Source organism: Cervus elaphus, chromosome 17 (assembly GCF_910594005.1).
Source record: "Cervus elaphus chromosome 17, mCerEla1.1, whole genome shotgun sequence".
Classification (NCBI taxonomy): Eukaryota; Metazoa; Chordata; class Mammalia; order Artiodactyla; family Cervidae; genus Cervus; species Cervus elaphus.
In genome coordinates, this window is record NC_057831.1 from 4,918,366 (window position 1) to 5,495,081 (window position 576,716).

Here is a 576,716-nt window from a genome sequence, read left to right on the forward strand (position 1 = left end):
GAGCTACTTAAAAAAAAAATACTTTCAAAGATTTTACTATCAAGTTTCATTCAGGACAAACAGTAGAATACTGGCAATACTGAGCTTTAGAAGTTATTCTTTCCTTTTTCTTTTTTTTTTTTTTTAAACCAAAGCTATGCCTATCAAGTGACTTGAATCCAAAACCAAAAATCCTTTTATGATCCTTAAACATGGGAGTAAGAAGCATCTCCAAAGAATGTGCAAAAGTTGCAGTTCTCCCAAGGTCTTGGAGTCACCCGCAAGGGTAGCCCAAAGAAAGAATAATAGTCCTCTAAGAGCTGGTAACAGTCCATAGGATGCTAACCTCAAATGAATGCAACCCATATATCTGTCCAGTCATATTTTTGGGTTTCCAACCTGATGGTTGAGCCACCTGCATATACAAGAACCTGACAACATGCATGTTGGCAGGCAGAAGCCAAGTTCTTAGGACAATCAGGAAAGCAAAGCTATTCTTGGGAAGGAGAGTATCAGTAACCAGTGGGCACCCCAAAAACAAGTTCACAAGAGTCACAATTCAAAGAACTAATTCTTACGAATGTTTTCCCTCCTTTATGAATTCAAAAAAGCTAATCAAAGTGAAACTTTACCTTCGTTCCTAGACTGGGCACTAAAGATAGCTATCTGGAAGAGCTGACTTGGGTAAGTTTTTACCCTTTGATGACTTATGCTAGTTTTCCAAGGATCCTATTGTTAATTTAATTAAACAAGGAGGCCATTAGACCAAGGTAGCCTCCTATTGAAGAAAACAAAAATGTAAGCCTGTAAATGCTCCGTATGTGTGTGCAAAATAGCTTTAGTCGTATCCAACTTCTTTGCTATCCTATGGACCATAGCCTGCCAGGTTTCTCTGTCCAAGGGATTCTCCAGGCAAGAATACTGAAGTGGATTGCCATGCCCTCCTTCAGGGGATCTTCCTGACCCAGGGATCCAACCCACCTCACTTATGTCTCCTGCATTAGCAGGCAGGTTATTTACCACTAGTGCCACCTGGGAAGCTGGTAAATGTCTCAAAGTTTAAAAAATCAAAACTCTTAACTACAAGCAATCACAGTCAAGTAGGCTTTAAGTTACAACCAATCAATAATTATCTTATTTTCTCTATAAAAGTCCCCCTCAGTCCTATTGATGAGATGCTCTTAACCACTACTGAATTGGCACTGCCCAATTCAAATTGATTTTGTTCAGATAAACTCTTAAAGTTTTCAGTTTATCTTTTAACACCATCTTCAGGCTCTAGAGCAACTGAGGTGTCACAATGGGTCCCTTTCTTGTCACCAAAATTGTAAGTGAGGAAAAATAATTTTTTCTCTACCTTTCTGAGTTCTTGGCTGAGAAACTCTAATAAAACACAGATCACAAGAGAAAAACAAACAGAAGTTTATTAACATCCATGCCTCTTACATACATGGGAGATACCAAGGAAAATTCAACAATTCCCAACAAAGCCCAAGGCATCACCTTAAATGGTTTCTTAGTTAAAGACAAAGGAAAAATGCTGGGAGAAGAGGGGAGAAGCCAGTTATAGGGGGCTAGCAGGAAAAGCATGTTAAAGGGTTAGATTTGTTACTCAGATGTAAGTAGCTACCTTTGCCTCAGTAAGTTTCTTGTGATTTAGAGTCCACTTTCTGTTATAGGGACCTGGAAGGAGGCATCTTACAAATGGAGATTTTCTTTATAAATGTAAATTTCCCTTATAGAAGGGTAACTTCTACTCTGTTTTCAGAGTTTCTTCTGTGAAGGCTGTTTCTCAGAACTTACCAGCTCAAAGCAATCATTTATGCCCAAAGGGCATATTTGGGGGTGGCATTTTCTGCTACCCACTTCAGTAGCAAGAGTTAAAGGAAGCTGTGAACTATGGAGACGTTTTGGTTGTAAAACATTAGAGAAATGGCACAAGAGAAGTAGTATCACACGTTTACATCGATGCTGTATTACGTGCAAACAGGCTGGCATTTATGACCAGGCCAGCGGTGCACTGCCCAGCTCCACAGGGAGCCGTTCACGATAACTACAGTGTGACTGAGACCTCTTCGAGGGGTGATACATGACCTGCCTTGCTCTGAACTGTGGCACTATCTTTATAGCGAGACGCTAGATAAATAAGGATATAAAGTGTAAGACATAGTACCTACCTTCAAAGACCTTAAAATCTGGTTAGGTAAATATGAGAAACACACGCACAGGCACAGGCACACACCTAGCAGTGTGAGATAATGCTTGTTAAAGTGACATATGAATGGACAGAGCAAACCGTGGCCATGTACAGCGCGAGAGCTCACTTCCAACTGTGATGATCAGAAATGGTCTCATGGAAAAGGAGAAATGCAGATTGGACTAGGAAGGGTGGCAGAAGTTAAATGAGAAGAAAACAATGAAGAGGACATTTTAGACAATGGAAAATTGCACGCACAACATTGAGCCAGCTTTCATAAAGTTTTAGAGAAGAGAGAAATTAATTGAATAGAGGATTCTAAAAGAATCGAGGGAGTTAAGGGTGGAAGGGTAGGATGGAACATTATTGTGGATAGGCCACTGATTTCTGGAAAAGGATTTGAGATATTCAGTTGGGCTTCCCTGGTAGCTCAACTGGCACAGAATCCACCTGCAATGCAGGAGACCCCAGTTTGATTTCTGGGTCGGGAAGATCCCCTGGAGGAGGGATAGACTACCCACTCCAGTATTCTTGGGCTTCCCTTGTGGCTCAGCTGGTAAAGAATCCATCTTTAATGCGGGAGACCTGGGTTCAACCCCTGGGTTGGGAAGATCCCCTGGAGAAGGGAAAGGCTCCCCACTCCAGTGTTCTGGCCTGGAGAATTCCATGGACTGTATAGTCCAGGGGGGCAAAGAGTTGACATGACTGAGCGACTTTCACTTTCACATGGATTTATGGGCTTCCCAGGTGGGTGGCTCAGTGGTGAGGGATCTGCCTGCCAGTGCAAGAGACAAAGGAGACACAGGTTTGATACCTGGGTCGGTGAGATCCCCGGAGGAGGGCATGGCTGTCCACTCCAGTATTCTTACTGGAAAAGTCCCATGGACAGAGGAGCCTGGTGGGCTACAGTCCATGGGATCACACAGAGTCAGACGTGACTGACTGAAGGACTGAACATGATTTATTCAAGTTATTAGAGAAGTGTCAAGATAACATATAAGGAATATTAATCTTGCTGTATTATCTCCCATACATTCAAGCAAAAAAAAAAAAGCCAGGGTATGAATGGTATATAAATAAGAGTTAGATGGGAGGCTTTGAGGGTCTAAACTATGGAGAGCCTCCATTGTTTACGTGGGAAGTGACATGGGAAGGGGTAAGACAACAGTAAAGTGAATCTAAATCTAAGACATCTGAGGAATTTCCTGGTGGTCCACTTGTTAGAACTTGGAGCTTCCACTGTGGGATCATGGGTTCAATCCCTGATTGGGGAACTAAGATCCCACACAAAATGAGTAGCAAGGCCAAAAAAAGTAAATAAATCTAAGACAGCTAGTAAACAGGGAGTTCATATTTCAATCAGAGATGCTGGTAGAACTGTTTCTAAAGTAAGAAAATTGGAGTTGTTAAATATAATAATGTTGTATCACTAAAGGTCTAAAACAAGCTTTGGCATGTGAAGCCAGTGAAGAAAATAATTAAAAATAATTAAGACCAGTTTTTCTGTAGTTTTAAAATTATTTTAGTTATTCAATATTTATCTCTAGTTTTAGAACAAGTGTGAGGATCTCATGATGCAACTAAATATTTCACATGGACCAAAATATCTCTTTCTTAATATAGGCAACAGTTGGAGCTTTTTCAGATTTTACATTAGAGCTAATCACCATATGGAATATTATTGTGCTAGGAAATACTTATCCTTTGGAAAAAATGATGTTGGTATGAATAAATATTTTTGAATTAATGAATAAAACATTCTTTATTAGATGTTTTCTTTTAAATGAGTTTAAACTCTCCAAAGCTAATTAAATTAGCAAGTTGTTTTTAGTAGAATTTTGCTCTATGATAGGCTTTTAAGGTCTTCCTTTTGAAAGTTCCACAGCTACTATATAATCATAAGTATAGAAATATTTTACTTACCCTACAATCATTTTAAATTTCATGGGCCAAATTCTCCCCTCAGATGTACTTTTTATAACTCCCACTGAAGTGGGTGGAAATTTAGTTATACTAACTGAGGGCAAAATTTGGAAGCACATTTACAAAGATATTGACTTTTAATGATTCCTGTTTTATTGAAAAATTGGACTTAAATATTGGCTAGGATTACCTATAATAAAGTATATGAACTTGATGCCATTTAGACATGTTGGGAAAAGAAGAAAAATAATGTTTTACTGCAGGTTGCTGCTTTTCAGATTTTGACTTTCATTTCCCATAAAAAATTTTAAAAAATGGAAAATTAAACACCTCCACATTTTCTCCTACTGAGCTTGCAAGTTAAAAAGCATTTCAGCTGCATGAGTGAAATATTTTTTATAGCATATAATAATAGTGGCGCTCCAGGAGACTGGCAGGAAAAGGGAAAGGAAACAGAGGGTGGAAGAGGGGAATATGTGTGAAATACTGGACACAGGAATCCAAAATAAATGAGCCAAACAGTTTAAAGAGTAACTCATATTATTTCATCTTTATATTTTCATTGTGTGGAAACTATTCCAAAAGTTTTGGAATCCAAAGATTCCGAACAGTTGTATTTCTTTGGGTTTGACTTTAATTATCTTTTCTAAAAATCTTGGAGTAACATAGTATACCCAGAAAAATTTGAGTCCTATGTACTCAGAATTCTGCAAGGGATGGTGCTTGTGGTTCATTCTTTACTCTGGGCATCAGACTTTTATGGCAAAGGATGGGTAAAGATCATTCAGTTCTGTGTCGATATTTAAATAATTTTGGAGAATTTTTTTTAATACCTAATGAAATATCTGTTTAAGATGATAGGGCTCATTCTCTTAATGAGAAAATCTTCAGTTTAGTCCTCACACCAATATATCCTGGGCTCTGTGTACAACTTACTACACATGCTAGATGTGTTGGGTTCAACTATTTGTTCCATGTCTTCCCGTTTCCTGGTGTATAAAGAATCAGCTCTGGCTGATTCCTCTTCTACATCTATCATGTTTCATATGTTCCTTACAATTGTTCTTTCCAGTTAAAGTGTCCCATCAGCTTCTACCTTTAGGCATTTTGCAGCCAAGCCTCTTCTTTGCTCATAAGCTTGCTCAAACACAGTGCGTTGCAGCTGAGTTGTTAGCAGCCGATGCTCAGAAAAGGCTTTCTTCTTCCCTGTAGGCTCTGCAGGATGCTTGCTGTGTCCATGTGAGACGACAGTGCTCTGTCTCTAAGGTGACTTCTCTTCCCTTTCTATCAGTAAAATAAAGGCCATAGTGACAGAAATAATGTTGAAGCCTCCTTGTCAGGAAGATATTGTGCTGCATGTGTGTTAAGTCACTTCAGTCGTGTCTGACTCTTTGCAACCCCATGGACTGTAGCCTGCCAGGCTCCTCTGTCCATGGGATTCTCCAGGCAAGAGTACTGGAGTGGGTTGCCTTGTTCTCCTCCAGGGGATCTTTCCAATCCAGGGATGGAACCTGGGTCTCTTAGGTCTCCTGCATTGGCAGGCGGGTTCTTTACCACTAGTGCCACCTGGGAAGCCCCAGGAAGGTGTTATTTCCCCAAAATTCACTGTCTCCAATTGGACAGAAGCAAGATCTCCATGGGACATCTCTTGTACCACATTAAATAGACTCCTTTTTTCCTTGTCCCACCCTGAAGTAGTATCTGTTACAGTGATATTTCCATGCACCCTTTAATTTGCAAATTCTGATAACTTGGATTACATATTCCTTGTGCTTGGCACACTTGGTTAGGAGTTCTAAAATACTTGTTGCAGGACTATATAATGATTTTATTTATTTATTTTTTAATATAAATTTATTTATTTTAATTGGAGGCTAATTACTTTACAATATTGTAGTGGTTTTTGCCATACATTGACATGAATCCGCCATGGGTGTACATGTGTTCCCCATCCTGAACCCCCCTTCCACCTCCCTCCCCATCCCATCCCTCTGGGTCATCCCAGTGCACCAGACCTGAGCACTCTGTCTCATGTATCGAACATGGACTGGTGATTCATTTCACATATGATAATTTACATGTTTCAATGTCATTCTCCCAAATCACCCCACCCTCACCCTCTCCCACAGAGTCCAAAAGACTGTTCTATACGTCTGTGTCTCTTTTGCTGTCTCGCATACAGGGTTATCGTTACCATCTTTCTAAATCCCATATATATGCATTAGTATACTGTATTGGTGTTTTTCTTTCTGGCTTACTTCACTCTGTATAATAGGCTCCAGTTTCATCCACCTCATTAGAACTGATTCAAATGTATTCTTTTTAATGGCTGAGTAATATTCCATTGTGTATATGTACCATAGCTTTCTTATCCATTCATCCATTGATGGACATCTAGGTTGCTTCCATGTCCTGGCTATTATAAACAGTGCTGCCATGAACATTGGGGTACACGTCTCTTTCAGTTCTGGTTTCCTCAGTGTGTATGCCCAGCAGTGGGATTGCTGAGTCATATGGCAGTTCTATTTCCAGTTTTTTAAGGAATCTCCATACTGTTCTTCATAGTGGCTGTACTAGTTTGCATTCCCACCAACAGTGTAAGAGGGTTCCCTTTTCTCCACACCCTCTCCAGCATTTATTGCTTGTAGACTTTTGGATAGCAGCCATCCTGACTGGCGTGAAATGGTACCTCATTGTGGTTTTGACTTGCAGTTCTCTGATAATGAGCGATGTTGAGCATCTTTTCATGTGTTTGTTAGCCATCTATATGTCTTCTTTGGAGAGCTGTCTGTTTAGTTCTTTAGCCCGTTTTTTGATTGGGTCTTTCATTTTTCTGGAATTGAGCTGCAGGAGTTGCTTGTATATTTTTGAGATTCTTTGTCAGTTGCTTCATTTGCTATTATTTTCTCCCATTTTGAAGGCTGTCTTTTCACCTTGCTTATAGTTTCCTTTGTTGTGCAAAAGCTTTTAAGTTTAATTAGGTCCCACTTGTTTATTTTTGCTTTTATTTCCAATACTCTGGGAGGTGGTATAATGATTATAAAGACTCATTTTTTTTAATGGATGACACCTAATTTGAGTTAAATATTGAAGAATTTGTGAAGTTCTAAATAAATTGAGACTATAATCAAGAACTTCAAACTGACCAAATAAATATATTTGACACAATTTAACTACTGGTGGGTTTATTTTTCAATTTCCCAGGTGGTGTTAGTGGTAAAGAATCTGCTTGCCAATGCAGGAGACATGAGGTTTGATTCTTGGGTCTGAAAGATGACCTGGAGAAGGGCATGGCAACCCCTCACTCCAATATTCTTTCCTGGAGAATCCCAGGGATAGAGGAGCCTGGTGGGATGCAGTCCACAGAGTCGCAAAGAATTGGGCAGGACTGAAGCGACTTAGCACACGTACATGCAGGTTTATTTTCTCCTCCTTTGAGAAACAAAAGGGATCCATGAGCCCAGGGAAGAAAAAGTTTTCTACAAGCTCTCATTAGGAATTTTTACTATACATCTTGTCTCTGGGGAAGCAGCATTGTCTATAGGCAGCATCATACAGATTATTAAAGACATCCTTCTTGCCCTGGAAGGATGATTGGGGTCTGCCTGTGCCACAGTAGAAGTTCATAGACTCACTTCTATGTAATTCTAGCAAAATCCAGATGGCTTATTGAAAAATGCTGAAGTATAGCTATGAGGCTTAGTTCTGATCCATGGTGATAATAACTTCCATTTATTTTGAAACTATTTTGTGTTTGGGTCTCTGTTCAGACAAGGAAGTAGAGTTTTCCAGGGGTTATTAACCTTTCCTATGGTCTCCTGTTAATACGTCTCAGATATGTGGTTCAAAACTCCATATTTCCTGATTCAAAAATTCTTGCTGTCTCCCTGGCTCCTCACCACTCCAGCAGAGAGACTGGAAGCCCTTCTAACAGGAAGGGAGTTCCCCATGGTGGGAGCAATGGAGGGACAATCTTCTGTCAGTTTTGTCTGGAGGAAGAGGTTTCCAGAAGCTATTTCTGTGGGTAGCCTGTATAATTTAGCACAAACTCTGGCACGATCTGTGTGATTTTTTAAAGAAAAGTCTTTTTGCTTCCTTTGGGCCTAAAGTTCTTTGTGGCAAAATTGTGCAGAAACATTCAGAAATGATGACTTGAGGAATCAGCATGATGCCAGTTTTTTCTTCGCAGCTGCATAGTAGCATTTTACAAAGAGAGACTTATAATAACAGAATTCCTCAGGCAGAGAGAACAGCAGTGCAAAGACTGGCTAGATTATAGTTCATAGAGGAAACATTTGACCCCATGGTATAAGTGTTGTTTTTACTTTATTTCATTATTTATTTATGGTATCTTTTCTCTAGAGAATACACCTGTCACATAGCCAGAAGTCTTCCAATTTGGTTTTCCGTATGTTGACAAGTTTTTTTATAACAAAGATTTTAAATTACCTTCAGGGCAGGCAGTATTAGTAACTTTCAGAAAAAAAACATTGCTTCTTGTTTCAGTCACATCTACCATTTAAATGTTATACTTCACAACTTAGGTTTGGATATAAAAGCTTAAGATCTACGGACCTATTTCAGCAACAGAAGATTCTGTTGATGTGTTAGAAATAAATGACACTCATATTCCATTGCTAGTTACAAACACTTTGAAACAGGTAAACCAATGTTGATGAACATTATTTTCTTCAGTTCACCCAAAATGCTAAGAAAAATAACATATTCTTCATTCATATGTAAATTTATGTTACTATGGTACTTGGCTGCAAATGGAAACAACAGAGGAAGTTCTAAAATTAATGATATTCAAACAATATTAATTTGCCATGACTGCATTAATACTCAGCATAACAGGATAGAGTTAGAAGCTTACCTCTCTGATGATGAAATATTTTGTGAAACTTCAACCTGCCAAATCTAAGAAGAAACAATGGGCAGAGGAGGCCTTTATGGAGGCCCCAATTCAGTAGGGAATTACGTCATCAGTTGTGTATGCTCCCCTTTTTACTGAGAAGTCACCAAGATATCAGGACTCAGATGTGATGTCTATTTTAGATGAATATTTTCTGCAGAAAAATTTGTTTTTTGCCTCCCTGCTAAAGAGTTAGTAAGCATTATAATCATTATTATGTTTACTCCCTGCATTATATTAGGGAATTCATAGAAACTAACCACTTAAACTAAGTTCCTCCTTACTCATTTGATGGTATATTAAGGTGACCCACCTATTTTTAACATGTTTCAGTAACTATTTTATTTTAGCAAGGGAAAAGGGAAACCAGTAGAACAAATTGAGTGTCTCTGACAAACGTTAAGAGCACCGGTATTACTTTTTGGTTAATTACTGATTCTTTTAAATCTTATCATTTCTGTGGATTTAAAAATTTGTGGATGAGCTAGGCTGTGGTTATGAACTGGCTAATCCTCAAAATATCTGCCAGGTTCAGAGAAACGTTTCATAAAAGTGGGGTCTTATAGTCCTCTCTGATGAGATATCCCTTGGAGAAGCACATAACTCTGTCTTTTCTTAGACACAGTCACTTGGATCAAATTGGAGCATCTGAGCACAGGGTACTATTTACTAGACCTTGGCCAGATTTTCTGCTCAGATCTAGAGGAGTTGGAGGAGGATTGGAAAGGAGATATGAAAGAGAAGAGAGAGATCTGTTTGCTCTGGAGGTGCTTGCATGTATGTGCACACGTGTGTGTGCTCATATGTGCCCGTGTGAGCTCAGTGACTCAGTTGGGTCTAATTCTTTGCCACCCTATGGACTTTGACCAGCAGGCTCCTCTGTCCATGGGATTTTCCCAGCAAGAATACTGGAGTGGTTTGCCACTTCCTCGTCCAGGGGGGTCTTCCTGACCCAGGGATTGAACCTGTGTCTCCTGCGTTGCAGGCAGATTCTTTACCACTGAGCCATCTGGGAAGCCCAGAAGTGCTACTAAGCCTCACTAGAGAGTGAGTCAGACTGAATCAACTGGAGATAAAATCAAGGACAATGGAATCAGTCTGTTCTGAGTTTGTTTTTTTTTTACCTCCACCACTTCATGGGTGCATGAAATTGAGTAAGATCAATCACCTGTCTCTTGTGTATAAAATGGGGCTAATACATTTTCTTTGCAGGGCTGTCATGGTAGGGTTGTTTTGGGGCTTTAAGATAATGAACAGGAAAAGCCTGGTCCAGTTTCTGGCATATAGTAGGAAATAATTATCCTTCTTAGTTGCTTCCTCTCACTTTCCTTTAACTGCTCCATGAATAGCATCTAACTTTGGGGGTGAGATGACCACTGACTTGTCCTTTGGCTTTTCTTTTTATAACATCGCTCACTCTAGTCCCAACAACTTCTAGGTTTCTTCTAATCAAAGAATTTTATGATTCTTCTCTGGTACTGCATACAAATCTTTGCTGTCATCATTCAAAATCGAGAGACTAAAGAGAATTTAATGGGCAGACATTTTCAGGCTTCAGTGTTATCTTTTCATGGCACTACTGTTACTATGGAATCAACACTATGGAAAGGATGGTTTCAGAGCAAGAATCTAGCAACCAAACTCTAGATTTTATTTTTGATATTTTTTTTCTTTCCTCCTTTTTTTTGAGTCACAAAAAAATATATCTTTATTCTTTTCTGCTCAGGCAACTTGGTTTTATAGTCATTCACTACGATCCTTCTGACTCTAAGGAGACTAAAGATAAACAAACTTCAGTATTTCTTTCTATCAGGCTTTTAATCTATCATGAGAGTTGGTAACAGTAATTAATAACTGAGACACAATGAAAAGATTCTATAGTATGTGTGGTAAAATAATTAACTATTACAGAATTATAATTTAAGTCTCCCCCCTGTAGTAAACGAACAAGGCCTGCACCAGTATACAAGTTTGAATTAAAAAACTAGAGCTTGATTTAGGCATACCAATGAAAAAAATGTCCTCCAAAAACAAATTTGAAAGTAAGGAAAAACTTACTTGGAGTCATTTCTCTTGTGTCAAGATTGTGTAGTGTTTTCCAGAATAAGTAAATCAGGTACATGGTAGTAGTTTCATGTCAATGTTTTGATTTTCTTATTTTTTTAAGACTGGATTTAAACTCTTGATATAAAGCAGACTTTTAATTTCCCGTTTTTCAAAGACAATATTGAAAGGTCATCTTCTAGCTTCTAAAGCTGAAAGAAATGACTCATTCTACCACTACTGTCTTAAGGGCCTCAAAATCAAATTTCCGGTCAGTATTGTTCATTTTGATTTGGCAAATATGTATCGCTTTTTATGTGTTGTAAGAGAGATTATTTTTAAGAGCTTTTGTTTCTGGTTTCTATATTTTACCTAGTAGATCTTCAGAGAAATTCAACAAATAGATAAAAAGAACACTCCATGCTTTAATGAAATATACTGTTTGTGTTAGCTGTAACAAAATCTCTGATAGAAATTCATAGATGATCTGGAAAGTTTCTCATTTTATTAATCTCAGATTTATCTTTACAAACTAATTTATTTTTTATTGCTTCCTAATTAGTAAAGATAGCTACTTTAAGAAAGATGAGCATTCTCAAAATGAAGACTTGGTTCCCCAGAAATGTAGCAGCAATCAAACGGGAGCTGTGCCAGAGTATGGGTCATCAGTGAGTGAGGCTTAGACCAGACTAGGTCCAGAAAACTTTTCTTTTTCTCTCTAGTGATGAGAAACCGTGGAAGCTTCTGTGCCCAAAGAGACACAGTAGAGCATTTGGCAGAGGAGCCAGGATGGCTTGAGGGTCAGGGCTGAAGTGCCCTGGCAAAAGTGCCACCCATCACCTCTGGACTGTGGTCTGGTTCCAGCTGGGTTCAGGGGACCTGCTCCGGCTGAATGGACTCCAGGAAAACCTACTTAGTCCAGATTCTTTGAGGAACAAACAACAAATGGATTCTAGGCTCACCATTGACTAATTAGAAAGTCTCGGCTTATCCGCAGCATTGACTTTTCAAAAACTATTTATTTTATTTATTATTTAATTAGTTGGCTGCACCGGGTCTTCACAGCAGCATCCAGGGGATCTTTAGTTGCGGGATCTAGTTCTCCAACCAAGGATCGAGTCTGGGCCCCCTGCATTAGAAGCCCAGAGTCTTAGCCACTGGGCCACCAGGGAAGTCCCTCAGCATTGACTTTTAATCAAGACATATTTATTAACCAATATTACATGCTTCAAAACCATCTAATTTCAAATTTCCCGCAAACAAACTTCGTTTATTTATTGATATGTGTGTACTCAGTCGTATCTGACTCTGTGACTCCACTGACTGTACCCTGCCCGACTCCCCATTCCATGGAATTTCCCAGGCAAGAATCCTGGAGTGGGTAGCCATTTCCTCCCCCAGGGGATCGTCCGAACCCAGGGACCGTGACTGAACGCCGCCCCCCAGTCTCCAGCACTGTGCTTTTACTACTTTGCTACCTGGGAAACACAAGTTAATTCCCATACCCCTATGAAAAGTTAGATATCTTCAATGGCAAAGAGATCAGAACTCAGAGAATGATTAAGGCATATGTTCTTCTCATCCCTAGACACCTACTCTCCAGTTTTTTAAAAAAATAATTTAATTCTTTAAGATTTCCAAATACCGTTATTAACATAATTTTACTCATAATGCTTTTTCAAAAACCTTTTTCTGAACTTTAATAAAATTCTCCTACTTAGGAAATTAGGACTCTTTATGTTCCAAAGTTTTCCTTAGCCTGGAAGACAGGAATCATTTCCACCTGTGTTGCTAAAAACATGACAACAAGCCCCAAATGCTAACTGCTAAATTCTCCATTAAAACTGAGACAATCCCAAATTTTGGCTCTCCTAGAAAATGGGAGCTTTGGCCAGCCAATAGGTAGGTGCTTGATCAGCATTAATTAGGTGATATGCCTCATTGGCCCCCACCATCCCCTAAAAGAAAGATACCTTTCAATAATCAGTCCGTTTTTTGCCTGGTATAACTTCCTTGTTCCTAAGCCCTTGCGCTCTTAATAGCCTTTCATTTTGTATAGGTCCTCGGAACTTCTTTCTTTCAGTCACATTGGATGTTGTCTAAATCATGACTGGTTGAATAAAGCCAGTAAGATCTTTAAAATGTATTCAGATGAGTTTTTCTGAACAGTGTGCCTTTAATTTTGTCAAAATTGTTATTATTTTATCGGTTTATAAGAAACAATATTTATTGAGAGCATCAAATACTTTCCGAGAAAAGAACCCAGTGCAGAAAATGATAAAGAATATCCAGAGAAATGAGTAGAGAGAGTCCAGTTCCTCCTAAAGAAACAAACATCCTTTTGAAATTCTGAATGCCACTGCAGTATCTACTAACTTTATTAAAAACACTAAAAGAAGACTTGTTAATTTACGGTCAAAATTCCAGATTCCATTGTTTGGTCACTCCCTTTTAATCTTCCCCATCTCACGTTTTGACTGAAAATCCGTAATTGGTCTGGTGATTTTCCAGGAAGAGAAGACGCGGGGATAGTTTACCTTTGGAAGTGTAAGAAATTCCCAGGGATTAGGACACCATAAGATAACTAATTTCTACTGCATTTAAATGTTACTTCAGTTGTTCACAACAAATTTCGGGTTAACTTGAAATGGATTACTTGCGTATACTCCTTTCTCTGAAGGTTAAGGAACGTATTCATTAGTCCCCTAGGAGTTTAAGTCTCTGAAATAAGCATGAAGTAAAGCAAAGATGCGGGCCTCACAGGTAAAAAGGCTGAAATTTCCTAGACCTCAGGTACTGCTCTCAGTATTCAGGCAGTAAGTGCGCTTTCGGTCTGAAACTTGTACAGTTGTTTTGGGGGATGGCCCCAGCTCTGTCAAGACCCATTCAGTTTTGCCTCTGAAGAGTGTAAGATCCCTTGACTGGGAGCCCTAGTTCACAGTCAAACCCCAGAGGCGGAGAAGGGCGGGCACGTCGCGCCGCCGGGCGCAGCGCGCGGGCGGGCGGGTCGGCTCCCCGGCCTCCGGGTTCGAGGCTCCGCGCCGGGCGCGGGTGCGGGCCGCTAACTTCGGGCCAATCAGCGCGCGGCGTCCCCGCGCCCCCGCGCCCGCCGTGGCCTCCGCCGCTCGCGGCCGAGCCGGACCCGGGACGAGGAGGGGCCGCGCCGCGGGGGATCCTGGAGTCGGAGGGAGGTGGGGATTCTGCGAGGGAGGCTCCATTTCCTCCTCGCCCGCCGGCCTCTCCCCGCCGCCCCGGCACCCCAAGTCCCCGGGGCCGGCGCTGAGGGCGGCGCCGGCGCGGCGGGAACATGCTGGGCATGTACGTGCCGGACAGGTTCTCCCTGAAGTCCTCCCGCGTTCAGGACGGCATGGGGCTCTACACGGCCCGCCGCGTGAGGAAGGTGGGTGACCCGCGGCGGCCTGCGCGCCCCCGCTCCCGCCGCCCCGCGCGCCCCTCAGCCGCGGGCTCCGCGCGCGCCGCCTCTCTTCGGGAGCCCCGCGGGGAGCCAGGGCGGCTTCCGAGTCCCGCTACTCCCGAGCCGGCGCCGCCACGTAGGTGCGGCGCCGCCGGCCGCCCTGCGGCAAGATGTCTTTCCTCCGCCGCAGGAAGTGAGGCGGGATGCTGCCTCCCACCGCCGCGGCCCGGCGGGGGCTGTGTCCTGGCGCTGGCAGAGGCGCGCGCGGGCGGCTGTCGTCCGGGCGCGCACGCAGCCCCGCCGCCGCTTTCTTGCTTCAGGATGTGGAAATGTGACCAGAAGCGCCCCGCTTTCCCGGTGGGCATGGATGGGGGTGGGGGCGCCGCCCACAGCGCCGCGTTCCCGCAGGCCTCAGCATCTCCTTCTGGCATCCAGCAGTTCTTCCCCTCTTTTCAGAATGTGCAGTGTGAGTTCTGGGAGGGGCCGTCTAGATAAGGTTTGACTCTCGGCCCTTTTCTCTCAGTTTTTCTGGATTTTTCCTCCCTGTCTCCATCCAGAAGTTTAGAGACACGTGAGTAGGACCGGCACAAGCCGGTGGCTGTCAGGGAATGGCCTGGAAGTGCTGGAGGATGAAAGCAAACGCTTAGGAGAGATTAGGGGAAAATGCCAAGCCTTTGTATCTGGTGAGAGTGTGTTCCAGCCGCCATTCCGGAGGATAGATGATATCACAAACCGTGGAGGCGGCGCTCAAGTGTGCAGGACAGTGAGAGCCAGCGTTTACTGAGCAGCTACTTGGTGCTGGGGCCCATACGTGCTGTTTTATCTCTGTGGGTAGCTTCGCTGGAGTAAAACTCCTGCGAGAACAGTCTTAATCTGCGTGCAGGAGGGAAGAAAACAGAAGGACTTGGAGGTTAAATTTCCTGCTGAGTTAGTGAGTTAGGCTGCAAACCCCTTGCTTCTTGATCCAAAGCCCAAGTTGTTTTCAGGTCTTTTTCCGCCATCTTCCCAGCACCCGTCACCCCAACTCTGTTAGGGGTGAGGTTTGGGGGAGAGCAGGTTTGTTCCGTGAAGGTGGGCTAACAGGAGCTTCTCAAGATGCACATGAGAGACAGGGATGCCTTTCATTTGAGTATGAGTTTTTCTCACCCCCTCACCTAAGGAGCGGGAGAAGGGAGGCGCACAGCTGCTTCAGAAGGCCTTCACTGACAGCAGGGCGAATGAGCAACACCTAGGGTAAAGTTGGGAGTGATAGACCCCCTATTTACTCTTTTAAATAGGAGACTGGGGAGAATGCTCCAAGGTGAAAAGCAGGTATCAACACTTATCTGGGTGTTTTTGCCCAAACAGTAAACTTCCGCTCTTTCACGGCAGAAGTTGAGATTCTGCTTTTAATTTTCTCACAAGACATGAAAATTCCCAAGTGGCTTTTTCTTGAAGGTCTCAGGACTGAATGTAAATACTTAAAAAGCACAGTTCTTAAACATTAGTTTAATGGTGGTGGTTTAGTTGCTAAGTCGTGTCCGACTCTTGGGACCCCAGGGATCTAGTAATATACTAAAATTGTGGAAATATTACACTTACTAAATTATCCTTATTTTGCCTTACTAAGATTTCTAGAAAGAGCTGGCTGATACATGTTCTTTTGATATTTTTATTCCAAATTATTTTTCCAAGAATTATTTGGAAGTTTTAAATTATTTTGTGGTGTAGTGTGAACAGCTTCCAAAATTATATATTTCTGCATTTTATTACCGCAGTACTTACAGATACTATGTTTTCTTGGTTTATGTAAGTTCAACATGTAAAACACATGGTTTCATCTAGGTCATAACTAGAATTCTTAACCTGTATTTCAAGTGAATCTGCAGATATTTGCAATAAGTTCAAATCATATACTGTTAGTGACAAAGTTTAGTTGTGATCACAAGATACTCAGTCATAAGGTAATTGATCCTGGGCACGTTCATTGATGCCAGAAATGACCTTTTAGGTTTCAGCTCCTTTGCCTTGCAAAAACTGGTCTAAAGCTGAAGCTGAATGGCAGATTTTAGCTGTGCTATGAAGCTAAAGCTGAATATCGGTGCATCCCTTACCTGTTTGCATATAGTTTCCTGATGCTTAAGTACTTTTCAGGTAACCTTGTACTAGGTTCAACTCTGGTCTTTAATAAAAGGATCTGAGGAAAAAATATTTTAGCAGCTGTATTAAGGATCTTACTTAGAAGTCTTTAGTTCTTTCTGAACAAATTTTGGAATCTCATTTTAGGTTTTTAATTGGGAAGTTACAGATGTTTTAGTACACTTTTATAACATGTATGCTTGCATGTTATTATTGCCAAATTCAGACTTAAATTGAAGAAAGTATGGAAAACCACTAGACCATTCAGGTATGACCTAAATCAGGCCTCATATGATTATACAGTGGAAGTGAGAAATAGATTCAAGGGATTAGATCTGATAGAGTGCCTGAAGAACTATGGATAGAGGTACATGACATTGTACAGGAGACAGGGATCATAGACTATCCCCAAGAAAAAGAAATGCAAAAAACCAAAATGGCTGTCTGCGGAGACCTTACAAATAGCTTTGAAAACAAGAGAAGCCAAAAGCAAAGGAGAAAAGGAAAGATATACCCATTTGGATGCAGAGTTCCAAAGAATAGCAAGGCGAGATGAGAAAGCCTTCCTCAGTGATCAGTGCAAAGAAATAGAGGAAAATAATAGAATGGGAAAGACAAGAGATCTCTTCAGGAAAATTTGAGATACCAAGGGAACATTTCATGCAAAGATGGGCTCAATAAAGGACAGAAATGGTAGGGACCTAACAGAAGCAGAAGATATCAAGAAGAGGTGGCAAGAATACACAGAAGAACTGTACAAAAAAGATCTTCTTGCCCGAGATAATGACGATGGTGTGATCACTCACCTAGAGCCAGACATCCTGGAATGTGAAGTCAAGCGGGCCTTAGGAAGCATCACTATGAACAAAGCTAGTGGAGGTGATGGAATTCCAGTTGCGCTATTTGAAATCCTAAAAGTTGATGCCATGAAAGTACTGCACTCAGTGTGCCAGCAAATTTGGAAAATGCAGTAGTGGCCTCAGGACTGGAAAAGGTCAGTTTTTGTTCCAATGCCAAAGAATGCTCAAACTACCACACAGTTGCACTCATCTCACATGCTAGTAAAGTAATGCTCAACATTCTCCAAGCCAGGCTTCAGCAATACGTGAACTGTGAACTTCCAGATGTTCAAACTGGTTTTAGAAAAGGCAGGGGAACCAGAGGTCAAATTGCCAACATCCATTGGATCATTGAAAAAGCAAGAGAGTTCCAGAAAAACATCTATTTCTGCTTTATTGACTATGCCAAAGCCTTTGACTGTGTGGATCACCACAAACTGTGGAACATTCTTCAAGCAATTGAAATACCAGACTACTTGACCTGGCTCTTGAGAAATCTGTATGCAGGCCAGGAAACAACAGTTAGAACTGGACATGGAGCAACAGACTGGTACCAAATAGGGAAAGGAGTATGTCAAGGCTGTATATTGTCACCCTGATTATTTAACTAATATTCAGAATACATCATAAGAAACACTGGGCTTGAGGAAGCACAAGCTGGAATCATGAGATATATTGCCAGGAGAAATATCAATAACCTCACATATGCAGATGACACCACCCTTATGGGAGAAAGCGAAGAAGACTTAAAGAGCCTCTTGATGAAAGTGAAAGAGGAGAGTGAAAAAGTTGGCTTAAAGCTCAACATTCAGAAAACTAAGATCATGGCATCTGGTCCCATCACTTCATGGCAAATAGATGGGGAAACAGTGGAAACAGTAACAGGCGCTTATTTTCTTGGGCTCCAAAATCACTGCAGATGGTGACTGCAGCCATGAAATTAAAAGACGCTTTCTCCTTGGATCAAAAGCTGTAACCAACCGAGACAGCATATTCAAAAGCAGAGACATTCCTTTGCCAACAAAGGTCCATCTAGTCAAGGCTATGGTTTTTCCAGCAGTCATGTATGGATGTGAGACTTGGACTCTAAAGAAAGCTGAGTGCTGAAGAATTGATGCTTTTGAACTGTTGTATTGGAGAAGGCTCTTGAGAGTCCCTTGAACTGCAAGGAGATCCAACCAGTCCATCCTAAAGGAAGTCAGTCCTGAATATTCATTGGAAGGACTAATGTTGAAGCTGAAACTCCAATACTTTGGCCACCTGATACGAGAACTGACTCATTTGAAAAGACCCTAATGCTGGGGAAGTTTGAAGGCCGGAGGAGAAGGGGATTCCAGAGGACGAGATGGTTTGATGGCATCACCAACTCATTGGATGTGAGTTTGAGTAAACTCCAGGAGTTGGTGATGGACAGGGAGGCCTGGTGTGCTGCAGTCCATGGCGTCACAAAGAGTCAGACATGACTGAGCGACTGAACTGAACTAATTCTTGCATGATAATTATTATTTTTTAAAAATTTGCAGTTTAAGTCATATGTTGACTTCAGAGAATCTTATTGTAGACCTGTACTGATCTTGGGGGATTTTGCTAGACTTTCTATTCGCAGTGCATCCATCATACTGATCTGGAATTCCCTTACCAATTGGATCCTTTGATCCTTTTCTAGACCCATCCCTTTTTGTGTGGTGTTTCCTAGAGTGGGGGGGTCTCTGCAGCCAAGTCACCTAATACCCTGGTTCCACCTTTGTTCTACTGGGTTTTTCCTTGGCAGTTGTCTTGTTTTTGTAGGCTTGGTACTGCTGCTGTTGCTGTCTGCAGCCCCCCCCCCCCCCACTTTTTTTTTTTTTTTGCTATAAAGTCTATAAAATGACAAGAAGAAGAAGAAATGGAAGGAACTTCTTTTTCTTTTTTGGCCATTATGGAATGCCCTTTTCTTTTCTTGTTGTTTATTCGCTAGGTCGTGTCCCCTTGTTTTGCCACCCCATGGAGAGTAGCCTACCAGGCTCCTCTGTCTATCGGATATCCCAGGCAAGAATACTGCCATTTCCTTCTCCAGAAGATCTTCCAGACCTGGGGATTGAACCTGTGTCTCTTGCTTGGCAAACATATTCTTTACTACTGAGCCACCTGGAAAGCCCCTTTTCTTACCATCATGGAAATTAGAGATTGAATGAAGAGAGGGTCATTTGTTAGATATTTCTATGTGAGCCATTATTGCTTTTGAGAGAAAGAATGGATTTGAGTCTGTTGGAAAGTCCTAGAGTAGAAAAAAGCGGACTGAGTTCATTCACACTTGTACTCATTGCAGTTTGCTAATGAAAAGTATAATAAGAAAAAGTAAATTTAACACTTTAGCTTGCCAGACCCTGTTCTAAGTGCTTGTTTAGTGTTAATCTCATGAACAGTTTGATGTTGCAAAAAGATGTAAAATTCTAAGTTACTATGCAGATTAAAGTTAATGTTAGGTATTCCAAGCTAATACAGTAAACATATGATAAAAAGTTATGTAAACAGCTCACTGTAATGCATTTTTTGTATCATGACTATATTTTCCATTGCCAGATTATGTGATTAACCAAAGAGTGGTGTGTTTGATTTTGTGTTTGAACTCAGAAAGTGGAAAGGTGAGTAATAAGATTCCTCTGCGCTTTCAGGTTCTGTGACTTTATCAGAGGGTTAGGGTGGCAGATATGCCACTGCCAGTCTTTGCTTCCTCGGAGTTTGCTGCAGGCTGTTGGTTTTCCTGTCTTCCCTTCTGATTCTTAGTCATTGAATCTTTCAGTTGTGGCAGGCACTGTCCTAGGTCTTGGGGATATATAGGTTGGCAAAAAAGGCAAGGTCTTTGTTCACATGGAGCTTGTTTTCTTGTGTGGGAAGAGAGGCAGTAAGCAGGTACAGAAGGGGACGTTTCCAAAATAATTACAGCATGTGTTAAATGAAAGCCAAAAACAGGATGACGCATTAGGGAGTGAATAGAGGTGGAGCCCTGTACTTTAGGCATGCTGGCAGGGAACACCTCTCAGAGGAGGTGACATCTGCATGAAACATGAAGGAGCTGAGCTAGCTAGAAGAATGTGCAGGGAAATATGCCAGTGAGTCTGAACTAGGGTCGAACTGAGGATAGAGGAAATTGTTTGGCTTCGTGGTATAGTTTAGAGGTTAAAATAAAACAAAACCAACTAGAATCTTCCAATGGGTTGAATGAGGCCCGTCATTGAAGGAGAATCTAGGATGACTCAGTTTTTGGCCTGACCAGTTGGTGCCAACTTGCCTTGGTGCCGTTTGCTCTCATGTGAAGTCTACTATGTTGGAAATGGCACTTCCAGTTGTAGAATATGTTGGTAAAAGTACATCAAAAGCAAGCAACCCTGGCTAAGCATCAAATAGAAATAGGACAGTGCACTAAACACTGTTGATAAAAAGAGTTTCTTTTTCCATACTCTGGGACTTACAGCCTTGTTGGGAAAATGGAAATACAGAATTCTAAAAAATACATTTTTTGTGTATCAAATGTCCAAATTTACATGGTGTGTATGGATTGATTTTGCTCGGCACTGCTTTAGGGAACAGAATTACAGTAATTTTTAGTCTGGGCAAGGAGAATGGAGCTGGAGGAATCATGCTTCCCGACTTCAGGTTATACTACAAAACGACAGTCATCAAGACAGTGTGGTACTGGTACAAAAACAGACCAATCGAATAAGGTAGAAAGCCCAGGAATAAACCCATGCACCTGTGGGTACCTTATTTTTGACAAAAGAGACAAGAATATACAATGGGGCAAAGACAGCCTCTTCAATAAATGGTACTGGGAAAACTGGACAGCTACATGTAAAAGAATGAAATCGGAACGCTTTCTAACACCATGCTTTTGCTGCTGCTAAGTTGCTTCAGTCATGTCCGACTCTGTGTGACCCCATAGATGGCAGCCTGCCAGGCTCCTCCATCCCTGGGATTTTCCAGGCAAGAGTACTGGAGTGGGGTGCCATTTCCTTCTCCTTCTAACACCATACACAAAGATAAAAAGGATTAAGGACCTAAATGTATGACCAGAAACTATAAAATTCTTAGAGGAAGACACAGGCAGAGCACTCAATGACATAAAGCAAGATCCTCTATGACCCACTTCCGAGAGTAATGGAAATAAAAAAAAAAAAGTAAACAAGTGGGACCTGATTAAAAGCTTTTGCACAGCAAATGAAACTATAAGCAAGGTGAAAAGACAACCCTCAGAATGGGAGAAAAATAATAGCAAATGAAACAACTGACAAAGGTTTAATTTCCAAAATATACAAGCAACTCATACAACTCAATACCAGAAAAACAAACAACCCAATCAAAAAGTGGGAGAAAGAGCTAAACAGACATTTCTGCAAAGAAGACATACAGATGGCTAAAAACACTTGGAAAGAAGCTCAACATCATGCATTATTAGAGAAATGCAAATCAAAACTACAATGAGATATCACCTCACACTGGTCAGAATGGCCCTCATCAAAAAGTCTGCAAACAATAAATGCTGGAAAGGGTGTGGGGAAAAGGGAACACTCTTGCACTATTGGTGGGAATGTAAATTGATAACAGCCACTATGGAAGATGGTATGGAGATTCCTTAAAAACTAAGAATAAAACCACCATATGACCCAGCAATCCCTCTCCTAGGCATATACCCTGAGGAAACCAAAATTGGAAGAGACACATGTATCCCATTGTTCATTGCAGCACTGTTTACAATAGCTAGAACAGGGAAGCAACCTAGATGTTCATCAGCAGATGACTGGATAAAGAGGTTGTGGTACATATACACAATGGAATATTACTCAGCCATGAAAGGAAACTCATTTGAGTCAGTTCTAATGAGGTGGATGAACATAGAGCCTATTATACAGAGTGAAGTGTGTCAGAAAGAAAGATAAATACCATATTCTAGCACATACATGCAGAATCTAGAAAAAATGGTACTGAGAATTTACAGGGCAATAGTAGAGAAACATACATAGGGAATAGACTTATGGACATGGTAGAGGGGAGGAGAGGGTGAGATGTATGGAAAGAGTAACACGGAAACTTCCACTACCGTATGTAAAATAGGTAGCCAACGGGAATTTGCTGTGTGGCTCAGGAAACAAACAGGGTCTCTGTATCAACCTAGAGGGGTGAGATGGGGAGGGAGATGGGAGGGAGTTTCAAAAGGGAGGGGACATGTGTATACCTATGGCTGATTCATGTTGAGGTTTGACAGCAAATAACAACATTCTGTAAAGCAGTTATCCTTTAATAAAAAATAAATTAATTGAAAAGTAGTTAAGAGGGAGAAACCCCAGTGGTCGTTATAGTAAGTCATCAGAAAGTGCTGGGGGAATCAAAGAAGGCCTTATGGAGTTGAATTAATGAGGTCACATTATTATTGTATTTTTATTAAGCACTTTAAGGTTGGCTGTGTTAGTACGTTTTGCTCTTCTCTCAACCCTATGAAGTATATATTGTTACTGTACCCCTTCTCAGATAAAGAAACTAAGGCAAAAAGTGGTTGGCCAGTGTGACTTGTTAAGTATTGCCTGGGAGACAGAGTAAATGGTGGATCCATGATAGTAATTTCAGTGAGTCTGACCCGATTTGGTGCTCTTAATCAGTTTGGAGTTGAATGATTTGTAGGTAGAATTACTGAAAATAAAACTGAAACAGTTCTTTAAAGGTTAGACCTCGTGACATACCTTATTTCAGACTGAGGAAGTTGTTAAACATCTCCACTGAAGCGTTACCTTGTACCTTGGAGCCCGTGGGCCCGCCTGGGACTGTCACACACAATCACACATTTTGAATTCTGCTTGTTTTTTTGTTTACTATGCACTTGCGTTGTTATTTTATTGTGTAACAGTCTTCAAGGGTTTACTATTATCCCCAGTGTATAGATTACGTATATCCTCAATGATCATTTCTTGTCAAAATTTTCAGTTGTCCTAATGTAGACTTAACATTTTTTTTCTCCTGTCCGATTCCTTCTTCATTAGCAGGCTAAAGCCTGCCTGGCCTTATCTTCTGACGTGTAGTTGTCTTCCTTTATATGTAGAAGCCCATTAACTTGCATGCCCTTAGCATAGCTGAGCGGGATTTGTATTTCTAAAAAGAACTAAAGACTGAAAGGAAAGCTGAAGACAAGCAGAAAAAGAAAATAACCAGATATAAATGAAGTGAGTATAGTATCTTTCTCATATTTTGGGCCCCTAATTCTGGTAGAAGCAGTTAAGAGCACTGATGAGGCTGAGGTCTCCTTAACTTGGTACACATTAGCTGCAGCGAGTTGCCCCCCTGGAATAGCTCAGTTCCTGGCTTCCGTCCCTCTCGTCACTGCTCTTTTGCCTGAGGGGTTCCTGAGTGGCATCCCGTGCCCGTGAACCCCGGGGCAGTCCCCCAACTTCCTCCTGAAATAAGGTATGTCCCGAGGTCTGATCTTTAAAGGACTGTCAATAATTCTACCTACAAATCATTCAACTCCAAACTGATTAAGAGCACCAAATCGGGTCAGACTCACTGACATTAGTATCATGGGTCCACCATTTACTCTGTCACCCAGGCAATACTTAACGAGTCACACTGGCCAGCTGCTTTTTGCCTCAATTTCTTCATCTGAGAATGGGTACAGTAACAAAATCTACTTCATGGAGTTGAGAGAAGAGTGAAGCGTACTAACACAGGTAAACTTCGCTCTTCCACAGGTGGACCTGCATCCGTTTTGGTAGCACTGAGGTACAGTGTTAGTTTCCTTCTGCTACTGTGGCAGATTATCTGGCTTAAAACAAGAGAAATTTATTCTTTTCTATTCTGGAGAGTATAAATCTAAAATGGGCGGTCAGGCCTGGTTCCTTCTGGAGGCTCCAAAGAGAGTTTACTTCCTTGAATTTTGCAGTTTTCTTAAGGCTACACGGGCTTCCTAGATGGCTCAGTGGTAGAGAATCCCACCTGCCAGTGCAGGAGACATGGGTTCGATCCCTGGGTCGGGAAGATCCCCTGGAGAAGGAAATGGCAACCCACTCCAGTATTCTTGCCTGGGGAATTCCATGGACAGAGGAGTCTCGCGGGCTACAGTTTCAAAAAGTCAGGTATGCCTGAAGTGGCTTAGCGCACACACACATTATACACTCTGCCATAGCTCCAAAGTGTAGTTCTTGTCTGTTATATGGAACGTTTTGCAGTGAATTATCCCTCAACTACTGATCCCAATGAAATGTCCACATTGCACATCTACCATATTAATGACTGTTCTGCCTTGTGTTCAGTGTTGATTCTGGCAGAGGTCAACAAGGTTGGCATTCATGCAGTGAAACCCGAGTGAGTGGTTCTCTTATATAGAGGAAGAGAGCATATGCACATTAGAAGGAGGAGAAAGAATAGATTCTGACCACGCTCTAAGTGATGGTGTTGAGAAGGATGTCAGAGGGAACCCAGCTTGCACATGCTTATCTGACAGATGAGGACGTGGAAGCTGGGGTGAGCTTTGCCTGGAGCCCTGCTGCCTACAGCGGCCTCACAGACTCCTACTCCTCCGCAGGGGCACTGTGGTTCTCTTTGAGGGCTTTGTAGTGGAGACTTTTGGTAAGGTAAAATCCAGAGAAAAATCTCTGATATTTAAATCTTGAATTTGTGAAAATACAGGACGCTAAAAATAAAAACAGGCAAGTTGTGTAGGGTTAGAAAAACATGGGAAAGGGAAAAACACCCATTATCTCGGTGGTCCCCAAAAGTAAAGTAGTGAAAGCACAGAGGAAAACTCACTTTGCATAAATGTTAATAAACGAGTAGGTTTTGTGTTCCGTTGATCAGCTTAGAAGGTGACTCTCCTGAGGAAGTCATAAGGGGTCTTTGTGCCCCAGCTAAAATTCTGCCGGTAGACGTTTGTTTATGGTTCCTGGTGGCTGGTGAAAGCTAACCTGGAAACATAATCAGAGGGAAGATAGTCACCATTGATGCCTGCCATATGTGCTATCTCTTTTCTGTGTTCACACATTCACCCTCTACAAGTGACTCAGTGAAGTTTTGTATTTCTTGGTGTTATTACAGATTCAGATATTGGTTGGTTTTTGTGATTGTAACAGCTTCAGTTAATTCTTTTAGCAAATATTTATTGAGCAACTGCAGTTGTTAGGCTCTGGGCTAGTCGCTAGAGACAAAAGGGTGAGTGCCAGAAGCACTCGATGTGTTCCATGGCTTGTATTTAACCCTGCAGTAAGTCTGCACGGTGGCTGTTATTGTCCTTGTTTTACAGACTAGGAAACTGATTGTGAGAAAGGTTATATCCCAAGAAGGGAATTAATCAGAATCTGAACTCAGATCTTTCCAAATACCTTTTTCATGGAAAAAGACTAAAAATTATTTTTCTGCATACTGATAAAATGCTGTATCCATGCTCGTTTCCATTAGCATAGGCACATATCTATACACACTCTTTCATAAAGTTATTTTACAAAAATGAGAAAAGAGTAAACTCATTTCATCATCTACCATTTCAGCAGTTGCTTATAGAGATCCCTTTAAGTAATCTGCTTTGGCTCTAATATTTTTAATAACATAGTCTATAAGGGGGATGTGACGTAATTTTCATTTGTTTGGGGCTTGTTTTACACAATTATTCACTAAATGTTTATTGCCAAGATCTATTTGGAATGCATTAGTGAACAAAATAGAAATTCTGGCTCTTGCTTAGCTTGTGTTTTAGTGAGGGGAGCTAGGACAGGAAATTGACAATGAAAAATTACAAACATTTTATACTGTGCTAAAATGTTGAAAGTCCTTCAGAAAAAAAGAAAAAGTAGAGCTGGGTATTGTTGACTTGGCAGTGTGTGTGGGTGTGTGGATGGATGTTATTCTAAATAGGTGATTGGTCCAGGTAATCCGTCCTGAGCAGGGGAAATATGGGCAGTGACTTAAAGGACGGGAAGAAAGGCAGCAGTCAGAGCGAAGGCCCTGAGATGAGACTTGGCTTGCTGTGTTCAGGGGATAAGGAGAGCAGTGAGGCTGGAAGGTCTTGTCGGGGGCTGGGTATTAGGAGAGGAGGCGAGAGAGACCGTGAAGGGCCTTTTGGGCTATTGTGAAGCCGTTGGCTCTACTTTGAGTGGAATAGGAAGCCACGGCAGGGTTTAGGCCAAGGAGGGACGTGATCTGACTTGAGTTTATCAAGGATCGCTTTGACTGCTGTGTTGAGAATAGTTGACCTCAGAGTAAACTGGGAGACTTGTTAGGATTCTTCTGCAGTAATCCATGTGAGAGGTGACGGTGGTTTAGACCAAGATGCTGGCAATGTTGGAAGTGTAGTTTGGAGATAGAATGTGCTGATGACATAAGTGAAAGAAAGGTAAGGATCAAAGATGATTCCAAGGATTTTAGCCTGAGAAATTGGGAGGATTGGATTGTTGGCCAGCACCTGAGATGGGGAAGATTTTGGTGCAGCAGATTTGAAGGGGGGAGATCTGGAATTTGGTTTAAGACATGTTGATTTTGATAAGTTTATTAGATAACAGATATCAAAAAGGCAGTGAGATAACTGCTGTTGTACCAGTGGTTCCTCCTTCCCATCCTTTATGACATCATTTTTGTCTGTTTTATGTGTCATAAACCTTACAGTACACTTTTACTCTTTTCCCTTTATACCATCAATTATCTTTTAGAGCCATTAAAAAATAAGATTGTGTTATTTACCTTTATTTTGGTTTCTGGAGCTCATCATTTCTTTGTTGTTAATTACGTTTTTGTGTGGTATCATATTCCTTATGTGAGAACCATATCCTTTCAACATTTTTTTGTATCACAAGTCTGATGGCAATGAGTTTTCTCAGTTTCTGTTTTCTGAAAAAAGTATTGCATTTGTGTTTGAAAGATACCCTCTCCAGATTGATAGGTTTTTTTCTTTTTCATTATATTAAAGATATTACTTGTTCTTTTTTTGACTTAAAACATTTCTGAAAAATTTGCTTTCCAGAGGTTATAACATATAAGTGTTATGTTCTTCACACATTCTCTTTTCCCCCCTCTGCTTTTAAGATTTTTCTAGTTTTCTTTGACTTTTAGCAGTTTGAATATGATGTGTTTAAAATTTAAAAAAATTGCTTCTTTTATGTGTCGTTTGATATCTTTTATCATTTTTGGAAGATTCTTAGCCATTTTCTCTTCAAATATTACTTCTGGCCCAAACTTCCTTTCTTCTTCTGGGACTCCAATTCCGTGCATGTCAGACCAGTTGATGGTATTGTCTCACAGCTCTTACATGCTTTGTTCTGCTTTATTTTCCTTTTCCCCACTCTGTGTTTCGATTTAATAGGTAATTTCTGTTGCCTTCAAGTGAATCGCTGCTTTTCTCAGTGTGTCAAGTTACCTGGTGATTCTGTCAAAGGCATTCATATTTGCACCATGGTTTTTATTTCTAGCATTTCCACTGGATTCCCTTTTGTAGCTTCCATGTCTTAGTTGAAATCTACTATATTCTTGCATGTTATCTGCCTTTTCTAGTAGATTATTTAACAAATTAATCATAATCACTGTTAAAGTGCTTGTCTGATAGTTCTAATATCTGTGTCATTTTTGCATCTGATTCTGCTGCTGGCTCTGTTTCTTCACTATGGGCTGTATTTTTTCTCCTTGCTTCCTTGTATGTTTTTTTTTTTTTTAAATTGAAGGACAACTGCTTTACAGGATTGTGTCAGCCTCTGCTAGCCGCAGCATGAGTCATGCACAGGTACACACGTCCCCTCCTTCTTGAACCTCCCTCCCGCCTGCCACCTTATTCCACCCCTCTTGGTGGTCACAGAGCCCTGGTCTGAGCTCCTGTGTCACACAGCAAAGTCCCACTGGCTATCTGTTTTACATATGGTAATGTATGTTTCCATGACATTCCTTGTTTTTTAAAATTATTTTAATTGGAGGATAATTATTTTACAGCATTGTGATATTTTTGGCCATACATCAGCATGAATCAGCCATAGACATACATGTGTATACATGTGTATACATGTATACATATGTGTATACATATACACAGATATACATATATATATACATAGATATACATGTGTTCCCTTCCCCATCCTGAACCGCCCCCTCCTGCCACCACTTCCCTCCCTACCCTGTCCCTCTAGGTTGTCCCAGAGAACTGGCTTCATGCATTGGACTCTCACTGGTCATCTGTTTTACGTATGGTAATGTGTATGTTTCAATGCTGTTCTCTCAAATCATCCCACCCTCTCCTTCCCCCTCATGTGTCCCCAAGCCTGTTCTCTAAGTCTGCGTCTCCATTGCTGCCCTGCAAATAGGCTCATCAGTACCATCTTTCTAGATTCCATATATGTGCTTTAATATACGATATTGGGCTTCCTCTTTCTGATTTACTTCATTTTGTATGATAGACTTTAGGTTCATCCACCTCACTAGAACTGACTCTGATGCATTCATTTTTTGTAGCTGAGTGATATTCCATTGTATATATGTACCACAAATTCTGTATCCATTCATCTGTTGGTGGACATCGAGGTTGCATCTGTGTCCTCAGTTCAGTCCAGTCGCTCGGTCATGTCTGACCCTTTGTGACCCCGTGGACTGCAGCACGCCAGGCCTCCCTGTCCATCACCAACTCCCAGAGCTTACTCAGACTCATGTCCATCGAGTCGGTGATGCCATCCAACCATCTCATCCTCTGTCATCCCCTTCTCCTCCTGCCCTCAATCTTTCCCAGCACAAGGGTCCTTTCCAATGAGTCAGTTCTTTGCATCAGGTGGCCAGAGTATTGGAGCTTCAGCTTCAGCATCAGTCCTTCCAGTGAACATTCAGGACTGATTTCCTCTAAGATTGACTGGTTTGATCTCCTTGTAGTCCAAGAGACTCTCAAGAGCACTTCCTATGTCCTAGGCATTGTAAAAAGAACTGCAGTGAACATTGGGCTACATGTGTCTCTTTCTGTTACTCTGTTTCTCAGCGTGTATGCCCAGCAGTGGCATTGTTGGGTCGTAGGGTAGTTCTGTTCCTAGTTTTTTAAGGGATCTCCATACTGTTCTCCATAGTGGCTGTATCAGTTTGCATTCCCACCAACAGTGCAAGAGGGTTCCCTTTTCTCCACATCCTCGCCAGCATTTATTGTTTGTAGATTTTTTAATAATGGTCATTTTGACAGTGAGGTGATAACCTCATTGTAGTTTTGATTTGCATTTCTCTAATAGTGATGTTGAGCATCTTTCCATGTGTTTGTTGGCCATCTATATGTCTTCTTTGGGGAAATGTCTGTTTAGGTCTTCTGCCCATTCTTTGATTGAGTTGTTTGTTTTTCTGGTATTGAGTTGCATGAGCTGCTTGTATATTTTGGAAATTAATCCTTTGTTATTGTTTCACTTGCAATTATTTTCTCCCATTCTGAGGGTTGTCTTTTAATCTTCTTTTTTGTTTCCTTTGCTGTGCAAAGCTTTTAAGTTTAATTAACTCCCATTTATTTATTTTTGTTTTTCTTTCCATCATTCTAGGAGGTGGGTCAAGAAGTATCTTCCTGTGATGTATATCAAAAAGTATACCGCCTATGTTTTCCTCTAAGAGCTTTATAGTTCCCGGCCTTACATTTAAATCTTTAGTCCATTTTGAATTTATTTTTGTATATGGTGTTAGAAAGTGCTCTACTTTCATTCTTTTACATGTAGCTGTCCAGAAATCCTAGCACTGCTTACTGAAGAGGCTGTCTTTTCTCCACTGTATATTCTTGCCTCCTTTGTCAAAGTTAAGGTGCCCGTAAGTGTGTGGGTTTGTCTCTGGGTTTTCTGCCTTGTTCCGTCTGTCTGTATTTCTGTCTTTGTGCCAGTACCACACTGCCTTAGTGACTGTAGCTTTGTAGGACCGTCTGAAGTCGGGAAGGCTGATTGCTCCAGCTCCATTCTTTTTCAAGACTGCTTTGGCTGTTCGGGGTCTTCTGTGTTTCCATATAAATTGTGAAATTGTTTTGATCTTGTTCTGTGAAAAATAACGTTGGTAGTTTGATAGGGATTCCTTTGAATCTGTAGATTACTTTGGGTAGTATAGTCATTTTCACAATATTGATTGTTCCAATCCAAAAATGTTATATCTCTCCATCTGTTTATGTCATTTTTGATTTCTTTCATCAGTTTTTTTTTTTAATAGTTTTCTGCATACTGGTCTTTTGTCTCTTTAGGTAGGTTAATCCATTGGTGTTTTATTCTTTTCATTTCAGTGGTGAAGGGGATTGTTTCCTTAACTTCTCCTTCTCATTTTTCATTATTAGTGTATAGCAGTGCAAGGGATTTCTGTATGGTAATTTTATATCCTGTGGCTTTACTATATTCATTGATTAGCTCTAGTAATTTCTGGTGGAATCCTTAGGGTTTTCTATGTGTAGTATCATGTTCCCTGCATCTAGTAAGGACTTTTCTTCTTCTTTTCTGATCTGAATTCCTTTTATTTCCTTTTTCTTCTGATTGTTGTGGCTAGAACTTCCAAAATTATGTTGAATAATAGTGGCAAGAGTGGGCACCCTTGTCTTGCCTGATCGTAGAGGAAATGCTTTCCGTTTTCAACATTGAAAATATTGGTTGTGGGTTTGTTGTATATGGCTTTTATTATTTTGAGGTGGGTTCCTTCTATGTGTATTTTCTGGAGAGTTTTTTTAAAATCATAAATGGGTGTTCAATTTTGTCAAAAGCTTTTTCTGCATCTACTGGATGATCGTATGGTTTTTATCTTTCAGTTTGTTGATATGGTGTATCACATTGATTGATTTGCATATACTGAAGAATCCTTGCATCCCTGAGATAGATCCCACTTGATCGTGGTGTATGGTCCTTTTAATGTGTTGTTGGAGTCTGCTGGAATTTTGTTGAGAATTTTGCTTCCTTGTATGTTCTTAATTTTTTTTTTTGAATGCCAGTGTAGTGTGAAACAATCAGGAGTGTAGTAAACAGTATTTATGCTTTTGTTTTGTCCGGTTCTTAGTGGGGGAGTTTGGATCAGTCTGGGTGGGAGGTAAGGTGGGTTTGCACTATGTTGTTTCTCTTTCTTTCACTGAACCACAGGCTGCAGGTTCCTCTGGAATTGCCTTGTGGTTCGGGTGCTGCTGCAGATTTTTCTTGGTGTCTGTAGCTGCTTCAGTTTTCTTCTGTCCCAAGTGCCTGCACCATAGAGGGGTCCTCTCACCCAGCGGCACGCTCTGCCCTTCCCCTGTAGTAGACTGCTGTTTTGTTACTTGAGGTCTCTGTTCTCTGTCTTGGTTCGGCTTCACTCTTATCTAGGGTTGGTTTATCAGCCTGAGCTCTGGGAGTTGAATTTCCATAGCATTCCTCTCTCTCTTTCCCATGAGAGCCGAACGTTTGTCTTGCATCGGTGGTTGATGTTTTGTGGGAGAGTGCTTCCTGTCCCTCACCCGATGGCAGGAGTCCTTTGAGGGTTGTGGTACAGGTTCCTGAGCCTCCTGTCCTCCTTTAGTGGCCGTGGATCTTTCCTTGTGTCTTGGAGGTGACAGAGTTTGCTGCTTTTCTTCTTACAGGGCAGAAAGGTCAGGATGGGAGGTAGAGGGTGCAGCATGTTTTGCAGCAGCTGCTGTTCTCTTAGATGCCTGCACCACTGAACGTGTCTCTGTCCTCCTTTCTGTCCCCCGGCTTCCCTTATATGGGGACGTCCTTGGAAGGCAGTCTGTAAGCGTGAGCTCCCCTTGGATCTGGGGCTGCTGGCAGTTCTAACATAGGCAAGCTGTTTCACATGCATTCTTAGCAAACTGAAAATGTTAGTTGATGTCTTGCTTGTATGCTAGTGGGCAAATCCTCATGATTTGCCGTAGATAACCTAGTGCTCTCCAAGAAAAGTATTTTATAGTTAATCAACCTTTCTTATTTTAGGGTAGGAGTGAATCCTTGATGAATATTGAACTTGGAAAAATTTAACATTAATGGCATTTCTATGTATTCTTATTTACTGTTTTTATTATTTAACAAATCTATCAGTTTTGAAAGATATTTTAAAATCTCCAGCTCAAGTTCTTGCATTTCTCATATTTTTATGCTGCTGGTTTCTTACAGTTCTATGTTCTTCATACATATACTTTATATCATTGCATAATGTTCTGTTTTACTCTGTTTGGTGAGTTCAGCCATTAATTGAACCTTGTCTGATACACCATTGCCTTTGTTTTCTTTGCTTTTATCTGTATATTTTTGTCTACCCAGTTTAATAAATTTTTTTATTACTTTCTTTTATCTTTTTGTAATCATGTGTAGCTAGGTTATATTTCATAATGCAGATTTATAATCTCTTTATTTAATAAGAGATTTTAAACTTCATATTTAGTGTAATGACTGATATAACGGATTTTTATTCTTGTCATCTTTATGCTCATTACTTTATTGTTATTGTATTTTAATTTTCCCTATTTTTGCTGTCCAAGTCACTGTTCATCCTTTTCCCCTCTCTTATTAAGTGGTACTCATACCTTTATTTGATGATTTACTTACTCTTCCCCTTTCATAATCAGATGCACGTGACTTTTATTTGATAGCTAGAACTCAGCCATTTTCTCCACAAAACATGATTCTTCCCTGTGGGATGTTCATTTCTGTATTATTTCCCTCTTCTCCTTGCTGTCACCCATTGCTCCCTCCAACCTCTGCCTACTGTACAAGCATGGAGATGCTTTTATCTTCCTGCCTGCCAGTTTTGATGAAATGGTGTGTTACTTAATCTAATTTGTTTAAAAATATATTTTTGTATTGCTTATAAAGTTTCATAGAAAGAACATGTCTGAGTATCATTCTTTTGGTGATGACAGTTGAACAATACTCGTAAAACATAACTGTTGTTGAGTAACTAATAATTGCCAAAGATCATAATTGTACAATACTGAAAAATACAGAAGAAAATACAATTATTGGAGAACAGTTGCTCTGCAGTGCTGTGTTGGCCTCTGCCACACATCACGAATCAGCCCCAGGTACACACATCTCCTTCTGAGCCCCTCCCGGTTCCCGGCGCACCCGAGCCCTCTGGGTTGGTTGTCACAGAACAGAGCGGAGCTGTCTGTGTCATGCAGCTGCTGCCTGCTTGCCTGCTTATACACATGGTAATGTGCACATTTCCATGCTGTGCTCCCAGTTCGTCTCTCTCCACTGTTCTGTGTGTCTGTGTCTGCACTCCTGCCTTGCAGACAGTTTCATCAGTACCGTATTTCTAGATTTCACATGGATGCTGTAATAGACAGTATTTGTGTTGCTCTGACTTCACTTTGTAGAAGAGGCTCTAGGTTCATCCACCTCATTAGAACTGACTTGAATGCATTATTTTTTATAACTGAGTAATACTCCGTTGTCTGTAGGCACCACAGATTGCATATCCATTCATGTGTTGGTGGATATCTGGGTTGCTTCCATATCCTAGCTCTTGTGAGATGTGCTGCAGTGACGTTGGGGTACACGTGTCTCCTTCATTTACGGTTTTTTTGTGGTGGGTGCCCAGGGGTGGGGTTGTTGGATCAGATGGTGGTTCTGTTCCTGGTTTTTTAAGGGGTCTCCATACTGTCTTCCCTGCTGTTTGTGCCAGTTTACATTCTCAGCAGCAGTGCAAGAGGATTCCCTTTTCCCACAGCCTCTCCAGCATTTATTATTTGTAGATGTTTTAATGACAGCCATTCTGACCAGTGTGAGGTGTAACCTCTTTACCCAGTTAATTATGTTACATTAACTTTGTGTGTTTGCACACCAGCTGTTCATTTTCTTCTGATTTCTGCTGTTTGTTCTGGCTCATTTGTTTAGAGATGTTTTACAGTTCTTTTTCTCATACCATGTGGATAATTCTCTGTCTGAATCTGTGTGTATCATCAAGTAGCTCTCCTTCCCATCTTACTGTGAAGGATCTCCTGACTGGGTAAGTGATTCCCAGGTTCTTGTGTTTCTCTTTCAGCTTACTCTCCAAAAATATTTAACTAGGCCATTATGTTTTTCAGTTTTAGAAGCATCTTTATTGAGTGCTGCACTTGAATGTCCTTAAATTCTCTTACGTAATTGACATATTCCGTTTATTTATTTATTTGGCCATGCTTCATGGCCGGTGGGATTTTAGTTCCCCGACCAGGGATTGAACCAAGACCATCAACAGTGACAGCATGGAGTCTTAACCACTGGACCACCAGGAAATTCCAACGTAACTCCCTTTAATTAAAGTACTCTCTCCTACACGTGTTCTGTTTTACAGTATGGGTCTTGTTTTTCCCTTTGCTCTCCGTCATAGGTGGCTGGACCCTTGGCACAGGCCGTTTGCCGTGGTGGTTTTACTGGGCTCATGGCTGGCTGTTGGGAGCCCTGGTGTCAGCCCTGCCCGTGGGCAGAAGGCGTGGCGTTGCCGTGGGCCTGCGGTGGCAGGTGGGCGCTCAGACCCCTGCTGGCTTTCTGGTCTCCCTGCACGTTGCTGGGCTGCAGGGATAGGGCGGACTGTGGGCCGTGGCCCGCCTCCTGTGACTCTCAGCCTCTTTATAGGATCTCCTGGCTCCCAGGCCCCAGCGCTGTCTCTTGTGCCGCTTTCCGGTGAAGCGCTCGGGCTGTCTGGGAGAACGCACACCAGCTCTGTGCCAGGACCTAGGGCGTCGCTGGGTACGTGCCCGTGGAAGCTGCTCTGCTCAGGAGAACAGTGGCCTGGCGCTGCGGTTGCAGGAAAGGTGCTCGGTTCAGGTTGCCGTGTTCAGAGCCGCTTCTCCTTCACGGCTCTCCTGCATTTCCCGTGTCATGCTCCTTTCCTAACTGGTGCGTTTCATAAAGATGTTTGTGCTCTATCCTGGGCACGAGTGCAGTTCTTTGCCTGATACTTGCTCTGTCAGCTCAGAGTAACAGACAGCTGCATGACTCAGAGGTTATGCTCTCTCAGTAACAAGGTGGGCATTTGCTGCTATCAGTTCAGTGGCTCCAGATGTCAGGTGGGCATGTTTGCAATTCTCTTGGGCTTAAAATGGCTGCGTTAGCCCCAGGTATCATGATCTTCTTCCAGATGAGGATAAAGAGGAAGTAACCAAGGCATTAGGGTGTTTGTTACCTGCCGACTTGGTTCGCATTCAAGAGCTTTTGTGGTAGGTTCATACTATGATTTCTGCTTCCAGGTTGTTAGCGCTCCTCTCTGCCTAAATGGAGAGCTGATAATGTAGTTTTTCTGCCTAGATACATTAGTTCTCTCACAAAGGTCAGTGTTCTAATACTAAGGAGAAAGGAAAAGAAGATTGGATATTTTTCATATTGAACTTTTTAGAAATGCACTTTATTGGTGGCCTACTTGAATTGCAAGAGCACACATATGCACAATAGTTAGCCTTGAAATATAATTATATTCTGAGTGGGGACTCTAGACTCCTTTTGTGAAAAACATTATTTTACATATAAATGATTCAACTGCAGATTGATTCACTTTAGTATAACTTGTTTCATTTATATGTATATGTGTTTTATTTGCTGAACCATTTCAAAGTAAATTACAGACATTATGACCATTCATTCCTCCATATTTCAGCATAAGGACATTTTCCTAAATAGCCATACTATCATTTTTGCATCCAACAAAAATAAGTGATTTCTTAATGTCTTCTAATTTCAGCCCATATTCAAATTACTCTAAGTACCTCCAAAATGTTTTTATAGCTGTTTATTTTTGAACCAGAATTCTCATGGACCACCTCTTATGCTTGGTTGTGTCTATTAAATCTCTCTTTAACAGTCTCTTCCTCTTCCCATTCCCTTAAAAACAAACCAAAACAACAAAAAGTTACTCTCTGAAGAGAGCAGGCTCTTTGTTTGTGGTATATATCACTATCTGGATTTATCTGATTGTTTTCCCAAGGCACACTATTTAATGTGTTTCTCTGTTGGTGGTGGTGTTCAGGTGCTAAGTCATGTCGACACTTCTGCAATCCCATGAACTGTCCAGGAGACAGGCTCCTCTGTCCATGGGATTCTCTAAGTAAGAATACTGGAGTGGGTTGCCATTTCCTTCTCCAGGGGTTCTTCCCAACCCAGGGATTGAACCCACGTCTCCTGCACTGCATGCAGACTCTTTTCCACTGTGCTGCCCGGGAGCCCTATTTGTTTCTTTGTCATCTGTATTCTAATTTGAGAGTTAGATATGCACTTTAAAACAACAACAACACACTGATGTATATTAAACACTTCTCTCTGCCCTCAGGATGCTTCTTATGTTGCAGGAAGCAATGCAGTCTCGGCAGTGGGAGACAGGAAGGAACATAGGCGGCATCTCCCGCTCCCCTCTTACGTGTTTCACCTTCTGCCCCTTCTAGATAGTGGGGTCTCCCCAGGTGCCTGGTGAGAGACAGGACAAGGGCAAGAGGTCTGTGCATGTTCACTTGCCCTCTGGAGGTGCCTGGAGAGTTTGGCAAACACCCCTGTCACATGTCCCTATGACAGACACTGGGGAATGACGGGCTGGAATGATTTACTTCCTACTGTGTTTTAGCAGCAGGCATCTAATATGGTCTTTCTCTCAGTAATACCAACACTGCGTAGATGCAGTTTTTCCATTGTGAAGATGTAACTGGTAATCTGTAGGTTCAAACTGTATGAATACCTATTTTACGGTCATCATTTGAAAATCTTTGCCTGAATCAGTTACATTATTAGGGATTTCAAAATGGGGATTTCACTTGAATGTTCCTCCTCCTTTCATAAATTAGATTCCTCTGTAAAGAAGAGCTTTCCTTCATCGTCTACTGCTGTCTGGTTATCCTGCAGTAGCATTATTGTTGAAAACAGGAGAACATGCTTAGTTCTTTCTCTTTATTATTTTTTATTGGCTATTATGGCAAATGAGGTGTTTCAAAAATTCTTTTCTTCTCTTCCTGGCAATCACTATGGACTTAAGAATTTGTTAATGTTTCAATTACACTCTTGTTCTCTTTGATTCTCAAATTGTTCTAAATTTGGCATATGGGCACTAGGATTTGAAAGCTGAAAGGACTGTTAGAAATCAGCTAATCCATATCTATGCCTTCCCAGGTGCTTTAGTTGTAAAGGATCTGCCTGCCAGTGCAGGAGACACGGGTTTGATCCTTGGGTCGGGAAGATCCTGTGGAGAGGGAAATGACAACCCACTGCAGTATTCTTGCCTGGAAAATCCCATGGACAGAGGAGCCTGGCAGATTACAGTCCGTGGGGTCGCAAAGGGCCAGAAATGACTGAGTGACTAAACAACAAGGAATCTTAGAAATCAGCAAATCTAGAGCTCCAAGCTTTATAGCCGAGGAAACTGAAGCTCAGAAGTTTGTTATGCTCTGTTGTGTCACAGGTGGTCAGCGGCAGAGCAGGGGTGAGGATGCAGATCTCTGGGGTCCTCAGCGCTTTCCTCACCGAGTGAAGCTCTGCAGTAAAAGCTTGCTTTCACGTTCTTGCTAATATTATTACTCAAAATGACAGAAAATGGCCCACATGTTTTCAGTCACACTTTCTCATTAAAAGTTATTGTCTAGTCTGGTGGGTCCCAAGTTGAATGGATATTTATCTGCATTGTTTAGAAAGAGCAAAGAAGCACTGTTGTAGTCTCAGCATTGAGCCAGTCTGAGAAGTGAGTTTGACTTGGACAATTTGGTGTCCGCAGGTTGAATTTGTCTTACAGTCACATTTTATTTGATCTACATAGAATTTTGGAAACTTGAAATTCATTGCCTATATATATATATATATATATATAATAGTACTGATTTCATATACAAATTTAAATTGTCGGTTTCACTAAAATATTCAGTTGGAATTGAAAACATTCAGTTGGAGTTGAAAAGCTTTATAAATGTGCATGTCCCTCCACCTCCCCTCCTGGCCACTCCCTGCTGTATCCTGTATATATTTTTGTCTGATGTTGTGCTGCTTTCCCGCCTCATTCTGTAAGCCTTTGGGTTAGGTAGTTGGAAGCAAGGAATTATAGGAAGATTTCTTGAATATAGTCACAGATTGAAGGTAGTAATAATCAGACACATGAACAGCAAGAAAATGGTAGAGTTGATAGTTTTTTTTGCTGGTGGTATGAGATCTTCAACAGCTAAACCACAAAGTAAAACCAATGATGACAAGAAGTCAGCTAGAAATTTTTGAAATTTTCAAGGAGATAGTTTGAAATGTTGCTTTCCTTCTAGTCATTAATTATGAACCTCATGTTAGGTGTTGAATAGGCTCGTGCACCTGATCAGAAAGATCCCCTAGAGAAGGGAATGGTAACCCACTGCAGTATTGCCTGGGAAATCCCAGGGACAGAGGAGTCTGGTGGGCTATGGTCCATGGGGTTGCAAAGAGCAACTGAAAACACACATGCATAATTTATATTATGATGAAGCCTATGGAATTTTCATGTATCAAAAATGGTCAAATATTAGCAATTTGATACAGTTCAACCAAAAGAAAAAAGTTACATGTATATGGAGTGAGCGCCCTAAATCATCCTTCCATTGGTACATTACCCAAGCATGTTTGAAGCCTGCTGAGGTAGGAGAGGCTTATTCTTAGAAGGATCATAGAAAATGGTTAGTGAATAAAGCTGTGTATACATTAAAATTACGATGATGAGAAAGTACTGCTTGGGTCGTAGAAATGACAGTGGACAGAGAGAGGACAGGGCTGGATCGCAGGTGCTGGGCTCTTCAGAGGAATCTAAGCGTGGGTCCAGTAAGTATAAAAACTTCATCAAAAGCCTAATATAAATTGTTTTGATTATCTTCAGTGTTTCTTACCACAAATATATGGATAGCTAAGAGTTAACTATTGATATTTTATTATCTTGCAGCCACAGAAACTCAAGTTTATTTGATCACATCATTCCAGTATACTCACTAGTGTGCTTTGAAGGCAATTTTACCAAATCCAGAGAGCTAAATATAGATTTATTGCCTCTATCTGAATTTTATGTCAGTATATTTCAAATTGAATTGCAGCCCATTGGTGTGTTGTGAAATTAATTTGATTATTCACTTCTGTCAAAACTAGTGTTTTTTTCAAAAGTGAAGTAAAATTGAGTAGAAAATATGAAATACATTGTACAGAGTAAGGGCAGTGTTATTTCAAGAAGTTTACATTTTAGTTTTTAAAGTGTGTGTTTGTGTGTACAGTTGACCTTTGAACAACGTGGGAGTTAATCCACACATAAAATATAGTTGGCCCTCCACATCTGCAGTTCTTCCACACCTGTGGATTCAACCAACCAGGATGATGTGATTAAAATATCCATGTTTAAGTGGACCCATGCAGTTCAAACTGTGTTAAGGGTCAGCTGTGTATATGTGAATATACTAGAATGAGATGCAGAATGTATTTCTTGGCTTGAGTAAAAAATTTGAAAGCCATATTTATTATAGTTTGGTAGTTTGATTTTACGACAAAGTGATTGCTCACTATTAGTAGCAAAGCTTTAGACTCGCATTCCTGATTCTTGAGTTTTCAAAGCTTAAGAACTTTAGTAATCTTACTAGGTCTGCATCTAAGCAGGTGTTTCCCCCCCTAACCCCAGTCATTTACTTGGGTTTCTGTCTCTTTTCAGGCGTTTGAACTCTGTTTAATTGCTCGACACACTTTTCTGTTTCCTGTAGATTTGTGTCATGGAGAGGAACTGACTGGCATGGGTACATCGCTTTGGAAAGGGTGTCCTCAGATGGTTTTCTTCTGCAGCAGTTGCTGAAGGCTAAATATAGGACGAAGTGGAGTGAAAAGTTGAACTATATATGCATTAATACCAAATCCTCAACTTTGTTGCCCAAAACACACCTTAATACTTGGTTTCTGTCTTCGAGGTTGGCTGTAATAGCCAAATAGCAGTCTGCCTGTTGGTGTGCTTGTTTTTGGTTTATTTAGGACTATAGTTTTGACTTCAGGAGTCTTTCTAGCATTTTCTGCCTCGTAGTTAAAATTCAGCAGTAGATCTCCCAGACTGTGCTGTTGCTTGTCACTTCTCAGAGCCTCTTTGCTTTATCAAGTGAGGGCCTGGGTGCTTGTTACTGTTTAGTTGCTCAGTCCTGTCTGACTCTCTGCTACCTTGTGCAGTGCAGCCCACCAGGCTCCTCTGCCCGTGGGGTTCTCCAGGCAGGAATACTGGAGTGGGTTGCCATTTTCCTCTCCAGGGGATCTTCTGGACCCAGGGATCGAACTCCCGCCTCCTGCATTGGCAGGCAGATTCCTCACCACTGAGCCACCAGGGAACTGGGTTAGCTAGTTGTACTTCCTTTAAGCTTTAACACTTAACTGTTGCCAGGAGTTGGGTTTTCTGTTGTTCATTCAGTCATTTGTAGTCCTTGAAACACTATTTTGGTGGTCCCCCCCCTTAACAGTGTTCATGAGGAGTTCCGCCGTGTCCATATGGAGGCAAGGGCTCTACTGTAGGATAGTCAGGGAAGGTTTGGGGGAGGCTCACAAGGACACGTGGAATCCGTGTCTTCTCTGTACCATGTCTGTGGCACGCTTGGCTGGACAAGGATGACCCCACTCCCAGTACCTCCAGCCCCTGCTTGATTGCCTCAGTTGTGAAAGCAGTTTTGCTCACCATCCACCCTGCCTCAGAGATCCCTCCTTGTTGGGGCCACTCCTGGTTTCACCAGCGGTTCTTACCTGGGAATTTGTCTATACACAGCTTGCAACATCCCACTCCCAGAGATTCTGATTTTAATAAGCTCAGGATTCTGAACTTGAAACAAGCGACCCTTGTGAATGAATCTCTTGATGGTGATTCAAAGCTCGTCGTTGGAGAAGCCCGGGTTCATGGAGTGCCTCTTTGGTTGGTTGAAGGATTGGCAGGAGAATTTAAGCTTTATTTATGAACAGTCTTCCTTTGAGAATGGCAAGCCTACTTCTTTCTGTTCATAATTGGGATGAATTTATGGTTTTTATGGAAATCAGGTGATTTTCTGCCTGGTAGGCTTGTCTCTCAAGCTAGGCAAGACTCTGCTTCTCATGGCTGCAGAGGTTTGAAACATTAAAGTATGATGTTCAGAGTCTTGTCAGAATGTAAATGTTGAGCAATTTAACCCTTTTATGTTGGCTCCTGTGTTGTGGTTTCATGCTGTTTGGCTAAAAATAGATTAAGCTGGATTTTATGTATATAAATATTTTCTGTTGGGTAAATTACTTTATATTTTAAATGTGTTTCAATCATTGGGTAGGAAGATTTAGAGAAAAAATTTTTCCAGAAAAGAAATAATAGTTTATTTTTGTATTGTGATTATTGTACTAATTCATTTTCCATATAATCATTACTACTCAGGGTGAAAAGTTTGGACCATTTGCTGGAGAGAAGAGAATGCCTGAAGATTTGGATGAAAATATGGATTACAGGTTGATGTGGGAGGTGAGGATGTGATTATATTGAAATATTTTAAATATGTTTCTCTATATATGAATATTTAATTTATATTTAATAAATATAATTATAATTTATATTGTTTATTATTATATAGTATTTATAATATAAATATTTAAATATAATTTATATTTAATATTAATATAAATGAATATTTAATTCATTTATAAGGTTAAGTTAATAGATATTGATACTAGTTGACTATTTAAGCATTGAATGTTTTAATTTTAAGGAACCCGAGTACCTTGGGAGTTTAACATTTAAAAAAAACTGTTGAAATATATAACTAGATAATTATTCTATAACTCTGGATCAGTTTATATATTTCATCATTAAAAATAATTAATTAATTAATTAATTTGTTTGACTTCACCAGTTCTTATTTGCAGCACGTGAGCTCTTTAGTCTCTGCTGTGGCATGCGGGTTTTTTTCATGCTGCATGTGAACTCTTAGTTGTGGCGTGTGGGATCCAGTTCCCTGACTAGGGATTGAACCTGGGAACCCTGCATTGGGAGCCTGGAGTCTTAGCCACCAGACCACCAGGAAAGTCACTGTACTTTATCATTAAAAATAAGTCATTCATGAATAAGGATGTTTGGATTTCAAAATAAGCATATTCTTTTTATGGATTTAGAATTTGATTTCTGAAAATGAAATTATATTTTTTGTTTAACTTTTATTTCCCAATTGCAGTTCTAATTGCACAGAAACATTTCTGAGCTTTATATTGGAATAAAAATCCCAGCTTAAAATGTACCTTACTTCTAAAAACATACATTTAAAGAACTATGACACTGTAGATAGTCTTTTGCAATCTAAAGTCTCTCTAATGCAGGAATTTATATATGCAAATGCACATATGTATATATTATGTATATATTTGGAGAATTTTGATCCTAGCTAATGCCACTTACTTTCATTACTGTTGTTTTCTAATCTTTAGAAAAAGAAGGGCCTAGAGGGTAGAAATAGAAAAACAGAGGTGTGGATATTGTTCAACAAAAAGCTGGAAAAGGAAACTCAGTCCCAAGAATTTTATTTGGTGGGTTCCATGAGGAGGGTGGGAGCTGAGATATGTGTGGATGGAGCTGAGAGAAGTAGGATCATTAAATCAGAAAGGGATACAGTGCTGGACCAGAGAACTATGCATACGATGTCTCTCTGAACATGCATTTATCAGTTAGGATCACCAGAAAAACAGAGGTGGGCGTGTATGTGTGTGTTTCTGTGTGTGTGTGTCTGTGTGTGTTTCTGTGAGTGTGTCTCTGTGTGTGTCTATGTGTGTGTCTGTGTGTGTGTGTGTGTCTGTGTCTGTGTTTCTGTGTGTGTGTGTGTGTTTCTGTGAGTGTGTCTGTGTGTGTTTGTATGTGTGTGTGTCTGTGTGTGTTTCTGTGAGTGTGTGTGTGTGTGTGTGTCTGTGTGTTTCTGTGTGTGTGTCTGTGTGTGTCTGTGTGTGTGTGTCTGTATGTGTGTGTGTGTCTGTGTGTCTGTCTGTGTCTGTGTGTGTGTTTCTGTGTGTGTCTGTGTGTGTTTCTGTGTGTGTGTCTGTGCGTATCTGTCTGTGTGTCTGTGTGTGTGTCTGTGTGTGTCTGTGTGTGTTTCTGTGAGTGTGTCTGTGTATGTGTCTGTGTGTGTCTGTGTGTGTGTGTCTGTGTGTGTCTGTGTCTGTGTGTGTGTTTCTGTGTGTGTGTATCTGTGTGTGTGTGTTTCTGTGAGTGTGTGTGTGTGTTTCTGTGAGTGTGTCTGTGTGTGTGTCTGTGTGTGTGTGTTTCTGTGTGTATTTCTGTGTGTGTGTCTGTATGTGTGTGTGTCTGTGTCTGTGTGTGTGTGTCTGTCTGCTGTGTGTGTCTGTGTGTGTGTGTCTGTGTGTGTCTGTGTGTGTGTGTCTGTGTGTGTGTGTGTGTCTGTGTGTGTGTGTTTCCCCCAAGAACTTGGCTTACATGATTGTTGGGGTGGCATGTTGGAACCTATAGGCTGGAAACTCAGACAGGAGTTAATACTCCAGTCTTGAGGAAGAACTTCTCAAGCATAGCTCAGTTTTTGCAGTTAAGTCCTTTGGTTTGGTCAAAGGCCACGCACAGTATTGACAGTAATCTCCTTTATTTAAAGTCAGCTGATTGTAGGTGTTAGCCACACCTGTAAAACACCTTCAGTGAAACCTGGGTTACTGTTTGATTAAATAACTGGGTACTGCCATCTGACCAAATTGACACACAAAACTGTACTATCTGCAAGCAAAACAGATTTTTAAGCATCACCGTATTGCTGACACTGCTGGATGTAGGGAGTGGGGTTGCTTATGAAGGAGATTCTTGAAAGATTTCTGAAGTGCAGCTGATGGAAAATGGAAATTTTATAATATAGTCTTTAAGTGGAAAATATTACAGGTTTACCTTAATTTAATATGCTGTTTTAATTGTTTATGTTTATAAGCCTAAAGATATTTCTAATGCCCTTAACTGTTTTTCTGGGCTTCCCTGGTGGCTCAGATGGTAAAGTGTCTGCCTGTAATGTGGGAGACCTGGGTTTGAACCCTGCGTTGGGAAGATCCCCTGGAGAAGGAAATGGCAACCCACTCCAGTATTCTTGCCTGGGAAATTCCATGAATGGAGGAGACTGGTCGCAAAGAGTCTGACACGACTGAGCAACTTCACTGGGTTTCTGCTTTTCTATAAGGTCTTAACTTTCTTAGCAGTTAATTTTTTTTTTCCATAAAGATTTTCAAAAATTGAACATTTATGTGACAAAATAACTTCAATAAGCCATAAATGATAAAAACATCAATTATAAAAGAGGTTTTGATATTTGTTTTATTGTCTCTAAAAGTTTTAATGTAGTGGTCAGGTTAATATCTTGCACAGCTGGTAATGCTAAGCAGATAATGATTATCATTTTTACTTTGAAAAAGAAGTGGGAAACTTACGGAGGCTGCCAGTGGTACAGCAGACCTTATCTTTGCATTATGTAATCCTGTGGTTCTGTGGTATCTTTATTGTTGTTTTTTTTTATTGTTTGTTTTTACATACCAATAATATACCCAGTTCTCTCACTTTTCTACCCAAAGAGCTACTGATTATAAAATCATCCTATGTTCAGGTAGTGTTACGCTGTTCTCCGTTTTCTTTTACTTTTTATTTTATGCCTGTTTTGATTAAACAATATTTGTACTTGTGACCCAGTTCAGAAGGGTACTGGTGAAGTCTCCCTGTCCCCCACAAGCCCTCTCTTCTCACCTAAGAGCTTGGATTCCTTTAGTCCAGGCTTCACTTGCCTCTCCCTCCTGGATTCCTTCCTTCAGAGTCTGCTCTTCAGGATTCCTTGTTGCTGGGCTCTGCGCTGCGCTCTTGCGCTGCTGGGTGGGGCAGAGGACTCTCTCAGTGTTATAGCTTCTTGGGGGAGCATTTGAAAAACAATCAGCGCACCATCTGAACTGCAGCAGAGGTTTGCTGCTTGCTAGCTTTAGTTCTGTTCCTTATTGTGTTAATGGAGAAAATGGTTTCCCAGCCTTGAGATGTATTCTTCAAGTCCATTTTTGCTCTTTTAGCTTTGGAGCTGCCAGGATTCAGAGGGTGCACAGAGAAAGGAGGATGACTGGTTCTACTGCAGTCTTCCCCTCTTGGAACCCTTTGAACCCTCTCAAAGGGAGATGGTGGGCCTTCCCTCCTCTGGTGGGTAAATTGGGACCAATTACTTAAGTCATTTCTAACAGTGGTAAAGAATACGTCTGCCAATGCAGGAGGTGCGGGTTCAGTCCATGGGTTGGGAAGATCCCCTGGAAAAGGGAAAGGTAACCCCCTCCAGTATTCTTATGTGGGAAATCCCACGGACAGAGGAGCCTGGCAGACCCAGTCTCTGAGGTCACAAGAGTCAGACACAACTTAGTGACTAAATACACACAGTACACCCCATAACTCTAGAGCGAGCCACTCGCAGCTGTCATGTGTGGTCCTTCTCAAGCCAGTGGTTGCCTGTGTTGTGGTTATGGAGCGTGAGCCAGGTAGTGCTGTGGGGTCTGCAAGATGACGCTGTCCAAGAGGGCGCGTGGCATGATACCTCTTTGTCAGTTTATATTTTGGTTATGCTGCCCACAGTTATGGTGGACAAGGCCAAGGGCCCCTAGGTGGGCGTTTCACAGCAGAAATCCTGGAGGTACTGGTGAGGGTTTACTGGTGTGCGTGAGTCCCTGTTAGTGTGGGCCAGGTGTAGAGGGGCCTAGGGTTTCAGTGGGGAGCACTGACTTTGCTGCAGCCTCCCCGCTCCCTGCTGAGGGGCAGCTTGGTGCTCACCGATGTCTGCTGCTCAGAGCATTCACCGGCACCTCAGCCTCCCTTTGTGTTGGCCACCAGGATTTGAGATTGGGGTCTTAAGAGACTGTCTTCTCTGTCCTTACATCTCCTTGATACCTCAGGCTTTTCTTTTGAAATTAACTGCATCAGCAAAGGAATTCTGGATTTCTGAAGCCTTGGGCCAGTTACAGAGCTTGAAGTTGGACACCGGTGCTCCACCGTGAATGCTTCTCATTGTTCGTTTGTGGAATGTGCACAGTTGTCTGTATTGTAGTCTGTTCCTTCCTGAAGTAGAAGTCTTTCTGCATACTTTTTCCCAGGTGGTTTGGAGTCTGAGATACATTTTCTTCTGTTCTCTACCTGCTCAGACTTGATCTAAGACCAAAATCCATTGAAGTAATTGAGAGTTTGCTAAAACTCTCAATAATCTTTACTTTTAAATCTCCAGTTTCGTCTCTTTTTATAATATTTTCTTCATTATTTCAAACTACAGCTTGAATACCTTTTCTGCAGGCTCTGTGTCTCATTCTAGTGCGTGTCTTTAAGTGTTGGTGCCTTTATATTGTGTGGGCTTTACTAGTGGCTCAGTGGTAAAGAATCCACAGGAGATGTGGGTTTGATTTCTGGGTCAGGAAGATCCCCTGGAGAAGGAAATGGCCACACACTCCAGTATTCTGGTCTGGGAGCACCCATGGACAGAAGGAACCTGGTGGGCTACAGTCCGTGGGGTCGCAAAAGAGTCAGACACAACATAGTGACTAAACATAAACCACCTATAGATTACAACACAGATCGTACATTTCATTGCTGCCTGCTCAGTCTGTTATTCAGGTATTCCAGAGTGGCTGTTGACGAATCCAGTGTCTTCTTGAAGCCTCCAAACGGCTCTGCTCTGTTGGCAGGACATCTTATCTTCGCTTCTTTTCCCGGCGCATCCTCTTGCATTGTCTGCAAGGGATTTTTTTGTGTGTGGAAACTGGCCTGGGAAGTTCTCAGAGCTTGGCTTTGTTCTGATGTTTCCAGTTGAGTCATTTATTTCCAAACTCTCCATCTATTCTGAGATCACAGAGTTCTCAGCCCCATTATTCTCTTTCTCTCCCTCTCAGGGTGGGTTTGTTCTCTGCTCAGTCTTTGAACACTTCCACTGAGGTGGTGTGACCTGAGCCAGGTTGAACCAGGATGCCATGCCCCGGGTTCAGTACTCCTGGACGGTCCCTCTGTGGGCAGACAGTTCTTGCAGTTAGCCAGCTATGAACTCACATGCAGAATCCCAGATAGCAACTGGAGACTCCAATGAAATATTCCAGTCCTGGGTGATGTTTTTATTAAAATCAAATCTCTTTTACTTAGATTGATTTTTTTTTTTTTTGCTATTGTACCATCTATAACTTAGTAGAAAAATATCTATCTCAATACAAAATCAATAGGAAAAAAACATAACACTGTTTGAACTTTGCTGCTTAAATTGTCATGCTCTTAACCTAAAGGAGCTGTGGTCCTGTAAGGATTGCAGAGGTAACTCATGGTGGCATACCACGAGTATAGTAAGAATAGCCTGCCTCACCTGCATGAGCCTGGCTTAAAGGTATTTAAACAGTTTTACTCTTGTTTCCTTTTGTGGATCTGTTCCCTTGAAGATTAATGAGGAAAGCTGTATTTTTTACATCTGAAAGTGAAAGTCGATCAGTTGTGTCCTACTCTTTGTGACCCCATTGCCCGCCAGTCTTCTCTGTCCATGGGGATTCTTCAGGCAAGAATACTGGTGTGGGTTGCCATGCCCTCCTCCAGGGGATCTTAAGGTTAGTGGAATTACCAGGGCAATTAGTCATTACAGTTTACTAGATAGCTGCATATTACAAAATGCAGAATATCAAATTATCATAGCTTTATTTATTTTAGTCAGCAGAAATGATTTTGTACCTCTGAGTAAGTGTTTTCAAAAATGTAGCAATCAGAATTATAAGATGACAAGATTTGCAGGTGTATTTGTAAGAATTGTTAATATCCTACAGTTATAGTAAACTATTATTTCAAAATAAATGTATATACTGGGTGAACCAGGGCCCCTTTTGTAATTGGCCAAATAAATATAGATTGTTCTTGGAGACTTCCTTCCCAACCTCCATTCTCCACTTCACTTACACACTGGTGATGTTTACTAATTAATAACCCATCTATGTTTCTAACAAAGAAAGAGCAGATAGGAGCCAGGTGAAGACTAAAATACCCACCTTACTAATGAGGTATATATGTGGTATATATTATGTGAGCATATAATAATTCTTAAGTTCATGGCTTCAAAAAGTTGAATTGGTGAATATGACTGGGATCCTAGGTTTGAATGGAGACTTTATGCTCTGCCTCTTGAATTTTGCCCTGTGGACCAGAAGTGTACAAAGTGGACACTTGATACTCTGCTTCTTAAATCTTGGTCTTTGTGGGCAGGAGTTGGGCCTGCAGTTTAGATTCTGAATGTACATGCCATCTGTCCTTTCATGGAGCATTGTGGCCTGACTCACAGGTTCAGTTTGCAGCATATCAGAGAGCATGGGAGAGAGTCAAGTGTGCAGCCTGTGGTGAAAGGCGTGTCCCGAGTCTGGGGGCAGGTCTGCTTACTGCACAGTGGGGAGCTGGGCGTGGGAAGGAGTAACATCAGTGTCTTAATAATCAGCTGAAGAGAAGGAATCATGAAGGAGAGAAACTCAAAGTATATTTCTGCTCATTTCTCTCTCATGGAGGAAAAAGTTGCTGAGGACACACACACACAGAATTAGCCTTTCTCTTTTTCTCATACTGAGAAATGACTAGGTTAGAAACTCTTTACAAAACAGAAATAGGCATGATAAGTGAAACATGATAGAAAGAGCAATGATACCAGGGTCAGGCAATCTTTAGTGTGATTTCACGCTGAGGATCCAGTAAAGCTTTTGCTTTCTTGGGGGTGTATGTTTCAGCAGGGAAAGAGAGACATAAAAAACCTTTAATGAGTAATACAAACGAAATAAAATAGGGCAAGAAAACTTACCTCAGATGAGAACTTGAACACACTGTTATTACTGCTGCTACAAAAGACAGATTAAATATAAAAGTGATTTGTGTAAGGCCATCAAAGAGCTGTTAAAGAGAAGAGTTGTAGAGTGATTAAGGCTCCAGAGAGAGGAAAACTTTGAACAGGTGAATTGATAAGCTATAACCTTTTTCTTTTCTCCCCCTTGGGGAAGTGGTCAGAGCTTTGCTGATGGTGGGTATGGGCAAGAGGCTGAAAATTTGACCTCAGCCCAAGTAGAGGGTTTGTGTTTGAGCACAGAGTAGCAAGTAGAGCTTTGGGCAGTGTTGTGAGGTTGGAGTGACATTATTGGAGACCCAAAGCAACTCAGAAACATTGTTGGTGCCTCTGCAAAACATTTGCAGAATTGTGAAGCTGCATGACAGAACACTATAAAGTTAAACCATGTATGGTACTTCTAAAAGGCAGTGTTCTGCAGTCTCGTGTTGCCGTGGAGACCCCCTCAGTTGCACATCATACTTTCATTTGGAAGGAAGCAAGCAGGGTGGTGCTGTAAGGATAGGATCAGCTGAGGCTGGCTGACGTCTGCCATGACTGTGGCTACGTTTGAGTCAGCTCACTGCCTTCATAGCTTACAATGAACAGTTTCTACTTTGTCTGGCAGAGGTTGGGGTGAACCCTATAATATCTGCATCCTCTAATTTTCTTTACTACAGAGTGTCCAGCATTTAATAAAAATGAATAGATGCTAAGAGATAGGACTGAATGACTAAAACCACAAGAAAGGCTGGACAATGGAAAGTGACCTAGGAGGATTCAGATATTGATTGGAGTTAGCAAATGAGGACTCTTAAAATAAATGCAATTGGTATGTTCTAGCAAATGGAAGAAAAGATGAGGCAAACAGATGAGAAGATGGAGAATTTTACTAAAAATTGGGAGGTATAAATACCAGGTGGACTAGACAAAAATATTCAAACTGAAATTGAGAACTCAGTGTTTGAATTAGGTATTAAATATGACACAGCAAAAGATAGGATTAGTGATGAGTAAAAGAAGTCAATAGAAAATATTGAAAATGAAGCACAGAGACTAAAAATAGATATATGAAAAGTGAATTAATGTATCTGTAATGTTAGGATCTTTTAGCACTTGAAGAAGGAGAATATGGGGAAGATGCAAGTTTGATGTAATAATGGCTGAGAATTTTCCAAAACTTATGCAGGAGACCTGGGTTCAATCCTTGGGTTGGGAAGATCCCCTGGTTATAAGAAGACTGGAATGGGTTGCCATGTCCTCCTCCAGGGAATCTGCCCAATCCAGGGATCGAACCCAGGTCTTCCTGCATTGCAGGTGGATTCTTTACCATATGAGCCACCAGGGAAGCTCCTCTCCCCCCCCCAAAAAAATTACCTGGTGAATTGAAGAAGCTCTGTGAGCCTCAAGAACCATCACTGTAAAGAAAGCCACACTTGTTAGATATATCTTAGTAAGATTATAGAAAACCAAGACAATCTTTAAAGCAGGCAGGGGGAAAAAAAAGACATTACTTTCAAAAAAGAAACAGTAAGACTGAAAGCTCTCTTTTAACAGAAAGGATAAAAAAGATAATCAACAACCAAAATATGTCTAAGAGAACATCGTGGCAATCTGGAATTCTATACCCAGTAAGCATATTTAAAATGAAGGTACAGTTCTCCGACCTCTTCAGCTGTGCTCTCTCCCTAGGGACTGTGCTTAGGGATTGCCTTGCAGCATTAGCCCCAGCACTGTCTTCACTTGCTTTCCAAATGTGGAGACTGAGGCGACTGCCTCATCCCAGCCAGAGGAAGAATTTGCTACTCTGAATTCACCAAAGGGAGGCAAAGAACAATAAGAACATTTAAATACACAGGTATTGTTTGAATTGATATAGACAGACTTTACTAACAACAGTGAGAAAATTTTCAAATAGATAAAGTGTAACAAACCCTGCAGTCTTTTCAGAGGAAGTCCTAATTGATCTCCCAGATCCCAAATTTAGGGGTAATGTTTGTTGACCATGTGCAGATAACTCCCCTGCATAGGGATGAGAATGAAGAGATGTCGACTTATTTTCTCAACTGAAGTGACAGAACTTGAAGATATTAAATCATATACTGAACATGTTTTAATTTTGCTAAAAATCCTTGCTTTAAAATATTTTTTTCCAGTATATTTTATTTCAGTCAGAGTGGCAACCCATGTTCAGTTTTAACTGAAATCAAATGGGAATCTGGAAAGGACTTGATGAAATGTTTGTGTCAGACACAGTAGAAAGAGGTAGTACCTTGAAGAGGTAGCGTGAAAAATCTCAGACCTTCTTCACTTGGTTCACTGATGATTTGGATGCAGGTGAAGGCAAATTAAGAGAGTTAATCAAAGATGATATTTGGCCAAACCTATTGAATGTATTGATGAATTAGAAGCAGCTGGAGTTCATAATGATGGAGAGGATGGAGGTGAAAGAGAAGATGAAGATGGTGACACTATGAGGAAGAAGAAAGGTACAGCAGGATGAGTAATAGAATGCTAACAGACTGCAGCCTCCCTTTTAGTTTTAAATAGTTTATATTCTCTTGGAGCAAGTTGCCATCTCCAGGTTTTCCTTTCATGCTCAGTTGTCCTGTCCTAATGAGGTGTCTTTATTTTCTTGTCTCTTTATTATATGATTGCCCACTTATTTTGTGGGAGACTATCTTGAGCAACATACAATTGGGAACCATCTCTAATTATTTCTTATTCAAATTCATTTTTATTCCTTCTTGTCTCAAAAAATGTGAATGTAGTGGAATTAACTACATCACCATGCACTGAGGAAGAAGAAATTTTCTCTCCTTGTTCTGCCAGAAGGTGGAGGGTGTTCATCTCCTTGTGCTTAAAACTCTTGATTTTTACTTTCTTTAATTTTATTTTTTATAAATGTTTAATTTTGTCCTGGGAAATAGGCAGTTAACAGTGTTGTGATAGTTTCAGGTCAACAGTGAAGAGACTCAGCTGTACATTTTACATGTATCCTGTCTGCCCCAAACTCCCCTCCTATCCAGGCTGCCACATAACACTGAGCAGAGTTCCATGTGCTTTACAGTAAGTCCTTATTGATCTTCCATTTTAAAAACAACAGTGTGTACATGTCTCTCCTAAACTCCCTAACTGTCCCTTCCTCCCATCCTTCCCCTGGCAACCATAAGTTCATTCTCTAAGTTGGTGAGTCTCTTTCTGTTTTGCAAGTAAGTTTATTTGTATCATTTCTTTTTAGATTCCACATAATAAGGGTGTCATGTGATATTTCTCCTTCTCTGACCTATTTAATTCAGATTTTTACTTTAAAGTGCTCGGAGATTTCACTGTGACTCTGTAATATGGGCGTTTAACATTATCACCATGTAAAATCCTAAAGTGCTTTTTTTGCACTTGTGAAAAAATCTAATAAAATGGAATTATGTTACATGAGGAAAGAATGAGTTTGAATTGTTAGGGCATTTGAGTGTTGGTAGGAGATGAGAGAGAATGGGGCAGAAGCAAATTTGAAAAGATAATTTTCAGAGTGTGTATTTTCACAACATAAGTTTCAGACCTTCCAAATTAGATTTGTTTAATAACTGGTACTGTCAAAAAAATTAAAGATATATTCAGGCAGCAAGAGCCAGCAGACCTGCATCAAAAGGAACACTAAAGTAAAGGTAATTCTTCTAAGAGAAGAAAAATGAATCTTGATGGAAACTTGGAAATCCAGAAGAGAGTGAACATCAATAAAGGGTAAATATATGGGCAAATAAACATAAATATTGATGGTACCAAAGAATTATAGAAGTGATTTGTGAGTTTGAAAATGTATACAATATATATAATGGTAAGAGCAATTGACTACACATTCCAGGATGTCAGAACCAGACATCCAGGAATGTGAAGTCAAGTAGGCCTTAGGAAGTATCACTATGAACAAAGCTAGTGGAGGTGATACAGTTGAATTGCAGTTGAGCTATTTCAGATCCTAAAAGATGATGCTGTGAAAGTGCTGCACTTAATATACCACCAAATCTGGAAAACTCAGCAGTGGCACGAGGCCTGGAAAAGGTCAGTTTTCATTCCAATCCCAAAGAAAGGCAATTCCAAAGAATGCTCAAACTACCGCACAAGTGCACTCATCTCACACGCTAGTAAAGTAATACTCAAAATTCTCCAAGCCAGGCTTCAACAGTACATGAACCATGAGCTTCCAGATGTTCAAGCTGGTTTTAGAAAAGGCAGAAGAACCAGAGATCAAATTGCCAACATCTGTTGGATCATCGAAAAAGCAAGAGAGTTCCAGAAAAACATCTATTTCTGCTTTATTGACTATGCCAAAGCCTTTGACTGTGTGGATCACAATAAACTGGAAAATTTTGAAAGAGATAGGAATACCAGACCACCTGACCTGTCTCTTGAGAAACCTGTATACAGGTCAGGAAGCAACAGTTAGGACTGGACATGGAGCAACAGACTGGTTCCAAATAGGAAAAGGAGTATGTCAAGGCTGTATATTGTCACCCTGCCTATTTAACTTATATGCAGAGTACATCATGAGAAACGCTGGGCTGGAAGAAGCACAAGCTGGAACCAACATTGCTGGGAGAAATATCAATAACCTCAGATATGCAGATGCCACCACCCTTATGGCAGAAAGTGAAGAACTAAAGAGCCCCTTGATGAAAGTGAAAGAGGAGAGTGAAAAGTTGGCTTAAAGCTCAACATTCAGAAAACTAAGATCATGGCATCCAGTCCCATCACGGCAAATAGATGGGGAAACAGTGGAAATAGTAACAGGCTTTTATTTTCTTGGGCTCCAAAATCACTGCAGATGGTGACTGCAGCCATGACATTAAAAGATGCTTGCTCCTTGGAAGAAAATTTATGACCAAACTAGACAGCATATTAAAAAACAGAGACATTACTTTTCCAACAAGGGTCCATCTGGTCAAGGCTATGGTTTTTCCAGTGGTCATGTATGGATGTGAGAGTTGGACTATAAAGAAAGCTGAGCAGTGAAGAATTGATGCTGTTAACTGTGGTGTTGGAGAAGACTCTTGAGAGTCCCTTGGATTGCAAGGAGATCAAATCAGTCAATTCTAAAGGAAATCAGTCCTGAATATTCATTGGAAGGATTGATATTGAAGCTGAAACTCCAATACTTTGGCCACCTGATGTGAAGAGCTGACTCATTTGAAAAGACCCTGATGCTGGGAAACATTGAAGGCAGGAGCAGAAGGGGACGACAGAGGATGATATGGTTGGATGGCATCACCAACTCAGTTGAGATGAGTTTGCGTGAACTCCGGGAGTTGGTGATGGACGGGGAGGCCTGGCGTGCTGTGGTCCATGGGATCACGAAGAGTCAGACATGACTGAGTGACTGAACTGGACTGAACTGAAGAGCAGTTTGAAAGGCAGGAGGGAAGCTAATGGAATTAAAGAGTTTTGAGGTTCTAGCATTATCAGGTAAATTTATCTAAATTGTGTAAAATAATAGATGATTGTTTTGACTAACAAGTTAATAAAGGGAAAATGGGATAATAAAGTTTATTCATTAAAAGCCAGGAAGTAAGGAAAAAAGAGCTAGGTCATATCTAAAGTAAATACCAAGATTGTATCTATAAATCCAACTCAATCAATAATCATATAAAATTTATGTAGATTAAGTACTAAGTACTTCCAGTAAAACACTGTTCTGCATTGTATCCCCGAACCAACCAATGTCCCTTTAACAGACAATTTTAAAATGTAAAGACACAGAAAGCCTGAAAATAGAAGCATGGAAAAAGGTATATCATGTCAATGCTAGTGATAGGAAATCAGGTGTAACTTCACTGGTATTTGACAAAGTGGACTTGAAGGAAAAGGCTACTAAAAATAAAGATGGTCCATACAAAAAATGATGTGTATGTTTCAAATGTGAAAGCAATCCAAATGGAAGACTTAAGCACATCTTTCTCAAATGCTGATAGAGTAAATGGAAAGATAAAACTCGAAAGGACAGAGAGAGAATCTGATCAAGTTAACATCCATGGTCTAACTAACATACATGGAACATTGTACTCAATGCTAGTTGATCAAATGATGCACGTGAAACTCTTTTCAAAATTAACTGTTTGCTGGGTCGTACAGGATGATTGATTTCACAAGGTGCAGTCTCATTAAACATTCTAGCAATTCACTGTGTGTGTGTGTGTGTGTGTGTGGAATTTGATTCTGAAATTTACGTGAAAATTCAAGGGGTCATGAATTCCCAAGGGAGCCTCACAATGAAATAACTGGAGGACTTAGTAAACATCAAGGTATGTTAAAGAGGAATTCTAATTTAATACTGTTATGCTGACCCCAGGATAGACAAATACACATTGTTTCTGACAATGATGTCATTAACAATATGGTGGGGAAAGGATGGTGTTTTCAATTATAGTGTCAGGTAAAAATAACTTTCTTATGGAAGAAGGGTATTTTACCCAAACTCACATCATATATAAAACAGTTTAATATGAGTATAAATGTAAAAGTCATATAAAAAAGGTTAGCCTTTAAAGGAAAACATTAAATACCATTTTCTTAGGTTACTTTGCATTTTCTTAAATAATAAACACTGTGAGGGGTTTATTGTTATTGTTCAGTGGCTGAGTAATGTTTGACTCTTTGCAACTCATGAACTGCAGCATGACAGGCTTCCCTGTCCTTCACTATCTCCCGGAGTTGGCTGACTCATGTCCATTGAGTCGGTGATACTATTTAACCCTCTCATCCTCTGCCACTCCCGACTCCTCTTGCCCTCAAATATTTCCCAGCATCAGGCTCTTTTTCAATGAGTCGGCCCTTTGCATCAGGTGGCCAAAGTATTAGAGCTTCAGCATCAGTTGTTGCAATGAATCTTCACAGTTGATTTCCTTTAGGATTGACTGGTTTGATCTCCTTGCTGTCCAAGGGACTCTCAAGAGTCTTCTCCAGCATGATTTGAAAGCATCAGTTCTTTGGTGCTCAACTTTATGGTCCAACTCTCACATCCGTACATGACTGCTGGAAAAACCATAGCTTTGATTATTTGGAACTTTGTCATCACGGTGATGTTACTGCTTTTGAATATGCTGTCTAGGTTTGTAATAACTTTTCTTCCAGGAAGCAAAAATCTTTTAATTTTGTGGCTGCAGTCACTGTTCACAGTGATTTTTGGAGCCCAAGAAAATAAAATCTATCACTGTTTCCACTTTTTTCCCATTTATTTGTCATGGGAGCAGATGCCATGATCTTTGTTTTCTGAATGTTGAGTTTTAAGTCAGCTTTTTCACTCTCTTCTTTCACCTTCTCAGAAAGCTCTTTGGTTCCTCCTTGCTTTCTGCCATAAGGGTGGTGTCATCTGCACATCTGAGGTTACTGATATGTCTCCTGGCAGTCTTGACTCCAGCTTGTGATTCATCCAGCCTGGCATTTCACATGGCAAATAGATGGGGAAACAATGGAAACAGTGACAGGCTTTATTTTTTTGGGCTCCAGAATCACTGCAGATGGTAACTGCAGCCATGAAATTAAAAGACGCTTGTTCATTGGAAGAAAAGCTATGACAAACCTAGATCGCATATTCAAAAGCAGAGACATTATATTACTGACCAAGGTCCATATAATCAGTGCTATTGTTTTTCCAGTTGTCATGTATGGATGTGAGAGTTGGACTCTAAAGAAAGCTGAACATTGAAGAATTGATGCTTTTGAACTGTGGTGTTGGAGAAGACTCTTGAGAGTCCCTTGGACTGCAAGGAGATCCTACCAGTCCATCCTAAAGGAAACCAGTCCTGAATATTCATTGGAAGGACTGATGCTGAAGCTGATGGTTGGATGGCATCACTGACTCAATGGACAGGATTTTGAGTAAGCTCTGGGAGTTGGTGATGGACAGGGAAGCCTGGTGTGCTGCAGTCCATGGGGTCGCAAAGAGTCAGACACAAGTGAGCAACTAAACAACAACTCTGCATAGAAGTAAGCAGAGGGACAATATATAGCCTTGATGTACTCTTTTCCCAATTTTGAATCAGTTTGTTGTTCCATGTCTGGTTCTAGCTGTTGTTTCTTGTCCTGCTTACAGGTTTCTCAGGAGAATAGGTAAGGTGGTCTGGTATTCCCATCTCTTTAAGAATCTTCCACAGTTTGTTGTGATCCACACAAAGGCTTTAGCATAGTCAGTGAAGCAGAAGTAGATGTGTCTTTTTTTTTTTGGAATTCACTTGCTTTTGCTATGATCTTGTGGATGTTGGCAGTTTGATCTCTGGTTCCTCCTCTTTCTCTAAATCCAGTTTGTACATCAGGAAGTTCTTGGTTCACGTACTCCTGAAACCTAACTTGAAGTATTTTGAGCATAATCTTGCTAGCATGTGAAATGCGTGCAATTGTACGATAGTTTGAGCATTCTTTGACATTGCCCTTCTTTGAAATTGGAATGAAAACTGATGTTTTCTAGTCCTGCGGCCAGTGCTGAGATTTCCAGACTTGCTGTCATACTGAGTGCAGCACTTTAACAGCGTCATCTTTTAGGATTTGAAGTAGCTCAGCTGGAATTCCATCACCTCCACTAGCTTTGTTCATGGTAATGCTTCTTGAACAAGCCCGCTTGACTTCACACTCCCAAGATGTCTGGTTCTAGGTGAGTGACCACACCATTGTGGTTACCCAGTTGTTAAGAGCTTTTTTTGTATTGTTCTTTTGTGTATTCTTGCTACCTCTTCTTAATCTCTTCTGTTTCTGTCTTTTATGTGCCCGTCTTTGCATGAAATATTCCCTTGGTATCTCCAGTTTTCTTGAGCTCTCTAGTCTTTTCCATTCTGTTGTCTGTTGGAAAACAGTAAATACTACAAAGCAAGTAACCAAGGGAGAGAGGATATTTGTAATGTATTTGTTGAAATAGGACCTGTATTCAGAATGTATTGATAACCACAAATTGATTTAAAAAAAAAAGAATGGCAGAACACTAGAACAAGTACTTCAGACAGGAAAATATCTAAATGGCCATTAAATGTGAAAAAATGGTCAGCTTTGTCATCAGTGCCAACCAAAAGCACCGTGAGGTGCTATGATATATTCACCAGCATGACTAAAATTAAAAAGATAATGTCACGTATTCACAGGAATTACCTGAAACTCTCATATGCCAGTACTGAGTGTTTCAACTGGTATAGGCAGTTTGAAAAACCACTTAGTCCTTTGTCCTAGAGCTGAATATAAATATATGTATTTGATGAGATTCAGCAATTCCATTAGACATAATCCTAGTAGAAATGCGTTCATACATCTACTGAAAGATTTGTACAAGAACTTTCAAAGCAGCACCATGGATAGTTATCTCAAACTGTAGAAATGCATTTTCATGAAATGGAAGATTGCAAAGCTTTGTGATAATGAAAGTGTTACCACTCTGCTTAGGAAATACCGGTGAGTCTCAGAAACAGAGGACTGAGTGAAAGAGGCTGGAGGAAAAGAGTTCCTACTGTATAATTTTTGTTTAGGTGAAGTTAAACCTGGGTCAGGGTAATCTGTGAACCCGAGTTGTGGTTACCTTGTTTTGAGGGTAGTGGCTGGATGTGGGGGCCTGTGCAGACTTCTGGCGAACTGTTTCTTCATCTGTGTGCTGGTTTGTGAGTTAGGTGCGTTTACCTCGTGAGGATTCACTGAACTGTGCACTTAAATTGGGTTTCTTTTCCTTTTTGCAATTATGCTTCCACAAAAAGCTTTAAAAGAACAGAAGAGTGGGATAAAATGCCCCAGCCTTGAGTTTCTCCTTTGGCACTCTGGGTGGGCTCTCAGAGTGTTCTGAGATGACACAGCGAGGGTGAAGCTGTGAGAAGACCTGGGTGAGAACACAGGTAGTAGAAGAGATGGCAGTGAACTTCAGAGGACCGGAACAGCGGAGGCCAGTGGTCACTGAATGACGGGCCCACGGCGGGGCGTCGCATTAGAGGGGTAGGCGTAGGTCACATCACGAGGTGTTACAGCAGCAGAAGAAAGTCGTGGAAAGGTGTAGTTAGACTGGTGGGATGCCGCTGATGCTTTGAGAGGGCAGTGTGTCGGCTGGATGGAGAGCAGGCTGGAGGGAGCAGACACGCCAGGCGGGAGTTGGTGGTGGAGAAGTGGTTTGATTGTGACCTGGACTTGTGCCTTTGCAGTGGATTTGTTGAGAAGTGCTTGGCTTCTGGTTGTATATTACTAGAGACTGAGGGTAACTAACACCAAAACGGCTTACTGATGGATTGTGTGTTGAAAGAGAAAAGTCCAGAATGACTTTTAAGTGTTTGGCCTCTGTCATATAGGTGGAAAGTGAAAGTCGCTCAGTCGTGTCTGACTCTTTGCGACCCTGTGAACCATACAGTTCATGGAATTCTCCAGGCCAGAATAGGTGGGTGTCCTTTCCCTTCTCCAGAGCATCTTCCCAACCCAGGGATCGAACCCAGGTCTCCTGCATTGCAGGTGGATTCTTTACCAGCTGAGCCACCAGGGAAGCCCCGTACATACGTTTCTAAGACAGGACAGTGTTTCTAAGGTGGGAGAGTTGCAGAGGGAGCATGAGGGGGCTGGGAGGATTGGGGTGCTCTACTGCATTATAAACTTTGGAAGACACTGTACTCCTCGGGTCTTAGCACAGTATCTGCAACATAAATATAAGTGGCTGAAAGTTTGATTAATTATGTAGTTAATGTTTAATCATTCACATTCAATAAACACATTGACTAAGTGTATATAATTTTTACCAGTGGCATCCTTAAAAAAGCTTTAAGAGTTAATAAAACCAATTTTGATTCTCGTGGTATTTTGCTACCTTGGGTTTGTCAACTTTGTAGATTTCTTTTTGTCATGAAGATGGTGATTTGAGTGAAATAAGGTTTTTAAAGAAGCTGATCGGTTGGATATTAAACTGAACATTTTGTTTAGATGTTTTTCTGTTTCTTTGCAGTTACTTTGTGATTACAGCTGTTCTGCTGTTTGGGAATTTGATTCAGTATCAGGTTTCCAATGTGTTTTAGTTTTTGGAATAAATGTTTTCAATTGTTTAACGTCTTTTATTTTTCTTTATTGTTTATGGAAGTCCTTTTAGGTGTTTGGAACGAAAAATTTTCTTTACCAAATGTTTTTCTTTTGCAGATGATAGAATTTTGTTTTAGGTTTCAAATGGAACCACTTAGTGTAGACATTAGTGGAAAAATACCACCTAAGAAGCCTTGAAGAATGTCAGGAATCCTAAAACAAATGTCAGAGTGTTCCTCCTGACACTAATCCTTTAATTTGGAATAAAGCAAAGCAATTCTGTGTTACACCTTTTTCAGAAGTTCTGAAAAATTGTTTTGTGGTGGTGGTTTGTCTGCTCATCACAAGATGACTCCTACTTGGGTATGTCAGCCAACGTTTGGTCATTCAGCCAAACGCAAGGTGTGACTGGAAGAATGTTGGGAATCCAGGCTGAATAGTTTGATTAAAAAGGAAAACAAAGCAAAACAATATTTGTATTGTTAGAGTACTTTGATTATTTTTGTGGTTCTGATCACAGCTTATAGCCCCCATAGGAAGTTTAGAGAACGCTGTGTTAAGTAAGAGGAAATTCAGCAGTCTGGCAGGCTTTTGAGATGGTTGCTTAGTTGGCTTTATGGTGTCACCCAGAATACAAAGAGAACTCATATAACTTGTATTTTGGATGTTAACTCCATGTCAGATATGTGATTTGCAAGTACCTTCTCCCATTCAGAGGGTCTGTCTTTATTTAGTTGATGGTTTCTTCACTGTGCAGAAGCCTGTTATTTTGACATAGTCCCATTTGCTTATTTCTGCTTTTGTTTCAATTGCTTTTGGAGTGAGATCTGAAAAATATCTCTAACATTATGCCCTGAAGGCCCATTCATATTGTCATAGGTAGGAAGATTTTTTCTTTTTTGTGACTGAGTAGTATTCCTGTACGTGTGTGTGTAGTCAATGGAGTTTACCACCTATGTTTTCTTCTAGGAGTTTTATGGTTTCTGGTCTTATGTTCAAGTCTTTACTCTATTTTGAGTTGCTTTTTGTGTGTGTTGAAAGATACCGTAGTCCAGTTTCATTCTTGTGTGTGTGGCTGTCCAGTATCCCCAGCATCGCTCACTGAAGGGACTGTTCTTAACCCACGTGTGTTCTTGCCTCCTTTGTTGTATTAATTGACCAAATGTGTGGGTTTATTTCTGGGCTCTCTCTTCTGTTCCATTGGTCTGTGTTTCTGTTTTTAGGCCAGTACCATGCTGTTTTGATCACTGTATTGTTGTAATATAGTTTAAAATCAGGGAACGTGATACCTCCAGTTTCATTCTTTCTCAAGATTGCTTTGGCTAATTACACTCTTCGTGGTTCTGTACAAGTTTTATGATTGTACTGTTTCTGAGAGGAATGCTATTGGAATTTTTATATGGATTGTATCAAATCTAACTGCTTTGGATAATATGGACATTTTAACAGTATTCATTCTTCCAATTCACGAGCATGGAATATCTTTCCATTTATTTGTGCCTTTGGTTTATATCAACTATTATCAATGTGTAAAAGTTTTCAGTGTACAGATCTTTTACTTCCTTGGCTAAATTTATTCTTGAGTATTCTTTTTGATGCAGTTGTAAATAGGATTCTTAATTCCTGTTTCTGATAGTTTGTTGTTAATGTATAGAAGTATAACAGATCTTTGTATATTGATTTTGTACCTGCAGCTCTCCTGAATTTGTTAATTCTAACACTTTTTGTAGAGTCTCTAGGGTTTCTGTATATAAAGTTTTATCATCCACAAATAGCGACAGTTTAAATTTTTCCTTTCAAGTTTGAATGTCTTTATTTCCTGCCTAATTGCTGTGGCTAGGAGTTTCAGTACTGTGTCGAGTAAAAGTGGTGAGATGGGCATTCTTATCTTGTTCTGGAAAGAAAAGCTCTGAGCTTTTCTCTTTTCAATTTGATATCAGCAGTGGGCTTGTCCCATGTGACCTCTATTATGCTTTGGTATGTTCTATTTATACCTACTTTATTGACAGTTTTTATCATAAATGAGTATAGAATTCTGTCAAATGCTTTTTCTGCATCTGTTGAGATAATCATATGATTTTATCCTTAATTTTGTTAATGTTTTATATTACATTGATTTGTGGATGTCAAACCATCTCTGTATCCCTGGAATAAATCCAACTTGATCATGGTATATGATCCTTTGAATGTATTGTTGAATGTGGTTTGTTGATATTTTGTTAAGGATTTTTACATTTATATTCATCAGAGCTGTTAGCCTGTAATTTCTTTTTTTTTCTTGTGGCATGCTTGTCTGGTTTTGGCGTCAGTGCAGTGCTGGCTCATAAAATGAGTTTGAAAGAGTTCCTTCCTCTTTTAATTTTTTGAAAGAATTTGAGAAGGATTGGTCTGCTTTGAATGTTTGGTAGAATTCATCAGTGAAGGTTTCTGATCATTGGCTCTTGTTTGTTGGGTGGCTTTTGGTTATTGATTTAATCTCCTTCCCTGTAATCAGTTTGTTCAGATTTTCTGTTTCATCATGATTAAGTCTTAGGAGGTTGTGTATTTCTGGGAATTTACCCATTTCTTCTAGATGGTTGAATTTTTTGGTGTGTAACTATTCATAGTAGTCTCCTTTGATCCACTGTATTTTTAAAGTATCACTTTGAATGCTTCTTTTGTTTCTGATTTTACTTGAACCCTTTCTCTTTTTCACTTAGTGAATTTAACTGAAGTTTTGTAAATTTTAACTTTAGAAAGATTTGTCTCTTAGTTTCGTTGTTCCTTTCTATTGTCTGTAAAATCTCTGTATTATGTATTTTTCACTCTGATCTTTCCTCTTCCTTGTACTAACTTTAGGATTCATTTGTTCTTTTGCTGCTTCATTTAGGTATAAAGTTTGTTTGAGATTTTTGTTTGCTTTTGAGGTAAGCCTGTATCACTATGAACTTCCCTCTTAAAACTGCTTTTGCTTCATCCCTTCAATTTTAGAAAGTTGTGTTTCCATTTTTATTTGTCTGAAGGTATTTAAAAATATTCTCTTATTTCTTCATTGATCCTTTGGTTGTGTAGCAGCGTGCTGTTTAATGTCTCTGTGTTTATTTTTTCCAGTTTTCTTAAAATTGATTATTCATTTCATACCTTTGTGCCCCCAAAAGATGGTTGATATGATTTTAGTATTCTAATGTTTATTGAGATTTGTTTTGTGGCCTAATATCCTGGAGAATGTTGTATGTGCACTTGAAAGGAATGTATAATCTGCAGATTTTGGGTGGAATGCTTATATATATATATATATATATAAAGTTTATCTGATATGTCTTTTAAGACCAGTGTTTCCTTGATTGTCTGGATGATCTGTTTATGTTAATGGCTAATTATTAAAGTCCTTTACTATTTTCGTATTATGGAGAACTTCTTTCTTTATGTCCATTAATACTTGCTCTATATACTCAGTTGCTCCTGTGTTAGATGTATAAATATTCAAAAATGTTATATTTTCTTGTTGGATTGACCCCTTTATGATTATGTAATGCTCTTGTATGTCTTTTGTTAATAGTCTTTATTTTAAAGTCTATTTTATAAAAGTATTGTTATCCCAGCTTTCTTTTCATTACATTTACATGGAATATCTGTTCCTATCCCTTCATTTTCAGCCTGAGTCTTTAGATCTAAAGCAAGTCTCTTATAGGCAGCATATAGTAGATCTTTTTTTAAAAAAAGAATAATAATCCATCCAATTATCCTGTGCTTCTTGATTGGAGAATTTGGATCATTTATATTTTTTAAATTTATTTTTTGTTGGAGGAAAATCGGTTTACAATGTTGTGTTGGTTTGTTCTGTACAACAACATATATATATGTCTCCCTTCCCTTTTGAGCCTCCCCCGCTCCCTCCGTTCCGCTCCTCTAGGTCGTCACGCAGTGCCAGGCTGGGCTCCCTGTGTTATGTAGCAGCTTCCCACTAGCTGTTTTACACATGATGATGTATGTATGTCGGAGCTACCTTTCAATTCATCCTCCCCTCCCCTTCCCCCATTTAGAGTAATTATTGATAGATATGCACTTACTTCCATTTTGTTTGTGCTTGTTTTTGTATTTTCCTGTTACTTTCTTCTCTCGGTCTGTTCCTTTGTGGTTTGTTGATTTTCTTTAGTATATGTTTGGATTCCTTTCTCTTATATTTTTGTTTTGGGCTTTTGATTTATCTTTACAATGAAGTTCATATATAGCAATCTATATTTAAAGCAAGTTGATACTTGCTTAAGTTCAATTTCATTCTAAAACCACTACATTTTTAAACTCCCCAGGCCACATTTCATGTTTTATAGGTCATTATGTTTTTATTTTGTGTATCCTTTACTACTAGTTATTATAGTTGATTTACTACTTTTATCGTTTAATCGTCATACTAGCTTTATAAGTGGTTGAGTCACTACCTTCACTGTATATTTTGCCCTTGCCAGCAAGAGGTTTTTCTCTCATATGTTTTCTTATTTCTAGTTATAGGCTTTCATTTTTCATTGAATTCTCTTTAACTTTTCCTATAAGGCTGCTTTAGTGGTGATACACCCTTTTAGTTTTTGCTTGTCTGAAAAGCTCTTGCTGTCTCCTTCAGTTGTGAGTGATGGCCTTGTTGTATACTCTTAGTTAGCTTTTTTCCTGTCTACACTGTGAACATATCAGGTCACTCCTATCTGCTTTGTGCAGTTTCTGCTGAGAACTCCACTGATGTCTTATGAGTGCTTCCTTGTACATGACTAGTTGTTTTTCTCATTTCTTTTGAAATTCTGTCTTTCACTTTTGACATACTAATTGTTATGTCTTGGTGAGGATCTCCTTAGGTGTATCTTGTTTGGGATTCTCTATGCTTCTTGGGCTTGGTTGTCTGTTTCCTTCCCCAGATTAGGGACATTGTGAGCTGTATTTTTTCAAATAGGTTTTCTGTCCATTTCTCTCTCCCTTTCTTTTCTAGGACCCCTATAATGCAAATGTTAGTATGGGTGGTGTTGTCTCAGAGGTCCCTTAAACTGACCTCCTTTTAAAGTGTTCTTTTCTTTTGGCTGATCTGATTAGGTGATTTCCATTACTATGTCTTCCATGTTGGTGATCTATTCTTTTGTATTATCTAATCCACTGTTCATTTCATTTAGTGTATTTTTCATTTTAGTTACTCTATTCTTAAACCCTGATTGGTTCATTCTTATACTGTCTATTTCTTCTTTGACGTTCTCACCGTGCTCATCTCCTGAGTTTGATGAGTAATTTTATGACTGTTACTTTGAGTTCTTTATCAGGTAGATTGCTTGCTTTCATATCACTAAAGTCTTTTTCTGAGGTTATGTCTTGTTTGTTTCATTTGGAACATTTTGTTGTTGTTGTTTCCTCATTTTGCTTGGCTGGCCGTCATTATTTCTATGCTTTAGGCAAAACTGCTACCTTTGTTGGTATTGGTGGAGTGTCCTTACGTAAGTGACGATCCTTCTTGTTCAGTTCTGCGCTAGGTCTTGATTGCTTCATGATCTTTGTTGTTGTATATACCACGTGATTTATTATCGATATGTCACTGTTGTTGAGGGCATGTCAAGACCTGTCAGTGTTCCAAGGGGAGGAATCTCATTTAGTGCCTAGTTTCAGGCTGACTAGAAGCCAGACCCTCAGGCAGCAATTTTTAAGCTTTGCAGGTGTATACAGTCCTGTGTAGCTGCAGTTATAATCCCTGATGACCTCCAGACCAGGAGGGCTAGAGCTGTCCCCTGGGTGACAGTTGCAAAAATCAAATCAAGCCTTTTGACAAGTATATAAGCAGCTTTCTGGGGAATCTTGTGCATTTGTGAGGCCAAGGGCATGTGGAGGATGGTGTTTCCTTACATTCCTTGGGAGGCTGCTCTTACTCTATAGACATGGGGAAACTTGAATTGTATTCCTCAGGGTGAAGCTCCAGGCTTTCACAGAAAGACAGGGGTTGTGTTTCAGCCTAGGTCTGGGCAGTGTACTGGTGGTAGTGGCCCGTCAAGAGCTGTGTTGTCTATTGTTGTAGTCTTGTGGGGCCCGGGAATGCCAGCCCCCTTGGCCAGCATGGCCAGGTGGTCATGGGGTGTCCCTGTGTGGACTGCACCCTCCCTGGCTTTAGCGAGGCCACTGGAGAGTAAGGGGCGGGGCTTGCACTCTTGCTTCGGGAAGGCAGCAGGAAAGTGAATTGAGTGTGCCAGCCTGCAGGCTTCAGTGTCGCAGCTGGAGAGTGCCCAGGCTGTGCACGCACGTCAGTCTGACCAGGGAGTATGATGCCACGGTGACCTCTCGCCCCTGCTGGCCCAGCACAGGGAGCAAGGTCGAGCTGCAGCTGCCTGGGCGCTCCAGCTTCAGCGAGGGGCTGCCCAGTTCTGCAGTCACTCTGCCCAAGTGGAGCTCACGTGCTAGCAGATTAGGTGGGAAACCCAACAGTGTCTCCCAGGGCCTCCTCCTATCTGTGGGGAGTATTTCCACCATTCCTCAGCCCTTCAGCTGATGCTTGTAGATTCAAAAATGGCTATCACATAGTCTTGGCATTTTTCAAACTGCTATTATTTTGCTGTGTTTCAACTGAGTGAGGCTACTTGAAAGCCCTTTAAGAAGAGAGTCTTAGTTTCCTGTAGCACTTTGGGACCCTTAGATGTCAACCCTTTGGTTCTCTAAGGCAGGTCTTATGGGAGATTGTCTCTCCAATGTAGAAGACAGGGGCCGAGGTGCACGCCGTGGGGACCAGCCCCTTGGTCCTCCAGGAGAAGCACCCACCCAAGGAGCCCCCTCCTATCATGTGCCCTTGGGCTGGGGTGGGGGTTCTGGCAGCAGCCCTTCTTGCCCCTCCTCTCTGTCTTGATGTGGTCCTTCTTACCCTTTGTTGTGGAGCAGCTGTTCAGCTAGTTCTCAGGTTCTTTCCGGAGGAGGTTGATCCAGATGTAGCTGTGTATTCATTGTGTCTTCGGGAGGCGCTAACTTCAGTGCCGTCTAACTGTGCTGCTGTCTTGAAGAGCTCCCCCCGTCACCATTTTCCATTTCTTTCACAGTAGCCGTCTAGTGGGTGTGCAGGAGAGCTACTATTTTGAGACATGTACTCACTATCCAAAAGCGGTCAGTAACGAGAGTGATAGACTAGATGCCTCTGTGATGAAATTAAACAAGGGTCAGTGTAAAGTCAGCTTTCCAAGTTCAAGATGGGGGATACCGGACTTGACATTGACTCATATGCAAATGTCTTAAGGGTTCACTTGCTTTATGTGGACATTTTAGTTAGCAATATTACTTGATGGCTAGATCAAAAATCCAGATTGCAAATAGAGAAATAGAATCATGTGATCATGGGAGAGAAGAATGCCATTTTACTACATGTTGGTCAGACCACATCAGGAGGGTCACGTCAAGTTCTGGGTGTTAGATACGGATCTGGAAATGGATAAACAGCTGACATTCAACAGAGTACAGCCGCACAACAAAGGGTTTGAAAACTGTGAGTTGGAAATCAGTAAGTAGGGAACTGAGTTTCTTAACCTGAAGAAGAGCAGGAGCAGAATCAGATAGCTGTCTTTGTATGTTTTAAGGTGTTGTATGCGAAGGCTTTCCTGGTGGCTCAGTGGTAAAGAATCCACCTGCCAATGCTGGAAACACCGGTTCGATCCCTGGGTCGGAAAGATCCACTGGAGGAAGAAATGGCAGCCCACTCCAGCATTGCCTGGGAAATCTTACGGACAGAGGAGCCTGGTGGGGTACAGACCATGGGCTCACAAAATTGGACACGACTGAGCAACTAAACTGCAGTTTGTTGTGTGAAATATGGTGAAGGCTTAGCTTTCCTGTTTGAGGACAGAACTGAAAAAAAAATCATTATGTGAAAGTAGAGAAAAACATGTTTCTAATCAACATGAGAAAAACCTTTCTGGCAGAGAGTTCCTGCTGTGGGCAATGTTTGAGTTAAGCTGGATGGAGGTAGGAGCTTTGCTGGAAAAGGTGTTCCTCTCCCAGATTGAGACCTGGCCCAGTGGATCTGTGTGAAAACTTCTGTGTCTTTTTCCATGTGCTGGAGATGATGAAAAGCTAGACAAAAACCAGTTCTGTACACAAAAGCCTAGAACATAGTAGGTGTCCAGTTTTGCCTGTTCAAGGTCAACTCTTCCTAGGCTTGCTTCACACTGAACTCTTCAGTTTCACGTTTCATTAACCTCTACATGTGCCTTTGCTTTTGCCACCAGGGCTTCCCTCATGGCTCAGCTGGTAAAGAATCCGCCTGCAATGCAGGAGACCTGGGTTCCATCCCTGGGTTGGGAAGATTCTGAAGAAGGAAATGGCTACCCACTCCAGTATGCAGGCCTGGAGAGTTCCATGGACTATATATCCATGGGGTTGGAAAGAGTTGGACATGACTGAGCGACTTTGATTTACTCTCCTGCTTGTATCCCCCCCACTTTCCTACTGAACTGATGGTGGTGGAGGGGACCTCTCCTCACTGCTGTTGGAATACCTGAGGCAGGTCACTCTTAAAGCGTCTATTGGGGTGTCTGTCCCGGCTCACTGGGTCCTAAGCTCGCTCACAGGGATTGAATATGATTTGCTGTTGATCTTTGATTTCTCAGTGTAAACTAAATGTGTTCATTGAATGCAGTGAAAAAGGGGATATTTATTATCTGTGTGCCTCAGTGCCAGTGCAGTGCTTGACACCCTGACTCCCTTATCACTGAAATAATAGAGAAGTTGACTGTATCTTTTCTCTTCAGTTTAGGTAGTTACATCTTTGGGTAGTTCTGCACAGTCTAGTTGGGTGTGTGGGCTTGATGTCAGAGTGGGGCCTGGTGGGCACTCCCCTTCTGCCCTCTCTCCTGCTCCTCTCCCTCCTCCCCTCTCTCTCCTGCTCACTCCGTGCTCCCTCCTCTTCCTCACTGCCTCCTCCCTGCTTCCTGTCCGCCTCTTTCTCCACCTCCTCCCTCTCCCTCCTCCCCTCACTCCGTGCTCCCTCCTCTTCCTCACTGCCTCCTCCCTGCTTCCTGTCCGCCTCTTTCTCCACCTCCTCCCTCTCCCTCCTCCCCTCACCTCGTGCTCCCTCCTCTTCCTCACTGCCTCCTCCCTGCTTCCTGTCCGCCTCTTTCTCCACCTCCTCCCTCTCCCTCCTCCCCTCACTCCGTGCTCCCTCCTCTTCCTCACTGCCTCCTCCCTGCTTCCTGTCCGCCTCTTTCTCCACCTCCTCCCTCTCCCTCCTCCCCTCACCTCGTGCTCCCTCCTCTTCCTCACTGCCTCCTCCCTGCTTCCTGTCCGCCTCTTTCTCCACCTCCTCCCTCTCCCTCCTCCCCTCACCTCGTGCTCCCTCCTCTTCCTCACTGCCTCCTCCCTGCTTCCTGTCCGCCTCTTTCTCCACCTCCTCCCTCTCCCTCCTCCCCTCACCCCGTGCCCCGCCTCTTCCTCACTGCCTCCTCCCTGCTTCCTGTCCGCCTCTTTCTCCACCTCCTCCCTCTCCCTCCTCCCCTCACTTTGTGCTCCCTCCTCTTCCTCACTGCCTCCTCCCTGCTTCCTGTCCGCCTCTTTCTCCACCTCCTCCCTCTCCCTCCTCCCCTCACTTTGTGCTCCCTCCTCTTCCTCACTGCCTCCTCCCTGCTTCCTGTCCGCCTCTTTCTCCACCTCCTCCCTCTCCCTCCTCCCCTCACTTTGTGCTCCCTCCTCTTCCTCACTGCCTCCTCCCTGCTTCCTGTCCGCCTCTTTCTCCACCTCCTCCCTCTCCCTCCTCCCCTCACCCCGTGCCCCGCCTCTTCCTCACTGCCTCCTCCCTGCTTCCTGTCCGCCTCTTTCTCCACCTCCTCCCTCTCCCTCCTCCCCTCACTCCGTGCTCCCTCCTCTTCCTCACTGCCTCCTCCCTGCTTCCTGTCTGCTTTTCTCGACTTCCTCCCTCCCCCTCCTAGCGCAACTCCGCGCCCTCCTTGGACTGTGTTCTCATGCAGAGTTCGGTAGGCTCTTTGACTCTGTAGTTCATGTATCAGTTAACCAAGCCTGAGTAGTTCCCTAAAAGATTCCAGATCACTTGTGTGTTGACAAGGAGGGTTTTTTCTCTAATATGGCAAATGAGGTTCAAACATACCTTGTTGAATCTGTACACATGTATATTTTTATTTCCTTTCTTCCTAGTTTTTATTTTCTGTGTATGTGCCGGCCTCCTGGTGCCGACCGTCCGTTGATTCTCTAGTATTACAGCAGCACAGGCTCTGTCTGCGTTCGGTGTAGTTTGCGTTTTTATGTTTGTCGAGACCTTTGGCTGTCATTAGGTAGTGATTTGATATGAGAGCAGCAGGCAGGCTGGAGTTCTCTTTACGAGCAACTTGGTTTATTTCCATCTGAGTGTATAAGCTGTGTAGTTACTTCGGTCTGTTTTAGTAACAAATTGAAGCTCTAATTTATTTTGAATATACAAAAGCTAATTTAATGAATTTTTTCTCAGGACAGGTACGGTATTTCTACAAGTCAGAAACACTAGCATGATGTGACCACTCTGTACACAGTGGAGACGCTCCAAACACTACTGAAAGATTGCTTTAATTTCTACCTGCAGAATTTCGTGCTTTCTTTTTATATAAAGAAGATTAATGCTCATGGGCTTGAATAAATTCCATTTAATACTTTGGCCTATAATTTCCTTACTCTAAGATGAATGACTACTATGAAAGTACTTTGTTCTCTGAAGAATTTTTAGGGCAGCTTAAGTAATTAATGTTTTGATGTGCATATTTGTTATTTTTAAACTTTTGATGAACGAACCATGTTCTTAAAATTATGCTTTTTCTTCTCTCCAGCCCCAGAGATCAGTTGAAACACATAGGTCGTCTTTTGTCCCTGTTGAAGATGATAATTTTGCATTTTGTAAATGTCAGATCTTTCAAAGCCCAGAGGAGGGGCTATTGCATCTTGTCTTCAGCTTGCCTATTAGAAAGTGGATTGTAGGTGACTCAAGAGGAATACATTCTTACGTGGATAGAGACTGCCGATCTTGTGCTCAGGTTTTTTTTTTTCCCATTTATTTTTATTAGTTGGAGGCTAATTACTTTACAGTATTGTAGTGGTTTTTGCTGTGCATTGACATGAATCAGCCATGGATTTACATGTATTCCCCATCCTGATCCCCCCTCTTACCTCCCTCTCCATCTGATCCCTCTGGGTCTTCCCAGTGCACCAGCCCCAAGCACTTGTCTCATGCATCCAGCCTGGGCTGGCGATCTGTTTGACCCTTGATAGTATACTTGTTTCAATGCTGTTCTCAGTTTTTAATCTATGCGCTTCACATCTAGGTCATAGAGAATGTGGGGATAATTCTCCACAAAGAAAATCTATTTTTTTAGCTCTTTTATAGATTCCCTGCTGTCCATGCAACCTTTCACAGGTTTATCACAAAAAAGGTCTTTGTCCCTAGGTAAATTAGCATGTTTTTCTTTAATTCTGTGGCACTGTACTATTGCCAGAGCACCTGTTATCATTCTAAGACATTTATGTCATTTCTGTGGAGAAAAAAGACTCTTATGGGTTGTTTAACTACTCATTTTAACCTCTAGGTCTATAGATCTTTACCTGGAAATCGGCAATCTAAAAAGCTCTGAAAACCAAATTATTTTTTAGATAACTTGTTTGGTAGTAGAGTCTAACTTGAACCAATGTGAGGCAGTTTATAGCCTTCTGTTCTTATCCTACTTAGCATGACTATTGATACTTCTATTTGCAGAAACATGAGTATGTTTGATTATGGGCTGGTATTCAAAATCCTGTAGAAAACATTATGTAAATAAAGTGTATGCACAAAATTACCTTTCTAAAATAAATTTAAAAAAAAATCAGCTTTCAATAACATATGATCTTGTAATATTGTATAGGGACATTTCCAGTTCTCATTGACATAAAAGACCAAGAAATATAGATATTTCTATAGTAGAGATCTGTTAAAGGCGAGTGTAATTGTGTAACAATAGATGAGTAAAGAAGTGATTTTAGAGTCAGTAAGGGACTTTTTTGTCCAAAAATAAGAAACACTTGTCCCATGCATGTACAAAAACCCTAATATTAAACTCTAATGACCATCTCACTGGGCCTAGGACTTTACCTTCCAAATGTGTTCACTGGGTGAAATGGAAACAACATTGGAAAGTTGCCTGCAATGAACTCCTGCAAGATTTTACTAAATCTTATGTATTCATGATACAGAACATAATACCCACATGTCTTAAGTTGTTCTGACTTGCAGGAGTTCATTGCAGGCAACTTTTCAATGTTGTTTCCATTTCATCCAGTGAACACATTTGGAAGGTAAAGTCTTGGGCCCAGTGAGATGGTCATTAGAGTTTAATATTAGGGTTTTTGTACGTGCATGGGACAAGTGTTTCTTATTTTTGGACTAACAGCTGCCAGTAAAATGAGATATCTCTGGACAAAGAAGGTGTTTTTGTCACTTTGTAATTTTAGGTGACTTATCTTAAAAGGTAGTTTGTTGCAAAATTAAAAACACTCAGTCCAGCAAAGTCCTAGATTTGTAAGCACACTTTAAAAAACTCAAGCTAATGTTACATAATACCTTTTAGGCTTCAATTTCCCCAACTTCTCCTCTTTAGTGGGTTCTGCATCTGTATTTTTAATGATTTAATATGTCTTTATGAGGTGAAAAAAAATAGAAAAATATTTACGGTCAATAGTTTCCTTATGTGTTAAATTCTTGATACATGTTTGATATCTCTATATATACTAGTGGAAGTGTATTCAGGCAGCTCTATGATAAATGTAAAAAACGTAATTTAAAGTTTAAGATTTAGAGAGAACTGATGAAATAGAATATGTGGAAGCATTTATTTTTTATTCTGTAAGAGGAACTGATTGTTTCTGTAACCCAAGAATTAGTATTAAAATTGAAACAGAATACAGAGTAGGTCCCTTCTCTATTCTTTCTCTTCCCTCCTTTCACTTACTGTGAGACTGAATTCCTTACATTAAACCTAAGTTTATATTTAAAGGCATTCACAGTCTTTTTACATAAAAGTGAAAGTGTTAGTCGCTCAGTCTTGTCTTCCCTCTATTCATAGAATTTTCCAGGCAGGAATATTGGAATGGGTTTGGCATTCCCTTCTCTAGGGGATCTTGACCCACGGATTGGACTTGGGTTTCCTGCATTGCAAGCAGATTCCTTATCGTCTGAGCCACCACGGAAACCCCATTTGTAGATTATAAATCATTGTTCATCACCTCATCTGAGTGAAAGAAGCAAGAAATTGAGGCCTCTCTTTGTCCTACAGCTTCATGGAACTGGAATTTGTCCAACAACCTGAGTGAACTTGAAAGCAGATTCCTGCATACAGTCTTCTCCACAAACTAAGCAGAGAATCCTGTCAAGCTCATCCAGACTTCTGTCCTATAGAACTTGGAGATAAGACATAGGTATAGTTTTAAGCTATTTGTGGTAATTGTTCAGTGATAGAAAACTAATGCAGATTTTGGCACCGGGAGAAGATTGTTAGTTTTCTGCTTTTGCCTTTAACTAATCACTTTAAATTTAGTGGCTTCCAGCAACATCCCCACCCCTTTTTTTAATCTTACAGTTTTAATGGTGAGAAGTCTGTGCGAATTCTCTGTGTAATGGTCTTTCAAGGTCATATCAAGGTGTTGGCAGGGCTGAGAAATCTTAATCTGGAGGCTTTGAGAATCAGTTTGCTTCAAGCTCATTGAGGTTGTTGATTGAATTCAGTTCCCTGAGGTTATAAGACTGATTTCTCTACTCTGTTGCTGGGATTGCTTTTGGTCCCTGGATCTCTTTGGAGGTTGCTCTCAGATTGCCTTGATGCTTGTCCATCTCAGCCATGGAGAATTCCCTCATGTCAAATTCTTCTCATGCTTTCTGGGTCTCCAACTTCTTTTCTGCTATCAACCAGAGAAAACTCTGCTTGTGAACATCTCTTGTGATTAGATTAGGCTCCCCAGGATTAATCTTCCATTTGCAATACAGGATAATCATAGCAATAGCTTGTCATACTCAAGGTTTTGCTTACACTAAAATAGGAGGGCCTTCTACAGGGTGAGAGTCCTGAGGCGTTCCTCTTAGAATTCTGCTCATCAGTCTGAGCTGGTGACCTGGGTGCCAAGTGTATCGAGGTAGGGTGATGTTGTGGGCACAGGAATCAGATTCTCTTGGTTCAAACTCGAGCTCTAGTACTTAACTTCCCAGGTGGCGCTAGTGGTAAAGAATCTGCCTGCCAGTGCAGGAGACGTAAGAGGCCCAGGTTTGATCCCTGAGTTGGGAAGGTCCCCTGGAGGAGGGCACATCAACCCACTCCAGTATTCTTGCTGGAGATCCCCAGGGACGGAGGAGGCTGGCGGGCTACAGTCCATAGGGTCGCACAGAGTTGGACAAGGTTGAAGCGACTTAGCACACATGCACACTAGTACTTTAGTTATGCTGTGAAACAGGTTATTCTCTTTGTGCCAAGAGCTTGTCTTGACATCTGAACAAGAGTAGTTTAGGGTGCTCTGAGGGGAGGGGTGGGGTCAGATCCTGTGCTCTTGGTCAGGAAAAGGCAGAGCATCTGACCCAGAAGCAGGTTCAGGTTTGGGATGACTCCCAAGGTAGAGAAGAATGTAGAAGGTCAGTCTCCATGGAGTCTCTCATCTGATAGTCCGGGAACTGTAATCTGCCATCCAGATTACCCGTCTCAGAAGAGGGGGACTGTTGGCCTGTAGGACCGAGGAGCACCAGCTGGCAGGTACCAGGTCTGTCCTTCGTCTGACTTTGGGTGAGTTTTAACAGTGCGTGCCTGTGCCTTATTTTAAAAGGTTGGGGTTGAGGGAAAGGAATCCAATGACTAGGGTGACTATATTATAGAGTATAAAGCAAGCTGTATGGGATCCTAGTCACCTGGGGAGTAGGTTGGGGATGAGGTATCAGATTGTGCCATGGAAAAACAAATCAGAAATGAAACTAGGATTTGGGGTTACCAGAGCTGAAACGGGATTGACTTTAGGGCTGACGTAGCAATGTATGTGCTCAGCTACATCTGACTCTGCATGCCCCCGTGGGCTGTACCCGCTAGGCTCCTCTGCACGTGTACTTTCCCAGGCAAGAATACTGCAGTGGGTCACCATTTCCTTCTCCAGGGGATCTTCCCAGCCCAGGGATTGAACCCCGGTCTCCTGTGTCTCCTGCATTGGCAGGCAGAATCTTTACCACTGCACCATGTGGGACTTAGCACCAGCAAGGCCTGAGTCATCTCAGTGTCCTCCCATCTTCTCAGGCAGACTGCGTGCTGTTCTCAAAGGCATGGCAATTTGAGGGTGAGGACTCAGTGGCTGAGTAGGGGAGTTGGAGGGCCCCCAAAAACAGCCCAGTAAGCCCCAGGTCTCTGAAAGGGGTCACATTCCTGATGGGTCCCTTGGAACACCCAAGATTCTTTTTCTGACGGGCTCTTACCCAGGGGAGTTCTCATTTCTGTCAGCTCCGGAGGCCCGGGCATTCGTGTCCAGCTACAAAGAAATCAGATCAGGGGAAAATCCCCAGCTTTCTTTATCAGAAAACATCCTCTGCTGCAGTGTTTGTGTCCCGGGTTTGAATGGCATTCCTTGCCAGGCCTTTAGCTGCCAGAGCATTATTGATGCCAGACATTTGGTCTGTAACAGGGCACTACCCCTATCCCAGTGATCCTGCTTCCTGGCAACTTGAGCCTTTTGGCGGGACTCTAGAGAATGAGCTGCAGTAAGAGCTTGTGTAACATGGGTGTTGGGGTGCCTTCCGAGGCCATCGTTGTCTTCACATTCAGGTGATAGGAAGTAAAGAACTTCAACTGGAAAGTTTTTGTTTGTTTGTTTATATATTTTTTAAAATACATAATTAAACTTTTATTTATTTTTAATTGAAAGATAATTGCTTTGCAAAATAGTGTTGGTTTCTGCCAGACATCAGCATAAATCAGCCTTAGGTATACATATGTAGGCCCCCCTCCTACCTCCCTCCCACCTCTCACCCAATCTGAGCCCTCTAGGTTGTCCCAGAGCTCCAGTTTGCTTGCCGAGTCTACAGCAGAGTCCCGCTGGCTGCGTCTCTGTCACACGCTGGTGTGTCTGCTTCCATGCTGCTCTCCATCTGCCCCGCCCTCTCCCCCTCCAGCCCCGTGTCCGTAGCCTGTTCTCTGTGTCTGTCTCTCCACGGGTGCCCTGCAGATAGGCTCATCAGTGCCATCTTTCTAGATTCCATATGTGTATTAATATATGATATCTGTTTTTCTCTTTTTTACTTCACTCTATATAATAGACTTTGTGTTCATCCACCTCATTAGCACTGACTCAAATGCGTTCCCTTTTATGGCCAAGTGTATTCAGTTATATATCTGTACCACGTCTTCCTTATCCATTCATCTGTTGATGACATCTAGGTTGCTTCCATGTCCTAGCTATAGTAAATAGTGCTGCAGTGAGCATTGGGATATATGTGTCTTTCTCAGTTATGACTTTCTCAGGGTATATGCCCAGTAGTGGGATTATTGGGTCATAGTGTAGTTTTACCGAAAACCCAGATGGCACAGTGGTTAGAGAGTCCACCAGCCAATACAGGGGATACACGAGATGCAGGTTCAGTCCCTGGGTGGGGAAGATCCCCTGGAGGAGGAAATGGCAGCCCACACCAGTATTCTTGCCTGGAGAATCCCAGGGACAGAGGAGCCTGGAGGGCTATGGTCTATGGGGTTACAAAGAGTTGGACACGACTGAGCGCAGCCCAGAACATGGTAGTTTTATTGCTGGTTTTTAAAGGAATCGCCGTACTGTCTTCCATAGTGGTCATATTAATTTACATTCCCACCAACAGTGGAAGAGGGTTCCCTTTTCTTCATACCCTCTCTGGAATTTATTGTTTGTAAATTTCTTGATGACGGCCATTCTGACCAGTTCACACTGATCTTGTTATAGTTTTGATTTGCACTTCTCTCCTAATGAGCAGCACTGAGGCCTTATTAGCCGTGTGCATGTCTTGTTTGGAGAAATGTCTGTTTAGACCTTCTTCCCACTTTTGAATTGGGTTGGTGGTTTTTCTGGCATTGAATTGCGTGCGCTGCTTGTGTATTTTGGAAACAGCTGGAAATTTTGAATGAGGAACCTAAATCTTTTAGGAGCAACCAGAGATACGCTCCTTGGAGAGGGCTTCTTTTTCTGAACATTCTGTAATTTGGAGGGTCATTTGTAATTCCTTATGAATACTGTCTGGTGGCACTCAAGGGCCTTCTATGAATTATGTGTGAGGGTCATACTTCAACATTTTTCTGCTGTGTCGTGAGAGCTATAGAGAGTTCAGAATCCTTGGCAAACCCACCTGATGGGCTAGATGTGTTGGAGGATTTGAGAAGAATTTTATGCTGTCTTCTTTGCTTGCATATGACATAAATATTATTTAAATTTTGTGTTTGTATTCCTTCGTATAACTACATTAAATATACCTATCTGGTTTTGTCTGTTTTGGATTCAAACCTTCTAGAGGAGTGGGCTGTCTTATTTTCTCCTTCTATACTCTATTTTTCAGGTGTTAGGTTCTAACTTTTAAGACATAAGCTTCCCACCTTTATCTTTCATCCTCTCCTTAACTCTGTTTTCTTATTTCAAAAGAACATTTCTTTTTAAGTCCTCTTTTTATACATTAAAATCCCCAAGTGGAGTGTCAGACTAATCTCTTCCTGTTTATTATTCCCTATCAAATAGTTATTACCTTTTCAATCTCCCATTAGTATCAGTGAGACTGATCTCTGGAGCTTGCAGTTTTGGAGTATTTGCCACTTTTTCCTTGGCTTGTATCTGAAATCAGTTCCATAAACAGATCTGTTCAGCTGTTTATTTTGCAGTTACCCATCGTTTTCATTTTTATAGCCATTACCTCTTTCCAGAGCCTTATTACTTCACATCTAGGTCATTGTAATAGCCTGTTTAATTCTTTTTCCTTTCATAAAATTTTCCCTCTATACACAGTCCATTCTGCATATTAAAGTTGTTGGTTGCCTCCCATCGTCCATTCTCCTTCATCTTTCCCAGCTAAATTATCTTTTCTGCTTTTCCCTCTTTCTTCATGTGTATTGTTACTGAGAAGCTGATCCCTGCTGGGGTGGATCCTGATTTGTGGTTATGTTTGAAGTTTCTTTTTGATGAAGCACAAACCTTCCTAATGGACACTTTTCCCACTTATTTCCTATTATTTCCCTGATTTTACTGCTTGAACCACCAAATTAGAGTCCCATCATTCTTTACTATCTTCCCAACCAAATTTACTAGTATAATTCATCTCGCCTCCTCCTCACAAAATGACTAAAATGCTCTACTATTCTTTTATTGTGATAATAGTCTCTAGTGTAGAGTCATAGCCTACACAGGACTTAGAACTAGTTCATCAGGCAACGATCTCATATCATTGCCATTGTGGGCTGTGAAAAGAAATGGTCCCTACTGTCCAAATTTATTTTCTTTCTTTGATTTTTCTTACTTATTTTTTCCTTTCATTGAATGGTTGTAGTTTAATTTGTGTGAGTTACATATAAGCAAGATAAAATTCTGTTGATCTCTAGATGATTTTCTACCTCTTCTGTTGACAAGTTTGTATGCCGTCCATTCAGCAACCAGAACTAACCTTATCTTATGTGTTGGGGATTCCCAGGATCACCCCCACATTCTGAGATTCCCTAGAGGGACTCATGAGACTCAGCATGTAGGTGTACTTATGGGGAAGATTTTCTTCAGTGATGTGCACAGCTGGGTCACGAGGGAAGAAGGCACAGCAGAATCTGCAGGAACCCAAGTGTCGATTCCATCATGCTCCCTCCTTCCCGTGAGAGGTCACACGGAGCTCACTCTTTTCCTGGTGATGAAGGACCAGCACACACATGTGATGTTTCTGTACAAGGAAGCACGTTAGAAATTTAGTACCCAAGGTTTTTATTGGGGGCTTGTAGCCACCTTCTGCCTAGCATGTACCGTGATTTCAGTTTCCCAGAAGAAAAGCAGGTTTTCAGCATAAACCATGGTGTTTATACTGTCTAGGAACAGTGAGCCACCCTTATCCATTAACCATGGCCTGGGGACGTCCTGAGAACTCCAGGTTCCCACGTGCCAGGCAGGGGCCAGTCTCACTCACAAGCAGGCCTTTTGTAAACATGATCGTCTCAGGCCTGCTAGGTTTACTCTTCCTGCAAACCTTTTCTAATTGGAAGCTTTTTATAACATACTCTTTGCTGAGATTTTATTTTTCCTTTGGTCCATCCTCAGGATCTCAGCAGTTTGTTATTTTACACCTGTTTGTACTGTTTTTGAAATGAAGTTTGTGTGTATATCTACCTTATGATAATCAGACTTTGCTTTGTTAGTTCTTTTAAAAATTGTGTTTTCTGTGTCCTTATTAATACTGAGGATGTTGGATAAAGGAACAGTATTCTAGAATTTCATTTGTAGCTTCTCATGGCATATTTTAAAATAACCAGTAAAGAACTGCACAATAGATGTTGTTCAATAAATGTTGTTTACTGATAACTGTTACCTTTTTAGAATTCTTCAGCACAGAACTGTGATTGTTGGATGATTTTAAGAAAGAAAACGATGGATGCTAGTGATTGGGAAATATTTTATTGCTTTAGGTGTATTCTCATGCTAAGATAATTTATTTGTTTCTTTATTGAGTTGCATACATTTTGAAGATTTGAATGAAAAGTACAATTATTTAAGTAGGCTGGGTAGGTTCAATATTAATAGCTGTAGAAAAACTGTGTATTTAGGAAAAATCTGAAACCAGTGACTACAGTGCAATTTGGGTTAGGAGATAACTCAGATTAGAATCAAAGGAAACCTGGGTCTTTTTTTTTTCCTCATTTTTCTCTGCACAGAGCTCTTTGTTAATCAGTGTGTCTATTAACCTTGCCCAGGAATTTCCAGATACAAGGCATCATCTTCTAAAAACAGCATCAAGACTGTGATCTAAGGATCTTAGAAAGTATCGTTGTTTTCTTACACAAAGAACCGTTTGAAATGCTTTTGTGTCTGTTAATTAGAATTTTGCTAGTAAATTTTTCTTATATTTGGCATATTTTGTGTACCTCTTAGTATACCATAGGGAGGATTCTCCAGAAGCTGACTTCAAGGCTCTTGTCTGTATAAGTCTCAAATCTGTATTAAAATTTTGACAACACTATAGGCTTATAAAATTTTAATTAGATTTAAAGTTTTGTGAATCATATATGATGGATTTGATGGATTATACTGAATTGGGAAATGACATGCTAACTTTATTAATATGGTTTTCTAATTCCTTAGTGAAATAACACTTTATTTATGGAGAAGTCACCTGCCTTAGGATATTGACAAAATCAAGAAGTGAACTAAAAGGCCACTAAGCAGTCAGAATGGATGCCAGTATTTATGCACTAACCTTTGCACATTCTTTATAGAAAACCCCTAAAGCAGGGGGTGTCATAAGCTAATGTCAGCTAAATGTTTTTTATTTTTTATGCAGTAAAAAACTTGTCTATCCAAAATATCACTGAAGTCTGACTGCCTGAACATGTTTGTAAAACTATAGGAAGCGACAGTGGTTACACTGCTAAGGCTCTTTCGTGAATTTACTGTGAAAAAGATAATATGCTTTCCATGATGTCTTTCACATTGTCATGTCAGTTATTTCTTCTTTAAAAAAATTACTCCCATTTTACAAGTGCTTTGAGAGGCAAGGTATGGAGTGCTTTTGAAGTTAAGTCTTCCATTACCTCTTATAAAATATTTTCTAACTTTTAAAGGAAATGAAGGCAATGGCAGTTTTAAAAACGAAGACACATTAGCTGAGTTTTTAGTGAATAAAATATTTATTGAGATAGGACCAGATAAAAGATTTCCATCTCTGTGTGGTCAGGTGCCCAAGCACAGGATTTGCTTACGTACATAAACCTGACTGAGTTCCTCAGTTAAAACTTGTCTTCACATCTTTGACAGTATCAGGAGAGCTTTCTTGATATAGATTAGATGATTATAAAGGCACCCTCAACTAATTGAGATGTGGCAATCAAAACAGCTTTTGTGATTTTAAATTGCTTCAGTAGAAAAGTGAATGTGAAAATCGCTCAGTTGTGTCTGACTCTTTGGAACCCCATGGACTGTAGCCTGCCAGGCTCCTCTGTCCATGGAATTCTCCAGGCCAGAATACTGGAGTGGGTAGCCTTTCCCTTCTCCAGGGGATCTTCCCAACCCAAGAATTGAACCCAGGTCTCTTGCATTGCAGGTAGATTCTTTACCGTCTGAGCCACCAGGGAAGCCCAAGAATAGTGGGGTGGGATAGAAGCTATCCCTTCTCTCGCGGATCTTCCTGACCTAGGGATCGAACCGGGGTCTCGTGCACTGCAGGCGGATTCTTTCCCGGCTGAGCCAGGGAATAGTGCCCGCATCACACTAGTCCTGCGTGCGCTGAGGGCTGTACTCTGTGAAGAGTTTTGACAAATCAGTGCATCTGTGAGAGGGCAGCCAGGATAGTGGGGGAACATTTATCGCCTTAGACAAGGAGAGAGTTCTTTTCTGGGAGAAGAGAAAATGTGGAGAAAGAGGTACATACTGCTGCCTTCAGAAACTTGAAGGGCTGCAGTCGGGAGAGAAATGAGAGCTACTGAAGGGACAGAACTGGAGTTGAGGGCAGCACGTTGGAATTTGACTTAAGGAAGGTCAGCTGAGCTGAGTGACCCCTGGATTAGCTACTTCAGGCGTCGAAGCAGAGGTTACTTGTGTGTGTTTGGGTTTGATGATGTTTTCAGGCTATCCTTCATGACAGGAGCACAGTGCGCGTGTGCCCTGCGTGCTGCTGGGGGCGGTGGCCGTCTCTGAGCGCGCGCTGGTGGCCCTGGGCCTCACTCTCCTCCGTGTGCCTTGCCCTGCCAAGTCTCTTCAGTCATGTCTGACTCGGCTTTCTGGATCGCAGCCAGCCAGGCTCCTCTGTCCATGGGGCTCTCCAGACAAGAATACTGGAGTGGGTTGCTGTGCCCTCCTGAAGATGCAGGGGATCCTCCCGACCCAGGGGCCTGATCCGTGTCCTGTCTCCTGCGTTGCTGGGCGGGCTCTTCGCCAGTCATGCATCTTCGTCCTTTGCTGCTCCCACCGCGGGGTCAGCACGGGGACTGCCATCTCCCATTTTAGAGGTCAGGAGACCATGGCTTAATTCACCTGGAGGACGTGAGTCGCCCAGCTCACCGCATGACTCACAGGCAGAGTTTGGATCACATCTGGCCTTTTGATTTCTAGTCCAGCATTTTTATCACTCTAGAATGCCAGCTTGAAATATTTAGGGCAGTAATTATTGGTAATGAAAAAGAGACTTGACTTTGCTCATTGGCCCTTTTAAGTTATTTAATTTTGTGTGTGTTCTATTCTGAATGGTGCTCAGTAAAGGCTGTTACTGAAGACCTGTCAAGGCCTGTGTTTTCTCTCCATGTGATTTCCCACCTGAGGATGGGTTTCTGTGAATCAGGACGATGGGATAGTGTGTGGGGGAGATAAAGGCAGGTATGCTACAGTGATTGTGTGTGTGTGTGTGTGTTTAAAGCCACCAAAGCTAGGAAGAATTTGAGACAGAAGTCTTTGAAAAATCAACAGGAAAAAAACCATACCTTTCGCTTAGAAACTATAAATCGTTACAGTTTCCTAGGGATGATCTTTGCTGATTCCTGAAAGTGTGTCTCTCTTTAGGTTAACTCTGACAACAGTGTGCTGTCCAAATTGATTATTTGAGCGCACTTAGTTTTTTGTGGTCCTAAAGATATCCTGAAGTCTGGGTAATTAAATACTGAAAGCAGGGCATCTGGCCTTACTTCATTTAAAAACAATTGCTGAAACAATGCCTGTAATTTAAATACAAAAACATGATGACAATTTATCCTCTAAAGACATCCATGCTCTAAATTTTACTTCTTTAAAATTACCTTCTTTGAAAAGTCTTGTTGAAAGAAAGGGAAATATGTTTTCTTTAATAAATCATATAACATAACATATTGTGACTTCTAATTAAGGAAATTATTGCTATTTTTTTGGAACTAATTATATTTCACTGTCATTAAATTTTACCACATGTTAAGTAAAATTCCATTGGTTACATTTTACCAGGTCTGGGGACAAATCTGGCTGATTAGTTTTGCCCTGGGAAGGCTGATGCCTTGTATGTACTAAGTGAAAAATTTCTCAGGCATTCAAAATAATTGAAGGAAAATAGTAGAGTAATGTTGTAAACCCTTGTACTATGAACATGAACCATCCAAAAAATAAATAAGCTTCTCTGTTTATAGTTGACCCAAGTTAACAGAGAGAATATTTAAATTGAAGGAAAGAAAAATTGTTTATATATATTTCCAATTTTTTCTCTCACGTTAGGGTTTTTTTTGTTGTTGTTGAGCTGAATCTTTTTGTGGTTTCTTCTGTCCTTTGCTGGATGGGAAGGCAAACTGTGATATATTTAATTCCATTAATCTTTTTTTTTTACTGTTCACATTGGTTTTTAGAGTTTTACAGTCATTACAATAATCAATTTTAGAAGGTTTTCATCGGCCTCAAGAAGCCCCTATACTCTTCAGCTGTGACCCTTTTACCTCCTAATCCCCGCAGACCTAGGCAACCACTAATTTACTGCCTGTTCTGGACGTTTTGTGTCACTGAATCATATAATATATGGTCTTTCAAGACTAGATTCTTTCACTTAGCATAATGTTTTCAGAGTCCAGTCATACTGTAACTTCATTCCTTTTATATGAATACCATTAATCTTTAATCTGGAAATAAAGACAGATCCAGCACAGTGTCTTGGACCTTGAGAAGTGATGTCAGAAGCATTTGAGAGAGGCAAGAATCTGCCAAGTTCCTGCACAGTGATAATTTTCATTTAATGTACAGTGACAGAGTCCCAGAGATATGAGTGACTAGATTAAAGGGGGGAAGGTTTTCATTTTCACGTGAAAGTTTCTTTCCTTTTCCAAATTTAGCTAACTTATTTTTATGTAACTGGCTTAGGAAGCCTGTGCAAATCAGAGTTTGGAACTGAGATGGTTTTTATTGCAAGATGGAAATTTATCTTCTTTATTGTTGTTCAGTTGCTCAGTGGTATCCCACTCTTTGCCCCACCTCATGGACTGCAGCACACCAGGCTTCCCTGTCCCTCACCGTCTCCCGGAGCTTGCTCAGACTCATGTCCATTGAGTTGGTGATGCCATCCCACCATCTTGTCCTCTGATTTCTTTATAGACCCTGGTATTCAGAAGACAGTCCTCAATAGGGCATTAACCAATACGCTTCATTTCCACGAAAATTCAAATAGAATAACATGGTATTGGGAAGACTAGTTTTGAAAGGAAAAGCAATACACACTCACTGCAAAGGTCAGATGCTGGAACATGATACTGAGAAGAATTTTGAGTCTTCTTTATTCATTAGTCTTTAAAAATGTTCGATTTATATTACTCAGGGTTCAGTGTCAAAATAGACACATGGAGCCTTTAGTAATAGCCATCTGTCTGGAGTTTTTTTTTGGTTTGGTTTCTTTGGAGAGAAGATTAGATTAGATTATCCCTGGACGTCTCTCTCAGGTATTTCAGTGAGGAGAATGCTGGGGTTAGGGTAGGAAGGCAGAAGTCATGTGAGCAGTAATCCAGCAGTTTCAGTCACATGTTGGAGATGGGTGGAGAGAACGAGGAGAGGACCCGCTGCTGGGAACTGGAGAAACCGGGCGGCCTGTGTGGACCGCACGGCGGGGACTTAAGCGTCATGTGGGTCAGGATGTTTAGAGTAAAATAAATGAGTAGCAGCTCTGTTAATGAACAAAAAAGTTATCTCAAATATAAATGTGTAGGCCACTACGGTCTGTCATTATAGTGTTGTTAGGAGACTGTAAGCAGTAATATATGGATTTAGGTTATTGAGTGACAATCTTGTAAGAATTTACGAAAAAATTGGATTGTACATGTCTCTTAAGCTGAAATACGATGTGAGAGGATAGTAGATAACCAGGAAGTGCATGCATCTAATGGACTGGAAATGAGTCACTGAGTCATTCAACATAGCTGGAGCCAGGGGGCCTGGGGAAAAGCTGAAAAAATAAGGAATAAGCAATGCCCTTGGTAAAATGGGCTTATTATAGTAAGTCACAGAGAAATCTTAGTTATGTTACACATCTTTGAAGAATGAATTTCAAATGTCAAACACATCTGATATATATTGTGCTTAATTTGTTGTTGAGTTGCTCAGCTGGGTCCAACTCTTTGTGACCCCATGGACTGCAGCACGCCAGGCTTCCCTGTCCTTCCCTATCTCCTGGGGTTTACTCAAACTCATGTCCATCGAGTCCATGATGCCATCCAACCATCTCATCCTCTGTTGCCCTCTTCCTTCCTGCCCACAGTCTTTCCCAGCATCAGGGTAGTTCCAGTGAGTTGGCTCTCTGCCTCAGATGGTCAGAGTTTTGGAGTGTCATACTTAATACTGAATAACAAATGTATGAGTAAGAAGGATCATTAACCATTTCTGTAAGTTGTGGTGGCCTCTCAAATGCAATATGCCATGGCCATCATGCTGATGTTTCCTGATGTAGAATTAGCTGGGTTGTGTGTATTTCAGCAACAGTTGTAGATTTTAGATTTCACTTCTGAGAAAATTTTTTTTCTTTTTGTTTAGTTATCTAGTGGCGTTGCTACCTGCTTTGCTTGATTTAGCTGTATGTCATGTAAACAGTTTCGTTACTATAGCTATGGCGGAGTCTGGAAAGGAGAATTTATATAGATGTTTAGAGTTACTTCTTTTACTCCACTTGAAGAAATGTGGCCTGGTGTCCTCTTTGAGGAAGTGTTGCTGCGTCACTGTCTATGCCAGCAGTGCGGTTGGACACTTCTGGCTTTACCCAGTGGATATCAGGATTCTGAATGGATGGGTAAGCAGGCGGGCAGGACAGTTTTCAAGGCCTCCCAATGTACATCTCAGAATGAGGTTGTTATTTAGTGAGAGATTTCCATAGCTTCACACCTAAACATACAAGACACAAGGAAGAGGTATTTGTAGTCTTAAATTCTTTGAGCAGTTTCAGTATTGAAAACTAAATCCCTGCCTTTTGAGGGTCTGCCATTTATTACAGAGATTTTTAAATGATTATTGAGGATCCTTGGACCCTTAAGAAAACAGGGATTGTTTGAGAAACATGGCAGATGTGAAATACAAGGAGAAGGCTAGCTGCGTTTTTCCCCAGAAGACGCGTGTTAGGACCCTGACATGTCAGCCTTGTAGAGCGTGCACAGGTGTTTTCACACAGCAGCTTTGGGGTCGCTCACCTCTGGGGCAGCTTTCTTGTCCCAGTCAGTGCCCGTGACCTGGCCTGCGTCCGTCTGTCTGATCTCAGCACCCACCACTCTTTCCATTGCTCCTTCTGTTCTACCTCATGGCCTCTTGCTGTCCTTGATTTGCTTCCAGCTCAGGGCCTTTCTCCGTGTCCTTCCTTCCCTGGCTGCTCCTCTGGCTTGGAAACGGTCTTTCTGTGCTCTCCCCTGGCCTGTGCCCTGTCTTCACTTAGAACTCTTTTCCGGTCACCTCGTCAGCGCTGCTCTGCCTGACCGCTTCACGCTGAAGAGCCCTCCTCCCCTTCCTCCACGTCCTCCTCCTGAGAGCGAAGGTCTAGTCTGTGCTTGTTTGCTCTTCAGTGTTGTGGGGCCAGGCTTCCTCTGTTTCATTCACGGAAAACTCCCCAGGACATTAGCAGTAGCTGGCACCGTGGTATGCGCCTGCTCCGTCGCTTCAGTCATGTCCAGCTCTTTGCGACCCTGTTCTTTGCTTTATAAAATAAAATTTTAGAAATCTGGAGTTTGTTTTTCCCCACTCTGAGTCAGTGAAGGTGTAGTCTTCATATTAATGTTTTTATTACTTTGTGTTGGAGATATAGAGTGCTAATCACTCCTTCCTTCCCTCCTCCTCTCCTTGATTCCAGTTGAATATAAACTCAAAATGAGCATTGGGTGAAGATTGGTATATATTTTATTAAACTGAGCAAGTGGCTGTAGCTTTACAGTGCAGCAATATTAAGACGCTAGATTCAAAGCAACTTGGATTCAAGAGTGTCCAGTGGAGTCCTTGGTCCTGGGGTGGTTACAGCCCTCCCTTGATGGAGAGCTGAGCCGAGCTGAACAGGAGGGCTTCTGGCGTGAGACAGAGCCGACAGTCCACTCGGCAGGATTTCAGCAGGCCACGAAAAGACAAAACTGAACTTTTTTATTTATCCACTAGTTAAAATGTGAATTGTAGCCCAGTGGATGTCCGATTCCACTGGTTAGATTAGCAAATTCTCCACATATGGAAATGATTCAGTAAGCAGGTGGAGAGAGAAATCGAGATGATTGTTCCAGCTCTCCCCCTGCCACTTGAGGAACCAACCCGCACTGCCCTCTTGTGTGGACAGAAAGGGACGTGTTGCAATTATGGTTATCCCTGAACAACTGCATTTACAACATATATATTAAAACGTACCTACAAACAAATAATTTTGACCAGAAAAGAGCTATCAACACAGGATGTTTCTGAGAATTGATTGCATTTGTGAATCATCTAGACATCTGCCAAATGAAAGCGCAGGCTCTATTTGTATGTATGTTTAAGGGGATGGATGTTAATCCAGCATCTATTCAACACCTGTTAATAGAAAGGTGATACTTATGAAAAAATACCGTGTTATTTTTAGTTTGGCTAATCTGTTTAGTACGGCTAATACTAACTTCAAGTGTAAATTCAGGTGCTCTTACGTTTCAGGTTCGGGGGAGTAAGGGAGAAGTCCTGTACATTTTGGATGCTACCAACCCGAGACACTCCAACTGGCTTCGCTTTGTTCACGAGGCACCATCTCAGGAGCAGAAGAACCTGGCTGCCATCCAAGTGAGCTGATTTGCTTCTTATTTGTACTCTGTACATTGAGGGGAATGAACTAATTTATAACTGTTCTCCCTGTTTTAAATTTATTTCCAAATGACCTGCTTCAAATAACAGTAACTAACTCATAAAAGCAGAGAAGTCTCATCTAGTCAGCATATGCAGGAAAGGGCAAGCCCAGCTGTAAATTGACACCAGATCACTGACTTTATGAGAATTCTTGAGGGGATGAGTTACATGGTCTGATATTGTCCTTGGCAGATTCTGCTTTCAAGTGCTTTTAATTCATTCAGTGAATGTTTATTGATAGTTTTCTGTTTGATGGCTTATTTGGCTCGTGGCACAATGTTCTATGATATTGTTTGGGAAAGGCTTCCTGAAGAAAGTTTGTTTGGGTGTGTCTCCCTGTGGCTGTCCTCTGAGCTTCTCGAGGGTGTTGCATTCCTCAGGGTTTTGAGAGAAACAGAGCCAATAGGATCTATATATCTATATCTGTGATGTAAAGAACCCACCTGCCCGTGCAGGAGACATAAGAGAAGTGTGTTCGATTTCTGGGTCAGAAAGACCCCCCGGAGGAGGGCATGGCAGCCCACTCCAGTATTCCTGCCTGGAGAATGCCATGGACAGAGGAGCCTGTGGGCTACGGTCCATAGGGTCACAAAGAGTCAGACACGGCTGAGTGACTTAGCACGTATCTAGCTACTCATCCATCCATCTAGAAAGAGAGAAAGAGATAGAGACTGAGAAGAGATTTATTTTAAGGAATTGGCTTATGTAGTTATGGAGGCTGGCAGGTTCAGTCTCTTCAGAGCCAGTGTCCCACCTCAAGTCCAGAGGCCACAGGCTGCTATAGAACAGTGAAGAGCAGATGTTCTATTTCAAGGTTGAAGACATGAAAGCTGCTGTAGAATCAGCAAGAGCCAGTGTCCTGCTTGAAAAGCTGTCAGCCCTGAAGAGTGGATTCTCCAGTTTAAAAGCCATTAGGCAGAAGAATTCTCTTGGAACTTTCCCTGGGCTCCAGGGGTTAAGGCTCTACATTCCAGTGCAGGGGGCACAGGTTTGACTCCTGGTCAGGGAACTAAAGTTCCACATGCCATGGGTTGGAGCCAAAAAAAAAAAAAAAAGAATTCTCTTTTACTTGGTGGGGGAAGGGAGACCCTTTTGTTCTTTTCAGGACTTTAGCTGATTAGATGAGGCCCACCTACTTTGTACAGGGTACTCTACTCAAATTCACGTATTAAAATGTTAATCTCACACAAAAACATCCTCGCAGAAACAAAATAATGTCTGAATAGCTATCTGGGTGCCCTGTGGCCTAGTCAAACTGACATAGATAATTAACTCTCCCAGGTGGGAACAATGTTTTGTTGAATTCTGTATCCTGTATTTTAGGATAGTGTTATACACAGCATCAGGCTCTGACAGTAACTGTGACTTAAACACCATTGATCCCTCACTAGAAATTAAGGGAAGGAGACAAATAGTCAAGACAAGGAGTTTTTAGAAGGACTCGGGAAACAGTAACAGATTTTGTTTTCTTGGGCTCCAAAATCACTGCAGGTGGTGACTGCAGCCATGAAATTAAGAGATGCTTACTCCATGGAAGTAAAGCCATAACCAACCTAGACAGCATATTCAAAAGCAGAGACATTTCCGACAAAGGTCTGTGTAGTCAAGGCTATGGTTTTTCCAGTGGTAATGTATGGATGTGAGAGTTGGACTATAAAGAAAGCTGAACACTGAAGAATTGATGCTTTTGAACTGTGGTGTTGGAGAATACTCTTGTTTGATCCAACCAGTCCATCCTAAAGAAAATCAGTCCTGGGTGTTCATTGGAAGGACTCATTCTGAAGCTGAAACTCCAATACTTTGACCCCCTGATGTGAAGAGTTGACTCACTGGAAAAGACCCTCATGCTGGGAAAGATTGAGGGCTGGAGAAGAAAGGGAGGACAGCAGAGAAGGGGATGACAGAGGATGAGATGGCTGGATGGCATCACTGACTCGACAGACGTGAATTTGAGCAAGCTCCGGGAGTTGGTGATGGGCAAGGAGGCCTGGACTCGCACATGACTGAATGACTGAACTGTAATTAAAGTTCATTGGACAGATCGTTAAGAGAATTAAAGAAGCTTTACATTCTGTTTGGCAGTTGACAGATCACATGTGAAAACTTGGCTCCTGAACCCTAAACTACGGAAGTGAAAGCAGAGTGAAGGTTGGCAGGAGCAGGAGGAAAGGGAACAGAGTAAGGGAGCCCATATTTCCTCGAGTGTTTTCCATGTGCACTATTCTAGAAGCTTCACATACATGATGCTGTTTACTCATAACAAACTCTTGATAACTTAACGTGAGGGTTGTGCTGATTTCATTCAATCCAAGTCTGAAACCAACAGTGGCAAGAGGAAAAATGCAAGGAAAAATGTACAGAATTGGGTTTTCAAGTCGGAGAAGGCATTTTCCAGTACTCTTGCCTGGAAAATCCCATGGATGGAGGAGCCTGGTGGGCTATAGTCCATGGGGTCCCTACGAGTCGGACACGACTGAGTGACTTCACTTTCACTTTTCACTTTCATGCATTGGAGGAGGAAATGGCAACCTACTCCAGTGTTCTTGCCTGGAGAATCCCAGGGACGGGGGCACCTGGTGGGCTGCCGTCTATGGGGTCGCACAGAGTCGGACACTACTGAAGCGACTTAGCGGCAGCAGCAGCAGCAGCAACAGGTTTTCAAGTAACTGGAAAACAGTCATTTAGGATATTTTATTTCCTTATATTATTAGCTAGCCTAGTTTTTTCCGTACAAATAGGTAGTGGATAACCAGTGTGTTTACTGGTGTTTTTGTATGGGCAAGTTATGATGACTTACCAAAGGATTTGGAACATAGGATCTTTTGGCAGCCAGCTGTATTCAAGCCACTTTTTAGATTGTTCATGATATGTGTTGATCCAACCACACATTTAAATTATCTCTTTTGGAAAATGTGTACACATTAATTACTTTAAAGTATTTTATATTTTTTCATGGTTTTCTGAGGCATACTCATCTCAGAGGATCTTCACTTATATCCTAATTGTAATTTATGGGCTCAGAATCAGTTCAGTTCAGTCACGTCTGACTCTTTGCAACCCCATGGACCGCAGCATGCCAGGCCTCCCTGTCCATCAACAACTCCTGAAGTTTGCTCAAACTCATGTCCATTGAGTTGGTGATGCCATCCAACAATCTCATCCTCTGTCATCTCCTTCTCCTCCCGCCTTCAGTATTTCCCAGCAACAGGGTCTTTTCAAATGAGTCAGCTCTTCACATCAGGGGGCCAAAGAATCGGCCTTTCAGCTTCAACATCAGTCCTTCCAATGAATATTCAGGACTGATTTCCTTGAGGATGGACTGGTTGGATCTCCTTGCAGTCCAAGGGACTCTGAAGAGTCTTCTCCAATACAACAGTTCAAAAGCATCAATTCTTTGGTGCTCAGCTTTCTTCACCGTCCAACTCTCACATCCATACATGACCACTGGAAAAACCACAGCCTTGACTTTTGTTGGCAAAGGAATGTCTCTGCTTTTGAATATGCTGTCTAGGTTGGTCATAACTTTTCTTCCAAGGAATAAGCATCTGTTAATTTCATGGCTGCAATCACCATCTGCAGTGAGTTTGGAGCCCCCAAAAAATAAAGTCTGCCACTCTTTCCACTGTTTCCCCATCTATTTGCCATGAAATGATGGGACTGGATGCCATGATTTTAGTTTTCTGAATGTTGCGCTTTAAGCCAACTTTTTCACTCTGCTCTTTCACTTTCATCAAGAGGCTCTTTAGTTCTTCTTCGCTTTCTGCCAACAGGGTGGTGTCACCTGCATATCTGAGGTTATTGATATTTCTCCCAGCAATCTTGGTTCCAGCTTGTGCCTCATCCAGCCCAGCATTTCTCATGATGTGTAAGTTAAATAAGCACGGTGACCCTATACAGCCTTGATGTACTCCTTTTACTATTTGGAAAAGGGCTCAGTTTGTTTCTTTGTAAATGTTACCAATAAGAAAATTGCCTGTAGACCCATGAAATCTAATTTAGGCAAACCCATTGTTTTGTAGGGGCTTCATTATTATATTTTCCCCATTCTGTTGTTTTCCTCTGTTTCTTTGCATTGATCGCTGAGGAAGGCTTTTTTTTTTCTCTCTCCTTGCTATTCTTTGGAACTCTGCATTCAGATGGGAATATCTTTCCTTTTCTCCTTTGCTTTTCACTTCTCTTCTTTTCACAGCTGTTTATAAGGCCTCCTCAGACAGCCATTTTTTTTTTTTTGCATTTTTTTTTCCATGGGGATGGTCTTAAGCCATGTCTCCTGTACAGTGTTATGAACCTCCATCCATAGTTCATCAGGCACTCTGTCTATCAGATCTAGTCCCTTAAATCTATTTCTCACTTCCACTGTACAATCATAAGGGATTTGATTTAGGTCATACCTGAATAGTCTAGTGATTTTCCCTACTTTCTTCAATTTCAGTCAGAATTTGGCAATAAGGAGTTCATGATCTGAGCCACAGTCAGCTCCCGGTCTTGTTTTTGCTGACTGTATAGAGCTTCTCCATCTTTGGCTGCAAAGAATATAATCATTCTGATTTCGGTGTTGACCATCTGGTGGTGTCCATGTAGAGTCTTCTCTTGTGTTGTTGGAAGAGGGTGTTTGCTATGACCAGGGTGTTCTCTTGGCAAAACTCTATTAACCTTTGCCCTGCTTCATTCTGTGCTCCAAGGCCAAATTTGCCTGTTACTCTAGATGTTTCCTGAGTTGCTACTTTTGCGTTCCAGTCCCCTATGATGAAAAGGACATCTTTTTTGGGTGTTAGTTCTAAAAGGTCTTGTAGGTCTTCATAGAACTCTTCAACTTCAGCTTCTTCAGCATTACTGGTTGGGGCATAGGCTTGGATTACCGTGATATTGAATGGTTTGCCCTGGAAATGAACAGAGATCATTCTGTCATTTTTGAGATTGCATCCAAGTACTGCATTTCAGACTCTTGTTGACTATGATGGCTACTCCATTTCTTCTAAGGGATTCCTGCCCATAGTAGTAGATATAATGGTCATGTGAGTAAATTCACCCATTCCAGTACATCTTAGTTTGCTGATTCCTAGAATGTTGACGTTCACTCTTGCCATCTCCTGTTTGACCACTTCCAATTTGCCTTGATTCATGGACCTAACATTCCAGGTTCCTATGCAATATTGCTCTTTACAGCAACGGACCTTGCTTCTATCACCAGTGACATCTACAGCTGGGTATTGTTTTTGCTTTGGCTCCATCCCTTCATTCTTTCTGGAGTTATTTCTCCACTGATCTCCAGTAGCATACTGGGCACCTACAGACCTGGGGAGTTCCTCTTTTAGTATCCTATCATTTTGCCTTCTCATACTGTTCATGGGGTTCTCAAGGCAAGAATACTGAAGTGGCTTGCCATTCCCTTCTCCAGTGGACCACATTCCGTCAGACCTCTTCACCATGACCCGACCGTCTTGGGTGGCCCCACACAGCATGGCTTAGTTTCATTGAGTTAGACAAGGCTGTGTTCCTGTGATCTGATTGGCTAGTTTTCTGTGATTATGGTTTTAGTGTTTCTGCCCTCTGATGCTCTCTTGCAACACCTACCGTCTTACTTGGGTCTCTCTTACCTTGGACGTGGGGTCTCTCTTCACGGCTGCTCCAGCAAAGCGCAGCCGCTGCTCCTTACCTTGGAGGAGGGGTATCTCCTCAGGGCCGCCCCTCCTGACCTTGAACATGGAGTAGCTCCTCTCAGCCCTCCTGTGCCCGTGCAGCCGCCACTCCTTGGACGTGGGGTTGCTCCTAGAGACTAGGAGATCTCTTCAAGAAAATTAGACATATCAAGGGAACATTCTGTGCAAAGATGGGCTCAATAAAGGACAGAAATGGTATGTACCTAATAGAAGCAGAAGATATTAAGAAGAGGTGGCAAGAATACACAGAAGAACTGTACAAAAACCATCTTCATGACCGAGATAATCACAATGGTGTGATCACTCACCTAGAGACAGACATCCTGGAAAAGACTCATTGGAAAAGACCCTAATGCTGGGAAGGATTGGGAGCAGGAGGAGAAGAGGATGACAGAGGATGAGATGGCTGGATAGCATCACCGACTCGATGGACATGAGTTTGGGTAAACTCTGGGAGTTGTTGATGGACAGGGAGGCCTGGCATGCTGCAGCCTGTGGGGTCGCAGAGTCGGACACGACTGAGCGACTGAACTGAACTGAACATTTTTATATTTTAGAGAATATTATTGTATTTAACCTAATTCTTTTCTTCTTATGTGTAAATAATGATTTTAAGCTTTTCTAAAATTCCTTTTTGGGCATTTCTTCCTGTTGTCTGTTATTTCTTTAGAGTCGGTAGCTCTCTCCATTTGCCCAGACCTTCAGAGTGTTATATGCTGAGCTTTGAGTTTTGCCTCCAGAATCCTCAGGTTATCTGTAAGAGTTCCCTTTAACTGTACAGTTTGCTTGTACCGAGTCCTTTAGTTCATGGAATATGGTCAGTAAATGTTTGTCTCCATCTCTTATTGCTACTACCCATGTTTGCTACTCTATGCCCTTTTGGTTTTTTCCATCATGTTTTAGCTACCTACACTTCTCTCCTCCTTCGTAACCATGATATCTAAGACAGCGTTTATGTTCATTTGGTATATTCAGAGCATTACTTTTCTTCCTCTTTTATCAACTGTGTTTCTTTCCTTGCAAGAAAATAGGAATCTACAAAAGATGAGGTTTGCAACGTTGATACACCAAGAAATTATTATTTGACTTAACAGTGGGGGGTGAAGTGGGAGTGAGGTTAGAGTAGGCCCTGAAATTTCACGCTTGAATTAGTATCTACGACTGTTAGGCTTCTGTGTGAGAGTTATGGTGCAGAGGTGCTGCCAGCGCCTTTGACTCCGTTTAACACTCTCCTTCTTTCCTAGGGGGAGGGCTGAGTGCGCCGTGACCATGTTTCTTGCTGTGAACTCAGTATGGAACTTTGCTAGCCCCCTTGAGGTGACAGACTTTCTTACGGGAACAGTAGCTGGAGAAGCAGATTGCTTAGGGTTCAAAATCACCCTGAGCTAGGGCAGAGAGCTTAATATTTGGGTCACATGGCTGACAGGGATTCAGCCTTCTGATTCGTTGGAGTAATCTCCCAAGGACTGCATTCCACAAACACTGAGTTGGTAAGAGAAGATCATAATGTTTCCTGCAAAACATTATGAATCACTTGCATTCCAAATTGCATCTGAAATTTGGGGTATTCAGGAAATTTTTTATTTTAGCTGTATGTCCCAGGAGTGGAGTAAATGAGAAACATTTGTGGTTATGTGGCTTGCTTGGTGGAAAACGTCAATCCTTGGTCCAGTTTTTGGACTAGAGATTAAGAATTCAAGGTCTGTTTTGGCAAAGGATTGGAGCTCCTTTTTGGAGACTCAGTTATACTTCTAGCTCTGCAGTTTATTCGATTTTGGAGAATTTGCTTTGGAAACGATGATTTCAGTGTCTGAATAATTGAAGAAGGATCTCATAAGCAAAAAGTTCCTCCCACATGCACACATTTCAGAACATTCAGTTGAAATGTGTGTTCAGGTCTATGAAAGATACTTCCAGCTAAACCAGGAAATTCTAAACGTGAAAGATTTGGCTTAAAATGAACCAGAAGAATTTTTAGGCTCCATAAGAAATGGGTGATTCTTATTAAATGCTTATTTTATTACACTAAAGAAAAAAAATATGCAGTATTTGAAAGAATAACTGAACTACTTAGGATTTTGTAACCTTATGAAAATTTGTGATACTTCAGTAGAAAAGTATTTGTTTAAACACAGAATTATTTCATTTGAAGTTAAAACTTGGAATTCTTTGGTTATTACATCTCATGTTTTTAACACATGTTTCTGAACATACTTTCCTTGGGACTTCTCACAATATATTATCAACATAATGGGCAGGTGGCTTGCTGCTTTAAGAAAAAGGCGCGTATGGAAGACTGTTTGGGTCTTGGTGCACTACTCTACGAGGGTGTCAGAGCACTCGGATGGTCTGAGGTTGAGCGGGCGCTGAGCGTGACGCTGTGCTTGTGATGTTGGCACAGCTCTGCCCCAGTTCCAACGGCAGTTTGGTGTCCTCACTAGCAGGAGGGCTGTTCTGTTACGTATTATTTGCTGTCCTACCTCCGCCTTGTGAGAGGATGGACAGTTTCAGGCAGTTTATCCAGTCTTTCCTGGCGCCACCTGACATTCTAGTACAGCAGAGCTGGGAGATCAGGTCCGGGTCTCCAAGGAGAGCAGCAGCCTGGATTTTTTAGAGCCCAATAGAAAGAGTTATGTCCAGTGTCATCAAGCCGCTAAGATCAACAGGCCTATCAAATAGCGTTGATGCAAAGTTCAAATAGCAGTGATACCAACCAAGCAACCAACAAAAAGAAATTTCAAAAGGATTCCTTACCTATACCCAAAATTATACTTAGTTTCCTCAAATTCTGTCTCTTACCTATTTGCTTTTTCCTATTACATTTTTACAAATTATGTTTCTACAGTATGTTGTAGACTCAGTTACAGAATTGTAAGGTTTGAATCTCTAGCAATATTCTTAAATAGCATATCAGTTAAATAACTTACAGTTCTGTCTGTCTTAGTTATCTTCCAGTGAGGTACATATTTGTCTTTCATTAAGGTTAAAATTTAAAGTAAATTAAAATTATAAGTAATTGGACCTGTGAGATTTTAAATACCAACCCTACTGTTGCTGTGTGTTTCTGCAGGAGTAGGATATTTTATTACTTATCGATTTTGTTATTTCCAATTATGTTGTAGTTTATTCATAGGGAACATGAATATGCATAGAACTCTCTTTAAGATATGTGTATAGTGATAGCCTTGAAGGATAAGTTAATTCTTAATAATGATGATGATGGCTACTGGCACTTTCTGAACACTTAGAGTGCACCAGTAAGTGGTGATATGTATTGAGAACTTAAACGTTTGAGTTCACTGTGTACCCCCTCACTGTGGAAATCTTAGAATTGAGGTTTCAAGAAAGAACCCTGAATCAGAATGAAATTGCAATATAGCCCAGGTGGTGTTTCTAATTTACTGTCACTCACGTCTGAAGTGAACTTGCCTCTGGGAAATCGCCTTTGTGAGAAAAACTTTGCCTGCGTTATATGAACAGCCTCGGGGCCAAGATGATAGCTTCAGGACCTGACTGTATAATTGCATGTCAAGAGTGCCCGCTGGACACTGCGACGTCTGCTGTCAGGATGGTTGCAGAGTCGTGCTGGCCCCTAGGGCACTCTGCTGGCTCTCTAGAGTCTCCGCTCTTTTAGGCTCATGTAACGATCCATGATAAATTGAACTGCTGTCTGATCTTTGCATCAGATCCTCATCGTATATAGATGCTTTAATGAAAAGCAGAATGGTAGATAATACTATTTAGGAAAATAATAATCAGGTTTCTTTAAAGAAGGAATCTTTTATCACAGATCTATAGCCACATATGAATGGACACCGCCTGCTCTTTGCTCAGCTGCATGTCAGCATAGAAACTGCTTTCTGGGTAACTCCCCATTCTCTTTTAGAATTTGAGCTGAGAACTTGGTCTTGTTCCTGAGTTTCAACAGCAGCATTTTCAAGTTTCCTGTGCTTTCAGTTCTGTGTACAATGTAAAGTCACTCACAGGAGACCAAATTTAAGACAGCAGTCACTGCCTGCTACTTTAGTGAAAGACCCTTGGGGAGTCCATTTCTTGAATATTTGTCAGAGTGTCCTCTGATCACTTGTCCATCATTCTCCCTTGAGAACATGGAAAAGTTCTTGAAGAATGAAAATATTTCAAGATGGGTGGTGCTATTGCACGGGTGTAGCCTCAAGTCTCGAATATCTCAGGGTAAATCACTTCCGTTTTTTGCCTCCACATCCACGACAGTGGGGCTTCCCCGTGACTCAGAGGTAAAGAAGCCGCCTGCAGTGCAGGAGACAAAGGAGACGGGGATTTGGTCCCTGGGTTGGGAAGATCCCCTGGAGAAGACAGCCCACTCCAGTATTCTTGCCTGGGAAACCCCATTGACAGAGGAGCCTGGTGGGCTGTAGTCCACGGGTCACAAAGAGTTTGACGTGACTGAAGCAACTGAGCATGAGGAAGACACTGTAATCACTGTTTCTCGTGGTCGCAGGAGGACACTGACAGCACAGGGAGTCTGAGTAACTTGCCTGAAACTCAGCCTGTGGGTGGCTGGGTGGGCTCTGAACCCTGGTGTCCTGTCTTCCCTGCCTACTCTCTGACTCTGTTCTCTTAACACCTTAGAGCTGAGATAAATTATAAAGGCGTAACTTCAGATTTAAAAAACCTTCCATATATCTGAACTTACTATTTAGGTATTTTGAAACTGCTGAAAATTTGCAAACTCAGTTTTTTTTAAATATATTTTTTTAAAGTTATTTATATCACATATTCCTTGGCCTTTTTTAAGTTCCCAGACTATCCATAAATCATGACAAAGCATTGTACCACCTTCTCATCATGAAAGGTGCTGTCTAGGTAGTGTCTGTCCTGGCCTCTTTTTTCCCTTTGGTTCCGTTTGCTTCATCTTAGCCACTAGCTAGTGTGTTAAACATGAGAGAAAGTTAATGTTTAGATCTCTTGAAATTAAAAATAGTAAAATTTCAGAATAGGAGCATGTCAAGTTGGGTGTAAGGGAGTTTTTGAGCGGGTGGGCTTTTCTGTGTCTCAAGCCAGCAATCACAGAGCCCATTTTCTCCACGGCCTCCACTGAGGACCAGCCTGCTCCCCCATGTCCTCATGTCACCCAGCAGCACACAGCATGTGCTGTTGCCTTTCCACTTAGCTGAGGCTTCTTGAGTCCCTCTAGAGCTTTATTAGAACTTGACTTCTGAGTTGTTTCTCAGAACGATTTTTACCTAACTTATCTTACCTGTGTTTGTGATTGCATTAGTTATATATTTGCTGTGTAGCAAATTTCCCGACATGTTAACAAAGTCAACCAACAAACATTTATCATTCATACACATCCTGAGGGTCAGGAACAACTTAGTTGGGTGCTTCCAGAGTTCTGGCTCGGGGACTCTCCCAAGGTTGCAGGCAGGTAGTTGTCCAGGGCTCTTTGGTCCCTGAAGGCCTGGTTGGACTCTACTTCCGAGTTCACACACACAGCCATCAGCAGGTGGCTTCATTTCTTAGCCGTGTAAGCCCTCCCTCGGGCTCCTCATTACAGAGAGAAGCAGCTGGCTGCTTCCCGAGAGTGACGTGTGAGAGAGAGAAAGCAGCGGTCTTTTGTAACCTACTTTGGAAATGACCTACCATGCTGCCATTTCTCTAGGGTGCTGCGAGTCACACGGGTGCAGACGCAGAGCAGCATGGCGCCGTGCGGGAGGAGGCTGCCCCGGAGTGCGGAGCCCAGGAGCCGGGTCATCCTCCAAGGTCGTCTTCAGGCCAACTGCTGCAGTGATCAGTGGGGGGGCGGTGCAGGGGGGTGTGCTTTACAGAAGGAAGAAACAAGGCTAGAATCAGTGATGAAACAAAGCCTTGGTGTACAATCAGAAAGAAGCAGAACCCAGCCCAGCTCAGATAGTATTAGGGAAGGCAGTTTTAAGCAGTAGATTCCTGACCCTTAACCTCACTGGCTGAGCAGTTTATTTGACTCGTTCAGTCGGTCAGCTGATAGCTCCCAAGCATCTACTGGGTGCCAGGGCCTGTGCTGAGCATTGGAGATATGATAGTTAAAAAGATGATCTTATTCCTGTGTCCATAGCAGTAACAATAATCTATAACATTCTTTTCCTCTTTGTGATAATGACACCCACATCATTGGATGTTTGTGAGGGTTAAATTAAATGAGGTAATATATTTGTCTCTGTGTAAATCAGAACAATTTCTCCTAAATCCCTCTCAAGGTAGCTACTGTACTCTAAGCATGTAGAAGACTTCTCAGTGAACACTCCCTGGACGGAATGGCGGGCCTCAGGGGCCCCTCCTGACCAGCGCAGCAGCCCGACTCCAGGGCACCTTGGTCGCTGGAGACCCAGGCGTGTGTGCGCCTGCCTCGGCCGACGGAGCACTGTGGACCGTGACGCTCATGTGTCTGCCTCGGCCGACGGAGCACTGTGGACTGTGATGCTGTGCTGGCTGTGGCCGGACGCTCCGGCTCCTCTTTGCCAAGATGGCTCGGGCTTTGCAGACACAAGACATGTCCTGAGCAGAAGGTGTCTCCCTGTGCTGTTCAGAGAGCTTTACTGGATACCGCGGTTTGGCAACCTTAGGAGTTAGCTGTGAGATCATTATGATATTTATGCTAAGCCACTTTTCAACTTTTTCAGAGAAGCAGGTTTTGTGCAGGTCGGTTGCTATGTAAAGAACACATCTACATTCTGCCTTCTGTGAGAGGTCTTTCAGAATTGAGAATGCTGGCTCCTAGAAGGGAGTGTCCCTAGAAATCATCTAAAAGGCTCATAATTTTGTTACCCAGCAAAGCATTAACCAAAAGGAAGCCAGAGGGTTGAAGAGAGTGTGTTTCCTAATTGATCTGGGGCTTTTGGTAACAGGGTTAGTGACAGTGAATGTATGAAGTAGAATTGAAAATAGAAATTCTCTGAAGTGGTTCTTCTCAGAGGACCAAAAGTGCTGAGTCCTTTACTTAATATTTAAATTAAATTTGTTACTCATTTAGGATTAAATTCTATTTAATATTTAAAACTTTAAAATTGAAAACTTAAAAAATGTTAATTAAAAATATTCCCTTTACTTCTAGAACAGAAACCCAAACTATGTATTATATCGATGGTCTCACTTAGAGAAATTATTTATTTATATATGTATTCCTGTCACTGCTCTGAGCTCCTCAAAAACAGTCTGTGTCAGTTCTGTTTGTTTTCCCACTGCCCACCCTGCATGGATGCGTCTAGTGGGGGCCCAGAGAGAGCTTGCCAACCTGCCCTGCTAGCTCTTACATGCTCTCCTGACGTGGTGTGCCTAGTTGCACGTGACTTGTCAGTTTGGAAAACCCTCATGTCTGTGTCCTTTGAAATGACAGAAAGCAAATGCTTCCACTTGAACTCAGGCCTGCAGTTTATGTGGATGTGAATGTTTGGTCTGGCAGAGTGTTCACTTTCACTCTGTCCACGCTGACTATCTATGATACGTGTGTGCACATTTCAGCCTACAGTGTAGGCATTTTTATCTCTTAGCCAGGCGACTGTGGCCAGTAGCACTTCATCATTATGCCAAGTCATTTTACACACATGACCACAGACCAGCAGAGTCTTAAATTCAGATACTCTGTTGTGTAATAGCTAGACAGTTCAATCTGGACTAACTCAGAAACTTGGGATATAGAGTAATGAAATGGCAAAGGTTAAAGGGAAAGGAGGGCTTTGCTGTGAAGTGGTAGGGTTCTTTCAAATCATACCTAACAGATGGAATGAGAGATTGATATTTGAGAATTAATCAGTATCAATTTAAATACAGTGGAACCTGGCTACATCATTGCAAGGTTTAAGAAGAGATATGGAAGATACTGAAAAAAACAAAGTTTAAAATCTTTTAGCTGGGAGGAGCCAAGATGGCGGAGGAATAGGACGGGGAGACCACTTTCTCCCCTACAAATTCATCGAAAGAACAATTGAACGCAGAGCAAACTTCACAAAACAACTTCTGATTGCTCGCTGAGGACATCAGGCACCCAGAAAAGCAGCCCATTGTCTTCGAAAGGAGGTAGGACAAAATATAAAAGATAAAAAGAGAGACAAAAGAGTTAGGGACGGAGACCCGTCCCGGGAAGGGAGTCTTAATAGAGGACGTTTCCAAACACCAGGAAACCCTTGCACTGGCAGGTCTGGGGGAAGTTTTCGAATCTTGGAGGGCAACCTAACTGGGAGGAAAAATAAATAAAACCCACAGATTACGTGCCTAAAAGCAACTCCCAGCAGAAAAGTACCCCAGACGCCCACGTCCGCCACCAGCAAGTGGGCACGGAACGGAGAGGAGCGGGCGGCATTGCTTAGAGTAAGGACTGGGCCTGAGTGCCCTGAGGGCAATCGGAGGGAGCTTTTGTGAGATACCAACTTAAACTGTGGGCTAGCAAAAGAAGAGAGAGAAAATTAACTGGCCTGAACACACTGCCGGCCGTTCGCAGAACAAAGGGACCGAGCAAGTCCAGAGGAGCTAGCTGGCTGTGGACCGGCCCAGCCCCTCCAGAGGCAGGAGGCAGCAGGGAGGGGAAAGGGGCAAACTCGGCCCCAAGGACTGCATCCCCTACCATACTGCAAACAGGCCTCCAGTTTCTAACCAAAGACTTCCTGAGACTCTGGATGGCCGACATCCGCTGGGAGGGTTGCGGCGCGGGCGGAAACTGAGGCTGGGGCTGCGGAGGGAAGAAGGCGCACCGCATGTGGGGAGAGTGCGCCCGTCAAGCTCCTGGCTGCCAGAGCTGCTCGGGCCGGGGAAAGCACAAAACGCAGGCGCAACCGAGTCCGCGCTTTTGTGGAATACCCGAAAACTGGAACGCAACGCAGGGTATACTCCATATAGAGCAGCCGGGAGCCTGAGCAGCGTAGACGGGAAAGCAGCGCCCCTCCCTCCCCGCAGCACGATGGAACTAGCGAACCTGAACAAGAGACCACCTCCTCCCGCCTGTGTCAGGGTGGAAATTAGGCACTGAAGAGACTGGCAAACAGAAGCCAAATAAACAAAGGGAACTGCTTCAGAAGGGACCGGTGCAACAGATTAAAATCCCTGTAGATAACACTGACTACACCAGAAAGGACCTATAGATATCGAGAAGTGTAAGCTGGAACGAGGAGCTATCTGAAACTGAACCAAACCCACACTGCCCGCAACAGCTCCAGAGAAATTCCTAGATATATTTTTACCTTTTTTTTTTAATTAAAAAAAATTTTTTTTCCTTTCTTTTCTTTTTTCTTTTAAAATTCCCTATTACTCCCCCATTACTCCTTAACTTTTATTTTTATGTATTTTTACGATTTTCTTAATTAGGAAAAAAGTTTTTCTTTTTTTTTCTTTTCTTTTTTCTTTCTTTTTCTCTTATTTTCTTTTAAAGTCCTCTGTTACTCCTCTACTACTCCTTAATTTTCATTTTCATTTCACTATAACCTTGCAAAAAAAAAAAAAAGAGAAGCTCTATTTTTAAACTGAACTTCATATATATTTCTAAAGTGTTTTGTGTTTTTGTTTTTAATATTGTATTTTTAAGAGTCTAACCTCTACTCTAGATTTTTAATCTTTGTTTTTCAGTATGTGATATAAATTTTGGACATTTCAGAATCCAATATTCAGTTCCCATTTTTATTCAGGAGGGTGTTGATTACTCTCTCCCACTTTTGATTCTCCGTTTTCTACCTCAGAACACCTCTATTTCCTCCTTTCCCCTTCTCTTCCCAATCCAATTCTGTGAATCTTTGTGGGTGTCTGGGCTACGGAGAACATTCTGGGAACAGACAACTGCGTAGATCTGTCTCTCTCCTCTTGAGTCCCCCTTTTTCTCCTCCTGCTCATCTGTATCTCCCTCCTCCCTCTCCTCTTCTTCATGTAACTCTGTGAACCTCTCTGGGTGTCCCTCACGGTGGAGAATATTTTCACCATTAACCTAGAAGTTTTGTTATCAGTGCTGTATAGTTGGAGAAGTCTTGAGACTACTGGAAGAATAAGACTGAAATCCAGAGGCAGGAGACTTAAGCCCAAAACCTCAGAACACCAGAAAACTCCTGACTCCATGGAACATTAAGTAATAAGCGACCACCCAAAAGCCTCCATACCTACACTGAAACCAACCACCACCCAAGAGCCAATAAGTTTCAGAGCAAGACATACCACGCAAATTCTCCAGCAACGCAGGAACATAGCCCTGAGCATCAACATACAGGCTGCCCAAAGTCACACCTAACATATAGATCCATCTCAAAACTCATTACTGGGCACTCCATTGCACTCCAGAGAGAAGAAATCCAGTTCCACCTACCAGAACACTGATGCAAGCTTCCCTAGCCAGGAAACCTTGACAAGCCAATTGTCCAACCCCACCCACTGGGTGAAACCTCCACAATAAAAAGGAACCACAGACCTCCAGAATACAGAAAGCCCAGTCCAGACACAGCAATATAAACCAGATGAAAAGGCAGAGAAATACCCAACAGGTAAAGGAACATGAAAAATGCCCACCAAGTCAAACAAAAGAGGAGGAGATAGGGAATCTACCTGAAAAAGAATTTAGAATAATGATAATAAAAATGATCCAAAATCTTGAAAACGAAATGGAGTTACAGATAAATAGCCTGGAGACAAAGATTGAGAAGATGCAAGTAATGTTTAATAAAGACCTAGAAGAAATAAAAAAGAGTCAATTAAAAATGAATCATGCAATAAATGAGATCAAAAACACTCTGGAGGGAACCAAGAGTAGAATAACAGAGATAGAAGATAGGATAAGTGAGATAGAAGATAAAATGGTGGAAATAAATGAAGCAGAGAGGAAAAAAGAAAAAAGAATCAAAAGAAATGAGGACAACCTTAGGGACCTCTGGGACAATATGAAACGCCCCAACATTCGAATCATAGGAGTCCCAGAAGAAGAAGACAAAAAGAAAGGCCATGAGAAAATACTCGAGGAGATAATAGCTGAAAACTTCCCTAAAATGGGGAAGGAAATAGCCACCCAAGTCCAAGAAACCCAGAGAGTCCCAAACAGGATAAACCCAAGGCGAAACACCCCAAGACACATATTAATCAAATTAACAAAGATCAAACACAAAGAATAAATATTAAAAGCAGCAAGGGAGAAACAACAAATAACACACAAAGGGATTCCCATAAGGGTAACAGCTGATCTATCAATAGAAACCCTCCAGGCCAGAAGGGAATGGCAGGGCATACTTAAAGTAATGAAAGACAATAGCCTACAACCTGGATTACTGTACCCAGCAAGGCTCTCATTCAGATATGAAGGAGAATTCAAAAGCTTTACAGACAAGCAAAAGCTGAGAGAATTCAGAACCACCAAACCAGCTCTTCAACAAATGCTAAAGGATCTTCTCTAGACAGGAAACACAGAGAGGTTGTATAAACGTGAACCCAAAACAACAAAGTAAATGGCAGTGGGACCATACCTATCAATGATTACCTTAAATGTAAATGGGTTGAATGCCCCAACCAAAAGACAAAGACTGGCTGAATGGATACAAAAACAAGACCCCTATATATGCTGTCTACAAGAGACCCACCTCAAAACAAGAGACACATACAAACTAAAAGTGAAGGGCTGGAAAAAAATATTTCACGCAAACGGAGACCAAAAGAAAGCAGGAGTCGCAATACTCATATCAGATAAAATAGACTTTCAAATAAAGGCTGTGAAAAGAGACAAAGAAGGACACTACATAATGATCAAAGGATCAATCCAAGAAGAAGATATAACAATTATAAATATATATGCACCCAACATAGGAGCACCGCAATATGTAAGACAAATGCTAATGAGTATGAAAGAGGAAATTAATAGTAACACAATAATAGTGGGAGACTTTAATATCCCACTCACAACTATGGATAGATCAACTAAACAGAAAATTAACAAGGAAACACAAACTTTAAATGACACAATGGACTAGCTAGACCTAATTGACATCTATAGGACATTTCACCCCAAAACAATCAACTTCACCTTTTTCTCAAGTGCACACGGAACCTTCTCCAGAATAGATCACATCCTGGGCTATAAATCTACTCGTGGTAAATTCAAAAAAATTGAAATCATTCCAGTCATCTTTTCTGACTACAGTGCAGTAAGATTAGATCTCAATTACAGGAATAAAAATTGTTAAAAATTCAAACACCTGGAGGCTAAATAACACGCTTCTGAATAACCAACAAATCATAGAAGAAATCAAAAAAGAAATCAAAATTGCATAGAAATGAATGAAAATGAAAACACAACAACCCCAAACCTATGAGACACTGTAAAAGCAGTGCTAAGGGGAAGGTTCATAGCATTACAGGCTTACCTAAAGAAACAAGAAAAAAGTCAAATAAATAACCTAACTCTACACCTAAAGCAATTAGAGAAGGAAGAAATGAAGAGCCCCAGGGTTAGTAGAAGGAAAGACATCTTAAAAATTAGGGCAGGAAAAAATGCAAAAAAATACTTAAAGAGACCATAGCAAAAATCAGCAAAGCTAAAAGCTGGTTTTTTGAAAAACAAAATTGACAAACCATTAGCAAGACTCATTAAGAAACAAAGCGAGAAGAACCAAATTAACAAAATTAGAAATGAAAATGTAGAAATCACAACAGACAACACTGAAATACAAAGGATCATAAGAGACTACTACCAGCAGCTCTATGCCAATAAAATTTACAACTTGGAAGAAATGGACAAATTCTTAGAAAAGTATAACTTTCCAAAACTGAACCAGGAAGAAATAGAAGATCTTAACAGACCCATCACAAGCAAGGAAATCAAAACTGTAATCAGAAATCTTCCAGCAAACAAAAGCCCAGTACCAGATGGCTTCACAGCTGAATTCTACCAAAAATTTAGAGAAGAGCTAACACCTATCTTACTCAAACTTTTCCAGAAAATTGCAGAAGAAGGTAAACTTCCAAACTCATTCTATGAGGCCACCATCACCCTAATTCCAAAACCAGACAAAGATGCCACAAAAAAAGAAAACTACAGGCCAATATCACTGATGAACATAGATGCAAAAATCCTTAACAAAATTGTAGCAAACAGAATCCAACAACATATTAAAAAAATCATCCACCATGACCAAGTGGGCTTTATCCCAGGAATGCAAGTATTCTTTAATATCCATAAATCAATCAATGTAATACACCACATTAACAAATTGAAAAATAAAAACCATATGATTATCTCAATAGATGCAGAGAAAGCCTTTGACAAAATTCAACACCCATTTATGATTAAAACTCTCCAAAAAGCAGGAATAGAAGGAACATACCTCAACATAATAAAAGCTATATATGACAAACCCACAGCAAGCATTACCCTCAATGGTGAAAAATTGAAAGCATTTCCCCTGAAATCAGGAACAAGACAAGGGTGCCCACTCTCAGCACTACTATTCAACATAGTGTTGGAAGTTTTGGCCATGGCAATCAGAGCAGAAAAAGAAGTAAAAGGAATCCAGATAGGAAAAGAAGTGAAACTCTCACTGTTTGCAGATGACATGATCGTCTACATAGAAAACCCTAAAGACTCTACCAGAAAATTACTAGAGCTAATCAGTGAATATAGTAAAGTTGCAGGATATAAAATTAACACACAGAAATCCCTTGCATTCCTATACACTAACAATGGGAAAACAGAAAGAGAAATTAAGGAAACAATACTATTCACCATTGCAACGAAAAGAATAAAATACCTAGGAGTATATCTACCTAAAGAAACGAAAGACCTATACATAGAAAACTATCAAACACTGATGAAAGAAATCAAAGAGGACACAAACAGATGGAGAAACATACTGTGTTCATGGATTGGAAGAATCAATATTGTCAAAATGGCTATACTACCCAAAGCAATCCATAGATTCAATGCAATCCCTATCAAGCTACCAATGGTATTCTTCACAGAACTAGAACAAATAATTTTACAATTTGTATGGAAATACAAAAAACCTCGAATAGCCAAAGTAATCTTGAGAAAGAAGAATGGAACTGGAGGAATCAACCTGCCTGACTTCAGACTCTACTACAAAGCCACAGTCATCAAGACAGTATGGTACTTGCAGAAAGACAGAAATTATAGATCAATGGAACAGAATAGAAAGCCCAGAGATAAATCCACGAACCTTTGGACACCTTATCTTTGACAAAGGAGGCAAGGATATACAATGGAAAAAAGACAACCTCTTTAACAAGTGGTGCTGGGAAAACTGGTCAACCACTTGTAAAAGAATGAAACTAGAACACTTTCTAACACCATTAAGTGTTGTTGACAAGTGCCTCTATCCTGAAACATTTCTTCCTTTGGGTTCTCTGAATCCGTCTACCATCCTGCCCACTCTTTTTCTTTTTTTTCTTTCTCTCCTTCCTCCTTTCCTTCCTTTCTTTCCTCCTTTCTTTTATTTTCTTCCAGCTAATATTCTTTGACCAGCTGTTAAATGTCTGAGTTATTTCCTTTGCTAGGTTCTTCCTATTTGTGTCCTTTGAATCTGAGCTAACTGTCCTGCATCCTGGACAAGGTCAGCTCTCTTCCATTACTTACTTCAAAAGCACCATTCCTCTCTCTCTTCATACTCATAAAGTCATTTTCCATTTCTCTGGTGGTTGATTAATGGCACTGAGAGTTGATTAATACCACTCTCAGTCTGTAAGCTGTTTGAGGATAGACAATGTGTCTGTTCTGTTTCAATACATTATACTTAGTACTTCCATAGTTCTTGGTACATAAAGTGCTCAAAATCTTTTTTTTCCAATGAATTGCTTACCTCTGTCAGAAGTGTTTCATTTTAGATAAAGTAAAAACTAATGTCTAGGTTTTACTTTAGTTTTTTCCTGTAGATTCTATGGTAGCAGTATAACTAACATCTTAAATTTTAAGTTTGATTTTATTGGGGTTCTCCAGAGAAACAGAATGAATAGGATGTTTGTATGTATATAAAGAGGTACCTTGCAGGGAATTGGCTTCACATCATTGTGGAGGCTGGCAAGTCCCAAGAGCTGCAGGGTAAGTCAGCAAGCTGCGGACCAGGGGAGCGGATGCTCTAGCTCTGTCCTAAGTCTGAGGGCCCAAGACCCAGATAACCAGTTGTGTAGTTAAGTCTGGAAGGCCTGCAGGCTTGAGCCACGGGAAGAGCTAGTGTTTCACCCTGAGTCCAATGTCCCTCTTTGAAGACAGGCAGGCAAGAGGAATCTCTCTCACTCTCTGGAAAGTCAGCCTTTATTCTATTCAGGTCTTCTGCTCATTAGATGAGGCCCACCCATACCATGAAGGGCAGTCTACTTTACTCCATTTACTAATCCATATGTTAATTGCATCTGGCAGCACTCACATTGACACACCCAGAATGATGTTTGATTACATGTGGTCCAGTTAAGTTGACACATGACATATACCATCACATTTTTCAAATATCTTACAGGTTTCTACTTTGAATCTTTTTTCCTGTCACTTGAACCTGATCAGATTACCTTGTAATTTTCCTCAAATGCTGCAGCTCACAGGCAGGTTTAATATGTGCCTAACTTCTCAGCTCTTCCATGTGTTGAAGCTGCTTTTTCTGTCTAGTGTTCTGAAACTTTCCTGTAACCCCCAGTTTTCTAGCTAGGGTTTTTCTTTTCATAGCATGACTGTACACTCTGCGATGCAGTGACTTTGCTATTGTTGTTTTCCCTACTTTAGTAAACCCATTTCCTCATGATCTTGTCTTGTCCAAAGCCCATCCAGCTTGTGAATTTCAAATGCTGTTGTGAAACTACCTCCTAAAATTCAGCAGCTGCTACTCTGTACAACTGTCTTGGTCCTTTCTTGTTCTTCATTTTAATTTAACCAGGTTGTTCTCTTACTTAAAGCCCTTAAGGGCAGGAACAAAGTGGGCTTTCTGGTGAGTGTGAGTGTCCTGTGGTCCTCTGCACGTTATGTACTACAGGAACTGTATTGGATGAATCTTCTGTTTCTCTAACAGGTTTTTAGATTAACTCTAGGTTTGTTGACTTGGGTATGCTTGCTCTGACTTAGGTCTTCTTTTTGGGTAGCCCATTTGCTTGTCTAATTGGTTCTCTTATTTCCAGTTGGTTAAAGTATTCCCATTGTTGCCTAACTTTTGAATTTTTTTTTTTTTTTTTGAATTCTTAAGAATGTGTTAGGAATGGGAAATGGATTCTGCAATTCTTTTTGTGGTGAGTTCCACTTTCCTGAATGACATTCTTGCTTTTACTGTCATATTAATTCAAAAGCAAATTACAGTTTTTTTCCCTTCTTTGATAGCCTTCAGTAAGCAAGACGTTGCATTTAGTGTTGAGATTCATACAAAGAGGAATATGATAAAGGGTCGGCCCTCAGAGAGCTAACAGTCTTTGGAAAAGGGAGGAGGCAGGAGAAAAGAGAGGTCTGTGCTTAGCTAATTGTTATGCAACTTGTACTAATTAATATTTAGCGAGTGATAATTTTATGTCATATGGGTAAATCATCTCTTCCCCTATATACTTTACAGCCCTAATGGGGATACAGGTAAATAAATGCAGATCATGGTGGTAAATACTTTGAGAGGGCCAGCCTAGATGGTTAGGGAGGAATGTTTGCAGGACCTAGAGCTCTAGCTTGCTTATATAATAAATCGTTTGAAACTCTCTTTTCTGATGTGATAGTGACAGTGTGTCCTAGTAGGAATCATAGAACTGATATTTCAACCAGCTTACCTTGTTTTATAAATATACATTTATTTTCCAGTTTTTTGCTTCTGCTTTTAGGTTTTTTCACTAGAGTTTGCTACCATATTTTTTTTTCATAACCACTCTGTACAGTATCCAGTTTTACTAAAACACCAAAAGGTAAGCCTTAAAAAAACCTGTCAAATTACAGAAAACACAGCAATTATAAAAGATGGGAGGAAATCATAAAGCTGGACAGATTCTGCCCTCAGGTTGCTTTGCAGGGTTCTTTTCAAAACTGTCAGTTGGTTTTCTTAGAAACTATTGAGTTTTTTCTGACTCATACATTTTTGCTATATGTAATGTTTAGCTAAGTTACATAATTGTAGTAACTTACCAGTGGCATAAACAGGTGTGAGAACAAACACAACTGCCTCTGGGGACTCAGGCAGGCAAGTCAAGGGGTGAAGACAGAAGTGCGCAGGGACAGCAGGAAACAGGCCGTGATGGGAGGACTGGCCTGGCCGTGTCTGGCAGATTGTAGGGCGAACAGGGCGTTGGGGAATCTGGGCAGTCAGTCAGCTGAAGGCCAGTTAAAAGACGTTCTAATTCAAAATAGAGCAAATAAAGGCATGAAATCTTGCCTTTTGCAACAACATGATAGAACTCAAATGGCACTATGCTAAGTGAAATAAATCAGACAGAGAAACACAGATGCTGTATGATATATCATTTACATGGGGAATCTAAAAAATAATACAACAAACTAGTGACTAAAACATGAAAATGTGGACTCACAGATAAAGAGAACAGTGGTGAGAGAGGGGAAGGGCTGGGGAAGTCGGAGGTGCAAACTGTTGGGTGTAAGACAGGCTCACAGTTATATTGTACAACACAGGGAGTGTAGCCAATATTTTGTACTAACTGTAAAGTAACCTTTAAACATTGTATGTAAAAATAGTACAGATATACTGTAGGAACAAAATATGCCTTCTAATGTATATAAAATATTTAATAGGTACCCTATTCTCCATAGTATTGCCTTCTAAAATTTTTTAGCCTGTCAATATTGATAACTTATCTTTCGATAAAATAGCTGAAGTATACATTTTTCCCCCTGTGAAGAGTTAGTGTCTTAGGATCACTTTGCTTCTTTTCTATATAGCAAATTTTTCTTTGTATTCTTCTCACTGCTTCTGTTGACTTTTTTTCTCTGTGATGTCAGATTTGTTTCTTAAGACGCCTCAAATATTACTGTCTTTTCTTGAACCCCTCAAAGGAAGATATGTATATTTGTAATTGATTTTTCTTTGTTTATAGACTTAATTTTTGTTTAACATAGTATCCTGTTTTTTGGAATCATATTAAATTTTTTTCTTGCCATGGTGACTGATTATGAGCTGGGATTAGAAAAGAAACAATGTTATTTGCATTTGTTTGAAACTTCATTTTTCTTACAGAACACAAAATTAGCTTATCCTGCACTGTTCACTGTTACTTTCCTTGATTGAAAGCTGTTTTCTTCTTACTCTTAAAATATTTTTTAAAAATATAATTTTGCTTAAGTTATTGTATAAGTCTTATTGTATAAGACAGGGCTTCCCTTGTGGCTCAGACGGTAAAGCATCTGCCTACGCTGCAGGAGACCTGGGTTCAATCCCTGGATCGGGAAGATCCCCTGGAGAAGGAAATGGCAACCCACTCCAGTACTCTTGCCTGGAAAACCCTATGGATGGAGGAGCCCGGCAGGCTACAGTCGCAAAGAGTTGGACACAACTGAGTGACTTCACTTCACTTCATTGTATAAGTCAACTTTTGCCAAGAAGACTGCTCTAAAGACAACCCTAAACTCTTAGTGGTTTATAGCAATGAAGATTTATCTCTGTTCACACAAGTCTGGGCTGCTGGAAGCTGCAGTTCTATCCATAGCTGGATTCCACATAGGTCTGAAGGAACAGCCCTTAACGGGGCCTGCATTTTCCTGGCAGAGGGGAAAGAGAAGTGACCCAAACATGTGATGACTCTGAAAGATCTCCCTTGGACATGATTCACTTTGCTTCTGATCACATTTCATGGGTCAGTGCAGCTCACCTGGCCAGACCTGAAACAGTCAGCCCCACCCCCAGGTAGCACTCGAGAGAGCCACAGGCTTGGTATAGAGCCCCAGCTGGGAAGGGGGTGGAGGGTAAGTTGGGATGCTGTGATGTGTTACGTCTCATTTTAAGGATTTTAGGTTTTATTGTTAGATCAATATTGATAGACATGTTTGGTGAATTTTGCTGTGGAAATGATTTTTTTTTTTTTGGTTTTGTGTATGGAGCTCTATAGAACTGATGTGGAGACTGATTCAGGATTTTAGTAAGGAAAAGTTAAGTGAGAGGATATTAAATGTAAAATCCTTACTGTTTCATTTTATTTTCTTTTCTCCACCTTCACTCGTGTTCTACTTGTATTGATTATTGAGTAGAAGTCCAAACTTGGAAGTGGAAGTCTCCTCACATTAGCATTGACTGCTTGAATGTTTAAGACTGAGAGTTGTTTTGAAGCTATTTCCTTTTGTGCTGATTACCCATAAGTCATCTTAGCTAGATACTTTGAATTTTCAGTTTACTACCTTTCTGATCCACAATGAATTAGGCCATTGCCAATTTCAGAATCATGGTTTTTCTTGCATAGTCCACATGTGGACAATAGTCTGCCAACAAGTAAACAAAAGCCAAGTTAAGTTACAGACCAGCGCAGCTAGAATACCAAGTCACCCGTGGCCACTCCTGGAGTTAATGTTTATATGCACACAGTGAGGATTAGTATTTTCTTCAAAACAGGAGACAGTTACTTTTGCTGTTTTGAAATAGCAGAACTGAACCTCAAATGCATGAGTTTAGGAAATATGACCTCATGAGGTCTGGTACTTGAGAAGGGACAATGGGCAAATTGTCAGAGAAAGATGAAGTTTATAAGCAATGTTGGATATTGAAGGGAGATAGGGAATTTAGTTACATCTCCTAGATATCCAGGAGTAAATGTTTTGAAATGGTGATAGAATCAGAAAGGGTTAGTCTGAAGGCATGGATAGTTTAGTTGATCCTAACTATGGCCACAGTATAGAAGCAGTCACATTGATAAAATCTTATCAAGCGATGCCTTACATTATCTGATGTCATTTTCAAAGAGGGGCCCTCTAACCTCACAAGGTTGTACATTCTAGCTTTTCCTTGACATCCTTGTCAAATATTTCTCTCAATTCCATACCAGCCTTCCTTCCAGTTGGGTGAGACCCAAAAGGAAAAGCAATGATCACATCAGCCTGTAGGTGTACTGTTCCCTTCAGATTCATTGACTTGGTTCTCAGAAAGATGAGTGTATCTTATTTGTGCTTGAATCCAGCTCTGGAAGGAGTGAGATAATAAAGTTCACCTCCATCATTTTCCAGAGGTGACAGGAGATGTGCCTGAGGAGAAGGAACCCCAGAGTGGGACAGCTGGAGCCATCTTTGCCTCCTGATTAAGTGTTCTTTCTTTGATGACTCCCGTTCATGTGAGAAGCTACTCTAAGAATGTATTCACATCAGGTGTAGGTAGACAGTGGAGTGGAATTGTTTTCCTATACATGAGATTGAGATAACAGAGTAAACAATAGTTTCTGAGCCCAGTGTTTAACCAAATAAAATTATTTTGTGAGTCATTGAAAAATAAAAAGAAAGAACAAAAAGTTATATGGGAACAAATTCCCTTTAGGCTTTAAATTCATTGGGTTATTTTAGGTTCATTTGGAAAATGTTTTATTCAGTAAACTTGTAATTATAACCACATACATTAAGTAATTCTGCTTCATTCATGGCTTAATCGTGTGAGTTCTCATTGTTATTCTGGTGTCAGGTTCTAGACTGGCTCCAGTATTCACTGTGTATGATTCTTTATGATTTATTTCTCATCTCTGAGCCTCAGTTTTTCCATATGTAAAATGTGGGCTGATTGGAGGAGTTTCTGTTGGAGATGAGACCCTGATGCCAGCCATCTCCTGAGTGCCTACTGTCTCCTAGATACACTTTACAGTCTCTATTTTTAAATCATTGAAACAACTCTTTGAGCTGTATGTACTGTTGGCTGTATATTATAGATTAGGTGACTGAGAGAAGTTAAGATAAGGTTATGTCCTTGAGTCCCAAGCCATGTTTTTCTGCCTCCAAAGCAGAGTCTGTCCAGTGTACCTGACGTTTCTGTCTGTATGTCGCAGGGCTCCTATGATGATCTGATGAAATAAGATACCTGAAAAACGTGAGAAAACTGCAAGTGCTCTGTCAGTGTGAGGTGTTACTTCTTCTGAGTGTTTTAGCCACTATCAGAAGTTAGCAGTTAAGGGCCAAGGCATAAAGACGTCTAGGAATGCTCTTTTTTCCTGCTCTGCGTATGCGGAAGTTGAGGCCCACGGGGATCAGGAAGGTGTCCACACACCAGAAAGTGGCAGGATACTCTTGAGTTCCTAGCATGATTACAAAGCCCACTGTCCTTGTACTCCTCTCCAGGCCTGAATTCTTGCTCTGGAGTGGGGGCTGGGATTCCTTTGTCCACGGATTGATTCCTGTGATGAAATTTTTTATTCACTGTGCAAGATTCCTTGATGTGACAAGAACAGGTTACTAGTGTGGGATGAGATACTGATGTTGATAGTAGTGTTCTTATTGAAGACCATTTCCACTAAGTTAATCCACTCAAAATTCATGACAGTGAATGGCTATCCTTCTATACTTTCTGAATTCAGAAATAATTCTTTTGGTGTGTATGAATTTTGGTGGAGCTTCCCCCCCACCCCCACCTCAAGAAAATGCCCTGTAGTGGCTGTACCACATAACACTACCCCTGACTTTCCTGTTGAATCATCCCAGCCAGATTATTGCTTTTCTCTGGATTTGTCTTCATTACATAAATTTGTTCAGAAGCCCTGACATCAGAAAATATTCCCATCAGAGAAGTTTTGTGTGTGTCAATTTGTATGTAAATCTGAATTCTGTAATGATGTTATCAAAGTGATGAATCTAATGAATTCCAAGCCACCATTGTTTTTTCAGCTTTCTTAAACAGATCGGAATTCTATTATGCTTCTTTATCAGAATGCATTGACTGTCCAAAGAGCTTTGCAAGTAGTTTATTATCTAAAATAATTTTTTTCCTGTTGGATATTTTGAATGACTCTGACTTTGCTGATTTGTTGAAGAATAATAATTAATTTGAGGGAATTCCCTGGAGGTCCAGTGGTTAGGATGCTACGCTTTCACTGTTGAGGGTCGATCCCTGGTCAGGGAACTAGGATCTTGCATCCTGAGCTGTGTGACCACAGGAAAAAAGAAAAATGGTAGTTATTAGCTTTGTAACAGCTGAATTGACTAGTACTCTTGGGCGCCTGAGTGAAACTGCATGAAAATACATTTATACATACAGAGAAGGTATGTCTTTTAAAGCAAAATTTTTTAGTGTTTCAGTTTGAATCCATAAGAAGAATTATTATTAAATAGAGTAACATCTGTGAATGCTTGAGGGAGAACTTCCTCACCTTGTACTCCTCCTTGACTCTGCTCCGCCTCTCACACTCCATGTTCAGCCCGTCAGGGAACGGTGTCAGCTTCCTCTTCATATCATACTCAGAGTCTGATTCCTTCTCGCCATCTCCACTATTTCCCTGCCATAATCCTCCCGAGTTACCATTATCCAAGACCTAGGTTACTGTAATAGCCTCCCACCAAAAGTAAACGAAGGAGGATATTAGTAATCTTTTTACTAATAAGTGCTTTTCTTCTGTAGACACAAATATTTTAGTGTTCACTTTTACTGTACATTATTTGTAAAATACTGAGCAAATTAGGAGTATAGGTTATGTTGTGGGGGATACATGGCAATTCTTGTTCACTTCCTTGAGGAAACCATCTTTGGGGAGACAAGAGACAACTATCTTTGGGGAGACAACTATCTTTGGGGAGACACATTAGAATGTCATTGATCACATGAATTAATGATGAAAACCACAGAAATAAATTGGAGGTGTCCAATTGAAGAGCTCCTAGAATCTGTGTGAGTTTGGTAGATTAGAGACAGTTTCTTGGAGGATGGACATGAGCTGTGTCTCACACAATGCTGAGGAGTTGCGGCAGGGAGGCCAGGTGGCGTGTCTGCAGTTGTATCAATATTAAGGTGGAATGAGCTCAGTCTTTTCTGAGAGGCATTACACTGGTAGGACTGAAGAACAGGAGGCAGGTTCATTTGAAGGTTTGTTGGGGGTGAGAGGACAAAGTGGGTTTAGATTACCAGTTGGCAAGCTGTTGGAGCCATGTTTGGGAAGAGGACCGGCTCTTTATGTTAGAATCCTGAGCTGGCGTTGGACATGGGCGCTGGAGCAGATGAGCACAGTGAATGTTGTTATTAGGAAGTCATCTTTATTTTTTACCGCACTGTGCAGCATGTGGGATGTTAGTTTCCCAACTAGAGATTGAACCTGTGCCCCCTGCAGTGGAAGCACACTGAGTCTTAACCACTGGACCACCAGGGAAGTCCCAGGAAATCTTAATTAGAGTTTGGAAGGTGGTTTTGGAGAGTATCATGGGCGTTATCTGGAGTGACCTGGTAACAGGTCATCCAGATATCTAGACTCTGTTCCCTAGAGTCCTGATTTGCCCAGGACTCCCTCAGTTTCAGCCCTGAAAACCCCAGGTCATGGAAACCCCTCAGGCAAAACAGATTGGTTGGTCATTTAAGGAGAGCATAGTTCAGACAAGCAGCTGGTATTAGAGGTACAAACCAGAGGGAAACATTAGCACGTTATCAAGTGAACAGAGCTTGAGGATCAGAGATCCAGAGCATTTCAGAGGTCTGATAGGCAGGCAGTGTAGTTATTATATAAATATCTTGGCTGACAGAATTTGGCCAAATGAAATTTAGCATTGTCATAGCAACTTTGTTTATGTGACAATCTAGTTTAAGCAGATTTTGAAAAATGAATATTTTAACCAATGGTTTTTGAATTTTGTATAATACTAAGAGCAGTAGTTATCAGCAATGGATACTTCACTTGTACCAGGTACCTTGCTAGATGTTACAGGTATTTTCATGTTTGATTCTCACAGCCAGCCTATGAGATAGGCAGCATTGTTTTCTTTCCTTTATAGATGAGGAAACTGGTAGTTTGAGACGTTAGGCTGTTTGCTTAGTTACACAGCTAATTAATAGTAGAAGGAGATTTGAACCTTGGCCAGCTCAAACCTCTTAGCTACTGTATAGTACCATTTCCTGGTATCAAGGAACCTGTTTTGTTTTATTAATTATTTTCCTTTTACTACAAAAGTAACACTTGTTAACTCTAGAAAAATTGAAACACAGGGATTAGCAGAAAACTATGCAAAATACAGTTCCTTCTGTTTGGAAACAAAGTCTATTGACATCTTTGTTCATATCTTTTTCTTTGGGGGGGCACATTGATATATAATTTTTTCTATAAAAAATGACATTTAATAAATCTTTTAAAACCAGTTGTTAGACATTTATTCTTTTTCAATGTATTTTGTTGGGTGTTTAGCTTCTTGCAATGTTTTGATACCACAAACAGCTTGCAATAAACATAATTAGCTGAAGGTGATATACGGATAAAGGAAAATGAAACATGACTGAAAAACAAAAATTCACAATGATGAGCAGTAATGCAGGAGATGCATAACGATTGTAAAATCACTCACTCTATTTTGTATTTGGATCACCAGTACACTGAAAATCAATGACTGAGGAATATTTGCTTTTGAACAGATCATTATGTTGAACAGCTTTCTTTTGGTTAAAGTTGAATTTTCAACCAAATCACCTAGAGCTGGTGCAGGAACCAAAATAGGACCCCAGCCTCTGGGCAAAGTCCCAGGAAGGCTCCTGATCCCTAAAATATAAAGGCAAGTAGTGATTCTGCTGCTGAGGAGCTCACTTCAGGGGTTAGTGTCCGACTCTGTGCGACCCCATGGACTGCAGCACGCCAGGCCTCTTTGTCCATCACCATCTCCTAGAGCTTACCCAAACTCATGTCCATTGAGTCTGTGATGGCATCCCACCATCTCATCCTTTGTCGTCCCCTTCTCCTCCTGCCTTCAATCTTTCCCAGCATCAGGGTCTTTTCCAATGAGTTGGCTCTTTGCATCAGGTGGCCAAGGTACTGGAGCTTCAGCTTCAGCATCAGTGCTTCCAATGAATATTCAGGACTGATTTCCTTTAGGATGGGCAGGTTTGATTTCCTTGCAGTCCAAGGGACTCTCAAGAGTCTTCTCCAACACCACAGTTCAAAATCATCAATTCTTCGGTGCTCAGCTTTCTTTAGAGTCCAACTCTCACATCCATACATGACCACTAGAAAAGCCATAGCACTAACCAAATGGACCTTTGTCAGCAAAGTAATGTCTCTGCTTTTTAATGTGCTGTTTAAAAAGCCAGAGAATTCTAGAAAAACATCTGCTTCATTGACTATGCTAAAGCCTTTGACTGTGTGGATCACAACAAACTGGGCAATTCTTAAAGAGATGGGAATACCAGACCATCTTGTCTGCCTCCTGAGAAACCTCAGGAGGTATGCAGGTCAAGAAGCAACAGTTAGAGCTGGACTTGGGACAACTGACTGGTTCCAGACTGGGAAAGGAGTACGTCATGGTTGTATGTGGTCACCCTGCTCTTCAGGGGAATAAGCCAAAAACCCCATAACCAGAAACCCTAGCTGAAATAAAGAGAAGTGAATTTCAGGATCAGAATATTACAGCAGGGGCTTCCCTTGTGGCTCAGTGGTAAAGAATCCACATGCTGATGTAGGAGACGCGGGTTTGATCCCTGGTCCGGGAAGATGCCACGGGCTGCTGGAGCAGCTAAGCCTGTGCGCCACAGCTAAGGAGCCCGTGCTCTAGAGCCTGGGGGCTGCAGCTACTGGGGCCACTGCAGTGAGAGGCCTGGGTGCCAAATTAGAGGAAAGTCTGCGAAGCAGCAAAGACCCACATAGCCAGAAAAAAAGAATGTTAAAATAGTTATCAAAGCTAGAGGCCATGGCCGGTTAATGACAACTGGGAGTTGATGCTCAGTCCCCGAGTGTTGGGTCAGGCTCTTTAAACCCTTCTTGCCAAAGGGCAGGAGATTGGGCCTGGGATGAGGCTGAAAGTAAAAGTCGCTCAGTTGTGTCCGACTCTTTGGGACCTCAAGAACTATACAGTCCATGGAATTCTCCAGGCCAGAATACTGAAGCGGGTAGCTTTCTCCTTCTCCAGGAGATCTTCCCAACCCAGGGATCGGACCCAGGTCTCCCGCATTGCAGGTGGATTCTTTACTAGCTGAGCCACAAGGGAAACCCAAGGATACTGGAGTGGATAGCCTACCCCTTCTCCACCGAATCTTCCCAACCGAGGAATCAAACCTGGGTCTCCTGCATTGCAGGCGGGTTCTTTACCAACTGAACTATCAGGGGGATGAGCCTACGGGTGGGGAAAAACACCGCAAGAGAGCTTGAGAGAGCTCCAGGGATTGGAAACCCAGCAGGTTCTGACAGCCGGAGGTTTCGAAGAAGGAGAATGATGTGATGAAAGGTTATTGAGTGATTAAGTCAGCTACGAGTAGGCAAGGAAGCAGTTTAAGAGGATGCTTCTTAAATGGCAAATGTAAAGGAGGAGGTTCTTGGTCTGGGTATTGGTAGGAATTATATGTAAAAAAATATTTAAACATCTCCATTAAATAATTAGATTGGAGACATTCCTGTTGCGACATTCCTCTTCTTATCACAAGTTTGGAGTACAGATGGAACGTGTAGTTTTGATCGTTGGAGCTTGTAATGCTGCCATTGCTTTCATTAAATTAAGGCTTTAACTGGTATATTAAAATATTTTTTATTACATAACCCCTAAATAGGTATGCTGTGTCTTATGATTGCAGTTTAAGTTAATGCTATCACATTTTAAAATTAAAAATTATTATCTTCTCTTGGTGCTTTGAAGGTCATCATAAAATTAATGACAAATATACTGGAAAGATGTTTCAATTAACTTTCTTGGATATTGATCAGATAAGCACTAAGATTTATAAATATTTTCTGAAGTCTTCATCAGATGAGTCCTTTGTTGCTTTGGGTGACTGTTTTAGTAAGTACTTTCCAAACCCTGGAAAGTGTTACTTCTGAGTTAATTTAAAGAGAAATCTTCATTTTGCTGAGTGTCCACATTGGTTTTTTGTTTAACAATTGTACAGAAATTTACTGTGTTCTTAATTAGAAATAACTTTTTTTGTGTTTCTGGAGGTATTAAATTCATGAACTTCCAAGAATCTCTAAATGTTATAGAAACTTCCATTTAATTAACTGCAGCTAATGGTTAGATGTGCTTCATTGCTTTGAACTTTTGAATCAGTCCTCCCTTGCACAGTATTTGATAAATGTGATCATAATTTCTGTCTGATCCATGGAATTTTCTAATATTTATTATTTCAAAATTACAAAGAAATCCTTGTTGTAAGAAGAAACTGAAGTAGTTTTTGAAATAGACTCCTACGTCTCCCAGCCTCACGGTGATAACTGTGTAACAATCTGATACATACTTCCCAGTTTTCCGGAGTTCTGCTCTGTGTACATGTGTGCATTCATTACACACCCCTCCTCCTCCTCCTCTCTCCCCTCTTCCCCTTCCACTCCCTTCCCCCAGCGTAGACTCTGGGGTACTGTCCGAGGAGAGGAGGCTTTGTTCTGTGCTGGATTTCACTCCCGGGTGAACTCATTGTCCTTGTTCTTTCCTTCACTTGGTCACCTTGAAAGTTCAGTAAATTCAGTCCATGCTCTACTTCTCTTTATCCTTAGCAGTCAAACCAGGAGCCCTCCCAGAACAAATCCTCAACTCTGTAAAAGACAGCCGTTCTGAGTGTTTCTCCTGAGGCCAGGGGGCTAAGCAGCCCCATTCTGGCTTCCCTGGTGACTGGCCCCAGGCCCAGAGGGGCTTTGCTGATTCCAAGTATGAAGTTCTCTGGGGTTTCCCTAGGTTATTCTTTCAGCATTCCTCTTCTCGGTCTATTATGGGTTGAGATTTCTTCTGCATTAGCAACCCTGGCTGATTTCTGTCTCCTTGAGTTTTCTGAAAGATGGTGATATGTTGATGGTAGAACTTGTTTCTTCTTTCTTCTGTTGTTTTAGTGGGATTTAGGTACACATGATTACCTAGGTACATGATGCTTTGAACCTCCCAGGTGCCTAGTCTGTCTTCTGTTTTTGGAAATCCTTTCAGGGTTCATTTGCAGTTTCTCTGGTTTGTGTTATAACTTGACAGTTTTTTCCTTCTTTTAGTTTTGCATTTTGTATTAATCATAATTAAATCATTGATACATCATTGCTCTCTTTTTGGGTTCAGAAATGACATCATTGCTTAACAGATTTATTTTCTACTGTATTTAGGGACCTCCACAAGGTTATTACTGCATAAAGCCAATTAACGGTGCAAAATTCATTTTTAGAAATTTAAATAATTGTCCTTATTTCATTTGTATTTCATTTGTTCCATTCATAAATGTCACTATCTTTAATATATATTTGTATTTTATTTGCCAGGTGACTAAATATTGTCAGTTTCCTTTTTTCAGTGTTCAGATTTAAAAAAAAGATTTAAATAAGTGATAGTAACTTTACATGAGCACATTGGACTCTGTATTTTAAAATGGTTTCTTATGTCAGAAATGACAGCATTTTTTTATTAGTGAGATACGTTGATCCTACAACAGCATGTATTTTTACTTTTGTCTTAGGAAGGAGAAAACATCTTCTATTTGGCAGTTGACGATATAGAAACAGATACGGAGCTGCTGATTGGCTGCCTGGACAGCGACATGGAGGCCGATGAGGAAGAACAGCAAGTTATGACAGTGATCAGTGAAGAGGAAGGTAAACTTTCTAAAGGACAATCAACAGCTAGCAGAAAAGGTATTAACTCTAACTGGTGGGCCAGGAGAATGCAAGTTGTAGGAGAAATAACGTTTGAAATGTGCTTGTATTATAACGGCATTGTAATAGTGTGTTCTCAAAATAAAGTTAGTTTTTGTCAGAATTCTCAGAGGGTATCCAGCCGTGAGCCTGTCTTCCAGCAGGGAGGGAATGGTGGATTGGAGGGCGTGATGGATGTGTTCTGCAGGCTGCCAGGGTCCGTGGTGGCTCCCTGCTCTCACTGGTAGGGGACTAGTAATGGGGATTTTTGTCCTCTAGCCCTGACTTTGTCGTTCACCCGTGTTGTAACCGGGCTGGTCACTGACTCTGAGGCTTTACTTTCTCTTCTGCACGTGGGGAACGGCGAGTGCAGAGGTCCTGTCGGGCCCTGTGGGAGTTTTCCTGCGCCGCACTCTTGTTTAAGACCTTTGAGAATCTGGAGCATCTGGAAATGTCCCTCCGTCTGGTTGTGGAGACCACAGCGCTGCGGGGTTGTGCTAGCAGGGTCACCGGAAACGCGCAGTGACTGGGGATGGACTTGCTTCTGTCAGCGCCGCGGTCTAGGAGGTGCATGTCACTTGCGTGTCCTCTGCCAGTGGGTGACCACTTGTCATCAGGGCTTGTTTCTCTCAATTTGTGTTTTACTCCTGATTGGTCACAAGGGAATTGTGAAGGGTGGGGTAGGTGTTCACGTTTTCTAAAAGGCTGATCTTTTCTATAGAGTATTTTTCCTTTTGCTCAACAAAGCCACTTCAGAAGTGACATGGGTTTCTTTAGTCACTGTGGTATTGATGTCTTTTATGTGAATTTTCTGTTTTAACTGTATGTCATTGACTGAGAAAGTCTGAGTCTTCTCAGTATTGCCATATTATGCCTCTGTTTTATTTGCCTGGAATATTTAAAAGGAAGACAAGGACAGGCTATCAGTTTTGTCTTTCCAGTTTGTATTATGTTGTTGGGATATCAGATTTGGGGTGATGGGAATTATTTCTGTATAATTTTGTGTTCTCTTTATTTTTTTATTTATTTTCAACGCTGCCCCAAGGGTATGGTATTACTGTGTCCACCGTTTTACCTTAAAAATAAGTCTCCTACTTATTACCACCGTGACTTATATAATAAAATAACAGTTTCTTTTATAAAAAAGAATCAATGGAAACTTAAATAGATCTTTAGAATTTAGTTTTGTTTATAAAAGCAAAACATAAAATCCCCCAAACAAACAAAAGAGCCCCCCCAAAATAGATCTAGCAAAGACAAACAGCCAGCAAAAGAAACAAAGAATCCACTCAAATGTCAATCAGTGGAGAGTTTGGTTAAATAAGTAAGTTATGGTACCTTAAAGTTTAAAAAAAATTGACTTAAGAAAATACTAAATGGAAAAAACAGCTATGTATGAAACTACATAAAAAGTATGATCATAAAGGTAGCTATTGTTAGACTCTATAAAATACGAATTCTCAAAAGATAAGTCAGTCATGGAAAGAGATTACAATAGTTGTCTCTTCATTATGGGGTTATTGGTGATTTTTATTCCTTCATATTTTCTGCATTTTATCTAAATCTAATTGTATTTGATAATCAGGAGGCACATATAAGTTAAATGGCACTCTTTGAAGTGTGGTATAGCCATGGCAGTCCGCGTGGGACTGCCGGCCGGAGAGACAGTGGGGCCTCACTCCGCGCGCTGGGATGAGTGCTGTTACGACCCTGGTCTTTTTTCACTTATATGTGAGATTCCCCTTGGTAATTCAGCATAGTTCGCCTTGGTTGGGCTTCTCTCTTCTTGCAGCTAAAAGTGAACTCAAGATGACCCGTTTCAGGGAAGACTTTGGCTTTCCAGCTCAACGTTTGTAATAACTCTTTGATGTGAAAGGTTAATGTTACAGGGTAAATTGAAAGTTGATTTTGAATTGGTGAAGCACAAGTTAAATGGTTTTAAAAAAATGTTCTAGTAACACTTTCCGTTATTTTTCATGGGCAGCCTATTCATACTTATAGCGATAATAAAAATTTATTAAGCTGGTATCATTAGCACAGTTAATTTTGATTTTAAAATGAGGGCAAAGCTGAGCAGTTCTTGGCTCTTCATTTTTGTCTCATAATTCTGCTTGCTTGTAAATATGCAGATCGCTTTGGCTGTAAAGAGGACTATGCCTGTCCCCAGTGTGAATCGAGTTTTACCAGTGAGGAAATTCTTGCCGAGCATCTTCAGACATTGCACCAGAAACCCACAGAGGAGAAAGAATATAAGTGCAAGAGCTGTGGGAAGAAATTCCCAGTTAAGCAGGCTTTGCAAAGACAGTGCGTACATTAAAGATAATCTCTGAAGTTATAAGCTGACACTTTAACTCATTTATTTGGTTTGTCTTATAGTTAGTTTCTAACCTGTGTGCCTGTGTGATGGTGTGTGTATAGAGATTAAGCATTCTTTATTGTCATTGTCATTAACTTTTCTTATGTTGATTTTTCAAACATTCTGTTTATGAAGTTTAACAACTTGCCATTAAATATTAAGCTCATTGGTGTACTAATCTGAAATCTGATATGCATAATTTAGCTAGTGCTTTGAGGTGGTAGATCACGTTTCAGTGATCTGTATGTGACACTCCCTCTGAAATCAGGTAAAAAAAAAAGTTAACAAAATGGAGAGAGTTTGGAGTATAAAGAATACAGGGACATTTTGGAAAGCACTGTTTATTTCATAGCAGTGTTGGAGAAATCACTTTAAAGATGAATATGTACAAGATATAAGGATGGAATGAATTAAATGGTCCCACCCATTGCTCGGCACCCTGTATTATTTTTACTATTTATATTAACAGCATATAAATTTATCCTTTTATTTAAGTATTTTACAGTATCATAAGTTACTAAAAATGAGAAAGTGTATGCATATATTTATAAACTTTTATTTTTAACAGAATGTCACCTTGCATATGAGCAAGAAATCTTTAACATAGGCTTAATGTTTCATTTTTTATTTATTCAAGTAAAATTTTGAAACATGCTGTATTTCATATTAAAATAATTGTCATATATCTATCCACTTTTGCTTATGATATTTGAGATTAAAAATTTCTATTCAAAACTTGAAAAATTTTAACCTTTATAATGGCAGGAGATTATACATTTGGAAATTCTCTTATATACTTTTAAACAAGCAAAGACTATATACTTTTTAATGAATATATTTTAAAACTGCACTCTAGTCAGTTTGTATTGAATTTATGTTATATATACTACATTGAACGTACTTTTGCTGAGCTGAGTCTTACTGCTAGGTGCTGCTAAAAAGCTTAAAGGGCAAAAGACAGAATAGAAAGGGAGATCATGAATGTGACTTTATTCGAAGTAGAGGTATTTTCATACGTTTTTGTCCTAGACTTCCAGTTTTTTTGTTTGTTTTTCTATTTCCCCTCAGTGTTCTTCAGTGCTCAGCGAAAAGCAGTCTGAAGGATTCCTCACGAAGTTTTCAGTGCTCTGTTTGCAATTCTTCCTTCAGCTCAGCATCGAGGTTTTGTGTCTGAGTTATCAGATGGCTGTTACATGACTGTGGGTCATTATTGGCATGCATGCTTTCATGCTTCTTAGTGATTTAGTATCATGGCTACAGAATCTCAGTGCTTTCCTTCCTGCCTGCCTAGGTAATGCTTATAATGACCCTGAAGCTCTCCTGTGAGCATGCATTACAAAAGCCAGTCAGGATGCTAGAAATGAATAGGTGTCCTCACCATTTCTTCTCCCTGTTCCCCTGTCCTGCTTGTCTTGCAGTTTTGAACAGCACCAGGAGACGTGCCAGGGAGATGCCAGGTTTGTGTGTAAGGCGGACAGCTGTGGGAAGAGGCTGAAGAGCAAGGAAGCCCTGAGGAGACACCAGGAGAATGTTCACACCGGTGAGGAGTCATCAGAGGACCATGTTTAAAGGGGCCTCCTCTCCCCAGGCTGCTGCAGTCTGTTCTTAATTCTCACTCTCAAGGACAGAGCTTGCTTTTCCATTGTATTTCACACAGATGTAGATCTCTGGAAGTGGAATTTTTTTTTTTCACTGAACATTATTTAAGTTGATTTCAGTGATAGTCATCATTTTTCCCATTTCCGAATTAATCATAACTGGAAACCTAAGCTAGGATCTGTTTGTGCTTGGTAGCCAGGTGTATTAAGAATTAATATTTTAAGTAGTAATTTTAGTGCTTCAGCATGTGAAGTTTCTCTTATAGTAGATACATTTAAAAACTACATATTTAAAAACTTCTAACTGATGGCTCTTCCGCCTTAATATTTTCACAGTAAAACTTCATTTTTTAAAAAACTCTTACATTTCTCCTGTATTTGAGAAAATTACTGGCTACGTTTTGACATGCAAATTGAATACATTTGGATTTATAAAGCAGATACAATTTGAATTTTTTCTAACGGCCAGCTAAACAATAGCTGAACAGTTAGAAGCTTTGTTACTTAGGTGTCAGCTGCCTAGCACACAGTAAATGCATTTTGGTTTAGGGGTTGAATCTGTTGCACTAAACTGAACAGATTAATACTTTCAGAGTTAATGATTTGTTTCCTCAGTGGCTTTTCCTTAAAGGAGACTGAGGTTCACGGCACTTCTCATACCCTTCTGTACTGACATTTTTCTCAGGTGATTACTATTACTGTTGGCTTAAGGGTGGAAATATCTTTCTGGATAGGAGGAAAGTGTTATTTCTTTTCTATCCTGTTTATTCTCACATGCAGGGGAAAAGAATAGTTGGAACTCAGCTTCTGTTTCCTATATTTATTCAGTGTCCGAAAAGTGGCTCCTTTAAAGCTAGTTGGGAAAGCTTGTGTGAGCATGACCACTGGGTCCGACCTCACATCAGCGGTTTGGGCCGACTCTGAGTACCAGCCATGTGTGAAAGCTCAGGGTGGCAGGCACAGCTTCAGAAGGCTGTACAGCGCTTAGGCTTCACAGTGTCCTGACTCCTGTCTCTCCTTTTGAATGATACATGACTGATGTAGAGAAGGTGGCATTTTTCTGAATTCTTTATACTTGGGCCTTTTCTAGGTTTGCAAAAGGCAGTCATAACTTTTTGATAGACCTGTCTCTTCATAGTTTTTGCTTTTTAATAGCTCTTATGGTTTAAAATGCTGTTCTTAATTTCCCCCATCTTTGTCTGCAGTGTATTATAACAAATCTTTTATGTCATTTTTAAAGTTAACTTTGCTGAACTAAGTAAAAAACCAGATGCACACTAAAACTCTGAAAACGTATGTTCTTGTTATTCGGCATGTGGTCTTCAGACTGCTATAAGCATAGTTTCTTTAAGACTTCTTGTAGTTGGTTTGGATATTAAAATATTACTGATTCTGAAAACTCATGGTGATTTTGTAGGAGTGAATTTATAAAGGGAAGTTTTTTATTTTTCTATGTTGTGGATTCTATAAAATGTGAAACTTACTGTATTTCAGCCAAAGGCCACATGCATACTTTTTGCTGGAATTGGTACACAGTCCACCTCTCATTCATAGCCTCTCTCTTGCTTCTTCTGTCTGTGAACTACATGGACATTTGGAGAAAGAATATTCCATATTTAGAACAATGAAAAAAGCAGTGTTTATACATATGGTTGTAGAAGCTGTTACTCTAGAAAGACAAAGGTATTCAAGGAAAGAGAAGGTCATGCAGCTTTACCACTGACAAGGACAAATGTTCCTTGTTAGGTGATATGAATTTAAGATACTGAGAAGAGAGAAGCTGAATTTTTAAATATGAATCACATTTTTCCATAGCAACTGTAACATATGGTGGGTAGTTTCTCAGACCAGCTCCTGGAAGCACACTTAACCCACGTTGTGCTGAAGCTCACAATACTTAAGTAACTGTGTATTCAGTATTGTTGAATTAATTTTTCTTGCATCTCCCACATTTGTTAGTAATGTGTTCCTGACTGTTTTTGAAAGCTGAATCGGAAAGTGAAATATCAGACTTACCTGAATATAGTAAACTAAAGTGGCATAAAGTCTGGTTGTAGCTTCGTAGTTGCTCTTGTCCTTGACCCTGGGGAAACTTGTAGGGTGGTGTCCTTTCCAGTTACTCAAGAGGAAGCAGTGAGGGTGTCGATCCCCTTGACCCACCTTAACCATCTTAACCATTTTTTGTCTTGATTTGATTCAGTGGTTGCTGACCAAGAGATTTTGATTTTACAGGAGATAACATTTACTTACATTCTCAGGCAAACAGTCATAAACTCTCCCCATATCTCTTCTGAGGACTAGGATTCTGGTTCTAGGATAAAGAGTAGAGGCCATGAGGAGGAGAGAAAAGGTTGAAGAGGAGGGATGGTAGGTAGCCTCTGACTCCAGTGGCAGAGTGTGGCAGCAGTGTTGGGAAAGGTGGGGTAGGTGATCATGGAAATCTCACTTCTATCACTGTTCTATCCCTCAAGCCTGACCTCGCTGGTGGGAAAGAAAAAAGGTCTAAACTCAGAGAGCAGCTGGTATAAGGGGTGAGCAGGGACAGCAGAGGACTGTGGGGTTGTTGTGCTGTTCAGATACTCAGTTACGGCCACTCTTTGCGATCCCATGGACTGCAGCAGGCCAGGCTCCCCTGCTCTCCACCGTCTCCAGGAGTTTGTTCGAACTCATGTCCAGTGAGTTGGTGATGCTGTTCAACCATCTCATCCTCTGTCGTCTCCTTCTCCTGCCTTCAATCTTTGCCAGCATCTGCTGGGGTCCAGCCTTGGCAAGATCTAGGGGTACCCTCAGGGTGAATGGCATCGGCGAGAGAGAGAGAGAGAGAGAGAGAGTGAGACACCAGACTGGGGGTGTTTGCAGGGTCTGGCAATGCTTTATTTTTTACCGTAGCTTTTATACCCTAAGTTAGTACATTTCTAAGGGGAAGATAGTTTAACATTACATCAGCTTGTCCTTCAGGAAACCAGGGTGTTTTCTGCATACTTCTTTGTTTATGAGGGTCTTGTACATTATCTTCTGGCCTTGGGGCCTATTGACATTTTATGCAAGTCAGGTGAATGTAAACCTATTTTTAGTTTCTGTGGTGATCTTAACAGAAAAGTTGCAGTCTCTTAGGGCAACAGTACAGCATGTCACAACATAGTAGAAATATAACCTTGTTAACATAAAGGTCAATTCTTTTGCAGAAGTTTGTCAGTTGAATTTATCTAAAAGGTTTATCCCATACAGACTCTGCAGCTTCGGTGAGGCAGCCTCTGCCTAGCACTCCTGGCTAACAGTTAACAACCATCTCATTGTTACCACACTGGGGCTAAGCTCTTATTTTTCTAGATCTATAACTATATTAACAATGGTTTCCACTGCACAACCTTAGCACATTAAGAGCAAAAACACAGCAAGCAAATGTTAACCCAATAACCACTTTTAGAATAATTTTTCTTGTGTTTTCTAATAGGGCTTCCTCACCCCCCGAAGGGCTCTATGTCTATTAGGGCCTTTATATGATCAGGTTCTTTATGCTATTTTATGATTAGGGTATTATGAGCAGTCATGCATATTAGTACCAAGGGCATAAACGCATTTGCTAAACAAACTAGAATGCCAGCAAAGGAGTTTAAATTAAAACACTCTTTTCATCCTGGATAATCTCATAAGATACCGCCACCCGGGAGACATACTGATTAAAGTTCCAAGTTGATTCTTATTTGGAAAGAGATCGGGGAAGGCCTTCTGCCTATGTCACAGAAATTAGGGAGTAGTCTATTAAAGCAAGCATCAGAAAGACAGATAGAATCTTTAAGGTGAGCGCCAGGGGCAGCTTTTCGAAATCCCTGGAATCCTGATCTGCCTTGCTTGTCAGGTTTCCTCCTCATGACCTTGTCATGGGTGGGATCTCGTGTGCTGGCTCCCGGAAGGCATCAGGGTCTTTTCCAGTGAGTCAGATCTTGGAATCAGGTGGGCAAAGTATTGGAGCTTCAGCTTCAGCATCAATCCTTCCAATGAATAGTCTGGGTTGATTTACTTTAGGATGGACTGGTTTGATCTCCTTGCAGTCCAAGGGACTCTCAAGAATCTAATCCAACACCACAGTTCAAAAGCATCAATTCTTTGGCACTCAGCCTTCTTCATGGGCCAGTACTCACATCCATATATGACTATTGAGAAAACCATAGCTGTCACTATATGGACCTTTGTCGGCAAAATGATGTCTCTGCTTTTTAAAACACTGTATCAGTTTGTCATAGCTTTTCTTCCAAGAAGCAAGTGCCTTTTAATTTCAGGGCTGCAATCATTGTCCATAGTGATTTTGGAGCCCACGAATATAAAAGCTGTGACTGTTTCCATTTTTCCCCTTCTATTTGCCATGAAGCGATGGGACCAGATGCCATGATCTTCATTTTTTGAGTGTTGAGCTTTAAGCCAACTTTTTCAGTCTCTTCTTTCACCTTCATCAAAAGGCTCTTTAGTTCCCTTTAGCTTTCTGCCATAAGGGTGGTATCATCTGCATATCTGAACTTATTGATATTTCTCCCAGCAATCTTGATTCCAGCTTGTGCTTCATCCAGCCCAGCATTTTGCATGATTTACTTTGCATATTAAGTTAAATAAGCAGGGTGACAATATACAACCTTGACGTACTCCTTTCCCAATTTAGAACCAGTCAGTTGTTCCATGTCTGGTTCTAACTGTTGCTTCTTGACCTGCATGCAGGTTTCTCAGGAGACAGGTCAGGTGGTCTGGTATTCCCATTTCTTTCAGAGTTTTCTGGTTTGTTGTGATCCACAAAGTCAAAGGCTTCAGTGTAGTCAATGAAGCAGACTTAGATGTTTTTCTAGAATTCTTTGGCTTTTTCTATGATCCAGTGGACATTTACAATTTGATCTCTGGTTCCTCTGCCTTTTCTAAATCCAGATTGTGCATCTGGAAGTTCTTGGTTCACATACTTTTGAAGGCTCGCTTGAAGGATTTTGAGCATTACCTTGCTAGCATTTGAAATGAGTGCCTTTGTGCGGTAGTTTGAACATTCTTTGGGATTGTAATGAAAACTAACCTTTTCCAGTCACATGTCCACTGCGAAGTTTTCCAAATTTGATGACATATTGTGTGCAGCACTTTAATACATCATCTTTTATGCAAACTGGAAAAGAGGGTATATTCTTTCTCAGTGGCCCTTCATGTTTTAATAGATATGTATAAAGAATTGATGACCAAATGCATGCTATAAGATACTCATTTTGCTCAGGAGAATTTTCTCCTTTATTGGCCATATTACTTGTCAATCACCAAGAAAAATTTTCTTGGCTGTACTATTTAACATGTTAAAAATCGTGCATTATATGAAATAAGTATCTTGAATGATGACAACAATTAATATTTTACTTTTTCTGAAGGCATTCCTCTCCCATAAACACAATCTTTTAAAAAAATTATTTTGTTACCTTGCTTTCTACTGATTTTAGATTTCTTGCAAAAAAAAAGAGAGAAGGAGAGGACTGGATAGGGTTGAGGTTGTGGCGGGAATAGGCATGGATTAGTTATTGGGGGCCAAGTGATGGATGCATGGTAGTTCATTTTATTAATTTTTTATTGATTATTTGAAATCAAAAGTTGAAAAAATATCCCATGGTTATGTATATGATATTGTTATTACATTGTATTTGAAAATCCTGTTTTATTCATTCTTTTGTTTTCTATAACCACTGTGAAATTTGAAATGACCTACTATAATTATGATCACTATGAAGAAGACAAAAATTGAGCTTTGTAGGATTTGTATAATATTATGAATGTTAAGTAATGTTTTACTGTTCTTGATCTTACTTTATTCTGGTTTTTAACATTAATTTTGGTTAATTATATACTCAATGATCTTGCAAGCTTGTAGTGCTGAAAAGAATAACCTATGAATTCCATTTTTAAAAACCCAGCTGAATAAATAAAATATTCTGTTAAAATATAAAGCAAGTGGCAAAATCAGCTTATGAATGAATAAATCCAATGTTTTATGTACACATTTGATTAATTTTAATTTTTCATGGAAGTGTGCTTTACTGTTTTAATACTAAATTGGTATATGCAGAGGTGAAAAGCCCATGTTGTATATGTAGAAAGTAGTATTCCAAGCTAAATAATACTCAGATTTTTTTAAAGAAAAGTTTAAAAACATAGCCTATTGTTTATCTGAATTTAATGGATATATTTACAAAACTGACAATTTTGGAGTTACAAGTGAAGAAGATGAAATACCCTTTTAGAAATTATATATCACCCAGAAACACTTATCTAATGCTCCTCTTAATAGTTTCATGTAAATCATGGTGGTATTTTATTTTATTTCATTTGTGTTTTTCTTTAGGGGATCCTAAGAAAAAACTCATATGTACAGTGTGCAATAAAAAGTGTTCTTCAGCCTCAAGCCTACAGGAACATAGGAAGGTCAGTAAAATAAAGGCTAATGTTCATCATAGTTAAGATTTTTAGTCATAGTGTCTGCAAGGAAAAATATTAATTGCTTTGTATATTGTGAAGACAGAGCTTTGTCATTAATTTTATACTAATATACTCTAAGGGGCTTCCCTGGTAGCTTAGCTGGTAAAGAATCTGCCTGCAGTGCAGACCTCGGTTCGATTCCTGGGTCAGGAAGTTCTCCTGGAGGAGGGCATGGCAATCCACTCCAGTATTCTCGCCTGGAGCATCCCATGGACAGAGGAGCCTGGTGGGCTCCAGTCCATGGGGTCACAGAGTTGGACACGACTGAATGCCTGGGCACACCCTGTATGCTAAAGAGCAAGACTGATACACAGAAGAGCCAGCTCTTGCCAAAGAATATTGTGAGCTGTTTGCTGTTATTCAGAATAAGTAGAAACATTACTCCAATGCAGTATAGTGTCTGAGTCCTTCATTACGACACCTCATCCTGGTTTCATGCTTCACCAGTTGCTATTTGCTCAGGAAATATTATATATTTGAGGAAACCACAATATTTTTGTGTATTTATAATATACTCTACAGTGATGTTTAGCCTGAAATATATGTGTATTATATTTAAGCCTGGCAAAACAAAGACAAGAGCTCTGTTATTTTGAAGAGCTTAAAGTAATGCAGAAAAATGTCAGAGTGTTGTCAGCGGAAACAGATGATTATGCAGTTGACCCTCGCACAGCACAGGTCTGAGCCGTGCTGGCCCACTGGCGGCATTTTTCAGTTACACATACTCCAGTGCTGTAGTCAGGGCTTGGCTGAGTTTGCAGATGCGGAGGGCCCACTATAAAGTTACACAGTGTCCCCACTGAAAGGGGAGGTGAGGAGGCGTGCGAGTGGGGTGCAGTGGGTCTAACCCCCAGGGCCCTCTGTTGTTCAGTGGTCAGCTGCATTAGGAGAAAAGAAGTTTAATACATTTTGTAATAAACATAACCCAGTTTACTAAGTTACTATTTTAATATGAAAGTTAACCTGACAGCTATTAACCCTAACAGCGTTAGCACTTGTTAATCAAATTTATGACAGAATAGAGTTAAAATAGCATTTAGAGTTTTGTTCATATAATGGGAGAGTCCAAAAATTTATTTTATATATTACTATAACAAAGATATAAATGATTATTTCCTGATTTCACATATGATTTTTTCAGAATATCTATGAGCATGTGATACTGTCTTTTAATCATTTAATACTAAAGAAGAGGAGATGGTACCAGTGGAAGTGATATTTTACATTATAGTTTATAAATTGAATTTTGTCTCTTTGTTTATATATGGATATATTCCAAAATAACTTGACAGATCTTAAAATTCATATGATATTCAGTGCAATATCTTCAACTCTTTAGGCTGTGGATTTAACCTGTAACACATAAGGTAGTTAAATTATTAAGATGTCTAGGGTTATATCCTGCATGTTCAGTGATTTTGATCTTCAGGGAGAAACGATGGAATGAGCAGTGGGCAGAGTGAGGACTGAGGATGTCGCATTCCGTCACTGACCCTCCGTGTAGCCTTGGGCCTCTGGTTAAGTGTGACATGGAACTGATCGGTGTTTTCCAGTTTCCTAAGTGCCACGAAACTACTTTGTTTATTCAGTTTCCAAGTGGTTATCTTATCAGGTTGTTTAAAAACAGAGAGTACTTGAGGAATTGACATGTAATTCTTTTTGAGGGCCATGCTCGTCTTCTCTATCATTCCAAATTTAGCGTAAGTGCTACTGAAGGAAGCCCTGAAGCTACTTTCTTAAAGTTCAGTGCAGAAGCCAATGCAGATGCTGCTGCTTCTACGTCTCTCTTTCTCCCCATCACCCTTAAAGCTTCTGAAGCAGAACCTAGTCCGAGACCAGAAGTGTAAAATCCAGCTGAATAGACAGTTTCTGAATGTCCTCATGGTTCTAGAATTCTTTGTTTTCTTTCTCTGATTTTAGAAAGTTGAAAAGGAAGATATCTTACCAAATTTAAGATTTTGCCAAGTAGAATATTTCAACAAAGTTGGTTGTGGGACATAATTCTGAAAAATGTCCTCTTCTCCATTTATATTCTTCATAATACAAAGAAGATGTCCCCGGGGAATATCTCTATAGACAGATTTAAATCCCACCTGGTGGTGGAATACAGTCTCCAAGTTGTCTCTGCAGAATGTTAGTAACTTGGTAGCTCAGTGTAGCTCTTTGTCCATCACAGCATTGCTCCTTTGACTTATTCTGAATCCACAGGCAGCTTCTGCAGACTCCATTTTTGAGTCTATTCTTATCGTTGTTGCTCTTTAGTCGCTAAGTTGTGTCCTACTTTTGCAACCCCATGTACTGTAGCCCACCAGCCTCCTCTGTCCTGGCATTTCCGAGGCAAGAATACTGAAGTGGATTGCCATTTCCTTCTCCAGGGTATCTTTCCAACTCGGGGGTCAAATCCTCATCCCTTGCATCTTTTGCATTGGCAGGCGGACTCTCCTCTGAGCCAACAGGGAAGCCCCGTTTTTATAGCTGGGTGTGTCTAATATCTAATAGAGTTTGGTGCTGGTATTTCACCTTAACAGCAGACGGTGATCTATGCATATGCCACATTTACATTATAGTCTAGACTCAGCATTCAAAAAACTAAGGTCATGGCATCCAGTCCTATTACTTCATGGCAAATAGATAGGAAAAAAGTGGAAACAGTGATAGATTTTATATTCTTGGGCTCCAAAATCACTGAAGATGGTGACTGCAGCCACGAAATTAAAAGATGCTTGCTCCTTGGAAGAAAAGCTATGACAAACCTGAGTTCAGTCAATCACTCATGTATGACTCTTTGCAACCCCATGGACTGCAGCACGCTAGGCTTCCCTGTCCATCACCAAATTTGCTCAAACTCATGTCCATTGAGTCGGTGATGCCATCCCACAATCTCATCCTTTGTTGTCCGCTTCTCCTCCTGCCTTCAGTCTTTCCCAGCATCAGAGTCTTTTCAAAAGAGTCAACACTTCCCACCAGGTGGCCAAAGTATTGTAGTTTCAGCTTCAGCATCAGTTCTTCCAATGAATATTCAAGACTGATTTCATTTAGGATTGACTGGTTGGATCTCCTTGCAGACCTAGAGACCCTCGAGAGTCCTCTCCAACTCCAGAGTTCAAAAGCATCAATTCTTCGGTGCTCAGCTTTCTTTGTAGTCCAACTCTCACAAGTCATCAATACATGACTACTGGAAAAACCATAGCATTGACCAGACGGACCTTTGTCAGCAAAGTAATGTCTCTGCTTTTTAATATGCTGTCTAGATTGGTTGTAACATTTCTTCCAAGGAGCAAGTGTGTTTTAATTTCATGGCTGCTGTCACTATCTGCAGTGATTTTGGAGCTCCAGAAAATAAAGTCTGTCACTGTTTCCCCATCTATTTGCCATGAAGTGATGGGACCAGATGCCATGATCTTAGTTTTCTGAATGTTGAGTTTTAAGCCTGGTTTTTCACTTTCCTCTTTCACTTTCATCAAGAGGCTTTTTAGTTCTTCTTCACTTTCTGCCATAAGGGTGGTGTCATCTGCATATCTGAGGTTTTTGATATTTCTCCCAGCAATCTTGATTACAGCTTGTGCTTCATCCAGCCCAGCGTTTCTCATGATGTTCTCTGCATGTAAGTTAAACAAACAGGGTGACAATATACAGCCTTGACATACTGCTTTCCTATTTGGAACCAGTCTGTTGTTCCATGTCCAGTTCTGACTGTTGCTTCCTGACCTGCATACACGTTTCTCAGGAGGCAGGTAAGGTGGTCTGGCATTCCCATCTCTTTAAGAATTTTCCACAGTTTGTCGTGATCCACACAGTCAAAGGCTTTGGCATAGTCAATAAAACAGTAGTAGATGTTTTTCTGGAACTCTCTTGCTTTTTTGGTGATCCAGTGAATGTGGGCAATTTGATCTCTGGTTCCTCTGCCTTTTCTAAATCCAGCTTGAACATCTGAAAGTTCATGGTTCACGTATTGATGAAGCCTGGCTAGGAGAATTTTGAGCATTGCTGTCCTAGGTGTGAGATAAGTGCAATTGTGCGGTAGTTTGAGCATTCTTTGGCATTGCCTTTCTTTGGGATTGGAATGAAAACTGACCTTTTCCAGTCCTGTGACCAGTGCTGAGTTGTGCAAATTTGCTGGCATATTGAGTGCAGCACTTTCACAGCATCATCTTTTAGGATTTGAAATAGCTCAACTGGAATTCTATCACCTCCACTAGCTTTGTTCGTAGTGATGCTTCCTAAGGCCTACTTGAGTTCACATTCCAGGATGTCTGGCTCTAGGTGAGTGATCATACCATTGTGATTATCTGGGTTGTGAAGATCTCTTTTGTACAGTTCTTCTGTGTATTCTTGCCACTTCTTCATATCTTCTGCTTTTAAGTCCATACCATTTCCATTTCTGTCCTTTATTGTGCCCATCTTTGCATGAAATGTTCTTTGGTATCTCTAATTTTCCTGTAGAGATCTCTAGTCTTTCCCAGTCTGTTATTTTCCTGTATTTCTTTGCATTGATCACTGAGGAAGGCTTTCTTATCTCTCCTTGCTGTTCTTTGGAACTCTGTATTCAAATGGGTACATCTTTCCTTTTCTCCTTTGCCTTTCTCTTCTCTTCTTTTCTCAGCTATTTGTAAGGCCTCTTCAGACAGCCATTTTTGCCGTTTTGCATTTCTTTTTCTTGGGGATGGTCTTGATCACTGCCTCCTGTACAGGGTCATGAACCTCTGTCCATGGTTCATCAGGCACTCTGTCTATCACATGTAATCCCTTGAATCTATTTGTCATTTCCCCTGTATAATCATAAGGGATTTGATTTAGGTCACCTGAATGGTCTAAGGGTTTTCCCTACTTTCTTCGATTTAAGTCTGAATTTGGCAATAAGGAGTTTTTGATCTGAGCCACAGTCAGCTCCCAGTCTTGTTTTTGCTGACTGTATAGAGCTTCTCGGCTATATGCAGCTTCTTCGGCTGCAAAGAATATAACCAGTCTGATTTCAGCAAACATAGCATATTAAAATAGGGGAGACATCACTTTGCTGACAAAGGTCCTTAAAGTAATATCTATGGTTTTACCAGTAGTCTTGTACAAATGAGAGTGTTGGACAGTAAAGAACGGTGAGCATTGAAGAATTGATGTTTTCAAACTGTGGTACTGGAGAAGAGTCTTGAGAGTCCCTTGGAGTGCAAGGAGATCAGACCTGTCAGTCATGGAAGAAATCAACCTTGACTATTGGAAGAACTGACTTTGTGTCTGAAACTCTAATACTTTCTCCACCTGACGCCAAGAGCTGACTCACTGGAAAAGACCTGGATACTGGGTAGATTGAGGGCAGAAGGAGAAGAGGGTGACAGAGGAGGAGATGGTTGGATGGCAAAAGTGACTCAATGGACATGAGTTTCAGCAAACTCCGGGAGATAGTGAAGGATAGGGAGGCCTGGCATGCTACAGTTCATGGGGTCATGAAAAGCTGGACACGACTTTGACTGAACAACAATTAGACTAATACCTTGTATTACTATGTGCTGTCCTGTATTACAATAAGATATAGTATGATCCTTCTTGGAACTTACTTAATTTGGGACATCAGATTATGAGTTATTATTCTCCATATCAATTTAGTAAGCTGTAAACATTTTATAAAATGCTTTACTTAGCATTAGGCATAATTAATATCATTGTCACTTTAAATCTGTTCTATTAAACTTTTATAGGAGTTTTGAAAATAGCTTTGGTTGAGTTTTCCATTATGAATAAGAGAATCAACACAGAAGTGCTTTCATGTAAATACTGTATTTTATAATTTTGGAAATATCAAAGTTCAGTTCAGCCCTTAAAATTGTTTCATGTTTTGAAAGCTGTGAGTGTTAAGTAAACAAGTATATTTTGCAGTAATTAAGAACTGCCATTTTTGTATGGATAAATAATTTAAAATTTGTATATACTAATATAAATAGAATATTGAAAATTAAAATAAACTAAATATGTGTTCATTTATGTATGTCTCAGAAGGCATGTCATGATTTTGTAGCTTGTTATTATAAAAGATACATGTTACAGAGTTTAAGAATATGAATCTGTTCTTACAACCTTTAGTTAAACGTTACACTTCATATCATTGCTGTGAGGATCTTTGATGGTTGAAGATGTGCCCTTTAAAATTTCTTAGACTGACGGCTTCCCTTCTATACTGTGTGGTCCTTGACTTCTGAGTACTTGTGTACAGGCCCACACTGTTTTCGGAGGAACCATAGGACTCTGGACCCTGTACATCTCCCTTCAAGGTTAGAAGCCACCGCATATAGGCAAGGATCTAAGTCAGAGTTCAGTGGAATGATGTCATCCTGCTCCGTCTTGTTGCTTTATCTTTTCTCTGCTTTTCCCATTTCTGTTCACTGACTCGCCAAGAATCAGACCCGACAGAAGCAGAAGGCTGATGGCAGCCTCAGACCGCGGTGTGGTTGGGTATAGGATTAAGGCTCACACCGCAGACTAGGGACCTGTCAGCCTTGTGCCAGCTTCTGTTTCCCTTCCTGTGCCGTCTTCTGTGTGTCCCTGTCTTGAGTTCTGTGGTCACTTAGGTCAAGGGAGCCGTTTTCCAGTCCTCCTCTCTTTAGTCATTGCTGTACCAATTCAGGGTCTTCTCTTTTGAGTTTTACTCTGTAGTGGCCCTTAGATATTCTGCAAGGATAGCCAGAATATTCTGCAGAAGGGCCAGTGCTTGTACGGGGTTTAGTTTTGTGAGCTCTACCTTGAATGAGTTTGAAACAAAAACACGACTTCACCAAGATGATTTTTCAGTCTTCAGCAAAACAGTAGGATGCTTGTCTTCATTGGGATGATCAGCAGTTCTAATATAAGGCTGCTTGCAGCACATTGCTCTTTTTACATAGTTATGATAACAAACGAAACTTCTACTTCTATTGCCTATCCGGTTTCTCTAATGTAGTATTTGGGAGAGAAAGAGCCGAACTTGCTTGTAACCTTTATTTAGCTGGTTGATTGCTATTAAGTTATGCCCCTTATATATATATTTTTTGATGAAACTCATAAAAACTAATAAAACTTGAAGATTTTTAGCCTTCTGTCCTGCGGGAGTATTGTTGTGAGCTACACTCAAGTTTTCAGAATCATATCTTTGTCTTTCATGGTAATTAATATTTAGATCTTTACTGCATATGTTTAAGTTTTAAGTAGTGTTGACTACTGGAAAGGGAATATTTTTAGTGGCAAGTTTTTCCATTCCATTTCCATATCCATTCCAAATATGCCAAATTTTGGCATATTTCCAAGTCTAAATTTGTGTATAACAGAGATTTAATATATATTAGGTATAATTTTTGCAGAGTATAAACTTTTTATGTACTTCAGAAATAGGTCATCTGTTTTACATATTTAAGTACCATACAGTTTTACATTTTTTAATGATCATGTTCTACTAGGTAACTTATGTTCATTGCATTTTCAGTTTCTTATGTAGGGTAATATGAACAAATCAGGGCTGAATTATAACGCATAGTTTAGATATTGTAATGGCAACTGTCCACATGTTTATACTTGAGTGCTATAAAATTTTGTGGCTCAACCAGTTGAGTTAACTGTTAATTTAACCTTTTTCAGATTCATGAGATATTTGATTGTCAAGAATGTATGAAGAAATTCATTTCAGCAAATCAGCTAAAGCGTCATATGATCACCCATTCAGGTAAAACACATATTTTCCCATTTTTATTGAAATCAGTACAAAAGCTTCACCTTGTCATTTTTAGGAGCTCTGAGAGGGGGATAATCAGGAGACCTGGCTATTAGTTCTGGCTTGGCCACTGACTTACCATGTGATTCTGAACAAGTTACTTAACTTCTCTAGACCTTAGTTTATTTCTGAAGCAAATGTGGTTGGACTAAATGAAATGAAAAATCTTCAGATTTATCATTTAATTTGTTATGTACTCCTGCGACTGAAGCTGAAGCTCCAATACTTTGCCCACCTAATGCAAAGAGCTGACTCACTGGAAAAGACCCTGATTCTGGGAAAGATTGAAGGCAGGAGGAGAAGGGTGCAACAGAGGATGAGATGGTTGGATGGCATCACCAACTCAATGGACATGAGTTTGAGCAAGCTCCGGGAGATGGTGAAGGACAGGGAAGCCTGGCATGCTGCAGTTCTTGGGGTCGCAGAGCGTCGGACACGACTGAGTGACTGAACAGCAGCAACAAACCCTCCTTGAGCCTTAGTCTCTGTGTTCTTCATCTCTGTAAAGGTGTCCTACCTTTCAGAATTGCTGTGAAGGTCAAATGAGGTCATCTATGTACCCTGCTAGCAGAGTGTGTGACGTTTACCAGGGATTCAATAATTAGAATCCCAACATTTCTAGATATATTCACATTGTAACTGCTGCTGCTGCTAAGTCACTTCAGTTGTGTCCGACTCTGTGCGACCCCATAGATGGCAGCCCACCAGGCTCCCCCGTCCCTGGGATTCTCCAGGCAAGAACACTGGAGTGGGTTGCCATTTCCTTCTCCATGCATGAAAGTGAAAAGTGAAAGTGAAGTCGCTCAGTCGTGTCCGACTCTTAGTGACCCCATGGACTGCAGCCCACCAGGCTTCTCTGTCCATGGGATTCTCCAAGCAAGAGTACTGGAGTGGGGTGCCATTGCCTTCTCCTACGTTGTAACTAAGGTACTAATAGATGTTAATGAGAAATTTACAAATGCATTTTGAGAATCTTAAGTTTTCAAAGTTGTAATTTCATTTTAAGCAGCTTTGAATGATAGGTCTGTTATACTGACTAAAAACATCCAGCTCTGAAAGTAACTTTTGCTTAATGAAGTCTCTGAAGTTTAGAATATCTGTACTTTGAGGCCACTGAAGTCAGGAGGTTTTTGAATGGCCACTTTATCTGGAGACAGACACATATTTTTGGCAAATGAAAATAGAAGATCAAAGACCAGTGGCCTTCAGATACGCTTTGCTTGAAAAATCTGGTTGTCAACATTACATGGATTTGTATACTCATGGATTTTGCACAACAACCTACGTGTGTAATTCCTGCTGAGGTTGGAAGCTTGGCCTCACGGGCCCCTTGGCTGTGCAAGAGGCAGGTCTGTCCTTTACTTCCATGTCTGTCAGACCACTCACCCTTCATGTTCGGAGTTGTAACCCTGACTTCGCTCATACCAGTCAGCAGGGTTTTCATCTGGAAGTAGAATTTCTTCCTTGAATTAAAACGTCATCTTCATATCTAAGCTACTTTATACATTTAGTTGGCAGAGTATGTCAGTAAAAGAGCAGGCTCATGTTCTGTGAGTTTTGAGTTGGCTCACATATCTAACGGATTGGGTAATAGACTTTTTTCCAGTTGTTTGAATGATATTTTTGTTGACTTGTCCATAAGAATTAATAATGCAAGGAAGGCTGTTTCCCTTTTTATCCTTTACCTGTATAGATGTGAGATTGTTTCCACTCATTTTTTTAACAGAAAAACGACCCTATAATTGTGAGATTTGTAATAAATCTTTCAAGAGGCTTGACCAAGTGGGTGCCCACAAAGTGATACACAGTGAAGATAAACCTTACAAGTGCAAGCTCTGTGGAAAGGGGTTTGCTCACAGAAATGTTTACAAGAATCACAAGAAGGTAAAAGCCTGTTAATACTGTTATAAATGTATTTGCTGATTGGTCGATAAAATTGTCAGTTGTTTATCTTTTAAAGAAGTTTTTGGATATCTGAGGCATATCTGAGGCTGTACATATGAAATAAATAATTGGAGAATATTTTGCTTCTGCTTTCTGACCACTCAGGCCATCACCACTGTGGTTTTGTATCTGTCTAATTCTCTTCTGAAACTATTCTAACAAGCAAAGTGTTATCCAGTGTTTTCCAGCATTGTAATAATTGCAAAATCTTCTCTTCCTTCTTTCTTTAAAGTTTGACACTCTTGTTCATATTACCATTTGGAAACCCTCTTTGTCTGTGGCGCCATTTTAGCAACTTTGCTAGGTTTTCTGCCAATTTCTCTGAACCCGTCTTTGGTCTCTGAGTTCCCAAGGGATTATCCTGGATGCTTTGGCTATAGGCTTATTCTGTGTCCTCTATGTCAACTACATCTGTTAATTATGATGTAAACTCTGTACTTATGAATTCCAGATGATTTATTTTGTTAATCTCAAGCTTTAGACTCACACTTATCACTACTTGTTTGATATATAACTGGGCATCTTTTTGACCTAATGAATTTAGCATGCTCTGGATAATGGTTTCCCTGGTGGCTCAGTGGTAAAGAATCTGCCTGCAGTGCAGGAGACCTGGGTTCAATCCCTGGGTCGGGAAGATCCCCTGGAGAAGGAAATGGCAACCCACTCCAGTATTCTTGCCTGGAGAGTTCCATGGAAAGAGGAGCCTGGCGGGCTGTATTCCATAGGGTCGCAAAGAATTGGACATGACTGAGTGACTAACACACATGGGTAGCTTCACTTTTGCAAGTGTCTGTTAATTTCTGTTAATGACAAAAGCATGTATTTATCTCTATCTCTTTCTTTAATTTTAACCCCGTTTTAGAATTAGTAGCTAATTCTTAAAGATTCTGCCCTCTCCATTGTCTTACCATCTTCATAATCATTGCTTTACCATTTAGACATCCTGGTCCTGTCTCATTTTCATCACTTTAATAGCCATTTCATTCAGCTTCTTGTTATTTAATCACTTCCTTCTTACTCAGAGAACGAGATGAATCGTCCCAGATCACAGCTCTATCACTCTGTACTCTTAATATTATAAGTAGATTTCCAGCACTATGTATAGTCTGTCTTGTTTCCCTATCACTCGGGGTTCTCTGCACCATGATCCCAGCTTCCTTTTCCAGCTTTTTGTTCTCCTGTTTTCTGCACAAGCCATATCAACACAGCATGACCTCTCTAGCTTCGCAGCGTGATCTCCTAGCTTCCCCATTCCCTCCTTTGTAGTAAAACTCTCAAGTTATAATCTCTTATTTCCTCTATTGATTTTTGTTTGCATTTCCTACACTTTACCATTACTCAAGTTCTTGTTTCAGAATGTTAGTTTTATCTAATCTATTTTCTGTAGATAGTAAATAATGTTTGAATCGAACTCAGGAAATCTGTGCAAAGATAGTCAACATCTTAGAAATGTGTGTTTAAATTTGTGATGTGATAAACACTTGTTTATTAATTTTGGTTGACATATTTCATGATGGTATTAAGCAACAGACATACATGTTTTCGAAGAACTTCTTTTTATTTGCAATATTCCATTGTAATTATAGTTATTTTAGTATTTATTGGGACTTTCCAAGCATATAATTTTATCTGTTTTGAAATCATTTAAGAAGTTACAATATCAATTTCGGCTTCAGTCTAAAAAGAAAAAAGGCAAATTAATGAAAGAATAAATAGGGTTGATTGATGGTGTACCAAATCATCTCTGCCTACTTTCTTGCTGACTGCCCTCATGTTTAACTCAAGTGTTGTGTGTTCAGAGGCAGGACCACATTGAGTACTGCTGCTTTGGAATTACATGCCTATTAGAAACTATCTGGCTAGTTTTCTGCTCAGTCTCTGAACCTTCTTGTTCCTTTCTTTGATGAATCTGATCTCCCCACATGGACAAGTTCTTCACAGTTCGGCTTGTATTGTCTGCCGTATGGGAATTTGGCACAGCATCTTTGTACCATCTCTCATACTTTTAGCCATAAATCATATGAAAGTAGTCATGATGTCTTGGGAAGGATAGAAACAGTGATGCCTGTAATTTCCAAAGTGAAAAGCACATTCAGTCCTTCTGCTGTGGACAGTGGGCTTCTCACTGTGTTAGGATCCTAGCGTGTATTTGGCATGTGGACAGTGAGCTTCTCACTGTGTTAGGATACTAGCGTGTACTTGGTATGTGGACAGTGAGCTTCTCACTGTGTTACGATCCTAGCGTGTATTCGGTATGTGGACAGTGTGCTTCTCACTATGTTAGGATCCTAGCATGTATGTGGTATGTGGACAGTGGTGTTTCTCACTGTGTTGTGACCCTAGCGTGTATTCGGTATGTGAACAATGTGCTTCTCACTGTGTTAGGATCCTAGCATGTATGTGGTATGTGGACAGTGGTGTTTCTCACTGTGTTGTGACCGTAGCATGTATTTGGTATGTGGACAGCGTGCTTCTCACTGTGTTACCATCCTTGCATGTACTGGTATGTGGACAATGTGCTTCTCACTGTGTTAGGATCCTAGCATGTATTTGGTATGTGGACAGTGAGCTTCTCACTGTGTTACCATCCTAGCATGTACTGGTATGTGGACAATGTGCTTCTCAATGTGTTAGGATCCTAGCGTGTATTTGGTGTGTGGACAGTGAGCTTCTCACTGTGTCAACGATCCTAGCATGTACTGGTATGTGGACAATGTGCTTCTCACTGTGTTAGGATCCTAGCATGTATTTGGTATGTGGACAGTGAGCTTCTCACTGTGTTAATGATCCTAGCATGTATTTGGTATGTGGACAGTGCGCTTCTCACTGTGTTAGGATCCTAGCGTGTATTCGGTATGTGGACAGCATGCTTCTCACTGTGTTACCATCCTAGCATGTACTGGTATGTGGACAATGTGCTTCTCACTGTGTTAGGATCCTAGCTTGTATGTGGTATGTGGACAGTGGTGTTTCTCACCGTGTTGTGACCCTAGCGTGTATTCAGTATGTGGACAATGCGCTTCTCACTGTGTTAGGATCCTAGCATGTATATGGTATGTGGACAGCGTGCTTCTCACTGTGTTATAATCCTAGGGTGTATTTGGTATGTGGACAGTTGTGTTTCTCACTGTGTTGTGACCCTAGCGTGTATTTGGTATGTGGACAATGCGCTTCTCACTGTGTTACTATCCTAGCATGTATTTGGTATGTGAACAGCGTGCTTCTCACTGTGTTACTATCCTAGCATGTATTTGGTATGTGGACAATGCGCTTCTCACTGTGTTACAATCCTAGCATGTATTTGGTATGTGGACAGTTGTGTTTCTCACTGTGTTGTGACCCTAGGATGTATTTGGTATGTGGACAGTTGTGCTTCTCACCATGTTGTGACCCTAGTGTGTATTTGGTATGGTTACATGAAAATGTCTAAAATAGTTATCAAAAGTTATGGTGAAAGAAGCAAATCAACTTTTTCTTCCATCATTATTCACTAATGGTCAGTTACAAAAATAAAAAGTAAAAATATGCAAGGAAAGCAGGAAAAAAGTCATTAAAAGACCAATCTTCATGATGTAACATGACCAAAGTTGGTTATTTTAAATGAATTATTCTTTGGGGTTTTGATTATGTAACTTGTGCATTTTTATTATAGCGATTTGATTTATTTGGGGTCGATTCTTTTACATATAGATTTGCATGAAAAGGGAATATTTCAATATGATTATGACAATATGGCATGCAGTTTCGAAGGAGTGATTTTTTTTAAGGGGCGATGAGTGATTGGGAATGTTGGGCATTGAGAGACTGCTTTTTCTGTTTTAAGATAGGTTTTATTTTTATTTTGTATCAGACTAGCAGTCAGCTTTTAAAAGATACGCATTTGTTTGTTTCTGGCTGCATCTTGTCTTAGTTGCGGCAGGTGGAATCTTTTGTTCTCGTGTACTGGTTTCTCTCTAGTTGTGGCAAGGGTTTAATTGCCCTGTGTCTTAGTTTTGCAACCAGGCATTGAGCTCATGTCCTTGCATTGGAAGGCAGGCTCTTCACCACTAGACCATCAGGGAAGTTCTGAAGGAGTGATTTCTGTTTCTAAGTCTTAGTTACTTGTTCCATCATCTTGTTGGACTTCCCTGGTGGCTCAGATGGCAAAGAATCTGCCCATAATGCAGGAGAGCTGGGTTTGGTCCCTGGATCAGGAAGATTCCCTGGAAAAGGGCATCACCATGCACTCCAGTATCCTTTCCTGGAGAATCCCAAGGACAGAGGAGCCTGGCAGGCTACAAGTCCATAGAGTCGCAAAGAGACGGGCACATTATCTTGCCAGTTATACAAGCTCAGTAGGTCAGAATTAGATTTTCTTTCCCCTAATCCTCTGTGACAATCACTTAACCTTATTACAAGGTTAAATGAATTTTTTTGGGTCTACCTAAAATTAAGATTGTTTATCTGGACCCAACTATATTCTGTAACTCTTTACATCACAATTGGACAGACGTCTCAGAACCGCAGGAAACAGAAACTAGTTATCCTTCAGCCTCTGTTTGTTCCCTGCCACAGTTAATGCAGAGACAAGCTGAGATCCGTGTGCGGTGCTCCCCGCCTGTGGCGGGCGGCGTGTCTAGGTGGCTGCACCGTCTTGGCCCTGGAGCTCGCACCACTTGCTTGGTGATGGGAATGAGTACAGAGAGGCTTTGTCCTGATTAAGTTCATAAACGAGCTCTCTGGCAGGCAGAGCTGCGTCTATTCAGATAAAAGATCTTTGTTCCTGACACTTTACATAAGCTTCCAGGGATGAACACTAGAGGCCTGCGAAGGATTCTGGTCACAAATCTCTCTGAAAATAATTCCATTGGGCATCTTATATTAACATCTCATCCTGTGATTTCCCAGTTATGGGCTGTGACTACTTTGTGGGTCTTGAAATAATTTACTGGGTCATCAATAGCCATTAAAAAAATAGAATAGAAAATACAAGAATAAGGGTCATTTAATGAGGTAATACACAAGTGTGTGAGTAGCTGTATATATATATATATATTTTTTTTTGATATAAAAATTATATTTTTGGTCATAATCAAATAGTTTGAAAAACTCTGCAAGTGATACTTTGCTCAGGTGATATTTTATTAAACCTTGCAAAAAACGGACAAGTCTCTCCATAAAGAAATCATGGATTTGATTCTAAAACCATAATATGTAGCATAAATGTTACATAATAAAAAAATCTTTGACAGTTAAGGAAGGTGCCAAGTTGTAGGTTGAAAGACAGTTGCTCAGTTATTCCATCACAACGACTTTCTCCTTCAACTTTGCATCAAATTTCTCTTCTTCAGGTGAGCCATAGGTGAAGTAGCTGGTGGCTCACTTAAGATAGTGTGTATCCAGAATTACTGCTTTTGTGATCTGGAAAGCGTGTTCACAGTGATGAGACGCTTACACTAAGGGGCATGTAGGAACCGAATCTGAAAGAGGGAAACAACAGATGCAGATGTTTCTCTGAAGCTTGTTTAGCTAATGGCAAATTGCTTACCATATTTAAATTGTTTTTCTTAGATGGATAGTGAGATAGCATTGTGCAGTTTCCAATGTAAGCACCGTGTTTCCTATAACTAGACAGTAAACTTTGAAGACCGATGCTCGACACACAGCACCTACTGACCTCATTGTGCTTTGAATGTGGCAGACACTTTCTGAATGAAAAAACGTTTGTGAAAAGATTATCCCAAATAAGATTTAATGTTCTTAGTTATAGTAGTTGTAATATGAGAAGTGATTTCTCTAAATCTGTATTTGTAATATGTATTGCATCATTTTTGCCTTTCTGAGCACTCTGTTTCTTGACTTTATGAGCATACTAGTGATCAGTGATGCATTGAAAAATTACTGTTGTATTCCTTCCACACTGGATTTATCAGCCCAAGATATCTAAGGACTCTTCAGACCTTTCATTTGAAGATAACTGCACTGTTTAATTTTCTGAACCCTTTTCTGACTCTGAGTTAGATATTTGAAGTGTAGCTCACTTACTGCCAAATCAGTGATGAACCTTTATCCCCTGAGGAGCGTTTATAGAGGAACCTCCCTCCCAACTTGATTCTACTTCCTCCACTCCCCCAACCCCCAGATATTAACTAAAGAACCATCAGCTAAAGACTGTGCCTTGGTGCTTGCCAGAACAAAAGCGTCGCTTGTTGCTCTTCAGAGCTTTCTTCCCCCTGGCTCCTGTAGGCACAGGGCCTTGCCTCCCAGACCTCTAGCCTCTGATTCTTGCCTGTGCCTGAAAGCTTCAGGCCACCTCCTCACCTCCAGAGCTCACCCCGTGTGGAATATCGCCTTTGCTCTCTGCTCTTTACCATTCTAGCCAGTCCAGGGTTTTGAGTTCACCTCACTTGACCCGCTTGATTCAGTGCACACCAGTAGCCTTCTTAAAACCACAAAAGGAAATGTTGTTCTTTTTTAAAAATTACTTTTGTTTTGTTTTGCTTATTTTTATTTGTAGCAGACATTGTATGAAAATAAACCCCAGAGGGCATGCATGAACACACCATGGTCAGGCACACAGTTCAGGTGAGGTCCCTGCCCCCGCCTTTCAGTGAGGGCCTGGAAGGGACGGAGGAGGCTCGACTGACGGCCCGGCTTTCCCCAAGCGTGGTGAAGACTGTGCGCATGTACAATCTATTTGTTCATTATTACGCATCTGCTTCTGTATTTGAAGACCGGTGATCCTAATACCTGTAGATTTTCTAGTCTTGAGTAAAATTCAGTGTTTATCCTCAGCATAATGCCTTTGACATGCTTTAAGTCACTGGATTGGAGTAGGGCATATAAGAAATAGGAAGGTGTAAGTTAGACCTTACACCTCAGTGGTTAGGTGACTGAGTTGGGAAGGCGAGGAAGAAACTGGGAAAGGTGACCACTGAAATGGGAAAGAGAATAGGAGAAGAGAGCCTGGAGTGTGAGGTCGGATGGGAAGTTTTCAAATGCAGTAACTACAGAGCACCTCCTTCACCATAGTGAATTGCCAGGGACTTCCACTCTGGGCACTGGTGTTTCTGTGTAAGAGGTTGTTCTTTTGGGTGGAGCTTGGAAAAAACAAACTGGAAAATTCTTAGAGATTACCAGACCACCTTCCTGCCTTTTTAGAAATCTGTGTGCAGGTCAAGAAGCAACAGCTAAACTGGACATGGAACAACAGACTGGTTCCAAATAGGAAAAAGAATACGTCAAGGCTGTATATTGTCACCCTGCTTATTTAACTTATATGCAGAGTACATCATGTGAAATGCTGGGCTGGATGAAGCACAAACTGGAATCAAGATTGCCAGGAGAACTATCAGTAACCTCAGATAGGCAGATGACACCACCCTATGGGAGAAAGTGAAGAACTAAAGAGCCTCTTGTTGAAAGTGAAAGAGGAGAGTGAAAAAGCTGGCTTAAAACTCAACATTCAGAAAACTAAGATCCTGGTATCTGGTCCCATCACTTCATGGCAAATAGATGGGGCAACAGTGGAAACAGTGGCAGACTTTATTTTTGGGGGTTCCAAAATCACTGCAGACGGTGACTACAGCCATGAGATTAAAAGGCGCTTGCTCCTGGGAAGAAAAGCTATGACCAACCCAGACAGCATATTAAAAAGCAGAGACATCACTTTGCCAACAAAGGTCTGTCTAGTCAAGGCTATGGTTTTTCCAGTGGTCATGTATGGATGTGAGAGTTGGACTGTGAAGAAAGCTGAGTGCCGAAGAATTGATGGTTTTGAACTGTGGTGTTGGAGAAGACTCTTGAGAGTCCCTTGGACTGCAAGGAGATCTAGTCAGTCCATCCTAAAGGAAATTAGTCCTGAATATTCATTGGAAGGACTGATGCTGAAGCTGAAACTCCAGTACTTTGGCCACCTGATGCAAAGAACTGACTCACTGGAAAAGATCCTGATGTTGGGAAAGATTGAAGCTGGGAGGAGAAGGGGACGGGACGACAGAGGATGAGATGGTAGGATGGCATCACCAACTCGATGTACATAAGTTTGAGTAAACTCCGGGAGTTGGTGATGGACAGGGAGGCCTGATGTGATGCGATTCATGGGGTTGCAAAGAGTCAGACACAACTGAGCGACTGAACTGAACTGGAAAAATCACTGCTGCCCATCTGGGAGAAAAGTGTATTTTAATGTAAATGGTTTTATGACACAGGTATCATTCAAGAGCTTATTCTTTGCCTTAACATTAGACTTGGCGAGTGTTTCAGGTAGATTCATGTAAAGCTATTCATTTTTTATGACCATCACTATTTGATACTTCAGTGAACATCCTTTTACGTAAAATGTGGTAACTTTGCCGAGAGTATTTATGCAGGTAGATCTTAGGTATGGAATGTATAGGTCACATACCAAGTTTACTTTAAAGTTTGATCACTCCTGCCCAGCTGTCTTCTGAAAGAGCTCTATTTTCACTTAGCAGTGAAAGTGATGAAAGTGCGCTTTATCTGTGCCATCACAGCGTCTATTTTATCAGCCTTTTTTTTCAGTCTGAAAATTGACAAGTGATATTTCATCTCATTTTAGCAATAGCAGGTGTAATTCTTTTCTTTTTATGTTTGTTTTCCATTTCTTTTGAGAAATGCTTATAGGTACTCTTTGTCCTTTTTCTACTGGCCTATTTGGTTGTTTTTCATTGATTTCTAGGAGCCCTATAAAGATAAATACTAGTACTTTGCTGCTTTTGTTTGTAATATTTTCCCCCATCTATCAACTTGCATCTTTTGAATAAAGAAGTTTTACTTTTTAACATTCAGGTATGACATGGATTGTGAGTTTTATGACTTCTGAGTATAGCTCCTGGATTTTATGTTTTATTTAGAAAACTTTCCTCTTCCAAGATGATGCAAATATTCACTAATGTGTTTAAAAGTTTTATTTCTTTTTTAATTGGTATTTTAATCCGTCAATACCTTAATTTTAGGTATGGTGATTGAAATATTGCTTCATAACCGAGCTATCATGATGAATGCCTCTCATACAAGTAAATCTATTTTTGCAGTCCAGTCTGACCCATTTACAGAGGAGCCTGGTGGGCTGCCATCTATGGGGTTGCACAGAGTGGGACACCATGGAAGCTGCCTAGCAGCGGCAGCAGCCGCCCCATTTGGTCTGCATCCCCTGCAGTATCAGAGTGCTTCAGCAGTCGCCGTTTATAATGTGCTTTAATATCTTCTGAACAAACGCTGCTTTGTCGTTTCCCTCTTTCAAAATTCTCTGACACAGTGTTTGGGAAAGTTAATGTTAATAAGCAGACATCTTGTCACCACTTCCTTTTTATCTTCCTGGAAATCAACATTGTATGTTAAAAAACAGCTCCTCATGACAAAAATTCTTCATATATACTCTTGCTTCTGTGAATGATTTGGTTCAGAAATGTTTTGTTCAGGGTAGAAAAAGCAGGAAGTAAAAAGAGGTCATTTTCCTCTGTTATTGTTAAATTCTCCATTACCAGTATATTTCTTATTTTTTCATGTATTAAAACGTTTTAATTTCATACAAGCTGGAGCTCCTTCCTTTATCCCTTCCATTTCTGTTCTACCTGAAATTCTGCCAAACTTGGGTTGACTTGTTTTACAGCCCAAAGGATCTATTAGAAGATTAAGTAAAAGAGGATTGAAAAAAAAGCTCAGGTTAGCCATAACCTAGACTTAGTGATGGTTGGTTACACCCAGAGAGGAAAAGAAAAACTTTGAAAATATAGTCTGTGACTCATAGAGCTTAGCAGACGGGGGAGGGAGATTTAGCATGAGGGCAGGAAGTATATTTATGTGAACCCTCAATACACAGGGTAATGAATTTTAAGTCATGCAAAAATATTAGTGAGTAGGTAGTATAAATTTAGAAGATAAGTTAAATGGAAAATTATCACATTTTTAAAAAAGGGATACTTTTCTCTCTACTGTAGCAATTTGTATTATACTAGCATATGCCACAAACATGAACCAGTGAAGACGAGAGATGTACAAATGAGAACTATATGTTATAATTAAGATATGCTGAACTGCAGTATTCTCAGTAAAAAAATAGGCTTTGAACCTAATATCCCACATTGAATGTTTTATATTTAAAGTTAGAAACTATAATCAGTTTAGAATCAAGCTCTGATCTTTTGACTTAGTTTGCATCTGTGTTATGTTGAAAATAGCTTTGCTTAGTTTTTATGAAGGTTTCAATTGAGACTATGTCCTCTAGTGATGTTGACAGAGAATTGGGTAGTGGTTTAAATATATGTGCACATGTGTGCACATGAGTGCATGCACGCACACACACACACACACGCACACACAAGCATTTTACTTTCTATCCCAAGTATTTGGATCCTGTTGTCATCCTATGTTCTTTTTATCTGTTACTTTCTAGGAATTTGTACTATAAGAAAACTATTTCCTGTAGAAGGATGGGTATTAAATTTTAGAGAGGGTAGTTTTTCGATGAGACTGGAATTGATCCATTGTTGTGTATTTATCTGTTTCTGCTTTAGGAATATGTACTCATTTCTCTTTGGATGTCACATAAAGTTCAGTGCATGATTACCAATTTATCTAGCCATGTTTCCTAGCAAACAAGTTGTCCACCAGAGAAGCCAGTATAGCTGCTGTGATTTGTTACATGTGAGTTATAAACACTAGGATACCTACTGAATGCAGAAAATTCTGATTCACAGTTACTGTGATGCATCTGAAAGCTGTGTCTTCCTGAGTAAAGCTAAAGGTGTTGTTAGCTGGACAGTTTCTGAAGGACATGGTTGCTGTCTCCAGATATTTAAAGGGCTTCATTTCAAAGAGAGAATAGCTTGTTCTGTATGGCGCTAGCATAGTTGTAGTAAGTAGTGGCCATACAGAGGCAGAACTTTTAAATTGAGGGTCAAATCAGCAAGCTTGAAAAGTCACATGTTCAACGCCATGTTTGCTAGAGGCATCCTTGGTTAAGAAGTATGTAGGGGGGAAGTACCGTGAGTGGGAACCTTAAATTGCTACTCTCTAAGAAAGACTTCATCTGTAAGCCTGGGATTATTTCTTCTTTTCGCAAATTCCCTTTGCCTTGATCAGGGTATGTAGTTGACCCTCTGTGTCTGCAGGTTCCACATTCATGGATTGAATCAAACTGCAAATGGAAAGTCTTTGGGAAAAAATTCCAAAGTTGCCAAACAGTAGCACTTGAATTTGCTGTGCACTGGCAGTGATTTACACTGTATTGATATTAGGTAGTAAATAATCTGGTGGTAGTGGGTTAGTCTCTGAGTCCTGTCCAACTCTCCAGACCCCGTGGACTATAGCCCGCCAGGCTCCTCTGTCCATGGGATTCTCCAGGCAGGAATACTGGAGTGGGTTGCTATTTCCTTCTTCAGTGGATCTTCCTGACCCAGGGACAGAACCCGAGTCTCCTGCATTACAGGTGGCTTCTTCACCAGCTGAGCCGTCAGGGAAGCCCACAAGCAATCTAGAGATGATTTTAAATGTATGAGAGGGTGTGCGTGGGTTGTGTGCAGATACTGTGCCCTTTTATCTAAGGGACCTGTGTATCCTCAGACTTTGGTATCCTGCCGGGTTCTGGCGCCAGGCCCCCACAGGTCTGGAGGGAGGGACGTACCATGGACTATGGGCACCTCAGTAGTTGGTGCCTTGGGCTTATGGCTTTGTACTAATAAGTTGTGGCTTTCAAGCAGTGAAAAGGTTGAAAGTTTGGCTTTTCAAGGCTGTTGTTCTATAGGAACATCACCTGAATTTTATATCTAAACTTCTCTGTGTGAAATGAGTTACCTTTTCCTATACTGAGCTTAAAGAGACTGATTTCTTCGATGTTTCTTCAGATTCTATTCATTTTTGTGAGGAGGAGTGCTTTTAAGGAAGACAGTTGTAAGTCTTACAGTAAAAATTTAATCCACAGACCTTGTAAATAGCCAGATGACATAGGTTTCATGTAGCCTTAGGTTTGTTATGTGACTCAGTGGGATAGTAATATACTTACGATATGCAGACTTCAGTAATGAGATTTTTTAAAGAATAGTTTTAACACATACACCTCTGGAATATTTTTCCAGTTTTATTTTATCTCTGGTTGTTTTCTCCGAATTTACCATAGTTCTCTTGCTTTGCACATGACTGAAAGAAATGTCATTTCCAGTAATATTGTTAATTCTGGAGCAGTATATATCACTTATAGTGAAAGTTACCATTTTTAAATGTGAATGGGCCTGATAACAATGTTAATCTGCTCTCATGAAATTAATGTTTGCTTTGAGTGGCTAGAAATTTGTTAACTGTTTTATAAAATTATGTCATAAAGTTTTGGAAGCATTTTGAGACATTTTATCAAGTATAAATCGTGCAACACATTTTCTTATGTACTTTCTACATCTGCAACAATAATCAGACATGGGGCATAAAAAGATAAACATCTTACTACTTCATGGAGTAGTTCATTTGTTACATCATCAGATAGTGGTTTCTCAGTGACCTGGCATTTAAAAGGATGTTTTGTAACTCAAGGATAATGTGATTAATAAGTTGGTGAAAAGTTTGGCACCCTGTTAGATGACAAATTGAAGGGTAAGACACCTTTTAAAAGGTATAATTTTATTTGGTAATTGTAAATGTTTCTTGGAGACAGAAGTCTTCTATCAACAGCTTACAGGCATTTTACTACGGCCCCACCTAAGTGAGACTGAATGCTGAGACTTTCATAAGCTATGCCATCACAGCTCGGTGGTGCTGGGGGCTGCGATCTTTTGACAAAGTGTTTATTCACCAGGCTCTGCGCTAACAGCTTACTACTTGAAACATGCTGTCGACTTCAGGCCAGTATCTAGCTGTCAAGACTCTGGTTTGGTTCACATAGATCCAAGGCATCATGCTGTCCCAAATTCTTGCATCATCAAGCAACTAAATTATATCCACAGGTTGTTTTGTCCTTGATTTAGAGAAAGAGAAGGAAAGGGTTGGTGTGGAACATATTTTTAGAAGATTAAAACAACCCTGCTTTCCAGTGTGGATTCTCTAAAAATGAAAGAATTTCCTTCTTTTTATAATGACATTATCTGCTTATTGTAGAAAAATTAGAACATCAAAGAAAGATCTGAAGAAGAGCAAAAATTCTGTCAAATACCACTGACCACTTTACTGTGAAAACCCTCAGAAGTGTTTTGTAAAACATCTTCCTAGACCCTGTTCTCTGAGTGTATGTATGTGCCATAAATAGTATTCTATTAGATAATGCTTTGCATTGTGCTTTTGACACTCAAAATATGTTATGGAGGCTTTTCCATATCAAAGAAAAAGTATTTATGCAGTGGTCACTAGAGTTTAGTTAACTAGGTTTATGTCTATCAGTGGACATTTGTGAGTTTTCCTTTTTAAAAAAAGTGTGCAAAAATTGTCATCAGTTCAGTTCAGTTGCTCAGCCATGTCCAACTCTTTGTGACCTCATGAATCGCAGCACGCCAGGCCTCCCTGTCCATCACCAACCCGGAGCCCACCCAAACTCATGTCCATTGAGTCGTGATGCCATCCCACCATCTCATCCTCTGTCGTCCCCTTCTCCTCCTGCCCTCAATCTTTCCCAGCATCAGGGTCTTTTCCAGTGAGTCAGCTCTTCACATCAGGTGGCCAAAGTATTGGAGTTTCAACTTCAACATCACTCCTTCCAATGAACACCCAGGACTGATCTCCTTCAGCATGGACTGGTTGGATCTCCTTGCAGTCCAAGGGACTCTCAAGAGTCTTCTCCAGCACCACAGTTCAAAAGCATCAATTCTTCAGTGCTCATCTTTCTTTATAATCCAACTCTCACATCCATACATGACTATTGGAAAAACCCTAGCCTTGACGAGATGGACCTTTGTTGGCACAGTAATGTCTCTGCTTTTTAATATGCTGTCTAGGTTGGTCATAACTTTCCTTCCAAGGAGTAAGCTTCTTTTAATTTCATGGCTGCAATCACCATCTGCAGTGATTTTGGAGCCCCAAAAATAAAGTCTCTCACTGTTTCCACTGTTACCCCATCTGTTTGCCATGAAGTGTGGGTCCGAATGCCATGATCTTAGTTTTCTGAATGTTGAGCTTTAAGCCACTTTTTTCACTCTCCTCTTTCACTTTCATCAAGAGGCTTTTTAGTTCCTTGCAGCGATCAATGCAAAGAAGTAGAAGAAAACAACAGAATGGGAAAGACTAGAGATCTCTTCAAGAAAATTAGAGATACCAAGGGAACATTTCATGCAAAGATGGGCTCAATAAAGGACAGAAATGGTAGGGACCTAACAGAAGCAGAAGATAATAAAAAGAGGTGGCAAGAATACACAGAAGAACTGTACAAAAAAGATCTTTACAACTCAGTTAATCACGATGGTGTGATCACTCACCTAGAGCCACACATCCTGGAATGTGAAGTCAAGTGGGCCTTAGGAAGCATCACTACAAACAAAGTTAGTGGAGGTGATGGAATTCCAGTTGAGCTATTTCAAATCCTGAAAGATGATGCTGTGAAAATGCTGCACTCAATATGTCGGCAAATTTGGAAAACTCGGAAGTGGCCACAGGACTGGGAAAGGTCAGTTTTCATTCCAATCCCAAAGAAAGGCAATCCCAAAGAATGCTCAAACTACCACACAATTGCACTCATCTCACATGCTAGTAAAGTAATGCTCAAAATTCTCCAAGCCAGGCTTCAGAATACATGAACCATGAACTTCCAGATGTTCAAGCTGGTTTTAGAAAAGGCAGAGGAACCAGAGATCAAATTGCCAACATCTGCTGGATCATTGAAAAAGTAGGAGAGTTCCAGAAAAACATCTATTTCTGTCAGAAAAAATCTTTTTGACTATGCCAAAGCCTTTGACTCTGTGGGTCAGCTCAAACTGTGGAAAATTCTGAAGGAGATGGGAATACCAGACCACCTGACCTGCCTCTTGAGAAACCTGTATGCAGGTCAGGAAGCAACAGTTAGAACTGGACATGGAACAACAGACTGGTTCCAAATAGGAAAAGGAGTAGGTCAAGGCTGTATATTGTCACCCTGCTTATTTAACTTCTATGCAGAGTACATCATGAGAAATGCCGGGGTGGAGGAATCACAATCTGGAATCAAGATTGCTGGGAGAAATATCAATAATCTCAGATATGCAGATGACACCACCCTTATGGCAGAAAGAGAAGAAGAACGAAAGAGCCTCTTGATGAAAGTGAAACAGGAGAGTGAAAAAAGTTGGCTTAAAGCTCAACATTCAGAAAAATTGTCATATATATATTTATAAACGGAATTGATTTCTCTAAAGGTGTACACACATTTATCATTTTGTAAATAGAGCCACACTGCACTCAGAAAATTTACATTCCCGTCTACCAGATGTGAGACTACTTGGTCTTACCCTTTAGTCAACACCAAATGATGTTGGTTTCTTCACTTTTGCCAGTCTGATAGACCACAGGTCATATTTTGTTTTAAATTTTTCATTCTCTTACTGTATTCACGGCTTGAAATACTAATACTGTATGTAATATGATATCCCCACGTTTTATACCCATTGCAATGCAGATGTGAAATATTCAGCTGCCTGTTGACATCTCTTAATAGTCATCTGAAGGTGTCCAAAATCGAACCCCTATCTTTTACCCAGACTTGTTCCTTTCTTGTTCTTTCATGTATTGGTTAATGATTGATCCATACTACCCCATTGCTCATGTCACAGTTTTGGAGGCATGCTTGCTTTCTTCTTCTGTGTCTTATGTTTCACATCCAAGTCCCTCTGAAAGCCTGCTTGCTTTCATAATACATCCAGAAGCCTCCTACTTCTCTTCAGGTTAGTGGCTACCACGCTGGTGTAGGTCTTAATCATCTATTGCTTACTTTATTGCTGTTGCTTCTCTGGTGTCTCTGCTTTTCCTTATCTTCCTTTCGTCCTCTTCTCAGCTCAGCCAACTTATTAGCTTTCTAAATGCCAAGTGAATCATACCTCTTACCTGCTCAAAATGCATTATAGACATTTTGTTTCTCTTTCAGTGAAAGACAAAATTCCTGCAGGGGACTCACCAAGTCCTCCATGATTTATCTCTCTTCTGGATGCTTCTCCCATTTGTCTGACCTCATCTCCTCATTTCTGTGTATCTTCCTCTCAGCTTCCATCACACTCGCCTCCGTTGGTTTCCTTCCTGGAGCACCTAGGAGGCCTGGCCCAGCTCCCCCACTTCCATCAAGCCGCTCACATGTTATCTTCTCAGCAAGAATTTCCATGGCTGCTGTTTAAAGTAGCTACCCCATTCTCTGAAAGCTTTGACACTCTCCTGCCATGCTCTGTTGTTCTCTGTAGCGTGTATCTGGTATTTCATCATTTGTTAATTCTTCTCTCTGCTAGCATAAGAGCCCAGTGAGGGAGGGGGCATTTGCTTTCCTTTGCACAACTATAGCCACAGAATATAAAACAAGACTGACATGAAGTGCATGTCATAGACTTGGCACAAAATAAATAATGAAAGAAGTGTAAAGAGTGCTATTTGGAGGAGAGTCCTTTTGCCCGTTTTGCCCTTTTGGAGGGAATTTTTATGTTTTCTTTTTAATTTGTTATAACCCTTTATATTAGCAATTTAAAACTTTTGGTTTATGTTGCAGATTTTTCTGTCTCCCAGATATTTTTGCTTTGCAGTTTTAAATTTAATTCTTTCTCTCACCTGAGTACCTGGATTTCTGCCATCCTTAGAAAGTCTTTCCCTACACAAAAATTATTTAAATATTCACTATTTCCTTCTAGTATCTTATTCTTCAGAGTTGAGAAAACATCTGAATTGAAATGGGATTTGTCTCTTGTAACAGGTGGGGAATAGGCACAACTTAATTTTTTCTGAATGTCTCAATTGCCTTACAACCATTTACTGAACAATCCAGTTGTTTAGTCGCTAAGTCATGTCTGACTCTGCGACCCCGTGGACTGTAGTCTGCCAGGCTCCTCTGTACATGAGATTTTCCAAGCAAGAATACTGGAGTGGGTTGCTGTTTCCTTCTCCAGAACAATCCAATATTCTTATACAAATTTGAAATGTCATATTTTCCTACACTAAATGTTCCTATATCTTGTATTGTGAAACTCTTTGTTCTATTTTGTTGACATATTTATTCCTTTCTCTCATTTAAATATCTCTATAACTAGTACAATATCTCTATTAAATATTATTTATATTTATTTAATCTCTAGTAAATATTAAACATTAAATATCTCTATAACTTGAACAACTGTAGTTTGTCCTGAGTTTTAAATATTTGTTCCTCCCATGCTTTATGTGTATTTTTCACAGTCAAAAAAGCACAACAGTCCCTTTTTCACGAACATTATGTTAATGGGTAATATTTATATCTTTAATATTATAATGTCTATTAGACTAGGAAAATGTATAAATATATATCCTATAGATAAAGTGACTTCTCTTTAAATTATTCCCATTATTTCTATACCTCAAGTGTCATGACACAGCCCATCAATTGTATGATTTACTTTAACAAGAGAACATAGTTCAGTTTTTTGTATATTAGCATTTATGAGCATTGTTATCTTGCCGTCATCCATAGTAGAATGTATTTTTCTTTATGAATTTGTAACCAGTGGGTTAATACTGACGTGTAATGGAAAACAGGGGAGGTGACAAGCTGTTTTTACTGCTGTTGTTCTATGTTTTAGGCCTAGCAGGTGGTTTTCTGTTGTTTCTTGCTTACACATGTATTTTTGTCTGTCACGTAAGTAATGCTGCTCACCGCATGTATGCCGCTTGACATTTGGCACACCACTGAAACTTTCTGACCCTAGTTTTCTCATCTATGATATGGGGACCCTAATAGCATTTTATTTATTAAACTGCTGTTAGATTTAAGTGAAATAAATTCATGTAAAGTGTTCATCAGGTGTTATCAATAAAAATAATGTATTTTACCTGCTGTTAATTATAACGTCAGTAAATGCTCGAATTTAATTCAGGGGAAAAGCAACTCTTAGGACTGAAAATTATTTGAAGTTAGTCAGTGAAGTTGAGAGAAAGGATGGAAACAGCCTCCCTCACACCAGTTTCCTTTGTGTTGAAAATATTGGACCAGCATAAAGTCTGTCCAATGGTAAAAGAGGTTTGGGCTCTAGAGAAATCACATATCATTTCACTCTGCAAAGTAGATCTTGAGAAAGCTCATTGTGTATTCAGATTAGCCTTTGAGATTATAGGAACAATTTCTTTTACTGCTTATCAAGTGTATAATTAATATGAGAAGTTAAAAATACAGTTGTTTTTCTCCTGTGAACACAGCCTATTTGTGTTCCTGATTTTATGGGAGAATGTCCGAGAAGAAACAGGACGTTGTCTGCCTTCCTGTCTCTCCGGGTCCCCATCGTGAATCCAGCGCTGGTTACTGTGACGACTGGGTGATTCTAGGGCCCCCTGACTCAGGATGTCTTCCTTCCGCAGACCCACTCTGAGGAGAGGCCGTTCCAGTGTGAGGAGTGTAAAGCTCTCTTCCGGACTCCATTTTCTTTGCAAAGACACCTGCTTATACATAACAGTAAGTCACAGTCCTGGCAGATGAAAACCAAAGGAATTATAACCTATTAAAATGTAGACATCACAGAAGCAGAACTATAAAGTAGTTTTGCTTTTGAACTTAAAATAGATTCTTGCCTTTCACCTTTTCTTCCTCTGTTCTTGCTTCATTTTTGCAAGGTAAGATTAACCATTTTATGAGGCATATAGTTTTATATCATTTTTCCCACTCTTTAAAGCTTGTGTATAAAAACATGTCATGGTCAATAAAGTATCTTTGAAATTTGCTCTGAAAGAGACATTTATGTTCCTTTTAAGTGTAATAATTAAGGGACTCTTTAAAACATGCAGATACCTGGCATGATTTTATTGGCTCACAGGCTTTTACGGTGGGAAAGAGTCAGAGTCAGCATCTAGCTTGAGCTCTTCACTTGAGGGGAGTTGGGAAAATCGAGGCTCAGAGAAGCATCGCGACGCACCCCGGGCCGCACAGCACGGCGGGGCAGCAGGTGTAGCACGCCAGCGTCGGCTGCTCTGCTCTGATTCTTATTTCTTTTGGCAAGGGCATTTTTTTAGAGGAAGTGAGAATTAAGTTATTTACATATATACCATGAAAGTGTGTCTAGCAGTTACACTGAGAGCTGATTTTAGAATACTACACTTTAAAGAAAATGTAATTGCAAAATGAACTTTTAAAGTGAATTGTGTTCAGATGTTGAAGTAACCAGAGATATGTATCTGCTAAATCTAAAATTAAATAAAAACGGTATAACATAAGTAATACTTACATGTCTTGCTTTTAATTTGAGTTGTTTAATCAGTAGAACATCCCCTAACATATAGTTTCTACTGCTGATTAAATTTTTAATATTTCTGAGGAAAGCAGAACAATCAATCTTGACATTTTATTGTACAGATAAGATATTATCTTGGAAGAAATTTTCTCTGGTCAAGTCAAAGTATCTAACTTGTAAAATAAGAAGATAATGAAGTTTCTATATTTATGGAGTGGTAACAGTTGTGACGAACTGCATCTTTTCCTGTGGAAAAGACAGTGCTGTGATTTCATGTCATTCTGTAGTCACCTTATGGCTCTGGAGAAGTTGTTAGCACCACTTTCCATTTTCCTTATAAAGAACGGCTCTGCATTTAAGAAATAAATTTTGTCATTAACAGCAGGAATTTCCATCTCATTTCACTGTCATTTGATTAAGAGAAAACCTGTTATGAGCTGAAGGGACTTTAGAATAGGGATTCAGACAAGGGAATCTCATTTATATTGTTAAGACTTCCATAGCTATTCTTGGTCTGATGCTCAGGAAATTTTTTTTGATGGATGATGTTTTTTGTAGCAGCAAGAAGCTTTTAATTGAAGCAGGTATTTTTGATTTCAGCCCTTTGGCTCTCACCCACTTGAGGCTAAGATGGCGTGACTGAGCGTGGACAGAGCTTGTGCTTCCTGTGTTTCACGTGACGCTGACCTACTGGTCAGCGCAGCAGCCAGGGGCTTTATGAGGCCACATCAAGACATTTAGCCAGGAAGGGCACCTTGGGTAGTGGCTGAGCAAATGTGTCCTGTAACGTAAACATCACTTAAGGCTAGTGAGCTGAAAGAGTGGGAAAACCAAAAATGGCTAAAATAGAGAGGACAAAATACTAGATCTTGTCTTATCCAATATAAAAGTTACAGCCCATTTAACTTCAAAACATGAGATCTGTTTTAGAAACTTGCATCAGCACTATGGCTCCTAATATGAAGAATAAGTTGTCATAATTATTTTGGGAGTTTTTGTTTTTTCCTAATACACTGAAGACCAAAAGGCAGGTTGCTAGCTTGCTTCTTGGTTTTAAGATAGGGAAAAATCCTGGTAAATTTAAGGTAAAGAAATCTAATAAAATCAGATAAAATCTCACATGAGGATTTCAAAGTTCTGATAAACTTTAAAATAAAAAATCAGGAATTAAAATATGTAAACAAAACGGTATGTACTACCTTGGTATAGCTTGATGAGATTTTTGTACAGGAACCAATATTTTGATTCACTTAATGCTTTAAGGGAAATACTTTGATAAGAGCAAACTTGGAGTAGTTTTATCCAGTGCCTGAATAGATTTGGTATTATTAACTTTTAGAGTCTTAACGTCAGTTGTCCTTTCACTCTCACTGGTTATACATTTTATGCAAATAAAATATTAAATCACGAAAGATACATGAAGAGGAATGAGAGGACAGCAGTAACAGCCTGCAGCCAGAATGCACAAAGCCAGGATACAAACACAGCTCTCGGAATCTACACAGTTCATGCACAGTTTGGTGAACTATTTCAGGTATCAAGCTCACAACTCAACAGCTTCCTCACAGACTTTGAGACTTTCAAGAGCTGAACTTCTGTTTGAAAAGACGAAGGGAAGGTTGTTTGCCTTTTCCTTTTTATTTTCTTCTTGTCCTCCCTTAAATTGGTGTGAAGAAATAATAGGGTCTCCAAATTTCTAAATATATGCTAGTTAAAATGGAGGGGAAGGTAAAGGATCTTGGTTGAAATTGAGATAATCTCATATTTAGGTAAAGAAATTTACCAGCATATTTTGTCTTATAATGGATATAATTTGTGAATTTGTGCTATTATAATTGGTCTCTAAAAAGGGAGGATATATGCAAACACTAATCTGTCTTTATACAGGTTGCATATGTTTTATGACTTCTTGGGAGAGATCACTATCTTCTAATTGGGCACATGGATCACTTAAAATGTATTTAAAATGGACTTTAGACATAGCTTGATATGAAAGTTTAAAAAGTCCCACCATCTCCCTAAACCTAGCTTCTGGAGTACTTTCCTACAAGGGGAGGCTGTTTAATGAGCAGGTGAGAACCCTCCTAGGCACCCAGGGCTCTGGGGTAGGAAAGGTCGTTGCCTGTCTGGTTCCCCTGCCTCAGTGCAGATGCCTGTCTGAGATGTGGCCCCCAGAGGAGCATCTGGACATGGAAGCCCGTCCCCAGCCTTATCGCAGTGAGCTGAGGACAGCGCCAGTGGGCTGAGGGAGAAAGGGGAGATGCAGCCCGCTCCTGTCCCGGGGTGGAGGACGCACTCTGACCTCCTCCTTCGGGCCTTCACAGCAGCTTCCTGTCCGAGCGCCAGCTCTTCCCTGCCTCTGACGGCCAGAGGAGAGTGCTGGGGTGTGCGGACTTCGGGAGGGCTCGCAGGGCAGCTCACTGCCGGACACAAGTGCCTGCGCCCCTCATACTCAAGCCGCTTCCCTAGAAGTACTGCCATTAAAGTTCTTAGAACCTTCAGAAAATTAGCTAATTTAGTCCCTACATTTTCCAGTTAAAGGCACTGAGAGTCTAAGGAGTTTAAAGGACTCCCCGCTGCCCCCCCCACCTAATTGACACAGGGGATAGCAAATATGGAACTGAGAAAGTTGTTGGAGGAATTACCTTTTATGATTATGATAAATTATTAGAGCTGTAAAGTTCCATTTTTGGAGAAAACAACACTAAATCTGGTAGACATGAAGGGGTGTTAACAGCACCCTGTTGTTGCATCTGGTTCTGTAATTTGATTTTTTCATTTCTAAGGTGAGAGGACATTCAAGTGTCATCACTGTGATGCTACCTTTAAAAGAAAGGACACCTTGAATGTTCATGTCCAGGTGGTCCACGAAAGACACAAGAAGTACAGATGTGAGCTGTGTAATAAGGCATTTGTTACACCTTCAGTTCTTAGAAGTCATAAGAAAGTAAGTAGAAACCTTCTGTGACTTTGAAAGGATTATGTATTTTAACCGTACAGGTGTATGTGTTAATTATATGGTAATCAATTTTATATTAATCTATCAACATATTTACTCAGAACGACAAATAAGGAATGCATGATTGATACTAACTCTTCAGCATATGTCTGTTTTCTTCATTTTATCAGAAGAGGATATGTTTGAAAGCGAACCTAGATTTAGGTATGGTGCTATGTAGTCCCACGCTATGCTGATAGTTACACAGACTGCTCAATGATTGGAGTGGTCCTCCTACATCTTGCATCCCTAGGACCTAGGGAAGTTCCTGGTATAGAACAGGGACTTGATAAGTATTTGCTCAACTCAAATAAAACGATGTTCATACTGATGGTGATTTGGAGATTATCATAGTTGTGTTATCCTGATTACCTCCAGAAAATCAACAGGTTGTTTTTACTTGTTGGTTAAATGCATTTTAAGTATATATTTGAAATAGCAAAATTCATACTATGGTTAATGAAGCCAAAGGTCTCAGTGTTGACTTTAGAAATGACTGTGACCTGTGGTAGTGTTCTGTTGCTCATTGTGCCCTGCTGAGTGAAGGTTGAAGGGACTTCTGTCATTATAACTCTTATTTTGGCACCTATCCTTAATACAGCTGTTTCAAAGGGACCGAATTGAGTAACTTTCTTTTCTTGCATCTTTAATGCTCAGTGATAATGATACTGTCTTCTCTTTTCAAAACTCTGAATAGAATAATGTTTTAACTTCCATTGTTGGATTACTTTTTCATGAATTTATTAACCTTTTGTTGTGTTTTAATCAATGAGAGAAAATGTAGTGCGTTTTCAAGAAAGATAGAGTTGTTTGTCTGCAATGACAGGTTGTCATAGAAGATATTTTCCAGTGTATTGTTTATTTTTCACTCCTGCATTTATCCACATATTGTTCTCATGTAGATTTGTTTCCATGCTTTCTTATCCATATTTAAGATTTTTAGTGTTATACTTTCAGTATCATTTAATACCATCCAATCAAATTCTGCACCTAATAATACATATTTTTGAATTAAACTGAAAGGAACGTTTTAATTCTTTTCATTACTGTTGCCTTAATGTCCTTTAGTTTGAAACTTATACCAGTGAAGTACAAGTAACTGAGTTATAAGTAAGGAACAATGAGATACTTACGTAACAGCAAGAGAGATCCTGTGGATTTTATAAAGATATTACAAATAACTTGGTAGTTGCCTGTTTGGAATAATCCAAAGTACATTTTATAGCTGTATAAAATTTCTAAACAGTGTTATATTAATCAGAAAGAATGGCCATATTTTGCCCCTTCTGTCAGGGACTAAGAAGAACACAGGTCTGTTATATGTTAAAATGTTATACCATATCTTTAAACTGAACCATAATGTGGACCATGGGAATAACAATTCTTGCTGAGGTGTAAAGAATGTATAACTGTTTTGTACAAGAACTTGTAGTGAAAGTGGAAAGTTAAGTGCCTGCCAAATGCGGAATCAAGGAGCCGTCTGTCGTAGACAGTATCATTGGCTATTACGGCTGTTGATTAGACTGTATTCCTCAAACTTGTGAATCATATAAATCTTTTTCAACAGAGAAAACCTAAAGGACACTGAAGTTGATAAAGATGTTTCATTTATAACTCTTTTACAAATTACAAATATGATAGTTTATATCCAAATACAGATTATAATTCAAATATGAAAATTTACAAAGTAAATATCAACCAGTAAGGTAATGAAACTGAGTTATATTAACTATCAATTTGGGGCTTCCCTGGTGGCTCAGTGGTAAAGAATCCACCTGCCAATGCAGGAGGTGCAGGTTTGATCCCTGGATCTGGAAGATCCCCTGGAGGAGGAAATGGCAACCCACTCCAGTATTCTTACCTGGAAAATCCCATGGATGGAGGAGTCTGGCGGGCTACAGTCCGTGGTGTCACAAAAGAATTGGATACAACTTAGTAGCTCAGTAGTTGCAACAGAAGTCATTTTAATATGGAAGATGAGAATGTTTTGCTGAGTTTGTGATTCTTCAGGTTTGTCAAGTGATGACATCAATGCTCCACCCCTTTTCCTCTATTCCAGCCAGTCTGTCTTTCCCTTCGGGGAACACATTATTTTTAAAAACTTTTCCTGTTCTTTTTATGTTTTCTTGTTATTGTTTAGTTGCTAAGTCACGTCTGACTCTTTGCAACCTCATGACAATTCAAATAATGATACTTCTAATAATTTGCGTAAAAGCAAATGCTTCCAGACACAGGTCCTGGAAGTTCTGTTTTGTAATGGTGGTGGTAACCCAGATGATCCACAGTATGCTTTTATTCATATTCGGGTTATCATTGAAATAAAAAAATCTAAAAATGATTTGAGAGAATGTACAGGTATCTGAAACCTCCTCCTCCCTTCTTTTTCCTTCTGCTAAGTTTGAAAAAACAGTGAAACTTGAAGAGTAGCTCTGACCCCTCATTTATTGAAATGACCTATTTTGATGTTGGTAGAAGCACTGGTCATCTAATGAGATTGTGAGACAAGTTTTAAGCATTCCATCTGCCTCCTCTTGGGAGAGGTCACTCTTTTTTTTTTTTTTTCTTTGAACTCTCACATTTTATCGAAACTGGCTCTTGATGGTACTCATTCACCTTTCCTTGTGTGGTGGTTTTATGCTCAGATAAAAGATATGTTGAAGGCAACAGTGATCTTTGAGATTGACTGTTCATTTAACACTTGCTGATTTTCAAGATGAAATCAGATTTATTCTTTTTTTTGCTTTGTATTAAAAGCAATTCAGTTGAACAAACATGATGCAAGTAACAGAGTACTTTATTGAGAGTAATTCTGTCCTCAAGCGATAAGTGCACACAAAGAATGTGAAAAATGCTTCTGAAGAAGGGTTTCTTGGCAGCAGTCGCGGGCAGGTGTAGCCCCATTTTGATTTTGTGGTTTTGCTAGCATATACTGGTTTTGTATAACTTAATCATTTTTAGATGGGGGCTCCATAAAGGCTTAAAATGTAAACTGCAGAATTATTTTCAAATTTACACTAATGCGTGATTCTAAGAGGGTTTTTTGAACCAGTGGGAATACCCATGATAAATTGTTTAAAATCTCATTGTGATATTAAATCATTTTAAAGAAACGTAATCCTGGGAAAAAAGGATTTACTGTTGTCAGAGGCACTTAATCATTTTTACCTAATTCTTTACATTTATCCTCAACCCTTTTTATTTCTTTCTGTTTAGACGCATACAGGAGAAAAGGAGAAGATCTGTCCGTATTGTGGCCAGAAGTTTGCCAGCAGTGGAACGCTGAGAGTTCACATCCGGAGCCACACAGGTATGTGGGCTGCGCTTGGCGATAAAGACAACATAGAGAAATCAGTTCCTCCAGGATGAGGGATTTATAGTTTTACAAAATGGCTCCAAGGTTAAGAATTAATCTTGACTGTTTTCTCTCTTATAAAGTTTTATAACATCTTGGTTCTTACTCTAGAAAAATTTTGAATAAGTATCCTTTCCCAATCTAAGTTAAATATCTAAAGTGGAAACTTTTTTAATGTCTGTTTGTGATATGACTGTGATTTACTCTATATACTAGGCTAATGGATGGAGTAGAGAATAACAGTTTCGTAGAAGGCTGAGGGCCTCCTCTTAAAACTCTTGCTTTAACTTGCATTAGATATGTCCTTTTAAAATGTTAGACGTCCTTGGAATGTGGTTTGAATGCTGTAGGATTTTGTTGAATACAAGGGTGATGTGACCACAGTATCTTTTGTGCCGTAAATTGCTTCCTAAAGGGTTTCTTCATTTCTTACGACTTCCTAGGTAATTTTTCCCATGAAAGAGGGCTGTGCCCTAGTGAAGGGTGGAGGAGCATCTGAATACTCTTGAAAGAATTTTGTTTGGGTTTTGTCTGTCATGTAGAGAAGTACTTGAAAAGACTTGAAAGAATGCTCTTAATTTTGATAACCAGATGTCACAGATGTATGTGACTCTTAAGGGGTCCTCAGTAGCTGGAATGTATTTGGTAAACTGTGCAACCGGATTACATTGCTGAAGCTTTTTATTCAAGGGCCATAGTATTTGACTTTATCATTGTGTCCCCAGCACCTAACTTAGTGTTTAGCACAGTAACTGTGTGGTGAATGAGAAAAAGTTAGTTTAAGCAGGTCAAAGAATCAATACAGTGACTATTGTACATAGATTGAGAAAAAAGGACAGCCATGAAGCATGATTTCTTGTTTTGCAGCATAATTTCTAATTTTCTGGCTGACGCTTAAAGACCTAGGGCAGCTTAGTAGTCGTCGTCTTCGAATAGCCTCTTAAATGCCTTTAAGTGAAATATGTGACCTAGAAGAGATGAAGCGTTATACATGATGACTGTGGAATAATGGGTGGCCTAAAAGAGAAAAAGAGGTCTTCTTGCTTAGAAGTACCTAGAGAAAGGGAGGTTTCCAGGACAGAGTCCAGGAGAAGAAGGTAGCAGAGAGCAGGGTAGGGAGAAGCAAAAAGGAAAGGGCAGCAGAGAACCATGCTGAGGACAGGGGGACTTAAAATAGCGCCTGAGACTGTCAGCACCATGTCCTGTTGTAGAGGAGAGGCAGGTGGGCGATGGAGAGAGGGCAGGGTGCTCCCGCAGAGCCGAGCGCCGAGCCCGCCTCTGTGCCCTGGCAGTGTGGACTTCAATGGCACGGGCACCTCTCGCTTCTGTGCACTGGAGGCCGTGTGGGATTCTGGCAGAGACAGGGAAAGGCAGGAGTGAGACCAGCAGCCTTCCCTTCCGAATCAGTGATGTTTGGAACTGTGTCTTTGCACCACCCTCCTGAAAGCCTTAACTTAGAGTTTGCTCAGCGGATTTTATGTCTGTCTGTGTGTGCCTGTGTATATATTGATAATTTGTGTATGGAAGGAGGGCGAGTAGGAAATTGGGAAAGTGTGTTATTTCTTCATATCGTAGTAGTAAGTTTATAATAATGCCCTGAGCCATTACCATGTAATGGAATTACGGTTGGTATAGAATGTTTTAATTTTTTTTAATATTTTATTTGTTTATTTGGCTGTGCCGGGTCTCAGTTGTGGCATGCAGAGTCTTTAGTTCTGGCATGTGGGATCTTGTTTCTGACCCACAATGGAACCCAGAGCCCTGTGTTGGGAGGCCAGAGTCTTAGCCACTGGACCAGCAGGGAAGTCCCAAGTGTGTCTTTGTTTTTTTTAATAGCTTTATTTACTTCTGGCTGTGCGGGTCTTTATTGCCGTGTGGGCTTTTCTCTGGGGATGGAGGACGAGGGCTGCTCTCTGGCTGCGGTGCCCGAGCTTCTCACTGCAGTGGCTGCTCTGACGGGGGGCACATGGTCTCGGGAGCTGTGGTTCCCGGGCTCTGGCACAGGCTCCATAGTGGTGGCACACAGGCGCAGTTGCCGTGTGGCATGTGGGGTCGTCTCGGACCAGGGATTGAACCCAGGTCTCCTGCACTGGCAGGTGGGCTTTTACCACTGAGCCACCAAGGATGCCCACAAATGCGTTTCTAAAAGGCGGCGTCTGTTGTTCAGAATGCATTAAACTGTGGATTTTAGCACGGAAAAGAGGAATCCACTGATAGCTCAGCTGGTAAAGAACACCTGCAATGCAAGAGACCCCAGATCAATTCCTGGGTCGGAAAGATCCTCTGGAGGCGAGATAGGCTACCCACTCCAGTATTCTTCTTCCCCTGGTGGCTCAGCTGGTAAAGAATCCACCTGTGATGCGGGAGACATGGGTTCGATCCCTGGGTTGGGAAGATCCCCTGGAGGAGGGCATGGCAACCCACTCCAGTCTTGTGGCCTGGAGAATTCCAAGGACTGTATAGTCCATGGGGTTGCAAAGAGTCGGACACGACTGAGTGACTTTCATTCATTCATTCATTTAATCATAGAACACTTGATTGTTCAAAAATATTGCATCCTTGAGAATTCCAAGTGCCTGCATTTTATTTTACTTGTAGGTATGATGGGCAGTGGAGAAGAATAAACTTAAACAAGTAATTTCTTCTAAAATTTTAATTAAAAAGTTATATTAATAAGACTTTTGAGCTCCAAGAGTTTTGTCTGATAAAAATATTTAATAAGTGTAGTGGTTTTTGTTGTCATATATTATGTTCTGTATGATATGTAATCTAAATAATACTTAATCATAACATTTTATATATGATCGGGCTATTTAAATGTTATACAGATTCTGTTCTATTGGTTTCTGATCAAGAAAACAGGCCCCCTGAATTCAGCCAACAGTGCTAAGGCACAGTCAGACAACAGATAAATTTAAATAAATAAAGTGAAAATATAAAGGTGGCTTATGTGTTTGTGTATGTCCCCACAAATAGTTGTGTGTTTTTTTATACTTGTTTACGAACTGACTTAGCACACACATTTACTTATAACTAGGGTTTTTTTCTGCTTAAAATCAGACTCATTTTCACATTTTGCAGTGCTGCATTGAGTCGCTCTGATATGAAGCCAGTGCTTTTGCTGACAGCTGCCTGGCCGCACGGCTGGGGCTGTATTTGAAACGGTTGGTGCCAAGCAGTTGGTCAGTGATTGCGGACCTGGTATCTGGGTTTCCACAGCAGTCCTGGCAGGGATATTTTTTTTGTGTGGACAGATGTTGCTTTTGCTTCTTTTTTATTTGGTTTGTCCTATTCTCCACATCTTAGGCATCCATTTGCCCTTCCTGGAAGCTAGCTCAGTGACCAAATGAGTTTGTGTAGTTACTTATTTTGCTTCTTTGATGATAAAGCTTTCCTTATTTTGAGTTCTGTACATTCACTTTTTCTCTCCTTTTATTATTTTTTCTTATGAAATTACGTGATTTAATTCAGCCCTTTCTCACACTAGATTTTGCAATTTATGTTTGTGCTACAGTGTAACGGGGGCATGGGATCACAGCCTACTCTATTGGAAGCATTTAGATATGTGCGGTTAGGGGCTGTGCCGTGAGGTGAGAAGGACCCTGAGTGAAGATGGGGTGGGGACAGTCAGGACAGACAGCTGATGCAGCCTCAGAGGAACAAGGCATTCTGGATCATTGGTGCTCACACTTTGGCCTCAGCCCTCCTTATCATCTTAGAAATAATTGGGAACCTGGGAAGCTTTTGTTTGTGTGGGTTACATTTGTTTGTTTTTGTTGTTTAATCGCTAAGTCATGTCCAGCCCTTTTGCAACCCCATGGACTGTAGCCCACCAGGCTCCTCTGTCCTTGGGTTTTCCCAGGCAGAATACAAGAGTGGGTTGCCATTCCCTTCTCCAGGGGATCTTCCTGATGCAGGGGTCAAACCCATGTCTGCTACATTAGCAAGCGGATTCTTTACTACTGAGCCACCAGGGAAGCCCAAACTGGGAACATTTAACAAGTATTTGTTAATTTGTTAAAAATAACAACAGTAAATCCTTTACATATTAACATAAACAGCACTTTTACAGAAAGTAGCTACATTTTCCTACTCAGAAATAATTTAGTGAGAAGGGAGACATTGTTGTACATTTCTGAAACTTTCTTTAACATCTGGTTCAGGAGGCAACAGCTAGGTTCTCATGTCTGTTTCTTCATTCATCCTGCTGCAGCAAGTTCTTTTGGTTGCAGAATTTAAAGAAAATCTGGCCTCACGCAGATTTGCAGTTAGAGTCCTTAACTATCCTTTGTAAATAATTCTGCATGTTGTTTATTACTACAGTAAAACAAAAAGTAGTAGTTTTTTTTTTTTTTTTTTTAAAGCTTGTATTGTGGAAATTCACATCTTCTCAGTGGGCTTCTCCTGTTCTGTTACTTTAAAATCCATTGGCGTGTCTTGTACTTTGAATGATCTTTTACCCTGGCGTGATTCTGTAACATGATGCACAGATCGTGTGGAAAGTGTTGGCTCACCGAGTTACATAGATCCTGCACATGTGTTAATGTCATCACTGATCTCATTAGACAAGTCTGAGTATTCGGAAGCCTTCAAGCATGGTGACACATTCAGATTTTCCAAAATTCTCAATTTTGCTTTGACTGCTCTGATTATTACACTTGGTAAGGCATATTTCCCTCCCTCCCTGCCTTTCTTCTTTTCTTTTGAAATGACAGACTTTTTATTAAAAAAAAAAAGTTCACCAAATACCCAAATCTGAATAATCATATTTTGTCGTCATTTTGTTTTGAGTAAGAATGATGTTCCATGAGAAAAAAACTGTTAGTTCAGTTCATGAATCAGTCATACAAGTGCTTTTTCTTGACACAACTTTTCATGTATAATATGCATTAAAGGAAGTTATTTCCCATTTCATAGCTAAGAATACTAAAATATGGTACTCAGGAGTTAAGGTTTAATAAAATTAATGTTAAGGTCTTAAAGGTTAAATAATAAGTTGTTAACCATGGTTATTTCTTTGTATTTTAAATATGATAGCTTGAATTTTCTTCATGATTCTCTGTATTTTATAATTTTTATAAAATTTTCTTGTGTAAGCAAAATATTTAAAGTATATTAATGTTATGATTATGCAGGAAACTTATTATCAGAATGTTCATGTTTAACTATTTAGGCATTACATACCTCTGCATCTTATTGTCAAATGGACCAGCGTGAAGTACATATAAAAATGCATGTTGGAAAGAGAAATGAGAATGAGAAAGCAGATATGGTAATATTAAACCTAAGTGAGGGTACATAGTGTTCATGAACCATTTTTCTAATTTTTCTTCATGTTTGAAAATTTTCATGATTAAAAGTGGGAGTGTTTTACCCCACGAGAACAGTGGAATGGACACAGACACCAGCTCGGGGCACCTGAGCTCTGCCTCTTGAACACCCAGTGTCGCAGCCCACGTGTTTCTCCTGCCTCCCTCCCCTTCAGGGCCTGGCCCTTGCACCAGGGAATACTGTATTCTTTAAACATAAACAGACTTTTGTTGTTTTGTTTTTTTGCTTACATTTGTACTGCTCAGAGAGAACCCAGATTCTCCTGAAGGAACAGAATATCACTGCTTCCTGCTTAATCATTTTAAAAAAGGAATTCCAGGAAACTTGCAATTCTTGTGGATTATTCAGAAGTTTTTAAAAATACCTTTGAAAGCATATGTATTCTTTATAAAAGAAAATGTAAAGAATTGAAAAGGCTCAGCCAATCAAGTATTATCCTACTGAAGGCCTTTCAGTGGTTTCCCTTTAGCTTGTGCAGATGGCCATCCCTGTATTAATACTTGACATCCCAGGGTCTGTTAGTGGACTTCTTTCCATCCCCTCCAATCTCCAGTTAAATGTCCCTTTCTTCCTGGCGTGTTACCTGTCCTTCCCTTCGCTCCCCCTCCCATCATCCATTTTGTTTGATGAGATAATTCTGTAGGAGCTGGAATCATTACAAACAGTTGTGTGATATGTTACAGTCTCTTGCACCATGTTGCTTCTCACAGGAGATTTTGAGGGCTCCCATTGTTCCCATTGTTTGGTATAAATGAATATCTATTCCCAGTTATGATATTATACTTTATCTGTTCCCTGACTAGATTCTGAGCTGAAGGGCAAGGCAGATCTTGCTTTTTAATCAAGTTTATTGAAGGAGGGAAGCTTTCTCAGATGTTACCTGAGTTAATCCTTTCATAGCCAATGTGTTAGGTTTCTCAGATCATTCATTGTCATTTTCTAAATGAAGCTGAGATCCAGAGAAGCAAATGACCTATCCAGTCAAAGTAATAAGATTCAAATCTTCTTACTTCAAATTCTATTTTATTTTTGTGTTATCTCTTTTTTTTGCTACGAAGCTGTAAGCTGCTACACAGCTATTATCACCATAAAAATTACAAAAATTCAATAACTTCTTCAGTTTAAAAGTTGAGAAGTGGAATTCTGGAAGTATTGTTTTATTTCTGTGGTATGGCAAGTTTATGCTTTAAAGCCAAATGAAAGGCATTTTGATTTTTTTTTTTTAAGCAACCATCACTTGTTCATTTATTCCTGAATCATCTTTAGAGCGGGCAATAACAGAAAATGATGATTAAATTTAGTTTCACCAGATTCTTTTATTTTATTTTTAGAGCAGTTTTAGGTTCATGGCAAAATTGAGTGAAAGGTACAGAGATTTCCCCATTTACTTTCCCCACTCCACACATGCATTAGTCTCCCCTACTATCAGTATTCCCAACCAGAATGGTACATTTGTTACAAGTGATAAACCTACACTGACATGGTAAATTCACCCAAAGTGTTTAGTTTACATTACGGTTCACTGTTGATGTTGTACATTCTTTGGGTTTGGACAAATGTGGATCCACCATTATAATATTCAGAGAATTTTCACTGCCCTAAAAATTCATTTTGCTTTATCTGTTCATCCCACCATTCTCAACCCCTGGCAACCACTGATCTTTTTACTGTCTCCATAATTTTTCATTTTCCAGAATGTCATATGGATGGACAGATTGCTTCTTTTATTTCTGGGAAATGACTGTTTATTTATAGTTGACCCTTTCATTTAGATGGATGTACATTTGAAAGCACTGCCATGTGATGAGATTTTTATAGGGGTAGTAGGCTTTTCATCATTTTCCGATTAGGTTGAAGGAGTCAGTTTCATTTTGTTTTTATAGTATTCAAACTGTCCATCAGTATTTGGGGAAGCCCGTTTTCTTTGCTGTAACATTAGATAACACTGAGTTTTATGAAGAGGAAATATGACTTCAGTGTATAATTCTTTCCAGTTTGGCAGTTGGTAGCTTTCATCATTTCCTATCTGATTCAGGGGACAGTATTGCTTTGTGTAGCATTAAAGGCAGTTTACTTCATGTTAATTTTCTTAGAACAGGTTTTATTTTATTGACTCATGCCTGTGATCATTCTGTTAGGCAGTGATCACTTAGCTGTTGGATTACTACTGGTCTTTTAGTGCTGGGAAGAATCTTAGTATTTATATCTCCATTGTATTTTTTTCTTAATGTTGTTGCTCAGTTGCATCTGACTCTTCGTGACCCCATGGACTGCAGCACACCAGGCTTCCCTGTCCTTCACTATGTATCAGAGTTTGCTCAAGCTCATGTCCATTGAGTCGATGATGTAATCCAACCATCTCACCCTCTGTCATCCCCTTCTCCTGCCCTCAGTCTTTCCCAGCATCAGGGTGTTTTCCATGAGTCGGCTTCTCACATCAGGTGGCCAAAAGTATTGGCGCCTCAATATCAGTCCTTCCAATGAATATTCAGGTTTGATTTCCTTTAGGATTGACTTGTTTGATCTCCTTGTAGTCCAAGGGACTTTGAAGAGTCTTCTCCAGCACAACAGTTAGAAAGCGTCAATTCTTTGGCGCTCAGGCTTCTTTATGCTCCAAATCTCATGTACACGACTACTGGAAAAACCACAGCTTTGACTATATGGACCTTTTTCAGCAAAGTAATGTCTCTGCTTTTTAATACACTGTCTAGGTTAGTCATAGCTTTTCTTCCAAGGAGCAAGCGTCTTTTAACTTTGTGGCTACAGTCACTGTCCACAGTGATTTTGGAGCCCAAGAAAATAAAGTCTGTCACTGTTTGCATTGTTCCCCATCTATTTCCCATGAAGTGATGGGACCAGCTGCCATGATCTTAGTTTTTTGAATGTTGAGTTTTAAGCCAGCTTTGTCATTCTCCTCTTTCACTTTCATCAAGAGGCTCTTTAGTTCCTCTTCACTTTCTGCCATTAAGGTGGTATCAGCTACATATCTGAGGGTATTGATATTTCTGCCAGCAGTGTTGCTTCCAGTTTGTGATTCGTCCAGCCTGGCATTTCACGTGATGTACTCTGCATATAAGTTAAATAAGCAGGGTGACAATTTAGAGCCTTTGTACTCCTTTCCTAATTTGGAACCAATCTGTTGTTCCATGTCTGGTTCTAACTGTTGCTGGACGTGCATACGGGTTTCTCAGGAGGCAGGTAAGGTGGTCTGGTATTCCCTTCTCTTTAAGAACTTCTCACAGTTTGTTGTGATCCACACAGTCAAAGGCTTTATCATAGTCAATGATAATAGAGTTTGAAAACTGCATTTTAAAAACCTAATTCTTTCATGTTTTGATTTTTTTCTTTACTGCCTTAAACAACCAGTTGTTCCCTTGGTTCACCATCTTTTCTGTCTGCTGCCTCTCCCTTTTTCAGTCGCATTCGTCATACTGGGCTGCCCTTGTGGCTCAGCTGGTAAAGAATCTGCCTGCAATGCAGGAGACCTGGTTTGATTCCTGGGTTGGGAAAATCTGCTGGAGAAGGTATAGGCTACCCAGTATAGTTGCCAGGGTGAAGTATAACGCAACTGGTTTTTTCATTAACATTGAAAATGTCATTTTTTGCAAACCTTGTTTCTACCTTTTAAAATCCACTCATTCTTCCTAATTTGGTAATTAGAATAAGGACATGCACAGCAAATATGCACAAGACATTTGCTTATATACATTATTAAAATGCAATGGTTTTTAGTTTTAGAAAAGGAAGGGATTTCAGAAGTCTTCTAGTTCAGTTAGTATTAATTGAAGTAATACTTGGACAAAATACAAAGGTTACATAATTTATATGTGGTTCATCTTGAATGAAACTTGAGGCTTAAACTTTTTCCAGTGTATCACATTGCTGGTATTTTTATTTCTTATCCTTTTCCATGCTTCCTAACCCTTAGTGTTACTCTTGAACTTACCCTAGGATTATATTCATTCTTTCCATAACTCATAATGTTAGATGATATTATCATGTTGATAAACAAGCAATTGAGGATACAATAATCTCAACTTGGAAGCTTGAGGGTCTGTAGTTTGTTCTTTATGGTCTAACTGAGATCTTTAAATATGGAGAAACTTCTGTATCACATAATCAGCCATCAGCAATACTTTGTTTTTTTTGTACCTGGTTCATATCCAGAGCTTCCCTTGTGGCTCAGACGGTAAAGAGTCTGCCTGCAATGTGGGAGACCCTGGTTCGATCCCTGGGTTGGAAAGATCACCTGGAGAAGGAAATGGCAACCCACTCTAGTACTCTTGCCTGGAAAATCCCATGGACGGAGAAGCCTGGCAGGTTACAGTCCATGGAGTCTCAGAGTCGGACACTACTGAGCACCTTCACTTCCATATCCATATCACTTTCATAGCCAGGATCCATGGCTCATACGGGTGAGCCATAGGCCTCATATCATTCATGGGGTGAGCCATGGATAATCTGTGTTCTGATAGATTACGTGTTTTCAAATTCCATTTTATTGATTTCCTTCTTTTATGAGCTTTTATAAATTGCTTAACCTCTTCAAATCTTAGTTCCTCACCTGAAAAGCAGGCATAATAAAAGCACTGACTTTATAACATTGTTTCAAGGCACAGATTAAAGTGTAGGCAGTGCCTAAAGTGCACAGTGCCTAGCGGGGTGTAAGCTTGCTGTAACCTGAGCTGTTGCTGCCAACTGTGCTGAGTTTTGTTATTGTTTTTCCTACTTGTATTTAATCACAGTTGGATTCATACTCCCCCAATATACTGTCTGACCTGCTAGTCTCAGTGTTGTCGTCGTCATCCTTTCATAGCCTTTAGCAGCAGCATATAGATCATCTTTGGGTGAGGGTTTGCTGTCAGACAGTCTGGTTTGGGCGAGTGAGTGGTGCCTGGACTGAGTTGCCATCATTGTTAGTGAAGGTGAGCGTTTGGGTCTATGCCTGGCAGGCAGCTCTGTAATTTATCATCCAGCTTTCTATGCTGGACTGACAGAGATGGCACTCTGAGGGTCAGCTGAAATAGGAGAGCACGTTCTCCTGTTGGTTTATAGCTTTTTAGGGTCAGTGAGAGCTGGGGTTAATTCCACAAGGTAATCCACGGACTGTGACGTGAATTCCGTCAACCGTTCATAAGTTATGGAAGAAGTTCTAGGAGCTGCTTTTGGGCTTTTAAATCTCTGGGCCAGAAGGTTAATTACTTGCCTGCAGTTCCGACCAGTTTTCCATGTTAATAGATACCGGCTGTGTTGGCCCTTCTGTTCTGGTCTTGCTTGCATACTGTTACTTGAATGTAGTAATAAATCACTGTCTTAGAAAATATTTAATTTTTTGGTAACTATCTGCTATCATCTTAGAAATAAAAAGAGTTGGTATATTATAGTTTGATTATGCTTGGAATTTAGCCACTTTTTCTTCTCTAATAGTTTTTCTAATGGAATTTAGCATTCTTTGTAGAATACTTGTTCAAAGTTATGAAAACAATAGGTATAACTAATTATAAGTAACTATAAGACAGTGACAATTATTCATCAACAAAAACAGACAATGAAAAAAGACATTGTATACACAAACGAAAATTTAAACATGTCTTTTCACATTTTCATAATTAGATAACCTCTGTATGTTGAGAGAGAATTTATTTTGCTATATTTATTTTCTATGTCGTTAATTACTAATATTAGGCCAAACTAAATATTCTTTTACCTACAGGTAATCTAAGAGTTAGCAGAATAGTTGAGTGTAGAATCTGCATAGAAATAAAATTTCCTCTGCACCCCCATCATACTTCAGAGATTGATATTGAGAGCTTCAGATTTTTCCTAAGAGGTCTTACTCATAGGCAAAATCTTAAACTGTATGTATAATTCTTATTCTCTCAGTGTGATTTTGACACATCAGATAATTTGTGATCAACCACATCTGTGGACTAAACCATTTTCCCTCTTTTTTTTTCCTGTATTCATCTCTTCCCCCGTTGATTTTGGGCTAGTAACAATCATATATAACAAGTGAGAGAGACATTCATTTTGACTTTCAATAGTAATGTGATTTTTTTTTTTTTTTACTTTTTTGGAAAAATATCAAAGGCCTTAGTTTTTTTAATGCAAAGATTATTATGCTTATGTCAAAGTCACAGGCTAAGATACGACGTACATAGGGAAGAGGGAGGGAGTGACAATTGTCTTGGAATATAATGTGATGAACAGTTATCAAATGAATAACACAGTCGCAGAGACTCTGATAAGATGTCTCATTTAAAATATACCATCATTTGTGTGACTCTATTTTTATTATTTCTTTTTTCTTTGTTTTGTTGGGACCCTCAAAAATGAAAGTGGCCTATGCAACAGTTTTCATTGTTGAAACTGTAATTCAGCATCTTTATTGGTAAATTATTAGCTAATATTATCAATGGCTGCTGCTGTTAAATTTGGAATGCAGCATATTCCTTTAGTAAAACCAAAGGGGATTTGATTTCCTCTGATACATGCTTCCTCCTACCATTGCCACCATGCCAACTTCCCCCCAGCCCACCATCCCTCCAAGCAGCTTCTCTCTGTTGGTTTTCTGTAGCTCTGAGTTGTGCCTCAGGCCTGAGGAAGGTTTTATATCTTTTATAGGTTTCGGATAAGAGAAGAGTTTTCTGGGCTTCTCGCTACTCAGAGTTTTATACTCTGGATTCGTCCTTGCTGGCACTGTGAACAGGAAATCACCTCTGTCTGCAGGCACCTAAGGTTTAACTGCTTCATCACTTCATGACCACTGTTTGCAAAGTATGCTCTTAAATACTGGGTTAAATAAAACTTTGGGTAGCAATCCTTAAAAATGGAGAACTACTGGGTAAAAAGACGCATGGTTTTCCACCAAAGTCTGACTCCGTCATAACAAAACCATATGAGTGGTTACCTTGCTTTACTTAGGGACCTTGCTGTGAAGCGTCTCAGGTATCAGTGTGGAGAATTCACACAGGAGTTTCTCTTTCCTGGTGTCTGGATTGTTTCTGATGCTTCTGCTGTTTGTGGAACAATCTGCGTTGCTTCTGGCAGCACTCACCTCAAGGGCCTCAGGAAGGTAGGTGTCTTGCGCTCTTCAGACAAATCACACGCAACGGGTGACATCTGCACCTGTTTCCTGCCCAAACCAGGGCTTCTTGAATAGGAAACCTTTTACTTTTTCTTCCTGGTTAATTGTGTTTTTAAAGTGTTCATGAAGTCTTGTCCTTTTCTGTTTTGCCTCTCATATCCTATTCTGTTAGCATCAGTAAAACTTTTTGTTTTGCTCTCAACTGGTATATAGGTCTGGCTCCTTTTTATCTCCAACTAGAAAGTTAGAACATGGCTCTCCTGTTTTACTTCCTCCCCACGAAGCTCACCTCACTAGCTTTGCCATCTTTTCAGAAATGAACTGTTGACTGAAACTGAAGCTTCTTAAGGAAAAAAATGCATCTTTTACTTTCTTGAAGTGCCATAGAAACTTGCATTTTTTAAAAAAAGGACTCAATTTGTTTTGGTTCAGTATTTTGGAACGCAAAGGTCCCCCCCAGTCATCTTTCGATTTTTACATTTTATGGCCCACGTCCTTACAAATAGTGAACTCTTTAAACTTTAAAAAGTATAGTGTCTCTAAATACTCAAGGAGTAAATGTCAAGTTCAGATTTTTGTTGTCTTTCTAACATGACAGTGAAATTCCACAATATTTGATTACTAACGGCATCCCAGGAGTAACAGTTTGGGGTTCAGTGAAGTGAGTGTGGTTTTGTGACTCTTTTGGCTGCAGGAAAAAAATAAAAGTATTTCAGTTCATAGAAAATTGCCAAGAATGAAGTTGAGCTACTCCCATTTCTCAGTGTAGCATTTTACTTCTCTCTGTAGTGTACTGCTAATTTATTAAGTTTCTCCATTGGTTAAAGGGATTAAAATGGTGAAATTGGAAAAGTGATTGGGTAATGCTTATACAATTCTAATTTTTGGTTTAATTTTCATTTAGAATGAGTCATTTTGATGTTTTGTAAAAATTTCGTTAATCCATAATAGAAAAATAAGCCAATCCTGTGATATTCATGGAATACAAATAGCAAGTTTTAAAGAATTCCCATATAGTATATCTACAGACTTCCCAGGTGGCTCAGATGGTAAAGCGTCTACCTACAATGCAGGAGACCCGGGTTCGATCCCTAGGTCAGGAAGATCCTCTGGAGAAGGAAGTGGCAGCCCACTCCAACACTCTTGCCTGGAAAATCCCATGAACAGAGGAGCGTGGTAGACTACAGTCCATGGGGTCGCAAAGAGTTGGACACGACTGAGCAACTTCACTTTCACTTTCTTATATAGTATCTATGTTAAAGTTCAACCATGTGGAACCATCTGACAGTATTTTTCATGAAACATACACTTCTGAGGCTTGCTTTCTTCATTTGAAATTTGCCATCTCCAAAACTTGATTTTTGTTAGAAAAGTCAAAGTAAAAATTAAAATTATGGCTCCAAACTCCTTAAACATTATTTAATTCAATTATTTAAACATTATTTAATTTGAATTCATCAAAAATGAGAGTTTGACCTTACTCCATCTTAAATTACATTTTCTCTGTATATACATGTTTTCATGTTTTTGGAGTTATGGGAATTCCTGAAATCTATATAGGTATTAAAAAATATACTGATAAAATAAAAGTTAAAGTTATTAAAATGCTTTCTGGAGAGAGTTTATTTTGATTTTAATAAAAATCTCTTAGAACATTCGTTAAAGTTTTCTGCTTGTTTAAAAATCTCTAAAGGTATAGGGCTCATTAGCTGTACACTTTTTTTAAAAAAAAGGCATGGTAAAATATACATAACATAAACTTTATCATTTTAAGCACTTTGTACATTCTAATTTTCGGAGTTGATCATATCCAGATTATTAAGTCTTTTGCATTCGATGTGTTTAGTGGCATTAAATAAAATTTGATCTGAGTTTCTGATAGTGTGGTCAAGTTCATGTCTAAATTTAAATCCATCATCTAAATTTAAGAATATCAAAATATCTAATATAGGTATATTGAAGTTGGCAAGAATTTTCTTTATTAACTTTTGTTGCATAAACAGATCTTTAGAAAGGACTTGTCAGGGTGGTCATTGGTGCAAAATACGGAGCAGTAGACGGATATTCTGTGATTTAGTGGCTTTAAAGCCTTTCCTTTTATCATGAAGGTTCATGCTAACCTGAATTCCCTTCACAAATTTTAAGATTCTGTTATTTTACTTTATTTTTTTAAAAACTTTTTATTTTGTATTGAGGTGTAGCTGATTAACAGTGTTTTGACAGTTTCAGGTGAACTTCGAAGGGACTCAGCCATACATATATATGTATCCATTCCTCCCCAAACTCCCCTATTTTAATATTAGTATGTTAATCCTTTAGTGAGGCCTGGAGTTCTTCTGATGTCTTTAATTATATAGCACAAAAAAATGGTAAAGTCAATAAATTATAATCCTACTGGCATACATTAAACAAACAACAATGGCATACATTAAACTAGAATCAGATTTTTCCTGTTGTGTGTGACCATACGTGCCAGCAAATGGTTTCGGTCATAGTGTGTTTTCTTTGTTAAAGATGCATGGTAGTGTGTGTGGGGACCAGGCGAGGCTCTGGGTACCTCATGTGGCATCCAGATGTCCCCCTTTCATTACCACCAGCTGCCTTTGCAAAGCCATCTGCAGTTTTTGGAGTTCTTTTCTAAATATCCACTCACCCCCTTTGTGTATTTCAAGTACTTTTAGGCTACGTCCATCTCAGGTGTGGTAGCAGTGGGAATTTGGGGGCACCCATTTCAAGTCCAGTAAGTTAAAAAGCTTGTAATTCTGCGAAAAAGAGTTACAGAAAAAGTGCACTTAAATTGGCATGAAGAAAGTACATTCAGTTCTTTTACCTTTCCTAATGACCTCTCCTAAGTTCTTTTCCTGTCGTCACCTACCAGAGATCTTTCTTCAATCCATCTCCTTGTTTTATTTTCTTCTTACAGTGTCAGTATCTGAAATTATCTTGTTTTTTCTTTAACATTTTCTTGTCTTATTACACTAGTAAAATTGAAGAGGCAGTGATTTTGTGAATATATTCACACCTGTGTTCTTAAAGCCCAGGACACTAAATAGAAGATGGTGTGTGCTCAAAAAATGTCTGTTTAATGAATGAATAAATTATCTTCCAGGATTATCTACTTTGTGACACCTGTTCAAGTCAACTTAAAATCAACCCTCTACAGTTACCATCATGTTTCTGTGTGTTCCTTGATGTGTTTGATGAAAACAGAAGTGGACTTTAATGATATTCAGTGTTAGAACATAATTTGAAGAAAGAAGCAGATGCAAAAAAAAGCTCATCTGTTTTCCTTAGTTAAGTGAAAACATTTTGCTGTTAGATATGCTTTAGTGTTATTCATGGTACTATGCTCACTGAATCTTAGCTATTGGTAGCTAAATCTCATAATGTAGTATGGGATGTTTGCCAATACTGTTTTTCCTTTCTAAATGTTGAAGGTGGTTACTTAAATGTGGTTCTCAAGGCATAGTTCAATATTATGTCAGTATGTGCATCCACTTGGGATCTGCTTTGAGATATAACATATATTCCTAACCTGCCCCTGACTTTTTCCTGATGAGCTTTGATAACTAAAGGAATGTCTCAATCTCCCAGTCAGAAAGATCTGGTTAATGTCAGCTGTAATTGCAAGAAGCAGAGTTTTTGACAGTAACTTTAGAAAGTCTAACCTCATTTATATAAAAACTAGCCATATTATTAATTTATTTGATGGTCTAAGGGTTAAATATTAAGCATTAAAATTCTGATTCTACCATTTAATAGCTGTGTCATCATGAACAAATCACTTATCTTCCCTGTGCCTTACTTTCCTCACTTGTAAACTCAAGCTATGAATTCCTAGATCATAATGTTGTTACAAGAAATAAAATTACTAATGTACCTCAAGTGTTCTGAACAGTATGTTTCAACCATTACTTTTATTTTTCTATTTAGGTTGGTTTTTAGCTCAGTTTTTTTTTTTTTTTCCTAATTTTCAGATGAACTAATTTTCATGTTAGTGAGAATTTGAACATTGCTGTTAACTTATGCAAAATGTGAACAATCTTCAAATCTACTAGCGATATTTAAAAATAATCATTGTTTGGATTCACATCATATTGTATATCAGAACCTATGTACTGGCAGTGATCACGTAAGAAAGAAAGATCTGTATTCTTAGAGTTAACCAAAATTGAAGAATAATTTCTATTCACGCCATAATAATTTTATGTGTAGACAGAAATATTTCCTGGAAACATACTCATCACAATAACTTGCAATAGTGACAGAAAATATCACATGCATAATGTGAAAAAAAACCTAGGAATAACAGCTTGTCTTTATATTTAGCAGCATGTTGACTTGTACAGGTAACATTCAGCTTCTGATTGTATGGGAGAGCAGATAGCTTTGTCCCTGGAGTCTGAGAGAGGCAGGATTGCTCTAAACATGCTCCAGCCAAAAGGGTGGACAGCCTAATGTAGTCTGTCAAGGCTGATTCTCAAACCACACACTCTGGCTTTTAAGTAAATTCTGAATTTTAAATAAATTTATCAAAGCCGTTTGCCCAGTGACAGCCTTTAAAACGAGTTATACCCTGGGGTGGTAGGGTGAGTGGAGTGGGACTTACTCAGTACCCAAACCTGTCAGCTCAGTGCTGTGGGAACTCGGGTTGGAAGGGGGTGGGAGCACGGACAGTCTAGAGTACTGGTTTCTGTTCTGAGCAGTCTCCTTAGGTCTCACGAACAGCAGACGGAGACATCAGTGACGATGATAATTGCCTCCATATGAGCAAGGTGATTCTGGGAGTTTGCTAGTACTGCTGTAACGAAGTATGCAAACTGAGTGGCTTAAACAACAAAAATGTATTGTCTAATACATTCTGTTCTGGAGGCTAGAAGGCTGAGATCAAGGCGTTGGCATGACCTCACTCCCTCTGAAGGCACCGGGGAACCATCTGTTCCAGGGTTTCCTTCTGGCAGTTCCTGCTGTGGCAGCGTAACTCCACTCTTCACAGGGCCTCTCCCGTGTCGCTGTCTCTTCGTGGGTATGTTCTTGTAGGGACATCAGTCACATAAGGTTAGGGATAACACAACTCTAGTGACATTTGCAACAGCCTTATTTCCAGATAAGGTCATATTCTATTTCCTGAGGTGCTGGAGTTAGGACTTTAACATGTGAATTTTTTGGGGTGGGGGGGAGCACAGTTCAATCCGAAATAGGTGGCCATACATTTTTATTGTCCCGACTGGATCAGCTGTGTCAGTGAAAAAGAGTGCTGTTAATAATTGTTCCATGGTTGCCGGCACAGAGAATGCTTTAAACAAACCTGAATGTTTGGTCAGAATATCTTGGAGATAGGTAAAGTTTATTCCATTTTTCAGAGGTTCACTAAGGTTGCGTGGCTTCCGCAGAGTTACACCTAGAAGAGGATGAGCAGTATTCATACTCAGAACAATCAGACTCTAGAAGAGGAGAAAAAGCTCATGTCTATAGTGGAAATTTGTGCATTATGATACCAGCTAAAATAGGGAATTAATTTGTTTTGCCCCATTCTCTAAAATTCTTTAGCATTTGTTACCTCTTTTTCCTTGCTTAATCAATTTTGGCTGTCATGAAAGAAAATAACTTGATGTGTTTTGTTAGGTTTAATTCACGTAACCAACAACTATAAATCTTTGATTCTTTTATATTTTGCTGGCTATTCTATTTGTATTTGGAGAGCAATCATACACATAAAGTTCTGTTGTTGATACAAAGAGAATAGCTGTGAACATTAAGGTAATTTACTATTGCTAAAAATTTCTGAAACATCTTTACCAACAATTTTACTGTTTATCATGCTTTATCTGTAATCTATATTTATTTAATTGTTAATAGATAAGATGGAAATATTTTAGCATTCTTCTTATCACTAATGTAAAATGAATTTACATTGAAAAGTTACTTCCTTTTCATACTTTCTGAAGAAGGAAATAAAATTATCTGGACTTCCGTGATATAGAGTTACCTCCATGAGCATTAGCAACTTGCTCTTTTCTTCTAGTGTTTTTTCAGTGAGTTTGCATTGTTAAAGTTCAGTGATTTAAGAAATCAATAAATGATAATTTCTGTTACTGCTTCTGTCACTGATGCTCTTACTGATGGCTCTCACTGATGGCTGATGTTATGAATATTTTTTTTGTTCTTGTTGTCAAGGAAAAAAATTCTAGAAATATCAGAGAACTGAAATTAATAAAGCTTAGAGGTTAGATGTAGGGAGAAGTAAGTAAAAAATGGCTATTTAAGTTTCTTATTTGGTAAGTGGATGAATGTGGTATAACTAATCAGGACAGGATACGTAAGACACATAGGGTCAGAGGATAATGTTCATGAATGCTGAATTTTAATTGTTGGTGAAATATACTAATGAAGATACCCAGTGGGTATACAGATATCTCAAGATAGGAGCTCAGCAGAGAGGTGGAATGAAGATAAACACATATTATCATTTTAGGGTTAAAATAATGTTATCTTTTCCTAGTTGTTCAAATAAATTGGACCCTACTAAGTCTTTACTTTTTTGTGTGTATGAAAAGTCACACCTACCCAGGTTCACAACCATAATAAAGTCAAGAACTCTCAGTCGATTTACTTAGTGCAAAAGTTGATTTTGTCTCCCAGAAAAAAATTGGTAAGCCTAGATAGATGTTAAAGAGTTCTGTTCCAATCTGTGCTGCCTTTGTTATTTTTCAGTTTTTCTTTCTTCCTTCTTGAGTGGTTGTCATTGTTTCACACTGTCCACTTCAGAGAGAGTTCAGAGGGAGTGTCCTGGGTATGTCTCAAGGAGAGGCTGGGGGAGTTGCTGAGCTGGAGACTCTGCCGCAGTTGTTGGCAGGTGATGTTACTGTCGACAAGGGCTCAGAGAGCAGGGCAAGTCCCCCTGTGCCCCAGGGCCTCCACTCCCAGAAGCGTGGCTGGACGCTTTGTAAAGCACCTGGGCAGAGGTCAGGCAAGGCCGTGGTGAGAAGTGACTGCTGGTTTAAGCCGCAGGAAGCTCCTTGTTGAGCTGATGGACACATTCACTGGCGTGACTCAAGTAGCCTGTGCTTGGATGAGACTGAGTGAGGATGATGATCAGATGATATGTAAGGGAGCGGAGGACCAGCATATTGATTGTCCAAAGGCCTGTTTCTGAGGGGAAGGGAAGACAGCAGTTTTACATGTACTGAAGGCACGTATTTTATTGTATTGATGTCTGATGGCAGCTGAGGTCTGGCATCCTGTCGTGTAAGTACATTGTCATTCTTCATACTAGTGATTTTCAGTTACTGTCCAATCTGAATAACTAAGCTTTGATGAGTGAGTAGTTTCACATTTGTCCTGGAGATTAAATTTTGCTGTATTTTTTTTCTTTCTTTTTTTTTTTTTTACAGTATAACTTTTTAGAAAGTGTGATGTGGATGAGTATGTTTGCTTGTTTAAAAAAAATGGGTTTAGCTGTTTTCTAGATATAACCTCTTCTCAGTTATAATGGAAAGGATAAATCACTTATTATTTAGTTTAACCAGTTCTGTTTAACATATATCAGATTTATGAAATCCTTTTAAAACTCATAACCTTATTGAGGTAAAGTATGAAATCTTTTTTAAAAAACAAAGTATCAGTGAAACAAAGATCCCTATTATGTTCAGTACAGTGACAGAACACATTGATGCAAAATCTTTTTAACAAATTCTTACAATAAGGAGATTTAATTTGGTCTCAAATATTAAAAGGAAAGGGCTTCCCAGGTGGCACTAGTGCTAAAGAACCTGCCTGCCTCCTCCAACTAATAAAAATAATTGGGAAAAAAAATATATATATAAATAAAATGTAACTGCAAAAAAAAAAAAAAGAACCTGCCTGCCAGTGCAGGGGATGTAAAAGATGCAGGTTCGATCCCTGGGTCGGGAAGATCCCTTGGAGGAGGAAACGACAACCCACTCCAGTATTCTTGCCTGCAGACCCCATGGACAGAGGTGCCTGGAGGGCTACCATCCATGGGGTCACAAGGAGTCAGACTTGACTGAAGTGTCTGAACAAAGGGAGCGAGCCGGCTGCGGTAGTTGTGGCTGGTGTCACTGCAGGAAGTGCTCCGGCTCACTGCCGCTCCGCAGGAGGGAAAGCTCCTCCTCTGCCCTGAAGTGCCCCTGGGGCCGCCTGGCCAGTCTCTTCGTGGCCATGCACGAGTGTTTGCGAAGGCCTGGTGCAGGAGTGATCGTACATGCCTGCTTTGCTGCTGTAGACTTTTCTGACAGGAAGCCTGCCTTTATCTTGTAGGTGAGCGTCCCTATCAGTGCCCTTACTGTGAGAAAGGATTCAGTAAAAATGACGGCTTGAAGATGCACATTCGTACTCACACCAGGGTAAGATAACATTCTATCTCATTTCGTATAAGATCCACACTTATTTTAAGATGTTTAATTTTACCTGAGAAAGCAAAGGTGGTATATCTGAAACTTCATGCTTGCGGTGAATATTTGGGCATATCTTTTTTTTTAAAGACGTAACAATGAAAGAAGCAAAAATCCAAACCCCCAGAGCCTTCCCATTCTTTAAACTGTGAACTAGTTCTTAGGAGTAACAGGAGTTACAACTGTCAGACAGCCCAGGAAGTGTAGCCGAGTGTGTGCCAGAAATGCAGATGCCAGCACTTCCGGAACAGAGGTGCTCTGTCAGCATGTGACCATTAATTAATGTATGTGAGCTGGCATGCTTGCAGGGAAGATGTTGGAGACAGTCTGAATTACCATGGGAAGTGGCTGTGCAAGGAGTGCCCCGTGCCGTCCTTCCTTCTTTTTCCAGGGATGCCCTCTGTGCTTCTGCTGTGAGCACCTCTCACCGGATCCTTGTCATCCTGTGACGTACAGCGTGTTCAGACCCCAGAGTCTGCGTCACATGCTGGAAAAAAATGGGAGCAGCTCACCCTCTGTCTAGCTGCCTTTCTTAGCTCACTGTTCAGTTTAGGACACAGACTTTACATGGACTTCCCACTTGAAAATTTGATGTTTTTAAATAGCTCTTGATTTTGCTACATCCATCTTTTTCACTGCTAACCTTTCACACAGTTCTTTTCAGTTTGGCCTTTTAAAAGTGCTTATGGTCTGTACATAAATGCCAAATTTTTTTAGATTTTGAGAGACGTGCCTAATCCCCTTAAGAGCAGTTCTAATTTAGGCTTCTCCTGAATTCCATTTTTTTTACCTTAGCTGTAAAATAAGAACTTTAGAGGAAACAAATAATAATAATATCCTTGCCAGTGTAATAGTATTCCAGCTTTCCACTTTAGTTCTGTAGGCTATAAAAGATAACCTCTGAGGTCCTGTTAAGAAAACACTCCTCTCATGTTTGTGGTGGAGGAGGGAGGCAGCTTCTGTGCTCACTAGGGCAAATCCACGTTGGGTTTCTCATTCTGATTTAAAATATAATACTTGTATTATGTGGATATTTTGAACTGGAGTAACTGCTAAGTACTTCATAGACAGTGAAGGGTTAGATAAATATTACTTCTCTTAATATGACTTAATGTACATATTCAATTATTTATTACACAGTGAGCACTATTAAAGAGGTTTAATGTTGTTTAGGAGGTTATTTTATGTATGTACAGTTGTCACAATAGTGCCAATAATGTGTTTTAGACCAGAGCAAAGGAGTGCTGATTCCTTTTATTAAAACTCATGATGTTAACCAAAATCTGGGCCTTATGAGTGCATGTTAAACTGTTTTACAAAGTTATACCTTTGAAAAGGATGTTTGAATTCAGGGAAAAAGTACCTTTTGTGGGTTCTCAAGAATGGACAATATTTCCAGTTCAAATAATATGGTTTTTGCTTTGTTTATTCATGAGAATTATGCCAATAGTTAAATACAAAGGCCAGTAATCACATGTCAGGCACTATATTCTAGGTGTTCACGTTTATTGATTCATGTAAGCTTCACAACAGTTCATTAATGCATTCAACCTCAATGAGGTAGGTATTATTATGATCTGTTCTTTTTAAAATATATTTATTTTCAATTGAATGATAATTGCATCACAGTGTTGCATTGGTTTCTACCAGACACGAATCAGCCATAGGTTTACCCGTGTCCCCTCTCCCTTGAGCAGCCCTCCCACCTCGCTCCCTACCCTCACCCTCTAGGTGGTTACTGCGCCCGCTTTGAGCTCCCAAGTCACACAGCACGTTCTCACTGTCTGTCTGTTTTACATGTGGTGAAGTATGTTTCCCTCCGTGACCCCCACCCTCTCCTTCCTTGCCCTCCTGTGTCCATGGGCCTATTCTCAATGTCTGCGTCTCCACTGCTGCTCTGCAAAGAGGCTCATCAGTACCATCTCTCGGGGTCCCATGTGTATACATTAGTGTACGGTAATTGTTTTTCTCTTTCTGACTTACTTCCCTCTGTATAATAGGCTCTAGGTTCATCCATCTAATTAGGACTGACACAAATGCCTGCCTTTTTATGGCAGGGTGATATTCCATTGTATATATGTACACAGCTTCTTTATCTGTTTATCTGTCAGTGGACATCTAGGTTGCTTCCATGTACTAGCTATTGTAAAGAGAGTTGCAGTGAACATTGGGTTACATGTGTCTTTTTCAATTTTGGTTTCCTCAGGGTATATGCCTAGTAGTGGGAGGCCTAGTAGTATATGCCTAGCTGGGTCATATGGTGGTTTTATTCCTAATTTTTTAAGGAATCGCCATCAATTTGCATTCCCACAAACAGTGCAGAAGGGTTCCCTTTGCTCCACACCATCTCCAGCATTTATTGTTTGTAGATTTTATGATGATGGCCATTCTGACTGGTGTGAGGTGATATCTCATTATAAATTTGATTGGCATTTCTCTTAATAATGAGTGATGTTGAGCATCTTTTCATGTGTTTGTTAGCCATCTGTGTGTCTTCTTTGGAGAAATGTCTGTTTAGGTCTTTTGCCCGTTTTTTGATTGGTTGTTTGTTTTTCTGATATTGACTTGTATGAGCTGCTTGTATATTTTGGAAATGAATCCTTTGTCAGTTGTTTCATGTGCTATTATTTTCTCCCATTCTGAGGGCTGTCTTTTCTCCTTGTTTATAGTTTGCTTTTCTGTGCAAATCTTTTAAATTTAATTAGGTCCCACTTGTTTATTTTTGTGTTTATTTCCATTACTCTAGGAGGTGGGTCATAGAGGATCTTGGTGTGATTTATATCATCAAGTGTTCTGCCTATGTTTTCCTCTAGAAGTTTTATAGTTTAAGACCTTACATTTAGGTCTTTAATGCGTTTTGAGTTTATCTTTGTATATGGCATTAGGAAGTGTTTTAATTTCATTCTTTTACATGTAGCTCTCCAGTTTTCCCAGCACCAGTTATAAAAGAGACTGTATGTGCCCCATTGTATATTCTTGCCTCCTTTGTAAAAAATAAGATATCCATAGGTGCTTGGGTTTATCTCTGGGCTTCTGATCTTGTTCCATTGGTTTCTGTCTTTGTGCCAGTACCATACAGTCTTGATGACTGCAGCTTTGTAGTATAGTGTAAAGACATGAAGGTTGATTCATCCAGCTTCATTCTTCTTTCTCAAAATTGCTTTGGCTATCCAGGATCTTTTGTGTTTCCATGTGAATTGTGAGATGTATTGTTCTAGTTCTGTGAAAAATGCCATTGGTAATTTGATAGGGATTGCATTGAACCTGTAGATTACATTTGGTAGTATAGTCATTTTCACAGTATTAATTCTTCAACCCAAGAACCTGGAATCTCTCTCCATCTATTTATGTTGTCTTTAATTTCTTTCATCAGTGTCTTATAGTTTTCTGTATACAGCACTTTTGTCTCCTTAGGGAAGTTTATTCCTAGGTATTTTATTCTTTTTGTTGCAATGTTAAATGATATTGATTCCTTAATTTCCCTTTCTCATATTTCATTGTTAGTTTATAGGAATGCAAGTGATTTCTGTGTATTGGTTTTATATCCTGCCACTTTGCTAAATTCACTGATTAGCTCTAGTCATTTTCTGATGGTCTCTTTAGGGTTTTCTATATATACTATCATATCAACTGCAAACGGTAAGAGCTTTACTTCTTCTTTTCTAATCTGGCTTCCTTTTGTTTGTTTTCCTTCTCTACTTGCCATAGCCAGGACTTCCAAAACTGTGACGAATAATAGTGGTGAGAGTTGGCACCCTTGTTTTGTTCATGACCTTAGAGGGAATGCTTTCAGTTTTTCACCATTGAGAATAATGTTTGCTGTGGGGTTATCATATATGGTCTTTATTATGTTGAGCTTGGTTCCTTCTGTACCCATTTTTGAACAGTTTTTTATATCATACATGAGTGTTGAATTTTGTCAAAAGCTTTTTCTGCATCTGTTGAGATTATCATATGGTTTTTGTCTTTCGGTTTGCTAATATGGTGTATCACATTGATTGATTTGCATATATTGAAGAATCCTTGCATCACTGGGATAAACCCAACTTAATCATGGTGTGTGATCTTTTTCATGTGCCGTTGAGCTCTGTCTGCTAGAATTTTGTTGAGAATTTCTGCATACATGTGCGTCAGTGATGCTGGCCTGTCATTTTCTTGCTTTGTGTAGTCTTTGTCTGGTTTTGGTGTCAGGGTGATGGTGGCCTCATCGAATGAGTTCAGAAGTGTTCTTTCCTCTGCAATTTTTGGAAGAGCTTTAGAAGGATAGGGATTAGTTCTTCTCTAAATGTTTGATAGAATTCACCTGTGAAGCTATCAGACCCTGGGCTTCTTTTTTTGGGGAAATTTTTTATCACATTTCAATTTCTGTGCTTGTTACTGGATTGTTAATAATTTCTATTTTTTCCTGATTTAGTTTTGGAAGATAGAACTTTTCTAAGAATCTGTCCATTTTTTCCAGGTTGTACATTTTATTGGCATATAGTTGTTTGTAATAGTCTCTTATGATCCTTGGTATTTCTGTGTTGTCTCTTATAACCTCTTCTTTTTCATTTCTGATTTTGTTAATTTCATTCTTCTTTTTTTTCCTGATGAGTCTGGCTAATGGTTTGTCATTTTTTTATCTTCTCAAAGAATCAGCTGTTTGTTTTCTTAATCTTTACTGTCTTTCCTTCATTTCTTTTTCATTTATTTCTTCTCTTCATATTTAATGATTTCTTTCCTTCTACTAACTGGGCTTTTTGTTGTTTGTGTTGTTCTTTTTCCAGCTGTTTTAGGTGTAAAGTTAGGTTGTCTGTTTGATGTTTTTCTTGTTTCTTGAGGTAAGATTGTATTGCTCTAAACTTCCCTCTTAGAACTGCTTTGGCTGCATCCAGTAGGTTTTGAGTTGTGTTTTCCTTGTCATTTGTTTCTAGGAATTTGTTGATTTCCCTTTGATTTCTTTAGTAACTGTTCGTTATTTAGAAACATACTGTTTAATCTCCATGTGTTCGTGTTTTTGTAGCTTTTTCCCTGTAATTGCTATGTAGTCTCACAGTGTTGTGGTCAGAAAAGATGATTCATATGATTTCAGTTTCTTTTAATTTACTGAGGTTTGTTTTGTGACACAAGATATGGTCTGTCTTGGAGAATGTTCCATGTACAGTTGAGAAGAAAGTGTGTGTGTGTGTCCTTCTGCATTTGGGTGGGAAGTCCTTAAGATATCAATTAGGTCCATTTGGTCTAGTGTATCATTTCAGGGTTGTTTTTCCTTATTAATTTTCTGTTTTGATGATCTGTCCATTGGTGTAAGTGGGGTGTTAAAGTCCCCTGCTATTATTTTATTGCTGTCAATTTCCCCCTTTATGTCTGTTGGTGTTTGCCTTAGGTATTGAGGTGCGCCTATGTTGGGTGCACAGATATTTACAGTTGTTATCTCTTCTTGGATCGATCCCTTGATCATTACGTAGTGCCCTTCTTTATCTCTTAGAATATTCTTTAAGGTCTATATTGTCTGAAATGAGAATTGCCGCTCCAGCTTTCTTTTGATTTCCATTTGCATAGAATATCTTTTTCCACCCTTTTACTTTCAGTCTGTATGTGTTCCAGGTCTGAAGTGGCTCTCTTGTAGACAGCATGTGTATGGGTCTTGTTCAGCCTCTGTCTTTTGGAGTGTTTAGTCCCTTTACGTCTAAAGCAGTTACTAACACATAGGCCTCTGCTGGCATCTTCTTCGCGGCCTTGGCCTCTGAGGCCTCCCCTCTCTCTCGTGTTCACTGCCTGTATGCGTCCCTTTGATCCCTGCGCTGAAGCTGGCTTGGTGGTCCTGAATTCTCTTAACTTTTGCGTGTCTGTAAAGCTTGTGATTTCTCCATCAATTCTGAATGAGGTCCTTGCTGGGTAGAGTAATCTTGGTTGTAGATTTTTCTGCTTCTGTACTTTAAATATATCCTGACATTCCCTTCTGGCCTGCAGAGTTTCTGCTGAAAGATCAACTGTTAATCGTATGGGTTTTCCCTTGTATGTTACTTGTTGCTTTTCCCTTGCTGTTTTTAGTAGTTTTTTGTGTGTTTAATCTCTGTTATCCTAAGGAGTATGTGTTTTGACGTGTTTCTCCTTGAGTTTATCCTGAATGGGACTGTCTGCACTTCTTGGACTTGACTATTTCCTTTCACATGCTGGGGAAGTTTTCAACTATAATCTCTCCAAAAATTTTCTCAGTGCCCTTCTTTTTCTCTTCTTCCTCTGGGACCCCTGTAACTCGAATGTTGGTGTGATTAATGTTGTCCCAGAGGTCTCTGAGGCTGTCGTCGATTCTTTTCATTTTTCTTCTTTTATTCTGCTCTTCAGGTATTATTTCTAACATCCTATCTTCCAGCTCACTTATCTATTCTTCTGCTTCCATTAATCTACTATTGATTCCTTCCAGAGTATTTTTAATTTCAGTAATTGAGTTATTCATCTGTTTGTTTATTCTTTATTTCTTCTATGTCCTTGGTAATTGTGTTAGTTGTGTTGATTGCTTCTTGCATTTTCTCCATTCTATTTTTTAACATCTTTACTCTCATTATTCTGAATTCTTTTTCAGATAGTTTGCCTATTTCCTCTTCGTTTAGTTGCTCTAAATGATGGAGTTTGTTCCATCATTTGCAGAACACTTCTCTGCCTTTTCATTTTCTTAAAAATGTAGTGTGTCTAAGATTTTTTCTGAGGCCTTGAAGTTGAATTATTTCTTCCTTTTGATTTCTGCTCTTGGTGGGTAGGTTGGTCCAGTGGTTTGTGTAGGCTTTTGTTGGGTGTGACTTGTGCTCTGTTGGGAGAAGGTAAGCTCCCCCCACCTCCCTTTGGTTGGTAGAGACAGGAGGTGGCAATCCCATTTGCTGATGTAGGCATGTGTGTTTTTGTCTTGTTGTTTGGGTGGGGCATCCTGCTCTGGGCTTTCTGCTCTGGGCACTGCTGGCAGCTGGGTGATTCCATGTCTTGTATACAGGGGGAAGCCTCTGTGGGAGTTCTCAGTAATTAATACTGTCTGGGGTTATGAGTTTTCTGGTAGTCTAGAGTCTTGTTGTCATGCTCCCCCTCCAAAGGCTCAGGACCCAATCTCGCCAGGGAACTGAGATTCCACAGGTGGTTTGTTATGGCATAAAAGGGGATTAAAGCAAACACACTAAAACAAGAAACAAAATGCAAACCCCATACAAGTGGCAGCTACACAATCAGGCAAATGCTAACAAAAATAATGGAATATATATATACACACATATATATATACACATAAACAAAACCATAACAGTCTCCCCAAAAAAGTAGAAGAGATTAACCAAGCAAGCAAAGGAAGGCAAAAATGATACCAACCAGGTAAAAACAAAACTAACTAAAGCATAAACTGAAAACAAAACCAAAGTAGTATGCCAACTGGGGAATAAAGAAACAAAAGCAAAACAGACTAATAGACATGGAGAGAAAAAGAGAGAAAAGAAAAGATAGTATAGAAAAGCAAAGTTAAATAGAAGTAGATAAAGGAGATTTACATATATTAAGGAATAACTACAACAGGGAAAGAATAAGAAAACAAAAGAATATATGTACAAAAGAAAAATAAATTTTTAAAAAATTTTAAAAATTAAAAAAAGAAAAAAATGTAAAAACCCTCCAAACTGCAAAAGGCCAATGTAGAGGCAGACATATTTAAAGGAAATAGTGTGATTGACAAAAAAAATTCTCAAAAGTGTAAATAGATTTAACAGTGCTAATAAAATCAACAAATATAGCAACAGAGGGGAAAGGGAAAAAGAAGAAAATCCACAAGGAATTATAGAACATGTTAAAATATAAGAAGAATAACCGTTTTTCTTGGCTGTCAGCTGTCAGTCACCATCTTCTCCCTTGCTGCGAGTCACAGTCACATTGTCTCCCTAGGATGCCCTCCAATACTGAGCTGGTCTGGTCTCTAGACCTGTTGTGGGGGCGGCTCAGACTAATCTGGTCCTACTCTCGAAGGTTCTTGCCTGTGATGTCTGAATCTGCCCATGCTGGTGTGTCTCTTTTGCAGGACCTCTCATTGTCCTTTTATATATTCCATTGATACAAAGTCTGCCAAGTTGATTGTAGATTTAATCCATAACTTTTACCACTGGTGGGAAGATTGTATGTTCTCCTCCTTAGCCACACTGCCCCTGGTTTCAGTTGGGATTTTACGTCCACCTCTGTGTGTGAGTCATCCACCAGGGTTTGCTCCTGAGGCTGCCCTGGAGGACTTGGGTCTGCCCCCAGGAAGTTCTGGTGTGGAGGTGGTGCAGCTGCTTGGGTCCCAGGGGAGCCAGCGGCTAGGATGTTGGAGAGTAGGGTGCTCTTAGGGTCCTTTCTAGCCCCTGGCTGCTCTGTCCCAGTGGGGACCCCTCGAGGGGGTGGCATGGGAGCTTGGATCGTGGGGACCCTGGCAATACCAGATACGCAGGGGTGCTGGCAGCAATTGTCACAGGAGGTCCGGCCCTATTCAGGTTTTTCATAGCTTCTGGCAGCTCTGCCCCGATGAGGATTGTTCAAGGAGGTGGCACAGCTGCTTGGATCATAGGAACCCTGATAGCGCCAATTGTGCAGGGACACCAGCTGCCTTAGCTGCAGAGCTGTGGTCCTGCTGGAGCCTTTTCCTAGCTTCTGGCAGCTGGCAGTCAGACGGCCTCTCTGGCTGGTCCTTCACTGTTACTTGGTCCATTTTAGGCAGGGACAGGACCCTGCCTGGGGTCCTTCTCTGTTTCTCGGCACACCAGGCCCTTAAGGGGCCACCCTGCCTGGAGTCCTGTTTCTCAGCGCACCAGGCCCTTAAGGGGCCACCCTGCCTGGGGTCCTTCTGTTTCTCGGCCCACCAGGCCCTTAAAGGGCCCCCCCTGCCTGGGGTCCTTCTGTTTCTCGGCACACCAGGTCCTTAAAGGGCCCCCCTGGCTGGGGTGCTTCTGTTTCTCGGCCCACCAGGCCCTTAAAGGGCCCCCCTGCCTGGGGTCCTTCTGTTTCTCAGTGCACCAGGCCCTTAAAGGGCCACCCTGGCTGGGGTGCTTCTGTTTCTCAGTGCACCAGGCCCTTAGAGGGCCACCCTGGCTGGGGTGCTTCTGTTTCTCGGCCCACCAGGCCCTTAAAGGGCCACCCTGGCTGGGGTGCTTCTGTTTCTCAGTGCACCAGGCCCTTAAAGGGCCACCCTGGCTGGGGTGCTTCTGTTTCTTGGTCCACCAGGCCCTTAAAGGGCCACCCTGGCTGGGGTGCTTCTGTTTCTCGGCCCACCAGGCCCTTAACGGGCCACCCTGCCTGGGGTGCTTCTGTTTCTCAGCGCACCAGGTCCTTAAAGGGCCCCCCTGCCTGGGATCCTTCTGTTTCTCAGCCCACCAGGTCCTTGAAGGGCCACCCTGCCTGGGGTCCTTCTATTTCTCAGCCCACCAGGCCCTTAAAGGGCCACCCTGGCTGGGGTCCTTCTGTTTCTCCACGCGTCAGGTCCTTGAAGGGCCACACTGGCTGGGGTCCTTCTCTGTTGCTGGGCGTGTCAGGGGCTTAAAGGGCCACTTTCTCTGGGGTCTCTTCAGCTGTCTAGTGCTGACGTGTGTGTTTGGTTGGGGGGACGGGGTGTGGGGGGAGGCTATAGAGATGGCTCACCCCCTGTATGTGACTCAGCAGCGTTGCCCTGTCTCCTTGTTTGCCTGTCTTTCCTTCAGAAGCATTTCCCACTGCGATCTCCTCCCTCAGGTCCCCTTGGGCCGTCTGTCCTCAGTCAACAGCAGACCTCGCCCTGGGATTGCTCCGCAATCACTGTGCTCCACCCAGCCTGTCTGCCTTCCAGAGGACCCATGATCCTGTCCAGGGTACTTAGGGCTGCGGCAAGGATTTTCTAAGTGATTCTCATTCAGTTCAGACTGTCACAGATCAGCTGGCTCACTCTGTAAAGCCTCAGGTGCTTCTCCTCTGTCCCAAACAGTTGCCCCATGGTGGGGATCTGACCCCTACTTCCGTTCCCCCACCCCCCAGGGGCAGATCCAGTCCTGCTCAGGTTCCTCTTTTTTGCCCTCCTTCCTACTGAATTTTGTGTGGTTCCATGTATATTCTTTTCCAGTGGTCAGGTACTCCTGCCCCCTCTTAGCTGGTGTTCCACAAGATCTTCTGTGTCGGGAGGTCTATTCCTGGTGTGTCCATGGAGCGAGAAATAGTCCTCGTCCATCTCCTCCTCTGCTATTTGGATCTCCCCCTTATGATCCGTTCTTTAAAAATGAGACACTGAGGCACAACCAGTGAGTAACAGAATCAAGATGAGAGCCCAGGTAGACTGGCTTCAGAGCGCACCTCTTCACCTGCTAGATACACACCTTACATGCCTCTTACTCAGTTAGAAGCTTCCTTATTCCACTGACTCTGATATACTTTGCTGTGTGTTTTCAAAATGAACAAACTTCAGTAACGACCCCAATCTTAATTTAAAATTTATATAAAAGGCTCATGTTCATTTGAATATTTGGGTCATGAGACAAGGATTCTGGATGCTGCAGGGCTTCCAGGCGCTGGTGGTGCCGTTTCAGCGTCTTTAGGCGCTGACTGCACAGAGAGCAAACAGATCCCAGCCTTTGACCAAGGGAGCACCAGACAGGGCCTCATGTACTCAGCAGACAATACTAGCGGAGGAAGCGGATAAAGAGGTACAAAGAAGCCTTTGGGTTTTGCTTCAAACTGTTCTTTAATTTTTCTTTTTCATTCACAGTTTATATTTTATCATAGATGGCTTCATTTTGAAATCCTGTTTCCTAAGCATTGGATAGATACAGATATTTTTGCAAATCAGTGTAACTTATGAAAAGCTAGTTAGGATTATGAGCCAATGAAATCAAACTAATATCAGGATACAAAAGAAAATTTAACAAAAATGTTGTAGAGCAGCAGTTTCTGCAAGTTCATATTTTTCCAATATAATTTAGGTTTGTAAGACTCAATAAGTAAGATTATGTTTGGACTGTTAACACTTTCAGTTCAATCATGTGTTCACCTTACATTTTGTTGACTCTTCGTGTTAGGTTATGTTATTACTTTTCATTTTTATGAAATTTCTAGAATGTACTGTTTCAGGTATGTTTGCTTTGTGATAGAGTTGTTGTTGTTCAGTCACTACATCATGTCCAATGCATTGTGACCCCATGAACTGTAGCATGCTGGGCTTCTCTGTCCTTTACTGTCTCCTGGAGTTTGCTCAAACTCATGTCCATTGAGTCAGTGATGCCATCCAACCATCTCATCCTCTGTCATCCCGTTCTCCTCCTGCCCTCAGTCTCTCCTAGCATCAGGGTCTTTTCAAGTGAGTCAGCTCTCCACATCAGATAGCCAAAGTATTGGAGCTTCAGTTTCAGCATCAGTCCTTCCAATGAATATTCAGGACTGATTTCCTTTAACATTGGCTGGTTTGATCTCCTTACTGTCTAAGGGACTCCCCAGAGGCTTCTGGAACACTGCAGTTCCAAAGCATCGGTTCTTTGGCACTCAACCTTCTCCATGGTCCAACTCTCATATCCCTATATCATACTGCAAAACCATACCTTTGACTATTTGGACCTTTGTCTGCAAAGTAATGTCTCTGCTTTTTAATATGCTGTCTAGGTTGGTCATAGCTTTTCTTCCAAGGAGCAAGTGTCTTTTAATTTTATGACTGCAGTCACCATCTGTAGTGATTTTGGAGACCAAGAATAGAAAAACTGTCACTGTTTCCTGTTTTTACCAGTCTATTTGCCATGAAGTGATGGGACCAGATGCCATTATCTTAGTTTTTGAATGTTGAGTTTTAAGCCACCTTTTTCACTCTCCTCTTTGAAACTTCATCAAGAGGTTCTTCAGTTCTTCACTTTCTGCCATAAGGGTTGTGTCATCTGCATATCTGAGGTTATTGATATTTCTACTAGCAATTTTGAATCCAACTTGTTCTTCATCCAGCCCAGCGTTTCATGATGTACTCTGCATATGAGTTAAATAAGCAGGGTGATGATATACAGCCTTGACATTCTCCTTTCCCAATATTGAACCAGTCCATTGTTCCATGTCCAGTTCTAACTGTTGCTTCTTGACCTGCATACAGGTTTCTCAGGAGGCAGGTCAGGTGGTCTGGTATTCCCATCTCTTTCAGAATTTTACGCAGTTTGTTATGAGCCACACAGTCAAAGTCTTTAGCATAGTCAATGAATGCAGAAGTAGATGTTTTTCTGGAATTCTTTTGATTTTTCTATGATCTAGTGAATATTGGCAGTTTGATCTCTAGTTCCTCTACCTTTTCTAAATCCAGCTTGTATATGTGGAAGTTCTTGGTTCACGTACCTTTGAAGCCTAGCTTGAAGGTTTTTGAGCTTTACCTTGCTAACGTGTGAAATGAGAACAATTGTGCGGTAGTTTGAACATTCTTTGGCATTGTGTTTCTTTGAGATTGGAATGACAACTGACCTTTTCCAGTCCTGTGGCCACTGCTGAGTTTTCCAAATTTGTTGGCATATTGAGTGCAGCACCTTAACAGCATAATTTTTTTTAGGATTAGAAATAGCTCAGCTGGAATTCCATTACCGCCACAATTTTTGTTCGTTGTGATGCTTGCTAAGGCCCACTTGACTTCACATTCCAGGATGTCAGGCTCTAGGTGAGTGACCACACCATTGTGGTTATCTGGATCATTAAGAGCTTTTTTGTATAGTTCTTTTGTGTATTCTTTCCACCTCTTCTTTTTTTTTTTTGCTTTATTTTTTAAAATTTATTTATTTTAATTGGAGGCTAATTACTTTACAATATTGTAGTGGTTTTGCCATACATTGACATGGATCCGTCATGGGTGTACAGGTGTCCCTCATCATGAACCACTGCTCATTTTCCTCCCCATCCCATCCCTCAGGGTCATCCCAATGCACCAGCCCTGAGCACCCTGTCTCATGCATTGAACCTGGACTGGCGATCTATTTCACATATGGTAATACACATGTTTCAGTGCTGTTCTCTCAAATCATCCCACCCTCACCTTCTCCAATAGAGTCCAAAAGTCTGTTCTTTATATCTATGTCTCTTTTGCTGTCTTGCATACAGGGTCATCATTACCATCTTTCTAAACTCCATATATATGCATTAAGATGCTGTATTGGTGTTTTTCTTTCTGACTTACTTCACTCTGTATAATAGGCTCCAGTTTCATCCACCTCATTAGAACTGATTCAAATGTATTCTTTTTAATGGCTGAGTAATATTCCTTTGTGTATATGTACCACAGCTTTCTTATCCATTCATCTGCTGATGGGCATCTAGGTTGCTTCCATGTCCTGGCTATTATAAACAGTGCTGTGATGAACATTGGGGTACACGTGTCTCTTTCAGTTCTGGTTTCCTCGGTGTGTATGCCCAGCAGTGGGATTGATGGGTCGTATGGCAGTTCTATTTCCAGTTTTTTAAAGAATCTCCACACTGTTCTCCATTGTGGCTGTACTAGTTTGCATTCCCACCAACAGTGTAAGAAGGTTTCCTTTCTCCACACCCTCTCTAGCATTTATTGTTTGTAGACTTTCTGAGAACAGCCATTCTGACTGGCATGAAATGGTACCTCATTGAGGTTTTGATTTGCATTTCTCTGATAAGGAGTGATGTTGAGCATCTTTTCATGTGTTTGTTAGCCATCTGTATGTCTTCTTTGGAGAAATGTCTGTTTAGTTCTTTGACCCATGTTTTGATTGGGTCATTTACTTTTCTGGTATTGAGCTGCATGAGCTGCATGTGTATTTTTGAGATTCTTTGTCAGTTGCTTCATTTGCTATTATCTTCTCCCAATCTGAAGGCTGTCTTTTCACCTTGTTTATAGTTTCCTTTGTTGTGCAAAAGCTTTTAAGTTTATTTAGGTCCCATTTGTTTATTTTTGCTTTTATTTCCATTACTCTGGGAGGTGGGTCATAGAGGATCCTGCTGTGTTTATGTTGGAGAGTGTTTTGCCTGTGTTTTCCTCTAGGAGTTTTATAGTTTCTGGTCTTACGTTTAGATCTTTAATCCATTTTGAGTTTATTTTTGTGTATGGTGTTAGAAAGTGTTCTAGTTTCATTCTTTTACAAGTGGTTGACCAGTTTTCCTAGCACCACTTGTTAAAGAGGTTGTCTTTTTTCCATTGTATATTCTTGCCTCCTTTGTCAAAGATAAGGTGTCCATAGGTTCATGGATTTATCTCTGGGCTTTCTATTCTGTTCCATGGATCTATATTTCTGTCTTTGTGCCAGTACCATACTGTCTTGATGACTGTGGCTTTGTAGTAGAGCCTGAAGTCAGGCAGGTTGATTCCTCCAGTTCCATTCTTCTTTCTCAGGATTGCTTTGGCTATTTGAGATTTTTTGTATTTCCATACAAATTGTGAAATTCTTTGGTCTAGTTCTGTGAAAAATGCTGTTGGTAGCTTGATAGGGATTTCATTGAATCTTTAGATTGCTTTGGCTAGTGTACTCATTTTCATAATATTGATTCTTTCAATCGATGAACATGGTATATTTCTCCATCTGTTTGTGTCCTCTTTGATTTCTTTCATCAGTGTTTTATAGTTTGCTATATATAGGTCTTTTGTTTCTTTAGATACACTTATTCCTAAGTATTTTATTCTTTTCATTGCAATGGTAAATGGAATTGCTTCCTTAATTTCTTTTTCTGTTTTCTCATTGTTAGTATATAGGAATGCAAGGGATTTCTGTGTGTTAATTTTATATCCTTCTTTATATCCTCTTCTGCTTCTGTTAGGTCCTTGTCATGTCTGTCCTTCATTGTGCCCATCTTTGCATGAAGTGTCCCCTTGGTATCTGTAATTTATGCCCGGCAGTAGGTACACCTCTTCTGCCAGGCCGTTGGTATGAGACATTGAGCTAATCCAGTCAGTAGTTAAGTTATCTTTGGGTTATGTTTTTGCTGTGGTTACCATAGGCTTCCATCTCCTCCTGGGTGGTCTGCTGTTTCTGTGGTCTTCATGGGAGGTCTGGATGGCCAGGGGATTCGACAGTAATGCTGATTCCTCTTTGTCCTCAGTCATGAGGTTTCAGCAGTCCCTGCATTGTCTCTGCCCCCGAAGCCGTCTCTCTGCCTTTGCCCCTTCCAGCAGGTGGCAGCTGGAAGGTTTCTCAGCTCGAGACTTGAGGTGGAGGTGGGCTCCTGGTTCTCTTGCCCCAGCATTTGTGTGGGGAAGGCCCGGTGCACCAGAGCTTCTGGTTGGGGTGCTCAGCTTCCCTTCCTCTCCATGGTGGGCACCTTCTGGAGCTGCAGTGTTCCAGCCACTGGCCACATGTGGCTCTTTAAACTTTAACTAATTGAAATGAAATAAAATTTAAGATTCACTTTTCCATTCACAGTATCCACTTTACTGGTCCTTAGTGGAACACGTGGCCTGTGGCTGCTCTGCGCGGCAGCATAGATACAGGATGATCCTGTCGTCACAGAAAGGTCTGTTCTGCAGCCCAGGTCTGGAGCCGGATGGCTGAACTCGGCCTTGTCTCAGTGGAGGGCCCCTGCTCCTGTTCTTGCAGTGCTGTGGATCAGTGCCAGCACTGGGTGTGTGCGGGGGGCCAGGTCCTGTCCAAGGCCCCTCCAAGGGCAGAGGCCTTTGCCTGGACCGCAGGGTTTCCTATCTCACCCCTAGCAGCAGGTGACTTTCGTCTCCTGAAAGAAGGTGAGAACTAGGGCTTAGGAAGTGCCTTGCTCCTCACTCAGAGGCAGAAGGCATTTGTCTCCCACGTGAGAAGGGCCTGTGGCCTTGTGGTTTTGTGGTTATTCCCCAGGAGTGACTGATGAGCGCCTTGTACCCCTGCAGGAGTGGGAATATGCAGATGGGCTCCTTCCAGCACTGTTGCTTCACCTTCAGACCCTTGTCAGGCCCGGCACACTTGGGTCACTGAGCCTGCTCTCCAGACCTCCCTCTCATCGCTCTCAGGAGCCCTGGTGGGTCCCATGGGAAAGAAGTCATGAATGGTTTGTACTTGCAGTGTATCTGGGTCCCCGGAACCTGCAGGGTCTCTGTGGCCCACCGTGTCTCTCTTGTTTCACCTGCCCACTTTCACAGCAGCTGCTCCCCTCTCTGCTCTGACAGAGGTGCAGCAGCTTGCGTCTCCTCCCCTGTGACGCTCACGGCCCCTGCTTGTGCCTCAGCTCACCAAAGTGTCTCATGACCTGAGGTTTAAATGTGAGATGCTTTGTGACTTCCCACATCCTGAGAGCAGTCGTCTGTTTTCAGCTCTCTAGATTGTTGGGATAGTGTCTTCCCCTTCATGGCTCTTTGTGTGCAGGACCTGTGTGCTCTGGCTGTGGAGTCAGGTTTCTGAGGGATGCTCCTGTTTTAGGTGCCGAGGAGCAGTCTGCCTGGGGGCGCAGGGCAGCCTCTGGGAGCCTCATGAAGGCCTGGCCTGGTGAGCTCTTTCTCTCTGTAGGTTCCTCACCCAGGTTCTCTCCTCTGTTGGCTTCTCTGTGTGGGTTATGAAGAAAACACTTCTGGGAAGGAGTAGGGTCTCTTTGGGGTGGGAGTGGGCAGTGGGTCTTAGTCTGGACAGTGTGGCTTCAACCAAGACTTAAAACACAGCCTCGGTGATAGCACCACTTTTTGCAGGCCTCTTAGGCCTGGCGGTGCTCCAAGCATTGTGCCAGTACCTTCCACCCATCTTGTCTTTTGTCTAAAAAGTCTCCTTGACTATCCTAAACTATGTCTGAGGTATAAATGTCATTTCTTAACTCTTTATGGGTAATGTCTCAAGTCCATTTTAGTACATGATACTTAGGTAAAGATCATCTGAAAATTATGGACCTTTAGTTTATATTGTTTAAAACACACTGAAGTAAAATATCATCAGTGAGTTAGCGTACATGTTCGTAAATATCCATTTTGTAAACATTAAGTTCAAAAGGATTTTTTTTGGTAACCCTTTACCACAGAAACCTCATGTCTTGTTTAATCACTTTTGATTGTTAGCATGGAGAACACCTGGACCAATTAAAAAGTTAGTTCAGATACCCTGTCTTTTGAACACCAGTTAGAACACCCAATTAGCTCACACAGGTTTCAGGGTTCTAAGGTCACATCTGTGTCTCCAGCCTTGTTTGCAGAAACAGCCAGATTAGCTTTTAAAAATATTTAAAATGGAATTTATTGCCCATGGTTAAATATAATGACTAGTCTTTTATATCACTTTGCGTTTTGTTAACTTTCTTCCGTGAAACTCCTGTTCCCGATCCTCAGGCAGCTCAGGCTTCCAGTGGGTTCACGAATGTGTGCACACTGCACTTTGTTCAGACACCATGCCTGCGACCCTGGGCCTCCAAGCTCAGAGTGGAGTGGGTGACTCAGCTCCCGGCATCAGGCACTGCTGGATTTAGCTGTGGGCTCCGTGGTGGTATAGCAGTGTAGCAGCTGGAAAACTGTGCACACCAGTCTTGCCCAGAGCATCCCTCACTCATGTGGGAGCTGTGTAAGCTTGTCATCGAAGGAAAAGAGAAGAGTTACTACGGGTAAAGATGCTGGAAGGAGAGGAGAAGTAGTTGGCAAGGGGAGGAAGAGGCAAGATGAAGTTCCCTAGCTACTGAGCATGGAATAGGATTTCTGTAGCCTGGATTGAGATCAGAAAGAGGTCTTCTAAGGATGAGAGTCAGCATGGAATCCTCATGAACACATTAGGAAGCAGGCCTCAAAAACGTAGCTGCAGAAGCAAGTCTGTTGAATCAGGCAGGGGTGGGCAAGTTGATTGCAGAAATGCTGGGGTGGGGCGGGCATTTGAGCTGAGCTCTGAGGCCTGTGGAGGGGGTGTGCTGGCGGATGTAAGCCCTGGGGCAGTGAGCGTGGTCCTCACGGGTCCAGGGAAGATGGCCTGTTCCTGGGGCCAGGTCCACGGATGCATGTTGGAGTCTGACTGCAGTTGAGACAGGCCACCACGGAGGAGTTGGTCTGAGTCTTAGAAACATGTTTTGTTTTGTGTGCTGTGTTTTATGTTGAGTAGGGGGTGTGACATAATCGGCTCTCTCTTGGAAAGATTGCTCTACGTCATCCTCGAAGGTGGATTGAAGGAGGCAGGAATGGAGGCAGGGAGGCCCCGAGGCAGGCATGCTGGACACAGCTGAGCAAGACAGCACCCACACCAGGCGGCCGTGGGGTTCAAAAGTAGGAACCGTGTACGAGAGACCCCTTTGAAACAGTCTTCACCGGGTTTGGGCAGGTAGTGTAGGTGGTGAGGAGCAGGGAGGAGGCTAAAGCTGCAGTGCCTATAAGGGGCGCTTTGGGGGTGGGAGGTCCGACAGAGACAGAGGGAATATAGTCCACTTAGAGGTAGGGTGGGGAGGGGAAGGAGGGGTTCTAGGTTCATACTTGTGTAGGCTAGTATGTGAGGAACATGCCCAGTATTTCTGTTCTTATATCTAGACGAGAGGAAGAGATGTTTTTTGTAAATTTAATAATACTTAAGTTGATTATGATTTTAGAGAAAACTTTGAATTTTCTGATTTTTGTTTTTCTAAACATTGTGGTGTAGGGGCAAGAGGATATGGCTCATTTCCATCATTTGGAAAAATCTTTAATTTGGTTTTGGAATTAATAAATCTTTTGTTTCTAGAACCCACATATTTCTTGGGGGATTTTGTATGGCTTGCAAATGAATTGTTTAAGATAAATGGCTTTCAGATTCCATTGTATTTTGTTTGGCTCAGAAAACACACCTACATGAAATTGAACATTCTTATTCTATCACAGTAAGCTCTCTTTTCTCTGTAAAAGGGAAAGTCAGACCATGTAAAACATAACTTTCTTTTCAGGGGCTGACAGCATCATTTGCCCCCTTTTCTGTTTCTTTTTGTGAGAATTCTTTCTGATGGTCATCAGTCCACTTGGCAGAGTGCCCCTCCCTTCTCCTTCTCCGTGTGACTGTGCTTTTCAGCTAGTCAGCTCTCTTAAAGTCACCAGCAAAGAAAGTTTTAGTTTCTTGGTTAGGAATACTTTTTTGGCACCCCAAATGATCGTCCTTAAGTTAGGCCTTTGGTCCAGGCATTCTCTGCATTTCCCTAGGCTTTGAGAGCAAGATGTAAAAAACCTAAATTGGGTTTCATACTCTTGACAAACTTATTGGACAGATAAATTATTCTAATAGAAAAAAAGGAAAAGCCTTTTTTATGGAGTGAAATTCTGTTTCACTGTATTTAGGGTTATAAGGGTAGGGTTCCTACAGTGTGAGGGATCGAACTGACCTGGCATCATGTGTGATTTTTCTGCAGTGCCTTTTTTTTTTTTTTTCTCTACTAACACTCATATTTTCATTGAGTATTGTTGGTACCGAACGTGATTTTCAGGAGAAAAGAAAAGCCAGTACTGCCCATCTAAAACACAACATTGATTAGCTGAAAATAACGGTGTTGATAAGGTGGGATGCGGGGTGGCTGCCCTGGCCTTTCCCTCCTGTGTGCGCGTGCTGCTCCTGACATCAGCAGATGTCAAGTGACCTGCTTGACCAATGAAGAGCAGCAGAGGTGATCCTCTGACTCCTGTAAGACCAGGCAGTAAGAGACCTCGCGGTTCGGGCCACCCCCCATGCTGAGAGGCCCCACGGTCATTCAGAGAGGGCCCACAGGGACTGCTGGCCGCGTGGGGGACGCCTGGTGACTTCAGCTGCAGCTGGCTGACCGCAGCTGCAAGAGAGACGTGGAAATCTTAGTCTCTCCTTGCCTCTGTAACAGCCAATCCACAAACCCAGTCGGTGCCCCCACACAGAAAATAACCTCCCAGTCAGTCCATAAAACCATGGGAAATAACTTCCTTTAGGTCACTTAAGTTTTGAGGTGGCTTATTATGCAGCTTCCTCATAATGGTGACTCAGGATACATATCACATAATGCTGAATAAGTGCAGTTTTAATTGTGAAATATGCTTCTGTATTTTAGTCCTGGACACTTCTGGACAAAGTGTTAAAATGAACACCTACAGAGCTTAATTGTTGAATCACAATACCATTGCTTAGCAATGAGAGCTGTATTTTGTAATTGGAAAATATAATTCTTAAAATTCAGTTTAAAAAATGATTCAGTTGCTCAGAAAGGCATACACTGTCCTGAAAAAATAATTTGAGAGACCTCGAAACATGTAGAATTCTCATGATACTTTCATTGTATTTAGTTCATAGGTTGAAAATCTGGTCACAGATTTGCTTATGTAATTCTGAAATTTGTATAAATGAGCTAAATTAAGAGCTTTCATTTAAATAATCAGCCTTATAATTGGTGTGGCAGTGAGCTGGCTAAAGAGACTAGACTCATAACCGTCCTAACATTTTCCATTCTATATTTTTTAGGAAGATAAATGATAACCAAAGAGTCTAAAACTGGGTTACCTGTCAGTATTACAACCAGGAAAGATACCTGTTTGGGGGCCTTTGGTGTGTAATTCTTGCCTTTGGAGCTAGTGGTCTGGCAGACTTGTTTAGGGGTGGTCTCTGCTCAAAGATAATGAACGTGAGTAGACAGTTGGGTCTTTCCCTATTTAGGACTTTCTGTCTGATTTGAACGCTTTCTAATTGCAGCTGCTTAAAATGCACAGACCTCTATTTTTTAATTTAATGAACTTATTGTTAGGATTTATTTTTATGTTTCTCTTTTCTAGACCTTTAACTTTTCTGTAGATAGGAATTTTCACCTCTTTCCTCAGCATCTGTGTGTGCCCAGAACTTGGTGGGTTATTGAATTTTTTGAATGGATGAAGTTAAATTGTATCAATAGTAAACTATATTAAATTTATCAAATTAACTCAGCAAATATATCAATAAATAATATATATGAATTCATTCATTTATTCAACAATTATTACATGATTGAGAATATAGCAATTAGCAAGTCAGACATTGTCCCTGTCCTCAGAGAAGCTTGGAGTCTGTTTGTTGTGATGCATGCAGTTCTCTTACTCCGCAGCGCCCTCTCACCCTCGTAGGGCTGAGAGGACGGGAGGGGTCCCTGTGTCAGGCGTTTGTCACGTGTCCGTCATGTGCCAGAAACTGCTGTGTCAGGCTCTGTGTCCAGCAGGGCAAGTGAACACTGAGAGTATCTCTGTAAGTGATAACTAAAGTGTGCAAAGTGGCAGAGCAGTAAAACACTGGACCCAGCGTGTAAGCAGATGCGCCGCCTGGTCCCGCGGTCCTGGCAGGCTCAGTGAGGCCCTCCCATGTCCCAGGGTGGTCCCCCGGCTGTCTTGGTGGTCTTCTGTTGCATGTGCCTCTCTGGGAGCTCGTGTCACAGTGAGTGAAAGCCAGTTCTCCCTGTCCTCCTCTTGCTCTCTGCTTGGTGGACCACATATGTGTACACTGGGCCCACCTTTCCCCGCCTGTGTTCTTGGACTGTTCTTGTCATCTGGCTTTAAAGACGTTGTTCTGAGAGCATCTGTTCACCACGGGGGGAAGCTGGAGGTCTGTGGTCCTATGGTGGAGCCACTCACACCCTTCTTACCTGCTCTGACACCTGGCAGAGGACGCTCAGGTGGACTGTCCGCCTCCAGCCACATTGTAGTCGGTGGACAGCGCTTCGGGCTCCAGCCTGACCCCTCCTGCTTGTTTGCTCACTGAAGACAGCATCTGGGATGGACATGAGTGATCACACCATTAGGGAATAACATTGAAACTCATCTCAGTGGCAGAAAAGGAGGTAGATATTTTGCAAACTGCTGTAATACCACTTAACTATTCATGAGAAATCACTTTACCACTATTTATAATATATCCCTGTGCCTAGGCTTTGACGTTGTGCCAGTTGATCTAAAGATTGTCCCTCTTAGATCACAGGATCCCGGGTAATTAATTTACTCTGTAAGACTTTATTAACCCTACTGTGTGCCAGGATTACACAGATCCCAGGGTTATATAGTTGACTATTCAGTACAGGGTCGGCTTCCCTGGTGGATCAGTGGTAAATAGTCCGCCTGCCAGTGCCGGAGATGCAGATTCGATCCCTGGGTTGGGAAGCACTCCTGGAGGAGAAAATGGCAACCCACTCCAGTGTTCTTGCCTGGGAAGTCCCATGGACAGAGGAGCCTGGTGGGCTTCAGTCCATGGTGTTGCAAAAGAGTTGGACATGACTGAGCAACTAAAAAACAACATAGAACAAGGTGTCTGGGAGTTTCAGACCCTTCCATGTGATGTACGGTGGTGTAGAGAGGGTCTAATAAGAAAAGAGGCCTCCAGCGTGAGTAGAGGACAGATGACATGGGCTCTCTGGATGTGGGATGGAAGTGTTCAGACTTTACCCTCGGGGCTGGTGAGAAGCCCTAGAAGGTTGGTGACCTCAGAGCTTTGGCCTTTTCAGGTTCTGCTGAGTGCCTTGTTCCTCGCTCATTGCTGGCCAGTACCAGCCCCGCTCTTTCAGGCAACCTTGTTCTTGGGTCTTAGAGAGCTCTCTGTTCTGTGATAACCCTCAGCATGCAGTGATCCCTGCAACTCTGCTTGGCCTGCTGGTAACTTTTGTCTATTTTGCCCAGGTAGTTTTGGGCAGGGACAGGGGAGTGCTTCAGGAAAATGTCCAAGCAAACTGTCCCTGGAGAAACAATAAAAGCCTTTCTGGGTGCCTTTTCCTAGTCTATGATTGCTCTTCCTTTTTTCCCCACTGCTTTAGAGTAAGGAGTAAAACATCTGCCTAGAATCAAGTGGCTGTACCACCCGTCCACCTTCCAAACCTGACAGGAGAGCTCTTCCCAGCATTTTAAGTGATGCACTCTTTTCTGCTCTAGCAGGGTAAAGTAACACAAATGTGTATATCATATGAATGCCTTTTTCCCCATCCATCACATAACCCTGAGGGACTGTTAGCACAGCTGGGACCAACATGGTGTTTTAACTGACTGACTGCTGGAGCTTTGAATTCATTGTCATTTGAACTTAGGAGTAACATAAAACTCAGGCAAAATTTCATTTGAAGGGATTATTTATGGATTATTTGGTTAACTGATTTCTATCGCTGTTATCCTGAATAATAGAAATAAAGTCAGATCCCTGGGTTGTAAGTTGCAAATACTTATGACATGAGGCCTTTCTTGATTAGCTCACATAATGTCTTAAAAATTGAAAACAAAAGAACTTATCATAGTGCACTCCGTGACAGTTTCAGTACTTCAGTTGTTGCACAGAGAACTCCTGACTAAAGAAGACGTTCGACAGGTGTAGCAGACTTCTGATTGTACCCTTTAGCGTTCTGGAGTGCGTGCATTTAGTCTCAGTTGGCCAAGTGCATTTTGAGTCGACGTCTATGTTATATGCCGTGTATTCAAAGACGAGTTAAGAAAACGGGTTAGCCCTTCAGTATGCTGGGGAGGAGATGATCAGATAGATGATCACAGATAACAAGGCCTGTGAGAGAAATATTCCAAGGATGTTAATAAACCCACAGACGAGGAGTACCTGCTTTACCATGGGAGAAGTGTTCAGGCTAGAAAAGGTGTCAGGAGAAACACAGATGGGAAAGCTCATTCATGAGATTTCCAGGGAATGAAAAAAGGAAAAAAAAAGGCAGAGCCACAGGAGATTCCCTATGAGGAAACCAAGAAGGAGCAGCGAAAGAGGCTGAAAGAGAACCAGCAGAAAAGAGGTGATGGCAAAGCTGCAGGAGAGGATGAGATTTAGCATTTCAGGGAAGATCACGTGTGCTGTCTTCCTCTGGAGTTCCATGGCCTGTAAGCATACTACAGGTTAGAACATCCTGTTCAGTAAAGATAGTTAATGTATTGTCCATTTAACCTAGCATTTCCCAAGATAATTGGAGCAGAGTCAGAGTGAGTGAGTGAGTGTATATGTTATATATCTCACTGAACGTTGTGTTCTATGGAACACTGTTTAAGAAATCTTGATCTGATTCATCCTATAACTGACTGCCACAATGATAGTTACAAAGGTCAACTTTGATATGTCTCAGTTCCTAAAGAAAACAAAAAAAGCAGCAAGTGCCCAGCGGCCACCCGTCACCTGAGTGCCCTATGCCCTTCTGGGCATGCTGCCTGCCCCTTGCCCAGCCCCCTCCCTGAGTGAGTGGCCAGCACTGACCACGTGTCCTCCTGCAGCTCACCATGTTTTCTGCACCTGCTTCAGTATTTCTTGAGGGTGCCAATAACATGATCCTTGTTCTCTGGCTTTTTCCTCCTCCCTGTGGAGATCTTACTTGCTAAGTCACTTCAGTTGCGTCTGACTCTTTGTGACCCTGTGGACTGTAGCCCTCCAGGCTCCGCCTGGCTCCTCTGTCCATGGGATTCTCCAGGCAAGAATACTGGAGTGGGTTGCCTTGCCCTCCTCCAGGGGATCTTCCCAGCCCAGTGATCGAACCGCCATCTCTTAGATCTCCTGCATTGGCAGGTGGATTCTTTACCACTAGTGCCCCCTCTTAGCTCTTCCTTAAAACTTCTGGTCAGGTATCAGGTTTTCCTCAGCCTTCCCTGCCACTTCTGCCATGGACATTTCTTGCTCATACATTAATCATACTGTATTAACTCAGTTTTTTTCACTCTTGTGACATAGTTTCTCTTTTTTTCCTTAGCACTCTATTCATTTATTCATTCAGTCATACACAATGTAACTGCCTTTTGATTTTCTACTCAGCCTTATTGATGTTTATGTATCTTTTAACCTGTTTTCATAAAAAGGGAAACTTTCTAAATAGTAGGAACTCATTCTATATTTTTTGAACTGATCACTAAGTGTCTGCTAATCATAAGTGTAAGTCATGGGGCTTTATGTCAGTGGTGTTTTGGTCCAGCTGTCTCTTCCTCTCTCCCGGCAGCTGCGGCAGAAACCTGGTGTATTGGCTCAGGGTTCCTGGGTCCCCGTGAGCTTGTCTGGGAGGCTGGGCTGGGCCGGGCCGGAGTGCTGTCAGAGAGCATCAGCTCTTCATAAGGAGAGTGTAGGTATCTCAGCGATGTCTGCTGTACTCCTTTGTGAACTCCGTGTATCAACAAGGGGTGTATGGAGAGCAGTTTGCAGCTTTAGCAAAAATAAAACTTTGTAAATATTTAGCATTTCAGCTGATTGCTGCTTTGCCACCACTGTATTATCTTTCGAATTTAATAACATGCTTCAAGAGTTAAAGGAAAGTATATACTGTTGGAAATGTGTAAAGGGAGTTTTCTTTGTTTTTAGGATAGGCAGTATACAATTAATTTTTAAAAGAAATGAGGCCATTAGTCTTATAAAAGCAATGCTTTTCTATACTATTTTCTCTCTGAAAAAGAGTTTTATATTCAGTGTGCACTCTATTCAGGGAGTTTTAATTACCAAAATATCATATGAATCACGAAATAAAGGACTGCCTATTTATGTGAATATCCCATAAATGGATTTCAAGAACAATGCTGTATTGAGACTCATACATAATTTCCTTTCTTTATAAAGTCACCTCATTTATATTTTCATGATTTGTGTGATTTTTCAATTTTGAATTATATTATTCATGTGCATATTTTGATACTACATAGAAGAAAGCAGGTTAATACCCTTGTTGAATTCTTAATATGGGCTAAGCCTTATGATAAGCAAAATCCTATGAAATAGGTATAATATCTCATGTTAAAAATGAGAGAAGTGAGGCTTGGGAGATTAAGTAGCTTGTTAAGAATCATATGACTGGTAATGAGCAGGGCAGAGATTGGAAATCAGATCTCTTTATCACTGAAGATCTTATTCTTTATTACTACATATGTAGCTATCAAGGAAGGCTCAGATGGTAAAGAATCCACCTGCTATGCAGGAGACCTGGGCTTGATCCCTGGGTGGGGAAGATCCCCTGGAGAAGGGAGTGGCAACCCACCCTAGTACTCATGCCTGGAAAACCCCATGGACGGAGGAGCCTGGTGGGCTGCAGTCTGTGGGGTCTCAGAGAGTTGGACACGACTGAGCGACTAACACACACACACATTTACCAAGATGTTCCAAAGGGTTCCGTTGCATACCTCACGAACCAGTCTTTGACATAATTCCGGGAATACTGGTGTTGATTTCTCATTCAGTTCAGAAACAGTGAACGGCTGCTGCTGAAGCCCCTGCACCCTCTGGACTCCTCCCGTGCCAGCCCCCACTGCAGGGCGCCCAGGATTCATGCCATGAGGTCTTGCTGGAGAGTGCTCCCACATGACTGTCACAAAGGCACCCCTCATAGAAGGTTATTCAGCAGTACCAGTGTGACCTCTACAGGCATCTTCCATTCATTTGCACTTTTAAAACCATTTTCAAGAAAATATTGCTAATATTTTGAAAACCACCAGGGAGAGATATTTCATGTCCCTTGTAATCTATGTTAAAAAGTGAAATTTCAGTGTGGGGAGATATATTCCACATTTTATCTAAATCCCTCATGTTGCAGTTACTCTGCATCACTGGAAATTAAAACAGTATTTTCAGTGTGGTAACCTTCCAGATCTTTGAAGATGGCTAGTTTTTTCCAGGAAGACACATCTCAGCCGAGAGTGGCTCTCAGAAGGCCCCACGGCAGGCGGACAAGATCGGTGCTCAGGACCTGTGAGCTGTGGCCTGAAGGACCTGTCAGGCCTGTCGGTCCTGTTGCCTTCGTCTCCAGGGGCTGTGAATAGTTTTAAAATGCTTTGATTTCAGTATCTCTGGGTATTACAGTGAGATTTATTCCTCTGATCCTGAAAGAAACAGGGTTCTAGGATAGAAGTCTTTTGTTTGGATTCAGATTAAATGATCATGTGGCTGTTTCCTTTTTCTCCATAAAAGAAGCTATATTCTTTTATTTTTCACCCTAAAAGAGGCAGGTAGTGGTTCTCAGAACATGGGTAGCATTTATACTTTGACCCAAATCATATTTACTTTAAAGTAAAAATCTGCTTCCCCTGAGAAGCATTGAGGCTCTGGCTGTCTCTTTCTTTACTTTTCCAAGACTAAATCCTTATGCTTTGTATCAGTCACGGTTTGTTAGAAAACTCGCCTCCTCCTGGGGTCCTAAATGCATAGCTTCTAAGGACACTTTAGCACTGCTACTTTAGCATTCTTTATTAAAACATTTTAAGCACTAAACATGTAAAATTCCATTCTTTATTGTCAGTTCTCATCTCATTTTTATTTATATTCTCAATTGTAAATGATTTTCTTTTTGTCATAGATTTGGCTATTTTCCAGTCAAATACTATTTCAGCTTCTGTGTACCTTCAATTTAGTTTATCTCCTCATTATGTGAAATCTGTGTAATGTGAGTGCTACCCTTCCTTGTGACTTCATTTTTCCTTGAAAGGATTTCAGTACGAATATTAAAAGGTTAATGCCATGCCTATACTGTAGCACTGGACAGAGTATGTACATGGTGGTGGATGTTACTTGATGGGAAAGTTGAAGATGTGTTTACACCAAAAAAGTGACTCTACCATTTCAGCAGTGTTGTGTCCTGGAAAAACGTAATCAGGCATTCACTTAAAGAACAAAACCTGTGGCTCTTTTTCATTTTTATGAATATTTGGATATAATTAAACATAACTAAGTGTTCTCTGAAATCATTATTGCATGGAAACTATATATGTATATTTATATTTAATATTATATATGACATAGATATATAATTACATAATTACATGTAATTTAGATGTAATAGCAAACTAGATGTCCATCAGCAGATGAATGGATAAGGAAATTGTGGTACATGTACACAATGGAATATTACTCAGCTATAAAAAGGAACACATTTGAGTCAGTCTTAATGAGGTGGATGAACCTAGAGTCTATTATACAGAGTGAAGTAAGTCAGAAAAAGACAAATGCTATGTATTAACACACACACACACACACACACATATATATATATATAACACATATATGACATTCCATATATGTATATATAACACGCACGTATATATGGAATTCAGAAAGATGGTAATGGCGAGCCTACATACAGGACAGCAAAGGAGACACAGATGTGAGGAACGGACTTTTGGACTCAGTGGAAGAAGGCGAGGGTGGGTGATTTGAGAGAACGGCATTGAAACATGTATATACCATATGTAAAACAGATGACCAGTGCAGGTTCAGTGCATAATGCAGGGCACCCAAAGCTGGTGCTCTGGGACACCCCAGAGGGGTAGGGTGCAGAGGGATGTGGGAGAGGGGTTCAGGATTGGGGGGACACATGTATACCTGTGACTGATTCATGTTGATGTATGGCAAAACCATCACAATATTGTAAAGTAATTATCCTCCAATTAAAATAATTTTAAAAAGAAATGTAACCTTGATCAAGTGAAAAAGTATATATATATTTAGTTTTTATATTTTATATAGAATATGTAAATAAAATATTAAAATATATAGTATTTTCAGTTTAGTGTCCTCTATAATTATATGCTCAAGATAGAATAAAAGTAATAGGAACCAGAATTGAGAGAATTTTCTCAAACTTTTGTCACTAAATGTTATTTACATGTTAATGTTTATAGTATGAGGTTTTAAAGATGTTTCAGATAGGTGGATTGTGTTTCTAAGGCTTTTTTTTTCTTTGGTAAAACTCTGATTTACAATGATTATGATGGTGCTGATTTCCTGTGGCCTTGATACTGGACTGTAACACCTGTGTTGGATAGATTACTGGTTTGAGATTTGGTGTTCTGGAAATGATGAGGCTGGAGGAATGGGCAAGAGGCTTTGGGGACTGGTAATCAGATCTGTAGCCCTTCACTCCAGGGCCAGTAGTTGAGCTCGGGCAAGTTATGAGCGATAGAAACCATTCATCTGAGAAGACCCATCCTTATGATGATGGAAAGCCGATGATCTGAGGTTCCTCAGGGCCACTGTTCAGAGTATAAAGTACTTTCTGCCTCAGCAAAATGTGAAGACATCTGAGAACCTCCTTAAGCTTCAGGACTACCCTGGAGGCTCCCTGAGTGCCTGCCTGCTGAGCTCGAAAGCCTAGGGCACCAGACTTGACCCAGTTCTCAGACACTCTGGTATTCCTACCAGAGGCAGGATGAATCAGCCCCAAAACTCAGCACATCAGTGGGGGAAATTCTAGAGGTTTTCCTGGGACTAGTCTCGATAAGCATTACAGTGAATTAACTGAATTTCCTTTAACTCATGCTTCTTTCGTTATCATGTATACCGTATACACGTTTACATATCATGTATACGTGTACGGATACATGTGCCTTTCTTGTGCATGTAGTTTATTGTTGCAACTGCAGCTCCTCCTTCTACTCAGTGAGTGAATGTAGTTGGCTCACTGTGCCAGTGTAAGTTAAAATGAACTTTCTGCTAGAATGGATGTGCCTGACTGTTGCGGATCTATTATGTGTGTGTATGTGTGTGTTTATTTGGCTTTGTAGAGGCAGCAGAAGTGAAGGAACTAAAATTAACATGTTTTTAGATATTAAGCAGTGTACCAAGTCATTGCCAAACAAATGACATTCCATCTACAGTATGGTCTTTTTACATCCTGGACAGTTTGTCACCAAGTAATATATGACTGAATGCCTGAATTTTGAATTTGTTAAATATTAAATTCTGTTTATGTTTCCCCACTGGTGGGACATGAGTGAGTTCTCTAACATCTGTCCTGTTAGGGGCTGTCTCCAGTGAAAAGGCGGTTGCAGGCTGGATGTCTGTTCCTTCTTATGCAATGCTGGGCTTAGAGCCCCAGGGATATGCTCCCCTCCCTGTCCCCAGCCTCATTTTTGTGTCTTGAGATGATCGATACCTGTTTTCGTCCCTGTCTGAAAAGAGGCCCTTGGAGATTGGTGCTTGTCCTCTTTTCACAGGGAAGAAGCACATGCTCTCACTGAGCTCTCCCTGACCAGTTGGGCCTCACTGTGGCTCACTTCCTTTCTGTGCAAAATAAGAATTATGTTAACTGACTCTCCCGCCAAGTGTATTATTTATGTTGGTTTGACTTAGTACCTGGCTACTATAGAAAAACCATTGCCACTGCACTTATAAATAAAGAAAAAATTTCTAAGAGATTGTACTGACAGTTCCTGTCTTACATGTTAGTGTATTCTGAAGGGACTGAATCTCTAAACCAAAGAGTAAATATAAAGAATTAAATCAATAAAACAAGATCAATATGCAAAGAAATGGTTCAAAATTGAGATCTGTGATTCCATCAGGTTCCTTGTGTCTTGAAATTTAGTAAAAAGAAGGAAATAGCCTCAATTAAATCTTCTTTAACCTAATATATTCTGAGAGACTGAGTTGGGCAGTTTCTGAGTTCTTTGACAGTTCGTCTCTGTCAAAATGCTCTTCCTTTATACAGAACAACAAAACAAAAACCAAATTCTTGAGGGAAAAGTGTTTTGTTTGGCCTGAGCAAAAACTTGGCACTTTGCTCTGAGGCACTGCTTTTCTCTGTCCTTGTGACCCCAGGACCCTACCTAGGCCCACTGGGATGGAAGCCCCTCTTCTCACTGGGGGTCACCAGCACTCTTCCCGGTAGCTGAGCTCCTCCTACCAGGAGAGGATAGACTGTGGCTCTTCGTGCATGGGACAAGAGCTCAGGAGAGAGCATGAGTGGGGGCTTCCAAAGGGCTTGTGTTAGCAGCGTCTCCTGTTTGGGATGTTGCTCTCTCAAGTGACAGCTGAGTGTACTTTCAGGGGTGATCGTATAGTTCCCTAGATGGTATCTAAATGGGACATCATATTTGCACTTGTTCCTAAATTCATGTAGTGCTGTTTAATGGAGAAAGCAGCTTGGCATCATCTTACTATTTGCCCCTGGAATGGGGGACTTTAGGGCTAAAATAAGGCTAATCAGAAGTAAATGAAGACACTTAGTCATGGTTCTTGAGATAAACTGTTGGGAAGTCCCTTCTCCAGGAACATGCAGGCATGCTGTCAATTCACTCATGTCCAATTCTCTGTGACCCTGTGGACTGTAGCCCGCCAGGCTCCTTTGTCGATGGGATTCTCCAGGCAAGAATACTGGAGTGGGTTGCCATTCCCTTCTCCAGGAGATCTTCCTGACTCAAGGATTGAACCCACATCTCTCATGTCTCCTGCATTGGCAGGTTGGTTCTTTACTACCTGCACCTCCTAGGAAGTCCCTCAAAGAACATACTAAACCCAAAACAGTCAGAAGCTGTTAGGTGAAAAGTCACCACTATTACCCAAAAAAAGGCAGGATATAATTTGTTTCTCGTTACTCTTGATGGTTACTCTTCCAGCAACACAAGAGAAGACTCTACACATGGACATCACCAGATGGCCAACACCGAGATCAGATTGATTATATTCTTTGCAGCCAAAGATGGAGAAACTCTATATAGTCAGCAAAAACAAGACCCGGGAGCTGATGTGGCTCAGATCATGAACCCCTTATTGCCAAATTCAAACTTAAATTGAAGAAAGTGGGGAAAACCACTAGACCATTCAGGTATGACATAAATCAAATCCTTTATGATTATACAGTGGAAGTGACAAATAAATCTAAGGGACTAGATTTGATAGAGTGCCTGATGAACTATGGATGGAGGTTTGTGACATTGTACAGGAGACAGGGATCAAGACCATCCCCAAGAAAAAGAAATGCAAAAAAGCAAAATGGCTGTCTGAGGAGGCCTTACAAATAGCTGTGAAAAGAAGAGAAGTGAAAAGCAAAGGAGAAAAGGAAAGCTATTCCCATTTGAATGCAGAGTTCCAAAGAATAGCAAGGAGAGATAAGAAAGCCTTCCTCAGTGATCAATGCAAAGAAGTAGAGGAAAACAACAGAATGGGAAAGACTAGAGATCCCTTCAAGAAAATTAGAGATACCAAGGGAACATTTCATGCAAAGATGGGCTCAATAAAGGACAGAAATGGTATGGACCTAACAGAAGCAGAAGATATTAAGAAGAGGTGGCAAGAATACACAGAAGAACTGTACAGAAAAGATCTTCAGGACCCAGATAATCACGATGGTGTGATCACTCACCCAGAGCCAGACATCCTAGAATATGAAGTCAAGTGGGCCTTAGGAAGAATCACTACGAACAAAGCTAGTGGAGGTGATGGAATTCCAGTTGAGCTATTTCAAATCCTAAAGATAGTGCTGTGAAAGTGCTACACTCAATATGTTAGCAATTTTTGAAAACTCAGCAGTGGTCACAGGACTGGAAGAGGTCAGTTTTCATGGCAGTGCCAAAATGCTCAAACTACCACACATATGCACTCATCTCACACACTAGAAAAGTAATGCTTAAAATTCCTCAAGCCAGGCTTCAACAGTAGGTGAACCGTGAACTTCCAGATGTTCAAGCAGGTTTTAGAAAAGGCAGAGGAACCAGAGATCAAATTGCCAACATCCGCTGGATCATCGAAAAAGCAAGAGAGTTCCAGAAAAACATCTATATCTGCTTTATTGACCACGCCAAAGCCTTTGGTTATGTGGAGCACAACAAACTGTGAAAAGTTCTGAAGGAGATGGGAATACCAGACCACCTGACCTGCCTCTTGAGAAACCTGTATGCAGGTCAGGAAGCAACAGTTAGGACTGGACACGGAACAACAGACTGGTTCAAAATAGGAAAAGGAGTATGTCAAGGCTGTATATTGTCACCCTGCTTATTTAACTTACATGCAGAATACATCATGAGAAACGCTGGGCTGGAAGAAGCACAAACTGGAATCAAGATTGCCGGGAGAAATATCAATAACCTCAGATATGCAGATGACACCACCCATGTGGCAGAAAGAGAAGAAGAACTAAAGAGTCTCTTGATGAAAGTCAAAGAGGAGAGTGAAAAAGTTGGCTTAAAGGTCAACGTTCAGAAAACTAAGGTCATGGCATCCGGTCCCATCACTTCGTGGCAAATAGATGGGGAAATAGTGGCTGACTTTACTTTTTTGGGCTCCAGAATCACTGCAGATGGTGATTGCAGCCATGAAATTAAAAGATGCTTACTCCTTGGAAGGAAAGTTATGACCAACCTATACAGCATATTAAAAAGCATAGATATTACTCTGTCAACAAAGGTCCATCTAGTCAAGGCCATGGTTTTTCCAGTGGTCATGTATGGATGTGAGAGTTGGACTATAAAGAAAGCTGAGTGCCAAAGAATTGTTACTTTTGAACTGTGGTGTTGGAGAAGACTCTGGAGAGTCCTTGGACTGCAAGGAGATCCAACCTGTCCATCCTAAAGGAGATCAGTCCTGGGTGTTCACTGGACAGACTGATGTTGAAGCTGAAACTCCAATACTTTGGCCACCTGATGCGAAGAGCTGAGTCATTTGTAAAGACCCTGATGCAGGGAAAGATTGAGGGCAGGAGGAGAAGGGGACGACAGGATGAGAAGGCTGGATGGCATCACCGACTCTATGGACATGGGTTTGGGTGGACTCCAGGAGTTGGTGATGGACAGGGAGGCCTGGCGTGCTGCGGTTCTTGGGGTCCTAAGGAGTCGGACACGACTGAGTGACTGAACTAAAGTGAACTCTTGATGATAGTAGGTTAGTATTTTTAGGAAGAGGAATGGTGTTTGCAGAAGCTCTCCAGTACACATTGGTCTGCTGGAGTCTGTGCTAACACTAGAGAAGACAGGAAGTCTTCACAAAGAACTCACCCAATTGTGAAAGACTGAGCTTCAGTTTACTTACTGAACAAAACTGTATCTGATGAAAAGGGTAAAAATGCTAATTTTATGAATTCTTCCTTTTTTAACGTTTATACAGACGCACTTTTTGTTACAACACTACGACTTGAGTACATTCAAATATTGTGCGATCTCTGCCAGGACAACTGTGGAATCCTCACCTGTGCAAATAGACAGGCTGTTTTTTCAGCATTTTTGAGGTTTGAAAGTGGCAGGTTTACGCTACTAGCCCCTTCCCATCTGTGCAGTGTGTTGATTCAGAGCGGTAATTTATATTGATGATATGAATTCCTCTGACTTCTGCCCGCTCCTTGATGGTTTTGTTTCCCCTGTTGACATGAACTTGGCTGGAATGACGGCTCTGTTGGTCATGGGTGAATTGGTTGCATGTGTGATAGCACCTTTCTGCTGTGTTCTGATTATTTTCAGAATTGTGTAATGGGTTAAGTATGTTACTCCTTCACAATTAAATACCTCTTTTCTGAGGCTTTGCATTTACATAATCCTTTCTCCTGGAGACCTCTGAATAAGCTTTATGGTTTTATTCAAGATGGATTATACTTGCAGCCTTCACATCTGTCAGAAAGCATGCTTGTTATTTTTGGAAGTAGGCAAGTTGAATCAAGTAAATACTCTGTGGACTGATTGGACCTGCCTCTTAAATGTCATCTGTGACTATATTGAATTCTCATTCACGTTATTCTCTGTACCCCTATGTTGTGCCCCCCTAAATCGGCAGGGGTTTGGTATGTGCTAAATGTGCTCTGTGCTCAGTCCTGTCCGACTCTTTGCCACCCCCATGGACTGTAGCCTGCCAGGCTCCTCTGTACATGGGGATTCTCCAGGCAAGAATACTGGAGTGGGTTGCCATGCCCTCCTCCAGCGGGTCTTCCCCACCCAGGGATCACCCTGTATCTCCTGCATTGGCAGGCAGATTGTTTACCACTGGGAAGCCCTGTGTGGAATATCATATTTCAGCCTGTGTAGCCGTGAAAGCTCAGGTTGATAGATGAGTACACCCCAGCTCCATCTCCTCCCTCTGCCCTGTCTTTGCTTCGCAGATCTGTTGGACTGTCTTGAGGATAAGGGCCACATTTTAAACTTCCTGTTTCCCACAGTTCCTAACACAGAGTCTTGCTCATTACACCTGGGGACTTTTGCTGATAAGTTTATTGTCAGTTACATCATCATCTGATCATGGCAATTGTCTTGATTGCTGTCAGCTCACTTATAAAGCTTGAAACATTTAAATTAATTGGTTTTTAACCTTAAAATACTAATTCAGATATAGGAAGGGGCCTTTTTAAAGGAAGTGGTTGCTATTTTTCTCTCTAAATTTGCCTTTAGAGATGGATTACTGTGGCTGAGGCTATACATTTCTTAGGAACATTCCACTGGTAAATGAGGATCCCTGGAACATGCAGAAACAATATTAGGCTGTCTTAAAATTGTAAGACTTACTTTGATTTTCAGTGGCAGATTTTGGGAATATAGCAAACAACAGTGTTGAAGACGGTATGTGACGAGAGGAAGGCAGGTGCATCACAACCTGTGACCTCACAGCTCTGACGGTTTGTTCTCCTGGTTGGGTTCCATTTAAGGTGATATTTGAAATTCAGCACTTTTGCCTTGAACACTGTATTTATATTTTTGATTGTATTTATTTTCTTTTTGTTATCTTTCCTTTATTTGTTGATTTGCATTTAATCTTGAAGTTTAAAGGTAATGAGTGTAATTTTTTCCTTATTATAAAATTTTCCTTTTCATATGATTAGTCTTCTTTTGTATGATTTTTGAAGATAAAAAAACTAAACAATTAGTTATTATGCAGAGAAATAGTTTCCCTTTAGATAATTTAAACAACATTCTTTCACTTAACCAGTATTCCTTTTCTTCCAAAGATTACAAAGAAAATCCTTTATAATGCCCAGATCTCATATTATTCTCAGAATCTTTATCAGCAAATATGTTTTCAGCTCCTTTTTAACTCCATGTGTATGAGAAAAACACTTCTGTCCAAAAGAAGACTCCCTTCCATTTTCAGAGCTGGGTTCTTAGACTGTGTTGTACGTCATGACTCTGATAGCCGGCCACTGACTTAGGTTCCTTGTTCATTGTCATATAGCATTATGCTTCAGTGTGAGCTTGACGTATTCTCTGTCACTGGAATAGGGATGTTGGAATATGTCGTGATGATTGGGAAATGTATTAATCGAAGGCAGAATGGTTTCATATCTACATAACCAAAAGCCTAAATTAAAAGTGCTTAAACTGTGATGTTTAAGTCACATAACAAGACTTGTAGTGGTCAGGCCAGCCTATGATCAGTTCACGCAGGGGTTCAGCAGGGTCTTAGGTAGCGCAGGGCCTCCCATCTCCCCTGCTGTCCTTAACCGGCTCCTCAGGTACCACCTCCACACATGGAGGCCTCAGCAGACAGAAGAGGTCTTGCTCTGAATCCCTTGCAGATTCACTTTCTCTTCAGTAACCGCCAGCATGACGTATGCCCCAGTCTAAACCTATCCAGAGGAAATGGAGTTGCATTCATTGGCTTAGCCTAGCAGTTCCCACATGGGTCTGCATATGAGAACCTCCTGGGGATCCCTTGAAAGCACCGGACCCCAGATCCCAGCCCAGTGCAGTCATACTCCCTGGGGGGTGGGTCACCAGCACGCAGTTCTCGAAGCTCCCTGGGCGATTCCAGGGCAGGCAGGGTCGGGGCCACGGCTGTGCGTGATGCACGTTCCTGCTCTTGGCTGAGCCCTCAGTGGTCTGCTGTGTGTTTGACCACGGGAGGGGTGGGTGTGGGGGACGGGGCCACAGAGGCACCACAGACCCCGGCCCTGGAGCAAGAGTGCCTTATTTTGAGTTCTGCCCCCTCTGTCCTAGTGTGTAAACCTTGCTCATATTTTAAATTAATATTTCTGCATATGAGAACAACCATACCAAGTTTGCAGCATTGCTTAACAATTAAATGGGGGAAAAATCCTCCTTTAAAGTTCCTAGCACTTTGCCAGCCGCAAAGTAGGTACTCTGTTAGCATGACCACAGCGTCCTTGTGGTAAAGCATAAGTAATAGCAGGGGACATAGAAGTTATTGCTGCTGTTGTAATTATTATTATGATAATTATTACTTGGGAGGATAGGGGGCCAGATCAGAAGTTTTCACTGCTGGCTGCACATTAGAAGTACCTCAGGAGCTTTTAAAAAGCACCAATGCCTGGTCCCACTCAAGACCAGTTAAATCATTCTCTCTGGGGTGAGACCCATCATCAGTATTTTAGAAAAAATTCTCACATGATTTGAATGTGCAGTCAGGTATGAAACCCTCTAGGCTAGAGATTACAAGAGTGAAGGTGTGAAGGAAATTTTAGTTCCCGTGGCTTATCCGACTGTCCCAAATGGACCAGGTTGAGTGACCGCTGTGGTGGCAAGAAAACGTGGTTTGTGAGCTAGTTCAGGCAGTTCTTTGCTTGCTTTATGCCAGGCCAGCTCTTTGTCACCTCTGTGCTCTCAGGGGTAGGACCTTTCTTCCAGCCACGTCACTTCCACACATTATTCTATGGGCCTCCAGAGTGGAGGAATTAAAAAGCCATGGAGTGCTTCCTTGTTACTATTTAAAGTCTATATACAACACTTCAGTATAAAAATTATGTTCTGTTTACTGTGCACATTTTAAATTTTCTGTCTGTGAATTGTGCAGTATATTTTCCTAGTTTCCAGAAACTGTGTTTTCCATTAGCTACAGTGCAAGATCAGTTGTGGATGTGTTGTGCAGAAACCTGCTCTAAACATCCTCCTGGCTTTCTTCAGGCTTCCCTAAGAGTTACAGTTTCTGGTGCATTGTTTACTAGGCCACTGGTATGTTTTGTCACATGTTGAAAGATCACACTAGCTATTAAAATAAGATGGTGAATAAAAAGCCACAAAAGCTATAAATATCTGTAAAAGAAGTTTTCTAGGCAAGGCTGCTCATTAGAGGGGACCTGGGGGCGTGGTGACTGTGTGCAGCTGGTGGCCCGTGTACACCCAGAAACGGGGCGGTTAGGAGGAACTGTGGATACATGGCCTGCTGTCCGGCGGCCCCGCCCTGTCCCTTTGTCGTGTGGAGTAGGAACCTGCGGGGCCACCCTCACAAACCCACCTCAAAATTCCACCTGCAGTTCTGTTGCAACTTAGATGTTTTATAGAACCAAGCTGTCACCTCTTGGCCACAAAGCTGGTTGTTACTGAGAATCAGGTGGCTCCTACGAACAATCTGGAAATTTGAGTGTGGGAGTCCCAGTCTCTGCCACGCTGAGAAGCACACATCCTGGCTGACCTCTGCTTGAGGTCAGGGCTGCTGCAGGGCATTCCTGGAGCTTTCTGTTTCTTGGAGGGTCTGCACGTGGAATCCCACGTGAGGTCCAAATGCTGACCCAGTCACATAGATGACCCCGGTCTATAGGAGCACAAGACGTCCCCTGCTCTGGACACATATCTGAGCAAACAAGCTGGGAGAGAGAGCTGGGTTTCGGACTCTGCTGCTGGCCTGACTGTGTCTCATGGCTGACGTCAGGGTAGTCAAGGGAGCACTGGGTCATCTCTCAGAAGCCATCTCTGAGACAGGGTTTCTGACTTTTGAGGGGGCCAGTTTTTACCCAGTTCATCTTCCTGATGTCAAAAGTGGTCCCTCTAAAAAAAAAGACAATCTTTCAAGCAGAATGGTGGTATTTTTAAGTTTTAAAATAACATGAAAGCAAAAAAAAACCTTTTAACTTTTTATGAAGAAAATTTTAAACCTGCAGAAGCAGAGAGAATAGGATAATGCAGCTCCATGTACCCTCGTCCAGGTTCAAACAAATTTGTCTTTCTTTCTCCATTTATAACCTCCTCACCACCTCCAGCCATGAAGCTTGGAATTTTTAGATATAATATTAAAATGATACTTAATTCAAGGACTAGGTATAATTATATTTTAGAATTTGAACACCTGGCTGATGATAAAATGGAATCATGGACATCTTATGATCATATATTTTCATTCTAGACTAGTGTTATTCAAAATGTGGCTGAAAAAAATAGTACCAGCCCATAAACTCTTTCTTTCCAGTCTGTGATAACTATGAAAATTGTGAGGAAGTATCTAGAACTTTTATAGCGTTTTGATGTTGTTGCACATCTAATTGCATGATAATTTGAAATATTTCAGTACTTAATTTAAAATGTGTTTTAGAAAAGTATCAGTCATCAGCAACATTGAGGAAAATACGGTCTTTGACTGTGGATAATTTCAAAAGCCCTCTCTTGTACAGTGCTTCTGTGATTTTGCCACTCAAGATAAATTTGGTGTTGGCAAGATCCAGAGATCTTTTTTTAAAAAACTTGCTATTTCATGTAGCTGATTAATAGTATGTTTCCCCTCTACATCTGTGTGTGTATTTCTGCTTTGAAAATAGGTTCATCTGTACCATTTTCCTAGATTCCAAATATATGTGTTAATACATGACATTTGTTTTTCTCTTTCTTTCTTTCTTCACTCTGTATGACAGACTCGAGGTCCATCTGTGTCTCTGCAAGTGGCACAGTTTCATTTTCTGTGGCTGAGTAATGTTCCGTTGTATGTATGTACTCATCTTCTTTGTCCAGTCCTCTGTTGATGCACGTTTAGGTTGCTTCTGTCTCCTGACTATTGTAAATTAACATTGGGGTATATGTGTCTTTCTGAATTGTTATTTTCTCAGGATATATGTCCAGGGATAGAATTACTGAGTCATATACTAGTTCTGTTTGTAGTTTTATAAGGAACCTCCATACTCTTCTCCATAATAACTGTTCCAATTTACATTTCCACCGACAGTGTAGGGGATTTGCTTTTTCTTCACACCCTTTCCAGCATTTATTGTTTGCAGGTTTTTTGATGATAGCTATTCTGACTGGTGTGAGGTGAAAAATGTAACTGTAGTTTTGATGTTCATTTCGCTAGTAATTAGTGATGCTGAGCATCTTTTCATATGTTTTTTGGCCATTTGTACATCTTTAGAGAAATGTTTATTTAGATCTTCTACCCATTTTTTGATTGGGTTGTTTGATTGCTTGATGTTGAGCTGCATGAGCTGTTTGTGTATTTTGGAGATTGATCCGTTGTTAGTTGCTACATTTGCAAATATTTTCTACCATTCTGAGGGTTGTCTTTCATCTTGTTTGTGGTTTCTTTTGCTGTTCAAAACCTTTGAAGTTTTTCTAGGTCCCATTTATTTTTGTTTTTATTTTCTTAACTCTAGGAGGTGAGTCAAAAAGATCTTGCTGTGATTTATGTCAAAGAGTATTCCTTCTATGTTTTTCTCTAAGAGTTTTATAGTGTCCATCCATATGTTCGGGTCTTTCATGCATTTTAAGTTTGTTTTTGTGTATACTGTTAGAGAGTGTTCTAATTTCATGTTTTTTATATGTAGCTGTTCATTTTTCCAGGCACCACTTCTTAAAGAGGCTGTCTTTTCTCCATTGTATATTCTTGCTTCCTTTATCATAGATTAGGTGACCATAGGCATGTGGGTTTATCTCTGGGCTTTCTTTCCTGTTCCATTGATCTCTATTTCTGTTTCTTTTGCCAGTACCATACTATCTTAATTACTGTAGCTTTGTAGTATAGTCTGAAGTCAGGGAGCCTGGTTCTTCCAACTCTCTTTTTCTTTCTCAAGATTTCTTTGGCTTTTCAGGGTCACTTGGGTTTCCATACAAATTGTAAAAAAAAAAAAAAAAATTTGTTTTAACTCTGCAAAAAATACCATTGGTAACTTGATAGGGGTTGCATTGTATATGTAAGCTGCTTTAGGTCAGTCAGTTCAGTTGCTCAGTGGTGTCCGACTCTTTTTGACCCCATGGACTGCAGCACACCAGGCCTCCCTGTCCATCACCAATCCTGGAGTTCACCCAAACCTGTGTCCATCGAGTTGGTGATGCCATCCAGTCATCTCATCCTCTGTTGTCCCCTTCTTCTCCTGCCCTCAATCTTTCCCAGCATCAGGGTCTTTTCCAATGAGTCAGCATCAGGTGGCCAAAGTATTGGAGTTTCAGCTTCAAACTCAGTACCTCCAGTGAACACCCAGGACTGATCTCCTTTAGGATGGACAGGTTGGATCTCCTTGCAGTCCAACGGACTCTCAAGAGTCTTCTCCAACACCACAGTTCAAAAGCATCAATTCTTTGGCACTCAGCTTTCTTTATAGTCCAACTCTCACATCCATACATGACCACTGGAAAAACCATAGCCTTGACTAGATGGAACTTTGTTGGAAAAGGAATGTCTCTGCTTTTTAATATGCTGTATAGGTTGGTCATAACTTTCCTTCCAAGTAGTAAGCGTCTTTTAATTTCATGGCTGTAATCACCATCTGCAGTGATTTTGGAGCCCAAAAAAGTAAAGTCAGCCACTGTTTTCACTGTTTCCCTATCTTATTTGCCATGAAGTGATGGGACCAGATGCCATGATCTTAGTTTTCTGACTGTTGAACTTTAAGCCAACTTTTTCACTCTCCTCTTTCACTTTCATCAAGAGGCTCTTTAGTTCTTTCTCTCTTTCTGCCATAAGGGTGGTGTCATCTGCATATCTGAGGTTATTGATATTTCTCCTGGCAATCTTGATTCCAGCTTGTGTTTCTTCCAGCCCAGCATTTCTCATGATGTACTCTGCATGTAAGTTAAATAAGCAGGGTGACAATATACAGCCTTGACCTACTCTTTTTTGTATTTGGAACCAGTCTGTTTTTCCATGTCCACTTCTAACTGTTGCTTCCTGACCTGCATACAGATTTCACATGAGGCAGGTCAGGTGGTCTGGTATACCCATCTCTTTCAGAATTTTCCACAGTTTATTGTGATCCACAGAGTCAAAGGCTTTGGCGTGGTCAATAAAGCAGATATAGATGTTTTTCTGGAACTCTCTTGCTTTTTCGATGATCCAGCGGATGTTGGCAATTTGATCTCTGGTTCCTCTATCTTTTCTAAAACCTGCTTGAACATCTGGAAGTTCATGGTTCATTATTGCTGAAGCCTGGCTTGGAGAATTTTGAGCATTACTTTACTAGCGTGTGAGATGAGTGCATATGTGTGTTAGTTTGAGCATTCTTTGGCATTGTCTTTCTTTGGGATTGGAATGAAAACTGACCTTTTCCAGTCCTGTGGCCACTGCTGAGTTTTCAAAAATTGCTGACATATTGAGTGTAGCATCATCTTTAGGATTTGAAATAGCTCAACTGGAATTCCATCACCTCCACTAGCTTTGTTCGTAGTGATTCTTCCTAAGGCCCACTTGACTTCATATTCCAGGATGTCTGGCTCTGGGTGAGTGATCACACCATCATGATTATCTGGGTCCTGAAGATCTTTTCTGTACAGTTCTTCTGTGTATTCTTGCCACCTCTTCTTAATATCTTCTGCTTCTGTTAGGTCCATACCATTTCTGTCCTCTGTTAAGCCCATCTTTTCATGAAATGTTCCTTTGGTATCTCTAATTTTCTTAAGAGATCTCTAGTCTTTCTCCTTCTATTGCTTTGGGTAGTATAGTCATTTTCATAGTATTCTTCCAATCCAGGAACATGGTATATCTCTCCATCTCTTTGTGTCAGCTTCAGTTTCTTTCATCAGTATCTTATAGTTTTCTGCATACAAGTCCTTTGCCTCCTTAGGTAGGTTTATTCCTAGGCATTTTATTCTTTTTGTTGCAAAGGTAAATGGGATTGTTACCTTGATTTCTCTTTCTGATCTTTCAAAGTTATTCTAAAGATATGCAAGAAATTTCTGTTTATAGTTGTTCAACCTTAGTTTTCTTTTTGTAGAGTATCCATGTGGCTGCGTTGGGTCTTGGCTGTGGCCCGTGGGCTCTTCGTGCCTCGCGCGGGGCCCTTTGTTGGGGTGCGGGGCCTCTCTAGTCCTGGCTCCTGGGTCTTGGCTGTGGCCCGTGGGCTCTTCGTGCCTCACGCGGGGCCCTTTGTTGGGGTGCGGGGCCTCTCTAGTCCTGGCTCCTGGGTCTTGGCTGTGGCCCGTGGGCTGTTCGTGCCTCGCGCAGGGCCCTTTGTTGGGGTGCGGGGCCTCTCTAGTCCTGGCTCCTGGGTCTTGGCTGTGGCCCGTGGGCTCTTCGTGCCTCACGCGGGGCCCTTTGTTGGGGTGCGGGGCCTCTCTAGTCCTGGCTCCTGGGTCTTGGCTGTGGCCCGTGGGCTGTTTGTGCCTCGCGCAGGGCCCTTTGTTGGGGTGCGGGGCCTCTCTAGTCCTGGCTGAGTTGTGGCAGTCCATAGGCTTACTTGTCCCGCGTCATGTGGGGTCTTAGTTTCCTGACCAGGGATTGAACCTGCATCCCTTGGATTGCAAGGCAGATTCTTAACCACTGGACCACCAGGGACGTCCTGTGCATTAATTTTGTATCCTACAGTTTTACTAGATTCATTGATTACCTCTAGTAGTTTTCTGGTGGCATCTTTAGGATTTTCTGTGCATAGTATCATATCATCTGCAGACAGTGACAATTTTACTTCTAGTTCCAATTTGGGTTCCCTTTAGTTGTTTTTCTTCTCAAATTGTCATGGCTGGGACTGCCAAAGCTGTGCTAAATAATAGTGGTTAGAGTGGACATCCTTCTGTTGTTTATAGTCTTAAAGGAAATGCTTTCAGTTTCTCTTTAAAATTACAGACCAGTATCACTGGTGAATATAGATGCAAAAATCCTCAACAAAATACTAGCAAACAGAATCCAAAAACTCCATTAAAAGGATCATATATATCATGATCAAGTGGAATTTATCCCAGGGATTCAGGGATTTTTCAGTATACACAAATCAATCAATGTGATATACCATAATAACAAATTGAAGAATAAAAATAGATGCAGAAAAAGCTTTTGACAAAATTCAACACCAATTTATAATAACTCTCCAGAAAGTGTGCATAAAATAATCTACCTCAACATAATAGAGGCCATATGTGACAAAGTAACAGCAAACATCATTCTTAGTGGTGAAAAAGCAGATATTTTGAGTAGTCCCAACTTGGGTGGGGGTGCAGTTTATATCTACTGGATGCACAGGACAGCCCCCCGCTCCACCACTATACAACAGGTTACCTGCCCTAGATATCAGTAGTGCTGTGGCTGAGAACCCTGCTCTAGACCCCAGTGGAACGTTATGCCTTGTCTAAGGAAGGTTTGGCAAATGGGTCTTTGTCAAGGTGGTGCAGTTGGTAAAGAATCTGCTTGTCAGTGCAGGAGATGCAAGAAACATGGGTGTGATCCTTGGGTTAGGAAGATCCCCAGATAAGGAAACGGCAACCCACTCCAGTATTGTTGCCTGGAGAATTCCATGGACAGAGGAGCCAGGTGGGCTACAGTCCGTGGGGTTGGAAACAGTCAGACATGACTGAGCATGCCTCTTGCATGCCTTGTCAAGGTGCAGGCTGGAAAGTGGCTAAAATTGTCTGTAAGTGATCTGGAGGCACCGTATCCACCTGGAACTTAGTGAGACCTTCTGCAGATGGAAAGTTTGAGGGTTATATGACATTGCCTGAAATCCTTTAAAAATGTAATGCAGCCCTTTTATTTGCAAGTTTCCCATTTTATCTCTGCCAGGTTTATAGTTTTTTCAACAGGAGAAAGTCAGCCACTGCTGTGTTGCTGTTGCTCTTCAGTCACTAACTTGCGTCCGACTCATTGCGACTCCGTGGACAGCAGTCACCAGCCTTCCGTGTCCTTCACCGTCACCCAGGGCTTGCTCAGACTCACGTCCATTGAATCAGTGATGCCATCTAACCACCTCATTCTCTGTCGTCCCCTTCTCCTCTGCCTCAGTCCTTCCAGCATCAGGGTCTTTTCCCGTGAGTAGGCTCTTCACATCAGGTGGCCAGAGTACAGGGTTGATTTCCTTTAGGATTGACTGGTTTGATCTCCTTGCTCTCGAGGGGACTCTTGAGTCTTCTCCAGCACCACAATTCAAAAGCTTCAGTTCTTCAGTGCTCAGCCTTCTTTATGGTCCAACTTGTACATCCACACATGACTACTGGAAAAACCATAGCTTTGACTACATGGACCTTTGTCAGCAAAGCAGTGTCTCTGCTTTTTAGGTCTCTGTCTAGGTCTGTCATAGCTTTCCTTCCAAGGAGCAAGCAGCTTTTAATTTAATGGTGAGAAAATAAAATCTGCTTCCATTTTTTACCCTTCTATTTGCTATGAAGTGATGGGACCAAATGCCATGATCTTTGTTTTTAGAATGTTGAGTTTTAAGCCAGCTTTTTCACTCTCCTCTTTTACCCTGATCAAGAGGCCCTTTAATTCTTCTCCACTTTCTGCCATTAGAGTGGTATCATTTGTATATCTGAGGTTGTTGATATTTCTCCCGGCAATCTTGATTGCAACTTGTGCTGCTTCCAGCACGGCATTTGGCATGATGTACTCTGCACATGGGCTTCCCTGTTGGCTCAGACGGTAAAGCATCTGCCTGCAATGTGGGAGACCTGGGTTCGATCCCTGGGTCGGGAAGATCCCCTGGAGAAGGAATTGGCAACCCACTCCAGTACTCTTGCCTAGGCTGCAGTCCATGGGGTTGCAAAGAGTCGGACACGACTGAGCAACTTCACTTTCATTCTATATATAAGTTAAATATGGGTGACAGTAAATGGCCTTGACATACTCCTTTCCCAGTTTTGAACCAGTCTGTTGCTCCACGTCCAGTTCTAGCTGTTCATTGTTACCTGTGTACAGATTTCTCAGGAGACAGGTTAGGTGGTTTGGTATTCCCATCTCTTTAAGAATTTTCCACAGTTTGTTGTGATCCACGCAATCAAAGGCTTTAGCATAGTCAGTGAAAGTTTTATGGAATACTCTTGCTCTCTCTGTGATCCAGAGACTATTGGTAATTTGGTCTCTGGTTCCTCTGCCTTTTCTTTTTTTTTTTTTTTTTCTTTTTTTTTTTTTTTTTCTAAAAATATGGAACGCTCCACGAATTTGCGTGTCATCCTTGCGCAGGGGCCATGCTAATCTTCTCTGTATCGTTCCAATTTTAGTATATGTGCTGCCGAAGCGAGCACCTCTGCCTTTTCTAAACCCAGTTGTACTACTGAAAGTACTTGGTTCACATATTGCTGAAACCTAACTTGAAGGATTTTGAGCACGACCTTGCTGGCATGTGAAATGAGGTGCATTTGTACCATAGTTTGAATATTTTTTGGCACTGCCCTTCTTTGAGATTGGAATGAAAACTGACCTTTTCCAGTCCTATGGCCACTGCTGAATTTTCCAAATTTCCTGACATATTGAATATAGCACTTTAACAGCATCATCTTTTAGGATTTTCAGTAGTTCAGCTGGAATTCGATCACCTCCACTAGCTTTGTTCATGGTAATGATTCCTTAGGCCCACTTGACTTCATATTCCAGGATATCTGACTTTAGGTGAGTGATCACACCATGGTGGTTATCTCAGTTATTAAAACTTTTTTTTGTATAGTTTTTCTGTGTATTATTGCCACCTCTTCTTAATCTCTTCTGCTTCTGTTAGGTCCTTATTATTTCTGTCCTTCATTGTGCCCATCCTTGCATGAAATGTTCCCTTGATATCTCTAATTTTCTTGACGAGATCGCTGGTCTTTCCCATTCTATTGTTTTCTTCTATTTCTTTGTATAGAGAAGAAGAAGGCCTTCTTACCTCTCCTTGATATTCTCTGGAACTCTGCGTTCAGTTTGGCCTATTCCCTTTCTCCCTTGCCTTTTGCTTCTATTCTTTTCTCAGCTATTTGTAAAGTCTCATCAGAAAAAAACCACTTTGCCTTCTTGTATATCTTTTTCTTTTTTTTGTATTTCTTTTGCTTTGGGATGGTTTTGGTCACTAACTTCTTTACAGTGTTATGAGCCTCTGTCCATAGTTCTTCAGGCACTCTGTCTACCAGGTCTGATCCCTTAAATGTATTTGCCACTTCCACTGTATAATCATAAAGGATCTGATTTAGTTTATACCTGAATGGCCTACTGGTTTTCCCTACTTTCTTCAGTTTAAGCATGAATTTTGCAACAAGGAGCTGATGGTCTGAGCCACAGTAAGTTCCAGGTCTTGTTTTTGCTGACTGTATAGAGCAAAGAATATAATCAATCTCACTTCGATATTGACCATCTGGTGATGTCCATGTGTAGTCGTCACTTGTGTTGTTGGAAGAGGGGACATTTACTATGACCAGTGCATTCTTTTGACATAACTGGTAGCCTTTGCCCTGCTTCATTTTGTACTCCAAAACCAAACTTGCCTGTTACTGTATCCAGGTATCTCTTGACTTCCGACTTTTGCATTCCAATCACCTATGATGAAAAGGACATCTTATTTTGGTCTTAGTTCTAGAAGGTCTTGTAGGTGTTCACAGAACCATTCAGCTTCAGCTTCTGGGGCATAGACTTGGATTACAGTGATGTTACATGGTTTACCTTGGAAATGAACTGAGATCATTCTGTTGGTTTTAAGATTGCACCCAAGTACTATATTTTGGAGTCTTTTGTTGACCGTGAGGGCTACTCCCTTTTCTTCTAAGGGATTCTTAACCCACAACAGTAGATATAATGGTCATCTGAATTACATTTGCCTATTCCAGTACATTTTAGTTCACTGATTCCTAAGATGTCGATGTTCACTCTTGCCATCTCCTGCTTGACCACATCCAGTTTACCCTGATTCATGGACCCTAACATTCTGAGGTTCTGTGTAGTGTTCTTTACACCATTTGAGCCAGGTACATCCATACTGAGCACCATGTCTGCTCTGGCCCAGCTGCCTCATTCTTATGGACCAATCAGAAAGTGCCCTCCACTCTTCCCCAGGAGCATATTGGTTACCTTCCCACCTGGGAGTCTCATCTTCTGGTGTCACATTTTTTTGGCCTTTTCATACTATTAATGGGATTCTCATGGCAAGAATACTGGAGTGGTTCTCCATCCCCCCTCCAGTAGACCATGTTTTGTCAGACCACTTTTCACTATGACCCATCCATCTTGGATGACCCTGACAATGTGGCTCATAGCTTCATTTGGTTACGGAAGCTCCTTTGGCACAACAAGGCTGTGATTCATGAATGGGATCCACTGCTATTGAGAGAATGAAAGACTGAAAGAATGAAAGCAGCTGAGAGAATGGAAACTAAAAACTTAGAGAATTTTTATTTAGATATTTTATATCTAAAAAATTTATAACTTACCAAAATGAAATTCATGCATTTCATAATTCATATATAATAAATTCATGAGCCTCTGCTTCATGAGGGGTTTTGGGTTTCCTTTTAAGCTTAGATACAGGAGATGATTATCTGGTAGAAGCCTTTTTCCTGACCTCTCACAGGGTAAATATCAACAGCTACATGTGTGCTGTGCTTAGTCGTGTGCTTAGTCATGTCTGGCTCTTTGCAATCCTATGGACTGAAGCCTGCCAGGCTCCTCTGTCTGTGGGGGTTCTCCAGGCAAGAATACTGGAGTGGGTTGTCACGCCTTCTTCCAGGGGATCTTCCCAACCCAGAAATCGAATCCAGGTCTCCCACATGGCAGGCAGATTCTTTACCAGCTGAGCCACAAGGGAAGCCCACGTGTATTGAAGTGGGTAGCCTATCCCTTCTCCAGCGGATGTTCTTGACCCAAGAATTGAACTGAGGTCTCCTGCATTGCAAGTGGATTCTTAACCAGCTAAGCTACCAGGGAATAGCTAGCTGTAAGTTACCTTAATCTACAAAAAGTAATCAAATGAAATTTGTAACAAAAGATAATTTAATTTTTACACATGTGTGTGTATGCGAGTGAGTCAGAGACACTTGTTTCTATATCTGATTCCTCCTCGTGAGTTTCTTTTAAATTGACCTTGATGTCCAAGTTGCTCACATGGAAATTATTTCATTAACAGCATGGACACTCTTGGTCTCATTGCAGCTTTGAGCAAGACAAATAGAGAAAAGCTTTGTCCATCAAGTGCATTCATATAAGATATGACAACTGAGTGTTTCACAGGTTGAACCCACTCATAAGCAAACTGTATGTTTAGAACACCACAGATTCTGACAGTCCTCATCGTATATCACTAGTTGTCCTGGGTTCTTCTAATTGCTTACTAGGTTTCCTTTTTAGTTGTATTGGAGTCAGGATACCAGTGCCATGAAAAAGTTACTAATCAGCATTGCATGACTTTCTGACATTGTTTATGTTGACCTCTGACAACAAGGAAAAATGCTCATTTGTGCTATGTTATGTTTCTGTTTGATGTGGCCTAGCATGAAAACAGTCCTAGGGAATCTTCACATTATGTATCTGCAACATGTGTATAATCTACCCGTGATCCATCCTTGTCTTTGGTAGTCCCTGTAATAGTGGGCATGCTTCTTTACCTCCTGGCAAGCAATTCTTAACTATGAGGAAGCCTCCAATAAATTTCTGTTTCAAAGAACTTCAGTACTCAGATCCCTCCAAAATTTACAAACAGTGTGACTGTTTTTTTCTTCAGATGTTGAATTTTTTAAATTCAGTTTTTTTGGGCAAAAATGTAACATTTGAAGTTTCTGTTCTTTTAAGGGCTATCTTTGCTCAAAAATATGACCTTTTATTAGCTGCATCACAAAATGTAGGGTGTAGAGCTTTATAAATCCTGCCTTCTGAATGAATTCTGCCAAATGTTATTTGATTAAAGCCTGGCTAATTAGACTGCTGATGAATTCTGCCTTTGATAGATGATGCTGTTTAACTGACAAATAGATTGCCTCCATTTAGTAATGACTCCCCAGTTACAATGACAGAGGACAAGCTATTTGTCAGTTAATCTGTTTAATCATTCAGAAATAGAATTAATCAAGAACCTAATCATTTTGTCTCTAGTTAAATCTAGCTAATGAGTTAAAATGTGTGATTTATACTATGCATTCCACTCCACTCTGAAACAGTGTTATAAACAATTTCCTTACTACTTCTCTGGATTAGATTTTGTGCCCAATTTAAATATTTCATAATGGAGAGAAAGATAGAAGAAGAGAAGTAATGCAGTCGGGATGTGACTGATGGTGAAGTGAGGGTGCTGTGTGTGTTCTCTGTGGCAGAGGAGCGGCGCGGCCCTCGCAGGCCCAGCGGCAGCCACACCAGCCTGCAGGTGGAGTTCTGGTGTGCCCTCGAGAAGGCGGCAGTTATTAGTAGATACTCTGCGGCCTAACCTGACAGTAAGGAGTCAGAAGCCTGTTGTGGCTTCCTAAGCCTCCTCCGCCACATGGTCCCTCGTCTTGTCACCGCTGATTATCCAGCCATCGTCTCCAGCGCACCGTACCGCAGGGACAGGCGGTGAAGATTAGGATTGAGGTTCTCGTGCACCCATGCACACAAGCCTGGACTCGTCTGGACTGTTAGGTTAGGGCTAAGTGTACGCAGGAACATTCGAGAGCAGCAAAGCTTATTTTCACAATTTTCAGAGAAAGGAAAAGGAATAATAGAGCCTTTGTAATAATATACCCTGTACTACTCAGCTTACTTTCTCTGTTCCTCTGTTTACCATGTGAAGCGTGGTATTTCTTTACCTTAGCTGATTGGGAGTAATGGAAGAAATTAGGAAGGAAGGAAGATGAGGGTTTCTTTTTTGAGAAAGAAAATGCATTTATTACCTTCTATCTGAGTTCATTTCATGTTCTTAAATTTAAGATAAGTGACCTGTAATATCATGGCTCTTCCTGTGGTATAAACGCTTTTTTTTTTTTTTCCAGAGGTGGAAAATTTCTGATCCAAACACTTAGAACTACATTTTTCCTTTTAAAATTCTTCTTTAAACTGGATAACAGTTGAAGAGATAATTGATGCTAAGAATAATGCAGCATTTGAAAAGAGATTGCTTTTATTCAGGCTAGAGGGGGAAAGCTGTAAACATCATTTTCCTTAGACTGCCAAGAAAACGGTTACTTTTTTCTGTCAATTGTATACAGCTAATTAAAATATATTTTTCATATCCTGAAAATTAGATGTACAGTTACTTGGATTTCTGGCAATATGGTAGACTTCATATCCTGGAAAAGATGCTCTATACAAAACACCTATCATTGCTGAATAAAATAAAGCAAACAGCAGATATCTGAATCTGTGAAACAGGAAGAGTGATCTCCAGGACCCAACAAACAAAGCTGGAACCCGAGTCCAGAGTGGTGAGGTCAGGCTGAGGATGCAGGACCTTGCAGGGTGTCTGCAGTTTCAGTAAACTCAAGACTTGATTTTTCACAGTGATGGAACGGAGACAAGCTCCGGGTTCAGGTTAGAAGGCAGGATGGAGCCATATTCCACTGTAATTCTGGGATCTCCGAGAGGCTATGCTCAAAATGAAATCGGAGACTGGAAATAATCTACCTTTGACAGAGATGCTGGGGGCATTCATTTGTTTTGAGCTAATTGCTGACAAGAGAAAGAGTTCTCCTTAGAGTCTGTAACCACAGTCCTTCCCCTCAAATGTGTTTGGAGTTCAGACTTAAAATGCTTGCCTGACCAGAAAACCCTCAGGCAAGAAATAAACTTAAAATGGTCTTTGACTGATAGCATCCTATGGTGCATGGCAGAAGCAAACACAAATGCTGTCTGGAGGGACTTACCCTCAACCTGAGGGCTCACGGGCTTTTAACAGATAAGGACCACCAAACATGAGCTCATGATTCCAACTTCCAGGAACTCCCAGGGAAACAAGAGCCATGAGCAGAAGGTAGGAGAAACCACAAGAAGCAGAACTAAACTTCCAAAGCACATAAGATAAGAATTTATCTAATAAAGAAAATTGTGTAAATGCCTAGAATATTTTAAAATAGGCATAAGGAGCACCAATAAAAAGCAAGATTGTATTAAAAATTAAGCATAATTGAGAAGAGCTAAATGGAAAGTTCTAGAACTTAAAAATACAATAATGGAAATTGAAAACTCAAATGATCCTGTTAGGTCATTAAGTAGTTCATATCTGAAGAGAAATGATCAACTGATTCTAAAGAAATACATAGAGTGCAATACAAAGAGATGGAAATGGCTAAGACAGGTTGAGAGATATGAAAAATAAAAAGACCTAATTGAGTTTGTAGGCTTTCATTCAACAAGAAATGAGAAACAAAGCCATTTTCAGTCAAAAACAGAATTTACTCTCAGCTGATCCTTGGAAATTCAAATACATAAGAACGCATGAAAAGTAAAGAAACTGTTAGTGTGTAGATCTTCATGAACCAAATAATCACAATGGTGTGATCACTCACCTAAAGCCAGACATCCTGGAATATGAAGTTAAGTAGCCTTAGGAAGCCTCACTACGAGCAAAGCTAGTGGGGGTGATGGAATTCCAATTGAGCTACTTTGAATCCTAAAAGATGATGCTGTGAAAGTGCTGCACTCAATTTGCCAGCAAATCTGGAAAACTCAGCAGTAGCCACAGGACTAGAAAAGGTCAGTTTTCATTCCAATCCCAAAGAAAGGCAATCCCAAAGAATGCTTAAACTACTGCACAATTGCACTCATCTCACACACTAGTAAAATAATGCTTAAATTTCTCCAAGTCGGGCTTCAGCAATATGTGAACCGTGAACTTGCACATGTTCAAACTGGATTTAGAAAAGTCAGAGGAACCACAGGTCAAATTGCCCACATCCGTTGGATCATCGAAAAAGCAAGAGGGTTCCAGAAAAACATCTGTTTCTGCTTTATTGACTATGCCAAATCCTTTGACTGTGTGGATCACAATAAACTGTGGAAAATTCTTATGGAGATAGGAATACCAGACCACCTGACCTGCCTCTTGAGAAATCTGTACGCAGGTCAGGAAGCAACAGTTAGAACTGGACATGGAACAACAGACTGGGTTACAAGTCGGGAAAGGAATATGTCAAGGCTGTATTTTGTCACCCTGCTTATTTAACTTACATGCAGAGTACGTCATGAGAAATGCTGGGCTGGAAGAAGCACAAGCTGGAATCAAGTTTGCTGGGAGAAATATCAATAACCTCAGATATGCAGATGACACCATCCCTATGGCAGAAAGTGAAGAACTGAAGAGCCTCTTGATGAAAGTGAAAGAGGAGAGTGAAGAAGTTGGCTTAAAGCTCAACATTCAGAAAACTAAGATCATGGCATCTGGTCCCATCACTTAATGGCAAGTAGATGGGGAAATAGTGGCTGACTTTATTTTAGGGGGCTCCGAAATCACTGCAGATGTTTGACTGCATCATGGCTGATCTGCAGCCATGAAATTAAAAGACGTTTATTCCTTGGAAGGAAAGTTATTACCAACCTAGACAGCATGTTAAAAAGCAGAGACAATACTTTGCCAACAAAGGTCTGTCTAGTCAAGGCTATGGTTTTCCAGTAGTACTGTATGGATGTGAGAGTTGGACTATAAAGAAAGCTGAGTGCTGAAGAATTGATGCTTTTGAACTGTGGTGTTGGAGAAGACTCTTGAGAGTCCCTTGGACTGCAAGGAGATCCAACCAGTCCATCCTAAAGGAGATCAGTTGTGGGTGTTCATTGGAAGGACTGATGTTGAAGCTGAAACTCCAGTACTTTGGCCACGTGATGCGAAGAGTTGACTCATTGCAAAAGGTCCTGATGCTGGGAAAGATTGAGGGCAGGAGGAGAAGGGGACGGCAGAGGATGAGATGGTTGGATGGCATCACCAACTCAATGGACATGGGTTTGGGTGAACTCCGGGAGTTGGTGATGGACAGGGAGGCCTGGCGTGCTGTGATTCATGGGGTCGCAAAGAGCCAGACACAACTGAGCAACTGAACTGAACTGAACTGAACTGAGAGCTAAACCACAGTGATTGTGTAAAATAATAGATTCCATACTGGGCATTAAGAATCAAGATACAAATAAGATACTGTTACACATAACATGAAAGGGCATGCTAATTAATACATGGGAAAACAGACAAACTTTAGATTATGTTAAACATACATAGTAAAAAAAATTTAAGGATAACCAACCACTAAAAGAGTGGAAATAGAGTGTGTGAGTTCTATAATAATACAGGATCAATCCAAAGCATGTAAGAAAATATAAGGGAGAAAAACTTAGAAAACAGCAAGATAAAAGCAAAGCACAAAATAAAATGTTAGAAACTTATTTAAATATATTATTAATAATGATAACTATTAATAATCAACATCCTGTTGTATTTTATTATAATGGTAATATATTCTGAAAATATAAATTTTAAATGATAATAAATAATAAAAAGGGAAGCTTACTAACTTGAAAAAGTGGCATACGTTTGGATTAAAATTTTTCAGTTGTATGCTATTTACAACAGATGCTCATCATACCTAAGATATAGACTGTTTGAAAGTAAAAATGATGGATATACTAGGCAAATACTATCTCCTGTTTTTTAAAAGTGAGATATAGTTGACATACAACACTAAGTTTAAGCTGGGCAACATTGATTTGGTGTGTTTGTATGTTGCAGTATGATTGCATCATAGTGTTAGCTAGAACCTCCATCATGACCTGTCATTACCATTGCTGTGGTAAGAACATTTAGGCTCTAGTCTCTTATCAGCTTTGCAGTATATACTGAGGTGCAGCTGACCGTATTCACATTGCTGTGCATTTAGTCTCCAAACTTACCTTCTAACTCGGAATCTGTACCTTTGACCAACATTTCAACAAGTCTCCCAACCCTCAGCAAATACTAATTTTAAAAAGCTTTTACAGCTGTATTATAAGCAAATTATTTTAAGGTGAAAAGGATGATATAGATAAAGAAGGCCACTTAAAAATGATAAAAGGTCCTATTTTCCAGGAGTGTCATACTTTTAAATTTATGTATACTCATTGTGTACATGAGTTTCAAAATTTTTGTTAACTACAGTGATAGAATTCTAAGAATACCCTAGATATTGAAGTGTAAAGTTGTTTTTAAAATGATGCATCTTTCTTTAAAAATATGTGTTTATTTTATTTGGCTGCTCCGGGTCTTACTTTTGCACATGGAATCTTTGTTGCCATGTGCAGGCTTATCGTCACCGCACGTGGGGTGTTCATTCCCTGACCAGGGATCAAACCTGTGCCCCCGCGCTGGGAGCACAGAGCCTTAACCAGCAGACCACCAGAGAATTCCCGAAAATGGTTATTCGCTTTGTAGAGCTACTTGGCCATTCCCAGAAAAGCTGGAGGTGCAGTGCTACCTCTAGATATACATACTATAGGAAATTATCCTTGCTCATCTGTGTTCAAGTATACACTTGTATGAATGTTCAGAACAACATTATTTATAAGAATGAAAAATTGGGGAACACTTAAATATCCATCACAGTAGAATGTACATAAGCAAATTGTGGTGTTGCCATTGAATTAATACTATACTCATTAAGAGTGAATAAATAGGAGCTACATGTGTTCACAAAAACATTCCATTTCTTAAGCTGGCTGGTGGGTGTACATGTGTGATTATTTATGTACTGTTTTGTAGGTCTGAATGTTTTTATAAGTCTTTTAAATACTAAGGAGAAAATAAACATAGAAACATGAAATTTAAAACTCTATACATACTACCTCAATTCAAAAAGCATCTATAGCAATATTTTTAAGCTATATTTGAAAAAAGATCTTAATGCAGTTTTACTTTAAACAAATCTTTTTATCAATGCTCTATTTAGTAACTGGTCAGCTGTTTTAATGAAGCAATGTTAATTAATTTATTTTGGAATTTATTTCAAGCTTAAAAGATGGTGACTTGAGTTTCTGGTATCAAAGATGGCTAAGGAATTCAGGTATTTTTTTCCTTATTCTGTGGAGATACTCTTTTCCTTAAGAGTCTATGATCAGCTATAAATAATGCCTCATTTTAAAAAGTAATTTAGATTTTTTAAAAGAACATCCTTCCTAGGAAAAAAATATTGGACAATAACAATGAAAATACTTTAAGTCACAGTCTAGTTCTAAGGTCTTAAACTTACCCTCAAAACTTTGTTAAACATTTGGTCTGGGCTTTCATTTCCAGGAATCCCTTTGAGACAGTGAACAGTTTGCAGCATGTAAACCAGGGGTCCCAAACTGTTTTGTTCAATCATGCCCTTTTAGCAGGCTCTCCAAGATGAAAAGAAAACCTTCGAGTTCAGTCTAGCAAGTGGTCAGGTCACGGCAATCCTGCAGAATCTCCCTTCAGGCAGTCAGGACTGCATGGAAAGAAAGGTAGTGAGTCTGATGCTGGAGCTGTGAATCACCTGGTGTCTTAAGACTGCCCAGCAGGTTTTGAGTAGTCCTGTTTTCCCCTGAAAATGTACAATAATTCATGGCACCCCTGAGTGTGCTGCCGCACCCTGCAGAACTAGATAAAAACGCTGCTGTGTGCCCCTTGCTGAGGATGACCCTGCCCTCACTGGCATTCCTGGCCTCTTCCCTGACTAGGAGAAGCCGTACAAGTGCTCGGAGTGCGGCAAGGCCTTCAGCCAGAAGCGCGGCCTGGACGAGCACACGAGGACGCACACCGGGGAGAAGCCTTTCCAGTGCGACGTGAGTGTGCCCCCTGCTTCCTGCCGTCCTGCCCTAACCCCCAGAGACGGGAGATGTGTATGGGGGGTGTGTCCATGCGTCCTTTTGTGCCTGTGTGAGTGAGTGAGTGTGTGCACACACTTCACAGTGCTAGTCTATTAATGTCCTGTGCTCCTTATACCTTCTGATTGCATAATCTGTATGTTTTTTCACCCTAGTTTACTGGCAGCACATGAACTTTAATTTTCTTTAAGACATACTTGTACCCAGTTTTAATGCAGTTGAGTTGTTATTCCAAGGTATAAATGCATGATGACTCAAGACAGCTTTCATGTGTCTGCCCAAGTCTTTTGAGAAGTTAATTATAGTTAACCAGAGATTAACTGGTTATAGGTATTTTTATTTATTTTGTTAAAGCCAAACAATCAATTCCTAAAACAAGTATAAATTGCTTTAAAAAGTGCCACTGCTGATTGTTTAGATTTTCTGCTTATGACATTTGAAGTGAAATGAACTTATCAACATAGTTGTTCACATTATTAATGTTCACGTTATTTCTGAATACTCCCCTTGTCAGTAAAATGAATTGAATCATTGATTAAAAAATTTAGAGAAAAATGGTTTATCGATGAACAGTGTCACCGTTTTCTTCTGTAAGATTGGCAGTTGACAGAACATTGACACTGGTGTTAGGGAAAACACTTATTTCTAACACAAAAATAGCGAAAAAGAGTATTGTTGTAGTTTAGTGTAAAAAGAAACTTTGAAGTTGTGATGTGTGATGTTTCCCAGTTCACGGTTATCTTTCAGTGCTGAGGGAGACCAGAGGACTTGTCCCCTTGGCATACTCTGCAGAATGAAGGATGGGGTAAGCAGTCTGTAAGAAAGGAAATCACAGACATAAGCTGCTTTCCTTGTCTCCTTTCCGTGAAACTCTGGTGGTAAGGTTAAGGCAGCAGTGTACTCCCAGGGGGCTGCTCACAAAAAATACCTTTATCAACAGTGAACTTCTGTAAGGAGAGAACTGTCGGTAGAGAACGAGATGTGCACGTGGAGAGCTCTATCCCGAACAGGAGGTGCGGTCAGTTTAACAACTTAACGGATTGAACATGCAGTCCATTGGTGCTTTTACTGGAATCATTTTCATAAAAACAAAACTTAATTGGATCATTTAGTTACACAGCTACACAAGTGATACAAGATAGAAATGAAATATTAACTGTATAACGACATCTTTCTACCATCACACTACCTGACTTTTATTTATGCTGAATATCTTTGTAGTCTACCTCCTTAATCTACTACTTACTGGACCATGATGTTATTTTTTTTTTTAATTATGTTACAAGCATGATGTTTTCCATTTACTTCTATCTCTCTGGGCCTTATCTGCAGTCCAGACTGGTTTATTGAGGAAAGATGCAAGTTTAATGCCTCCAAAACTTCCCTGAAATTCAGCCTGCTCAGGGTGGCTGGCTGTTCAGTCTTGTCCTCTTAACCTACTTATTCCAGATAGAAGTCATCCTTTCTCACCCCACTGCCAGCCAGCTCCTTCCTGAGTATTAATAGTTCTCAAATCCGTTACCTCCTCTGTTTTTGTTCCCACTAGCTGTGCATAGCCTAGACCCTCACCCCACTATTTATTACATCCAACCTTCAATGTATGTGTTCTCCACCCTCACCAAGATGATTTTTTTTTTAAAAGTCAAAATGAAATTCACATAAAATTAACTATTTTAAAGTGCACCATTTAGTGGCATTTAGCACATTGACAGTAACTGTGCAGCCATCCCCTTCATTCGGAAACATTTTACCATCTCCAAGTAAAGTTCCATACGATTTTCTCACTCTCCCCAGACCCTGCAAGCGCCAGTCTGCTTTTCTCTATGTATCTACCTATATTTGGTATTTCTACTATGAGTGAATCATATAGTATGTGACCTTTTATGACTGACTTCTCTCACTTAGCACGGTGTTCTCGGGGGTAATCTACATTGTAGCTTGTTTAGTGCATTACCCTTTGTGGCTGAATGACGTTCCCTTGTATGTATATGTCACAATTTGTTTGTCTGTGTCAGTTGATGAATGTTTGGGTTGTTTTTACCTTCTGGCTATTGTGCATACTGCAGAAACAAAAGTGTTTATACATGTTTTAAGTACCTGTTTTCAGTTATTTGGGTTATGTACCTAGAAGTGGAATTGCTGTGGCCATATGGTGATGCTGTGTCTGAGTTTTTGAGCAACTACCATACTGCTTTTCACAGTAACTGTACCATTTTATATTCCCACCAGGAATACAGGAGCATTCCAGTTTCTCATCATTCAGTATTTTCTCTTTTATAAAATTATATTCATCTTAGTAGATGGGAACTGGTGTATCATTGTGGTTTTTTGTTTTTTTTGTTTTTTTTTTTTTTTAATTTTTTTATTAGTTGGAGGCTAATTACTTCACAACATTTCAGTGGGTTTTGTCATACATTGATATGAATCAGCCATAGATTTACACTCATTCCCCATCCCGATCCCCCCTCCCACCTCCCTCTTCACCCGACTCCTCTGGGACTTCCCAGTGCACCAGGCCCGAGCACTTGTCTCATGCATCCCACCTGGGCTGGTGATCTGTTTCACCATAGATAGTATACATGCTGTTCTTTTGAAACATCCCACCCTCACATTCTCCCACAGAGTTCAAAAGTCTGTTCTGTATTTCTGTGTCTCTTTTTCTGTTTTGCATATAGGGTTATCATTACCATCTTTCTAAATTCCATATATATGTGTTAGTATGCTGTAATGTTCTTTATCTTTCTGGCTTACTTCACTCTGTATAATGGGCTCCAGTTTCATCCATCTCATTAGGACTGATTCAAATGAATTCTTTTTGACAGCTGAGTAATATTCCATGGTGTATATGTACCACAGCTTCCTTATCCATTCATCTGCTGATGGGCATCTAGGTTGCTTCCATGTCCTGGCTATTATAAACAGTGCTGCAATGAACATTGGGGTGCACGTGTCTCTTTCAGATCTGGTTTCCTCAGTGTGTATGCCCAAAAGTGGGATTGCTGGGTCATATGGCAGTTCTATTTCCAGTTTTTTAAGGAATCTCCACACTGTTCTCCATTGTGGCTGTACTAGCTTGCATTCCCACCAACAGTGTAAGAGGGTTCCCTTTTCTCCACACCCTCTCCAGCATTTATTGCTTGTAGACTTTTGGATAGCAGCCATCCTGACTGGTGTGTAATGGTACCTCATTGTGGTTTTGATTTGCATTTCTCTAATAATGAGTGATGTTGAGCACCTTTTCATGTGTTTGTTAGCCATCTGTATGTCTTCTTTGGAGAAATGTCTGTTTAGTTCTTTGGCCCATTTTTTGATTGGGTCATTTATTTTTCTGGAATTGAGCTTCAGGAGTTACTTGTATATTTTTGAGATTAATCCTTTGTCTGTTTCTTCATTTGCTATTATTTTCTCCCAATCTGACAGCTGTCTTTTCACCTTACTTATAGTTTCCTTTGTAGTGCAAAAGCTTTTAAGTTTCATTAGATCCCATTTGTTTAGTTTTGCTTTTATTTCCAATATTCTGGGAGGTGGGTCATAGAGGATCTTGCTGTGATTTATGTCAGAGAGTGTTTTGCCTATGTTCTCCTCTAGGAGTTTTATAGTTTCTGGTCTTACATTTAGATCTTTAATCCATTTTGAGTTTATTTTTGTGTATGGTGTTAGAAAGTGTTCTAGTTTCATTCTTTTGCAAGTGGTTGACCAGTTTTCCCAGCACCACTTGTTAAAGAGGTTGTCTTTTTTCCATTGGATATCCTTGCCTCCTTTGTCAAAGATAAGGTGTCCATAGGTTCGTGGATTTATCTCTGGGCTTTCTATTCTGTTCCATTGATCTATATTTCTGTCTTTGTGCCAGTACCATACTGTCTTGATGACTGTGGCTTTGTAGTAGAGTCTGAAGTCAGGCAGGTTGATTCCTCCAGTTCCATTCTTCTTTCTCAAGATTACTTTGGCTATTCGAGGTTTTTTGTATTTCCATACAAATTGTGAAATTCTTTGGTCTAGTTCTGTGAAAAATACCGTTGGTAGCTTGATAGGGATTGCATTGAATCTATAGATTGCTTTGGGTAGAATAGCCATTTTGACAATATTGATTCTTCCAATCCATGAACACGGTATGTTTCTCCATCTGTTTGTGTCCTCTTTGATTTCTTTCATCAGTGTTTTATAGTTTTCTATGTATAGGTCTTTTGTTTCTTTAGGTAGATATACTCCTAAGTATTTTATTCTTTTTGTTGCAATGGTATCATTGTGGTTTTGATTTACATTTCCCAAGGGATTAATGATGTTGAATATCCTTTCAGCAAATGTGTGTACTTTTTTCATGTTTATGTTCTTTGGAGAAATGTCTGTTCAAATCCTTTGCCCATTTTAAAACTATGTTGCTTGCCTCTTTGTTGCTGAGTGTGAGATACTAGATACTAGACCCTTATCAGATATGATTGCAAAGATTTTCTTTCATTCTATTAAATATATGTCCTCTTTTCACTTTCTTTGTGTTCTTTAATACACAAAACTTTTCAGTTTTGATGTCTAACTTATCCATTTTCTCTTTGTCACTATGCGTTTTTTGTCCTATTTGAGAATATACTGCCAAACTCAAGGTCATAAAGATTTGCCGTTATGTTTTTTTCTGAGAGTTTTCTAACTTTACCTCTTAGGTTTAGGTAACGTAAATCCATATCGAGTTGACTTTTTGTGTATGGTGTGAGGTAGAGGTCCATTGTTTTGCATTTTTTCAGTCTTTTACTATTGAATATGGTGTTAATTGTGCATTTAAAAAATAAGTTTTTATTATGTTGAGGAGGTTCTCTTCTAGTTTCTAGATAGGAGTTTGAATCTTGTCAAATGCTTTTCTGAATCACTTGACATGATCATTTTCTTTTTTGTCCTGTTAATGTGGTATATTACATTGTTTGGTTTGTTGTTGTTGTTGTTGAACTACCACTACAGTCCTGAGATAAACACTGCTTTGTCATGGCTGTGTGTGTGTGCGTGCTCAGTCATGTCTGACTCTCTGTGACCCCATGGACAGTAGCCCGCTAGGCTCCTCTATCCATGGAATTTTCCACACAAGAATACTGCAGTGAGTTGCCATGTCCTCCTCCAGGGGATCCTCCCAGCCCAGAGGTTGAACCTGTGTCTCCTGCATTGGCAGGCAGATTCTTTACCACTGAGCCACCTGGGAAGCCCCTTGTCATGGCTTATAATCCTCTTACTATGATTTTGAATTCAGCTTGTTAGGGGTTTTTTTGTTTCATCTTGTTTTCTGATTGTTCATTTGAAGATTTTTTCATGTATTTTTATAGTTTTCTTTCATTGTAATATCTCTGGCAGTGATATCAAAGTCATGCTGACCTCACAGAGTGAGTTAACAAGTGTTTCCTCCTCTATTTCTTGAAAGAATATGAGAGAATTGGTGTTAATTCTTCTTTAAATGCTTGGTAGAATACATCAGTGAAACTGCTGGGTTCTAGACTTTTCTTTGTTGAGAGGATTTTTTATTTGATCTTTTTACTTGTTACAGGTATCCTGAATTTTTCTATTTCTTGTGGAGTCAGTTTTAGTATTTGTGTATTTCTAGGAATTTTTCCATGCTGACTAGGTTATCTAGTTTGTTGGCATGTAGTTCATAGTGTCCTCTTATAATCAGTGGACTTTCCTGGTGGCTCAGATGGTAAAGAATCTGTCTGCAATGCGAGAGACCAGGGTTCAGTCCCTGAGTCAGGAAGGTCCCCTGGAGAAGGGAATGGCTACCCACTCCAGTGTTCTTGCCTGAAGAATTCCATGGACAGAGGAGCCTGACGAGCCAAGAGTCGGACACGACCGAGCAACTGACACACACTTACAGTCAGACCCTTGTGTTTCTTTAGGTTTGGTATTAATATCACAGTGTGACTTCCTCAGTATAAACTCAATCATGTGCTTCTCTGTGATGACTTCTCACAACCTATAAGGTAAAGTCCACCTTCCTACTTGACTGAAGAATTATTATGGTCTTTGTCAATGCTTACTATTTTGTATCTTAGTAATTCCTTATGTGTCAGTACTCTGCAGTTTCTTTGCACTAACACTTACAGTTTCCAGAAGCAGCAGTATCGTTTCATATCTGTCTCTTGTTCCAGGTAGCTTGCATGGGCTACTCCTTACGCCTGGAATGTCCTGTTCTGCCTCTGTTCCCACTGCCGTGTATGTGTGTGTATGTCTATGTATGTGTATGTTTGCTGTATACATGCATGTGTGTATGTATGCATGCATATGTGTGTATGTATGACGTCTGAGTGGCACTTGAGTGGCATTGAGTAAAACTAAAGAGGAAGCTGCTGCGCATCTATCTCAGTTCCTTACGGCTGTGCGTCAGTATGCCACCTCACTCGCCACGCTACCCTAACCCCTGAGGCCCAGTCATTCCAGGCAGTGCAGCTCCCCCACATGCAATACCTGTTGAAATTTAAATGTCTTTACTACTGCACATATGGTACGTGACTTCCAAATTCTTTTTTCTCCTGCCTTGATCTCTCTTTTGGACTCCAGGCAAATAATGTGAATTGCCTGTACAGCACGTCTCCTCTCTCTGAACATGTTTCCTTCAACTGCCCAACTCTCTCTGAGAATTCCATCTCCAAGAAGCCCAAACCAAAGGTCTGAGCCTCATGTCTCATCGCTTTTTCCCCTGAGCTATAACCAGTAGCTTCATCTAGTTGAGATTCTGTAGTAGGAAGGGCACAGTGATCCACAGTTTGTATGTATTCTCTGTGATTTCACTACAGTCCAGAATGCTGTGTCCAACTCTTTGCAACCCCATGGACTGTAGCTCGCCAGGCTCCTCTGTCCGTGGGATTTCCAGGCAAGAATCCTGGAGTGGGTTGCCATGCCCTCCTCCAGGGGATCTTTTCAACCCAAGGATCGAACCCGCGTCTCTTATGTCTCCTGCATTGGCAGGCGGTTCTTAGCACTAGTGCCCCTGGGAAGCTCCTTCCTAGGAAGCAGTTGAGGCCCCCAGGGATTGAGTGGCTTGCCTGTCTCTCACTGCTCGTAACTGGCCAAGTCAGGATTCCGGGGGTCAGATCCAGGCAGCTGCCTCTCAGCCCCAGGGGTTCCCGGCCCTCTTTGCTTCTCTGTGTTTCTCAAACCCATCACCCTCTCTAAATCTCCACTGCCACCATCACTTTTCTTTCTCACTCCCGGCATCCAGTGCAGTGGCAAATCTGATTGACTCTATAAATAAATTAAGACTGAACAATTCTCACACTTGCACAGCTACTGGCCCAGTTTCCTGTGCAATACCTTTTTTTGTTTTTTAGCAGGAGCATAATTGCTTTACCACACTGTATTATTTTCTGCTGTACAACAAAGTCAATCAGCTGTAAGTATACTAGGTCCCCTCCCTCTCGCCACACCCACCCCACCCCTCTGGGTCGTCACAGAGCAGGGCGGGGGCGCATTGAAGCTTAGCGCTGACACATATGCACCGCCGTGTGTAGAACCGCTAGCTGGGGGGGCCTCTGTGCAGCACAGCGAGCTCAGCTCAGGCCAGGAGCTTTTTAACTGGTCTCTCCGCTTCCGTCTTTGTTCCTGACCGCGTGTCCTCCACTGGCCGCCCACAGGGATCTTTCCAGCGCCTGAGGCAGGTTTCATGTATGCATGTAGATTGTGTATTATATGAGCCTCGTTTGCTCAGACTCAATGCCTGTCCATCTCACTTGGAGTGAAAACCGAGGTCTTACTGGGGTCTGGATCGCCTCTCTGACTTCAGCACCACCTCCACTCACTCACTGCTTGGCCCCCGTGCTGCTGGTCCAGATGAGCTGAGCGCGCCCTCTGAGTCGGCCTTTGCATCGCTGCCCCAGCCTGGAGCGCCCTCCTCGGGGATCTCCATGGCCTGTCCCTGTGCTGCTCTCCGTTCCGGCTCAGGTTCTTGTCTCTCTCGTTTCCATTCCTTTCTTAACCTTCACCCCACAGTGGTCTTCTCCTTCACTGTACTTACATTCCCCTGAAACAGTACACATTTTAAAATCATTTATCATCTGTCACAAGCTCCACAACAGTGTTTCTCTTCTTTGTTTATTGCTGTATTTCCAGCCCTAGAACAACACCTAGCATGTAAGAAGCATTCAGAGAATATTTTCAAGGAGTGAACAAATGAATTCATGACGACTGTCTTATTCTTAGTGTGTGTCCAAATTTCATTTCTGACCTGGAGTGGAATAATATTTGGCCTCCCTGACCCCAGTTGTGTACCCTGTAGCTTGCTAACTAAATTATACCTTAGCATCTGTCTCTTATTCAGTTCCCACCACTTGCAGAATATACATCCTTCCATCTTCTATTATGATTGCCAAGGCCTCTAGGGTTCAGCTCCAGCCTTCTAACTTCCTTCTCCCGAGTTACCCCTCTGACAGTCTCACACCTTCAGCCTTAGTGAATGGTTTTCACTCCCCCACCAAGCCTTGCGCCCTGCTCCTCTGTACCTGTGTGTGTCTTCCCTTTCCCTGGAATGTCGCTGCCCACCTTAAGACACTGTAACCCCTGCGCCTCTGGGCAGAGCTCAGCACACCCTCCTCTGTGTCTGTCTTGACATTAAGTCCGTGGCATTGCCAGCATTTCTCCTTAGCACCCTGGACTCCACAAGGGCAGGAGAGAGTGATCCTTGTCACTGTGCTCCTTACTGAAGTAGTAGACACACTCTGTGTGGTACGTACTTGTTAACTGAAAATGTCTGTATAGAATTCTAATACTGTATCCAAGGACTTTTTGTTAAACATGTTGTTTCACTGTTAAGACAAAATCAGTTCACCTTCAGCCTAGATAATAAAATTTTTTCCCCATTTTTGATCCTATGAATTAATACTAAGGTGGCATAGGTTGAAGGGTTGTATTGCAGGTGGAAAGATAGAAAAGGAGGCATCCCTGTTGGAAGTCCTTTCTGCTCTCCCATATTTTTAAAAGACTATAATCATCCTTAGGTTTGACCAGTTTATACAGAGCATCAGTTTGAAGCCTCTTAATGACTGCATTTAAGCTCATGAAAACCTAGCTTTTAACATGTAGGTAGTCAGTTTCACAGCCATGACATCACTGCTCTGCTGACATTTAATCTTCTGTCCTGGCCCTCATTCAACAATCTGCCGGATCGTCGCCGCCCCGTGTCCTGTTGGAACTTCCAGGACGCCTTCATTCCGAGCCATCATCCATGACCCCAGCGTCCTGTGCAGCCCCCTTGCTGTCTGCCCAGCTCGCCGCCCCATAGCTCTCCCGTGGTGACTATTTAGGTGGCCTCCACTGTACCCCTCACAGCACACTGGTGAGGTGAAGTGTATGAGAGTCTTTTTTTTTTTTTCCAAAGAGATTTTCATTTCTGAAAAAAATGGAGCAGCCAGGCAAATGGTAGAAAGTACAGGGGGCTCGCATATCTCTGTTTGAAGTGAGCGCCTTTAATAATAGCTGGCCGTGGGAGGTGGTATAGACTCTGAACCCAGACTGTCTGGATTTAAGCCCTAGAAACCTCTTCCTACTTCTGTGACCTTGGGCAGCCTGCTTGAAACGGAAGTGTGGGTTGGTTTCCCTCTGTAAATTGGGGATAATGGTACTGGTATCTGTCTAAAAGGGATTGAGAACTGAACAGGCTGATGTTTAGAAATGGTTGAGGGTGGTTCCTGGCACGCAGTGAAGCAGCTGTTACTGCTTAAACCTAGTCCCTGTGCCCGACACTGAAATAAAACGGTGAACAAGACGCCGTGTCCTCTGCCCTCATAGAAATCACATTCTTGCGGAGTATAGACTTAAATTAGCCTGAATAAATGTCTGATTGCATTTTATGATAAAGACTGGGCAAGGGGAAAAGGAGGATGCTATGAAGGAGTAGTTAGGGAAGATTCTCTGAAGAAGTGCCTCTAAGTAACCTAAAAGATGGAATCAGCCATGGGGAAAAGCGCATTCTAGGCTCAGGGAACAGAATAGATCAAGGCCTGGTAGTGGGAAAAGGGTGGGGTGTTAGGGGAAGTAAGAAGGCAGGTGGAGCTGGAGCTCAGTGAGGGAGAAAGAGAGGCACCAGTGCAGTGGGAGAGCAGACTGGGGGCCTTTCAGCCACAGCAAGGAATTCGTTTTGAACCTAATTTCCACAGGAAGCCATTGAAGAACTTGGTATCTGTTGTTCCTTTGGACATCAAGTTTAGAGTAAGGAGCCAGGGGGAGAGAAAATAGGGAATACATTTTAATTCTTTCTTATTTATGATCCCAATGGTTCATTTAGACTTATAAAACAATTTAGAGTTTCTTTTACTTGAAAATAATCTCTAAAGATACCTTCTTTGGTTTTTCCAGAATTATTCCATAGCCTTTAACTTCACTTATATTGCTCATGGGGGTCGTATCAATCATCTGTCTAACTTCCTCCTCCTTTCTCTTTTAATAAATACCAGTGGAGTGACTACTCTTGCCCTCCTGTTCTTTAGACTAGTAAGGAGAGACATTAGAAAGCACACAGTTAATTGATTGCACTCGAGGTGAGTGTTACCCAGGACCCATAAAGGCCACTATGAGAGTGTTTAGTGGAAGACTTCTCCTGCCAGACAGACCCGAGGGACACATGGGAGGCAGCTAGAAAAGAGGAGAGAGAAAGTGCTGAGGTAGGAAGGTGTGGTGTCTTCATCAGCCTACACTAAAGCTGAGCGGTTGGGCTAGAGTTCAGTGAGTTTCCATCAAAGTAAGGAAGGATCCAGGGAACAATTTGTAGGTAGCAATATGATATTTGTACTTTTGAAAATCTTCCAGCTGCTGGGTGGAGCATGGACAGAAGGGGTAAGGGTGCATGCAGAAGGATTCAGGTGGTGTTTATAACCTGGGTACTTTTGACAGCGTGAAATTGTCCACAAGTCACAGGAAATTTGCCTCTCTGCCCCTATACAACATGCAGGCAGTAACCCCCATTCTTCAGGATGGTTACACATCCCCCCAGTTCCGAACATTTTCCTGAGAGGAGGGAAAATTATACCACTCTTTGAGAACCAATGACATTGGCTACTGTAATAACGTACACTTTGGTTTTCAGAGTGAGGTGCTGTGCATCCCAGGAGGCTAGGAGGCATCCATGGGGAAGCAGGAAGGAAAAATTACAGCTTTAATCCCTGCTCATCATACATGATCACAGTGGGAACAGAATTAAGCTTTGTTATCACTGAACAGAGGGCTTGGTTCCCAGGTAGTCTCGTGTGATGCACACACCCAGTGTGACCTGAGGTGAGAGCAGCAATCCCACAGTGACACAGGTTGTCTCTCGTCCGTTTCTGCGCATTGTTAGCTTTGTGATTTATGTGCCCATGAAGTAGGAATGTGGATTCTGCTATCTGTTTTAAAATAGAGTACAGAAGAGTCCTACACAGAAACCACAGGTTGAAAATGATATTAATAATATAAGCACAAAGTAACAGAAAGAAACAGCAGAGTTAAAATTACTAGTTAGCAGTAAATTTAGATTTAAAAAATGACACCATCATATCTGAAAAAAAGTAAACCAAAAATTGAAATTATCCAAAAGAGACACTTATTTGTCTACACTTTTGTTAAAGATGACTTTGAGTCTAAATATACTGTATCATATCTTAGATACTACCTAATGAAAGTATGAAGTCATAATTATTAGCATAAAAGTTTGCTTCATCTTTTTCACATGCTTTTAAAAGTCTGTCTTTAATAGTGTAACTCACATTTATACTATCAGTACACTCGGTATATTTTATTGACAAGTACAGATGAGTGGTCCCTGCTGAACTGTTTCCTTTGGCTGGAGAAGCACTGGTCTGGGCAGGTGATGGTTTGTGCTCAGGCTGCGGCAGAGAGATGAAGACAGTTACATATCTTCTAGAAACGTGCATGCGGGAGAAGTGGTGATGGCTCAGTGAGGTGGGAACCAGGGAGACGTAGGATCGAGGCTGAGCCAGATCTCCAGCAGATGTCAGACAGGTGGCACCTTTTTTTTTTTTAAGAGAATTAGATTTGGGAGACAATCTTTTTATTTTTTTTAAATTAAAGTACAGTTGGTAAGTTACAGGTGTACAGTATAGTGACTCACAATTTCAAAGGTTATATTTCTTTTACAGTTATTATAAAATATTCGCTATACTTCTGTGTTGTGTATCTTGTAGCTTATCACATCCCTGGTAGTCTGTGCCTGTTCACCCCCTGCCCCTGGACTGCCCCAGCCGCCGCCTCGCTCTGGTAACCACGAGTTCGTCCTTTGTGAGTCTGCTGCTTCATGTTATAGTCACTAGTTTGCTGTGCTTTTTAGATTCCAGTGCTGTTTAAGACGTGGTAAATTTGAAATATCTTATTCAACAAGCATTTAAATCCTCCACTTTACAGATCAGGAGAGTAGACAGAATCAGAGACAGATTTTGGCAAGTGAGCTCCATATAAAGAGTCACAAAAAGCATGAGGATGACCAGGGGAGAAAACAGCTAGTGAGTGGAGACGTGGGCTAAGGAACAGACATTGTGATGAGGGGGAGACGGCCAGAAAAAATAGAAGAGACTAGGAGAAACTAAATGCAAGGCAGAAGGAAAGGGCCAGGTATGTCGTACGATGCTGAAACTTCAGACTAAATGAGGTTTCCGGAGTCCTGCTGCCATGTGGAGGTTGTTGGTGATGCATCAAAGTAGCTTAGAGTTAAAAAGTACTCACTAAGGCAGAATTCTGGTGGGAGTGCACTTGAGGCATGGATGGAACATGACGACGTGGATCCTTCTATCAACCAAGTGTACTTTTTTCATTCCAAAGTGTAGTATTTGCTTTCTAATTATAAAAGTTTCCTTTTCTGTTTCAGAAAAATTAGGAAATACGGAAGGGAATAAAGATAGAAATAAAATGATCAAATATCTCAACTGATATCAACTAATATTAATGTCAGTCTCTTGATATTTTTCCTCGTACTTATTTATACAGATATAGTTATGATCTTTATTTCAGTATTGTAAATTAAATTGTACATTACTATTATTCTGTTTTCTTGCCTTCCCTTGCCTTTTAGTATTTTTTGAAGTATGATTTTTTTTTAACTAGCTGAGAAGTATTTCTTCATCTGGTTATATAAAAAATGAATATACTCTTAAACTTTGGGCAAGTAAGTCATTTGTAACACTCCACTTCTGTAAATAATTCCATGATGAGCATCTTATTTGTACATCTTGAACTAAGAGCTCTTCATACAGGTAGCACTCCTGGTTCTTTTAAGGCTTGTGAAAATGCTAATAACCTCTCTATCCAAGATGCTTTGGGGTAAGAGCTTCTCAGTACCATTACCCTCCCATCAGCATCATTTTCTGTAATTGTGCATATTCTGTTCTCTGTTTTAGAATCATGTTTGGGCATATGTGTGTGTGTGTGTTAATAAGTGCATTTCTTGAAAATCGCATGAGTTAGCATTTTCCTTTTTACCCTAATTTCAGTCTTAAAGGGTACTCAGTTATTTTATATCACTTATCATTACATGTGTATTATATCATCTGTCCTTGTATTTTATGCCCTTTCATATTCTTGAGTTTTTCCTTTTTATCCCCTGACTTTTACTACATTAAACTACCCAGCTTTGTTTCTCAGAGACTATTTAAAGGTATGTGCTCTGTTTTAAATTATGGCTGTAAAACTTATTTCACAAGAAGGGTCCTTTCCTAAGCTTGATTGGAAGCATTGTGTTTGTTCTGGAAAGTTATTCTATTTGCCTTAAAATCATTTGTATGTTACGGGGAGCTGCTACTCTTGATAGTAGCTGTGCTCTCTCTCAGATTCCACACCTGGTGACTGGTGTGGTTTCCTCTTTCCAACCTGTTGATGATTCTTCTGACAGAGAAAATGAAAGAGAAGAAAACAGGCACTAACGTTTATTGAGTGTCTGCAATATAGCATCTATTTGCATAGGTTACCTCATTTAATCTTAATTCTGGGAGGTAATGTTCATTGTGATCATTTTATAGGTGATAGAATTGAAGTTAAAAGGCATGATTTGTTCATTGAAACTTCCTTAGTAAGTGATAGAATCAGATTGGAACTCAGTGAGTTAAGTCAACAAATACTTAGTGCTTAGTCTGTAGGCACTGTCTACCCCTTAGGATATATGAGTGAACAGAACATACGAAGATTCTCTGCCTTCCCATGAAGGTCTGAGGTCAGGGTGCCGGGGTAGTTGCGGTTTTAGTGAGGGGCCTCCTTCCTGATTGTTTCCTCACATGGCCTGCCTTGGCCTGTGCAGGCAAAGAATCTGTATCTCTTCCTGGTTTTGTGAGGGTGTGAATCCCATCACAGGACTCCATCCTCGTGAGCTCATCTACACCTAAGGATCGCCCAGTTCCTGCACCTCCATAATCATCACATTGAGGATTAGGGCTTTAACTTAGGAATTTTGAGGAGACACAAGCATTCAACCCATAGCAGACTCTAAAACTTACTTCCTTTAGACCATAGTAGGCTGCTACTTCTGTATAATGCAAAATACATTATTGGATTACTCTCTCTCCTTACCACATTGGGGGCTTGCCCTTCTGAATTTCTTGTTGCTATCAACATAAAATCCCCCTTCTCCCATAAAGAGAGAGGTGAATATTTTTATTTGCTTCTGTATTTTCACAAGCTTCACCTCATTCAGAATTTCAGCTTCCATTCCAGTATTTTACGGGCCTTTACCTCTTCCATTGTATTCATTGTGTTTTTCATGGAATTTTCACATTATTTAAGTGTGGCTTATTTTACAGTGCATGTGCTTTTGAAGAATTCAAGTAAGTGGAATTTTTGTGAATAACACCAAACTTTTAGTGAAAATTTGGTACTATAAAAGATTTCCATTTCATTTTTACTTTTGTATGATTATGGCTCACATCTTCTGGGATAATTTAATATTTTCAGTTATTCAGCTGTTTATTGTCTGTTGAGCTAGGTGGCAATGTGGCAGAGATTACATGAAGAAAACGTGTTAAATGAAGTACTTTTACTGGAATACTGAGTATGTTAGGATGCTTAAAGCAGTGTTAATCTTTTACTTCACAAATGGGTCCAAATTACTCACTAGTGAGACACATCTTGTGCTACTTATGCCAAGTACTAGATAGATGCCATCTAGACCATAAGACATTTTGTTTAATAAGAGGTTTAATATGAAATCATTAATACACTCCATTATGAAAAGAAAAATACTGTTTCCAGGGAGTTGTTTCTCTAGAGATGTTTAAACATAGTAGGTGGGGGAAGGGAGGCATGTTGGTACACAGAAGACACATACTCAATGCAGACACCTCTTGGAGCTGTAATTGTCTTTACTTCTTACCTTGCATGTTAAATCCCATTTATTTCAAGAGCACTTTTTTGTTTTTATGCCTGTCAGCACATATTGATAATAGGAATTTGCATAATGTATATTGTGTAAGTGATTATTGTTCTTCAGTCGCTAAGTCGTGTCCGACTAAGCCTAACTCGCTAGGCTCTGTCTGTGAGATTCTGCAGGCAAGAATACTGGAGTGGGTTGCTATTTCCTTCTCCAGGGATCTTCTCAACTCAGGGATCAAACCCATGTCTCTTGCTTGGTAGGCAGATTCTTTACCTGGTAAAGAAATTCTTTACCAGGCAGATTCTTACACTGCTACCTATGTAAGTGATAAATTTGTGTATTTTCAGGCTTTTTAATATAATATGACTGGTATCTTTGGGTCTTTTCTAGGTTTGTGACTTGGCTTTTAGCCTGAAGAAAATGCTGATCCGACACAAGATGACTCATAATCCCAATCGTCCACTGGCAGAATGCCAGTTTTGCCATAAAAAGTTTACAAGGAATGACTACCTCAAAGTGCACATGGACAATATCCATGGGGAGGCCGACAGCTAATGGTAGCTGCAAAGGAATTAAGCCATTCAGAAGGGCTCCTAATAGGAAACCCAGGTCTCTCACCTGATCAGCGTAGCAGTTCACTCACTGGTCTCGCAATTCTTATTTGCCTACCTTTAGAGTCTGTACATACATATGCAAAAAAAGACAAAAAACACTACTTTTATTAAGAAATAGTAAAAATGGAAAACAATAACTTTGTAACCTTCCAAAATACTACTTTTGTTATGCCTTATAAAAATGAAAAAGGAGCTGTGCCATCTTCTTCTTGGCCATCTCTCTAGTGAAGTTTATTAACTTACTCTCTGTCAGGCTTTTTTGTATGTGCTGGTTATCACAATTGGTTATGACTGATTTAATCAGAAAGGAGTTAAGATTTCCAAGATAATTTCATTACAGGTAAGGATAAGAGGTAAGAGTTTTCCAAGTCTCAAGCGTAGTAACAATATAAAACTTGCTATTTGTGAAACAGGCCAAAAGTTGATGGTCCTCCATAGCTCCTTACAACAGATGAGTTTAAAATAAATAGGTGTTTAAGAACTAAAACATCTACTGAAATTTTGCTCATTTTAGACAATTCTCAGGAAACATTTCCTCATCATTCAGTTGCCGGCATTCATGGTCTAGAATACTTATATCGACACAGAAGTGGCCATAACACTTAAATTTGTCCAGCTGATTCTCCTGAGTTTATACTCGCTAGCTTTAGAAGTTAACCACAGATGGCTAACCGTGGAAAGAACATGGGCTCTCAGTGTCTGCTGGCTGATGGAGCAGCAGGTCGGTAGGTGCATTAGGATGCTGACCTGGCCCTTTACCCGCTCATCACATCGGAGAGCACAGAGCCTGTCCGTGCAGATGCAACAGTCCTCAGAGCATTTACATTCTGTTTCTCAAGAGACATTCTCCAGAATCTTGGCAGTAGGTGATTCTGAAACACTTTTGAATTACTCTCAATCCTTTATAATTAGGAATCCAGAATAAAAAACACAACCCTGGCAGTTGTTATGACTGAAATGATCACCGATGTTTAAGGAAAATTGAAGCAAGAAGCATAATTTCTTCCTTTAGGTCTTATTTCAGTTCAATACTTGAGAACAACATACAATGAACAGCTTGTCTTGGGAGAAGATATGATAAAACGTAATAGTGTTGTTAAAGTAATATAGAAGAATCCCAACCAGCAAAAACTTAAAATGAATCCCAATTCAAGAACTTTTCTATTTGGAGCCCATTCAAAAGAGAGAAAGTATAATTTTCAGGAAGTTATTTAATTCTAATCATTTGCGGAGAAAGGTTATCTGAAGACACAGTTCTCTGAAATCAGGAATCTTGTTTTAGAATTATATTTATGCTCAGTTCCAGTTCTAAAAAGAAACAATGATTCATTATAGATATTTAAACTCTGTGAAAATACTAAATTTAAAATTCACCAGAGGTAATTGTTAAAAATATAAATGCCTGGATAATAATTTAGAAGATGTCTGAGTATGGCTATATGAAGCATTTGTTCTGAAATTATAGACTGTATTTTATACAAATAGATTTTGGTCTTGTTTCTTGCTATGTCATTTGTTTCAGTAGTATATTTTTAGATCTAAAGTATTTTCCATTTAACATAACAGTGTGCTTAATCTTGTTTGAATATAAAAGGACAGCTGTAAAATTTAGGAGTGGGTATTATTTAAGCGTGTTCTGCGCATTCCTTTGGGTGCTGCCTTCTCTCTGCGGGACGCTTCATAGCCAATTGTGTGAAACTTGAAGCCAGACCAACTGTGTATCATCTCAGTGACTCACAGTTTACAGGGCTGCTGAGGAAGTTACCCTGGAGACCGTGTTATCACGATGCTGTGGAGAGAACAAATGAGGACTGAAGTGCTGGATGTGATCTGGCCCAAGGTCTGCAGTCAAACAAGACTTCAGAAAATGGCCTGCAGAGACCTACTAGTACACCATCCTTTCTTTTCAAAGCATTGAAACCAAAACAGACCCTTAAAAGATTATTATGCCATCACCTTTTATCCAAAAGATGATTATTTATAAAACACCTCAGATATGTTAGTGTTTGTGTCCTAGAACTTTAAAACCACTTAGCGATAACAAAGAGATAAGAATTCATTTAGTTTGATTGAGAAGTTAAGAACAGAAATAAGACAGTCATGGGGGAAAAATCAGGCATGCTGGAGTGCAGGTGCTCACTCTAAAGAATCTTCCTCTTAGGCTGCAGAGAGTTATGGCTCCTCTATGCTTGTGGGAAGCGGCCAAACTCTTACCCTGAAGTCAAGACTGATGGTCAGAAGCTTTTAGTAATATGGGTAGGTTCAGATAAACTTTTATAGTTACTATCTTTGTATAGTAACATTTAACATATTTGTATATCTAGAATTTTTTTTCTTCTTTTACAATCACTGGCTTCTGTTTTCTTTTTTTTCCTTGCCTTTTTTATTGGGGTTGTCGTTGGCGATACAAAACAGTTTGTTAATTAATCATCATATTTGCAGCATAAAAGTATTCATTGGTGATTCATTTGGGGGGTTACACAGAATAGTTAAAATACTACTTTTAAGAAACATTTTTATATGTTTTGTGCGTGTGTGTATGCAGAGGATCACTCTTATGAGAGGCTTTTATTGTACATGCAAATACATTACTTTGTTCAAAACTCTTCAGACCTGTTGCAGCCAACAGGTGTGGATGTGAATCACAGAAAGTCTTATAATGGTAGTTTGTGCATTCAGTTTTATGGGCTGCTACTCTCCCAAAGCTGGAAGGGAGCGGGAGAGGCTAGGTACTGGAAATACTAACTTTTTCCTTCACAAACTTAAATGTTACTTGTGAAAACTTATCTTGGGGTTGTAAATATATGGAGATGGACAGGTAGGAGGCAATGTGCCTATTTAAAACCCTAAAATTTTATCATTGATAATGAGGTTTACTTGCATGTACATATATAAATGCAGTATTTGTGAATATAGTAGAACTTTAGTAGCATTTTTATTTTATTATAAATCTATGATCTATATAATCACTACCACAGCTGGTAGCAGCATTGTGTTTTACAATAGGACAGTTCTACAGTAAAATCGAAATGAACATTTAAAGTTGTTTTTGATGAAAGAAGAAAATATAATTGTCATTACTCCCAGACCTCCTGTTTTGCAGTTTTATTTCTAAGCATTTCTAGATCTGGAAAATCTCTCTATAGTTAAGCCAAGTTGGTTTCAGGGTCACAGAGAGAACACCATCTTAACTCTCATCTCACTTTTGGTCAAACGTAAACACCATGTGAAAAGAAACATTACTAATGATGAAAAACACTTGATTTGTAATAATATCTCTGAGCATAAATATCCTGATAATCACAAATATAATTTAAGAATGATTAAAGTTACGGCTGATATTTTGTGTGTTCCTTCTTTTAAAAGTGGTGTTTTATTATTCTGGTGGTGTTTCAATCTTGTGAGCTTTCCCTGGTACAAAAAAATTATCATCATCATACTTATGATTCTCCAAGTAGTTGATTCAGAAATGATGCATTCATTTACCTTTTATGTGTCAGGAGTCATTTACTTAGCTGAGACACTAGTTCTTTGGAACTTCCATAGTGTTAACTACTTTGGGCTCAATACTGCTCTCACTGCTGTTTGTTAATTTGTTATACGACAGGAGAAAAATTAACACTGGAGCCTTCAGTCTGGGCCTTGTTAGAATATTCTAGATTTCCTAGGCCCACGGACTAGCAGAGAATGCAAAGGGGATCTTATACCAGAATGGTGCTGCTCATCCTGTGTCCAAGTTCGCATTCTCTCTTTAAAAAATGCTTAACACGGTACTGGAAAACAGCATATATAAAAATGTTTATATTTATTTCAAAGCAGGCTTCCTAAACATTTGATATATTTTTCTAACCCTGCAAGCATTTAAGCAATTAGGGTAAGTTTTATGCCACCTTGGCATGTGACTCAGCAGAAGGAAACTCAGATATTAGGTACTATTCATATGCTGAAAATTGAGAGAGGAGATGAGACCACTGAAACTCGATGATCTAAATTAGTGTGAAGGAATTAATATTAGAATATCACAGTTCCTAGTAAGTCGCTGTAGACTTACTAGGAATTAATTACTTAATAATGCATTTGCCTTTGTAAAATAATATAAAAATGAAAGGAATTCCAGGTTGTAGTGGATACCTAATTTTAAAATTTTGTCCTGGAGAAAAATAATGGTCTTTCCTTAAAGTGAATTTCACCTGGCATCTCTCATATGATGTTTGACTGGCATACCTTTTCCTCCTGCTCTTCCACTATAGACTATTCCTTAAGAAATGTACATTTTGGATGTGTTTCTAATAAAGGACCTATGGTAAGATTTCACATATTTTATCCTGTCTGAAAATACCGTGTGTCTGTGATCATGAATCTGTCCTGCCTTTCCCAGTCTTACCTAGCCTTCATATGACACAGAGGGCTTGTATTAGAGTCTGTACTTAGGGAGAAATTTGTTCTTTACACCTAACATACGAAATTCATCATCACCAACGTGTAAATCTGATTAAAGCCTGACATTGTAGACACAATTCAAGACCCTCCTTTGTTGGTTCTCGCTGACCCATGGTAGCCGGTGATGCACAACTGGAAACAAAAGAGATTCCTTAAAAATATTCCTGGGGCTCTGATACCGTGGACACAAGTATAACTGCTGAAATCTGAAGGGATACACCACCATTATTGGGATTTAGTTGTTGAAACAGTATGGCCTTTGTTCATTCTTTAATATTTGATAATGCAACTCATAAAAAGGGAAGTGCATTGACCTCCAACTTGATATTTGTGTTGCCTTGCTAAAGTGTTAGCATCTGGAGAGCTGAAACTGTATTTGATGAACAAAAGAAGGTCTGAAATTAACTTTTATGAAATCAAAGCAAACTGTATAGTTCTTATGCTAAGTAGGAACATAAAAGTATGGGAAACAAAATCACATTTAGTTGATTCTAAAACCTATTTAAATTGGAAAATGAGTCTTTTATGGAATATTGCATTTAGTCATTAAAAATTCTGAAAAGTTAAATTTTATGGAAATTAACCAATCACTTACTTTTGACTGCCTTAAGTCTAGTTTTACTATTCAAATACAGGAAGTCTTCTGATGTTCCTTTCTGGTAGTCTGATTTACCATATAATAACTGCTTACAGCTCACCTTCTACCTAGCAAGTTCACCACTTACCCCAGAATGTAGCATACAGTAAGGCAGTGTCGGGTCCACGCCGTTCAGCGTCGCTTCAGCCCCTCCGGCTCCTCGCATGTGGAATCCGTTCCTCCTGCTCTTTCAGCTGCTGCGTGACTTCACGTCATCTCCAGTTTCGCCTTCCGCTGGGTTCCGAGAGGGACAAGTTGGTGGTGTTCCCAGACTCAAATTATGATATTTAGGATATTAAGTTGTATCCTTTCTGCTCTGGCTATAAAATATGAAATTGGGGCAGGCGAATTTAGTTGATTAGGGTATTACTAGACTAAGTATTTGAGTTGGGCCAACTGGCTTTGTACTGAGCAAAGCTATTGCTCAGTGTTCTGAGTTACAGATCTCACCCCTAACCATGCTGACTCTGCCAAGGGCATGTGGCTTGTTTTGACTGCAGATCCTGAGAGAGAGAGAGAGAAAGTCGTGAGGAATAAAAGAGGAATTCTGCAGGTGTGTCCTGCAGACAGGAGTGTAACAGCGCCCTTCTAAAGATGGGTAGGTTGGAATTAAAATCTCAGGTAAGGGTATTACAACTGAAGAACTAAGATGGCTTTCATAAGGCTTATACGTGATAACGCTGAGATTAAACCTCCATCTCCCGACTTCTCTTTCTCTCTCTGCTTCCTGGACGTCACTCACATCACGCTTGGACAATACCATTCTGAGTCTGAGTTTTATACATATCTAGAGAAGAATGCCATCTCCTAAGTGTCTGACACAGTAAGTACTCCTTTAAAGGAATGGCTTATAACGTATGCACATACATATGATGGTGCATATTGATAGTCAGTGAGCAAGTTAATCAGAAAAATAAGGAAATTATATTTTGGGAAGGGGGACCAAAGTCACTGAATTTGAGATAAGCATTATGAATAGTTAATAATCAGAGACAAATCTATAAAAGTTTAATATTAAATTAATAGCATATTTCTACCTTTCTTGTATATATCACCTTCTTTATAATGTTTTTGACTAGTTTCCTTGATGGCCTGTTGCAAATGCATACATATCTTATGGGAATTTAAATACACATACAAGATTGAGCAGTACATAACCAAATTTCATGTTTTAATCAGACAATAAGATAATTATTATAGTCACAAAATATCCTGTACACTCTGCTTTGAGTGAGGAAGTACTTGAACAAAGGCATAGTGTAAGAAATCACTGAGAATTTAGTTACAAGATATATTTTACCTGAAATTCAAAGCTGTGTAAATCCACAATTTTCTCATACTTAAAAGTACAGAGGAAAGGAAAAGTGGATAAAGACAGAAAAGAAAGTATTAAACCTATTTTAGACATGGAAAAAATATCAAGAGGTGAAAACAGCTATTTTCCCATTTGAAAGGGAAGGATGGGCATAAGAAAAAGGGTGGAAGGATCATAAGTTTGGCAAGATGATAAACTGTAACATCATTTATCAGCTGAATTATGTCCATTTCCTTAGCAGTAAAATGAATTTAATAGTATCTACTGGTTGGTTCTATTATGAGAAATAAGTCAGAAAAAATTCATTTATTCATGCAAAGGATGCCTGGGACATTAACTACAGTTCAAATTAATCCTGCCCCAGTATTCTTCCAAGTTAATGCCTTGTCATTCTATATATGCCTTCAGAAAATTCTAAAACTCCCCAAATTCCATCTCCTACTTTGAAACAAACTTGTCACAAGGCGAGTCAGATAAGTTTTAAATTGTGTATCACTGGTGTAATTATGGTGATAGAAGCATTTCATTTAGGAATGTTTTGAAAATTCTTAAGTACTATGTCAATTTAGCATACATACTTATAGAAATGACCTGTTCTTTTAACCCAAGCATAAAAGTAAGATTTTTAATTCCTAGATTATTAGATGTTTTTTGTTTTGCTTAAACTACATTTAATCTTCTTTTAAAGCATAATCAATAATTTTGGGTTTGTAATTGAACTACCGACCTCTCCACTAATTAAATAATAGCACCAAAGTGTTCAAAGGGGAACAACTAATTGTTACATATTTTAAATGCCATGAGTGACATCAAAAGGGAACTCTGCTATAATATCAAGTAACAAAAACTGGGTGATTCCATATGAATTTTAGGATTATTTGTTCTAGTTCTGTGAAAAATATCATGGGTAACTTGATAAGGATAACATTAAGTCTGCAATTGCTTTGGGAAGTACGGCCATATTAACAATATTCTGCCAATTCCAGGAGCATGGGATGTCTTACCATTTTGTTGACTCATCTTCAGTTTCCTTTACTAATGTTTTATACTTCTCAGCATGTAAGTCTTTCACATCCTTAGTCAGGTTTATTTCTGACTCTTGTGCATTCTGCAGTTTTTCTGGATGTAATGTCCTGAAAATATCAATTATGTTTAATTGTTCTATTGTATCATTTAGGGTCTCTGTTGCCTTGTTGCTTTGCTGTCTAGACAGAAGATCTGTCCATTGATGTGAGTGTGGTGTCAAAGTCTCTACTATTATTGTATTCCTGTAAATTTCTCCCTTTATGTATTTGGGTGCTCCAGTATTAGATGCATCTATGTTGATGAGTGTACACTCCTCTTCTTGCATTGATCCTTTCATCATTGTATGGTCTCCTTCTCTAACTTTCTCTATGTCCTTGGTTTTGAAGCCTGCTTATCTGGCTCCAAGTATTGGAGTCCCCGCTGTCTTGTCATTGTTGTTTGCAGGAACTGTCTTTCTCTGTCCCTCCTCTCACTTCCAATCTGCGTGTCTCCCTTGCACTGAGGTGGGTCTCTTGTAGACTCTTTGTCTTTTAATCCAATTTGCTGCTTTTTTTTAGTTGGGGGACAGCTGATTAACAGTGCTGTGTTTCAGGTACACAGCAGAGTAGTTCAGTTATACATACACACATGTCTATTTCAAATTTTCCTAGCTGGCTTATTAAAGAGTCCTGAGCGGAGTTCCATGTGCTATACAGTAGGTCCTTGTTGGTTATCTGTTCTAAATACAGCATTGTGTATGTGTTAGTCCAAACCCGATCTCTCTCTCTCCCTCCCACCCTTCCTCCCGGGTTAGGATAAGTTCATCCTCTTTGTGAATCTGTTTCTGTTTTGTAAATAAGTTCCATTTGTATCATGTTTTAAGATCTGCATGTAAGCAATATCATATGATATTTGTCTTTCTCTCTGACTTACTTCGTTTGGTAGAATGTCCAGGTCCATCCATGTTGCTGCAGATGGGGTTATTTCATTCATTTTTACAACTGTAGACTTTGGCCATCTGACTGGTGTGTAGTTTTGATATGCATTTCTCCTAATTATTCTTAGTGAAGTTGAGCATCTTCTCATATGGCACATCTCTCTCATTGAGGCACAGTCTACTTGGAGAAGGTGTGGAGAAAAAGGAACCCTCCTACACTGTTGGTGGGAATATAAATTTGTACAGCCACTATGGAGAACAGTATGGAGGTTCCTTAAAAAACTAAAGATAAAGCTACCATAAAACCCAGAAATCCCACTACCGGGCAGATACCCTGAGAAAACCATAATTCAAAGACACATGCACCTCCACTGTTCACTGCAGTGCTATTTTCAATAACTGGGACGTGGAAACAACAGAAATGCCCATCAACAGATGAATGCATAAGAAAATGCAGTGCATTTATACAATGAAATATCACTCAGCCTTAAAAAATAATAAATGCCACTTGCAGCAACATGGATAGACCTAGAGATTATCATACCAACTAGAAGTAAGGCAGAGAAAGCAGATTTCATATGCTGTCACTTACACATGAAATCTAAAAATGCTGATCAACTGGGAAACTGCCTGGCGGTCTGCTGGCTTGGACTTCCACTTTTACTGCCGAGGGCCTGAGTTCAACCCCTAGTTGAATCCCTAAGATGCTGAAAGTTGTATGGCTTGTGCCAAAAAAATGATACAAAATAACTTATTTACAAAACAGAAATAGTCCTAGACCTTGAAAAGAAACTTCTGGTTACCAAAGGGGGAAGGTTATGGGTAAGGATAAGTTAGGAGTTGGATATTAAGATATATCCACAGTGATGTATACAAAATACATAATCAACAAAGGTCTACTGTATAGTACAGGTAACTCGGTAGCCTGTAATAATCTATATGGGAAAAGAACCTGAAAAAGAATATATATATATAGCTAAATCACATTGCTATACACCTGAAGCTAACATAAAATTGTAAATCAACTCTATTCTAATACAAAATAAAAATTAAGACAAAATAACAACATGCAGAGAGAACCAAGTATTGCAAATGCACTCTACCCCAGGCCAACCCAGCATCCATCTGTGGTCACATGGTTGACCACACAGGTCTAGGGGTAGAACTACCTCAGAGTAACCACAAAACTGTCAGAGGTAATAAACAGCAGTTACTTTTAAATACTCTGTTTTGGGTGGTATGTTATGCAGCCGTAGGTAACCATTAATGTGCCCTTGACAATGTTGAGAAGAACCAAAATTATACAGTTAAGAACAAATGTAGTGTCGTTTTTCCAGAATTTTTATCCACAGGTGAGTGTTTAAGACTTTGTTTTATTAAAATGTACAAAGGTGACTCCACAGCCGGACTGTACCCAGGAGGTTTGTCCTCTATCTCTGCGTGTGTGTGTACATGCATGCAATGCAAAGTTTTCTACAGAAGTGTCAGAAGAGAGTTTTAAGTAAGTACAACCATTTTCTTAGGTTCTTCTCCCTGGAAAAATTGTAATATCCTCAATTTAACTAAACAGTATTTCAGAGAACCAAAGGTTTGAAAGTATATTTTAAAACAACTCATGAGACCCAGCCTAAAGTGGTTGGCTCAGAATTTTAATGTCTTTTGTATGTGCTCTAAGACTGTAGAGTTTGCAGCTTGTGAGAATTTTGCTAAGGAGAATTTACCTTGCAGGGTTTAGAATAGGAAGCCCTTAACTGTTCTCACCGAGAGAATTTCAAATGCTAAAGTCAAAATTTTTACTTAATTTATCAGTTAACTAGTAAAGAGGAAGGTCTCCAGGGAGGCGCTGACTACTAACATTTAGGTTCCACAGAAAGCATAACACCGAGTTCTAGAGCACCTGGCAGCATGGAGTTCACCTTACCCTGAGCTGAGCTGCCGCGGCCGCCTCCGCCCCGTGCGTGGAGGACAGCCTTCAGCACAGACCTGGCCCGACTCCTGCTGACCTGTCAGCCTGAATACACACAAACTACAGACTTCTGGGACGAGCTCCACTTGGTGAGTTTTTATAGTTTCTAAGCAATAACTTAATTAGTTTAAACAATAACTAGTGACTGATCTAAAAGATATTAGCAATACTGGTTGCAGTTTGGGGGTAACCTGCACTTGGATGAAGTCAGGAAACCCCAATGATTTGTTAGCCCTGGCGGTTTGGGCTGTTGGAGAGTTGTAGGGCTTTGGCTCCAGCTGTGTCCCATCTGAACATGGCATTTAATTCTGAAAAGGATCAAACTCGGTGCTTGTTCTTCTCTTTGTCTGCTTTCCTTTGTATGCAAAAGAACTGACTGTGACCAAACTGGAAGTTAAGCTAGTTCTGTTTTACTCAGGTCTAACATAGTAATTCCTCAGGTGTAACTTAAATGATATATTTAGATGTAAGTGCAAATAAGTATATTATTGACCATATAACTATGCAGTGTTAACAATGGAAGAGAAACATGGCAGAGAATTCCAAAATATAATGATTCAAAAGATCTTTATATTTTGCAGTGTAAATTTCTATCTTCAGATTCAATTGGATGCAGCAAAATTAACTTCAGTGGGAATGAAAGAGCAGATCCCCAGATGTTACGGTTCAGGGATGGACAGCACAGCTAAGGGAGCAAGGCTTGTTTGGAGGTTGACAGTGACCTTCCTCAAGGAAGGAAAATAAACTGGTATGAGGAAATGAGTTAGGGAACGGGGAAGTACAGTGAATTACTGCCTGTGTCCCCCAGAAAGTTTGTCCTGTTAACCCAGTGGTGGTGGTCTTGAATTCTGAGGCTATGGTTTATTTTCCAGGAGGTGATAAAGTAAAAGAACTCCTTGCTTTGCATGTTACGTAATTTGGACTCTGTTATGTTATTTTGGGGTGCCCTTGTAACAACTCCCAATACTTAGCAAACTTGTTAAAATATATTTTTGCTTCCTTGAACATTCTTACTACATATTTTTTTTTACTTCAGAAGAATGACTTCTTTAGAACTGTTTCAGAGCCAGTGATATGTGCTTTAAAGTCCTGGGTGTTCATTGGAAGGACTGATGCTGAAGCTGACTCCAGTACTTTGACCACCTCATGCAAAGAGCTGACTCATTGGAAAAGACCCTGATGCTGGGAGGGATTGGGGGTAGGAGGAGAAAGGGACGATAGAGGATGAGATGGCTGGATGGCATCACTGACTCAATGGACATGGGTTTGGGTAAACTCTGGGAGTTGGTGATGGACAGGGAGGCCTGCGTGCTGCGATTCATGGGGTCGCAAGGAGTCGGACACGACTGAGCAGCTGAACTGAAATATAATCATATTTTGAATTCAAATAAATTTCTGTGCTGATAAATTTTTTTTGGTCTTACTGAAATGACACAGGAACAGGAGTTCAGATTCAACAGCTATCGTATCAGGCTTCGTATGTGGCCTTCTCTAGCCTGGCTCATGTCGGGAACCACAGTCTCTGGGCCCTGCTCCGTCCTGTGAACCTGCACACAGGGAGACTAGTGTCTGGACCGTGCTCAGAACACCCAGCTGTCAAGCATTGTAGGTACTGCAGTTGCTGCAACTGACAGCTGACAGAAGACGGTTGGTTCCTGGACCCTCAGAGCACCGTGTCATGCATTTTTAGACAATGCCCCGATGCAAGGCTTCCAGACAACTAAGTACTCTACCGTATTTTCATCCCTGTAATGTTCTGGACATTTTGTTCCTAATACAGCCCATGTTGTTCATCAGCGGTCACCCCTAGGCCCTGCCATCCTCTGCCCTTTCGCTTCTCCTGTGTCTTCTGATGCTGCCTGTTTCAGCATTCTCTCCTATAGCTTCCAGTTTTTTATAAGTGTATATGCTCACCTTCCAGCTCCGCTGATATGTGTCTCATATATATGATGGAGGCTTTTTCTCTTCTGTCTCACAAACCTCTAGTGTCAGTAATGGGGTTGGTGCCAAGGGATACAAGGTTGGCCTAACATTCAGATCTCAAGGAAATTCACAATATTAACAAAGTAAAAAAACTGATGTCATCTCAGTAGACACAGAAAAAACACGTTTGACAAAACGATATCTGATAAAATTCTTGGCAAATTAGAAGCAGGAGACTTTTTCAACCTGAGATAGATCGTGAGCAAAACTCAATAGCAAGCGTCATACTTCATGGTGAATGAATACTTTCTCCCCTGAGATTAGCAAGAAAATAGAATGTCTAAAGACTTCGAGTCAACACTGTATTGAAAGTTCTAGTCACTATTATTCTTGGACAACATGGTCATTAACACAGAAAATGTGATAGAATCTACAAAAAAACAACTCACAAATGCACTTAGTAAGGTTGTAGGATACAAGATCATTATACAAATATCAATTCTTTTTCCATACATTGAATAATGAGAAACTGAAAATCATTTAAAACAGTATCAAAAATATAAAGTACTTTGGGACAAACCTAATAAAAGATGTGCAAGATCAGAAAACTATAAATCATTGCCAGAGCAATCTTAAATATCCAAATAATGAAGAAATATGCTTTGTTCATAGGCTGAAAGACTCAATATTGCTAAAATGGCAATTCTTCCTAGATAGGTCTATAGCTTCAACACAATCCAGGCCAAAATTTCTTGAGTGTTTTTTTAAAGAAATCAATATGGTGATTCTAAAATTCATATAGGAATGCAAATGATGAGAATAGTTGAAATAATTTTTAGAAAGTTAAAGACATGGAAGCCTTATCCTACCTAGTTTCAAGCTATATTGGTTAATAATTGAGTTTGACACAAGTATTAAATAGATGGACAAAGTCCACATATTCAGGGACAGTTGCTCCAATGAAGGTGTAAAGGAAATTCAGTGGAGAGAGGGTTGTCTTTTCACCAAATAGTGCTAGAACAATTAGATGCCCAGGGAGACTCATGGGAGCAGGGGCATAGATGCAGACCACGCCAGATCTGCTGTGCTGATGACAAGGGCCATGAACAGCACTGCCGTCTCCATTCTGATCTTGAGAAATGGTGAGCAACTCCTGGAAAACTTAAGAACAAAGAACAACACAAAGCAAGCCACCATGCCTTGTATGGTAGCTATGTTCCCAGAAGACTCAACACATATTAGAACTATGCAGGATGATTTGTATTACATATAAGGAAAATTAGGCTCAGAAAATTAGAACAGAGGCTGGTCCATAGTGTATGTTCAATAGTTACTGAATGAACTAACAGACTGCTTTCTATACTCTTTCCATTTTTAATTTTAAACTTTCTCAAAGACTGAAAGGAAAAAGTGCAGTGCTTCAAATCTCACTTATTCAAGCATATATTTTGCTCTGGGAAATTCACTAAATAGTCCAGACTCTCCAGACTTCTCTCTCCTATAACATATCAGCTGAAGGAGAAATTGCTGATCCTGAGCCGCAGCTCTGCGCTCATCTCCCTGCAGGAAGACTCTGCAGGGGCCAGTATTTCTCTCATTTCCAAATAACAGGATACCTTCTTAAAACTAAGATGCAGAGTCTTACTAAATTTGGCATGTTGGTTTTCATTGTAATTAATCTACTCACCAGTTGTCCAGTGTTTGTCCTCAGCCTCTTCCTGCTACAAGCCCATGGTCAGTTACAATTTGTCCCACTGCCTATTGCAGGGAGTTGGAATCAATAACCAAACACAGTGTGGCTGAAATAAAATTTCCCCTAGATTGCAAGTGCATCAACTTGCATATCAACTCTGATTATTCCGATTCTTATTTCCCATCCTGAAAAAACTTGGAGAACTATTTTCACTGTTCCTTTGCTATTTTAGTGCAACAACCAGATTCAGTCTAACAAAATCAAAAGTCCTGAGAAATAAGTTTTATAATTGAGAAGTACATTTGTAACATCTTAAGGGGGCCTCTCAGGTGTCTCAGTTGTAGAGAATCTGCCAAGCAGGAGATGCAGGTTCAATCCCTGGGTCAGGAAAATCCCTTGGAGAAGGGAACAGCAACCCACTCCAGCATTCTTGTCTGGAGAAATCTTTGGACAGAGCAGCCTGGTGGGCTACAGTTCATGGGGTCAAAAGAGTCGGACACGACTGAGTAACTAAACAACAAAGGGGGGCAACTGCTAATTCTGAAAATAGCACAATCACCAAGCAAGACACAACGGTTCCCCAGAGCATGCACTTATCCACGCCTAGGCTGTGGGTGGTGTCGGAGGGCTCTGGTTATACATGCTGGCAACAGTAAACATCTATGGGGCTGCAAAGTGTAGCATCTTTTTTATAAATCTTCCATTTTCCAACAAGGATTTAGGTGGCTTAGAGAGGATTTTATCTGTGGAAATGTTTGATGGAAGTTAGTTAAGAGTATTAAGTGACTGAAAACCTCAAAAAGCCTGAGATGGACAGTAATTCTCCAGGCAACATCTGCTGGATAATGTGGGATTTTCTTGTTTTAAAAAGTTGAAAATAAAAAGATTCTATTCTAAGAGGCTTCACTTCACATCAGGGAATAAACTCAGAGTATTCTCCCCCATACATCAGTTTTTAATTTTCACTGATGTTTTTGCCCAACAGTTGTCAGTTTCTTCCAACAAAAAGGCAATCTATGTGTGATTCTGGTGGGTACAGGATTCAGCATTTACATGTAAATAGGTTTCAGCTAGTAGATCCTTGCATTTTATATACTACTGAAGAGAACAGAACTTAATTAGGTCTCCCTTCTGCATGCTTTACTAAATCACTGTTTTTGCCAGTTGCTTATATGTCGTTAGTTCTACCACCTTCGCTGTTTCTTTGCAGCCCGTAGTAAGACTCGTTCTTTAAGCTTGGATGAGGCACAGCAAGTGGGGCGTGTTGGTCAACACTCTGGACAAAACAGGTGGGGAAGCAAAGAAGTGTGTGACGTAGCCACGTAGAAATTTGGATCACTCTAATTAATCATGTTTCGGAGATGACAAAAAATGACAATAACTGATGTGACCCTTTGAGAAACAATCTGGAACCTCAGTGCCCAGGGAAATCTCACTTGTTTTTGCGCAGCTAGTACTGAGTAACGTATGTTATGGCTTGCTCCTCAGTGGGGCACTTGGGAGAGTCTCTGGGACAAATCCCACACTATGAGACATTCCCCAAGTCATTCCTTTTTCTCTGGCTTCTCACCACGCAGTGTTGTGTCCCCAAATAAAAGATGAGAGTGCCGATGCAGTGCCTTTTGCCAATGTATATAGTCTTCATAGGTCAGGTTGATCTCTAGGAGGTTTATTTGTAGGTTGAAATGTCTAAACTAGTTGCCTGTCTTGTTAAAATTTGATGGCATATGTATCTCCTTCACTGGCTCTGCTGCCTACATGTAGCCTCAGGGGCTTCCCAGGTGGTGCTAGTGGTAAAGAACCTGCCTACCAGTGCAGGAGACGAAAGACATGTGGGTTTGATCCCCCGATGGAAAAGATCCCCTGGAGGAGAGCCTAGCAACCTGCTCCAGTACTCTTGCCTGGAGAATCCCATGGACAGCAGAGCCTGGGGGACCACAGTCCAGAAAGTCACGAAGAGTCGGACATGACTGAAGTTACTTAGCATGTGTGCACACTCAGTGTAAGTGGCCTCCCCTCAAATGACGATGCAAGCTATTGGCTGGGCATTTCGCTTCCTACAAAATGTGGGAGTGTGTACACAGACAGTACCCCTCCAAGCTGTTTACCTCAGTAAGGCAGAGGTCCCCGTGGAACGCAGCACAAGAGCTCCAGACAAACCTAAGAAACAGGATTCACTGGTGTTGCAAGAAAATACTCAATTTCTCTTGGCTGTTGATTCTTAACTAAAAAAGAAAAAGCCCAATTCTTTTTCAGTAGAGACTGACACTACTTACTCAGTTCATGTACCAGAAAGTTTTATCACCCAAAGTAGGTGAGGTGAGAGCTCCACATCTGGGAGAGAGTATCTTTTGGTTCTCACTCACATTTGCTTGCAGCATATTGCCAGGCACTGTAGTTAAACAGATCGATCGATTATTATCTAGTTTTGATTACCATACTTCACAAAACAAATACATGCCTTAAAAAAGCTCTGTGAACAGGGATTAACAACAATACCAACAATCCAAGTAAAACCCAATAAGGAAACAGGAATGCTGACACCTATTGTTGCTATTATCTTTTTGTCAACTATATCACAAAAACAGTGATTATCTAATCAGATCCACTGGTATAAAGGCCACAGTGATTTGAAATTATCAAAGAAGAACTATCTGAAATAAAGACTTCTATGCACTATCTTTAACTACAGTTAATAAATTAAAGCTTATATACTCTTTCAAATTTAACTCCCCTTTAAGATTCATAGTTTTATATGTTTTATAATGTATATAGTAGGAAATGTGTTTTGTGAATGAAGGAAAATTTATGAGTATACATATGAAAAATATTTAAGAGGCTGAGGGCACATTCAATATAGACTTCATATTCAAAAGAAGTGAATTGTAGCCAAGTATGAAAAACTGGTGAGATTCTAACTACTCAAGTTGTATAGCTCTAAAGTTATATATATATATACTAATATATATATATACACTTATATATATATATTAGTAAAGATTTAAACCTCACTACAATAATTGTTTTTTCTTATTTCAAGCATCAAAGCTTAAGATACTTTATTTGGAGCCATATGAAACTAATAGACTGAAGACAAGTATTTCACTGTGGAAGGTCTTAACATTAACTCATCTAAGAGTAGAGGAAAGACTCCCATTTTCCAACAGAAATGTCATGCTATCTTCAAACCGAAATCTATAATCAAGAGAATATTAAAGCTGAGACTGTTTTAATGTGAACTTGGGTGGTGGATGTAATCTAGGAATGGAGTGGGATACATTGTAATGTGCCCACTGGACCAGACTGCACCCCAACATCAACGCAGGGAAATAACAGCGCTGTCATCTGTAAGCATCCCATAAAATGAAGGTAAGGAAAAGCTATAACCTCTACCTCCCGGGCACTATGTGTTAAAGCTCATTGTACCCTCACATTAGACATGGAAGAGGCCACTACTGTGCCCACCATACAGAGGAAGAAACTGATGTTTAAAGTCATTGATTTCACAGGCTGGTGAATGTCAACAAAATATTGGAACCCTTATTAGAAATTTGATTCCATCAGAAGCAGAAGTAAATGTGAAATTCAGGGAAACGAGTATCCCTTCAATATAACAAAGAGTTCAGAAAATTTTGTCTGTCAAATATTCATATGCGGGTGCACACAGAGAATTAAGTTTTCTCTTTCTGGAGATGGATGAGGTGGATAATCTCTAAAAAGTGATTTTCTAGAGGGAGGCTCAGATAATTTTAATAGAGCTTGGGACCAGATGTTGCCTTTCACTGTCCTCACTGCATGATACCATAATTTTATCCCACAAAACCTTTTTTGAAGGTTCAAAGTTTTCTGGAGCTCAGGGGGATTATGTTTATTATTATTATATTTATCATTATAACTACTCACACCAATGTCACATATATTTTTTGTATGTGTGAAGTATGAAAGTCACTCAGTTGTGTCCAACTCTTGTGACTGTAGCTTGCCAGGTTCCTCTGTCCAAGGACTTCTCCAGGCAAGAATACTGGAGTGGGTTGCCATTCCCTTCTCCAGGGGATCTTCCTAACCCAGGATTTGAACCCAGGTCTCCCACATTGCGGGCAGATTCTTTACCATCTGAGCCACTAGGGAAGCCACATCTTTTTTAAAATAAAAATAGCTTAAGATAAAATTATAATGGATTTGCTAATTCAAAATTTAAAAGGGCATTCATTTGCTATGTACTTTTGACAAAAATTGTTCATTGTTTCCTTCTTGTTGAAGCTAAGGAACTAGTTATTGCCAAGATCAGTGCAGTTCAGTCCCTCGGTTGTATCTGAATCTTTGCGACCCCAAAGATGGCAGCACGCCGGGCCTCCCTGTCCATCACCAACTCCCGGGGTTTACTCAAATGCATGTCCGTTGAGTCGGTGATGCCACCCAACCATCTCGTTCCCTGCAGTCCCCTTCTCCTCCTGCCTTCCATCTTTCCCAGCATCAGGGTCTTTTCCAATGAGTCACTTCTTCCCATCAGGTGGCCAAAGTATTGGAGTTTCAGCTATAGCATCAGTCCTTCCAATGAATATTCAGGACTGATTTCCTTTAGGATGGACTGGTTGGATCTCCTTGCAATCCAAGGGACTCTCAAGAGTATTCTCCAACACCACAGTTCAAAAGCAGCAATTCTTCGGTGCTCAGCTTTCGTTATAGTCCAGTTCTTAACATCCATACAGGACTACTGGAAAAACCATAGCCTTGACTAGAAGGATCTTTGTTAACAAAGTAATGTCTCTGCTTTTTAATATGCTGTCTAGGTTGGTCATGACTTTCCTTCCAAGGAGCAAGCATCTTTTAAATTCATGGCCGCAGTCACCATCTGCAGGGATTTTGGAGACCCCAAAGATAAAGTCTGTCACTGTTTCCCCATCTATTTGCCATGAGGTGATGGGACCAGATGCCGTGATCTTAGTTTTCTGAATGTTGAGCTTTAAGCCAGCTTTTTCACTCTCCTCTTTCACTTTCATCAAGAGGCTCTTTAGTTCTTCTTCACTTTCTGCCATAAGGGTGGTGGCATCTGCATATCTGGGGTTATTGATATTTCTCCTGGCAATCTTGATTCCAGCTTGTCCTTCATACAGCCCAGCGTTTCTCATGATGTACTCTGCATATAAGTTAAATAAGCAGGGTGACAATATACAGCCTTGACGTACTCCTTTTCCTATTTCAAACCAGTCTGTTGTTCCATGTCCAGTTCCAACTGTTTCTTCCTGACCTGCATACAGATTTCACAGGAGGCAGGTCAGGTGGCTTGGTATTCCCATCTCCTTAAGAATTTTCCATAGTTTGTTATGATCCACACAGTCAAGGCTTTGGCGTAGTCGATAAAGCAGAAGTAGATGTTTTTCTGGAACTCTCTTGCTTTTTTGGTGATCCAACGGATGTGGGCAATTCGATCTCTGGTTCCTCTGCCTTTTCTAAATCCAGCTTGAACATCTGGAAGTTCACGGTTCACTCACTGTTGAAGCCTAGCTTGGGGAATTTTGAGCATTACTAGTGTGTGAGATGAGTGCAATTGTGCAGTAGTTTGAGCATTCTTTGGCATTGCCTTTCTTTAGGATTGGAATGAAAACTGATCTTTTCCAGTCCTGTGGCCATTGCTGAGTTTCCAAATTTGCTTGGATATTGAGTGCAGCACTTTCACAGCATCATCTTTTAGGATTTGAAATAGCTCAACTGAAATCCCATAACCTCCACTAGCTTTGTTTGTAGTGATGCTTCCTAAGGCCCACTTGACTTCACATTCCAGGATGTCTGGCTCAAGGGGAGTGATCATATCATCGTGATTATCTGGGTCATGAAGATCTTTTTTGTATAATTCTTCTGTGTATTCTTGCCACCTCTTCTTAATATCTTCTGCTTCTGTTACATCCATATCATTTCTGTCCTTTATTGTGCCCATCTTTGCATGAAATGTTCCCTTGATATCTCTAATTTTCTGGAAGAGACCTCTAGTCTTTCCCATTCTATTGTTTTCCTCTATTTCTTTGCATTGATCACTGAGGAAGGCTTTCTTATCTCCCCTTGCTATTCTTTGGAACTCTGCATTCAGATGGGAATATCTTTCCTTTTCTCCTTTGCTTTTTGCTTCTCTTCTTTTCACAGCTATTTGTAAGGCCTCCTCAGACAACTGTTTTGCCTTTTTGCATTTCTTTTTCATGGGGATGGTCTTAATCCCTGTCTCCTGTACAATGTCATGAACCTCCAGCCATAGTTGTTCAGGCACTCTGACTATCAGATCTAATCCCTTGAATCTTTCTCATTTCCACTGTATAATCGAAAGGGATTTGATTTGTTATTCCTGAATGATCTAGTGGTTTTCCCCACTTTCTTCAATTTAAGTCTGAATTTGGCAATAAGGAGTCCATGATCTGAGCCACAGTCAGCTCCCAGTCTTGTTTTTTGCTGACTGTATAGAGCTTCTCCATCTTTGGCTGCAAAGAATATAATCCATCTCATTTTGGTATTGACCATCGGGTGATGTCCACGTGTAGAGTCTTCTCTTGTGTTGGAGGAGGGTTTTGCTATGACCAGTGCATTCTCTTGGCAAAACTCTATTAGCCTTTGCCCTGCTTCATTCTGTACTCCAAGGCCAAATTTGCCTGTTACTCCAGGTATTTCTTGACTTCATCCTTTTGCATTCCAGTTCCCTATAATGAAAGGGCATCTTTTTTGGATGTTAATTCTAGAAGGTCTTGTAGGTCTTCATAGAACTGTTTAAATTCAGCTTCTTCAGCATTACTGGTCAGGGCATAGACTTGGATTACAGTGGTATTGAATGGTTTGCCTTGGAAACTAACAGAAATCATTCTGTCGGTTTTGAGACGGCATCCAAGTATTGCATTTCAGACTCTTTTGTTGACCATGATGGCTACTCCATTTCTTCTAAGGGATTCCTGCCCACAGTAGTATATATAATGGTCATCTGAGTTAAATTCACCCATTCCAGTACATCTTAGTTTGCTGATTCCTAGAATGTTGACGTTCACTCTTGCCATCTCCTGTTTGCCACTTCCAATTTGCCTTGATTCATGGACCTAACATTCCAGGTTCCTATGCAATATTGCTCTTTACAGCATTGGACTTTACTTCCATCACTGGTCACATCCACAACTGGGTATTGTTTTTGCTTTGGGTCCATCTCTTCAATCTTTTTCAAGTTAGTTCTCCACTGATCTCCAGTTGCATATTCGGCACTCCAACCTGGGGAATTCATCTCTCAGTGTTCTGTCTTTTGCCTTTTCATACTGTTAATCGGATTCTCAAGGGAAGAATACTGAAGTGGTTTGCCATTCCCTTCTCCAGTGGACCACATTCTGTCAGACCTCTCCACCATGATCCGTCCGTCTTGTGTGGCCCCACACCCGGCATGGGGTTTCATTGAGTTAGACAAGGCTGTGGTCCATGTGTTCAGATTGGTTAGTTTTCCGTGATTGTGGTTTTCAGTCTGTCTGCCCTCTAATGGAGAAAGATAAGAGGCTTATGGAATCTTCCTGATGGGAAAGAGTGACTGAGGGGGAAAGTTGTTCTGATGGGTGGGGCCATGCTCAGTAAATCTTTAATCTCATTTTCTGTTGATGGGCGTGGCTGTGTTCCCTCCCTGTTATTTACCTGGGGCCAAACTATGGTGGAGATAATGAAGATAATGGCGGCCTCCTTCCAAAGGTCCCATATAGGCATTGCTACACTCATTGCCCCCCAACCCTGCAGCAGGCCATCACCAACCCACACCTCTGCCGGAGACTCCTGGACACTCACGGGCAAGTCTGGGTCAGTCTCCTGTGGTGTCGTTACTCCTTTCTCCTGGGTCCTGGTGCACATAAGCTTTTTTTGTGTCCTCCAAGAGTCTGTTTCCCCATCCTGTGTAAGTTCTGGCAGCTCTATGGTGGGGTTAATGGCAACCTCCTCCAAGAGGGCTTATGCCACACCCAGGTCTACTGCACCCAGAGCCCCTGCCCTTCCAGCAGTCCACTGCTGACCCGTACCTCCACAGGAGACACTCAGACACAGTTCTGGCTCAGGCTCTGGGCGGTCTCTGGGTCCTGGTGCGCACAAGGTTTTCTTGAGCCCTCTGAGTGTCTCTGGCGGGGATGGGGTTTGATTCTAAATGCAGTTTCGCCCCTCCCACCATCTTGCGGGGGCTTCTCCTTTGCCCTTGGATGCGGGGTATCTCCTGAACATTGTTCCAGTGCCGTGCAGCTGCTGTTCCAGCGCCTACTGTCTTCCTGGGGCTTCTCTGTCCTTGGACGATGAAGTACGCCTAGTGAAGGTAAGGACGTTTTGTAAAGGACTGAGTGTGATTCTGCGTTCTGTGTTTATAAATAGCGCTAAAAACGAAGGCAGTTTTTGTTCAAGTGACAACAATGCAATTGTCATATTAAAAATTATAAGATTTTATATATACATTTATACATATATATAACAGTAAAATCTTATTACACATGCAAGAATGTAAATAGATAATATATATATGCATTCAAACATATAACACATATGTCTTTATATAATCATAAGGAATAAAAACTGTCAAATATTTTGAAGGGTCTAAAATTTTACCCTACTTATAAGGTAATAAACTAACCTACAAGTCTTACCTGATGGCTCAGTAAGTACAGAATCTGCCTGCAAGGTAGAAGACATAGGAGACAAGGGTTTGATCCCTGGGGTGGAAAGATCCCCTGGAGGAGGATGTGGCAATCCACCCGTATTCTTGCCTGGAGAGTCCCATGGACAGAGGAGCCTGGTGAGCTACAGTCCATGGGGTCGCACAGAGTTGGACACGACTGAATGATGAGGACACACATACACACCAGTCTTCATGGATGCTGGCAGAAGAGCCAAGACTCCTGGGTCAGAAACAAAAGACAGTTTATTACTCACAGCAATAACAACAGCCAAAGTATCATAATTTTTGCACCAAATCCTCGTTTCCAAGTTATACAGACAGTGTGAAGAAGGCCAGGTGATACCTTCTGCCTGTGCACTAAGCTGTGTAAGGGAAGATGAACCCTGAGTTCAGGGAAACCACATCTTCTGTAACAGGCAATTCCACTGTTTTACTATACTGGATAGAAATCAAACGTGCCCTTTCCTTGGGAGGGAGCACAGTTTCTGCCTTCCAAGGCTGTTTGCTACACTCATATCCTTGAAAAGATAGTCCAGAACAAAGGGAATCAATGCCTCTGTTCATAAGACATGTGGAAATCAGGATATGCATGGAGAATTTTCTGCCAACACCACCAGAAATATTTATTGTCAGCATTTGGTTTGAGAAAGGGCACATGGCACACTGCTTGTGAAAATCATCTGGCCTTTGATCCTGTTACGGCCAAACAGAACAATAGGAAGACAAGGCAAGCGCATGGACTTCGGCACTCTGCGTTTCCTGGAAAGCACGTGTTTCCTGTTCAGGGGTCACTGGGCACTGGAGGGCGTCGCAGCTGGACTTAGGTCTGCATCACTTGCCGCCAGTCTGCCTCCCGATCCCCTGGAGAAGGCTGAGTAATGGAGCGTTCAGTACCAACAATCTGTCTATCACAAGGGTTTAATCTCCTTAAGCCCTACAGGGATCTGGGTGAGCATCAAAATAAGCACAGCAAATGTGATTTCCACTGACTCTGCAGGCAAAACAGGCTAACGCGCCAGTGTGAGCATATGAGGCTCGGGAGTGTTTGTCTTATAAATGGCATGTTAAGAGATCTTCCTCTAAGGCAGAAGCATGGGAAAGTCAGTGCCAGACTCCCCATCAGGCTGCCATGCGCTCCCTCGCACCAGCAAACGGGGACTAAATGGAAACAGTCACAAGCCCACATTCAGTGAGTGTATCCAGGAATTTACAGAGCTCTAGGATCAAAGTATTTTCAGTTTTGGCTTAGACTGTAGTCTTGTGAGATCTTTTAAAATATTCGTTTATCTGAGTTACATATTATGGGTGCTGGTTAGGTGCTCCAGGGCATAATTACTTTTTTCAGTTCTTTTGGCCTCTGAATATGTCCTGGAGTCCAGAAGAGGGAGCATACGTTCTAAACTGTCTAGAACCCTGACTACACAAGTAACTTTATGAACCTCAGTTTCCTCACTGTTAAGTACAAATAATTGTTTATGCATATACGAGTGTGTGAGGATTTAAAGAAAAAGTACATTTAAGACAGTATAATAAAAACAAGTGTGTATAAAAAAACTGGAGAAGGGAACGACAACCCACTCCAATATTCTTGCCTGGAGAATCCCATGGGCAGAGGAGCCTGGCAGGCAAAGAGTGGGACGTGGCTGAGTGACTAACACTACTATACTAATAGAACAGAACGGACTCACAGATACAGGAGCAGACTAGTGGTTGCCCTAGGGAGAGGGAAGGGGGAGTATGGGACTAAGGGGCACAGACTACTACGTTGAAAATAGATAAGCAGCAAGGATATATTGTACAGCACAGGGCAATGTAGCCATAATTTTGTAACAACTTTAAATGGAGTATAATCTATAAAACTATTGAACCAGTATGTTGTACACCTAAAACTAATATAATATTTTAAACCAACTATATACTTCAACAAAAAAGGGAAAGGAATGAGTGACAAACTTGAAGTATGCTAAAGAACCAATTCTAGTTTTTTTCTGAAAATTGGTAAATAAAGAAGTATTCCACCAGATTTTTCTATTCAACCTCAGATAACTAAGTATCCTGAGGTTTATTTTTATAAAAGTATCCCAGCTAACAAATAACAGAAAGCATTAGAAGATCACCATTTTGCAAACGTCTAATAAAATAATGGATCTAGGTAACTGTAATCAATGGCTACTAACATCACACAAAGAGAAAAAGCAGACACTATGTGCCTCCTGTTGGAATTACAAAATACAGTCTGTGAAGTATTTTTGGCCAATTCATTGGCCTAAGTCAAATTGAGGTTCTGGAGATAACTATCAGTTTATGGGAAATACAGTGCTAGAAGAATGTATAAAATATTACCATAGAGTCAGAAATCAACAAAGTCCAGAATGTGAGAAATACAACAGAACATAACTAATGACTATTTCTTTACAAATAAACTGCAAGGAAAACAAAAAGGGAGGACAAGTTTCATCTGATCTGAGAAACCCATAAAAATGTAATGTGTGGATCTTGATCTTTTTTTAAAAAATTTAAAACAAATTTACGAGATAATTAGGAATATTTAACACTGGAATTTTTATGATAGTGAAGCTATTATACATATGTATGTAGATTTATAAACACAGTTTCAGGTATGACACATTGTCAGTACTTGAGAGAGCCTTGTGGGGTGGCCCAGTACCCAAGGCCTGCCTCTTGTCTGAGTCTGAGCCACTAATTCTGTGGAGCTGTAGCTTTTATGTCAGTGGCCAGGCCAGCCAAATACTGTTTGCCCAATTTAAACTAAGCTGGGGAAACAATGGTTGATAAAACCCACCAGACTCACTTCCTCTCCTGGAACTGTAAACTTCTCTTCCAGTGTGCGTTTATGCTGTGATCGTCTGTGCGGTGAGTTGGGGAGGAGAAGGCATTTGATAGGAGTTGCAGCAGCCCCCGAGGTAGGAATGCACATGGAGAGAAATGTGCTGAGCCCAGATCCGCGAGGAGTCCCTTAGTGTCAGCTGCACCCCCTCAGCCACAAAGATCTGTGCGTGTGTGTGTGATTAGCAAAAGAGCTTTAATGTGGATATAATTACCATATGCCCCACGGATGAAATAATGTTTCCAGCCCACATTATCTACAGATTTATGGTATAAACTAAACAGCGTTAAGCACTGTGGTTTATTTCATCAGCACGGGCCCTTTTCTTTGAGCTGAGACTCACTTCCGCCTCTTCAGTTTGTAAGCTCCTCTTGTACTGTCCTGTTCACCCTTCCACTGTAAGAATATGCCTTTGTTTGCACAATTATTGTGCTTTGTATTTTATTTTAAATCCCCATGTGGAAAAAGTATGCTTAGATGCAGCATATTGAACATGTTTTCAAAAGATGCTTTAATAAGACAAATGTGATTCCAGTATGTCAGTACAGGCTTATTTGGAAGATGGTTCCAATTAAGTACAATATCCTACATGTGTTATGTGGCATGAAAATGGATTCCATCATTCTATTCTGAATGTTATGACATTTGATTCATTTTTGTCAAATTATGAAGGTAAATATGGAGTAAAATATTTAAAGACACGAACGATAACATCTAGTAATATTTTACAGTATTGATGTTTCTTCAGTAATCACCTGTGAATCAAAATGGGAAATATTTTTTCTATATATTTAAAAAATTCTATAGCCATACATGTTTCAATGCTTTGCACTAAGTCAGTGTTCAAAAAATGAATGAGCAAGGATCTAGGTTAATATTTAATATCCTACCGCTATCTAGTCATCAACTGATTTATGCTACATATAACACATTGTAATATGTAACATTGTCTGGAACTTCCTCCAATTTTTCTTATTGATGGTGTAAATGTGTATGATATTCCTACATCATTTTGCCTCATCTTCCTTTCTTCCCCTTTATTTCCTTGTTTACTTTTTCATTCACTCTTCCTCCCTAGCTTCACATCCTTTTACTCTTTCTCCCTCCTTCTGTCTTCATTCCTCACTTCTCCCCTCTCTTCTCCTCTTATTTGTGAATACTTTCAGGACAAGGATCATAGTTGGTAAATACCAGGATCTGCATTTTTATATTTTATTTGCAGACACTGCAAGTGATGACTCCTTGTGGTTTTATGTTATCAATGTGTCTATTAATTTCATTATTTTAAATAATACAAAGTTGGCCCACCTGACTATGAACTTGAATCTTGCCTAGGACAACTTATGAAAAAGGGTTGAAAAGTTAGGCATTTAAAACTAATATTCTGGTGGATTTGAGAAATAAAACCTCTTTGCAGTAATAAATCAATCAACAATACCCCCTTTGGGCTGAAATATGAATCTTTACAAAGCTTAGAGTCATAAAGGAATATCCTTGGGCTTAAGTATTACTATTTAAGATGAGTTCTGAACACTGTCTGCATTTATGCCCTGTGGGGAGAGCTTGCTGTGATTATATATGATATTTGAACATGGGATAAGACTTAATTAGGTGATATATTAATGTAATTTTATTTTTGTTTCCTAAAAACATACAGTATCTCTGGTTTCTTACCCTATTCATGAGATCTGTCGGAAAGTGTTCAGGGGTAGTAACACCAAGTTGAAATCATCTATGAAGAATTGCAAGTTGCCCCTGAACACCACCAGAACTCATATTTTCTTTCATATTAAATTCTATATAATTCACTTGGCTGCAATAATCTAATTGCAGCATGACTTTTTCTTACATAGTTCTTTATAAATGCAAGGACCTCCAAGGAAATTAAATTCAACTTAGTAGGTACTTACCAAGAACATATTTGTAGTCAGGTTATAAAAGGGACACTGGAAAGAAGATGACAAGCAGGAAGTTTCAGGCCCTTTTCCCTAACAGAGGGAATGAAGTAACAATGTAAGCACCAACAGGCACTTGAGAGACCAGTTGATAAGTTACAGCACTCAGGCCAGTGTTTAACCAAGAAGGGATTTCAGTGAAAGGGGCATTGTAACTTCCGCCCCGGTCTCTTGGATTCCCGGCTCTGGGGGATGTCAGCACCCATGTTGTCAAAAGACCCTCAGGCAACACTGTGGCTGGGTCTAGGGGGAACAGAACAAGGCCATGTCATGCCAGCAGCTGGTGAGGGAGTCCGTAGTGAGTCAGTCACCTTGAAATGCTATCTGATGGCAGACTCAGGAGACACCTCAAGCCCAGACTGTCTAGCCACATGGTTCCCAGACTCCAGCCACCATGAGAGAGAACACATTATTTGAGACACTAAATTTTAGAGTAATTTCTTACACAACAGTAGATAACTGCTATCGGGTCAACTGTAACCACCTCCCCAATTCACATCTTGAAATCCTTACACTGTACCTCAAAATGTGACTGTATTTGGAGACAAGTCTTTATAGAGGTAAAGTTAAAATGAAGTCACTATGGTTGACCCAGTAAGACTGATCTCCTTGTAAAAAGGGGAAATTTAGACACAGATATGTACTCAGGGAGAATGCAATGTGAAGGTGAAGAAAGAGATTAGGGTGATGCTTCTATAAGTCAAGGGACACCAAAGATTGGCAGCAAACCATGAGAATCTAGGTGAGAGGCAAGGAACAGATTCCCTCTCATAGTGCTCAGAAGGAATCAACTTTACCAACACCTTGATTTCAGATATCTAGCCTCCAGAACTGTGAGGCAATAAATTTATATTGTTCAATAAAAAAAAAAAGGTGACCCTCGTCCAAATATATCTTAATGCAAATGTCATCTTTTTCAAACTTTCTTCATACTGAAGACATTGATAGCCTGGAAACGACATTTCCCAGATTCCTTTGCAAGTAGGTTCCATATGTTTCTGAGGATAAGAAGCTCTCCTAGAGGTTTATAGAGCAGAGGAGCAGGATGAGGCATAATTCCCACAGTGGTCACTGTGGTCAGGGTATGGATGTGGCCTTGGTGGGTGCATGGCATTTGGATATCTTCCTGAGCACCATCCACTTCAGTACTACCTGCAACTGAAGTCACTGGTGATGATTTTCTTATCTCTGCTGTTTGGAGTTTGCTAAAAGTGGCACCCTGACCTTCTCTCATTAAGTCCCTCAATGCCTGAGTTGTGGAACTAAAGAGTCTCTTGACGAGGGTGAAAGAGGAGAGTGAAAAAGCTGGCTTACTCAACATTCAGAAAACTAAGATCACGGCATCTGGTCCCATCACTTCATGGCAAGTAGAAGGGGGGAAAGTGGAAACAGTGACAGACTTTATTTTTTTGGGCTCAAAAATCACTGCAGATGGTGACTGCAGCCATTAAATTAAAAGATGCTTGCTCCTTGGAAGAAAAGCTATGACAAACCTGGACAGCACATTCAAAAGTAGAGACATCACTTGGCTGACAAAGGTCCATATAATCAAAGCTATGGTTTTTCCAGTAGTCATGTATGGATGTGAGAGTTGGACTATAAAGAAGGCTGAGTGCCAAAGAATTGATTCTTTTGAATTGTGGTGCTGGAGAAAAGTCTTGGGAGTCCTTTGGACTGCCAAGAGATCAAACCAGTCCATCCTAAAGGAAATCAGTCCTGAGTATTCATTGGAAGAACTGATGCTGAAGATGAAGCTCCAGTTCTTTGGCCACCTGATGCAAGGAACTGACTCATTGAAAAAACTCTGATGCTGGGAAAGACTGAGGGCAGGAGAAGGGGGTGACAGAGGATGAAATGTTTGGATAGCATCACCGACTCAAACCATTTGAGCAAACCCTGGGAGATAGTGGAGGACAGGGGAGCCCGGCACACTGCAGTCCATGGGGTCGCAAAACATCAGACACAACTTAGTGACTGAGCAACAACAACATTGTTTTATTTAATCCATTCCTGTTGGACCCATGTAGAATGGTCCAGTTTTCCTAACCAACCCCTACTGCGTGCACTTAAACTGCCCTTTAAGATCAGGAAAAATAAGAAACACAAACCATGACAACATGAGGCGGAAGAGTGTAAACAGCGTGAGTGCTGTAAACAAATGGCTAAGAAGCTTCCATTCTAGAAGATGCATCTGTTAGCGGAAATCAGCAGAAGGTCCATGACTGACTTATCTGTGGAGAACCAACTCCAAGTTAAGGACTTGGAGTTGTAATACTTCAAATGTATATAATATTGAGAAAATTACATTAAATAAATAAATCATTACTTTGTTCTAGGTCTAGGAACTGTTAGCTGTGTGATGTCTGTTAATTAAGCAAACAACCTTTGATCTTTAAGATGGAGATAGAACCCCTATGTCTCCCCTATATCTCTCTGTATAACTGGTAGAACTGTTAGGAAAATAAGAGATAAAGCCTATAACACCAATACAGGGTAAGTATTAAACAACTGGTAGCCATGGCAACAAGTGAAAGGCCTTATTCTAAATTTAAAAAGCAGCAGCAGTACGATATGGAGGAAAGACCTCATATATTAAGAAAACAGGGTCTGTTAAGCTTGGCAGGGAATGTACTGAGCGCAGAAGCTTAGTCTGTTACTGTTTATGGGATTCTGTTCTATTTGATCTCTTCTCTACTCAGGACATTCTCATAATGATCATTAACCTCACAGTGATCAATAAACATCTGTATCTTAATTTCATTCTAGGACTGTGGAAGTAGATTCAATTTTCCCCCGAAACCCTATAGGAAAATGAAAATTACTTTTCAAAATTATGCTCATGATTAATAGCAGCTATTAATAGCATTAAAAAGATCTCTTAGACAATCTTTACTATTTTCCATATTAACAGCATACATAATGTCAACAGAGAAACACAAAGTGAGCTTTTATGTGTTTCGTGATTTACACACAGATTTAACAAAATATGCCAAAATAAAAGAGGTATGAAAGTAAAGCAGAAGTATTGCTGCTGTTGAGTTGCTAAGTCGTGTCCAACTCTTTTTCGACCTTGTGGAATGTAGCCAGCAGGGCTCCTCTGTCCTTGGGATCTCCCAGCCAATACTGGAGTGGGTTGCCATTTCCTTTTCCAGGGGATCTTCCCAACCCAGGGATCAAACCCACATCTCCTGCTTGGCAGGCAGATTCTTTACCACCAAGCCTCCTGGGAAGCCCTAAACCAATATTGGCTAAAGTTAATATTTTATAATATAAAAAAAAATGTGGCATATAAAACTTTTGTATTTTTCTTTAAATTTCCTCTACCTATTTATTTCCACTAATTCTTACTAATTTTTGTCTAAACATTATATTGTTTAATGTAATTATGGCCAAATAGGTGTTCAGAACACATTTATTATATTTATTAAAAATAAAAGCCTTAGGATGATGAGCCTTAAGGTAAGTCTTCAGGAAAACAGGCTCCTACTTTCACCTGGAGGAGGAGCGGAGTCCCCCTTCCCTTTTGTTTTTGGCTTCAAAGTTTCTTCTAGTCTTGATTGCCACTGACCATCACTAATAACACGTCACATGTACTATCATCCTCCCTAACAGATATTGTTCTTAATCTTCTATTTGTAAGACCTTGAAAAAACAAGTGATTTTAATCATTAAAAGTATGCATATCCATTTTTAACCATGAATTAACTAGCTTTAAAATAATACTGTCAACATTAATAGTTCATTTCTTAGAACAAAATAATGTCCCTAATTTTTTCTTTACTTTTTGTAGGAGTAATTCATCTAAACATTTTAATTATTTACGTGTAATTACAATGAGATACTCAGAAATATATGTTAAATTACTCACCACAGAGCAACATGAATGTTAAAATACCAACTGCTTAATGAATCATTATTTTCTAAAAGTTTAGTGGTGGATGTCTACTCTTTAACAGAATATTTTGGAATATGAGTTACAGATAGCTCTTCTCAATTGGGTCCACATAAATGATTATCAGTTAGTAGCTAAAATACTAAGTATACTACATAATCAATGGAAATTAAATGCAGCAATTCTCATATGTTAAGCATTTTGGGAGAAGTTATATTACTGAATTTCTAGGGCTAATACGATTACTTTTTGAAGTAATCAATTGAGAAACTGTAACTTTTGATTTTTTTATTCTTAAATAGCATATACTAAAACCACAGTCAGAATTATGCTAAATTCTAATATAAAATAATTCTTCTCTTCCTAGGATCAATCTTTTGCTGACAGCTTACTCTCAAGACAGCTACACACTTGTGATCCACTCCTTCTAATTTGCTATGATTTGAGAATCAAATTTCCAGTATTGCTTGAATTAAGTATAAATAAGGAACCCACGTATTCTAAATAATGGCCTGAAGGCTCTTGTAGGGGGAGCTGGGTTAGAAGTAAAATTATGTTATAACCTCAGATAAAATATGTTATCATTTAGATTATGGCATAAGTATATAATTTTAGCCCTGTGATTTATCTGTCCTTCTGCTGACCCAGAGATGTCTCCGGCACTACTATCCTTCTTATTTCTTGGTACTCTGCTGAACTTCACAAAGTTTTTAGACAACCAGGTCGTGCATTTGTGTATGTGTGTGTGCATGTGTAAAATACAGTGAGCTGTTGTATGTGTTTTTGTGTGTATGAGTGGTTGAGTGAGGTAGTTTTTAATCCACTAAAATTTTTCAATTTACCATTTTAATCCCAGTACTTCTACCAAGTACAATACATTACATTCTTTACTATTTGTCAGAAAATGATGTTTTGATGCAGGCATTCCAAGATTTAATATACTGTGTTTTGAAAAGGTTGAAACATAGTATTCTGAATCTCAAATATGACAGAAACTTTAAACAGTTTAGCTTAGTTGGAGAAGGCTGGGGCATTTTTGAGGGTATAGTACCTATATTCCTCAAGAAACAGACTTTCTGGATAATGGCTGTAACACTTGGCTCTGTTATATATCACACTAAGACTAAATAATTGAAGTTGAAGGAACCTGACCCTGGAAATAACAAAGACAAATTAGACAGAATGTACTGATTTCTGATATCACAGATGGCCACCTGATGGAACTGTTTTTATTTATAGAAAGTGAAATCAAAGTATTTTATTTTTCAGAGACACTTTGTAACAGCCCAACTATTACATGAATATAGTTTTTAAAAGATTTAAAGCAAATGTTACTAATCATTTGAAGTCCGAATATCCCAGTGGACGGGGTCACCTCTAAAACTTGTATCCTGCCTTCTGATCAATGGATGCTGGCTCTGTATGCTTGGAAGATAAAAGGGAACTCAGAGTGGCAGAATCATAATCATCCTCTAACCTCAGAAGAGTAAGCAGATTACTCTATATTCTATGTCTTTTCTCCTCTCTTCCCTGGATGTAGTAATAAACACCAATATGTTCTAAAAGATAGTTTCCCAGACTTAAGGCTTAATCTTCTGATTTTTCATAAGAAGATAGAAATTCAGATTTCATATATATTCCTCTTATTTTAACACTATGAATTTAAAGGTTTTACAGCACTCCTTGGGCCAAGCATAATATATCCACAGGTTAGATATAATTTATGACCTGCCAATTTTTACCCACTTTCTTTTTAAGGGTCTCAAGCCAAAATGAATAAGTAAGACTCTTCTTCTACTCAAGTAAGTTTTCATTTAATAGTATAAAGAGCTATTTTAAATGTTTTTGAAATTATAACTAGAGGCAATGGGCAACACAGTCTAGTGCTTTACAGTTCAGACTAAGGAATAAATTAGTCCAGGCTGTAATCCAGATTTTGTCACTCAGCTGTGTGACATAAGGAAGGTTACTTAGGAAATGAAAAATGCATAAGGAATTTCTTTGAGGAATAAATAATATTATATGTAAAGTGCTAGCAGCTGGCATACAGTAAGCACTTAATACGTATTAGCGACTTTAGTTATCAGAGTAACCATAAACAAAAATGGATAACCTGCAGAAGTCCTGTAAAAGAAAACACTTTAACAAGTTAGATGTTTTTTTAATTGTTTTAAAATTGGGAACAAGCTGTTTTCTGTTCTTTCCCTTCTCACTTATAGTTTATTTTCTAATACCTATTCTGGGGCTAATTTCATGGACATAAACTCTTGGACATGATGTTCCAGCGGACAACCCCTTGCTGTGATGTAAGTCGATGGCGTAGCGCAGTTAACTGTGCCCGAAGGGTCTGCTGGGTCACGTGAGAAAAAGAGCCCCATCCTGCTCCTGCAGCAGCCTTGAGCACCAAGAGGAACGTGTTAGCATCTCTGACTGTGAGCAGACAGTCGGCGAATGAGACTCGGATACACTCTTCTGCTCTGCTACTGAAGGTCAGTTCATTTGCCTTCTCAAACTAAATTCCAGACACACTGGAATGGTTTTTGGAAAATGATTGGCCTGGATTTCTGTAGAGAGACGTTTACTCCAATTTGATCCACTGAGAATCCCAGAGTGGAAATCAAGATAAAGCCTAACTGGCCATATTTAGGTATCTCACACAGTTTTATAAGTAAAACAACCGCAGCAGCAACAGCAAAAATGGACTGGTATATACACGGAAGCTGAACCAAGCGGAGATGATACTGTGTGATCTGGAAGTAAAGCACCCAGATAATATTTTCTTTCAACCTCTGGCTAAGGAATGTGAGTTGAATCTGCTGTCACACATGCTGGAAACACAAGGGGATTCTTCTCTGATACTCACCATGAAGACCTGACAGAGCCCCGAGAGGGAAGCTCACAGAAATGCGGGGCCTCCTGGAGTCGTAAACCCTCAGCCTCGTCCACACTGAGCCTCTAGCTGTGCATTAATCACAGTTCAGCTTCCCTGCCCTGGTACTGGTTCTCATAGAGGGTTCTGCTGGCGGGTTTCTGCTCCGGTCAATTGTGGTCCCCTCTGCCTCTGTGTCTCTGCAATTTTGGGAGCACTGGTTTTCCCTGTGACCTCACTTTTCTGATGGATCTAAGAGGAGTTGTTGGCTTTTCAATTTGTTCAGCTTTCTATTTGCTATAAGGATGGAGTGGCAACTCCTCAACCCCTTCCATGCTGGACTAGAAACCGTAAATTTATGTCATCTCTCTTTGTGAAGAATCAATAGCAGAATTTTCAAGATCAAAAATAATATCAAAATTTATTGTTAGGATTTTTTTTAACACAACAAGAGATTATTCCTCATTGTGCATATATAGAAGTAATTGTGTGTATTATTTATATTTGTTTAAAAAACAAGACCATTTCTTCAAGTCAGGTGAGCCTAGCAGCAATCAGCTTTAAAGTGGAAGTGGATAACCTTGAACTGTGCTGGGTCAGGTGCAGAAGGAACAAGGACGTCAGAGAAACTGTCGCAGACCGTCTGGCCCAGCGCTGCTGCCCAGCAGCTCGCATCTGGCTTGTTGGTACAGCTCAGGCGGTGCCCCTCTGACCAGCAGGAGGAGGGGGGAAGCAGAACCAGTGCTTATGATATACATGGTGGCAAATGAAAAGCAGAACGTTGCTGCTACATGGCCCCGGCAAGGAGAGATGTGGGTGAGGGGAGGCGTTTCCCAGGCAGTGCTCTGGGTGGGGCGGCTGGTCGGCGAAGGGAGGTGGTTGGATACAGACACACACGCCACTCAGAGGTACTTTCAGCGGGCTTATTGGCCGGTTGGTCAGTGGTCCGGATGCACCTAGACTGGAACACCAGAGGCAGAGAGCGCTGGGGAGGAGGCATGAGGGGTGAACCAGCGCAGGCTTCCTACATTGGGACAAGGAAGGCGTTTGTACCTGCTTTTAGTGTTGGCAGCTAAAAGCACTTGGTTGCCTCCTTGGCCAGCGAACGGCCCTCTGCGGAAAGGTTGCTTTGCCTTTGCCTCAGAGGAGTACACTCTCCCTGTTCCCCATGGGGAAATCTAAAACCAGTGATTGATTTACACGGAAGTCAGTCAACTCCCTTGACTAAAGGTGGGAGCAGAGTGGAGTACAAGGTATGCTCCAGAGCTCCCCGTGGGTTAGAGTGCGGCTAGATTCCACCTGAGAACACGTGCTTCTTCCGTTTGTTCCTCTGCCACGTCCTGCTTCTCTCATCCTGTTTCTCTTGAGAGCACTCCCCAGTGAGTCACACACGCACAGATACTTACCTGGGACTCTGATTCTTAACTGAGCCGAAGAGAGAATCAAGCATGATACCAAGAGCTCTGCTTTGGGCAGCTGGGAGACTTATTAAATGACGGTATTAAAATGACATAGACTGGGGGAACAGATATGGAATGAAGTAGAAATCAGAGCTTAGGTTTGTCACGTGTCACTTTTTATATACATCTGGGTTGTCAAATGGTTTGATATATGGCTCTAAAGTTAGGAAGAAATGTTCAGGCTATAGGTGTAAAATTGGAAATCACTGACATATAAATGCTATTTGGAGACAATCTTCTTGCAAAATTTATACAAACAGAAGAGGAATTTCATCATGCAAAAGTTAGAAGTTAGGTGAAGGAGGTTTTACAAAGTCTAAGACGAAGGAGTCAGAAAGGTGGAAGAAAGCCAGAAGCGCACGTTGTCTTACGAGTCAGGTGAGGAATGCTATGTGAGAAAAGGGGCGTCTGAAACTCATACCGCCAACGTGTCACATATGACAGTACAGAACATTGCACCCTGACGTTGGCAATGTGGAGGTTTTTGAGGACCTTGAAAGAGAAAGTTCACTGAAGTGAGAGGAGATAGAAACGAGGCTGGAGTAGGCTGAAGTGTATATAAGGGGTGAGCATGGGGGAAGCGTGCTGGCTGAGGGCTCTTTGGGTAAGCTAGTTGTGGAGAGGGGCAGAGGAAAAGGGCTGTCGTTAGGACAGTTTGTGTGGTCAAGTAAGGCAGTTTTTTAGGAGTGAAAATGCTACTTTAACTATTAGCCATAAATTCCCTACTATATTCTTGACATATAATAACAGTTAATCCTCAGAACAACACTTTAAGGTACCTTGTTATTATCCACTTACAAGTGAGGGGGTTTAGCCATTTACTTAATTGTGAATCCAGGTCTGAAGCTGAGCAGTCTGAACCCATGCTCTAATCACCACGTTATTCTCAAATATTAGACAATATTTATATATTTGATGGGGATGACCTCATAGAAAGGGAGAGGCTGATGATGAAAGAAGTATATAGATGATCAAAAAGACGACTGTCTATAGGACTATAGGAGATGGGCCCGAGACTACCTCCTGTAGAGAGTGTTATAATAGACCAAGGACCTGTTCGCAGTTTTAATAAGGACCAAGGATATAGGTGCATATACATACACAGGTTGTAGTTTGGGGAGGGGAAGATGAGGGTCTGAGGAATTTTCTGAGATCATAATCTCAGACTGAAGGTCAGAGGAGGATGGACAGAGTTTTCATGAAAATAAGAGGATACAGGAGAAGGTTTTAATTAGCTATCTCAAAGGACAGGAAATATTGCAGGCTTTCCACATAGTATTAAGAATGAACTTGAAGTGAATGAATTTAGAATGAAACCAGTCTACCTCACTGTGCTCTTTTCTCCAGCTGTATTTAACTACTGACACAGAGAAGGTTGATGGTTGACTGTTTCCAGAGCTGGGAGACTGATAAGCCAGTACTATGGAGGGAGAGAGAGATGGGCAAGCGAGTTGTGGGTATTTGCACTTGATTGATGACAGCAAATGGCCATAGACTCTGCTCTGGACAAGAGTGGGAGTGAAGATGTTAGGTAATGTGGAATGAAAAACCTGGTGAGATGAACATGCAAGAGGTTAGGTCAGCGTAAAGAATGATCGTAACAGGGGCGTCTGAAAGGTAAACACGATACAGGTGTGATCAAACAGTAAGAAACTGGACTGAGAGACTTAATGCAAGCAGTTTGGAGCATGACCCAGGGAGTGGCCCTAAGAGTGGAGGTCTGATGTGAAAGCTTAAGAGGAGAAGGACCGGAAACTGAGAGGGTGCAGCTCAGCAGAAACAAACGTGCCGCAGAGTTTCGTTCAGACTCACGTTCACACTGCCTCACGCTGATGGAAGCGTTCTAGAGGCTCCAGCACCATCAGCTCTGTGGGAGCTTCAGAGTGGGCTCCTTCAGTTGACTGCCTATGCTCCTCTAGTTATCAGGATAAATTTCACGACAACTCCCAATCATGTTTGCCTCAGGTAAGAGGAAGACATCACCTTTCCTTTTCACACGTCATTGGCAGCCCTAATTTCCACTCCGGAAATATAAATCTGATCAACTGTGTACTAACCCTCTCCTAGGAATGGTGTCTTTATTTTGCACAACAACAGTGAGTTACTAATGATTACACATATCTTACAGTTGGGAACGCAGAGGTCTAGAGAATGTTAAGTAACTCGCTGTTTGATTCTCTGTAAAGATCATCCAGATTTGAAAGTGTTCTGTTTCCAAGACATGTTAAAGCTAGTAATCCAGGGCTCTCCTGGTGGCACAGTGGGTAGGGACCCAGCGTGCAGTGCAGGGCACGCAGACTCCATCCCCGACCCAGGGAGACTCCACACGTCGCCGAGCAGCTGCACCCCCAGACCACAGCTGCCGAGCTGGCACTCTGGAGCCCGTGAGCAGCGACTAATGAGCCCATGTGGCACAGCTGCTGGAGCCCACACACTCTCGGCCGTGAGCTGCAACTGCTGAGCCAGACCCTTACCTGCTGAAGCCCGTCGCCTAGAGCCTGTGCTCCCGAACAAGGGAAGCCGCCATGCAGAGCAGCCCATGCACCGTGACGAACAGTCCCTGCTCATCACAGCTAGAGGAAAGCCCGACAGCAACAGAGACCCAGCGTCACCAACATAAGTAAGTATATATATATAGTTTTTTTTCCATTTATTTTTATTAGTTGGAGGCTAATTACAATATTGCAGTGGTTTTTGCCATACATTGACATGAATCAGCCATGGATTTACATGTGTTCCCCATCCCGATCCCCCCTCCCGCCTCCCTCCCCATCCCATCCCTCTGGGTCTTCCCAGTGCCCAGCCCTGAGCACTTGTCTCATGCATCCAACCTGGGCTGGTGATCTGTTTCACCCTTGATAATATACATGTTTCGATGCTGTTCTCTCAGATCATCCCACCCTCGCCTTCTCCCACAGAGTCCCAAAGTCTGTTCTGTACATCTGTGTCTCTTTTTCTGTTTTACATATAGGGTTATCATTACCATCTTTTTAAATTCCATATATATAGTTTTTTAAAAAACTACTAACCCAGAAAATAAAAGTGCTGTAAGAAAAAGGGTGTTTATACTAAATTCAGTAATAATCAGTTGCGACCCCATGGATGGTAGCCTGGCAGGCTCCTCTGTTCATGGTTTTCTCCAGGCAAGAATACTGGAGTGGGTAGCCATTCCCTTCTCCAGGGGATCTTTCGAACCTGGGTCTCCCACATTGCAGGCAGATTCTTTACCATCTGAGCCACTAGGGAAGCCCTAGACTAAGGTCCATATTATTCATGATGTTATTAATATTTCTAATTAATAATATCTAACTATGCTAGTATGATGGTAATCAGACTGATAGTCTAAGGCCTATGTTACTCATGGTCAATGTTATCATTATTTAATAATGCCAGTGAAAAACATAGTTGCAAATTCTTAGGCATTGCTTCCATCAATAGCTGGGATATGTATTTTGTTCCCCTTGAATCTGGAGGCTCTGATACATTTATGACCAACAGAAGGCAGCAAATGATACTGTGTGACTTCTGAAGCTATACTTCTGTATTCCTTTTCTATTGTTGGTGGAACAAACTATCATAAACTTGAGGGCTGAAGACAATATGAATTTAGTACTGATATCTTATAGGAGGTCAGAAATCCAAAACTAGATTCAGTGGGCTGAGGTCAGTACATTTTCTCTGAAACTTCCAGGGGAGAATGTTTCCTTGCCTTTTCTAGCTTCTAGAGTCATCTGTATTCCTTGGCTCAGGGTCCCTTTCTCCAAGTTCAAAGCGCTTCACTCCAGCCTCTCCCTCCATCATCTCATCCCCTTTATCTACCTTTGATCTCTTGCCTCCCTCATGAAAACCTTTGTGATTGCATTCAGAACCAACTTAGATAATCAAGGTAATCTCCCCATATCAAAATTCTTCAGTAATCACATATGCAAATTTCCTTTTTCCATTCTAAAGTAATGTCATCATAGGTTATGGGGATTAGGGATGCAAAAATCTTTCTGGGGCGATTCAGTTAGAAAAGGTCATACAGATTCCACATGGTTTTCTCAACACTTTTATGTAAGAGGTAAGCCCATCAAGCTTGACTAGTCACCAATGGGTGCTCCAGATAACAGACTAGCTGAGTTCTGAGCTGACAGCCAGTACCCACTGCCAGCTAGGTGAGAAAGGAACCCTGCATGTTCTGCCCAACTAGACTTTCAGGGGACTCATCCCCAGGCCACGTCTGACTGCCACTGTGTGTTCTTAGCGTTAGATGAGTTAATACAAACGGTGTGCTTTGAATGTTACGTGGATTTTAAAGCCAGCTCATAAAAGATGGCACAGCCTCTTCTGCCTGCTTCTCGTTTTACTCTCACAATGGAACTCACCTGCCTTACTGTAAAGAAGCCCAAACAAGCCCACATGGAGAGACCACACGGTGAGGCCACGTGAGGGCATTTGAAATGGGGAGGCCAGCGACACGTGGGAAGGAGTACCAGCTGACAACCTGCAGTATCCGCACGACGGGAGTGAAGACACTTCCACACGGATCTGGCCATCAAGTCATCCCTAGCCTCACGTGTCCCCCGCTGAGCCCCGAGCAGAGACAAGTCAGCCTCAGCGTGTCCATCCTAGATGGCTGCCCGCAGGATGCATGAGCCACTCGTTGGAGGCCTTCTGTTTGTTTGCTTTTCTTTCACACAGCAATAGTTACTACATGGAAAATAAACTCAGGGAGTTAAAGTGTTTTTTAAATCAACTTTCCCTAACGATGTAAGAGAATGATTAAAAACAATAGGGAAATAAAATGCCATATTACCTAATGCCTTTGTAAATATAATACCCACTTATTTTCCCATTGCATGTTATATGTTGAGTATTTACAGCCTTGAATACTATAAAAACTATAAGTGTGCATACAGATTTTGCAGTGAACATTTTACGGTCACTACTTGTATGCAAGAATAATTATATCAACTAGATTTACGGCCTAAGTCTGAACATCACAAGAACACAGAACTTGTGAGTTTCCTTTTCTCTATGTTTCACACAGATCACAAGTCACATTCATCTCAGACAGAAGTTGCATTGCTTATTAGCATCACTGTTGGGATTTTTAAACATTAAGAATGCTTAGGGGTAGAGCGGTGTCACTGTTAAAATTTTCTCTCCCCTTTTGAAGCATATACACTCTAAACCTTATTTCTCTTAATATTAGCTTTAAAAGAAATTTGACATGTTTCCTTTTGAACTTTAGGAGAGAAAACAAAGATCCTAATGGTCTCCTCCTAATGTTTCTTCTTATATATCCCTCAGGCCACTTCTAAAAATCTCCAAATAACTTTGGGAAAAACAGTCTCTTGTTAGAATATATTAATGTTATTGATATCAATAGCATGTCAAAAATGTTATATAAAAGATAACATTTTTTGCAGAGATTAACTTCTCTCAGCCTTAGGGGGAAAAAGCTATGGTGGTAACACTAATACACACTGACATGAATGGTGTTAGGATTGCATCATTTGATGTACTCGGATGTACTTGTAAAGTGTATGCTAACCTGTCATTATTATTCTTGTGATTTAGTCATTCAATATGCAATGCTATGTGCCCCCTAGTGTTAATAAGGACAATATAATCTCATTTGTGTTATGTAATATTGTTTACCATGTCTCTGTGTATTTAAAATCCACACTGGGCATAGGTACAAGAGTAATCTGGAAAATCAAAGTCGGAAAGTAAGTAAAAATGTATCATTTGTCAGCAAGGAATAAAGTATCATCTCAACATTTTTAAGTACAAAAATAATTTATTTTGCCATGACTCCCTAAGCCACAACATTATACTTTTTCACTATTTAAAATACATTTTAAACACATTTACTCTTATCAGTGAAGAAAAGAGAGAGGAAGGGGACTTTGGAGCTTTACAATTCTCACTAAAGGAGCACAACTAAAGTTGTCTTCATGGCTAGAAATGCAGGTAATAAGAGATCACCAATACAAGTGGCATATATGTGGACAGAAAGAGTCTGATGATTTTGGATAGTCTTTCTCTTGGCTAAATATAGTGCTTCCTGTTAGAGAATGACAGGAAAGTGTATCTTCAAGACACAATATGCTGACAATTCTTAGTGTCTACTCAATAGACATTTAATTAGAAACTTTTACTTAGAAAATAACAGATCAATTACACACACATCTGTATGATTGCATATATTGTGAATCTATACTATTGTTTTAGTCAGCTCGGGCTGCCACAGTAAAGTACCATGGACTGGGTGGATTGAAAGAACAGCATTTGCCTCTTGCAGTTGTGGGTCCTGGAAGTCTGGGATGGATGCCACCATAGTCCTGTTGGGAACAGACATGGTGTCCTCACACAGCGGAGAGGCAGCGGGCGGGCCCTGGCCTCTACGTCTCCGTATAAGGACACGAATGCTATCATGGAGTCCCCATCCTCATGATCGTATCTAAACTAATTACCCCTCACAGGCCCCACCTCCAAATGCCATCACACTGAGGGTAAGGCTTCAACACATGGGTTTTGAGAGAACACATATATTCAGTCCCTAACACGGCTGAACAACAAACACTCTCACAAAAACTATGTCTTACCTATTAAAAATGAATTTAACAGCCTATCCCTCCATCTCTCCATCTATTGTAATTTACATATCCAGTATCTATTTTGGGCTAGGCATCAGTGTTTCTGTTACAGAAAACAGAATGCAGAGCACATTTTTTTTTTTTTTTTTTTTACAGTATTAAAGCCATGATTAGGGATGAAAGGGAGCACTTTTAGCTTTTGCTTTCTGGTTTTGGGTTATTTTTAAATACCAAAGGTTATGTAATCTTTTCTATGGTGGAGGTTAGCACTGTACTTCTACTGTTTTCAGAGACCACAGGGAGGGGCACAGTTACCTAATTATTCACATGCTGCCTGTAGGTAATCCTTGGAAAAAAACTAATGGCCTGGGATTTGGCCTCTGTGATGTCTGGCCCTGTCTCCAGACCCTCCCACCTCCAAGTCACACACCACCTCTATTTGTAACTTTGGGTCAGAGCATGACTCACCAGTCTTTGGAGTCATATTGTTGCTGAAGGAAATGGCAGAGTGGTTAGAAAAAATCTGTCAAAGTTTCCATGACTTCACTGAAAGGTTCTAGTGAATCTGATCCACTAAGGAGCTTGACACTTCTAAACAGAGTGAGCTGATGGGGGTTTTCAGATACTGACACTGTTTCTTTATTACCAGGCCTTCCTTGGCAAAGTTTCTAACCCACTGTCAAAATTTCACTCTCTTTTACCCTCTAGTCATTACAGTAGATACCATCTGTTAATTTATTATCAACCACTAATGAGTATCAGAGCTGAGTTGAGAACCTGGACTTATTTCTCTATTAGAGACTAGCAACTAATTGTGGTTGTTCCTTAACAACTTTCATGATCAGTTAAAAAACAAGGGACAACTAACAAGATATTAGGCAAAAATTCATCTTTTAAAGTTTTTAAACTTTAAAGAATGCAACCTTGACTGTTGCGTTCGAAGTGTGGTGCTGGAGAAGACTCTTGAGAGTCCCTTGGACTGCAAGGAGATCAAACCAGTCAGTCCTAAAGGAAATCAACCCTGAATATTCATTGGAAGGACTGATGCTGAAGTTGAAGCTCCAACACTTTGGCCACCCAATGCAAAGAGGTGACTCACTGGAAAAGACTCTGATGCTGGGAAAGGTTGAGGGCAGGAGGAGAAAGGGACAACAGAGGATAAGATGGTTGGATGGCATCACTGACTCAATGGACATGAGTTTGAGCAAGCTCAGGGAGATAATGAAGGACAGGGAAGCCTGCTGTGCTGCAGTTCACGGGGTCACAAAGAGTCAGACAAGACTTAGCGACTGAACAAAAATAACAATCTTGACTATTTTACTATGAGTTCTTAGGTAATTTCTTTTTAATATAAAGGATAATTTTTAAATGTTTCTGGGCAGAGGGAAAATACTTCAGAATTTATATCAATCCAATAAAATTTCAAATTATTCAACTAATGATTATAATATAACAATTTTAATGATAATAACAACATTTAAAGAGTACCTCATATAGATAGCCCTGTTGTTGGGAACTCCATATGCATTATCTCCTGAGTGAAAATTGCAGCACTCTCAGATTTTATAATAAATCTTGTATGTACATGTGGTTTTTTTATAACAGTATGATGTATCATGTATCTTTAAGTGTACAAGAGCCACTTACATATTTTTCCGTATATAAAAATACATTTACATTTTGGAAATAATTGTGTAATTACTATCCATGGGACTTCCTTGGTGGTCCAGTGCCTAAGATTCTGTGCTCCCAATGCAAGGGGCTTGGGTTCAATCTCTGGTCAGGGACTAGATTCCACATGCCACAACTAAGACTTAGCATGCTGTAACTAAAAGAATCTGCATGTCACAATGAAGATCCCATGAGCTGCAACTAAAACCCAGTGAAACCAAGTAAATAGGAATGTAGAAAACTTACAATAAGCACAAGAGAGAGAACACTTCACTCTTCACTGCCATTTTGCTGAAAATGGCATGATTTCATTCTTTTTATGGCTGAGTAATACTCCACTGCATATCTACCACATCTTCTTTATCAATTTATCTGTTGATGGACATTTAGGTTGCTTCCATGTCTTGGCTATTGTAATTATCCTTTGCTTTTTAAAAACCATCTATACATATGTTTCCCCATATTTGTCCACTTTTGAACTTTATATTGGTATATGACAAGTTTTCTTTATCTTCTCTATTCTCAACATCATGTTTGGGAGATAGATCCATATTATGGCATGTAGCTGAAGTTTATTTATTTATTGTAAGTAAGTTCCACAATTTACTACCCATATGACTGTTGATGAAATTTGAGTTGCTCCCAGCCTGGGCTCTTGAAAACTAATGCTATGAACTGTTAGCAGCTTTGAGCTTGCACCTGGGGAAACAAATGTATTTGTCTAGAGCAGTGGTCTTCAAATTTTAGCATCAGAACCACTTAGCTTATTTAAATGTAAATTGATGGGCCCTTTTCCTAAGAATTCTGATTCAGTTGATCTGGAATGGGGCCTGACCTGATAATTTGCATTTCTAACAAGTTCCCAGGTCATGCTGATGTGGATCTGGAGGTCATACTAGATGTCATCTAGGCTGTGTAAATAACAAAGACTGGAATTGCTCAGTCAGAGCATAGAAGTATATTCAATCTTATAAAATTATCCCACACAGGAAGAAGATACTATGTTCTAGGATTAGAAGAATCAATATTGTGAAAATGACTATATTACCTAAGGCAGTCTACAGATTCAATGCAATGCCTTTCAAATCACCAATACCATTTTTCACAGAACTAGAACAAAAATTCTATAATTTGTATGGAAACATAACAGACCCTGAATAGCCAAAGCAATCCTGAGAAAGAAAAATGGAGCTGGAGGAAGTAGATTCCCTGAATTTAGTCTATACTACAAAGCTACAGTCATCAAAACCATATGGTACTGGCATAAAAACAGATATAGACTGATAGAACAGGACAGGAAGCCCAGAAATAAACTCACATACCTATAGCCAATTAATTTACAACAGAGGAGGCAAGAAAATACAATGGAAAAAAAGACAGTCTTTTCAATAAGTAGTGCTGGGAAAACAGGACAGCTACGTGTAAACAAATGAAATTAGAGCACTCTCTAACATCATATAAAAATAAACTTAAAATATATTAAAAACCTAAGTATAAGACTGGACACTACAAAATTCATAGAGGAAAGCATAGGCAGAACACTCTCTGAATTTAACAATAGTAATATATTTTTAAATCCACCTCCTAGAGTAATAAAAACAAAAATAAACAAATGGGACCTAATTAAACTTGAAAGGTTTTGCATAGCAAAGGAAGCCATAAACAAAATGAAAAGACAACCCAAAATACAGGGGGAAATATTTGCAAATGCAGTGAATGACAAGGGATAATCTCCAAAATATACAAACAGCTCATGCAGCTCTGTCAAAAAAGAAAACAAAAAACCAGCAACCCAATAAAAAAAAATGAGCTGAAGATCTAAGTGGACATCATGCAAAGAAGACACATAGATGGTCAAAAAGCACATGAAAAGATACTCAGTATCACTAATTATCAGAGAAATGCACATCAAAACTACAGTGACTTATCACCTCATAACAATCAGAATGGCCATCATCAAAATGTCTACAAATGATGACAGCTGGAGAGGGTGTGAAGAAAAGGGGAACCCTCCTACACTCTTGATGGGAATGTAAATTGGTACAATCACTATGGAGAACAATATGGAGGTTCATTAAAAAAACTAAAAATAGAGCTACCACATCAATCATCCCTGGACATATATCAGGACAAAACCATAATCCAATTACCCCTATGTTCACTGCAGCACTGTTTACAATAGCCAAGACATGGAAGCAACCTAGATGTCCACTGATAAACAAGGAAGATGTGGTACATATATACAATGGACTATTACTTAGCTATAAGCAAGATGAAATAATGCCATTTGCAGCAATATGGATGCATCTAGAGATGATCACACCACGTGAAGTAAGTCAGAGACAAACATCGTATGATATTGCTTATATATAGAATCTAAGTAAAAGTACAGATGAACTTATTTATGAAGCAGAAATAGTCACAGATATAGAAAATAAATTTATGGTTACCAGTGGAGAAAATATTAAGAAATATTTCTCTAGTCAAGGTTATGTTATCTTCTGAATCTTTACTGTTTCACCTAAAATTATTCATAAGTTGTACACATTTTTTCCTTTTTCTCTTTTCATACAGAAAACCAATGATCCAGGCAGCTTTTACTGAAAAATCTGTCTTTTCCTTATAGGTCTATAATACCTATAAGGTCATATAATGAGTCTATATATGTGTGGATTCATTCTTGGGATCTCCATTTTGTCAATAGGTCTATTTATTTATCCTTTTACTGTTAAAACATATTACCCTTTCCTGTGGTTCAGAGATTGGCAAAGTTTATTCTGTAAAGGTCTAGTGAGTATTCAATTTAGACTTTATAGCCCACATACAATCTCTGTGTCTTTTTTCTTTGACAATTCTTTGAAAACTCAAAAACCAGTTTTAGTTCAAAGACTGCACTAGGTACTAAAAAGGCTGTGGTACAGATTTGGTCTCTAGCCATAATTGCTTAATTTTGCTAAAGGTTTACTTTAAAATTTTATAGCTGTGTCAGTTAGCCATTGCTATTTTAAAATCATATAAATAAGTGGGTTAAAACAACGAGCATTTTTTTTTTCATGAACCTCGGAGTCAGAAGGGAGGTTCTCTGTGGGTCAGGTAGGCAGGTTCTGCTGATTTGAATTGCTCTCTGCCACATACTTAGGTGTTGGATGATATTAAGTTGCTTGAATGACTTCAGCTGACACAGCTCAGCCTGGGCTTGTTCACAAGGCAGCAGCATGTCTCTGAGCAGGGGTGGGAGCCTGGAAAATTTCCTGAGGCCTAGGCTCAGAACCAGCATGCTGCCACGGGCACCGTGTTCTACTGAACAGTCAGGAATCCAGGCCAAAGTGAAGGGGTGAGAAGACAGGCTCTATTCCTTGCTGAGAGAATCTGCAAAGTCAGCTTGACAACAGCGACAGTGTATAGGAGATTCTAATTTATCTACCAAAATATCTGGGAGAGAAAATTCTATTTTGTTCATTATGCTAAGTCATTTGAGTTAAGTTTTAAAGTATGAGTTTGTCATGCAGAAAAGAGGAGGAAAATCATTTGAGTAGATGGAAAAAGGGTCTCCAAGGCGCACAACTGCAAAAGCACTTCTCATTTGCTAGGAGGTGAGGCAGTACTACAGGCTGAACGAAGAGTTCAAGGACCACAGGGGCCAAGGGTGAATTTAGAAAGGTAGTTTGTGGCTGATTTTTGAAGAGTTTACCCTTACAAGAAAGGAGTATTCATAAGGTATTATTCTTAATGGCTTAATCACATGACATAATCAGTCTTATGTTTTAGAAAACTTTCCAGAGGGACACAAAAGAGTAAACAAATTGATTACTTGAATTTCGTAGGAATAGGCCAGGTGAGAAATAATGGAAGCATGAACTAAAACAATAGTAGAAATGAGAGGAGAGAGATGGAGATATTTGGAAGGTACAATGAATGAGAAATAGAGAATTGTCAGATATGGAAGGCAGAGAGAAGATAGAATCCATAAAACATATTAAGGATTCATGGTCAGCTGTTGTTTGTAGTAAAGCTCTTTACCAAATAAAGGACAAAGGCAGAGAAGACTTTGAGAGGAAAAGGGTAAGTTCATTTTTTAATGCACTGAGCTTGAGCCTGGCAGATGTGTGGGTATAAGGAAGTTGATGAGATTGTCTGCTGCTGACTGAATGTATGGATTGGGGTCACTGGAATCGATATCACACTGTTAATGAGACTGGAGAAATTTACCAAGTGTTGGTTCTTGGGAACGGCAGCATTATCCCATCATGGTGGTATATTTAAATTCATCCTTTTGCTATACAAATTTATTCTTTTAGGGTTTTCTTTCTTTCTTTTTTTTTTTTTTTTGGCAAACTGGAATGCCGCATGAAGATCTTACAGAGTTAAGGGAATATTTTTCAATTTTTAATGTGCCTATGTATAACTTGGAGATTATACATATGGCTATATGTATTATATCAATGAAACTATGAGTCATGCCATATGGGGCCACCCAAGATGGACGGGTCATGAGGAGAGTTCTGACAAACTGGAGAAGGGAATGGCAAACCACTTCAGTATTCTTGCCTTGAGAACCCATGAATAATATGAAGAGGCAAAAAAATAGGACACTGAAAGATGAACTCCCCAGGTCGGTAGGTGCCCAATATGCTACTGGAGATCAGTGGAGAAATAACTCCAGAAAGAATGAAGAGATGGAGCCAAAGTAAAAACAACACCCAGTTGTAGATGTGACCAGTGATGGAAGTAAAGTCTAATGCTGTAAAGAGCAATATTGCAAGGGACCCTGGGATGTTAGGTCCATGAATCAAGGCAAATTAGAAGTGATCAAACAGGAGATGGCAACAGTGAATGTCGACATTTTAGGAATCAGCGAACTAAAATGGACTGGAATTGGGTGAATTTAACTCAGATAACTATTATATCTACTACTGTGGGCAAGAATCCCTTAGAAGAAATGGAGTTGCAATCATAGTCAACAAAAGAGTCCAAAATGCAATACTTGGATGCAATCTCAAAAACGACAATGATCTCTGTTCATTTCCAAGGCAAACCATTCAATATCACAGTAATCCAAATCTATGCCCTGACCAGTAATGCTGAAGAAGCTGAAGTTGAACAGTTCTATGAAGACCTACAAGCCCTTCTAGAACTAACACCTAAAAAAGATGTCCTTTTCATTATAGGGGACTGGAATGCAAAAGGAGGAAGTCAAGAAACACCTGGAATAATAGGCAAATTTGGCCTTGGAGTACAGAATGAAGCAGGGAAAAGGCTGATAGAGTTTTGCCAAGAGAACACACTGGTCATAGCAAACACCCTCTTCCAACAACAAAAGAGAAGACTCTGCACATGGACATCACCAGAGGCCAACACCAAAATCAGATTGATTATATTCTCTGCACCCAAAGATGGAGAAGCTCTATACAGTCAGCAAAAACAAGAACAGGAGCTGACTGTGACTTAGATCATGTACTCCTTATTGCCAAATTCAGGCTTAAATTGAAGAAAGTAGGGAAAACCACTAGATCATTCAGGTATGACCTAAATCAAATCTTTCATGATTACACAGTGGAAGTGAGAAATAGATTCAAAGGATTAGATCTGATAGAGTGCCTGAAGAACTATGGATGGAAGTTCATGACATTGTACAGGAGATGGGGATCAAGATCATCCCCAAGAAAAAGAAAGGCAAAATGGCTGTCTGAGGAGGCCTTACAAATAGCTGTGAAAAGAAGAGAAGTGAAAAGCAAAGGAGAAAAGTAAAGATATTCCCATCTGAATGCAGAGTTCCAAAGAATAGCAAGGAGAGATAAGAAAGCCTTCCTCAGTGATTAATGCAAAGAAATAGAGGAAAACAATAGAACAGGAAAGACTAGCGATCTCTTCAAGAGATCTTCAAGATCTCTTCATGCAAAGATGGGCTCAATAAAGGACAGAAATGGTATGGACCTAACAGAAGCAGAAGAGATGAAGAAGAGATGGCAAGAATACACAGAAGAACTGTACAAAAAAGATCTTCACGACCCAGATAATCACGATGATATGATCACTCACCTTGAGCCAGACATCCTGGAATAGGAAGTCAACTGAGCCTTAGGAGGCATCACTACAAACAAAGCTAGTGGAGGTGATGGAATTCTAGTTGAGCTATTTCAAAGCCTAAAAGACGATGCTGTGAGGTGCTGCACTCAATATGCCAACAAATTTGGAAAACAGTAGTGGCCACAGGACTGGAAAAGGTCAGTTTTCATTTCAATCCCAAAGAAAAGCAATGCCAAAGAATGCTCAAACTACCACACAATTGCACTCATCTCACATGCTAATAAAGTAATGCTCAAAATTCTCCAAGCCAGGCTTCAACAGTCTGTGAACTGTGAACTTCCAGATGTTCAAGCTGGATTTAGGAAAGGCAGAGGAACCAGAGATCAAATTGCTCACATCTGTTGGATCATTGAAAAATCAAGAGAGTTCCAGAAAAACAACTACTTCTGCTTTATTGACTATACCAAAGCCTTTGACTGTGTGGATCACAACAAACTATGGGAAATTCTTAAGGAAATGGGAATACCAAACCACCTGACCTGCCTCCTGTGAAATCTGTATGCAGGTCAGGAAGCAACAGATAGAACTGGACATGGAACAACAGACTGGTTCCAAATAGGAAAAGGAGTACGTCAGGGCTGTATATAGTCACCCTGCTTATTTAACTTATATGCAGAGTACATCATGAGAAACGCTGTGCTGGATGAAGCACAAGCTGGAATTCAGATTGCTGAGAGAAATATCAATAACCTCAGATATGCAGATGACACCACCCTTATGGCAGAAAGTGAAGAAGAACTAAAGAGCCTCTTGATGAAAGTGAAAGAGGAGAATGAAAAAGTTGGCTTAAAGTTCAACATTCAGAAAACTAAGATCATGGCATCTGGTCCCATACCTCATGGCAAATAGACGGGGAAACAATGGAAACAGTGACAGACTTTATTTTTTTGGTCTCCAAAATCCCTGCAGATGGTGACTGCGGCCATGAAATTAAAAGATGCTTACTCCTTGGAAGAAAAGTTATGACGAATCTAGACAGCATATTATGAAGCAGAGACATTACTTTGCCAACAAAGGTCCATCTAGTCAAGGCTATGGTTTTTCCAATAGTCATGTATGTATGTGAGAGTTGGACTATAAAGAAAGTTGAGCACTGAAGAATTGATGCTTTTGACCTTTCATGTTGGAGAACACTCTTGAGAGTCCCTTGAACTGCAAGGATATCCAATCAGTTCATCCTAAAGGAAATCAGTCCTGAATATTCATTGGAAGGACTGATGTTGAAACTGAAATTCTAATACTTTGGCCACCTGATGTGAAGAACTGACTCGTTTGAAAAGACCCCAAGCTGGGAAAGATGGAAGGCAGGAGGAGAGGGGCAACAGAGGATGAGATGGTTGGATGGCATTACCGACTCAATGGACATGGGTTTGAGTAAACTCTGGGAATTGGTGATGGATGGGGAAACCTGGCGTGCTGCAGTCCATGGGATCTCAAAGAGTCAGACATGACTGAGCAACTAAACTGAACTGAATGTATAACCTGGATATCTTGGGGAAAAAAATGCAGGTTCCTATTCTGTTAGTCTGGATTGGGACTGAAATTCTGCATTTTCAGTGAGTTTCCAGAATATAGTGATAATGCTGGCCTATGGACCACTCTTTGAATAGTATTCTTACAACCAGCATTCTTAGCTCATGATGTTTCTAATTAAGTGACGTTTACTCTTGTCTGTAACAGACAGTAGCTAAGTCTTGAAGGAACCACATAAATAGAAAGCCTCTTTTAAAGTCTCCTGTATTTTAATAATATCCAGGTTATACATCCTCCCATAAAGATGAGCAAAGAAAGAAATCCTTAGCAGTCTTGACCTTTGCTCCCTGTCTAAAAGCCAAAAGTAAAGAATGTGAATTCTTCTAGACAGGCCAAGGTGTATGTGTCCACATGTGTTACGTGCCTCTGACCTAACAGCTGTCACTAAGTACATCCAGTGCTCAGGAAAACAGCGAGGTAAACGGCTGAACAGTCCACAGGGCTAAAAGTCAAGAGCAGATACAGAAATTGATGTAGAGTGATTTCTGCCACTGGAACTTACACTGGCTGTGTATTCCTGTTCTCTAATCAGAAGCAGCTTCCCTTCCAGCTGTACCGGATACTCTGTTTATTCACTTTGTATTTTAGTAGCAAGTGTCCTTTGGTGAAAAATTCATTTCCCAGCATATCTTCAGGGATCGCCATTAGACTGGTAACAGATTATCACCAGCTGTTGGCCATTATTTCCACTATGTAACTGCCTGATCTAAGGGATGTGTCGTCTTTCACCAGCAGGGCAACACCTTGAACGAACTCGGTCAGTCTCAAGAGGAACTGGAAGAATTGCAGCTGGGTGTAGACAATCAATATTAAAACAGCCTGAGGGCCTCTACTTCTAGGTGTAGTTTTTTATTTTTTACAAGATGGGGAAGATAAGTTTTCCCCCACATTTTTGTTTTTAGGAATCTGAAACAGGTTTGAGAATAATAACAACAAAGAAAAACAATGCCATTATTTTTTAAAGATTTAACACCCCTCTCACTTATTGGTTTTCCACTTTAACCATATCAGAGTTTTTAAGTGATATATTTATTGCTTCAGTACACTTATGATTAGTGTAAATTCACAAAGCAGAAATATAATCATGTTGTAAATATAGAAAATGAGCTGTTAAACCAGCAAAAGTCTGCTTGGAGGCATAGACATGTATTAAGTGTAACATTTGGAATGTGACTGCAGATTAAATAGATATTTTATATAGCATCTAAATAACTGCACTAGAACCATTCATTCATATCCACTCACTTAACGTGTGTTCACTGAGTGTCCAGTGGTATGTCTGTCTCAGGTATGGGAGATATCCTTTGCGTGGAGAAAAATGGTGGAATACCTGCCTTTATGTTTTATGCAGCTTTATGCTTTAACTGCTGGAGACAGACAAGCTATCAAGTAAAATGTGTTCTATGTTGGTGGTCCTATGTTGTCCTGTGCACTTATTTTAAATAAACTGAATTGTATTTCTGGACAGTCACCTGTACCCAAATTTTAGAGCTATTTGAGAAACATTTCAAAGGCATTATTTAGGATAATTTTAGATGATGGTGATAGTATATTGATTTTTGGTTAAAGACTGGGAAGGAATAGAATTATTATTCCCTAGAATAATATTAATGTAGTATAAGATATATACAGTATGTTGAGGAGATGTCCAAGGTACTGAGCTCATGGCAATTTCCATACGAGGCAGTCTTCAGAAGCTCCTTGTCAGTCAAACTGTGAGACTGCCGACGTTACTCAGCGTCATCCTCTTTCTGGGGTGGAATCTTCTAGAAACATTACCCAAAACTTTATTTTTTAATTTAGAAACTTACAAAAGCTCTTAATGAGCAATATTTTTTTCTTTATATCTTGGTCATTGAAAATGGGATAATATATTATTCTCTAAAAAGTTCTGCTTTCTGAAATTAAATTTCAACTTAAAGTAAGTAGACATTTAGAGTGAGATAAATCTAAGTTCAAATTCTTACTATGTCGTTTCCTCTACATAGTAAATATTTTATATTATGGTACATAATTTTGGAATCCTTTAATTCACCTAAAGTGTTTGGCCTCATTTGATTATAACTATATAAGATTAATGCAGTGAAACTTATAACAATTTTCCATCAAAAATCCAGAACTGTCACTTACAAAGTAGAACTGTTGATATCTTTGTAGGCCTTTTTTCAGTCAAGTTCTATATTTCCAAATTAGCTCTGTTATTAAAAGTAAAAGCTCTTCTAGAGCTATAACATAAAGAGTATGACATAAAAGGAACTTCTATACTATGACCAAAATGTCTAATTTCAACTCAAGAAAAGCACTGGCATTTCTCATTAGAAGTATTTTTTTTTTTTATGTTATAAAACTTCTCAATGGTAGGACTTTTACTCAAGCTTATAACTCATGCACAAAAATCTTGTTTAGAAAACCAAGAAAATGTATTTCCCCTCCCATTTTTGTAATTTAGCTCTATTTGAATAGTTTGAAGATACATGTGGAATAAGAATAAATTTGGAAAAGCAGAATTTTAAATGTTTTTCTCTGTTTTTCAATAATAAAGCTATAGGCACTATTACCATAAAGAACCAGGAAAACATTTGTTTTAGCATAGTTTATGATATACTGGGCGGGGGGGGGGGGGGCTGGTGACCACAGGAAAGTAGGGGAGGTGAATATTCCCAAGGCAGAAATTTCACTTGCACTTAGAGAAGGAACCTGCTGTGAACTGTCTGCTGATGGGAGGGGAGAAAAGGGCTTGGAAAATCAAGACCTACTTATTTAGTGTTTTGAACACTCCATTTCTTCAAAGTGAGGGGATTTCAATACAATAACAGTAGGTCAATACTGCTTTTACAGACTTTGTTTAAAAAAATTGAAACTCAAGAAAACTTTTATATAAATGACTTTTAACTCCCCCAATTTAAAATTAAACCTAGTTTATTTTTATTAGGTGGAATCCTGGCTAGTTTCCACTTCCTGAGCCTTGTTATTCTAAGTTTATTTTTGAGACTAATTATCCTCACCTACATAAACTTCCTGGTTCTCAGAATATTTAATTGGCTGGTCAATTGTCTCTGCTCTCCAGATGACAGTTACCTATCATGCATCTTCAAAGCGATCCCAAATTCAGAGCAGATGACATCTACTCAAGGGTACGGGAGGTACTGAGACATTAAATGTGGCAGCACCAGCCAACATGTGCAGCTCACCACTGCAAACAAGTGCTCAACCAATGGGATTGTGTGCTGTCCTCGTGATGCGTAACTGTTGGAGGAGTTCCAGAAATGGCATAAGGAGCACAGAGCAGGTGGCAGGAGGGCACCCAAAGTAGGTTACATGACTGTGACTTACTCTGGAAGCTGAATAAATGATAGATTGGCATAACCTGATATGCAATAATTCTTGTCAAATAAAAAGATTATTTGTATTTATGTCCTCATTATTTAGAAGTTGATCTGGAACTTCACAGTGAAATTGGATTTAAAGTGCTGTAAGCAATTAACTATCATACAAGATTTGCCTTTTTTTTAATCAAAAATTCATAATTTCAGGATAATTTTTGCTTTTTCTATATAAAGGGAAATAATAGTAATTTTATAACTTAAAGGAAAGAATAAACTCTTCAATACATGTCTTTCTGAAAGTAAAATGATTAGCAGGAGATACTCCTACACCTTCAATCTGAATCATCTGAATAAAAGAAAATCTCACATCCCTTTAGATTTCACAGGCTCAAGGAAATGTGAAATATTTGACATTATCACCTTAGTGTTTTCACACATAAAAGAGACACCTTTCAAGGGTAAATAACAAATTTTCTTTTCCTGTTGAAAGCTAGTTTGCAGCTCAAAGGGCAAATAAGGGAAAATGTTGTTCTAGAGTTTTCTGAAATGCTATACAACTCACATGCAGCAATTCCTCATCTACTGACTGTCTGCACATTGCCCCAAGTCACAGTCTTAGTTGTTGAATTGCTGACAATTTAGAAATTATGCCTTCTAACCAGTCTGCCATGTAGGTGAAAATCAGAAAAGGTGTAAAACTTGTGGACTGACAGAGTTCAAATCTTTCAGATTTAGTTACACATTTAGTTGTCACTTAAGTTTTAAATGGCTAAAATTAGGCCCCTTCTTTTCATTGAAACTATGCAAAGTTTTAATTGTGCAGCAGCTGCTTCATTTGCTCTGGCAGCAACCCTCTGGAAATGAAGACCATGTTGACTCTTGTATACACTCTTGTGCTAAGTAGTGCTAGGTTGTTTCATTCATGTCTGACTCTTTGTGACACTATGGACTATCGCCCGCCAGGCTCCTCTGTCCTTGGGATTCTTCAGGCAAGGATACTGGAGTGGGTTACCATGCCCTCCTCCAGGAGGTCTTTCTGACCCAGGGATGTTATCCATGTCTCTTATGTCTCCTGCATTGGCAGGCCAGTTGGAAGCCCATATTACTATTTAAAGAGAAATTCAGAGACAAGATGGGGCTAAGATTTGTGGCCTATTCAATGTTGAAGCCAGAAAATGTGGTGCATTTCTAAGCAAGAGCAAAGTCCTGTGGAAGCAGAAAGGGAAATTAGGGAAGCAGTGAGAAAGGGCTAGAAAATTGTCAAAGGCCTTCAACATCCAAGAGGAGAATATGTTTGAAATATCAGTCAACAAGTAATTTGAGAAACTTGGTTAGTGCAGCGTCAGGGAGAGCATTTTGGCAGCAGTGGGTAGAACAGAATGCAAAGAGGGAGACAGAGGGAAATTGTGGAACCTACTGTGTAGGGCTTCCACATGGGGCCCTAGTTCCTGACAGACGATGTTTGGGACTCAAGCCGAGAAAGCAGGGGCTCCAGCCTCCTGTTTCTAAGAGGACTTCCGTGCGGTCACATCCGGTTCCACAGAGGTGCTGGCAGCCACTTGGTGCTGCTCCCGGAGCTCAGAGCTCCAGCTCCACGGACGCCGGGCCTCAGCTCCTGAGGTTCTAGCCGCGGTCAGCGGGATCCTCTTCTCAGAGGTCTGAGCCCAATGCTGCGAACCTCTCCCTCAGGTCCTTGCCTCTGAGACTCCCAATCTCTGCTCTTCCCCCAGCCCTAAAGGGGCTTCCTCTGCAAGCAGCACTTCTGGATGACCCAGTGTCCTCCTGCTGCCCTTGGAGGCCTTAGAGCATGTGTCAGCTGACCTGATACTAAAACCCTTTGCAGCAGCACCAGCGTCATATCCATTTTCCTGCTGAGCCCTGACTGAGAGAATGAAGGGAAGCAGGTGTGTAATCTCTGTAGACCACATGTCAGGAGAACTGGTGCATAAGTGTGGGCATGGTCAGGGAAGAGTGGTAGATGGATGCAATTAGACCACACAGCTAAATATGAGATGTCCTGAAAATTAAGCTGGGAAAAACTAGGGTGGATTTTAGTTAACAGTAGGTATCTCTTTATGTATTAACACACCTGACTTCTGTAACATGCATCATCTATCCCCAATACTTTCCTCAGGAACATACTAATTTAAAGTAATTTTTAACATGTGATAATCTTCAAAAGGGTTTCCCTGGTGGCTCAGATGGTAAAGAATCTGTCTGCATTGCAGGAGACCTGGGTTTGATCCCTGGGTCAGGAAGATCCCCTGGAGAAGGGAATGGCAACCAACTCCAGTGTTCTGGCCTGGGAAATCCCATGGACAGAGGAGCATGGTGGGCTACAGTCCATGGGATAGCAAAGAGTCAGACATGACTGGGAGACTTACAAACAAAAATATTTAAAATATATGAAGACTCCTGAAAAAGCCTCTTGATGAAAGTGAAAGAGAAGAGTGAAAAAGTTGGCTTAAAGCTCAACATTCAGAAAACTAAGATCATGGCATCTGGCCCCATCACTTCATGGGAGACAGTGGAAACAGTGTCAGACTTTTTTTTATGGGCTCCAAAATCACTGCAGATTGTGATTGCAGCCATGAAATTAAAAGATGCTTACTCCTTGGAAGGAAAGTTATGATCAACCTAGATAGCATATTAAAAAAGCAGAGACATTACTTTGCCAACAAAGGTCCGTCTAGTCAAGGCTATGGTTTTTCCAGTAGTTATGTATGGATGTGAGAGTTGGACTGTGAAGAAAGCTGAGTGCCAAAGAATTGATGCTTTTGAACTGTGGTGTTGGAGAAGACTCTTGAGAGTCCCTTGGACTGCAAGGAGATCCAACCTGTCCATCCTAAAGGAGATCAGTCCTGGGTGTTCATTGGAAGGACTGATGCTGAAGCTGAAACTCCAATACTTTGGCCACCTGATGTAAAGAACTGACTCATTGGAAAAGACCCTGATGCTGGGAGGGATTGGGGGCAGGAGGAGAAGGGGACGACAGAGGATGAGATGGCTGGATGGCATCACCGACTCGATGGGCATGAGTTTGAGTAAACTCCGGGAGTTGGTGATAGACAGGGAGGCCTGGCATGCTGCGATTGATGGGGTCGCAAAGAGTCGAACATGACTGAGCGACTGAACTGAACTGAACTGAGCATCACCACCAGGTTAAGTGGCCTCTACAGGCATCCAAGGAGATGTGTAGGGGTTGATGCATATGGTTCAGAAAATCATGAGAGCAGCCTGAACTAGAGATATGTGGATTGGAATGAGTTGTGTACACAGATGCCAATTGAACTTTTGGGTGTTCCCAAGGTCACCCAGAAAGACAGCAGAGAGTGAGAGAACAGGAGCGTATGGCAGTAGTGAGAAGTTTCCATGATTTTTCAACAGAGTCCCTGTGCTTTAAACAAATCAGTCTGGCATCTGACTCTCACATATCATTTACTGCTTCCTGGCTATATCCTGGGAATTCTTTGTCTGCTATTTTCCAGAAACAGTTGCTGAGAGGACGACACGGGATAGTAAACCAGGCTTGGGCTTCAGATCTGAAGTCCTGGGCTTGACCTGGGGTTGGCAAAAGCCACTTCTTTATAGTTAGGATGTCTTTAACCTTTATTCTCTGCTTTCTCCCTTGCACCATGGATAATGACATGAATTACTGATAATGATTTCATCTCAGGGCTGCTGTGTGCCTTGAGTCACACAAAAAGCAACTGTTGGTCAGCTGCTGAATGTTAATTGCTGCTGGTTGTCACTGTGGGTAAAAGAGGGAGAGCTCACCATCAAATGGGGGAGACAGAGGAGTTATGGGATGATAATGACACGGTGTACTCAGTGAAGCAATAGAGAAGGTGTGAAACCCAGAGGCAGTGAAGGAATCATAGGCAGTCTTTAGCTGTTTAGGCTGAATCCTGAGGAAAATATGAGTATCAATTGAGTGGAAATAAAATAATATGCTATCTGAAATTTAATGTCAGATGTTTAGCAAAAGAGTTTATTTTCTTCCCTTTGATGACCTCCTTCTAGTCTTGGTCCAACTGTTTCAGAGAGACTGCCTGAGCTTGCTGGCTTCCTTTGCACTTCCATTTAGTCCTTTATTCTATTTGACTTGAACACACATTTACTGTTTTGCTTTCATCATTTTACTTTTGTGGATATAGTTGATAATCACTCTTATATTTTAGTTTGTGTCCCTATTTTGTCTCTTTAAATAGAAAGAAAACTGACTGGGCTTAGTATTTAGTATTCTTTTGATGTCTATAGTGTTTGATATACAGTCAACCCTTCATAAATTTTTCCATTCTTTTTATCAAATAAATAGCATGCAATGAAAAGATATATACAAAATAACCCTTAATTATGAATTCTTAATTATCTATCCACTTTTCTCTTACCTAAATCATCAGTTCAGTTCAGTCGCTCAGTTGTGTCTGACTCTTTGCGACCCTATGAACTGCAGCACGCCAGGCCTCCCTGTCCATCACCAACTCCCGGAGTTTACTCAAACTCATGCCCATCGAGTCAGTGATGCCATCCAGCCATCTCATCCTCCATCGTCCCCTTCTCCTCCTGCCCCCAATCCCTCCCAGCATCAGGGTCTTTTCCAATGAGTCAGCTCTTCGCATCAGGTGGCCAAAGTATTGGAGTTTCAGCTTCAGCATCAGTCCTTCCAATGAACACCCAGGACTGATCTCCTTTAGGATGGACTGGTTGGTTCTCCTTGCAGTCCAAGGGACTCTCAAGAGTCTTCTCCAACACCACAGTTCAAAAGCATCAATTCTTTGGCACTCAGCTTTCTTCACAGTCCAACTCTCACATCCATACATGACCAGTGGAGAAATCATAGCCTTGACTAGAAGGACCTTTGTTGGCAAAGTAATGTCTCTGCTTTTTAATATGCTATCTAGGTCATAAAGAAGGGTAACAGCTAGGTGGGAGAGACGTGAAGACCCCTGACGACCTGACAAGGGCCGCCTCCTAAGCGGCCGGAAGTGACGTATGAGAGCAGAGCGCGGAGAAGACGTGCTGACGTAAGGAGGTCAGGACAACGCCAAGAGATGGCTCTTTCCAGAGGTTTTGCTGTGAAGGTAGCAGCGGAATATGGTGATGCTCAAGGAGAAACAGAGGAGGGAAAAGGGAGCTGTTTATTGTTCAAACAGCAGGAGGATCCCAGAACGTGGTTGCACGTTCATGGGGATGTACCAGTAGGAAATGGGAGCTCAGTGATGGAGTAGAAGCCCCTGAGGCTTCTGGTAGACACCGTTTCTCTCCTCTCTAAGATGGAAGACCACCAAACCGTGCTGGCAGTTCTGTGAGTCTACATTCTTCTGGTTTTTCTGATGAATCGTTATCCCACAACTGATACACTCTATGCTATTATAATGTTAGAATTTCTATACATGATTGTGTTCCTAAATACACTGAAGCCTTTGACTGTGTGAATCACAACAAAATGTGGGAAAGTCTTAAAGAGGTGTGAATACCAGACCACCTGACCTGCCTCCTGAGAAACCTGTATGCAGGTCAAGAAGCAACAGTTAGAACTGGACATGGAACAACAGATTGGTTCAAAATTGGAAAGGAATATGACAAGGCTATATATTGTCACCCTGCTTATTTTACTTCTATGTAGAGTTCCTCATGAGAAACGCTGGCCTGGATGAGTCAGGAGCTGGAATCAAGATTGCTGGGAGAAATACCAACAACAACCTCAGATATGCAGATCACACCACTCTAAGGGCAGAAAGTGAAGAGCTTCTTGACCAAAATGAAAGAGGAGAGTGAAAAAAAACTGGCTTAAAACTCAACATTCGAAAAACTAAGATCATTGCACCCAGTCCCATCACTTCATGGAAAATAGATGGGAAAAAATGGAAACAGTGACAGACTTGATTTTCTTGGGCTCCCAAACCACTGTGGACGGTGACTGTAGGCATGAATTTAAAAGATGCTTGCTCCTTAAAAGGAAAGCTATGATAAGTCTAGACAGATAAATCACTTTGCCAACAAAGGTCCAATTAGTCAAAGCTATGCTTTTTCCAGTAGTCACATATGGATGTGAGAGCTGGACCATAAGGCTGAATATTGAAGAATTGATGCTTTTGAATTGTGGTGCTAGAAAAGACTCTTGAGAGTTCCTTGAACAGCAAGGAGATCAAACCAGTCCATCCTAAACAAAATCAACCCTGAATATTCATTGGAAGGAACGATGCTTAAGCTCCAATACTTTAGTCTGATGCAAAGAGCCGACTCACTGTAGAAGACCCTGATGCTGGGGAAGACTGAAGGCGGAAGGAGAAGGGGGCCTCAGAGGGTGAGATGGCAAGACAGCATCACAAATCCAATGGACATGAATTTAAGCAAACTCCAGGAGATAGTGGAGGACAGAGGAGCCTGGCGTGCTGCAGTTCGTGGGGTTGCAGAGTTGAACATGACTTATCAACTGAACAACAACAGCAAAAACCGACCATGAAGTAAACATGTACTCTGGTTTTATATTGGTGGCTGTATCTATCTCAACTCACTAAGTTTCTACTCGGTGAAATCTCTTGGAAACATATAAAACATGACAGACCTTTCAGAATAGCTGACTCAAGAAATTTAAATCTAGGGAACAATATTTTCCGTGATAACTCAGGCAGTGAAGGAGAGTTGTGTGATCTAGTCATGTCTGCAGGAGTCACTGGATGGGCTTTCATTTCATCACTCATGACATGAAGTAGACAGTGTACCCATTACTACCCAGCGTTGCATTATCTGTGGAAAGGGGCCAGTCCCTTGACTTTAGGGTGAGATAAGATGTGCATTAACCTGTTCACCCACGGAAGGGCAGCCTGGCAGTCACGTCTCCCACTCAACCAAGACTCGGTGTCCTGTCTGCAGATGTTTGCATCTAGGTGACTCCAGCTCTTCTATCACCTTATATAGCAAGAGACTGAGAACTCAATGGATACATCTTAGACATGAAACAGGATATGCTTGACTCCTGAGAGAGGGAGAGGAGTTTATTTGTCTGATCCCTTTGGCCTCCCTCTGTTCCATTTTGGAAACTCTGATTGGTGCAGGGTGCTCTCCAAACCACACTCACCTTCGCCCCCAAACGTGCTCCACAAAAAACTGGTGCAAAGCAACTCTACTGAAAATGTCCTCACATGATCAGTGGTTTCAGTTTGGAGTCTGGCAGTGGTTTATAGACGAGATGAGAAGGAAAATTTTCCTGTCCTGGGGATTTTGTATGTTTTTTCTGTCTCTTAGGTTTTTCCCTTAAAATGTGCTTGTGCAAAGCAGATGTTCAGGACAGCTCAGTCTTGAAAATATTCATCATTGCCTGGTAACTCAATACCTCAGGTAGATGCTGTCTGCTGTAGCAAAATAGATCTTTTTTTTTTTCCCCTAAGCTTACCAAGGAATTGTAACCATTGAACTGATGCAAAATATACCCTCTGATTTGCACTCAAATCCATTTATTGCTGGAAGAAATCATGCAATGCCAATCAGAAGGTTTTTTATCTTTCATAAATTGACTGCATATTTATTTTGCTGATAAGACATAGTCAGATAAAGCATCCAAAATTAAACCTTTGCCCTAAATATCTCAAAATGCATACAAAGACCCCCTTATAAACTTACTGACATCCCAACTTTGCCTCTCATAATATTGTCCAGTGTCCAGCATTTGGCAACATACAGCAAAAAGTAACTGTAACTGCTGTTTTGGTACAGCAACCTCAAAGGCCCAAAATACCGATTATAACCCACTGTTGTGAGCTTCATTCAGAGAGCTGCACACATTCAAAGTTTCTCACCTAAACTTGGGAGTGTTTGTTGAAATTATTTTTCTAGTAACAATACGTGTTGAAACAACCTTTATTTCCTGCATTTGTCTGTGTAAGGCATGTGATTCATTACACTGGTATTATATTAGAGAAATAAATTTGGAGCAAACATTTTGTTACAGCAGAGGCTGATATTCACAACTGGTTTCTGGAATACCAGGTAACTCATCAGTCATGGTATATTAACAGGTTATTCATGCTTTTCTTATATTCATTCTGAAGTAAATAAAAAGAGGCCCTTTGGCTGGGATGTCATTGATATTATAATGATAGAGTGTTGCTAATAATGTCTACTGGGGAAATACAGTATCTGCCTTTACATTCACCAAAGTAATAAATAAGCAAATTTCCAGCTTACATACACAATCTTTCCTCAGTTTGTATCTTTCTGAAAATTGTTTTAGAAGTTAATTAGAACTGCACAAAGTATGGGCAGCATACCAACCCCTAAGAATAGTGCACAGCTGGGAAATACTTTATCAAGAGCAGAATGTTAGGTTCCCTGGCTAGACTCGGCAGTTGTGCTCCTGTGGCTGCGACTCGAGTCTTCTTTGAGTAACCCCGACTCCTGCCCTCGCCTCCACCACGTTTCCCCTTAAGTCTGTACATTGAGCACTTCGGTTGTACACAAGTGAACGTATATTTGAGAGGTATGTCTGGTTTCTAATTTTAGCAGTATTACAGTGACTATTTGCACAGTGCATACCAACCAAGACAGTGCCTCCTCCCAGAATGTGCTCAGCCTATAACCCACCACCTGATTTTACTTATTGGCCAAAGACTATTGTCCTGTAAAGAATGTCCTTTTTAGTCAAAATCATCCTATAGTGAATCATCAACACACAGTTTCAGGCTACACTAGCAATGGTCCTTTATGATGCATTCTTATGCCACAGAGAAATGAGGGCCATGTGTATCCCATGCTATAGGCTGCTGAGTATTTGAGGTGTTGGGTGGCAGGGGATGGGAGGGACTGTAACCAGTGGAAGGAGGGCCAGAAAGAGTTACAGAGGAAGAAAGGAGTGCCTTATATGGGTCTTATTTCACAGAATAATAAATTTCAACCATTTCCCAAGCATCCACCTTTTGAGACATTTCTTCGATCAAAGCAAATACACACATATACAAATTTTTTTGCATAAAATTTCTAACAGTTGCTAGGTCTCCTGAAATCTCAGGTTGAGAATGCCCATTGAGACCAATGGGGTTTCAGAGCAGAAGAATGTTGGCACTCATTATATTAAACTAGTGGGCATCTCTAAGGACGAATGCATTTGTATGAGTGTGTGCTCAGTTGTGTCCAACTCTTTTCAATCACATGGACTGTAGCCCACCAGGCTCTTCTGTCCATGGGGTTCTCCAGGCAAGAATACTGGAGTGGGTTGCCATTCCATACTCCAGGGCATCTTTCTGACCTAGGACCTAACCCTCATTTCTTGCAGCTCCTGCACTGCAGTCTGAATCTTTACCACTGAGCCACCTGGGAAGCTCTCCAAGAAAGAAAGGAGGATAGTAAGATAATAATGAGAGGAAGAAGCAAAAGTGTTCATGTAAAACAAAAAAGCAATGGGATTGAAGCAAGAAGTGATGGCAAGATTTAGTGAGAAATAAAGCTGCAGAGCAATATCTAGAAGACTTATTATCTCATGGGACGGATGTTAAAATGTTGGGAAATTTGTTCAGCAGATCCAGGGTGTTTTCAGAACTTGCTCTAAAAAATTTGAGAGGTCTTGAGGGTTCTCAGAAGAACCTTAGAAGGATCTCCAGGATGCTGGAGTTGTTGACATCAGAATCAGAAGTGCTGTGATCTCTCTGGATAAGACAAGAGTCGATTCAGTTTGTAAAGAGAGATGTTATATCACCTTAGCTTTGGCATGTACTGAATGACAAAGTGGGGGACTGGAGTTCAGGTTACAGGGAGGCTGTGTTTGAGCCACAGATGAAATCAAATAATTTCAAGTGTCCTTTGCTCAATGTAAAGGGACCCATGGTGGGCAGGGCACGGGGCCCTCACTTGAACTGCGGGCAGGACGTAATTTGGAGAGAGTGTACCTATGCCCTGATGCTGATTTGGTGACACCAGAATTAATGCCTAGCTCTGAATTTACCATGACTTAGCGTTGTGAATCTGAGTAACTTATCTTACATCTCTGGATTTCTTTTCTTTGTTGAAAAAGGCCTAAATCATCTCTAACATTCCTTCCAAATCTAGAAATCTCCTGGTAGCTCAACGGGTAAAGAATCCTCCTGAAATGCCAGAGACCTGGGTTCAATCCCTGGGTTGGGGAGATCCCTTGAAGAAGGGAACAGCTACCCCCTCCAGTATTCTGGCCTGGAGAATTCCACTGTATCACAGGGTCACAAGAGACATAACTGAGTGATCACTTTCATGAAATACAAGAATCACAATTTTCCTAGGGAAATGTTGACAACTATATTTTTCTACCAGCAGCTGGAAATAAGCAATTTTAGCTAACTTTTAAAAAAGCAAACACTGCATGTATTTCCTCTGTTTGCTCTGTGGAAACTTTACCACTGCCAGCTTCAGCCACAGAACATTCTATCAGAAGCAGTTGTGGTTTCCAGATGAGGGTAAGTGAATGGTGTTTTCTGAGGCTGCTTCAGGGAGCATCTGAGATATCTTGGCACAGTGAATCTGTCATGAATTCTCTGAGCCTGGCTGTCTGTCTCCTACCACAATTATTGCCTTCTTATTTTGGCAGACATGGACAACTGGGAGCTTGTGTGGGATGAAAGAACTGGTTCCAATGGTCTTGGCACTGCCTCAAGTCTCCTGTTGGGTAGATTCTTGCAGAATGAGGCTAAAAATGCCACTTAAGAAGATCTGACTCTAACCTCTGCAATAAGCAAACAACCAGTCCTTATATTCATCAACTGGAACCTGCATTAGGTAGGAAATTGCTCAGGCCATACTTTGCAAGTTGGTCAGTCCATGTGTCTTGAATAAAATGTTGTAGATAATTGTCCTGTAATATTTTAAATAGGAAGGGGTCATTTGTCCTGATTACTAAAAAAGCTATTTTTAATGGAGCATAGAATCTGAGGTCCTTTAATTCACTTGGCAGTTAAAATGTGAGACAAACACTAAAGGCCATAAGAATTCAGACTAAAACAAGAGATGGAGTCCGTCTTATTTTCTACTGGATAGATGCCATTTAGAGCGGCGCCCAATGTGGCTTTTCTGGGTCTCTAAGTACAGAACTGGTTAACAATATCTGTTACTCAATATGCATAGTGATTATTAACTATACTCAGATTAAATAAAAGTATTAGTTCTCCAATATGAAAAGGCCATACAATTATTTTTTAAAGGAAATTCCCATATTCCTAAAATTGTTAGTTCCAGTTGTCATATATAAAATGTGTCAATAATGAATAAACAATGACATTTGGAAGACAATTAGCAGGGTGAGCATAGCTTAATATACTAGAAAGATCACTGGATTTGGGATTTTTGTGAAAGTGTTAGTTGCTCAGTCATGTCTGACGTTTTGTGACCCCGTGGATTGTAGCCCGCCAGGCTCCTCTGTCCATGGAATTCTCCAGGCAAGAATATTGGAGTGGGTTGCCACCCCGTTCTCCAGGGGATATTCCAGACCCAGGGATGGAACCCAGGTCTCCTGTATGCTGGCAGATTCTTCACCTTCTGAAGAATCAATATACTAGAACCAATATACTAGAAAGATCACTGGATTTTATGTTGGAATACTTGTATTCTGACCTCACCTTTATGACCCACTATGTGTGTGATTTTACTTTAAAGGGGCTCACTTTAAAATATAAATATATATCATATATTTAATAATACTTTAAAATACTTTTAGAATACATTTGAAAATGAACAGCCTACTGTGGTGGGCAAAATTCTAATATGCTCCATATAATTTCCACTCCCTGATGCGTATGCCCCATATAATCCCTTCCTCTTCAGTCTTGGGGGCACCTCTGAATATGAGGGAATGCTACTCCCATAATTATTGATATTTTATGTTCTATATAAAAGATGAAGGGATTGTACTGATGTAAAAAAAAATGATGGTGATCTTTGGGAGGGGCTATTGATGGGAAGAAAGGATTATGCAACTCATAGGTACAGATTGTGTATTCTTTCTTCATCTAGATACTGATTACTTGGCTGTACAGTTAATACATAGAACTACACTACATGCACTTTCTATATGTTTATTGTGCTTCAGTGAAACATTAAAGCACTTAAATGCATGTTAAAAAACTATTTCTCTTAAGATTTAAAAACTAAAAATATGTAAATAATAAAAAAGTATTTAAATTTTAAAAATGTAAATTAAAAATTATTTAAAGAAAGCTAACATGAATTTGTTTTAAAAATTTATTTAAATTTTACTAAATATTTTAAAATCATAATTTTAGAGTAAACTAGATGAAAGAATTGAAAGGGTTTTATACTCCATGTATTTTACATCTAGTTCCATATTTATTTAAATTAAAGAGTAAAATGATTTATGGAGTATTCAGTTCAGTTGTGTCTGACTCTTTGCGACCCCATGAACCACAGCACACCAGACCTCCCTGTCCATCACCAACTCCAGGAGTTTACTCAGACTCATGTCCATTGAGTTGGTGATGCCATCCAACCATCTCATCCTCTGTCGTCCCCTTCTCCTCCTGCCCCCAATCCTTCCCAGCATTAGTGTCTTTTCCAATGAGTCAGCTCTTCACATCGGGTGGTCAAAGTACTGGAGTTTCAGCTTTAGCATCAGTCCTTCCAGTGAATATTCAGGACTGATCTCCTTTAGGATGGGCTGGTTGGATCTCCTTGCAGTCCAAGGGACTCTCAAGAGTCTTCTCCAACACCACAGTTCAAAAGCATTAATTCCTCAACACTCAGCCTTCTTTATAGTCCAACTCTCACATCCATACATGACCACTGGAAAAACCATAGTCTTGACTAGATGGACCTTTGTTGGCAAAGTAATGTCTCTGCTTTTTAATATGCTATCTAGGTTGGTCATAACTTTCCTTCCAAGGAGTAAGCATCTTTTAATTTCACTGCTGCAGTCACCATCTGCAGTGATTTTGGAGCCCCCAAAAATAAAGTCAGCCACTGTTTCCACTGTTTCCCCATCTATTTGCCATGAAGTGATGGGACCGGATGCCATTATCTTAGTTTTCTGAATGTTGAGCTTTAAGCCAACTTTTTCACTCTCCTCTTTCACTTTCATCAAGAGGCTGTTTAGTTCTTCTTCACTTGCAAACTATTATTCAGTCACCATCTGCAACTAATATGAGTTCTCTACTAATACATGAGTCATTGCAAAGCCACATTGAAACACAAAATTTAAGGACAGATGCTTGACACTACTGCAAAATGATACACTATTCAAGAATTGTGTATTGTGTATTCAAGAATTCTTTACAATATTCAATGCTGTAAATATTGAATAGACTTTAAAGACTGTTATAAGAAACACTACATAATGATAAAGTGATCAATCCAAAAAGGAGATATAGCAATTTTAACTATAATTGGACTCATAGGAGCATGCCAATATATAAGACAAATGCTAACAGCCATAAAAGGATAAATTAACAGTAATGCAGTAATAGTGGGGGGCCTTTGAAACCCTACTTTCATCAATGGTCAGAGCATCCAGAGAGAAAATCAATAAGGAAACATAGGGCTTAAATGGCACATTAGACTCCAATACTTTAGCTACCTGATAAGAAGAGCTGAGTTGGAAAAGACCCTGATCCTGGGAAAGACTGAGGGCAGGAGAAGGGGGTGGTAGAGGACAAGATGGTTGTATGGCATCACCAACTCAATGGTCATGAGTTTGAGCAAACTCTGGAAGATGGTGAAGGGCAGGGAAGTCTGGTGTGCTGCAGTCCATGGGGCCACAGAGTTGGACATGACTGAGTGATCGAACAACAACAACAATATCAGGTGCATTTAACTGATATCTGTAGAGCATTCCATCTAAAAGCAGCAGAATATATATTCTTCTCAAGAGTATATGTAACATTCTCCAGGATTGATCACATGCTAGGCCACAAATCGAGATTCAGTAAATTTAAGAAAATTGATAAACCTTCAGCCTGACTCATCAAGAAAAAGAGGGATATAGCTCACATCTGTAAAATTAGAAATGAAAAAGGAGAAGTTACAATGGACACCACAGAAATACAAAGGACTGTAGGAGATTACTACAACCAACTATATGCCAATAAAACAGGCAACCTAGAAGAAATGTACAAATTCCTAGAAAGGTGCAATCTCCAAAGACTGAACCAAGAACAAATAGAAAATATGAAGAAACCAATCATAAGTACTGAAAACTTGAAACTGTGATTTAAAAACTCCCAGTAAACAAAAGTCCAGGACCAGCTGACTTCACAGGTGAATTTTTTCAAACACTTAGAGAAGAGTGAACACCTATCCTTCTGAAACTATTCCACATAATTTGAGAGGAACCCTTCCAAGCTCATTATCCGAGGCCACCATCACCCTAGTACCAAACTGGACAGATATTAAAAAAGGAAATATGAACAAGGAGGAAAGATAACCCTCAGAATTGGAAAAATAATAGCAAAAGTGAAACAACTGACAAAGGATTAATTTTCAAAATATACAAGCAGCTCATACAACTCAATATCAGAAAAAAACAAATAACCCAATTGAAAAAACATGGGCAAAAGACCTAACAGACATTTCTCCAAAGAAGACATACAGATGGCTAACAAACACATGAAAAGATGCTCAACACTGCTTATTATTAAAGAAATGCAAATCAAAACTACAATGACATATCTATCACCTCACACTGGTCAGAATAGCCATCATCAAAAAATCTCTGAACAATAAATGCTGGAGAGGGTGTGAAGAAAAGGAAACCCTCTTGCACTGTTGGTGGGAATGCAAATTGATACAGCCACTATGGGGAACAGTATGGAGATTTCTTAAAATAACAGGAATAAAACCACCATATGACCCAGCAATCCCACTACTGGGCTTATTCCCTGAGGAAACCAAAACTGAAAAAGACACATGTACCCCAATGTTTATTGCAGCTCTATTACAGTAGCTAGGACACAGAAGCAACCTAGATGTGCATTGACAGATGAATGGATAAAGAAGCTGTGGTACATATATACAGTGGAATATTACTCGACCATAAAAAGGAACACATTTCAGTCAGTCCTAATGAGGTGGTGAACCTAGAGCCTATTATACAGAGGGTGTATAATAGTCGGAAAGAGAAAAACAATTATCGTATACTACTGCATATTTTTTGGACTAGAAAAACCATAATGATGAAACTATTAGAGCAGCAGTGGAGACACAGACATTGGGGACAGACTGTGAACATGGCTAGGGTGGGAAGGAGGAGAGGGTGGGAGGCATGGAGAGAGTAACACAGAAACACTCATTACCATATGTAAAACAGCCAGTGGGCATTTGGTGTATGACTCGGGGAACTCACATGGGGCTCAATAGCAACATAGAGGGGTGGAGTGGGGAGGGAGGTGGGCGGGATATTCAAGTGAGAGGAGCCATGGGTAAGCCTACGGCTAACTCATGCTGGTGTTTGGTAGAAACCAATGCAACACTGTGAAGCAATTACCCTTCAATTAAAAATAAATAGGGCTTCCCTGGTGGCTCAAATGGTATAGAAGCCACCTGCAATGTAGGAGACCCAAGTTCAGTCCCTCAGTTGGGACAATCCCCCAGAGAAGGGAATGGCAACCCACTCCATTATTCTTGCCTGGAGAATTCCTTGGACAGAGGAGTCTGGCGGGCTGTACTCCATGGGATCACAAACAGTCAGACATGACTGAGTGACAAACACACACACACACAAATAAGTAAATCACAAAAAGAAGAGAAAAGAAAATTACAGGCCAATATTACTTATGAGCATAGATTCAAAAATCCTCACATACTAACAAATACTAACAAACCAATTCAACAATACGTTAAAAGGATCATACACCATGATTGAGCAGGATTTAACTTAGGATTCAAGGAATTTTTAATAACCACAAATCAATCAGTGTGATACAACAGATCAACAAATTGAAGAAAAAAATCATGTGATCATCTCATTAGATACAGGAAAAAGATTTTGACAAAATTCAACACCGTTTATGAAAAATCTCTCCAGAAAGTGGGCATAGAGGGAATATACCTCAACATAATAAAGGCTATATGTGCTAATCCTTCAGCTAACATCATACTAATAGTGAAAAACTGGGCTGAAAGCATTTCCTCTAAGAAAAGGAACAAGATGAGGATGTCTACTCTCACCACTTTTATTCAACATAGTTTTGGAAGTCCTAGCCATGGCAATCAGAGAAAATGCAATAAAAGGAATCCAAATTGGAAAAGAAGTAAAACTGCCACTGTTTGCTGATGGTATGGTACTGTACATAGAAAATCCTAAAGATGCTACAAGAAAACTACCACAGTTCATCAATGAATTCAGTAAAGCTGCATGATATAAAATTAATACACAGAAATCTGTTGCATTTATATATACTAACAACAAAAGAGCAGAAGGGGAAGTTAAAGAAACAATCTCAGTTACCATCACATTAAAAAGAATAAAATATCTGAGCATAAATAGACCTGAGGAAACAAAAGACTTGTACTCTGAAAACTATGACACATCGAAGAAAGAAATTGAACATGACACAAAAAGATGGAGAGATATACCATGTTCTTGGATTAGAAGAATCAATATTGTCAAAATGACTATGCTGCCCAAGGCAATCTACAGATTCAGTGCAATGCCTATAAAATTACCAATAGCATTTTTCACAAAACTAGATAAAAAGTAATCTTATAATTTTTTATGGTGACACAAAAGAACCCATAGCTAAAGCATCCTCAGAAAGAAAAACAGAGTTCAAGGTATCAGTCTCTCTGACTTCAGATTACACCACAAAGATACAGTCATTAAAATAGTATGGTCATGGCAAAAAATATATATATATTATATATATATAATATATATATTTTATATATATATATGATGTATGTATATATGTCAATGGAGCAGGATAGGAAACCCAGAAAAAAAATCCATGTACCTGTGGTTAATCAGTCTATAACAAAGGAAGCAAGACTATACAACAGAGAAAAGAGAGCCTTTTCAATAAATGGGGCTAGGAAAACTGGACTTCTACATGTAAAGAAATGAATTTAGAACATTCTTTAAAACCATACACAAAAATAAACTCAAAATGGATTACAGATCTAAGTGTAAGCCTGGGTAATAAAACTCTCAGAGGAAAACAGGCAGAACACTCTCTGACATAAATCGTAGCAATAATCTCTTTTGATGGGTCACCTGCAATGTGGGAGACCTGGGTTCAATCCCTGGGTTGGGAAGATCCTCTGGAGAAAGGAAAGGCTACCCACTCCAGTATTCTGGCCTGGAGAATTCCATGGACATATAGTCTCACAACATAACAACCTACTTTGGAGAAGGAACTGGCAACCCACTCCAGTATTCTTGCCTGGAAAATCCCATGGACAGAGGAGCCTGGTAGGCTACAGTCCATGGGGTCACAAAGAGGCGGATATGACTGAGCAACTTCACTTTCTATAATAATGGAAATAAAACCAAAAGCAAACAAATGGGACCTAATTAAATCCAAATCTTTTGCATAGCAAGATAAATCATAAGCAAAACAAAACAAAAAAACACTTAGAATGAGAAAAATATTTGCAAATGATGTGACCAACAAGGGATTAATCTCCAAGGTATACAAACAGCTCATGCAGCTCAATATCAATAGTAAAACAAAACAAAAAACAATAAAAATGGGCAGAAGACCTAAACAGACATTTCTCCAAGAATACACAGATGGCCAAGAAGCACATGAAATGATGTTCAACACTGCTAATTAATAGAGAAATGCAAAACAAAACCACAACAAAATATCACACCAGTCAGAATGGCCATAATCAGAAAGTCTAAAGATAATAAACGCTGATGTGGAGAAAAAGGAGACCTCCTACACTCTCTGGTGGGAATATAAATTGGTATAGCCACTATGGAGAAAATTATGCAGGAGCCTTATGAAACTAAAAACAGAGCTACCACATGATCCAGCAATCCCACTCCTGGACATACATCCAAAGAAAGCCATGGTTTGAAAAGATACATGCAGGCCATTGTTCACTGCTGCAACTGTTCACAATAGCCAAGATGTGGAAGCAACCTAAATGTCCACTGACAGATGGCTGGATAAAGAAGATATGGTGCATGCATACAAAGGAGTATTACCTAGTCTTTAAAAAGAATGAAACAATGCCATATGCAGCAACGTGGATGGACCTGGAGATTATCATACTACAAGTGAAAAAATCAGAGAAAGACAAATATCATATGATTCAGCTTGTATGTGAAGTCTAAAAAACTGATACAAATGAACTTGTTTATAAAACAGAAACAGACTCACTGATTTAGAGTATGATTTAGAGTATGAACCAGGGCGGAGGGGTGGGTTGGGGGGGATAGACTAGGAGTTTGGGATTAACATATACACTCTGCTATTTTAAAATAGATAACCAACAAGGGCCAACTGTTGGTTGGTCATAGCACAGAAGACTCTGCTCAGTACTCTGTAATAACCTAAATGGGCAAAGAATTTGAAAAAGAATAGATACATGTATAACTATATCACTTTGCTGTGCATCTGAAACTAACAGAACATTGTTAATCAACTATACTCCAATGTAAAATAAAAATTTTTAAAAGAATAAACTGTGTTTATATCATCTACAAGAAAGAATTTTCAAATTAATTAGCCCTTCTCTTAGCTAAGCATTCCCATCACCCACATCCTCTCCAACCCCACAAAACATTACCCTATTTCTGATATCAGCAAACTCACAATCTACAAATCTTGACATTTAGATGCAGTCACCCTTTGTTAAAAGCACAAATGGACTAAGATATGAGAAATAATTCACTGGCCTCTGAACAAGAGATGATATGTGGAGTTCCAAGACACATCTTGTTGGCACTGGGAGCTGGATCCCATGTGCAGAGGTGTCTTCGCATTCTTTAGTAAATGTATTCTATTTGTTCTTTTATTTTATTTGAAATATGTGGATTTTCTAAAGAACAGAGCCCAAACTGGAACCCTTTTTGTCTGTATCTAGGGGCAGGACTGAGGGCCAACACTAAGGACTTTTTTACAATTCAGCATTTTGAAGAGGAGAGATTCATGATGTCATTCAATGCTATAATAGAAGAGAAATGTGATTTACTGTATGAAATATTTATGTGCTGGAAAATTATCATTCAGCACCATCAAGTTTATGCTCTGTATTTAACAACAGTTATTTGTTTTCTTTCCTTGCCTGCACTGCATTTTCTCATTTATTTTCAAGTTGATATTTTTCTTAGTGACTGTTCCTGCTTATTAATATTCATCAAAATAAAACATTTTTTTCTTTCCATATTTTTCTCTTCCATCATTCACACTGTAGCCATATATTTCCTAATATGACTTTTTTGGAAAAATGCTTCCTAATATAAAATATTGCTCCTGCTTCCTGATAGTGAATATTGCCCATACCACTGACACTCACAGGTGGCTCCTTTTTAAGGCATTTCAGATTTTTCCTTCTTAGTATGATTAATAAATATGATATTCTGAGAGAGATTGTTCTAATTATTAAATGAAAAAAGAGTCCATGATTTTATCAATTGCTGAATTCTAACATTAAGTTCAGTTGGACAATTATATAACTGGAAACTGCAATTCAAGAGGTGCTCTGAAAAGATTGTTCCTGGCATTACTACTGCAATATAATTATAACAGAACATTTCTCAATAGATTGTGGATGTGCTTAGTCTATTATATAAAAAGAATATAATTGTTAATCTAATAAATTTGATAACAAAATTCATAAGATGATGGTAGTGATTTTGACATAAATGGATTTAGTGTTCTATTGTAGATGTTTCTGTTAGGAGGAAAAACATTCAGAAAAGTAACTTATTTTTCAAGAATTTCATGGTAAAGTAGAATTATCATATAATGTTTATTTATTTTGAAGAGGATGTTGCTTCTTTTAGAGGGAAAAGATTATATCATTATCTAGAAATTGTACATATATATGAGTGAAACACACCTGATTATTTTTCCCTGCTTAATCTCTTATGATATGGAATCTCTTAATATAAGCTTCAAAATTTGTGGTAAATTAAATTTTTATTTCTTATTTTAGAGTAATCTTTATTTCTTCATTATGAAGATATAATAGAAGCCCACTTACTTTCCCACGTGAAATCAGCTTTTCGGAAATGTCTACTGTGAGAACATTTTTCAGGCTTTGGGTAACTGGAGGCTCACACAGTCATCTTCAACAGAAGAGAAGCAAGTAATACAAGCACCGTACCTGCCTGGAGAGTTTCCAGGCCATAGAGAAGAGAGTGGGATGGGGAGACCAAACAGCCCAGTGATCGCTATGCTCTAAGGAAACAGAGCTGGAGTTTGGAGGCTAAATCAGACTTGTTTAGTCGCTAAGTCATGTCTGACCCTTCTGCGATCCCATGAACTGTAACCCACCAGGCCTCTGGACGTGGAGGGCCAAATATCAGGAAGAAGGGAGCTAAACAGGAAGAACTCGACACATTTTCGGAGGGGTCTCTCAAGTCTTCAGCCAAGCGCCAACAAGCACATGTGCAGGAGGAAATTACCTGAGATGGAAAGAATCACATTAAAGAAGAGGCAAAATAATCCCCAGAGCACCAATGGCCTCCTGCTCTGAAGATTTCACTAGTAAACTCTACCAAATACTGGAGAAAAAGGTAATACCAATTCCATATAAACTTCCAAGAGATGGCAGGGGAGGCGGAACATCCCAAACAACCTGCACCCCCAACTAGCCAGACACCAAAAGCAGAAAAAAAATTACAAGAAAATCAAAGACTAATCTTCCTCACTAAAAGGACATAATAATCCTTAATCAAACAGTAGAAAATATAGTAATATTAAAGCAAGATAACAGATCATGCTCCAGCGGGTTTATCTCAGGAAAGCAAAGTTTCATTTTAAAATCAGTCAATATAATTAACAAGTTATCTCTTTAGGTGAGGAAAAAACATTTGACATAGTTGAATATCACTTAACTCCTGCATTCTATTCTGTGATGCACACTTTCACTTGGTTTCATTACTGATGATGATCACTTTGGTCCAGTTTTTCTCAAGCAAAGAGTCTATGACAGAATTAATCTCTAATATTCTAAAACTGGGCTTGGCAAATTTTTTCTCTAAATGACCAGACAGTAATAACTTAGGCAATTGTAACATGAAAGAGCCATAGATAATGTGCAAACAAATAACTCTGGTTGCATTTCAGTAACTAAGTGAATGTGAAAGTCACTCAGTTGTGTCCAACTCTTTGTGACCCCATGGACTGTATAGTTCCTGGAATTCTGCAGGCCAGAATACTGAAGTAGGTAGCCTTTCCCTTCTCCAGGGGATCTTCCCTACCCAGGGACTGAACCCAGGTCTCCCTCATTGCAGGCAGATTCTTTGCCAGCTGAGCCACAAGGGAAGCCCAAGGGAAGCATTTCAGTAAAATTCTATTAATGGACAATGAGACTTGAATTTCATATAATTTTCACACACTACAAAGTCATATCCTTGTTTTTTTTTTCTTTTTTCTTTGTCATTTTCAACCATTTAAAAATGTAAGAAGTCATTTTAAGTTCATGATAAATACCAAAAAATGATAGCTGCCTGGGTTTGTCTTGTACTCGGTACTTTGTTAAGTCCTGCTCTAAGCATCCATTGTATGTAGTGAACTCACTTATTTCTTATGCATTTAAGAATGTACCATTCTTGGGAAAAAAAAAAAAAAAGAATGTACCATTCTTGGAAGAACTGAGAAAATAATCACTCAAATGTGTGTTCTTTGACTCAAATGTAGTATCCTAATTGAGAAAGGCTAGGCAGTGTCACCAAGTTTCTCTACTATAAAGTTACTGCTTCACGAAGTATGTTTTGTTGGGAGAGGTACTTTGAGCTATGTAAATATCCCTTTATATTAAAAAATTTCCTTTTATTCATGTATTTGTTTACACTTGTAAGGACTCCAGATTTCCAATTTTATTCAATGAGTTATATACTGTTATCATTTATTTTGATGCTTAAATCTTTCCTCATTTGGCCAGTGGGAGCCCATTCATGCTGGCTTTGCTTTCTTTTGGACATGTCCCTATCATTCTTTCCTGGAGAAGGGAAAGGCTACCCACTCTAGTATTCTTGCCTGGAGAATCCCCATGGACAGAGGAGCTTGGCGGACTTCAGTCCATGGGGTCGCAAAGAGTTGGACATGACTGAGTGACTAAGCACTATCATTCGTTGAGCATTTCCTTTCTGGAAACAAGATCTCTAGACTCATCTTATTGAGGCTTGTTACTCCAGCCTTGAAATTAGCCATTTCTCACCCCCAAAATTTGAGTTCCTCTTACTGGACAGTGGGATGTAGAATTCAGTATCTAAGAACTAAATGTGTTCATTTTTACTGGGGTGTCGTTGTACCCAGGCCCCATCAGTGGACAGGCATATAAGCATGCTCACACATACATGTATTTACCTCTACACTGAGTTCACTCTCTATTACCTACTGAAAGCTGTGGGGTTATACCATATTTAATACTACATGGTGTGTGCTAGTTTTTCTCCTTCTCTGCATCCGACTTGTCAGACAATGAGAAACTCGGCTACCTTTAACGATTTCCCTTATTTGTCACCAGTCTCTCCAATCTGGCACCTCCAGTTCCCCCCAGATAGATGCCCTTCTCACACTGCCGTCTCCCCATGCCAGGATGCTCCTCCGCATGAATGCCCTTTCCACCCTCCTTGGACTCCGCGACTCCGAATTGGTCCACAGGACACCCTCCTCACCCTGGTTGCAGTCTGACACCATTTCGGGCTGCCTTACGCATGTCTTTGCCTCTTGAATGGCCGAGGCTCTGTCTCTCCTGCGGGCCCCTGCCCTGGGGGAGGAATCTCTTTTTAAAGCTCGGCCACCGCTTTCTGTGCAGACTTCCCCTTTATTCTGCTTGGGCTCTGCTCCTCCGCCGGCTCCGCCCGCAGGCACAGGTCCCTTGTACGCCCTGGTCTCCATGCAGATGCCCGCCCCCAGGTTCTTCTATCCGCAGGGCCCTGACATCCCAAGCCAGGCCACCCCCTGCCGGAGCCGGCTTCCCTCCACGGCTGTGACAGCCCGCACTGGGTCACCTCTTGTGGAGATGCTTTCTACAGCCAGCTCAGGCTCTGAACATCCATGCCAGTCTTCATCCTCCCTAAACATGACGCCTTGCCTGGGCTCTGTGAGCTGATACCGGGACAGCCCCACGTGTGGAAAGCCTCTCACCCCACTAGGCTCCAATAGTGCCCGGCAGGCTGCCCTTGGGTGTGGATGCCTCCTTACACCGCTCAGTTCCAACCCCAGGTGCCAGCCTGCTTCACCCTCCTGGGGACCCGACTCCCCACGTGACAGCGCTCCTATGGGCGTGGACCCTTCACCCTGCTTGGGTTCTGACCCTCTGTATGCCTCTCCTCTCTGGGGCCACCATGTTGACCCCACTGAGGCTTTGACACCCTATTCTGAGCCACGGCAGCACCCACGCACTGCTGGCAGGGTGGCCGATAGTGGTAGGGAGAATAGGTGCTCCCCAAATAAGTCCGCATCCTAATCTCTGTAATTTGTTAGCATGTTAGGGAACATGACAAAAGGGAATTAAGTTTGCCCTTGATAGGAGGAGATTATTTTGGATTATCCAAATGGGCCCAATCTAATCACAAACGTCCTTACGAGCAGAGGAAGGGAGAAGAGAGAGAACTAAAGGGATGGCAGCATAAAAAACATTCAGTCCAACATGGCTGGGTTTGAAGATGGAAGGGGACCGTTCACAAGGATGGGCAGCCACTAGGAGCTGGAAATGGTCAAGAAACAGATTTTCCATTAGAACTTCCAGAAAGAAATGCGGTCATGTTGATAACTTGATTTTGGAAAGTGAGACACGTCTTGGGCTTCTGAGTTCCAGGACTGTAATAAATAGGTGTTGTTTCTAGCCAGTGTGTTTGTGGTAATTTATTATAGCAGTGATACAAACTAATCCATGCTCTGCCTCACCTAATAATGGCATTAGGGCTGAATCGTATATTTAATGTGTATGCTCTTCTACATGAACACAGAGCTGAAGGAACTTAGAAAGTACAAACATGGTTCTTAATGATAGGAATTTTAGTGTTTGTACTTCTCCTGGTAAGTTATGTACTTTGCCTATTATGTGGGTTTTGCCTGTTTTGTGCATTTTCATTTCCAGTGCTTGGAAGAGAATATGGTACACATTATGTTCTTAAATCTACTAAAGGGAAAAAAAAAACTACAATTTTGCAAAGCACATGTATGGCCACCCCGTGGCTTTTCCATTAAAAGACTATTGAAAGGCAATTTAATTCAGTTTAGCTGAAGTTGAGCATCTTAATAGTTGTAATAAAGAAAGTCATAAGGATATTCATTGTCTATACATAATCTCAATGGCTCTCTCTAGAATTTTAGAGAGAAAATTTAAGTTTAGCAATTTGCTTTCAAGTTTTCTTCTGGGGGAAGGTTCACTATACCCTAAAACATGCATCCATAGTTTTGCAAAATGTATTTTGATAAGGAATTTGTTAACATGTTAGGGAACACGACAAAAGGGAACTGTTTGCTAAAAAGGGGCCTTGATATAAGGAGATTATCGTGAACTTTCCAAGTGGGCCCAGTCTAATTACAAAGGTCCTTTAAAGCAGAGGAAGGGAGAAGAAACATATAGTCAATATCGCTGAGTATGTAAATTTGCTTTTTTTTCAACTGAGGTGCAACGTTAAATTAGGAAAATTTTTATAACGTTAACATTACTTTTTAAGAACAGCAGCCTAAAAAATTTAAAAAAAGAAAAGAAAAGTAGACTAGTACAGTACTGGAGGTGATGAGAGATAACAGAATCCTACTTTAATGAATAATACAATAGCGGTTTTATAACAAGAATATTTCTGTACCCAAATGTCTGTAATATTGTTGATATGGGAATTGCATATTCAGTTTGAAAGAGAAATTAAATATAAACAGATATATTTTTATCCCAATTAGTCTTGAATCAAGTTCATGGAAATGGAGACCTTAAAGCACCCTTTATTTGTACATGATATTAATAAGTGTAAAGAGACCATCAGATTATCTAATTGGGACTTTGTAGTTTGCTATTAGGCATTGAAGAGATTGTTTTAGGCATAGAGCCTCTTTTTGAATGCCATGAGGATAGATCTTAATGTGTAATTTGTCTTGAGCTATTCAGGAAACCAAATTCGGACAACTCTGTTTTCTAATGAAAAATAATGTTAATTTACAATGAGAAAGATACTTATCAAACATGGATCTAAATTACTATGTTCACTTTTCTTTGAAAAATTATACAAAAATTAAATGATGATTCAATTAATATAGAATCAGAATCGAGAATGTAAGATGACTGTTAAGAATATTTGGCCAGCTGTGAATATCCCAGTGAGCCGTTCTTCTCAGTCACAGAGAAAGATTTGCCAAGGGCACTGCAAACTACCGATGGATGCTGAAAAACCTAGAGCTAGCATGTCCCAATACAGATTGGTAAATTCTTATAGTTTTCACCTCACTTTTACTAGAAAGTTGGCATAACAATGGATTTTTCTAAGATAGTATTGTGACAATTTTCAAAAATACAACAAAATTAAAAAATTTTTTACAGTAAACAGCAAAATAATTACCACTGAAATCATACCACTAATAGCTTGCTATACTTGGTTTTATCACAGCTCTATCCACATATCCATCCCTATATCTATTCAGACAAAAAGAATATATACTGTATGACACTATATAAATTTCAAAAGTGCAGGTTAAGTTAATCTACAAGATTAGAAGTCAGGCCTCTGTATAAGCTGGGTGGAGAAGAGGTCCTGGAACGTGCTGTAAGGAAACTTTTAGGATATGATAGTATTTTGTTTTTTGATGTTGGTTTCACAGAGGTGCACTATTTGTGAAAATTCACTGAGTGCATATGCATGATTTGTGTGGTTTTCTGAATGTTATAATTCAACAAAAAGTCTATATAAAATAAAACTATTGTAAACTGATTAAACTCATAAAATAAAATTCAGAGATCATGAGTGGATAGAAACCAGACAGAAAAAAAAAATCTAATATATCCTGCTTATAAGAGAGATATTCAAAGCAACTTAAAGCTGAGAACTAGAAATAGGGTGGTGAAAACAGATAAACAAAATACAGATCAAAAATAGCTAGTCCACTAATTTTTCTAGTGTACTAACTAGTCTGGTTTATCCAGGATTAGATATTCTAAATTTATGTTAGTCTACATATGTAAACACATGCACATACACACAATCACATGCAATTTATTGATAAGTCAAATAGATTAAAAAAATTGATACAGATATCAAGGTGAACAACCAGTAGACTGCAATCTTCACAAACATGAGTGAAACACAAGTATGTAAATTGGTCTCAAATATTCAATAAAAGAAAAATAACATTTTCTGACCACAATACAGATGAATTTCACAAATCCCAACTTCACCAGAACAGATCTCCATTCAGGATACCATATATTTGTTCATTCAATGCCCACTCAGTGTAATCACTTGAGTGATAAATGTACATCTCATACACAGCCCGGCTGTTCAAACACCTAATTTCCCCACCATAGCTACTCCATTTGTAGGCTTCCCTGTCTTCAGGTTCTTAGGCCAAAGGACTTAGAATCATTCTTGCCTCCTCTTTCTCTTAAACCCACATTCAATTTGTGAGGAAACCTTGAGGACCGTACTTTTTAAAAATATATCCCAGATAAGACTAGTTCTCATTGCCTACACTGCAACTGCCCTTAGTGTAAGCCACCATCTTCTATCATCCCCTTCTAACTGGTCTACCCTGGTCCCACGGTGGTCTATTTTTAACACTATAGCCAACATGATCCTTTATGTGGCAAGTTGAATCCTGTCACCACTTGTCAAAATCATGCGGTGCCTTGCCACTTCATTTAAAAGCAAAGGGGCTTGCCTCATGGTCCACCAGTTAAGAATCCACCTTCCAATGCAGGATTCGATCCTTGCTCAGGCAGCTGAGATCCTACATGCCATGGGGCAGCTAAGCGCATGAGCCCCAACTACAGAGCCTGCACCCTGCAACTAGGAAGCCCACTGGCCACAATGAAGACCCAGCGCAGCTTAAAAGAAGGGAAAAGAAAAGCCTTAGCATGGTCTCCCTTGTCATGGCCGTCCCCTCCAGCACCTCACCAGTCTTGGCCCCTGTGGTCCCACGTGCTCCCTCCACCCCAGTCTCTGTCTGCTCCTGCAGCACATCACTGCGAACCCTTCCCGGCTTATGTTCTAGTTCCTCCCTCTACCTACAGCTCTACTTCCAGAGAAACCTTTGGTGAATTACTTCACTATCTTCAAGTCTCTCCTAAAGTTACTCCTTCTTATCAAGACTCTACTACAAACCTACTTAATATTGCATGATTTCCCTCATCCCCGGGCCCTGTGGTACTCCTGATCTCACGAACTCAAGTTAATTATGTTGTAAAATAGCATTTACCACCTGCTAACGTAGTACACGTCTGACATATTTATCATGCATTTATTTTTTACTATGGGTCTCCTTCCACTGGAATAAAGGCAGGGATCTTTTCTAGTTTATGCACTGAGAAATCTCTAATGGCCCAGACGTTGCCTGGCATAGCAGATGCTCTGTATGGATTTGTTGAATATCACAACTTGTGAGATGCAGCTAAAACACTCAACACACCAATTACAGCCTACATGCTTATTTTAGGGAAAAAAGACAGGAAATAAACAAGCTGAGTATGTAACTGTGATTTCCAGCTCAGATTCTGACCCATTTTTCCTGGTTATCTTCTCTCGGTTATTCTCCATACATCTAAAATCATCATACCCAAAAGAGAAATCATCATCTTCAAACTCTTCTTGTAGTCCTCATATTGGGAATAGAACCAGTGTTTGCAGTGATTTATTTTGAAAGCTTACAGAAGCATTTTTAACTCCACCCTCTCCCTGACCCAGCTATCCAAATAATGACCAGTATTTGCAAATTTGCATTCCTAAATAACTCTCACATCGACTTATACTTTTATACAGTTATGTCCAAGAATCAAGACCCACTCACAGCATTTCTCACCTGTTTCGCTCACTGCCTTTGTAAGCGTTCTTGACTCCAACTCAAAACTCCACCCTTATCCATTCTCTGCATGGGCTAAATTGCATCCCCTCAGATTCATATATTGAATTGTTAATCTCCAGTGACTCAGAAAGTGACTTTATTTGGAGACAGGGTCACATAAGTAAATTAAAATGAGGTCATTAGGGTTAGCCCCAGTCTGATATGGCCAGTGTCTTTATAAAAAGTGAATTGGACACAGAAAGAGCATAGAATGAAGACGACACGAAGAGACATGTGGAGAAGACGGCTGCCTACAAGGCAAAGAGCAGGGCCTGGAACAGGTCCTTCCCCAGAGCCCCAAGAGGGAGCCCACTCAGCCAACAACTTGGTGTTCACTCCCAGCCTCCAGAATTGAGAGAAAAGAAATCTCTGTTTTTTAAACTACTCAGTCCATGGTATTTTCTTACAGCAAACCCAGAAAATTAATACAGTAGCCAATAAGTATTTTTAAAATGTATTTTGAATATCTTTAAATTATTTAATAGCCATCACTGTTGTTACAAAAACACAAAGCCTTCATCCTCAGGGTGGTTTTCAACATCCTGTATCTCATTTCTGCTTCTCTCACCCTCCTCTTGCATTTCTCCCTGTCCCACTGCACCAGGATCTGTTAACAGCAGGACCACAGGAATAGAGGGTGAGAAATACTTCTACGGCTGTGTACCATTTTCCCACTGAGCCACTTTCCCCTCTATTAAACAAAATGTCAAACTAAATGAATACCTGACCATTGCACCTCAGTAATAATCTGAAGGATAAAAAATAACACTCAGGCAGATTTTCTCTCCTTTTACAATGTGATCCCAAGATTCCTTAAAGTAGCAGGTTCTCAAGGGGTTGTTTGCAGGTCATGGAGTAGTTTACCAGAGAAACACCTAGAAATTGAAGTGTGCTATGACACTGCCAATTAAGTGTCAGTTGGAAATTAAAGTTGAATAAATATGTAATTATAAGAAGTAATAAATGATCAGATGCATATGCTTTAAAATATTTTAAGCCAAACCTAAAGCTAAAACACTGACCTATTGTACTGTCCTTTTAAAAATATTATGACAGACCAGCCAACCACCATACCACCCTCTTGCCCTCATCCCTCTAAACACCCTGTCTCCAAATGTCTTGCACACGCCACCTTCTGCCTATAATGGAACATCTCCTCTTTACTATGTCACCCCCTACCACCTAGACTACCTAGTCTTCCTTCAGCACATGCATTAGCTCCTTCCTGCAGACATCTTGGTTGGACACTCCCAAGTCCTGGTTAGACATCAATCATTCCTTAATCAAATACTCCCAGAAGATCTACTTAAGTGTCAGGCCTGTGATACGGACTGAGGATATAGTGATAAAAATAGAAATGGCTTTAAGCTTCAGAAAGCTTAAAGACTAGTGGCAGAGTCAGGAAAGGGACTTTCCTGGTAGCTCAGTTGGTAAAGAATTGCCTACAATGCAGGAGACCCCAGTGTGATTCCTGGGTCAGGAAGATCCCCTGGAGAAGGTAAAGGCTAACCACTCCAGTATTCTTGGGCTTTCCTAGTGGCTCAGAGGGTAAAGAATCTGCCTGCAATGAGGGAGACCTGGGTTCAATCCCTGGGTGGGGAAGATCCCCTGGAGGAGGGCATGGCAACCCACTCTGGTATTCTTGCCTGGAGAATCCCTATGGACAGAGGAGCCTGGCGGGCTACAGTCCAGGGGTTGCAGAGTCCGACATGACTGAGCGACTAAGCCCAGCACAGCACAGAGTGAGGAAACAAAGTGAGTAGGCCAAATTAAGCGAGTGCAGCTGACCCTTGAAAGACGTGGAGGGCTAGGGGCTGCCCACAAAATCTACATGTAACTTATAGTCAGCACGCTACAGATGTGGCTCCTCTGCATTCACAGTTCTGAATCCATGAATTCAACCAATCATGGATCCGACTACTGCAGTATCCACTACTGAAAAAAATCCGGGTATAAGTGGACCCCGTGGTTCAAACCCATGTTGCCCAAAGGACAACTGGCTCAGTGACTGTGACCAGTATGACCTGTTAAAAGTCAATGAGGATGTTACAATATAAGCTGACATGTGAAGGTTAGCATGGAAAATGCTAGCAATGAGAACTGCTGGAGAGATAATGTTAATTAGATTATTACAAATTTATATATTACAAATTATTTCATTATTAATCTAAATATATTTATGATTCATTAGAATAATAGTATTTAAAACCATAGGATTGATATGATCACCTATGAAAGGAATGCACACACACACACACATACACATATATATATGAAGAGAGAGAGACAGAGAAGAAAGAGGAGGAAGAGTGGAGGAGGAGGGGATGAGTGAAGAATGCCCAAGAGTAAACCTTGAGGAAAACTAACATTTACAGGTTCAGAAAAGCAGAAAGAACTAGCGAAGGAATCTAAGATAAAGTGTTCTCAGAAGCAGGAGAAAATCCGAGAGGCCATGATGTCATAGACAAGAGATACTTCAATAGGGAATGAATGTTCTGCTATGTCATATACAACTGAGAATTTGTGTAAGAGGTAGACATAAAATCACCTAGTAAATTTGGTAATGTGGTGGGGTCATCAATTGTCTTGACAAGTACCCTTTCTTAGAAATTGATGGAGTGGAAACTGGATACAAGTTGACTGAAGAATGAACAAGGGATAAAGACAAGTTTGGCTGTGAAGAGGGGCAGAGAAAACTGTTTTTTGCTAAGAGTTTCTTCTAAGTGCCTGCATAGCACAAGACCATATCTCCATCCTGAGTCACAACATGCTGTGTTAAATGCTTGTATTCATTCCTTCACTCATCCACTCCTTCCTTCCTTCCTTCTCTCATTCATTTGCTGCTGCTGCTGCTAAGTCACTTCAGTCGTGTCCAACTCTGTGCGACCCCTTAGACAGCAGCCCATCAGGCTCTGCCGTCCCTGGGATTCTGCAGGCAAGAACACTGGGGTGGGTTGCCATTTCCTTCTCCAAGGCATGCATGCATGCTAAGTCGCTTCAGTCGTATCCGACTTTGCGACCCTATGGACAGCAGCCCACCAGGCTCCTCTGTCCACGGGATTCACTAGGCAAGAACACTGGAGTGGGTTGCCATTTCCTTCTCCATTCATTCATTTAACCAGTATATTTTGGACCAGACACTGTCTACACATTGTGTAGAATTAAACTATAAACATAGATCTGCATCTATCTGTTTCACAGCTGCATCTCAAGCCCTGAGCACAACACTTCTCATGTAACGAGTGCTCAATGAGTTTCCTCCTGCTTGGCAGTTGGAATTTTGAACAGAAGAGCCTGCGCTAATGATCACTGTGTTCAGCATGGTGCTTCCAGCCATGCTCAGGAGCTCTGGTCTCCTGAAGCTAAGAAGACTGAAGAAGGCCTTGTTCCTTTTCTTCCTGAGGCTAGATTATACAACATCACCCTGGATTGTCTGAGACAACCTCATCAATTCCCATTTTGCTTAAACTGATCTAAACCAGATCATCTAATTTAAAAACTGTATGGGGACGTCCCTGATGGTCTAGTGGTTAAGATCTGCCATGCAATGTGGGAGACACAGATTTGATCCCTAGTCTGGGAAGATTCCACAAGCCCAGAGCAACTAAGCCTATACGCCACAACCACTGGGTCCCTGCACCTAGAGCCTATGCCCTGCAACAAGAGAAGCCGCCGCAATGAGACGCCACAACTACAGAGTAGCTTGTTGCTACCAGAGAACGCCTGCAATCAGCAAACAAGACCCAGAGCAGCCAAAAATAATAAATGCTGTGCCGTGCTAAGCCGCTTCAGTTGTGTCTGACTCTGCAACTCTATGGACTGAAGCCCCCCAGGCTCCTCTGTCCATGGGGATTCTCCAGGCAAGAATACTGGAGTGGGTTGTTATGCCCTCCTTCAGGGGATTGGCCTGACCCAGGGATCGAACCCGCATCTCTTACATCTCCTGCATTGGCAGTCAGGTTCTTTACCACTAGCACCACCTGGGTATACAAAAAGAAAAAAAAGTAAATAAAATAAATGCACGATTTCTTTCATTTGAATTGTGGAGTAAATTAGGCTTTCTTAGTCTGGGGTTCATAAATAACATGAGAAGGTCCAAATCAGGAAAGAGGCACTGAATTTGAAGAAACCTGCTTAAGGTCACTGAATTAGTGAGGGGCTGGCCCAGGACACGGCCAACAGTCTAGCTCCAGATTCCTCACTCCTGACCATGGGCTGTGCTAGGGTGATGCTCTAAGAATGGATGCAGAACATGACACCACATATGTATGCAGGCCCACTCTGGGGAGCCGTTTACGAAAGGTGATCCTGCAGAAACACGAAAGAGCTCAGCTCATCTTTTAACCCAGCTGGCTTGACCATGCATCTGGTTTATAGTATCTGGAAGCAAGTCCTTGAAATGATTCTTCTGAATATTTATTCTATCCAATGCTTTTGAAAAACATCATGTAGCACTTTGTATTCAGTGTCAAGTGCCTGGAGTGGAACTCTTCTTATTATCAGCTAAACACATACCCGTAGACCTTTTCAGATATTTGTATAGATTTTTTGAAAGTGCGTTAAAAGGCTAAGTAAAGGCCTGATGACTACTCCAAGGTAGTGTCAATCAACTTTGGTGAGCAAATGCATGGGCTTAACTACAAAGAGCATGGCTGCAAAGCCACACACATCTGCAGATAAGAATGCTGGTGCTTTTAAGGTTAATACTGCTTTCAAGCACAGTAAATTAAAAAGGGATAAACCCAGGTGCAGTATTTGTGATCAGCAAAACATGTTTTTAAGCAGACCTTGCTTGCTACTACCGTGTCACTGAATATTTGCCTAAATTTTATCTTTAAAAGCATTCCCTGATGGTTCAGCGGGTAAAGAATTCACCTGCCAATGCAGGAGACACAGGAGACCTGAGTTTGATCCCTGGGTCAGGGAGATGCCCAGGAGAAGGACGTGGCAACCCATTCCAGCACTCTTGCCTGGGAAATTCCATGGACAGAGGAGCCACATTCTAACAGCCGAGGAACCAGATGGGAGGAAAGGCAGGTAGTATTGGTTGGTGGGGAAAAGTCATGTTACTTTTTGCCTTTCTTCCCTGTGTCCCACAGTGTGACAGTTTATTAAGACTTCTTCCAAAGCTTTTCCTCTTAGTCTTAGCTGCTATCATTTCACATACTACTATAGCATCTGTTAATTCAACACATGTGCTGAGAAAATTCTCAGATGCAACAGTCCATCTTTCCCTTCCTGGGTGACTACTTTTGTGTAGCAATGACTCTGCATTTACTGAGGCCTGGGTACAACAAAATTTAATTACATTCAAGCCAATTCAAATGTGATTCTACTTGCAAACATCTTCTGGGATGTGAGTGAGAAAAGAAATAATTCAAAAATCATATAAACATGGAGGGCATGCTAACAGAAAACGCTTCTTCCAAGTTCTTATATGTTTGTTTGCCACATATAGTTTTTCTGACAAAAGTAATAAGCACAGAAGGCAATGTTCATGCAGTTCTGAAATTTGTGTCTTATAGAAGCTTAGGAAAATAGAACTTCTTTTTCACTGAGCAAAACCTATTGCTGTTGTTCAGTTGTGTCTAACTCTTTCTGAGCCCATGGCCTGTAGCCCTCCAGGCTCCCCTGCCCATGGATTTTCCAGGCAAGAATACTGGACTGGGTTGCCACTTCTTCCTCCAGGGGGTCTTCTGAACCAAGAGATCAAACCCACATCTCCTGCAATGGCAGGTGGATGTTTACCACTGAGCCACTTGGGAAGCCTGAGGAAAATCTATAGAACACATTTAAGTCTTAGAGCAGCTCTGATCATAAAGATAAGTATAGGTTGTAGGTCAGGGAAAGATGCTGGTGAAAATAATCTGTAGGGTACATTCCATCTTCCCAGATAAACAGAGAACAATCTTGTACCCAGCTCCTGTTTCTTTAGGGGTCAGGGTTTAGGTGCATTTCCTGGCAGCTCTGCAGCACTTGAGCTAATACTGACTATGGCCGCACCCGCAGGCTGTGTTCCCCTCTAGCATGTATGTATTTGCACTAAGAGCCTGAAAGGGTTATATGGATATTGTTTTTCCTCACTGATTCACAAGGAAGTATGACTATATTCTAAAGCTTAAAGGACACTAAAGGCAAGGATGCAGTCTTTATTTTAAAAATATAATTTCACTTTTATGGAGAAATACAAATGATATTTTCATTATGAAGTGCCAAGCACATTTCACAAAGAAAAATGTGTGCTGTGTCTTTTAAATGGTTACTTCAGGTCATATCCTCATGGGGACTCCTATTCTACTTGGAATTACCGCTAAGATCCCTTGTTGGGTTTTCACATTGGACGCTTAACTCCATAAGGGTTTCTACAATTTTCAATTGCCAAGTGAGTTGAGCTTTCACTCATATTTCCACAGATGTGAGATAGCATCAGTGGGAGACAAATAAAACTAAGTGGTCTCTAGAAGTGGATATGATTTTTATAAGCATGAGAGGTGTAATATATGTTTAAGATTCCAATATTTCTTGGAGTTCACCTTTCAGTACAAGCTCACATATGTATTCAAGAATTAGATGACGTCATTTAGCTAGAGGGGAAAATGACAGGTGTGTCCACTGACATTATAAAGGTGCAAAATGATAAAAAAACAACTAGACTTACTTAAATCCTGTCTTTTACAAGATATATATCAGAATGAATGAGGAAAGGATATATGATAGGTTACATCACTGCCTATTATTTTACTCATGAGGTATTGTAGAATTCATTTTTAAGCACATACATGCTCTTTTAGCAGGGAAAACTGAAGAAGAAAAGTAATAGATACTGTGACTACATTTTGCCATGGAGAGTTCCACTGTGTTTCCATTGTGGCTCAGAGGTAGACCCACAGAACTCTCTCAGCACTCAGTTCAGTTCAGTGGCTCAGTCGTGTCCGACTCTTTGTGACCCCATGAATCGCAGCACACCAGGCCTCCCTGTCCATCACCAACTCCCGGAGTTTACTCAAACTCATGTCCATCGAGTCAGTGATGCCATCTAGCCATCTCATCCTCTGTCGTCCCCTTCTCTTCCTGCCCCCAATCCCTCCCAGCATCAGGGTCTTTTCAAATGAGTCCCTTCTTCACATCAGGTGGCCAAACTATTGGAGTTTCAGCTTCACCATCAGTCCTTCCAATGAATATTCAGGACTGATTTCCTTTGGGATGGACTGGTTGGATCTCCTTGCAGTCCAAGGGACTCTGAAGAGTCTTCTCCAACACCACAGTTCAAAAGCATCAATTCTTCAGTGCTCAGCTTTCTTTATAGTCCAACTCTCACATCCATACATGACTACTGGAAAAACCATAGCCTTGACTAGATGGACCTTTGTTGGCAAAGGAATGTCTCTGCTTTTGAATATGCAGTCTAGGTTGATCATAACTTTCCTTCCAAGGAGTAAGCTTCTTTTAATTTCATGGCTGCAATCACCATCTGCAGTGATACTGGAGAAATCAGAAACCAGAAAAATAAAGTCAGCCACTGTTTCCACTGTTTCCCCATCTATTTGCCATGAAGTGATGGGACCAGATGCCATGATCTTAGTTGTCTGAATGTTGAGCTTTAAGCCAACTTTTCCACTCTCCTCTTTCACTTTCATCAAGAACCCTTTAGTTGTTCTTCACTTTCTGCCATAAGGGTGGTGTCATCTGCATATCTGAGGTTATTGATATTTCTCCCGGCAATCTTGATTCCAGCTTGTGCTTCCTCCAGCCCAGTGTCTCCCAGCATTAGTGAATTGCAAAAGATGGTTTCTGGACCATGCAGTCAAAGCACTGTGTGATATGTAATTGAAGAAGATAATTTAGAAGACTGCATTTCCTTTAATTAATTGTAAGCTTGTAGGTGGAGGAAGTGTAGAACTTTAATCCAAATACTTTATGAAGAGAGCAAATGCTGTGTCTATAGAATTAATCTAGTAGTACCCATTCAGTGAATATTACTGATGCCACTGTGGCTTATGGCTGTGCCCTCAGGCTAAGAATAGTCATATCTAAGTTTGAACTTTTTTCTCTTTAAATTTCAACTGCTCTGAAATGCTTGCCATTTCTTGAGTGTGTTCACTTTGTTCCCAAGGTTTTCTACCACTGGTATCTTTCTCTCCCTCCAAAAAGACAATCCTTGCAAAATGACCAACGAGTCTCATGCGTATTTCTTTATTCTAAATGCCATATCATCTCTCAGTCTATTCCTGATTCTTCTCAGTTCCCATCACTGCATGTCCTAGGGAGACTTAGGCAACTTGCAATAATGGAAAGAATATGTGGCTAAACATTGACAAATTCAGCTTGGAATTCATACACTACCATTTTCTAACTATGTGAAATTGGTCAAAGTCCAAGATTTCTATGAACTCAATTTCTATGGGTCTGGATGGTTGTAAAAATTAAATGAGAGTTTTGAATGTAAAATGGTTGCACAATGCCTAGAACACAACAGGAATTCAACCCAACCCTGCTTTACTTCTGTTCTTTCATAGTAACTTTCAGTTCAGTTCAGTTCAGTTCAGTGGCTCAGCTGTGTCCAACTCTGTGACACCAACTCCTGGAGCTTGCTCAAACTCGTGTCCATTGAATCAGTGATGCCATCCAACTATTTCATCCTCTGTCATCCCCTTGTCCTCCTGCCTTCAATCTTTCCCAGCATCGCGGTCTTTTCTAAGGAGTCAGTTCTTTGTATCATGTGGCCAAAATATTGGAGCTTCAGCATCAGTCCTTCCAATGAATATTCAGGACTGATTTCCTTCAGGATTGACTGGTTGGATCTCCTTGCAGTCCAAGGGACTCTCAAGAGTCTTCTCCAACACCACAGTTCAAAAGCATCAATTCTTCAGCACTCAGCTTTCTTCACAGTCCAACTCTCGCATCCATACATGACCACTGGAAAAACCATAGCCTTGACCAGATGGACCCTTGTTGGGAAATTAATGTCTCTGTTTTTTAATATGCTATTTACCTATACCTATATTGTGATATTTATCACATTGAACTATGATTATACATTCCTGGAACATAACATCATTGAAGTCGGGACTACTTAGTATTTATCTCTATACATTCATTGCTTCACACAACCTCTGCACATATTAGACACTCAAAAATTTGTTTTATCCATTTATTTTAATTGGAGGCTAATTCCAATATTGTGGTGGTTTTTGCCATATATTGACATGAATCAGCCATGAATATACATATGTCCCCCCATCTTGAAACTCCCTCCCATGTCCCTCCCCACCCCATCCCTCTGGGTTGTCCTAGAGTACCAGTTTTGAGTGCCTGGCTTCATGCATCAAACTTTCACTGGTTATCTATTTTACATATCATAATATACATGTTTCAATGCTGTTCTCTTATATCTTTGCACCCAAGCCTTCTCCCACAGAGTCCAAAAGTCTGTTTTTTACATCTGTGTCTCTTTGGCTGTCTTGCATATAGGGTCATCATTACCATCTTTCTAAATTCCATATATATGTGTTAAGATACTGTCTTGGTGTTTCAATTGGTGTGACTTAACTTCACTCAGTATAATAGGCTCCAGTTTTGTACACCTCATTAGAACTGACTCAAATGTGTTCTTTTTTATAGATGAGTAATATTCTATTGTGCATATGTACCACAGCTTTCTTATCCATTCGTCCACTAATGGACATCTAGGTTGCTTCCATGTCCTGGCTATTGTAAACAGTGCTGCAGTGAACACTGGGTTACATATGTGTCTTTCAATTCTGGTTCCCTTGGTATGTATGCCCAGCAGTGTGATTGCTGGGTCATATGGCAGTTCTATTTCCAATTTTTTAAGGAAGCTCCACACCGTTCTCCACAGTGGCTGTACTAGTTTGCATTCCCACTGACAGTATAAGAGAGTTCCCTTTTCTCCACACCCTCTCCAGCATTTATTGTTGGTAAACTTTTTGATGGTAGCCATTCTGACCAGTGTGAGAAGGTACCTCATTGTGGGTTGTTTTTTTTTTTTTCTGTTTTCTTTTTTTTTTTCCATTTTTTTTTTTTAAATTAGTTGGAGGCTAATTACTTCACAACATTTCAGTGGGTTTTGTCATACATTGATATGAATCAGCCATAGATTTACACGTATTCCCCATCCCGATCCCCCCTCCCACCTCCCTCTCCACCCGATTCCTCTGGGTCTTCCCAGTGTACCAGGCCCGAGCACTTGTCTCATGCATCCCACCTGGGCTGGTGATCTGTTTCACCATAGATAGTATACATGCTGTTCTTTTGAAACATCCCACCCTCACCTTCTCCCACAGAGTTCAAAAGTCTGTTCTGTATTTCTGTGTCTCTTTTTCTGTTTTGCATATAGGGTTATCGTTACCATCTTTCTAAATTCCATATATATGTGTTAGTATGCTGTAATGCTCTTTATCTTTCTGGCTTACTTCACTCTGTATAATGGGCTCCAGTTTCATCCATCTCATTAAAACTGATTCAAATGTATTCTTTTTAATAGCTGAGTAATATTCCATTGTGTATATGTACCACAGCTTTCTTATCCATTCATCTGCTGATGGGCATCTAGGTTGCTTCCATGTCCTGGCTATTATAAACAGTGCTGCGATGAACATTGGGGTGCACGTGTCTCTTTCAGATCTGCTTTCCTCAGTGTGTATGCCCAGAAGTGGGATTGCTGGGTCATATGGCAGTTCTATTTCCAGTTTTTTAAGAAATCTCCACACTGTTTTCCATAGCGGCTGTACTAGTTTGCATTCCCACCAACAGTGTAAGAGGGTTCCCTTTTCTCCACACCCTCTCCAGCATTTATTGCTTGTAGACTTTTGGATAGCAGCCATCCTGACTGGCGTGTAATGGTACCTCATTGTGGTGTTGATTTGCATTTCTCTAATTATGAGTGATGTTGCGCATCTTTTCATGTGTTTGTTAGCCATCTGTATGTCTTCTTTGGAGAAATGTCTGTTTAGTTCTTTGGCCCATTTTTTGATTGGGTCACTTATTTTTCTGGAATTGAGCTGCAGGAGTTGCTTGTATATTTTTGAGATTAATCCTTTGTCTGTTTCTTCATTTGCTATTATTTTCTCCCAATCTGACGGCTGTCTTTTCACCTTGCTTATAGTTTCCTTTGTAGTGCAAAAGCTTTTAAGTTTCATTAGGTCCCATTTGTTTATTTTTGCTTTTATTTCCAATATTCTGGGAGGTGGGTCATAGAGGATCTTGCTGTGATTTATGTCGGAGAGTGTTTTGCCTATGTTCTCCTCTAGGAGTTTTATAGTTTCTGGTCTTACATTTAGATCTTTAATCCATTTTGAGTTTATTTTTGTGTATGGTGTTAGAAAATGTTCTAGTTTCATTCTTTTACAAGTGGTTGACCAGTTTTCCCAGCACCACTTGTTAAAGAGGTTGTCTTTTTTCCATTGTATATCCTTGCCTCCTTTGTCAAAGATAAGGTGTCCATAGGTTCGTGGATTTATCTCTGGGCTTTCTATTCTGTTCCATTGATCTATATTTCTGTCTTTGTGCCAGTACCATACTGTCTTGATGACTGTGGCTTTGTAGTAGAGTCTGAAGTCAGGCAGGTTGATTCCTCCAGTTCCATTCTTCTTTCTCAAGATTACTTTGGCTATTCAAGGTTTTTTGTATTTCCATACAAATTGTGAAATTATTTGTTCTAGTTCTGTGAAAAATACCGTTGGTCCTCATTGTGGTTTTGATTTGCATCTTTTCATGTGTCTGTTAGCCATCTGTATGTCTTCTTTGGAGAAATGTCTGTTTAGTTCTTTGAACCATTTTTTGATTGGGTTGTTTATTTTTCTGGGATTGAGCAGCATGAGCTGCTTGTATATTTTGGAGATTAACTCTTTGTCAGTTTTTTCATTTGTTATTATTTTCTCACATTCTGAAGGCTGCTTTTTTACCTTGCTCATAGTTTCCTTTGTTATAGACATTCAAATTTGTGTCATGAATGAACAGTTATAATCTGCTCATATACAAAAATGAAGATATTAACTATTACAAGGCTACATGTTTGTAAATAAATGAGGAGAAAAGTTCAATGCTTTATGAACAATTATTTTCTGGGGAAGCAAATAGAGGACTTAAGAATGATGGAAAATGATAGTGTTAAATTTTAAAACTGATGATGTGTTTTACAAATCATATATACTACTCTCCAAATTGTACTAGTGAAAGCTACTCTACAACCTCAGTTGAATCAGGCAGCTGGCAAGAATGAGGCTCTCTCAGCCTCATTTTCTGTGTGAGAAAATATAGAAAACAAAGTATAGTTCATTGTTAAGGAGTCTAATGTGTTATGAATACAAATGTATTTTTGATAGGAAATGTTTGTGACCATTGAAACTATACAAGCTCATCCAATTTGATATGCATAGTTATAAAATCACACATGTAAACTGTGCATTTAGGACAAATGTTGGTTAAAAGGCTATGTTATACTAAGTACTGCTAAAATAGAAGATAGGAATTATATAAAACACTTTTACTGAGGAGTACAAAAACAGAAATCAGGTTTGGTGTTCCGTCACCCACTTATTAAAACAAATAATCAATATATATTAAGTACCTACTATATTCACACAATGCTAAAGTTGGAAGAGAAAATGTGTAAAGAAGTCATAGACATTGTTGTCACAGAGCTTGTGTTCTAATAGTGAAGACGGACAATAAACTAGTAAGCGAATAAATAAGACGGTAATCGTAGTGTGTAGAAGGACTTTCATAAGATAAAAAGTGCCATGAGAGATATAAAGTGAGAAGAGTCCATTTATGGATGGCCTCTCTGAGAACCTGAGTGCTAAAATCTGATCCTTGAAAAGCCAGCCATGACAAATGGGGGAGTGACGGGGACCTGCACGTGGGACAGACTCATGTTTTCTCGGTGGCAGGGGGGTCAGCATGCCTGGAGGATGATGAAGAAATGCAGAGCAGCTCCAGACGGGTTTAGGGAGAGAAGCCGAGGCCAGTTATGTGGCCCCTTATGGACTATGGTAAGAAGAACAAGCTTTACTCTAGGTGGAGTGATGGAAAGGAAACATTTTTTAAAGGAGTAACTTATTGTTTTAAAGACATCACTCTGGCTTCTACGTGGTAGCAGCAAGATCAGAAGCCACAACCCTGGAAAGGGCAGGCACTGCTTTGACGGGGTAAAGGGTTAGATGGAGACGAGTGGCAGGGAGAAGGGATTGTACACGCTCTTGGAGAGAATAGACAGGGGTTGCTCCTGAGGAAGACAGAGGAAAGGGAGATTGGCTGGAGCAACAAGACGGATGGTGGGGTTACGTCCTGAGGCAGAGAAGACAAGAAGCGCAACCGTGTTGGATGTGGGGGACAGAACATGACAGTTCCCTTTTCGTCAGGTCTGAGAAGTGTGTGTACAAGCAGGCATCAGATTTCAAAATTCCGGTCTAAGAGAAGCAATACTGGGCTGCACTGCCAACTGTGTGTGTCATCAGAATGTGCTGTGAGTTGCTCAGTCATGTCTGATTCTTCTTTATCCCGTGGACTGTAGCCCACCAGGCTCCTCTGTCCACGGAATTCTCCAGGCAGGAATACTGGAGTGGGTTACCATTTCCTCCTCCAGGGGACCTTCCCAACCCAGGGATCAAACCTGGGTCTCCCACACTGAAGGCAGATTCTTTACCTTCCGAGTCACAAGCGAAGCCCTGTCATCAGAACACATGTGGCCATTAAAGCTTTGATGACAAACGAAGAACAGAACTGTCAGGCGAGTCTATTCTCCTCGGTTCTGTCTTGTCTCAACAAAAATTCAAAGCGATGGACTTTAGAGCCCTCGGAACGTCATAGCTCTCAGACAGACCATGTTATAGCTCTTAGATCAGTGTTACAGCTCCGTGTTACAGCTCAATTTTATTTAGAAAATAGCAGGAAAATACACCCTTGAGGCATGAGGGCATGCTGACCCAAAAGACATGAAGAGAGAGAGAGAAACAGAGAGAGAGACAGAGAGCGCACACATATGGGAGGGAGAGAGATCCCCGGCCCTTTGGCTCCTTTTTTTATAAGTTTTTCCTCCCCCTGGGCCTGCCCTATGTAAATTTGGCTAGCTAAGAGTGCTGTTTGTTCTACCTGAGGTGCTCAGTCTGGTCCTCAGACCTTCCTTTGTTCTATTTTAACGGGCTTTCCCCTTCCTTATCTTTTAGCCATGGCCATTCTGGACTCCTGTTTCCTATTCTAACTACCTAACAGAACCAAGGGTTTCAAGATCAGGCAGTAGAAGTGGAGCCAGTGAAGGACACTGTGGAACAGAAAGACATCAGTGTGTCCTGCTGAGGAAGCCAAAAGAGGTGACTCATTCAACAAGATGGAAATGCAAGTAAAAAAAAAAATCCAGAGACCCATTGGGAAAAGGAGTGTGTCAAGGCTGTATATTGTCACCCTGCTTATTTAACTTATATGCAGAGTACATCATGAGAAACACTGGACTGGATGAAGCACAGCTGGAATCAAGATTGCTGGGAGAAATAGCAATAACCTCAGATATGCAGATGACACCACTCTTATGGCAGAAAGTGAAGAGGAACTAAAGAGGCTCTTGATGAAAGAGGAGAGTAAAAAAGTTGGCATAAAACTCAGCATTCAGAAAACTAAGATCATGGCATCTGGTCCCATCACTTCATGGCCAATTGATGGGGAAACAGTGGAAACAGTGGCAGACTTTATGTTTTGGGCTCCAAAGTCACTGCAGATGGTGACTGCAGCCATGAAATTAAAAGATGTTTACTCCTTGGAAGGAAAGTTATGACCAACCTAGACCGCATATTCAAAAGCAGAGACATTCCTTTGCCAACAAATGTCCGTCTAGTCAAGGCTATGGTTTTTCCAGTGGTCATGTATGGATGTGAGAGTTGGACGGTGAAGAAAGCTGAGCACTGAAGAATTAATGCTTTTGAACTGTGGTGTTGGAGAAGACTCTTGAGAGTCCCTTGGACTGCAAGGAGATCCAACCAGTCCATCCCAAAGGAAATCAGTCCTGATTATTCATTGGAAGGACTGATGGTGAAGCTGAAACTCCAATAATTTGGCCACCTGGTGCGAAGAAGGGACTCTTTTGAAAAGACCCTGATGCTGGGAGGGATTGGGGGCAGGAGGAGAAGGGGACGACAGAGGATGAGATGGTTGGATGGCATCACCGACTCAATGAACATGGGTTTGAGTAAACTCCTGGAGCTGGTGATGGACAGGGAGGCCTGGCGTGCTGCAGTCCATGGGGTTGCAAAGAGTCAGACATGACTGAGAGACTGAACTGACTGACTGTCTGATTCAGTCCTGAGGGAAAGATTCTGAGCTTTAAGCAGCTTGTGTTACATGGAGCAAAGGGACCTAAGCTAGTCTCGGGGTTTCACGCTATGTATGACCAGGGTGCAGACAAAGAGAAGATTGGAGGTGCCATTGCCATTAAAAAGACTCTAGAGGAGGAGTAGAAATTAATTTCCTTCTAGAAATTCTTAACAGGTCAGAAAATGGCCCTGTAAATACATTGCCACAACATTAAAAATGTTAACATGCAGGGAGGTGGGAGGGGGGATCGGGATGGGGAATAAGTGTAAATCTATGGCTGATTCATATCAATGTATGACAAAACCCACTGAAATGTTGTGAAGTAATTAGCCTCCAACTAATAAAAAAATTAAAAAAAAAAAATGTTAACATGCATACAGGCTCAGTTTTGTCTGACTCTTTGCAACCCCATGGACTATAGCCTGCCAGGTTCCTCTGTCCATGGGATTTTCTAGGCAACAATACTGGAATGGGTTGCCACTCCTACCCCAGGTGATCTTCTGAACCTAGGAACGAACCTGTGTACCATGCGTCTCATGCACTGGCAGCCAGATCTTCACCACTGTGAAGCCCTACATAGATAGAAACATAATATAGATCTTTTCACCTAGTGCCCTTTTTACATCATTTGAGAGTAGATCTTTGGCCAGAACTTTTCTATGTCTGGGGTGATTTTAAATTACCCAACAAATCATTTCAAATCCTACAGTTTGCAAAGTCAGGGTTTGAGCGCATAAAAGATTGCCAGAGCTGACTTCTGAAACTACTAAACCTTTTCCCAAAACATTTACTCCTGGCAGTACCTGGGCTTTTGTGAACCTAAGCTAAATTTCTGGAACGTGAGATGCAAAGGCAGCAGAAAGACAAACAGTATCAAACAACATGACACCTCAAAATTTGCTCTGATGATCCTCAGATCACAATTTTGATGATAATTAAGATGAGGCATTCACTGGCAAATGACTTGCCTGAGGTTATACAGATGCTTCTAAGCCAAGGTAGATCCTATGACTCCTGATTCCTCCTCTTCTACTATAAACACCCCATCAGTTTCATTATTAAAATACAATTGCTACCACATGGAGAAAGAGCCTAGAGGATTCAGAGATCTTCAGTGTGAATATCTTGAGATCTTGTGAAGTCTGAATAATTTTTCCTGTTGATCAGGCCCCCACAAAAGACAAAACTCCTTTTGTTTTTCAACAGATCAATCTTAAAAATTAACCTACCTTCATAGGGTTGCTAAAAACTAACCTTGTTCTTTTTAATAGGCAAGGCATTTTCTTCAGACATGAGGTAGTAAAATTTTTGTGAGTGCACTTGGCAACTCTTCCCAGGAATATTTAAGTTTTCCACAAAAGGCAAGAAGTGTTCATATGAAAGATTCGTTTCAATTCACTGCCAGCAGAGAGTTGTTTCTCTGCAGAATATTTGAGGTATGAAAGCAATGAAATTTACAATGAAAACCTTCAAAGTAAAACCTAAAGTTTTGAATGGGCAAATGTTCTTCTCTGGGGTAGGGAAGACCTGGTTAATGTAAATTTGGTGAAGACAGCCTCAAAAGAGTGAGCTGGGACAGGGGGAGTATTTTCCACTGACACAACTGTGGAACAATGTGTGTAGTAATGTGGATTTGATTGTGCAACCAGGCCTACATCCACCCGACATGGTCAGGAGGGATGGACAAAGCTTCCAAGCAGCTTTTGTTCTGTTTGCTTATGGCTGCACTGGGTCTCTGTTGCTTGGCGTGGGCTTTCTCTAGTTGCGGGGCGTGGGGGCTACTATTTGTTGCGGGGCTCCTGGGCTCCAGAGCACAGGTTCAGTAGTCGTGGACACAGGCTGGGCTGCTCCGTGGCAGGTGGAACCTTCCTGACCATGGATTGAGCCCGTGTCCCCTGCACTGGCAGGCAGATTTTTACCCACTGTGCCACCAGGGGAGTCTGCTTGTGTTCTCTGGGACATCACTAGTGGAACCAAATTGAAGGCAGGTTCCTGGGTATCAGCTGGCTCTGCTTTTGACTCTTCTTTGAGCAGATAACACAGGTTTAGCTTCAGTTTCTCAGACAAACCCCCTAGATGACTGCTGAGGGGGCACAGTTCAATATGACTCAGAACCTGAACAAAACTTGAATATTCACATTGGTCTATTGAGTATATCAAGCCCTTATTTGACTTCTGTGAATCTTAGAAAAGCATTATAAAAGGGCATTGTACACCACACAATTCTCTTGTTATACAACTGGTTGAGTAAAATCAACAGCAAGTTAAATAAAATCACATAATATAAATAAAATTACGTGTGAATAAAATTTCTCCAAAGACATTTCACAAATATCTCACTTAGAATTAAGCAAAGATATCATATTCCACAAATTATGAATACAGACTTTCAAAGTCTGTGACTCTATACAGAGAACAGTAATAAAATTTAGAGTCTATCATGTGGCTTGTATATCCACTTCTTTGTGCTAATGCTTTCAATTTAATTCACTGAAGAAACAAATGTGTGTTGGACTATTCCACTGGGTAATTCAATAGGTAAATGAGATAACGAATGAAAGGAGACCAGAATTTATAATGTAAAGAGAACAGGAAAGACTTGTAAGAGATGGAAAGGGAAATTTTACATTGAGATTGTATAGGGCTTGGAGTGTCTTTAAAGTTTTTATTCCATAGGTAATGAAAGTATGGTGAAAAACCTTTAAGTGGGGAGACACAATTAAATTATGAATGGAAAAATCCACCAAATAGTCACTTTCTGGCTAAGTAAAAAAGTGGGCAAAGACTATCTTGGCTAACTGAAGCTTGGATGGGGAAGGACCACAGCCTGGCCTCAAGGGTGAGTAGAACCAAGGACATGAGCTTTCCTTATCACACTCTACCTCTCATGTCTTCTTCACTTAACAGTTTTATTTCCTCTTAAAATAGATGGACCCATGGGTGACATATGGCAGTGGAACATGTCTGCAGAATGTCCTGGCCTTGCATTTTCACAATTTCATAATCAGAAAGGAAATGATGCTTTCTGCAGTTTTTTGAACACTTGTGGGGAAGGACTCTATTGCTCCATCTTGTGAAGCTGTCATCCCTTAAGGGATGGAGTGTCTTTAAATTTTTTTTGGTCAGAAAGTAAGCCTGATTGACTCATTAAAACTTTAGAGTAACAGATGCATGGTATGTGGGGTTGTTTTCCTCATAAAAGAGCAAGTGTTACTGGAATAATGAAGGATGAGATAATAATTAGAGGTCCGTTTTACTGTAGTATGATCTAATTTTAACTGAATACATCCACAATGACCCTATTTCCAAAGGTCCCATTTTGAGGTACCAAGGTTTGGGACTTCACCATACAAATTTGAGGAGAAAGGGAAATGATGTAGCTCAACCCATAACTCATTGAAGCTTTGCCTGGCACACAAAATTGGTCTCCTCAAACCCATATGAGGTACCGTCTCTCTGGGAGTTTGAGCTGGAGCCAAGTAATGCCAGGAAGCACAGTTAGATATTGCTATGGCAGACACCACTGTGGGGGTGTTCTAGAGGCCCAGAGGTGGTAGGGTGGAGAGGAGAGGGGCTCTGCGGGGAGGGTGGAGAGGAGGCTGCAGCAGGGGGAGCATGTGACTGTGCTTGTGTTCTTGTGACCAAGCCTCTCTTTGATCCTTCTTGTGCCCTTAACCTTATTTGCCAACATGTCTCCAAATTTGTGAGTTACCTGAAATTTTTCCAGTAAATCTATTTGATTTCACTTAGCCAGACTTGATTTCTACTATATGCAACCAAGACACTTGTCAAGTACATATATATCATGGTATACTGCATCTTAGAAGATCATTCTATATTACAAAGTGAGATAATCATTACATTGTTTAAGTTCACAAAATTCTTTAAATAGCTTTTTAAAGTTAAACAGCCATTTCAATGAACAGAGTCTAATCGAACTAAAATGGATTTGCTTTTAATTGAATTTAAGGTAAGTTAGTAACTTGTGTTTGAGTATATGAGTCCTTGGTTATGATTAAGAAATAAACCTCATTTAAGAAGACATAAATCATACCAAATTTTTCTTAAGTCAGTCTCTCAAGGCAAGAGAGATAAATACAAAATTAAACAAATGGGACCTAATCAAACTTACAAGCTTTCACACAGCAAAGGAAACCATTTTAAAAAATGAGAAGACAACCGACAGAATGGGAGACAATATTTGCCAGTGATGTGACCAACAAGGGCTTAATCTCTAAAATATACAAACAGCTCATACAATTCAACAACAACAACAACAAATAAACAACCCCTTCAAAAAATGGGAGAAGGTCTTAACTTGACCTTTCTCCAGAGAAGACACACAGATGACCAAGAGGCACATGGAAAGGTGATCAGTGTTGCTAATTATTAGAGAAATATAAATCAAAACTACAGTGAGTTACCACTTCACACCAGTTAGAATAGTGAAAGTGAAAATCACTCAGTCGTGTTTGACTTTGCGACCCCATGGACTATACAGTCCATGGAATTCTCCAGGCCAGAATATAGGTGTGGGTAGCCTTTCCCTTCTTCAGAGGATCTTCCCAGCCCAGGGATCGACCCAGGTCTCCCACATTGCAGGCAGATTCTTCACCAGCTGAGCCACTAGGGAAGCCCAAGAATACTGGAGTGGGTACCCTCCCTTCTCTAGCGGATCTTCCATACCCAGGAATCGAACCAGGGTCTCCTGCATTGCAGGCAGATTCTTTACCAACTGAGCTATCAGGGAAGCATGCCATCATTAAAATGTCTACAAATAACAAATCTTGGAGAGGGTGTGGAGAAAAGGGAACCCTGCTACACTGTTGGTGGAAATGTAAGTTGGTATAGTCACTTTGGAAAATAGTATGGAGGTTCCTTAGAAAATAAAAAATAGAATTATGGTATGGTCCAGCAATCCCACTCCTGGGGATATACCCAGACAAAACTATCATTCAGAAAGATACATGCACCCCTATGTTCATAGTAGCATATGTGCACAGTTTTGGCTATGCACAATAGCCAAAACATGAAAACAGCCTAAACAACCATTGGGAGGTGAATGAATAAAAATGATGTGGTACGTACATACAACTGAATGCTACTCAGCCTTAAAAAGAGTGAAATAATGCTGTTTGCAGCAACAAAGATGGGTCTAGAGATTATCATACTAAGTGAAGTAAGTCAGAAAGAGGAAGGCAAACACTATATGATATCACTTACATATAGAATCTAAAATATGGCACAAATAAAATGATCTAGAAAATAGAAAGAGGCTCACAGACATAGAGATCAGATTTGTGGTTGCCAAAAGGTTGGGTTGGGAGGGAGACGGATGGACTGAGGATTCGGAGTTGGTAGATGCAAACTATTACATTTAGAATGGATAAACAAGGTCGTACTGCATAGCACATGGAAGTATACCCAACTTCATGGGGTAAACCAAAAGGGGAAAGAACACTTTAAAACAGAATGTATATGTGTGTAAAACTGAGTCACTCAGTGGAACAGCAGATATTGGCACAATATTGTAAATCAACTATACTTCAATTTAAAAAATGGGAAAAAAAGAAACATATCTCATTTAATTTAATGTCGATTGTGTTTAACTCCATGTAAAGTTATTGGGTCGATGACTTATTTTCATTCTTTTATATTGTTAGAATTTAACAATACTTTCAATTCTTTTTGCTTAAAAACATTTATTGTCTAATCAAATATTATCAATTAAATCCCAGATTTTAAGTTAAAATATACAATTAGCAAACAGCTATTGTTTTAAGTTTCTTCATATTCAGAAAAAATGTTTTTGATTGTAGTTAAAAATAGTTTACATGTGATATTTCTGTAGTATTTCAATATAATGTTTCTATTTATTTACTGTGTAATTTTTCAGAGATATATTGATTGGAGTTTACAGAATGTATTTGAAATTACAAAGCAATTATTTAAAAATTGAGTAAATTAATGTTGAAACATCTTTTTCTCCAATGTAGAAAATTCACTATATGATTAAGAAGTATGCTCTTATTCCTCGCTGAGATAGAACAGGAAAAAAAATTATTCACTTTTAAAATTACTGTTATAGTTCATGTATGAGGTAAGGAGTTTATAAAATGAAACAGTAAGTATCACATTTCATGTCAATTCTGTGATATAAATCAGTTGCATTTGTAGATTCAAAGCTAAGCTTGAAAAAAATCTCAGGAGCTAAGGGGCTGATGACCCTATAAACTGTAAAATGTGTTAGCAGCAATAAATTCCACTTCCTTGGTTCAAAGGGCATTTGATTATATTCTGCACTGTCAGGGTCACTCCCGTCAGAGCTCATCTCGGAATGATAAACAAGGCAGGCCTGTAATGTACACCAGAGAGGGACAAGACGCATCTGTCACTACAAGTTTTGAGACAAAACAGTAGGGCTTGCAGACAGCTGTGTCATCCATGAGTGAGTCCATTTGCAGGCTCAGCAATGGGTAGCAAAAAAACGCTCCAGTCAGCCCAGATGGCAACTTCACAAGGTTTGCAATGTTACATTTTTTAATTTTATGAGATCCTTTTGAATTGAAAATTACATCAACTAAACTCCATCTTTATAAATGTTCTTTGTGTATTATAAAAAGCTGTTGACTCCAACTCATCTTAATTTGCATATACAATTGTACTGTACTATCATAAGTGTTTCATAAATAAATGTTGACATTTAATTGACAAGAAAATGAATTGTGATATAATAGGTTAATAGCATATGGCTTTTTTTATTAGTATGATCCTTAAATATTCTACGAATTTGATATACATCTCTTTAAGATGGAAAATTGGGGGCCTTAGCCTAGAAATTTCTCTAGCCTAGAATGTTTTACTTTTGTCATTTATGTCTAATCATGCACACCTCTTATAAAGAACCACCACAACAAAACCGATTGTCCTCTAAAACTATTTTCAAGGTGATTAATTGAAATATGTATTTTTAAAATCTTGGGTTCTTATTTTTAACACATGGTACTTGTGCTGGTTTGTTATTCAAGGAGTATTTACTGAGCATTTGGTATTACTTACTATTGGAATATATGCGGGCATTGGTTTCTTTTTTTCTCATTATATATATTGTAAAGAAAACCTGTGCAACCTTCTGTCAAGAATGTGGTATTTTGTTGGTTTGTTTATAACTACATTGTTCAAAAAAAACTGAAGATCTGGCATTCTTGAAAAGTTTTCTATTTCTTTGGTCTGATTCAGTGAGCGTTAAAATCTGAAAAGTAATTTCATATTCTGCTCTAAAAATTTACCTTGACCAAATTATTCCTTTAACTTAGCGGTTTCAAATTTATGTTGCTGTTATATTTTGGCATAAACTATTAAAATAACTTTCAAACTTACAATTTTTATTGAAAATGCTTCTCTTCAAATGATGAATTAGTGACCAAAAAAAAAAAAGCCTTTACAGCTTTCCTGGTGGTCTAGTGGTTAAGGACCCACCTGCCAATGCAGGGGATGCAAGTTCGATCCATCCCTGGTCTGGGAAGATCCCTCATGCCATGGGGCAAATAAGTCTGTGCGCAAGATTACTGAGCATGCGCTCTAGAGCCTGGGACCCACAAATGGTGAAGCCATGACAAGGAGAAGCCCAAGCACCATGAGGAAGAGTAACCCCCATCGCCACAGCCAGAGAGTGCTGTGCACAGCAATGAAGACCCAGTGCAGCCAAAAGCAAGTCATATTTTTTTTTTTTCAAATGCCCTTCAGTTCAGTTCAGTTACTCAGTCGTGTCCGACTCTTTGCGATCCCATGGACTGCAGCACGCCAGGCCTCCCTGTCCATCACCAACTCCCGGAATCTACCCAAACCATGTCCATCAAGTCGGTGATGCCATCCAGCCATCTCATCTTCTGTCGTTCCCTTCTCCTCCTGCCCCCAATCCCTCCCAGTATCACGGTCTTTTCCAATGAGTCAACTCTTCGCATCAGGTGGCCAAAGTATTGGAGTTTCAGCTTCAATATCAGCCCTTCCAATGAATATTCAGGACTGATCTCCTTTAGGATGCACTGGTTGGATTGCCTTGCAGTCCAAGGGACTCTCAAGAGTCTTCTCCAACACCACAGTTCAAAAGCATCAATTTTTCTGTGCTCAGCTTTCTTTATAGTCCAACTCTCACATCCATACATGAACAATGGAAAAACCATAGCCTTGACTAGACGGACCTTTGTTGGCAAAGTAATGTCTCTGCTTTTTAATATGCTATCCAGGTTGGTCATAACTTTCCTTCCAAGGAGGAAGTGTCTTCTAATTTCATGGCTGCAATCACCATCTGCAGTGATTTTGGAGCCGAAAAAAATAAAGTCTGACACTGTTTCCACTGTTTCCCCACCTATTTGCCATGAAGTGATGGGACCAGATGCCATGATCTTAGTTGTCTGAATGTTGAGCTTTAAGCCAACTTTTTCACTCTCCTCCTTCACTTTCATCAAGAGGCTTTTTAGTTCCTCTTCACTTTCTGCCATAAGGGTGGTGTCATCTGCATATCTGAGGTTATTGATATTTCTCCCGGCAATCTTGATTCCAGCTTGTGCTTCTTCCAGCCCAGCATTTCTTATAATGTACTCTGCATATAAGGTAAATAAGCAGGATGACAATATACCCTTACATGTTGGTAATTCATTACTAAGTGTTAGAGTGTCAGTCATTCAATAATAATTTTGCATGTTTTGTAGCACATAGTATTGAGTTGGATTTTAAGTGTTATGATTTGCTACTTTCTAAAAGAAGATTTTCCAATCATGAGCTAGATTTAATAAATTAAGAAATTCTGTGAACCAATAATTAGAAATTTAAGGTTTTAAATAAAATTAAATAAAATGAGTACTATATGTTTAATATCAAACAGTTTGTAATTCTCAAATAGGACAAACATGAAAGTTATGTTAGTATCCTTTATATGTTTACACTGACAAAGCTAAATAATTATTTATTTATGTCTTACAGGAATACAATCTCAACTGACAGTGGCACATTCCCATACCAAAAACTAAAAAAAAAAGTCTTGCTCTAATGAATGCTTGCTCAGTGACTACAACTGCTGCATTGTTATGATTATTTCGTGGAGGGTTAATTTATTTTAATTTTAGTATATTAGAGATATTGAGAATATGCATGGTACTCTTGGTAAGTGAAAAGATGAAACAGTTCATGAAATTTAGACAGTGACTTTACCCTATATTTTATGATAAAACTTATTAATAAAAACTAGTCATGTTCTTTCTTCTAGGGAAGAGTATTCAAATCTAATTCCATCTCCTGCATGCATTAATGACCCAAGAAAAGTATAGGCATAAGTCTCTTTCAATTTTATGGGATTTATTTGTGATTTCTCAATGTTTTTCAATGGTTACTATAAAGCTCATATTTGAAGTTTGTACTGAATTTGATTTTTTAATACTTTTATTTCCTTGTCAGCAACTTCTCAAAAGTCAGATCTTTACGTTTCTTTGGTAGATTTTGAAAGAGGGCAGTTGTCATCTATGGCAAATCACCAGACAATATTAACTATGCCAGTTGAGAATAATTACAAAAGTGTGTGTCAAACTCATGCAGGAAAAGTGGAGTCAGTGCAAGCACAGATCACATTCCTGTCGTCTCACAAAGATCTCTTTTCTCGGTGTCGCGTAAATGGTGCCTTCACCAGGACTGCTTCTGCCCTGTGCAATGTGCATCATGTTTCTGGCTTTCAGAGGATACCGAAATCATAAGAGCAGAGTTTTTTTTCTGTTTGAATGTAGTGGTTCAGCAGATGTTTTCAAAAAGCCTCTCATAACCCATATATTCAAACCATATTCTTTTGGATATGGTTTAAAATGGCTCTTTTGAATCTCAAGAAGTAACTTTTGAAATCTTTTGAAAAATCTGAAAACTAGCATTTCTGTCTCTCACCAAACAAATGACTCTTTCTGCTTGGTCCTTGCAATGTAACAATCACCTCCCCTGCCACAAGGGTTTATAATGCTGTAATACACATCTGTGGTCTACAGATGAATTTCTCATCATGTTCAGTCATAATAGGTGTAAAAAACCTAATTTTGGGCAATTTGTCACTAGAGAAAGTGAAAATAGTTTATATTAATAAAAGAAATGATGAGATAGGTCCCACGTGTTCTGCAGACCATGGAATTGTGTGAAACTCTTGTAAAAGCAACATGAGCGTATCCAGATATAGTTCAGTGGGGCAGTAAGACCACAACCATCAATTACTTAAAGAAAGCCTGTCTGGAGACAGCCATGCCAAGCACCTGAATTCACTTTAATGGTGGAAGTGGACACATGTGCTCGGGGAGTTCAAATCCTTTATGAGTAACACTCACTTATGATATATGGACAGAATGCAAAACTTAAGAATTTTTTTTTTCTTTTAGCAGTGTGGTTGTTGTGAAAGACATGCTTTACACACATCCTTTTGAATGCAGTAACACTGTGACTGCTATTTAGAAATGCTTAGAATCTGCTTTCTAGTATGCTATTGAATATAAGTGGAATTGATGTCTTCATAGAATTTGACAGGTAGAGATGTTTCTATTTTTCTTAACTAATAATATAGGAACATTAACTGATTAATACTGAAATAGTGTTTCTCTCAACTAACCTTGTTGGAAGATTCTCATAACTTGTGGATAGACTCATTCCGAGGAGCACCTGTATTGTCAGTGAGTCATCCCTCAGTATGTGTGGGGGAGTGAAGAGGGAAGGAGGAGGAGGGGGGTCTAGGACCCCCATTGATACCAAAATCCATTAATGCTCATGTCCCTTATAGTCAGTGCTCCATGCACAAGGGCTCGACATTCCTGAGTACTGAGGTCCGACTGTATTTATACCTCATTCTCAATTAAAAAAGATGATAGAGTGAATAATATTTGATGGTAGAGTAACATGATTTAAAGTTAATCAATAAATGCAGACTGATTAGGCTTATTCATTTTATAATGAGGAGATATGGAAAGTCACTAAACAGTTAAGTCTTAGGTTCAGAACATCTCTGGACATAAACATATTCATGCTATTCTATGCACAATTTCCGTTTTTTACTTTATAACAAAATTCAAAAGTGAACTGAAATATGTAAATGACTACAAAGGAGATCACATAGTATATTAATAGATAAAAATCATCATTAACAACTGAAATATATGCACTGTTTCAAAAGATAATTAAATAACACTTTTATTCTGATTTTTTGATAAATTAATTGTAGTAAGCTGGCAGAATACATATTTGGGCTTTTATATCACTACCCTTATAAAACAAATAATTAAATTATTTTTTTTCCAGTTGTTGAATATACTCATCATAATGTATTAGGGACAAAACAAATATTTAATCTCAAACTATGTTAAATAGTAATAAACAAAGCACAATGATTAAACTATGTTCACTTGTTCTACTACAGATTCCTAAAATTCTTCTCTAGTCCCAAAGAACCCAGCATCACCTTTAGAGACTGATAAACTAATATAATGTTTTTTGTTCTTTCCAAACATTTCCTAACTAGAAAAATTTGACTTTTGTTTTGCTGTTATTTTTGTTTTCTATTACCCCAATTTCGGCAATGAAATAATTCAATGGAAACCCTAGGAACACAGAAATTAGGCCTATGAGGTTTGTGGAATCTAATATAGTCTCACTGCGGGGGATTTTAATGTGTAAATCCTAAATGCAGCAAAGAGGTGACAGGTCCCTAAAGGTTAATATTTGCAAGGATTTCAATGTTTAAAATACCAGTTTCCCCTCAAAGTCTATAAACATCTGGGCAGCACCATAGTCTCTACATGGAGGCAAATAAAGTGAAACTAATAGAACAAACCATACAACCCAGGTACTTATGTACAACTTGAATAATTATGGATAATTTTCTTTCTCGATCACTTTGGGTATGTTACACAGACATGGTTGAAAATTTCCCCTCTTATCTAAACCCCCAAAGTTCCTAGAGGAAAACAGGTTTTTTTTGTTTTTTTTTTTTTTAATTAGAAACTCACTTCTAAGTATCATGGTAGCTCTGGCCACGTGAGCATGCTACGGTCTGCTACCATCCTAGTTAATGCCTTCCACAGGGAACCACTCACTTAATGATCTTTCTATGCTGCTGGAAGGCAGCAGTATTTATTTCCTGCTCATTTTGTTCTTTGCTTCTCAAATCTTAAAACTAGCCTCTGAGGAATCCTGAGATATGTCAAGAAAGAAAAATAAAGAAAATCATGACTATAATTTAGCTAAAAAGGAGGAATAAAATAGTGCAAATATTTAATTTTTAGTACCAAAAATTAAAAAAAAACAAAATGAAGTTGATCATATTAATACTGAATCCAGCTGAATATGATACATACAAAAAGAGCTATGCTCTGTAGGAGCACCAAATTATAAAATTATTACCAACTGGAAATCGTAGAATCCTATATTACCCTCAAGTTATTGAAAACCAGAAAAATTCAGGAAGTTGTGTGGGTGAGAAAGCTAGTCAAAATTGAGTATTTTTGTCTTCTGGCTATCATATAATGGCATGAACTTCAATTTAAAGAAAAAGAATAGAACTGAGAGATTGTGAGAAGTCTTCAAATTATTAGTCTTCTAAAATACTGGAGTAGAGATATCCTTTGAATGTTAGGTAATTCTCTTCTTATTGTTACTGTAAGTAATTACATAAAGGGCATAAACTAAATATAAGGAAAAGAGACTGATAATATCTACCATCAGTTTAAGCATTTCCCTTTTGTTATTTTCACTTTGAATTTGAAGCAAAGTCCTTAAATCACTTTAATGTCTATATTTATGGCTGGCAATACGCAGGCCATGAGGGACAGCAGGGGGCTGAAGGCTCAATGTTGAACTCTCACAATGATTCATGAAGAAATATTTCATCTTTGGTGTAACTTCGGAATTTAGGGACAAGTAGAGCCTCTACAGGAAGGGCTCCAAGCAGATCAATGTTACACCAAGGTTATTAAGGTTTAATCCTTAATGCTAAAGATTAAAATAGTGACAGGAAAAGTTTGGAATTGAAAACTGTGGGAAAAGTTACAGAAAAGGAAAAAATACTAGGTTCACATTTAAAAAGGCTGTGCTAGAGTAACTATGTTTATAGGAAAAGGGGGTGCAGGAGCAAATTATCTCTGATTGCGCAATTCACTCACATCAAAGGCTGTACTGACAAGTGATTCAGAGACTTTGAAAAATGGAGCCATTTGATGGAATTACAAAATGCTACAGCCACTAAGCATGCTAATATTCCTAGGCATATTCTTCTAAGAGAAATGAAAGTATGTCCATACCAAAGCTTGTACATATATATTCATTGAACATTATTCATGATAGCTAGAAATGGAAATAAATGTCCACTAACTGAAGAATAGATAAACAAATGTGATATTTCTATATACAGAATATTATTCAGCCATAAAAAGGGGATAAGTACTGATTCATGCTATAACATGAATGAACCTTGTAAACATGCTAAGTGAAACATGCAAGTTTCAACAGGCACATGATGTATGATCACACTAATAAAAAATGTCCAGACTAGGTAACTGAACAGAGATACGAGTTGATTAGAGGTTGCTAAGTGCCAGAGAGGCAAGGGACAGGGAATGACTGCTAACAGGTATTGGGTTTCTATTTTGGGGTGATGAACATCTTCTGAAAACAGATAGTGATGACAGTTCCAAAACTGAATTCGTTAAATATCACTGAATTGTACACTTGAAAATCACAATGAATACACATCTCAATGGGAGCTGTGTTATGATTAATGGTATTTCTGAGTAAAGTATGCTACAATTAATGTGACTAAATGGGAAAAAAAAATGTCTTTGAGAAAAAATATTAAAAGTGCCATAAGAACACAATATGTCAAGCACCAGTATTACTATAAACTAAATGTGAAGCTATTCCTACCTTAAATTATACCAAAGCTGCAACAGTTATGTACTAATAAGCATGTGATAAGGCCAATGAGTTCATACTGAAAAGAGTTTGGAAAAATGAAAGATATGTTATATAATAATCATGATGGAATTTAATTATGCACCAAAAGTAATTATTAAAAGAGAGATCTAGGGTACAATTAACATTTTAGAGCAAGTATTTTTGAACTTGAAAGAAAGAAAACTATTCTATGGGACCAGGAATGATGCAGGAAGTAATTGTGGGTGAATTACTAGGAAATACTGATTAGTATACAACAAATGTCAATATTCTAATAATGCAAGGGAGAATCTAAAGAAATTCAGTTGTAGTTATGTAATTTTAAAAATAATGACTAACAGAAAATGTGGGCAACAACAGAGGAGAAGAGTGAAATTGAAAACTAAGGCAAAAAAGGGAAAGCTTAAAAACTACCCAAAATGCTTCAGAGGAGGTCTAAGAAAAATGATCAGTATGGCCCAAGGAACTTGGCCAAACATGCTCAAAATGACCAAACATGCTCAACACAAAAAATTGCCAAATATGATGAAAAGAGCAGCTTTTTTTTTTTAAATGTGGAAAGGAATAACATCAAAGTAAACAAGAATGCTTACCAAAAGTGGCACATAAGATGCAAAGTGGGACAGAGTTGAATCAAAAGCAAACAAAAACATCAAAAATCAGTTTTAAAGAAACTTTTCACTTTGTTTTTGTTAAGCAGTATTCTGTTGTATGCATATAACACAATTTATTTATCTGTCCCTTTAGTGACATTGGGGTGGTTTTAAGATTGGAATTGTTATGAAAATATCTTAATGTCTATTTTGTTCAGATTATTTTCCTGGATATATATTTTAATTTTTCTTGGGATGCCACATTCTAGACCTAGGAGTCTAATTTTTTTTCTTATAAGGAAAGTATGCTATTAACTTTATAAAAATTGTCAAATGTTTTCCTAAGGTGGCTTGTTCTTTTACTTTTTGACCAGAAATATACTGGAGCTGCAGTTGCTCTACGTACTCATCATATTTGATTTTGCCAATATTTATAGTTATACCCGAAGGAGTGTACTCCAAGATAGCAGAATAGAAGGACACACGCTCAACTTCTCCTGCAAGAACACCAAAATTGCAATTAGCTGGTGAACAACTATTGACAGGAGGGTGTTGGAATGCACCAAAAAAAGATGCCCCACATCCAAGGACAAAGGAGAAGCCACAATGAGACGGTAGGAGGGCACAATCACGTTAAAATCAAACCCTGTACCAGCCAGAGACTCTAGAGGGAAACAAACAATACCTTGTGCACCCCACAATTGTGCTCATTCCACATGCTAGCAAGGTAATGTTCAAAATCCTTCAAGCTAGGCTTCATGAACCTAGGTACCTGAACCAAGAACTTCCAGATGTACAAGCCGGGTTTAGAAAAGGCAGGGGAACAAAGATAAAATTGCCAACATCTGTTGGATCACAGAAAAAGCAAGATAATTCCAGAAGAAAACATCTCCTTCATCGACTAAACTAAAGCCTTTGACTGTGTGGATCACAACAAACTGTGGAAAATTCTTAAGGCGATGGGAATACCAGACCACCTTACATGTCTCCTGAGAAACCTGTATGCAGGTCAAGAAGCAACAGTTAGAACTGGATATGAAACAGTAGATTGGTTCAAAATTGGGAGAGGAGTATGTCTGCTTATTTAATTTATATGCAGAGCACATCATATGAAATGCTGGGATGGATGAAGCACAAGCTGGTGTCAAGATTGCTGAGAGATATATCAGTAATCTCAGATTTGCAGATGACACCACTTTAATGGCAGAAAGCAAAGAGGAACTAAAGAGTCTCTTGATGAAGGTGAAAGAGGAGGGTGAAAAAGTTGGCTGAAGACACAACATTCAAAAAATGAAGATCATGGCATCTGGTCCCATCACTTCATGGCAAATAGATGGGGAAACAATGGAAACAGTGACAGACCTTGTTTTCTTGGGCTCCAAATCACTGTGGAGGTGACTTGCAGCTATGAAATTAGGACATTTGCTCTTTGGAAGAAAAGTTATGACAAATGTAGCATATTAAAAAGCAGAGATATCACTTTGCTGACAAAGGTCTGCATAGTCAAAGCTATGTACGCATGGGAAAGCTGGATCATAAAGAAGTCTGAGTGGCAAAGAATTGAACTGTGGTGCTGGAGAAGATTCTTGAGAGTCCCTTGGACTGCAAGGAGATCAAACCAGTCAATCCTAAAGGAAATCAACTCTGAATATTCATTGGAAGGACTAAAGCTGAAGCCCAAATACTCTGGTCACCTGATTCAGAGAGTCAACTCATTGAAAAAGACCCTGATGGTGGGAAAGATTGAGGGAAGGAGGAGAAGCGGGTGACAGAAGATCAGATGATTGGATGGCATCACCAAATCAATGGACATGAATTTGAGCAAACTCTGGGAGATAGTTAAGAACAGGGAAGCCTTCTGAGCTGCAGTCTGTGGGGTCATGAAGAGCTGGACACAACTTAGGAACCGAACAACAACAGTAGTTATACCCATTTCTCTGAGTGTGAAGTAGCAAATTATTAAGGTTTTAAATATATACCCTTGATAACTAAGGAGGATAAGCAACTTTTCAAATGCTAATTGGACATTTGTATATCTTCTTTGATGAAGTATCTGTTAAGTATTTGCCCCATTTTAATGGGTTACTGTCTTTGAATTATAGATTTATAGATGCATTTTATAAGTTCCAAGTATTTATAAGTATTTGTAAGTTCCAAGAACTGCATATTTCTATATAACTCTATACACATTTTGTCATGTGTGTGCTGGAAGAATTATCTCCCAGCTTATGATGCTACTTTTTATCTTCTTAGTGGTAATTTTGGTGACATCATTACCTTGATGAATATTAATTTACCAAATTTTGATTTCCTGCCTATTGCTTTCTTAAAGTTGCCTAAAAAATTTCTTTGCCTCCTCCATGTTCATGAAACTATTCTTCCACATTTTCCTCTAGAAAGTTTATAGTATTAGCTTTTATGGTTAAATATATAATTCAGTTCACTGCAGTTCAGTCGCTCAGTTGTGTCTGCTCTTTGAGACCCCATGAACCACAGCACGCCAGGCCTCCCTGTCCATCACCAACTCCCGGAGTTTACTCAAACCCATGTCCATCGAGTCGGTGACGCCATCCAACCATCTCATCCTCTGTCGTCCCCTTCTCCTCCTGCCCCCAATTCCTCGCAGCATCAGGGTCTTTTCCAATGAATCAACTCTTCGCATGAGGTGGCCAAAGTACTGGAGTTTCAGCTTCAGCATCGTCCTTCCAATGAACACCCAGGACTGATCTCCTTTAGGATGGACTGGTTGGATCTCCTTGCAGTCCAAGGGACTCTCAAGAGTCTTCTCCAACACCACAGTTCAAAAGCATCAATCCTGTGCTCAGCTTTCTTCACAGTCGAACTCTCACATCCATACATGACCACTGGAAAAACCATAGCTTTGACTAGATGGACCTTTGTTAGCAAAGTAATGTCTCTGCTTTTTAATATGCTATCCAGGTTGGTCATAACTTTCCTTCCAAGGAGGAAGCGTCTTTTAATTTCATGACTGCAATCATCATCTGCAGTAATTTTGGAGCCCCCCAAAATAAAGTCTGACATTGTTTCCACTGTTTCCCCACCTATTTCTCATGAAGTGATGGGACCAGATGCCATGATCTTAGTTTTCTGAATGTTGAGCTTTAGGCCAACTTTTTCACTCTCCTCCTTCACTTTCATCAAGAGGCTTTTTAGCTCCTCTTCACTTTCTGCCATAAGGGTGGTGTCATCTGCATATCTGAGGTTACTGATATTTCTCCTGGCAATCTTGACTCCAGCTTGTGCTTCTTCCAGCCCAGCATGTCCCATGATGTACTCTGCATGTAAGTTAAATAAGCAGAGTGACAATATACGGCCTTGACGTACTCCTTTTCCTATTTGGAATCTGTCCATTGTTCCATGACCAGTTCTAACTGTTGCTTCCTGACCTGCATGTAGGTTTCTCAAGAGGAAGGTCAGGTGGTTTGGTATGCCCATCTCTTTCAGAATTTCCCACAGTTTATTGTGATCCACCTCATATTCATTTTTGGTTATGGCATGATGTATATGTCCACTCAATTTTTAAACACATTACCTAGCTTTTCTGCACCATTTCCTGCAAGCCTTGTTTTTCTCCTTTGAATTGCCTTGATTATTTTGTTGAATTGATTGTTAATGTGTAGATATAGATCTAGGTTCTCTATCTTGTTCCATTGTTCTGTACAGTTACCCTTATATCAGTACTACAGTCTTAATTATTGTAGCTTTATCCTAAATCTTGAAACAAGATAATAAAAATCTCCAACTTTGTTTTCTGTTTTAAGAATGTTTGAGTAAAAATTAAAATAACATAAATACTATCTATGTGCTCATCCCCCCAAAAAAATAACACTTTGGCTATACTAGGTCCTTTGCATTTCTATATAACTTTTAATATCAGCTTGCGATTTTATTTTTAAAAAACTGGAATTTTTATTGGAGTTGGAATCCAAATAGTATTAGTCCTTCTGATCTATGAACATGGTATATATCATCATTTGTTTCTTTCTTTTAGTTTCTTCCAGAAATGTTTCATAAACATAAATGAAACATCTTAGGATATCTTTTGTTAAATTTTTTCCTAAGTGTTTTTAAATAAACATTTAAGAAATTGCTTAGTTTTTTTCAAGAGTATTTCATAGAAAAGAAGATCTTTCCTCCCAGCCAAACAGACATGATTTCCAGTTGTCTTTCTGTGATATTAGCAGCTGTTTTGAATTGCCTCTTGTCAACTTGGCAGCATTACTATACTTTTCTAAAGCTGGGAACTCTATTTTCCCTGAATGATTTCCCATGGTATTTGAAAATGAGGAAAACTCATGCATGACTTGGAAGATGAAAGTAAAACAAAAGTCATTCCAGTGATTTTGGCAGCCAGGCATGAATCCACAATGATCTTAGAGATCATAGTATCGCGACATAACACCGTCACAGATCTGTTATGAACTTGTACTTCATGATCATGACAGATATAGCAATTTCTTGGACTTTTTCAGGATTCTAGCTTCTGCTCCTACTTTAGGTTGATGTGAGTTATGATTGGAAGGAAAGTTATGACCAACCTAGATAGCATATTAAAAAGCAGAGGCATTACTTTGCCAACAAAGGTCCATCTAGTCAAGGCTATGGTTTTTCCAGTGGTCATGTATGGATGTGAGAGTTGGACTGTGAAGAAAGCTGAGCACTGAAAAATTGCTGTTTTTGAACTGTGGTGTTGGAGAAGACTCTTGAGAGTCCCTTGGACTGCAAGGCAATCCAACCAGTCCATCCTAAAGGAGATCAGTTCTGGGTGTTCATTGGAAGGACTGATGCTGAAACTGAAACTCCAGTACTTTGGGCACCTCATGCGAAGAGTTGACTCATTGGAAAAGACCCTGATGCTGGGAGGAATTGGAGGCAGGAGGAGAAGGGGATGACAGAAGATGAGATGGCTGGATGGCATTACCGACTCGATGGGCATGAGTTTGAGTAAACTCCGGGAGTTGGTGATGGACAGGGAGGCCTGGCGTGCTGCGATTCATGGGGTCACAAAGAGTCGGATACGACTGAGCGACTGAACTGAACTGAACCGAAGTTATGATTGTTTCTCTGACTTACTTGAGGCATCCTTCCAGACCTTCACTTTCCTTACTTTAAGTTTACATTAACTTGAGCATTAATTTCTCCGAGAAGGCAATGGCACCCCACTCCAGTACTCTTGCCTGGAAAATCCCATGGACTGAGGAGCCTGGTAGGCTGCAGTCCATGGGGTCGCAAAGAGTTGGACACGACTGAGAGACTTCACTTTCACTTTTCACTCTCATGCATTGGAGAAGGAAATGGCAACCCACTCCAGGGTTCTTGCCTGGAGAATCCCAGGGACGGGGGAGCCTGGTGGGCTGCCGTCTATGGGGTCGCACAGAGTCGGACACAAGCTGAAGCGACTTAGCAGCAGCAGCAGCAAGCACTAATTTCTATATTAAAATTTTATTTCTGAAACACTTAACTAGTTCTCTTTTCCTGGCTAATGCAGACTGATAATAGCAACCAATCATAACAACTTTCTAGATTTGTTATTTAATTAAAAGTTGACAAATGGAGATAATTTCTTTTTCCACATGCTAATTAGAAAGCTATAGAGAGAAATTTGCACTCATTATCTCTTTGGTTACCCCAAGGTACTATTTTCAGAGAAAAGGCAGGATAAATACTTGATTCTTTTTCTTTATTTGCCATTTTTTGGTCAGTTGCTATTTTATATACCATATTGCTAAATGAGTTGGTTTTTTAGCATCCATCAAAATTGACCTTTTTGAAAAGTGACTTTGGGAAATAATTTATGTGTCTCCCAATACTGAATTTTTTATTCCAAATGTTATATTTTAAACATTATATTTTTTATATATATTTATTTATAATATATAATATATATTTATATATATTATAAATATATATATTTAAACATTTATATTTTAAACCTCTAAAACATCTATGTTTTAGAGTTTAGAAAATATTTTAACCTCTGCTGAGATCCCATATCTGTTTACTTACTGCAACAATATTTCTCTTTAAGTCCTTAGACTACATTTATAATCTTTCATTAAAGGTTTTTATGCTAATATTAACATCTGGAGCATGTTGTCTATTCTATTGACTACATGTTTTAGTATCATTATAAACCCATGTATTTAAATATATTAGGAGTGCTTCTGATCATTTTAGTCATCCTTATTGATGCTTAAATTATTTCAAGTTCAGAGCAGCTGCTTTTTCAAGCTGCTTCCTGGATCCTGTGACAAGATGATCTAGATTGATTTTGTTCATTACTTGCTCAAAGCCAGAAAGTACACATTTCTCCAAGAAGCTCTGATTTTTTTCTAGGGAGTGATGGTATTTGGAAACTAACTCTATAGCCCCGGGGTTTTCCTGCTACTGTTTTGCATAATGTTTCTAGGATGTATCAGTGGATACATCTGAAAGATAAGTAGATTTTTTTAACTGATAAAATGCATCATACATTTAATACTGCTTCAGGTCAAATTCAGGATTATAAGATTTTATTTAACTCTATAGATCTTAAATATATATCTTTTTCTGGCACATGGGAAAAGTCAGAATTTTCAATGTCACAAACATAATTACTCATTTTCTTTGTCCTATATTGAAAGACAAACAATAGTCTTAGAATAGAAAAATCAGCCCCATTATGAAAAAAATACTTACTAAAATCAGTGTAAGATTATTTTTATATTTTACTCTGTTCTTCACTAATATCACACCAGGGACATACAAATTATTGCTTTAAAAAGTCATTGGTATAATTCTAATTCAAAGCACTCATGAATGAATGAATTAGAAAATATTAAACTCACATTCCAAACACTTCAGGACAATGTTCTAAAAATGATTCATTTGTCAGAGGTAAAAATCTATTATTTTCAAGATTTTAACTCACTGTACTGGAATACAGCAAAGTTTCCATTGGCTTTAGATAAAAAGGATAAAAACTTTCCCAAACATGTAGTTAGAAAAAATGTTTAAGCATGAATAAAAAGTTGAAGGAATTGCATATGGACATCCACATAGCGACCACTTAGATTCTACAATTCATTTCAGTCAGTTCAGTCTCTCAGTCGTGTCCAACTCTTTGTGACCCCATGGACTGCAGCACGTCAGGCCTCCCTGTCCATCACCAACTCCCAGAGTTTACTCCAACTCATGTCCATTGAGTCGGTGATGCCATCCAACCATCTCATCCTCTGTCATCTCCTTCTCCTCCTGCCTTCAACCATTCCCAGCACCAGGGTCTTTTCAAATAAGAAGTCAGTTCTTCACATCAGGCGGCCAAAGTATTGGAGTTTCAGCTTCAACATCAGTCCTTCCAATGAATATTCAGGACTGATCTCCTTTAGGATGGACTGGTTGGATCTCCTTGCAGTCCAAGGGACTCTTAAGAGTCTTCTCCAACACCACAGTTCAAAAGCATCAATTCTTTCTTTGTAGTCCAACTCTCACATTCATACATGACCACTGGAAAAACCATAGCCTTGACTAGAGGGACCTTTGTCAGTGAAGTAATGTCTCTGCTTTTTAATATGCTGTCTAGGTTGGTCATAACTTTTCTTCCAAGGAGTAAGCATCTTTTAATTTCATGGCTGTAGTCACTATCTGCAGTGATTTTGGAACCCAAAAATACAAAGTCTGTCACTGTTTACATTGTTTCCCCATCTATTTGCCATGAGGTGATGGGACCAGATGCCATGATCTTTGTTTTCTGAATGTTGAGTTTTAAGCCAACTTTTTCACTCTCCTCTTTCACTTTCATCAGAGGCTTTTTTGTTCTTCTTCATTTTCTGCCATAAGGGTGGTGTCATCTGCATATCTGAGGTTATTGATATTTCTCCTGGCAATCTTGATTCCAGCTTGTGCTTCTTCCAGCCCAGTGTTTCTCATGATGTACTCTGCATATGAATTAAATAAGCAGGGTGACAATATACAGCCTTGACATACTCTTTTTCCTATTTGGAACAAGTCTATTTGTTTCATGTCCAGTTTTAACTGTTGCTTCCTGACCTGGATACAAATTTCTCAAGAAGCAGGTCAGGTGGTCTGGTATTCCCATCTCTTGAAGAATTTTCCATAGTTTGTGGTGATCCACACAATCAAAGGCTTTGGCATAGCCAATAAAGCAGAAATAGATGCTTTTCTGGAACTCTTTTGCTTTTTTGATAATCCTGTGGATGTTGGCAATTTGATCTGTGGTTCCTCTGCCTTTTCTAAATCCAGCTTGAACATCTGAAGTTCACTGTTCATGTACTGTTGAAGCCTGGCTTGGAGAATTTTGAGCATTGATTTACTAGCATGTGGGATGAGTACAATTGTGTGGTAGTTTGAGCACTCTGTGGCATTGCCTTTCTTTCTACAATTACATTCTGCTATATTTGCTTTATTACCTTATCTATTGCTCTATACAAAATTCTATAGTCTAATAAATTCATCTTTTAACATTTATATCAAAGTATACTTTCCCCCTAAATAGTTTAACACACATATTATGAACAATTTTAGCTTTTTCAAAAAGTAAAACTTGTCTATAATGTAATTTTAAAATCCAACGTGTATCATTTTCTGAGTTGCGACAAACACCTGTGCAACTTCAACCTTTACTAGTTTATGGATGAAGGTTCACATGCAAAAGCATCAGTATTTCAGAAAATAATTTTTTTTTGGTTTTTAAATTGTTTAGTGCCTGTGGGAATTTTCTAATCCAAGTTCATAAAATAAATATCCAGAAGAGAAAATTTAACAATTAGTTTGTGGGAAAATATTTCCATGGATTGTCTGAATACCTGTGTTAACATTTAAAATGAGCTTACATTTTATAGTTGGCTTCTGAGCAGCACTGCAATTCTTAGTGTGGAAGGCACTTAGAGAATAAACAGGGATCATTAACACACACTAATTTGTGTGTTATGCAATGAATATGCTTAGTTATGACTGTCATTCAAACTGAAGAGCTCACTAGGACACTAGAAGCTAAGTAGCCTGAACTAGTGTTGTGTTATCACTAAACCCCTGGGAATGGTCTGAAAATTTTGTATGTTGTGAGGAGTTGCAGCAAAGGGGGAAAAGAGAAAAAGTATGCTCTGACATCATGTTTTAGTAAAAAGACAGATAATCCCCCAAAAAGTTTAGAAAAGTAATAGGTAGATATTTATTCTTATTAATATGTTTTAAACAAGTATTTTGAAAACAAAATATGAGATAAATTGTATAAATTCTTTGAGAGCAGAGAGAGATTTCTGTTTTTAACAAATAGGAATACCTTACATCACTTTATGGTGTTGGGCAGTTGGTAGGTAATTATATATCAGAAAGTCTGCATCATTATGTACATGAATACAAAGGCATATTGGGTGAAAGCTTTTTCATTTCTCTACCTAATTTGTTTGATGATTATAAGATGTTATATAGATTTTAGAAAGGGAATTTGTTTCTCTTTATCCTGACCACTAATTGATGCTATAGGAAAGCTTCATAGCAGAGCAAAGAACATTTTATAGGAAAAAAATTAAACTGTACATATAAAGTGACATCTTAATTAAAGAAAATCAGAATAACAAACCTTTTAGCACACATACCATAGTAAAGTAAAGATATATTTTGTTTTCAAGAATGTTGGAAAATATGTCAGCTTATTACTTACTTATAACTACTGGAAATTAAAGAAAAGGAAGCATGTTTCTTCATTTGGCTTCCTCTAAAGCAAAGCTTAGGGTTTCCTAGGTGGTTTAGTGGTAAAGAATCCACCTGCCAATGCAGGAGAGGTTTGATCCCAGGGTTGGGAAGATCCCCTGGAGAAGGAAATGGCAACCCACTCCAGTACTCTTTCCTGGGAAATACCATGGACAGAGGAGCCTGGCAGGCTACAGTCCATAGGATTGCAAAAGATCTGGATGTGACTTAGCAACTAAACAGCAAACAAAGCAGAGCCTAAGATAAAAATTTAGGTGCATGTCCCCTGTGTTCCTAGCAGAACTATTTACAGTAGCCTATACATGGAAATAACCTAAATGTCCATTGAAAGATGAATGGGTAAAGAAGATGCAGTATATTTACACAATGGAATATTACTCAGTCATAAAAAAGAATGGAATAATGCTACTTGCATCAACATGGATGCAACTAGAGATTATCACACTAAATGAAGTATAAAAAAGAGACAGACAAATACCATATGATACCACTTTTATGTGGAATCTAAAATATGACACGAATGGACCTATCTATGAAACAGAATCACGGACTGTCTGGGAACAGACTGGTGATTGCCTAGGGAAAGGGCGTGGCAGAGGGATGGATTGGGAGTTTGGGGTTCACAGATGTAACTGGTATGTATGAATGGATAACAACAGGGTCCTAGTGTAGAGAAGAGAAATCTACATCCAATATCCTGTGATAAGTCATAATGGAATACAGTTATATTTCATTATAATCATATGTATAACACATATACATATATAGTTAGATACATATATACTTTATATATAACTGAGTCACTATGCCGTACAGCAGTAATTAACACAACACTGTAAATCAGCTATATATATATACGTGAAAATTGCTCAGTGGTGTCCAACTCTTTGCGACCCCATGGACTATACAGTCCATGGAATTCTCCAGGCTAGAATGCTGGAGTGGGTAGCCTTTTCCTTCTCCAGGAGATCTTCCCAACCCAGGGATTGAACCTAGGTCTCCCACATTGCAGACGATTCTTTACTAGCTGAGCCACAAGGGAAGCCCTAAACAGTTAGCTCCGGGCCAGAATACTATACGCCAATAAAAATATATCTATCTCAAAAAACTTTTCACAGGGTGGACAATATTTGAGCTGAGATTTGAAGGATGGCATTCTAGGGAGATGGAAGAGCATGTGTAAATACATGACCTGAGACAGAATGAGGGCTCTCTTGTAGCTGGGAGTTATTTATATAATATGAATGGTGGGTAAAATTTGAAAAAAGCTTCCCTGGTGGCTCAGATGGTAAAGAATATACCTGCAATGCAGGAGACCAGGGCTTGATAACTAGGTTGGAAAGATCTCCTGGAGAAGGGAATGCCAACCCACTCTGATATTCTTGCCTGGAGAATCCCATGAACAGAGGAGCCTGGTGGATTACAGTCCATGAAATTGCAAAGGACGTGACTGAGTGATTAACACTTTCACTTTCAAAATTTGAAAGGGGGTGAAGATAGGCATGTAGTTAGGAACTAGAGCATAAGGGCCTTGTGTTCCATAAAAGAATTTAAATATTGTTCTAAAGGCCAAAGGTAGGCACTGAAGAATTTTAAACCAGAGAGTGATATAGTCATACTCATCTACTAGGTTGGGATGTGTCTACTTTGTTTGTATGATCTCTAGCACAACATCTGGGAGACCAGGTATAGTCAGAAAAATCAATTGTCTTTTTTTTTTAACTTTTTAAAAGATTAAATATACATTTTTTGATTTTTCACCAATAGATTTTATTGTTTAAATATTTACATGTAATAACTATTTAATTATTATATTATTAAATATAAATATTTAATTGTATGAAAAAGAATAATTTCTTGCAAAATTTTACATTCAGTTATCCAGATCTCTTTACTATCTTGCATTTATATGTCAGATTTTCTCCATTAATCGTTTCCTCAAAATTCTGAGAGCCAGCTCATTGGAAAAGACCCTGATGCTGGGGAAGATTGAGGGCAGAAGGAGAAGGGGACAACAGAGGATGGGATATTTGGATGGCATCACTGACTCAATGGATATCAGTTTGCGCAAACTCCAGGAGATAGTGAAGGACAGGGAACCTGGTGTGCTGCAGTCCAAGGGATTGCAAATAGTCAGGCAAAACTTAGCCACTGACCAACAACAAAATGTTGAATTATCTGCTAAATTGTGTGTTAAAAGTTTAAGAGTTTCCTCCCCTTTCCCCCAATCTTAGTTTTCTGAATGTGAAATCTAGGTGACATTTTTTTCACTTTGATTTTAGGAGTGCCGTCTCCTCAGTGTGAGAACATTAAGGATGATCATGGAATGAGCAAATGGTGAAAACTTTCCTTCCTTCATGATACTGAGGGTGTTATGTACAGTCTGAACCCACACATGTACGTGTTCCACAAGTACTGCTCTATGAAGAAAGGATTTCTCATGATTCTTCATTGAATCCCTTCTCCAGGATCAATTATTTGGCATTCTTCTAGAACCTTAAACCATTTACATACTGTTTTAGTGGTTATTCCTTTACTGAATTTTCTTGTACACATTAAGCCTGGTGCTTGGCTGAAATGTTTGTTCACAGTGATTGCAGAACTAGGGGTTTCCCAAGTGGAGTTTGCTTACATTTTCTAACCATGGATTATAAATGAAAGCAATGCTGCATTGACTAGAGACCTGAGTTCTCCACTGTCCAAGACTCCGTACACTTGACTTCTTAATATTTTACTTCTGACAAAAAGAAAAATCATGATTACTAGGAAAAGAATATTATCCAATGTCAAACTAGAGATGTATACAAAACCCTCTGAAGTTCACATCAGCACTTTTCCAAGTTATGATAATAAAATCATGAAGTGGATTTAAGGCTTGACAAACTTTTTAATGAGATGTACTCATAAAATATCAGAAAACATAATCCGATTAATACTAATTATTCCTTCATAAAATCTGTTTAGTTATATGGAAAGTTGATACGTGCCTACAACTGTGTGTGTGTACTGGGTCACAGTGTAAATTGTGTTTTATGCTCCAGATTGTGACAAGGGAACTTGGAAGCCACAGATCAGAGAAGCGGTAGTGTGAGTGCCCAGCGCTACCTCTGTCCGTAGCTTGGGTCATTTCTTATGGACTGCCATTTTTCTTTTTAAGTTCTAGTCTTTCTGGGTATCCTACACAGCAATACTCTATTTGGGTATTAAGGGAAGAGTAAATAAAATTTTCAGCACTTTTTTCCAAGCAAACTTTCATAATAGATGAAGAAAATTCCTCTGAGAATTTAGCTTTATACCTGTGACGAGTTTCTCAATCTCCTCAGCTATAAAATGGGGATAATAAGACCACTATGCACCCATAGCTCTTTGAATGAGATAATATAAATGAGGTACTTTGCAAACAGTGCCCAGCACATAGTGAGTAATCACTAATATTAGTTAATATTACTATAATTTTTATTATTTCACATGAAATGGTTAAACAACTTCCACATGAAAATAAAACAATAATTTACTTGACTTCCCTAGATGTGTAAGGAGAAAAAAGCTAGAAAGTTAAAATAAAAATCTCCAAAACTACCATAAACTCAAAAAAAAGTTTATGAGCATAAATACATAAAATATGCTGATATAGTAACTTGGGGACTTTCACTGTACTTTCATCATTTCATGTTACAATTTTTCAATCTAAAATTATAGCTAAAACTAGTAGGTAACAAGTTAGAATCCAGAATATAGTAGTTTGTCCTTTTACTTCTTGTCAGTAGTAAAGCTAATGGCAAATCACATGAGTTGCACAGTATTTTGTCCCAAGGCATCTAGTTGTATGAAAAATTTAAATACTTTGGGGAACAATTTACTAGCAGAATCACATATTCATTTACTTCATTGATACATAAAACTTTATTTATGGGAAAATATTCACCTGGATCATTTCTCATAAAGCTGCATTTATTTTTAATCAGCAACAAGTAGCATTCATGATATGTCTTAACTGTATATCTATAGGTATTTTTAGCATTACTGTGAAGAGTTAATAAAATTAAATCTGGTTTTGTACCAGGAGACCAATATCTTTGCTGAGGTTGTAAAACCTTAGTCTAGCTTTGCCATGTACCATGATCAAATCAAGATGGCTCACTTCAATATATGCTTTATAAACTAAATGATGAATTTGCGTACAGAGAGAAAGAGAAATAAAAGCAGGGAGTGAACTGTAAAAATTGATCCACACAATAAATTTTTTAACACCAGATGCTTAAAAAAATGTTTTGGCTGTTTCATTTTGCACATTACTTTTGGTCTCACTATTTCAATTTTTATTTGTGTTTGAAGTCCACTGGACAGGGAGGGACTTGGTCTGCAAAGCACCTACCACAAATTGCCAACACTCTGTAAATGACCTACTGTTAACCTCTGTAAGAAAAGCTGAACTAGCAACCAAAAGCACGTGCAAGAAGGATACTTATAGGCCATCTGGCAAAGAAAAAGGTGCTTGGTTGCTTTTTTTTTTTCCTGCAACAGATCACAATGTACTCCAACTTAAAGAGAAAGAAAAACATCATCAACAAAAGCTTGTCCATCAGTTAGCATTTTCCTTCTACTAATGCCCTTTGAAATTAAATGTGTGCAAGGAACCAAGGCTAGATGCACTGTCCTGACTGATAACTGTAAAGGAGGGTATTTTCTGCTCAAGCAGTTTTTTAAGAAAAATGAATAACACAGGACTATGATAAGTATGCACTTAGTTTAATCTGTGAAACAAACATAACTTCTTGGGAAATAAATAAATGGTCAGATGTACATAAGTGAAGAGATGATTCATAGTTAATAAGGTATAATGATATGGAATATGTGTGTGCTGTTTCTATTCTGAGAAAATAAAACTTTTAGAAGGATTGTCATTAAGCTTTGCAACGAGTAGCTCAAAGCTCAACAACTTGCTGTCTTAAACTACCTCCCAAAATAAAAGGTAGGAAGGTTAAAAGCCATGATAGAGAGAGAAAAAAAGCTTACTTCTTAGTGAAGTATGATTTTCTCATGCTTAATTGAAAATGTCTCCACTTTATTTCAAAAAATCTTTAAAATAAACAGAATCTCAAATGAAATTAGTCCACTTACAAAGTTCCACAACTAACGCTTATGTTGAATAGCTGAGGAATGAAAGAGAACACCAGCATGTGGCAGGTACCAAGTCAGAATCCACCTTGTGGACTGAAAGGAGGTGCTTCTGTCTTTATCGTTCCTGTGAATATTTACGGGGGCTCTGGCACAATATGTCTGCTAATACTACAGCCAAGCCTCTCACAGAATACTCATCTTTCCCAACTAGAAAGAAATGCAGGAGCTCCCCTGGTATGCACAGGGGTTCATCCAGTGACCAATGGAGAGAGGTACTGAACCGCAAGGAGTTTGGGACCCTAAATGTTCTTCTTTTTGTTTTGATAGCTTTCAGGGAGGTCAGGACCAATTCTTCCCTGAGATTTTCTTCTTTTACTGAATGGAGAAGAGCTGCAAAAATTAAAATATTTCTGGGGATCTCCAGGAGATATTCACAAAAACAAACAAACAAACAAACAAATGGATGAGGTGCTCTTCTTTATGGGCACAAGATTTCATAGAATTCACAGTTAGCTATTTATTGAAATGTAAAGAAACTGCTATCTACCCTTGTAAAAGAAGACAGGTTGTGATGAATTTAACTCTGCTTATGCAATAGAAAGTGCTGGCCTGAGATTAAGACAGTTTAGAGCTCTCTATTTGATTTGAATGAAACACAAGCTGAAAACCTTTCACTGCTCTTCCATTCACCCTCCCTCCTCCCATGGGAATCTCCCCACAGATGAGCCCAGGGGATGACAAATTGGAGTGACTGCCCTAGGTCTTGCTCTTTGCCTCCCATTCTTCAGCCCCTTGAAAGGACCATGCATTTGAGACTAGAATAGAATTACTGAATTGGATAAGGGAGAAAGGCAGAGAGTCTATTGTCATCAGTCAGAACCACAAACTTAGCTAACGTACTGATGGCCCTCAAACAACATGCACTGGTCTGAAGCTGGCCCTGCACTACCAATATCCAAAAAACATTCACATGACCCTGTGGGATAACTTTCTTTCATTTCTTGTCCAGTGTTAACACTGAGGTACATTTTTAGATTTCATTTGTATGAAAAAATAGAGGATCAAAGCACATGGTAATTTGCGCTCAAGCCCCACGCTTTCTCACAATAATATGATCAGCTCCGTTGTCCTCATGCATTCTATAGTACCCAGAAATATTATTGCAGGTGACTCTTTGACAAAGACTTACAGATATCTATTAAGTTATCTCAAGTAGTGTACTTAGTTAAACTAACAATTACTATTCTAAAGCCTATTAGGTATCAAGTTCTTTGTTTGGGACGGGCAAAGTGTAATCAAATGCATATTCTGTCCTTGACCAAAGGATCATTTGGTGAAGAGCTTTATTAGTTTATCTGAGAACTATTCTAGTGCTGTAGTACTAACAATAGATGTATAAAAATGTAAAAGAGTGAGAGAGAGAAAAAATATGAATATTAAAGAATTGAAGGCCAATATTAGAGTGAAAATTGAGCTTTTAAAGTAAAGAAACATAACAAATCTCTGGTTACTTTAGCACTATTTATGCCATCAATAGGGCTATCTTAAAATACAAAAGATACTTTTGTGCACAATTTGAATGAATATTTGGAGATATCCCAATGTGTACTTATATCATGAAAAAATTTTCATAAATCACACTGGAAGTTCAAGAAAATATGGCAGACAAAATACAATAGATGAAATAGTCATTTTTGTTATGAAAAAAATTTTCATAAGACTCTTACTCCTTCTCAAACACTACAGTGAAAGTACATTTATTTCTCCTAAAGCACAGGCTTCCCTGGTGGCTCAGACGGTAAAGCATTTGCTTTACCCTACAATGCGGGAGACCAGGGTTTGATCCCTGGGTGGGGAAGATCCCCTGGAGAAGGAAATGGCAACCCACTCCAGTATTCTTGCCTGGAAAATTCTATGGACCGAGGAGCCTGGTAGGCTATAGTCTGTGGGGTCACAAAGAGTCAGACAGAACTGAGCAACTGAACTGACTGACTGACAGATACAAAATGGTTTTTCTTGTAGTCATGTATGGACGTGAGAGTTGAACCATAAAGAAAGCTAAGCACTGAAAAATTGATACTTTTAACTGTGGTGTTGGAGAAGACTCTTGAGAGTTCCTAGGAAGACGAGGACATCAAACTAGTCCATCCTAAAGGAAATAAACCCTGAATATTCACTGGAAGGACTGATGCTGATGCTGAAGCTCCAATACTTTGGCCACCTGATGTGAAGAACTAACTCATTGGAAAAGACCCTGATGCTGGGAAAGATGAAGGGCATGGGGAGAAGGGGGTGACAGAGGATAAGATGGTTGGATGGCCTCATGCACTCAATGGACAGGAGTTTCAGCAAACTCCGGGAGACAGTGAGCGACAGGGAAGCCTGGCATGCTGCAGTCTACGGGGTCTCAAAGAGTTGGAAACTACAGAGCTACTGAGCAACAATAACATACAGTATGAAAGAATAAAGCAATATTCACCCAACACCCTTCCTTCTGATCATTCCAAGTTTCCAGAATGCATATTAAGGCAATTTTTCTCCCCTCAGAAATTATTTTATCTAAAGCAACAACAACTTGTTAATGTTTAATAATAAATACTGCATCAGGCTGAATTCTTTCTAGTAATTTTAGGTGAAAAGGAGATACTAGTAACACAAGTCTACTGTATAGATAGATAAGGAATGGTTGTCAATTCTCACACCTACTACATGTCTTAAGTTCTTAATAATGACTTTTACTCATGGGGATTACAGTTTTTTTCTGTTTTAAGATCTTCTATTGCATCAGAGATGACCAACCACCATTATTAATTCTGGAGGGCATTGTAAACTACATGTAGATTTGATTTTGTAAGGATAAAAAATGTGAGATGTCATTGTAGAAGCCAGAAATTCAGTCTTGTAATGGACCAGATCACGTTTTCAGGCAAAGAATGTTACTCATTAGTTCAATCAGAAGTTAAAATATTTATGCAAAATATTTGAATTTCTTCATAATTTGTTGACATTCTTTCAAAGTTAGATTTTACATAGGCTGTGTATTGACTATAAGGCTCAAAGCTTTTAACAAGTGGGAACTGATATTTGCTGCTAAGCTGTCTTGTTAGCACCATTTTCACTTTGTTCTGATTTTCTATTTATCAAGTCTTTATTGTATTATTCAAAAATATATCAAAGTGTATTTAAAATAATGTGAATTTCTAAAATAAAGTCTAATACTTTGAAAGGAAATCAGTCCTGAATATTCATTGGAAGGACTGATGCTGAAGCTGAAACTCCAATACTTTGGCCACCTGATGCAAAGAACTAACTCTTTGGAAAAGACCTTGATGCTGGGAAAGATTGAAGGCAGGAGGAGAAGGGGATGACAGAGCTTGAGATGGTTGGATGGCATCATTGGCTTGATGGACATGAGTTTGAGCAAGCTCCTCGAGTTGGTGATGGACAGGGAGGCCTGGTGTGCTGCAGTTCCTGGGGTCTCAAAGAGTTGGACATGACTGACAGACTGAACTGATTGACTGACTTCAAACTCTAGATCAGTAATTTATTGGGTGCAAAATTATTCAGGATGATTGAAGACACACTTTTAACAAAAATGCTTGCATTTTAGTAAGTAAAATAAAATTATACATGGAAGTAAAAGTTAAGTCACTCAGTTGTGTCCACTCTTTGCAGCCCTATGGACTGTATCACACCAGGTTCCCCCGTCCATGGGATTTTCCAGCAAGAAAACTAGAGTGGGTTGCCATTTTCTTCTTCAGGGGATCTTCCTGGCCTAGGGATTGAACTCAGGTCTCCCACATTGCAGACAGACTCTACCATCTGAGCTACCAGGGAATCCCAAAATTATATAAGAACATGCATTAAAATGATTTCAATGATCTTTATGAATTCTGTTTTATGCATATGGATATGTTTTAAAAATGTAGAACCTAGAAAGAAAATATTATACTCTTTCATAGACACTGAAAATATATACTAAATAAATTACTCCATGCCTAGGTTTTCCATTTATGAAAAAAAGATTTTGTCCTTGTAAACATATATCTTTATATAACTCATCATTTCTACCACCTATTTTAGCAATAAATATTTTTAGTATAAATTGCAAGCTTAAATATTAGTTTGCAAGAATTTCCAATGGGGAAATGTCTTATGTACAAAGAGCAGACACTGACTTCCAAGATTTTGGGAGTAATATGTTCTTAGAATCAAAACCTGTGATTGTATATCAAATTCTCTGGAGATGGAATATGCTATTCCAATTTCAACATCTTTCAGAAATGGAAAAATAATTGGTATAATAACTAGTATTGAAACTCAGAAATAGTCATGAGGAGCTGGATTATTTTCATTGAACCAGGGCAAATTTTTGAGTGAGACAGAGGTGATAACCAAATATTTTAGCACATAAGAAATATAAATCAGTGGAACAAAATAGAATGCCCAGAGATAAATCCACGTACCTATGGACACCTTATCTTCGACAAAGGAGGCAAGAATATACAATGGAAAAAAGACAACCTCTTTAACAAGTGGTGCTGGGAAAACTGGTCAACCACTTGTAAAAGAATGAAACTAGAACACTTTCTAACACCATGCACAAAAACAAACTCAAAATGGATTAAAGATCTAAATGTAAGACCAGAGACTATAAAACTCCTAGAGGAGAACATAGGCAAAACACTCTCTGACATAAATCACAGCAAGATTCTCTATGACCCACATCCCAGAATATTGGAAATAAAAGCAAAAATAAACAAAAGGGGCCTAATGAAACTTAAAAGCTTTTGCACAACAAAGGAAACTATAAGCAAGGTGAAAAGACAGGCTTCGGAATGGGAGAAAATAATAGCAAATGAAGAAACAAAGGATTAATCTCAAAAATATACAAGCAACTCCTGCAGCTCAATTCCAGAAAAATAAATGACCCAATCAAAAAATGGGCCAAAGAACTAAACAGACATTTCTCCAAAGAAGAAATACAGATGGCTAACAAACACATGAAAAGGTGCTCAACATCACTCATTTTCAGAGAAATGCAAATCAAAACCACAATGAGGTACCATTACACGCCAGTCAGGATGGCTGCTATCCAAAAGTCTACAAGCAATAAATGCTGGAGAGGGTGTGGAGAAAAGGGAACCCTCTTACACTGTTGGTGGGAATGCAAACTAGTACAGCCACTATGGAGAACAGTGTGGAGATTCCTTAAAAAACTGGAAATAGAACTGCCATATGACCCAGCAATCCCACTTCTGGGCATACACACTGAGGAAACCAGATCTGAAAGAGACACGTGCACCCCAATGTTCATCGCAGCACTGTTTATAATAGCCAGGACATGGAAGCAACCTAGATGTCCATGAGCAGACGAATGGATAAGAAAGCTGTGGTACGCCAGTCAGGATGGCTGCTATCCAAAAGTCTACAAGCAATAAATGCTGGAGAGGCTGTGGAGAAAAGGGAACCCTCTTACACTGTTGGTGGGAATGCAAGCTAGTACAGCCGCTATGGAAAACTGTGTGGAGATTTCTTAAAAAACTGGAAATAGAACTGCCATATGACCCAGCAATCCCACTTCTGGGCATACACACTGAGGAAACCAGATCTGAAAGAGACACATGCACCCCAATGTTCATCGCAGCACTGTTTATAATAGCCAGGACATGGAAGCAACCTAGATGCCCATCAGCAGATGAATGGATAAGGAAGCTGTGGTACATATACACCATGGAATATTACTCAGCCGTTAAAAAGAATTCATTTGAACCAGTCCTAATGAGATGGATGAAACTGGAGCCCCTTATACAGAGTGAAGTAAGCCAGAAAGATAAAGAACATTACAGCATACTAACACATATATATGGAATTTAGAAAGATGGTAATGATAACCCTATATGCAAAACAGAAAAAGAGACACAGAAATACAGAACAGACTATTGAGCTATGTGGGAGAATGTGAGGGTGGGATATTTCAAAAGAACAGCATGTATACTATCTATGGTGAAACAGATCCCCAGCCCAGGTGGGATGCATGAGACAAGTGCTCGGGCCTGGTGCACTGGGAAGACCCAGAGGAATCGGGTGGAGAGGGAGGTGGGAGGGGAGATCGGGATGGGGAATACGTGTAAATCTATGGCTGATTCATATCAATGTATGACAAAACCCACTGAAATGTTGTGAAGTAATTAGCCTCCAACTAATAAAAAAATTTAAAAAAAAGAAAAAAAAAAAAAAAGAAAGCTGTGGTACATATACACCATGGAATATTACTCAGCCATTAAAAAGGATACATTTGAATCAGTTCTAATGAGATGGATGAAACTGGAGCCCATTATACAAAGTGAAGTAAGCCAGAAAGAAAAACACCAATACAGTATGCTAATGCATATATATGGAATTTAAAAAGATAGTAACGATAACCCTATATGCAGGACAGAAAAAGAGACATAGATGTATAGAACAGACTTTTGGACTCTGTGGGAGAAGGCGAGTGTGGGATGATCTGAGAGAATAGCATTGAAACATGTATATTATCAAGTGTGAAACAGATCGCTAGCCCAGGTTGGATGCGTGAGACAAGTGCTCAGGGCTGGTGCACTGGGAAAACCCAGAGGGATGGGATGGGGAGGGAGGTGGGAGGGGGGGATCAGGATGGGGAACACATGTAAATCCATGACTGATTCATGTCAATGTATGGCAAAAACCACTACAATTTTGTAAAGTAATTAGCCTCCAACTAATAAAAATAAATGAAAAAAATAAATAGGATCTTAAAAGGCAAGGAAAAAAAGAAATTATCTCTACTGCAAATTTTTCAGACAGCTATTAATCTATTTCTTTCTGAATTTCAGTGAAAACCTTTTTGTGGATTGGGTTTTACTGGTATACTGCTTTGTAATAAGAGTTCATTAATATTTTGCAGAGTTCTGACCTGAGAACTCTGGGGTGTGACATGGAATAAGGGCCATTTTCATAAATTTCATAGAGATTACAGAACATTTGTAAATGAATATATATCTATTTAAATGACACAATTCCATATATATATATATATATATATATTTGTATATATACATATGTGAGGAATAATAGCTGCTGTAGGCCACATTTAAGCAATTGCACTTGTATTGCTACTTCTCTGCATAGATAAGCGAGACTAGACCCCTAAAAAGTTTTATTTTATGGTTAATCCTATAATTGCAAATTTCAAAAAACCAAAGAGGAAGGAATGCTTCCAAACTTATTCCATGAGACCAGAATCACCCTGATACCAAAACCAGACAAAGACACACACACACACACACACACACACACACACGACTACATGCCAGTATCACTGATGAACACAAAAATCCTCATTGAAGTATCAGCAAACTGATTCCAACAATACATTAAAAGGACATACCTCTCAATCAAGAAGGATTTATCCAGGATAGTTCAATATCCACAAATCAATATGCAATAATAAACTGAAGAACAAAAATCATATACTCACCTCAATAGATGCAGAAAGAGCTTTTGACAAAATTCAACACCCAATTATGATCAAAACTGTCAACGAAATGGGAATAAAGGGAACAGGTGTGCATGCATGTGTGCTCAGTTTTGCCTGACTCTTTGTGACCCCATGGACTGCAGCCCACCAGGTCCTCTGTCCACGGAATTTTCCAGGCAAGAACACTGGAGTGGTCATCATTTCCTTCTCCAGGGGATCTTCCCAACCCAGGAATCAAATCAGCGTTTTGCATCTCCTGAATTAGCAGGCAGTTTCTTTACCAGCTGAGCCATGAGGGAAGTCCCATAGAAGCAACATATCTCAACACAATAAAGGCCATTGATGACAAACCCACAGCTGATATCACAGTGTGAAAAGCTGAAAGCATTTCCTCTAAGATCAGAAACAAGACGAGGACACCAACTATAATCAGAGAGCCCTAGTTATCACACATCAAAATGTAAATAGATGGATCCTTTTGGAGCTCAAGAGTTTTTTTATTTGGATTTACTTAATCATAGCTAATGCCCTGATATGATAAATGTAAATATTCTTATCTCTAGCATCCTGACTTGATTCTAATATTATTTCCTTATATAATACCTATAAAAAGGCAGAAAATGGAAATATGAGAAGTAGAAGGAATGGTTCAGTGCCAGGAACACTGAAATAAGATTCCAGATACCTTTCCTCTGGCCCTAAAGACCCTTTCTGGTTGTCTGTTCTTCCAACTGGAAAATACGGGGATTCACCCCATGGGCACTTTGAACTCTAACTGTCCATGAGTTTCCGAGGTATGCCCCGGAAGTAGAAACCTGGTCAGAGTGCACGCAGCCCCCGGCTTGCCTCTTCCTATGTGTCTTCTCCGTGAGCTACCCTGAGGATGGTTTCTCGTCCATCCAGCGAGACAGTGTCACGTGACAGAATGAAATATGTTTCCAATTTTGCTCACATCTGAAAGGAATTTTTCTTGGAAGATTATGTCTCTACTCTGCAAAGTATTATGGTTCCCTCTGTATCTCAGATCTCGTACTATTTTATTTATATATGGAAAGTTAGGATTTTGTCTTTTGACATGAGAAAAATCTCTTGAGAAAATAATGGATAAAAAATCCTGAATTACCAAAAGTCAGCCAAGGAAGTGAGAAAAAAATAAACACATACCCCCCCCCCCCAAAAAAAAGTAAAGTGGACACAGAAATCACACTGAAAGCTGGCTGGCTGCTACAGAACTTCTGTCTCTTAGATTTATATTAATATTTACCCAACAGCTATTCTAAGTAAGAAAGTAAAATTTTAAGATTCAGTCTTAAGCTGCATGTCACTTAGGAGGAAAAAGCCAAGTAAAGCCATGATCATGGTGTACTGTTTCAGATGTTAAATCTCATTCCAGTGTTTGTACAGTCTCACATTTTGAAAAGTAAAATGTAATTTCACATTTTTCTCCATTTTATGATTATACTCGAAACTCAGAAATTTAGACTAATGCAGATAACACTAAAATGAAGAGATCATGCAATTTGCACAGGTAAGCTTTCTCAGGATAAAGTAACTTCTCCCAATATACTCTGACAAATATTAGTGATGTTATATGGTGGTAGTTTATTCATAACTCCACTGATTTTCACGACTCACTGTGCACTGCAGAAAATAATTACATTATATTAACTTCTCCACTCGTGTCTTTAACAATGAACACCTGTGAAATATTTCTGTTGGAGTTTATACTAAGTTGGTGCAAAAACAATTGTGGTTTTGGTCTGTGAATTCTAAATCATTATAACTGTGCTCAAACAAAACACATCTTTGTTAATCAAGATAGGAACGATTACAATCAACACATTTTTGCCAATGAGAAATAAGTTTGTTTATTCCTGTAGCATAAAAATCCAGGTTTTGAGATTTGACAAACTCTTGGAAAGCTTTTTCTGATTACTGGTTAAGGAAGCATTTTCCCTGCAAAAAGTTGTTGAGATGCTTGAAAAAGTGCTAATTCGTTGGCGAGAAGTCAGGTGAATATGGAGGATGAATCAAAATTTTGTAGTCCAATTTGTTCAACTTTTGAAGTGTTGATTGTGCAATGTGTGGTCAGACATTGTCATGGAGAAGAATTGGGCCCTTCCTATTGACCAATGCTGGCTGCAGTCTTTGCAGTTTTCGGGGTGTCTCATTGATTTGCTGAGCATACTTCTCAGATGTAATGGTTTCGCCAGGATTCAGAAAGCTGTAGTGGATCAGACCAGCAGCAGACCAGCAGATAGTTACCATGATCTTTTTGTAGTGCAAGTTTGGCTTTAGGAAGTGCTTTGTAGCCTCTTCTTTGTCCAATCGCTGAGTTGGTCATTGTCAGTCATTGTACAAAATCCACTTTCATCTCATGTAACAATCCGATTGAGAAATGGTTCCTTGCTGCTGCATAAAACAGGAGAAGACAACACTTCAAAATGACGATTTTTTAAAATTTTTGGTCAGTTCATGAGACACTTACTTACTGAGCTTTTGCACCTTTCTAATTTGCTTCAAATGCCAAATGACCATAGAATGGTTGATGTTGAGTTCTTTGGTAACTTCTAATGTAGTAGTAAGAGAATTAGCTTCAGTGATTGCTCTCAATTGGTCATTGTCAACATTTGATGACCAGCCACTGTGCTCCTCATCTTCAAGACTCTCGTCTCCTTTGCACAACTTCTTGAACCACCAGTGCACTCTAAGTTCGTTAGCAGTTCCTGGGCCCAATGTGTTGTTGATGTTGCAAGTGTCTCTGCTGTTTTACACCCCGTTTTGAACTTGAATAAGAAAATCACTCAAATTTACTTTTTGTCTAACATCATTTCTATAGTCTCAAATAAATACAAAATAAAAGGCAAGCAATAAGTCATTAGCAAAAAAAAAAAAAAAAGAAATGTGCGTAAAAATAATGCATACAATAACCACATTTACCTAAGAATGTATTCCAATATCAAACAGCAAATTTCAATAATGCAAAAATCACAATTATGTTTATACTGACCTAACAGTTCTTAAATTCTGTATCTTTAAAAAGCAAAGACTTCCTGAGTTTTCTAATCTATATATTGGGGATATAATTTCTACCTTTGCCAAGTTGATGTGAAAGTTGAAAATAATTTAATTTTGTGGCATGAATATTGAAGCATGTGCTATGGGTGATTGTGAGATATATGTGTGTGTGCATGTGTGGGCCTATTTCACAGAATGTTTCGTGTCATTATTGTCATTAATAAGCTTTTGGCTGCTTCCTGCTTTACCTTAAGTAGTACTGACATTTTTCGACCACAGTTGGGTAAAAAGATTTGAGCAAAATGATTATATTGAGTTGCTTTTGAGTTTACTATGCTTACATTGTCTACAGGTTGTAAGATATGCCCTTTAACTAGTTTACATTCATTTTTTATCTTTTCCCCCACACAATGGTCCTCTCAGAATCTCTTTTCCTCATTTGAAATGGGTATAAGTAATTAGGATATTTACTGAGATATGTGTGTATATATATATATAGATAGATAGACAGATAAGATACATATCTTTTGATGGCAGTTTAAGTACTTTTGTCAAAAAATTGGAAATGAATTTTTTTAAATGTTGGGATTTCTAGAGTAATGTAGTAATAAACTAGGGTTTCCTAACCCACTCTGCCCAGCATTCTCATAAAACTACTAAGACATATAAAAAACATAACCAAAAAGTAATAGATAAGTGACTAAAGATAAGAAATTGGCAACAGAATAAATTCCTTAATCAATTTTCATTATCTGCATTACACTGTTGGCAGTGGAAGATGAGAAACATATTCCAGGATTACACTTTATGAGTTTATTATTTTTTATTTATTTATTTTACTTTACAATATTGTATTGGTTTTGCCATACACTGACATGAATCTGCCATGGGTGTACATGTGTTCCGCATCCTGAACCCCCCTCCCACCTCCCTCCCCATCCCATCCATCCCTCTGTGTCATCCCAGTGCACCAGCTCCGAGCACCCTGTCTCATGCATCGAGCCTGGACTGGCGATTCGTTTCACAGATGATAATACACATGTTTCAATGCCATTCTCCCATATCATCCTGCCCTCGCCCTCTCCCACAGAGTCCAAAAGACTGTTCTATACATCTGTGTCTCTTTTGCTGTCTCGCATATAGAGTTATCATTACCATCTTTCTAAATTCCATATATATGCATTGGTATACTGTATTGGTGTTTTTCTTTCTGGCTTACTTCACTCTGTATAATAGGCTCCAATTTCATCCACCTCATTAGAACTGATTCAAATGTATTCTTTTTAATGGCTGAGTAATATTCCATTGTGTATATGTACCACAGCTTTCTTATCCATTTGTCTGCTGATAGACATCTAGGTTGCTTCCATGTCCTGGCTATTATAAACAGTACTGTGATGAACATTGGGATACACGTGTCTCTTACAATTCTGGTTTCCTTGGTGTGTATGCCCAGAAGTGGGATTGCTGGGTCATTTGGCAGTTCTATTATTTCCAGTTTTTAAGGAATCTCCACACTGTTCTCCATAGTGGCTGTACTAGTTTGCATTCCCACCAACAGTGTAAGAGGGTTCCCTTTTCTCCACACCCTCTCCAGCATTTATTGCTTGTAGACTTTTGGATAGCAGCCATCCTGACTGGTGTGAAATGGTACTTCATTGTGGTGTTGATTTGCATTTCTCTGATAATGAGTGATGTTGAGCATCTTTTCATGTGTTTGTTAGCCATCTGTATGTCTTCTTTGGAGAAATGTCTGTTTAGTTCTTTGGCCCATTTTTTGATTGGGTCTTTTATTTTTCTGGAATTGAGCTGCAGGAGTTGCTTGTATATTTTTGAGATTAATTCTTTGTCCTTTATGAGTTTAAAAGACAACATGAAAAGAAAGAAGAAAGGAACAAAGAAGGAAGAGAGGAAGGGAGGGAAAAAGGAAGGGAGGGAGGAAGAAAAAAAGAAGATAAGAAGGAAAAAGATCCAGTGATGTGCTGGCTAACCTGTATTACTTCACTGGGTCAAGAAAATAGACACTGCACTACAGAGAAAAACACACAATTACTGACTCACTGCAAAAGATCTCCCATCTAAGCCCCCAAGCCAGAGTCTTAGAACATCTCCTGTACTTTGGAGTCATGTGCTCAAATACTTAAAGGGACAAGAAAATAATGTAAATAATTGAAACAGACAGACTTCAGTTGTGGAAAGACAAAGACAGCCATTATTTCTGCAGAGAAGTGATTAAATCCATTCAATATACAAGAAAAAACTAAAATTTTAGGAAGAATCTCCATGCTTTTGGCCTGGAGTGATGTGGTTTCACACAGAACAGTAATATTTATCACCTCATCCTCCCCATTAACGTGTATCTTTATAAGAGACTTGCCTGCTTGGGAGGGTGACATAAGTTCCTATTCTGCTCTCCTTTTGAATGTGTTACCTACACAGATTTGTATTCCAGTTTCTGCTCAACTGTTCAATTAGCTTATGTGGGCAAGTCTGTCTGGGAGACCTGTACCTGCTTAGCAATGCTGTGATTGAGGAATGTCTGCCTAATTCAAGTGTGTAGTATTACTAAGTCCGTCTCTATAGCTGTCCTTTTCCACCTGTTTTGTTCTTGTACCTACATTTCAGCTGACTCCAAATCAAAGAGAGGCATAAGGTTTATTTTCCTTCTAAAATTCTAACAAAATAAAAAATTTGAGTTAAAGTAACAAGTGTTTAATAGGATGACCAAATAAAAATTTTCATATATTAATAATATACATATATATATGCATTTATATTTATTCATTACCAATAATCTGTTAGGAAATAAAATAGGAAACATCCCACTCACAATGTTAATAAAATTGCAAAGTGTCCAGAAATTACCCCAAAATGGAATATAGGAAATAAACCATTAAAACTTATCCAGGGCTGTAAAAGTATTAATTCTATTTGTTCTTAGTCTTCCATTAATATTGCTTTACTCTGCTACATATAATAGTAGGCTAATAATAACAATATTATCAATAATAATATTATCACTAATTATATTGAAGATTGCTTTTCAGATGTTTATGCCATTAGGTTATATCACACTATCACATTTCTGTGTTTTAAAGTTTCTGTTTTTAACCTAGTCAGATTTATAGATCTCTTCCTTTAATGCCCCTAGCTTTTGTATCTTAGAATATTTTTCCTACTTAGTTATACTTTATAAAGAAATTTACACATATCTCTCTTTGTAATTTGTATATGTTCCTTTTATTCACTTATATGAGCCAGAAACATATTCAAATTGGTCCTCTGCCATACGGCTTGCCAGCCATCCCAACACCATTTTCCTCCCATTGATAGCAGATACCCTTTTTTAATATTTTCTAACTTTGTTGTTGTTCAGTTGCTCAGTCCTTTCCAACTCTTTGGGACCCCTTGGACTGCAGCACACCAGGTTTCCCTGTCCTTCACCACCTCCTGGAGCTTGTTCAAACTCATGTCCATTGAGTGAGTGATGCCATCCAACTTCTAACTTAGCATATACAATTTGGCTTATTTTGGGATTTAAAAAATTATTTTCCATTAGTGTGCATGCATGGTAAGCCACTTCAGTTGTGTCCGACTACTTGTGGATCTTACAGACCATAGCCCACCAGGCCCCTCGGTCCGTAGTATTCTCCTGGCCAGAATGCTGGAGTGGATTGCTATGCTCTCCACCAGGGGATCTTCCCGATCCAGGGACTGAACCTGTATCTTTCTCTTAAGTCTCCTGCATTGGCAGGCAGGCTCCTTACCACTAGCACCACCTGGGAAGCCTTTCCATTAGTCTGCATGCATTATCATTGCACTACATGGTTTTGATTATAGAGGCTTTAGTACTACACATGTGTAATATATCACAGGTCTAGAAGTCTTTCTCCTTCCTAGCAACTGCTCTTCTTTCCTGCATTTTTATTCTTCTAAAAAAATTTCATAATTTGCTTGGCTGGTTCCAAAAATAAGGTTTTTACTGGAATATTGTTTAAATGATGTTTTTAGTGTTGAATCTTAACTAAAAACATGGTACGTTTCCATTCATAGCCTATCGACATTGTGTTCCCTTCATTAAGTCTATAGATTTTTCTTTCAGGAGTGATTTTATGCTTTTCCTCACATATAGTTGTAAATATATCAAGATTAAAACTAGGTATGAATTTATTGTTTTTAATAGTGAAGGTTTTCTCTTTCCTGAGAGCTCAGTTGGTAAAGAATCTTCCTGCAATGCAGGAGACCCCGGTTCAATTCCTGGGTCAGGAAGATCCCCTCGAGAAGGGACTGCTACCCATGTTAGTATTCTTGGGCTTCCCATGTGGCTCAGATGGTAAAGAACTCACCTGCAATGTGGAAGACCTGGATTTGATCCCTGGGTTGGGAAGATACCCTGGAGAAGGGAAAGGCTACCCGGGCCAATATTCTGGCCTGGAGAATTCCCTGGACTGTATAGTCCATGGGGTCACAAAGAGTCGGACATGACAGAGCGACTTTCACTTTCACTTCACTTTCTCTTTCATCACATTTTCTAACTGGTGAATATTTCTATTTGTGAAGGTTATTGACTTTTTGTAAGTAGAATTTAAAACCTGTTACTTGACTAAATTATCTTAGTTTTCTAGTAGTTTTACACACATTTAAAAAATTATTTTACATATACATCTCTCATCTTCAAGTAACTATAGATTTTTTTTCTAACTGTGCTTTCCACTTCTTATAACTAATCACCTCATTTAGTCTAATTGTCCTCATTAAAAATTCCAACACAGTGTTAAATATTGAGGAGCTGAAAAGTATCCTAGTCCCTTCCTGTCTTTAGGATGAAAATTTTTAGTTTTCACCAAGAGAAAGATAATGACTTTGGCTGAAGGTATGTTTCTATATATGCATTTATTTTTAAATACCCATTGATAACTTAAAAAAATTGAGATAATTCACATACTGTAAAATCACCCACATAAAATATACAACTCACTGTTTTTAGTATATTCACAAAGTAAGAGATTTACCATCACCCTCTAATTCCAGTGCATTTTCATCACTGTAAAAAGAAATCTCATGCCTTAACCAACCCCATGCTTGGGGCTTCCCAGCTGGTGCGGTGATAAAGAATCCATGTTCCCCTGCAGGAAACACAGGTTCAATCCCCAGGTCGGGAAGATCCACTGGAGTAGGAAATGGCAACCTGCTCGAGTATTCTTGCCTGGGAAATCCCATGGAGAGAGGAGCCTAGCAGGCTGCAGTCCATGGGGTCACAAAGAGTCAGACACGACTGATCAGCTGAGCACACACATACAATCCCATACCCATCAGCAATCACTCCCCATTCCCCAAACATGCTAGTCCCTGGCAACCATGACAACCTAGAACTAGTAAGCAATTATAGCAGTGTCTGAGAATATGAGGCAAATTTATAACAATCAATTGTTCCTCTATATATAAGCAATAATTTAAAAAATTAAATAAAATGCCATTTATGATAGCACCAAAAATCAGGAAATAGGTATAAATATAACAAAACAGACACTGTATACATATTCAGAAAACTATAAAACTCTGATGAAAGTAATCAAAGCATTTTCAAATGAACAACTATTTTTTGTTCATGGGTTGTAGACTAGACAGTGTCAAGATGTTAATTCTTTCAAATTTTGTATAAAAAATCAAGAAAATCTCAGAAAAGCCTTTGACTGTGTAGAGCACAACCAACTGTGGAAAGTTATGAAAGAGATGGGAATACCAGACCACCTGACCTGCCTTCTGAGAAATCTGTATGTGGGTCAAGAGACAGCAGTTAGAACTGGACATGGAACAACAGACCGGTTCTAAACAGGAAAAGGAGTACGTCAAGGCTGTATATTGTCACCCTGCTTATTTAACTTATATGCAGAGTCCATCATGAGAAACGCTGGGCTAGATGAAGCACAAGGTGGAATCAAGATTGCAGGGAGAAATGCCAATAACCTCAGATATGCAGATGACACCACCCTTATAGCAGAAAGTGAAGAGGAACTAAAAAGCCTCTTGATGAAAGTGAAAGAGGAGAGTGAAAAAGTTTGCTTAAAACTAAACGTGTACCCTGATGTTCATCGCAGCACTGTTTATAATAGCCAGGACATGGAAGCAACCCAGATGTCCATCAACAGATAAGGAAGCTGTGGTACATATACACAAATGGAATATTACTCAGCCATTAAAAAGAATTCATTTGAATCAGTTCTAATGAGATGGATGAAACTGGAGCCCATTATACAGAGCGAAGTAAGCCAGAAAGATAAAGACCAATACAGTATACTAATGCATATATATGGAATTTAAAAAGATGGTAACAATAACCTTATATGCAAAACAGAAAAAGGGACACAAATGTACAGAACATCTGTACACAGTTTTAGACTCTGTGGGAGAAGGCAAGGGTGGGATGTTCAGAGAGAACAGCATTGAAACAAGTATACTACCAAGGGTGAAACAGATCACCAGCCCAGGTGGGATGCATGAGACAAGTGCTCAGGGCTGGTGCACTGGGAAGACCCAGAGGGATGGGATGGGGAGGGAGGTGGGAGGGGGGATCGGGATGGGGAACACATGTAAATCCATGGCTGATTCATGTCAATGTATGGCAAAAACCACTACAATATTGTAAAGTAATTAGCCTCCAATGAATAAAAATAAATGGAAAAAAAAACACAAAAACTAAACATTCATAAAACTAAGATCATGGCATCTGGTCCCATCACTTCATGGCAAATAGATGGGGAAACAGTGGAAACTGGCTGACTTTTCTCGAGCTCCAAAATCACTGCAAATGGTGATTGCAGCCGTGAAATTAAAAGATGCTTGCCCCTTGGAAGAAAAGCTATGACCAACATAAAGAGCATATTAAAAAGCAGAGACGTTACTTTGCCAACAAAGGCCCATCTACTCAAAGCTATGGTTTTTCCAGTCGTCAAGTATGGATTTGACAGTTGGACTATGAAGAAACCTGAGCACAGAAGAATTGATGCTTTTGAACTGTGGTGCTGGAGAAGACTCTTGAGAGTCCCTTGGACTGCAAGAAGATCCAACCAGTCCACCCTAAAGGAGATCAGTCCTGAATATTCATTGGAAGGACTGATGTTGAAGCTGAAACTCCAATACTTTGGCCACCTGATACGAAGAACTGACTCCTAGGAATAGACCCTGATGCTGGCAAAGATCAAAGGTGGGAGAAGTAGGGGACGACAGAGGATGAGATGGTTGGATGGCATCACCTTCTTGATGGACATGAATTTCAGCAAGCTTCAGGGGTTGGTGATGGACAGGGAATCCTGGCATGCTGGAGTCCATGGGGTCACAAAGAGTTAGTTGGACACGACTGAGAGGCTGAACTGCACTGAACTGAACAGACAATTTGGATAAAACATTCAAGGAGAACATATTCCTGCAGGGCTCTTCGGCTGGTACCATTACCCTATTCGGTCCAGTTCCAAGTTATCAACCTTTATTTAACAGTTTTGCTAAAAGTTTTTGATACTTGTTCATTCTTCATATGTCACTCTGACTTCATTTGAAACATAAAATGATCCAAGTATAACATCAAAGTATAACTGTAAATAATATCTAAACTTACAGGAATAGATAAAAGCAATCTACTGAAGATCAAAGAAATGAACTTATGATTTGACTCAGAACTACATTTTACTTGTGAATACCCTGTTGGGATGTATTTAATAACTGAAATCAAATTCAAATACTTATTGCAAAATATTATCTCAATGTAGAGTTATTATTGGTGATCTTTCAAAATGTATAAAATACTGAATCTTTATAGTGTACACCTGAAACTAGTACAGTGTTATATGTCCATTATACTGCAATAAAAGACAATATAAAGTGCCAGGAGCCGGCACACGAGATCCCACCCATGACAAGGTCATGAGGAGAAAACCTGACAGGCAAGGCGGATCAGGGTTTCAGGGATTCCGAAAAGCTGCCCCCGGCGCTCACCTTAAAGATGATATCTGTCTTTCTGATGCTTGCTTCAATAGACTACTCCCTAATTTCTGTGACACAGGCAGAAGGCCTTCCCCAATCTCTTTCCAAATAAGAATCAATTTAGAACTTTAATCAATAAGTTTCCCAGGTGGTGGTATTTTATGAGATTATCCAGGGTGAAAGGAGTGTTTGTTTTAATTTAAACTCCTTTGCTGGTATTTTAGTTTGTTTGGCAAATGCGTTTATGCCCTTGGTACTAATATGCATGATTGCTTATAATACCCTAATCATAAAACAGCATAAAGAACCTGATCATATAAAGACCCTAATAGACATAGAGCCTTTTGGGGGGGTGAAGGAGTCCTATTAGAAAACATAAGAAAAATTATTCTAAAGGTGGTTATTGGGTTGATGTTTGCTTGCTGTGTTTTTGCTCTTAATGTGCTAAGGTTGTGTTATAGAAACCATCGTTAATATAGTTAAAGATCTAGAAAAATAAGAGCTTAGCCCTAGTGTGGTAACAATGAGATGGTTGCTAATTGTCAGCCAGGAGTGCTAGGCAGAGGCTGCCTCACCAAAGTCGCAGAGTCAGTGTGGGGTAAACTTAGATAAATTCAACTGACAACTTCTGCAGAAGAACTGACTTTTATGTTAACAAGGTTATACTTCTACTATGTTGTGACATGCTGTACTGTTGCCCTATGAGACTGTAACTTTTCTGTTAAGATCACCACAGAAACAGAAAATAGGTTTACATTCACCTGACTTGCATAAAATGTTAATAGGCCCCAAGGCCAGAAGATAATGTGCAAAGATTTATTATAGAAGAAGTATGCAGAAAACACCCTGGTTTCGTGAAGGACAAGCTGATGTAATGTTAAACTATCTTCCCCTTAGAAATGTACTAACTTAGGGCATAAAAGCTACGGTAAAAAATAAAGCATTGCCAGACTCTGCTGCACACCCCCAGTCTGGTCTCTCTCTCTCTCTCTCTCTTTCTCTCTCTCTCTCTCGCCGACGCCATTCATCCTGAGGGTAACCCCTGGATCTCGCCGGGGCTGGACCCTGGTAATAAAGAATCACTAAAGGGAACTGAAGTATAGTCTTTACTGAAGAAATGAGAAAGTAAAAGTCATGAGGACTCTAGCTGCCCCAGAATCAATGGGGGATGGTGACTAAGAAATTTTAATTGAGGGTCCCCAATCCCCACAAGAATCCCCACAAGTTTATTTTTCACCTTTCCTTTCTTATAGACTACTGTCTCATTTTGGAAATTGTGTGTGGGTGTGGTGTCAGTGCTTTAGATGGCACCACAGTGCTGGCATTAAACATAAAAAGGGTTATTCTTGGTTATATTTGCAGCCACTGTGCTGAATAAACTTAATAATAATACTGACCTTGGAAGGCAGAATAATGGCCCCACAAAAATGTCAATATATTAATCCAAGAAATGTGTGAACATGTTACTTTATGTGGAAAAAGGGGTTTGAGCTGAGGACACTAAGGTTAAGTACCTTGATATGGAAAGATTATCCTGAATTTGGACTAGAGACCAGTATAACCACATGAGTCCTTAACTGTGGAGACTGCATCCCAGCTGCAGAGGCCCAAAGAGAATGGCTGTGTGAGAGGAGTTCACTCACCACTGGTGACTTTGAAAAAGGTGCACGAGTGCCTCCAGGAACAAAGGCAGCAGGCCCCTCGATGCTGGAAAAGGTGTCAGAGCTTTCCAAGTTGGGGTTTGACATAAAGCTGGGAACCCAAGTGTTACACCATCAAGGTGAGTTAAGCAGGAGCAGTGTGACCCTTCCTGACCCTCTGGGGTCTACAAGGCCAGTTTCTTTGTCACTGTAAAGAGTGGCGAGTGGAAAACAAAGCTTACTGAGAAAGTGCAATTCAAAGCTTAAGTTAGTTCCAATATAGACTTACAACACAAGTCCATGTTCCCTGGATGGTGCAGGCTTGGTTTAAATGGCCTTGAACTTGGGGCCTGCCATACACAATCCTAAATTCTCCTTGGAGAAATCTACCCTCATCTTGACTTTCTTCTGCAGTCTCCTGCCTCTTCGATAAAGGAGCTTTGATTTTTCCAGCTACCTAGGTCAAAAATCTCAGTATCATCCTTGGCAATTTTGTCTCTCAGACCTCCCATCCAGCCTGTTCAGTTCAGTTCAGTCACTCAGTTAGGTCTGACTCTTTGTGACTCCATGGACTGCAGCACGCCAGGCTTCCCTGTCCATCATCAACTCCTGGAGCTTGCTCAAACTCATGACCATCAGTTGATGATGCCACCCAACTATCTCACCCTCTGTCGTCCCTTTCTCCTCCCACCTTCAATCTTTCCAATACATCAGGGTCTTTTCCAATAAGTCAGTTCTTTGCATCAGGTGGCCACAGTATTGGAGTTTCAGCTTTAGCATCAGTCCTTCCAATGAGTATTCAGGACTGATTTCCTTTAGGATGGACTGGTTGGATCTCCTTGCAGTCCAAGGGACTCTCAAGAATCTTCTCCAACACCACAGTTCAAAAACATCAATTATTTGGCACTCAACTGTCTTCATAGGCCAACTCTCACATCCATACATGACTACTGGAAAAACCTTAGCTTTGCTAGATGTACCTTTGTTGGCAAAGTAATGTCTCTGCTTTTTATTTTATTTGTTATTCACAATTTTTATTTATTTATTTATTTATTTTTATTAGTTGGAGGCTAATTACTTTATAATATTGTAGTGGTTTTTCCCATACATTGACATGAATCAGCCATGGATTTACATGTGTTTGCCATCCTGAACCCCCCTCCCACCTCCTTCCCCATGTCTCTGCTCTTTAATATGCTGTCTAGGCTGGTCATAGCTTTTCTTCCAAGGAGCAAATGTCTTTTAATTTAATGGCTGCAGTCACCATCTGCAGTGATTTTGGAGCCTAAAAAGATAAAGTCTCTCACTGTTTCCATTGTTTCCCCATCTATTTGCCATGAAGTGATGGGATCGGATGCCATAATCTTTGTTTTCTGAATGTTGAGTTTTAAGCCAACTTTTTCACTCTCCTCTTTCACTTTCATCAAGAGCCTCTTTAGCTCTTTTTTGCTTTCTGCCATAAGGGTGGCCTCATCTGCGTATCTGAGGTTATTGATATTTCTCCCAGCAATCTTGATTCCAGCTTGTGCTTCATCCAGACCAGCATTTCATATGATATACTCTGCATATAAATTAAATAAGCAGGGTGACAATATACAAACTTGATGTACTCCTTTCCTTATTTGGAAGGAGTCTATAGTTCCATGTCCAGTTCTAACTGTTGCTTCTTGACCTGCATACAGGTTTCTCAGAGGCTGGTAAGATGATCTGGTATTCCCATCTCTTTCAGAATTTTCCACAGTTTGTGGTGATCCACACAGTCAAAGGCTTTGGCATAGTCAATAAAGCAGAAATAGATGTTTTTCTGAAACTCTCTTGCTTTTTTGATGATCCAGCAGATGTTGGCAATTTGATCTGTGGTTCCTCTGTCTTTTCTAAATCCAGCTTGAACATCTGGAAGTTCATGGTTTATGTACTGTTGAAGCCTGGCTTGGAGAATTTTGAGCACTACTTTCCTAACGTGTGAGATGAGTGCAATGGTGTGGTAGCTGGAGTATTCTTTGGCATTGCCTTTCTTTAGGATTGGAATGAAAACTGAACTTTTCCAGTCCTGTGGCCACTGCTGAGTTTTCCAAATTTCCTGGCATATCCACAACACTTTCACAGCATCTTCTTTTAGGATTTGAAATAGCTCAACTGGAATTCCATCATCTCCACTAGCTTTGTTCATAGTGATGATTCCTAACATCCCCTTGACTTAACATTACAGGATGTCTGGCTGTAGGTGAGTGATCACACCATCGTGGTTATCTGAGTACTGAAGATATTTTTTTGTATAGTTTTTCTGTGTATTCTTGCCACCTCTTCATAATATCTTCTGCTTCTGTTAGGTCGATAACATTTCTGACCTTTATTGTGCCCATCTTTGCATGAAATGTTCACTTGGTATCACTTATGTTTTTGAAGAGATCTCTAGTCTTTCCCATTCTATTGTTTTCTTCTATCTCTTTGCATTGCTCATTGAGGAAGACTTTCTTATTTCTCTGTGCTAGTCTTTGGAACTCTACATTCAAATGGGCATATCTTTCCTTTGCTCCTTTGCATTTGGCTTCTCTTCTTTTCTCAGCTATTTGTAAGGCCACCCAAAATGGATGGGTCATGGTGGAGAGTTCTGACAAAACGTGTCCACTGGAGAAGGCAATGGCAAACGACTTCAGTATTCTTGCCTTGACAACCCCATGAACAGTATGAAAATGCAAAAAGATATGACACTGAAAGATGAACTCCCCAGGTTGGTAGGTGCCCAATATGCTACTGGAGAAGAGTGGAGAAATAACACCAGAAAGAATGAAAAGATGGAGCCAAAATGAAAACAATGCCCAGTTGTGGATATGACTGGTGATCGAACTAAAGCCCGATGCTGTAAAAAGCAATATTGCATAGGGACCTAGAATGTTAGGTCCATGAATCAAGTAAATTGGAAGTGGTCAAACAGGACATGGCAAGAGTGAATGCCGACATTTTAGGAATCAGCAAACTAAAATGGACTGGGATGGGCGAATGTAATTCAGATGATCATTATATCTACTATTGTGGGCAACAATCCCTTATATGAAATAGAGTAGCCATCATAGTCAACAAAAGAGTCCGAAATGCAGTACTTGGATGCAGTCTCAAAAATGACAGAACGATTTCTGTTTGTTTCCAAGGCAAACCACTCAATATCATAGTGATCCAAGTCTATGCCCCCACCACAAACACCAAAGAAGCTGAATTTAAACAGTTCTATGACGACCTGAGACCTTATAGAACTAACACCCCAAAAACATGGCCTTTTCATTATAGAGGGCTGGAATGCAGAGTTAGGAAGTCAAGAGATACCTGGAGTAACAGGCAATTTTTCCATGGAATACAAAATGAAGCAGGACAAAGGCTAACAGTTTTGTTAAGAAAACTCACTGGTTTTAGGAAACACCCTCTTCCAACAACACACGGACATCACCAGATGGTCAATACTGAAATCAGATTGATTATATTCTTTCCAGCCAAAGATCAAGAGGCTGTACACAGTCAGCAAAAACAAGACCAGGATCTGACTATGGCTCAGATCATGAATTATTTCAAAATTCAGACTTAAATTGAAGACAGTAGGGAAAAGCACTAGACCATTCAGCTATGACCTAAATCAAATCCCTTACAACTATACATGGAAGTGAGAAATAGATTCAAGGGATTAGATCTGATAGACAGAATGCCTAAAGAACCACGGGCAGAGGTTCGTGATATCAAGTCTGTTAGCAAATCCTATTTACCTTTCAGTACTCTACCCTCTCTCTGTTGGAATATTGAATCATCATCTCAGTGGTGTCCTTGCTTCTGTCTTTGTCTCCCTAGGAACTATTCTCCCTATAGCAGAGTAAGCCTATTAATATGTAAATCATGGAATTCCTCTGCTCAAAACATTTTATATGATTCTGACCTCACACACAAGAAAAGCAACAAGTCTCCAGGTTCTCAAACTTCTGCTCCCTTCCCTTTTCCGCCTGCATATCCTGCCACTCTCCTCTGTATTCTGTGCAGCAGTTCTCCCATTCACCATGCAGGCCACACGTGTTTATTGGCTCTTCTCTCACTGAAATGTAAGCTACATGAGCAAAGGGAGGGCTTCCCTGGTGGCACTAGTGGTAAGGAACCTGCCTGCCAATGCAGGAGACACAGTGAGAATCAATCATTTGTCACACAGCAATTGCTAACCCGTTAAATGCACGAAAGAATCAAAATAAATAATATTCCGAGGATAATAAATAGGTCAGAGGAAGAAAAATACTCAAGCATAGAAAGCAGGAGAAATACCATGAGTGAGAGCCAAGAGCAGTCATTTTTCCGGTAGTCATGTATAGATGTGAGGTTCGACTACAAAGAAAGCTGAGCCCCGAAGAATTGATGCTTTTGAACTGAGGTGTTGGAGAAGACTCTTGAGAGTCCCTTGGACTGCACGGAGATCCAACCAGTCCATCCTAAAGGAGATCAGTCCTGGGTATTCATTGGAAGGACTGATGCTGAAGCTGAAACTCCAATACTTTGGCCACCTCATGTGAAGAGCTGACTCATTTGAAAAGACCCTGATATTGGGAAAGATTGAAGGCAGGAGGAGAAGGGGATGACAGAGGATGAGATGGTTGGATGGCATCACTGACTCAATGGACACGAGTTTGAGTAAGCTCTGGGAGTTGGTGATGGACAGGGAGGCCCGGTGTGCTGTGGTTCATGGGGTCTCAAAGAGTCGGACATGACTAAGCTACTGAACTGACTGAACTGAGAGCCAACAAAAACAAAAGATGCAGAAAGAGATCAACAAAGATTTTAGTGTGAAATTATCACAGAGATTATATTTGTGTGCTACATTTAATTAAGAAATATGAGAGATATCTGAACCTAGAAACTATAAAAGTAACTAAGCAGATATGAAATTAATTTCTTCAGATAAAAACACAATAAACTATAAATGATGTGTTTATTAGCATGCTAGATTCAGCTGAAGAGAAAACCAATGAAATATAAATCAAAAGCTATTTTCCAGAGCTCAGTAGCTCAACAGCTCAGTTTACTTCCGGGTTATTTACTAGTTTACTTCCCTGGTAGCTCAGTCAGTAAAGAACCTGCCTGCAGCGCAAGAGACCTGGGTTCAATCCCTGGGTCGGGAAGATCCCCTGGAGAAGGAAATGGCAACCCACTCCAGTAGTCTTGCCTAGAAAATCCTATGGATTGAGGAACCTAATGTGCTACCGTCCATGGGGTCATAACAGTGGAACAGGACAGTGCTAAACCACCACAGAGTCCAGCACAAAAAGAAAGATATGAGATAAGTGAAAAGAGGTTAAAAGACTCAAAGAATAAAGTGAGAAAATGTAGCATATATCTATCACAAGCAGGACAGGAAAGGGAAAATTTAGAGTCCTGTGCTGGGCGAATAATATTTCTTATTCTTGACAATAGCCATTCTAATATTAATCTCTTTAAATTTGCATTACACTGGGCTTAACTTTTTATTTTCTTTATTGCAAATTTTATTAATTTTTTATCTTAGTATTTAAAACACTCAATCTTTAATGCTTGATACTTAATGGCTTTAATTATCTTGTTAACTCGAATTTTATTATTTCATTTATTACTCATTTTTACTTAATTACTTAAAATATAAACTTTATATGACTTTAGAATTTCCCTTTCCTACTCTTTCATATCCTTGATGAGTTGTTTTTAGAACTGCCAAAAGACAGACCTATTCACGAAGGTTGTGGTAAGAGGAATGCCAAACCACTCTCCAGGGGTTTGAGTATCTTCTTTTCTATGTATCTGTCCCTGCTCTCAGAATCTTCCTAATACTTATCCCAGGATTGTTAATGACAGGTTTCCCAAAACAGCTGCATGCTTACCAATCTTCCACCTCAAGTGTCACATGATAGGTTTCATCTTTTAACTGACAGAGTCCAAGACCCCAAATCTGTTATCCCTTGCCACAAGAAACACCCAACTGGTTGGTATTTGGAGAAAAGTCTGCTTAAAAAACCTAACACCGTATCTAGAGAATGCAGCCAACAACCGTAATAGCCATGACACCATTCAACTTTGAGGGCTAGCATCAAACAACTGTTTTCATCCTGAGAAGTACTTGGGTGAGAAGAGTAACTACATTCAGAATCTTGGGTAGATAGGAGGTGGGCAGAAAGTTTGAGGGATGGCGGAGGCAGGTCCCTGGGTAACAGCAATGTGGCAGTGCTTTTATCCAGCGCCAGGAATGGACGGGCAAACATCTGAGAAGGTAGGACACCGCAGGGGAGGGACTGAAGTCCTGGACTCTGGGCTTGGCACCAAACAGGGCCTCTGGCACACTGAATGAAACAGGAAGTCAGCTTCATCCTGGAGGGGAAGGAGACAGTCTTTCTTTGGAACACAGTAGAAGGTTTGTTAGCAGGGACAGGCTGAAAAGGAAGGGTGTTTGCTGCTAGGGTATTGATGTAGGCTCTACAGATTCTTTTAATTTCCCAACCAAAATCACATTTGTTTCTGGAGTCTAAAGGAAAAACAAGTGTCAATGTGGGGGCCTGGTGGCCCCACTAGAGAATGAGGAAGAATGCAAAGTCTGAGAGGTATGCAGGCTGAGCATCATTCCACCTTTTGCATCTTGCAATTTATAAAATCACTCTTCAGTCTAATTTTTCCCAAACAGGAAAGTGATCTGTGTATGTCACCAAAGACTGCCAGGATCCCTGTCACTACTTGTCTGTGGTATTACTCATTTCATTAAATTTGCTAGACTTACAGTAGGCATTTTAGATTGGTTCACAAATATCCTAGTATTTTCTGGTTGTTCAGCTGCTAAGTCGTGTCTGACTCTTTTACGACCCCATGGACTATAGCCCACCAGGCTCCTCTGTCCATGGGATTTCCCAGGCAAGAATACTGGAGTGGGTTGCTATTTCCTTCTCCAGGGGATCTTCCCGACCCAGGGACTGAACTCACATCTCCTGCATTGGCATGTGGGTTCTTCACCACTGAACCACCAGCAATGCCTAGTCCTGGTATGAGTGGCCACCATTTCTATGCCTTGAAACAGCTCCCCAGTGTATGCACTAATTAAATCTCCTGTATGTGAATTGGGAAATGATGGTGTTCCTCTGTTTTGTCTAGTAATATTTCAAAAAGTAAGCTCAAGAAATCGATCATAAATAGACATATATTTACCTTCCATCCAGTATTTAGAATTGTTTTGTTGTTGGAAGTACCCTTTGTTATTCCCAAGCTGGACAGGTGTCTCTCATGAGGTAATTATGAGACATCTCTCATGCAGGGAATTCAGTCGGGCAACTGTGAGGACCTTGTGAAGGGCATGAAAAAGAAAAAAACAAACAAAAAACCAGAGAAACAGTTTCCTTTTCAACTTTACATTGAAAGTCAGGAATGCCAATGTTGTCACGGAAAGTATGTCACATCAGGGACACACAATTCTGATCAGGAGACAAATAACCATAACATCCAGGAGGAATGAGCTTCATCTGTTTAAAAAGCAATAACATTCGGACTGTGAGGAAACTTAGACTGAGTCCTATTTAACATTCTCCATCACTTTGCTGCACAGTGATGGCAATATTTCCCACATCAATTTGAAATTCACCTATGGAGCCTCAATTATGTTGTTGGGGTATTAATTTTAATCCTTAATTTCCCTTAGAATGTAATGTTCCTCATACTAAGAAAATTTCTAATTTATGATATTACAAAAATTAAAAAAACCAGAATCAACACTTGCTTCTTTTTTTAAAACCACATTTGGAATTGCTGTAAGACTATTTTTGCTGAAATACTTCTTATTTATCCAAATACATGGGCAAATGTGTGAATATGAAGGATGTGAAGGGATGTGAAGAATGAAAGTTCTGGTCATCATATACAAACAAAATTCCTGCTGGTCCTTATGAAATGGATGAAGATTAGCCTTTTTGGATGTTGGTTGTTCCTCTTCAGTCATGACTTCTGGCAGAGTGAAAGGAAGGAAGGAAGAGGTAATTCCACTTAGGTGTTTCTGCTTCCACACCTAACCTTCACACTCATTTTTTTCCTGTTGGATCCTTGGTCTCTGCTGCCAAGAATATAAATTTCACAACCACAGAAAACACAAATCCTGCTCTATAGTTCATTCAAACTTAATGGAAAAACATAAATGAAAGCTTTATTTTCTTACCCCAAACTTACTAACTTAAAAGTGACCAAGATACTAGGATCTGCGGGGAAAAAGGAGTGATGGAATGTGGAATAAGCATATAATATAAACAAAATAGAATAAAACTGGGAAATCTTAGGTATTTTTAAATTATTTATGAAATTCTTTCATTTTGTTTTCCTTTTAAATTATGTATAGGGGTTTTGATCTGCTAAAGATTCAGAGAAAAAATTGTTGAAAATAATAGAAATTAACTTTGAACAACTACATTATCTTTTTCTCTCAAAGTAAAACTAACCTTACAGGCTATTTCTAATTACAAAACAACACTTATCCAAGATATATTTAGTTTGAGAACACTTCTGACGTCAGAAAGGCAGGGAGAAAAGTCAGTAAAAACTACTTATACTCCCCTTACCCCAATTTTTAACTATTGTTAGCATTTTGTATATATTTTTCCAGATTGTCTTCTATGTGCTCACATGTTTACTAAAAATAAGATCAGATTATAAATGCTCTCTCACAGTCTTATGTGTTCATGTGTGTGGACACTCAGTCATGTCCTACTCTTTGTGACCCAATGGACTGTAGTCTGCCAGGTTCCTCTGTCCATGGCATTTTCCAGGCTAGAACACTGGAGTGGGTTGCCATTTCCTACTCCAGGGGGTTGTCCTGATCCAGGGATATAACCCATGTCTCTTGCATCTCCTACATTGGCAGGTGAACTCTTTACCACTGTGCAACCTAGGAGGCCTTGTGTGTTCATATTGTAACAAATAGTGATCATCTTTTCATTCAATGACTATAGAGTTACATTAACATTTTAAAGGCAGCAAAATATTAAGCATTGTAGATGTTCTATAAATTATTTAAATAATCACTAACTGGATGGATCCTTAGGTTGTTTCTTAGTATTTACTATATGTTATTTGTTCAAAGTCATTATCGTATTATAAACTGCTTGGCTGAATACAAATAAACAGGTTTATCTATAAACTCAGAATAAATCAATGAAAATTATGACTATACTGGCAATCACAAATGTTAATTACATGAAGTTGTTAGTTCCAACAATTCACAATCATTTAATACTGCTTTGTAATTTATTCATCCATTCAAATAAATATTTGTTGAATATATGAACTACCAGGCCCAGCACAATGCACTGGGAATTCATGGATGAATAAGACAGTAGTAGTCTTGGTCTGAAGAGACTTAACATTCTACAAAGTGGAGACAGTCAATAAACATGTACATAAACAAGAGGGTTAGAGATTTGATAAATGCTTTGAATGAAGTGAAAAGGGTGGCATGATAGATTTTAATTGTAGAGGTTTACTAAACTAAGATGGCCAGGATCAAGTTCTTTGAGATGATATTTAGTTGTTACTTGAATATTAAAAGGGAACCAATCATTCGAAGAATGAGAAGAGAGGGAAGGAGAAAACAGCAAGCACAAAAACTCTGTGTAGTAAAAAGTTTCGCATGGAATACAAAACGAAGAAGATCCAAATATAGCTGACGGGGACAAAGACGAAGTGGCAGGACGTCAGTTTGTACCAGATGGCCTTCCTGACTGGCAGGGCCTTCTTTACGAAGCTGAAGTGCTGGATTTTATTGTAAGGACTAACAAAAATCTTGGGAGGATTTTAAGCAGGGCAGTTGATTTAATGTGAGTTAACTTTTCAAAGGGCCATCCACTTTACTCTAAGGGAAATTGATTATGGGGAGAAGCAAAGAAACTGACAGAGTATACAGGAGGGCATTTTAACAGTACAGGTCCAGAGAAAATCATAAATTGAAAACATTCCCTGGTGGCTCAGACAGTAAAGAATCCGCCTGCAATGAGGGAGACCCGGGTTCAATCCCTGGGTTGGGAAGATCCCCTGGAAAAGGGAATGGCTACCCACTCCAGTATTCTTTCCTGGAGAATTCCATGGACAGAGAAGCCTGGTGGGCTACAGTCCATGCAGTCGGTCACAAAGAGGCAGACACAACTGAGCAATTTTCACTTTCAGTGTTCATAGCAGCGCTGTTTACAATAGCCAAGACATGGAAGAAACCTGTGTCCACTGACTGATGAATAGATAAGGAAGATGTGGGATGGTATAATAGCACAATAATAACATATAATGGAATAGTACTCGGCATAAAAAGAATGAAACGACGCCATTTGCAGCTACGTGGATGGACCCAAAGATTATCATACTGAGTACAGTTAAGTCAGACAAAGGTAAATATCATATGATACCATTTATATGTGGAATCTAAAAAGCAATGATACAAATGAACTTATATACAAAACAGAAATAGATCCACAGACATAAAAACAAACTTACGCTTACCAAAAGGGAAGACATGGGTAGGCATAAACTGGAGTCTGGGATTAAAATAACCAACGAGTACCTGCTAGATAGCACAAGGAACTATACTCAGTACCTTATAATGACCTATAAGGGAAAAAATCTGAATATGTCTGTGTGTGTATAAACCGAATCACTTTGCTATACACATGAAAATAACATAATATTGTAAACCAACTATATTTCAATTTAAAAAAGAAAATTATGCAAAAAAAAAAAAACAAACAAACAAAACCAAAAAACCCAATACAAGATACTTTGGAGAAGTGTGGGCAAAACATATAGATGCAGTAGTCATTTTAAGATATGTTTTAGCAGTAGAAAAACAAAAATTGCTGACCAATTAGACATGAGAGATTAGAAAAACATAGGAAAAATTATTCATATGCTTTCATTTCAGCAGTTGGGCACATAATTAATTGAGAAGGGAGAGGCTGGGGAAAGAGCACATTTTGAGGCTACAGTTAATTGGGATCCAACAGTCAAGATTTCATGGACAGATTAAAATGGAGACAAAGCTCAAATGGTTTAAATTTAGATGACATTTAGTGGCAAAACGGAAGAGATCTCCTATGGCAAGAATGTATGGCAAGAAGAAATCTCAGGAACCAACCAAGGGGCATTTCAAAATTTAGCAAGGAGACTGAGAAACAGGAGACTGCAAAGAGATCTCGAGTGGTAAGTGATACAGAGGAACGCCATGGAGTGTGGTATCGTGGAAGTCAAGGGAGGAGAGGTTCAAGCTGGAAGCGTGTGGTGAACAGTCACAGCGGAGGCTGAGAGAGATGAGGGCAGGTTCGTGTTTATAGATGTGGCAGCAAAATTAGGCTCACCATGAAAATAAATCTGATGCAGTTGAAGAGTGAAAGGAAAACTTCTTCTGGCATTAGAGTAGAATAAATATAAGGAAAACTCCCTCCTAATATAGCACATATGAAAACTATGTGCAACATATTTGAATAAGATGATGAAGAAAAGACAACACCTATTTAATGCATGGCTGAGTGATGGGAAGCAAGGCTATTTCTTAATGGCCAGAAATTATAAGGTAAAAGAGGAAGTTGGTCTGCGGGATTTACCAACCCTGAGAACTCAAGTGTCCCAAATGTGCAATTTCATTAATTTTTCTTCTATTATTTTGTGGACTGAGACCTTTATATTTTTATTTTTTTTTGTCAGATACTGTGGTGCATCCCACGTTGTCCCCTGAGCTCTGGTGAGATCACTTTCTATATCAGATCCCCATGCTCATCAATCCAAATCATATTTAGGAAAGCACTATCACCCCTCTAACACATGCAGATTTTTGAAGTGAATAACCATAGGGGGATGTGGACAATCTGGTGAATATTAAAGCAAAACAGAAGTAGTCCAGAGGTTAAAAATAAGTCTACTGCAATCAATAAGTAAAAACTGTATCTCTAAATGATCAAAAACACCAACATGGATGCAAAATTCTACAATAATTAGCAAACCAAATCCAGAAATGTATATAAGAGATAATGTTGTTAGCACACTGTGTTTATTTCAGGTACTCAAAATTGCTAAAGCTAGTATATCTGTCAATAAAATTCATTGCAGAGACATATTAAAAGAAAAATTTATATAAACATTTCAATAGATAGAGGGAAAAAATTAGTTAAAATTCAACTTAAAATTCCACTTCTTGAGTTTTAGCCAAGCCCATAGGCTGCCAGCTAAAGACTGCATTTTCCAGTGTTACTTCTAGTGACCATATGACTAAGTTCTTACCAATAGAATGTGAGCAGAAGTGGTGTGAGTAACTTCTGGGACGTGCCCTTGCGATGAACGAGGTTTCCACTCCTCACTATCCTCTTCTAGCTTCTGTGCTATCCAGACCTGCCATATCCCCCACTTATTCTTAGTTCATCATAAAAGTAGGCCCACTCCAGGTATTGTTGTTGCAGTATGGTCGCTAAAGTGACCATGTGTCGCACTCTTTGTGACCCCATGAACTGCAGCACCCCAGGTTCCTCTGTCCTCCGTTGTCTCTGGAGTTTGCTCACATTCATGTCCATTGATTTGGTGATGCTATCTAAGCATCTTACCCTCTGCCACCCTCTCCACCCCCTTCCCTTTTTGCCTTCAATCTTTCCCAGCATTTCGGTCTTTTCCAATGAACTGGCTCTTCGCATGAGGTGGCCAAAGAAATGTAGCTTCAGCATCAGTCCTTCCAATGAATATTCAGAGTTGATTTACTTTAGGATTGACTGGTCTGACCTCCTTGCAGTCCAAGGGATTCTCAAGAGTCTTCTGCAGCACCATGGTTTGAAAGCATCAATTCTTTGGTGCTCAGCCTTCTTTATGGTCCAACTCGTAAATCTGTACATGACTACTAGAAAAAGGAATCTCTCTTAATTTTTTATTTTATATTATCATTATGAGTGTTCTTTGTGCTAATAAATTCTAAGCTTCCTGAAACAGGCAGTTTTACTTCCTCATCTTTATATTCTTTAAGAATGTGACATAAAATTTAGTTCACAGATAGTATTTTTAAATATATATGTAATTGTCTTCAATTTTTTTCACTTATTCCTGCTGCTAGCTAAACGTGCTGCTGTTTAATTGATGCAAATTCTTACTAAGCTAAAAAATTAAGTACAATTTTGAAAATCTGAGTCCATTTAAATCCTCATGTTACACTTAATTGCAGAAATTTAATAACCATTTGTCTCCCAGTGGAAGAGAAACAGCCTAAATCCAATGGAAGCCAGAGCTAGAATGCCAAGAGTTGAGAGGTTTTTTGCTGAGTTTTCCTATACTAAACTACTATATTCTTATAACACATAACAGGCAGATGATACAAATTTTTCATTTCTTGGAACATTCCTAGAATAAATTATATAGAGATCTCACATTGATTTCAAGCTAGGCTTCAGCACTATGTGAACTGAGAACTTCCATATGTACAAACTGGATTTTGAAAAGGCGGAGGAACCAGAGATCAAGTTGCCAGCATCTGTTGGACCATAGAAAAAGTAAATGATTCCCAGAAAAACATCTACTACTGCTTCACTGGCTAAGCTAAAGTCTTTGAATGTGTGGATCACAACAAACTGTGGAGAATTCTTAAAAAGATGGAAATACCAGACCCCTTTACCTCCATTCTGAGAAATCTGTATGCATGTCAACAGGCAACAGAACCGGATATGGAACAACGGACTGGTTCCAAATTGGGAAAGAAGTACGTCAAGGCTGTATATGGTCACCCTGCTTGTTTAACTTCTGTGCAGAGTACAACATGCGAAATGCCAGGCTGGATGAAGCACAAGCTGGAGTCAAAATTTCTGGGAGAAATATCAACAATCTCAGATATGCAGATGATACCACTCGAATGGCAGAAAGCAAAGAGCAACTAAAAAGCATCTTGATGAGGATGATGGAGGAGAGTGAAAACGCTGGCTTAAAACTCAACATTCCAAAACGGAAGATCATGGCATCCAGTCCCATCACTTCATGGCAAATAGATAGGGAAACAATGGAAACAGTGACAGACTTTATTTTCTTGGGCTCCAAAATCCCTACAGATGGTGACTGCAGCCATGAAATTAAAAGACGCTTGCTTCTTGGAAGAAAAACTATGACAAACCTAGATGGTGTACAAAAAAGCAGAGACATCACTTTGCCAACAAAGGTCCATCTAGTCAAAGCTAGGGTTTTTCCAGGAGTCATATATGGATATGAGATTTGGATCATAATGAAGATTGAGCACTGAAGAATTGATGCTTTCGAGCTGTGATGCTGGAAAAGACACTTGAGAATTCCTTGGACAGCAAGGAAATCAAATCAATCAATCCTTAAGGAACTCAAACCAGTCAATCCCTAAGGAAATCAACTTTGCACATTCACTGAAAGGACTGATGCTGAAGCTCCAATTCTTTGGCCACCTGATGCAAAGAGCCATCTCTTTGGAAAAGACCCAGATGCTGGGAAAGGCAGAGGGTAGGAAGAGAAGGGGGTGACGGAGCACAAGATGGTTGGTTGGTATCCCCAACTCAATGGATATGAGTTGAGCAAACTCTGGGAGATGTGAAGGACAGGGAAGTCTGGTGTGCTGCAGTCCATGGGGTCACAGAGAGTTGCATGTGACTTAACGACTGAACAACAACATCATATTAGTATAAGTTTTCAAAAATGTTTTGGAATTTACAGAATATAAAAAGATGAGATGCTTTTCTATTTCTAGAATCAATATGCAACAATTATTTATTGGTTAGGAATTTTAGTGATAAAACTTTCAATAATTTTTAAGAGCTTCCCAGGTAGCTCAGCAGTAAAGAATCCATCTGCCAACACAGGAACTGCAGGAGACAAGAGTTTGATCCCTGGGTCAGGAAGATTCCTTGGAGAAGGAAATGGCAGCCCACTCCTGTATTCCTGTTGGGATAATCCCATGAACAAAGGAGCCTGATGGGCTACAGTCCAGGCTCTCTAAACCTGAGTTCTTCATTTACGAAAGGATTTTGAACTAGACGATTGCTAAGATCCTCTTAGTTATAAAAGTTTATTTTGTTTTAAAAACTATATTGTTATTGAAAAATATTTGTGAAAAAGTATTATGCTGGGTCTCTTTAAAACAGTTACCATTAGAGCCATCTGGGCCAGCATCTTTAACAGAACAAACATGAATCAGTGAACCTGAGTTTGAATGGGACTTCACCATGTGGTAATGTATTAGATATTGCCAGAGTGGAAAGCAGAGAATGAATGAGGTAGAGATGGATAGACTAAAACTTCATTGCAGAAATTTCAGTATTGAAAAAAGATAGCCATGAGAATAAAAAGCACATGCAGTGAATGAGTCAATACAAGTTAACAAATATTTATTAAACACCTATAGTAAATCGTTAGAAAAGTCAATCTTTCCCCTGATGCTGGGAAAGACTGAAGTCAGGAGATGGGGATGACAGAGGATGAGGTGGTTGGATGGCATCACTGGCTCGATGGACATTAGTTTGAGCAATCTCCCGGAGATGGTGAAGGGCAGTGAAGCCTGGTGTTCTGCAGTCCATGGGCTGGCAGAGAGTTGGACACCACTGAGCGACTGAACAACAAGTCATGTACTTGGGTTACATCAGTGAGCAAACAAAGATCCCTGTCCTCATGGAGCTACATACAAGTGGGATGATGTCTTCACCTTTTGGAAGACCTCAGTCAGATGAGTCACATGAGGAAGATGAAGAAGTAGCAGGTACCAACAATGAGGAATTGGTTCTCAAATTTATTTGAGCAGAAGAGATAGTTGTAATAGAAATGACACAAGAATTAAGATACAACGTCACATGGGATGATGTGCCTATGTTGTGTCCTTGTGTGGAACTTTGCGGAGCATGGAAACTTTCATAACAGCTATGAGCCTGATAGGTGGTGTGTGATTTATGGAAAATAGAAAAGTTTGCAATGCTGGGTCTGATGAATGTTCCAGGTAGTGATCCATTTTCCCTCCTACCCTGCTAACCAGCAGCCTCTTTAAGGTACTACCTGTATCTCTGAAACCGGTGGGCCACCAATATTTGTGAGCGGGTCTTGTACACCCTCATTTACTCATTTGCTCATTAGACATTGTAAGGGATATTTTAACATGGCACATACTTTGTGTTAGAGCAAGGTTATAAAAAGAGAATCTATCAGTGCATGGTATGTTCCTTAAGCCCACCTTGTGTGTGTCACGTTCTGGGGTAGTTTGTTTCCTCCTGCAGCAAACATGGACAGACAGACTCTGCATCTAGTAAACAAAAATAATAGAGACAGAAGTGAAGGAAGGGACGTGCCCCACCACACTTCAACCCTCTCACCCAGCTGGGCGGGGGCTGGAGTTTGCCTCCTGCCTTCCTCCTCTGTATCTGGCGGTGAGTCACTGACTCAGGGTCGTAGGCGGCTCCGTCTCTGTCTTCTGGGCCAGAGGAAGGTTCAGTAGGTTATTTTCCACATGGTACTACTTAGCATCATGTAGCCAGATAGTGTTTCAATCCAAAGGCATCAAGAGATGTCTATGAGGAAACATACAGTCTAGGAATTATGTAAACGAAATGTACAAGACTTTAGCCTTAAAATGAAGTAGACTGGGAATTTCAATACATCTTAGCTCAGGCTCTCTTAACTATTTCATGCAATCCATTTATTTAAAAAACATGCTTTTCCTTAATGTATCACTGGAATAGTTTTATGTGCATCCATATTCAGTCCTATTTCTTTCTGAATTAATTATTCTTATTAGGTTGCAGGGAGGGGAGGCGGTCCCAAACTGTCCTCAGGTGTAAGGGATACATTCCTGATTCCTGGCTTTGGTGAGTTTTTTTTTTTTTTTTTTGTCTTGTTCCCTTTCCAACAAGTCCTGGCATTGAAACTCTGTGAGACTTCCCAATTCAGTTTAGTTTGGGGCCTTTCCTGTTCTGAAATTGCCAGATATTGTTGTCTGACACATCTTTGAACCTGAACTGAGCCAGAAAATGAGGGCCCTGGAATGAGCGTCTGAGTGAAAGAATTGACCCCATGCAACCTGGCTGGGAGTCCACGTGGCAAAGTCTCAACAGCCTCACGCGGCCCAGCTGGGTACTTTCCGCCAGCGTGTCCTCTTGTGATACAAGCTCAAAACAGCAAATTTTAAGCAGATATTTTGAATGAAAAATGGCCTCAGTAATTTTATAAAACAAAGTATCAATGACATAAACGTCTCACATTTCCTCAGCACCCGGTATCTTTTAAGTGTATTTATGTACACATTTCCATGTGCTCCCAGAGCACTTGTACATTGTGGATTCATGCCTGAACACTGGGGGTTTGCCTGGTTCTATTTGTGTGTATGCAAGAAACATCAGAAGTTAGACACAATTTGAATATACTCAAGACAAAAAATCATACATGCAATAAAATGGAAATTAGAAGAATCAGAAGGCATGGCTTCTGCTAAAATTATCATAAACATTATTAGCAACTTTACTTTAGGAGCTATACCTTCTTATGTCCATGGTGTACCTATCAGGCCAGGCCAGGCCAGGATCAGCCACAAGGGGCCCCACACTTGTTTAGGAAGCCTAGATATGGTCCACAAAGGACTCTTAGATAAGGTTGGCAGATTGTGCTACTCTGCACTCTGAATTTCCAACAAACCTGAGGGGAGTCAGTCATATCTGCAGACGGGTAGCTGAGAGAGAACAGTGGATTGGGCTTAGCTGAGCACGCTTAGCATCTTCTCTTAAATTTATCAAACAGATAAATCATTCTTTCTCTCTTGAAGAGAAATGAATAAAGAGGTAAGGAGAAGCTAGATGGATTCCTTTTACTTTTCCCTCCCAGAGAAGTGGTGACTTAGTCACTAAGTCATGTCCGACTCTTGTGACCCCATGGACTGTAGCCTACTGGGCTCCTCTGTCTATGGCATTCTCCAGGCAAGAGTACTGGAGTGGGTTGCCATTTCCTTCTCCGGGGATCTTCCCGACCCAGGAATCGAAACTGGGTCTCCTGCATTGCAGGCAGATTCTTTACCAACTGCAAATTTTCCTCTTTTATATAAACAGGAGGAATGGTAAATACATAACCTACATCACTTTAGCAACCATATTTGTTTGGTAACTATGTAGACTTGCTTACATTAGCTGAGGTTATTTTGCTTTATGGTCATTAGTTCTATTAGTCAGCTTCAATAAATATGTTTGAATTTTTATTCTGAGTCACTGCAAGAATCTAGATTCAGTTACTAACTTTGTAAAGTATTATTTATAGTCAAGTCATATACTAGTCACATGATGTAGCAGCATAGATGGCCATTCAATACAATCTCATCCACCATTTCGTTGTTTCTAGAAATTCCACCAAGAAAACCTATTCTTTATTTTTTTTAACAATACTACTCTTTTGCTCAGGAAATTTATTTTAATTGCTAACAAACTTTGTAAAACTCCACAGTAGGATTTAGCGTACAGTGTTAATCAATATATTTCATCAGTGTCTCAAGTGAGTGAAATGTTACAAAATAGTAGTATTTCTCAGATGACAAATTATTCTCCTTCAAAATAAGACTATGAGGCAAAGCTGTCTTATAAACTTGAAAATCACTATTTCACTGTGCATACACAATTAATTAAAACCCATTGTGACATTGCTGGGGCATAAAAATAACATGTTTAATAATTTTCCAAAGCTGCAAAGAGTGCTGTATTCTTATATTACTTATAAAACATAGTGTACTATAATTAGATAATATGAATATAAATGAAATTAAGCAAAAACAGGAAAAAAGTCAAGGCAAAATTTTGATATAGCTTCAGAATTCTTTTCCTAATTAAAATTGCTGGTCCCAAGCAAGCATATGCAACCATTTATTAACATCATGCCACGATGTAATGTCTATTTCCTATATTTGATTCAGTGCACTTGTGTTTTTAATGTTATTTTTATTGCTATGGCTAAGAGGCAAAGTCTACTGAATGCTCTAGGCAAACTCCAGTTGTTTTTTTTTTTTCTTCTTCTCAGGGTTTCTTCATATATTTTATTCATAAAATACAAGGATTTTTCGTATTAGTATGCACTAGAAATATTTGACTACCAGTTTATATTACCTTTCTCTGATAGTGAGCTATTGATATAAGAAGTGTAACAGAAAAAGTTTAGTTTCAAATAAACTTTGGCACTGGCTGAGGCCTGAAGCCTAATGTCAGAGAAATGGTAGGGATGGTTATCATGAAGAATTTAAGAGTTGAGGCCAAGCATACTTAAAAGAAATCAGAAAGGTGATTCTTACTGACCATAGATAACAAAAAGTAATATTTATTGAGAATATACAGAATGCCATGCACTGTTCCAACATGTTATCAATGTTTAACCATTTTATTTGCATAAGAACATTTTAAGGTAGCAACTAATATTAACTAATCCCATTTATATATGGAAAAAAATGGAGATTCCAAGAGATGTTTCCCAGACTCCCTTAGTATATGGTGAAGTTAGGATTCAAATACCAGCAGTGTGACTAAAAGAAACAAAAGAAGTCAAGGAGGGAAGTAGAGAGGGAGAGGAGAAGGGAGTAAAAAAAGAAAAGGGAAGAAAATGAAATTAAGGACATAGGTTGAGAAAAGAGAAGAAAGACATTTGCACATTACATGATCCTACTAGTAAAATTCCCAAGAAATTAAAAAAAAAAAAAAAAGAAGCAACTACTAGCAAGTTGCAGGATACATGATCTACACAAAATATACTTATTTTTCTATTTTCTAGTAATGAAAAATCTAAAAATAAAATTAAGAAAACAATTCCATTCATAATAGCATCAAAAAGAATTTGGGGGTAAACTTTAAAAAATAAGTGCAACTGAAAACAATACACTTTTACACTGAAAATAAAACACTGCTAGAATAAGTTAAACAAGATCTAAATAGGCGGAGAAATAATATGTATTCACTGAATTAGAGTACTCAGTATTACCAAGGTGTCAACTGTACCAAAATTAATACATGAATTGAGTGCAATTCCTATCAAATTGCTAGCAGGGATTATGTTTGTTCTCAAAATGAACAAATTAATCCTAATATGCTTGGAAAATGAAGGGCACCACCCCACACTGGTCAGAATGGCCATCATTAAAATGTCTACAAATGAACTTACAAAATAGTAGAGTCCCAGATGTAGAAAAGAAATTCATGGTTACCAGGGGATGAGGAGGGGAGGGATAAGATGGGAGATTGGGACTGACATATGTACATTACAGTATATAAAACAGCTAACTAATAAGAACCTGCTGGATAGCGTAGTGACCTCTACTCAATACCCTGTAATGGTCTATATCTGAAAAGAAAATAAAAAGAGTGGACATATGTATAGCTGATTCACTTTGTTGTACACCTGAAACTAACATGACATTGTAAATCAACTATACTCTAATAAAAATTTCCTTTAAAGTCTACAAATAACAAATGCTGGAGAGGCTGTGGAGAAAAGGGAACCTTCATCCACTGTTGGTAGGCATGTAAATTGGTACAGCCACTATGGAGAAAGTTACTGAGATTCTTCAAAAAACTAACAGTAGAGTTGCCATATGACCAGAAATCAGACTCCTGGGCATGTATCTGGACAAAAACATAATTTAAAAAGATACATACACCAATGTTCACTGCAGCACTATTTACAACAGCCAAAACATGGAAACAATCTAAATGTCCATTGATAAATGAATAAGGAAATTGTGTATACACATGTACACACACAATGGAATATTCCTCAGCCATAAAAAAACTGAAATAATGCCATTTGCAGCTACATGGAAGGACCTAGAGATTATCATACTTAGCAAAGGAATTCAGAATGAGAACGACAAATGCCATATGATATCATTATATGTAGAATTTAAAAAAATAACACAAATGAACTTATCTGCAAAATACAAACAGATTCACAGACATAAGAGAACAGACTTGTGGTTTGCTGTACTCTAGAAACTAATACAACGTTATAAATCAAGTATATTCTGATAAAAACACTTAAAATTTTTAAAAATAAAAATAAAAATTGTTTTTCTATGTTAGACATTGAATTGGCCTAGCTCTGTTGAAAAGATTACTCCATTCTGTATCTAAAATTACTTCAAAATAAAAAAGAAGATAACCAGATATTCTTTAAGATTTTCAGACTTGTTTCTCCTTAGATGCGTGAGGCCAGGCACTGTGGGGTATGTTCATGTGTGAACATACTCTCTGCCCCTGCTATGCTAGGGAGTTGCCATAGTGACTTTAAGCAGAGAACTGTTGCAGCGAGTTTATAAGCTGTTGGGAGAGCGAGAAGGGGGCATGGTTGCTGTGGGAGACAGCAAATGATTACAGGAACAGGTCTGCATACGTGAGACCGGTGGCTCCGATGAAGAAGGGAAAGGTTTGTTACTGGATAGCAGCGCACAGTTCCCTGTGCTGGTGTAATGGAAGGAAGGGGATGCAGGGGCATCAGAAGATACGGGGCTGCCAGGATGAGGTCATTCTTTTTTGCTAACTTTTTCTTTAGTGAAAGAGGAGGCAAGGTAATTAGCTCTAAGTGGATTGATGACTTGAGAGGAAAGGTGTGGATGTGTCTTTCTGGACAATGAAACAGTCAACTGACTATGGAAATTTAGGAAAATTGCTCAGCCCTGGTGAATTCCTTAAAGTTTGCTGTCATGAATTTAAAGCACACCCAGTGAGCACAATATAATGCTCGTGAAGCTGATGGGATTTGTGTAACTAGGTCTGCTGTTTTGCCACTCCAGTGTGATGGAGAGGAAAGAGAGCAAAGGAATTGAGGATGTGTGTAAGGAGTGGTCATTATGATGGTTATGAAACCCAAGTTCAATAATATGACATTCATAGAGTGAAAAATTGTCCTACTGTAATGACCTAGAAATTCTGGAGGAGAAACAACAAGCACTTTTAAAACTGTGCTCAGAAGATGATTAGACAATCCACAGAGGCCAAAAGTGAAAAGTGAGCTGAAACTAGAATTGTAAGATAGCATGAAACTAGGGTATACTGTGGATATTTCAAACCTGAGGCCTTAAGTTTCAATGACCATATTTGGGAAGGAAAGATAAGTCACTGTAGGGATTGAAAATTAGACCACCACCTGAAGACGGAAGCTTTCAGAGGCTACATCCTCAGTGAAAGGGTCAACCGGCATGGATAAATAAATGAATTTAAAATACAAGTTCTTGAGGGGAGGAGCCAAGATGGCGGAGGAGTAGGACGGGGAGACCACTTTCTCTCCTACAAATTCATCAAAAGAATAACTGAATGCAGAACAAACTTCACAAAACAACTTCTGATCGCTAGCTGAGGTCATCAGGCGCCCAGAAAAGCAGACCATTGTCTTCGAAAGGAGGTAGGACAAAATATAAAAGATGAAAAGTGAGACGAAAGAGCTAAGGACGGAGACCCGTCCCGGGAAGGGAGTCTTAGGCGGCCTTGCTTGGGCTAGGGTCCGGGCCTGAGTGCCCTGAGGACAATCGGAGGGAGCTTCTGTGAGGTGCCAACTTGAACTGTGGGAGACCAAAAGAGAGAGAGAAAATTAACCGGCCGGAACACGCTGCCGGCCGTTCGCAGAACAAAGGGACGGAGAAAGTCCCGAGAAGAGCTCGCAGGCTGCCGACCGGCCCAGCCCCGCCGGAGGCAGGAGGCAGTGGGGAGGGGAAGGTCGCGGTGAGACACAGGGCGCAGGCACCCGACCGGCGCGGGCGGGGACTGGGGCTGGGGACGCAGAGGGCGGAAGGCGCGCGCACCCGACTGGCGCCAGCGGAAACTGAGACTGGGTCCGCGGAAGGGAGTGAGTGCGCCACACCTGGGGATAGCGCGCCCATCAAGCCCCTCGCTGCCTGGACCGCTCTGACGGGGAAGGCACAGAGAGCAGGCGCAGCTTTTCCTTCCGCGCTTTTGTGTAACACCCGAGGGCTGGAACCTAGCGCAGCGCCGGGCGCGCTCCATATAGAACAGCCGGGAGCCTGAGCAGCGCAGAGGGAGAAAGCAGCGTCAGCCCCTCCCGGCAGCGCCAGCCCGCCCCCGCAGGGCCAACCCCTCCCCGCAGCGTCAGCCCCGCCCCGCAGCGCCAGCCCATCCCCGCAGCGTCAGCCCCTCCCAGCAGCGCAACGGAACTAGCTACCTGAATAAGAGTCCACCTCCGCCCGCCTGTGTCAGGGCGGAAATGAGGCTCTGAAGAGACCGGCAAACAGAAGCAAAATAAACAAAGGGAACCGCTTCAGAAGGGACTGGTGCAACAGATTAAAATCCCTGTAGAAAACACCGACTTCACCGGAAGGGCCCTGTAGATATCGAGAAGTGTAAGCTGGAACGAGGAGCTATCTGAAACTGAGCCGAACCCACACTGACCGCAACAGCTCCAGAGAAATTCCTAGATATATTTTTACTTTTTTATTCTAAGTAAGGAAAAAAAAAATTTTTTTTTCTTTTTATATTTTTTCTTTTTTATTTTTTCTCTTTTATTTTCCTTTAAAATTCCCTATTACTCCCCCATTACTCCTTAACTTTCATTTTCATAGATTTTTACGATTTTTTTAATTAGGGGAAAAAAAAATTTTTTTTTTTTTTCTTTTTTCTTCTTTTTTTTTCTTTCCGTTTTCTCTTTTATTTTCTATTTTTCTTTTTCTCTTATTTCTTTTAAAGTCCTCTAGTACTCCTCTACTACTCTTCATTTTCATTTTCACTACACTATAACCTTACAAAAAAAAAAAAAAAAACAGAAGCCCTATCTTTAAACTGAAGATTATTCTCTCCCAATCTTGACTCTCTGTTTTCTACCTCAGAACACCTCTATTTCCTCCTTTCCCCTTCTCTTCCCAATCCAATTCTGTGAATCCTTGTAGGTGTCTGAGATACGGAGAACACTCTGGGAACAGACAGCTGCATAGATCTGTCTCTCTCCTCTTGAGTCCCCCTTTTTCTCCTCCTGCTCATCTCTATCTCCCTCCTCCCTTTTCTCCTGTTCATGTAACTCTGTGAACCTCTCTGGGTGTCCCTAACGGGGGAGAATCTTTTCGCCATTAACCTAGAAGTTTTATTATCAGTGCTGTATAGTTGGAGAAGTCCTGAGACTACAGGAAGAATAAAACTGAAATCCAGAGGCAGGAAACTTAAGCCCAAAACCTAAGAACACCAGAAAACTCCTGACTACATGGAACTTTAAGTAATAAGTGACCGTCCAAAAGCCTCCATACCTACACTGAAACCAACCACCACCCAAGAGCCAATAAGTTTCAGAGCAAGACATACCATGCAAATTCTCCAGCAACACAGGAACATAGCCCCGAATGTCAACATACAGGCTGCCCAAGGTCACACCTAACACATAGACCCATCTCAAAACTCATTACTGGGCACTCCATTGCTCTCCAAAGAGAAGAAATCAAGTTCCACGCACCAGTACACTGACGCAAGCTTCCCTAACCGGGAAACCTTGACAAGCCAATCGTCTAACCCCACCCACTGGGTAAATCCTCCACAATAAAAAGGAACCACAGACCTCCAGAATACAGAAAGTCCACTCCAGACACAGCAATCTAAACAAGATGAAAAGGCAAAGAAATACCCAACAGGTAAAGGAACATGAAAAATGCCCACCAAGTCAAACAAAAGAGGAGGAGATAGGGAATCTACCTGAAAAAGAATTTAGAATAATGATAATAAAAATGATCCAAAATCTTGAAAACAAAATGGAGTTACAGATAAATAGCCTGGAGACAAAGATTGAAAAGATACAAGAATTGTTTAATAAAGACCTAGAAGAAATAAAAAAGAGTCAATTAAAAATGAACAATGCAATGAATGAGATCAAAAACACTTTGGAGGGAACCAAGAGTAGAATAACGGAGGCAGAAGATAGGATAAGTGAGGTAGAAGATAAAATGGTGGAAATAAATGAAGCAGAGAGGAAAAAAGAAAAAAGGATCAAAAGAAATGAGGACAACCTCAGGGACCTCTGGGACAATGTGAAAGGCCCCAACATTCGAATCATAGGAGTCCCAGAAGAAGAAGACAAAAAGAAAGGCCGTGAGAAAATACTCGAGGAGATAATAGCTGAAAACTTCCCTAAAATGGGGAAGGAAATAGCCACCCAAGTCCAAGAAACCCAGAGAGTCCCAAACAGGATAAACCCAAGGCGAAACACCCCAAGACACATATTAATCAAACTAACAAAGATCAAACACAAAGAACAAATATTAAAAGCAGCAAGGGAAAAACAACAAATAACACACAAAGGGATTCCCATAAGGATAACAGCTGATCTATCAATAGAAACCCTCCAGGCCAGAAGGGAATGGCAGGACATCCTGAAAGCAATGAAAGAGAATAACCTACAACCTAGATTACTGTACCCAGCAAGGATCTCATTCAGATATGAAGGAGAACTCAAAAGCTTTACAGACAAGCAAAAGCTGAGAGAATTCAGCACCACCAAACCAGCTCTTCAACAAATGCTAAAGGATCTTCTCTAGACAGGAAATGCAGAAAGGTTGTATAAACGTGAACCCAAAACAACAAAGTAAATGGCAACGGGACCACACCTATCAATAATTACCTTAAATGTAAATAGGTTGAATGCCCCAACCAAAAGACAAAGATTGGCTGAATGGATACAAAAACAAGACCCCCATATATGCTGTCTACAAGAGACCCACCTCAAAACAAGAGACACATACAGACTAAAAGTGAAGGGCTGGAAAAAAATATTTCATGCAAATGGAGACCAAAAGAAAGCAGGAGTCGCAATACTCATATCAGATAAAATAGACTTTCAAATAAAAGCTGTGAAAAGAGACAAAGAAGGACACTACATAATGATCAAAGGATCAATCCAAGAAGAAGATATAACAATTATAAATATATATGCACCCAACATAGGAGCACCGCAATATGTACGGCAAACACTAACGAGTATGAAAGAGGAAATTAATAGTAACACAATAATAGTGGGATACTTTAATACCCCACTCACAACTATGGATAGATCAACTAAACAGAAAATTAACAAGGAAACACAAACTTTAAATGACACAATGGACCAGCTAGACCTAATTGATATCTATAGGACATTTCACCCCAAAACAATCAACTTCACCTTTTTCTCAAGTGCACATGGAACCTTCTCCAGAATAGATCACATCCTGGGCCATAAATCTAGTCTTAGAAAATTCAAAAAAATTGAAATCATTCCAGTCATCTTTTCTGACCACAGTGCAGTAAGATTAGATCTCAATTACAGGAAAAAAATTGTTAAAAATTCAAACACCTGGAGGCTAAATAACACGCTTCTGAATAACCAACAAATCATAGAAGAAATCAAAAAAGAAATCAAAATATGTATAGAAATGAATGAAAATGAAAACACAAGAACCCAAAACCTATGGGACACTGTAAAAGCAGTGCTAAGGGGAAGGTTCATAGCATTACAGGCTTACATCAAGAAACAAGAAAAAAGCCAAATAAATAACCTAACTCTACACCTAAAGCAATTAGAGAAGGAAGAAATGAAGAACCCCAGGGTTAGCAGAAGGAAAAAAATCTTAAAAATTAAGGCAGAAATAAATGCAGTAGAAACTAAAGAGACCATAGCAAAAATCAACAAAGCTAAAAGCTGCTTTTTGAAAAAATAAACAAAATTGACAAACCATTAGCAAGATTCATTAAGAAACAAAGAGAGAAGAACCAAATTAACAAAATTAGAAATGAAAATGGAGAGATCACAACAGACAACACTGAAATACAAAGGATCATAAGAGACTACTACCAGCAGCTCTATGCCAATAAAATGGACAACTTGGATGAAATGGACAAATTCTTAGAAAAGTATAACTTTCCAAAACTGAACCAGGAAGAAATAGAAGATCTTAACAGACCCATCACAGGCAAGGAAATCGAAAGTGTAATCAAAAATCTTCCAGCAAACAAAAGCCCAGGACCAGATGGCTTCACAGCTGAATTCTACCAAAAATTTAGAGACGAGCTAACACCTACCTTACTCAAACTCTTCCAGAAAATTGCAGAAGAAGGTAAACTTCCAAACTCATTCTATGAGGCCACCATCACCCTAATTCCAAAATCAGACAAAGATGCCACAAAAAAAGGAAACTACAGGCCAATATCACTGATGAACATAGATGCAAACATCCTTAACAAAATTCTAGCAAACAGAATCCAACAACATATTAAAAAAATCATACATCATGACCAAGTGGGCTTTATCCCAGGAATGCAAGGATTCTTCAATATCTGCAAATCAATCAATGTAATATACCACATTAACAAATTGAAAGATAAAAACCATATGATTATCTCAATAGATGCAGAGAAAGCCTTTGACAAAATTCAACACTCATTTATGATTAAAACTCTCCAAAAAGCAGGAATAGAAGGAACATACCTCAACATAATAAAAGCTATATATGACAAACCCACAGCAAGCATCACCCTCAATGGTGAAAAATTGAAAGCATTTCCCCTGAAATCAGGAACAAGACAAGGGTGCCCACTCTCACCACTACTGTTCAACATAGTGTTGAAAGTTTTGGCCACAGCAATCAGAGCAGAAAAAGAAGTAAAAGGAATCCAGATAGGAAAAGAAGAAGTGAAACTCTCACTGTTTGCAGATGACATGATCCTCTATATAGAAAACCCTAAAGACTCTACCAGAAAATTACTAGAACTAATCAATGAATATAGTAAAGTTGCAGGATATAAAATTAACACACAGAAATCCCTTGCATTCCTATATACTAACAATGAAAAAACAGAAAGAGAAATTAAGGAAACAATACCATTCACCATTGCAACAAAAAGAATAAAATACTTAGGAGTATATCTACCTAAAGAAACAAAAGACCTATACATAGAAAACTATAAAACACTGATGAAAGAAATCAAAGAGGACACAAACAGATGGAGAAACATACCGTGTTCATGGATTGGAAGAATCAATATTGTCAAAATGGCTATTCTACCCAAAGCAATCTATAGATTCAATGCAATCCCTATCAAGCTACCAACGGTATTTTTCACAGAACTAGACCAAAGAATTTCACAATTTGCATGGAAATACAAAAAACCTCGAATAGCCAAAGTAATCTTGAGAAAGAAGAATGGAACTGGAGGAATCAACCTGCCTGACTTCAGACTCTACTACAAAGCCACAGTCATCAAGAAAGTGTGTTACTGGCACAAAGACAGAAATATAGACCAATGGAACAGAATAGAAAGCCCAGAGATAAATCCACGAACCTATGGACACCTTATCTTTGACAAAGGAGGCAAGGATATACAATGGAAAAAAGACAACCTCTTTAACAAGTGGTGCTGGGAAAACTGGTCAACCACTTGTAAAAGAATGAAACTAGAACACTTTCTAACACCATACACAAAAATAAACTCAAAATGGATTAAAGATCTAAATGTAAGACCAGAAACTATAAAACTCCTAGAGGAGAACATAGGCAAAACACTCTCCGACATAAATCACAGCAAGATCCTCTATGACCCACCCCCAAGAATATTGGAAATAAAAGCAAAACTAAACAAATGGGACCTAATGAAACTTAAAAGCTTTTGCACAACAAAGGAAACTATAAGTAAGGTGAAAAGACAGCCCTCAGATTGGGAGAAAATAATAGCAAATGAAGAAACAGACAAAGGATTAATCTCAAAAATATACAAGCAACTCCTGCAGCTCAATTCCAGAAAAATAAATGACCCAATCAAAAAATGGGCCAGAGAACTAAACAGACATTTCTCCAAAGAAGACATACAGATGGCTAACAAACACATGAAAAGGTGCTCAACATCACTCATTATTAGAGAAATGCAAATCAAAACCACAATGAGGTACCATTACACACCAGTCAGGATGGCTGCTATCCAAAAGTCTACAAGCAATAAATGCTGGAGAGGGTGTGGAGAAAAGGGAACCCTCTTACACTGTTGGTGGGAATGCAAACTAGTACAGCCACTATGGAAAACAGTGTGGAGATTCCTTATAAAACTGGAAATAGAACTGCCATATGACCCAGCAATCCCACTTCTGGGCATACACACTGAGGAAACCAGATCTGAAAGAGACACGTGCACCCCAATGTTCATCACAGCACTGTTTATAATAGCCAGGACATGGAAGCAACCTAGATGCCCATCAGCAGATGAATGGATAAGGAAGCTGTGGTACATATACACCATGGAATATTACTCAGCCGTCAAAAAGAATTCATTTGAACCAGTCCTAATGAGATGGATGAAACTGGAGCCCCTTATACAGAGTGAAGTAAGCCAGAAAGATAAAGAACATTACAGCATACTAACACATATATATGGAATTTAGAAAGATGGTAATGATAACCCTATATGCAAAACAGAAAAAGAGACACAGAAATACAGAACAGACTTTTGAACTCTGTGGGAGAAGGTGAGGGTGGGATGTTTCAAAAGAACAGCATGTATACTATCTATGGTGAAACAGATCACCAGCCCAGGTGGGATGCATGAGACAAGTGCTCAGGCCTGGTACACTGGGAAGACCCAGAGGAATCGGGTGGAGAGGGAGGTGGGAGGGGGGATCGGGATGGGGAATAAGTGTAAATCTATGGCTGATTCATATCAATGTATGACAAAACCCACTGAAATGTTGTGAAGTAATTAGCCTCCAACTAATAAAAAAATTAAAAAAAAATAAATAAATAAAATACAAGTTCTTCCTGTATTAGAAAAAATGTATAATAATCACTCAATATCAAGGGTAACATAAATATATTTTTAGGTCAACAAAACCAGAGATGTTTACCATTTACTTCAAGAAAACATACCCCCTCCCCAAATATAAAACACTAGAAAAATGGTGAAAAAATAAAATGGAAGGTAAATAAAGAAAAACAGCTGAATATACCAAAAATAATAACATGCGCGGCTGGGGCAGTTAAAATAGGATACAATTAAAATATTAAAAAGCAACAACAGAAATAGTAAAGGAAGGTGACTGGAATTAAATGACTTTTATTTTTTAGAGACTTTGAAAAATTTAAATCTTACTAAAATAAATGTGTTGTTAAAATTTCAAAGATCAAATATGGTATAAAGCATTTCAAAGAGCATAGACAAAAAGACATTAAGAGTTTAATTTGAAACAAGGCAAAAGAGAAATGAGGCACATATAAAAGGAACAAAGAAAAAGCACAAAAGTGGGGAGAAGTAATTCCAAACATGTTAGTATTAAACTTAAATGTAAATGAATCAAACTGTTTTGGTAAGATTCAGTTATATATTGAAAAAATACATGGCTTATGTCATTTCTGAGACACCCTTCTAAAATAAAGACAGATATTTTGAAAGTAGAAAGACTGAACAGAAATACATATATCATGCAAATATTAACCAAAAGAAACTACTATAGTAGCTACATTCAAATCAGACAATGTAGTTATTATAGTGAAAGGAATTATTAAGGAAAAGGACATTATTTTTTCTTGTTGCTGTCCCTAAAAGTGAAGATGAGAGTATCAGTGAAGAGAACACTGTGTAACACTTGGCAAACAGTTCAGACCAAGCCTTTAGAAGGTAGAAATGTCTGACAGAAGCACAGAGGAGCTAAAGTTCTGAAGAAGGGCATGTATCAGTGAAGGAAGGCAAGGGGCCCTGCATCTGTCTTTCAAGATCATAATCTTCAGAGGACTATACATGAATCATCATCCTTAGGGGATAAGCTAGATTCAGTTACAGTTCAGTTCAGTTCAGTTGCTCAGTCATGTCCGACTCTTTGTGACCCCATGAATCGCAGCACGCCAGGCCTCCCTGTCCATCACCAACTCCCGGAGTTTACTCAAACTCATGTCCATCGAGTCGGTGATGCCATCCAACCATCTCATCCTCTGTCATCCCCTTCTCCTCCTGGCCCCAATCCCTCCCAGCATCAGGGTCTTTTCCAATGAGTCAACTCTTCGCATGAGGTGGCCAAAGTATTAGAGTTTCAGCTTCAGCATCTGTCCATCCAATGAACACCCAGGACTTATCTCCTTCAGGATGGACTGGTTGGATCTCCTTGCAGTCCAAGGGACTCTCAAGAGTCTTCTCCAACACCACAGTTCAAAAGCATCAATTCTTTGCACTCGGCTTTCTTCACAGTCCAACTGTCACATCCATACATGACTACTGGAAAAACCACAGCTTTGGCTAGAGAACCTTTTTGTCAAAGGAATGTCTCTGCTTTTTAATATGCTGTCTAGGTTTTATTCTGTAAGACCACAATAATAAAGCTAAAAACTAAGCAAAATAAGCTTGTGGTAGGTTAGGCAGTTTTCAGATTTCAGTTTATGAATTAATTCACCAGTGGTCTTTGATAATTATAAAATAATTCAATATTTTTTGCTGAATTATGTATTAATAGATATTATTTTTTATTGCAGTGATTTTTAAGGCTTACCATTCTAAATGTAACCAAGAAACACAACCTAAGTTACCACATGGGAAATAACATAGCTAAAAGCATTAAAAAAAATTTAAGTCTTTCAACTTAGGTGAACATAGCTCAAAAGGCAATGAATGCATTTGCTTGAAATGAGAGGCATTATCATTCATACTCAGGGCATGATTTATTTCTATTACTATTTAGTGAAGTATTAAAAGCCAAAGGTTCAAATAAATATTTTTCAAGTTAATTATTATGTTGGCATCTGTTTTCACATACAGTACTTCTTTAAAACTTTAGAAGCTCTTTATGTTCTTATTAAATATGGCTTAAGACTTAATTTAAAAAGTTCTATGACCCAAGTGCATGTGGCTATTGCTGTGTTGTGCTTAGTCACTCAGCCCAGTTCAGCTCAGTTCAGTCACTCAGTCGTGTCCGACTCTTTGTGACCCCATGGACTGCAGCACCCCAGGCCTCCCTGTCCATCACCAACTCCTGGAGTTTACTCAAATCATTGAGTCAGTGATGCCATCCAACTGTCTCATCCTCTGTCGTCCCCTTCTCCTCCTGCTCTCAATCTTTCCCAGCATCAGGGTCTTTTCCAATGAGTCAGTTCTTCGCATCAGGTGGCTAAAGTATTGGAGTTTCAGCTTCAACATCTGTCCTTCCAATGAACACCCAGGACTGATTTCCTTTAGAATGGACTGGTTGGATCTCCTTGCAGTCGCTTAGTCATGTCCAACTCTTTGCGACCCCATGGACTGTAACCCGCCAGGCTCCTCTGTCCGTGGAATTCTCCAGGCAAGGATACTGGAGGGGGTTGCCATTTCTTTCTCCAGGGGATCTTCCCAAACCAGGGATCAAACCCAACTCTTCTGCATTGCAGGCAGCATCTTCACTGTCTCAGCCACCAGGGAAGCCCTCTAAGTCGCTTTAGTCCTGTCCGACAGTTTGTGACCCTGTGAACTGCCAGGCTCCTCTGTCCATAGGGGTTCTCCAGGCAATAATACTGGGGTGGGTTGCCACGTCCTCCTCTAGATCTTCTCAACGCGGCATTAAACCCACATCGCTTACATCTCCTGAACTGGCAGGCAGGTTCTTTACCACGAGCACCATCTGGGAAGACCCCTCTATGACTCACAGTACCACATTATCAGTGCTTTAGATCAATATAACACTCTCAAAAATCTAAATACATTTTACCTCTTTAGAAGTCCAGAAATTCTCTTCTCCATGCAAGCAAACAACTCCAAAATTCACATTCTCTAAGAAGTTCTACTAATCAGAAGAGAGCATTTGCCTGTATCTCTAATCCTTGGGCCAGAATAATACTTTTGATGCATTGACATATGTTGATTTTGCCCATGGGGAAATTATAGCAAGGATGAATGTAGATTAAGAAAAACAAATTTCTTGATTTTATTTTTCTTAAAAACTCTAAGTTCTCAGACTTCCTTTTCTAATTAGGATTAGAAAGTCTCAAGAGACAATTGCTCCCACCTTAAAATAATCAATCCACTGCAGTACTCTTGCCTGGAGAATTTAATGGACAGAGGAACCTGGCGGGCAACAGGTCACAAAGAGTTGGACATTAGTGAATGACTAACACTAAAATACTAAAGTTAGATAACCTACCAGATGACAGATTTTGCTATCAGTTAGTTCAAGCTAACCCAGCTGATATCAAGAAAACAATCAACTCTTACCAGGTAAGAGAAGCCAACAGCTGGGATCATCTTTAAAGGAGCAGCAATAAGATCAGGGAAGTTCACTGTATGTGGAGGTAAGGAGACACTAGCAGAACTTCAGTGGATGCGTGTGGATAAGGCTGAGGGACTGGAATCTCAGGGAGTACCCACCACAGAGGAGATACAGCTGACACTCTCCTACAGACCAAACAAATTAACGGAGTTTGTTTACCAAAGACTGGAAGCAGAGCAGAGGAAATGAAATCATGCCTCTCGGGATACAGAGGCATTTTCCAAGTGTGATATAGTAGCCTGCTGAAAGAAGAGAGAAGGCCAGGAGACCTGAGAGAAACCCTTCAAGGTATACTAGGTCTTCACAGAAAACCAAGGTTGTGACAAAGGAACTGAATTTCTGAAGGAAAAATATAGGACAAAATAGCACAAAGGGCAGAAAGGGGAAATGTAATTAAATATTATAAAGTTTTTACAATGGTTGTAAAATAGTATGAAATAGTATGTTACTTGAAATAATACAATGTTTGAAATATAATATTTAAAATATATTATTAATATACAATATATAGCATTGAAATGCTATATACATAAAAAGATGCATCTAAAATTCAGTTTGAGATGTGAAACTGAATACAAAATATTAGAGTCACCTAAATGATTCAAAAAAGAAAGACCAAAGAAGGAAAGGATAAATGGAATTTTAAAAGAAAAGTTAGACTTAAATACAAGTAATATTAACATCATTTAAATGTAAATGGACCAAATATTTCCATTAAAAGGCAGGGATTTCCAGGCGCAACAAAAATACAAAAGTTAAATAAATGATATTTATAAGAAAAATATTTAAATGTAGAAATGTGGCAAACAGAATCCTAAAAGAGTCCTGTGATTCCTGTCTCCTGTTGTTCACACCCTTATGTGATCCATTCTCCTTGACTGTGGGTGAATGGTGTGATTTGCTTGCAAACCACAGTATACAGCAAAAATGCTGCATTTAAGAGATTTTAAAAACACTATTAATATATTTTAGCTAATTAATATTTATATACTATTTACAGGTATTTATATTGAATTTCCAAATGAGCAATGAACATTCACAAGGATAGATCACATTATAGATTTAAAATGTCTTAGTACATTTCAAGAAACAGGAAACACATAGTGTAGATTTTCAGTTCACAATGGTAATTCATTAGAAATTAAAAACAATATATAATATATAAAACCTCCAAATACTTATAAATTAAGCAGTACACTTCTAAATAACCCATAAGGCAAATCTGAACTAGACAGGAATGCCAATGTAATATCCCATGTGGTCTAATGGTAAAAAGAGTTACATAGTCATAAATAGGACACCAAAAATTGTAATGTGATTACATTGAATGGATGGATAGATATATGTGTGTCTTTGTGTGTGTGTGATTGTGTTTATCTTTCCACTGTAGTAAGTCAGTAGATTATATTTTTATTGAGAAATCAAAAAACATTAGTATATTCATGTTAAGTTGGTTCCTTTGCCTTTTTCTGCAAGTATTGGGAACTGTTCTTTAAAACTATGTACATGTAGAACTTTGATAAGATATTACATTAATATATCAGTATCATAGTAGAATTTACACAATCATTAAATACTTCTGAAGGACAGTATTCATGGCATATACATATATGAATGCATATACATATCTGGCTTTAATAAAACACCAGCATAATGTACATTAAAATGCAATTGTGGTTATTCTGAGTAATACTCTTTCTGTAGCCTCTGGATTTTACTAATGGACAATTTTTAAATCACTTTTGGATGTTTCCTATTTATTTGTCAGGGTTTGAATATTTCTAAATAAACACACACTTACATGTATACACACACACACACACACACTCACCCACTCACCACTCTAATTTAGGAATCTAAACCAGTTTCTATCCATAGCAAGGGAAGCTGACTGATGTAATCCTTAGCAGAACCGCAGAGAGGTGGTTTAATTCTAAAGCACTGAGAGTCAGGTCTCAGAGGGGAAGTACAGTCTCCGCGTCACTGAGCAAGACCGCACATGGGGGATGCACAAAGATGTCCAGGCTGGTCTAAAAGAAGAGCCCAAAGACACACAGATGGTCAATAAATACATTAAAAGATGCTCAACATCGCTCATTACTAAAGGAATACAAATCAAAACTATAATGAGGCATCACCTCACTCCAGTCAGAACAGCCATCATCAAAAAGCCTACAAACAGTAAATGATGTTGAGGATGTTGAAAAAAAGGACGTTACTGCACTGTTAGTAGGAATGTAGATTGATGCAACCACTATGAAGAATAGTATGGAGGTTCCTTAAGAAACTAGGAATAAAACTACCACATGACCCAGCAATCCCACTACAGGGCATATACCCTGAGAAGACCATAATTCAAAAAGATACATATACCCCAGTGTTCATCACAGGACTTATTGACAATAGTGAGGACATGGAAGCAATCTAAATGTGCATCCATAGGGGAGTGGATAAAGAAGTTGTGGTATGTATATACAATGGAATAGTATCCATAAAAAGGAATGAAACTGGGTCATTTGTAGTGATGTGGATGAACCTAGAGTCTGTCACACAGTGAGAGAAATCAGAATGGGGAAAACAAATATCGTATATTAACGATTGGATATATATGTGGAATCTAGAAGAACAGTCCCGATGACCATATTTTCGGGGCAGGAATGGAGACCCAGAGGTAGAGAGGCGTGCGGACACAGGGGAAGGCGTGGGCGGGACGCTCAGGAGACCAGCACTGACGTCCGTGCTCCGCCACGTGTGAAGCAGTAGCTGCGGGAAGCTGCCCTGCGGCGCTCGGAGCCTAGCTTGGTGCTGGGCGCTAACCTGGGGTGGGGGGGACCCGGGGGTATGGGAGGGAGGTCCAAGGGGGGATATATGTATACATTTAGCTGATTTAGGCTTCCCAGATGGCTCAGTAGTAAAGAATCCACCTGCCACTGAAGGAGATGAGGAAGATGAGTGTTTGATCCCTGGGTCAGAAAAGTCCCCCGGAGCAGGAAATGGCAACCCACTCCAGTATGCTTGCCTGGAAAATCCCATGGACAGAGGAGCCTGGCGGGCTACAGTCCATGGGGTCATGAAGAGTCGGACACGACTGAGCACACATAGCTGATTCACACCGTTGTACAGCAGAAACTAACATAATATTGTAAAGTAATTACTCTCCAATTTTAAAAGATAAAAAGAAACACAAGGGAGTTCAGAAAACATATTTCACAAACAGCTTCAGACAATTCAGACCCAACTGCACAAGCTCCTACCCATGGTGTGCTGCAAGTCATCAATAATCTGTAAAACAGAATAATTTTATAAAACAGAATTCTGTTATCAGGGGCTACTTTTATGTTCATTACTGATTTTCTTGAAAACAAAGAGCAAGTGACTCTATTCTTGACCCCACAAGCATCATTTAAGCATAATCCTGACTTTCATATGTGAGGGAAAAAAAATCAAAGGATTATTTTCAAAGTGCTAAAGCACAAAGTTATTTGTTGTAGTCTTATTAATAGAAATATTTGCTATTGTAATTGTTTTTGTTATTATATTTCCCTCTGGAGAGATCCAAGAATATAAGACTCACTATGTTTCATGGCAGATGTCTCCATGAAAGACGTTAAAAGTAGGCACCATGAGACCTGAGAGGAGGAGGTGAAGAGTTTGCCAGCAGTAGGATTAAAAGAACTGGAAGACACTTAAACCATTGTCGAGAATCGTTCGTTGCTGTGTCAAAAAGGAATTGGTTCTTGGAAGTCTGTTTTAAAAATAACTCATTGGTCAATAATCATTCTGATAATCTTTTTATTCCTTTCAAACCAAAAAGAGAAACTGATTGCTCTGTAAGTAGTTAAGGTTTGCAGCAATGGAAACTAGAAGAGCCTCCTTTTCATCTGTTGCTCTGAAGAGGCAATTCTGAAGCAAGAGCAAGAAATTGGTTTTTGTCTCATGTTCACGAAACATTTTCTACAGAGTGAAATTAACTCAGAAGTATGTCAAACAGCAATTCTCATTGCAACCCTGACGTAAATGAATATGTTGTGTGCCTGACATCTACAGTGAATTCCACTAGTCCTCACACCGTTCGCCATTTAGAAAGACAACATCTGACCGTTTCTTGGAGTGATGGCAAATTCCATTTGGACACCTGTGTGCCAGATGTGTGCAGCTACGCATGCACCCTGTTATTCTGCCTGCAGTATTTACCCCAAGCCACTGCTCCCCTTCGGCTGAATTGAGAGAGCCTTCAGAAGGCAGTGCGGCTCAAACAGTTTTTCTCCTTACTCTTTTATCTTGTCATTCACATGTTTTCAGTTTTCCTTCTAACCCTATTTTTACACAACAGCTCTTATTCCAAATCCACAAGTCATTTCTTTTTTCCTTACTTAACAAATTGAGAACTGGGGATTAATTGTGGCATTTAACATTTATTTTTATTTTTAAGATGTATGCCATGATTAATGGAGGGGTATGATGCTTCATTTTCCCATTGGATCAATCATAGGCAAGAGAACAAATAGACCTTTTGAAGTCCTAGTGAATCTACTCCAAATCTATTCAAAGTATTAGACCACATCTATTTTTAAACATTATTTAATATAATCGATTTTTCATGTTAAATGAGGGGTTGTTCTTTCTCACAAGTCTGGAAGGAAAAGTCACAGAGCAGATGGACATTACAAAATGGAAAGATCAAAGGATGACATCATTGGAACTCAAGGATCAGGAGTGGGGATCCAGGTGGACACCAGAAGGATAAAGTTAATATATTTTGCTGCTACCAAAAGGCAAGAAGACCAGAGCAAACACAGCTACATATGCAGAAATCCTCTATCAGCTGTTGGCAATTTGCTTGGATTATCCCAAATGGCTTGCTTAAATCTATGTCATATAATATTACCACATGAATTCATGGTAGTGCTTGTACCAAATCAATGTGCAAAGTTTTAAAATGAGCTGTGAATCTCATGTCAAAAGTATTTAGGTAATATTGCTAGGTTAAGTCCCTTATAGATTACCAAGGACTAATTTTAGCATTCCACAGGTTTCATTTTCAATATAAAAAGTTAAATTTATTATTTATACAATAATAGTTTAAAAAAAAAAAAAAAACCTTTTATTGAACACAGTGTCAGGAGCCAGTTTAAATACTTAACATGCATTTTGTCACTTAACTTTCACACAGTTTTACCTGCAAGGTACTAACGTTATACCGATTTTGAAGATATGGGGAAGACTGAAAGTTTAAGTCATTTCCTAAGCTAGTCCAGCCAGCAAGTTTTGACCCTGAAATCTAGGCTCTTCGATTCTGGAATACCTGCAACCACACATGAAGGATTTGGAGTAGTTCTGTAATTTAATGACATTTTCATGAAATTCGTCTTATTAGTAGGTAGAAAGTTTTGCTTCTTGATGATCATTATATACACATTTCATTAAACTTATATTTGACCAGGTAGAAAAGTAGATTTTCTCCAGGTTCTTTGGACATATTGTTCTATTTTTCTTCACTATAATATCAATAATATCTTGCTAGATTTAACTTCTGATGCTTCCACTATCATGGGTTAGAGCCACTAATCTAAGAAAGATCACCAAGTCACTTCATTTCTGAGAAATGTAATTTAATTAAAGAAATTAATTAGAGAAATCTGCATGTATGTTCATAATTCATTGTATGTTGCAACAATATACACAGATGGACTTTATACAAGTACATTCTGATATATTAATAATGGAAGTAGAAATTAGAACTTTCTAATACTTCATTCAATTATTGAACTATCTTCATATATACTGTATTTTCTTTTAAGTTTAAATAGAATCCTTTCTGTGCCAAGTGAAAATACAAATAAAAATAATTTCAGACGAGCAATCATTCTTCAATTATATGTCATCATATTGCCTCTCATGTGATACTTATAAATCTAACAAAATAAGTGCTAAATACTTCAAACAACCAGATATTCTTTGAAACTCAGAGCTAATAGTGAACAAGAGGCACATGAGATTGCTGGAAACAATCCTCAGGGTTTCAGATTTAGGAGGACTGCAGTGGATTCTGGGAATTAGTATTTCTAGCAAGTACCCAAGTGATGAAGATGCTGCTGGTTTGGGACCATTCCTTGAGAATCACTGGTTTAGAGTACTGGAAAAATTCCATCATCTAAGGGGAAGTCTCCAGCCTTGGATCTTATCTCCCCTTTAATTTAGAGTCCCACAGTTTTTGTTTCTATTTTTGTTTGGTCCCTTTCAGCACCTTTTTTCCTCCTCAAATCTCATTGATTTACCTCTTTCTGTTGCTTTACGAGATGTGTCATCACTCATTTAGTCCAATCTTTTTCCTGTATTGGCAGTGTATCAATTAGGGGATGGGGGAAAATCCTCACTATAGACTAACCTCAGGATAAAACAGCGACAATCAGACTCTGCCAAATTCAAACTCACACGTTCTCAATAAAGCCTCAACCCTGGAAACTTGGTCAGAAGCCCCTCCTCTACCCTTTCCTTGTTCCTTGTACTCTTTCTTTATTGCACATACCATGATTCTAAATGATGTGTTTCAGTGATCATTTTATTTCTGAGTTACTCCCATTAAGCCTGTGAAGCCCAGGAAGGCAGGACTCCTATCTGGTTTTATTTATTATTGAATCCCTAGAGCCTGACAATTAACACTCAACATACACTAGTTTGACTGAAGGCCCTGTTGATAATGTACAAGGATCTCTTAGAATGGGAAGCATGGAAATAGTGATGCATTTTTTCATTGCATACTTTCATAAGCTTACATAATCTCTTAAACCATGCCAATATACATACTGAAAACGTGGGACAAGTACACACATTTGGGAAGCTATTCTCATGAACAGATATAGCATCGCATCATGGCTGCAGCTGAAAAGGCTCCTTGATGAGAAGAACCAATTATATTTTCTTACCTGCCTCTTCTGCATGGTTTCCCTTGGACCTGTATTAACCCCTTAAGATTTATGTGAATTCCATTTTTCCTGACTTCCTTGTTTCCCACTTGAGTTACTGGATTTGAGCTTCGATGTAACTTCTTTTTCTGCTTCCATTATTATATTGGGGCATTTATCACTAAGGCTTTCTAGCTAATTTTTCTAAGTTTCTCTGATCTAGGTTTTACACTATTGTGTTTCACTTATATTTCTCTTGATAATTGACTTCTTCTTTGTCTTCTACTTAATAAGCATGCATCCTTGAACTGTCAAGGCCTTCTCAAGAGTCTTCTCCTTCCAAGAAAAACAAAGCAATGTGAAAAATGCCTGGGACCTAAGATGATACTTAGCCTTTTGCAAACTTTAGGAAAATTCTGAAAGAGATGGGAATACCAGACCACCTGGCCGGCCTCCTGAGAGGCCATATGTATGCAGGTCAAGAAGCAACAGTTAGAACTGGACATGGAACAACAGACTGGTTCCAAATCTGGAAAGGAGTATGACAAGGTTGTATGTATATTGTCACTCTCCTTATTTAGCTTATATGTAGAGTACATCATGGAGAAGGCAATGGCACCCCACTCCAGTATTCTTGCCTGGAGAATTCCATGGACAGAGGAGCCTAGTAGGCTGCAGTCCATGGGGTTGCTAAGAGTCGGACATGACTGAGCAACTTCACTTTCACTTTTTACTTTTGTGCACTGGAGAAGGAAATGGCAACCCACTCCAGTGTTCTTGCCTGGAGAATCCCAGGGACAGAGGAGCCTGGTAGGCTGCTGACTATGGGGTCGCACAGAGTTGGACACGACTGAAACGACTTAGCAGCAGCAGCAGTAGAGTACATCATGAGAAACGCTGGGCTAGAAGAAGCACAAGTTGGAATCAAGATTGCCAGGAGAAATATCAATAACCTCAGATATGCAGATGACACCACCCTTATGGCAGAAAGCAAAGAAGATCTAAAGAGCCTGTTGGTGACAGTGAAAGAAGAGAGTGAAAAAGCTGGCTTAAAGCTCAACATTCAGAAAACTAAGATCATGGCATCCAGTCCTATCACTCCATGGTAAATAGATGGGGAAACAGTGGAAACAGTGACAGACTTTATTTTCTTGGGCTCAAAAATCACTGCAGATGGTGACTGCAGCCATGAAATTAAAAGACGCTTGCTCCTTGGAAGAAAAGTTATGACCAACCTAGACAGCATATTAAAAAGCAGAGACATTACTTTGCCAACAAAGGTCCGTCTAGTCAAAGCTATGGTTTTTCCAGTGGTCATGTATGGATGTGAGAGTTGGACTATAAAGAAAGCTGAGCATCGAAGAATTGATGCTTTTGAACTGTGGTGTTGGAGAGGACTCTTGAGAGTCTTACCAGTCAATCCTGAAGGAAACCAGTCCTGAACATTCATCAGAAGGACTGATGCTGAAGCTTTGGCCACCTGATGTGAAGAACTGACTCATTTGAAAAGACCCTGATGCTGGGGAAGACTGAAGGCAGGAGGAGAAGGGGACAACAGAGGATGAGATGGTTGGATGGCATCACCAACTCTATGGACATGAGTTTGAGCAAACTCCGGGAGTTAGTGATGGACAGGGAAGTCTGGCATGCTACAGTCCATGGGGTCACAGAGTTGGATACGACTGAGTGACTGAACTGAACTAAGAATTCGTTAAGTTGGGAAAAATCCGATAGTGAGTTTAGATCTCAATGGAGAAGATGACCTTTCATATCAAATATCAAATATTCCAGTGTTCCCAAGCTGCAATGAACACCCTTACGAAACACTCCCTCTCTCCTTTAATGGCCTACGTTGTGTAAGTTACTACTAGTCAGAACTGGGAGTAAGTGATGTTTTAAATTTACTTTTCTCCATCTTGTGTAATGATTCTTGTGGAAGACTCCCAATTAAATGCTCCACTTTGTAAAATAGCCAGAGAAAGTGAAAGTCATTCAGTCAAGTCCAACTCTTTGTGATCCCATGAACTATACAGTCCATGGAATTTTCCAGGCCAGAATACTAGAGTAGGTAGCCTTTCCCTTCTCCAGGGGCTCTTTGCAACCCAGGGGTCAAATCCATGTCTCCCACATTGCAGGCATTGCAGATTCTTTACCAGCTGAACCACAAGGGAAACCCAAATAACCAGACATAAAGCATCAAAGGATGGAATTATCCTGGAAATTTTCATTGTAATATAAATGCCTATACAATACAGAATTTCTGGAACTTCTGACCTGTAATGGTTTTATGACATTAAAACTAATTTTTTTTTGTAATATGAATAATGATTATGGAGGGAAAAAAATGTTTCCTTGGCCAACTCATGTTACTTAACTGGCAACTGAACATACAATGCTGCTACTGATGAAATCTCACACTTTAAATGAATGCATGAATGTCTTTGGTTTGACCATGTTTTTTAAAACAACATTTGTGAAGACTTAACTTCACAAAATAAATTCCTTAAATCTCTTCGTTTGTATTTTGTCAAACTTACAATGTAAAGGAAAAAAAAAAAAAAAAGCAAAAGCTTACCACTACATTGACACTGAAACATCTAAAGTCTAAAAGATCTGATGAGCATTTATAAAGCATTCTGAAATTAACTGATATGATTAACAATTAATATAAATTGATCACCATTCAATGGTATACATGAACCTCGAGTGGGAGTTACTGATAATGCCTATTGATAAATGTTTTGCTTTTATTTTTCAAATAATATAGGTTCACGTAATTGGTTCTCTTAAAGAATTTTCTCTCATCTCATTTCTTAGCTTGCATTCCTATGCCTTCATTGTTTAAAGTAGAAAGTAAATTTTATACCACTTCTATCTTTTTCCTTGATGACCTGGCACTGGAGACTGGATATCGTTTGTCAGTCATGGAAGTTTGTATGTATAGTTCAGTGAAAGAAGTCTCACCTCAATGTTGATAATTCTATTTTCAGAAATATTTCTATGGTAAGTTTCAAAGAACTTTGAAATTTAAAAAACTAAAATCATGGCATCCAGTCTCATCACTTCATCGCAAATAGATGGAAAAACAATGGAAACAGAGACAGACTTTATTTTCTTGGGCTCCAAAATCACTGGAGATGGTGACCAGTCATGAAATTAAAAGGTGCTTGTTCACTGGAAGAAAAACTATGGCAAACCTAGACAGGGTATTAAAAGGCAGAGACATTACTTTGCCAACAAAGGTCCACATAGTCAAAACGATGGTTTTTCCAGTAGTCATATATGAATGTGAGAGTTGGACCGTAAAGAAGGCTGAGAGCTAAAGAATTGATGCTTTCGAAGTGTGGTGTAGGTGAAGACTTCTGAGAGTCCCTTGGACTGCAAGGAGATCAAACTAGTCAGTCCTAAAGGAAACCAACCCTGAATATTCATTGGAAGGACTGTTGCTGAAGCTCTAATACTTTGGCCACCTGATGTGAGGAGCCAACTCACTGGAAAAGACCCTGATGCTGGGAAAGATTGAATGCAGGAGGAGAAGGGGACAACAGAGGATGAGATGGTTGGATGGCATCATCGACTCAACAGACATGAGTTTGAGCAGGCTCCAGGAGACGGTGAAAGACAGGGAAGCCTGGCGTGCTGCAGTCCACGGGGTTGCAAAATGTAGGGCACAACTGAGTGACTGAACAAGTTTCAAAGGAAGAGATGCTTGTGGACATCAGCAAATATTTGTAGAAATGACATATGTTGATTCAAATACATACATTTCATGTCTCTTGCTAGACTGGGAGAAACAGACCTTGGACTGGGCAGATGGTAACCTGAACAGTACTTATATGACATGACTCAGAAAGCAAGGAAAACGCCTGGAATGAGAAGCGCTACAGGTTTAAAGTCTGCAATTTTGAGACACTTTCTCATCTAAATTTTTCACATCTTGCTAGAGTGCTCATAGCTTTTTCACTTTCTTATCCATCCCTTTCATCTAATTCTCTTGATTCTAACCAGGATCCACAAAGATGTCCAATGCTCTACACACGCCCATCTGGAAGAAAGAAACTCCATTCACACTCAGAGGGAGCAACTGGACAAGTAGAGCATCCCCGAATGAAACCGCCAGCCCAGAACAACACTAGTGTCATTGCATTTGCAGGGCCCCTGCTACTGGTGGGGTCCTGTGAAAGGTGAAGAAGGTTGTCCTTTGCTCTGAACGTCAAGCATGGCAGAACTAAGCTCTCCGATCATATAAAATACACTAAAATGGATCTTACACATAACTCTACTGTGGATCTTGAAGCTTTTTTAGTTATCAAACCTACAACCAGAGGGAATTTCAGTGCTTATGTCACTGGTAAATACTACCTCTTTGTAATGCAAATCAAAACTACAATGAGGTATCATCTCACTCTGGTCAGAATAGCTACCATTGCCATTCCCTTCTCCAGAGGATCTTCTCCACCCAGGGATTGAACTGGGTTCTCCTGCATTGCAGGCAGATTCCTTACCATCTGAGCCACCAGGGAAGCCTCATCAAGAAGTCTACAAATAATAAATGCTGGAGAGCGTGTGGAGAGAAAGGAATGCTTCTATACTTTTGGTAGCAATGCAAACCAGTACAGCCATTATGGAGAACAGTAAGAACAGTATACAGATTCCTTAAAAAATAAAAACATAGTTGCTATATGATCCTGCAGTCCCACTCCTGGGCATATATCCAGAGAAAAATATAATTTTAAGAGATACATACACCCCAATGTTTACAGGAACCAGTATTTACAACCCAAGATATGGAAGCAGCCTAAGTGTCCACTGAGAGATGAATGGGCAAAGATGTGGTATATAATGGAATATTACTCAGCCATAAAAAGAATGAAATAATGCCATTTGCAGCAGCATAGATGGAATAGAGATTATGTTAAGTGAAGTGAGGTGGATTCAAAAGGGCAAATATATGATACTGTGCCGGGGTCCAGCCTCAGCAGGATCCAGGGGGTACCCTCAGGATGAATGGCATCGGCGAGAGAAGTCACGTGAGACCAGCCTTGATAGGGCCAAGCCTGTGAGGGAGAGAGAGAGACAGAGAGAGAGAGAGAGAGAGAGAGAGAGAGAGAGAAAGAGAGAGAGTTACCAGACGGGGGGTGCAGCAGAGTCTGGCAAATCTTTATTTTTTACCATAGCTTTTATATTCTAAATTAGTACATTTTTAAGGGGAAGATAGTTTAACATTACATCAGCTTATCCTACACGAAACCAGGGTGTTTTCTGCATACTTCTTTGTGAGAGTCTTGTATATTATCTTCTTGCCTTGGGGCCTATTGACATTTTATGACTTAGGTGAATGCAAAGCTGTTTTCCGTAATCTATTCTTTAATGAACACAAAGGTCAGTCCTTTTGCAGAAGTTATCAGTTAAATTTATCTAAAAGGTTTACCACTCTGCAGCTCCAGTGAGGCGGCCCCTGTTTAGCATTCCTGGTTAAAATGAACAATTCTAAACTCTTATTTTTCTAAATCTTTAACTATAACCACTTTTAGAATAATATTTTTATGTTCTCTAATAGGGCTTCCTCACCCCCGGAGGGCTCTGTGCCTATTAGGGCCTTTATGTGATCAGGTTCTTTATGCTGTTTATGATTAAGGTGTTGTGAGCATCCATGTGCATTAGTACACATTTGCCAAGCAGGCTAGAATGCCAGCAAAGGGGTCTAAATTGAAACACTCCTTTCATCCTGGATAATCTTATAGGATACCACCATCCGGGGGACATATTGATTAAAGTTCTAAGTTGATTCTGTTTGGAGAGAGATCAGGGAAGGCCTTCTACCCATGTCACAGAAATTAGGGAGTAGTCTAATATAGCAAGCATCAGAAAGACTGAGGTCATCTTTAAGATGAGCGCCAGGGCAGCTTTTCGAAATCCCTGAAGTCCTGATCCGCCTTGCTTATCAGGTCTTCCCCTTGTCATGGGTGGGATCTCGTGTGCTGGCTCCCGGCAATATTGCTTATATCTGGAATCTTAAAAAACATACAAACGAACTTATTTTCAAAACAGAAATGGACTCACAGACAGAGAAACGAACATGGGGTTACCAAAGGGGAGGGGGGAGGCACACTAGAAGCTCAAGATTAAAATATACACAGTACTGGTATATACGAATATAACACAGACAGTCAACAAGGACCTGGTATATAGTACAGAGAACTATATTCAATATCCTGTAATGACCTGTAATGGAGGATAATGGAAAAACAGAAAACATACATTTACAGATATCTGCATAACTGAACCACTTTGCTGTGCATCTGAAACAAACACAATATTGTGAATCAACTGCATCTCAATAAAAAAAAACAAACCTATCTCTTTGCCCACAATTTTTCTGAGTATCCACTCCTTTGTTTACAGCCCTGGTTATCTAGGTGGTACCATGTGATACCTTTTCTATCCAGCTAAATTGATTAAGGAACGACTGAATAACCAATCCAAAAGGAATTAATTGTAGGCTAATTTGAGACACTAAGATTTTCTCTCTCAAATATTTGAACTAAGAAATAAAGGTTAGGTGACTTACTAAGCCAAACCAAAATTGTGGAGGATCAAACAGTGAGAATCTGATTAGAAGGAATAGCTCCTCATCAAATGCAGAACCCTAATTGGATGGTGTTTTTAGCTTATTCAAGAGAAAGTGAAAGTGAAGTTGCTCAGTCATGTCCAACTCTTTGAAAATCTAGGCATGGACTGTAGCCTACCAGGCTCCTCAGTCCATGGGATTTTCCAGGCAAGAATACTGGAGTGGGTTGCCATTTCCTTCTCCATATTCAAGAGAAGTACTGTTCAATTATTGAGAAGTTAAAGTGCATATGAGTTTTAAATAATTTTTTTCTTAAAACTGATTAAATAATAAAGAATTATTCAATGATCATTGTTCAGTATTTCAAGTGGAGTCACAGATGTTCTATTTTCAGAAAATAATGTTATAAGTAACTGAATGACATAGAGGAAAAATTAGTGGGATTGATGTCAATTGCCTCTTATTAATTATGTGAATACAGAGAAGTTACTTAATGATTTTTTGGCTTTATTTCCATGATCTGTAAAATAAAAGGGATGGCATAACTGCTATCTAAGATAACAGTTCTAAAGGCAGATGGAACTCTGTGACGACTTTTGGCAAAGCAAGCCACAATGCTGATTTGACATTTCCACTCTACACTCAGTGAAGCTCCTAGTATCTAAAAAGACCACACACTGAAGAAAGGTAAGGAGAAAAGCATAAGGAATAACAAAAAAATATGAAGCAGTGTGTTCATAGAGTAAGAATTTGGGAGAGTCCTTTTAGGTAAAATGATTTTAATCTCCTTCAGTTTTCTTCTTTTAAATGTCACTTATTTTCCTGATTGAGCAAGAGTGATGTATGTTTTTGTTGATGGGTGCCTGCAGTTTGCAAGCACATTTGATTCTAGAGCAATTTAGAGATGAGGCAAGAACAAAGGGGGGCTGAGTGCTTGACTTGCCTTAATGATATACTTGTATGTGCTTCTGAACCTGGTTGGTATTAGCCAGAAGGTTCTTCCTAAGTTCCACACACCCATCCACTCTCAAGTTCCTCTTCTCTACATATGTAGCACTTTCAAACAACTTGGTGTATCCCTCTATGACACATTGTTCATACGAACTATCCATTGGTCTTGCACTAGAGTGTGGGTCCTTCAGGACTGAGTTTGCATCATATTCACTTTTTATCTCCATCACCTTACCTAGTTCAATGCTTGGTACTCAGTGGTTTCTCAATAAATAATTCCATGAATGAATTATCAATGTTTGAAGAACCAGAGTGGAATAAGAAATGATCCATGAGAGGAAAGAAATGGACTTTTATGTTTTAGTCTAGGAGGTCCAGCACAGGTAGGAAAGGCAGGAGGAACAGAAATACAAGTCAGGAATAAAAAAATATGACAATAACTAGAGAACTTCTTATGCTTCAACTCTTGGGAAACCAAGAGTAGTAGAAGATGAATGTTTCAGTTAGAATATTCTGTTTCCAGTTGCAATAATATTAACTATATTAACTCTGCAGGTTGACATTAAAAATATACTATACATTTATCTCACATATCTTAGGATACCAAGCTACTTCAAAGTATTAACTTTATCCCATAAATAGTTCACCAAGGGTAATATTTTAGCTCTAATACCCTGAATATCTTCACTTTTGACTTCAAGCTTATCCTTCATGGTGACAAGGTATTTACACTGTGTCAAACACCTCACAGAATGGAATCCAGAGTTAGGAAGAAATAGTTTTCTTCAATATAATATATAGACTGTTTCCTTTCCCCAAAGATATTCATTAGAATCCCCTTCAAAGATTTTTGGCTAGAACTGAATCATGTTCTGATAACTAAACCAATCATGGGCAAGAGGAAAGGGATTACTATGTTTCACTGAAACTAGCCATGATTTCCAGCCTGGAGTTAGGGAGGTATCCAATTTCTCCTGAAATACATGATTCCTAGATTCATGACCAAAACCTAGGTTCCATACAGAAGATAGTTTGGAATCTCTGTACCATAGGTAGCCAATAGTGATCAACTGAGAAATCCCAACACTGAACTTTTGTCTCGCTGAGCCTGACAAAGAATTATAATGACTCTAAACTTGAAAGGTCTCATCATTTTTATTAAAGTGGTATAACAGTTAATCAGCTATCCATTTGGACTGTCAATACATTCAAAGCATCACAGAAATGGCCAAAATATTCTCTAAGTATGCTGGACTTTATGATTAGGCAATGAACCTATCATCTAGTGTATTGATATCTAAGTCTTGACTACAATTACATTTTTGGCTATGACCCACAGAATGTATCTTAAAATCTTGGCACTTGTCATATTTGAGCAAGACCTTCTCATGCAGTTCATATGATTAATGAAGTTCTAATACAGAAATTTAGAGGAATTGAAAAATATATTCTTGCCAAGAAGAGGACGGACATTTCCTCTTCTAATCCAGCCTCTGAAGAGAAAAAGTGAATTGGTCTTAATATGAAAAATACTATTAATTATAAGCATATTTCCAACTCAGTGTTTATCAACTAAGTGACTCAGGCAGAGTTAATTATGAGCAGTTTCAAAGGATGTTAAACAATGTACAGTTTAGGAAAGGAGATTTTACTTGGTGAATTATTTTTTAATTAGCTACTTAGTCAAAGCCAATTTAAAAAATTTTTTAATTAGTGGAAAATTGCTTTATGATGTTGTATTGTTTCTGCTGTACAATGTGAATCAGTCATAATAATATATATATATATCTCTCCCCTCTCCACCCCATCTACACCTCTATGTCATCACAGAGCACCAGGCTGTGTTTGCTAGGCTATATAGCAACTTCCCACTATCTATCTATTTTACACATGATAGTGTATATATGGGCTTCCCAGGTGGTGCTACTGGTAAAGAATCCGCCTGCCAATGCAGGAGAAGCATGTTTGATCCCTGGGTCAGGAGGATCCCTTGGAGTAGGAAATGACAACCCGCTCCAGTATTCTTGCCTGGGAAATCCATGGACAGTGGAACCTGGTGGGTTACAGTCCGGGGTGGGGGGGGGGGGTCACAAAAGAGTCAGACATGACTTAGTGACCAAACATACACACATACACACACACACACACACACTGAATAATCGTTCTAGATGGTAACAAGAAGAAGAACGTCCTGGTCATTTTACACTCCTCATGACTGAAAAACGGATGCAGCGACCTACCCAGAAAGCATCACTAAATGTAGGAACAGAAATAGGAGTGCCCAGTGCTGGAAAAGGGCATTTGTGTTGCTAACCTCCTCTGTGGACCTAAGCAGCTCACTAGATTCCCACCATGAGTGTGAAGGCAGAAAGTGATTGTGCTAACCTTCCCTTTCCCTAGGTCCCCTGGCACCAGTGCAAAATGGTTTGCTTCTATAAGTTACTATTTTTAAACATATGGTTTAAAACGAAATAAAATAAAGCTCTATAACACTTCATACTGAGGTTGATGTGGATACCGTCTGATGTTCTGGAGGGACTTTAGGAAAAGCCACCTGGAAACAGAGGGTTCTAGCTCCTCTCCCACTACCTGGCTATACAAATTGTGACAAACCCCTGAAGGGCCTCAGTTTCCTCACAAGGATAATGGGAAGATCATACAGGGCAACAATCCTTCACCTGAGGTCCAAGGACTCCCAAAGGGCCCATAAGTCAATTTAGAGAGTCTGTGGACATCATATTTTCATTACTACCTAAATGAAATTTAACATTCTCCTCAATCATGAATGTTGTCAACAAATATATATTAGTAGTAGTGCTATCTATAACTTTACTTACGGAAATCACAGACGTTTTCATATCAAACTATAGTTGCTGAAGATGTACTGAAATATAATTTTCTTCATGGCAACTCTGAATTCACCACAACCATTAGATCTGTTGCTAGATCTTGTTACTTAATGTATTAATAAATAAGCTAATATATTACTATTGAAGAAGGAATTCATAGGGCCTGGACTCCATCTCAGGCCTGTCTGTGCTGATCGTGCGCGGCCACCTCTCCAGTGGACTCTGAACTCTGTGCTTAGCGCCTGTGGGAATGACAATGGAAGGATAAGACCCCCCTCTGGGCAGGGGAATCTTGAAGAACACACACTAATCACCACTGCCTCCGGACACTATCTATCAGAATGTAAGCACAGGCTTATCAGTTATTAACTATTTGGAATGTAACTGTGGGCTTATTGATTATTGACTGTTTGAACGCATAACACGTGAATGATGGGGTTATTGTAGTTGTATTTACCCTTCCTTTGTTTATGTAAGTCTCAAGGGAATTGGGGTAGTGGGTTTGGACACATGGGGTATAAAAGATTTTCACAAATGCTGGTCGGGATCCTTGGCTAAGAGGAGACTCTGCCTTGGGCCCGCCGGTGTAATAAACTGCACTCCACTATCTGCATTGTCCTTCTGAGTGAGTTTGTTTCCCGGAAAGCGTGGCTATAACACTATATCTCAACTTTTATTTTTTAAAATATTTAATAACTACTTTAGTATACTGAGTTTTTATATGCTTCTGAATTTTATTTTGTGGGGACTAAACCATAGGCTTCTTCACACTATCAAAGGTTATGGGCATGAATGAAGTGAAAAGTCTGTGCACTTAATAAATCATAAAGGTCTTTTAGTTTCTAAAGCTTCCCTGGTGGCTCAGATGTTAAGCATCTGCCTGCAAAGCAGGAGACCCGGGTTCAATCCCTGGATTGGGAAGATCCCCTGGAGAAGGAAATGGCGGCCTGTTGGGACCAGCCCAACAACGAACCAACTCGAGGGAGTGGTGTCGCAGGAGAATAAATAAAAATAAGACTCAGAAATAAAGTGGGGATCCAGGGGCTGATGCCATTCACAGGCAAAAGCGCAGATCCTAATCCTTGCATGCTTTTCATTGCTAACATCTACTTCCTTGTAAGTGCTCTAGAGATGTTTTTTACAATCTCAGATCAGGGATAAAGATATACAATGACAGTCCTCAATGTCAAACCTTCAGGCCTTTCATGACTCTGTTTAGCCCTTTCTCAGAAACTCCCTCAAGGCTCTGGTCATGAGAACAGTCACTAATGGTTTTCCATCAGTCACATCAGTACTTCAGCATCATGTTTTCCCCCGATGTACTTTTTACTGCTCCCAGCCCTTTGCCTGGGGGTGATGAGAAAGTCATTCTTATTTTTCAAAGAAGCCCTGTTAGTTACAGCACAGGCCTGTGCATAGCATATCCCCTACACAACCCACTCCAGTACTCTTGTCTGGAAAATCCCATGGACGGAGGAGCCTGATGGACTACAGTCCGTGGGGTCAGAAAGAGTCAGACACAACTGAGCGACTTCACTTTCTTTCTCTAATTTCTAAAAGGAATAACTATAGCTCTAAATTCACTAAGTAGAAATTACATTTTACTGAAAAGAATTATATAAGAAATAAAACATATTTCTTTTTTTCCTTCCAGTTTTATTGTGATGCAGCACTGTGTGTGTTTAAGGTATACAGCACAGTGATTTGACTGTCACAATAAGTTTAATGAATATCCATCACATCATACAGATCAAAAAATTAAGAAACAGAAAAAAATATCCTTGTGATGAGAGCTTATAAGCTCTCCTGACAACTTTCACGTAGAATGTTTTGCAGTGTTAATTAAATCTATCATATTGCATATACTGCATCCCTAGTACTTACCTTAGTGGAAGTCTGTACCTTTTGATTGCCTTGGTCCAATCCCCCTTGTCTCCACCCTCTGCCTCTGCTAGGAACAAATGTGATCTCTTTTTCTACAAGTTTGTTTGTTCATCTGCTTGTTTTTGAAGTATAATTGACCTACAACACTATTTTAGTTCCTGGTACATTGCACAGTGATTTGATATCTCTGTACATTTCAAAATGACTCCCAAACTAAGTCCAGTTACCATCTGTCACCACACAAAGATGTTACATAATTATTGACTATATTCCTCACAGTGTACATTTCATACCCATGATTCATTTATTTCATGATGGAAAGTTGGTATCTCTTAATCGCTCTCATCTACTTTTTGAATCTGACTTTAAAATTAAAAGACAACTCTCTTTAAATCTTGAACAGCTAAACATCTCTTAAAAACACTGTCAATTGCACCATGCCATGTGAATTTCTGAAAAGTTTTAATGAATGTGTTTTGAATGATGTAATTTAAGTTCTTATCTCTTGACTATAATTAGTTAATGAGTAAATTCAGCCTTTGCCCAGATTTTGTCTTCTTTTGAATTTCTTGTTCTACTAAGTGCACAGGGAACAATCCAGAAACTTTAGAATGTGACTGAATGAGTCTAGAGAATGGATTTTATCCACATTTTTGAAAGAATGAAAGAGGCAAGAAGAAGAGGAAGAGACAAAACAAACAGAACACAAAATCCCAACTTTGGTCCATTTCCACCATCAACAGTGGCTACTGTTAGATTTGTGCTAACTCTTTATTCCTCTCCTGAAAGAACAATAATCTATCTTCAAATCCTCAGGGGATGGAAGAGCACGTTCAACAGGTTTTAATGTAAAGAAAACGGCATGCTTTCTAAGGATATCTGTTTTATAACAGTCATGATTGTCATCATAAATATGATTAATTAGCTTTTTGTCACCAAGAAGCCTTGTGATTCTGAGACAGTGGCAATGATGAATACTGAAAAGACTTCATCATTCTGTAAAGCTGCAATTTTAAAGAATGTGAATCTTATGATGAAAGAAGAAAGGTGGCTGAATTATGTGCAAACTGCAATTTGACCAATATTGTTTTTCATAACCACTCTTAATATGTCAGCCATATTTCTTCTCTTGCACTAAAGTCATATTTCTTTGAAGTGACAGTAAACTGTTTTTCCTGCCCTTATTCACTTCAATCAGTTGGTGCTGAATGACCAAAATAGAAACCTACACGTTTCAACATACACATTTTCTTTTCTTACACTCTTCAGAGTTATCACTGAAATCAATTCATTTTGGTCACAAACATCTTGCTCTTACTTAATCATTTCTAGCACATTTGATGTAATCTACTTTAAGATCTTTCAAATATTTTAGAAAGACCAAGGTATGCCCTTTTTTGGTTACACTATGAAGATGCATTTTATTAGCAATAAGATTCTCTTTACTCTTTACTCTTTACTTTAAGAGGTCCTAAGTCATATTGCATAGGTTTGGAAAAGAGAATTTATATGATCTCACTCAATAATGAATCCTTGTATACATTTTTATATTTGTTAATACATATTTTGATTTGAAGTTTAAGTGTAATTATATAAAATTTTTTACATATTTAATATCTTAATATTGTGCAATTTTCTTCTAATCTGGAAAGTATAATGTCAAAGAAATAACCAATCACTAATAGGGTTAAATAAGTTAAAGTGAAAATGATCATTCTGTTTCTTTTAACTATCAAACATTCTATAGAAGATGTCAGTGAAAAAATACTCAGATTAAAGGCCGAAAGGTAGTTACCCTTTAAACTCCAGAAATTCATTTATTCAAGTCTTTTAAAAGGTTCTCCTTTCTCCTTTCTGCAAAATCTTTCATGTACTGAATGTGTGCAAAAGAGTACTGGGAGACAACGAAGTGAAAGAAATGCAAAATTTGAAGAGATTAAGTTGAACTGCACTTTCATTTTTAAAATGAGGTTAGCATAGACATATTTTATAAGTTTTTGGCGTTTTAAGTTAAAAATGAATAAAGTTATTTTTTTAAATTGGCACTGATCTCACTGCAAATGGACCAAAGAAACAAACAAATAAACAAACAAAAATAAATGAATACCAGCTTATAAATGGGAAGTCATTTGTGTTTTCACATACACGTGTAAGATACCATATTACCACGATAGGCACTTCAGAAGACGTGAAAAGTAGAGAAGAGAGTGGAGCTACACTCAAAGGTGCTTCCTTCTAGTTGAGGATGACATAAGGCATAAGGAGGGAAATACGGGAGAAGTTCGAATACAATGCTCTCAGTGTTCTCAAAAGAGAAGGGGCACTTCCATCTGGGGATCTGAAGAAACCCCATAAAAGAAGTGACGTCACAACTTGAAATATATCATATTATACTATATGGAAACAAAAAGCATTCATAGTAAATGAAACGAATTGAACAAAATCCAGGAAAATGTGGGTCAAATAGAAAAAAGTAAACATATGTCCTATTTGGGAGGTGCAGATGCATAAAACTAAGTGGTACAAAATGTATTTTGACACATGATCTACAGAGAGCTCCCAGAGTCTTAGGTGCCAGGAGTGAGGGTTTAGACTCTACTGAGTAAACAGGTACGTGAAAGTCTTTGAACAGGAAAATATCATGATTTTTGCAGCATCTTCAATGCTTTATTATGCAGAATATTAACTCTCTATATGTCTCACTTGGAAGAGGTTTCTCTACATCAAATTCAAGAAGAGCTTCTCTAACGGTATTTTCAGGAAACTTTATTGGGACTTTCCTGGCTGCCCAGTGGCTGAGACTCTATGCTCCCAATGCAGGGAGGCAGAGTTCAAGCCCCGGTCAGGGAACTCCATCACATCACCACACACGTCTCAACTAAAGACCCTGCATGTTGCAACAAAGGTCCTACATGCCACAACTAAGACTTGTCATAGCCAAATAAAGAGAAATATATACATAAAGAGAGAGAATTCCTAAGATTGAAAAAAGAGATCTTTTAAAAAAATTAAAAAGAAGCTTTATTGTTTTATCATTTCATTTATATCTTGGAACTACCCAGAACTGATTTTTTCTGGAGGATGTGAGGTAGAGGTCAGGCTTTTTTTTTTGTCCCCTTTAAATGGAGAGAAATGTTCATCTTTCTAATTTCCTGATTCTTGACACATACTTCACTATATGATCAAAATGTTAAAGGATACTTGTTAGTAATCAAAACATGAAAAATGAAATGGAATTATTTCTTTTTGCTTGATTGAAAAAGGCTTTTTCAAATGTTAGTATTTAATTACTTGTGATTTTTTAAAGTCTTGGCATTGGAGTTACTTCCTGAGAAACTGTTTTGGCATTATCAAATACTTTAAAATATTAATAACTTTTGACTGAGAAATTCTATTTATGTTAATATAATCTATTTTGAAAATAGAAAAAGAAAATGGCAAATAAGGGGGGAGAGTAGAAAAGAAAGGGGTGGTAAGTGGTTAACAAGATCATTTAAACTTTAACAGGGTAATAAGGAAGGGCTCACTAAGAGGGTGATGTTTGGTTAAAGACGGGAGGGAGGCAAGGAGTTGCCAAATGCCTTTGCCTGGGAAGGAAGCATTCCTAGCGTGGAGGTCCCAAGGTTCTGAGAGTGTGTTTTACTAACAGTGAGATGGCCAGTGAGGGAAAGGAAAGAAGAATTAAGTTGGTTCAGAAAAGAGGCAGGGGCTAGATCAGGTACCTGTTTTAAGACATTATAATGACTCTGGCTTTTACTCTGAATAAGACTGAATCTACTGTATCTACTGAAAAGATCTGAATAGAGGCATGGCATAATCTCACATATGATTTCACAGATTTACTGTGGCTCTTATATCTTGAATAAAAGGAAAGGGACACAGAAAACACCAGATGGAAACTCAATGATCTAGGCCAGAACTGTTGATTTTCCAGACCAAAGTATTAGCAGAGAGATTGGTGAGGAGGGGACACAGACCCTGGATATACTTAGAAGAAGGAGTTAACGGAATTTACAGCTTGGATATGGATACAAGATGGAGTCAGAGAGGTGTCTAAATGACTCTAATGCTTTTGTCCTGAACATTAGAAGAATAATTGACTTTAAATGAGATGTACGAGACTACAGAAGAAGGTGGGGTGGGGAGTGGACAGGAATTTTGATCTGGCATAAACTTGATGCATCCAAGCGAGTTAGTTGGATGTAAGACTCTGACATTTAGAGGAAAGGCCTAGTTTAAAGATGGACATTTAAATACAAGCATGGAGAAGCTATTTATTTATTTATTTATTTATTTATTTATTTTGGAGAAGCTATTTAAAATCATGAATCCAAGTGAGATCACTCAGAGAGTGAGGGTAACAGGGAAGCCAAGTTAGAAGGCAAAGTTGATTCTTAAGCCACGTCAACGTCAAAACCTTAAGCAATGTGAGGACTATCTAATAGAGGAGATTAGGAAGAACTAAAGAAGGACTCATGAGGAAAACCAGAAGAGTCTGGGAATCTGGAAATCAGGAGAACTGAAAATCTGGTCATTTCAGCACAGAGGATAAATTTTCTAATGATATAATCCAATAACAAACAAATACCTTTATATATGGGGCTTCCCTGTAGCTCAGATGGTAAAGAATCTGCCTGCAATGCAGGAGTCCTGGGTTCAATCTTTGGGTCGGGAAGATCCCTTAGAGGAGGAAACGGCAACTCACTCTAGTATTCTTATTTGGAGAATCCCAAGGACAGAGGAGCCTGGAGGGCTCCAGTCTATGGGGTCACAAGGAGACAGACACAACTGAGTGACTAATACTATTACTACCTTTATATAACCATTTTAAAAAAATCTCATGCTTTGTACACCTGAAACTAATATTATAAATCAACTATACCTCAATTTAAAAAGTCATATGTTTTGGATGTTACTACATGATGGAGGAAAAATGCTCCTTATCAAAGTAGAAAACAAGATATCAACTATGATCCTCATTCTGAAAAGTCAATATATATGAGGCATATTTAAATAGAAAAAATGACTGAAAAGGATTACACCAAAAATGACTGAAAAGGATTTTCTTTGAGTGGCAGGATTATAGACAATTTAATTTTTTCTATATTTCCCATATTTCCTACAAAATATAAGATAAAATGAATATTTCTTTCATAAACATGATTAAACCAAGTCACGGAGTTTAAGAATTTAAAGAGGGCATTATAGTTCCTCTGTTCATATTCAAATGAAACTCATCTTCAAGCTAAATATCATTACATATGCTTTTCTGTTTATATCATGTACACACACACACACACACACACACACACACACACACACACACATGTCTTTGGGCCAAAACACTTGAGAAGAAGGTGCAAGTGCTTTAACACTTTATTTCTAACTACTTCAACATGAATCTACTAGGAACAAGGATATTCTCCTGAAACTATCTCACTCAAGCATTTAAGACCAATGCAGTAACATTGCCAAGTACAGACTAAAATTCATATTTCCCAAAGTCGCCCCAATTGGTTTTAAAAGCCTTTAATTTTCAGTTAATCCATCACTCAATCTATGGTCACACAACTTGCTTTTAGTTGCCATGTCCCTGTGTCCCTTTTACCTCTTTTAATGGAGACAAATTCTTTTTTTTTTTTTTCCGCCTCTGTTTCTATCTGGTCTTTCATGACATGGAGAGGTTTTGAAGAATTCAGGTCTGTTTTTCTGTAGAATGTCCAGAGTCTTTCCTTTTGATTGGACTCTGGAAAATGGCAGGAATCTCTCCTCAGAATATCACGTCAGGTCTCATTATTAGTGATGGTAAATTTGACCACTTGATTAAGAGGATACTGCCAGATCTACCCACTGGAAAAGAGCCTTTTTCCTTTTGTAACTAGTAAGTAATTTGTGGAGTGACACTTTGAGAGTGGGGCAGCTAGTTTCCAAATAACTTCTCATTCATTGCTTTTAGTATCTTCTCAGTTCAGTTCAGTCACTCTGTCATGTCAGGCTCTTTGTGATCCCTTGGAATGCAGCACACCAGGCCTCCCTGTCCATCACCAACTCCCAGAGTTTGCTCAAACCCATGTCCATCAAGTTGGTGAGGCCATCCAACCATCTCATCCTCTGGTGTCCCCTTTTCCTCCTGCCTTCAATCTTCCCCAGCAACAGGGTCTCTTCCAATGAGTCAGTTCTTCATATAAGGTGGCCAAAGTATCGGAATTTCAGCTTCAGCATCAGTCCTTCTACTGAATATTCAGGGCTGATTTCCTTTAGGATTGACGTGTAGGATCTCCTTGCAGTACAAGGGACTCTTAAGAGTCTTCTCCAATACTTCAGTTCAAAAGCAGCAGTTCTTCAGTGCTCAGCTTTATTTACAGTCCATCTCTCACACCCATACATAACTACTGGAAAAACCAGAGCTTTGACTAGATAGACACCTTTGTTGGCAAAGTAATGTTTGGTTTTAAATACACTGTCTAGGTTTGTCACAGTTTTTGCTTTTTTCCCCCTAAGGGCAAGTGTCTTTTAATTTCATAGCTGTGGTCACCATCTGCAGTGATTTGGAACCCAAGAAAATAAAGTCTGTCACTATTTTCATTGTTTCCCCATCTATCGATGAAGCACAAGCTAGAATCAAGATTGCCGGGAGAAAAACTCAGATATGCAGATGACACCACCTTTATGGCAGAAAGCAAAGAAGATCTAAAGAGCCTCTTGATGAAAGTGAAAGAGAAGAGTGAAAAAGCTGGCTTAAAACTAAACATTCAGAAAACTAAGATCATGGCATCTGGTCCCATCACCTCATGGCAAATAGATGGGAAACAATGGAAACAGTGACAGATTTTACTTTTGGGGGCTCCAAAATCACTGCAGATGGCGACTGCAGCCATGCAATTAAAAGATGATTGCTCCTTGGGAGAAAAGCTATGACCAACCTAGACAGCATATAAAAAAGCAGAGACATTACTTTGCCAACAAGGGTCTGTTTAGTCAAAGCTATGGTTTTTCCAGTAGTCATGTATGGATATGACAGTTGGACTATAAAGAAAGCTAAACACTGAAGAATTGATAATTTGGACCTGCGGTGTTGGAGAAGACTCTTGAGAGTCCGTTGAACTGCAAGGAGATCAAACCAGTCAATCCTATAGGAAATCGGTCCTGAATATTCATTGGAAGGACTGATGCTGAAGCTGAAACTCCAATACTTTGGCCACCTGATGCAAAGAAGTGACTCATTTGAAAAGACCCTGATGCTGGGGAAGATTGAAGGTAGGAGGAGAAGGGGATAGCAGAGGATGAAATGGTTGAATGGCATCACCAACTTAATGGACATGAATTTGAGTAAACTCTGGGAGTTGGTGATGGAAACGGAAGACAGGCGTGCTGCAGTCCATGGGGTCGTAAAGAGTCAGACACGACTGAGCGACTGAACTAAACTGAACTGAACTGATGGAAAGCTATCATCTTCATTTTTGGAATGTTGAGTTTTAAACCAGGTTTTTCACTCTCCTCTTTCACTTTCATCAAAAGGTTCTTTAATTTCTGTTTGCTTTCTGCCATAATGGTGGTGTCATCTACATATCTGAGGTTATTGATATTTCTCCCAGCAATCTCGATTCAAGCTTGTGCTTCATTCAGCCTGGCATTTCACATGATGTACTCTGCATATAAGTTAAATAAGCAGGGTGACAATATATACAGCCTTGATGTACTCCTTTCCCGATTTGGAAGAAGTCTGTTGTTCCATGTCCAGTTCTAACTGTTGCTTCTTGAGCTGCATACAAGAGGCAGCTCAGGTGGTCTGGTATTCCCATCTCTTGAAGAATTTTCCACAGTTTGTTGTGATCCACACAGTAAAAGGCTTTAGCATAGTCAATAAACAGAAATAGATGTTTTTCTGGAACTCTCTTGCTTTTTCCATGATCCAACGGATGTTGGCAATTTGATCTCTGGTTCCTCTGCCTTTTCTAAATCCAGCTTGAACATCTGGAATTTCACAGTTCATGTACTGTTGAAGCCTGACTTGGAGAATTTTGAGCATAACTTTACTAGCTTGTGAGATGAGTACATATCTGTGGTAGTTTGAGCATTCTTTGGCATTGCTTTTATTTGGGATTGGAATGAAAACTGACCTTTTCCAGTCCTGTGGCCACTGCTGAGTTTTCCAAATTTTCTGTCATATTGAGTGAAGCAGTTTCACAGCATCATCTTTCAGGATTTGAAATAGCTCAACTGGAATTCCATCACCTCCACTAACTTTGTTCATAGTGTTGCTTCCTAAGGCCCACTTGACTTCCCATTCCAGGATGTCTGGCTCTAGGTGAGTGATCACACCATCATGATTATCTGGGTCATTAAGATGTTTTTTGTACAGTTCTTCTGTGTATTCTTGCCACCTCTTCTTAATATCTTCTGTGTCTGTTAGCTCCATCCCATTCCTGTCCTTTATTGTGCCCATCTTTGCATGAAATATTCCCTTGGTACCTCTAATTTTCTTGAAGAGATTTCTAGTTTTTCCCATTCTATTGTTTTCCTCTATTTCTTGTATTGTTCACTTAGGGAGGTTTTCTTGTCTCTCCTTGGTATTCTTTGAAAACCTGCATTCAAATGGGTATATCTTTCCCTTTCTCCTTTGCCTTTTGCTTCTCTTCTTTTCTCAGCTATTTTTAAGGCCTCCTCAGACAGCCATTTTGCCTCTTTGCATTTCTTTTTCTTTGGGATGTTTTTGATTACCGCCTTCTGTACAATGTTATAAACCTCTGTCCATAGTTCTTCAGGCACTCTATCAGATCTAATCCCTTGAATCTATTTGTCACTTTACTGTATAATCCTATGGGAGTTGATTTAGGTCATACCTGAATGGTCTAGTGGTTTTCCCTACTTTCTTCAATACAAGTCTGAAAATTGCAATAAGGAGTTCATGATCGGAGCCACAGTCAGCTCCCAGTCTTTTTTTTTTTTTTTCTGACTGTATAGAGCTCCAACTTCGGCTGTAAAAATATAATCAGTCTGATTTCGGGACTGATCATCTGGTGATGTCCATGTGTAGAGTCCTCTCTTGTGTTGTTGGAAGAGGGTGTTTGCTATGACCAGTACGTTCTCTCTGTTAGCCTTTGCCCTTCTTCATTCTGTACTCCAAGGCCAAAGTTGCCTCTTATTCCAGGTATCTCTTGACCTCCTACTTTTGCATTCTTGTCCCTTATGATGAAAAGGACATAATTTTTGGTGTTAGTTTTATAAGGTCTTCATAGAACCATTCAACTGCAGCTTCTTTGGCATTAGTGGTTGGGGCACAGACTTGGATTACTTGTGATATTGAATCTCCTCAGTTTGTTTCCAAATGGCACTTTTTGAATTATTTTCTCAGCACGCATGTTAATTTCTAAGATATAAGATCGCCTACACCTCCTCTAGCTTCTCTTTCTTTTTTTCCTTCCTCCTTCCTTTCCTTCCTCTTTCAATTTCATCGCTTCTCCCTTCCTTCAGGTGGCTGGCAGAGTTGGTTGCCCTAACATTGCAGGGCTGAGGTCCTGTTCTCTGAGTGGCCACTCTGCTCTCAGAGCTGCCTGTAGTTGCTCGCTGTTCGTTTGTTTTGCGGGTTGGTGTGTTTGTTTTTGCCATGTGGCTATCTCCAACAGCATGACAATCTCCTTTTTCAAGCCAGCATGGGAGGACGTATCTTTCCAGTAGGCTAAGATAGTGTTGTATAATATAGTATAACATAAAAGCTAATTACATTAGTATCCCATCAACTGTGTTACAGAAACTTGCCTTACTAAGAGAGTGGCATTTCATCAATATTACCATATTCTATTGGACAAAAAGGAAGTCATAGCTCCTGCCCACTCACAAGGAGTTAGACAGTTTACAGAGAATAAAGATGGGGGTCACTCTGGGGTTTGTCCTCCATGCATGTTGTTTTCATTAATATTAACTTTTTTTTAAAAAATAGAATTTTTACAAATTTTGTTTCTAACCAAAGTGATCATTTATATTTCTATTTATGTAGTCATTTACAAAGCTTTTGTTATTAATTTCTACCAATGGTCTTATTGCATTGTGATTAGAAAAAGATTTTTATCATTTCTAGTCTATGGAACTTACTGATACTTTCACTGTGATCAATATATTGCTTTTTGCTGTTTTTGCTTGCTTGTTTGTTTTTAGTAGTATATGGGTGCTTGATAGGAAAACAGACTATGAGAAAAGTATAGAATGTAGCCCACCAAGTTCCTCTGTCCATGGGATTCTCCCAGGTAAGAACACCAGAGTGGGTTGCCATGCCCTCCTCTAGGGGATCTTCCTGACCCAGGGATCAAACCTGTACCTCTTGCAGCTCCTGAATTGCAGGCAGATTCTTTACCACTGAGCCATTGGGGAAGCTCCTTACTTGGTACATTCTTTAGTTATTCTATATTCATATTTTCTTCCACTTCACTTAGGTTGAACTGATATGATTTTTTAATTAAGACTTTATGTTTTTCTCTAATAACTGGCAGTGCTGAACATCTTTTCATGTGCCTCTGAGACATCTGTATGTCTTCTTTTAAGAAATGTCCATTTAATTCTTCTGTCTGTTTTTTGATTGCATGTTGGTTTCTATGGTATTTGAGCTGCATGAGCTTGTTTGTAAATTTTGAAGACTAATTGTTAATCAAAAGTACAACAAGGTATCATTTCACACCAGTCAGAATAGCCATCAACAAAAAATATAAAAACAATAAATGCTGGAGAGGTTGTGGAGAAAAGGGAACTCTTCTGCACTGTTGGTGAGAATATAAATTAGTACAGCTACTATGGAGAACAGTAGGGATGTTCCTTAATAAAACTGAAAATAGAGCTACCATATGATGTAGCAATCCAACTCTTAGGCATATATCCTGGAAAAAAATTTTGGTTTGATAGTATACATGCACCCCAATGTTCACTGACTACTGACGATAGCCAAGATATGGAAGCAACCTAAATGTCCGTCGACAGATGAATAGATAAAGAAGATGTGGTATATATACAATGGGATATTATACAATGAACTATTACTCAATCATAAAAAAGGGTAAAATAATGCCATTTACAGCAACAGGATGGATCTGGAGATTATCATACTAGGTGAAGTAATTCAGACAAGAGACAAATATCAGATGATATTGCTTATATGCAGAATCTAAAGAAATGATACTAATGAACTTATCTACAAAAGAGAAACAGACTCACAGACTTAGAGAATGAATTTTTGGATACCAGAGGGAAGGGGGTGGGGGAGAAGGATGGTCTGAGAGCTTGGGATTCACATGTATACACTAGAATATTTAAAATAGATAACCAACAAAGCTCTAATGGTTAGCACAGGGAACTCTGCTCATATTATGTAATAACCTAAAAAAAAAAAATTTGAAAAAGAACGGAAAAAAGAGAAAAAAATGTGTAAATGACATCACCAGTTGAGGGCAGGGGAGATGTTATGTTTGTAAAGCAGCTTATGTTCACAGCAAAACTGAAGGGAAGGTACAGAAATTTCTCTGCAACATGAATTGTCTTCATCATTATCAACATCGCCCACCAGAGTGGTACAAATGTTACAACTAAATTATAAACCTACACGGACACATCACAACCACGCAAAGTTCATAGTTTGTATCATGGTTTACAGTTAGTGCTGGACATTCTGGTGGTTTGAACAAATGTGTGATGACATGTTAACTATCATCCTGATAACACAGAGAGCATTTTAACTGCCCTAAAAAAAATTGCTCTGTGCCCTGCCTATTCACTCCTTCCCTTCCCTCGACCAACCCCTTGAAACCACTGATGTTTATTTACTGCATCCATAGTTTTGCCTTTTTCAGTATGTCATACTGTTGGAATCATATAGTATTTAGCCTTTTCATATTGGTTTCTTTCACTTGGCAATACGCATTTAAGTTTCCTCCAAGTCTTTTTATGGCTCAAAGGACCTTTCTTTTTAATGTTGAATAATATTCCGTTGTTTAATAGTTAATAAACCAAAGTTAATTTATCCATTTATCTATTGAAAGACATACTGATTGCTCCCAAGTTTTGGCAATTATGAGGTTATTACGAACAGTGGTGTACACATTTTGGGGCCTCCCCTGGTGACCCAGACAGTAAAAAGCCTGCCTGCAGTGTGGGAGAGAGACCCGGGTTCAGTCCCTGGGTGGGAAGATACCCTGGAGAAGGGAAAGGCTATCCACTCCAGTATTCTTGCCTGGAGAATTCCATGGACAGATGAGCCTGGAGGGCTATAGATTTTTGTACAGATATGAGTATAACAACTACTTTGGTAAATATCAGGAGCGCAATTGTTGGGTCATTTGGTAACTGTAGTTTTGTAAGAAACTGAAAAACTCTTCAAACACGGCTGCACCATTTTGCATCATCAGCAATGACCGAGTCTCTACTGCTCCACATTCTCACTGGCATTTGCTGCTGTTAATGTTCTGGACATTGGCCATTATAATTCGTGCGCAAAGGTATCTTGTTTTTTAAATTTGCCTTTCTCTAATGACATATGACGGAGAAGGCAATGGCACCCCGCTCTAGTACTCTTGTCTGGAAAATCCCATGGACGGAGGAGCCTGGTAGGCTGCAGTCCATGGGGTCGCTAAGAGTCGGACATGACTGAGCGACTTCACTTTCACTTTTCACTTTTCACTTTCATGCATTAGAAGAGGAAATGGCAACCTACTCCAGTACTCTTGCCTGGAAAATCCTGGGGAAGGGGGAGCCTGGTGGGCTGCCGTCTGTGGGGTCGCACAGAGTCGGACATGACTAAAGTGACTTAGCAGCAGCAGCAGCAGATGACATATGATGTGGAGCATCTTTTCATATGCTTATTTGCCAGATGTATATCTTCTTTGGAGAGAAATCACTTAAGGTCTTCGGTCAGTTTTTAAATCAAGTTGTTTGACTTCTCATTGTTGAGTTTTAAGAGTTCACTGTATATTTATATGTAGTCTCTTATCAGACATGTCTTTTGAAAACGCTTTTTATTCCCAGTCTCTGGCTGGTCTTCTCATTCTCTTGCTGACAGTAATGTAGGGACTTATTAGGTTACCTCTTCTTCTTTTTGAACATATTTCCTATATAACGTTATTTATAGATGCACACAATTGTCATGCTTTCATTGTGGACTGTGGATTTCATCATTAAAATATTCTGTTTACATTTAGTCTTCAAACCTGAATACTAATGATCAAGATTGTTTGATATCTGAATCACAGAGCCTGTTTCCACCTGCCTGGTTTACCCTTTCCTGCCCTGTTGTTTGTAGCCTTTCTGAATTACTTTGTTTCAGGTATAAATCTTGTATACATTGTGGACTTGTGACTTGCCTTGTGAGACATTTGAAAATATTTTTATAAATTAGTTAAGGAGATTTACATTTATTAGTGTGACTAATTTGGTCTCAACTATTTCATATTGTTTTTATGTTATATATATTTACTGTGATTCTCTATGTGACCTGTTTCTTTGTGCTTTGTATCCTGACTCTGTCTCTTTGTATTGGTACATATGTATACGTGTTTTCATTAATGAATATGCATTTATATGGGTATACACACACATATATTTATCTTCATTTTCTTATTTGAAATATCAACTTTATACTTTTGACTCCCACCTAATATTTATGTAACAGTAAATTATTTAACTTCCTCTATTCTCTTCCCATATTTTTAGTTGCAATATTTTTATTTTGTGAGAGCATTCAACATTTCTCTCACCTTTCCTTGACTTTTCTATATACAATTAATTACAGTGAATAATCACCAATAGTTCTTTTGCCAAAGTTCAGTTATCTTCTGATTGAATGGGGCTTGTCTCCTAAGTATATATATAAGAATGACCACCTGATTACAATTTTCTTTGAGTTCTTACAAGTTTAAAACTCATTTTCTATACTTTTGACATTGAAAGCACAGGTGGGATATAAAATCCTAAGTTAGTTATTTTCTAAATAATTAGAAATAATCATTATTTCTAATAATTTTCTAGATTTCTAGATTTCTAATTATTTCTAAATATTTAGAAATAATCATTTCCAATTATTAAAAAAATACTGCTGCACTGGTTTTGATTTTTATGTTGCTGTTAATAAATTGTATGTCAATATGATTTTCTTTTTATTTGTCACTAACTTGGCCTGAAGTTCTTAATTATTTTCTCTGTCTTTAAAGTCTCTCAGTCAATTTTTCCTGACTACATGATTTAATCTTTAATGTCAAGATTCATTCTTTTACTCATTTCTGAACATTTTCTTGTGGTTTCCATCTTTATGCTTTTCTTCTACAGATATTTTAACTATTTGAGAGTTGGATCTTCTTTGTATATCTTCTATACCAATCACAATCTTTCCCCAATCATGGTCCTTTTGATCATATTTACCTCTTCCTGTTTATGCCTGTGTGCCTGCTAGTTGTGTCTGGCTCTTTGTGATCCTTAGACTGTAGCACACCAGGCTCCTCTGTTCATGGGGTTCTGCAGGCAGGAATACTGGAGTGGGTGTCAATACTCTCCTCCAGGGGTCTTCATTTTTATACTCACTATCTTCTCTGTTCTCATGCCTTTTCTTAAAAACTCTGCTTGTATTCTTCAGGCAAATTAATTCTTCCATGAGCATCTTATAATTCAGTGTAAATTGTTTATACATATTTTTCTTTTTCTACTGTTCCTTTTCTCCTTACTTCAATCAAAAGATATGCAGAGGACACCACTCTTGTGCCAGAAAGTGAAGAGGAACCAAAGAGCCTCTAGATGAAGGTGAAAGAGGAGAGTGAAAAAGTTGGCTTAAAACTCAACATTTAAGAAACTAATCATGGCATCTGGTGCCATCACTACATGGCAAATAGATGGGGGAATAATGGAAACAGTGACAGACTACTTTTTTTGGCTCCAAAATCACTGCAGATGGTGATTGCAGCCATGAAATTAAAAGGCGCCTGATACTTGAAAGAAAAGCTATGACCAACCTAGACAGCATATAAAAAGCAGAGACATTCTCTTGTCAACAAAGGTCTGTCTAGTCCAAGCTATGGTTTTTCCAGTAGTCATGTATGGATGTGACAGTTGGACCATAAAGAAGGCTGAATGCCAAAGAATTGATGATTTTGAACTGTGGTGTTGAAGACTCTTGTGAGTCACTTGGACTGCAAGAAGACCCAACCAGTCCATCCTAAAGGAAATCAGTCCTGAATATTCAATGGAAGGACTGATGCTGAAGCTGAAACTCTAATACTTTGGCCACCTGATGTGAAGAACTGACTCATTTGAAAAGACCCTGATGCTGGGAAAGATTGAAGGCAGGAGAAGAAGAGGACGACAGAGGATGAGATGAGTGGATGGCATCACTGACTCAATGGACATGAGTTTGAGCAAGCTCCAGGAAATGGAGAAGGATAGGGAAGCCTGGTGTGCTGCAGTCCATGGGGTTCCAAAGAGTCAGACAGGACTGAGCAACTGAACAATAATAAATGTGCTTTTAAGGTCCAAGTCTTTTCTTAACTTTTGAACATATGACTAGAGCCCTTTTTCATGTTTGATAATTCTTCTTTTAGTATCTTGATTCAGCTTTTATGTTACATCTTAACTTTATTTGGTCTCTAGGTTGGTATTGGAAGTATAATTCTTATCAGCTAAAATGTTTTGTTTCCTATTTGCTGCATCTTTCAATAATAATTTTGTATGAATATAATTTGCCATTATTTATTTCATAATGTTTCATTTTCCTATATGAGCAACAAGATTATGAGCAAACTAGAGAGCAAGGTTTTGTTTCATGTACTGTGATTCTTATTTCAGGAATAGTCTCTTCTATTAGTTCAGTGAATTATACATTCGTCATTGTGCTTAGTCCCTCAGTCATGTCCAGCTCTTTGAGACCCCATGGACTGTAGCCCACCAGGCTCCTCTGTCCATGGGGATTCTCCAGGCAAAAACACTAGTGTGGTTTGCCATGCCCTCCTCCAGGGGATCTTCCCAAGCCAAGGACAGAGCCCAGGTCGCCTGCATTGCAGGCAGATTCTTTACCAGTGTTCTGAGCCATCAGGGAATATACTCGTTAACAAATGGCACTGTTTATAGGGCAGGAAAAAGAGAGATATCACATGCCTGTTTTGCAATTTTCTTTTGTTTCTTCAGGATAATGTCGTTTCCAGATTTTGCTTTTTACTTCCCCTTTATCACAAAACCTCCTGAAGGTTGGGACAGCCTCCCGAGTACTCCATTCTTCTCCAAACCACTGCCTCCTATGTAACTCTTTTTATTTCCTTTCTTTTGAACAATAATACCAAGTGCTGATTTGTCTCAGTCTTTTTCTTAGTGACCCACTCAGGATGGGACTTTTTCTTTCTGGGTGTGACCTTATCCATGTTGGGTAGATCCTTCACATTCCTCTCCTCTTTTCCACACAATCTTTACTGATTTTTTTTTTTATCTGGGGTGGTTGGATTCCAAGATGGTTTCCTGAATTGAGGTGTTTATTTGCCTATTAGATGTAATATGAAGTTTTTAAATAGGGTCTATCTCTTGGTTTTTATATGCATGGATCATAAGCCATTAAGGGATTTGCATGCTCTTCTTATAGATTTCTGTAGTTTCTGGAGGACACATGGAAATATTTAAATTTATGTGGCTTCTAGTAGCCCAGAGAAATCTAACAACTTTCCCTCATTTTCTCTCTCTCTCTTTTTTTTTGGAATGAAAATAAACTTTTATTTTTTTATTTTTATATTTTGTCCCCCCCCCCCATTTATTTTAATTCATTGGAGGCTAATTACTTTACAATATTGGTTCTGTGAAAAATACCATTGGTAGCTTGATAGAGACTGCACTGAATCTATAGATTGCTTTGGGTATATACTTATTTTCACTATATTGATTTTTCTCATCCATGAACATGGTATATTTCTCCATTTATTTGTGTCATCTTTGATTTCTTTCATCAGTGTTTTAAGTTTTCTATGTATACGTCTTTTGTTTCTTTAGATAGCTTTATTCCTAAGTATTTTATTCTTTTTGTCTCAATGGTGAATGGGATTGTTTCCTTAATTTCTCTGTTTTCTCATTGTTCATGTATAGGATGCAAGGGATTTCTGTGTGTTAATTTGATATCCTGCAACTTTACTATATTCATTGATTAGTTCTAGTAATTTTCTGGTAGAGTTTAGGGTTTTCTATGTAGAGGATCATGTCATCTGCAAACAGTGAGAGTTTCACTTCTTCTTTTCCTATCTGGATTCCTTTCATTTCTTTTTCTGCTCTGATTGCTGTGGCCAACACTTCAAAAACTATGTTGAACAGTAGTGGTGAGAGTGGGCACCCTTGTCTTATTCCTGATGTTAGGGGAAATGCTTTCAATTTTCCACCATTGAGGATAATGTTTTCTGTGGGTTTGTCATATATAGCTTTTATTATGTTGAGGTATGTTCCTTCTATTCCTGTTTTCTGGAGAGTTTTTATCATAAATGGATGTTGAATTTTGTCAAAGGCTTTTTCTGCATCTATTGAGATAATCATATGGTTTTTATCTTTCAATTTGTTAATGTGGTGTATACATTGATTAATTTGCAGATATTAAAGAATCCTTACATTCCTGGGATAAAGCCCACTTGGTCATGATGTATGATCTTTTTAATATGTTGTTGGATTCTGTTTGCCAGAATTCTGTTAAGGAGTTTTGCATCTATGTTAATCAATGATATTGGCCTGTAGTTTTCTTTTCTTTTCTTTCTTTTTTTTTTGGTGGTATCTTTGTCTGGTTTGGAATTAGGGTGATGGTGGCCTCATAGAATGAGTTTGGAAGTTTACCTTCTTCTGCAATTTTCTGGAAGAGTTTGAGTAAGATAGGTGTTAGCTCTTCTCTAAATTTTTGGTAGAATTCAGCTGTGAAGCCATCTGGTCCTGGGCTTTTGTTTGCTGGAAGATTTCTGATTACAGTTTCGATTTCCTTGCTTGTGATGGGTCTGTTAAGATCTTCTATTTCTTCCTGGTTCAATTTTGGAAAGTTATACTTTCCAAAGTTGTCCATTTTATTGGCATAGAGCTGCTGGTAGTAGTCTCTTATGATCCTTTGTATTTCAGTGTTGTCTGTTGTGATCTCTCCATTTTCATTTCTAATTTTGTTGATTTGGTTCTTCTCCCTTTGTTTCTTGATGAGTCTGGTTAACGGTTTGTCAATTTTGTTTATCTTTTCAAAAAACCAGCTTTTAGCTTTGTTGATTTTTGCTATGGTCTCTTTTGTTTCTTTTGCATTTATTTCTGCTCTGATTTTTAAGATTTCTTTCCTTCTACTAACCCTGGGGTTCTTCATTTCTTCCTTCTCTAGTTGCTTTAGGTGTAGAGCTAGGTTATTTATTTGACTTTTTTCTTGTTTCTTTAGGTAAGCCTGTAATGCTGTGAACCTTCCCCTTAGCACTGCTTTTACAGTGTCCCATAGGTTTTGGGTTGTGTTTTCATTTTCATTCATTTCTATGCATATTTTGATTTCTTCTATGATTTGTTGATTATTCAGAAGCGTGTTATTTAGCCTCCATATGTTTGAATTTTTAACAATTTTTTTCCTGTAATTGAGATCTAATCTTACTGCACTGTGGTCAGAAAAGATGACTGGAATGATTTCAATTTTTTTGAATTTACCAAGGCTAGATTTATGCTCAGGATGTGATCTATTCTGGAGAAGGTTCCATGTGCACTTGAGAAAAAGGTGAAGTTGATTGTTTTGTGGTGAAATGTCCTATAGATATCAATTAGGTCTAGCTGGTCCATTGTGTCATTTAAAGTTTGTGTTTCCTTGTTAATTTTCTGTTTAGTGGATCTATCCATAGGTGTGAGTGGGGTATTAAAGTCTCCCGCTATTATGGTGTTATTGTTAATTTCCCCTTTCATACTTATTAGCATTTGCCTTACATATTGCGGTGCTCCTATGTTGGGTGCATATATATTTATAATTGTTATATCTTCTTCTTGGATTGATCCTTTGATCATTATGTAGTATCCTTCTTTGTCTCTTTGCACAGCCTTTATTTTAAAGTCTCTTTTTTTTTTTAGTATTGTGACTCCTGCTTTCTTTTGGTCTCCATTTGCGTGAAATATTTTTTTCCAGCCCTTCACTTTCAGTCTGTCTGTGTCCCTCGTTTTGAGGTGGGTCTCTTGTAGACAGCATATATAGGGGTCTTGTTTTTGTATCCATTCAGCCAGTCTTTGTCTTTTGGTTGGGGCATTCAACCCATTTATATTTAAGGTAATTATTGATAGGTATGGTCCCGTTGCCATTTACTCTGTTGTTTTGGGTTCACGCTTATACAACCTTTCTGTCTTCTGTCTAGAGAAGATCCTTTAGCATTTCTTGAAGAGCTGGTTTGGTGGTGCTGAATTCTCTCAGCTTTTGCTTGTCTGTAACGCTTTTGAATTCTCCTTCATATCTGAATGAGATCCTTGCTGGGTACAGTAATCTAGGTTGTAGGTTATTCTCTTTCATTACTTTAAATATGTCCTGCCATTCCCTTCTGGCCTGGAGGGTTTCTATTGATAGATTAGCTGTTAATCTTATGGGAATCCCTTTTTGTGTAATTTGTTGTTTCTCCCTTGCTGCTTTTAATATTTGTTCTTTGTGTTTGATCTTTGTTAATTTGATTAACATGTGTCTTGGGGTGTTTCGCCTTGGGTTTATCCTGTTTGGGACTCTCTGGGCTTCTTGGACTTGGGTGGCTATTTCCTTCCCCATTTTAGGGAAGTTTTCAGCTATTATCTCCTCGAGTATTTTCTCATGGCCTTTCTTTTTGTCTTCTTCTTCTTCTGGGACTCCTGTGATTTGAATGTTGGGGTGTCTCACATTGTCCCAGAGGTCCCTGAGGTTGTCCTCATTTCTTTTGATCCTTTTTTCTTTTTTCCTCTCTGCTTCATTTATTTCCAACATTTTATCTTCTACCTCACTTATCTTATCTTCTGCCTCCATTATTCTACTGTTGGTTCCCTCCAGAGTGTTTTTGATCTCATTTATTGCATGATTCATTTTTAATTGACTCTTTTTTATTTCTTCTAGGTCCTTGTTAAACATTGCTTGCATCTTCTCAATCCTTGTCTCCAGGCTATTTATCTGTAACTCCATTTTGTTTTCAAGATTTTGGATCATTTTTATTATCATTATTCTAAATTCTTTTTCAGGTAGATTCCCTATGTCCTCCTCTTTTGTTTGGCTTGGTGGGCATTTTTCATGTTCCTTTACCTGTTGGGTATTTCTCTGCCTTTTCATCTTGCTTAGACTGTTGTGTTTGGAGTGGCCTTTCTGTATTCTGGTGGTCTGTGGGTCCTTTTTATTATGGAGGTTTCTCCCAGTGGGTGGGGTTGGACAATTGGGTTGTCAAGGTTTCTTGATTAGGGAAGATTGCATCGGTGTTCTGGTGAATGGAACTGGATTTCTTCTCTCTGGAGAGGAATGGAGTGTCCAGTAGTGAGTTTTGAGATGGGTCTATGTGTTTGGTGTGATTTTGGGCAGCCTTTATGTTGACACTAAGGGCTATGTTCCTGCATTGCTGAAGAATGTGCGTGGTATGTCTTGCTCTGGAACTTATTGGCTCTTGGGTGGTGGTTGCTTTCAGTGTAGGTATGGAGGCTTTTGGATGATCTCTTATTACTTAATATTCTCTGTAGTCAGGAGTTCTCTGGTGTCCTCACGTTTTGGGCTTAAGTCTCCTGCCTTTGGCTTTCAGTTTTATTCTTCCAGTAGCCTCAAGGCTTCTCCAACTATACAGCACTGATAATAAAACTTCTAGCTTAATGGTGAAAAGATTCTCTACAGTGAGGGACACCAAGAGAGGTTCACAGAGTTACATGAAGAAGGGGAGAGGGAGGAAGTAGTAGAGATGAGCAGGAGGAGAAAAAGGGGTACTTAAGAGGAGAGAGACAGATCTATGCAGTACTCTGTTCCCTAAGTGTTCTCCGTAGCCCAGAACACCACAGAGATTCACAGAATTGGATTGAGAAGAGAAGGGGGAGGGAGGAAATAGAGGTGATCTGGGGGAGGTAAAGGCGAGTCAAAAGGGGGAAAGAGTAATCATCACACTCCTGAGTAAAAATGGGTACTGAATATTGGATTCTTAAATGTCCAAGATTGATATCAAATACTGAAAAACAAAGATTGATAATCTAGAGTAGAGGTTAGACTCTTAAAAATACAATATTAAAAACAAAAACACAAAAAATTTAAGAAATATATATGAAGTTCACTTTAAAAATAGGGTCTTTTTTTTTGCAAGATTATAGTGAAATGAAAATGAAAATTAAGCACTAATAGAGGAGTAATAGAGAAAATAAAAGAAAGAAAAAAAGAAAAAATAAATTTTAAATTAAAAATAGTAAAAAAAATACATGAAAATGAAAATTAAGGAGTAAAAGAGGAGTAATAGGGAATTTTAAAAGAATATAAATTGAAAAAATTAAGAAAACAGAAAAAGAAGAAAAAATTTTTTTTAATTAAAAAAAATAGTAAAAATATATCTAGGAATTTCTCTGGAGCTGTTGCGGGCAGTGTGGGTTCAGTTCAGTTTCAGATAGCTCCTTGTTCCAGCTTACACTTCTTGATATCTATAGGCCCCTTCTGGTGTAGTCGGTGTTACCTACAGGGATTTTAATCTGTTGCACCGGTCACTTCTGAAGTGGTTCCCTTTGTTTATTTGGCTTCTGTTTTCCAGTCTCTTCAGAGCCTCATTTCCGCCCTGACACAGGCGGGCGGAGGTGGACTCTTATTCATGTTCGCTTGTTCAGTCGTGCTGCGGGGAGGGAGGGGAGCTGCCGACAAATATCCCCGGTGTGTGTGGGGGCACTCTTAGTGTTCCGGCCACAATGGGTTTGCCCTGGCTTGTGGCGTGTGCTTTCCCTGTCTACACTGCTCAGGCTCCTGGCTGCTCTATAGGGAGTGGGCCCTGTGTTGCGCGGTTCCCGTTTTCAGGTACTCCACACAAGCACAGACTCAGCTGGGCCTGCGTTTTGTGCCTTCCCCACCCGAGCAGCTCAGGCCGCCAGGAGCTTGATGAGCGCACTCTCCCTGGGTGCGGTGCGCCTTATCCCCTCCGCGTGCCTAGCCTCGGTTTCTACGTGCGTTGGTTGGGTGCGCCTTGTGTCTGTTCTGGGGAGCTGGCCTCTAGCCGCGACCCTCCCAGCGGATGTCAACCATCCAGAATCGCAGGAAGTCTTTGGTTAGAAACTGGAGGCCTGTTTGCAGTTTGGTAGGAGTGCCATCTCTGGGGCCGAGTTTGCCCCTTTCCCCTCCCCCCTGCCTCCTGCCTCCAGCAGGGGATGGGCTGGTCTGCAGCCCAGCCGGCTAGCTCTTCTCTGGAATTACTCAGTCCTTTGTTCTGCCAACGGCCAGCAGTGTGTTCGGTTAGCGCTAGTGCACTTTTCGCAGGTTAATTTTCTCTCTCTCTCTTGCTATGCCACAGTTTAAGTTGCTATCTCATGGTAGCTCCCTCCAATTGCCTTCAGGGCATTCGGGCTTGGTCCTTACCCTTAGCAATACCGCCTGCTCCTCTCCGTTCCGGCCCACTTGCTGGTGGCAGACGCGAGCATCTGGGATACTTTTCTGCTGGGAGTTGCTTTTAGGCATGGAATCTGTGGGTTTTATTTATTTTTCCTCCCAGTTAGGTTGCCCTCTGCGATTTAAAAACTTCCCTCAGACCCACCAGCGAGAGGGTTTCCTGGTGTTTGGAAACTTCCTCTATTACAACTCCCTTCCCAGGACGGGTCTCCGTCCCTAGCTCTTTTGTCTCTCTTTTTACCTTTTATATTTTGTCCTACCTCCTTTTGAAGACAATGGGCTGCTTTTCTGGGTGCCTGATGTCCTCTGTTAGCGATCAGAAGTTGTTTTGTGCAGTTTGCTCAGCATTCAAATGTTCTTTTGATGAATTTGTAGGGGAGAAAAGTGGTCTCCCTGTCCTATTTCTCCGCCATCTTAGCTCCTCAATCCCTGATTTTCTTGAACAACATAATTTTTGAGTATAAATTAGTTCGAGTAATGTATTTAAACAATCATCTGCATTTGACATTTTGTTAAAGTTCTAAAAAGTTTTTGTGTGCTGTCTTTTATTATACATACCTCGTCTGGTACCCAAATTTAATTGTGCCCTTCTAAAAATGATTAAAATTGCTTTTGTCTAATGCTTTACCAAGTAGTCACGTTTTGTTTTGTATTCATAAATGAAAAACATGAGCAAAATTGGGTGAAGAGAGAAAAAAAAAAAATAACCCTGAGGACAAACATCAACAACAGGGAGTAAAGTTTCTAAATCTAGAACTTGGCAGTCTCCATCATGGGCCAGCTTCTGGTTTGTTCTCAGTTGCCTCGGGGTGCCTCCAAACTTTGAAGTTATCCTGTTCACCAGCTGTTTACTTCTCAGGAGGAAGCAGCTACTTTTCTTCCTAAATAAAGTTAAATCACTAAATCCAAAAATTTGAGAAATTAGCAGTGATTTCTCACAGTTTCATTACACAGTAATGAACTCATAAGAGTTTTATGTAGAAATCTATGTTTGCCTTTCTTCACTGAGTACATTTATATATTTTGTATTTTTAGACAAATAAACACATCAAAAATGATTCTGTATTTGATATAACTGAACCACCTGAAAATGATCCGATATAGAAAATAATAACATTTTATATTTCAGGAACACAGGCACCAACTCTTTGTATTCTTCCATTGTTCTTAATGCTGTCTATTGAAAACATCATTTAAAAATTATCCAGCTTCTTAAGCTAAATATTCTAATGTCAGTTCTTTGATGTAGCAAACACTACTCCGTACTTGATTGTCAACATGAACACTGAGAATTGCCAATGTACTCATTAAACAAAGTGTTTTAAAAATATATTTGGAAAAAAAAAATATATATATATATATATTTGGCCTTCACACTATTCAAAAAAACATGCTTCAATAAAAGCATGCCAAAATAACAACGTTTCAGTTGTTTATCTGGCAGCCAAGATTAATGAATGTTTCCTTACTAAGAATCTCTTCTGGATATCATGATGCTCTGATGTTTGTATATTCAGACCTCAAATAAAGTTTCCTCATGTTTTCTATTAGTTTAATTTTGTGGGTGACATGTTGCAAGACTCTTGAATTATAGTCATGTGTTTAGTTTGGGTTTTGGACATAGGGTCACTATTAGTATATTTGAAAAAGCCTTTTCTGTTATTTATATACTTTGGCTATAAAAACAAATATGTATTCTTTTATTCTCTTATCCTCATTGGCAATGATTCATAGCTATCTGAGAGGTTTTAAATGACAATTAAAACATCAGAAATAAGCGGGTGTTGAAATACAATGCAGCTGCTTGATGACTTTAACTATTTATGGTTTTATTTGCATGTGTCCATGCAATTAATTTAAACATCATTGATTATTGTACAGAGAGCTTACTATGAACCAGGCATTAAGTCTTTACATATTTTAATTAATGCAATCTTTGCAACACAAGACAGACACTATTATTAGCCTATTATACACAGGTGGAAACTGAGGCACAGAATTTAAATAAGTCACAAGACAGCATACATAGTACAGACAGGATGGAATTCATGAGGTCTTACTCCAGTCTACCTGTCTCAGATTGTAGTGGGGACTTACCTGACTGAACTAAAATTTACCATGACCCCTCTGGGATGAAACTCCTTGAGACACATAATTAGAGTAACTACACAATTTATCTTCCATATTAGGATGCATGAGTTAAAGGAGGTGCTAAATTAATGTCTCAAATTACTTTTTCTTACCAAAAATTTACCATGTTGATAAACTTATAAAATGGCTCTATTTAGGAAAAATTTTCAAAAATCAAATTATATCTATATATTAAAAATAGCCAGAAGAGAACAGAAATTCCTCAGCCTCTCTACTCCTAACCTCTGCTGCTGCTGCTGTCACTTCAGTCGTGTCCGACCCTGTGTGACCCCATAGATGGCAGCCCACCAGGCTCCCCCGTCCCTGGGATTCTCAAGGCAAGAACACTGGAGTGGGTTGCCATTTCCTTCTCCAATGTGTGGAAGTGAAAAGTGAAAGTGAAGTCGCTCAGTCGTGTCTGACTGGTAGCAACCGGATGGACTGAAGCCTACCAGGCTCCTCCGTCCATGGGATTTTCCAGGCAAGAGGACTGGAGAGGGGTGCCATTGCCTTCTCCAACTCCTAACCTTTAATCTCCTTCTATCACTTTGGGCAGAGGTTGGATGGGGCAAAGAGATGGGAAAAAAAAAAAAAAGTATGTATCCATGTATATGGCATGCTACAAAACATGTATATGGGTACATTTTCTTATATTTAATGTTACTTAACAAATCTTATTATAAAACTATCTCATCAGTATTTTATTGAATAATAATTTTTTCATTAGTTACAATTTTTTTCATTAAAATATTTTCAATATTTTTCAAAATAACACATTGTGGTCAATAAATTTTAAATTGGTAACAAATTTCATTGCCCTTTTACTATAAGCCATGATATTTCTCATTGAAAAAAATAAGCTCCCTAAAGTTACTGGTTATGATCAGAGAAAGTTCTGCTAATTGGAGACTAATATTAATTTGTGTATGTTTGTGAGGATGAAGTATCTTTCTTTGAGGGAGATTTTACATGATGAAATTCATTAAATTGGTTCTCTCTATTCATGATTCATTTGAAACTATAGTTGCTGCAATCTTTTATTTATTTATTTTTTTGCTGCAATCTTTTAGACCTTCTTAATTTTATTTCCTTATGTATAAGATAGAAATCTATCAACTTAAAGCTCCATTAAAATACTCATTTCCTAAGGTGAAATATTCAAAAGAAGGGTTATACAATTTCAACATTAAATCTAATGTACCATGTAAGCTCATAATTTGCTCAGTTGATCTCTTTCTTTTGTAATAAAAAATATTTAAATGATTCTTTTTTCAAGTGTGTTTTTAGTAATTGTGATTTAACAAAAGCTTCAAAAGATGAACTCTTAGCTCTCCATTTGCTGAAGGTTTTTGTTAAAATTTTCTGATTTGAAAAAACAGAAACAAACTTTAGATTTGCTTACACACAAAAAAAAGATGAATACCAATGTATACACGTTGTTTTCTAAAATAATTCTCCTGAAGCATCCACATTTTAAAAGTTCAAATAATAATATGCAGCAAAGAAAGTACTTGCTGTCATACTGATGTGTGATAATCGAGTCAGTCTGAGCTTTGTCTTAAAAACAGCTGTTCAGTTATTCTAACTCTGTTTATAACCAACACTTTGCAAATTTTCTCAAACTACAATTTATACTTTTTCCAACGCTCAGTTCAGCTCAGTTCAGTTGCTTCGACTCTTTGCAACCCTATGGACTGGAGCACGCCAGGCCTCCCTGTCCATCACCAACTCCCAGAGTTTACTCAAACCCATCTCCATTGAGTTGGTGATGCCATCCAACCATCTCATCCTCTGTCGTCTCCTCCTCCTCCCACCTTCTATCTTTCCCAGCATCAGGGTCTTTTCAAATGAGTCAGTTCTTCGCATCAGGTGGCCAAAGTATTGGAGTTTCAGTTTCAACATCAGTCCTTCCAATGAATATTCAGGACTGATTTCCTTTAGGATGGACTGGTTGGATTTCCTTGCAGTCCAAGGGACTCTCAAGAGTCTTCTCAAACACCACAGTTCAAAAGCATCAGTTCTTTGGTGCTCAGCTTTCTTCATAGTCCAACTCTCACATCCATACAGGACTACTGGAAAAGCCATGGCTTTGACTAGATGGACCTTTGTTGGCAAACTTATGTCTCTACAGTGATTTTGGAGCCCAAGAAAATAAAGTCTGTCACTGTTGTTTCCCAACTCTATCAAGATATAATTGTGCAATATGTTGTAATTATGTAATAATAATGTATTATTTATTGATATGTAACATTATATAAGTTTAAAGTGTATAACAGTGTTGCTTTCATATACATATCTTGTAATATGATTACCACCATAACGTTACCTCACATTTCCATCATGTCACATAATTATCATTTCTTTCTCATAGTGAGAACATTTAAAATGTAGTCTCTTAGCAATCTGAAGTATACACTACAGGATTGTTAACTATATTTACACTGTTGTATTAGATCCCAAGACCTTCTAGCTGGAAGTTTGCACCCTTTCCCCAGGATCTCCCCAGCTCCCCCACCTCCCAGCCCTAGTAACTGACCTTCTCTCTGTTTCCAGGAGTTCAGCTATCATGACAAGATTTCCTTTCTCATGACTAAATAATATTTCATTGTGTGTATATATATATACCATATCTTCTTTATCTGTGCATCCATTGATGGTCACTTAGGTTGTTTCTATATTTTGACTATTATGAGTAATGTTCCAATGAACACAAAAGTGCAGATAGCTCTACAAAATAGTGATTCATTTTCTTCATATATATATCCAGAAGAGTGATATCTGGGTTATGTGGTAGTTCTATTTTTTTATTTTTTGAGGAAACCCCATAGTTTTTCATAGTTGCTATGCCAATATTCATTTCCTTCAACAGTACATAAGGGTTCCTCTTCCTTCCACATTCTTGCCAACATTTGTCATCTCTGCTCTTTTTGATGATGTGTGTATGCTCAGTCACTCAGCTGTGTCTGACTGTGACCCCATGGACTACAGCTTCCCAGGCTCCTTTTTCTATGCAGTTTTCCAGGCAAGAATAATGGAGTGGGTTGCCATTCTTCTCCAGGAGATCTTTTTGATCCAGGGATCAAACCCACATTTCCTGCATTGGCAGGAGGATTTTTTTTTTTTACCACTAAGCCACCTGGGAAGCCCTTTTTGATGACAGCCGCCCTGTAAGTGTGAGGTTGATTTGCATTTCCTCATGATTACTAATGTTGAGTATCTCCTTATATACCTATTGTCCATGTGGATAGTTTCTTTGGAAAAATGCAACTATGTTTCTATGGAAAAATGAAACTAAGTTCCTCTGCCCATTTTAAAATTGGATGTTTATTTTTGTTAGAGTTATATGAGTTCTTTCTACATCAGATATAGTTTGCAAATATTTTTCCCATTTTGTAGGTTGTCTTTTAATTTTGTTGATTATTTCTTTTTAGTTTGATGTATTTCCACCTACTAAATTTTGCTCTTGTTGTTTGTGCTTTTGATTTCATATTAAAAAATCATTGCCAAAACCAATGTCAAGGACCTTTCACCTATGTTGTCTTCTAGTAGTTTTGCAGTTTCAGATCTTGTGTTTACATCTTTAATCCACTTCATGTTAATATTTTAAAGCCATATAGATGTCAATTACATTTTTCTGCATGTGGTTATCCAGTTTCCCCAATATCATTTATTAAAGAAAATAACCTTTCCCCATTGACTGTTCTTGAATCTCTTGTAAAATATTAGTTGACCATATAAATCGGTTTTCTTCTGGGTTCTTGATTCTTCCATTGCCCTAATGTTTCTATTTTTATGCCAGTACCATACTGTTTTAATTACTATAGCACTGGAGTACACAGTTTGTATTCAGATAGTGTGATGACTCCAGCTTTGCTATTCTTTCTCAGGATTGCTTTGGCTATTTGAGTTCTTTTGTGATTTCATACTTCAACTTCTATTTTTATTGATAGAATATCTTAGCTGCAGTCAATGCAACTATGAATTATATGTGTATTGTAACCAATCCCAAGCATATTCATGTCCAGTTGTTTCTTAATGTAGCAGAACATTGTTTTTAGAATGACAATATATTAATACTCCATCCAAATGTGAATCTGTATTCTCACAGCAAAGCACAATTTATTTCTTCAAAATTGAGTACATTAGTTGAATTTACAATTATGTCAGATTGCTTAACTACAGAATAATCTTCCAAAATTTTACTTTGATTCCAGGAATTGGATTAAAAATAATTAAGTCATCATTGGACTTAATCAATGTTCTCTTCTGATATAATTTATGTTTAGAAAATTATTCTGTTACTAGACAACATATTAATTATTACTTCTTATTTCATACATGCACAAAGAACTTGGAAATAAAAAAAGTTGTGAAATTTATATAGAAGGGCTTTATACGGAAAAAAATTAAAATCCTCCACCCAATGATACATAAACCCACCTTCTTTGTCTGACCATGTTGAATAAGTTTCTTTGGGCGTGGTGGTTTAGAAACATTAATAACGGCTAAGTTTTGAAGCATTTACTGATACTTTTCAAATTTATATCTTCTGGTTTTCCTATGGCCAGTAAGATGAGGATAGTCCTCTGAAAGATGTGAAGTGTCAGTAAATCACATTAATGTGTTCATAATTAAGCTTTGTGAAAAAAAATCAGTACTCAATTTTTGATTAAACATGTTCCCTTTTATTTTAGATCACTATTTTTGAAACATTTCATGGACAAAAAAAATTAGCAAATAATTGAATAGCTAAGCACTTATAAATTATACCAGAAATAAATCATGCCCACATACAGTGAGAGAACTCTGTTGCTATCTGGAGGTTCAGCTAGCCTCCATCCCTCACTTAGTTCACAAACTCTTTTCTTCTCCATGTTTCTCATCTTATGCACTAACAGCTGGCTCCTTTACTTCTCTCAAATGGCACAGTTCCGTGTACACCACTAAATGCTGCCCCCAGGAATTAGTTTGAATCTGAGCACTCTTCAGTTTATCGAGTGCCCTACATGCTCTTCTTAAAATATAGGTGTTAACAGGTGTTAATTAATTGATGCTGCATTTGATAAAGATTGGAAAATGCAAGGTGTATTTATGATCAACTTCCAAAAGTATGTTAAAGATTTAACTGTGTTTGCTAAACAAGTCCTTACAGAAGCTGAGCAGGTAAAGTGGAAGTCCATCAAACCCATCCTGGCCTATTTTAAGGCAATTATAACAAAAAGAGTTGGTTAAAATTTTTAAAAATCTTACTGACAGAACACTGTGATGAAATGCATAAACGAGGTTTATCCCAGTCAAAACAGGATTACTGTCACCTGAATACTAAAATATATAAATGGATTCACAGCACAAGCCACTGATTCTCAGAGTAGGGAGCTGGTGGGAGGGCAATTCACACGAGAGAAGGTTGGCTAAGACGGACACCCTGATAGACTTGTCTAGGGACAAGGTGCTCTCAGAATTCAGAGTAAGGCAGAGATCGCAGTGGCAAACAGCCATGGAGTAGAAAAGATAGGCTCTCAGTGGCCAGAAAAGCCTGGGGTGAGAATTTTCAGTAAGGAGAAAAGCTGAGTCTCACATAGTAGAGAGAGAAACTCTGTGCTATGTCCGAATCATAACCTTGGTCTTCGCAGCTAACAGGAATAAATCAAGCCTCCCTTTGTTTATAGTCCATGATCTTGTGTCCAGCGACTGTCAGTGTTACAGTTACCATCTGAGTCACCAGATGGTAACTAAAGTCCCAAAGATGAATATCTATTTTAAATGTGGAGCCTATTTTCTTCATCGCTATGGCTTTGTTCTTGTTCATAAAACTTTGTTGTTATTAACTGAATCATTATTTTCATGCCTCGCTGACTTAGAACATAAACAAATATCAAGGGAACAACACCTCTCATTTCCATAGCAACAAATTAAAAGTAAATATTGGTCATTTAACCATTTCCTTCCCCCATGCATGACCACAAATAAGCACAGTATATCCCTGATTTCACCCTGAGAAGAGACAGAATCAAGAATGAATGTTCCATATTTACAGAACAGTTGGAGCAGTAAATAGGTTTGTGGAGAGAGTGGAGTGAGGTTTTAAGTTCTGTTGGACCCAGATTTGAGAGGCGTAAGTAAACACTGGAGAATTTTGAACCTGAGAATAACGGGAGAGAGTGAAATTTACAGAAAATTCACCCGTCAGTCCCTTGCAGCATGCAGTTGGAAAGATAATAAAATGACACAGGGAACCCAAAGCCAGTGCTCTGTGACAACCGAGACATGTGGGATGGGGAGCAAAGTGGAAGGGAGGTTCATGAGGGAGGAGGCATACGCACACCTAATGTTGATTCATGTTGACTTGTAGCAAAATCATCACAATATTGCAGAGGAACTGTCTTTTAATTTAAGATACTAAATTTAAAAAGAGAAAGATGAGAAAGGGAAGTCTGGTAAATTATACAGTTCTGTGGATACCAAGATGAGGCAGAAAGTGAGCAAGTTAGTTCACTAAATTATTTACAAAATACAATACCCTCCCCCTCTAAATATTTATTTCCCATGTTTGAGAAATTTATCCAAACTCTAGACTGGAGTATGAGTTTACATTTTTAAAAATCTATGACTTACTAAAACTTAAAGAATATTTATTATCTAGAACTTAATCTAAGTTAATCTAAGCTTCTCTTCTTAGAAATAACAGCTTTTTCTGTTATTTAAATGAGAAATGAACAGCTTTAGTCTAGATCTCTAGGAATTACCATGCTAAAAAGCCTTTTGTGTTTCTGCACATCACACACTTCTAGGGATAGAGAGCACTCCAATCTTCATATGTCTAAAGAGAAGGGAGCCTTAGGTATCTTGGGCAGCAGTTTTTCATGGGAAAGCTCTTCCCGTCCTCCTCCCACTCCTCTGCCCCCACCTTCTCCCCTCCTCCTTCCCCAAGCTCGTCTTTCCCTTTGCTCTCTTCCTCTCCTTCCTCCTTTTTCTTCTTTCACAACTTTTAAGAAATATATGCACCTCTGTTTGGTACAGTGGTGACACACGGATGCGTATTGAACCATGGTCAACACAGCTGCAAGAAGGAGCCTAGAGAAAGTGAGTCAGGCCGCATCCCTCCTCTGCCGAGAGCCCTGCGCAGCTCCTTCTCACTCTGAGGAAGCGCATGGCTTTTGAAATGGCCTAAAAGATGTACAGAACAGACTTTGGGACTCCGTGGGAGAAGGCGAGGGTGGGATGTTCTGAGAGAATAACATTGAAACAAGTATACTATCAAGGGTGAAACAGATCACCAGTCCAGGTTGGATGCATGAGACAAGTGCTCAGGGCTGGTGCACTGGGAAGACCCAGAGGGATGGGATGGGGAGGGAGGTGGGAGGGGGGATCGGGATGGGGAACACATGTAAATCCATGGCTGATTCATGTCAATGTATGGCAAAACCCACTACAATATTGTAAAGTAATTAGCCTCCAACTAATAAAAATAAATGAAAAAAAAAAAAGAATGTTCTCCCCTAGAAATTCCTAGGACTCAATCATTTCTTTCAGAACTTTCCTTAAATGCCGCCTTCTCAGTAAATATACTTGACCATCCAATTTTGAAATACAGCCCTCTGTCTTCTCCTTTCCTACTGTAATTTCTCCCTAACTGTTGTCACAATTTAACTTGCTATATGCATATATCAATTATGTAATTTATCATTTGTCTCTCTGAACTAGAATGCAACTTAAGTAACTAAGAAATAAATAGTTCAATTAACTAGTATATTCATAATCACTCAGTAAAATAATTAGGCTAGTGCAAGCTATTTTTCATACATTTTCATATTTTTATACTATTACACAGCATACACATATTCTCAGATCATGTTCTATACACACACAGGTATACTCATACACATACATAATATATCCACTCTGGACCATTCAAAAAATATGCCAATTTTGTCTTTGCATTGTGTTTCTTTAATATGATAACTAGAATTTAACCTCATATTAAATTTGTCTCCATCATGGAATGTCCTAATATCTAATAATCTTTAATGGATTTCAACAATTTAAGCCCTTTTGATGAAAACAGTATATAGTGTATGGTACCCAATATGCACTAATTTAAGAATAAATAGTACTCATAGTAGTGGTGTCAAAAGTAGTAGTAGTAATCAGAAGAATATTATATCAAAATTATATGTATATGCATTATAAATTTATATGAGTATATGTATGAAACTGGATCAAATTTAATAAAAAAATATTATGCACAGACTTCCCTTGTAGCTCAGATAGTAAAGAATCTGCCTGCAAGGCAGGAGACCTGAATTAAATCCCTGGGTGGGGAAGATCCCCTGGAGTAGGAAATGGCAACCCACTCGAGTATCCTTGCCTGGAGAATTCCATGGACAGAGGAGCCTGGCAAGCTACAGTCCATGGGGTCGCAAAGAGTCAGACATGACTAAGCAACTAACACACACATACAAAATTGAATTTTTAAAATTTTATTTTCTGTTTCTCTTTGAGTATAACTAGTTAATTCTTGAATTTATAATGAGAGACTATAAGGATAGGATCTATATTTCCCTTCCTTCTCTTTTACATGAAATTTATCATGTCCCGTGGTTTCAATTATCACCTCTATTTGTAGAATTCACAGTCTATTTGTTTAATCTTGACCGCTACCATGAACTCCAGTATCACATTTCTAATTGCCTACAGGGAATTTCAACTTGGGAGTCAGCGGATCACTGCAAACTCACCAGAATCTATTATTACCGGCCAACTAATTTGCTCCTCCTCCATTTACTCAAAAAAAAAAAAAGCATCCTAATTTATCTTCCATGTATTTCAGCATTGGAAATCTTCTTTATAAGCATCCTAAGTCTTCTGCTAATTCTTCCTGAGTATTTATTTTCTTAATTAATTCCCTCATTTCCATTTGTACATACCTTCACCTTCCACACTGTGTAGTTACGATCATTTTTAATTATTTCATCTACCTTTTTTCTCTTCTCTTCTCTCTCTTAACTATTTCCCCAAATTTTAGATAGATGTATTTTCAAAATGTACATGACTTTGGTCATGTTATTTTGGTCAGAAATTTTCAAAAAAATACTTTTGGAAAAAATTCTAACTCTATAACAAAATTTTTTAAATTTCCAAATTTATCACATTGTTATTAAACATGGGGTTGCAAAGAGCCAGAAATGACAGCAACTAACACTTAACTTTCTGCATATGTTACATTTGCCTCTGCAAAAACAGAGAGTTGGGTTATATAATCTCCTATATCTTGAGCACCAAAACTTAGACAAATTTATAACATATTTTAGCATATAATGTGTTGATTCTTGGTTTCTATTTAACTATTTGACATCCCCAAACCACAAGCTCATTAGAAGCAGACATTATAGGTATACCTTTGTCTTAGCAACATAGTTCTACATGCAGAGTAAAGGCAAAATTTTTAAAAAGGTTTAGAATTAGTAAAAATCTCAGATATGTCAGCTGCCATATTTGATAGCCCTTGATAACAGTTGATTATCAATTAACCTACTGACACCAGGATACTGATCTGCTGAGAGTCAAGCATCTGAAGCTCTGAAAAGAATTATGATTTCTGAGACTCAGGAAATACTGTCCTGAATCACAGGTAAAGTTTAGTCAATATAAAAAGGAAAGATATGAGAAGTGAAGTGGCTCCCTTTTCTCTTATAACTTGTTCTCCCAGCATGACATCCACAGATCCATCAGTGTGACCCCTCTCTCCCTTTCATCCATGTCTTTGTCCCCACCATTCCCATGTTTATCCATTCCAATTACTTCTGTGTACAACTGTTTTCTTTGATAACTAGAAAAACTAGAGTAATTATGAATTATAAGTATTCTAACACTAGAAAGCACTCTGAAAAAAGTACTCTGACAGAATGCCAGAACACTTATGAGCACAGCTGAATTATCACAGCTTTGGGAAATCCATTCATGTAAATACCCTCTTGCTGAGCACGTACCATATACAAAGCAAGACGCTAGCAGCAAAAATATGGCGATGATTCAACCTCATCCCTGAGGGCCTCATCTGGTTGGACACTCATTAGATCTATATCACTGTGGTTACTAGGTCTATACCATGCATTAGACTTATGTAGGCAAAGAGCAATATACCATAAAATTTCAAAGGAGATCACGATTATAAACAAAGAGGAAAAGTCAAGAAAGCCTCTGTGAAAGACTGGTGGGATTTTAATGGGGGCCCAGGGTGGAAAAGATGTCAGAGGTGGGAGTAAGTGAGTAAAGATCTGGAGGAGAAGCCCAGATGAAGGACAAGCAAAGACTGACATAGACACATACTGTGCAATGCCTTGGATCTAGAATAGCTTTGAAATGCAAAAGAATTCACACAGGCACTTTTAGTAGGCATTCCATTATCAGTCCAAAGTTCTCTTTAAACTTTTGATACAATCCACTTTCTGGATACTAAATCACATTATGACTGATGTTCACACCACTGTCTCACAGGTTGTCTGCTGCACATTAAACTAACTCTTGCTCTGAACTCAAAATTGCTTATTCTTCCTGATGAAAGCTACATCCTCAGTTTGGTTGTACTTTTCATTAAATGTATACAAATTGTTTAGTCCAGAAGCTAATGATGTTTCTTGGGTTTTCTTTTTAATTTCTAAATAATTTTCCATTAAAAAAAGGACATATAATGGAGGGAACACAGAGATGAAAAGATTTTTTTTAAAAACCATTTAATTGCTATTTTTTTGAATCTCTATTTGCCCGTCCTTTAGCATTACATGCTATATGTGTGTGTGTGCACCCATGCATGTGTGTGTGAAAGAGACAGACTGATTCAAAGTTAATATGCATTAAAAATAAGAGCCTCACAGATCAGGACAAATGATAAAGACTTAATTGCATGATGAAATTTTCTTTGCAATCTCAGTTTTTTTCAAGGGGGTGAAGAGAAAGAAGAGTAACTAATATTTTCTTAGTGCATTTATATAGTTTCATCTTAATTTTTGGAAAGTCTCATGAAGACTGTAAAGTGGTTTCGGTGACATCATGGAAAGCTGCTCCCTTAACCTGTTTTCTGATTCTTTCCATATTGCCTCTAAAATCTATGATGAAAAGGTCTTCCTCTTTTTAGAGACTTCTATTCACAGAGTGCTCTCTGGACAGACAAGGAAAGAGAAAGATGAGAAAGTGCCCCAGAGAGTCTGGTACCTTATTTTTGTGAGTTAATTATATAGTCTTTTTAAAAGTAAACTGCTATTCTGCTATTTAGCAGTCCTTTTCTATGTACCTGATTCATCATTGATCAAGTGGAATGACAACGCTTCTGTGTTTTGCAAGTTTGTTGAAAGACTGTAATACAGAAATCTCCCTGTTTCAATATTCACTGAAGGAAATAATTAAATTAATTATCTTTAAAACATTGTTATAATGAAAATAATCTCCCTACCAAGAACTCAGGAAGTCTCAAATGAGAATTGGATAGCACACATTTTCAAGTTTAAACAATGAAATGGACTCTTAACCTTTCTGATTTGATCTAAGGATCTCGCTTCCCATTGTGTTCTTAATTTGATCCCATTGCTTATGACATTTTTGGACTTCAAGTGTGGTTTCACAGTTTGGATGAACTGCCAGATTTGGCACTGAATAAGTTACTAAAACAAAGAGAGGGGGAAAAACCACTTTTTGTTCCTAGGATCAAGGGAATTTGAAAGACTATGGATGTATTAATGCTAATACATATGTGTAAATTTGTGAAGGAAAATATTTAAAATTTATTTGTGTTTATTTGTTTCTATAGTAATGACTGGAGATATCTCATATCTCTTATTTATTTGCTTTGTTAATGTTGCCAAAAAATACCACCTCAGTTGTTAATCATTTCTATATTAAAATGCATAAACATAACAACAAAGGAAAGATTTTATGTGTAGAGCGATGTCTATCCATGAAGCTGGCCAATACTCAACTAATATTCTAACTTAGAAAACTTTCAGAGAGAGGTACATTTTTCCTTTTCAATCAAAAGGGCACAAGTCTTATCAGTCATATTATACATTTCCTCCTGCTTCTATATTCCTCTACCATTCTCAATTTAATCATGTACAGATAGATTAAATGCCCCAATGATGTATGCTGGAAGACAAAAACATCATTACAAATGTATGCAAAAATTACAGAATCACAGAATTTTTCTCTACATGGAAACTTTATGATAAATATAGATTTGTTCCATAAGCTCAAACAGTGTGAACCTGAAAAAAGCTGATTTCCTTTTTCCAATGAGCAGACAAAAATATTTTTCTTTGACAATTTAAATACATAAAACTTTAGGAGAATCATGCATTGTGCATTAAGTAGTAAATATACTTATGATAAAGTAGAACTTAAGGGGCTGTATTTACTTTCAGATGTGTTTATGTACAGAATAAACCCAGGTCTCCCACATTGCAGGAGGATTCTTTTTTTTTTAATGTCTAGCATTGTTTTATGTATTTATTTTTTTGTTGAGGTATATTTCATCTATTACAGAATTAACCATTATAAAGGGTACAAGTCAGTGGAATTTAGTGTATTTATCATGTTGTGTAACTACCACTTCTCTCTAACTTCAATAATTTTTTTCACCCCTTCAAAACACCCATACAATTAAGTAATCAGTGTCCTCCTCTCAGTTTCAGTTTCAGTTCAGTCCCTCAGTCGTGTCCGACTCTTTGCGACCCCGTGAATCGCAGCACGCCAGGCCTCCCTGTCCATCACCAACTCCCGGAGTTTACTCAAACCCATGTCAACATCCACTGGATCATTGAAAAAGCAAGAGAGTTCCAGAAAAACATCTATTACTGCTTTATTGACTATGCCAAGGCCTTCGACTGTGTGGATCACAATAAACTGTGGAAAATTCTGAAGGAGATGGTAATACCAGACCACCTGACCTGCCTCTTGAGAAACCTGTATGCAGGTCAGGAAGCAACAGTTAGAACTGGACATGGAACAGACTGGTTCCAAATAGGAAAAGGAGTATGTCAAGGCTGTACATTGTCACCCTGCTTATTTAACTTCTATGCAGAGTACATCATGAGAAACGGTGGGCTGGAAGAAGCACAAGCTGGCATCAAGATTGCCAGGAGAACTATCAATAACCTCAAATATGAAGATGACACAACCCTTATGGCAGAGAGTGAAGAGGAACTAAAAAGCCTCTTGATGAAAGTGAAAGAGGAGAGTGAAAATGTTGGCTTAAAGCTTAACATTCAGAAAACTAAGATCATCCCCTGATAACACTAATATACTTTTTATATCTTTGGATTTGCCTATTTTGGATTGGATATATCATATTAAAAGAATCATTCAATATGTGACCTTTGTGTCTAGTTTCTTTCTTAGCATAATCCATTCAAAGTTCATCCAAGTTGTAGAATAGCATTGAAACAAGTATACTATCAAGGGTGAAACAGATCACCAGTCCAGGTTGGATGCATGAGACAAGTGCTCAGGGCTGGTGCACTGGGAAGACCCAGAGGGATGGGATGGGGAGGGAGGTGGGAGGGGGCATCGGGATGGGGAACACATGTAAATCCATGGCTGATTCATGTCAATGTATGGCAAAAACCACTATAATATTGTAAAGTAATTAGCCTCCAACTAATAAAAATAAATGAAAATAAAAAAGAAAAGAAAGTATTCAGCTCAGTTCAGTTCAGTCACCCAGTCGTGTCCGACTCTTTGCGACTCCATAGACTGCAGCATGCCAGGCCTCCCTGTCCATCACCAGCTCCCAGAGTTTACTCAAACTCATGTCCACTGAGTCAGTGATTCCATCCAGCCATGTTATCCTCTGTTGTCCCCTTCTCCTCCTGCCTTCAATCTGTCATAGCCTCAGGGGATACTCTTTATTGTTTCAGCCACCAGGGATGCCCAAGAATACTGGAGTAGGTAGCCTATCCCTTCTCCAGAGCATCTTCCTGACCCAGGAATCAAAGTGGTGTCTCCTGCATTGCAGGCAGATTCTCTACCAGCTGAGCTACCAGGGAAGCCTTGATAATCACTGCACTATCCTGTATCTTATCAACAAAAAGTGTTGGCTTTTTTAATGGAACATTTATAGTTTTTAAGGTAGTCATGCTCTATGGAGAATCTGATTACGGGAAGCTATGCCAACAACTTGTTGAGAGTATCTGTAACATATTCCCTGGTTCGTGTTCCTACAGACCTCTAAGCCTCACAGATGGCATCACTCAGTCTCCATATGCAAGCTCAGTTCCATCTAGGTCAGGAGACCATCCTTACCCCAAGAAGTTTCAAGAAGCAGATCTATACTGTCATCCATGTAGCATCCCTTATCCACAGCCAACCACGCTTCAGTCACTGCAAGCACATTCAGTGATTATTCAGTGTATGTATTAGGTTTTGTAATCGGTAATCATCTTCAAAATCAAAGATTTGAGTTCATTTTATATGGGAGTGAAGAATGGTATTTTAAATATGTGAAAAAAGCTAGTGAAAATGTTGGGAAATGATTAAGAAGAAATGCATTATTAACATATATATATACATATATACTTGTTCATAGGATCAAAGGATTGCTACATGCTAGGTAAGTTTCTCCATTTCCAATCTTCGCTACAGTCAACTCTATGCTAAAAATCATTTTTGCTTTGAATGTGATGTTATTATTTTATACTATTTATAATACTATATATAAAAATTGGGGTAGAAAATAGGGGAAAAAACTTATCAGGACTTCAAAATTTTTCTTCTTATATTTTAACAGATAAATGGGCCATCTTCTTTGTACCCTTAGAGGCAGCACAGTGCTGAGCCTGTGTTAGGATCTCAGTAGATGCTGCAGAAGCTCACAAACCTTTCCTGTCACCTGTCCCAGGAAGAAGAACCTCTTGCGTTATGTCAGATGTCCCTGGAGACGTTCACAGTTATTCCAGAGTGTGAATTGATATTTGCCAGAGTGTTACTTTCCTGCTGAACTAATGTCTGTTTACTTCCCTTTACTTTTGTACTTGGGCTTGATCTCTGTTTGATGCATTTTCTTCATACTTCATTTGTACTCGATGCTGGGTCATTAATCTCAAAAATCATATAGTATTGGAAATTCCTACCAATTTCAATATAGGGGTACCACTGATGGGCTTTAGTGTTAAGGGTGAAAGAAGTAAAGAAGCAGAGAAAACCCATGAATATCACACTGATTCAGCTCCTCCTATTGAAAGGAAACAAAAAGAGTGGGGATAAAAGATTTATTTATGATACCATACATATGGCAAGTACTCATTATTTTATTACGAGTTATATGATATCCAATCTGGTTGGTAATCAACTGACTTAATATTAAAGGGAAAAAGGGAGATTGCAAATAAGATTTTCAAGTCAAGATGCTTAATTAGTTCCAATAAAAGTCTAAGGAGTAGTACAAAAAGTTAAGACTATGCAAATATAGTCATTTGATCCTGTTATTTTGTGTAATCCATTGGGTAACTGGCTGATGTTGGCTACATAATATTTATTAGCATCACTTTAATGAACTCAGAGGAAAATCTTAACTTTGTTAACTTTTTTCTTCTGGACATTGTAACAAACTTTCATTTAAAATAACAGTAAAATATTATTTTAGCTTTTATTGTTCCTGGACTTTCAAAAAAAAACGGATCAAGAGAGGGACTCTGGAGAACTGGACTGGCTCTCCAGACACAGCAAGCTGGTGGGGTGGTCGCCAGTCGGGAGACAGAGGGTGATCCCAAAGAAAGACAGGGCTTTCTGGGTGGCTCAAGGTAAAGAATCAGCCTGCCAGTGCACAGGCCCTGGGTTTGATCCCTGGTCCGGGAAGATCCCACACGCCAGCGTGGAAAGGAAGCGTGTACCCACAGCTGCTGAGCCTGTGCTTCCAGCCGGAGAAGCCCCTGCAGCGAGGAGCCTGCGCCCGCACAGTGGAGAGCGGCGCCCCACTCGCTCAGCTAGAGAAGAGCCTGTGCAGCAGCGAAGACCCAGCAGAGCCAAAAATAGAAACAAACAAACAGAATTTAAAAGAAAAAAAGACAAAGACATGGAGATTAAAAGCCCACGTGTGGTCTAACCAGGTTCTTTGCAAAATGGCCCGAAAGGGGGGCGGGATTTGAGTTGAAAGCGGAATGCGGACAAAAGCATGACCATGGGCCAGAGGAAGGGACTTAAACCAAAGGGGACGAGGCCTGGGCGGGCGCCCTGGGCCTCTCTGTCTAGCTGTTCCAGGGGTCTGTCTGTTCAGCCACGAGCCTGACCACTGCATCGAAAGGGGCCCTGTGAGCGCGAACTCGTTTCCGTGAAATAGGTAATTCTTGTCATAGCCATTCACAGGTTAGAAGCCTGCAGTTAGGGAAGGTGGCCGCTCTACTGATGATGCTCTGATCTGGGTCCTCAAGGCTCTGTCTCTGAGTTTCGGTCGTGTTTACACTTCCTGTCTCTGGGTTTGGTCTGCTCCTCTTATTCCTTCACAGTGATCTCATACTTACCCTAAAACCAGCGTTGATCATCTTAATCCATAACTTTACAAGTTTACTGTTTTCTATGAAAAATTTAACGTTCCACGCATAAACCCATCAGTCTTGACGATGCGCCCTCTGCTGTCTGCGCATCCTCACTTCTCTTACACTCATCTACTCTGTCACCGAGGGCATCTACCCTCCATTCCTAACACACACCTTGCATGTTAATAAGGTCACAAAAATATGTGGATTATTGCACTTGTGGAATGGAAGTTATGTATTTCTTAGATAATATTACTTGTTTAGATATTTATAAGTTTCCCTTACATCACAATCTCTAAGCACTTTACATGAGTTATTAAATCCTTACAAAGTTTTATTAAGGTACATAGATACTCAGTAAGTAAGTACTAAAATTAGTGGATAAATAAGTATAAACTCTACACACTTATCTATGTACAGTATTTTCTAACTGGAAAAGGTTCATCTTCAAAACGGAAAGTTTCAATGAGTAAATCTCTCAGTCATAAATACAATTTTTTTCTGGAGAATTATACCCAAAATATACCACTTTGAACATAACTCCTTTAAGATGCTTATTTTTCAAGGCAGATCATCAGCTGCTTATATTTTCCCAGGACAAATGTGCTCTTAAGAGCCTCTCCTAATTGAGCAATTGATTAATTAGCACATTTCTACCTTCACTAGGGAGTGAGAATTTAGAGGGTATTACTGTGCTAATAAGCTCACACTTTTCCTATTTTAAACTGTTTTCAATTTTGGGAATACAAATCCCTGAGACAAGAAATAATAAATTTTAAATCTTTTCATCCATGGAAACTGTAAAGTAGGTCACCCCACCTGTTTCTCCTTGGCTAGTCCATTTGATGAGGAATGAGATATTTCCCTCTTACATTTCTATTTCAAATCTACAGTATATAATATCATAATATATAAAGTAGCAAAGAACATTAAATCATAGACAGATGAAAAAGGAGCTATAAGGACTGACATCTCTTTTCCTTATTTAGCAATACTCTTCAATAAGGGGTTCAAATCTATGTGCTCCCATTAATAAACAATTTGTATTGGACCAATAGCTTATGTGGTGACTATCTGCTATTCACTGAAGAAAAACTTAGTGACTATATCCTTTTGCAAAATGAATCCCTGATACTTAAGAAAAAAAATACAAAGTGATAGAGAATTTATCTAACAGAAACAGTCTTCACTGGAAGAGAGGCTCTGCCATGGAACAGGTCCTCTTTAATGAGTTTGTAGTAAGCTGCAGATGATGGTCTAGGGCTGTGTTGAGTTATGAGGTTATTAATGGTATTAGAGACAAAAGCAGGTAATCAGAAAAAGTTTTACAGCACTCTGAAAATGACTTTGACCCAAATGACATGTTTTCAAATCTGTAAAATAGGACTTTTTATATTTTTAAGTAGATAAAATAGAAATGTTCCTAAATATAGTATATATCAAATGTATAACTTTAGAAATATAAATATATACATATAAATATTTATTAGTAAAAATTGCACTGTAAATCAACTTGTTTATAATGCTCATTTTTAAAAAAGTTAAAATAGCAATCCCTAAAATGTTCTATTAAAAAAATACCCATGAGTAAAAAAGTCTGCATTTAATATATTCCTTTGTATTACAATGTTATTCAATTCATGAACTTAAAGTGAGTTGATACATTTAATTATTAACTAACATATGTATATATAGTCTTTAGAATTCATTTTTTAAAAAAATGGTATTGGTGACATAAAGGCTAATTTTTAGCTCTTACTGTATATTATTTCCTTACCTTTACTCTGTAATATTGGAAGGGGAACTCTAGAATATAAGTGGTCTTCCTCCATAACTCTATGACTTAAATAAACTAGCCACACAAAGAATGAAGTCAGATTGCCATGGAAGACATCTTGAAAGACAGAGCGTCATCCAGACCCAACACTGGAAGGGCAGGACCAGAGGCCGGAATCATAGTGTGTGTGTATCCGAAACAAAGGCGATGTATTTGAAAATGGAACATGTTTACCACTGTGCACTGTGTGCAGAAAAAGTGATAGTCATGGACCCTGAGTGTGTCCACTGCAACCCAGCACTTACAAGGGGAACCGGTGATGAATCCAGAAAACTGGAGAGGATCAGGAACCACTTGAAGGCAAAACCCACAACATAGTCGTAAGTTGATGTCATTAATTACTCATCTCAGTGTTCTTGCTATGATTCATTGCCCAAAAAAGGGCTATCAGAAAACATTTGCCTGTCCATGTTCATTTCTTATTGACCCTGAAGGAGGTAACCAAAGGAAGCTATCTTACTGAGCGATGTGGCAGTACTCTTCAATGTTTATTGATAATCTTGTATATGCTGTAAATTTCAAAACGGGGTTTTTTGGTTTCTCTATCAGTCTCATCTGGACTTGGTTAGTATAAGGCAATCTTCTGTGTCTAAGCTCTGAGTGATCAATATACCCTGAACCTCTGGGTGTGAAATGCTCAACACCATCACCCCATAAATTCTGTCACCCTGTAGACCCTGCCCAAGCAGCAGTCAACTTCCTACATAGTATCTTTAACTGTAACTGTAGATGGGATAACCAAGATAACAAAAATCAATTTAATCCATATAACAAACTGGAGACATCTTTCTACTCCATTTTGGAGAGAAATCTTTGGAAAGTTAGGTAATCAGCATCATAATAACATTTACACTTAGAAGCAGTGATTACACCTTAACCTGCTCTGCTGGGCCCTGAACACAAAACTGTGTCAACAATCCTTGTTTATATCATGCTTCCTTTCATGTTAATTTCCCAATTAATGGTCATGGAGACATTAATATAAAAACTACAAAATACAATTTTTTCCTGTAACTAATGGAAAGCATCTTTTTATTAAAAGTATAGTTGATTTATAGTATTGTGTTAGTTTCAGGCATACAGCATAGCATTTCAGTGTTTTGGCAATTACACTCCATTATGTGTATAAGTCCCTGCATATCATAGTTGCTTATCTATGTTATATCTTGTAGTCTGTTTTTATTAATCTCATACCCCTAATTTGTCCTTCCCTCCTTTCCTCTCCCCTTTGGTTACACACCTTTGTTTTCTGTATCTGTGAGTCTGTTTCTGCTTTGCACATATGTTCATTATTTTTTAGATTCCACATAACAGTGATATCATACAGTGTTTGTCTTTCTGTGTCAGACTTATTTCACTAAGTATAATATTCTCTAGGTCCATCTATGTTGCTGCAAATAGTATCTTTCTTTGTATGGCTGAGTATTCCATTACACATGCACACCATGTGCACACCCATATCTTCTTAATCCAATCATGTATTGATGGCCGTGGAAAGTACCCTCAATAAATGGACTTTGAACTCATGTAGTAATAGGGCAACCTACATCAGTGTTTCCCAAAGGGGGACTTTTTGACTTCCAAGGACCATTTGGCAATGTCAGGAAACACTGTTGGTTGTCACCACTTGGGGGAGGAGTACTGTAGGCATCTAGTAGAAAGAAACTCAATGTGCTGCTAAATTATCCTACAAGGCATAGGACAGCCCCCACAAAAGAAAGTTCTTGTCTAAACTAGCAGTATCTCAAGGTTGAGAAACCCTAGTTTAGATACTTATTTTTAAAAGGTTGTAATAAGATATGGATAATAAATCAAAATAAACTTATACACTGGAAGTATTTTTTCATGCAGTGTATAAATAGAATAAAAGAATCCCCAATGTTAAGTCTCACTATGAAATGGTTTGAATTGATTCTGTTGAGAATTTTTTCCCATTGTTCATTTAAAATGTTTATTATTATACTTTTATTTCTCAAGTAATAAAATCTACAAAATGAAAGACTTCCTGAGGCATGACTGGAATTACTATACAGCCACATAGCTGAAATGCTTATTGTGCAAATCTTCTTAGATGAAGTTGATTCTCCCATAAATCTTACTTCCATGTTATTTCCTCCATCAGTAAGACCAGGAAATATCCTTGTTGTTGTTCAGTATCTTCTCCCAGCTTTGTACAGCTTTGTACAGCTATTACGCAGTAATTCCCAACCTGATCATGACACTTTTTCTTTTGTTAGTCAGTGTTCAAGAGTTTAGCAACTAATAGGAAGGTTTGGGGAAAAAAAACAGAACAGACCCCTCACACAGGAAGTAGTCCTTAGGCAAGCTGCAGTGTATAAACAGTCCAACCAATCGCACAGTGTCACAGAGCAGCCCGTGTTATCACAGGTCTTGCTGATAACAGCTCTGCTCCACATTCATGAGTTTCGAGTCATTGTGATAGAAGATCAGTACATTTTCTACTTAAAGAAAACTGTGGGAATATAATTACCTAGCATCCCGGGGTGTATGTGGATACTAAATGCTCCATTTTGCCAGACCCACAGGCCCAAAAGTTAGTCTGCGCAGTGTTACTCATTTGTTTGTCCACTGAATCAACAAGTGAATGGAAATGGTATTTATTTATTAGGCATCTCCACAAAGTAACCACTTTCACATATGCTTTCTTTTTAATTATCATACTTCCTCGAGAGATATTAACATCAATGTTTTACTATAAACTCAGGCTCAATGATTTATAAATGTCCCCACGGCTTGAAAGCTAGGAGGTGATTATTATTCCACACAGACCCATTCTCCTTCTTGCTCTGCTTTGTCCTGTGCCCCAAGAAGCTAAATTCTACAGATTCCATCACCCAGACTCCTTTACCCTTTGGCTTCTAGTTGGGTTTAGCCAATGGAAGGCACCAGCAGATCAAAGACTGGGAAGAGAAACTGTATATTTATTCCCGTCCCTCCCCCGCCTCACAGTGGTCAGACCACTGCTGCAATTCTTTACAATTCCAGGTCCTGTCGGGGTCCCTTTTCCCAGGGCCCTGATTCCTCCCTGAGTTCTGGGAAAACCAAACTTTTTTTCTTATTTCTCCTGGTCTAAGGCTCGGAATGGGTTCCTGATGAACAGTGATGGTTTCCTCGACTCTACCCACACTTCTGGTAATTAAAGTTTTTAAGAGTAACTGTAACCGTAACCATGCCAAAGGAATAATGCTATGATTTAAACCCAAGTCTCCCTGACTTTACAATCAGAGCTGTTTACTCTGCCATGATGTTTACCTGTGCTAACCTGTAAGGATCCAAGAGATGAAAGGGCACGGCCTTTGTTTTCAAGTTGCTCTCAGTTTAACTGAGCAGACCCACACTGAACTACTATGAAAGACTGTGGTGATGTAAATGGGAAGGAAATCCAAAAAAAGGGATATATGGACACATACAATCGACTCACTTTTCTGTATGACAGAAACTAGCACAACACTGTAAAGCGCCTGTACTCCAATAAAGATTAATTTTAAAAAATGCAACACAGTGTAAAAAAGAGATTATGCTAAATCCCATAGTGAAAGAAAAAGAAAATACATCAAAATATATCCTAGATCTCTGAAAATTAAAATAAGAAAGGATGCACAAGAGTCTTTAAAGATTGACTACTCAATCTCTGCGTGGCAGTGGTTCTTGAGGGACTCCATTTACTTAGAGAAGGAAACAGATTCTTTAAGGAGGTCTGCTGCTGCTGCTGCTGCATTGCTTCAGTCGTGACCGACTCTGTGTGACCCCATAGACAGCAGCCCACCAGGCTCCTCCGTCCCTGGGATTCTCCAGGCAAGAACACTGGAGTGGATTGCCATTTCCTTCTCCAATGCATGAAAGTGAAAAGTGAAAGTGAAGCTGCTCAGTCGTGTCCGATTCTTAGCAACCCCATGGACTGCAGCCTACCAGGCTCCTCCATCCATGGGATTTTCCAGCCAAGAGTACTGGAGTGGGTTGCCATTTCTTTACTAGGTAAGACCCACAAAGTTCCACAGTGGCCACACTGAGTCTAGTACTCATTTCTTAATTCCTAGCCAAGTGTTCATTCCTCTTTATAAAATAACCCACATAGGCTAAGAGAGTACTCAAAAAGAACCTTGGATATCATGACATGCTATTAATAGGTACATTCTGCATACATTAAGCAAAACAGTAAATTCTCTACTTGAAGAATATTATAATGCAAAAATTAAAATGTAGCCTTCTACCTTACCCCTCCCCCTAAGAGCCTACAAAATGGAGAATATGTGAGCGTGCTAAATAAATGCAGAATTAGTCTAGAGAGACTCTTCAAAACTGCAAACTCTTTCAGAGAATTTTTTTTCCAATTAAATCTAAATCTGAACCGTTTTTTGAGACTTCTTTTCCTCATTTAAAAACAAAACTAACACATCTGCATGATAGCAGACAGAGATGCTATCGAGTGCTCAGTGTGCCAGCATTTGTAATCTGCTTTTGGTCAGTGGGTGGTGAAGTGGTTTATTTCAAGTTGAAGATTTATATGAAAACCCCTTTGTGCTTATTTTATTCAGAATAGCTTTCCCACAATGATGCAAAGCAATGTGAAGCACCAAGCAATCCAGAGCTGCTCCCCAACTTTGTTTATTTTTATGTAGAGTAGTTCTGACATTTGGATTTCAATGTTTTTAATGTCTCTTGATTCTTATGTATTCAAAAATTCAGATAACATCAAGCTGCATATTGTAATTTTATTTAAATTAAGATCATTTGAATCACAAGCAATAGTGAGGTCTACAGAAAAGAGGGGTTTAAAAAGCACTGTGCTCTAAATCATTATGGGGTAAGCTTGGCTAGTTTTGTATCTGTCCCTTTAGCCCTTTCCTTGGGAACAGAGCACAAAAGCAGGATGAGGGAGGTTACTATTCCATTAGTTTACTCTATTTCCATTTTAAACTTTTAAGTAAATCCAACTAAACTGAGATTTATTTCCTGGCCGCTTCTTTTACCCTGAAATAATTTGTTATTAGAACAGGATTTAGATGACCTAGAAATCCTCCGATGCCACACATTGTTTTTTCTCTTTTTTTATCCTTTCCTTTCAACTAAAACGCAGGTCTTTAAACAAAGTGTACAGGAGAGTTTTAAAAGAAGCATTTTCCACTGAAGGTTTCCAGTCACCCCAGAGGCAAAAGCACCAAACTTTTTCAGGAAAGGCTGCCCTTGTGACACATTTTGGCAGGAAATTGAAGGGCAGGCAATAGACGTCTTGTAGAGAATCTTACTCTTCTATGGTTTTCCTTAAGATTCCAAATGGACAAAGATTTAAGACAATAATTCAAACAATGTCCAATGTAACTTTGCATCCACACTCTTCAAACATATTATGATCCATCTGCTCTCCGTGGGAGAACTTATCAGTGGTCAGACAATGCACTATGATAAGATGGATGATCCCTCACTATTGCCAGATCTTTTGAGACATGTAGCATATAAAAAGACAACTGAAGTGCCACTTGGCCTGACAAGAGCAGAGTCTAAATGAAGAGACAGACAAATGACCTGAGAATTAGAGGTGAGGGAATAAGATCATGAGGATAGCCAAATATATCTGGTTATATGTACAGCACACTAAGAGAATTATGTGCATTATCTAATTTAATTTCCACAATAATGCTGCCATCTGAATTCTTCAGATAAGGAAACTGAGGCTTAAGAGAGGTTATTTAATGTGCCCAACATATTACTGGCATGAAAGATTCCAGCCAAATTCAAATCCATGAAATTTTTATTATGTTCGCTAAACTAGGAGAACTTTCTCATATTACCATCATGCAATCCTCTCAATCAGGAAAGAATCTCTGATTCTACTCTGCCATCCAATCCACATAATTCAAATTTCATCAACTGTCCCAATATTGCCTATATTTCTGTCTGATTCAGGATATGTATAAGAACGTGGATTGCATTAACTGCTGTGTCATACTTGGCTCCCTCAATCTGGAAGAGTTCCTAAGGATTTCCCTGCCTTTTATGGGCTGGTTGTTTTAGAGCGCAGACTCCATTCTGTAGGATGACTGAATCTGCTCAACTTGGTCATCTGACCTTCCTCACCACCAGACACAGCTCTTGCATTCCTGATGTTAGGGGAAGCACACTGCCTGAAACCGCCCACCCTGGCCAGGCACCATAGTAGCCATGCATGAGTTGTTTTACGAAAGGAGGTCCTAGTAAGGAACAGGGAACTAATAAGCCTCTACCAACCAGAAGAGTTCGGGAGAGGTCAAAAGGAGACACCACCTGTCTGACCACCTCCCAGAATCCTTCTCTCTGGCATCCATCTTGGCTGAACAAGGCATGCACCACCAGGAAGGACTCTGAGTCAGAATGATTGGCTAAGGATAACCCGGAAACTAATCCCATCATCATAAAACCCAAGACTGCGAGCCATGTGACAGAGCTGTTCTCCTGGGTTCCCTTACCCTCTGGCTCTCCACCTGGGAGTCCTTTCCCAATAAAATCTTTTGCTTTGTCAGCACATGTGCCTCCTTGGACAATTCATTTCCGAGTGTTAAACAAGAACCCAGTTTCGGGCCCTGGAAGGGGTCCCCCTTCCTGCAACGCTGACAGGACGTCCAAAGAAATGATGCTGTGTGCTCCTTGGCAAGTCATGGTTCCACAATTGGTGAGTTTGCTCCTGATTGTTTAGTTAAGTCTGTGCCCATCTATCAGGCTTCTCCACTATAAGTCACTATTTCCCTCTTTTTATTTGATTAGTATTTGTGGAGAAATATTTTCATATTATACCAATATTTTCAGCAAACCTCTAAGCATTCTTTAGCATCTATTGATAACTCCTAGTGATATTGACTACCACTCTGATAATATTCAGTGACCATTATCTGTGTCAATCACTCCTTCTACAGTTAATAATGGGTATCTCACAGTGAGAAAAAGGCTTTGATTCTCTTCACTATTTCTTTATATCTTTTGAGTTTCTAAAGTTTTCTATTTTATCCAACGAGTTACAGCCCCATACTCTACGTGAGACCAAAGTGTCCCAGATTGCCTAGTGGGAGCCCAACTAAGGAGGCCCCTGTATCCATGTGATACGTTCTCAAAATCCTTCATCGTGTTGACCTCCTCTTCCATCAAGGTTAGCACTGCCCCCCTCTAAGTAAGTCATCATAAGGTCCAAAGTATCAGGAGAGAGCAAATTTTAATTACCAAGCAAGCCTTACAACTCCAGCGTCTGAGTCAGGAGAACGTGTTTCAACCTCTTCCCCAGTGATATGAATCTTTGAAACAAGGGAAACCCTGAGGAAACGAAAGCACACAGTTTGCTACTTACATTCACTGTGACCAAGGTAACCCAAAGAACAGCTGGTCAGCGTCACACCTAGGAGCTCTTAGGCACCTGGGCCCCACAGCAATATGACCTGATATATCCTGTGGCACAAATCCCTCTCATCGTCTTCCTAGATCTTCCCTAAAATGGAACCAACCAAATACTCTTTCCAGTTCCATGGCAATTTTATGAGCATAAAAGTGGGTATCTTCAGCCTGGCACTCTGTGATGACCTAGAGGAATGAATGGGTGCCCCATCCACTCACTTGGGAGGAAGGCTTCAGAGGCAGGAAGTATTTGTGTAATTATGGCTGTTTCGGGATGTTGACAGCAGAAACCAGCACAACATTGGGAAGCAAATTTCCTCCAATTAAAAAATAAATTAAAAAAAAAAAACTGGAACGAAAAAGTGGGCAACTTATTTGCAGTACAACAGTACAATGTGTGTAGTGTCATTGTTCATGAGACTTGAGTTGAATTCTAAGTTTTTGGCTCATTGTATTTTAGTGATTACAAAAATATAAACATTTCACAGTTTCCCCATTCTTACTTTGCCTGTTTAGCCTCAAGATTTTATTGACCTGTACTTTTATTTTTCTGAAGTCAGTGACTTCTTATTATTTCTACTCATAAAGTGTGATAATTTATATGCATCCAGTATAAAATGACCTATTTTCTAACCAGTACTGTCCACTTAGCATATGAAGCAATTTATGACTTACAGACCTTGAGAACTATACAGAACATGAGGCCAAGTATATATCTTGAACATTATGACCTGCTGGAAGTATTATAATGCGGAGGTCATGAGACAGAATAAGAGCTGAGCAGTGGTGAGGAATTTCCAAAATGCCCATGGATTTCCACCCAACCTTATCCTTTTTAAAGTGCTTTTAACATATCTTCTTATTCATCTCATCTACACTTAACACTGCTCAGAACAACTTTTCCACAAGTTTATGCATTTCCAAACAGTGATCTATTTTGTATACCAACAAGATTTTCAGAAGAATAAGCAAGTAATTGAAAACTCACAATAATTTAAGCCAAGTTATTTCTTTGAATAAAAAAAAACTGGACATGAACACAAATATGATATATAGTTGTTCAAAGAGAAGCATTCCTAACATAATTAAATATAAATTACCATAGCATAAATTTGGTCAAAGGATATATCTGTCTAGATTCTGATAACATTTAAAGTCCAAAATTCTGAATTCCCATGTCCTCCATGATTTTCTTTGAAGATATTTTTCTAATCATCTTTTTTTACAGAAAAGACTAGAATTTATGATAAGGAAAAGTACCCTGTTATCTTAGGGAAACAAGCCTCTGCAACAAGGCTTTGAATCCAGATCTGCTCCTAGTTGCCCAGCATGCAAACCAAAGGGACATAAATAGCAGTGGTGTATTTCATTTTTAGGCTCAGTCATGGGTCACCCTCCTTCAGGTGATGCTCAAATGCTGACAGGGGGCCTTAAATCTTTGGTGGGTTTATGAACTGCAAGAAGGAACTTTCCATGATGCCCCGAATCCCAGAAGTGAGACGCCAGTGGCTAATCTCTGAGTCACTGGGCCCCTTTGACCTGTTCTCTTCACACCTGTCTCCATATTTCATCTGCTCTGAGCCGGGTTTGCTTTATGACTTTGGTTAAGTGTGAAGAAAATCAGTATGGCAGATGGAAGGAACTGAAGCTGCTCTTTACTCAGTGCTAAATTTCTGCCAATATGTATTCTGTTTCCCATAGCAAAATCCCTGATGTCATTTTTCGGCATGTCAACTAAGTCTTATCACTCACCAGTTTAAGCGATATCAGATGTGATATTCCCTCAAAGAGGAAAGGGACTTTGTTTGGTTTTTATGTTAAGGACAGCATGGCTCATCATGCACAGAGAAACGAAAGAAACCATTTTCTTTAGGAATCATGCCAAATGCAAGGCCTAGCTTTGCTTTTGAGACTCGAGTTATAGAGATTCGGCTGACAATCCCAGGCTGCCAGGGGCCCAGAGCAATGTGAGGGGCTCCCCACTCGGGCCCAGGGGCTTCCGATCAGCCAGTGTGTTACCCCACAAGGTAGCTTCTCACAACCCGAGTTGCTGTAATAGTAAATCAAAATAAGGCAGACCTCAGATGATTTAATTAGGAAAAAGTGAGATAGTAAACTCAAACCATATATAGGCTAAAAACCATCTTTTAAGGGGTTATGTTTCTCTTGTTACATGCTTGCAAATCTTTTTTTTTTTTTTTTTTGCCAATTTTATCTACCTATAGCCGATAAACCCATGAAATGGCTGCTATGGCAGTGATTTTAACTTCTTAACAGAATTCTGTGTCTGTCTCGATGCCAACAATAAAAATAGAAACTAATATATTGAGTCAGTAATCTGGACTGCATAATATACACACATATCTCATTATTTTACATACAAAATATTGTATTTTTGATAAGATTTCTTAAATTGCTGCCTACCATTATGGATACCCAGGCTAAGAAACTCTTTGTAAACTGTAGCTTGCAACCTCAGGAATCTAGAAGCTGTTGATCACACACCAAAACTATGTTCAGTATTAAACACGGAGATTTTTATGAAAAACTAAGCAGAGATGGTTTAGCGTTCTGATCCAGATAAACAGCTCGCGATTGCCTCTGTATAAATGTGTGTACATATGTATACATATGTATATATACAGACATACACATATGCATATGACAGGAAGAGAGCTACAACTCTATATAAAATAATGAGATAATGATATATATTAGATGAAATAATACATAAATATGAATGCATAGATTCATGGGTATGTACATACACTGAGATACACACACACGCCTCCAGGAGACCAATGCCATGTTCCCGTCCCAGAACAATAAAGTTAGAATACACAGAGGTGGGACTGTAGCACTAGTGCATATTAAAAGCTCTCCAAGTGGCTGCAGTGAGCAGCCAGAGCTGAGAACCTCTGCTTCACATCTACCTCTGAAAGTCATTTGTGTGGCCGCTATTCTAAATGCACTTAAACAGCACTGGATCACATGTTTCCATTCAAACAAAAAGGGCAATACCGATGGCATTAGGAAGAACCTTCATCTGATGCAACTAATTCACTGAACTTTTCCATTGCCTCTCAGAAAATGAAAGCAGACATCACTTACCCTCTGGTGTCTCCTTGTGGTGGACAGAGACTTACCAGGTTCCACATGGCGGTGAGCTTGATGATGCTGACAAAGCGGAGGAGGGTCTCCCTTCTTTTATCTAGTCTCTGTGTTGCTTTCAATGTCACCCGGTGCTGTGAATGAAAATTGTTAGATTAATGGTGGGATCGTGAAAAGACTATGAAACGAAAACGTGCAGAGAGGAAGAAATGTGAATGTTGAACCCAGGAAACCGCCATCAGGGGTGAACGGGGAAGAACAGCACACGCAGCACAGCGCCCCCTGGAACTTCGAGAAGCTTCCGTTGACGGCCCTGGGGTGAACAGCAGCGCCGCCCGGGCCAGCAGCCCGAGCTGCGGGGACAGGGCCACAGCGCTGCTCTCCCCGAGCTCCTGGCACAATCACGGTAACTCTGGAGCCGCGACGCTGACGGCCTTTACTGTTTTCAATTGCAAACGGGTTTGTTGACAGGTCCCATCCACAAACAAAGAGACCACTTAAAATTAGTTTCAGACAACGCGGTGTTCGCACGTGTGTATGTGTTCACAGGAAGTGTGATGCGCCCAATTTAAACGTAAACAATCCTCTCCCCCTGGGACTTGAGACGTTTGAAATTTAACAGGAAGAAATAAGCTACAGAATATATATGAAACCTACCCAAAGCAATACAGTGTAGAATTTATCTTCCTCACCGTGCATGATGGGGGCTCTCCAAACAGATACTCACTGATCACTAGACAATACCCGTAAGAGACCAGGTCATTTATACTACTAGTCAGATTCCTAAACCAGCCTGAGTTTCTTTATGCAACTAATTCCGCGCCATTGTTCTAATGCCCTGAGATATTTTTTTGTGAAACTTTATTGTGCTTTCAAACATATGGAGACCTTTCTAAAATGCTGGCTCTGATTCAGTGAGCCTGGGAAGGCCCACAGATTCTGTGTTTGTAAGCAACTACCAGGTGATGCCAACATTGCAGTTTATTTGCTGCTCTTTAGTGGCAAGGCTGCTTTAAAAAAAAGAAAGGGAAGAAAAGAATAGAAGGATAAATTGGAATTTCTACCACTCCTTTTGAAAAAGAAAGCCTGGCTACATGGGCTTTCTAAACAAAACATTTGAGAGATAACATAGATAGTATGGATGAGAAACTCGAAAAGCAGAGAAAGCTGAGCACCTATCTTTGAAACAAGTTTCTGTTTGCCTAACAGTACTCCTGAATATTTTCTTTGGTTTCTTTGTTTTCCTAACCGTTCTTCAGTAATTAGTAAATATTAGAGGCAAGCTGAGATTTGCCGCATGGTCCAATAGTCAATCATTCAAGTTTCTATAGTAAATACAAGCACTGAAATACACTTCTATGATTTGTAGTTTCATAAATGTTGTTCTAATTCTGTTCTTCACAGTTAGCAAAACAGGGATGCCATAATTCCTTTATTTCAGCACACAGCTCACCATTAGTCTTGGGATTTATTACAAAAGACTATACTCCGTGAAATTAATCAACATGCTTTGTGTTTGTCTTCCTTCCCTCTCCCACCCCACCACGTCCTTGCTAGATCCAAGAAACCAAAGTACCAGTAGATTTCCATAACGATCTCTGAAATTCTTTGCTCTGACGTACATGCAGTTAGGACGGCAGAGTTTTCTTTTACTTGTGTTAGAAAGGATGTAACCACGCTGGGCCTCTTGCCTCCTGCCACTTCTAAAAAGACTCATTTCATGAAAGGGAGATGAGAGGAAGTGCTGAAAGGACTTCTGAGCCCACTCTTTGCTTAATGGGTCTTGTGTGACCTGAGCTAGTCACTGCAAAGTCTCTGAGCCTCAGTTTCCTCATACATAAGGTGATTTTATTAGCAACACAAACATGTGTTATTCCTATTATGACTATGGAATATGAGCTTATGCATACTTTTGATTCAGAAAACTGAGTGAGGTTATAAATCCTCATAAGAGACACACATGTAGATCATTCCTTCTCTTTTCTTTCCTTAACTTAAATATGGTTTGGCAGCTGGGACTGTGAATATTATGTGTATTTTAGGTTAGTCAATCAGTCTTATTCTCTGCATTTAGGTCACAAGAGGGAAAGCCTCCCGAGGGCAAGGGCAATGTCTGTCAACGTGCTTCTGGGTGACAGTGCTTGGCATGATACCAGACACATGGGCAGCCTCCAAACACCAATCACAGAAATAAAAACTGCTTGCCTCTGACGCATATACTTCCTTCTAAGGATAAAAGTTGAGACACTCTTACTGGTGATCTGGAATCAAAATGAATTTTTAGTTTGAAAGCTACATGATGACAACTAAACATGATGTTAACATATGTCCAACTGCTATTTCATTGTAATTTTTCTAAAGTGAAAAATCAGAGTGCTAGTAATTTTTAAATGTCCTAAATCATCTAAAATATAAGAGTGAAGGAAATTTTAACCAGCCAGTGTTGTAGCATTCCCTTGGGAGTGAGCAGTGTCCACCTCTGCCCTCTCTTTCTTTTCTCTCCCCCACCCAACTTGTCCTCCTACAACACAAACTCCATCACTGCATCCAGAGCCCCACAGTTTACACAGTCCCAGGCAGGTTCTAGGGGTGTGTGTGTGTGTTAATAGCTCAGTCATGTCCGACTCTTTGTGACTCATGTCTTGTAGCCCACCAGGCTCCCCATCCATGGGATTTTCCGGGCATGAATATTGGAGCGGGTTGCCATTTCCTTCTCTACGGGATCCTCCCAACTCAGGGATGGAATCTGGGTCTCCTGCATTACAGGCAGATTCTTTACCTTCTGAGTCACCAGGGAAGCCTGGTGGGCTGGCAGAGCCTCAAAGAATACTGGACTGGGTTGCCATGCCCTCCTCCAGGGGATCTTCCCAACCCAGGGATTGAACCTGGTTTCTGGCATGATACGGGGGGATACTCACCACTATCGTATTGGTTGGGGGGGGGGGATCATAACTCATTCAGACTCACTTGGAACTTGAGGAACACTCAGGAAACCAGAATTTCTAGGGTGGCATGGGAAGAAAATGGAAACTACAAGTCCCAGACACTAAAACACCTAAAGTTAAAACTGTCAGTTCAGAACTTGGAGAGGTCTGCTCTGTGCTTGTGAGAAAGAGCAGAGGCTTCTGGAGAAACAAATGTGCTAGTTAAGGGGTCTTACTCAACATGGACTTCTCTGACCTCAGTTATTTCTGAATGCTACTGAAGAATGAAGAAAAGGACTTTTCTTTGTGTCTGTTGCTCTTTTTCTCTCAAGGTGATGTGCTTTACTGATTTAAGATGATTTCCTTTTATAAGTTCCTATCCTTAGGAATCTAAGTAAATCATAAATTAGAAAATTTTTAAAAAATGTATTCCTCAGCTGTCTATGTGACTGATGAAATACTAAGCACTCAGGAACCATGATAGAGTGCATGAGCATACATCCCTGACCACTGTACACTATGTAACAAGAGAAGGCTTTGAAAGAGGCCAAAAGCTCAAAACACCAAAAAGTATTTGGTGGTCATATATTCTATACTACATAACATTTGTAATCCTATAGCTGGGCCCATTCTGATCCTTGGATAAGCTAGATATCTTTGGAAACTGAATTTATTACTCCAAATAAGGAGAAATGTTTTATTTCCAATACAACCCCCAACAGTGCAATATGCCAAGAACGGCATACCTCTTATCATTCTCTTGAAATTAGAAATTTTCCAGAAATTTCAGCTACATTCCTCATAAACTATAGAGAATCATGCAGTTGTTTGGAATAGCCCATCAGAAGGCAGTCCATGAAAGATAACTGATATAGTATGCTAGGTCTTGAATAGATATAGGTCTGAAACATACCTACCTAAGTGACACAGTGGTAAAGAATCTGCCTGCCAAAGCAGGAGATGCGGGTTCAGTCACTGGGTGGGGAAGATCCCCGGGAGAAGGGAATAGCAAGCTGCTCCAGTGTTCTTGCTTGGGAAATCCTGTGGACAGAGGAGCCTGGCAGGCTACAGTTCATGGGATCGCAGAGTCGGTCGACTTGGGACTAAACAACAAGGATTTAAGAATCAAAAAGACTAACTTCCTAAGTGCTTCTTTGTTCTCAAACTAAATTCCCTTCCTCAATACTCTGTATGGATTTTATTTTTTTTTTAAGATAAGCAATCAAAACCAACACACATTTCTGTCAATGTTTCATTAAACACATAAGAGTTTATTTAGATTCCTCTTCAGCTTTCTATAGTCTTGATTCTATCCTTTCATTAAGCCCTCATAGGAATGAGTTAAGCTAGGACTAACTGGGGACTTTGGCAATTGGGACTAAGACTCAAAGTCTGGGCCTCTGGGGATTAGATCTTATACCAGAGTACCATACCTGAGTGATACTTAGCAGTAATCAGCATGGAGAAAGTTGAGAGCTACCTCTGGAAACTGTACTCAGGATGATGGGCAAAACCAAGATCTTTCAAGAGAATAAATTCTTGTAAAAACTACCAATAAGTGCACTTGATAAATAGATATCATCTAGAAAATATCTTGGGATTCAACTTCATGGATCATTTATTCATTACTATTCTTAATTAAAATATAAAGTGTTTGACTTGATTAAAATATAAAATGTTTAATTCTTGATTAAAATAATCACTGTTTTGTTGAGATAAAGATGGAGTGAAGTGTTTGGGAAAGAAGCTGACCATTGTTGAAATAATGGGAGACCCCGATTAGGATCAGATATTATCTCAACAGAAAAAGAGATCAAGTCACCAGGGGAGTTATTATGAGGAAACACAGCTGATGGCAGTTGGGCTTTACCAGAACTTTTCACTTTGATAAACCTCTTGTGGACCCAATGCTATTTAATATTCATTGATTAAATGGAAAGAAAGAAAAATAGCCACATGCAGGTTATAATTTCTCAACAATGTAGAAGTTTTCATTATCTCCTTAATCAAGAACTTATTTTAAGAACATCACAGAGGATGTTTGATATGCATCGGATCCCTTGAAATGTTACTTTTTATAGATACATGATTTTACATAGCATTATTATTGTGCAATTTGTACCCTAATCTTTAAAAGGGTGTGTATCCCAACTGTAATTTGAAAAATCTAGGCAAACAATACCACAAACTGAGTTTCAACTTCTAGTGTGATTTTGTAGAAAGGTAATGGATTGCTCAAAGTTTCTTGAATGTCTTTCAAAGACAATCACTACAACTATTTTTAATCAGGTATTGTTTATTCAGAACATCAGTTTTAGAGTCAAATTACTTCAGTTCTAAACCTAACTCAACTGACAACTAGTTATGTGACCTTGTTTGGCTCTACTGTGCCTCAGTTTCCTTGCCTATAAAATGGAAATAATACTAGTACATGTGCTGTGTTTAGTTGTTCAGTCCTGTCTGACTCTTTCCGACCCCATGGACTATAGCCCTCCAGACTCCTCTGTCCATGGGGATTCTCCAGACAAGAATACCAGAGTAGGTAGCCTATCCCTTCTCCAGGGGATCTTCCCAACCTAGGAGTCGAACTGGGGTCTCCTGCATTGCAGCTCTCCAGCTGAGCTGCCAGGGATGTTGAAAGACACAGATAATTCTCCCACTTTTCAGCAAGTCTTTTGAGCAGTCACTGACTATATTTGTTATGGATATATTTGTTATTTGTTATGGATATATTTGTTATCTTTAAGGATACAACATCCTCGGAAAAGAGAAATAATGTCTGCTTCCCAAGCAATAATGCTTACTGCCAATTATATAAATTCTGGGTTTCCCAAGTTCAGAGCTCCTGTTCTATAATTCAGCCCATTGCATGGGCATTGCAATCTGGCTCTTTTCAAGTTGCTCTGTAGGAATTCAGGCTGAGGAAATGCACACAAGAAAATGTGCATACTCCAGTCATTACTATTACTGTGAGTAATAAAACTGTCCTTTCTCTTTGAACCAGAAGTCTCATGCTTTTTGCTAACATCCATGAAGCTGTGGTAGACTAATTTGTTAGCTTGCAATTCAGGTAAAATGTCAAATCTTTCATAGATTTTGCAGCACCTACTTTCTAATGTTATTTTGAGGAGTAAATAAAGTAATATGTATGAAGAGCTTACAACATTATCAGGCATATAAAAATCCCAGATTATATTAGCTAATATTGTTAGCTGCTAATAATTGGTCAACAATTATTTCAAGATGTAAAATCTTCAGGGTATTGGTGAATTCCAGTTCTTTCGGTGCTGAATGATGAGAAGTACAGACGAAAGGATCACTGAAGTGTCTTGGATGATATGCATTTTCCTTCTTAAAAAAAAAATGGTGATTTGTGGAACTTGGGATTTTATGACTATCTTGGACAGTTGCTTTGAATATCCAAATTACTCAACCCATATAAAATTATATAGATGATTACTGGAGAGAATAATGCTCCACAAATTAGTCATTCATATCAACATTTTTTCCTGCTGAAACTGTTGCCTGCTACTAATGGTCAACATCATGCTGATGTCACTGTTTTCATTTGAACTGAAGACAAATTCTTTTCATTGTCCTATGAAAATATGTGTTGGTTGGTTCTCTTACAAAAGTTCCATAAAGGAAGGAATGATAATTAGTGCTTATTCCTCTAATTTATTACTAATGATGTTTTATAAACACAGTCAAAGACATCTTTGCTGAGAGATTATTTGACTAACGTCACATGACTCCTGTCTGACCTCAGCCTGATTGTTAAGCAGAAATAACTGATACCTCTAGGTTTCTTCAAAACTCTGCCAAGTGATTCTATCAAACTGAACTATCATACTGAGTTTCTATTATAGTCCGAGTCATTAATTGAACCAGAAATATTGTATAAAGAATTCAGTTGATCACATAAGTCAATTTTTGAGAATTAAATGAATGAATGAGTATGATGCTAGTTGATGGTGTTAAGGGCTAAGCTGATATTTACGGAATGTTTACTGTAGCTCATTATCACCATGAAAATGTAAAAAGCATGGGATTGCATCCTCCACATATACTTCCCTTGCTCTTATTAAGTTCTAAGACTGTTTTAATACTTGTTTTTAATTTATTTGCTCTGTAGAAAAACAGAGGGAAAATCTGACACACAGTGTATTTTCTCCTAGATTCCATTGCTCCATTAGGATTGTTCACCTGCCTATACAGAGTTTAGAACTGAGTCAAGGGAATAAAAAACATCCGCAAACGTGTTAATCTATATGTAGCCTATGGGGTCGCACAGGGTCGGACACGACGGAAGCGACTTAGCAGCAGCAGCAGCAGCAGCACTGCAAATCAATATAACATGATTGGTTCAGATAGGAAAGGCACAGGAGAAATGATTTTCAAATTATTTTTCAAGTGTGGAAATATTTTTCAATATCAAGTTTCAGGATATCCATATGGGTCTGCTTATCCTACAGAGCATCCCAGTGGGCACTGCAAACACCCAGTGAGCACTCTAGAGATCCCTGAGCATTTAAAATGCCAGAGTTGGTAAGAGGACACCCCGATTCTCCCCAAGGGTGAATGGAGACGTTGTACTCTTTCTACATACCCAGCTCACGTCAAGAGGCATTGATCTGTCACATACTTAGATGGTAGACAAGTAATTTGAAGTCTAGTTTGCCTGAATTTGAAAGTGATGTTATTTTTACTGTTTTGAATATTTGTTTCCATTTCACAATACCACTTCTATTTATGTTTGCCAGATAAAGTACAGGATGACCAGTTATAAATTTAGGATAGTTTTTGTAGTATTAGTTTGTCCCAGATGTTATATAGGACATTCTCATATTAAAGAAGTATGTGTTGTTTATAGGAAATTAAAATTGAACTGGCCCTCCTGTATTTTTATTTGCTAAATCGAGCAAACCTTCATGGGCAGATTTCAGAAAAAGTCACACCACATATAAATCAATAAACATAAAAATCACATTCAGAGAGGATATCTCAAGAGCAGAAAAATACAGGATCATCTACATTTCTAAAACATTATCATAGATATGAATATGCATTTTCTAGTGTAAAAAAAAGTTGTTATTGAACTCTCTCCCTCTCTCAGGAGTCCATGTGTACCCAACTGGGGAAAGATCTTACTGTCTTACTGTTTAATGGGATTGTCAAACTCACTTAAAATTTTTCTACAGAGACAGATCTGAGAGCTGAAGGGTGAGGAGGCAAAGTAATGGTCTAGATTTTCACAAAAATAATAATCTAACAATCTGCTTTACGAATGAGGAAACAAGCTTCCTATTTTATTATCAGCTTTACTCCAAATGTCTTCTTGTATCATATTTTAGAAAAAGAATATCAAAACTTCATGACAGTTAAGAAAATATTTTTAATCAAGTAGGGTAGAAATTCAAACTTTATCTTTCAACATGTATGAGTCATATGAATTTGAACAAATGACTTAATCTGAAACTCTTATTTCTTGCTGAAAAACAGAGCAAATGATGCTTACATTATAGGGTTATTGTGAAAATTAATTAGAATGTGTTTCAAACACATGATATAGTTAATACCAAAATATAGTAGGTGGTCAAATAAATGATAGCTCTCGGGACTTCCCTGGTGGTCCAATGGCTAAGACTCTGTGCTCCCAATGCAGGGGGCCCTGGTTCAATCCCTAATCAGGAGACTAGATCCCACGTGCTGCAGCTAAGAGTCTGCATGCCGCAACTACAGATGCTGCAATGAAGAGCGACGATCCTGAGTGTCACAGCTAAGACCTGGTGCAGTCAAATAAACAAATGAAACAAAGACACATTTTTGAAAGATAATAAATGGTAACTGTCACTTCAGACCCTGCCTGATTCCAAATTTTCCAAGTTTCCAAATTAATGCAAAGAAATTATGCATTTATTATCTTTTCACAAGAGCTCATTTTTGTAAAAATTTCATCAAAGCAGAATTTTATTTATATCTGTTATGAATCTTACTCAGGAATTCTGAAGTAATAATTCTGAATAAGAGTGAGACCAACCACTGCCTGGCAGGCATGAGCCAATCAGAATAGCTACAAGGGTAATTAAAGCAGATGCCAGAGTTTACCACATGCTACAGACCTGCCCTTGGCTGAAGAACAGCCTCATTTCTGGAACAGAAAAGGCAAAGCATCAGAGACCCTACCATCCCATGAAGGATCACAAGATTCAAACGAAAGCTGTTACATAAAGTAAATGTGTTCCTTGGCAATAATTATTGTGGAGCTGACATTTTAATCTCTAATTTAAAAAGTCTATATTAACAGTGGCATAATACTTAATGGCAGGCCAATTTAGAAAACCAGAAGTAATAGCAGTAATAATAATAGCTTTCTTTATTAAATTTCCACAATGTGACATGTACTCAGCTATACACTTCACATCCACTTACTCACTCTAATTTGATCAGAACCTAGAGGTTGGATTTATCTCCATGTCACAAATTGGACTGACAAGAGATTACAGAGATTTCTCAGGTCACACACAGCTAGTAGTGGAACACTCATATTTTAAATCCACTTATATCTATCTGCAAAACCCATATTCTACATATTATGCAGTGATGCTTTCAACTATAATCTAATAAAGTAAAAAAAAATCATATTTTCATAAAATTATATAAACAGTGAAAGACATTATTAGCCTATTTGATAGCTACCACCAGAGTGATGCCTCAAAGGAATTTCATTTAATCAATATTATCAATCCAGCAATCTAGTTTCACAAAGTTTTGGTGGAAAATAGCAGAAATATTGCAGTTGTTTTGGTTCTTTTCCCAAACACAGTAAAAATAAATATGCTTCTGCTTAACCAGACATAGAGAGAAAAGAAAAAAAAATGTAAACTAAGCAAACCTTGCACTGGGATGCTGCCCCTGTGGGTAGTCATCCTATGAATGGGAAATGCTCTCATTGACATCAGCCCTCTCCAAGTACTGCATAATCCTTCTGGATGCTATTTTTATCCCTGCTCAAAAATATGTGTGTGTTACTTTGAATGCTAATTTTATCCATATTTAAAAGTGTATACATAGTCATGACTTCAACTAGCTTAATCAGCATATGGACTGGTTTTTTGTTTTTTGTTTTTTTTTTTACTTAACAGACTCCACAGTGATTCAGGTTGGTGAGAAATCCTAAGAAAAGTTTTAAAGCTAAAAGTATTTGAGAATCCTAAAATATATAAAGAGAATATAAAAAAGAAAGATATGGCAGAGACTTTGAGTTGCCTGCTCACAATCTCTTTACCCCTTATTTTATATTTAATAAAATTTATTTCTTGTTAGGGGGCTTCCCTGGTGGCTCAGTGGTTAAAAACAAATCTACCTGCCAATGCAGGAGACAGGGGTTTGATCCCTGGGTGAGGAAGATCCCCTGGAGAAGGAAATGGCAACCCAATCCAGTATTCTTGCCTGGGAAATCCCATGGACAGAGGAGCCTGGTGGGCTATAGTTCATGGGGTTGCAAAGAGTTGGAAAGATTTGTGACTAAACAGAAATAAAACAAAATTTCTTGTTAGAAGCAGCAGCAAAGTACTTAACTGTAAAATACTGTCTTTCCTGCCTCTCTTCCTCCTCCTTTCTGCTGCCAATGCAGACTCCATTGCTGGAGCGACTGTATCTATCCCATAACTCACAAGGCAACTTGAGAATGGAAACGAGTTCTATATACTGCAGAGCAGGAAAACAGAGGGAATCTGGGGGCCGTAACAGTAGCACACACCAATTATATTTCCCAAAAGTAAGAAACATCTAATTCACTTAAGCCACTGTTTAAAGGTCCTACCTTTGGTAGCCAGATAAAATTCCTAAATTATATAAAAGATAATATTCTTTTACTTTTGTTTATTCATTTATTTATCTATTTAGGCATGTGTATATGTGTGAGTGTGTAAATGTGTGTATAAGAAAAGTCAACCACAACGGGAAATAATAAATGCCAATATTGTAAACGTGGGCTGGAAAACAAAGAAACTAAACTGCAGTTGGTAGAATTTAGTAACTATTTGTAGAGTTAAACACAATCAAATTTGCAGGTTCTGTTTGGGGTCCCGCAGATTTTAAAGTATGAGAAAAATGAGAAACATGACCTTTTGTAAGATAGCATGCTTTCTAAAACTAAGGGGTACAGTTGTGTCAGTTCTTCACTTTTTGCTAGATCTGATAACCTGTGAGCTCCCTCTTACACCCCTCAATGCTCACAACACCCACTTCCTGCATCAAGAGCTGTTATGTCTTCCTAAGTGGAGAAGGAGCTAGTTAGGGGAGAATTTGGGGATGAGGAACAAATGTAAGGGTAGATTCTCAAATTACTAAACACTTTTCATTTCAAAATCTCAAAAATGCTTTATAAAAGCCATTAAACAGAACTATCTATGAGAGTCTTACAAAGTAAGCAAATAATAGTAACTTCATAGATACAAGTAAGAGTAAAAGAATTAGGCAGATTAAAAATCAAAGTTATATTCACCTGGCTAACTCAATCGGTAGAACATGAGACTCTCAAAAAACAAAATTAATATAAGCAATAAATGGAAATAAAAGGTAAGAGATAATAAAATGTAGCAATGAGAGTTATTCTTTGAATATTGGCATTAAACAGTTTGCAATGCATCATTTAAAAATACTGATATATAGTCATTTATAACCTAGGTCAAACTATACTTCAGGTATATATGCATATGCATATAATCAGATGGGTTTTGATTAACTGAAATCAAGGCATCTATACTTTATGTCGGAGAAGGCACTGGCTACCCGCTCCAGTACTCTTGCCTGGAAAATCCCATGGACTGAGGAGCCTGGTGGGCTGCAGGCCATGGGGTCGCTAAGAGTCGGGCATGACTGAGCGACTTCACTTTCACTTTTCACTTTCATGCATTGGAGAAGGAAATGGCAACCCATCGCAGTGTTCTTGCCTGGAGAATCCCAGGGACGGGGGAGCCTGGTGGGCTGCCGTCTATGGGTTCGTATAGAGTCGGACACGACTGAAGCGACTTAGCAGCAGCATATTTATGTACATGAAAAACAATAATGGAAATCATTCGTAAGTAAGCAAGAATAATTTTTTTAATAGCTGAAGTAAGTACATCTATTCAGAAGATGCCCTTCGTAGATAATTTATCTTTAAATCATTACCTTTAAAAGCATTCCCTTACTTTGAGAAAGTGATCCTTTTTAATTAAACATGTAACTAGTCAAACCAACAGAACAGATAAGGGCTATTCATAGAATGGCAAATGTTGCACATAGATTAACCTCAAATCCAACATATGTTAGGGAGAATTTTTATATTTCACTGTGGAAGAAAGATCAGTGTCTACTCTGAAAACAGTAAGAACCGAGCTCACCTCATTTGAAGGCAAGGAACACATGACTAAACACTGATCCTTAATTATATCTGATGACATATTGTTAACACTTTATATCATGTAATCCTTTAGGTGATGTTCTTAAAAATAGTGGGTCTCAGATTATAATCTGACAAAATCTGGAAGTCCTTGGGGATAGACTAAATGTATTGACTGAAAATTGCAAAATCACACATTTTTGCATGAAGACTTGAAAAAAATTAGTGAATGGGTAGAATTTTGTTAGCTTGACTTTTTTTTCTACAATTGCATCATAAATCAGTGTTATCACACTAAAACAAACAAATAATCAATAATTAGTGCCTAATAAGTTGGAAGCGTTATTAAAATATTTATACAGTATTATTTTCAAGATGTGAAACAGTGCTGTAAAAATACAACCAAATTTTCACTTGTTTGCATAATTGAGTTTAATATAGTGATGTTTCATGATTCCTATGTATTCTACTGCCAAGTCCTTTTCAGAAGTCTTGTCCTAGAACAACGTTATTGGAAGGAATCTCTGGAGATGCTTACTTACAATTTAAGTTTTGACTACTCTCTTTGACTGTCCTTTTAACTTTCTATCATTAATTTTTCAGAGTGATTGATCCCTTATTTATTTCTGAAGAACTATATGTAAACAGGTTCAGATCAAATTAAAACATTGGCTAGACCGTGTTAATAGACATTTACTTAATTCCACCACTAGAGCTCCATCCATATTATCATCGGCCGCCACCTGGATACATAAAAGCTTCCTAACTGGTTTCCCTCGCTTCATTATCCCTTTCCACCAATCTCTCTTTACATACTTTAGCCAGATTATTTTCAAAGTACAAGATTTATCAAATCTTGCACATGTGTTGTACATGCATGCACATTTTGTTTATAATATCTCAGTGAATCCCCGAGGCTCTTCTGTAAAAATCTACATTCCTAGCAGAACCTGCACAGTCCCATCTCTTTCACTACACATGAGCCACTCGCTGACTGACTCCCTCCCTGGATGTCAGCCACACTGACCATCTTTCTGGTTCCTGAAAGATCTTGTATGTTCTTGTCAGGGTATCTATGAAGACACTGATCATCCTTCCTAAGATACTCTTTACCTGCCAATTGACTGACTGACTTGATATCATTAATTCCAAAATCTTTGCTAAACTGTTGATTAAGAAAAACCTCCTTGGTTTACTTGTTTATATCAAATACCCTTCTTATATGATCTTATATCTTCAAATAGTACTAACTCAACTAACACCTTTATATTTATTATTTTTCCATTTTTATATGTACATTTTATGTAATATTTAATTAATATCTATTTTATCCTCTAGGCTGTAAGTTCCATGAGATCACAAACTGCATCAGCTTTTGTTCATCATTGCCACTCCAGTAGTTTCTATATAAATTCTTCAATAAGCAGTTGCTACATGAATCATAATTACAAAAAAAATTCATAGGCTTAACAGTTTACATTTTAGTTATATAAATAATTGAAATAAATGAAGTGATAATTCAACTCAAGAAGCCAGGAGGAAAAGCACAAAACAAATTTTACCAATTTTATACAGGTAATAAAATCTATTCCATATTCTTCTACCTCCAGCCCAAGTAAGAAATAAAAACACTATCATTAAATTACTTCCTGGTGATTTTAATTTGACTTTAAATGAAATATTGCTTCTTATCCCCACCCTCAACCCAACAGGTACCCCAAACATATATGAAACACTGAAGTATTATTAGTTTTTACTAATAAAACTAGTAAAACTAGTGCTGTTCCTGCCACTTCATCACTAAATCATGTCTGACTCTTTGAGATCTCATGGACTATAACCCTGTAGGCTCCTCTGTCCATGAGATTTTCCAGGCAAAAATACTGGAGTGGGTTGCTATTTCCTTCTCCAAGGAATCTTCCCGACCCAGGGATAAAACCTGTTGTCTCCTGCTTGGCAGGTGGACTCTTCATCATTGAGACAACTGGCAAGCCCTTCATATTGGTCCAGATAATTCTAATAATGTATTATAGGAATAAAATGTCCTTATGTTGATTTACATTTTGTAATACACACACATGCACATACATATCACAAATACATATACACACACTGACAGCACATCCATTAATCTTGTTCAAGAAGAAATTTTACTAACAGAATAATCAGGAATGCTGGAAACAAGAATGTTCTTAAAATTTTTAACCTTTATTTATATTTTTAGAAAATAATGATTAAAAAAGTCTCTCTATCATTCCACATAGTCCATTGCATTTACATTCCCAGGTTTTCAATTCTATCTTACCTTCACTTTCATAATAACCTTTTTCCTATGGTCCCTACATTTGCTATATGGTTTCCCCCTGATTTCTTGAGTTGAATTATCACTTCATTTATTCCAGTTATTTCCTGAGCCAAAATATAAACATTTAAGACCAAGATTTTTTTTTCTTTTTTCTTTGTCCCTCCAGGTTCTCCCTCCGCTATTCCTACTGTAGCTTCCTAACTAGGTTTCAACTTGCATCTTGCTATGCTTTCTGACCCAAATGTCCTTTTGCAGAAAGCTTCTCTTCTTTTGTAAAGTTTCCAAATTAATTGAGGTATTATTATTACTGTTGTGAAATGTTCATGTTCATTATTTTACTGCATTAATTTATTAGGTAATATGGCCTATGCTATGGGGTAGCTCAGATGGTAAAGAAGCTGCCTGCAATGCAGGAAACTCGGGTTTGATCCCCGGGTTGGGAAGATCCCCTGGAGAAGGGAATGGCAACCCACTCCAGTACTCTTGCCTGGAGAATTCCATGGACAGAGGATCCTGGTGGGCTACAGCCCACGGGGTCACAAAGACTCGGATACGACTGAGCGACTTAACACACAAACATTATTAGTATGGAAATTTGTTGAATTTTATGATAAATAAGTGAAAATTTTTAAAAAATTACAACTATTCTGTGTGTAGCTGAAAAAAGGTGTATACTTTGTTGAGAATTCATTAAATCATCTTTTTATACCATTCAAAGTCCTCATATTTATCTTGCATATTTAGTTAATGAATGATTGAGAAAGGCTGTATCTTATACTGTTATCATGCTCACAGTAATTGTCCTCATATTTCAATCTGTTTTTATTTTATACACTGCAATTTATGCTATTTGGTTGGTAGCAGTTTAAACTTGTTTTGAACCAGAGTATTTTGGCAGACTAAAATTTCTTTGTCTAAGGTAAACCTCTTTTCCTTTAGTTCTGCTTTCCATAACATTAATAGTAGCACCTTGATTTATTTTTGTTTGCTCACCTTTGCTACATTAGTGTTCAACAGTTTATACTCGGTCTTCCTTTATCATTCTCTTTCAACCAAATCTACTGTCAAGTGTGTATTTGAGGATGGGAGAGGTGAAGTCATTTCTAATGTTTGCTTTACTGACTGTCATTAAAAGAGGAGCATCTTATTGGACCGGTTAATGCATGGTGATGTGTGAGTCAGACGCGTGCTCCTGCCTCTGCTAGCCGGCACAGAGCAGCGCTCTGGTCTGCTCTTAGCTCTGGTAGATTGTGCTGCAGCAGGAGGCCTCTGATCACCCAGCGCGGCCTGCTGGTAGAATCTTTGTAATTCAAGACTCAGGGTTTGGAAGCTATTGTTGCTGCTCACCTAGTCACAGCTGGCAACACTCAGTAAACAGCAGACTTTCTGAACTCCGGTTGTCCAACGATTCCATCCTGTTTGAGTCAGTTCACCAGTATCTGGAACATCAGTCAAGGGAATGACAAGGCGTGGGGCCAGCTAGCCACGTGATACTTGCAGATGAAAGCAGACCATGTGGCTTTTTAACGCGGTCAGTCTGTGATGGCCTATTCGCCCATGTGAATGGTTTCTGTTGTCGTGTAGTCAGATTTTAACTGATGTGGTAGACAATTTTAGGAATTAGCACACTTGTATGTGCCATTCCAAATATCACAGAAAACCATCATGCCATGCTGGAGCTGAATGCTCCAACTATCATGTGAGTGTGCATGTGCTCAGTCATGTCTGAGTCTCTGCAACCCCATGGACTGGAGCCTAGCAAGCTCTTGTGTCCATGGAATTTTCCAGGTAAGAATACTGGAGTGGGCTGCCATTTCCCCCTTCAGGGGATCTTCTCGACCCAGGGATGGAACCCGCACCTCCTGTGTCTCCTGCATTGGCAGGCAGATTCTTTACCACTGAATCACCTGGGAAGCCCCTAACTATCATTTCATACACATTAAATTACACAGGTACAGCTTAACCTGGTATTGTAGCTGGAGCTGGTGCAAGGAATAAATTACTATAAGAAATCCACTTATTTCTAGTCAAGATTCTCCTTGAGCCAAAGCTGTATCAATAGTAAAAATTTTTGAGTTTCTAATGCAAAGTTCCATGTACATCACAAAGCACTATTGAGTACTTAATTTTTTAGGGCAAGCCCTACTGAATAGAATTGGCTAGCCTTCCTCCAAAATATCAGTATTTTCCTTTTTCTATGGTAAAGATTTGATACTTTCCCCATACTGCCTCCAAGCTACCTGTGTCCATATGATGATTCTGGCCAATAGGAAGGGAGCAAGAAATTATGGGATAAATTTACAGGCCAGGTGATATGACTGAAAACAGATAAAAATTTTAACATCAATCTACAAATCAATAGGGAGAAAAAAGGAACTGCAAACCAATTAAAAATTGAGTAAAAGACTTGTACAGTTACTTCACAAAAGATATTCAAGTGACCATTAAGCATATGACCACATTGTCAATCTCATTACTCCCTGGAAAAATAAAAACTAAAAACACAGTGAAATACCACTACAGAACAAACAGAATGGGTAAAATTAAAAAGATCCTCGGCACCAAGTACTGATCAGAATGGCACATCTGGAACTTTCATTCACTGTGCTGCAAGTGTAAAAGAGTGGAATTGCTTTGGAAAACTTTCTGGCATTTTTTCTAATAAAGGAAACTATTCTATGCAATCAATGCCTTAGAAAGTTACTCCTAGGTACACTGCATATGGAATAGAAGCTAATTCACATGTTCACGAAACACTTCTATAAGAATACTCAGAGAAACATCTTTTATTAATAACTCAAAGCTAGAAACAATTCACTTGCTCAAAAACAAGATAGGTAAAGAAATGTATGTATATTAATGCAATGCACTATATTGCAATTGAAGTGAACAAGCAACAATGATAAGTCTTATAAACATGTTAATCTTAAGAAGCACTACACAAAATAATCCACAGACTCATTTATGTGAAGTTGAAAACCAGCAAACTCATGCCATATTGTTTACAGAAGTATATATGATTAACTACGAAGAAAACCTACCAGCAAATTTGGAAAACTCAGCCGTGACCACGGGACTGGAAAAGGTCAGTTTTCATTTCAATCCCAAAGAAGGCTCAAACTACCGCACAATTGCACTCATCTCACACGCTAGTAAAGTAATGCTCAAAATTCTCCAAGCCAGGCTTCAGCAATACGTGAACTGTGAACTTCCAGATGTTCAAGCTGGTTTTAGAAAAGGCAGAGGAACCAGAGATCAAATTGCCAACATTCGCTAGATCATTGAAAAAGCAAGAGAATTTCAGAAAAATGTATATTTCTGCTTTATTGACTATGCCAAAGCCTTTGACTGTGTGGATCACAATGAACTGTGGAAAATTCTAAAAGAGATGGGCATACCAGAAAATCTGATCTGCCTCTTGAGAAACCTATATGCAGGTCAGGAAGCAACAGTTAGAACTGGACATGGAACAACAAACTGGTTCCAAATAGGAAAATGAGTACCTCAAGGCTATATATTTTCACCCTGCTTATTTAACTTATATGCAGAGTACATCATGAGAAACGCTGGGCTGGAAGAAGCACAAGCTGGAATCAAGATTGCCAGGAGAAATATCAATAATCTCAGATATGCAGATGACACCACCCTTATGGCAGAAAGTGTAGAGGAACTAAAAAGCCTCCTGATGAAAGTGAAAGAGGAGAGTGAAAAAGTTGGCTTAAAGCTCAATATTCAGAAAACTAAGATCATGGCATCTGGTCCCATCACCTCATGGGAAATAGATGGGGAGACAGTGGAAACAGTGTCAGATTTTATTTTTGGGGGGCTCCAAAATCACTGCAGATGGTGATTGCAGCCATGAAATTAAAAGATGCTTACTCCTTGGAAGAAAAGTTATGACCAACCTAGATAGCATATTAAAAAGCTGAGACATTACTTTGCCAACGAAAGTCCATCTAGTCAAGACTATGGTTTTTCCAGTGGTCATGTATGGATGTGAGAGTTGGACTATGAAGAAAGCTGAGCACCGAAAAATTGATGCTTTTGAACTGTGGTGTTGGAGAAGACTCTTGAGAGTCCCTTGAACTGCAAGGAGATCCAGCCAGTCCATCCTGAGGGAGATCAGTCCTGGGTGTTCATTGGAAGGACTGATGCTGAAGCTGAAACTCCAATACTTTGGCCACCTCATGCGAAGAGTTGACTCATTGGAAAAGACCCTGATGCTGAGAGGGATTGGGGGCAGGAGGAGAAGGGGACAACAGAGGATGAGATAGCTGGATGGCATGACTGTCTCGATGGACATGAGTTTGAGTAAACTCTGGGAGTTGGTGATGGACAGGGAGGCCTGGCGTGCTGTGATTCATGGGGTCGCAAAGAGTTGGACACGATTGAGCGACTGAACTGAACTGAACTGATGAAGAAAACAACAAAGTGACTATCATCAAAACTAAGAAAAAGACTGTCTATAGGAGATAAAGGTGAGACGTAAATTGGAAGAGACTCCTGCAGGGACAATGTTCCAGTTCTTAATCTAAGTGGTGGTTACATGGGTGTTCATTATGTAGCTGTTCTCTAAATACTATGAATATCTTACACACATTTCTATATTTATGCTACATCTTGCAATTTAAAAATGTTAAAAAATGAGTTTTGGCTATGTGATTCAACAAAACTGGGTGAGTTCCTTAGCCTCTTACAGTTCTGGCCTTTTAATCTGAAATAGTGATTTTAAAAAAATAGCCATTTAATCAGGTGTTCTGATGAGATAATCAGATGACATAGTGAGGGCTTAGATTTGATTTTGTCCTTTCTACAAGATACAAATTTATTAGCCTTTTACAAGACAGTTTATTCTCTAGAAGATAGTAAGCTACTATTTCAAGGATGCAGGCAAGCAGACTTAAGATTCCTGGGTCAGAAGCAAAGAACTTCATTATTCATGACACAGTAAGCAGTAGGAATGTCATCATGTTTGCAAGACATCTCCTGGCTCAGGAATCCAATGGGAGTGACGTGATATGGCCCAGAAGGATGCATACGATGGATGTACACAGTGAATGGCATCACAGCTGAGGAACACAGAACTGGGGGAATCCATTGATTTCATCAGATGCAAACAAGCAAGCCTGCTCTCTGTCCCAGAGGGAAACATTTCTTCACATTCAAGGTCACTAGCTGCTAATGTAACCCTAAGAAATTGCCTCGGTAAAGAATGGTCAGGGCCTACATTCCTGTTACAGTCTGCAAGATGTGTAGGAATGCAAGCAACATGTGGTAGATTATCTCCAAACTTGCAAAGTTTCCTTGCAATAGAGTCACCACCCAAGGGTAATGACATTATAATGAGAAAAACACATACAATACCTAAATTAAAAATAAATGAGTACTTAATAAATGGTGTTAGAGGAACTGAATATCCACATAGGAAAAAAAATCAAATAATGACCCCTGCCTTGCACAATATCCCCTCCCCCTTCAAATAAAAGTATATCAGAGACATAAACGTGGGAACTGAAAGCTATAATGTTCATCAAAAAAAACCCCAAAATGTTCACGACCTTTGTTGAGTCATGACCCTGTAGATCTACAAGCCCTGTATTTGTCCAGCCTCAGGAGCAAAGAAAGAGCCCTGAGACAAAACAGAGACATCAATGGCTTATTGGATAGGAGATCTTACAAAAAGGGTCATGAGTGACACCCCACTGTGTGCGGCAGATCCAAGGCAGGACAAGGCAGCAGTCATTGCAACTCAGGAGAGAAGGAGGCTACGATTCATAGAGAGAACTGACCTCGAGTGGGCTCATCAGTCACCAGGGACTAATTAAGTCCTATTATTAAGAGGACTGGATAGTCATGTGAGTTAAGTAGGAACTTGTTGAGCATGGGATGTACAGAGAACAAGAGAACGACCATCTTGAATGGCCTGACCATATACCTTGGTGTAGTCAAATTTTTAACACTTTAACACAATACATAAAGCTCTAATTATTTTTTTAATATGAAGATTTAATTTTATCAAAATTTTAAAAGTTCGCTCATCAAATATTCCATTAAGTAATGAAAGGCCAGCCACAGATCAGGAGAATCAAATGAAATACACATATCTGACAAAGGTGGTGAAGAACCTGCCTGCCATTGCAGGAGACACAGGAGGCACGGGTTTGACCCCTGGGTGGGGAAGATCCCCTGGAAATAGGGCATGGCAACCCCCTCCAGTATTCTTGACTGGAGAATCCCATGGACAGAGCTTGGCAGGCTACAGTCCACGGGGTCGCAAGGAGTCGGACATGACTGAAGCGACTTAGCACACACTCACGCACATCTGGCAGAGGACTCACATACAGAATATACAAAGAACTCCTAACAATGACTATAACACAGCCCAGAAGCTGCTGCATGAAGATCTTGTCTCCAGATTTGGAAGACAGAACTCTAAGGTAACCCCAACAGCACCATGCCCTAGTGCACACGCCGTATGCTACCTGGGACCGGGCTACAGTGGACTTCAGGCTCTCACTGGTTATACTCTACTACATAGCTGACTTTAAGAGACGGAGGCCATCCTGGGTGAGACCTGGCCTAATTAAAAGGGCAGAGGTTTCCCTGGATAAAGATGAAGCATGAGAGGGACTCAAAAGGAGAGAGATTCTCCATTGTTGGCTTTGAAGATGGAGTATGCAACACGGAAATTAATGTGGGTAGTTGCTTCAAAGATGAGAGGCAGTCAGCAAAAAAAATAAGGATTATAACCTCAAGGAACTCTTCCAATTGCTTGGATGAATTTTCAACCACACGCCTGAATTCAGATGAGAATACAGCCAGTGACATCTTTCCTGCCAGCTTGTGAGAGCCTTAGCACAAGACTCAGCCATTCAGTGCCTGGGCCTCTGACTTGCAGAATTGTGAGCTAAGAAATCTTTGTTATTTTATACAGTGAAGTTTATATATCTCAATAAAATATTGTAAAATAAAAAGACATTCTATTTTATTGAAGTATAGTTAATTTTCAATGTTGTGTTAGTTTCAAGTGCATATATTCTTTTTAAAATTCTTTTTCATTATAGTTTATTACAAAATAAGTATAATACACTTACAGTTCCCTGTGCTATACAGTAGGTTCTTGTTGTTTATCTATTTTATATATAAATAGTACAGATATGTTAACTCCAAACTCCTAATTTATCTTTTCCTGCCATCCCCTTTGGTAACTAACTGTAAATTTGTTTTTTTGTCTGTGAGTCTATTTGTAAATATGTTCATCTATATAATTTTTTAAAATTCTACATATAAGTGGTATCATGTGATATTTTTCTTTCTCTGTCCAATTTTCTTCATTAATATGATAATCTCTAAATCCACCCATGCTGATGCAAATGACATTGTTTCATCCTGCATCATGGCTGAATAATACTCCTATACATACATATATATGTACACCATATGTTCTGTATCCCTTTATCTGTCAATGTTGCTATGAACACTGGGGGCAAGTATGTTTTCAAATTAGAGTTTTCTCCAGATATATGCCTGGGAGTGGGATTGCAGTATCATATTTTTTAGTTTTTTTTAAGGAATTTTCATACTATTTTCCACAGTGGCTGCACCAATTTACATTCCCACCAACAATGTAAAAAGGTTCAAAATCAGGAAAACAATCCCATCTATGTTACATCAAAAAGAATAAAATATCTAGGAATAAATCTATCTAAGGAGGCAAGAGACCTGTATTCTGAAAACTATAAGATGTTGATGAAAGAAATTGAAGACGACACAGATGGAAAGATATACCAACTTATTGGATTGGAAGGATCAATATTGTTAAAATGATCATACTACCCAAGGCAAACTACAGATGGAGTCCAGTCCCTATCAAATTACTAAAGGTATCTTCCACAGAACTAGATTAATATTTTTAAAAATTTGTATAGAAATGCAAAAGACTCTGAATAGTCAAAACAATCTTGAGAAAGATAAACGGAGCTGGAGGAATCAGGCTCCCTGACTTTAGACTCACTACAAAGCTTCAGTAATCAAAACAATATGGTATTGGCACAAGGACAGAAATACAGATCTATGGAAGAGGACAGAAAGCCCAGAAATAAACCCATGCACTTATAGTCAATTAATCTACAACAATGGAGAGTTTATTCAATAAGTGGTACTGGGAAAGCCAGATGGCTGCATGTCAAGGAATGGAACTAGAACATTCTCTAATACCATATACAAAAATGAATTAAAGTAGATTAAAGATCTAAATGTTAAACCAAATACTATAAAACTCTTAGAGGAAAACATAGGCAGAATACTCTTTGATATAAATCACAGTAATTTTTTTTTTTTGGATCAGTCTCCTAGAGTAATGGAAATAAAAGCAAAAATAAACAAGTGGGATCTAATTAAACTCAAAAGATTTTGCACAGCAAAGGAAACCATAAAGAAAATGAAAAGACAACCCACAGAATGGAAGAAAATATTTGCAAATGATGCTACTGACAAGAGATTAATTTCCAAAAAATATAAGCAGCTCAAAAACTAAGTATCAAAAGAAAAAAAAAAAACAACCAAAAAATGGGCAGAAGACCTAAATAGACATTTCACCATAGAAGACATACAGATGGCCAACAGGCACTTGAATAGATGCTCAATATTGTTAATTATTAGAGGAATGTAAATCAAAACAATGAGACAATACCTCACATCCATCAAAATGACCATCATTATAAAGTCTACCAATAATAAATGCTGGAGAAAACATTCTGAGTTTGGGAAGTATCTGTGATGCAGATTAATAATGAGATCATGAGGCAAAAATATGGCTTTGGCATAAACTGGGGAAACTGAATCATCTATAGAAGATGCAAACCCTTCCAGTTACGTTTGTGGTTCCTTCACCAGCGATACACTGCAAACCGTACAGTCATATATTCAAGTTGCCTGATCCATACCTTTGCCTCTTTATTTGATTGAAAGGAAATCCCAGAAATGGGGAATCAGGCTCGGGAAAATGTGGATGCTTATCCTTCTGATGACTGTTGAGGGGGACAGTGTATCCAGACAGCCTGTCTTGCTTGTCTCTCCTCCCCTTGCCGGTCACCAGAGGCTGGACCCACCAGAGTAGAGTGTGGAACAGGGAGTCTGCATTGTTAGCGCATGAAAGGCCCCACAAAGCTCCCTCCCTCTTCTTGTGCCTTCCCAGCCTTCCCCTCCTGTGGCAGATGACCTAGCTGCTTTCTCCCACATCACACCTTTCTCACAGACAGCTGCACTTTTCCACAAACATACTTTTATTCACAATGTTTTGTTTTGTTTTACTCTTCTATGGCCCCAGGAACAACATGTGGAAATGCACGGATTTGTTTGCAACACATGGTGACATCTCAGATATTTTGTCATGTCAGCTAAGGTTTTAAGTGAGCTGGCTTTGACAGGTGAGCTTCCCCAGGTTAAGGGTGGGAATCTCATGAACACCCTCTGGCTTTGCTCACTTTCTTTTGAAACACCAGTTTGTTGTAGCTTGAGCAGGACTTTAAAGGGGTCTAAATCTCTTACAGCTGTGGAACACGCTCATCATGCACTGGGTCTGCAGAGCTCCCTAGAGGATGGTGCAGCTATGGACGGCCAGCTGCAGGAGCAAACATAAATCTCTTTGGAGACTTATATGCTGTCGTATCTTGCTAGGGCTTAGAAAGACTGAACGATTTTAATCATTTATCTCCATTTATCAAAACGCTCCAGCTCAGCAAACTCCAAACTATTTTCAGCTGTGAGCCTGCCTTGCTATAGCAGAAACTTACCATAGAGTATGTTGATGACTTTGTGATAAATATATGCATGCATAAAAAATTGTTTTGGACACAGGAAAGATTTTATTAATTAATGCCCAATAAACAAATAATCACAGTCTACCTTGTAGTTGACACTTTACAATATATGTGCATGCTAAGTCGCTTCAGTCATGTCCAACTCTTTGTGACCCCATGGACTGTAGCCCACCAGGCTCCTCTGTTCATGGGATTCTCCAGGCAAGAGTACTGGAGTGGATTGCCATTTCCTACTCCAGGGAAACTTCCTGACCCAAGGATTGAACCTGTGTCTCCTGAGTTGGCAGGCAGATTCTGAACCACTAGCAGAACCTGGGAAACCCCTTAACAGTACATATGAATTCATTATACACAAATGCACATATATAATTCTATATATCATATGAATTACTTGGCCATGATGTCACCAGCATGTCCACTGTAAACTTTATTTTTGGCCATTCATAAGACTATGAAAATTTGTACCACGGAAGCATAATGTGTTCCAAGATGACTTCCTCCTTTTTTAAACTATAACTAAATATAGAAAGGAAAACATATTCTCAAATTTTTAAAATACAATTTAAGATATAAGTAAATGATATTCTATTATGTCTCTTAATAATTATAGGAACTAATGAAAATGGATATTTAATTTAAAAACTGAAACATAAAGATAAATATGTCTTTCAGATGTGGTTGGGAGTTGTTTTGGGGGGCCTTGGACAGTAAGGAGATCAAACCAGTCAATCTTTAGGGAAATCAACCCTGAATATTCATTGGAAGGACTGATGCTGAAGCTGAAACTCCAGTATTTTGGTCATCTGATGGGAACACCCAGCTTATTGGAAAAGTCCTTGATGTTAGCAAAGATTGAGGGCAGAAAGAGAAGAGGGTGTCAGAGGATGAAATGGTGGGATGACATCACTGTTGCAATGGACATGAACTTGGGCAAACTTCGGGAGACAGTGAGGGACAGGGAGGCCTGGCGTGCTGCAGTCCATGGGTTGGCAAAGGGTCAGACACAACTGGGTAACTGAACCACAACAACAACAATCTGTTTGTTTAATGCTATAATTAAAGTAACAAAATCTCTACCCAATCAAAAGCACATTTTATTCAGGGACAGACTGGGAGGAGGAACAGGAAGCTTCTTCCTCTGGTGTAATCCCCACTTTGAACTTGGGAGGAAGGTGCCTGTTGAGGAGTCTGCCTGGCTTCCCAGGCTGGGGGACCTGCACAGACACCCTATCAACCAGACCCAAGGCACCTCCTCCGTTCCAGTGTAGCTGAGTCTGAGATTTAGAGTGACTGCCATTAGCATGACTCATCCTGTGTAATATCTTGATCTTACGGAAGAGCCACTCATGCATTTGTATAGGACAAATATAAAAGTGGTGCTCTGGTGGGTATCATTCTTTTTAAAAGTAGCAAAACTGTAAAACTTGATGGGAACAGTGGGTACGTTGCACTGTATTCAATGAGCAAACTCAACATTTTATGTATCTGAAAGTGAATTAAAAAGAGGAAAGGACAGAATAGGAACATTTTCTTATTTTTAAATTTTGTAATGGAAGTTAAAAGGTAGAAAATGACTTCTCAAAAACAAAGACATTTATGACTGATGAGGAATAGGTGCACTGCATGAACTGGACATGGAGAGATAAGAAAAGTCAGGAACAGATGTGCCTGTGAAGGTATGTGGCTCTCTCTTTACTAATGCCCATGATAAAGGAGATTAATAGAGTGCTTGTGGCTAGGTCACAGGAAGGCCATCGGATGATCAGAAAGCTGCCTGTGAGCGCTTCCACTGCCGAGTCACCCAAATCTGGATGGTTTTCTACAGATTATCTTAGAAGAGTTTAATTCTGTTAATAACAGAACTCAGGGTGAGTTACTTCCACAGCACCTTGGAGTAAAACCAGAGTTAAGTATTTTTAGAAAGTTAAATATTTGAGACCACACAAGTATCTGGTTCTAACTAATTTTCCAATAGTATGTTTAAATAGGATACATTTCCCAATTCAATTATTAAAATTTTGACAAAATTAGTTAACATTGATATTTATATGCCTGAACAAATAGTTCCATTCTTTTCAAGAAATAAGCCTACTTGAAGATCTGTTTTTTATACTTCTAATAGAATACTTTATATAGAGAAAATTGAATGATTCTGTGCAGAGGATAAATCAAAGTAGAATGCCTAAAATTACAGGTAATCTTCCCTGCAGATCTGTCTAGGTAGAAGTTTATGATAGGAAATAAATATACTCGTTACTCTGAGTTTTTATGACCCAAACAAATCTATCACCATTTGTGACATGGCAGATAGCACATGCACTCTGGAGTCAAAATGTGTAACTGACATTCAGGTTTACCCATGACTATTTGTGTGAACTAGCACAATTTACGTAAAATATCTGTGCCTCAACTTTCTTATTTGTAAAATGAGATTAATAATACATATTTTTAATATTGTGATGATTGATGGTATTGTATTTTAAATAATTACCATAGCTATCAATAAAAATAATAGTCTAAAGCAACACTAATATGTTCATTTTGGAAGAACACATGTCAATTTATATACAACAAACCACAAATCATTCATTCATTCATTCCAACTTGTATATTTAACATACATTGTTGACTATCCCTAGGCTTGGAGATAATAAATAAATAGAATAAAACATTGACTTTGACTTCAACGTTTTTGGCAAAGCATGTAGAATTTGATAAACTTTCATAAAATTTGTGAAAGGGTTTTTTTTTCACATGAAAATGTTCCTTTTCTTCTTTTCCTCTTTTTTTCAGTTTTTACGTTTTGCTTCACCAGTGCAGGTGCAAGAAAAGGGGATGAAATATAGGGTTACCTTGGCCAAGGATAGGACTTTAAGAAAGTTTTTGTTAATCAAACATAAGCAAAATCTGAATATATTAATTATTATTTAGAAGTAAAATAAGAGATGTATAAATCTTCTCACTCTAAATTCTTTGTATTGAAGTAGGGGGAGCATAGATTAATTAATATAAAAGTGAGAAAGCATCTATTAAATTGACAAAGATTAAAAAAATATGATAAATATTCAGTTTTGTGGAGGGTGTGACAGCACATATACAATCCTATTTAATAACTCCTGTGCAAATCTAAGTTTGAGATCCACTTTGGTTTACCAAAGGAAAGAAATCATTAAATTACTCTGCCTTTTGACAGAGCACATCCCTGTATAAAAAGAAGATAGATGAAAAACTTGTAAATTTTTTTCTATGAGTTTTTCTGATAATTTTACTATTAAGTGTCTACTCTTAATACTATTGAAGATCAACAAGTAGTATAGTCACAGTTTAAGGAGTTAAGACCATAAAGTCAGCTGTTACACATAAATATGTTAAAAAAAAAAAAAAAACTCTCCAAAGCAAAACATCAAATTGTCCCTCCTTCTTTCTATGACCAATTTCTCTAATTAGAGTCTCCCTAAACTCTATGTAATAAATAATCAAAAAATAAGTCTCCTTGTTAGCATGGAAAATCAACCCCGAATATTCATTGGAAGGACTGATGCTGCAGCTGAAGCTCCAACGCTTTGGTCACCTGGTGTGAAGGGCCAACTCTTTGGAAAAGACCCTGATGTCGGGAAAGACAGAGGGCAAGAGGAGAAGGGTGGATAACAAAGGATGAGATGGTTGTTTGGCATCACTGATTCAGTGAACATGAGTTTGAGCAAACTCTGGAAGATAGTGAAGGACAGGGAAGCCTGGTGTCTACAGTCTATGGGGTTGTGAAGAGTCGGACATGACTTAGTGACTGAACAACGTAACTTTCCAGATACTGTCTTGTCTCTCCTTTGTCCCCAAACAAAATTCATCCATTAGTTGTCTCTACTCACTCTCTATTTTCTCAGTTCTCAATCACTTCTTGTCAATACCAAGCACACTTTTACCTTTGCTGCTCCTGAAGTGCTATTCAACAAAGTCATTGGTGGCAGTCATGGCAAATTTAATACACAGGTTCAGTTACTGTTTTTTCACTGCTCTAGGCTTTATTACTCCAACTTGGAACACATTTTTCATTGAGCTTTTCCTCCTCTCCTCCATCTTCTTTGCTGACTTTCCTACTCAATCATTGAATGTTGGAAGTCCTCAAAACTCAGTGCAAGATTCTCTTTCAGTTCAGTTCAGTTCAGTTGCTCAGTCTTGCCTGACTCCTTGCAACCCCATGGACTGCAATATGCCAGGCTTCACTGCCCATCAAGAACTCCCAGAGCTTACTCAAACTCAAGTCCATTGAGTCGGTGATGCCATCAAATCATCTCATCCTCTGTCGTCCCCTTCTCCTCCTGCCTTCAATCTTTCCCAGCACTGGGGTATTTTCAAATGAGTCAGCTCTTTGTATCAGGTGGCCAAAGTATTGGAGTTTCAGCTTCAGCATAACTCCTTGAAATGAATATTCAGGACTGATCGCCTTTAGGATGGACTGGTTGGATCCCCTTGCAGTCCAAGGGACTCTCAAGAGTCTTCTCCAACACCAGAGTTCAAAAGCATCAATTCTTTGGTGCTCAGCTTTCTTTATAGTCCAACTCTCACATCCATACATGACTACTGGAAAAACCAAAGCTTTGACTAGATGGACCTTTGTTGGCAGAGTAATGTCTCTGCTTTTTAATATGCTGTCTAGGTTGGTCATAACTTTTCTTCCAAGGAGTAAGCGTCTTTTAATTTCTGCAGTGAAAATTAAAGCATCTTTTAATGACTGTAGTCACCATCTGCAGTGATTTTGGAGCCCAAAAAACAAAGTCAGCCATTGTTTCCCCCTCTATTTGCCATTAAGTGATGGAACCAGATGGCATCATCTTAGTTTTCTGAATGTTGAGATTCTCTTCAGTGGCTCCTTATATTTGGTCTTTGGGAAATTTCATCAACTCCCATAGTTCCAGTTACTTTCTACACATGTAACATCCCACACAAATATATTTCCAGTTCAGTTCTCTCCCCTGGCTCTAGACTCTTCTATAAGATTGCTTATAGATAGACAGTGTCCTGTATTGCATTTCTGAGTCATTGGTTTAGCAGACATTTAATTCCATAAACCAAAATCCCAGTCCTCATCCTTGATAACTTTCTCTTCCTTACCTCTGATGTCCAAACTTACATCTTTCTTTTTTACATATTTGCTTTCTAAATATGTATCAATTATATTCACTGTAAATCGGTGTCCACATATCCCATAATAATACTCACTACAATTTTCTGAGCATCTCCCAATCCAGCTCTCCTTCAGCTTCTCAAAAGGCCTTGTGTCTTTTCGGCTATAGGGCTTTGCATATGTTAGAATAATACTTTTCCCACTCCACCCCAACCATCAGCCAATTTATCTATTTAACTCCTGAATACCCTTTACTATTTGTTCTTGCCGAAATGTTACTTTTCTTTAGAGCACTTATTTTTTCCATAATAACATATTCATTACTGGGAATATTTGATTAACACCTCACTTTGTGAACAAGAAATTACAAAACTTCTTGAGATCAGGAGCAATATCTGTTTCTTCTCAATATTTTTTGCCTGCAACCTAGGCAGTTAACTCACAAATACTAGTTGAATATGGATTTCACTTGATACATTACATACTATATTAGTTTTTTCCTGTGATGATCACTTTCGTAACTAAAAATGAATACAAAAAGAAAGCGGTATTAACCAGGAAAGATTTAAACAAAGAAGAACATAAAGCTTTGGATTTAAGAAGAAACTTTCTTCTTAATAGCTTCAAATTTATCATCTATACAACATAAGTAAACTCTACCTATATAACAAGCCTATTAAAAATGCTAAATGAAATAATATGTACAGTGTTGGGGGCTTTACATAAAAATGCTCAATAGATACCAGTTCCTTTTCAGCTTTGAGAAGTTGAAAGGCAACATTGTTTCTGCAGAAGGAAATAATGCTACAAGGATCTATTAGTTACTTAAGGGTAGGGTAGAGAATAACTTTAGTGAGGTGAAAAATGGAATGAAGTATTAATTGTGAAGTCCTCTGAGATAAATGCTAAAACTGGTTTTAAATTTTCCAAAAAATATGAAAATGGTCTTGTTGAGACTAAGAGAACACATGTTCCAAATTTTCAGCTACAAAATGCCAAACTGAAAGAAATATACATAAAGTGGTATAAATGAGTCAAGAGTAGTCTGGTGAATTTCAGTTAGATTGTATATGTGGAGAAGTGTCACACCATGTGTAAAGGACGCTGGGCTAGAACATTTAGCTAAGAGCAAACAAAGACTTCAAACTTTTACTGAGAACATCAGTGCAACACACAGACTCGAAAACAACCACATGACAGAAAGTTAATGATTTTCACAACAAAACAAAAAACGTCCTGCTCTTGCATGAAACGGTTTTTATCTGTACCTCTAAGACTTCACACAGCACTGTCTCGGCAAAACTGAGCTTCACTTAGAATGTCAATTTACTTAGAATGTAAATCAGTTTAACCTTTCATGAAGCAAACTTAAATATGTATGAAACACCTTTAAAAAAAGAAACACTTTGGTTTCTTAGAGTAGTTTATCCTAGCACCTAACTAGGGATGTAGGTCCTAGGATATCACTCTAGATTTTATTGAATTGTTTAAAATATTGAAAATTAGAGGAAATATAGTTTTCAATGTATTTTCTTTGTAAAATTTTATATATAAATTTAAGATACATTATTATTAAAGAAAATGTGACTAACTTCTTTTAAAACCTGTTTTTAATATGTGAACATGCTGTATGATTAAATATTATTCATATTTTTAAAGTAGCCACCATAATACCTAACTATGGGTATGTCTCAATTATTTACTGATTCATTTTCTTTTCCTTTCAATCACCATTCATTCAAAGAGTACTTACTGTGTATCCACAAAAACTATTGCTTAATGAATATTACATTTAAGCAAAGTATATAACAGAATATACTTCTCTGGAAACCACAATTCTGTTCACCACATTCTGTGTTCCAACAGCATTACTTAAACTGTAAAATTCTCTTTCTCTGACACCTTTTTTTCTATGCTTCACACTGACCTACTGATCAATGTCTCCCTCTGGTAAAGGTCCAATGTATGTCATTGATTATCAGTTTTCCTAAAAACACTCTTAAGACACTCAATCTTCTTGATTTAATTTTTTCAGTAATAACAGTATTATCATTTATTAACTGTCTTCTTTATTAACAAATGAGAGAGCTAGCTAGCTATTATGTATCAATTAAAATAGTTTGGTCTTCAAAAGCAATGTTATTCCTTAGGATGTGGCATTAGGGAGAACTTTTTCCTTAGATATCTAAAGTTCTACTAACAGGAAATATTTTGAGAGTAAGGAGAAACTGTTTTATGTGGTAGAGAAACTCTTGCTGTTTCCACAGGCCTGTGGCTGTGGCAGGGAGCTGGGGATCACTGGTAGACACCTCTTTCCCGTCCTCTAAGCGTGCCCAGGTCAATCAGCGTCTGTGCCGGTGGGGAACTGTCGAGAGCATGCCTTCTCCCTCATCTCTGCGTCCTCTTCATCCTGCTCTTTTCCCCAACAGTTTTTTTTTTAAAGGCTCCTAGTTGCCTCTTCTGAGATTTCTGCCTATGTTTGTTGAAAAAATTCCCTCTTGATCTGTGATGGAATAAAATGAAGTGTTTAGCATCAGCTGGATATAAAAGGCAAAAGAACACAAAAAAATTCAAAATGTGGTAGGACAAATAACAAATATTTCTCTATAGACACATATACACATCTCTTTTCTGCAAAACGTGTTAGTATATGTGAATGAATGACTCCTTTTAAGTATCTCACACTGAAGAGAGTAAAAGTGACATTATTATTGTTGCAAGTACTATTTTAAATTATAAAGAACCATTTTAATAAAATTGATAGTAACTGAGGCAAAATTTTATTATTAAAAAGTACACAGACAGTAGGTGATACTGTTGAGGTGTCCACCTTACCTAGTGCTTGATATTTTCTCTTAGTATTTACCTGGCTAGCCACCACTGGGTAAAAGACATGGAAATAGAAAAGCAGCAGGAAGAGCTGAGGAAAACACGATCCAAATGAGAGAAGCACCATCGGAATCATTAGGAATAGCAGGAAGAAGAGAAAGGAAGTGAATCTAGTTGGATTTTTTAAAGGCATGGATATGTAAGGCATGAAACAGAATACATTCTACTAAATTAGAAGTGGCTTAAAAAAGAATTGAGATGGAGTTAAGGAAGAGGGGATATAAAGAAGTAATAAAGGAGTAAAGAAATTCAAATTCAACATCCTCAGTCTCTAATGCATTATGATACTCTTAATATACAAAGAAGAATATAGCAGTATCCTGGCCCTCAAAAGGAGCTTACAATTTTATTGGGAGATAATTCCATTTGATGAATGGTCTGTATACTAGACATATTAATATAATCAAGTAATTGAAGAATAAGACAAATTGGAACATAATGAGGAAGCAGACATCTTAACAAGAAATGCTGAAAGGCATTAACATTTCTCAGTCAACTGTTTTGAAGTAGAGCCCGGGAACAGTTTCAACAGACAACCAAGTTAATGTTGATGTAGCTTGTCCATACACCAGAATTTGAGAAACAAAAAATGTCAAATGTCAAAACAAATGATCAAAAGACAAGACAACTAGGTTATTTACATTGACAACTTTGGAGAAGACTCTATGGCAAAAGTAAAGTTGTAAGGTTGAAGAATCTATTTTTCAAGGACAGAAATTTTAATCTTTATGTGTTTTTAAGATTCTTTAATTTTATCTCTGATCATCTTTGAAAAATTCTTAATCTTTAAAATGTTGATTTTCAGGAATATCTGCACAATTAAATGTAAATAGTGCTTATAAACATACTATGGAAATTCCTTATTTTATCCTTTATTTTTCTAAATGAAACATCATAGTAAGTTAATGACAGAAGGAAGCTAAGGAAGCACTTTTGCTGAAAAGTTCTGAAACAGAGCCTCATTCCTCTGGCATTAGCTGTGGTCTTGCCTGGAAGTGAGTCTCCACCGTTAAGATCTTATTACATTCCTGCATTTCTATGATCTTTTTTTATGTTTTCATATATGATTTGACTGCACAAATAAACCTTGAGTAATAATTGAAAATATCTGAATATTATGGGGATAACTGTACAGCATCTGGTATTGGACACTCAGATTGTCTTCCCTAAAGACTGTTGAATGGTAAGTGGCATCTGACACCATGAATCTGATTGAGCTTTTTGGGAAGATAAAGCTGAAAAAATAATGTGATAGCAATGGGTAAAGAACGTAGCCAAAACACGTGAGGGACAAAGTCAAGGAAACCACCCTCTACCTCAGCAACATTAATAATTACAACCTCAATGAGAAAACAGTTTAAAACATTATTTTTTGAGTCTGAGAATTTGGTAAAAGTGGACTTTGATGAAAAGTTACATCCATACTGCAAGAACCAGACTCCTGCTGCAATTATGAGGCGGAGAGAGAACTGGTCACACAGGGTCTACAGCCGTGGTATTTCCAGTGGCAAGGAGTGTTTATTCGCTGTTGTGAGTAAACACTGACTTTTGATTAACTAATAAAATAATAAAGCAGATTGAAGATTTCATATATTTTGGGAGTGGGGCATATACAGGAAGTCCCATTCCTCCTGCTCAATTTTGTTATGAGCCCTAAACCACTCTTAAAAAATGAAAGCTTTTAAAAATGAGAAATCTTTTCTAAGCTTCTAGTTAGAAAATTCAACAAACTGCAGACATGCTGTCCAAGATGAATGAATATGAATGTAGCATGGATTTCAAGAGATGAACGAATACTTAACAAACACACACTGAAAGCCCAACATGAAAGAGATCATGTCTAAGAGATCGTATCTAAGAGATCATATCTAACTGCATGCCCTGAGGACTAAGGCTAGATGTTGATCAACACCCTCACCACTACGCTACTTCTCAAGCCTTTTCCACCTTAAAATGCTAAAATGTGAGTGAACTCTACACTGATACAATGTGTACACTGCACATATTTTATATGGTATTCCAATAGAGTGAATTGGTATTGTACTCAGACATTTTAAAATGTTATCATAAGAAATGATGACAAATAGATTAAATTCATTAATCGCTGACAGATTATTAATTATACTTAAACTCCTAGAGATTTTAATAAAGATTTTAATGTTCTTTTATTATAACAGAAAGATTTTGTAGCTATTTTAATGTTTTAGTTAGAGGAAGTTTATGAAAAATGCTTAAAAATTCCACGTGATTATTGACCCCATTTATCTATGAGGAATTTTGTGCAGCAGAGATTCTGTATATCTCTTATATCTGAACTACATCAGATATGTAAGAATAATTATGAAAAACTTCAGATTTGGAAGCTTGACACCAGATCTACTAACTCAGCACCTCATGTCTGAAACCAGTATCTGCTTTATAAGAAACTGATTAGTTTGGTCTTTGGGCCCAAGAGTGTGAGAATCGATAATGTTATATATGCGTGGGTATATGTAGAGGATGCAAGAGTGTATGGTGTGATCTTGCCCATCAGAGTCTTTTGAATATTTTTGTGTCTTGACAAAATTGGACATAATAATTACTCTTAATAAAAAGAGTTGGCATTTCTTTGGTATCAATGTAATCATTATATAATCATTTTTAAATGGTTCTAGATTTCTCCTGGGACTTCCCAGGTGGCTCAGTGGTAAAGAATCTGCCTGCCAATGCAGAAGGCACAGGAGACGGGAGTTTGATCCCTGGGTCGGGAAGATCCCCTGGAGGAGGAAATGGCTACCCACTCCAGTATTCTTGCCTGGAGAATCCCAAGGACAGAGGAGTCTGGTGGGCTACAGTTCATGGCTTGCAAAGAGTTGGACATGACTAAGCGACCAAACAACAATAACAAGATTTCTTCTATGAACTACTGGCCTAAAGGAATTTCAAAACCTAATCTCAGGATGTACCACCATGTACCAATTTCTGTGAGGTTTGAGAATCTCCTAATTATGCTTAGACATGTTAATGTCTTTTGTCTTCACAAATTTTCAATATTTTTAAATGCCAATTTTCTAAACACCATGTCAATCCAGTCTATTATGTTTAAGTTAATATCAAATGCTTTAAAATCTTCTAAATATTTCAACCTTATTTTCCTTTTCCAAAATAAAATAATATTTTCCTCCAAGTCTGTAACTATAAAGAGATAAGGATATAACATTTCAATCAGAGACAAAACCAAGAATGTTTAGTAAGAATTTAAGGAAAAGAAGATATTTTGCTGGGTGTGTAACACATCCTTAAGAGTTTCGATGAAAGTTCATCTTTTATAAAGAACAGCTTCTTGTACAAAACTATTGAATAATGAGAAAAGACTAATTGAGTTAAATAAGGCAGAAAAAGAAGCATACCCAACATGGACCATCAGGTATGTTCAGGAAGACAACGGGAAGTCCATGCTATGTTGTGAGAGCCAGGCCTCAGAGGGGTGATCAGTTAATGCTAAAGACACCTTCACAGGTGACAAGACTAGTCAGAGGTGGGGTGAGTTTATTTTGGAGAAGAACACTTCTTGACATAAAGTAATCATGAAAGCAATATCTGCTGAGTGAATAGGCAAATGAAAGCTGAAGCCCTACTTAATTTCTGGGTACAGGGCAGCTGGTTTCCACTGACACACTTCTAGGGGCAATGTAGATTGCAAGCTCTCTTCATTATTCTCAGGGTAGTTTTAGGCTCCAGAAAAGGAAGCCATAAAACTAAGCAAAGGAGAATGACAAGATTTGGCAGAAATGTGTCCAAAATAGTCTTTGGACGTCAGATAAAAGAAGCTAAGAGATGCAGAGGCTAAGGGGTGGAGTGACCAGGTGAAGAGGCCCAGAGATGAAACAAAAGATACTAGAACAAGGCTGTCATAGACAAGACAGCAAATCTGTGTTGATGATTCTCAAGGATGGGGACATCTATGGCTGAGTGATAAGATTTGGTTCAGTTAAGTTCAGTTCGGTAACTCAGTCATGTCCAACTCTTTGTAACTCCATGGACCACAGCACACCAGGCCTCCCTGTCCATCACCAACTCCCAGAGTTTACTCCAACTCATGTCCATTGAGTCGGTGATGCCATCCAACCATCTCATCCTCTGTCATTCCCTTCTTCTCCTGCCTTCAAACTTTCCCAGCATCAGGTTCTTTTCAAATAAGTCAGTTATTCATATCAGGTGGCCAAAGTATTGGAGTTTCAGGTTCAACATCAGTCCTTCCAATGAATATTAAGGACTGATTTCCTTTAGGATTGACTGGTAGGATCTCCTTGCAGTCCAAGGGACTCTCAAGAGTCTTCTCCAACACCACAGTTCAAAAGCATCAATTACTTACTACAATGCAAAAAAGTAGAGTAATGGAATAGAACTGACTGATGCAGAGGTGCTATGAGATGTTTCTGTATAGTTTCTAAGTCGTAGATTATGAAAAGCAGTGACCGAAGCCAAAATGTAAGGAAGGAGAGCATTCCATGCAGAGGAGAATCCTAAAAGGTGAACTATGCAAATTACAGGATAGAAGTTTGTTATTCTATTTATTGTGGCACAGTGATGTCTCACAAATTCATTAAGATAAATAGAAGAACAAAGGTAACCTCAGATGTCTGTGCTTTGAAGGGACCAGCACCTCACACTGTCGTTTCATTCCCTGACTTTTCCCTAAAATCAGATTTCTTAAAGCTATTCTCATAGATACAGGGAGGCCTGGCATGCTGCAGTCCAAGGGTCGTAAAGAGTCGGACACAATTTAGCAACTAAACAACAACTAAACATAAATACTTGGGTAAAGTTTTAAGCCTAAGAAATATTCTGTAGTATTCTGGGTTAAGTTTCAAATGTTGTGATATAATTACATTGCATTACATGACAAAAAGAGTAGATAAGTTAAGGAGTTTTGGCCTGTAGACAATCAGGCAAGCACAGTAGCAGACAATGGAGGAAGTAGATAAATGATGGAGAGCAGAAGTGGTCAAATCACTTTGACTTTTCTTCATGTTTTTGTTTTAAGCATAATTGACCATTCTATCTCACATGAAAAATATCTTTGGCAACAAGAAAAAGTACTAACATCATATTCTTCTATTATGGAGGCCATCTATTAATGTAGCCTAAAAATATCTATAAAGCTATAATTTTATATTTATTTATGCCTATTTTTTTTTTGCTGAGACTTACTGTTGATGACAGATAATAGATACATTTCCCCTGAATGTCATATCATTTCAGAAAAAATGGAAGTAAGTTCAAAGACATTCCTACATGTAGGTATGTTGTATACATATGTTGTGTACATATATGTACATATATGAATGAATCATATAATGTGTGACTTCAGGAGATTATAGCAAATGAGAAATATGACTCAGAGAGACACAATCACTGAAAATAATATTAGAAACAAATCTGCATAGCCAGCAGTCAACAGAAACAATGATTTTCCAAAGTCCCTCCAACATACAAATGTATTTATTGCCTAACTTGTACAGTATTTTGGGGATATTCTTTCAAGAACTGGTGATCATACACTGATGAGGCAATGATACGGCTGTGAGTTGAAAAATGTAATACACAAACAAATATATACTCCTCTTTTCTTCATAGCCAAATAGGTTAGATGTTAAATACATCATATTTCTTATTTAGCATAATTCTATACTTCCAGTACAACCTGACACTGCATCTCTCTCTTGTTTGAGATTTAATATATTTCCGTTATTGAATCAACTACAGAAAAAGCAAATCTGTCTCTGTCTTCACTATGAAAACTGGCACAAGAAAATACATAACACAATCAGCTTCTGTAGATGCTCACATACTGAAACTGACCAGGGCCCTGTGGGCACCAGGACACAGAAGTCCTTCTGTGTCCCCGCTTCTCATTTGTAGGTGACAAGTTCCACCTCCCTGAGCTCCCTTGAGTCCCGGAGGGCAAAATCAAACAGTTGCTAATCAGGGAGGGGAGGGGATGCAGAGACAAGGGAGGAGCAGTGAGGGAAGAAAAGTACAGCCACCTCAAAGGATACATATAGCAATTTCTCTGAACTCTTTGCAGAACTAAAACCCCCAACAAATGGAGTTAGCTTTCTTCATTCCAGAGACCACCACCTAAGGCCAGGTTAAAGGAACCAAGAAACTCATCAAGAGCTAACCTGAGACCAGTTTACAGGAGTGTTAGCCCTCCAGATGGGCTTCTCGTATGGCAGCTCAGCAGTAAAGAATCTGCTTGCCGACACAGTAGTCTGCACGTTTGACCCATGAGTTGGGAAGATTCCCTGAAGGAGGAAATGGCAACCTACTCCAGGATTCTTGCCTGGAAAGTTCCATGGACCGAGGAGCCTGGTTGGCATGCCTGGCCTTGCACATACCTTAATCGTATCAACAACCACTTCCCTTGAGACACTGCTATAAAACTTACCAAATCCTCTCAGGTGGGGAGACACAGTTTGTCAGGGGCATGAGCCTACAGTGTTCCCCTTTGCCTGGCAAAGCAATGTGTCTGTGTGTGTGTGTGTGTGTGTGTGTGTGTGTCTGTGTGTGTGTGTGTGTGTGTGCGCGCGTGCTCAGACGTGTCTGACTCTTTGCAACCCCATGGACTGTAACCCACCAGGCTCCTCTGTTCATGGGATTTTCCAGGCAAGAATACTGGACTAGGTTGCCATTTCCTCCTCTGGGATCTTCCTCTCCCAGGGACCAAACCTGCATCTCTTGCATCTCTGACACTGGCAGGTGAATTCTTCTACTTCATCCACAGCTGCCTCTGAGGTTCAATTCTCTACTGGCGTACAAGGGCTGAATTTGTGGCATAAATATCTGAAAAGTCCAGGGGTAGGGTGGCTTTCAATTTTGGTTAATCTAGTGACTCAACAATAAAATACTGTGATTTTCATTGACATCAATTAGAGAATTTGAAGTGAACAGTAAGCCATAGTTCAGGTTCAACAGCCATTTCCTCATAATAATTTTTTAACCTATTTAGGCTTCTGACTTCATATTTGAACGTAGCAAAATTATTTTTTTTCCTTGACCTCTGACTTAATCAACCTAACGCAGTAGAAAAGACTTGAAATAGCAACTCAACAAATATTAAATGCCAATCATCTTTCTGGAACTTTAAAACATTTAAATATCAGAATTTAAATTAGAAGTACTTGTAACTTTTTTCTTCTTTTAGTTTTACTCTATCTTTCCCTTTCAAATATTTTCCTTCTCAATGAACACCACTCCAACCTATTTCACACATAGGATTCATGCTTGCATAGGGCAAGAATGATTTTTCACCCCATCTGCTTAACCAGCAATACTGCTGACAAATGTGGAGAAAAACATAAATGACTTCACCAGCACACAGACTCTGAAATGATGGAAAGTCATATTCAGAAGTTAGTGTTAAAAAAGACTTTAGTGAAATATACACTGAGGAAGAATGAATTCATTTACTAAAAAAATAAATAAGAAACTATGACATAATTTTGATTCAATTAATGCTAATGTTAAGCTACTAAATTTGTATTGCTTGCACCCCATTCATACCTTGAGTTTACCTAGCACACCATCACAAATGAGTGTCATTGTAACCACAACTATTACTTTCATGTAATACTTGGCTCCCAAGAAATATTTAAGGATTTGCCTATTGCCTGAGATAAACTTCAAATTATTTAACTCAGTTAAAAATCTTGTATATTTAAAGCATACAGTGTAATACCTGGCACTAAGCAGATATCTGCATGTGTGCTCAGCGCTCAGGGAGCCATGTCTGACATCCTGTGACCCCCATGGACTGTAACCGGCCAGGCTCCTCTGTCCGCGGGATTTTTCTAGGTAAGAACACTGGAGTGGGTTGCCATTTCCTCCCTCAGGGGGTCTTCCCCACCCAGGGATCCACATCTCTGTGTCTCCAGCATGGGCAGGTGGATTATTTACCACTAAGCCACGTGAGAAGCCCAAGTGGATATTTAGTAAATTTTATTCCCACTCTTCCTCATTTTTCCCACACGTAGTTCCTCTTCCCTCCTTCATTCCTCTATTTTTTATAAAAAATTCCTTCACTAGATAAGACCTTGCAGCAATGCCCCAGACTTAATTCCCTTCAGCAGCAATTTTCAACATGGGATTCACACGAGAATCACTAACAAAAGCCTTTAAAACATTTCAGCCCTGATTTTTCATTGGTACGGAATAAGGGTTGCTAACTAGCATTTCTTAAAAATCCCCAGGAGATCATAATGGTTTCAGAACCAGGAGACAGAAGGAAATCTTTGTGACACTGTGACAGGAGACCTAGAATAGAAAGACTCCGTAGGTGCCAGGGTGAACACATCTACCCCAATCTCAGTAAGTAAGTGAGGAACAAGGACGTCTTTCCAGGAGAAGTCATAAAATTTTTGAGAGGGACAGGAGGAACGGACACACTTGCAGCTGAAAGAGGCAAGGGAAAAGGAGGAAAAACAAGAGTTTTTATATAAAGCGGCAAGGACATATGGAAACAGGCCAAGTTTGGAATCGCCTAGTTAGGTAAGCATATTGGGAAACACTGGGGTAAGAGCTAAAAATATAAGCAGAATCTGAATTCGGTGTACCAACCTTAGTGGCTGGATCTTATCCTAAGTGATTTAACAGGAGGCTAATAAGATCAGAAACACATTTTGGAAATAGCACCCTGAGATAATTAAGATGAATCAATCGAAGGGCATCTACAGTGCCATCAAGGAGGCCAGTCAGGATGTTCCTGCAATAATCCAGGTGGAAAATGAAGAATAAGGATGAAGGGAAGGAAGAGACAGATAGTTTAAAAGAGCAAATAGATTGAGAGGAGTCAGATACATCTTCAAGGTCTAATGTTTGAGCAATTAGTACAATAGTAGAGCCATTCTTCAGGACAAACAAAAAGGCATGAGGACAAACTGGTAAGAAGCTGATGATTTCCATTTGTACAAGTTGTGTTTTAGATGCCTGAAGGATAGCCAAGTGAATAGATAGGTTTAGCAAGCAAGTTTCTGATCTCCAGAAAATACAGAGCTAAAGATAAAACATAGGAGTCATTTAGGAGGGTAAGGAATCTCTGTGGAAGAAATTCCTCAGGGAAAAGCATTCAGATTGAAATGAAAAGAGAAGCAAAGTTGGAGACCAACAAATCACCAACATTTAGCTCCTTTTACCTACAGATATGTGCTTCCCCTTCTATGTCACTGGAAAGTGGGTGTCCCCTCAGAGATTACCTTTCCCATGCACTCTGGAGTAGCTGAGTGACTGGTTCTCTCCCATGGAAGATGAGCAGAAATTGTGTGTGTTCAGAACAATCAAGGAGGTCAAGAAGAATGTATGGTTTTTTGTATTTTTTTTTTAAAGTAAAGTTGACATACTATATTGTATCCTTCAGTAATAGCATACAGTCATTCACAAGTTTTAAAGTTTATACTCTGGTCCCCCTGGCTGGGGCAGGGCGGGCGAGGGTGGGAAGGGCGTTGAAGCCCGGCCCGTGGCTTCTGAGCCCGACCCCGGAGCCCAGAAGCCCCAAGCACCGAGGCCTGCGTGTGCCCAACCGCTGGAGACGCCACCGCCGCGAGAGAAGGCCCAGCTCGCCGCAACCAGAGAAAGCCTGCACGCAGCTAGGAAGCCCCAGGGCAGCCAGAAAAATTAATTTAAAAAATACTGGCTAGACCCTATATTGTACAACATATCCTGTAGCTTATTTTATGCGTCATTTGCACCTCTGAATTCCCTACCCCTATACTGCCCTGCCCTCCTTCCCTCGCCCCACGTGTAACCACTGGTGTGTTCTCGAGGAATCCGTTTCTTTTTTGTTACAGTCACAAGCTTGTTGTATTCTTCTATATTCTACATATAAGTGATATCCCAGAATTTGTTTTTCTCTGACTTACTTCACTTGGCACAATTTTCCTTCCTCTACTTTATCTTAAATAATGACAGGATCCTAAAAGATGTCACAGCCGGACAACGGAAAGTCCTTTGTCTCTGAATAACCACGGAATGGAAAAACACCAGCTTTGCACTGTTACATGAGCAAGAAGTAAAGCTCTCTCCTGCTAAGCCACCAAAAGTACCACAACTGATACAATGATTCTTTGTCCCGTATTGCTCCTCAGATCTAGTCTCTCCCTTTTTCTCTATTTATACAAATCCTGTTCCTTCCTCAAAGCTCAGTTCAATTTCTCCCCTTGTCAGTTCTTTTAACCATGGTAACCATCAGTGATGATTTTCTCATCTGAAATCCTAGCATGATTTTTTTTTTATCATTCATTTGGCAAATAATCATGTTTATTGACATGCACTGTAATTTTGTCTTTCATGTATTTTTGGTTTATCTTTCTCTCTGGGATAGACAATCAGGCTTGCATTTAATATATTTTTCATTTTTTGGGAAAAAAAATGAAAGAAATTTCTCTTTCTCTATTAAAGAAAAAAAGACAAATACTAATCTAAACTCCAAAATAAAGAAAATGGGGGAATTTTTTTAATTTTAATGTTGACTAAACAATTATATAAAAGCTTAGGAAAGAAGTAAGTCTGTGTTTGTGCTTTGAATAATAAGGAATATACTCTAGGAGAATAAACCATGGGAATCAACTATATCCCCATGTTCTTTAACCAGGTGTATTAGTCACTCAGTCATGTCTGACTCTCTGTAACCCCATGGACTGTAGGCCAGCAGGCTCCTCTGTCCATGGAATTCTCCAAGCAAGAATGCTGGAGTGGGTTGCCATTTCCTTCTCCATGAAATAAGCATAGAACGCATTGATACATTACAAACTGTGACATTGTTTTTGATTTTGTAACCATGAATTGAAATTAGTAGTAAATAATTTACTTTGCTTTGTGTTATGTATATTTTTCCTAGGCTTACTGCCATTGTACCTTCAGGCAATCAATTTCATTCTCTCATAAGAGTATGGTGAAATTTGATATTATATGCAACATTAGCATCATCTTTCAAAACCCATCGAAAATATGCTTTGTGGTATAATGCAAAGTGTTAGATTTCTCCAGTTGTGGGTTAATGTTTGGAATTGGGGTGAAAGAGCATTCTGTCCCCTTTGGACACAGGAGTGGACTTTCTATGTTGGGTCTCACACAACCTAGAAGCTATCATCTCTGAGAGGCCGTTGGCCTGTAGCCCAACAAGTGTTTTATTCCCAAGTATGCAGCTAAAAATAAATGACTCTACATCTTTATTCTCCATCTATCAACTGCATGGAAGACTATAGGGCTAATTTATTACTCTACCCTTTTGGAAAAAGAAAAGGTGATAAATGGATTAATCAGACTTCTTTTTTTTAGAAAAAATCTTTTCTGCAAATGAGAAACTGTGGAAATCATGCCTAAGGGACAGAATTAGGAAAGGAAAATATTTTTCTAGAAAAAGCATCAAAGTGTTATGACCATAGCCCAAGAATGATGAGACAGAGAGAGTATGGGTTGTTTATGACCACCCTGCTGCAAAGGCTCTTATTCCATGACAACCACTTCAGTGAACAAGAATAACGGGTCAGAAGATACTTTTAGAGTCTTTCGCTGCTTTTATTGCAAGGTTAAATCTTCATTTGACTTGCTATTTGTCACACAAAAGTCCGTACTTCAAAAGAAGAATGGCATGGCTCTCCAATGGTGCCTGCACATATATTCTCCCCAGCAGGGTGTCAGCGTGTCTGTGATCAGGGTGCAACACTGCTCCTCCCCCTCCTCATGTTGCTGCCCCAGTGCAGGGAGGGAAAGCAGGCCATGAAGAGAGTCGCCACAGCATTTACAGATTTTCCAGCCACAGTGTCTGAAATCTAGTGATCAGGAACAATGACTGGGGCTAAGTTTTTTTAAATTGAATGAAAGAAGGAAGCACTGACCAACATATGCTCTTGTTCAGAGTTCCTGAATCATTATAACTTCAAATGATCTGAACATGCAAATACCACTGAGCACACGATAGTGTTAATATACAAATGTTCATGAATTCTGAACCGTAATTGTCCCATTTGGCTTACTAAAAACTAGTTGTTAATCTTCTAAATGTAACAGATAACGAGGTTTCTATGATCCAAAGCATATAGATTTTTCTTTTAAGATGAGATCCATGCTTAGGTTTCCATAAAATTCATAAGCTTATAGTAATAATAACAGAAATTCTAATGTTCACTTTTTTCTAATAGAAGTGAAGAAGCATTGGAAACCACTTATTAAAATGAATTCCAAAGAAACCACACATCTGGTAGTTGAATATTGCCTACAACCACACTGTGTCGGTTCCATGATTCCAGATCATTTCATTCTAGCCACTGGGAAAAATTAATATCCTTCAACCAACCAGTAGGAAAATACATTCTTAACTTCTATCAGTGCTTTTGAAACTTTAAAAATCTGTAGATCACTCAATGGATGATGATGTACATGCAGACCAAAAACATCTTTATCATAACTTTTTATGTAAAAATTAAATATCTTTCAAAAGTAAAGTTAACAATAGCTTTTTAAAATCATGAGGATGAGATTGTTTGGAATTTTCCACCAAGATGACTGTTTCAGGTTCAGTAACAGGTATTTTGAACTGAGAATCAAGTTCTACATACTAAGTCAGAAAAGAACCAAGTGTCTTTGCTACCTTTTTAAAAATTAGAAAAATCAGAAAATTCAAAGTCAAGATGATAGGGTAGGAATAGGGATAAGTACTGAAGGAAAGGGTGCTAAGCATAACGGGTAAGAAACTGGAACCTGATTCTGTCACTTAATGATACGTGTGTTCTTGAGTCAGTTTCTTGACCTCTCTGCTTAATCATGTGATGAGGACAATAATAGTGCCTAAGTCCTAGGATTTGGGTAGAAATTAAAGCAAATGTTACAGATAAGGGTATCAGAAAAGTGCCTTATACCTAACAGGAAATATTAGCTTTTATTATCTGTTGGTCTTGTTAGATTAGAATCAAGGTTGAGCCTTTACACAACAGGGTGGCCATACCAATGATTTGTAACCCATGTTCATCCCACCTGCTCAGGCCCAGGGCCATATGGCTGTTGAATACTTTTCAATATTCCCATTGACAAATGCCTATATTCACACAGGGCAAAGATAATAAACATTATGGAAAGATTCCTCATTGAGCACAGCTTGTCAGCACTCCAGTAACACTAAATAGATATATATTCAAAAGTCGGGTGTTTGTAAGCTTCAAAATAGAGGAGTAGACAAACTGATTCCTGATCTATTCATCTAATAAGTTGTTCTTTATAAAGAATTATTCTTGTTACATTTGATGAATTTGAATGTAGTTTAAAAATATATATCCAAAGAACTTTTTTCTCTAAAAACTGAATAGAGAAAATTTTACTTCAGCCAGTTACTTCATAGTTTATCATTTAAAGAATGATAGTATATTATTCTGAACACTAAAAGTGAAATGATTTTGTTCCTGAGTATTGGGTTCCTGTTTTTTATGATATTATAAGTTTATTTAGCCATATCACTTGAGTAAGCCATCTGAATTAAAGAAAAGAGCTTCCTGAAATTATCAGACACAAAGGAAAATTTTAAAATTCATTTATTGGTTGGAAAAATCATGACTATAATAGAAGGATATTTCTATTAGGAGATCTTTTAAGTAATTCAGCATACTACTAACTTATTAACAAAGGCATTATTATTAGCCCCAGTTTACAGATGAAGAAATAAACATGGACAGAAAAAGCAACTTGCTTATAGCTATTAGCAGAGTCAGTATTAAAATACAAGCAAGTCTGATTCCAGTGACGATGCTTTTATTTATTTATTTTTTAATTTATTTATTTTTTCATTTATTTTTATTAGTTGGAGGCTAATTATTTTACAATATTGTAGTGGGTTTTGCCATACATTGACATGAATCAGCCATGGAGTTACATGTATTCCCCATCCCGATCCCCACTCCCACCTCCCTCTCCACCCAATTCCTCTGGGTCTTCCCAGTGCACCAGGCCCAAGCACTTGTCTCATGCATCCAACCTGGGCTGGTGATCTGTTTCACCCTTGATAATATACATGTATTGATGCTGTTCCCTCGAAACATCTCACCCTCACCTTCTCCCACAGAGTTCAAAAGTCTGTTCTGTACACCTGTGTCTCTTTTTCTGTTCTGCATATAGGGTTATCATTACCATCTTTCTAAATTCCATATGTATGTGTTAGTATGCTGTAATGGTCTTTATCTTTCTGGCTTACTTCACTCTGTGTAATGGGCTCCAGTTTCATCCATCTCATTAGAACTGATTTAAATGAATTCTTTTTAATGGCTGAGTAATATTCCATGGTGTATATGTACCACAGCTTCCTTATCCATTCGTCTGCTGATGGACATCTAGGTTGCTTCCATGTCCTGGCTATTATAAACAGTGCTGCGATGAATACTGGGGTGCACGTGTCTCTTTCAGATCTGGTTTCCTCAGTGTGTATGCCCAGAAGTGGGAATGCTGGGTCATATGGCAGTTCTATTTCCAGTTTTTTAAGAAATCTCCATACTGTTCTCCATAGCGGCTGTACTAGTTTGCATTCCCACCAACAGTGTAAGAGGGTTCCCTTTTCTCCATACCCTCTCCAGCATTTATTGCTTGTAGACTTTTGGATAGCAGCCATCCTGACTGGCATGTAATGGTACCTCATTGTGGTTTTGATTTGCATTTCTCTGATAATGAGTGATGTTGAGCATCTTTTCATGTGTTTGTTAGCCATCTGTATGTCTTCTTTGGAGAAATGTCTGTTTAGTTCTTTGGCCCATTTTTTGATTGGGTCATTGATTTTTCTGGAATTGAGCTGCAGGAGTTGCTTGTATATTTTTGAGATTAATCCTTTGTCTGTTTCTTCATTTGCTATTATTTTCTCCCAATCTGAGGGCTGTCTTTTCACCTTACTTATAGTTTCCTTTGTTGTGCAAAAGCTTTTAAGTTTCATTAGGTCCCATTTGTTTAGTTTTGCTTTTATTTCCAATATTCTTGGGGGTGGGTCATAGAGGATCCTGCTGTGATTTATGTCGGAGGGTGTTTTGCTATGTTCTCCTCTAGGAGTTTTATAGTTTCTGGTCTTACATTTAGATCTTTAATCCATTTTGAGTTTATTTTTGGGTATGGTGTTAGAAAGTGTTCTAGTTTCATTCTTTTACAAGTGGTTGACCAGTTATCCCAGCACCACTTGTTAAAGAGGTTGTCTTTTTTCCATTGTATATCCTTGCCTCCTTTGTTGAAGATAAGGTGCCCATGGGTTCGTGGATTTATCTCTGGGCTTTCTATTCTGTTCCATTGATCTCTATTTCTGTCTTTGTGCCAGTACCATACTGTCTTGATGACTGTGGCTTTGTAGTAGAGCCTGAAGTCAGGCAGGTTGATTCTTCCAGTTCCATTCTTCTTTCTCAAGATTGCTTTGGCTATTCGAGGTTTTTTGTATTTCCATACAAATTGTGAAGTTATTTGTTCTAGTTCTTTGAAAAATACTGTTGGTAGCTTGATAAGGATTGCATTGAATCTATAGATTGCTTTGGGAAGTATAGCCATTTTGACAATATTGATTCTTCCAATCCATGAACACGGTATGTTTCTCCATCTGTTTGTGTCCTCTTTGATTTCTTTCATCATTGTTTTATAGTTTTCTATGTATAGGTCTTTTTTTTCTTTAGGTAGATATACTCCTAAGTATTTTATTCTTTTTGTTGCAATGGTGAATGGTATTGTTTCCTTAATTTCTCTTTCTGTTTTCTCATTGTTAGTGTATAAGAATGCAAGGGATTTCTGTGTGTTAATTTTATATCCTGCAACTTTATTATATTCATTGATTAGCTCTAGTAATTTTCTGGTAGAGTCTTTAGGATTTTCTATGTAGAGGATCATGTCATCTGCAAACAGCGAGAGTTTCACTTCTTTTCCTATCTGGATTCCTTTTACTTCTTTTTCTGCTTTGATTGCTAGATGATGCTTTTAAATACCATGATAAAAACCTCTTAAAACAGAAAAGAACTAGTTGTCTCCAACATCTATTATCAAAGAAAGCTCTTAACAAAACATGAATGGATAGATACATTTACATCATTATACGACTATGTGTGTTTGAGTGTATAAGTCATGATACATAAAGGAGAAATACTTAAGGTATTCCCATTAAAGTCAGGGAAAAGATAATAATTTGTTCTGCATGAAGCTAAAAAGTAGTTAATCATCATATCAATGTAGATACTATCTTTGTTTACCTAAAAAGAAAACAGATCAACTAAAAGACTATTTCATGACCCAGATAATCACAATGGTGTGATCACTCACCTAGAGCCAGACATCCTGGAATGTGAAGTCAGGTTGGCCTTAGAAAGCATCACTACGAACAAAGCTAGTGGAGGTGATGGAATTCCAGTTGAGCTATTTCAAATCCTGAAAGATGATGCTGTGAAAGTGCTGCACACAATATGCCAGCAAATTTGGAAAACTCAGCAGTGGCCACAGGACTGGAAAAGGTCAGTTTTCATTCCAATCCCAAAGAATGGTCAAACTGTCACACAATTGCACTCATCTCACACGCTAGTAAAGTAATGCTCAAAATTCTCCAAGCCAGGCTTCAGCAATACGTGAACCGTGAACTTCCAGGTGTTCAATCTGGTTTTAGAAAAAGCAGAGGAACGAGAGGTCAAATTGACAACATCCGCTGGATCATCGAAAAAGCAAGAGAGTTCCAGAAAAATATCTATTTCTGCTTTATTGACTATGCCAAAGCCTTTGACTATGTGGATCACAATAAACTGTGGAAAATTCTGAAAGAGATGGGAATACCAGACCACCTGACCTGCCTCTTGAGAAACCTGTATTCAGCTCAGGAAGCAACAGTTAGAACTGGACATGGAACAACAGACTGGATCCAAATAGGAGAAGGATATGTCAAGGCTGTATATTGTCACCCTGCTTATTTAACTTATATGCAGAATACATCATGAGAAATGCTGGGCTGGAAGAAGCACAAACTGGAATCAAGATTGCTGGGAGAAATATCAATAACCTCAGATATGCAGATGACACCACCCTTATTGCAGAAAGTGAAGAGGAACTAAAAAGCCTCCTGATGAAAGTGAAAGAGGAGAGTGAAAATGTTGGCTTAAGGCTCAACATTCATAAAACTAAGATCATGGCATCTGGTCCCATCACCTCATGGGAAAGAGATGGGGAAACAGTAGAAACAGTGGCTGACTTTATTTTTTGCGCTCCAAAATCACTGCAGATGGTGATTGCAGCCATGAAATTAAAAGACGCTTACTCCTTGGAAGGAAAGTTATGACCAACCTAGACAGCATATTAAAAAGCAGAGACATTACTTTGCCAACAAAGGTCTGTCTAGTCAAGGCTATGGTTTTTCCAGTGGTCATGTATGGATGTGAGAGTTGGACTGTGAAGAAAACTGAGTGCCAAAGAACTGATGCTTTTGAACTGTGGTGTTGGAGAAGACTCTTGAGAGTCCCTTGGACTGCAAGGAGATCCAACCTGTCCATCCTAAAGGAGATCATTCCTGGGTATTCATTGGAAGGACTGATGCTGAAGCTGAAACTCCAATACTTTTGCCAGCTCGTGCGAAGAGTTGACTCATTGGAAAAGACCCTGATGCTGGGAGGGATTGGGGGCAGGAGGAGAAGGGGACAACAGAGGACGAGATGGCTGGATGGCATGACTGTCTCGATGGACGTGAGTTTGAGTAAAATCTGGGAGTTGGTGATGGACAGGGAGGCCTGGCGTGCTGTGATTCATGGGGTGGCAAAGAGTCAGACAAGACTGAGTGACTGAACTGAACTGAACTGAAAAGACTATTTAAAGGACAATTCAGGCAGACAGGCAGTAATCTATGATGGTTCCCTTCATTATCTGATACACACACCCTCCCTTTGAATTCAGGAAATGTATGAATAAAATGGGAAAACACTCATGAAATACATTCCTAACCAGTTGACTTTCAGTTCATGAAAAAAAAGATTATTCTGGATAGGCCAAACTTAATCAGAGGTACCTTTCAGAGGAGACATAACAGGAAGAAGCACTCTTGTCAGCCTGGACAGAACAAACAGCGATGCTGTGAACTGCTCACGGGCCCCAGAAGAAGGACGGCACGTGTGGGCTGTCACCCTCTCCCTGCCATCCCACACGCGCCTTACAGGAAGGAGCAGAAAGGTCCCATGTCGGGGAGAAAAAGTCAGCCTCATGCCTGCAAAGAATGACCACATCTTGTCTGAGACAGTTTAATATAAACAGAGAGCATACATTATCGTACTGATTGGAGGGAACAGAGACCGTGGTTGAAAGGCCCAGTGGTGTTGCAGAGCAACAGGTGGAAAACCGCGGGATGAGACAGGCCCAGCCTGCTTTGGTGCCTGCAGGGGTGACTCAGTGATGGAGACACACTGGGGAAAAGACACCGGCTGCCACCCCTACCTCAGCAGGGTCTATGAATCAGAGGTGGTCAGGGCACTTTGGCTAGAACGCAATTGGGTGAGAGTCAGTGCAAGGGCTCCTGCACTGTGCTACAGGGCATCTTGTTGATGAACTACTGTTATTCCAGAGGCTGAACTCAACCTTTCTCTGACTGAACCTTTCTGGTGGCCCAATCTCATATAATCCTGTGGCAGAAATATCATGCAGGCCAGCAAAGTTCTCCTGAAATGGGACAGATTGTGAAAGATCATGCCCAATATTTGTTTCTAAATTTGAATATATAATGGACTTAATAATGATCTCATCATCTGCTAATTTAGGGGACTCTATGCTGCAATACAGTACTGAACTTCGAACACCTTACCATGGTCATTTCTGGAATGCATGAATAGTTATATTGATAGCTTTTTTAGATTATTATTATAAGAACAAAAATGAGAGAAACATTTTAAAATGGATGAGATTAATCAAAACCATCTTTTCAATGGTTTTGGAATATTGCCTTGCCTTCTAAGATGGCCAGGAAATTACTAACAAGTAACAAAGATAAGACTTTGGCTGTGGTCAATCACCAAGTTCTTGACCTTTTGAAACCTGAACTCCTAGCTAAAGAAACTGAAAGTATTCTTCTTCAGGTAACTGCCTATGGCTTTCAAGGTAATACAAGAGTAATTTTAATAATTAGGCAGTTAGGCAGGAAAAGGCATACTACATATACACATTGTGTTTCTCTGATTGGCTCAAACAGGGATGGAGTGGAGATTGCAAATTCAGCCTCACAATTTAGAGTAAGTTAACAAAAAGAGTCACTCACTTTTCAGTCAAGCAAATCATTGTTTGAAACTAATTGGTAACAGATGCTATTAGCTGCAAAAAAAAAAAAAAAAGTATAACCAGATTCAATGAGAATCTAACCATGCAAATAACAGTCCAATTAGAATCCGACCCTAATAGGTGCATGTGGAAAACATTTTTGTGTATTTGATGAACCTCCACCCAGCACCTTTTTCTACTTTCTTCTGCAGATACCCAAATCTTGGTGTTCTCAGGCTTGAACGCTGGGAACTGAGAATATTCAGGTCTCAGAGTGATTACTGGGAACACAGTTATCAAATTTCTTTCATTGACCAGAAATTTTATGGAACTTACTCTACTTCAAAAAGGCATTTAGTAAAAGATTGCTCACTTATTGTACCCAATTTGGATGCATGTAAAATTTCAAGAGTTTCCAGGTAGATCAGAGACACATAAATGTCATCATTGAAATTCCATAACACATATTTGGGTGAGATAAAGTCTTCTTAACTAAGGATTTTATTCCATTAATAAAATTAGGGGAAATAAAAAACCAGTACACTGAGCCTGGGAGGAACAAGCATGTAGTATCATGTTCTAGTTTAAATAAGCAGTAAATGAGTAAATAGAGAAGGAAATGGCAACCCACTCCAGTGTTCTTGTCTAGAGAATCCCATGGACAGAGGAGCCTGGTGGGCTACCGTCTATGGGGTCGCACAGAGTTGGACATGACTGAAGTGACTTAGCAGCAGCAGCAGCAGCAGCAAATGAGTAAAACCCATTCTCTTAGCTCCCAATGCCACCTAAAAGGTATATACTCCCACCAATTACGCAGGAAAGTCTTAACTGTTCTACATTCTTGTTAATAGTGGATGGTGTCAATTTCAAAAATATTAGCCTTTCTGATAGGTGTGCAGTGGTATATTATTGAGCTTATAATTTGTTATCTCCTTGATGTGTAATGATATTGATTATTCTTTGCAGGTGATTTTTTTTTCTTTTGGTAATTTTTTGGTGATACATTTATCTTCCCCTCTACTAGATTATGAGCTGCTAGACAGTAGAAACTTAATCATTGTTGATTTATTTTGAGAAAAAAATGTTTTATCTTCATCCGTAACCTTCCATCTCATTCTCCTCAAATACCGTGTCTTTCTTAGTTTTTCTTTCCATATCACAGTCTCACCCCTTCAGGAGTCTTTGGCAGTGGTTGAGAGAACTGTCTAGCTTGGGTGTGAAATTACCATCTGCAACTGACAATCTTCTCTCATCTACCTATACTTCCAGATTTTACTTAGCAAATAAAACAACAGCTAATTACCAACTAGAGCATTAGAATGCATTTGTCAGCCTTATGATGTATGGGTTATTTATTTAAATAATGTAAAAATATTCTATTTCATGATTGATTTTTATAAACTGTCAAAAACATTTTATATAAAACTCAGAATTCTTTACACTGTCCTTCTGTTTTTTTCAGGTTCCACTGTTATAGATATTAACACTGTAATTTATTTCAATATGTTTGGGACAAAAATCACAGGTTTAATATAAAGACATCTACAATGTAACTACTTCTTTAAAAGCCTCACTATCAGTATGACGTAACAGGTAAGACATAGGTGCATTGTAATCTTATTTGCCAAAAAGAAAAGTATTTTCAAATGTTGCTTCTGCATTAGGACATTCAAATGAAAATATTTTCTAAATAATCTTATAAAATAACTGGTATTTCTACCCTAAAAGTTATTAGAGTCTGTTTCACATTAGGCTTCTGTATACACTAAATGAATTACTGGACTTTTAAAGAGGTGATATTTGTCCTAAGTGTTGCAAGGATTAGAGCTGGTAAAAAGCTTTGATCTCCAAAAACAAACAAAGATATGCTGAACAGTGCTGGTAAATTAACTCGACCAGAGGGAGCAGAAACCATCACAGCCCAGATGTCCTCTGGAATGCTACTAACGCCACCTCACATTTCATCTGCTGCCCTTGAACTCCTTTGTTTTTACTTAAAAATTCAGTGTCACTGACATGTTTCCAAACATAAAACACACTCTAGTATGTTAATAGTCTTATTCTTGATTCACTTATTAATTCTTTCTTTTGTTTCACAATGTTGTAAAAAAAGTCTATCAAGTTTTACAGTAGGTAAGATTCAGTGAATGGGTGATAATTCACCGGTGTTGGTGACTTGGCCAGTGAGTGGGGGGAAAGCAAACCAAAAAGAGAGGAAAACACCAATCCTCGCCTACGGCTTAGAATCACTATGTTAAGGATTTTACTTTTTACCACTTTAATCCTCACAGAAATCTGGAGGGCATGATTATCCCAATTTTTTGCCAAGAACTCACTAAAGTTCAGAAGATTAAGAAACTTTCTTGAGACCAGAGACCTAAGTAAGTGTTGGGGGAAGGCTTCAAACTCAAGGTATCCCATCCCAGACCACAGGGCTTCCCACTGGCTACAGTTACCTGCTAAAGAGGATTCATTTTTTCCCTAAGTTACCTCAATAGTCTAATTATTATTTAATAATCACTAATTAGTGATACTGAATTCTTTTCTCCCTACAATCCTACCAAAGGGAAGTTAAATTCCAAAATAGTTTACAGCTATTTTTAATGCTATAACACATGCTAAGACTATAGTTTACCAAGGAATGTATTCCATCATAATTAAAAAAGCAATCCCTCCTGTGTCTTTAGTCATGTGGATCAGGTCACAAGTGAATGAATTAGATGAAAACTTGAGAGTGCTCTCTAATCCTGGCAAAATTTATTTTATTTGTTTACTCTTCTTCCCTCTCACAGAAAGTAAGGTTTTTAAACAAGTAAAAAAAACAAACTTTGCTTATACACTTTCCTTTCCTCCCACCCTACAAATTACTGCAGATACTCAAAAGTACCGTTGACAAACCATGTTTTGAAAATACATCCTCCCCTCAATGTGTGTGTGTGTGTGCCATCTCAATAGACATTTTCAAATATTTATTTTTTGCAATCTGTGTGCAGGAGATTCGGTTGCAACCTATTCCTGGGTTGCAAAGATCACCTGGAGGAAGAAATGGCAATCTATTCCAGTATTCTTGCCTGGACCACCCCAAGGACAGATGAGCCTGTTGGACTACAGTCCATGGGGTCACAGTGAGTTGGACACCACTGGATGACTGAGCACACAAAATATTAATATTAATCATAAAAATCTGATAAAACTTACATTAAAATATGCAAGATGATTAAAATATAAGAACTAAAGCAATCTTATATAGATTCTTCAAGGAATCACAGATACGTGTGCACATGTGCAAAGCAATCAGATATGGTTTAGTTGAACTCCTTTTCACCAATGAAGAGAAAGAAGGATCAGCCAATTTTAACCAATTTTAGAAAAAAAATTATGACTTTTTAATAAACTGTTATGGACTGAATGCCTATGCCCTCCTGAAATCCATCAAGTCCTAACCCCCAATGTGACAAGATTTGGAGATGAGGCCTTTATGGAAATAATAAAGGTTAAATGAAGTCATAAGGATGGAGCCCTGATTTGATAGGATTAGTATCCTTTCAAGAAAAGATCCCAGAGAGTCTGCTCTCTCGCCTCCTCTGGGTGCACCCACCAAGAAAAGGGCATGTGAGGTCACAGAGAAAGTGTCTGGTCCTGCTACCCAAAGGAAGGTGTCTCACTAGAAACCCTGCTGGCACCGGGATCTTTGACTTCCAGTCTCCAGAACTGTGCTGGTGGTTTAGTCACTAAGTCGTGTCTGACTCTTGCGACCCCATGGACTGTAGCCTGCCAGGCTCCTCTCTCCATGGGATTCTCCAGGCAAGAATACTGGACTGGGTTGCCATTTCCTTCTCCAGGGGATCTAGCTGACCCAGGAATCAAAACCGAGTCTCCTGCATTGCAGGCAGATTCTTTATCAACTCAGTTACAAACTATAAGAGAATAAATTTCTGTTTAAGCCACCCAGTCTACAATAAGGAGTCTATAATAAGGAGTATGTACAGCAGACTAACACAGACTCCTTATAAAAGGTTTTTACAAGCGTTTTTCAGTCTTAATTATTTTAAAATATACACAATTTGCAGACAGCTGGTAGAAATGTCTGCAGTAGTTCATGAAGATTACTAATACAGCCTAAAGGCAGATAGCAAAAAGTGCCCCTCTGTACTGATTTCCCCTTCCTCCTTTATAACAGAACTCAGGTTTTTAGCGACTTCAAGCCTATCCTGAAAAGAAGTCTGTATCTTTAAATTTTCCTTGCAGCTAAGTGAAGTCATTCTAAGCAAAGAATGGTATGGACCTAACAGAAGCAGAAGATATTAAGAAGTGGTGGCAAGAATGCACAGAAGAACTATACAAAAAAGATCTTCATGACCCAGATAATCCCAATGGTGTGATCACTCACCTAGAGCCAGACATCCTGGAATGCAAGGTCAAGTGAGCGTTAGGAAGCATCGTTACGAACAAAGCTAGTGGAGGTGATGGAATTCCAGTTGAGCTATTTCAAATCCTAAAAGTCGATGCTATGAAAGTGCTGCACTCAATATGTCAGCAAATTTGAAAAACTCAGCAGTGGTCACAGAATGGAAAAGATCAATTTTCATTCCAATCTCAAAGACAGGCAATACCAGAGAATGCTCAAACTACCGCACAATTGCACTCATCTTGCATGTTAGTAAAGTAATGCTCGAAATTCTCCATGCCAGGCTTCAACAATACGTGATCCATAAACTTCCAGCTGTTCAAGTAGGATTTAGAAAAGGTAGAGGAACCAGAGATCAAATTGCCAACATCCGGTGTAACATTGAAAAAGCAAGAGAGTTCCAGAAAAGCACCTCTTTCTGCTTTACTGACTATGCCAAAGCCTTTGACTGTGTGGATCACAACAAACTGTGGAAAATTCTTAAGGAGATGGGAATACCAGACCACCTGACCTGCCTCCTGAGAAACCTGTATGCAGGTCAGAAAGCAACAGTTAGAACTGGACATAGAACAACAGACTGGCTCCAAATCCAGAAAGGAGTATGTCAAGGCTGTATATTGTCACCCTGCTTATTTAACTTATATGCAGAGTACATCATGAGAAACACTGGGCTGGAGGAAGAACAAGGGGGAATCAAGATTTCCAGGAGAAATATCAGTAACCTCAAATACGCAGATTACACCACCCTTATGGCAGAAAGTGAGGAAGAACTAACGAGCCTCTTGATGCAAGTGAAAGAGCAGAGTGAAAAAGTTGGCTTAAAGCTCAACATTCAGAAAACTAAGATCATGGCATCTGGTCCCATCACTTCATGGTGCTAGATGGGAAAACAGTGGAAACAGTGACAGACTTTTATTTTTGGGGGTTCCAAAATCATTGCAGATTATGATTGCAGTCATGAAATTAAAAGACACTTGCTCCTTGGAGGAAAAGTTATGACCAACCTAGGCAGCATATTAAAAAGCAGAGACATTACTTTGCCAACAAAGGTCCATCTAGTCAAAGTTTTGTTTTTCCAGTAGTCATGTATGGATGTGAGAGTTGGACTATAAAGAAAGTTGAGTGCCGAAGAATTGATGCTTTTGAACTGTGGTGTTGGAGAAGACTCTTGAGAGTCCCTTGGACTGCAAGGATATCCATCCAGTCCATCCTGAAGGAGATCAGTCCTGGGTGTTCACTGGAAGGACTGATGCAGAAGCTGAAACTCCAATACTTTGGCCACCTGATGCAAAGAGCTGACTCATTTGAAAAGACCCTGATGCTTGGAATGATTGAAGGCAGGAGGAGAAGGGGATGACAGAGGATGAGATGGTTGGATGGCATCACCGACTCAATTTGCATGAGTTTGAGTAAGCTACGGGAATTGGTGATGGACAGGGAAGCCTGGTGTGCTGCGGTCCATGGTGTTGCAAGGAATTGGACACTGCTGAGTGACTGAACTGAACTGAACTGAAGCCCTAAATTTCTAACAATGGGTTCATGTATAGGTGAAATGTCCAATTTTTGGATCCTGTCTTTAAAGAAAGGAGACATGGCATTTACTGCTCCCTCTCCTTATGTGCTGAAGGGATGCAGAACTGATGGTAGGATACCTAGAAGCCGTGTTGTACTTGAAATATATCGTAGAAGGTCCTGGAAGATTATTGCGGGGAGGGTAACACCTCTGCTGTGGACTATATGTCCAGACCTTTGGAAGAGAGAGACATGTATGTACACCGTGAAGTCACTATTTTGCTTATATCTCTATCTTGACTACTAAAACACATAGATTCCTTTTCTTCTGTAGCAGAGTTTTTTCTTCACACACCATAATGACCCCCATAAACACTGACTGAAAACTGGTCATTTTTCTGAAAAAGATTGACAAACTGTAGCCCCCCAAATAACTAGCAGATTATTTAATTTTGCTGACATTTAAGAACAAATATTCATACATATGTTAGATCTCAGGGAAAACCCACCACCACCAACAATCAATCAGGTCTTAGTCTCATCATTCTTTTGGTCCCATTGAGCTTTCAGTTTGAAAAAGTAATAGGATGATTATTAAAATATTTCAGCATATTTCTAATGATAATTTTTTTACTTAATGAAACTGTAAGCTTATGAAATATATTTTTATTCACAATTCTGAAATCTAAGCAATATAACCAAATGTAAAAAAGAAAATAAAAGGCAGGTTTTCTTTATTAAAAGAACTGGCATGCATTTCATTTTTTATAAAACTACAGGCCTTTCAGAATCAATGCCTATTGGGAATATATTTTAAACTCATGCCAGATTTGCCCTTTTGCTTATGAGAAAGACTACAGCAGGAGTGACATCACTTTTCTAATGCTGAAAACTCCTTCAAATTCAGTAGTAAATGCTGCAACCTCATTTGTTCTACTTTGTTCACAGAAGCAGAAGTGACAGAACTACCCTTGCAAATTGCTTTGATAAATGTTATTCCTTTGGGATGAAACATTCCTGAACTCTTTTCTGCTTTACTGATCTCTTTCATGCAATCCCTTTGACAAAGACTAGATTCACAGTTGTGCACTAGGTTTGTTTCCATTCTTAGGAGATTCTGGTTAAACCTTTCTGGTTCTTTTCCAAATATGCTCCACTGCTTAGGGAGCAGTTTCTCATTCTCTAAAGAATAATAGCTGTTAATGTAGATGAAGAACACAGCATTAGTATAAAATGATGTGGAGAGTACACAGTGAATGTGTCTGAGCAGTTTTTAGTTTTGTAATCCCATCACTCATATAAACAATCTTTAATTTTTCAGATGGATTTCCTTTAAAAAAAAAAAAGAAAAAAAATCTTCATTGGTATGTTTTAAAAGGAGCTTAAGAGTTTTAATGTTTATAACCCTGGGTTTTGGTTGAATTATTAATACATAATAAATCTTCCTTCTAGTTTCTAGTTAGGAGGGTAAGACATGAGCCAGCATATTGAGATGATTCTGCATATAATTCTGCAATGCCCAGCATAATAAGTTTTGAATGTGTACTCCTCTATCTTTTAGTCCTGTCTTTACTCAACTAAGTCATAACTTACTTTTTTAAATCAAGTTTGGTTTTTTTTTGCTTCACTTTAATCTAGTAGACAAAACACTCAAATACATTTAAATTTGAATTTAAAAGTCCTCCATTTGGATCTCTGAGGTTGCTTGGAGATACTTCACTGTTCATAATAATCTTTAGTATTTTAATAATTTCAATTTATTGAAACTTTATTGATCAGGACTAAATTTATATATTTCATTGTATGGCCAAATAAATTGGATGATTTCAGCAAAGCTTCCAATGAATATATCCAGAGCCCACTGGTTTAGCAGGCAAGCCAGAATGATGTGATATTCTTTCAATGAAGTCTATTGTCCCTAGTTCTCTGAATTAGAAAATAAAATTCACCAGAAACAAAAGGGAGGGGGGATAAACACTACTGTTAAAAATTGTGTTATGCTTAAAGATTAACAGAACTGGATCTCACTTGGACAAGGATTAAGATATTCCAAGAATATTTCAGAATAAAGAGAAACACTTTGATTAGATACCCAAGCTCAAGAGGAAAGCTTAATGCAAATTAAAGACACAGATACAACAACCCAGGTAGACTGGAACAAACACTTATTTTCCTGAATGCTCATAATTTAGGGTTTTTCAGCCAATTATGTTCTCACAAATTGAACTGTGTAAAGTCAATGTTTATGGTGATCATTCCCTTCTAATACTCATGCTAAAATCTCCCAGTTTCATCTAGAATAAAAAAAAAAAACCCCACACCTAATTATGCATAACTATTTTCAGAGGGCACTTGTAAGTGTGCTTTGATAAGGCAGCAACTGCATCACATGAGTGATGATGGGAAAAATTCATTGCTATCTTTTTTAATGTTATAAAGTCTGGATGAATTTATTCTTTGTCTTCATGTATCATCCTTTGAAGGTCATCTTAAGGACTTTTACTGGTATCTTAAAAATGTAATTGCTTGTGTACAGTATGTTTTTATTTATTGGACTCTTGGAGGATAGGTAGAAGAGTGTATAAACTCAAACCTTCCCAAATAACGGATAAATGTATTAGAAGAGGGAAAAATATGTATTTTTTCTTCAATTTAGTTCTTTATTCAAGTTTTAAAATATGAAAAAATACAACTCATCACTGTGCATCTATATCACTAATAAAGTCAAATATTGGAGAAGAATTTATATTTCTGCTGTGTGCATGTACTAAAATACTATTAATTGATTGTATAACTTCTCTCCCTTCCTCTCTTCTTTCCTTCCTTACTTGTGATTTATTATTCTTGAATATCCACTATATGCAAGGCATTGCTCTAGTTTCTACATTAAATTACATGCTTAACTAAAATATATGATTTATTAAAGAAATGTTTAACTTAAATCTAGAATTCTTTCATCTTCTAATTCCCACAGCAGAATTTTCTCAGAGCTTCTCACATCAAATGTCTTGGCCCCAGGGCCATGTCATTTCATGTAGAACATGGAGCTTTTGTGCTATGAAAAATGGTATATTAGAAAAATTGTTTATTAATGTCAGGGGAATGACTAGTTAACAGTATAATTCTCCTTCCCTCAACCCATCCCTGTTAGCTCTTTCCTTCCCTCCAGTAAGTATGGTTTCTGTTCTCTCACTTCTTCCCAAGTCATCCCAAGGATGACTTTTCATCCTTGTAGTGGAAAATAAAGATATGTTTAGTCCGCTCTTAACTTAGCCTCGCCTTTTCTACATTTGCAAATGTCTTTAATTCCTCTAAACCATATCACCTTCCCTATCATTCCCCATACCACTGAACTTAAAGTATGTGTGACAACTCTGAAGCAAAGAGACTGGAGTTATCCTAACTCGTAGAGCCCTTCAATTTTAATGTGTCAAATTAGAAAAGACTCTTGTGTTGGGAGAGATTGAAGGCAAGAGGAGAAGGGGATGACAGAGGATGAGATGATTGGTGGCATCACCCACTCAATGCACATGAGTTTGAGGAAGCTCCGGGAGACCGTGAAGGACAGGGAAGCCTGGTGTGCTGCAGTCCATGGGGTTGCAGAGAGTTGGACGCGACATAGTGACTGAACAAGGACAAATATACTACGAGGAAACTTTTCCTTTTTCTAAATGTTGGTCAGTGCCATCATCATTGCTCTAGTATCCAAGGCTCAACTTCTTGGCATTTTCCTTGATTCCCTTTAAGCTTATGTCTCCACATCTCCAAATATTTAGCTCTGATCAGTGATTATTTGGTTTCAGGTCTTCAGCATTCAGATTAGATTCCTACTTCCGTGACTTGTGTTTAGAGCTATATTGTCAGTAATGTTACCACTAACCATGTGTGGTTACTGATCTCTTGAAATGAGGCCAGGTAAGCAATAAAATAATCAACAATTATCATTATAAGATGACTATAATTATTATAAAATAGTTAATAATTTAGTTTAAATAGCCATTGTAGTGAGTAGCTATTTTATTGGTCGGTGCACAGTTTTAGAGAAAAAAATCCTAGGTTTAAAATATAAGATTACTAAAATAACAGGATTATTTTCTAAACACAAGCAACCCTTTTAAAACATGGGATGATAAAGTCTTGAAAATCACGGAGAGTTTGTCCTGGAATAAATGTGTTCCGTGTGTCCTGGAATTCATGTGTTCGGGAAGAAACTTAACAACTCTCAGTTTTAAACAAATAGAGTTGAACTGGACAACAAAGCAGCCGCTGGTATACTCTAATGGTCTTTATCTTTCTGGCTTACTTCACTCTGTATAATGGGCTCCAGTTTCATCCATCTCATTAGGACTGATTCAAATGAATTCTTTTTAATGGCTGAGTAATATTCCATGGTGTATATGTACCACAGCTTTTTTATCCATTCATCTGCTGATG

General features: G+C 39.5%; 1 protein-coding gene, 1 long non-coding RNA gene and 1 other non-coding gene across 7 annotated transcripts; 1 reads left to right on the forward strand and 2 right to left on the reverse strand.

The window, feature by feature from the left end:
• The first annotated feature begins 14,326 nt into the window (after window positions 1-14,326).
• Window positions 14,327-264,037, forward strand: PRDM5 (PR/SET domain 5). 4 transcript variants are annotated; one of them, XM_043870964.1, is made up of 16 exons: window positions 14,327-14,457; window positions 41,676-41,759; window positions 87,889-88,011; window positions 122,180-122,354; window positions 124,484-124,658; window positions 125,779-125,871; window positions 126,129-126,250; window positions 132,664-132,743; window positions 140,394-140,478; window positions 142,253-142,410; window positions 160,939-161,032; window positions 164,591-164,751; window positions 168,016-168,109; window positions 188,853-188,938; window positions 244,888-244,992; window positions 260,729-264,037. In XM_043870964.1, the coding sequence occupies exons 1-16, from the start codon at window positions 14,365-14,367 to the stop codon at window positions 260,891-260,893; spliced, it is 1,893 nt and encodes a 630-aa protein (XP_043726899.1). In that variant the 5' UTR covers window positions 14,327-14,364; the 3' UTR covers window positions 260,894-264,037. The 4 variants fall into 4 exon arrangements, with proteins under 4 accessions (XP_043726899.1, XP_043726900.1, XP_043726901.1 ...); XM_043870965.1 differs by lacking the exon at window positions 125,779-125,871; XM_043870966.1 differs by lacking the exons at window positions 125,779-125,871; window positions 244,888-244,992.
• LOC122673681 lies at window positions 234,451-234,557 on the reverse strand. The gene has a single exon (XR_006334791.1). It is a non-coding gene; the product is annotated as a U6 spliceosomal RNA (small nuclear RNA).
• LOC122673316 lies at window positions 252,896-282,937 on the reverse strand. Of its 2 annotated transcripts, XR_006334666.1 has the most exons (4): window positions 282,887-282,937; window positions 268,349-268,477; window positions 266,118-266,349; window positions 252,896-253,021 (listed from the first exon to the last, which is right to left on the reverse strand). It is a non-coding gene; the product is annotated as an uncharacterized LOC122673316 (long non-coding RNA). The 2 variants fall into 2 exon arrangements; XR_006334665.1 differs by lacking the exon at window positions 282,887-282,937 and having other exon boundaries at window positions 268,349-269,109.
• Between the last annotated feature and the right edge of the window lie 293,779 nt (window positions 282,938-576,716).

Excerpts from the sequence above, each read along its gene's own strand:
- PRDM5 (XM_043870964.1), top strand. The coding sequence starts at position 14,365 with ATGCTGGGCATGTACGTGCCGGACAGGTTCTCCCTGAAGTCCTCCCGC. Across the intron at positions 125,872-126,128 it reads TCCTTCAGCTCAGCATCGAG|TTTTGAACAGCACCAGGAGA; the intron begins GTTTTGTGTCTG and ends CTTGTCTTGCAG. Across the intron at positions 244,993-260,728 it reads AGAAGCCTTTCCAGTGCGAC|GTTTGTGACTTGGCTTTTAG; the intron begins GTGAGTGTGCCC and ends GGTCTTTTCTAG.